A 576,716-nucleotide genomic window follows, 5' to 3' on the forward strand; every position below is an offset into this window, starting at 1 on the left:
ATTTCCCACCGAATCCCTGGCCTCCAGCCATGCCAAAAATTCCCACACTCAGCCACGTAAGCGAACTCTTCCCTACAGCTCACTCTCAGCATTGTGGTTCAGTTTAATTACAGAAGCTTCTGCTCCTTGTGAGCACGGATCCTAATTAGATGTAAGTGGCAAAGAAACAAAGTATAAGAGCCGATGTGAGCTGCTGCTTGAGAAATATAGCCTGGAATAAAAGAAATTGGGGTCATCACCTGACTACACTTCTTTAATTCTGGTTGTTGATTAGCTTGTGTTTACCTGAGTGACTACAGCTCCTTCCTCCATGGGAGGTTTGCAGCTCCTCATCAACGACAGGCAGCAACAAGTGCCGGGCAGTGGGCATCTCCTGACGTATTTATCAATTCACAGGTTTTAATTGTCTGGAGGAGCTTCAGGACTCTTAGTAATGGGAGAAATACTGATGATTATAACATGCTCCCATATTACTACAACCCTATAAGGGAAACTGAGGCACTACCAGGGTGAAGCAGTAGTAACAGCATAGCCTTAATCAAGCAAATGTGAGCTTTGTCCCCAGAATGATGGAGAGATGGTTTTGATGCTCAGCTCAATCTAATTCCTTCATAGGACAGGGTAATGCAGAAATATCTTTTACCTCCTACAGTCACATAACCTTGGTGGACATTTCAGAATTGTGTCCTGCCACATTTTTGCTCATGAACTTGCTTTCCCCTGAATATTGCTGCTGCTGTTGTACTAGAGTAAGACACAAGGCTATGTCTTGGCTTCCTTGGTAGGTTGCTTCAGAAGGTGGTAGTTGCAGAATGGCATATGAGTAAAAATCATCCTTGGTGACCCAAGCAGGATATCTTCGCCCTCTTCGCTTGCATGGACCATGAGCAAAGAGAAGCTCCTTTTCTCTGGGTGCATAATCCGAGGTATGGCACTGCAGGATATGCTTTGATGACATGCTTGGGTTCCCCCCAGCAAAGCAGAATCCAGCTGTGCTGTTGCACTGCTTGAAAACAAGGCTGTGGAAATCCTTACGAAGAACAGTGGAAATGGAAGAAGTTTATGATGGCTCAGGGACAAGCTAGAACATTGCAGGATGGATGAGTAGACAACTGGATGGGTAAATGGGTGATTGAATGGCTGGACTTGGAGGGCAATGGTTAAGGGGTTGCATTCTGTCTGGAGGCTGGTGACCAGCAGAATACCAGGGATCAATCCTAATTAGCATCTTTATTAATGAGCTGGAGGAGATAGACTCTACCGAGCCATGGGGAGACAGGAGCTGTGCCTACACCGCAGACTGAGCCCTGGTGCAGAAAGTCTTCAGCTGGCTCTGTCCGAGCCGGCATGTCTTCCAGCAGGTTCAGAGAAACTTAGGTTGAAAGGGATTTCTGCAGGCTTCCAGTCCAACCCCTGTTCAAAGCAGGGACAACTCCAAAGTTAGATCAGGTTGCTCAGGACCTTGTCCAGACAAGTGTTGAAAAATTCCAATGAGGGACTTTCAATAACCTTTGGGCACCTGCCCCGTGCTCATTCACTCTGTGAAGAATTTTTTCCTTACACATAACTGCACATTTCCTTGTTGCATTTGTGACTGTTGCCTCTTGTTCTTTCACTGTGGATCCATGAAAAGAGACTGATTCCATTTTCCCTGCATCTCCCCTTGGGTAGGAGGAGGCAGCAATTAGAACTGTCATTTGCCTTCTCTTCTTATGGCAGAAGAAATGCAGCTCTCCACCTCTCCTGGCATGTTGTGTGCTCCAGTCCTCTGCAATTTTGGTAGCCCTCCATTAGACTTCCTCCATTTATTTGACATTTGTATTGTACTGGGGGATTCAAAGCTGGGCACAGCGCTTGTCTCAGATGTTGTCTCAGAGTGCTCAGTAGAGGGAATAACCACTTTTCTTGACTAACTGGCAATGCTTTTGCTAATACAGACCAGAATGTTCTTAGCCTTCAACAGCTGAAGGGCACACAGCTAATATAAGTTCAATTTGCTGTCCACAAGAAGCCAGATCTTTTTTCTGCATATCCTTCAGCCAGCCAGTTCCCAGCATGTCACGGCACAAAGGGTTGTGCCAGATTCGGGATTTTGCATTTGTCTTCGTTGAACTTCATGAGGTTCCTGTAGGCCCATTCCTCCAGCCTGTCAAGGTCCATTTAAATGGCAGCCTTGTCCTTCAATTTGCCCCACCAATTCGGTGTCACCTGCAGACTTGGTAGGTTGCTTTCTGTCCTGTTGTTCAGGCCCCTGATGGACATAGTATCGACCCCTGAGGAGCGCTGTATGTAACTAGTCACCAATTAGTCTTAATCATTGAGCCCAAAGGCTCAGTCAGTTTTTCAGCCACTTTCAGGTAGTTTACCCATTCCTTCCACATCTCCCCTGTTTCTCTGTGGAAAAGCTGTAGGAAAGCCCATTAAAGACCTTACTAAAGCAAAGAAAACAACATACCTTGCTCTCCCCTTGTCCACAGAACCAGTCAACCCATCACTGAAAGCAATTGGGTTAGTCAGGCATGGCTTGCCCTTGGTAAACCTGTGCTAAATATTCCCAACCACCTCCTGGTCTTATGCCTGGAGAAAAGGCTTCCTACTGTAGTCAGCCTGGAGCTGCTCAAGGTCTGGAATTTATCGTCGGCAGTGCATTGCCACCAGAAGACACGAGGTTGTGGAAGAAAGAGCCAATGCAGCTGTAACGGAGCTACTCCACGCAGGACTTCTCTGCGGTGTAGGTGCGACTCGAGAGGCAACGGTGGCAGAGCTGGGGACTGAATCCGCTGCCCCAAGCCTTGACTCACCAGGCACCATTGGGCAGTGACTTTTCACTGATCGTGACCTTCACCGAAGTCAACAAGCCTCCAGGGAGCTGAGAGTCTGCCTGAGAAGAACAGCTTGCAAGAGGAAAGTTTTGATGAGAAACAGAGAATGAGCCAAGCTAACAAAGAATTAATTGCTACCAGCACAAAAAAAAACCCCAAACAAACTAAAAAAAGTCTGTTGATGCCTGTAGCTGAGGCTTGTGTACTGCCACAAGCTCAAGATAAGAATCATTGTTGCATACAGACATGGACGTTGTGTGGGTTTCTATCTACGCAGTAGTCATAAGTTTAAAAAATTTATTGATTTTATAATTAAGGAACTCTGCAATACATAAAGTAAAAAGCCATGCAAACATATACACAGAGACCACATAAAGATAAACAAACATTTAGATTTAACACAGCATAAGTGCAATAATCACCCATAAATGTAGTAATCACCAACTGTTTAATATAGATCAGTAGCAAACAAAAGAATAGATGGAATGGAAATTATTATTTGTACTAGAGGAGCTGCAGAGGCCACAACCAAGATCACATCTCTGTTATGCCAGGCAGCACCCACATACATAATGAGAGGCAGCCCTTGATGGAAACAGCTCCAAAACTAAGTCCAAACTTCGAGAAGAGAAGTAGTGGGAGTCGAGATACGCTCCCTCCTCAAGGTCACCAGCCTGCCAGGGCAAAGCTGAGCCCTCCCGATGCCCAGATCCATCTCCACCACACGGCATACAAATGAGATTAAACTGGCAGTTGGTTTTATTTCAGGCATATAATAGAATTGTGAGGAAAAATAATGCAATTTCTTCCCGGGCTGTTTTGGCAATGGTAGAAGTACTTTTTCAGCCTGTGACTGTGGGAGACCTGAGTTCATGGACTGCCCAGCCGCAGGGACACCAGCGTGTGGGGAGAGACTCTCTGTCTTTCCTTCAATGCTTTTCTGCTCTTTAGAAATCACAAAATGTTCACTGAGCAGGAACTGTGAACAAGGTGTCCCAGCAAGAAGCTCACAGGGTCGTTTTTCTTCTGCTACATCAGTCACAGGGTAGGATTCATCTCATTTAACTGGAGATGTTTATCTTTAAGATATTCACCTCAGACCATCCTTTGATGCTCAACAGAAAAAAAAAAAAAAAAGTCCTTTTTAGCGTTTTGGAGAATATTCAGACATTTTATCCAAGGCATGACAGCCCTTGAGTGTTGGCTGAGGGATATCTGCAGCAGGGTGCTGCCTGAGCTGGGTGCCAGGGAATGACCATCTTGTAGGTGTCCCAAACCTAAAACCTCTCTCTTCCCAGCCCCAGCAGGGATTTGGAGAGCGTTCTCCCACCGGCCAGGGGAGCATCACAAGGGGACGTGGGAGGGATGGGGAGTAGGACAGGGACAGACTTGGCCTCTGTCTCTGTCTTTTTCATTCGACCCTTCTTTCTGCTGCGTGGTACATTTTCTCTGCAAAATGCTGCCTGTTGCATCCTTAGCGTTATCCTCTGATGAGTCTTTCATGGTTTCTCAAGCTCCTTGAAAATAATGGGGGTTGATTTATCACCTTAAATTGCTGCAGGATCTTAAAGCTGTAAGAAAAAAAATGTATTTTATTTCTCCTGTTGCCCACCCTCTCTGCCTCTGCTCTAGAGAGGGCTACGATCCTAGGACATGCAGAATATATCGAGTTTCATGTTGTCTAATTCCCCCAAACATAGATAGATTTTTCAGAAATAAGGACAAGTCCTGTTGCTTTTTAATTAAATGTTAAAAGCCCTTGATTAAAGAGCCATGAATCACTGAGAGGCCTTTAAATTTATACAATGTCTATGGCCTGACATGTACCATTTGCAATCATCTCATGCTCATTTGGCTGAAGTGGTAAGAGACAGGTACCGCCAAATATTGGCCATCAGATGCTGATCTCCTATGATGTAAATGATAATAGGGAGGGAGTGAAAGCAACACTCAATATCAGGCCAATAAAAACGTACTGGCAGGACAACCTCTGAGGATTAGGGCTTGTGTCCTGGAGGAAACTGTATTTCTGTCATCCTGGTACAGCAAGTGTAGCATGGGGGAAGCTGTAGACAGTTTAAAATGTAATTTGAGTTGTGTGGCTTTATGCTGGTCCCTTCTATGACTCTTGTGGTGAGTAAAGCCAGGGCTGTGGTATCTGTGGGGCTGGTGATGCTGCCCGCAGTCCTGCGTGGTCCAAACCTGCTGCCCTAGAGAAGATGCTCATCGAATTCACTCTGCTGTGATGCAGGAGTGAGCTCCTGTACTGAAGTGCTTCCAGTCTCGGCAAGCACAGCTGACCCTGGGCTGGAGCAAAGCATGGATGCAGAGCGGCCAGGGTAAGTCCATACTCAATGAGGAACACACCTGAGGCTCCCCACGGCCATGCCTCTTTCAGCTAAGGCCCGTCTGATGCTCTTGAACCTCTCCTGTTGATTTAGCCTGCCATGAGTCTATTCCTGATGTTCTGGGCTGCACGTGGGAGATGGGCAAACATGCATAGATCCTCGCTGGGCTTGAAGACTTATGCCTCCAGGATGTGGTCCTGCTGTGTGCATAGAATCATAGAATCGTAGAATTATAGAATGGTTTGGGTTGGAAGGGACGTTAAAGATCATCAGGTTCCAACCCCCCTGCCATGGGCAGGGACACCTTCCACCAGACCAGGTTGCTCCAAGCCCCATCCAACCTGGCCTTGAACACTGCCAGGGATGGGGCATTGACCCCCTCTCTGGGCAACCTGGGCCAGGGCCTCAGCACCCTCACAGTGAAGAACTTCTTCCCTACATCTAATCTAAATCTACCCTCTTCCAGTTCAAAGCCATTACCCCTTGTCCTATCACTGCATGTCCTTGTAAAAAGTCTCTCTCCATGTGCAGCCTATCCAGCCTGTGGAAGAACACTGGGTCAGGGACATGCCAAGACAATACTTGCAAAACGTAACCCTGTTTTGGAACCCCCCCAAAACGTGATGCCTGGTCTATCAGAGTACGCAACACTTGCCTTTGCACCAGTCGAATGGATGAAGCAGGGCTCACCTCTTTCTCTGATCCTCTGCTGCAGGTGAATTTAATACAATGTCTCAAAATGTGGCAAGGAATTTAATTATTTGGAAATGATGTGAAGGAAGGGAGTGTCAAACCTACTGGATAATTTATTCATTACTAATATTTCCAGCGGCTGTAATTGAGGTGCTCTTTTAATTGTCCGAGCCACTCCAAAAAGCAGCTTTTCTAATGATGGCTTCGAAAGTAACTGTCATTCAGCCGTATAAACCTCTATCAAAGTTGGCTTTTGACTGGCTGATGGTATCACCCACTGCCTTGACTTTATTTTAGCTTATTAAAATTGATCCTAAATAAACCTGATATGCCCCAAATTATTTTTCTTAAATTAATTTGAATGCAATTTATTCTCTGCTAGATTTGCTGCCATGTTGAATCTCACAATGCAAACACAAGTTTGTTGGGTCACTCTAATTAATTTGATTTTGTATCTCAGCCCTCCTACCCATCACCAGCACTAAATGGAATTATTTAGAAATAACAGAGATAATGCTGGCAAAATAATATGCCGTGACAGCACCAAGCTTTTCTTCTTTAGGAGGAAAAAAAAAAAAATACACAACAAGTTGAGGTGGTTTATTTTTGATTAAATGCTTCTGCTTTGCTTTGGCATTTATCTTTCAGAGACAGCTCCAGATCAGACAAAATGCACGACTCCATTAACATTATCTCTCTGTACGTTTGAGTGGGGGTCCTCAGATAATAAAGGGTTACAACATGCGTGGCCAGCTTACACCTCCAGCGGTTTTTTATTTCTTTGGTGCAGATTTGCACAAAAGGTGTTAGGAGGAGGGGAGGGATGCTGCTGCCAAGTTGCCTGGGTGAGAAGTCAAATGGCTTCAAAGAGATGGAGTGGAGCTATTTAATTCGAAGGCCCTAATGGAGACATCGGTGCCAGGAGCTGTACAAAATGACACGGGTTTAAAGAGATAATGTTGGGTCATTTTATTCAAAGGCCTTGACTGAAGTGCTGAGCAACTTCACAGCGTGAGATAGCTCCTGCATCTGGAGAGCTTCGTCTGGGTGGAGGGAGAAATGGGAAAGAAGTAGGTGTTGCAGGTGATCTGAAACATGGGAGGAATTTGGGATAAACAGGCTGCCAAAAGGAGCATGTGGTGGTTTGGGAGAGTGGTGGAGGGTAACCGAAATAATCAGGGATGCAAGAAATTCAGCTGTGCCCCTTTTTGCTGTACCTGAATGAAGGAGATCTTCTCCATGAAGGTGGGAAGTGGAGAAAGCAGAGAGGGGGAGATCTTGGCCTAATTCAGAAACAAAATAAGCACTGGTGATGGGAACATCCATAGGAGTAACATGGAAAGTATGATGGTGTTCCCCTATAGAGGGGAAGCCTCTTGTCCCAGATTTTACTTAGGGGGGGTGGGAGGTGACTCCAAGCATCCTAAGTGGCTATGGTCAAAGGGTGAATTTCAGTCTTCACAGACCATTATCCTGATCTGCTTGACAATTTGTGTACACTCAGAGGTGGAAGTAAGTAAAAAAAATTGGTTTCAGAAGAAAAAAAAGTAGTATTTGTACTCTTGAGGTGCTGCACCATCAGCTTATAGTCCTGCAGAGGGGTCACAGCTCTTCAAAGCTACCCTCCAGCACAGTCTGTTTTCACCACAGATGAATCCACCCAGCACAAGAAAGCAAGTCAATGCTGTTTTGTAGACATCCTACCAGTAAACAAAGCGGAGAAGGCAGCTGTCCTGTTTTTGTACTTTTTTTTTTTTTTTTTGAAGCTTTTAGGAAAGGCTGGTTGAATACGACCAGCTTCAGCATTACAGAAAGTACACGCTCCTGTGATTACGGGAGCATTTTAAGGCGTGCTTTATAAAGGGCCTAGCAGCATCATTCTGTTTGTAAACCCAGGGTACCAGAGTGACCACGTACCAACTCTTTAACAAGTGATATTGTTCATCAGAGAAACGGCTTTCGCTTTCCCCTTCCTGTTTCTCTTTCTTCAGCCACCCTGCTCCACTCCCCCCCGTTTTCTGTCATTTCTCCTTCTGTTCTTCCTTTCTGATACCATGGTGATGAAGCTGACATGTAAGAATAGCTATTCTTCGCCGGGGTTCCCGCAACATCCCTAGATGAGCTTATGCTTCTCCCCCTCTCTGTCTCCCACGTTCACTAAGTGGGTAACTCTGTGTGCTGCCAATCCCACATGCTAAAAAATATGGGCTAGCCTTCCCCCTTCTCCCTCCCTCCCTCCCATTTCCATGTGATTGCCTTAAAAACCATGAGTTGCAACAAAAAGAATCATAAAGGTTGTGTTTGGTTTGCTTCTTTTTCTGGTTTTTCTTTTGGCCTGGTGTTCTAACAAAACAAACCTTTTGCCACCGTGCTATCTACTGGTGATTTGGGGCAGTTTCCTCCACGTTTGACAGGCAGCGAGATGATTTTGTTCCTAAAAGTTTTGCGGAAGCAGGTGGCTGGGTAGAAGTTCTCTGAGTGAGGAAAATGCCAAAGCTACGTAGGAAAGAGGCTTTATAAATACCTCCAGTTCAGAAGTAGCCGCGACTGACATCCACAATTAGCTGAGAGGTTTGGTAGGCTGTAAAGTATATAAAGTATATATATATTTCTTTTCCTGCTATCCGAGGGAGGCAAACTTCCCGAAACGCCCTTCCAGGCTTATTGCCAATTGCAAGGACTGGGCAGTTCTGGGTCTTCCCGGGAAAATCCCTGCAGGTCCAGGCTGGCTCCTACCCTCTCTCCTGCATTTGTGGTACCCACTGGAGCATCACCCAGGAGCTGCATCACAGCAGCGAGCCTGACCCGGGCTCTCAAATCCCACATTAAAGCCCTAATCTCTGGATTAGGCCCTTCCCTTCCTTAGGCTGTCCTATTTCCCTTTGGATTTCTTCTGATCTGAGCGTTGCTTCTCCCTAGCCAAATCCAGCAGCCCCTTTCAAAGCCGTGTGTCTCCAGTGTTGGCAGCCAGCCTTCCTCTCTCTCCTTCCAGACAGTCTCCAGCTCCTCCTGCATGTCCCTGGCCCGCTTTCCTCTGCCTCCCTACCCATTTCTCCATCTCATCCCTCCACCTGCGAAACCTCCCCGCTCCTTATCTCCCCCCCGGTGCTCTCCAGCCCTCCCGAGCAGGGATTGATTGCTCTTCTCACTTGCATTGTCCTCCAAAATGAAAAAAAACAATGAATTTGTCCGACTTTCTCTGGTTGTATCTTATCGCTCCACCTGCCTGCTTCCATATTATTCCCTTTCGCTCGTCTCCTGCGGCTTGAAGTAGCCCCTCTCAGGCGTCCCCTCATTTAATTCGACAGCCCCAGCCTGTGTTTTATACTCTCCTTATCATTATGGCCTGACTGCTCCCCTGGCTCTCATTTCACCCTGCCTCCGTCCATCTGCCCCTCTTCTGCGGCCGTCCCCCTTCTGTTTTGTTTGGACAAATGACAGCCTGGGTGTGACCGGCGGCGATAATGGTCGACAAATATTTGAAGGGAGAAGGAGAAAAATTGTTCTTTGGGGAATTTCAAGGGGGAGGGCAGGGGGTGAGTGGAGGGATGGCTCCTGAGGTGGCGGGGGGAGGCTGGGACGGGGAGAGGGCAGATGGGTTGGGAAGATGTGCAGATGATGGTCTTGGCCTGAGTATATCATAAATCCCCTCTGGGTGGGCAGGGGGTGTGGAATGAGCATGTCTTTCATCCCTGGGTCTGCTTGGAAGGACAGGCTCTACCTGGCAGTGGCACCTTGCTGGCAAGGTAGAGACGGGGAGGGATGAATTGGAGGGGGGGAACAGAGAAGAGGGAATGGGAAGCGGGGTAAGGGTATTGAAATTACAACAGAGAAGGGAAATTTGGGCTAAAAAACTCTGGAAAGATTCCTGTAACTCATGGGGAGTTGGTGACCTAGTGTCTAAAGCCAGATGCTAACACAGACGGGAGTATATACCAAGGGAAGGAGCCCTGGCAATAAAGCCGCGAGAGGGATCAGTCAGACCCTGCAGGTCTGTGGCTCCTGCCAGTTGCTGGGTTTGTTCCCTGGGACAATGTGAAAGAAGATTTTGCTTCCCTCAAAAGCCATCCAAACAAGTGGTAAAAAAAATGAAAGGAAGCCTCACCTCTGGTTGACACTGCATTGTAGCTGCTAAAGGGCTAGGGGATGGGGGACACATTAGATAACTGATGCAAATGTAATTTAATAAATGTCCTACTAAGAAATCTGCCAAAAAAAGTACACCTGCAAGGATGGCAGGAAAGTTAAGGGAGTTGCCAGAAGCTGTGCAGCAAATCAGTGGCAGAGGAGAAAGGGCACCTTGCACAGCTCCACTCCATGCCAGGACAGCCCGGGTTTCCCAGATAAACCAATGTGCAAACTCCTGAGACTCCAAAGACGTGCTGGACAAAGCACAAATGGAGGATGGCTTGGACTGATCCCTTCAAGGGCTTTTTCTCTACCCACCATTAAAAATTGGTTGCAAAGATGCTGCGACCTGAAGGGAAGGTAGTGGCTGGTGACCAAGTGACACGGTCCCGCTCTCCCCTGCAAACTTCTTCTTCTTCTCTTGCAGGTTTTTTTGGAGCACTTTTGTCTCATTTTCTATCAACATGACCCTTCCTGTGGCTGGTAAAACTGCCAAAAATCTGGTAGCGCAACAACCCCAGCAGCCAGCACCCAGACTGAAAACCGCCCTTAGGGGCAGAGCTCACCCCGTCCCTCCCCGGGATGTCAGGAGTGACAACGCAGAGTCCTGGACCACTTTTAAAACAGCTCGCGATGAATTTTTCCACCCTCCAAAAGCATGATAAAGACATCCTTTGTCAGCGGCAGGGATGGTGACAGCTACCCAGGAGAGGCCAATTTTCTTTCGGGTGTCAAGCAGAGCAGGGCAAGTTGTTTAAACCTCCAACACCTGAAAGACTGGAGGGCAGAAGACGGTGAAAAAGAGACCTGGCCGAACAAGTTCGTAAGCCAGCAGCCTTCTCCCTGGTGGTTTTTTTTGTTTGTTTTGTTTTTGTTTTAGGATTTCACCCAGTTTTAGGGCTTTCCAGAGCTGCCACCAAGCGCGGTCGCTGCAGATGGCGCTGCGATGTAGGTTTTTAGCGGTGCCTGCGCTCGGCACAAGCCCGGAGCTCTAACGAGCAGCTCGGGCTTTTAGCAACTTAAATACCACGTTGGCTTAACAAACTTGTAAAATGGCGCGGGAGAAAAGAAAACAAGACAAAAAAAGCACCCTCCCAACTTCTTACAGCATCCTTTTTTCTTTCTTTTTTCCTTTTTTTTTTTTTAATTGGCTCCCCTGCTTTGTCACTGGGGGCTGTTGAGTCTTAAAGCGTACTGATGTACGTCCTCGGAAAAATAGGTGTTTTCTGCTCTTTGGGTGTTGTTGGACGTGACCCCTGTGCGTAGCTCGGATAAGAAGGCACAAAACGAAAGGATGCTGACCCGCTTGCCGGCACTGAGGAACCGCAGAGGGCTACGGCCGTGCTGCCGGCATCCAAGACTTCACAAGCAGTGGGGGCCAAAAGGAGTGGTTTGGGGCAGCGGGGGCAGAAATCAGGCATGGGAGGTTGTTTGGGTGGAGACAGCGTGATTTTGCCTCTTCCCAGCTGATGCTGAGAGCAGCTTTAGTGCTGTTTGGTGCTAAAACCCGGTGGGTTTTCCCCCGGGAGTGGGACAGTGGGGGTCCCCAGAGTCTCTCCAGTGGGACCCACGATCCCTGCTGGCACCGTGGCCAGGGGCAAAATATCCACTTGATGACAACAGGATGAGCCTGAGCCCTCCTTGTCCTTGGGCCCTTTTACTGCAGTTATTCACAGGTCAGGGGAGGTCATTTGGGTTTTCCAGCCCTAACCCTTTTCCGCCCCCACTGCCTAGTTCATGAAAAGGCCTATAAATAAAGTCTCATTTGTCACTCACTCCTTTATGAACCCAAACAGTGCAGGGATATATTGACTCATGCCATTGTCTTAAGAAGCAGAAAGAATTCTTATTAATTTCTTCCTCCCCGCCAGATCGCGGGAAGTAATCTCGGCGTATCCAGATTATCCCTTTTTAGCAGAACAGCCCGCTTTTAAATGCAAGACCAAATTTCCGAGAGATTTTCATATGTTTTATTAAATGGAGCCGCAAGCCAGACTGGACATTAAATAATACTGTACTGCTCACAACAGCAGTGATCTTTAGAGGTTACTAACCTGCCATTGTATCTCTTAGATTTCTGTCTCGCTCTTCTGTTGTCATTTTGCTGTGTTATTACTCTTCAGGCTTCACATAGTATTCATTTCTCTGAATGAAAACAAATGACTCCTTGCAAAAGGCAGGAGATAAAGAATAATAAATACATTTTATGCACCACCTTAAAAAAAAGGGCTCTGAATCCCCATCCATCCATCAGGAAATGTAAACCAGAGCTCAGGCAAAACACACACGCGCACACAGGCACGCGCCAGAGAGATAAAACTTGTTTTAAGGAAAACATGATATTGTTTAAAAATAAATATCTCGGAGGATGCAAATAGACAGCCCCCGGCCCCCGTGTCTTGTGGCATAAATTTAAGATAATTAAAAATACAAAGCTTGGATTAAGCCTGATTTTCTGTGAATGGTAGAGGCTGTGGGGAGGAGGGGGAGTCCTGCTGCGCGGCGTACCTCCCGAGAGGCGATCCCTGCCTCTGATCGCGGCTATTGCTCGCCGCCAGCGGCGGGACCCCCTTTTACCAGCCACCCCCTGCATCCCTGCCGGATGCCTTCATCTTTTATGGGGTAGGGGGGAAGCTGCGGGATCACCCCCAGGGTTTTCGCCTCCCTGCCCTGACGTGAGCACGGCCAACACCTCCGAAAGCAGAGAAGGTCTCGCTTCCCCTTCGCATCGCCTCTTCCCTAGACCTTCGCGAGGCGCCCATCCTCGCGGCATCGGGGCTCCCCGATCTCTCCGGGGAGGCAGCCCTGTTGCTACGTGCCGCTATCGACGCCCTTAGAACCCCGCTTTCCTTCCCACCATCTGCTGCCAGCTCTGCTTTCGGCTCCAGGAGAGCCCTGCTATTATCTGCAGAGAGGAGTTCAGGTCTCTGCGTGGCTGGGGGGGGGGAATGAACTTGTAGAGTGGGGTCTGCTTCGTGGGGCAGCCAGGCCGGCAGCTTGCTGGACAGAAAACTCAGGCAATAAGCGCTAAGAGCATTTTTTTTTTTTAAAAAAAATACTATTATTCTTGCGGCTGCCAGGAATTAACTGAAGACCCGGCGAGCGGAGCAGCTTGCGGTCGCTCTCTAGGATTACTGCTCACCCAAGCTGAGAGATTGATCTTCTTCTGAGCCTCCCTTCGCCCGCTCTGATCCGTTCCCCTCCTCGGTCTGTCCTGGCCGGAGGAGAGCAGCAGGGCACACACCGGAGAGCGGAGAGGGAGGCAGATGCCAGCCAGAGCCGCGATGCCGGGAAGGGCTTTTCTGGGGAAGGTGATGGAGGGAGCCAGAGAGATGCGTTTGATTCCTTGAGGTTGGTTATTATTTTCTCTCTCTCTCTCTCTCTTTTTTTTTTTTTTGGGGGGGGGGCGGGTGGGCAGCGACATTTCCCAATTAGCCCAATCAGGCTGGAGAGATCCTAGGTGTCAGTAGTGAGTAGGAGCGAGGGAAGGCACCCGGAGGAGAAATCAAGGCAGCCGGAGTTGCAGCCGTGGGAGAGCGGTGGCCCCGCTCCCGTCCATGTCCCCGTCCCCATCCCCATCCCCTGCAAACTTTAGGACGACGAAAAGCGGCTTGGGGGTCCCCCCTCCAGGGACAACCTGCGCCCCTCCGCCTTCTCCCCTCTCCCAGAGGTGGGTGGGCTGGCGAAAGGAGGAGCGACTGGCCACTCTCCCTGCAAAAAAAAAAAAAAAAAAAAAAAAGAGGAAAGAAAGAGGAAAAAAAAACCCAGAAAGGGATTTTTATTGTCGTTTTTATTTTTTAAAATTATTATTATTGTCCCTCCCCGGCGTGCTGGGCTCGCGTTCCCACCTCACTTCCACACCTCTCCGGCTTATTTTTTTTTGGGGGTGTGGGGGGAGAAGAGAAGTGGGGGGTTGCGTGTGTGTGCGTGTGTCTGTGGGTTGGTTTTTTTTGTTTTTTTTTTTTTTTGCCGAAAAGAGCCTGGGTGTCAAAACCCTTTCCCGCAGCCACCATTGGAGAGGGAGGCTGGGCAGGAAGGGCTGGCGACACAGCCGCAGTGCGAGCCCTCCCCGGCGGGCAACCAGCGCCGCGGAGCCGGGCTCGGAGGAACCGGGAACCGGCTTCGGAGGAACCGGGCACGGTTCTGGAGCTCATCCCCTGCCTGCGACCCTCCTGCCAGCTCGGCTGGCTTTGCTCTCCCCCCCCTCCCCTGCCTTCCACTCCCTTGCTGATTTAGAGGCGGGGAGGGGGGGGGAGGGCTGGGGGAGGGAGGGAAGGGGGTGATTTGGGGGGGGGGGGGGGGGAGTGAAAACTGGAGCTGCGGTTCTCCCCCCCCCCTCCCCTTCCACCCCCCCTCGGCTCTGGGCGAGCCAGACACGGTTTGCCCAGTGCTGAGAGAGGGGCTCCGTGTTCCGCCTCCGTGGAGTATTTGGGATTGGAGAGAGAGACACACACACACACACACACACACAGAGACCATCTGCAGTGTCAATGCGGCGCCTGCTCTGAAGACTGAAGTGGGGGGAAAGGAGAGGAGAAAAAAAAAAAATTTTTATATATATATATATATATACCAAAACCCACCCAAAGCAAGCGAGGAGCCTGCCCAGGTAAGGAGCCCCCTCGCCCCGCCCGGGCAGCGGGAGGATGCCCCGGAGGATGCCCCGGGAGTCAGCGGTCCCTGCCCTCCGCACCTGGCAGGATTTGGGGGGGCCCTGGGAGATGCCCCCCCCCCCCCCCCTTCCTCCCCACCCCCGGGTGGCGGGGAGGGGGTCGGGGCTGGCGGGCAGGGACCCCCGCGGACAGCGGCTTGAGCCGGAGGGGGGGGGGGGGGGTCGGTTTGGGAGGATGGTTTTTTTTTGGGGGGGGGGGGGGTAGCAGCGGAGGGGACGTGGTGCCTGGTGTGTGTGTCGTGTCCCCCCCCCCCCCGAGTCCCCGATGGCTTTTTTTCCATGCACAAGGCTCAACTTTTCTCCCCGGAGGTAGCGGCTCCAGCGTGGCCGCTTGTCCCTCATCACCTCCGGCCATCCGCGGCTGCGGATTTTCCTCCTCTCCGGGGGGGTGTAGGGTGTGTGTGTATGTGGATTTTTTTTTTTTTTTTTTTTTTTTTCTTCGGGCGAAGGGCTGGAGGCATTTACAAACTTTTCCTGCTCCCGAAGAGGTTGCAGCTGGACGGGGTTGGAAGCAAAGCCTTTTTTATTTTTTTTCCTAGGGAGGAGCAGCCCCTCCCGGGTGACCGGTAGGATGGGGACAGGGGCCACCCCCGGCGGGGAACACCTAGGAGGGAAGGGGGGACCCTCCCCGTCCTTTCCCTTCTTGCAAGGTGCCGGAGAGTTTGCCCAAATCCCGGCTGCGGACTCAGCGCCGATAACCCTCCCTCCCTCCGTGCGTGTGTGTGCTGCAACCGAAACCTGCGTATTGATGCTCTTCGTTCCTCAGACATATGCCCTTAAATGCTGTAGACAGGGAGAAGTGATCTAAACAGCGAGCCGCACATGGCTTTTTTTTTTTTTTTTTTTTTTTTTTTTTTGGTGGAAATATAATACTCCGGCAGCAGATGAGTTCCTCCCAAATAAACAAACCCACTTGCTCAGCCCCAGCAGGGCTAAGTGCTGTTTGGGTTTGTAGCGGTTGCATGTGGTTGCTCCAGCCCCAGCCCGGAGGAAAAAGCCTCCTCCTGGGGCCCCGTCCGCTCCCCTCCCCGTACTGGGAAGGACTGGAGCGGTCGCCCAGCCGGATTCGGGTGTGGGACCCGCAGGACTCACCTGAGTAGAAGGGACCAGGTGGAAAACGGGTGGCCGTGCTCCTCTCCCGTAAAACTTCCACCCCGTCTCTGCTCCCCTTTGCTTTCCAGCCCTTAAGCCTGGCCAAAGAGCTCGCTGGAAACGCACCTGATTTTTTATTTATTTTATTTTATTTTTTTTTTCATGGCTTCCCTCTGGCACGGGGATGCGATGCTTGGGATGCGGGGGTTTGGGGGTCTCAGGCTTCCCAGGTCGGGGGGAGGAGGGGGGGGAGCGGTGCGGAGGGGGGAGGTTTGGCCCGGGACCCCGGGGACAGCCGGGGGATGCTCTGCTTCGGGGGGGGGGGGGGACACAAGGGACGGCGGCAAGGGGATTTTTTACAGCCGATGAAACCGCTCGCAGCCTTCTAGGGACTTATCTTGAGCGTGCACCAGCCTTGCACAGATATTTCGGAAGGCGTAAAGCGTGCTAACTTATTTTCTTTCTCTCTGTTTCACCCGGGTCTTGTTTAGGGAAGCTGGTTAAATCCACGAGCGGGTGGTTCCAGCGAAGAACGGGGGTTGCTTTTGCCTTTGCCGTGTCTGTGATTTTAATTACAGCGTGTGCCTCCCGGTGTGAGATGAGGTGCTTCCATCCCCCGGCTAAGCCACTGTCTTAAGGTCTTGGGGATGCGAGCAGGAGCGTTCCCTTTGCGGTTTCCTTGCCTTGGGAAGTGTGTTTGTGTGTGTTTGTGTGTGTGTGTGTGTTTGTGTGTGTGTGTGTTTTGGGGGGGGGACCCCCTTCACTAGAGCTGGGCTTCAAGCGGTGCAACAGATGCGTGTCTGCTTTTCGTGTGCAGCCAGGTTTAAACATGCAACCCCAACCCCGTCAGGAAAACCTGGGATATTCTTCCCTCCTCTGCCCAGACCCATCCTCCATGGGGGTGTCTCCTTTCCAAAAGGACCAGTCCAAGCCTTTTCCTTTCTGTCCCATCTTAAATGCGCAGCGCTCGGCGATATCAATAAAATGCAAAATAAATGACAGCCGCATGATCTAAGTGTTGTTTATGTCCAAGATGGGCGTTTTAAAATACAGGCTGATGATCAAACACGGTGCCGTTGGGAAGCTTTTGCTTGATGATTGTAACTGCCTTGTAGGCGCTGAAGACTGGTGTTAAATCTGTTCAGTGTGCAATCCGGCACCTGGCTAGCGGAGGAATGAGTGCTATTGCAAATCCTAAGAGAGATGCTGAACTTCTCCACGGGGAGAGGAAATATTTGAGCCTTTCCTCATGCATTCACCTGCCAGCATCCTTCTCTGCATCCGCAGCGAGCCTAGTGCTAGACAGCCTGGAAATGTGGCAAAGCAAAGGGCTCGGCGCAGGCATGAGAGCGGCTATCTGCCGCCGGCAAGGCAGAAACCCTCTTTGGCAGCCAGATCCCGGGGGACAGTGGGCTGCCGGAGCCCGTTTTGCGTCGACTCCTCTACTTCTGTGGGGTGAGGAAGGGTGGAGGGATGCTGGAGCCCCTTTTGTGTTGCATCTTTTTCCTTTTACTGAATTGCTTTGTCTCTGTCTTCCAATTTCCTCGATGTTGAGCTGTTGCAATAAAACCTACCTCCTTCCCGGAGTGCTGGGGTTTGATTTGCGCGCTCACACGCCCCACGGTGAAAAGCCTTGCACGTCTTACGATACTGGGGTATGCTGAGGGTTAACGCTGCGTAGGAATTAATTTCTTGTTTGGAAAGGAACTCTGAAAAGCTTCCTAAAAAGCTGAGAATGATGCTGGCAGGGTAGGCTCGTGCTCCGCGTTGGGATCCTACGTGGGGAGGGTGTTAGAGGTGGGGCTTTTGAGTTTTGGAGTTAGCGGTGCCAGAGTTTGCGGCTTGGCATTGCCTACAGGTGTTTTTGAGCAGAATGGCATGCTGTCCTAGGAGTCACTTGGCTCTTCTTGATTTCTTATTCACTATACCCCCTTCAAGTGAGGTCCCACATAGCTGGGACTGAGACCCAGTGTCACCCCTTTGCAGCCACAGTGCTGGGACTCAAAAGTCTCACGTCCTGCCCATGAATTCCCCTCCCCAGCTAGGGATGCAATTTGGATTATGGCTGTTTCCCATAGTAAAGCCCTCGAACTGCTTGATGCTGAAATAAAAAGCCCTTTCTGGTCCCCACCAGGGTGACGAGAGGCTTCAGAGGGCTCTTTCTTACTCCTTCCTTCTTGCTTGCAAGACTCGGTTAATGGACACCAACCGCTCCAGGCACCCAAAGCAATGAGACCGCCCGTCTGTGCAGAGTCTGGGCAACCCACTGACTTACTGCAGGGTATCAGCGATGAGTGTGCTTCCCTGCATGACTGTCTTCGGGTGAAAAGCACTTTATATCCCTTATGTTTGAGCTCTCAAGGAGCCTGCGACCCAAAATACGGAAATAAATACATAGGGCTCCCCAGATGTTTTTCTCTCAGAAATCTGAAGTATTTTAAAACAGAAAGTGTTCTCATTCCCCTGGGGCAGGTTGGGAAACTGAGGCACGGAGAGGCAAAAGGCTCAGTCTGCGTTTATTGATGGGAATCCTCACTCACCCCCATGAAATACAAACTGAACCCCAAGTGGTAGTTGGAGCAGTGAGCGGTCCCCTGCCCTTGAGCCTATGCCTCAACAGCCAAGAGTGGTGCTTGGCCAGAACAGGACACTTCCCAGACTGAAATTTTTCCAGTTAAAATGACAGATGGGTGCTTTAAAATGAGAAAATATCATCTTGGGTTAGTGCATTGGCCAGGGGACAGCTGTGCTCTCATGAACCTTAGTTCCCGTATCTTTAATAGTGGGTACAAAATGCTTTTAATCACCTTTGGGAATGGAGAGATCATTGCAAAAATGAGATGTGATGTGATACTGACAGTTTGCGTGGTGATTTTCGGGAACTGGCATTCCTCTTTGTTGTTTTTGTTTTTTTGACTCATCCCGCTAGAACTGTCTGGTTTTCTTTGTTCTTTGTTGGTGCATGTGCTCTGCTGTGTTTGGCTCATCCTTGCTCGGTTGCACCTCACAAGGTGCTGAGCAGCCACCCAGGTAAGAGGTGCCAAGTCTCTGCCCCGCATCCCCTGCAATGGGAGCCAGTGTAGTGTGGCATCTGTCCTGCAACCCTTTCCTTTGCAAAAAACCCCAAACCCTCTGTGAGCCCTGAGAGACGCTCTGAAGGCTTTGAATGGGCACCCTTTGGTTTGGAAACCCAATGGTCATTTCGTTTTAGACATGCCTAGTCCATGCAGCTCGGTGCTCCAGCTAACATGAACCTTGCTGGGGACACGCGCTCTTCAAAGGTGATTCCTGGAGCCATGGAGGAAGCCAACTCTTTGCTGAAGTATAATGTTCCCAGGTGTTTCTCTCCCAAATCTTACTGTTTGTAGAAGACACCAAGTTCTCAGGGCTGGAGGAGAGCCTGAAGACCTGAGCCGGAGCAGTGATTGGGTTGAAACCTCCATCCCCACTATGCTGCCTATCAGCTGGTGGCTTTGACCTTACTTGGGGGGCATTTCAGTAGAAAGAGAGAGGTCATTTGCAGACTCTGTGACTTGCGTTTACTCCAGGCTTTGTGCTGACAAGGCTTCCCAGTGTTTTTTTAAATACTGCATGCTGTGAAACAGAAATCCAGACCCAAAAGCCAAGAGGCTGAGATTCACAGGCTTCTTTTGCATAGGGATAAACAAAAACTGGTGCTGAGCATGGCTGGATTTGCACTGGTGACCCAGAAGGGAAAACTTGCGTCGCCGTCTCCCTCAGCTTCCATACCCGATCTCTGAGTTTCCTTCCAACTATATTATCTATACACGAGTGGTCTGCCGGGGCTTTCCCACCAAGCCATTGGCAATAAATCTAGGGATGGTGACTGGCACTTGAATTTGCCTTGTCCTTCTGACAGGACGAATGTGTGGATCTAATCCAGATAATATGGGATAGGTTTCCATCACAGGCATTTACATGATATATACTCAAACGCTTCCCTCTCCTCTGAGCTCATGCAAGGGCCAGAGGAATAAATCTCGATGCTTGGTGAACCCTCGCAGCCAACGCCGCACCAAATGCATGCAAATGTTTGCAAAATGAGCCACCCCGACCTGCTTGTTATTTCTCCTTGAGCATAAAACACTACATGGGGAGGGAAACGTGAGGGGGGTGGAGGTTTCTTTAATCCCAGTATTGTTTTCCTTTGAAATAGTGAAGTGATGCTGGACTCCGGGACTGCGTGTAGATGGTTAATATTTATATACTTGTTGTTTCTTCTGAAGTGAGGAACGTGCACTTGCCACCCGCAGCCCCCTGACGCTCATTCATGAAGAGCCTCGCTGGTGAGTGTCTCGGCGTTAAACTGTTTGGTGACTTGAGTTTAGAGTTATAGGATTCGGAGCGAGGAATTAGCAGTAAATCAAAGCCTGGATGGCTTCGTACTCAACTGCAGCAAGATTTAAATTAAAAATATCTTGCCGAGATGAAGTACTCATAAGTCAAGCACTGGCGTTGCGTCAGTCTGGGCTTCGGCGGTGAGAGCTCGTCCCCTTTGAAACAGAAACCACGAGGAGCCCACATATTGATCCCCAGCTGAACTGGGAAATTGCCACTTCATTTCTTCTATTAAATGTTCTTTCTTTCCCTTCCTTTTTGCCTTTCTCCCACCCCCCGAAGGGAAGATGGTCGTGCTGGAAAGTTGGGAAGAGGTTTGCACATTCGCCGCACGTGCGTGTGGCCCTGTTTGACTTGGTTAGAGCATATTTGATTGTGAAAAGGGATTTATTTGTTTTTTGTGGCAGGGGATTTGTCTATAATGTAGTGCTGGAAAGAAAACTCATTTAGAGACTAAGGAGGTGTATCCTGTTACAATTGCCTATTGATGGAATAGCAAGTGCTTGGTGTGCAACACAGCTTTATTTTACTTTAGGGAAACTTATTCTGGGCTGCCAAAGGGAGACTTTGATTTGCCAGAGAGCTGTCCCATGGCACTCAGCAAGTCCCTTGGCTTTTTGTTTCCCCATCTGTCAAATGGGGGTGGTCTTGTAGAAGCGACTGGCCCTTTAACCATCATCAAATAGTCATTTTGCTCTAATGACCTTTACAAATTACTCACTTTTTCTAAGTAAGTGAAATGATAAAACCAGGGAGGTTCTGGCTGGGAACCCACTCAGCAGCCTGAGGAACAGCATCATGTACAGGGCTAATAGTCACTAACGGCCACTGTCCCGTCCCTGGGCAATGTCAACTTCTTCAGCTGGGTGGGAAGAGGCTTGCAGAGGTGGTGAGGAGCAGGAGGCTGTTCTACATTGGAGGAAAAGGCTTTGTCACCACAGGGAGAGGAGGTGAGCTGGGAATATGACCACGCCTAATCAAAGGTTTTTGCTTGGATTTTTCTTTAATGGGAAATTTAAGGGACATCCCCCCACCCCCCGCCAAACCTCACACCCAAATTAGGATGGGCACATCTGCTTGACTTGCTAGCTTTATAAAAGTGAGTTTCTGGGCTGTTTTGGCAAAGCCCTTTTATCGATCAGGGGTTTGATGCACATTTCTGGTTCTTGCTAAAAGCAGAGCAACACGTAGAGTTTTGTAAGCTTTTACCCTGAGATGTCTATGTGTTGCAGGGGGGGTATTTGCACAGCTAATTTTGGGCGTTTCCTCCTTTTGGCTGTGTCTCACCCTTTGTACTCTCCCCTTCGTGGTGTCCTCCTGGCTGGCTGGGGGGGGAAGAAGGGGGGGTTTTCCCATGCCACAGTCCCCTTCCCTTCCAGCCACCCTGGAGCCCCAGGGCTCATTTGGAGGGTTGCAATGACTTTGACGCCCGGTGCTTTTGAGGCTGCATACCTCCATCACCCCTTGGACCCCAGGCTTCACCTCTCCAGAGCATCCAGTCCCCTCCCAGACAGCTACCCTGGGGAGGGCAGTGCTCAGGGACAACCTGGAGGGTGACTTGCTGGTTTAAGTCCCAGCTCTGCCGCCACCGAAGCCACCTCCAGGAGGGCGATTGCCTCCTCACCCTGAAGACGGCAGGATGAGCTCTGAGTTTTCCTCCTGCGCTTAGCTGCTATGGTGATGAGTTGCTATAGAAACACATAGTTAGCATTATTATTTATTATTGAAAGGTGCTTCTTTTCATCTCTTAAACGCAGGGTTGTGCCAAGAAGAGCCCGATGCCGGGTGCGGGATACTGCCCAACCTGTCCGCACCGGTTGGTGGGTTACGCTTCCCGGCAATCCAGGCTTTAGCCATGCTGGAGGCAAGCAACCGTGCTGTGCTGGCCCAGCGGGCTGATCTGGTTAAACAAATCCCCCCAGTATGTTCCCGTCACAGGTTCCTTCCTTCGTCAGATCCATCCTTTGGAGGGGGATTTGAGTGAAGCGTTTCATTATAATGAGCTTAGTTATTTCCAAACTAGTAATCGCATGTCACCATTTGGTGCAAAGGGTTTGCATTAAGTTCTGTAATAATATGTCTATTCATCCATCACAAATACTATATTCACAGGACCTTGTAGTGATTGCCTGGTAAATACCTTCTCTTATCTCTTTGCATGCGCTGCTCCTTGCTTGCTGGAGTCCCCCCCTCTCTGCAAACCCATCCCTCCGCACTGGGAGGCAGGGAAGCTCCTCCGGTGCTCCTGTCCCAGGCTCCTGCTCTGCCTGAGCCCCCCCTGGAGCTGGGCACTCAGCCAGGCTGTGCAGGGGAAGCCCCCCCCCCCCCCCCCAGGGCTGGCTGCAGCCTGCAAGGTGCCAAGGAGAACAAGAGATGCTGAGGGTATCGCTCTGCCTGCCCTAACTATTGCTTTCCAGCTGCCCTGGGTGGGACAAAGCCTGTTTCGGGGGGGTCTTGCTCCCCAGGAATGGGTGCGAAGGTGGGTAGGAGCGTGTATCTTCTGTAAGCTGGGTGCTGAGCAATGCTCTGGCTGCGAGTTGCAGCAGGGGCTGCTGCAAGAAGCCCATTCGTACACAGCCACGGGTTTGGGGAACGCACGGCCGGGCAGCGTGGTGGGGATGTAAAGCCAGACGCTTGGGTCTCCTGCCTGCAGCCACCGGGTTCCTGGCTTCTCCTCGAAGCTGGCAGCGCTGCAGAGGTGGTTCTGCAAGGAAACCTCCCTCCATCCTTCTGTCCTTCACACCCTGGCAGCCCTGAGGTTGCTGCAGCCGCTGCAGAGGGGTGGCTCTTCGGGGCCAGGAGGTGAACGCTGGGAGGATGGAGGGATGTCTGGAGGCACCAGGGGCTGCTTTTCTTCTCTGGCTGGGGCAGGGGAAGGCCTGCAGCAGGGATTAGCTGTGCAGTTCTTCTTTCTTCCCCTCCTAGCTCTAAAGGACTCCCTGGAAAATGCCTGGTGGGAAAAAAAAAAAAAAAAAAAAGGGAAAACAACACAGCTTTTCTCGATGCAGGATTAACAACTCGGAGGTGAAGTTTCAGGGCTGCTCGGTGTAGCTGCAGGGGGGGATGGCTCAGCCCCTCCTCGCACAGCTGCTGCAGATGCGGCGCTGGGTTCTCCGTGCAGCCGCTGCAGATGCTCCCCTGGAGGGACGAGCCCTGCAGGGTCTGGAGGGATGCAGGAATGGCTGGACCAGTGCAGGATGCTGGATGTGGAGGGACTTGGGCGTGGGGAAATCTCTGCTGTTGCTTGCAGAGTGTGGCCCTTGAAGTTCTTTGAATTCCTCTTGGTCTCCACCTTCCCCAGCCAGCCAGGCTCGGACTGGGAAACATCCTTCCCTGCCTTTAAGGAAACAAAAGGAGGCTCTTTAAAGCACTCCCTCAAGCAGGAATAAAACACCTTCCTTTGCAGAGCCCTGTTTCATTGCTTGAAGTCAATCCCTTTGGGCTTTGTATTTTCCTTCTTGGAAGCCAGGCTCCCTGTGGAGAAGAGAAAAAAACACCTGGGGTGCAAGAGCAGGGCTCGGGGTGGGGGGCAGAGGGGGCCTTCCAGGGAAGTGTAGGTTGGAGGTGGAGGGGAGGATGGGGGGGTCCACTGTGGGGGTCTAGAGGGCTAAATGCTCCCCCCTCCCTGTGCCAGAAACCCCTGCAACCTATCCTGCAAGTGCGGTGTTCAGTCGTTAGCGTAGGGTCGCGTGGGGCATCCATTTGGGATCACCCTGCTGAGGTGGGAGATGCTCCTGCATGTCCTGCACGTGCCAACCCCTCTCCTACTCCTGGTGAATGAAGGATGGCACTAAATGGGATTTTCCTGAAAGGAAGGAAGCCGGCTGTGGCACAGGAAAGCTTGCTATGTTTTGGTCAGGTCAGCCCTCCTGATGTGGGCCTGGGGGGGTCGTGTTTTGCTTTTACCACCCCTTTTTCTGCACCCTGACCTGAAGCCAGCTGCTTGGATATGGGGTTGTGACACCGATGCGTTTAGAGAGAAGTCATCCAAACGGTGGCATGGACTTGGGCCTGGTGTGGGGTGTCCCCTTGGATCCCACCAACCGTGAGACCACCAAGTCTCAGGTTTCTCTCCGAATCTGCTTGAGGGCAGAGTCATTTTGGCTGCTGGACTCGGAGCATCTTTACACCCTCTGGTTTTCCCTGCCTGGCTTCTGCAGGGGCTCCGAGAGACCAGGAGCTGCTCACCTTGGCCAAGCAAGGGCAGGAGGCAGGAGGCATCCTTGGAGCTGGAGGGATGGAGAAGGGAGGTGAGAGAGGTGAGCCACGCACAGCAGGAGCTGGATGCTAAACCCAACGCCTGTCAGAGGCATTCAGGAGGGTTTTTTGACTCCCTTATAATGGAGTCGCTGCCCTTGCCTGCCTTAACAAGGCAAACAGCTCAAAGGGATGCCTCTGAATGAAAGTAACAACTTTTAGGACAAATTTCTCTCTGCATAATATCTCAAAGAAAGCAGGGAAAGGAAGTGGCAAGCGGGCATAATTAGGTAAGTATTACCCATTAGGAAGGGGAAGGAGCTATCATCTCGATTTCCATTTCCTTCTTATTTTACATGCCTGATTCTTCCGCCTCTCCAGGAGGCGGTGTGTGAAGTAGGTCTCTCCTTAGCTTGGAGAAGTAAATAATCAGAACATGATGCGCTCTGAAGCTCTTCCCAAAGCTTTCCAAATCGGGACTAAACTGAGGATTTTTAGCATCTTCACAAATCTGCGTTTCCAGCATCCGTGGGACCTGCTGGGGACTTATTTCCCACCTCCACACTGAGGAACCAAGGGGCAGGCAGGCAGCGGGGCTTGTGTATTCTCAGTGTGACCTGCTTGTCTGTACATATTTCTTTCTGTTTTACCTATTCTGCATGGAAGTAGAGATAACTTCTTGGCTCCTGGCTGCTTCCCAGTGTAAACCTGGGTGTTTGCAGTGTGAATCCACGGAGGTACCGGGTGCTGCATTAGGAAATGCCGTAGGGATGAGTCCCCCCCAAAGCCACAACCTGCTCCATCCCTACCCAGCATGTCCCTGTGTCCTCCCGGCCGTGGGACCCGCCGCATTTCTCCCGTGTACCCAAGGTTGTTCTCCCGGCTTTACCCTCTGTTACCTCTTAGGATAACACGTTGCAGCTTGGGCTGCAATTACGGAGGCGTCAGCGGGTGCCTGTAAGACATTTTGGCAAGGATGTGGGATGCCTTGTGCACCAGCCTGAAGGAGAAGGGCTCGCCTCCCCCCTCGCCTGCCCCCCCTGCTCCAGAGTCTGTAAGTGGTGTTATTAAAGGCTGTTGGGAACTGCTGTCATTGGCACAGTCAATGGCTGACACAAGGCAGCCCTCAGACTTTGACTCATCTGCAGCTCACACACACACACACACACTCTCTCTGTTACGCGTGAGCCAGAGAAAAGGCAGTTGCTCACATGCATCACCCTTTTCCCAGCTGTTTGGGCCCTTTTTTGCATTCATTTCAGAGAAGAAGTCTTGATTGTCCTACAGTGTAAGAAATTTGGGTTGCATTGTACTACCAGCACGTGCCCTGCTCTCATTCATTTGTAGTTGAAGCTAGGGTCCCTTTTTCCTTAAATACAACTACGTGCATGCATCCGTATATATATATATATTTGTATGTTTTATACATACACCTAAAAATACATGCACATTTCTACACACAAATGCAAAATACACATGGTTACAAAATGCCAATCTGTTCACCCTGCACTTTTCACAGATCGTTGCCAATTTTTCCCACAGTTCAGGTGTATTGGGTTTGCATGGCGATGTTTTGGTAGTGGCAGGGGTTACAGGGGTGGCTTCTGTGAGAAGCTGCTAGAACCTTCCCCTGTATCTGATAGAGCCAAGGCCAGCCGGCTCCAAGACGGACCCACCGCTGGCCAAGGCTGAGCCCATCAGCGATGGCGGTAGTGCCTCTGGGAGAACAGATTTAAGTAGTGGGGGGAAAAAAGCTGTGGAACAGCATCCAGAGAGAGGAGTGAGAACATGTGAGAGAAACAACCCCGCAGCCCCCCAGGTCAGTGCAGAAGGAGGGGAGGAGATGCTCCAGGCGCCGGAGCAGAGATTCCCCTGCAGCTGTGGTGATGAAGACCACGGTGAGGCAGGCTGTCCCCCTGCAGCCCAGGGAGGTCCACGGGGGAGCAGATCTCCACCTGCAGCCCGGGGAGAGAGGAGCCCACGCCGGAGCAGGGGGATGCCCGAAGGAGGCTGGGACCCCATGGGAAGCCCACGCTGGAGCAGGCTCCTGGCAGGACCTGTGGCCCCATGGAGAGAGGAGCCCATGCTGGAGCAGGTTTTCTGGCAGGACTTGTGACCCTGTGGAAGGGACCCACGCTGGAGCAGGCTGTGCCTGAAGGACTGCAGCCCAGGGAAGGGACCCACGCTGGAGCAGTTCATGAAGAACTGCAGCCTGTGGGAAGGATCCATGCTGGAGAAGTTTGTGAAGGACTGTCTCCCATGGGAGGGACCCCACGGTGGAGCAGGGGATGAGTGAGGAGTCCTGTCCCTGAGGAGGAAGGAGCGGCAGAGGCGGGGTGATGAAGGGGTGATGAACAGACCCCAACCCCCATTCCCCATCCCCCTGCACTGCTGGGGGGAGGAGAGAGAGAAAATAGGGAGCAAAGTTGTGCCTAGAAAGAAGGGAGGGGTGGAGGGAAGGTGTTTTAAGATTTGGGTTTATTTCTTATTATCCTACTCTGAAATGATTGGTAACAAATTAAACTAATTTCCCCAAGTTGAGTCTCTTTTGCCCAAGACGGTAAATGCTGAGTGATCTCCTTGTCCTTATCACAACCCATGAGACTTCCATTTTATTCTCCCCTCCCTGTCCAGCTGAGGAGGGGAGTGGCTTTGGTGGGCACCCGGTGTCCAGCCGGGGTCACATCAGGAAAGGTCTTGTAGGTCCAGGATAAGATTTCTGGAGAAGGAAGAGCAGCCTTGCTGCACAGCCAGAGTTAGGAGGGATTTAGGACAAGTCCAGTTTTCCTTTTTCCTCCAACATCCCTTGATCAGGCGCTGGTGGGAGAAGGGTTTTTTCTAGCTTGCAGGGAGGAGAGGGAAAAGAGGAAAAAGTCTGAGGTTTTGCTCCGCCGCAGGACTGGGAATAAACGGTGCAATCCTGGAAAAACCTTTGTGTCTGGGAATGCAGTTTCCTTTGAGCTTGGTTGCTTTAATGCTTTTCAGGACGTGCTGGTCCAGGCTTTGCTGATTGCAAAGGGGTCACTGAGGGACTGTCAGGGGTAGAGGATGAAGGTTGTGCACCGCTTCTCATCCCTCCAAGTGGCTCGGCTGGAGCTTGGCCATGAGCACTCAAGGAGGGCAGCACAAGGTGCCACGAGCCTGGAGGAGATCCCAAGCAGATTGCGACTCGGCGACAATCTGCTTTCTCCGTCCTTGGTCGCGCACGCGCTTGTGAGCACGCAGACGTGTCTGTGGCTCCTGCCGGTCGATGCGTGGGGTGCGTCCAGCCACGTTTCCCCCCCAGCAGTAGCCGACGTGTCCATGCAGGCTGCTCTGCTGCTCTGCCCCCCCTCCTTCTGGGTATGTGTGTGTGTGTGTAGAGTAATTTTGAGGCTTCTCCATACCTGCACAAGGACATGCAAAAGCTACAGGGCGATGCTTGAAGACTGTGCTCCTTAGACCTGCAATAGTGAGCTGGAAGAGAAAAACATGGACCCTTCCATGCAGCAGTTTTACTTGGTGGTTGTCCTCTCTCCTGTCTTGCTTCTCCTTCCCCAGTAACACAGGCAGCAGAAACAGCTTTATTTTATAATAAGCAAAAAGGTCTCCAGGTGCAGGTTTGCGCTTGCCTGTCTCTCTTCCACTGCTCTCTGCCAGTGGGTGCCTTACTTTGCCACCCAGAATTAGCTTCTTCCAAGGTCGTCTTGTTGCTGGGCTGAGGCAGACCATTTTACAGCAACTGCCTATTCTCAAGCACAGAAAAAAATAATCCCTTCCTCAGCTCAGTGTTAAGAGGGAGCTGATTTTCAGCTGGTTTATGTTGCTGCTGAAGCAGGGCAGTCGGCAGAAGGGACCTAAACCGGCCCACGGTCGGTGGGGAAGGTGGATGGAGGGGTGGAGGACGCCTGTCAGCCTTCCCACGCAGAGGAAGGAATCAAATATCTGCTCTATATCAAATACCATGCTCGATTCCTGCGGGACTGAGTTATTGGTGAGGAGGAAGCTGACCTTCTCCTGTATTTATGAACTGAATCTCTAGTTTGTTTTGGTTTTGATTTTTTTTTTTTCCGCTCCTGTTACAGAGTGCAATACTTTATTTCACAGGAAATAACATTTTCTTCATTTTCTCCTTTGGTGTGATTTTTTTAAAAATGCTGCTCGAGATGAACAGGCTTTCTTCCCCTTACCTTTCCTTGCTTTATAGTTGGCTTGGCACACTGGAGTGGATGCTGCTGCCCATGTCTGTGTGGGACCATTTGCTGTGCTGGAGCCTGGGGATATTCCCCTGTTATGGCTGCTGAGGGTGAACAAATTCTCGTGGAGCTGGACAAACACATTATTATTTTAGTAGTCACACCCCAGCAAGTTTGAGAATTAAAAGTAGTCAGCAATTCCCTTTACCATCACACAGATCTATCCTTCCTCCTGGCTGTCTTATCTCCAGCCGTCCCTGATGATACAGCTTTTTCTGCAAATCCTTTCCTGCAAGCGCTGGTCTCAAGCATCTTCAGAGCAGCAAGTCCTTCAGAGCCCCCTGTTTCTTTTCCCTTCCTCCTCTGCCCAAGGAGAGCAGATTTTTGGAAACTCAAGAGCTCTGTGTTTCCTGCGCATAGGTCCCTTGGAGATATCTGAAGCTACTTTGCTGAAGTTCACAGGTGACTTTTGAAAACCTTGGCCATTCCATTTGTGTATATATATAAATATATATAAAATCTGTTCTCTCTTACCTCCTGTTTTCTGTCTCTGTCAGGAATCCAGCTGTGCAACATGTGGCACTTATAGGACTTGGAAGGCAGGAAGATCAAGCAAACACAGAGCTTTCAGCAAGAAGAGATAAATTTCTAGAATAAATTCAAGCCACGTAGGCCCAGTCTGTTTTAGTTTTAAAGCCCCGCTGGTAGTGATGTGTGGGAGCTGTAGATAGAAAGCCAGGGAGAGAAGAAGAGTTTATTTGTATTATTTCTGGCACCTCGGTAGAGAAACCTCTGTTCTGAGTTCATGGTGCTTGGCACAACGTTAGTCTGCATGGACCGTACCAGAGAAACTGCCTGTGGAGCGCTACCTTCGTGCATGATTTGAAGGCAAAGAAAAAAAGGGAATTATCTGCCCTGAATAAGAGAGAGAATGGTGTAGCTGGAAGAGAAAAGTGCTGTGTTTGTGGGGGTGTATGGGATGCAGATGGTCGCAGAGGAGAAATATCTTGTTATTAATAACCCGCTGAATTGCGATAGCATTTTTACACCTGTGTTACGCCACTACAATTTTTATCTTGGCACTCCGGTGTCTGGCAGGACCACAGCTGGGAGCTGTGGGCTCCCTTCTGCAGGCAGCTGATGGGGATTTCCTAGTTACGGCAGGGACAGAGGACAGGTCGGTGTTTGACGTGCCCGCGGTATTGAGCCGTGACCATGGACTTGCTGCAGCGTGGTTTGGTCCACGCGGCAAGTCCTACATTTCCCGAGTGTGTTTGCTGACGCTGACCTAGCAAGGGTCAGTCTGGCAAAGGGAGTTGCTAGCTGGGCTTGCTGCTTTTTTTGGAGAAGTCTGTGTTTCTACTTAGCGCTATGCTTTTGTTTTACTAAGTAAGAAAACTAAATAAGCCCAGAAGTGGCACCTGGATGTGCTCCCCAGGCCCGTCCTGCTTATAGCTCAGCAGCGCCCAGTACAAACCAATGCAGAATTCAGCCAACCCCCCCCCCCCCAACCTTCATTTCCCTTCCTCTGCCCCCCTGCATCTTTTTCCTTTAGTCAAAGCAAAAGATTTACAGGCTCTAACTTGGAAGTGAGGGCAAATTTCAGCCCAGCGTCCTGTCTGAGTGCATGCCTCATGGCGTTAAAATCCATCTGCAGCCACCCAAGCCATCCCCAAGCTGCATGTCCCAGCCACGTAGGAGCCAGGACAAGGCACCGTGTGCTCCAGCCTCTTGGCTGGAGCGCAGATGATGCTCTCCATGAGCAGGGGGGGATGCTCCTACCTCGCGTCGAAACAGTTCTGACTGCATCCCCAAAGGAGAGGTGTGTGTGGGTACAGGCTTACACGCTTTTTTACAGTATTTGAGACTTGCGCAGCGCTCAAAGAGCAGCTGTGGGATCCTGCGAGGTGAGGGAAGAGAGCAACAAGTCCTGTTTTGGAGAGAGGGATGAGTGGAGAGATGGAGGCAGTGGGAAAATGAGGCCAGGCTCGCCCTCTGCAATGCGGCTTGGGGGGTGGCACGCACTTGGAAGACAGTCCTCTGTGGGTCTTACTCTTTCTGCACCTGTGCATCTGTTTTGTAGTGTTTCTTCAGGTCTTACAACCTGTGTTATCAAGGCCTCCATTTCTAATAAGCAGGATTTTATGAACTGAGATGACCTTCCATGCCCCCACATTAAAGACGCCCCTCGTCCTAGACACAGGTGCCTTTAGACTGTGTGAGCAGAGATGAACAAAGCAGATGGTGTTTGGATCTGGATTAAATTAGAGTTTGGGGTAACATTTTGCTTGCAGCTGACTCTATGCAAACAAGTCACTTTCTTTTGAGTAGTACAACCCCGATCTGAAACCACTGGTTATTGCAAACCCATAAACTATGTTTTGCAGACTGATTGGGCTCATATGCCTGTTTCTGGTGCTGGGTTTTCTATGTAACACTTATCCTAACACAGCTAATGCTTTGTGATGATGGATCTGCAATTATGAGGCTGTGCAAATAGCTAAAACAATTGCATCACCCTCCTTGTGGCTGCTCAAGGGTGATTTGCTGATAACACTAGGCATGTGTTCGTGCAAATGAAGGGTCAGGTCCTGCAAAGTGCAGAGAACCTGCAGCTTCCATCTCTTTCTGAGCATCTGGCCCAGGGAAGATATTTACAGAAGGAGAAAGAAAGGTTTTGCCTTTTGCAGGTGTGCTTTGCAGTAGCAGCAAGCTGTCTACAAAGTGCCATTGCTGATGGCAGCCTGACAGCGTCTCCTCTCGAGGTTTGTCTGTATGGGGAAGCACACGTGCAAATTGCAGAAAGCTTTAGCAGCAGAGTAGCCGGAGCAGACACCTCCTGCCTTCCTCATCCCGGCTCCGCAGGCTGGGTGCCAGGAGCAGGACTCTGTGCTGTATCATTTCAGGACGCCCCGGACGCATCCATGCACTCTCACAGCTGAACACAGTGACCACTGAACTATTTAAAGTAGCTTCAACAATGACACTCGAGTTTATAATGCACCTATTCTGCTGATGCTGGCAAAGTGCTGGAGGGGTGGATGGGTTTCAGACTGATGGGAATTTACCGCTCTGGAGCCATTAGGGTGGGTGTGTGTTCCTAAAACATGCACCAGAGGAGGTGATAATAGAGAAAATCAGCTATAAAGGAGGTTCCTCTGGTGCCGTATGCGCGGCTTTGCAGAATACTTGTCGCTCTGGCACCGAGTTTGGGATTAAACCCATGGGCTGTGTCTCTGTCCCAGCCACGCTGACACTGTGTGACCTTGACCAAGTCTTCCCCTCCCTGGACCTCTGTCTCCTTGGGGTGTTTCTAGACCAAAACTTCTGGAGATGGGGACCCGAGCTTAGTAGGAATGTCTTGATTAGAGCCGCTGGCTGCCCTTGCAAGCAGCAATGTGTTATTTTACTGGGGGGAGCTGGAAGGGCCTCTCAGGACGAGGTGTGATGTGCTGGTGTGAGCTACGGCGGGATGGCAAAGTAACAGCAGCGTCATGTCATCAGGCGCTGTGCACCCCATCCTCCCACATAATTCGTGTGGTTTTAACTTACATAGGAATAGTCTGTAAATAAGGGTTGCTGCTCCTGATTCTATTAAGTCTCATAATTTGGTAACTCACTCCAGGCTTGACATTAAATATTAGTGTTGAGAAAAAACTGGAAGGCGATAGCGTTGTCCTTTGCTCAGGAAGACCTTCCGCAACCTCTTCTCAATGCACATAGAAGGGTTAGGGAAGATGCTGGACAAGTCTGCAGTCATTCAGCAACTACCTGCTCTTTTTTTCCTTCTTTTCCTTTCTGCAGTGGCATTTTTTGTTTTGATATGCATTTTCTAAGCGCTTGAGCAAGGCAAAAATGGAAACATCTCCCCAGAACTTTAACCTCATGTAACTAGTCAGCAGCTGGAGGAAACCCATCTGAGGGGAACTGGGGGACTCAGGAGCTGTGGGATCAATGCCCCATTCATGAGGAGGGGATGTTTCAGTGGTTACAGAACTTGCAAATCTGCAATCTGCCCACATTTCCCAGTCTCTGCTCATATCCCTTTTCCTAGACTGTCTCTGCCCAGTTTTCTCCCCCTCCTCCACTTGCCAGCCATCCCTTCCTTGTATCAGAGCATCCTCCTCTTTTGCTTTCCGATTGGGTTAATTAAGCTGAGCTGCAGCGTAAGTCCATCGGGGAGCACAGAAGAGTTTTCCTCAGCAGCAGTGCTTAGCACCACAACAGCCTCCAGCTGACACAGCGAATAAGCATGGGGAAAACCTGCTTAGTCCCTTCATCCCTGATGTTGAGCGTGTTTTACTCTTCCTGTGGTGATAGCCCAAGCACTGTCTGATCCATCCTGGGAGCAGTGGAAGAGGCAAAAGCCTTACGTGCAGTGTATGTGTTATAAGATGCTGTAGTTTGGTCAGATTTAGAAAGACTTTCAGGCATGGCCAGAAGATCCCCATGACAGCAGGGGATGACCCTCCTAATTTTTACTCCCTGCTCCAAAGCGTGGAAGCTTTTTAGTAAGACAGTGGAAAGAATATAACCAAGGTCAAACACAGGGAAAAAAAAAATTAAAATCATTAACTTGCAAAAACTTTTCTCCTAATTTAGTTCTCAGAATTGCCCAAGCCATTCTGAATGCAACTTTCTACAGTGATGTTAGCCTGAGGCAGACACCGAGCTGAGGAAATTGTCCCCTGAGCAGTTCAGGTCTGTCAAAGTAATGAGGACCTTAAAACCGAGTCTTAGTACAGAACATGTCAGACAACCTGAGCTATAGGTGTTGCTGCTAATGCTCGGTGTAATTATGCATGCACAGACTGCCCTGCACTGGGACTACAGGAATTGCATAATTTTGTGCAAAAATAAAGGTGTCTGGATCCTGTACAGGATAGATTTGTGTATCACCTTGCAAATGCAGCCTTTATGTGTGTATACAACATCGGTCCTCTTCTAATCTTCTTGTTAACAAACATAGCATGGGATTAGCTTTTTACCCATACTAGCGCAATTCTGTCTCGCGTCTGTATCTGATCCCGACCATAGGTGTCCTGTCTAGCTCAGCAGTATCTCGAGACTGTCAAGCATGATTTGGAGCTAGTTATGCTGCAGCAACAGCCGGGCAGGGCTCTAAGAATAACTTCCACTGGCCTTTGTATGTGTTGGCAGCAGCTAGGCTTGTCCTCTGCCTTGCAGTGACAAAGTCACTGGAAGAGAAAATTAATAGCAAATTAGTAATAGCTTATCCAGGCATTTTTTTGGAAGGTGTGTGGGGGGTGAGTTTTGCTTCTGATTCTCTGCTGAAAGTACCTGTTGTGGTCTTCCTGCATTGTCTGTAAAATGGAGCGTCATGGGACTGTGGTGGCATAGATGTCAGACTGCTTTTTTTCTTTTTTTTTTTTCCCTCCCTGAAATGCTCGCAAAGCTGCTGCTTATCAGGGCTGTGTCCACACTGCTTCATTACAGCTATCGGCACAAGAGTAGAGTCAATCCCCCTTGCTGCTGCTGGGCTTGAAATTGTGTCTCAGCTGGATATCTCTGCTAGTGCAAGCACGGGGCTCTCCATCAGAGTCCTGTCCCTTCATTTGCCTTTTGGATCGGGTGGCATCTCAACTGCCCTTCAGCCTGTTAAAAAAAAAAATAAAAATCCAAGTCAAGTGGGGACAGAAGGCTTTAGCCAAAGCGCTCTGAGGGGAAGACTTCTGAAGTGGACATCGCTTCTTTGGTCTGATCTTGGGTAATTTTTTCTTGGGGGGAATCTTGTTCTGAACACAGCAGCTGCACTGAACCGGGCTTCGTTTTGAACTTGACAAAAAGTACTTGTATGTTCAGAATGGTTAAAAGTGATAAACAATTTTAATGCAGTTTTTATTATATTTGTAAGGGAAAGCCAAGTAAAGCATGCAGTAGACTAGTATTGCTCCAAAAAAATGTCTGTTTGGTGCTGTATTGTTTCATTTGTAAAGAAGAGACCGTGCTCTGTAGCAATCTTGTATCTGCAGAAGATGCCTGGAGTTTCAGGCTGGTGAACTTTGGGGCAGAAACACAGACTTGTCAGCCTTATGACATCTCTTAAAGATCTCTTTTCAAGCCACGGAGTCAGCAGAAATAGATTAATTCAGCTAACATGTGCAAGTTATGAACTAACCAGGTTGGGACCTAATTGCCCTAGGTGCTACAGAAACATGGAAAAAGACAGTCCCTCATCTGCCCTGCTCAAGGGCTGAAAGATAGAGGCCAGTTGCTGGAAAAGCTGTCATGTAAAAGGCAGACTGCTAAAATAAATGGCGTGTGTCTGCCCAGGACATTCATGGGTGCATAAAAACCCACCCAGAAGCATTTAGGAATTTGGTCAGAATCAGTAAATGCAGAGAAAATGAAACAAGGAGATGCCTAATTTTTTTCCCCTAAAATCTCTAGTACAGATGTCACTATAAAAATACTGCTAAAGGTGACAGTACACTGAAGCTTTCCTTCAGGTTTGGGAGACTGAATGCCAGCCAGCACTACTTCTTCCCACTAGTGATAATGCGTGTGTTGGACTTGAGATCTGGCTAAAATTTGAGATGGTCCAGCCATCCCTTTTTTATGGGACTGTACTCACTCATCTGCTCTCTTTAGCCACTCACGTGGGAAGCTGAAGATGAAGGATTTGCTGTGTCAGATCTTTTCACTGGCCCCATCCATAGCTAGTGGTTGCTGCTCCAAAATGGATTGGATACCTGCCATAAATGAAAGGAGGAAATTTTATGCTGATTAAAGCGTAAAGGGAGACTCCATTCTAACCTCTGCTGCAAACCCTGCATCACTGAAGAGAAATCATCACACCTCTATCTGACGCTTTCCTCCCAGTAATATAGAATTGTTACCAGCATTTTCTCTATGTTCCTACTCCTGCTGTGTGTTCACCCTATTTCCCACTGTAAGGTTTGGTATAGTTGCAGGATTGATGGTCCTTACTCTAGAGGATCCCGGATCTCTCTGAGAACACAGCCGTGCTCTGCGTTAATCCCATTGGGCTGGCCAGTTGTACGCTCTTCATTCGAGACAACTTCTCATACTCTCTGAACCATCAAGTACTGGTCACTGGTAACTGAAGGTCATCTGGTTTGCAGATAGCCTGATCTTGTGCAGCAATTCCACCAGCTCTACATCCCTCTGAAGCTTTATTTCCAAACCTTATTCCCCATCCTGGTATCATCTGTGATTTTCCCAGTCCTGTTGGTTTTACCTTGTGTCTCTTGGGCTGCTCTGCTCCAGCTGCCTTTTGAATATGTAGCAAAATCTCAGACTTTGAAGACTGGGGATTCTCTCCTGGCTTCTTTGCAAGTGGTTTCCCCACCTCCAAATATAGATCTCAGTGCTCCAACAACCAGTAGATCAAAGTCTAAAGGTTTTGTTTTTTCCCTTTAAGAAGTCCCACGTTTTATCCTTGCCAGTGTCTCATGTAGATCTTGAGAGAGAAATAGCCAGTGATCAGAAAGTCACTGTGAATGTGGAGTTACTCTCTGTGCCAGGCTTTTGGGAGACAGCTAAAGTATGGTCCCTGTCTTACAAGATTTGGCGCTTCATGGATTTATACAGTGCTAATTACAAGACTTCAGCCTGAGAGAGAGGACTTGTGTCTCACAGATCTTCCCAAGATTGCAAAGCAGGGGGAAACATCCACCCACTGGCATTCAATGCAATATAAACTGTGCTATACAGCCTCAGCCAACAAGAAAATAGCTGCCTGCTGACTCATGGAAAAAGCTGGGGTCAGAGCCCCTTCCTTGCTGTTTGGGGTCAAAGCGGTGTTTGAAGGCTCCCATCTGAACCAGGTCCAGAAAATTTAAAGACTTCACTTGGGTACTCTTCAGAGCCCCTGAAGCCTTGAGGGGAATTTGTGAGCATAAGCTTGACTTCTGAGGAAGAAAATGCAGTTTCCCTCAAGGCTGTCCTAAAATGCTCTACTTGATATACAAGCTGGGGACACCTGCTGGGATGAAACCCAGTTCATCTTCTTTTCAATATTCATCATTCCTTTAGGGGCAGAGGCTGTGTTTATTCCTCTTTGTGTCTAGAGGTGATCACAATCTCCTTACCTGTGAAGTGCCTTTTAATTTCTTGGCCAGCTTGGCACTGCCAACCGCATGAGAGCTGCACTTCAGTGCAATACAGTGGAGAAACACTTTGTAGTGGGGAGAACAGAGAGCCAGGAGTGTACGATGGCTTTGTTGGGGACAAGAATGAGACTTTGAAACAGAAGTCAACCTGACACTTTAGCTTTTGGCAATTCTTCGCTTTTCTCCGTGCTTTGGACCTATATGGTCTCATACAGATGTTCCTGGTAGGATTAGTGAAGTTAGGCACTGTTGTGACATGGTTTGCTTAAAATCAATGACCTTGTGTGCTCTTGCTACAATAATTTGTTTGTCTGGGGGTTTACATTTCCCTAGTTACTGCGATAAGGAATAATTTTAGTAGGTTTATCCTCAGAATACTTTCAGGAGACTGGGAAATACTGTTACCTGTGTTGTGGAGGCTGGCACTCAGCCATGGAGACTCATAGCCGAGTCTGCTCCAGAAAAGAGAGTTTAACCCCAGCCTCTGGATTTGTAGGTTATTTCCATGACCTCAAAACTCCATTCTTGTTTCTGTGACACTGAATATTTGTGTTCTTTCATTCGAGTCTCCGCGTAGCAAATTCCTGGAGGAACTGTGAAACCATTACAAACCTCTCTGCTCTCTCTTCCAAGCACAAAGGAGGACAGCTCTGACCTGCTTTTGCTGATAGGAAACCGAGTCTGAAACACAGGCAGAAACACCATCCACATGCAGTTTTATGACATTGGGGAATCAGGAAAAAAGAGAGATAGTCTCACTCATGGCAAGCGTTAATCCCATCATTTAACACGCTTCTGATAGATGCACAGGTAACAAGGTGATGGGCACCATCTGAGTGCCTAAGTAGAACAAGCTGAGTGATGAGGGAGGGCCATGTTGTCCCGCCTTAGCTTAAATACCTTGCAAACAAACCACTCCTGAAATTAATCTCTTCATTTGGGACAAGCTGCAGCCTGCGCTGGGATCTAGTCATTGCGGTGAGCTCTCAAAGAAAAGATACTCTGGTGTGGGATGCCCTCAAAGAGAAACTTGCCTTCGGTTTTCATCAGGCGTTGGACAGGTTGTAAGTTCAGGGAGAAAGGGTTTAGCTGAAGTTAGAAGCCGGTCTTTATTGGGGGAGCTGTCGACAATGTCTCTGTATGAGTTTTCATGCCGTGTCGACTCCCAAAGAAAAGCTTCTATCCATGGTAATCAGGGTTTATTAAAGGAAGACAGGAAAAAAAAAAAAATCTTTAGCTGAGATTAAAGGGATTGTGTAGCTGCACTCCGTGCTGAATCGCTGTGTGCTGGCTCCGTCGCTGGGCGTCTGCCTCGTCAGCATCTCTGCACGGCCTCCCGCATCCTGGGAAACGAATAACCATGTCTGAGCGGAGCAGGAGTAAACAGAGGAGCGTGCCGCCTGATTAACACTGGGCTTCGTTAACCGCCCGGTCCATCTCACTGGCATTGCCCAGGAGTCCCGGGTGCTGCCCGGTGGAGAACTGACTGATCCCATCCCACCAGCCACCGGGATGGTGGGGTGGTGTCAGACCCACACTGCGGGAGGTGGGGGTGGGTTTTCTCCCCCGTCGCAGTGCTGTTTTTCAGCATGTTTTGGCTGCGTTCTAGATTTTAATATGTACTTTTGCTCTGAGCCCCTGGGCAGGTTTGCTTCCGTGGCTTTTTGCAGCCAGGCTCTTCTCTCGCCGCTGACCTTGCAGCGTCCCTGCTGCCAACATGTGGCTGTGGCAGGGGACCTGGGGATGTGAATTTGTCTACCACCTTTGGTGGCAGGAGGGTTGTATGTGTCTGAGACAAATGGGGAGATGCTGTCATGTCCCGTGTTCACCCAGTGACACCTTCCTTTCAGGGGCTCTCGTAGTGGGGTTGGATTTGTGCCGGTTGCCAGTACAGGGACATGACCGTGGCTTTTGTGAGGTTGTCAATCAAACCTGAATGCTCCAGCTCTCTATTTGCCCTCTCCCTGTATGCTTCCTCCCAAGTCCTTCCCTCCCTCTCAATTCATAGACCGGTCCTTTGTGTCCTCTTTGTTCCTGATTTATTCCTACTGCCTCAATCAGAGCGGATCCTTCTTGACTTTCTCCACTTGAAAGTTGCTGGGCTTTGAGGGTGTATTCAGCATTCCCTAGCTTTCCTATCTAATAACTCCCACCATCTGAGTTAAAAGAAGTTAAGGAAGTTTCTTCTTCTTAGGCTTTTTTGTACCCAAACTTTTCTTGTCCAGGGCCCCGTCTCTTGGCCATAGGGTTGCATGTTGTAGAGTCTTGGGATCCTGTCCTGGAGAGCCCTGAGCAGAACCAAGCTGCACCCTCCAACTCAGTGGTATCTAATGTTTGCAGGAAACAGTCAACTACAGTAAACAAGTAACCACGCTGTATGGTAGCATCATAAATTGCTGTCCTTCCGGAGGAAATGAGTCCTTAAACCAAATTGTGTGAATTCAAGAAGTCTTATGGGGAATGTGTTATTTGAAAGCCATGGAGTAGGACCCTAGTTCCACAGGCAGGACTGTGGTGTGAGACCTTGTGTGGGAGCTGACTCTGAGACCTCTGACCATCAATGGAACCCTGTCTGAAACAGCTGGATTTGCAAGAAGGCTTCCTCTGCTCCAATTTCATGTCCAGGCTAGGTTCAAATCTGGTGTAGCACTACTTCTGGAAAAAAGAATAATATCTTCTTTTGGAATTGCTATGTGTCGCGAAGGTTGTGTAACACCATAGCCTAACTGTGCTCAGAGAAGGAGGTAGGTAGGGACTCAGCTTTTTTATGTTGTGGGATGATGAACAGACTCATCCAGGAGATCCAGTCTTAAAGAAAACCTTTTAGGGTATTGTTATGACCTGTGGCATCCTCTCAGCAGAGCCACTGCATGTGAAGGGTGCAGCAGAGCAGAGGGACAGCTATTCCTGACAGCAGAAGACAAAGAAGGGTGGCTTTTTGACAAAAGGTCTTTCCCTACAGATCCCTGGGGCTGTAAAGGCTGTGTGACCTTCCCAGGGACCTTGAATGTGCTGGTGAAGAGGCTGTTGTGGCAGGAGCCACGTAGAGCTGCTCAGGGGGACAGTCTGGTCTTGCACAGGAGCCCTGCACGCTGCACGTGGCCATGGCATTGCTGCTGGCCACGTCTCTGAAGGGAAGATGAGTGAGCCTGGTCATTGTGGGAAGGCAGTTTGGGTTTATTTTGGAAATACCCAGCTCGGAGCCTGAGCTCAGACCTCACTGCCTGCTCACTTTGGCCTTTTGTTTATTGTTTTTTTTCTTATAATATAATTAGTCTCTTGCAGACCAAGCAGCTTAAGAGACTGGGTATGTCTATGGCACTGCATTATTTGTCTTCCCAGCTGCTAAGATTTCTGCTATCCAGACGTGGGTAATAAAAAGACATGCATAACCCCCTTTTCCTTGGTGCATCCTCTAAGGGGTAGTACAAACCCTGCTCTATTCTGCAAGCTAAACGTCCACTCCTCCTTGCCTCTGCCCTCTGCTGTTATTTATTAATTAAGCCAAATTATAAATTATAACCCTTAGAGGCTCAAGTACTGATTGGGACTCCAGGACAGAGGGTGCAGGGCAAACAACATGAGCAGATGGGAGAGAAGGAGTGAGTGCCAGCAGTGTACAGAGAGAAAATCCTGCTCCTAGGGTCACTCAGATGGCTGATGGAAGATGTCAAGAGAGCCTCGGGCTCCTGCTCTCCCTGCTTTTTCCCCAGAGGCTGCTCCTGTGCTTGCTTGGTGGCTATCGGTGCTGGCAGCCTGTTGATGCTCTTTCCTCTGCACGGGAGCATCTTCCCCCGTGAGGTTCACTATTTTTGAAGCTCCCTTGTCTGCTGCAAAAGGGACCCCTCATCCAACCTTCCTTTTCTCACTGGGGTCTCTCTGGTTTCCAGATCAAATTTGCTGTCTTTGCCTGGAGGAAGGTTCCCCTCACCATCCCCTTCCTCTACGAGTGACAGTCTCACCTCAAAGTCAGTCACGATTCTCACCCGCTTGGGCCTCAAAGATTTCAAGTCTGGAGTGTATCTCCTCTTATGTTGTGTTGGTCACTTATTTTAATGGGCAGATTTCCTCCTGTCGTTGCAGTTCTCCTCTTGGGTGTTGTGATGACCCTTGGGCAGAGGGCTCCTGCTGCAGAACAGGGGCTGTTCGTTACCTCTTTGGTCTCTGGGTCACGGCAGTTCCCATTTCCCTGTCCTGCAGCTGTGCTGACTCTGCAGGGCTAAGAGGAGCAAAATGTAGTAAAATATAGGGGTGAAACAGATATCTTTTTAGTACTTGAAAAGAAAAATTTCTTCCTAGATCTGTCTAGTGCCTGACCAAACCAGTCTCTGTTAGAAATATGGATCATAACTCATAAGTGACGGGAGCCGGTGTTCAGGGTCGCCACGTGATGTTTCTGGACACAGGACTCAAACAGGGACAGCTTCCCTCTTCTGCTGCTCTCTCAAGGATGGCCTCTTTTGAAAGAGGAATGGTTGTGCGGGGAGAGCTCATCCCATCGCCGCTCTATCTATCATAATAAAGGTTATTAAAGCCTACGTGACCAGCCTGCGTATCCCTGCAGAGCAAATCCTCTCCTGCTCGCAAGACAGTCTTGCAAACTCTGCAGTATAAGCTTGATTTTATTAAATATTTGCTTGACCAGGAAGGCAAAGCAGAACAGGGTAAACACACCTAAAGTAAATGTGAAATGACCTTTGTCCGTCATCTATCCAATGCCTGCGGCTGCTGCGGTAGGGAGGGCAGCGGGAGGTGAAGGTGATCATACAGCAGCTTTGAAATTCTGGCTACTGTGAGAATTTTGAAATATTTGGGGTGGCATAAAAGTGGTGGATGCTCTACAAGCCCAGACTTACCCTTTCCATTATCAGATTCAATCAGTCTACAGGTCAAAAGAAGACAGGATTTCTTCTCTTTATTATTTCTTGAAGTAAATTTTTCAGTTCCACGGACATTGGCAGAGTTGCACAGATTTGAAAAAGCTGTGAATCCAGACCTGTGTCACTGCCACATCTTCCTCCCTGCTGGGATCTGCAAACAGTGATTTTTTTCCTTGCCTTCTACTTGCATGGGGCTGGCTGTCATCACCTTTGCTCAGCTAGTTACACTCCTGATTTCAGCAAAGTCGCTCTGTGAGAGAGGTGATAGGACACTGGCCTCCAGCAGGGGAGCTGGGGTTTGGCTTGTGTCCTTTCTAAAATCAAGAACATTGTTGTGAAATTCTAACCTGGATGTTAAAGAGGGATGGAGGGAGGAAAGACTTGTGTGCCTCAGCCTGGCCGACAGTAACAAGGGTTGTGCAGTCAGCGCTCACCAAGGAGCTTGGCTTGTGGGACCTGAGATGGTGGGATTCCATCTCCCACATGCTCTGTGGGGCCATAAAGGGCCAAAGCTGTTCTTGGTACAGAAGCAGCCACGAAAAAGTGAAGAAACAGGGAGCAGATGGATGTGCTGAATAGGAAGATACATTTGCACGGCACGAGGATGGGGTTTGGTGATGCGCTCACCAAATTACAGAAGCTGTTTGAACCCCATAGGGTTCCCACCACCCTGGTTAAAACCTGGGAGATTTTAAGAGACTGGTGCAAGGAAGCCCTCTTCACTCTCTTTGGAAAGTCACCAGGCTGGTCCCTAGGTCGTTAGTTTTCCTACTTTGTGGTCCTTTAGCCTTTATTACTGCTAATCGTTAGGCAACCCCTTTCTCCTCACTCATCTGAGAAGCCCAGGGGAACTGTATCTCTTTTAGACAGTGTTTTCTTGGCTGTACAGTGGGTGGAGAGCAGTCTCATGGTGAGAGCCCAGGGGACGGAGGAGACCTGGTGCTCGGTTTCCTCCGGGCTTGGCTGCATGCCCTTTGTAGATGTGGCTGTGAGGGCTGGCACACCACAACTCCTACGTCTCTACTCCAAGCTGGACCGGCATGAGGCAGCTTTGATCTGGAAGCCACAGAGAGCCTCTTCAAACAGACCCATTCTGGACCGAGGGCCCCCTGAAACGATGTTAATGTCAGACCAGAGCTGGCTTCTTCCTGGCAAACATCAAGGGTTGCAAAAGAGCTCAGCATCCATCTGGACCTGTCCCTGTAGGCAGGTCCCTGACCTTCTCTAGGCTTCAGACCCTCATCCAGAAGAGCAGGATAATAATCTGTCTCCAGTCCTGTCTTCTTAGATAGCAAATACACAATTGGGTGAAAGCTGGCAGTGCAAACAGCAGTACCGCTTGATGTTTCTACCAGTAGCCTTCTGCACTGCTCTGGCTTCCAGTGAATTTTTGTGCTGCACCATGGGCCACGTGTGTGTGTAATGGAGAGTAAAAGGGTGCCGATTTATTATTCTGCTATGTGATTTCTGCTCTTTCTACCAGCATCTTTTCTTTCAGGAGGGCTCCCTTTGTGCTGGTTTTAAGTAGAGAGCTCAGAGACGAGAAAGGGAGGATTAGCAATTAAATACGCTCTGATGATGGCATGGTTGTGAAGGAGGGAGGAGGAAGGAATACTCCATAGTAATGTACTTTTGTTTTCTTTTCTCTTTGCTTGTAGGACAAAATCTGCCAGGGAATTGGTGTTTTGAAGACTCTTACAGCTTTTAATCCTCGTTCCCTTGGGAATACAAACCTGTCTAACCATGTCACCAGCCATGTGGAAATGGACTTGCCTGGTTTCTCACCTCCTGCTATCCACCACAGTGTCGCCTCTTGGTAGGCAGCAGCCGCTCCATCCAAAGAGGCCCTTCATCACTTTCACTGGAGACCAAGCAGAGGGAAACTTCAACCACTTGGTGGTTGACGAAAGAACTGGGCACATTTACCTGGGAGCTGTCAACAGGATCTACAAACTCTCCAGTGACCTGAAGGTCTTGGTGACCCACCAGACTGGTCCTGATGAAGACAATCCCAAATGTTATCCTCCCAGGATAGTCCAAACCTGCAACGAACCCTTGACGCCCACTAACAACATAAACAAAATGCTCCTCATAGACTACAAGGAGAATCGATTGATAGCCTGTGGGAGTCTTTACCAGGGCATCTGCAAGCTTTTGAGGCTGGATGACCTCTTCAAGCTGGGAGAGCCCTTCCACAAGAAGGAGCATTATCTCTCTGGGGTGAATGAGAGTGGCTCTGTTTTTGGAGTCATTGTTTCTTACAGCAACATGGATGACAAGTTGTTCATTGCCACTGCTGTGGATGGCAAACCTGAGTATTTCCCCACTATTTCCAGCAGAAAGCTCACCAAGAATTCCGAGGCGGACGGGATGTTTGCATATGTCTTTCATGACGAGTTTGTGGCCTCTATGATCAAGATCCCCTCAGACACCTTTACCATCATCCCTGACTTTGACATCTACTACATCTATGGCTTCAGCAGTGGTAACTTTGTCTATTTCCTGACTCTGCAGCCTGAGATGATCTCACCACCTGGCTCCACCACGAAGGAGCAGGTTTATACCTCCAAGCTGGTCCGGCTTTGTAAGGAGGACACGGCCTTTAACTCCTATGTTGAGGTGCCCATTGGCTGTGAGAAGAACGGAGTGGAGTACCGGTTGCTCCAGGCAGCCTACTTGTCTAAGGCTGGAGCCATCTTAGCGAGGTCTTTGGGTGTTGGCCCTGAGGATGATATCCTCTTCACGGTCTTCTCCAAGGGGCAGAAAAGGAAGATGAAGTCCTTGGATGAGTCCGCTCTTTGCATCTTTGTCCTGAAAAAGATCAACGATCGCATCAAGGACAGACTGCAGTCCTGCTACAGGGGAGAGGGGACATTAGATCTGGCCTGGCTCAAAGTCAAGGACATTCCCTGTAGCAGTGCGGTAAGTGAAGCCCCTAAGCACCCAACCTTCACCTCTTCATGTGCTCACAGATCTTAGAGCATGGCTCAACAATTAAAGCAGGGACCAAGGAACTGAGACTGCCTAGTCCCAGTCCTGGCTCTGCCTCCAGCTCACCACACCACCTAATGTAAACAGTTGACGCCTCAGTTTGTTCATGGACGAGCTGAGGAAGGTATCACTTTCTGACCTCCCTAGGCATGCTATGTTTGCTGATGAACTAAGCCAAGGAGCCTTGAAACCTTTAGGAGGCATTTGCCTGTTCCAGTTACTTCACCGTGCAATTCATTAGGGGTGAAATCACATTTTCTTGTGCAGTCTTGGCTCAAACCTAAACCAAAACAGGACTAGATAATGTCAATGGCTTGTGCTGGTTTCTGTGTCTGCTGGTGTAACTTTATTTCCCTGGGATGCAGTTGGAGCAGGATTTGTTCAGGGAGCTTTGTGAAGCCAGGGCTTCGATTCTTCTAGGGCTGAGATGCGCTGGTCATTAACCATCAAAGTCCTTCATCTTCTGGTTTCCAGCCAGCTCTGTGTTGCCACAGCACTGAAAAATTAAGGGCTGGCTGCAGATCAAGGAAGAAATGCTGCAAGATTTAAGGGCAGGATTGGGGAAGAGGCTGGTCTACCTGACCTACAAATGGTCTTAGGAAATGGTCTTAGTTTATTCTGTCAGTTCACTAAAGTGTCATTGCAGAAATCTGCGTCAGCTCCGCCAGCATACGGCTGGCTTTGATACCATGTACAGAAATCAGCATTACAGCCGGCACTGCACCCAGGCTGCTGTAATAGCCGCTTCTCTGGGCTTTGATTTCCTTCCTTAATTAGCTCTTTCAAGTGAGAGGCAAGTTCAAGTCTGAGCAAAGGGAATACGGAGAAACACCAGAGCGCTTTCCTGCCCCATAATCTGAAGGCAGGCAGGGCTCAGGATGTGGGATTTCTCTGGCCTTCCTTTGTATCAAGCCTCCTTTGCTGGGGGATCCCTGCTGTTGTCCCTTTGCAGGACAAGGACGGACCAAGAGGAGCGCAGACAGAAATTTCATTGCAGGGAGACCGGCCCTGCCATACTCTGCCCTAATTCCCCTTTACACCAGTGCCCTCAGCATCGTTGCTTGACCTTGCACTGCTCTCATGCTCCCACACCGAACGTGCAGAGGGACAGTTCCTTCATTTTAGTTGGGATCTCTTCTGCCTAGACCTGCAAAGCTCCCTATGGAGTATTGCACAGGGAGAAAGGCTGTGCCCAAATCTGGCTTTGATTTTTTTTTTTTTTGTTTAGCCTCAAGGCCTCTGCACATTCAAAGAGCTGCCTTTAGATTTAAGCTGGGAGCTTCCCACTGGAGTTTCTTTCCTGGGCTGTTAAGCCTCTCTCCATGCATTTGCAAATCTGCTCTGCTTCTGCTCTGTACTAACATTTGCAATACTGGACCTCTCAAATCAGGAGGTTTGAAACCTGTCACTCACCTAGCTTCTGTGGCTTTAGACAGGAGCAAAAAGGCCAACAGCTTTCTTCTGTCCCTTGGGGTGAGTCCCATATCAAGAAGGCTGATATATCAGACCGAATTTGGAGGGACGGGACTGCAGAGGTTGGGGAGAGGACAAGGAGCCAGGGACTGGATGCTGTTAGAGCATATTTGTGACTGCGTTTCTCCATTGTGCATCAGAGATGCTAATGCTTCTCAGCTGGAGAAAAAGCCTGGAGATCCTTGAATAAAAAACAGGAGTCTGAAAAGTGTAACTAAGTGGGCTGTCCTCTCCTTAAATGAGCCTACTTAGAGCTGCTGGCAAGCCCTGCCTGAGATCAGCTGTGCTGCCCGAGGGAAGAGGTATTAGTGACTTGGCTGCTGTAAGGGTTGCAGAGTCCAGCCGCTAAGCTTGGAAAATATTTGATGGTTGGTGAAGTATTTTGGAGCCTGGATATATGGCTGTGAGGGCCTCGTCTCCTTTGCTGATGTCCTGCTTGCCAGCCAGCCACCACTGCTGCTCTGCCTCTTAGCACGTGTATTTGAAGCAGCTCTAAAACCAATTACAAAGCCATCAGGGAGACTTTCCCTGGTTTTGTGTGGATGTCAAATATTTCTCTGCTGGTGCAAATAGAGGCTTAACCTGTCTGCGATTGAGGCTGGACCTGAACTTCAGCCCTGCTGCCCTGCCTTCAGCAGCCAAAATCCTGCATGGGAACAGATACAGCTGATGTGCCTGGCATTGAGCAGAAGGGTAGAGCTGTGGGAAACCCTCACCAAGCTTTGCGGAAAAACCCTGTTAGAAGACATTCCAGCCCTGCTTTGTGGTATTAACTTTATGACCATGGATTATGGAGCTGGATTCACCGCACTGTCCTCGCATCTTGGTGCGTGGTCGTGTCTGGCTTTTGGTAACAAATATTTTTCTAATAGGGCGATAGCTGACTCAAAGGGGATCCACATGTTAGGATGCCTCTGTTCCTGCCTTGGTGCAATGCTTGCTCAAGGCCACTTCAGGGCAAGAGAAGTCTCTTGGGGACCATTCCCAGCACAGCTCTCCTAACCTGCAATACGCACACAAATAATTACAGGGATGTGGGGGAACGGTGCCCTTGGCCGGAGCAGTACGATGCAGAGTCGGCAGCTTCTCTGGTCAGGCAGCTTTGTTGGTGCAGCTGGAGCTGGGAAAGTCGAGGTCAGGTAGGACCTGGCAGCAAGCTGGGCTGGACCCATTGCGTCTCACGGTCAATGTGCAGCAGGAGGCATTGGGTCTCCAGATGTCCCGCGGGGTTGCATGTCCCGGAGACTTGCCCTGGTCTGGTTTGCAAACCCCACGTGAAGGCAAAGGACAGAGACAGAACTGTGTAGGAGCCTGTGCTTCTCTCGTGCCAACCGCGTGTGCGTGTTGCAGATGTTAGCAGTGTGATAGAAGAATTTCCAGAATGGGAAATAATAAAAGTCCAGAGATGAATGGAGGATCCTCAGTGTTCATTCCTCCCATGTCCCTGTATTATAGCTGTCCTCCTATTAATCTTCAGCATAAATCAGGAAAAAATGATGGATTTTTATGTCTGGGCGGTTGATTTGCAAATTGGCGATGTTCACTCAGGTGATGAACAGTTCCAGGTAATACACCTCTGGTTCTCCTCTCTGCAAATACAGGATAATAACTTATATTTAAACAGTACACTTGACCCCAAATGCTTAGAAATTCATATAATGAGAGAAAAATGAGGCTGGGAAAAAAGAGTCTTATGAGGTCATCTGATTTGCCCTTCTGCCCTACTTATAACATTTCTGACAGATGTTTGTCTCACCTGTTCTTAACCTCCAGCGACAGAGAGTCCTCTCTCTCCCTACATGATCTGTCTTTGCTGGTAGGAAGCTTTCCCTCATGTCTAATCTAAATCTGCTTTCCTGATACTGAAGCCATTCCTACTTGTAGAGCCACAGAGAGCACCCTCATCCCCTTTGGCTATCTATCACCAAAACGTGACCAGTTAGGTGGTGCAGCGTGGTGTATCGATGTACGGAGCGGGGGGAGCGAAGCTGTATGGATATGCAGGGTGTTGGCAGAAGGAAGGGCTGTTCTGGTGGGAAAAAATAGGCTGCTTAAACCAGAAGACAATCTTCCTGTTGGATAAAGGCGGCCATGGTTTAAATATGTTTTATAAACTTTGTAATTAACAGTTGATACAGTTGGGAAATGCTGGATTTCTTTAAAAAAAAAAAAAAAAAAAGCCATTTGGGAGGAGGAGGGAGATGTAAATGGGCCATTTTGGTACAGGACTTGATCATTGGGGGATTTGTTGATTTTCATTACTATGGAATAGGATTAAAAGTAGGTGCATTTTGAAGCCCAGTGACAATTCCACTACTGGAATGCTCAGTAGTGGAGGCAGGGAAGCCTTCCCCTCTACCTCGGGGAGCAAGCAGGTGAACTGCTGTGTGGGACATACAAGCATGGATGAAGAAGAGGAGGGTATTGGAGACTGACCCCAAAACAGCATGGGGGTGCCAGGGCCTGCTGGGGAGATGCGAGAAGAACAGGATCCTCGCTGGAGCTTTGGCCTGCAATGAAATCCCAAACACGGTGTTGCTGGCATGCGATCCGGGCTGTCAGCTTAGGAGCTGGTTGCAACCCAGGGCTGCTATCCTGGGAGACCCTGGTCTCTTCATCAGCCTGATCTGCCTCACAGCATCACCTGCCACTCTGCAGCCTAACAGACTCCAGTCCTTGAAATGAAAAGGTGTCACCTCCATTGCTGTAGCTTTTACCGGATACACAGAGCAAATATCTGTCCAAGATAATCAAAGTGTCTGTCCCCAACTATCGCCTGGCTTCTGCCTTTTGCCGGTATTTTCTTTTCCTTTTGGCAGGAAATGGAGTTTGACTGTTTAAATTACTGTATTCAATCTCTTCCTGTTTTTCATGGCAGCGCTGTCACTTGGGGGAGAAAAGAAATGTTTTTGAAGCTGACCAGCCAACAAAAGGCCTTGTGTAAAGAGCTGGGCAATATTTTTCCAACACTTTGCTAGCCGAGGGCAGGCGAGGTGGATGTTTGGGACCTGAGTCATTGTCTGACAAGTGACTTGGTTATAAAGGCTTCCTGTGCTTCTGATGCTTCGTGGCAAACCTAAGTCAGTAAATCCCCCAAACATCTTTGCAGATACCGGTGCCTAGATCCCTGAGAGTCCTGCATCTCCTCCATACATCTGTTCCTCAAGTCGACTCTGCTCTCCTGCTCCCTCCTGCTTTCCCTGCATCCCCCCTGCCCATCCTAGATGCTTGATGCCCACCAAGCAAGCACTGCTGTACTCACGGGGTTTAGCTGCACACAGGAGGAGGCTGCGGAGGGCATATTGATGGTTAGCCATTCCATGGGTGGCTGTCAGGCATGTCTGGATGTCAGTTGGGTGCACAGGCGTTTTGCTTTGGCAGCGTGAGCGCCTTGCCCCGGGGTGAATGCTGCTTGGTCCTTGGGGTTGATCCATGGGCTCTCTTCTGCTCCATGCCACCAGGTTAGGAAGGGCCATTTCTAACTCTGGTGGTAGAAGGGCTTTGTGTATGGTATGGGACAGTCAATCTGACTCCTGGCAAGGTCACTCTTGGTGATGGAGTGGCCACAATTTTCCTATAAACAGCCTCTTTCATGATTTTCCTCTTCCTCCCAGGGCTTGCATTTGTCATCATTGGTGTTAACAGGACACAGGTCTGACAGAGCATCTCTGAGACAGCAAGATGGGAAGCAGCATTACCCTGGTTTTACAGGAGAGTTGGCTAAGGCACACTAAAACATAACTTGCAGTGCAGTTGCAGCTCAGAGACTCCAAGATCTTAGTGCTGTACCCATGTTCCCAATTGTTGCAGGAAGAGGGAATTATGATCCTTGCTATTGTGCTCCTCTCTATCACATGGGACAGAAAACCAGAAGGACACGGGCTGGAGCTGCTGGAAAGAAGGTGCATTTCAAGGAAAAAATCACTTTACAAACTAAAAAGCAGGGATTGTCATCCCTATCTGTCATTTCTCCCATCATTTTCCCTTAAAAGGGAAGGGCTGGGGTGAAAGTGAGTGTTAACTTTTGCTTAGCCCTTGGGAAGGGGAATGTGTGAAGGGAGGTCCATGCAATACTGCTGCTTTGACATTTTGGACACGCAGCTCCTGCCCATTTCTCCTGGCTGGGTTGGCCGGTACGTGAGCCTGCTACTTTCCCAGGGGAATGACTCAGTCACAGGAATGAGCTATCAGTTTCATTAGACCTCACAGTGTCACTGCTTGCCGGTCGGGCTATCCTAAGTAAATCTCCGCAGGGGTCAATGCCACTCGTGCTTGCACAATAGGTCTTTTTGTCCATCTCTACTGGACAGACCGTGCACAAGAGTTTCGCGTACATGTCTTTACTCCAAATTATACAGGCATATGTTTCTGATCCAAAGGGCTCATGGTCAGTTGAGGTCAGTTCTTGGTCAACTTTTAACAGTGCTTTTTCTTCCTCTGAAGATGCAAGCAAGAGCAGGAACCAAAAAAAAAAAAAAAAAAAAAAAAGACACAGTGCAGTCTGTGCAAAGGCAGTAGCCTCAGAAATACGGTAATGCCTCTCTGGGAATGCTCACTGGAGACTCAGAGACGGAGCAAACAGGCTTATTACTGCCAGATCTGTATTTGTATAATTGGTCACATCAGTTTGTGTTGGATGGGAGTGTGTATGCATGTGTGCGGAGCGTGTTGTCGGAGGGACTTGCTGAGCCCAGCAACTTTGATAAGAGGCGACCAGCATCCTCTTGCTGATGCTGGGAGCTGGAGCGGATGGAGGGCTTAACTGGGAAGGCAATATGGGCAAGGGGTACGGCGCTGACTTAGGGTTTCTGCAGCTGAGCTCTGCGATTTGCAAATCTCCCCCATGCACCTTCCCACTCCTCATGTCTCCATCTCCAGCAGGCCTGACCATCACCTCCCCTGCAAAGCTGGCTGTGCTCTGGGATAAAAGACACTTCATCAGGGAGAAATGTCATATTATATCGCTACGTGAGGCAGCTCAGGCAAAAGTGGAGCGGGGAGCTCTCTCCAGCGATGTGGATGGTATTTCTCATGATTATTGTCAGTGGTGGAAGTGACCAGAGATGCCTGGGGCCATGCTCCTCAGGCTAATGGAGAGCAGCCGAGTTCAAATCTCCACTGCTCCGAGCAAGGTCCTGGCCCCTCTGTAACTGGAATTAGGAAAGTGTCCCCACCTCTTCCTCTGTGAGGTGACCAGCAGGCTCATTAACTAATTAGCACTAATTCATTGATTAGCATGCCTAGTGTTCATGCTAGGGACACGAGGGTTAGGGTCTGATGGAGTTGCAGGACCAAGACCCTCCTGGGTTTTCCCTCGATGTACATGCCTATGGCTGAGCAGTGCTGGGTGAGCACTACAGGACTTCTCCAGCGTTGGCAAGAGCTCTTAGTTCAGCCTGTGTATAGCTGCTGGCAACATCCCAGTCCTCTGGACACCCTCAAAAGCCCAGAGCTTATTCAAGTGGGCATGCATATGCTAACCTGGCGAGAGCTCATTTGCAGGGGCTTCTCAGGCACCACGTGGGTTCATCTTTGCTTTTTCCTCGGTGGTGGTCCTTCTTCCCATGTGCCACCTCTCTGCTTTCAGCCAGCAGGGATAAGGACACTTCCCTGCCTCTGTAAAGTGCTCTGCACTCCAGGCAGGAAAAAAAGTGGCTTTGGAGCCCTGGGGGAGAGAAAAACAAAAAATCTTAAGCACCTACATCAACTGAAGCTTGCACTTAAGGGCTGTAAACCAGGGCCTAATTGCACGGAGAGGATGATTGCATTTGAGGTATTAAGTACGTTCCTCAGTATTAAACACCTGTCCTTGAAAGGAGACTTCCAGATCAGTGTGCATGCAGAAATAATGCTGTCGGTAATTAATTACCTTCTTATCACCCCCCCACCCTCCAACCTCTCCTTCCCAAATCCTCATTGTTTATCCTGGGGGAAAAAGAAAAAAAAAGCATGCGTTGGAAACAACCTGCTTCTTCCCAAGAATAAAACAAGAGGAAACCCTCTGCCTTTAAGCGGCCGGGTGCCAAACCCACGCACAGCACTGTTCTCTCGTGTCTGATTGACCCCGCTCGCACAAAATGTTCATTGAGGATGAAGCAGGGCCCAAGGCTGCTGAGTCGCTGTTGTGTCTGAGGTATTTCAGGCGCAGCTCCCTCCCCCCCATCAGCCCCAGCTCTGGACCACGTTGGCTCTGCCTGAGCAGCTCAGCATCTCTCAGCATCAGCCCCACGTCCTGGTGGACCCCAGAGAGCCTGCAGGTGAGCAGGGTGCCAACTTCTCCACCACTGCTTGTGCCATTCGCCTGCACTTCTTGCCACAAGGACAATTAGGTTTGTTTCTGGGAACTAGACTTTGCTGCTTCCCCTGCCAGTGACCCAGGCTGTTTTCTTCTGTGGTCGAGCCCTGCGGTCGCCCGTGGCTCAGCTTTGCATTTTTGGAGGGCTCCATATGATCTCCTCGTATTCTCTTCCACGCTGGGAGATCAGCTACTTCACAAACTTGATCTCGTATTGCCTCGCCAGGAGGTCGCCTTGCGGGCCAATGGAAATGCTTGTGCAACATTTTTTATTTTTTTTTTTTTATAAAAAAAAGCAGCAAGCAAAACCCAGCCATCCTGGAAAAGCCAGAAGCAAAGCGACTCCAGCCTCCTTCGTGAGCCCGATGCTATTTAAAGCACCTCCGGACTGGGGGCAGCTGAGCGTGGGAGTTTGTACAATAACCGTTCTGTTGAGGAGGGGGTCGAGGGTATGCTGCATTCAGCATTACTTTCAGGGCTAAATCCTGCACAGACCCTTTCTTGCTTGCCTAATGCAAGTGTAGCTGTTGGGGTGAAAACAGTGCAGGGTCTGTCTTAGTACTTGCAGAATCAGTGAAGATGTTGAACCTCTGGGAACAATCTGGTACACATGTCTATTTATTTTATATTCCAGCACACACATAATGTAAGACTTTCCCCCCACTCCCTGAAATAAGCATGTTTATTTATCCAAATTGCATGGAAACGTAGGTCCCCGTTATACCAAGAAGGAGAATACAGATGTTGGAAAGGTCCATCTGGAAGACTGGCTGGTGTGAAGATGGAGATGAGAAAGGCTGTTGTACCTACAGAGAGATATCCAAATCTCATCTGACCGTATTTCTGCCCCAGCCACTCCCAGCCCGGCATCAGCACGACTGTGCTAGCGTGGGATATGGTTTTGCTGTAAGTTTACTTGAGAGGCATTTTATTAGCACTGGCCCAGTCTTTGGGTAACACGACAACAGCTTTGGGACAAAACGCGGTGTTTGCAGAGCCAGCGTGGGCCTGGCTGGGTAGGTAAGTCCAAGTTTGGGATGGAGCTGGGGACCTGGGTTTCCCGCACACATCTACCTCCGAACCCTCCTTCTCTTCAGCTCTGCTTTGTTGCACAGATAAATGTCAGTAAGTGGATGAATGTGGCTTGGTGAAATGCAGACCTTTTTTACATCTTTCTCCTGCCGATAACTACACAATACGCAGGACCTAACATGTTCCCTGTGCCACCAGCACCCAGTTGCTTCAATTGAGGAGCTAGTAAGCATTGCAGCCCCAATGTTTTCTGCTTTATGGTGCAGATTCTGACAATATTTAAAATATTTAAAGAAGTAATTGAAACGCAGGAAAGGCAAGACACCCAGATATGCATGCAACTAAATGGTAACACCGCAGAAAGACAGAGAGACCTCTGTTTCCTCCATGCAGTATTGGAGCTGGCATAGCTGATAGAGCATGTGGGTGACATTAGATCAGTAGGAACAACATCGTATTTTCCCAGTTTCAATGTCATTACCCCGTCGTTGTCAGTGTTCCAAAATATAATAGGATTTGTTCAGCTGATTTATCCTGTAAACAAGCGATATTAGCCAGGAGTGTATTTAGACACACAGAGAGAGTGGGAGAGGCAGAGTGAGGGAGCGCACAGAAGGGAATAATAAAAATGTACTCCTCCTAATGAGGGAATGACCCAGCACTTATCAATGGGTTGGGGCTATTGGTCAGGATCCTGCGCCAAGAAACACAGGGCTGTAATTGTAATGGTCTCCCTGCTTCTGAGGGCCGGCTGCAGCCTTCCGCTTGCACAGTCCCGCTTTCAGACGCAGGAGGAGTGGGAGCTTAATAGCTTGAGTGAATTTAGACTCGGCTGACACAAGTGCTCTGAATTCCTCAAGTACCGAGATCTGCCCAGATAGACGCAGAAAATGGGAGATTTGTCTTTTCAGGGCTCGAGTGCTTTAATTTGTCGTTTACACCGATAACCAGGCTTCTTTAAATTCATTTTCTGTGAGATGATAGCACCAGACACAACTCCGTTCTCCCTGGTACAGATGCGCAGCCCTGGAGCTCGCCACGACTCTCCGTTGTTTGGTGAACAAGCCGGGGCCTCTCGTACCCAGCCGGGCTCTCTCAGTTTCCCTGTGCTGAAAAGCAACAGCACATACATGTCGTTCATTACAACACTTAGCTTACCTTTGCAGGACCGCGGTGAGGCTTAATTAATGCTTTTAAGCGGCCCTGGGATCTCCGGGTGAAGGTGTTGCTTGCATGCAAAGCAGCGCTGCTGTTTAATTTATATAGCGCTGTTGGTGCGCGTGGCACTTTGCAGCCCAAATGATAATTTTGTCTGTGTAACAAAATAATAATTACAGTAATTGTGATTCAGTGGAGAATCTCTCTGGTGGTGCGGGCGTAGGGGAGGCAGCTGGACTCTATCCGGCAAGGTGCTGGTGTGCGTCACTGGAATAGGAATGAGGGGTGCCTGGCAGCTGCCAGAAATGCTCCAGAAATGTTGGTTTAACCATTTTGCTGCCAGGAAGTATTGGGAGGTAATGGGCCAGGAACGTTGTCTGCAAAGAGGAGGCTCCTACACCCTTCAACGTTGTATGCAACAGGCAGCAACGATATTGTGGAGACTTTAGACAAACCCTGCAGCGTGGCTGTTGTGTCCATCTGGTGAAGATGGACACGAGAGTTTGTGACCCGGTGTTATGGGTTTGTGTGGCACAGGGGTTTTTTTTTGGTAGCCGGGGAGGGTCGGCAGGGCTGGCTCCTGTCAGAAGCTTCCAGAAGCTTCCCCAGCTCCAAGCTGGACCCGCCGCTGGCCCAGACATCAGTGGTGGTGGTAACACCTAGGGGAGAACGTACTTAAGAAGGGGAACCTGCAGTGACCCACCATCCTGCCTTTATATTTTCTCCTCATCCCACCGTGGTCAGGGCAGTGAGTGAGCGGCTGTGTGGTGCTTTGTTACCGGCTGGGCTTAAACCACGACACCTGGGGAAGGGAATGTCTCTTGTTTAGGTGTCTCTGTTCGATGGATGTGCCTGAGAGAAACGCATGTCGTGATAAGGGTGCTCAGGATTATGGGGCACAGCTGATAGAGGACAGAGCTCCAGTCTCTTACACCTCTTTCATCACTGCAGTTGATGTTTCCAGGAATTTGTTATGTAGACAACCTTTGGCCAATCACGGAAATGTGACATCCTTTAGGATAAAATGCAGCAGCTGGCGAGCACTTCCCCTTCTCTCAAAGGTGTCTTTCTGCCTACATAGAAAACCCTTTTCACCTAAGATTCTCTCTCTGGGACCCTTCCTCCCCATCTCAGCTACAGTAGCACCAGGGGAAGTCAGTGCTTCTGTGTTTCAGGTGCGTAACACAGCTTTGCTACTGGAATATGTTCTTACAGAAGAGCTCCAGCAGCTTATTTGATCAATACTTCACTTTTGAAAAATCCCTAAATGCTTATTTACCCAATAGACCATGGCAGTTTCAAAGGCAGAGTCTCCACACTCAATAATCTCTTCTTTTTGGGGTGTGAAAAATTTTAAGTGAATTTTTTAAAGCTCATGGAAAGCACTGAGCTGAGAGCCACAGAGATCATATTCCTCTGTTTATCCTTCAGTGCCTCATCCATATGATCCTCCAGCCTCTGAGCCAGCAAGAGGAAGTTTATGGGACTGCAGAAGAACTCAGCTTCCTTTTGCAGTCACATTTGCTGCTCTTCAGGTCCCATCCATCCTTCTTGTTTGTAGGTACAGTTGTGAGGGGATGAACCTCAGTGACCACACACCTCGGGGATCTGATTTTCACCCCAGCTGCGTGGCTTGGTGTGCTAATGTTGATATTTGGAATTGTAATCCTGGAAGTTTTTTTGAGGGGATGGAAATGATGTATGCAAAAGGTAGATTTGGCTGACACAGCGATGGTGTTTGGGATGCGAAGTCCTCCATAAATGGGGGTGTTTGTACTGTCTCAGTCTGACACTCCGCACTGCTGCTGGACGTACTGGCCCTCTTCCCTGCCTGTATCAGACCCTTGGGGTCTAACCAAGGCACTTGAAATATCGCTTAAGTTAAAATATCCAAACATAGAGAGCGTAAATATCCCACTGAAAAATATTGCCAGGTATCTGAGTCTGTTCTGCACTTCACCTTGTTTATCTTGACATAGGGTGACTGTTTCTCCTGGCAGACGCTTGGAGCTGAAGTTGACACGAGCTGAGGGGTACGGTGAAGCTGGTATCAGTACACCATCTGCCAGTAACATAGATTCATTAACCTGCTGGTGTTTCAGGCTGGATCCTTAATTGCATCTTCACTTGTAATGGTAGGAATGTCTTCTATGCAAGTGACCAAGAAGCAAGTATGTTGTTTTGCTGAGGACAGTCTTGCATGCTTGATATCTATGTCATGTTTCTCTGAATAGTCAGTCTTGGATTTTCCTTCATGGTGGCACGAACTGTTTCCCTCTGATAGCCCAGTGCTGCTTCCAGAGCAGAAATGCTGCTGCTGACCAGTCCCGTGCTGGTACTACGGCAATGTTTGTAGCAAAAGTGGGAACGAGAGTTTGAGAATAAGGCACGGGCTGAAAGGCAGTTGCTGCTCACTAGCTCTGTGGCTGTGACACAGAGTCAGCGCACCCTGAAAGCTGTGGTCTGCATCTCCAGGGTCTGCAGCAGCAAAGAAGAAAAGCAAACTTACTGCCAATATTGCATAAATTCTGTAATATTGGGATCTAGAAAATTTTTAGGGATTCACTAAGCGACGTACATTGTACACATCTTTTGGCACACTAATCATTCAGAAAGTCGGGACTTAGAGGATGCTAAATTTATAGCAACGATTACTTCTTACTAATAATCACCCAGCTCTGCTGAGCAAAAGGCCTGAAGACTGAAGAAACCTGTTAGACTCTGTAAGAAAGGCAGCCTCCTCTTCAGGAAATTGCAAATTTTACGATGTGGAGGTACATGGTATAGACTGTTGGGAAGCCTCACACTCACAGTATAGCAGGAACATAAATACAGGCATAAAAAGTCTGTACTACATTAAGATTCTGCAGCACTCTGGAAACTTGACACCAGTCCTTGAACTGATGCTTAAACTGCAGACCTAAAAACCAAATGCCTGTACCAGTTCTAGTCAATTTGAGTAACTTTTCCCCCTGTTCTTACGTTCCTGAGTTATGTTTGAATGAAAATCTCTTAGCATAGTGGGTGCAATTTCCCTGTAATTGGTAAAGTTACTGTAACTGCACTGTCATTTGTATATGGTGACATGTAATTGCATGGTAACCATTGCTGTGGTTGCACAAGTGAAAAGCAGTGTGCAATTATAATGTATTTCCAAATGCTGGCTCTTTATCCAGCTTCCATTATATCACAGAGCACCCTGGGGAAACAGTACTGGATATTTTTGTATGCCATTAGAATGGAAGCTAACCGCTGAAGAGCGGGTTGGTTGGAGATCTGTGCTATCTTTGGTTGGTGGCCCAGGGTTCCCATCTTTTTGTCCACAAAATTTCCCAGTGGCTTTGAATTGCAGATGACAAAGGTCTACAGCCGTTGATGCTCGCTGGGCAAGCCTGCAGCCTTTTCTTGACCCACTGTCAGGAATGCAAGTGATGGGTAGGGCAGTAACAGGCATCAAATTATGTGAATGATGTGGCATGAGATGAAAGTCAGAGGGGCTGTCTCCATCCTGCGTTAGGAGCTCATGGCTAGACACAGGCAACGGGCTGAAACGGGGTGACTCTGCCAAAGTTCACAGCGCAGACCGTGGGGAGAAGTTCCCACGAACCAAAGTCCGCTGGTCTCGGAGGAGTCAGAAGAGAGACTCGGAGGCAGCGTGGCCAGAAGCAGAGATACTGCGGGAGGTCAGAGGCAGAGCCGATCCAGCTTAGGGAAGGCAAGGTACTAATGCCAGGGGTAGGGCAAACCAGCATCTAAGCAGAAGTTCACCAAGCATTGAAGCCCATGCTGATACCTGCAAGGGGACGTGCACAGGGAAACAGGAGAAGCACAAGCCTTGGGTACCATGGTGCTGCTGTTGGGGTTTAAAGACCTGTGGTTTGTGGGGAGATGGTTTCCATCATTTGAAGCTCTGCTGCGTGGGGATTTATGGTTCACCCCCGCACCGGGTGATCTAGACCCTAAATTTCCTAGCTTGTATGTCTTCAGGTACCATGGAGTTCCTGGTGACAGATTTTCCCAGGGCTACCATCTCTCTAGATTTTTAAATAAGCTATTGAGTAGGGTACATGCCCACCCTCACTGCGTGCTCGCAGTCAGGAGGGAAAGAAGATCTTGCCGTCAGGTGACGGAAAAGACCTTGGATATCTCCTTGCAAAGACTCAAATGCATATTACTGTTGATTTCTTATTGCTCTTGGCTCCCTGGCCCTGCTGGCAGCACAGACAGCCGTAATGTACGCATTCCCTCCGTCGTCTGGTGTAGCCAAGCCTGAGATAACAAGAGTGAGAAGCCAAGTACCTGCCACCGTATGAAGGCAGGGCTGTTAGGTATTAACTGTAAATCAAAGGCAAGACTTGGCCGTTGGGACAGCCTTTATCCCCAGGGAGTCTGTGGAATTGCTTTGGAGCCTGCTGAGATACCTGGAAAAAAGGCCCCAGTGCTTTGACTGGGGAGGAAGATTTCGCCAGAGTGAAAGCAAGGAACAACGAGGGATGGCTAATCCTTTATCGAAGCTTTTCCCAAAATATGGATTAAGCTATATTTGATTATCAGGGGCTGTTTCAGAGGCAAAGAGCTAAAGCAGATGTTTAAGGGACAACCGTAGTTTATTATGAGCACTGTTTGCACCGGCCCCCTAATATCTGGTGCTTCAGCCGTTCGTGCAATGCCGAAGTGCTCGCTTCTGCTGGGGAATCAGAAGGGGACTGGGAAGGAGGTGGTGTAATCGGAGCCCTAACCCTTCTGCTGAGTTTGGGGGTTTTGGGGGCTCACCGAATCCCTAGGGGACTGAGCCAGCACCAGCCTTGTAAAACCATCCTCTCCAGGACGGCTTGGAAGTGTTAATTATTTATTTGATAGGCTTAATCCTGGAGGAGGCAAATGCCTGCCAGAGCCCTCCTGTAAATCAGGCCCATTCTTTTGCACATCCTTCCGATTTCACTGGTGAATGTGGCACTTGGCCACGGCGTCACGGCTGCAGATGAACCCCCCGGTTGCCGGCGCAGGGAGCCGATCGCAGCCTCTCCCCAGCTGGCTCCCCCCTGCACATCAGCCCACGGTGGAGAGGCAGCTGGTGGGACTCGGCAGGGCATTTACGCCCTGGGAGCTGCCAATCATTCTCGCATGAAGATATTTCGGATACGTAGAGCACCTTATAAACCTGTGTTTAGCTGCTTTCCTGGGGCAGAGGGGTGGTGAGTAATATTCCCACATTTGCAGGTGGGAACCCGGTGTGGGATGATGAACTGATTGACTCCAGTCCAGCATCTCAACCGCAAGGCCCCCCCTTCCCTTCTCAGTTACTACGGACTGTGCCGTGTTTTTCTGGGTTAGAATTTAACCGCTCGGGATGCGAGAATCGCCGATCCTATTCCTGCCTCTTTAGATCTTCCGCGCGTTGCAAGCAGAGTGAATTCATGTCCTCACCTCCGCTTTCATTCTGGAAAGTCGTTAACGCGAAATTGCCAAGCAGAGAAGCTCCAGAGAGTTTAACGTGGCTACTTTATATTGCTGCTAGGAGTGTCTGGAATTGAAAATAAACCTGGACTTGCAACTCCTGACCCTTTCATCGTAAATCCAAACTTCCTTACGTGTTTCTCTTTGCTGAAGAAGATGACTGTATTTCTGTCTTTCCGAAGGTGTGCGTGCAGCTGAGAGCCACAGCCGCGCAGAAGCCGGGTGATGTTTATTCGCAGGGTTTCGCTTGCTGGCATTTTTTATTTTATTTTATTTTATTTTTTTGCAGACGATCCCCAGAGGAAAAAACCCAAATACGTTAATATGAAAGTTGTTTTTATGTGGTGTGTGGCTTGCTGGCCTTACCCCTGTTCTTGGGGGACGGCTACCCGCATTTCTCGCGGGTCTGGCTGGGAAAGAGTTAATTACCGGAGGAAGCTGGCAGGGGGCACAGCCAGGACAGATGACCCCGGTAGCCAAGGGGCTAGTCCCTGCCCTATGACGTCATACCCAGCGCATCGACGGGGAGCGGGCCGGGATGATGTCGCAGCAGGATCCGGGTGGTGAGCGGCTGCCTTGTGCATCACTCCTGTGGTACAGTGTTTCAATTAGTGCTCTCGCCGTTACTGTAACCTCCCGGTAAATTGGCCTTATCCCAACCCACCGTGTTTTACCTTTTTTTTTTTTTTTCTCCTCTTTTCTGATTCCCCTCCCCATACCCACTGAAGCGCGGGGGGGGGGGTGGGGGGGAGCAGCCACATGGTGCTTTGTTGCCGGATGGTCTTAAACCACAACAGTCTTTTTTTTTTTTTTTTTTTTTTTTTTTTTTTTTGAGCCCAGTGTGGGCCCCCCCCCCCCCCCAGCCCACTCCCCAGTTCTATAGTGAGCTATGTCATCACATGGTATAGCCCCTTGGCTACCGGGGTCAGCTCTCCTGGCTGTGCGCCCTCCCAGCTTCCCGTGATAATTAACTCTATCCCAGCTCAAACCAGGATAAAACTGCAAACCACAGCTCTGCGATTGCTCCACAAAACTCCGTGTGTCTCGGAGGCTGGGGTGTGATGCGACTGTCCTAGATTTCATCTGAACTGTGTCGTGTAAGAGAAAGGGCTGATTTCACTCTTTAACCTCACCCTGGTGCTTGGATCACAGAATGGTTTGGGTTGGAAGGGACCTTATAGATCACCCCGTTCCAACCCCCCCTGCCCCCAACCTTCCGCTAGACCAGGTTGCTCCAAGCCCCATCCAACCTGGCCTTGGACACTGCCAGGGATGGGGCAGCCACAACCTCTCTGGGCAACCTGCTCCAGTGCCTCACCACCCTCATCATAAAAAAATTTCTTCCTTATATCTAGTCTGAATCTACCCTCTTTCAGTGTAAAACCACCACGCCTTGCCCTATTGCAACAGGCCTGACTAAAATGTCTGTCCCCATCTTTCTTACAAGCCCTTCTTATAAGGATGTCTTGTGTAAATAATCTCAGGGCAACAAGATGAAATAAATGGGCTTGAATTTAGTTTTGTGTCTGTAAGGGGGAAACCTGTGATATCAGCCCCATTAAGGGTAGGTCTGAGTTCAGCTGGAGCTGGGCCCAGTCTGATGGAGGAGGAACTAACCTGTGGCAACAGGATTAATTAAGTCTTAACGGGTTGGAGATGTGCTGCAGATCAGCCACAGGTTATTGTGCTTGATGCCGGGATCTCTGGGTCTATATCCTCTTAGGGTTTTGCAGGAGGATGAGAGCTTACTCCGGCTATGGGAGCTCTGATACACATCTACAGCAATCACAGACTCTACCGAACGCGTCCTGGCTGCGATAAAGTGTGTTACAGAGGGCTCGGTGCTATATCCTCACAGCCACGCGGACTCAGACCTGCCTGGGGAGCGAAGAGAAGGAGCTCGTACCTCCCTGCAAAACAGCACGGGCAGCTCCCACCTGAGGTTGGAGGTCCTGGGTTCTGCGGGAAGGCAGACCCCAGGATTGCCTGGGTCCTTCCTTGGCCTCCCAAGTGCTTCGGCTGGAGTGGTTGGTTTTGGCTGTGTTACACCGAGGAGGATGCCTCGGCCCGTGCCAAGTCGTTTTGCTGCTTGTCGGAGTAATTTCCTGGTTTTTAGGTGGAGCGGCGCACGCTGCACCCTAGGTAAGATGTCTGCTGGCGCTGTTAAGCTTTTCATGCCCTTAGTGGTGAGAGCTGCTTCCCGTTTCTTGTTTTCTTTTAAAACCGCGGCAAAGCAGGACTTTCTTCCCTTGCTCCTCTGTCTGCTATTTGTAGAAGGTTTGGGGATTTCTTGCTTTCAGTCTGAAACGATTCTTCTCTCAGCCCGTCAGGCCATCAGTTTGAGTGAGACACATACACAGTTTTATTATAGCCTTGAAACACAGCTCATGGTAATTTGACAGCTTAAGAGTTTCCAGTCAAACTGGGCCTGACTTCAAGACCTGGATTCTTTTTGGATCCTACATCCGTAGGATGACTCAGGTTAGAAGGGACTTCAAGAGGTTGTATAGTCCAGCCTCCTGCTCAATGCATGAGACATCTTAATGTTAGATGTTTAGGCTGAGTGAATCATCTGGAGTCCTTTTGCAATCAGCTGGCTCTACCAGAAGGTGATCCAGTGCGTTGCGGGTTTGGTTGGATGGCTTGTTCGCTGACTTACCTCCTTTCCTCTGTTGACTCTGGAGGTAGTTTAGATGACCGCTGTAGGCTACTTACTAAGATTTCACATGGCTAAAGCGAGGTGAGGTGGATCCCACACCAGGGGGTGTGTTGGGTGGTGAAGTGGTGAACAAAAGGCTTGTCACGCTGCGTCAGACCGACACGCCGCTCCCCTCGTTGGCTCATCTCTTGACAGTCAGCATCTTGCAGAAAGATCTGGGTAGCGTCACCGATTCAAACACGTTTGTACTCCCAGAGTAATCGAGCTGCATTTTTCCCACCCTGACCTATGTAGTGAAGCTGTAGGTGTTCTCATTATCCACAGAAACGCTCAGCTTTCGCAAGTCATGCTGTCGGCAGGGGTGTCCTGCTTCTCTGAAGTGTGGTCGTCGGCTTGGTGGTACTAGACCTCAGATGAATTTGGCCTTTAGATCTGGGGTGCAGATTTATCTTAGACTTTGTTCTGGCATTGTAGACTAGCAACATCCTGGCTGCTGCTCATGGAGGCTGTTGATCTGATCTGTAATTGCTCTTTGAGCTGGTGTTTTAGCTCCAAAAGGGCAGTCCACAAACACTAACGACTCTTGCAGGCCAGAGCTCAGGCTAGCTGTTCCTTACTAATGGCTGTTTGAATTCCTCATAGCTTTTATGTGTTTATAAATACATTTAGGACGCATTATTCTTCCATTCAGTAAAACCATCTGTAATTATTCCCTGTAATTGCTGGGTGAGGATAAAATGAATCAACTACCAGGCTTTTACTGCTCGTGAACTCAAGTAAGGAGCAGCACGTATGGTAGCCGTGCTTCCAGGATGATGTGAGCTCAAAGAAAATTGTCATGATCCTTTATTACTGGTATATGAAAACTAGGCAACCTTCCTGTACACTTAATTGCTGCCTTTCTAGGCCTTGGTCCAGAAAATCTTAAGCAGATGCTTAACTTTGAATCCGTGAGTGGTCTTAATGAAGTTAATAAAATCTAACTGCTTTGGCAATTGTGTACTGTGATATTTGGAGCTTCACCTTTGTTTGACTTAATCTGTGGAGCGTTTCATATTGGGGACCTGTACTGGCCTCACCTTCTGTCCAGATGGTACCCTGAGGTAGAAGAGGTGTCTGTACTGTTCTGCTGCTGCGCTTCTGTCACTCCCTGAAGCCCAAAGAAATACCCTCACAGATAACTAGATGCTACGTGCATTTGTATGCAAGGATCCCAGTGGAGCATCTGTCTGATGACAAGTCTCTCGAGTTCAAATGCAATAGGTGTTAGAGCTTAGGCAGCAGCATTAACGAAGAAGACCTTTTCTCCGGTTGTTAGGAGTTCATGGGTGCTGGAAAGCTCCTATAATAGCTGTGAAACCTTCCCTCCTTTCCAAAGAGCTTCGGTGAGTTACAGTACCCCAGTAAGATGGATAAATGCGGATAATGTCCATTTCGTGGGGAAGAAACGGAGACCTGGGAGGATGAAGTGCCCAGGCCAAGCAGTGTGAGGGAAGGACCCAGGACTATATGATTAAACTAACGCCAGGAATGGGGAGTGAGTGCAGCCACGGTCTATCGTGTTTGATCCTTAGCATGGTTTCTACTGCAGCTTTGGCCTGGGCTGACCAGCTCTCTCCCAGACAATTCCTGGCCATGCCTTGGGGGACTGTAATTTCCAAGATGTAGTGTGAGTGATGCTACAGGGTTTGGAGGTGGGAGGGGAGCGGTTATTTAGGTTTCGTAGATGTGAGCCTTACTCTTGGGCCTTGGGGCCAGAGGGCAGGCCAGGGTCTATTTTATTTGCCAGTGCAGATTTAGCTCAGTGGTTCTTATTCTGGATCCCGTGGGAATGATGTTCATGATTTTTTTTTTTGACAGAACTAGATATGTTTAAGACATTTTCAGCAGACTTTGTCTTTGATTGCTAGGTCTTGACCGGTGAAACTGACTGGTAAAGCAGTAGGAAAAAGGCTTAAAGTAATGTATCCTGCTGGGCTGTCATTCAAGAGAAGCAAGTTTCCAGTTCTCCTTCTCTCTGTAACTCATCATGCAACTTTGGACAAATTTTTTCCACCTCCGTATTTCTCCAGTCCTGCCAGCATCGTTGATTTGTCAGCCTGCATAAATTATAGGCATGTTATGCAATGGTGTCCCTGCTTGGATGGATAATTCCCAAATGGCTAAAGAAGTGGTGGCTTCATTTTTATTTTTTTTTTTTACACTCTGTTTCTTTTTGTTTACAGCTGTTAACAATTGATGACAATTTCTGTGGCCTGGATATGAATGCCCCCTTGGGAGTATCATCCATGGTGCGAGGGCTCCCCATTTTCACCGAGGATGGAGACAGAATGACATCTGTGATTGCCTACGTCTACAAGAACCACTCCCTGGCTTTTGTGGGCACCAAGAGCGGGAAGCTCAAGAAGGTAAGACCTAATGTGGTCCTCTAAGTCGGATTTTCATGTTCTTGTGGAGATTTGTAGTGTTGCATTGAATGTGAGCGCAGTCCTTATCCTAAGGTGCATCACCTATTTTGAGGACAGGAAATGTTTAGGTTAGCAAAAAGACTGTGTTTCACCCTTGAGGGATAGAGCTGATGTGAGAGAGGATAAAATCCTTCTTCCAAATTGTTGTTCATCAGCAAATGAATGTTTCTGAAGTCAAACCACAGACCCAGCCACAGACGGACTTCGTGCAGTTTACATCCAACAGATTTTTTTATGTTCAGACCATCTCTAATTAAGTAGTTGATCACAGGGTATCTGTGCATGCTGGAGAAAAACTGACTGCAGCTGAAGTTTATTAAGAAACAGGATTCATGCTCTGGAGATCTTTCTTCAGAGCAATGTGACTGGACTGTGATTTGACCACGAGCCCAGCATGGGATTAGTGGTTGCTCTGTTTAGGTCAGGCTGGGTACTTGTACTGAAGGAAGAGCGTTTTCATCAAAAGCAAGCTGTGTCTTGAACGATAATGAGCATTATGTTTATGGTTGACTCCACATAAACCCAAATACAATAAAGAGTGTATTTACGTTCCTCACTGTGCATTCTCACTAAAAATATGCCTGTTGCATGGCTGTAGCTCGGTAGTTTGCCATGTAAGGCAATAGTAGAGAGGCTTGAGAGGTGGAAGCTGGGAATCGTCTACCTGGGGTTTTCTCAAGGCAAGAAGCGTTTTTAGAAGTGACCTTCTCATGCTAATGACGGGCACCGCCACCATTCCAACTCCGATGTGCCAGTCTGACAATGTTTGTCTGAATGCTCAGCCCAGGAGTGTTGCTAAATAGCGTACGTGCAAGGAGACTGTGGCTTTGCCATAATAATGGAGATGGGTGAGAAGCTGGGGAGGCAGGTGGGGCAGAGCCTTGGGGGTTGGGTTGGGTGTTGATTCCTCTTTGAATTCCTTTTGCAAATAAAAACTTCCAAGTTGGGGAGAGGAAGGTGCTATGAAAAGGTGACCCACTATGGCTTGTGTATAGGATGGAGAGAGCAGACAAGGGGAGGGGAGTAATTTGTTGACGGATGCTTGAGGAAGGTCTGAAATCTTTGGTTTCGCTTCTCTACCTGTTTCTTCACTTAAAAAGAAAATCAAGGTTGTAAATTCAGATGGCGTTGCCCCTGTGCTGAGGGAGGTCTGCAAGGGGAACAGGATCCTGCCCGCTGGCAAATGTCTCTGGCTTTGTTCAACAGAGGAAAGGCTGCTGACGGTTTTGAAAAGAGAATTTTATTATTTTTTTTTAACAGTCTATTCAGGCATGTGGAAAAGGAGCCAAATTGTTTTTTAAACAGTTGTAATAAAAATAATCTCCTCCCCTGACTAATTAGGTTTTTCTTCCCTGTCATCTGTGATATCATAATAAACTGTTTAGTTCTCTAGTCAGTCTCTTGGGGGGGAAAAATGGGGTAGCTGAGATCTGAATGGTAAATATCCAAAAGACCTAAGCAGTTAAGAATGACTGCTGCTTCCCTGCACTCGCAAGCTTTTGGTTTTTCTTTTGGCTTCAGGAGAAGCAAACTCAGGCACAGCTCTGTCTTTGCCTTTACAGGTCACATTGCAGAATCCAAGATCTGATTCCTTTTAATAGGGGAAAATAGGAGAGAAAGCTTTTGGTGTCTTACGGAGTGTGGTAGAGAGCGGGGACAGCCTTATAGGGTAAAGAATGGGAAGAAGGGAGCTGAACTGGCTGATGTAATTTGAGAAAGCTTCATTTTATTCCCTTTTTCCTAATGTGCTGAATATTCTGCCGGTGGTAGTTACTGCATTGAGTCCGTGTGTCGGAGCAAAGCTGGAGTCTCGGGCTGAGATCTTCCTCGGCTGAATAAGTCTCCGCCAGGGAGGCAGAATGCAAATTAAAACAGGGCCCCCCTGAGCAAGTGTGGTTGTTTTGGACCAGTTGATCCAAGCTCCTGGAAACTTTCAGTTCCTGCAGGTTCAGCCCCATCCTTGCTGTGACTTCTGCAATCTCCGACTCTCCTCCACACACTGCCTTTCTCCAAGGCTCCTGAGGGTATCCGAGCTTGGGACACCAGCCTCTTTTCCCCTCTGGGTGCCACACAAGGCCAGGTTGGCACTCGGGATTTTCACTTGACATTCCTTGGCCCCTGCCAAGACTTCGTGGGCCTTTTGAAGCTTTGTTTTCCATCTTGGCTCATCAGTCAGGTGCTTTTTGAATAGGAAGAACTGCATTGGTATTAGGACTCCAGCATAATCCATTATGTTAGCATGAAGTTTGATTTATGTTTAAAAAAAATATGCCTATGGGTAAATTGGAATAACATTTGTAGGATTAGATGAAACTCCATGTACCAGTGGACAAAGCCCAGGAGCTGTCTTTTTTTCTTTTTTTTCTTTTATTTTTTTCTGCTTGCTGGGTCCTACCATGCATGGTACGTACTGCTGTTTCTCCTGGTGCAGTGCAGCTACTCGGTCAAGCTACAGTGAAGTATTTTGGATAGCATGAAGAGAGGAATTAGGAGATTATCTTCAAGATAGCAGGATCTACTCAGTTGTTGGACAACTCGCTGCAAGTAATTACAAGATGGTTTTGGAGAAACTTTCCTTATTTTTCCTGTAGTTTCAGTTTTTTTCTCTGTGTGTGTATTTTTATATGAAAGTGGCAGACTGTATATCAGATTTTGGTGTATGCAATCCGTGAATGCTCTGCAAAATACCCACAGTCATAAAGCACTATCTGTTAGTTGATATACAAATGTCACATATGTCAAAGGAATTTATCCGGTGGCACAACACAACTGAAGTAAAATATTGTGCTTTACAGGAACATATCATTAAAAATGAAAACTAGCAGCATATCAGGAATCTGCCCATGTAACCAAGACAACAAAGACAGAAACAAAAGGAAAAACCAAGACAGAGATAGGGTAGGAAAAGAGTGAGTGAAACAGAATGACAGGGTTGGCCCCAGCTATTTCACTGCCCCAGGCAAAATACATTTTGCAACCTTCGCTCATTCACATAGCTACATGTGCAGACCAACGGGAAGGCACTGAATAATCTGCTGTAGAAATATGCCCTCCAGTTCTGCTGGCTTGTCCACAGCACAGCCTGGCCCTGCAGAATGAAAATATAAATAGGATAAAAATGCAGAGCCTGTCCGAATCTCATGTATAGGAACCAGTGCCCTTGGATTACAGGTCTGATGGGTGCTGATGGCGCCTTGGGGGATGGAGAAGGGTGGCCCAGGGAGGAGTGGGTTGGGAGACAGTGAGGTTCAGTTCTTCGCTCTACCAGAAACTTCTGGTGTGCCTCCGTACCTCATTTTCTCTCCTGCCAAGGGCAGGAAATACTTTGCTTGCTCAAAGTAGTGCTGGAGAAAATTAATGCCCTAAAGGTTGTGAGGTGTGTGATCATATCAAACAGCTAAACTAGACAAATTGGATAGGAGGGAAAACCAGCTCCAGACCACTTGTGGGCATTAAAGATCCTGCGGTACTTTTTAATGAGAATACTTCATCTTGCAGTGCTTTGGTCAGATCCCAGTATCTGTAATTACCTCCTGTGCTGGCTGGCCCGTGGTGTTCCCCGTCCTTCCGTACGGGATTGGTAAGCGTTGCCGCAGCGTTAGTATATTCCAGGGTGCCTGGTGGGCTTCGTTGGCAAAGCGAGCTCCCACATAGATCGGGAAGCACCTCAAACAAAACCTGCGGCTGAAAGTCAAGCAGCAATCCTATGAATTTTTAGTGATTGTTTTCAGGAGGTAGGCAAGCCTCACTTGAGTTTAACGAATGTCTGTTTTGTCTCGCTACAAACAGTAAACCATCAGGAAAGGGAGTTATTCCTGGGTACGGGGCTTCCTCCGAACCACTTTGCTGTAAAACAGCCGGGTGCTGAAATCCGCTGGCTTTTATTTTTTTCCTTTGCACGCTTTCTCATTACACGCTTAGCTCTTCATTCTGGCGGCAGGAGAAGGCTAGAGATGTACCCGTGGAGATGCTTTGCATGGTTTAGTATGCTTGTTTTGGATTTTTCTTCTAGCGTGTCTGGCCAAATTATGTGCCACTAATACCTGTCATCACTAAGGGAGCGTAGCAGTATTCAGTATTCCTTGTATTCCTTCCCTAGGCATTTAATTTATGGGTCATTGCTTTTGTGCAGATAGTTTCCAGTCAAAGAAATACAACTTACCTGCAATTGTTCTGTGTGTAGATGCAGGTATAAAGGGTGATTTGAGTTTACAGATGTCAACCTGGGAGCAGCCCTAGGAATTGCACTTCTAACCAAACAAAGCTCTTTGTCCATTTTGAAATGTTTGTTTGAAAACAGAGTAGTAGTAATTTACATTTATTTGAAACTTCCCCATAAGAAATATATGGTTTTTTTATTCCATCAGAATATTTCATTCAAAGCCTTTTCTATGCTAAATTCCTTGCAGAGAAAGAAATTTGGCTTAAAACTCAATTCTTTCACTCTGTGGCCTGTATTTCATTTTTCATAAAATCCCATCAGTTTGAGGTCTTTGAAGGGCTTTTTAGGTTTGGACTGCCATTTGGGGTAAAGGTTTTCATTCAGATCAGACAGCTCTGAAAACTGGCCAGCACTTCCCACCACATCTCACCTCTATTTAGTAGAAAATTCTCCATATCGACCAGCTTCACGAACCACCCTCTGGATTATCCTGAACCCTTGAGACCCTGCTTTCTTTGGAACCAGCGACAAAACACCACGGGGAGATTTTTTTTTTAGATCTGAGAGCTCAGATTTACAATTCTCATTTTGGCCCATCTCACGGTGGCGTTGGGGAAGGCTGGCTTTCTTGGTTAGATAATTGGATTGGAAAGTAGATACAAGTCCGAGCTCCTGCTGGTTTCTGGCCGCGGAGCTGTGGCTCCCCTGTCCCATCGGCCGGCTGACAGCTCTCCCGGTTGGATGCTACGCTGCATCGCCTGCCTCGGGAGAGGGAGTGGGAACCGCTGACAGCGATGGAAGGAGTCAGCCCGCGGCTCGGAGAAGATGCGCCTTGGTCTACAGTAGCGTCCGGGCTGTTTCGGGAAGGTAACCCTGAAGGACGCCCAAACCTGCGGCCCCGTTATCGGCGCTGGTTGCGCTGATGGGTCCTCTTGCTGCGGTCGTCGTCCCCTCGTGTGTGGGGTGAGATCCCTTCCCAGAGCAGGGTTCGTCCTGTTTGGCAGGAGAGAGGAGCTGAATCCTGGTGGGATGGCAGCACGTCGGGTCCTTCCACAAAGGTGGTTTGCTCTCAAGTGCCGTGAGTGGGCAACAGAGGAATAAAATGGAGCTTTTCATGAAAAAAAAAAAAAAAAAAAAAAATTTTGAGCAAGGTAAAAGACTGCAATAGATGGGCAGGGACCCACAGGTGGCAGAGGTCTGAGAAGGTTGGTGGTACTGCAATGTACCCACGTGGAGAGGAGTATCTTCCTTTGCTCCTCCGATACCTAACCTCCCATCCGAGGAGCTAGAGCTAACCAGAGAGCCCTGGGTTTGCCATGCACAGGTTTGCAGTCTCACGATAACTGCAGGCAAAGACAGAGATCCTCAGTGTCTCTCCAGGCGAGAGGGTTTCTGAATACACACAAGACAAGAAACCCTGCTCGGTTTTGATATTCCCTGGAGGGTATTCTGCTGCTGACAGCTCTGTGCAAATGTCAGCAGGGAAACTCGGCTTCCTTCTCCTTCCCTCTGCTGCTTTGAAAGACTCAGGGTTTTTTAAAATTGTATTTTTTCCCCACCTGTTTGGCAAGTGGACTTGACTGCTCTGAAAACATGCTGTAGAGGGTCTGGCTCCTGCTGGGAAGCTGGTTTCTGCAAGAGGGGGTTTGTTCGCCCTGGTCTCTGCTCACAGCTTCCTAAATCAGCAGGAGTCCAAGTGCTTCACTCGCTTGTGATGGAGCGATACCGCTTCCCATCTGTATTTGACGTCTGTGAAGGCTGCAGTTGTCTGTGTCCTACATTGATATACAGTCCCTCTTTGAGAAGTTGTTGCCAGCTTAGATGTCTGAAGAGTAGTTCGGTTTTCTGGCCGTAGCATTCGGAAAGCTGTGATTTTGGTGGCTGTGGTGTACTTGGCACTTGACGCTCATGTTGGGTGTACAAGCAGGCAGCCCTGAAAGAGGTGGTGATGGGGATCTGTGTGGACATTGGGCAGTGACACCCGTTCGTACTGGGCCATGTAAAGCTCATTGGCTGGCAATACTGGAGTCCAACATGACCTAAAAGTGTTGGGTGATCAGATCCTATCTCCACGGGTGAAATCAAAGATGCAGGACCTGTGCATCCCGGTCGTAGGCTGCTGTTCTGTGCTTTTTGTCTTCCCCCGCTGCTCTGAAGTCTTGTGGGTGGCTGGGCATCTTTCTGATGCACTTCAGCTTTCACCGGCTAGAGGTCAAATTAGGTGGGAAGCAGATTCCCTTGTGTGTCTGTTCATCCCAGAGCTGCAGTCTGTTGGGAGGATTTGGCTGAAGAGCAGGGCTGTTGTCCAGAGGGACCTAGACAGCGTGGAGCAATGGGGTTGACGGGAACTCATTTAAGAAGAAGTGTGAAGTCTTGCACCTGGAAAAAAGTGACCTCTTGCAATGATCCAGGCTGAGGACTGCCTGGCTGGGGAGCAGCTCTCCTGAAAAGGAGCTGGGGATCCTGGTAGACAGTAAGTTGCCTCTGCAGCAAAAGAGGCCAACGACATCCTCAGCTCTACAAATAGGGTCACTGCTAGTAGATTGAGGGGAAGGTGATCATCTTGAACTCAATTGTTAGACCATATCTAGGTACTGTGACCAGTTTTAGGCCCCTTGGTACAAAAAAGATGTTGGTCAACCAGAGCAAGTTCAGGAGAGGGTGAAGAGCTTGGCCAGGAGCTGGAGAACCTGCCCTGAGAGGAGAGGATGAGAAAATTATTTTATTCAAGCTAAGGAAAAGAAAACTTGGAGGGACCTAACAGTGGCAAGGGGGTTATTGAGAAGGTGGAGACAGGCTCTTCACGCTGGTGAGTGGTGGGAGGATGAGACGGTAGGCATAAGTTGACATGAGGGCACTTCCAACTGGATAGAGGGAAAAGCCTTTTCCCATGAGGACAGGCAAGCATTGAAGCAGGTTGCCCATAGAGGTGGTGCGGTTTCCATCCCTGGAGATTTTCAAGGCCTGAATGGACAAAACAGTCTGGTCTGATCTCACAGCTGACCCTGCTTTGAACAGGAGGTTGGACTAAAGACCTCCTGAGGTCCCTTCCAGCTGGGGTTACCCCACGATCCATCCTCTGCTGCAAAACCCCAGGCCCTAAACCCCATCAGAGAGCCTGTATCCAGGCTTTGCTGCTGAACTGGTGCAGCTGACACTTGTTTTTAATACTTAAAATACCCACTAATTGCTCTGTCACTGCAGGCGGGTGCTCAGCCTCTCACACCCTGCATTTCCATTGCTTTGGGACTTCAGCTACAACTTGTCAGTGCAGCACACTGCAGTTAGCTGGCTGCAGTATCTAACTGCAGTAGGAAAACTCCCCCCCTTTTTTTTTTCTGCTAGGAAGGTTGCTGTTCCCAGCAAGAGTTAGAGCCTGCTTTTTTGGTAGAGAGCAATTAATTTTCCATGTCTCTCCCTCAAGTACTCCTCTCTGCTTTCTGACTACTCAGCAATCTCCGTGCTGGTGTGCAGGGTTTGGCTGAGTTGTATTTTTGCTGGGTGCCTTGCATACATGTGTTGAGTGCTGTTCTTTTTTTGGACGTTCTGGTTTAACAGTGCCTCAGAGTCTTGTCGGAGATGGGATCTTGTGATCGTGCAATGAGATTTGCAAATGACTGTTTAATCCCTCCAGATTCTGCATCAGTGGTGCTGCACGGTGCCTCTCTATTTCTGACTCCAGGAGAAGCAATGGGCTCCAGCGGACCCATTGTGGCAGGGAAGGCAGCAGGTTGTACCGTCACCTCTTCAAACTCTTCCTCTAAGAAGCTGCAGCTTCAATTTGACAGGCTTCCAGTCCCAAAGCAGCTGAGCTGGATAGCCCTCCAGTGGGCTGAGGACGCATGCTGTGCAGGCAAGGGGGATGTTAGTGACAAAAGCAGATGCAGAGGGACAGAGAAGACTGTCCTGCTGCAGGTTACCTTGCTGAAATCCATGGGACCTGCAGCCTCCCAGGGGACAGTTTGCAGTGATGCTGGTTGTCACTTGCCTTGTCACGGCCGGTGATTTTCTGCACGATGTCAGTTGCTCTGTGCGAGATGTGAGTATTCAGGCTGCAGTACCTGGCGTGGTTGTGCTGTTGATGGAAACCATGCAGGGTTGGGATATAAGGAAAAGCAGGTATGTCCTCGTGTCCGTCCCCCCCAGTCTAGGTACTTCTGTTTGTCCCTCTGTTGTCCGAGAAGTGCTCTGCATGGGACATTAGGTGATCAGCTTTAGTCTTCACCTGCTACTTCTGCTCTCCAGGGTGATAAAGAGGTTATTTAACTCCCCATACACTCCATATAATGCCCGGACAGATGCCCAGCCAAAATGACTCTTGTCATTCATTCCTCCTCTCTATCCCCTTCTCTTTTGACTGGGATAATGACTTTTCAGGGAGCCCTTGAAGTGCCTCTTGCATCTGCCTTTGATTTGAATGCCTCTTGCCTGCTGACCCTTCTTACGGGAAGTCGGCTTAAGTGCGGTTCTCCTAATTAGTTTTGCTTTAATTTAATCTTTTGAAATAATTTTATCAAAAAGAGGAAACCTTCTACTCAGTCCCTCATTTTATCGGCTTGTTTTCATGCATGGTCTCTGGGTTTATTTCTCTATTTCCCTTGTCTCTAGATAGGGCATCATTTGCATATTTGATTAAGCTCCATATGTTATCAGGGAGCCAGTTGAAAGAAAAGCAAGTCCCTGATAAGGCACTGTGCATCCATCTCTTCCTTTCACCATCCTCCACTCTTATCCCCCTCACCATCCTGCAGCCGTATCTGTGTCCAAAATCACCTCTGCAGTCTGTCTCACCTCCTCCTTCTCCCTTTGGCCAGATGACTGATCTCTGGTTTGACAGCTCGTGTGTTTAGGAAGGAAGCAGAAAGGGTGCAGAAGATGGGAAGTGAGTGCTGGTGAAGGTGTAAACCATGACAACGAGGTCCAGATTCAGTTCCCTGCTCTCTCCGAAGCCCTTCACGGGATCCCGTTGTGCCTATAGGGTATGTGTTGCATGAAAGCTGCTTGTTCCCACTGTTCACTCATTACGTTGTCCTTGGCTTTGTTGAGTCTCAGCTGGACTATTTGCTGCACGTATTTGCTGCAGCCTGGACTGACACCTTTAGCTCATCTCTCAGGTGCTAGAAATGACTGCTGTGCAGAGACAACAGGGTAGGGTCAGAGTGGCTGAAAACAGAATAACCATGGACGAAGAATTTTGAAATGTGTTTTAAAATGTGCATACGTATATGGGTGTGCATGTAAAACATGTTGCCTTAGAAGTTTAAACTCATGCCTTCCAGGCTTTGTTCTCTGGCTATTGCTCTGTGAAAACAATTTGCCTTAAATAGTTTCCCCAGCCCACCTCTAGGAACCCTTTAATTTGAAATAAGTTGTGGATACCCCTGAGGAAATGTAGGGAAATGCTTAGTTTCACAGTAATTTTCTCCTCCCCACCGCTGATGTTTGAGCTGGGGGGAAGGCTTTGCTCAGTTTGTGACCATAGCTGGGCATCTCCAGAGGTGATGGGAGGCTCAATTCCTGGCCTGCCAAAGGCAGGGTGGGCTCATAACAGCAAACAAAAGTAGTGTAATTAGCCGTGCTGCTGGAGGTGGAGAAGGGACCGCAGCTTGTGTAAGGCGGCCTTGGTTATTCAAAAAAGAGCCTTCCCCTCAACCGACATCCAGAGCGTATGAACAAGAGGTTTGATTTATGAGCCAGCTCTTAATTAAAAGGCAAAAAGGAATGTGCCTCCTTGCGTTAGGATAAGTGACTTTGGGCTTGAGCTAATTTGAAGAGCCTTTCTCCACCTCTTCCCTGCACATACCCACGCTCCCTGGCATGTGGCAGCCCCTTGGCATCAGAGCGGTGGTTGTTAAAACCCCCTAACGGGTTCACGTCATCTGCATGTCCACCCCTTGTGAATGCTGCCGGTGGTGTTTCTGAAGCCAAGAGAAGGAAAGCAGAAATAAAATCCCCCTCCACCCCCCGTTCCTCTCCAACTTGATCTCTTCCCCTCGTGCTTCTTTCATTTTGGTTTAATGACTTTGGCTTGCTGCGCTTCATCATCTCTCTCTCGTTTCGTCTTGGTGGCAGCCTGGCTTGAGAGCAGTCAAGCTTTGATGGATTGCTGGTTGTTGGACTCGTGTGTGAAGCTTGGGGGAAGCGTGAGAGAGTTGTGCTGGTTTTTGTAGACCCCAACCCAGATGGTGTCTGCGGGAGTGAAGACGTGTGTTGCTATACAGGATTCAGGGATCTGTTCCTGCTTGGTCTGACGCTTGTCTGTTTGGGGTTTTTTTTGTTTGTTTGGTTTTCCTTTTTTCCTCCAAAACCCTGTCAGTAGCCTTTCACCTCTCCTAAATGAAACCATATGAAAGAGCTGCAGGTTCCTGGCCCTTTCTGAAATTCAAAAAGCTATCATTGCTGGGCGAGCGGTAGAAATACGGACTGAAGGCTGGACCAGGACAGTTAATCAAAGCTGCGGCTCCAGCAAGGTTCCCCTGGGTTGCTGTGCCCAGGGTGACCAGATCTTGCTGGCTGTGATAGCAGTAGCTAACCTTCGAGATTTGACTGTAACCTGACGGTGTCAAATCTAGGTTGATGTCAATAATGCCTTTTTCATGAACTTGACTGTCATTGCTTGGCTTTCTTCATACTGGCCCGTGTTACACCAGCTATGACCCCAAGGCTGATCATTCACCTCCTAAATTAAAAGCCATTGGGGTTGGAGTGGTGTTTCAATGCGAGACCCCAAAAGGAAATAAATGTGCTAGCTGGGTTTGTATTCATACTTAACTAGAGACACCAGGACTGCGTTAACGGAGATGTCCTGTGAAAGGGACACGTCCCATGGAAGATCGCTCCTGGTAAGAGTTGTCCTGTATCAGCAGCATTACATCAAGTATGTGCCAATGCCTCTGCGCTGGGATCCCCCTTGGTGCGGTGAGCCTGGATGTGTGTGTCGGAAACAAGTCAAGCGCTCCCAGGCTCCAATGGGAGACGGGTTGGGAGCCTGGGGGTGCCAAGAGAAGCAAAGTCTAGAGAGGAAAGTTGGGAGCCAGTCATCTGTGGGTTTCAGCTCTGGTTGCACTCCGTCATGCCGAACATGTTCTCCTGATGATTCACAGGGCTGGGTCACTTTGGATAACAAAACAGGAACTCCTAAGGGACTTCGGTGGTTTTTGGAAGCTTTGCTGATTATTGTTTTTCTAGCTGATGTGGTACGTTGGCAAAAGACCCCACCACACTCTTGTATCTACGGCATCCTGGAAATGCAAACCGCTGTTTTCTACTGCCGGCCGTGCTGGTATCCCACCCTGCTGGGATGCTCATGGCTGTGGTCTGGAGTCATCTTTCCTTTTGACTTCTTGGAACTTTTTTTTTTTTTTTTTTGAACTAAGGCTGGCAGTAAATTCCAGCGATGTCAGGGAAAAGGTTATCTCTGAGACTGGCAGAGACCTTGTCAGATGAATTTTTCAGAACCGTTCTGATGAAATCTAATTAAACATAGTGACCAGCACTGTGCAAATCTCCCTGTGTTTGCCTCGTATGTCATATGGCTGACCGAGGCTGGGTTATCGGGGGGGGTTTATGACTTGTGATATCTGCTGGGGTGGATGTGGTTTCACACGCTACAGGCACTTTGATCTTTCCCCCGCTGCTTACAAGTTTCTGTGGGTTTCTCTTGGATTTCATACGCAGTCGATGTATCTTCTTGGGGTCTAAGGGAACATATTGATGATATAGCTAACCTGAGCGATAAGGACATGTCATGCACACTAATGCATTTCTCCTGCCCTTCAGACAGCACCTCTGTGTTGGTAAGTGATAGGACCTTGGCATCCTGTTAGAGTTGAATATTTGTCTGCCTCTTACAATGAGAATAACTCATCGTGTTGTTTTCTTACAGAATGAATTTTACAAACAGAATAAAAAAAACCAACACCCAAACCTAGACCTGTGCCAAATCAAAACTGATTGCTTCTCTGTCCTTTTTTTCAACAAAACAAAAAAACCTCCAAAGCTCTGAAAGTTTAATGGTCTATGAAACAACCATTTATAGTTATTTGACTTCCTCACCTCCTCTTTTCTCCTTTTTTTTTTTTCCCACCTTGTTTAATTAGCTGTCTTCTTACAGGTATTTCTACTACTGTGAGATGGAAAAGTCAAAATCTTTTGATGCTTTCAAGCCCCTTCTCGCCCATGTGATGATGTAAATTAATTCCCAAAATCCCACCTAAATTCTGAATTTTCAGCTAATTTACTATTCATGGAGAGAAAGGAAATGTTTCCAAATTTGTATGTCTCTGTTTTGCTTGCACGTCTATCTTAGCATGCGATATACGGAGAGGTGCAAGATCTTATGAGACTGCTGCATTTAGGCTCTTTGTTAAACTTCTTTTGCCAGGTTAGCATTTTCATCTGCTTGGAAGCTGGAGAATTGAACTCACCTGGGAGCCCCAGTAGTGAAATAAATTATCATAATATAGTGGGAAAAGAAAAGATTTTAGGATGGTGTGTAGTGTGGGGCTACCCTAGTGTATTACAACTGTTCATTTAGAGATGTAATATGGCTTTGGGCTACATGACTGAGATATTTTTATTTCAAGGGAAGGGGGCTGCTTGGGCTGGGGAAATGCAGGTAAATGTAACACCTAAATACTGAAAGTCCCAAATGCATCCTGACACTAACCGTTAGTAACTATAACAGTGAGCTAAAGCTGAACATTGATTATTAATTCATGATTTTTCAGCCAGCCTCTCATTTTTAGGGGAATCTGACTTTTTTAGGGGACTGGTAGCGCTGCGAAGCAGTGATAGAGGGCAAGAGATTAAAAGACCTGTTGCAATTAGTCTTCCAGTGTTCTGCCTTTAAAAAATTGTCAGCGTAACGCATGTATGTGCAGATGCAGGACCATCCACCAAGGGGTTATATGCCCCACTGTGCTAAAAAAGATTTACCTTTAGGGGAACCTGCTAGGGGGAATCTGAGCTCTACCTGTCCTGCAAAGCTCAGAGCAGTCCCAGGTTGCGATGGGTCAACGGGACCTGAATAACCACAAACTCATTACATTACCATCTGCCAATGCTTAAGATATCAGTATGGATATTATGGGGTTTTTTTTGTTTGTTTGGGTTTTTTTTCGTTGGTTTTTTTTTTTTTTTTTTTCGTTTGGTCCCCCCCGCCCTAGATTTTATCTCAGTCGTGCTTTGCAGCCCCTGCTTGCCTCCTGCTCTGTGATGTAGCCCAGGCTACCACCGTGCTGCTTTCTTCCCTGTTAAGGAAATCTCAAGCGCTTTCCTCTTAAAGCTCACACTGACTTTGTCATGGAAGTGCTGCCCTTCTTGCTGCAGAAGGCAAGCCCCGCTAGGAAAGATGATATCACTGGCATAAATATCCACCAGCCATCAGGCCCCTTGTCCGTGCCAGGGATGCTCTGGCAGACTCTGATGTGACTTACTTTCTATGTTTTCTCAATTCTGTCAGTGGCAGGTGATTTCATGAACTGCTCTTCAGTTGCTTGCAGAAAGCCTAGCTACTATTTGTTGGTTTTCACTCTCCTAATGGAAACATGGCCCCAGGATGCACAGATCAGCCTTGTCACCTGGTTTCTAAACCTACTTCTATTTTTTTTTTTTCTTTTTTCATAGAGCTGCAAGATTTGGAATTACTGTGGAATTCCTGGAAAGTTCAGTTTCAGGGTTTCAGCCTAGGGTGCTATGGTAGGATTTGCTCTCAGTTATGTTCCCTGTGTGTTCTCTGGATGATCTTGGACTTATCTGTCCTCTCTCCCTATTACTCCTGCAGTTGAAGAGGGGGGGTGGGAAGAAGTTGTTTGGGAAAGGACCGAGTTCCTCCCCGAACACTCTCTGGACTGGGGATGGTGTCGTAGCGAGGTTTTTTCCCCACTATCCCAGTCACTGGGATAGTCAGTGTATGTTGCTCCTGGATCTTCCTCACATCTGCTGTATCTTATGGACGACGTATGACCCCATTTCCTCTGCTGTCCTGTCCTCTGGCCCCTTTCTTCCAACAGCTGCCTTGCCTGACTGTCCTTTTGACTTTCTCTTAGGACAGTTCAGTTTTCCCTCCTCCATCCCCTTTGTTCCTTGCCCATGAGTAGCTTCCTTCAAGCCTCCTCCAAGCCTTCACAATTTTGTTCCTGCTGGATGGCTCTTTGGCTTTGTTCATCTTGGATGTCCAACATCTAAGCCTGAGACTAAACCATAAGAAGCCCCAGTTCAGTTCCTGCTCTGCCTCTGACTTTTATGGCCTCACCTCTTGGAGGGTGGGGATTCATCTCATTAAATTTAGATATGTCCGTCCACAGGAGGTATTGTCAACTCCCTTTCCAGTCCAGTGAGAAGTCAGACCTTTTAGGACACAACTCATCTCATCCTGCAGGAGACTGAAATCGCCCTAAAATAGGGCAGATGAATTGTGTCCTAAATATGTCTTTTTCTCGCCATTAACAATAAAGGGTGCTGAGGGCAACTTGTTCAGATGTAAACACCGCCTGTATCTCTGTTCCCCGTCTGTAAGTGACAGTAATGGTGTTTCCCTGCGTTGTCAGGGGTCTCGTGAACAATTAGTGGTTGCGAGGTGCTCCAACATTATCATAATAGAAAAGCTCAGTGCAGGGTTATCTTATGCATGATTTTCCTGCTGGAATTTGAACGTGCTCAGATGGAACCCTTTCTTTTGGTCCTTGGTGCTGTCCTGTGTTTTCTTGATTCTAAGGCAGGTGACTTATCTGATGTCGACTATGAAGCCCAGATGCTTTTACGTGGCCAGGCAGTGGCCCACGTACCTAAAGGCTGCAGAGGAGATCTGGAAGATAGCTTGAGAGTGGGAACACTGGGCTGCAACATCAACTCATGTGGTTTAGGAGACAAGAGGGGCTGCCGACAGACCCAGCACGTGCGCACCCCTAAGTGATTGATTCTTTCTGATGTTGTTACGAATGCTCCCTAAACTGCTAAAAGCTTAGGAAGAAAACTTTAGGCTCGTTTAAAAAGGAAAGGGAGCCTGCAGAATTTATGGCATCTGCAGTGACCGGGGCCACTGCCAGCAAATTCAGAGAGTTACAAGTGGATGAGCAGGCTGGTCTCTCGTTGGGATCGCACATCTGACAGTCGCAGCGATCCTGGGGCTGGCTCCGATATTATCCCGGTGAATTCTGCTGCTGCACGTGGGCAGGGCATCACATTGCCACCTACCGGCACCACGTGATGTGATGGGGCACCCTTCAACAATGTTATTTCGGAATGCCCAACGTACTTCCATGTCATTTGGAGACTCAAGTTAGCAGGATGGGATGGATTAAAGAAGAGAGGAGGTATTTAGGCATGCACAGATGCAATCAAGATACTTGCAAAAGTACTTAGGTGTACGATTCCAGTTGCAGGAGGTCCTTTTACTCAGGAACTTGCAGTCAGAAGGGCACAAGTAACTGAGGCGGGCAGACGCTGAAAGGGGAAAGTGTGGAAAGGAGCAAGTTCCTTAGAAGGATCTGAATGAAGTGGAGCAGGTGGTTGATGGAAGGGCCAGATCAGATTGGGGGAGATATACAGAACATGAGGGCACGAAGAGTAGTCAGAAAAAACTCGGTGTGACATAATGGCAGAGCAGGAACCCTTGATCTATTCCTGGCTCTGTTGCGGATTGCAGCATGACCTCAGGCAAAACGCTTTCCTCTCTACATGCCTCCTACGCTCTTCTCTACATAGCCTGCCAGTTCTTCGGGGAATGGACTGTCACTTGCAATGAGCACGTCCTGCACCGAGCACGGTGGCACTTTGATTTCATCCTGAGGTTTCACAGGCAGCTGAACTGTTAGTTCGAAGCTGGATGTTGTTGGGGTTAGGCTGCTTTCGGATGCAAAACTTCCACTTGCAAACTTTGGCCGCTGATGCGAGCGCTGGGTCCTTCCCCGTGTCATCTGCTCGGGCGTTTGTGCAAGGCGTTGGGCTGAGCTCGTTCAACGTGCGACTTTTCGGAGCCCCTCGCGCGTCCCCGATTTCCCCGCCGTGCAGTATGCAGGAATGCCGTGCTTTGGCCTCCCTGCCCCCTCCTAACAGGTTGATCATAAATTAGGTTCTGATGTGGGTATTGAATTTCACTCCAGCTGCTGGAGCTGTGGCACATCTGTGGTCCTCCTGTGGTTAATGGCTTCACAAAAATGAAGCAATAAAGGTTATGATGGCTGTGTTTTAACCTCATGGCCCTCATTTTGTTCGACAGGAGTGTTTCTCGGGAACAGTTAAAAACCCACTGCCTGCATTTTAAATATCTCCCAGTGATGTGCCATCTTTGAGCAGCTTTTATGAAGTGATTTTATTTTTGAAATTTAACAAAGCTGAAGAATCTTTTGGTTTTTTTTCTTTCTCTTCTTTTGGTTTTTCTTCAAGGAAGATGAATTGACTCTCTTTAAGATAAACAAAAACCCGTCGTTAAATTATGCTGTGGCTTAACATTTACATATGACAGAGAAGTCAATGCAAAGTGAAAAGGGAAAGGAAAAAAAACCCAAACCACTTAGCTTGAAGTCTTCCAGTGTAAGTCTGTAATGCTCTCCGAAGGGATGGAGGCATGCATATGGTGGGGACGATTTCTCTGTAAAGAACAGTTCACAGCTCTGGTCACCAACGAGCCCTTCAAGGGAGAGTGCTCCCTCTCTCTCACAAACCTACTGTCTGTTGTGAAGATCCATGATCAGGAAAACTGAGATGTGACTTTGAGCTTTTACTGCATCAGTAATGCTGGCATTTTAGCATGTGTGAATCCTTAGGAATCGAGCCCTTTTCAGGCATCTTCTCCCAGTCCTCTCTGATGAATACCAGTTCCTTAGAAAATGTTGGCTGTTTTTTAAAGGGAAGTGAAGTCTTGGTGCCCCAACCAAGACTGCTGTCATTTCTGCTGGGTGTTGTGGATGCTACTTAATGTGCCACTCAGAGCTGTAGGATTTGGCTGCCCAGCAGATCAAATCAATAATGTATTTATCCTCCCAGCTCTGCTGACAGGTATGGAAGTGGTACTGTCCCTGAGTTGCAGAGAGAGCAAAACTATTCAGGCTGTGTACTTTGATGCCTAAAGTGGATTTACCTGGAAAAGAGGTAGATATTTAATTTTAGGAAAGTGGTCCAGATCACCTCCTAGCCAAGATGTCCTTGTATATATATACAGCGGAGTTCAAAGCATCACTTATACCACTCCCTGGAGATAGCTACCCGTCTATATTCTATGCAAATAACCCAAACGCTTAAGGGGAGAGTCATGAAATGCCTTGCTGGTGCAGACACGCTGCAGGGGTATGTGACTCCAGGTGAGACGTTGCAGCAGAAACTCTGAACTTGCACAAGCTACACGAGTTGTGGCACAAGACAGGGGTGCACCTCGAGGTCCCTAGGACGAAAGCAAGATTATTCCCTTAATGAATTATGCTGCTGCACTTGAGAAAGAAGGGCTTTTCGCTGACCCTTTCCACCCTGAATTGTGTTTTACCCCTGCTACGGTTGTACACAGATCCCACCGTCATCAAAATCTGCTGATAGTGCTTGACGTGCCAAAGTTTTGCAGAAAGGCAAGTAAGGCATGCTAGCCACCCGGTCAGAGAGGATAAACAATCTCTCATTTGTTTATTTAACTCGCTTGCTATTAATTGCAAAGGATGACCCTTTGTTCATCTGTTGTGAAGCATATTGACTTCCTCTCCACAGGTCTTCCAAGAGACTTGCTGCTTAAGCATGCTGGGCATAAATCCTGAGAGGGGCCCTGGGACAGTTTTGGAGGAACATGGGGTCTGATGTTAGAGCTAATGAGCTTGTTATGAGACACATACTGGTATCTCTAGCGGCTCTATCCTTTGCCACTGTGTCCAGCCTGTCTGCAATTAGGAACAAGGTCTGTGACATTGTGCTTTATACTAAATCTGCAATGAGACAAAAATGTCTGATTTTCACTGAACATAACAGAAACTCATGATCCGCAGAGTAAGAACAAATTTTTCTTCTTTATGACTTGAATTCTTTAGAAGTCCCCAAGGACTGACTTTTTAAAATGGGAAGGCTTTTTTTCTTTCTTTTTTTTTTTTTTTTTTTTTTTTTTTTTTTTTTTTTTTTTTACAGAGCTGCTGCCCATTTTTCTAGGGATTTAGAAGTCAGAACGATGTTGAAGCTATAACCCTGGACAGAGTGCTTACGAGGGTGTGTTAGGTAATTGATATTGATATATTGACAGGGTAGAAGGTAAAAGAAGGGTAGCTGGATGGGGATAGATGGGGACACACGGATCTGGGCCCGTGTTACCTAATTGTCCAAGATAACTCTTGCACTGTATCTGTAAGAGGTCAGTAGCGACATAGAGTGCAAATCCAAGATGCAAGACCACCCCTGCAAATGGTTCCCTCTTCTTTGCTCATGATCAGTTAAATCAGAGAATACGGGTATGGAGGTGACCTCAAGAAGTCTTTTGATCCCCTCTATCCCAAAGGAAAGCCGCTGTAGCTAAACCATTCTTCTGGGATGTTCTGGTGAACTTGGCCATCGTAGCGTCTCCAGGAAGACCCCTGGAGTCCAGCAGTCTCTGCCTGACTTGGATCATTTCAGAGTGTTGGGTTTGCAAGTTTTGCCCTTATTTTATTTTAATGAATGCCACAAGCCTGCAAATTCTCTCCTGTGTCAGGGGACAGGCTCTTCTGGGGGATTGTCCAGCCATTGTCAGACAATTCATCTGAATTACCCCATTCATTTCAGTCCTATTCACTCCCTTGGATCCATTATCGTCACCTTTCTTCCCTACCATTAATATCACCCAAGCTGCTCGCTCTTTTTGCACTGGAAACTTTAAATGGATAGATATGTTAATTGGTATCATTACAACAAACGGTCCTAGTCACCCTGCAATTTGGGCGAACGTTTCATGTTGCCATTTAAATGATGAGGGTTTTTTCTTTTTTTAATGCCACTGACAGCTACTTGTGTTTAATTCATTTTGATTTTGTTAGGAGGGGGAAGTTATCAGGATTGCATCATTAAAAATGCATGCTTGGGTTAGTCATGCATGTTTCATATATCCCTGTGTATGATCCATCATAATTCAACATTAGCCAATGGCGATACCAAGTGGAAAGGGTCTGCTGAGCACACATATAATTCAATTACACCCATGACGTCACACTGATTGGATTCTTAATGACACCTCCAAGCTGTGCCGTGAACAGGGCTGGGCAAAAGGAAGGTTTCCACTGAGGCTGCCTCTGCCTGGGAACACAAGGTTTCTGTTACCGCTCCAAATTTGCAGAAGTTTGGATCCGATAGGAACTGGACAGCTTCGTCAGAGCTGCTCAGCAGCTGGAGCTGAAGGCCAGATGTGAGCCAGGTCAGGCAGCATGGCACGAACCTCGACTGCCATAAGAGTTGTGCTGCTTGGGCTGTCGTAAAGAAATAAGATGTCCTCCTTGCTGTTGGCTGGTGTTAGTAAAGTGCTTTTACCAGTACAGCAGTTCTCGTGGCAGAGGGACAACGTGTCATGCTGCAATAAGTCTTCCTAATCTGGTGTAATTCTGCTCACGTCGGAGCACTGGTTTGGTTAAAACCCCCTTCTCGTTGATGGGTGATTGTGGAGCAGCGCACGGTGGTATTCCCTGCAGCTGGAAAGGGAGTTAGAAGATGCAACTGGTGGCACCTTTATCCTTTCCTTTTGTGACAGATCCTGATTTAGGATAAATCGGTAATTCCACCTTCCTCCCCCCCTCACCTTCACTACGGTCTTTCACCCCATTAGTGAAATGAATCTCTCCTTCCCAGTATACATAAAGAGAAAGTGCCGTTCCTGGGGGCCCAGGTGGCGCAGGGCAGAGGTCAGGTAACGGAGCAAGGTCCATTATTTTGACAGCGAAGGTGGACTCCATCCCAGTGGATATTCCTGCTACTCCGAGCCCTGTGGGATTATGCCTCTGACAGCCATCCACACTGCTCCTCCCTCTCGGGACCGCACAGCAACAAGAAACGAGCAGGAAAAGGGTGGAGGGAGCGGGCGAAGAGGTTGAAATTTGCTTGTTGTTGGGTGAGAAGACCCGTGTTGGGTCAGTGGAGCTGGAGAGGTTGGGATACACGTTGGAGAGGGGAGTGGGCACAGCCCCTTGCTGTTGTCAGCAGCATCTTCTTGAGAGCCAACCGTATCCCCACAGGAATGACCAGGTCTTTGTCGTCTGCTTGGACTGTGTGTCTTGCACAGCACCTTGCACGCTCAGATGCTGAGATCAGTTTGGGTATCCTGGCACTGCTGCTTCTTGGTATTGGTCAAGTGGAGCAAGGGTCGCTGATGCAGAGTTTTCCTTGATGTTCCTTTTTTTTTTTTTTTTAAAAAAAAAGGAAGACTCTGCATCCCTCGCTGCCTCTCACTTCAGTGTATTTAATAATAACTTGCTCTGTGTGAGTGCGTCCCATGCACCTATCTGCCTCAGCACTTTTTAAGCTCTAGTGAATTACAACCCAACAGTGGATTATCTCCATTTTATTGGTGCTGGATCACAAGACCAGAGAACTCAAAAAATCTCTGTTTCAGATCAGGGCCAGGAGAAGAAATCACTCCTGCTTCTGACTCTGAGACCTCTGCTTTAAGCACATGAGCTTTCGAACTACCAATCCTATTGATTTTCAATTACAGCTCAAATGGAAGTGGTTGTAGCTTTGTGTTAACCCTTGGGAGACTTTGCCCTGTCACCTCGAGCGAGGAGTGGGGGGAGAAATCCTGCGTTGCCCCTACTGATGTGGCTCTGTGGTCGTGTGGCTGAAACTCACTCCTGGGCAGAAATGGGTTTCACCGCAACTTGTTAAAAGAACAAAATCCTTTTTTTATGGAGATGGGTGTTCTTGGTTCTGCTGCTGGGGGGCAATACGCGGGTGTGTGATATGAAGAAATCATAGCTATAAATACAGAGTTATTGTGGTGTGGTAGAGAGTTATTGTTGGCATGAGTATGGAGTATTTTTAAATTGTGTGAGGAGACTTATTTTAAATGGCAGCTGTGCTGAACCTTGCTGGCCTGTTAGGGGTAGTCCTGGCAGAGCTGGGTTAGCAGGCAGAAGGCAGATGAGAAGTTTGAAGCTGCAAAATTCACACCCTTCCTTCCCTGATTTTTAGGTTGGTCAGTGTTTGCCACCCGCTACCATGGGCAGGTGGCTGTCAGTGTTCACTTGTATGCACACACGTGCTCTGCGTTTCGAGGGTGCTTTCCTCGTTGGATCTCTCGGCTCTTTGCCAAAGCCAGGAAACAACTTGTCCATTCTCCTGGCTGGAGAGGCGAAGGAGTTAAATAACTTGTAGAGGCAGGTTAAGATCGTGGCACATTCCCTGAAAAAAAAAAATATAAAAAAAATTCAAGGATTATAATTCCCAGCAGCCTAGCCAAGAGCTAGGATGGGTTTCATGAGATTTGGATTTGTCTTGCACTTGATCTGCCCTGAACCACGTCTCTGTCCATGCATCCATCCCCTGCTTCCAGACCGATAGATGTGTTTGTTCCATCAGCTTTACGTGAGAGCCACTGATTATGTTATTTATAACAGCCTGCCGATCGCCTGCCTGCAGCCGGGCAGCTGGAGCCAGTGTTGGGTTACCATCACCTGCTCCCTTTCCCAGTTCCCCTTCAGCAGGGCTGGATTTCGGACTGGGGTGGGGTGGTGACCCTGAACCCTCGCTGACCCTGGCCGTGGGGCACCGTCCTCATCCTCGCCTTCCCCTCAGGGCAGAGCCTGCAGGGAATGAACTGCAGCGAGACCCCAAAGTAGGATCCCTGTAGGATGCTTTCTGTAAGGACTAAAGGCAATACCTTCCAAGGAAATTTTGTACCTCTACTCCTTTTGCATTTACCTTAAGCCAAAACTATTTATTTTTAATAACATTACAAATATGCATCGTGGCTGGGCAGGAGCAGGGCCTCTTTGGGGTGGGGACCGTGTTGCCCTCGTGAAGATCCAGCAGATCTTTTTAGGGTGCTGCAAATAAATGCTAAGCATTCCCAAATGGTAGGAAGAGAGGATCTCGGCTAAATGGAAACAGGGTCTTCATGGTGAAGGTAGCTGGTTGCTCTGAGCTGGCAATTTTATCTCGCTTCTTCTCCCTGGGGGGGAGCAAGCAGTCCTACCTGCTTCTTTTCCATCCGTTATCAGCAGCATCTGGCATTATCACATTTGTTATATCTCCTCCTTACAGTGCTGACATGAGAGGACATCTCCCAGGGTTGTTGACAGGATAAAAGGTACAAAATTAGCAAAGCCCCAACGCATGAGCCTCCTTGACTCTTTCCTTTCCAGTCTGAACACCAGCTTTGCTGTGTCCTGAAGCAGTAAAGAGCGAAGGTGACCACGCTTCTCCCTCCTGCATGAATATTTGCTCGTTAGGAGGATGCAAACTCCGATCACGTGCATTAGCACTGCTGGCAGTAAGCGGAGGCCGGTGGCCAGGTTAGTATGGGAAAAGAGATGAACTTTTTTTGCAAGGGAGGCTGCTGAGACTACGTTTCTTTCTTCTCAGCCTGAGGGTGCATGCCAGGAGGGATGTGCAGGGGTAACAGAGGTAGAAGGCCTGCGGCTGGATTACACAATCTCTTTCTGTGCTTATTGAGTATCAATTGGAAACAGCTCCCCGCCGTGGCTCTGCTTCAAACCCTTCTGCTTGTAGCTGACTCTGCATCCCGGTGGGAGGCCCTGACTTCCCAGAAGAGGCAGCTACAAGCTGGCCTGAGTTCATAACCTTCCCTCCCTGCCCCTTGCAGCTCCTGGAGCTGGATTGCTCTCTGGAAGAGCAGTGTTACCACTGTGAACTCCCTCCTCCCTCCACCATGCTGGTGAAATGCCCTTTGTAACGCTCCAAGCTTTTGTTTTTTGCATGAGCCGAGTTGGGGTGAACTTGGCGAGAGTGCCAGAACATCATGAATAAGTTAGGAGGAAAGCTGTACTCGGTGCTCAGAGCATACGCAAGCAGAGAAAGCAGGCTTGGTGCTCAAACGGCCATTTGAGTGCCTGTGTGGTGGCATTTTGTACCCTCTTTACGTGCCGTACTGGTTGAGAACCGGACCTTTCACATCGTCATGAGTCTTCACCGGGCCTGTGTTTCTATAGCCATGGCTGGCATCAGACAAGTGGTCTGCACATCTCTCCATCATCAACTCTGATCATTTTGGTGGGCCATCCTGACACTCCAGTGTCTAAGAGATCTCTTGCCTCAAACTCAACATCCTCAGCCCGGAGAGTTCATGATGCAATTTTGTGTCTCTTCAATGCTTCTGCTATCATGGTATCCCATTGCCCAAGGCTTCTTCTGGAGTCTGTGGTTCTCCCACTACAAGACAGACATCTTTACAGGCCAGAGTGGACAGTGTGGTCATCTCATCTCTCTGCCTGAACCACCCAACGTGCGTGGCCCTGTGACTATTTCTCTTTCTTAAGAGTAGTGATTTTCCCAGGAGTTGCAAAATCTGCAAGGTTGAAATGAAATTTCCCTCTTTGCTCTTCCTAAAATCATTTTTGCAAAAGAACTGCTCAAACGAGGAGCCACCTTTCTCTTTCTGGGAACATCACTGCTCTCCTCCTACTCACGTGCTTGTGCTTTTTGATTTCTGAAGACCAAGATTTCTCCATCTCGGGGCTGTCTCTGTGCTGATGGACAGCCACGCTTTTCTCTGCTCTCAGCCTCTGGTATGTCACTGGGATCTTTTTCATCCTTTTTGCAGTTTATCACTTCTCATGACTCCCCCTATCCCGTTCTTCCTGTATGGCTCTGAGTCCCTTGTCACCATGATTTCATTCGTGCTATCCCCAGAGGGTCATTGCCAGTCACCTCTCCGCGGTTATTACTGCACAGCTGAGGCTTTGTAATGAAAATCAAACCTCACTATCTGCTTCATTTCCAGAACTACTGGATTAGCTCCTGAATTCTTCCTTGGCTTCATTTCAAATCAGAGCAGGTCAGGGAAGAAGGTACATCAGTATCCTCTCCAAAATGTGCCCTGCTCCGCATCGGAATGACTTTTCTGACCCCACGCTGCTACACTGGAACTTGTTGAAGGGCCGGGGAGCAGAGCTCTGCCATGCTGCGAAGAGGAGGGGGACTGGAAGGGATGTCTTGGGTCAAATCCAGGCCCCTGCCATCGCTGGCATCACACGGTGTGATTCTGTTCGCAAACTTTGCAAGCTCCATCCTCACCTTCATTAGCTGCTTCTACTTGCCCAGCCCAAGGGTTTCTTACCGCCGGTGGGTTGGGCAGACTGGTGGTCCCACAGGGCTAAAGCTGGTGGGTGGGAGAGACTGGGGCTGAGCTGGGTGCTAAACTGAGGACAGGGTTATTCCAGCAACACCCCAGCTGAGCTAAGGACCGGCCCGAGGTAGACCCAGAAACGTGCCTTCTCCAGCAGCTTGCGTCCTCTCCGGAGCACAGAGGTGACATCCTAGAAGTTGGGCCAAAGGGACTTTTCTGCTCTGGGGGGAGAGCGGGTCACCCCGAGCAAGCGAGCAGACCGCATTGCATCTGTCTGCGCGGAGCCGGTGAGACCACGGTCACCAAAGGCTGCTTTTTGCAAGGTGTCTGGGTGACGCGGCTGCCTGATTCACAGTAATACACCCTCGGAGGGGCTGAAATAACAGCCCCCAAGCCCGCGGGTTTGCTGCGATGGGAAGGGGCTCCAGCCTTGGAGAGACGACCGGCGCTCACGATGCAGCACGCTGCTAACGACACTTCCAAATTGCCTCTTCTGTGGCCACTTCATCAAAAGCAGCCAAAACTGGGCATTAAGCACATCTTGCCTCCAAGTGCCTCCGCCAGAAATATTTGATAGAGACATATGCTCACCTCACACACACGCACGAACCAGACAAATTTGATGAAGGGATTTGTTAGCAGAGACGCTATGATAACGTGCTCCTGCTGCTGCCTCCTCTGATTTCATTCTGAAGGCGAGGGCTGTGTTTTTGTTTTTATTTTGTTTTGCTTTTTAAGTGCTTTTCTGATGGCTGCTTTACATTTTTCTCTGCATTACGGAGAAGCTGATTCAGCAGTTTAGCGCCCAGCCGCTGCTCAGAGGAATTTGCACTGGTTTTGTTTATTATTTTGAGCACAGCCCGTTCTGCTTTGCTATTAATTGACAAGCAGGAAATGTTTCTTGGACTTTTTAGATAGCTGAGCCCGTTGCTGGGACCCTGCTGTCAAGGAGGGGAAGCTCGTTGGAAACTTGCATTTGAGTGATTAGCAAACAAAATATGATTTCAGTGCAAATGTATCTCTTGATACTTGAGGTGTCAAATACTCTGAGTAATGTTCGTGTTTTAAATATAGTTTATAACTTTCTTCTCGTGCATATACCGCCTACTATATCTGCATTGTGGAATATATGTACAGTGTGGCTATGTATAAATGATGTAGCTGTATAATTACACCTACTGAGGAAGAGATCTGTCTGTATTTATTTTCACATATTATATATATGTGTATTTAAAGAAAGAGTATTACACAGATGGAATCTGTCTCAGGTCACATTTCAATAATAATTACAGTTTAATTATGCTGTGGCAATTTTATTTTATTTTATCTTATTTTATTTTAGCTACCTCTAATAACTGCTAATTTTCCAACCAGAAAGGTCACGGCACAGACGTGAATAAACACGTCGTAAACTGGATGTAGTAAATAAATCCACTTTCCAGTAGCAGTGGTATTAAGCACAGTAAGGATGTAAGGACTGGGAAAATAGTCTTGTCACTATTGTGACTATTGTGATTGTATGAATTAATGGCAGTTGTGTAACGAAAGATCAGGACGCAGTAGTTGTATCCAAGTGTCTTTGATGTGGGGTTAAATGCCCAGTAAGTGCAGTAGAACTACAGGACGTAGTTTTTTCTAAGGCACGACTCACCATTATTCAGTGATACCACCTTGACCAGCTCTGCCAGTGCCTTTAGGTTTGATTTGTAAGGCTGTATCATCTATTCCCTTCCTCATTACTGTTGTGTTTGGGTGTTATGCGTCTGCTGAGACTCTTCCGAGCTTATTGCCTGGACCGGGGACGTACTGGAGGAAAAATCAATCTGCACTTACTCTACTCCTTGTTCCATAAAACCCCAGCTCTGATTGCTTTTGGAGACAGGAGACGAGCCTTGGACGGACTTAATATCACCAAAATCTTACCCTAAAACTTGTGACTGAGATGATTGCATCAGTTTTATTTGTTTAGGCTCTTGTTTGAAGAAAATTTGAGGCCACAGAGGGCTGGAGCTGAGCGGCTGCTTGGTGTAAGGGAATTCGGGAAAGTCTTTGGCAAATCCTGCCAGGGGCAGAGCTTGTGCGTGGGGAGGGGGATGAGCCCGTGGAGAAGCTGATGGCCGTGCCAAGGATTAACCGGAGAGGGAAGGTAATCCCAAGCCAACAGGTGGGATAGCCTGAATTTGCGGGATGGAGAACCAGTCTCAAAGCGAGGGATTTAGCTGCTGAGGTGCCAATACCTTCGCGACAGAGCAGTTTATTTTGGCTGTGTGTCTGGGCTGCGTGTAGCGGTTGGCTTTGTTTTAACTGGGTGGGTAAAATCCCGGTCCTGTTGAAATTGGTGTCCCAGTGAACAGCGCTGGGGATGTCTGCCGGTGCTGGGAGAGAGGCAGTTTGCAGGTTGTGGTAGAGGGTTAAAGCATTTTTTTCTTGGGAGAGAGTTTGTGGGAGGAGGGGTATGGATCTTTCTTTCTCACCTGCTTCCATCGTACTTTCTGCACCACTGCTCACATCTCAGTTATCTCCACTACGGTGTTGTGTTTTTTTTTTTTTTTTTTTTTTTTTTTTTTTTTTTTTTTTTTGCCTTCGAACTCCTCCCCACCAACTGTGCCGGCTCCTGAGGAAATAAAGCGTGGCCTGACACATTTCTGTCTACAGCTCTCCTCCTGCATGGCTGGGCTTCTCGCACCTACCTGCTGGGAAGAGCAGACGTGGGAACAGCTTTGCTCGCTGCTTGGCTTTCTGCGCTCGAGCAACGTGGTCCCGCTCTGAGCCCTCCGAGGTGGCGTGTTGATGCGAGACGGGGAAGATCCTTTGCGTTGAGATGAGGAGGAGCCTTGACTTAGTCTTTCCAGGGGCTGCTGGTTGAACTGGCTGCTTGAACACCATTTTCAGCTGCTGGTCCATCGAGGGGATGTGTTTCTGCAGGTCAGCTATAGGACCGAGCTGGGGAAGTCCTGAGCTTGTCCTGCCCCGTACCTCTGTGATCATACTCTTGCCCATGCTTGGTCTTTCACCATCTCATCACCAGGTTGGGGTGGTTGGATGTCTCCTTGGACAACAGCAGCATTTTTCTGACTCGCATATGGCTGGTCTTCTTTCAACCTTACACAAGCGATACCTTAACGCACAGTCTTAAGAGACTTTTTTGCATCCAAAGAGCCTCCCAGACCTGTTGTGGATGGTGCTGGGGGCTTCGAGCAGGCGAGAGGCTGTGTAGCAGGAGCTCCTGAGCATCCCATCAGGGAAGCTGTTGGGTCCTGGCCCTTCCCTCCCTCCTTTCACATATCGTTGTTTGAAACCATTGGTGAGCAGCGAGCGAGCCGCTGTGGCTGGCAGCGCTGGGCAAACGCCCTGTGCTTGCACTGCTGTTTTACATTGATAATTCATCCCAAGATCAGCATTTAGAATTAATTCAATTAAAGGGGCCTCATCATTCATTTATGAGGAAGGGAGGCTTATAAAGAGCTGTACACAGGGAACATCTCTGTGCGTGCTGTGCTAGGGATGGAGTTTGTTTCTAGCTGAGGACTGTGCTCGTGGTGTTTCCTGGCCCATGGTGGGGACCTGGGCATCTCCTGGGATGGGGACGGCACCAGGTTGGGGTGCTTGTTTAGTGGTGATGTCAGCAGAGGAGCTTGACCAAACACTGAGCTGTGTTATTAGCACGAGACGTGATGTTTCTGGATCAAAGCTAAATCACGTTGTTAGGGCAGTGCGGTGCCGGGGTCCTTCGTATGGGTATGCAAAGGCATATGCATCTCTGGAATCGCCAGTTCAGCCCCTCTCTTGCACATGCACTTGACTGATAGCCCCAAATTTTCTTTGTCTTTCCAGCTAGCTATGTGACCAAAGAAATGTTTTTTTTTCTTGGTTTTACAGGGCCGTATGCTGTCTCTTACGGATTTTAGCTTTCTGTCCCTGTCCCTGCTTGCTTCCTGCCCTTCACATCCCAGTTCCAATAGGGAAACTCCTTGCTGGGGTAATTTGCCTTGAGTTGGACAACACTGCTGTGCTGGCCTCAGCTTTGGGCAGGGGTCCCACTCTTGCTGGGTGGAGATATCCCTAACTGCTCTGTTTAGCTGGAATGGCCATGCTTAGGACACCCAGCAAGTGAAGGAAAGGATCTGATCACGCTCTCCATCCGAAGCAGACAAACACCGCTCTTCTCTCTCCTCTTCGTCTTCTATGTCCACACTGAGTCTGTAGCAGTCCTATCTGTCCTCATCATCGGGAAAAGCTTTTTCCATATGAGGGTTTTACTGTTCAACCAGCTGGAACATGGATCTTTAGCTTTCCAGACATGTAGTGAGGATTCCGGCTCACAATCGTTCTCTAGGGGTGAGCTGGGTAGGGAAGGAACCGCTCTGGTTTTGGGTACTCTGTTTTTGAACTTGGGTGAGGTTGAGTTTTCTGGACCTTGGGAAACTTGCCTGGCCTTGCAAGGGTGAGCCTTCACCCCTGGTGCCCTCGGCAGCTTGGAAAATGTACTTGGTGAGTCAAAGTCCACCAAATGTCAACAGACAGGTGATATTACCTCACGGGCAAAGCTACCTATGAAAATGATTTCTGGATGCTTTTGCCTCAAATGCTGTTCCCCCTTCTTTTGTGGCTGGTTGAGGTTCTCCATTAACCTTCCTAGCTCCATGCCATCTCCAGGATAAAGGGTATGGAGCGCCTTGCTGAGCCCAGCTCATGGTGGCAACTGCTGGCATTCCACATTCCCTAGAACTGACTTGACAGGGAGCTGTTCCTGGGCTCTGTCCTTTTACTTCCTTATATCTGAGTAGAAGCATATTTTGACAGGCCAGTGATGCAGAAAATAACTTGCTGCTCTCCAACTGTTGCATCCCTTGACCCCAATTAGAATGTGGTGCATGTAGAAGTGTCAGCTTCTTGCTTTCTCTCCGCTCTCCATCCCCCTGACCAAAATTCCCATTATAAAGATGACACCTGAGTGCTTCACAGTGTGGAAATCATTGCTGACCAAATAGAGAATCAGAGCGGATCTGATGTCCAGCTCCTCTGGTGTTTTTCTGACCTTGTTTTAGAAGGTGGTGCAGGAAAGCTGTCAGAAAGGAGTTATGAGATATTTCAGCCTGTGGGAATATTTCACCTTGACCTGTCTGCATAAGGTTGGACCCTTCTATATGGGGTTGGCTTATGCCTTGAAACATGAAGCTGTATGTCCCTTGCAGACCTCCAGCTTGGCATTAGAGTATTTCTTTTCAACAGTTAATGCCCTTATAGCTGAAGCTATGGAGGATGAGTAAGGGAGTCCATGAGAGTGAGGCAAGTCCATGGAATGTTTCTATGGGATTCAGGTCCATCTAAGACTGCATGTGTTCCTCCATTACCCCAAGTTCCTGCCCTTCACGCAAAGGACCCATTGGTAGCTCCCCTCCCTGGGAATGGCTGGATTGCAGTGTCCTTCTGTCATCTTACAAGCATGTCATAACAACTCACGAACTCACTCAGGACAAGAGAGCAGAAAATAGGGCTAGGCTTGCGCCTGAGATGTATTTGAATTTTCCTCCGGCTGTTTTGAATGTTGAGTTGTTGGTACTGGACTTCAGGCACGTTTCAAATCACAGCTGCCTCGTGCTCTCTGATGCACAACCTCTCATCAGGTTATCTGTGTGTGATTCGACGGGATGAGAGGAGGACAGAGCTCCAGACTGTGACTCACTCAGTCTTTTCCCACTGCTGCTGTAATTCAAGTGGAAATCTCAGAAGATGGTAAAACCTTCAGGCGTGTTAAAGATGCCAGGCTTTAAGTGCATATGAATGAATCCTGAGCTCATTTTGAACTTGGAAAAACAGGGTAGGCTTGCTGCGATCTTATTGCCTCTGCCTGTTGCAGAGCATCAGTCTCCTTGAAAAAAGTGGCTGCACAGTGGTGGTGGTATCCGTGTGCATTTCTAAATCCCTAATGTTGAGGGGTCTATTGCATAGAGAGCAATGAGAAAAGCATCAGGCCTTCTCCTAAAGGTAACCTTGCACCCAGCAATTAATTAGCCCGAGGAAGAGCGTTTGAGGAATTTGGCAGGGTGCTTCTATCTTCATTTGTTGCCCTGGGACTCTGCCACCTGAATTATTTTGTCGTGGTTAAGCTCAGGACCGGCACAGGGAAACAGAGCGGAGCATACAAAGCACAACAGTTTGTAAATGCACGTGCCCTCGAGGTGGGGTTTGCTCCCCCGCCGGGTGCCCGGGGACCTCGTGTAATCACTGAGGATGACCCTGGCCATGACTTTCTCTCCCTGTCAAGCTGTGAGGATTCATCAGCATGCTCTGCACTGTCTGGACACTAATGCGGGATTCCTTCGTGGTTCTTCTGACACTTGCTCTGGTCTTATTAGGCAGATGTTGGGTTGAAGGTGGAATATCCTCTTGCAACCAGCAAGGGTCATTGCAACCAGCACTGCAGGGACTTTTCTTGATCCTGCCGAAGTTGAGTGTCTAATACGGCTGGTCATCGCGACCTTCTCTGCAGTGTAGGGCACAGGGGTGGCCCTTCATCCACACCTGGGTGTTGGCTGTCCCACGCAGGCGCTTGCTTGGAGGCAAAAGTAGCGTTTCAGAAACCCTCCAGTGCAGGAGAGAAGATCCTGCTGGAAAGTCAGTGAAAGAAATCCAAGCTGTTATCAGAAAGCTGTTACATCAGTATTTTGATTTTAAATAACTGGAAGTATAACTCGTGCACAAAAAAAACCCCCATTTTTTTTTTTTTGTCCTGTGACAGCGACAAATGTTTTGTCCACTAAACACTGGCAATCACCACCACTATCATATGCAGCTTCCAAAGCAACCAAATGAAACACAGCCCTCTCTGGTTACTTCTGTGTGAGAAGTGTATGATGTGAGGTGGTGTACAGTCTCAGATCTGAGTAGGTCTTTATATGAACGAATTGGATAATAATGTGAGTGACAGGCGGCGGCGTGACACTGATTGAGCTGTGGTGGCTTCACGCAGAAGAGAAGTTGTCTCTGCACTTGGAATGAGTGGCAGATAAAGATCTGCTTAATAATTTGTGCCGTGAGAGAGGGAAAAATAGTATGGTAAGACAGAGTGGAGCCCTCTGAACAGATCAGTCTCTTCCTTCGTTTTCTTCTGCACTCTCTATTGGGATGCTAAAGATTATTCTTCTTGAAGGTACCATGTATGGCCAGCTGAGGAAGGATGATGGTATGAAGAAGGTTCAGAAATTCCCCCTTTTTCTTACCATCTTCCCCAGAGATCATAACCTGAAACAGAGAGAGAAAGCTGTTCTTGGAAATAGTGTTGTCAATAAAGCCCTGCCTTTGCTCTCTGGCTGGAGGGCTTGGAACAGGGTGAAAAATCGTAGTAATGTATATTTTACAGAAGATAAGCTTTAAGAAGAATTTATTTTTTTTTTGGCTGAGAGTAATCAGGGGATTTTTTTCCTTAAATAAGAAAATAACTACCCAATCTCCAGCTTCATTTTAACCTGAAAAATGGTGATTGCTTGACAATTGTTTGAAAAAGGATTTCTGGATGAAAACCTAATGAATGGCTCAAAAGTTGATTAAGAAGGAGGGGAGATGCTAAGTCAAAGTTTTCTAGCTGGAAATAGTGATTTATTATCCAGCTATCTTTGCAAATGACAAAATAACTAATTAGATACAATTCATCATCAGAACTTGAAGCTGCCACTGGAATAAGTTTGAAGATTTTATGAACAATTTGTAGTCTCAAATTCTGATCTAAATGTAGCATAACATGTATTGAGAGTTAGTCAAACACATTGAGATGCTGGGAAAGGCTTAATAAGGTTCTGAAATTCTGCCCCCTCTAGAATTTTTTTTCTAATGAAGGATTTGAAAAGGGCATTTTAGAATGATGTTTTATACGGTAGCAGTCTTTTCCCATAAAACATCAGCTATAATAATTATTTTTATGCAGATCCTGAGGCACAGAGAGATTAAATGACTTTCTCAAGGTCAGGCAGCGAGTCAGAGGCAGAACCAGTGAATGAATGCAAGTCTTGATTCAGGGTCTACGGCATATACGAGTAGCCCTTGCTTCTTTAATCTCCAAGGCTAGCTGCACTCAATTTTTCTGAGTCCGATGTCCCAGCATCTCCCAACCCAGTTGTTTCTGTGGGAGGGATGCAACCCTGGGAGTGGATAATGTGCTCCCAGCCATCTCTGCTTGATCCTTGGAAGTAGCATGACCTGCATGAGGCTACCGATGAGTACTTTGTCCTTGATGGGTCACCTCCCAGGGGATAGCTGTGGTGAGGAGCGGCTTCTAATTGGCTGTGTTGTCACTCGATAGCCTAGGTGAAAGTTGTGGGAAAGGGTCAGGCAGAGGCTTTCCTGCATGGATTTTTACTGATCAAGACTGGTGCTTAATTTATATACACACTGGATGATACTCACTGCCTTCGTGGGGTCGCTGGGAGATTAGAAGTCCTGCAGCCTTAAGTGCTGCAATATTTCCACCTGTAAGAACTTGTGTAGTGGTGAATCTTGCGTTGCTGCTGCTTCTGGACAGTACTGGGTAGGGATTTGCATTCTAGCCATTTTGCAAATCTTTCCGATCAGCCTAGTTGAGCCACACCAGGTCCCAGGGGACATATAAACTGTAGGAGTTGTATGCTCGTTCAGTGAAGTCGGGTAAGTCAACTGCGTTCCTCTTTGGACATCGTTTGTGCCTTCCGATATCTCCTCGTGAATTACTAGCTATGGAGAAGACCTACTGCTAAGAGGTTGTAGCTAGTTCAGTTTCGTGGTCGTGGCAGGTTTGCTTCCAAACAAGTTTTGTTGTAAGTGGCTCGAATGCTGGTCCTCCTGACGTTTCCCTTGGGCCTCTCTCCTGCAGTCTGATAGATCTTGCTGTCAGGAAGCTATTCCTCATACTCAGGCTACTTCTTATCAGTCTGTCACTTTTTCAACTCATTGGGCTAATAGTTTTCCCATTACAAGAGCTGTCTCTCTGTATCCTTTCGCCCCAGTCTCCCCAAGGGAACCTCTTTCTTCTCGCGCTGAAAGAGGGTCAGAGTATATGACTTTACAGGTCTTTTTCTCCCCTCCTGCTCTAACTTCTTGGAGTCTGAGAAATTCTGGATCTGACCTACAATGAACTCTGGCAGAGTGCATAAAAGAATAGATTTGATAAAATAAGCAAGGAAGATACTTGTGTTTGTAAATCCCACAGTTTTAAACATTCTCATAAATTTGAGGATTGTATCCAAGAAGGGGTGAAACAGGGTCTTTTCTGTCCTGAATGTACATGACTTTTGGGGGCATTGGGAAAGGCTGACTTATTCTGGTGCCGAGAAACAGTTTCTGGGATTTGTAGCAGGGTTTTCTAAGGCTGAGAAGAGACAGGAAAGGGAAGGCAGGAAAAACAAAACGAGAAAGATCACTTCTGATGCTCGTTTGAGGAACCAAGAAAAGGCTGAAGGCCCTTTCTCCACGTAGATTCAGTCCAAGGCTGGGACACCACTGAAATCTTCCAGACACCCTTTCCATTTAAGGCTCATAAAGGCAGCTATTCCATCTAGGCTCCAGATGCGCACAGATGTCACGTGGAGTTGCGCCCCACAGTGCACCAGCATTTGGTATCATCACCGCTGTCCTGCATTCCCAGTCTCCTCTCTGCAGGACACCTCCCCAGCCAAGCAGCTGGGCTGGAGAGGAGAACAGTAGTGTTCACTGCTGATTAAGCACTAATGAAATTAATAGCCTCTTAACATTCTTACATTAACAACAACGTCAGCGTGTCAGTAAGTATTTACAATATAAGTTACACAAATGTCATTTTGGTACGCTGAGTGCTTCATATTTGCAATTCTCTGCCACAGAAATAAAATCAGAAGAGAAGAACACCCGTTATTAATGGCACTGGGCCAGGCTTTCAACGATCTGTATGGGAGGCAGATGAGCAGAGAGGGGCTCGCATTCCTGCACTGAGATGCCCTCAGGTCTCTGGACGAGACCACTTTAAGTCCAGCTGAATGACGGTTGAGTTATCCAGTCAGCAAAGAGAGAACATTTGGAAGAGTTTGTCAATCATGTCCTCTTCAAGACCTCGCAGTAATCACCAAATCAGTGTGCTTTCCAGGGCTTCGCACAATTTGGTTTTAAAGGTCCAAAATCATGTCACTTGTCTTGAAGAGATTGCTTCCTCCACTAAAAGATCTTTCCTTGTGCTTCCTGCCTAACATCCTGAATCCTGGGGATCCAAAGGCCCTTTTCTCCACCACATGTCTTGATTCTGCACTGGTAGTGAATGCAGATGGCCTTGAAGCTCTGGTGCTCTGTTTTAAGGTCTTGGATTAGTAGCTGGATTTGATCTTGGCATCCCTAATTGGTCATTTGCAAGGAGAGCTGATCTCTGATGTTATGGTCCAGGTTCATAGGGGTGTGGAGGCACTGAACTCCTGAAGGTGCCAAAACCTCGTTCTTTTAAGGCAGAATATGCTGAAATGCCTTGAGAACCTTACAGCAGGATGCAGCTCTCACTGAAGGCAGCGCAAAAATTCCTGCTGATTTCCATGGGAGCTGTACAGATCCTGAATGGGCTTTTTATCCTGTTTGCTTCTCTAATGAGAAGGTAGTTAGACTTTTGAAAGTGCCACACTTACATGGATCATTTTGTTGGCTTTGATCTCTGCAATCAGAGAGACCCCGCTATGCAAGAGTGTGGGCACGTTATTTACTGCTGCTGTCCCTCTGCTTTCCTCTACGAGATCCTAAATGTCTCTATGCAAGCCAGATATGTTAGGATCCATGGATATTTGTCAAGGTGTGTGAGACCCATTACTATGGGTCTCTACACAAGTAAAGAATATGGCAGCATTTGAAAGGATTTTGTTGTGGTTTCAGATATAGGAGCAGCCGTGGCAAATTCACATTTGTCTATTAAAAAGACAGAAACACACAGGAAAAAGAAAGAATCCCAGCACTTGAAGGATTAAATAGTGCATTGACTGCCTAGAGCATCAAGGGCCCTTTGAAGGTCTGGATGTGATAAAAATGCCCATGCCCATCTGACACACAGCAAACATTGAACTCAATAGAATTACACCAGGGATAGATTTGAATTTGGCCCCTTGCTCCCCACTTTCCGCTGTCATATTACGATTTCAAGGCAAAGCATTATAAATCATATATAGAATAGGGAAATGTGGAGACTCTGTATACTAATACAGGTGCCTGAGCTCCTGCAAGCTCTTGAGTCCTAGCAGAAGAACTGATGAGCAGGAGTGGTTTCAGCAAGAAATCTTAAAGGGTTCAAATCAACCAGAAGTGTCAGTCAAGTAGCCCAACAATGCTGGGAAATCAATGCTGAATTCTCAAAGAAGAGTGTGCAGGGAAAATGATACCATTTGTTTGCAATTCTAATACAATGAATCAACAGATTGCTTGCAAAATGCTCCTAATGAAAATGCGCATAATAGATGTGCAAAACCAAAAGGGAGAGAGACAAGGTATCTGTGCTAGTGAGGAGAAGGGGGATCTGAATCTAGGTTTTGCTGCTGAAATTTGAAAGTGTTCTCATATAGCTAGGATGGATCTGTCATCCATGAAGTCCTGGGAGAGCCTGACAGTGAAAGATGTAAATTTTTTGCCAGGGGAGAAGAGTTTTTGATAAAGAAGCAGTTGTTGTTATGGAGGGGTCAACTGTTTTGTAAAAATAGCAAGCATGGAAGCATGGTAAAAAGCCTGAATGGATTAAAGATGATCTAAAAACTGAGACAGGTCTCCTAATAGACAGCCCCAGCATTATTCTTCTCTTTTCTTTTCCTGGTGAGAAATCCAGCTTCTAGCACTGTTTGTTTTTTTTGGTGTGTGTTTTTTGTTTTTTTTTTTTTTTTATGGGGGGAGTAATTTCCATGGAAAGTGGATAGAGATCAATTGTTCATTGTCTTTTCCAATGTAAGAACGAGGGACTTTCTCAGGGAACTAGCAGATGTCAGGTTCAAAACAAATGGAAACTTGTTCTGGGGAGAAAAAAGCCATCTCTCTGGTCACAAAAACTAATTGACTGGTAGAACTTCCTGCTGCAGGACATATTCTGGGTTCAAAAAAGCAGCCAGACAAATCTGCAGCAAAGTAATCAATGGAGGTTCATTAACTGTAAAGTTTCTACATTTGGCTTGGGACATCCTTCAGCCTAAAACTCTTGGAAGGAGTATTTTGGGCACATAGTGCTGTATGTTTACCCTTTTCCTCTTCCCTTGGCATCTGCTGGTGGCCATTGCCAGAGGCAGCTATTTGCTAGCTGGATCCTTGACTAGACCCAGTAAGGCTATTCTTACTGTCTAAAAATCCAGGGTTGTCTTCTCTCTCCTCAGTAAAGTTTGTGGGAGTAGACAGCTGGCAAATTCTACTCAAATGCACCAGGACTCTCCAGGCTGTAGGACTGTAAGGTGTCTTTTTCAGGTTCAGGAGGTATTTGAGTATGCTTTCGAGAGCAGTGAGAAAGGGGATGCTGCATTCCTACAAAATTAATCACCGTTTTTCTATAAAGTTAGTATCTGAGCCAAAGCTGATGGAAGTTGCTGGCTTTGTCAGTCATTGGATAAGGCTGAATTTCAGTATTCAGTCCCAAAAGATGGGTGTGGGCAGCTTGCCTCAGGCTGTTAGCTGGAAAGGAGACTGACTGTCACCTCTGGATGAAGAAAGCAGAATGGCAGGTTTTAGTTATGTCCAAACTGTTCATTTCTCAGTAATACCAAGGAGAAGCAAAACCTAGATCCTCCTCCAAGTCAGAACAAAGGAATTAGGGTGCCATAGGAGAAGAGGTGATGTAGGATGACCTGTTGGGGATCTGAATAAAACTTATGAGCCAGGTGACCCTAAGCATTACCTGTGATTTGTGCTCATGCTGGGAAAAGTGCTGTTAGAGCACCAAGGTTGTTGGTGATCTGGCTTCTGCCTCTTCTGGAGTCTCGTCTATCTAGGCAATGATGGAAGTTGCCCAAAAATTACTGCAATATGATATATATCCTCAAGGAATGATACAAGTAAGGCGTTCCCTGTGAGTGGGAAGGTGCTCACATCCACAGTGGCAGTCAGTCTGGAAGTAAGAGTAGTAAGACAGAAGTCCTGCTGTGCAGTCTGTTTATCCCACAACTGGTGTGCAAAAAGTACCAGAATGCAGGTCTGAAGCACTGGAATGATGTAGCATCCCATGTCTACTCATTTTGACTCCAGGTCCAGAAGGATGCCCGTTGCTTTCTTCCTGAAAAGACCATTAGGCAGCAGAATAACAAACTCCCTGTAGAATTGGCCTGGAATATCTGTAGTCTTCTCTTTCCTTTAACATGCAAATATGTGTATTCTGTCATTAAATATAGGTTAGGATGATGGGAAAACTTTGTGGATAACTTCTTATTCAGTGTCAGAGAAGGTGGCTCTCTCCCCTCCCCATATGAGAGCCAGCTGCATTTTCTCTGAAAGCAAGTTTCATGGATTCCTGAATTTCTCCCAAGACTTTCATGCCTGGCTCAGAAAAAGAGAAAGAAGAGCAGTACCAGTTGCTCCAAGTTGCTTTTTCCCAGGGCTCCCTCCAGCTTTCCCAGGCAATGACAAACATGGAAGGCAGAATTCAGTGTTTAGGGGTATATGGGCACTGTGAATCTCCACAACTGAACTACGCTCTGCTCCCTTGGCACTGGGAAGCTCCATCGAAGGAGGGCAGGAAATTGGGTTCCCTGACCCTTCTTCTCTCCCTGGGAAGCTGCCTAGAAGAGCAGGACTAATTTGTGTCAGTGTAGGTTTCTGCTAATTATACTGTTTTTTGTTTTTTTCTTTTCCCCACACAGCTGTCTTTTTTTTTTTTTTCTCTTTCCTCTTTAGTCATGTTTTCCACCCCTCCCATCTCCTTTTCCAAGTGTTTTCAGCTTCTTCCATTTTCTCTTTTCCCTGTTGCTTCCCTAAATGCACAAAACAAAACTTGTATTTCTAGCCTAGGTGTATTGGATATTAGGTTCAAGAGGACAACAGAGACGGACTCCATGGCAAAGAACATGTATGGAAGAAAACACAGGGAAAAAAAAAAAGACAACTCGGGAAGACAAACTCTTGTGTACCAAGGGAATCCCGATCTCCCCTTTAGCTAGACACTTCAGCTACACATGCCGTCCTGGGGATTTCCTCTGCTTCCACTCGCTGGAACCAAAAAGCTTGTGGAACAAGCTCTGATTTCAGGCTAACGTAAGCTGAACTTATGGTAAAGCACAACTTTTCTTGTCTACACTGGCAGTTGTACTATTCCAGGTGGTTGGTGATCCTCATCACCTGGACTGAGACAGATTCAATAACAGCTAGTGTTGCCTTTCATCTTCACAGAGATGCTCTAAGTGCTGCCCACCCAGGTCAATTGTAAGACCAGTCTAACCCACAGTGCTATCCAAATGGTGAGCAAAAGCCTGGGGAAGAGTAAGAATATGGGCCAGCTTCATTTTCCCAGCTTCCAGTAGTGTGTGTTTTAAGGAAAATCTTTGAGGGAACTTTGCTCTTCAGGTTGGAGACCAGTCTTAGATCATTAATTTCCACAGTGAACTTTTTATGTGGTCCACAGTGAAGGTTTTGTTTCCTCTTCTGAAATGCTTCATGTGGTTTGGGGTGGATACCATATCATGGGACTAGTCCAGGCTGTTAACATTTAGTGCAATGGGGATGAACCACTTCCTTGTGCAAAGTGCAGTGCCAGCACCTTCTAAGGCCTGTTATCTTCATTCTGGTTCTCAATGCAATCTTTGGTTTTTGCTTCTTTTTTTCATGAGAGGCTGCTGTGGTTTCTTAGCATCCTTGGGTGCACAGAGGTGGCTGCTAACTCCTGGGAAGTTGGAAGTGGGAATTGCCCTCTTCTTTTCTTTTCTCTGTGCTTCCTTGCATCATCCCTGGGACCAAAAAGGAGACCTGCTAGCCTAGAGGGAAGGAGGAAAGCAGGGTGAAGCCCACGATTTGAGTAGGGCTGTCTGGAGGGAAAATGGGAAGGCAGAAATTTGCTGATGGCGATGAATGGTTTCCATCACTCATGTTTTGGAGAGCACCAGCAAAATAGATGGGCTGAGGCTGGATTCATTGCTGACTCTTTCCAGATGAAAAAGCCCTTGACTATGTCGTGGGTTTAGATGAAGGATAAATGCTACACTAAGCTATTTGACAGCAGGACATGGGTGGTGTTATCACCTCTTGTCTCCCCCTCCTACTTAAAATTTCCATATTTCCTTAAAGCTATTCTCTTCTCCTGGTAGATGAAAAACCTAGAGTTATCTCCCGACGTTATCACAGACTTGTCTCTTTCCAAGCTCTGTAGCACAGGTAACTGGGGGGAAGTCAAGTAGCAGGGAGAGCGTGAAGGAAGCTCAGAGCAGGCAACAAACAGCCTCGGACCTGAGTGGGAAGAGAGTTATGAGGCCTCCAATAACCATGAGATGGAGCCTGGCCTTTGGAGAGTTACGTGCAGGAGCAAAAGAAGGCTCCCCCTGAAGTCAAATCTCTCTTTTGCTCTTTCAGAAAAAGCAAAAACATATCAGCCGTAGCAGAAAGGGACAGTGCAGGTTGTAGTTAATACTCAAGATGTGAGGGGGACACGAAGAGAAGGAAGAGCTGAAGATGCTTTCTCTCCTATCAGCACTTTGTGAAAATTCATTACTGATGTCTTTGCTTGAATCTAGACTTGGAGGGGTAAAGGCTGGCCTATCACAAACTCGCTGCGAGCCATCAGCTCCCTCCTGTCTAGGTTACATGGCAGGTGAATAATCTCTTTCAAACAGTTGCTTTTATTCATGGGGATTGAAGCTTCCTTTTGAAACATCAAACCTGACGATGGAATTATGGGTGGTGTGCACGGCAGAAATCATCCTTTCTGTCACTGCTGAATTGCTCAGAAAGGTAAAAAAAACCAGCTCCCAGGAGCAGTTCAACTTTTGTGGAGGTTTGATAAAACCATCCCTGCTTCTTGTTGGTTTTCATTTTCTTTCAACGCTATTTAGCTGCATCTGTAATAAAGGGAATGGATTTCCACGGGCTGTTGCTAGCTGGAGTTCTGCTGGGGACGGCTTTGTGCTCTGTGTGCTGTTTCCCCCTCTCCTCTAGCATGCCATGTGGCTCTTGCCTTCAAGCTGTCGAGTTTTTTCTTTTTTTTATTTTTTTTTTTTTAAGAAGAGGGTTTTTCTTCTACAGAGATAAACATGATGACTTTTTCATGAGCGTGGAAAAGCCAATAATTCAGAAGTACTTCCAAGGCCCAGCTCTTATTTGATAGTGCTTTGCCCAAACAAGGGACAGTTAATAACTGTCCATGTGGGAGATATTTGATTGATTCCATGCAGAAGCATTGCAGGGAGTTGTGGTGGGTTTGGTTTTTTTTGTTTGTTTGTTTTTTAAAGTAGAAGTATATACGGGAGAATTACTTATTTCATTCTCCCAGAACTGTTATCACATTAAGTTTGTCTTCCACAGGTGTAATTATTTTCTGATTCAGTTGACTATCTCTCCTCTTTAAGTGAAATTATTATCCTCCGCCATAGTATAAATTACATGTCAGACTCTTTTTAGGCTGTTTCAGGCTGGTTAGTTCAGAGGCAGCACTGCAAAAAGAAAGCCAATTGCGTTTTATTGGGGGACAACTTTCTTTCTTTCCAGAGTCGGCTGTTGTGTATCATATTGTAATTTCCTATGCAGAGTCAAGCTTACGTGGTTTGACAGGCCCAGGAAAATGTAATATCCCACCAGGATCAAAGGCAGCTTTTCGGTAGTGTTACTCACTCTTACATACGTATTTATTCTATTTTGAATTGAAGGTGGCTCTTAATAAACATACTGAGATCCCAGTGCTGTGTGATAGTGGAGGATTTATTCCTGTTGGGTATAGAAAGGAGCACCAGTCATTAGCAGCGTACCAGACATGTATGTGCCACAATATGCATTTTCCCCCTTTCATTGTTTTTAGTTATTTTTCCTTGATGTGGGATTGGAGATAACCCTGGGTAGAAGGTTTACTCTGGATCTGACTGTGCTCCCACCTTCCACGTGAAGGGAAAAGCCGCTTGCTCCTGGGAGCAGATGAGGTGACGTGAGGATCACGTGAAATCTCAGACCTCCAGCACAGAGCTAATTGGATTGGGAGCTGGTCTTGGCCATCGTGAGGTGGGAAGAGCAGAGGATGGTGAGAGAAGGTTGGAGGTAGCAGAGTGCACTTGTCCATCCTTTGCCAGTGGAGATTCAAGGCTGAGAAAGCAAAAAGGGGCTCATGCTTGTTGTGACTGAAACATACTGTGACAGCACTTGGGAACAAAACTGCTTCTGCACGGGCTGGTCTATAAGAGGTGGGTCTTAAAAAGGTAAATTGAATGAAGAAATTTGGAGCATGCCCTCTGGAGCTTTTGGACTAGTTCTGGGTGGGGTGCGTGGTCTCTGTTTCTGTGCAGGGCTTTGGAGGATGGCTGTGAGCTGCCTTTAGAGTGGATTCGTGTATTCAGAGGGAGAACATTCCTCTGCCTGTTTTCACCAGGTGGTTTCCTTGAAGGGGAAAGCAGGACCAATCCTAAAACTAATCTGCCATGTCCTCAGGTATCCACATCTCTTTTTGCCCATCTGGGTCCACCTAAGGGGGTGGCTGGTTGGTAGTCTGGTTTTGTGTCTTATTATTTTAACATTTCCCAACGCTGACAACACAGGTGTCTGCGAAGACTTGAAAAGTCCATCAATTCTGCAACAGTGCTGAAAAGTGGGCTATGGGCAGAGGTCTTGATACCAGCGTTCAGATTTCAGTCTCTGGGCACAGACCTCAACAAAGCCTCCAAATCAAATATTTGGGGATTATAGGGAGCTTTCAGCTTGCAGGGAACTGCAACTTTTAAATCATAATTTGTGCCTCTGTTTCTGCTCCTGTGTTTTTCATCCTTTTAGCTGTTGTTTCTTTCCCTCTAAACAGCAATGTCTTACTAGGGATGGAATGATACCTGAATTCAAAGATAAGCAAATAGCTGGAGATAGCGTTACTACCCAGCCCTGTAGTGCAACTGAATGAATTCGGGAATTCATCTGCGTGGCTGTAGGACACATAATATATCCTCTGCTCTCACTGAGCATCTGAACCTTCATATCTCACCAGGTGACAAAGTCAAGCAGGAGTGGTAATTTCCACCTTGGTGGCCAGCAGATTTCCAGTAAGGTCCATGGTACAGGGAGCTGAGGGATGTTGCATCTTCCAGAGCTGGGTGTGAGATCTAGGTGATGAGACGCTCGACAAGCTGTTATGACTTCAGGGCCTTATTTGTGGCCTTGACCTGGTGTTTAGGTTCCCTCTTTTAGAAAATAAGGCAGGTTGTTATGTTAACATGCACATCACAAAGAGGAAGAGTTGACCTCTCCAGGATGGGATAGGAGGTCTATACTGAAGGCATGGCTTTCTAACACTATCTAACAAAATTTGGGGCTTTTTTTCTTGCTTTTTTCCTAATTTTTTGTTTTCTCATGAGTGTGCTAATCTAACCTTGCAGATGCAGTCTAACCCACTGACCAAAAACCTTGTACCCATGCATGTACCCTGTGCAATGGTAGAATGATTAGGCATGAAAGTTAATCCCCAGCTTGTGGACAGCATGTTCTAGCACGTTGGCTGGCAGGGTGTTGGGGGACAGTTATTCTCTTCTACTGCTTACCTTGTGCATGATACTGTAGAAAGAAAAATCACAGCACTACCATTTTTGTACAGTTCCCCCCCTCCCATTCCCAGAAATGCCTACTTAGATGGAGGTTTTCTCAGTCAGGGATCACTTCCAACAGTGTACAGTGCCTGGCACAATGGGACCTTGCTCTTGGTTGTGACCTCTAACTGTTGCCATAATAATAATAATAGTATGTGGCTTTTGGCACATCACCTATTAATCACAGCAGCTGTCAGGCAAAGCATTAAATGGGAATAGCTCCCTGCAAGAAAAAACAAATACAACAACACCCTGTGGCTTGTGGAGCATGAATCTGAATTCTGGAGGGTGCCAGAGAAGGAAGGAAGGGCTAAGCTGTGACATTTCACTCAAATTTGTTAACCTTGGCTGGTGTTCAGATGCACAGTGTTCAGCCGAGGCGGCGTTGAGGAGGGGGTCTCCGGAGAGAGCAAGCTTTGTTAAAAATTTACAGTGAGCAGAAGCTGAAGTGAAGGTGCACGGAGGCATCGGGGACAGAGTTTGCCAGTGGGGAAGAGGCATTCACGAGGAGCGGCTGGGATGGTTTATATGCTGCTACTGATTTTAATGCCTGCAGTGGATTTTTTTCTTCCTCAAACCTGCCTGCGTGCTTTTTGAAGCTGTGCAGACCTTGAGCATCCAGGATGCCCTGAGGCAGGGAGCTTCATGGTTTGACAGCATATTGTGCCAGAACTAGCCCCCATCGTTTTAAGCCCACCACCCATCAGCTCCGTTGGGTGATCCCTGTTGGAAAAAGCAGTGAGCTCTGTCAGGCGCTTCGTTGCGAGCCAGTGAAATTTGGGCTGCGGTGGTCCGATGTGACAGACCACTTGTTTATGCAGTATGTTGTAGATACTTCCTAGAAGCAGGCTGGGTAAATGTGTTCAAAATTCACTCTCTAGAGATAGTACCTGAAAATTGCTCCGTGTTTACGCTTGCAGATTTCCCTGGTGCTAAACTGGTCCATCTGCAGAAAGCAAACCGGTGCATTAGAACATCTGCAGAAAGCAAACCGGTCCATTAGAACATCTGCAGAAAGCAAACCCAAACACAGTGAGATTACTGTCAATTTGTGTTTATTTGAATTACCAGAGAAGTCCTAGTCATGGATCGGGGCTAAACATGTACAAAGAATTGATTTTAGGTTCACTGGCTGAAAGCAAAAACACAGTGGAAAAACAAGCTTTTGGTTGACCTAAAACATTTTCTTCCAGTCTTCTGTTGAAATAAAGGCATTTTAAAAAGCAACAAACGAATGTAGTGCTCTAACACAGGGGCCAGTTAAATATTTGAAGCTTAATGAAATATTCTTTGTAATTTTTAAAATCCATTAAAAATTCCTTCAAAAATAAAATAACAACATCTTTAATTTTGAAATTTTACAAAGAAACTCCTCAAACTTTTCAAAACCATCGAGAAGGTTTTTTTGCTGTGGGTAATGCTTACCCTGTGTTGATTGATGACAACTGTATACAAGTCAAAAACTCTGTCCAATTTTAATCCAGACTCCAATGTGACAGATGCTATATAAACAGTGAGCATGAAGATTTTTAACAAAGATTTGTGACTCTTTCTGCTCGAGGAATTTTATTGCAGAGCTGCTTCAGATCTGAGGCCAAAGGCATTGGGCAGTTTTGATTGCTTGGTTTACACTATTTAAATTTGCACTGTGAAATCCCAGGAGAGTTGAAGAGAACTTGAACTGGAAGCTGATTTAAGCCATCTAAACCAGACCTGCTGTTCTGGAGTTGAACCAGAACTGAATTTAAACATTTTCTTCTTGGACTCCTTAGCAATAACAACATCACAGACAACATGAAAACTGCCATGAGGTATCATCTTGCAATTTGCCACCTTGTAGGCTCCAGGTAGGAAAGAACAAAGTGCACTTGAACTAGACGAGTGGAAATAACCTTTTTTTTTTTTTAAAAAAAACAAGATCCCCTGTGTCCGCTGTTGAGGGTTGAGCTATTCACCTCTGCCCAGCCCTGTTGACGCACCGCATGGTACCAACCACAGCGGCTGCCGCTGGACCTTTCCCACCGCTCCTACCTCCACCGTGGTTTGATGTCTGCAGGCAGCGCTGTCAGCTCGTGGCTTTTGGGGCAGTTTTGCAAGCCACCAAGGGCTAAGCTTGCTGACAGCAGGTCGAGGAGGCCGTGAAGCTGCTCGGATTGAGAATTTCTAGAAGGGGAAGCGAGCGTAAGGATGGTTGCGGAGGTGCGTGTGCCCAGAGCGCTGCCCTGCAGCCCATCCGACCCATGGGGTAGACATCACGGCAGCTTGGCTCCGGCTACCGAAGCCTCATGGAAAAAGTAATCGCCACCATTTCCCAAAGGTGACCCCTGCCTCTGGGGATGCGTGGTCCCATCCGCCCCGGTGCGGATACGCAGGATGGAAGCGCGGACCCAAGCAGACTTTATTGGCAAATGCTGCCACTGATTAAAACAGGCTTGAGCTGCTGTAGGAACGAGAGGTTGCCATGGAAACAGTCTCTTCATGTGTCCAGGTTTTGAAACCATTTTTCCCTCTTCTCCCCCCTTCAACGCTTTTTTTTTTTTTTTTTTTTTTTTTTCCTGTTGTGTTGGAGATTTGTTCTCCTGGGGTGATGCAGTGCAGATGGGCCCTTGGGACTTGGAAGAACTGTTCAGTTTGGGGACGGCTCTTCAAGTGGGACCCCCTCCCTGATGATCCAGCAATAGGGCAGAGCTTGTAGGGATCCTGGCAGAGTGGGGTCTGGGTGGACCCTGGAGGGTCCCCGTGTTGGCAGGGAGCTGGTCACCAAAGGGAGAGGTGGGGGAGAATATCCCAGGGAAATCCTCCTCCCAAAGGCACCCATCTGGGATGCTCTTAGCATCTGAAGGGCTCTGCACCAGGGGGGTCCCTCCCTGGGGCATTCATCTTATCTAACGAGTCATCTGTTGGGAATGTGTGGCAATGCTGGGAAGCCATCTTTTGAACAATGGGAAATCAAGGGAGTGTCATAAGGAGTGCTTCTGAGAGACAAAAATGAACCCCCTCCTCCTTCTCCCATCCCTCCCTGGGCTCCCTACCTTGAAAGAGGGGCTTTCATTTTGCTTAAGTGCACGCAAAAAACCCCTGCCCCCTGATAGTTGTTACCATGCAGCTGTGTTGAAGAGCAGTTGATGACTGGTGCGAAGCTTTGAGGAGCATTTGCCTTACAGATCATTCAGCCCACGTTTCGCACATTGTTTTTTTTTATTATTTTTACCCTTCTCCTGGTTTGGTTTGTCTTTTCTTTTCAATCATAGAGACGCATTCATAAAGAGACTCCTCCCTAGGTGTGTGTTTCACCCACTTTTGCTTTCGTCCCCTCCCTGGGAAGTCCCCATGCTCTTTCCCAGACCCATCCCAAGGGCTTCAAATTCTGGATGTGAAACCCCTCCCTGCAAGAGCCTGAGTACGTAACTGCATCTGGAGTGGGCCTGGGGAACCCTAAACACGGGGTGTCCATTCAGTCCCCCTTCTAAAGATCTTCCTGTCAGCATCTCCAAACTACCGAAGCTTTGGTCCTGGATGGGAATGGAGCAAACCAGGCTGGTTAATGGTGTCATTTGGAAGGGGAGTGTCCAGACTGAGTTGTTGCTTAGGCCCTCCCTGAAATCCAAGCTAAGCGTCCACAGACTATCTAAAAAACATGGCAATGCTGATAATTTTACTCGCCGAGTGATGCATCTTGTGTCCCAGTCCAGGCTTCCTCAGCAGGACTGGTCCCCTCCCAGTTAAGCGTGCTGCAATCCCTGTATATTAATCATCGCAAAGGTTGGGAACCGCATCCTCAAGGAACATAGTCCTACCTGCTTTAGATAGCCGAGTGAGCTGCCTGGCCACCCTTGGGCTTTCACTGGCACTGCAGAATCATTAGTATGTCCAGAGGTGGCCTGTCGCTATCTTAGATGTGAATTGCTCTCCAAAGGTGCCGCCTTCTTCTCATTGCCTGACGCAGCAGCATCGGGTGACTAGTTTCCTAAGTTACCTTAAATTTATGTGATTTGAATCCAGGTCCGAATACTCACTGCAATGATGAATCTTGGATGAGTTAATTTGGAAATGTCTGTGTCGCTTATCTGTGTAGTTCCCCAAGCCTGGGTTGCACTGTCTGATTTATTTTAAATGATAGCATGGGTTTTTTTGTACAAGGATCTCTTAACGCTTCACCTGCCCAGCAAGACCTGGGAATTGGGGAGCACAGGAGGCCGTCAGCCAAACTGGAGAAGGAACCTCCAAGAAGTGGCTGCTCCAGCCCTTTTGCTCCTATTCCAAGATCATATGAACGCCTGTACATCCACGTGTTGTGTGTTATTTCCTATGCCTGATTTTCAAATTTCAAGCCCTCCTGCAAAGCTTGGACAGTTTCTTACTTTCATTGCATCTTAAAAGGGAACGGAGAAGCCCTAGAGTCCTTCTGCAGAAACGTCTCAATCAAAGGTGTCATGAAAGGGGTTTAATTTCAAAAGCTCTGAATTACACCTAGATCAGGAAGGACGTGGTAATGGTGGATTTGCTGAGCTCAGGAGGTTAAAGAATGAAGGGGAATTCACAGTTAACATCTGTGACACACTGAGTCAGGATGAGAGAGCGTTCGTAGTCAGAGCAAATATCAAAGGCATTTCCCAGATCTCATGCTTTTGGGAGATTTTTAATTACTCTGATGTTTGTTAAGAGTCGCTTACGGCCAAGTAAGTGGATTCTTAAATTTGAAGATGCTTCTCTGCTCCCAGAAATAACGGCTGAGCAGCAAATCAAGCCCGGCATGTATCGCAAGGAAGATGCAGTGAGCTTAGAGCTCCTCTGAAGCCAGATCAAATATCAGTTCACATAGGGGTCCCTGCCTCCATCCACACGAGGATGATGATAGGAGAATTGCTTTGAAATCCGCCGAAGAAAAGCATTCAAGGCAGCGCTCTCCTGGGTAAATGTCTCCTTTCCTGGCATTATATTCTCTGGTAGCTCTAATGCAAGAGGTGGCAGGTGGTGAACCTATTGTACCGGGAGGGATGAGGGAATCGGATAGGTGAAATTAGGCAGGTGTTTAGCAACCCAAACAGCAGCCTTTGAGCGCTGGCTTTCCTGGCTTTACCTCCGAGCCACCTGGAGAAAGCTGGACTCCGGTGTCACAGCAACGCTGGGCAGGTAATTTAGAAAAAACACTGAAATAATGGGTGGCCTGGGTTGAAATATCAAGCAGGACTTTGGCAGGAGGGGTAGAGGTGAGCTCAGGTGTATAGCCTGCCTTAGGTACAGGAGCCTGCACACAAGCAGAACTGCAGCTCCTTGCAGCGAGGAGGTGGGTCTGCTCGGAGGGACAGGGGTTTTGGGACGGGAGGGCGCATACTGTGGGCACTGATTTGTTCCAGTGTGCGGAACTGCTCTCGGTGTCTTCGCTTGCTTGCAGTTTCGTGATATCTTTCTGCTGGCACGTCGGAGCCTCTCTTAGCTGGGGACTATTGCATAAGCCTCGCTAGGGACCTCGAGAGCAGATTAATTCCTTGAGCATCTCCCTTCTTGCTGCCGGTGAAGTCTGCTGCTCAGATGTGATCCAGGGAGACAGCTGGGCAGGGCTGAGTCTGAAATCTCCCCCAGACAGATAAGGCATGGGAGAAAGAAAGATATTCCTCTCTCCCGAGCCCAGGAGAACTGTCTTTTTGGGTGAGACCCTTTCTTGTGGCAGCTTGCAGAGTCCGGCTGCAGAAGGGACCTCTCTCCAGGTATCTCGTGCTGATGATGGTAAGACAGTCAAGTTAAGGCAAAGACAGAGTGTGATTAAGTCCCTCTCCCTCCCTCAGGCAGAGCTCAGCCTGCGAAAATGCTTTGGATGCGGTGGCCTGTAATTATGTAATTCTTCCTCGTTATCTTTTCTAATTGTTCTCAGCGCTGTTTCCTAAACTGATTGGAAACAATGGCAGACGGGGATGAAGTGGGAGGCAGACGTGAGCATGGCAGGCTGCCAGCGTAGTAGAACACTTTCCAGAGAGGGAGAGAGAGAAGGGAAGGAAAAAAAAGAAGAAGAAAAAAAAATAATCCACAGTGGAGACTTGGATGCCAGGACCTGAATTGAGGGGACACCTGAACCACTGCCAGGCTGGGAGGCGCTGGCAGGGGATGTCTCATTCAGGCTCATGCATATGTAATCTGTATTACATTCAAGAAATTGCAAGCTTTCCCCCATCCCCGGCACACCTCTGCTCCCCAAGAGCTTTGCTGTTTTCCTCCTTTCCAGTACTCGAATGACGCAGGTTGAACCCTCATGGGGGGGCTTTGCCCCTCGGCGGGGGACACTGTGGTCTTCTCCCCCTGGCATTGAGCTGTTTGTTTGTTTTCGGGGGGGAGAGGTAAAAAAAAAAAAAGGGGGGGAAGTTTGGCTTGTTGCATTTGGGGGTGACTGTGCAGGGCAGAAGGAGGGATCTGGGTGTGAGATGTTGCAAGGAGATTTCTTTATATTTGGCAGCTGGTTTCAGGGAAACTGTGGGGTGCAGCTCCCCAGAAGCTAGTTGTTGTTATGTTGACTCTCGTTTTCTCTGCAAATGTCTGCTGCTCTTCACCTGCTGCGCTTTCCCCCTGTGGGTGAGGGTTTTTTTGCAATGATGTGCATCGCAGAGGTATTTGGGGATCCAGCAAAGGCCTGGTCTAAAAACCCTCTGCTCTTCTTTCACTGACAGTCCTCTTTTGCCAGCACAGTGGGAAGGGGGGGAGCGTGGGACCGCTGCTATTATTTTTGTCTGGAGAAGGCCAAAACAAGCCTTGTTCTTCCAGGCGTAAAGTCTGAGCATCGGTTTCTTATGGCAGGGGGAGAGAACAGATGTCTGTGGGGTGACGTGGCATCCCACGGAGTGGGACCCCCAAACGAAGCATCACGACCCCTGCGATGAGCAGGGCTAGCTTACGGGATGGGAGGCACCCCTACGGAAAGCAGACCCCGTTCATCCCTGTGGGACCAGTGCCAGGCCCTGGAGGAGACTTTGGGTCACCCCTGGATGCTGGCGCCGACTTGTCCTCCTCATCCCAGTTTCTGGGTGCTTAATTTCCATCTGGGGCCCCGTGCCCTGACGGTGCTGTCAGCTGGGAGCTCGGTGAGTCGCTGACTGAGCAGGGGCAGTCGAGGGGGAAGGAATTTATCAGAGCTGTCCTCTCCTCCTCCAAACCCAGTGCTGTTCTGCTGTTTTTCCATCACCGCCGACTTCTTTGCGTGCCTGCAGCCTGCCGCTGCCAGCACCATCCCAGCTGGCCAGCCTCTCTGGCTTCTGTGCATGGATCTCCGGGATGGAGAGGAGAAATGCTGCCTGAGGCTTGCCCTTGGTATCGGATCGGAGGTTTCCTTACTGCTGGGGACTGAGTGGGGTCAGGGAGATGGGGCTGTAAGGACCAGGAGCTGGAGGCTGCAGGCAGGGTGGTTTATCTCTGGCTTGTGTGGGAATTTGAGGGTTTTGAGCTGTGGCAATCTCCAGCCACCTCTGGGCAGGAGTGGATGAGAAATAGCCAGAAGGAGCAGCTGGAAAGCAATGGAAGTTTAGAGATGAAAGACAGAAGGGTGGCCACCTACATCTGTCCTTGGTTCCTCTTGGCTCCCGAGAGAAATCATCCAGTCCACGCCTGGAGGTAAAGAGGGGCTGAGGGCTAGGAGGGTAGGCAAAGTGCGAACCCCCGTGGTGACACGTTACAGGAGGGACAGGTCACTGCAGTGATCTCTTTCCAAACGGCAAAAGCAATTTGCCTGGTTAGAGCTGGAAGGAAATACGTTGGAGTGATGGTTTGCACCCCAGGTGTTTTGGACCTCTCAGTGCTATTATCTCCTCCGGACCTGCCTGCCACTGTCCTTTTCTACCAGAGGAGGCTGTACCCAGCGTAACTAAGGGGGGGAAGAAAAGAAAACCAAAAAACCCAGCTGTCATTGCATCAGCTGATGGATAGACATTAATGGCAGGTGACTCTTTCCTTGGGTGTACACCAACCTCCATCCGAGGTTGCAGACCTTACCCTGTTGCAGCCCTGGTTCCTTTGCAGCACTGTACAACTCATTCCATGCTTTCTGGCAAGTAATGTCAGCGGTCACTGTCCCCACTGGCTCACAGAGGGAGATAGGCTCTTTTCTTCTATGCTGGGAACACACCAAGAGGCAGGAGAAAGTTTGGGAAATACGGTGTCACATACAGACTGTGATTCGGTCCCATCCGAGAGCTATACCATGTGTTAGGGAATGGTTTGACGGGTGATTTGCAGGCTGATGTTGCCCCTGGGACAGTCCTCTCTAGCCTTATCTCCTATAATCTCTGCAACTCTGGTGGTACCAGGGGCTAGGGAATGGCAAACTGATGAATTACAGCTCCTAGCAAATGCCTCTGTGTGTACCACCCTACCCAGTGTGCACCACCATGAGATGCTGCTGCGGGTCTGGGCAAAGGATTTGCTTTTGCATGAACCTGAAGAGTGCAACTCAGTTTTGTCAAAGGCTGAAGAAGCACCCCTTGCTATCTCCTGAACGCATCCTGGGTTCGCTCAGTGCTGACAGGCACACAACTAAATGGCTGGCAGATATTTTCATGTAGGGTGGCCTACTGGTTATTCCCCTAGCAGTGGCTGTTGTTGTAAGGCTGCATAAATCCATCAACTTCTTCCTTTGGCTCAGTAGGCTCTTTGCCTCAAAAGTTCCCATGATGATACAGCACAGGGGAAAAGCAGTTCCTTGTATCAGCTTTGTATTTCCCTGTTTTTAATTCCGTTGTTCTTGTGGAGTTGTCCTTTTTCTTGCGTTATGAGGCAGAAAGAACAAAAGATCCCTCTATCATTTTCTAATATACCTTTATCATCCCTTCACATTCATCTCCTCTCTGAAACGTTCAGTCTCGGAGCCCTTGCTAATCCCTCTTCATGAGCCAATTTTTGCCATGACCTTGATCAGTTTGTGCCAGTTCGCTGGACTATCTTTAGGCAGACCGTTGCCTTTTGGGGTGGGTGGCAGTTCTGTACACGTTGGCATGTCCGTGGTCCTTCAGACACTGTCAGAAGGTCCCGTCTCTCGGACAAACAGGGAAGACCACTTAACACTGTATGGCGGAAGACCATCCTCAAAGAAGTCATTGGTGGATGTTCTACTAGAGAACGTGATGCTGAGGGAGGTGTTTTCCCTTACACCAACCACTAAGGCAGGGCTAAGCCAGGACTTCCACAACACGTCGCACTGGGATGCAGAGGCTGGTGTCAATATGAGGACATTGGAAGAATCCTCCCCTGCCACAGCAGTGGAGGGAACTGGTGCGAATGGGGAGGAAATCTCAGTTCCTTCCCAGCTGCAAACACTACCGCCAGGCGCATTTACCTCATGGAGAGACAAATTATTCTCCCTCCTTTCCCAGGTTTTATTTATTTATTTATGTATGTATTGGGGCGGGGGGTGTCTATTTGCTTTTCGTTCATTACATATTTGCATTACATTCTTCTCTCTTCTGCACAACACAATCCAAGGACTAGCTGCCGGGAAATAGAATCCGAGCAACTCATGTTATTGCAGTGTGTTGCACACAGGTTTTTTTTCTTCTGTTATTAGTCTCTTCCCCCCCCCCCCCCCCCGCCTTTCTCCTCCTTTCTTTCTCAGACTAGTACAAATACAGTGTGACTGGCAGAAAATTGGCAGCCTTCAATGATCCAGAGGCAGTGATTTTTCTTCTAAGTAGCTTAATGGAGTCTATATTTTTTATTGTTTTCTCAGCCTGCAGGTTGATCGAGTATTTAAAAAAAGAGAGAGAATTCAACAAGCTCTCTCCCTTCTTCCTCTTACCAGCCTGTTTTAGAAAGTCCACGGACCTACAAGAACTCTTCTGGGTCATCCACGTTTCAGAAGTGTGTTGAATGCTCACAGGCATTAATGAAGGAGGTTGAATTACACTCCAGGCTCAGCCTTGAATAAAAAAATTTAAAGAGAAACCAGCTCACCTGCCTCAGCACCCGTGTCTAGGCACCCTCGCACCACTCTGCTGGTTTGCTGTCCCTCCATCCCTGTCCCTGCTTTTTGGCTGGCATCTTCTATGCCTTTCACAGTTAAAGCTCCTCCAGGTCCCTTGTCCCCTTGGGCTCCTGCTCCCTGCAGACCTTGTTTCCTTCTGCAGAAGGCAGCAGCACCAAAGCTAATTTCTCCTCCTGGTCTGCTCTGAGAACCGTTGCATGTTGACTGCAAACAAACAGATGGACCATTCGAAGCCCGGGGCTGGAGCAATCTAAATGACGCCCCCAAATGCCTTATTGGAGGCGATGGCAGGGGTGCTGCTCACACTGCTTGGGGACAGCCTGGAGCCCCTCCTGCAGCTCCCCTGGTTCTGCTGGGGAGCTCGAAGGAGAGGAAGCGAGGTGACAAGCCGTGGTGTCACAGAGCAGGGACCTGCTGTCTCATCTGTCCCAGATGATCCACGCGATGGCTGCTCAAAGCCTTTTTGTGCTTTGCTTTGGAAGTCTTCTCTGGGGTTGGCTCTGGGTTTGCTTTGCTGCTGCCAGAATACCCTCGCGCTTTATTTTGTCTTGATTTGTCGTCTGTGAGGGAGTACCGCTCTTGTTCTGCTGTCCAGGTGATGAAGCGGTCTCTGGTCCGCAGCCATACCCTCCGGTGTCCTGGTCTCCTCAGGTTTCCTGAGCTGAGCAGTCAAATGAGAAATGCCCAGGAACTCAGGGGTGTTGCAAAAAGAAGGTGTTAATGAGCTGATACTTGTTCCTTCTTTGCTTCAGTGCAGCAAAGGGAGGCTATGGAGGATAGACTCAGTCCTGGGTTGTGAGAAAGATCAGTGTCTCAACTTCTGCTCATAAAAAATTACAGAGTAATTTTCTTCAGAGTTGGGAAATTCCAGCTCCTCTCTTCCAGCCAGGTTCCTAAGTAGGACTTTGCTTGTGTTCTGTTTACCTGAATTCCCCATCTGTCTGGGGATTTGTGACTCATTTTACACAGTACAAATCCTAAGTTTTTTTTCAGGAGCAATGTTTTTATTTGTTTGCTTGTTTTAATACCTTTCTCTTTGGGGAGTCTAAGTCAATATGCAGGTTTTTCATGATGAATAAGCTTTGCTGGCTCAGTTTGTCCTTGTGAAAGGTTCTAACAACCTGTCAAGTACTCCGTGCTTTGCTTCTGTGACTCCAGTCTGATTGCTAGCAGTCCTGCAACCCCCATAGGTTGCTCTCAACTCCATCCTGCAAATCCATATAGGGATTCCTGATTCCCCCCTCTATGTTTCTCCTTAGCATGTCATTGAAACTGCTGGCAAATAGGTTTCAAACTTTAAAATGAGCATTCAGAGCTGTCTGTAGGTGTAAGCTAATGAGACAATACATTCACCAGTTTGTCATCTAGCCCAGGTACTCATTCAGATGGGACAGAGTTAATTTTTGCATGCACTGATAAGGAGCCTTGATCCAACCCTAGGCTAGGTAGTGATGCCATCCTCTGTGTCTGAAGGATATCAGAGAGCTTTGAGGAGGGCTTCTAACTCTGGGGGTGCCCAGACAGGGATGTTCCTTTTCTCCAGAGCCAAAAAGGATTTCAGATGACATCCTGTAGTAAACCTTGGGGTGCACAGCCTTTTGGCTGCTGCTGATGCAAAATCCAGGGCAGTGAATGAGGCTCTTCTGCAAATGCTGGCCCGAAATTCCTGATGCTCAGCTGTTGTCTCGTAGAAGTGCCTTGAACAGTAAGGTATGGACTTTTATAAACAACACAGAGCTAAAAAGGGAAATCCTTCAGGTGATGAAGATATATTGAATGACTAATTTGATTTAAACTGAAGGCTCAGAACCATCTTCCAAGAGGCTCTGCGCCAATATTTTCAAGGAGCCTGAATTTTGCTGGCTTTAACTAGTCTGCACAGGTCAATACTACCACGAGCACTACATGAGAGGGGCTGAGCTGTTTCTGTGCTCTCAAATGCTAAGTGCTAGCACAAAACGATAGATTATTCAAGATTGTTGTCAAGCTGTCTGTGGCTAAGTGCTGCCTGCCAGACCAGGGGTGCAGGGTGTCCATCTTCTTGGATCTTGCTGGGACAACACTGACCCCCGAATCAAACCACTCAGTTGAGCATCTCCTGTATTGCAGAAACACAGCTCAGATGGGCTGAGCTGATAGTCACATCTCCAGCACAACGCCTGTTCTTTTGTTTGCTCTTCCAGACCCATGTTAAACCCTGACACAAAGACCAGTAACCCTTATAACCTTCATCACTTTGCCATTTAAGAGCATCTGTTTTTTGTGTAGCTCATTGGGAAGCCCACTCACCTCTCATCGCTTAAGAAGCATTTCCAAGGCAGGAATGATGCAGTGGAAACCCCAATGTGAGGTTAATTCCTGGGGTTTGTTTTCCAAGTTTGAAAGTAGCAACTTGTTGGCCTTGAAGATTTTTCACCAGTGCTGGAATAATCTGGAGGGAGAGATTTTCTTCTTCTTGCTGAGACCATGGGATAATTAGCAGATTTTAATGACTGCTTGAGAAAGCTATCTCATTAGCTATTAAAAACACCCCCCACCCCCTCCCCCTTATCCAGTCCCTAAATGAAAGCCACAAAATAGCCAGTCATCTCTCTGACCGGATGCGTCTTAGAGATATTTTTCTTTTCAAGCTAATTGTGTGTATCTGGTATTTGCTGGGGAAAACTCTGATTGGGAATGCAGTAGAATGAAAAATGATCTATTCTGCTTCTGCATAAGTGTTAGGCACAGCCACAGCCTCTTGCACGAATCGCAGAATCATAGAATCATTTAGGTTGGAAAAGACCCTTAAGGTCGCGTCCAACCATTAACGTTACACTGCTGCTACTAACTTGCTCACGAGCGATCCGTGGCTCTCCCTGCCAGCCAATGTCACGGGGAGACACGTTGGTTGAAGTCCAAAGGTGCCCTATGAGCCTGGTCCCTGCAGCACGGCTGCTGGTATCACGTCGTGATTGCACCTCAGAGCCAGGAGCGTTTGGTGGCCACGAACCGCTGTGTTTCAGAGCCACGTCCACACTTGGTTTAGTGACACCTTGTCAGCCAGGCCCCTCCGCCTGGCCTGTCCGTCCTTGGGGTGTCCTCTTTCTGTCCATGTTCGGTATTAAGGTGAAGGGGGGACGTAGCCAACGTAGTCTGTGTTCCTGCGTGTGTCCATCCTTCGTGACCGCGGACAAGTCAGAAAATAGCTCTTGGCGTCTCCCACCTCTTTGCTCGTGGAGCCAGCGACAACTGTTTCTGCTCACTCCGGCGGAGGCGGACAGCTTTTCAGAACAAAATACCTCCCCTCCTTCTGGCTATGAACTCTGATGCTTCTTAGTTCAGCTCTTGGCATGTTCTTCTCTGTTCATTAAGGCTCCTTGCCTCTTCTAGGGACTGGTGATTGCTCTCGCCGCTATCTCTTCTCCCCTCGCCCCTTCTCCCCCAGTGGCAACATAAAGTGGTCTCAAAGCCTCGAATAAAGGGACAAAATGATAGCGGGAGAGGACTGAGGCTGCTTGCGCTTTGCAAGGTGACATCGTCTCCTGTCACTTACCGTTCCTTTAGAGAGCGCTGATGCTCTGCAACCCGTCAAGCTGGGGTGGCCGCTCCTGCTCAGGGGCTGTACGCTCTCCCCACCCGCTCGCAGCACAAATCCTGCCCTGCCACTCCAGAGCAAAACGCTCTTTTGCTACTTTCTGGGGAGATGCTGACCTGCTCCGCCTTTTACGTAAGGACAGCGGACTTCACTGTGACACAAATCAAAGCGTGCGCTCAACGTTTGGTGCATGCAGAAAGGGCTTGATAAACATCAGCCTTTGTGTATGGCAGAGTCCATCTCCTCATCGAGCCCTGTCATCAGCTGCAGAAAGGCTGCACGCTGTCCCACTCCTTCCTTAGGTGTTTGTGAGCATGAGCTGGGGTCTCACTTAGAATATATTGACGTAGCTCCGGTGACATTTCATGGGGTAGTTTAGGTGTTGCTTCTCCTGGGAAGTCCCATCCATCACAGAAGAAATACAGGGAGGTTAAGACCATCTACCTGGCTGATTTCCTGCTCCAACTCATCATCCGCAGCTCTCTGATCTCACAGTCTGTTGTTATGGAAATAATACAATTACAGTCATTGTGAATAAAGAGAAAATACAGTCTGCCAGAGGGAAGAAAAGGAGACCAGTTTTCTGAGGTTTTCTTAAGTATTTGATGAGAGGGGGAGAGGGAGACAGACAAGCGCCACAGGGCAGAACTATGTTGGTTTCCAGCTTTATCTCCTTTTTCCCAAGCATTCATATCAGGTTTTGTTCTTCTGTAGACTATGGTCAAACCTTAGTCAGTATATTCACTGGTGCTCTCCACTTGGCTAATAATTAATACTCCTTACTCAAGCCAGCGGAGGTGGACAGCTTTTCAAAACAAAATAGGTCCCCAGCCTGCAGCTGTGGGCTCTGATGCTTTTTTACTTTGGCTCTTAAGCATATTTCTTCTCTTCATTAGCTCTCCCTCAATCTTCAGGGGGCTGCTCATATCTCCTGCCAGCATCCTTCTCTTCCACACCACTGCTTCCGTGAGCTGTTCTCACGGAGACCTGTCCTGTTCCTACGTTGGCTCACGTCATGCAGTTTGCAACTGCCTACTCCTGCAAACTTCTGAAGTTTCTTCTCTTTTAGACCAAACGCAGTCCTAGGATGAGGCTATGCCTGAGCTCCTGTGGTGGGGTGGGATCGATTGAGAGACCCTACAGAGCCCAAATACTGCTTTATCGGAGGAGGGTGGCATGACCCGTGGTTCACACTGGGGCCCTGTGTACTGGTCTAATTGGGACAGCAGGTCAAAGACCTGGCCAGCCAGGTGGACCGATCTGGTTGGCCAGACGGGATCCATGGGATCCCAGAGCCAAGGAGTCTGCAGTTGATACTGGAAGTGCGGGATATACGAGTGCCACAGCGGAGCAGCAATCCACGTTTGTATAGGCAGGACATGGCTGCAGCACGCCACGGGTAGCCAGAGAAAAAGGGGCATGTGGGTTGTTACTGGTCACTGTGTTGAATGTAAGATCCGCATCCTTGCTTTTAGCTGAGTTTCTTGCCTTTTCTCAAGTGTAAAGAACATGAGAGACATGAGATTTGGAGCCGTTGACCTTGCCAGTGCCAACACATCAAACGTTTAGCGTGATGGTGCCTTTGTAAAGACAGTGTGAAAAGAGACATGTGAAACAATGAGGGATGAAGCAGAGAGTAGGAGATGGGGTTTCTGTTTGAGTGTTGGTTACCAAGTCTGTGGGATTTAGGGGAAAATATTTTTATTTTCTGTGCCTTGGTTCAACCAATCTTTAAACAGGGAGGATGAAACTTTTGTTCTAACTGTCCTAGGGACAGGGAGTATTGCTGTCCCTGGAAGCATCTGACTTGGAGTTATCACTGATGTCTCTGAAGATGAAAATGTTCTTTTCTCTAAGCTATTTGTTGTCAAGCAAGGACTTGAATGCCTTTGGTCACTCAGGCCTCGAGCAGTGACCCATTCCTGAGGCCAGTTTGCAAATGACTGCATACTGTTCGATCTGACAGCATTCACTCCTCTCTCCTCCTTCCACCCAAAAGATGCTTCGGGGAGAGAAAGACACAGAGAAACAGAGTGCTCTGAAAGGGTTGTCTCAGTTCCCAGCAGTCACATTGTGCTCATCAAAGCCAGCCAAGTGGAACTGGTGACACTCACCAGAAGAGCCTGCTCTAAATTAAGCAAAACTGCAGAAACTTTGTAAACAAGCGCTAGCTGCTCCAGATCACAGGAGGGAGAGGTGGCAAGTCTGGTTGTCCGCTGGAGGAAAGCAGTGTGGAGCACAGCCTTCTAAAATGGCTTCGCTGAAGCCTGCTTCCATGTGGGCACACCGTCGGTCTCCCAGTCCATCGGTCTGTCTCGGAAAGGCAGGTGTCCTCTGGGCCAACGTGAGGACCAGGGACCTCACCGCGAGTTCGTTGAACAACAAGCTGGCAAGATGTATAGGTACAAAACAGGTAGAGAAAGAGACGATGAGAGTTTTGCTCAGGGAATTATTCTCGTTTTGAGTGTCCTATGTCAACCCATCCTTTATTGCGCTGAGGTCACCTTACCCTGTTCTGGATAACGGGGTTGACTGGGATGGATGTTCATCATATTTACATCTTTTTTCTGTCTAGTTTAGAGCACTGGGCAGAGTAAGGAGGCTTCAGTGTAAATTGGAGCCACTGTTTTCCCCATAGCTGACCAAAGAGTTGCGTTTGATGTCTGGCTGGCTACCTTCCTAAAAATACCTCTAGAGGTAGCAAGAGTATAAATTTGTCAGGCAGGTTACGTTGCCCCATGGGCAGGGTGCATCATGTCTACTTGCTGTGATTTCTTTTCTTTCCGACTCTTATACATTTGCTCGAGATACTGTGGAACTACCTGGTGATTTGATCTGTAGGCACTGAGAGCAGGGAAGGATAAGCCTGCGTGTCCTAGCCAAGCTGAAGTCTCCTTCTGCTTGTTCTGCTTCTTTCTTGCCCTCTTTCCAGCTAGAAAATAATCTGTCTTCTGTGCAAGGTTTATCATGCATTCGCTGCGTCCCATCCTGGAGAAAACCACATGCTACTTGTGACTTGGGGATCTTTTAAGATAAAAGAGCCCTGTAAGAAAATGCTTTTACTGTATAACATTTCATTATAATTGCAATTTTTCTGAATTGGGTCCTACACCAAGAACTTAATCTAGTTTTGATTATCCAGAGGATTTGAACCTCTTTAGCTCCTGTTTCAGTTGCATAAATAATACTCCAATCTCCCTGCACTCATGTTCCCCAGCAAAACCTTGCAGCAGACAACAGCTTCTTTGTTGTACCCCATTTCCAGAGCTATTGGCAGGAGGGTGTTAGGCAGAGTGTAACAGACCAAACCTAGAAGAGTGGCTGACTTTTTCTGCAGAGAAAAAGCCCCCTATGGTTTTTTTGGTGGGAGAAGCACTGCCAGTCTTGCTGATGTACTGCATTATTCAGAGTACCACCTTTAATGCCTACAGATTGCCTAAAGGATGATCCTAAACAACGTCTATTCCTCCCTTAAGGGGCTCTTGCCAAGATCACTATAGTCCTAAGTATGCAGAAGTGGGATGAGAAAAGAGAGTCAGGAAGGACCTCAGCCAGTTGCTGGTTTCCTTATTAACGATTAAAATTTGAGGCAGCATCAAAGAGGGATGTGGTTGTCCCTGTCTGAGTCAGAGAGTAGCTTCTAGCTTCTGATGGATCCTGCCAGGCTTTGCCAAGGACAGGGCTGCTGTGGCTTACCTAGAAAAACTGCTGCAGCCAGCATGCATCTCAAGTGTATAAATGTCTGAGATACATACTGCATCCAGGCACCGAACTTGGAGGTGAGGGGTGAAGCTATTTCAACTGGTCTGCTCAGGTACGTGACTGCCTTGACCTTCAGGGTTTGACTGTTTTACCAATAACACTTCTTCCACAAGTGTTTGTGTTCAATTTATTGGAAAATAACCTTAATTCACTGATATTGCTAAAGAAATCCCTTTTGGTGTCCATCAGTGACAAGTACTGTAAAATACTGAATGCAATAATGACAGTTATGTGTCTAATTTATTATTTAGTTGTGTCCGCTACCACTGTATATAAAACAACCCAAAGACAGAGGTGGTGGGTACAATAATTATATATATATGATCTTCTAAATGACTAATGTGGATTTAGCTGTGGTGATGCTGTATCCAGACTGGTGGAAGGACAGGAGTGTGTTGGGTCTGCAGGAAGAAGTAAAATTATCTTCTATTGGATCAACAGATAGAATTAAGAAGAAATGGGCACCCAGTTTTGTATAGAAATCTCTTCATGAGATCTCAAAAGAAACAGTAAAATCCCACTTAAATTCTAGTTAGACCCAAAGATTGTTCTTTGTTTAATCTAATTAAGCCTTCAATTTAGTGAGAAAAGCAATTAGCATCTGAAAAGCTGAGAAGGGTGGTAGAAATAGTGGAGGAGGCAGGTCCATAGCCATAGTAGGGGAGAGAGAGAGAGAAAATCTTTTTAGTACCAGTGCAGAAAGGAGATGCCATCTGCATAGCTGTGGATGGCCATAAAGCCAATGGCTCCATGTAGTCCATGGACTTTAATTTCAGTGGTACCAGGGATTTTAGTTCCCCAAATTGGTTTTGAAGACATCCCATAAATTTATGGTAAGGGTCGGGAATGAAAAATCAGAGAAGGATTATTTTCTGTGAAAAACGTTCCTCCCATCAGTGCAGTTTGTGATCTGTTTTAGTTCATTTTGTGATAGAGTTGTGGTTTTGTGCTAGCTGTGTAGTTTCCATTAGGACATTTGGTTCTTTGGATGAAATACACTGTGTTTTGGAATGATCGTGCATAGGATCCAGGGGTTTGTATGGATATCTTGTGGAGCAGTTACAGCAGATTTTGAGTTTCTTCCCAGAGAAACAAGGCAAAATGGGAAGTGCCAAGGTCTGGTTTCATTTGTCATTTCTTGGTGTGCAGAAAGTTTGATGGAAGAAGTGATCACTTTGGCTAGACTACTGGGCTGCTTGGAAGCTGGAGGCACAGATTGTGGGAACGTTGTTTTCAAGGCAAGGTGTTCATTCAACACAGCTTTTAATTATTTAATGTTCTCTGCATAAATTCCAGCATGGGATAACATTTGGTAGCAAGAAGTGTAGTGATGCTAGGAGGTTTCTTTTACTACTGTAGTGTGATTGTTCAAAGAAAGTACAATTGCAGTCTCAGAAACTAGTAAAAAGAATAAGCAGTAAAGGCTGGGAAAGAAAAAATATTGGCGGGAGGGGTTAAGAGCCAGAATAACCACACCTGGGAATATTATTGCAAGGGTACTAATTCAAGGACATGACTGCAGTGATTCCAAAGGCGTTTGGAGAAAATGTCACTGCATAGGGATGCTTTTGAGATATCTGATCCAAATCTATATTAGTTGCATCTGCAGAGAGATCTGGAGTTATTCTAGCAATAAGCATGTCCATGGGATAGCACTAAGGGATGTGTTGACCAAGCAGCGAAGAGCTGCTGTAGAAACTGCAGCAGTGCGGGCCCAGCTCAGCAATAAGAGGATACCAGCCTGGAAAGTGCTGGGATGGGATTATATCGAGTGCTTTCCACATACAAATGTATTTCAAAAAGTGTCACAGAAGTAATTGAAAAACATCAATAACCATTGATAAAAACACATAACTGGACACGCCTGGCAGGACCTCTGCAGGAAGCAATGAATGAAGATCCATAAAGAATTGAAATGAATTGTTAATCTCTTGCTACTTAAATGAGATTCACAAGAAAGTTGCTGATTTTTGCATGAAAAGATGACCTTGTCCGGAAACCAGATAAATCTCTAAAGTCTTTCTGCCCATTGGAATTGCTTTATTGGAGTTGTGCAAGGGATTTATTTGGTCCTCAGTCAAGCAGTTTTGCTGGAAGCAGTGTACTTAGCTAAAGTTAGGGATCCCAAAGCATTAATTTTGCGGTAACCTTTAAGCTAAAAGTGTTTGGACTAGGCTAGTATTTGGACAGGAGCCTTAACACCCCAAAGTGGAAGAAGTTGGAGCTCTGCAAGAACTGGGTGAATGGCATTTGCCTCTCAGAGCGGGGCAGTCTAGATTGAACTAGTGTTTTGGCATGATGTTAAGCTAGAGCTGGTAATATGTTAGTCTTGACCTCCTTCTGGTTGTTTGAAATCAATAGTGCCCCACAGCCGAAGCCAGCAGACCAAGGTTATGAACCTCAGCATCCTGGCCAAATCCAGCTTAGGCTTTTAGAATAACTTGAGTGGTATTAACTGCTCTGTAGGCATGTTCAAAGTTCTTGGATTTATGGCCCACAACCATCTTCTCATTAGGAATATCATAGACAAAGTTTTCCCTGTAGTATCTATGTATGAATTCACCTTTCTTTGTCACCTTTTTGTGTGGCTATAGGAGCTGCTTATGGGCCAGAGCCTAAAAAACAGAGTCACAATATTCTCCAGTGCTTCAGCTGTTGTATATGAAGGAGCATTAAGTGGAGCATATAGAGATGATGTGAAGGGTTTCAAGAATGGTTTTAAACTGAAGGAGGGCAGATTTAGATTAGATGTAAGGAAGAAGTTCTTCACTGTGAGGGTGCTGAGGCACTGGCCCAGGTTGCCCAGAGAGTTGTGGCTGCCCCATCCCCGGCAGTGTTCAAGGCCAGGTTGGATGGGGCTTGGAGCAACCTGGTCTAGTGGAAGGTGTCCCTGCCCATGGCAGGGGGGTTGGAACTAGATCATCTTTAAGGTCCCTTCCAACCCAAAGCATTCTGTGATTTCGAGTCTGCCAAAGCTGTTGCATCTCTGCTTCAGCTCCCTGACGGCAGATCCTTGCTCGTGCCATACGGAGCAGTCTCGCAGAATTAAATAGCAAACTTTTCATTTTAACCATCTTCTGGCCTGAGGAGTTTCCTACCTACAGTAGAGGTCTCAGGAGATGTTAAAAAATAACTACATATAACAACTCTGTGCAGAGGGGCTAATCCTCAGCTGTATCATCTCAGTGACACTTGAATGTATACTTATAACCACCTGGCTTTGTTAAAGTCCATAGGATTTTTATGTATTGAGCACTCTCATTGCTGCTTCAAATCTGCTTTTTATCTTCTGAAGTTCCAGTTTGTCAAGTTGGCTTTTTTTTTTTTTTTGCTTTTTTTCCCCCCCCTCTACATTGCAAAGCAATTCCAGAGAGCTAGAGGGATAAGGGGGCTAAAGCTGGTGGCTTGGGACTTGATAAATATTTTCCCTCTGGAAGATTTAGTGTTTGCAGAAGGTATGTGATTGATTTCGCTGGTCACTTAATTGAAGTAAAATGAAAAACGAATTTCCAATAAACTAAACCATTATTCATCCAAGATCACAAATCTGTACCCAGGGAGCCCTCAGCAAATCTCTCTCCCCATGTGCGTTGTCAGTGCAAGGGACGAGAGGATCTCTCTTTTTCATTCGGATGCACCGGAGGTGACCGTGAGCGCCGGTGGTGCATCGCAGCACGTAAGTCCCATTAAGGGTTTTCATTCAGCTTTGGCGTGAATGGTGGTGTGCTGTAAACACTCGGATATTGTAGTGACAGCAGATCAAATAAATATCTAGGTAGATGGATGGCTGGAGGGGAAAGTGGAGTTGGAGTCTACTTACTCTTCCCTCTGGTCCTTGACGTCTTGGGGGAATTTTTGCTTGAACCTGGTCATTAACTTCACCGGGGCCGGGGTGTAACTGCTGGGTTTCCAGCTCAGTAAAATGAGATGGAAAAAAAAGACAAGCATGCCACTTAATTGCAGCTCCTACTGGGACCAAACGTATCGACCTTTAAACAGTGACATGAAACCGTACGACACAATATTCTATGCAGATGCAGCTGTGATGGGTGTTACGTGCAGGCAGAAGCTGGATTGCTTTTTATTTCCATTTGCGGTGAGGCTGGAGTCGGGGAAGGCAGCAGGCAGCACAGCCCACATCTCTGCCAGGCACCCAGTGCCAAGTCTACCTGGCCGGGACCCAGCGCTGCTCCTCCTGAATTATATCATCAGAGAGGAGCTGATGATGAGAACGGGTGACAAGGGCTTGCCAGGAATGTGGCAGGAGGTTTATGCAGCCAGGTAAAATGCCACTGAAGGGTTAGTGTTAATAAAGGGGCATTCTCTCTGTGGGGAAATTTTGGACAGCGAGGGATGGGCTGTCTGTCTTCTTGTTGCGCTGCTGCGGTTTCGTGTCGAAGCCCAGCCTATTCCTTTCAGAAGTCCTGCTGCATTGCGTGAGTGCAGGGTGGTAACTTGTTAGGAAAATTATAGGAGTTTGGGGACTAAAGTTTAATATATAACTCCTATAAAATATAATCAGTGTTGCCTCCATATGTGCAAGCCAACTGCCGCGCGTGGTTTGAATTAGTGCTGGGGTGGGTGTAATGACCATCTTGGAGGAGCAGAGCACCTTCAGCACTGAAGTCACATCTCCTGAGCTGAAGATGTGACCCCAGCAGCCTTAAAAAATGGGATACTCTTGATGCAGAGCCAAGCACAAGCACAAGTAAGAGATGTAATCCTAAGTCCTGATGCAGAGATCACCGGTGCAAAAGGGAAATCTTTGCACTGAATCAGGATCCCATGGTTAAAAAACCAACCGGATTGCAGTGTATTAGTGATGGTCTCTCTTATTGCAGCAAGCGGATTGTATAAAGAAATCAAAGCAAATGGAGAGCCTGAGTTACTTGCTCACAGAATTAAGGTTAGTCTTCAACATGGGACCAGCTTTCTGAGACTGGCTTTTGTCACGCTTCTTTTGGCAACAATCCCTGTTCCCTTTTCACTCTTCCCGTGTAGCATTTCAGGACAGACTGCCAGGACATCCCATCCCAGGCGAGCAGACTGCCTTGCCCAGATCTGCATCTTGCCAAAACCTTCTAACCAGAAGTTAGAGGAGCCCAAGAAGCCAAGGTGCCGCAGCTCGGGGTTGGGGTCTCTGCAGCTAGAAGTCACCTGTAACTAGGGGCTGCGTGGCAGCAGCAATGAACAATTCTGGCTAATCCAATTAACTTCACTCTTCGGCCATCATGCTTATCAACTTCCCTCTATTATTGATGTAAAACCACACAATGGCAGGAGAACTTTTTTTGAGGGGAGACGTGGGGTGTGTTTCATTAAAATCAGTAGGCTCTGCAGTGAAAACATTTCTTCTCTGAGCTAGTTCTGCTTCCACAAGTTCATCCTAGCAGTTCCTGAGACAGGTGACCTGCTCCAATACTTTGCCATCCATGACACTGGGGGCTCTGTTTAGGGAACAGCAGAGGTTTCTCACCTTGCTTCAAAGAGTTGCTCTTTTTTAGGGGTTTAGAAACTCAAGGAAGGTGCATGCACCCCATGTGAGCGTACGTGCAGGTACATGCACAGGCAGAGCATCTCAGCCAGGTGCAATCAGAGGGTACAGGCTGCGCTGTGTTGTTGGTGTGTGTATTTATGTGAATATACGTTTTGTGGCATCTATTACGTTTTTGTGGTGACTTGCAGGTGCTTGGTTGAAACGAGCTGGGCTTGGAGGGGATACATGCTTGCTGATGCGTGTTGTGGCTTGGATTATCGGTGACTTTGGCAGCGTGTGCACTTGGTGGGTATACCCTTGGCTGAAGAGGAGCCCAGGTTCCCCAGCCCAAATCTCGGCTGCCCCAGCAGTCTTATCTCTCACAGCCTGTCCACTCACCTGGCTCTGCTTGGCTTTCTCCAGCAAGCCCTCAGCCTGCTGAGGAAGGAGGGGAGCGAGTGATGGGAAAGTTAGTTATATTTTCCAGCGGCTTTCCCTCAGCGCCACTGCCATTGACCTTGGCTGAACCCACTGCACTCACAAAAATGAGGACCATTTCTCATTGCGAGCCTGGACCCCGGGGCTTGTCATTTTTTTTTAAGAGCAATGCTTAAACACCTACCGGCCTCCACGTGCTGAACGGGGCTGGAGAGCAGGTCCAGCGAGATTCAGCTGAGCTCCTGGGAACTTTCAGATGAAGCAGGAAAGGAGCCGCCATATGGAGAGCTGTTACCTTCAGCAAGGCCAAACACCTCCCAAATTTGCTCCACTAACTTGCTGGATTTTTCTGCCTTGCCCCAGCCTTATAGATAAGGAAGTAAAAAGCATGTATATTTTTAACCAGAGCTGCCTGAGATGGGGGCTCTATGGGCAAGCAATGACCCAGGGGTTAGAGAGCGCCAGCTACCTGCTACACCATGTACTGACGCTGCTGCTCAGCTGCGGTAGCTGGGAGGGAGCAGCGGTGGCAACCAGGGTCTCCTGAAGCACCATCAGCTGCATACCCAGCAGCTTTCCTTCTTCCAGCCCCGTTGGGTCTGGCAGCATGGCCCATGTCCTCCAAAATGCATCCAAACAAGGCGGGGAGGGGGTAACCCCTATCGAAATAGCCTCATTCTGCTCCTGGCGTGGCTTGTTTCATGGTTGTGTAGAGAGGTTATAAAACCTGGGAGTGTTAGAGCAGCCTCTGGTTGTTGTGTTAGAGCAGGCTGGAGGGCATAAAATCATATCAAAGCCAACTTTGGCTCTCCCCCACGACCCTCGTCCCAGCCTCTCGGAATGGCAGCAATCTCCAAACTCCACTCAGTTCCCTGGAGTCCCATCACGGTGAGGCAGGGCTCGTAGGGAACAGTAATGTAAGTCAATGCCAGGTTATTTCTTCACGACAAGGTTATTTTGTCCAACCTGACTGTTCCTGCTGAGGGTAATGGAGTTTCTCCTCTTCCCCCCCCCCCCCCCCCCCACCCTTGGAGAGTGTTTCAGAGTATAATAGAGGCTATTCTCAGTGTATTTTCTGTAGATACCACTCCAGTTTCTTCCAGACATCCCACATGATAATCAGTCAATATCCTTCTTTAGAGTCATTTCATTCTCCTGTTTTCCACCTTTGCTGCTTAACTGAGCTGAGCTCGGTAGCTGAGCCCTATTGAACTCCCCAAACTCCTTTTTCAGTCTGTAGAAAGCTGGATTAGCTTTTCAGTAGCCTGGATCATCTTGGGAGGAAAAAGGTATGTTAGAGGGCAACCAATTTATTTGCTTAATATTCTGAGAGGAGCAGCCTTTTGGTTCCCCAGTTGCATGTGCCTGTGTATAATAACTCTTCTGGGGAGCAGGGGTGGATAGATCGGGAAGTATCTTTAAAACAAGCATGCACTCTACGTGGTGGATGGAGTCATTTGATTTGCCGTACGTACAGACTGCAGCAGAGTGCACGGAAAATTGCTCTTGCAGATCAAGAGGTCCGAGTTGTTTGGCAGCAAGTGCTGCGGAGGGCAGAAAGTTGCCCTGCTCCGAGAGCTGCAGGTGGGAGGAAGCCTTCAAGGACATTGCATCTCATCATATTCAGCTGGTATCATATTGGCGCCTATGTCTGCTGCACAGTTTGGTATCGCATCTAAGTCTCTTGAGACTCAGGCTGGGACCTGGACACCCGGAGCATCCTTTTTCTTCAGTTAACAGGCTGAGTTTGGCCTTTCTCTATGATTGGCATGACAGTATATGATCCACGGTGTTCTGTAGACACCTTTTCCCAGAAAGCCAGTGGAGGCTTGTTTTTAGCCTAGCAGTTGCCACTGTCTGTAAAGTATACTGCAAGCTCTTTAGCTTAATACCTAAAAGGATGCAGCCACACACCCCTCCAGTGGCACTAATAACATAATGTAAACCAAAATTAATCCATCTGCTAAACCTCAACATGTCATCAGATAATTATCAGCAACATACAATCTCCTCCAAGGAAGATCTTATTCTATTAAAAAGAAATTGGGCTACACTTTAACTGCAAGAATGACAATGTCCTCTTCGAATGAGATTTCAAGTTTGAGTTAAGGCATACAGTGATTTCTGATAAGCAGCTTTTTGGCTAGAAAACTCCAGTGTTTATTTTTAAGTAATACAATTATAATTATTTTCAGTAATGATTGTTTTGCAAACTTGCATCTAGGTTTTAGCTGCTGTTGAATCTTGCACTGCCACCAGCAGAAGCTGCTTTTCATGCATCACACTGAGATCTGACTCAGGACCCTCATGGTCTCTCTTCTCCTTGGATGACAAGGCTTATCAACCGTAACTGATTATCTGAAAGACAGCTGAAATCTCAACCTCTCCTGTTTCCCTGCAAATCACAGATCGGTTGGCCAGGTGTGGTATGTTTTAGTTGAGCTGCTTTTTTTTCCTAAAGCAGCAGCATGAAGCCCTGCCAGAGGTATGATGTCTGGCTGGCTGGAGTCTTGGTCCACCCTGGCTCCCAGCATCTCCTACCCCTCTGCCAGCAAAGTTTCCAGTGCTTGCAGTTAATGGACCAGTGGCTGCTCTTTGCATGAAGAGGCACTAGGAAATCATCTCTATTTCCACGAGGTCTGACAGGAGAGAAGGGGCTCCCAAGATTTTGAGTTCACATGAGTTTTATGGAAGCAGGTGGCTGAGTACAGGAGAGAGAGTCAAATTGATGCTGTCACTTAGGGCAAAGCTCAGCGTGAGCACAACTGCATTACAGGACGCCAGAGAGACTGCATGACATGGGGCTGGCAGAAAAATGTGTGCTGAGTGAACAGCACAAGGAAGCAGGCTTTATAAGCTAAGCTGCACACCAAGGTATTTGTTTAATATATGTGTGGCCAGCTGTTCATGCTTGGGAAGGCAGGGACTGAGAAATTCCACTTGCACGTGCAGCAGGAGGAGATGAGGTCTGCAAAGCCCTTGAATTACTGTGAAAGTTTATGAGTCCTTCCCCAGAGACTCAGGAGAACTGATTTTAAATAGTTTTGGTTTTTTTTTAAATGAAAGTATTGAGTCTGGGGACACCTGCTCTGTCCCAGCCCATGGGGTCTGGCCAGCTAAGGGAGCAATGCATGGACATCAACAGCAGCTGAATCTGTCTCTCCATGGATGGGATAGGATGGGATGTTGCTTTTTCCTTTATCCTGGTTGGCGGGGGTGATTCCTCCAGGATGCCTACAGCTCTCTTGTCCTGCTGGGAACATGGCAATGCCCCCTCTCCTGTTGGGGCTGGTTTTATAGGCAGAAAGCAGAAGGACTCACAGTTTAATGGGATGTGCCGAGCAATGGTAAGGGGAACAGGGTGTAAGCTGCAGTGCAGATCTCTCAGGCTGTGCCTCAGTTTCCCTATGCTGCATTTGGCAGTGGTGCTGCCTGCAGTTCATGGAGGGGCTCTATCCACTCATGATTCTGCCCGCTTTGGGACCATTTGAGCTGAACAATACAGGGTGTTGATTTCTGATCTCTGCAGAGAGCATAAGCAGAGCCTTTACTTTGAAATTGTAGCTCACAGGCAGCCAGAGCCCTCCAGTCGTGGAGAGGAGCTCTGCCTGGGCTTCCCTTTCCACCCCTGCAACGTGCATATCTCTTCCCGTGGCTGCCATGCTCCCAGCATCCCAGTGCAGCCTCGCAAGGGTTTTCGGGATGCCAGGGCTGAAGGCCAGCTCTGATTGCCTGGAAGGGATGGTTGGGAAGGGATGCACGATGTGCGGGAGGTTCCTGGAGAACGGCCGTACTCAACCCATCTTCCCCTTGCTCAGCTTCTAGCTCTTTCCATTCGGCTTCCACAAAACACCTATGGGAGCCCACCAAACCACTGCAAACCCCTTGAAACCTTTGGGCTTCGTGACTCAGTTCCTGCAGGGCTTGATGTCCATGACAAATGTGTCAGTTAACCTTGCGCTTACAGCTCGGCGCCGATAGAAAGCTTCCCCTGCTCACCTCCTGAAAAGGGGGGGTCCCTTCTGGCTGGCCGAAACGTCACCCCGAGCACGTGTGGTGGGACTGGAGGTGCAGGCAGGGTGGGCAGAGGAGGAAGCCTGGCCTTTCCTTTTCAAGGCAGGCAGAGCAGGAGTGCCAAATTGATTTGCGAAGGTTGCAGCGCGGCGGATCAGGCTCCGGCAGGCTTTTTTTGCCTGCCCCAGCGGGCTGTGCACTGCAGCTAATCCCTTTCCGCGGCGCAGCTCACCTCTCCGCTCTCCTCCTCCCCTCTGCTTTTCTGTTCGGCGACTGATTTCTCCCCCACCACCTCTCCTTTCCCCTCCGCAAATTTCACATCTTCTTTTAAGTTTGCCTAGTAATTTCTTCTGCAATGGCAAATCTGTCCTGTAATTCTCCAAATTTGCAGGTGACCTATGCTAGGGAGACGAATCCTTGTGTTTTACAACTGTGCATTGCACAAACGATGATGGGTCACCAACAGCTCCCGGACGGCAGCGTGCGCGGGGATAGACACCCCTTTGCCAGTCCCTGCAGTGTGCCGATGGGCACTGCGATGCTGTGAACCTTTTGGAGGAGGGAGCTTTATATTCATATACCGGGACCTCCACAAATCACAGGAAAAATGAGGTTTGAGGGGGTCTCCGGTGGACCTCCAGACCCAATCCCGCCGAGTTTCTCATCTGAAAGTTTTTTTTCAGTGTAAAGAAAGCAAAACCTGCCAACAGAAAGAAGCATCCCACTTTCTCCTCCTCTTCTCCAAATCAAAGCATCATCCAACGCCAGGGAGACCCAAGTCTGCTGTGCATTTACTGGGTTTCCAATAGGACACAGATGCTGGAGCAGCGAGCGGCTGCTCCAGAGCATTTTCAAAACCTCCTTTTAGCCTGGGGCACACACTGGCACTATGTTTTCGAGCAGATCCATAATTTTCCAGTGGATTCTTTTTCAAAACAAGGCAACATATTTCCATGTCAAAACTTTCTGCGAGGGCTTATTGGTTTTGATAAGGGGCTTTGGTGCTAATGAAGAGAAAGGTAGCGACTGCTCTGTCTTCAATCAGGATCGTGTAGTTTGACTTTTTTAATGAATTTTTGCCTTGCAATGAGTGTGTTTTCTGCCACGGTCATTGAAAAGAAAATCAAAGTAAAGCCTCCCAGTCTCACTTGTAGGAAATTTCCAAACGTGACATTTTATCCAGTTGAGCAAACACCAGCAGAAACCCAAATTTGTGGGATTGGCTGTGAATCAGAAGTTGGGGTCCCACATAACTCTGATTTCCAGCTGCCGGGTGCAGCAGCTCCGGGTTTCAGACCTGAACGTTCCTGCGACTGAGGTGGGAGCTGGGATTTCAGGTTGGGTCCGTTGTTGACAGGAGGATCCTGAGTTCTCAAGCAGCAGCAAATCCAGTCCTTCTGGAGCCAGTTTTTCTTGAAATCTCAACCCTTGTCAGTGGTATTTCTTCTCTTGGATTTTCCAGCCTCTCTGTTCCTTTTAGGCTGCAAAAAACCCTAGAGGCCAGGCTTGAAGGCATACTGCAGGGAAGGATGTAGGTTTCTAAAACTCACTAATACATGAATGTGTCTTTTGGTGGCTGATCCAAAATGTCTCCCCGAGCTGATAGAAGTCTTCCCATTGCCTTCAGTGTATTCCTGCTCGCGCGCCTGGTCAGACCTCTGCTAATTATTCTCCGTTATTGGTGACATTGCTGTACGTCGTTTTGTGTGCGTATTTGTTAGTCCAATAACGCAGCCGACTGCTGCATCCTCCTGCCCTCCGGGTTTCTCGGTGGCCCTGCTCTCCCAGGCAAAGCACAGGCTATAAAGGGACCTGGCAATCAGCTTAATGCAAGCGCCACTGCTGGCCCCAGGCCCTCCGGTCACCTTGGCAATTAAACCATAACGAAGGGCAGTCCTGGCTGGGCAGAAGATCAAGGCAGGTGCAGCAACCAGAGTCATTTTAGGTGGGTGCTTAAGTGCACTGACCTCCAAATTTGAGGTTGCTGATGGTTTGTTGAGGTCTCCCACCCATGCTGATGGCTACTTAGATGTCCTGGCCACCAGCCTGGCTCGGCTTTCCAGGCTATGTCAGGGACAGAAAGTCCATCGGGCACAGGCTCTGGCCCGTGGCTGTCCCCAGAATTTAATATCCAGCTCTCGGCTGATGCCCAGACAAGGTTTGGGGTAGTTTGGGCTGGAGTTCATCCCCAGTCAGCAGTTCAGATGCAGCCCCCTTGCTGGTAGGAATGTGGCTATGAACTGGTATATAGGGGACAAGGGAATAAGCTGTGATCTGTTTTATTTGCTTATCTACAGATGTAGCCACCCAGTCCTCATGAAAACAGAGTGGCAGAAGGGTCTAGACCTGCCCTTCTCCATGCCAGCAACTGCTATTCAAAAAGCTGTTGGGACCAGATGTAAAAAACACAGGGTTTGGCCATTCTTGTACAGTTTCTTCATCATCTGGGTGTCCCTCTCATTAGTGAACGAAGTGCACTCTCCCTTCATTGTTGTCGGAGACTTCACTCAGACTTGTTGCGTGAACATTTAAAATAAAGCTTGGTCTACTGAGCCTGCCATTAAAGCATCTGCAGTTATTTAAAGGAGCAATAAAAGAAGCCTCAGAAGCCTTATGAAGCCTGGGAGGTCATTGAATTATCTGGAAAACAGTATGTGTTTTCTATGGAAAATTTTGTCCTTTTATCCAAAGACTTAAGATGGTTTGGGGGTTTTTTTGTTTGCTTGTTTTACTGTCAAAAATCAGATATATGGGGGAAATTGGGCTTTTTGCAAATGGTTCATTCAAAATCCCCGTTCCCCATCCTAATAATGCTTGATGGGAAATTTTCAATTAGCCCCGATCATTATCAACATTTTGCAAATTAGGGAAACTCAGGCACAGAAGCATAATCATTTGTTTATGGGCCTTCTGCACGTCAGAAAGCAGATTATGGCTGTCCCCTGGGCAATTCCTGATAGCCTGGCCGGTTGCACTGGGGTCTCTGGGTTTGCTGGAGCTACCGAGCTCCATGCAGACTTATTCTGAATGTGAAGAGGCTGTTTGTTCAAGACTAGTTTTAATTTTTTGTGTCTTGAAAGTAGCAACCCTAAAATAGATCCGGGACTCCAAGCTGTCCTTGCACGAGGATCCTCTGGACACTGAAGGTCTAGAGGTTCCTCCAGGTCTGGCTGCTCTGGTCTCAAATCCAGGCAAGGTGGGAAGTGTAGGGTGTTTAGCTTCAGCTTCCCAGTTGGCCCTTCCCTCTGTGGTCTAGGACCTAAATATAGTTTGGTCTCCTAAATTAAGCTTTGAAATTAGAAGAAAATGTGTAGGTAGCCCTGCCAGCTCACTTAGTCAGACTGGGCATAGTGGATCTCTGGCCACGTTGCTGTGTGTGGTCCTGTCCGGTTTGAGTGGCACCAGCATTTTAGCCACATCCTCACAGGTGACAAACCTACCTTTGGTCCCCAAATCGCCCTCTCTTGCGGTTGATGCCCTTCCATCCATAAAGCTGTGGTTTGCTTTGAGTTTTGGGGTTGAAAAACATCACCCTTATTGCTGCTAATATATTTTGGGGGATATGCGGGTGGGAGGGGAGGTTGCCATTCTTGTGGATGGAACGGTTCTTCCTTAGGATTTCAAGGCTGCTGTTGTTCCCCTTCTTCTTTTTTGAGGGATCCCTTTGCCACAGGTGCCTCTCTTGGCACTGCAGTCCTGTAGTTTGGTTGATAAGGAAGACATCCCAGCACCATCTTGTTGCATTTCATTTTCCGAGCTGTTGTGTGTGATGCAATGACAGGACTCATCCCATTTACACATCCACAACCAGCAGCTGATGCTGGTGAATGCCCCTGCACATTTCTGTTTGCTTTGCAGCACTGATATGTATAAATAAGCGCTGATTGCTTTGCATGTGTTGGTCACCATGTATCTCCAAGTCTGCTGGGGGAACTCCCTCTAGCCAAAGTTTTAAGCCCCTCATTCTGTCAGACCCTCTCTCGTTTATCCATCTTGCCATCGTTTCCTTGTCCACTGCTTTCCTGGCCATTCGCAGCACGATGGCTGAGCCAGTGACTGTTTCCAAAGCAGAGGAAAAAAAACCAAACCCTGTGTCTCCTCTAGGGCTCATGCGGAACTTGGGAACAGCTTTGATTAAAACCATAACATTTGGTGGGTGAACAGTCCATAAAATATCCTAATCACTGATAGAGTTTTAAATTAAACATGTAATGAGATCTTTTTTTCTTTCTGCATCCTCTTTTTTTTCTTTTCGTTTGAGTACAGTTGCAGAAGGGATTTTTTTTTTTAGTGAATCAGGTGGGAAAAGGAAAATAGAGTACAAACAACTGGATTGCAGTTACAGAGCTGGATCCAGCATTGTTTAGTGCCTGCTCATGCTTTAATAATTGTGATAGCACTGCCACCCCTCATAGGTGTCGGTTGAGCTGGCTTCCAGTCCCTGGGGAACCTCATCTGTTTATGTTTGCAAGGAGAGACACGGCACCGTTGTTTGGACAGATCCTGAGATGTGCTAATTAGAAGTTAAAGATCCACTTTCTGGCGCGAGACAAGAATGCATTAGAGTGGGGAGCACTTTCTAATGCTTTGACTTTTTAAAAGCACACGCCACATTAAAGCCCATGGTGTTTCTTTGATCCATCCCACCAAAATAATTCCAGGGACAAACACAAATGAGGGATAATAACTAATTTAACTGGAATTATTGGAGAGTGACACTGCAGAAGATTAGGATTTCCAGAGCAGACTGTAATTGCTGGGAGATTGGGGTCTGATGCCTGTTTATCTATTCTATTCATCTCTCTCTGCATCTGTCCTTCTACTCGATCAGCTGCCCATTAGCCATCATTTAGCTACTGTTCCTGTCTTTTCTGCCTTCAGTGTCTCACCCTTTCTATCTGCTTGTTAACTAGAACAGATGTAAGAAAATTGCATGCTGCACAGAAGGTAAATGTGAGCTCTAATGGGCCAGAGTTTGATTTTGTATGTTCTGGTGTAACTTTGCAGAAGTAAGAGAAACTCTTCTGGGTTTAGAGTAGCACCATGGCAGCAAAATTAGGCCCTCACCACTGATAGACTGTTCACTACTTGTTTAAACCTTCTCTACAGGACGTTGGTAGATGAGTGAGACCCCAGGGCTAGGTTTTAAGGCATCAGGATCATGATTGGGATGGTGTCTATTTCTGGGGAAGCACCTTCACTCCTCTAGCTGTTCCTTTCCTTATTTCCCAGCCTCTTCTTGCAAGCCTGATCTGGTGTTCAAGTGCCCTTTGTAGGGGAGCGCGGAGGGATTAAGAGCCAGGACAGGTCTAGGTTGCACATAGCGCAATTGGTGTCAGTGTCCGTTTTCCATCTGATGACCCATCCATCAATCACCCACCTGTTGTGCCAAGCTACTGTATACCTCTTTCTGTTACTACGTCTCTGGGTGATCTCCCATCCCTCTACCTGGTATCTGCAATTCTCATCTACCCTGGACTGTTCATTTGGGCTCCATTTACCTACTCGCTGTTGATTTTGCATGTTAAAATCTCTGCCCATCTTTGCTTAGCTAATGGGGATATTCATTGGATCTCATTTTGTATATAGGACATTAATTAGACTTTTATAATAGGATCCCTTTGGAATCGCATGTTGCATCCACAAAAGGCCTTAATACTTTTATTTTATTCCTGTGGAAACCAAAGGAATTAGACATGTTTTCACTCTGGTCTTGAAGACTGACCATCAAGTTCACAAAACACAAGGTACACCTAATGAGTGGGGCAGTGTGTCTTCCTATCTGTCATCAAACATCTCCCTCAAGTCTGTCTAGGGGGAACACACGTACTATACAGGAGGAATAATGAAATGAAATTAAGGAGATATATTGATGTGTCTGTGTAAACTGAAGAAAACATGGGCCCCGGGGACCTCTGGGAATCTTGCGCTTGAGTATTCTTTAAGCTTCCATGGATTTTTGTTCACATGTTGAAAATATTGTTAACCCCTGAGGAAATCTAGTGCCCAGGATCAATGAACATAACACACAGATGCCTAATAATAGAAAATGGGATTGACGTGTTGCTCTAGTAAAATCACCCCAGCAGTTAATTCTGCTGCCACAACAAGCACGTCGATAAGGTTCCCTGCTGATTCATGAAAGGATTTGGGGATACAGCATGGCATCTGGGAAGACAGAAGATTTGAGTTTGCCTCAGCTGTGCAGTCTCAGGAGTGTTGGAAAAAGGTGGAAATTTAACTCCAGCAAGGAGTATGTGTTCTTCAGAATAGGTTTGGGCGCTGAATCAGGGACAGCACATGGCAACGCATTGGCACCCTACTTCCAAATGGCTGCAGGATATTCCCCAAAGGCCCCACAGCCCCAACCTCTCGTCGTCTTTCCAGCTACTCCTGGCTGCTTTGGGGCACGTTGATGGACTTTCTGATCATTTCTAGGTTGGAAGACAGAAAGAAAGTTTTCACCGGATTTCAGTTCCCTCTGGATCTGACCTTGCACTGATTTTGGAGTATGAGCAAAGCAATTCAGGGTTTCTTCTTTTTCAGGAATGGCAGGCTCTGAGAAGGAATAAAAGGTGGTTTTCTTTGCAGGCCTTTGTATGGTGGCACAGAGGCCATGTGTGAATGGCAGAGAGATTAATTTTGCGGGAGACAGCGTTTGAGAGGCTCTCTGTTCTGCAGTAAAATGTCCCAGATGATGGGACCTTTGGAAGGTGAGCTGGTGCCCCATCCAGTCTCAGCATATCATGGCAATCTCGCTCCTGCTTGGAGCTGATCAAGTTGCCTGTGGGTCTTTTCAGGTGATGAAGCATCTCATACAGGTACATGCTGCAGCAATACAGATCTCCTCTGCTTCCCTGCCAGGCCCCGGCTGGTTGGTCTGAGCTGGGATTTGCCTCCTGGATGTGTCTAGTACACCGAGTCATGAAGCAGGAGAGAGAGCAGGATTGCATCGTGCTGGTGTAGCCCATCTTTGGGTCCTATGCTCACGGGTTCCTTCTTCTCCATGCCACATGAGCAGGCAGTAGGGTTGGGATTGTGTTTGTAGAGAAAATGTTTGGCAACCTTGACTTACAGTTGCTGGTCCTGTTTATCTCTGTGACTGTTCCATCAGTGAAGTGTCCTTCCAGTTGCCTTGAGTGAATTCCATCCAGTTGGGCAGCATCGTGTCTGATGACACTGTGGGATCTGGTACAGGCAGGTACAGGCAATCCCGTTGTCCATGTGCTTGTGTAAAGCCATGTCGTTACTTCCCTGCTGTTCACTGGGAAGCTTCTCTGAACACCGCTTGGAATGATTTCACTTGCTCTGGATTGTGCTATGCGTTTACTCACAGACAAAAGCCAGGCACCCCAATTTTGGTCCAGAGCAGGAAGCTTTACCTTTAACTTTGAGTTCCTATGCCTCAGGATTGGTAACTCAAAGCCAGAGAAGGAAGACCTGCGGGAGTTTTCCAGGCACTGCTCCCCTGACCAGGGAGATTTTGCACTGCTACATTTCACAGAATCATAGAATAGTTTGGGTTGGAAGGGACCTTTAAAGGTCGTCTAGTCCAACCCCCCTGCCATGAGCAGGGACATCTTCAACTAGATCAGGTTGCTCAAAGCCCCGTCCAACCTGAGCTTGAATGTTTCCAGGGATGGGGCATCGACCACCTCTCTGGGCAACCTGGGCCAGTGTTTCACCACCCTCATCGTAAAACATTTGTTCCTTATATCTAGGTTTCACGTGCCTGAAGCCTTCGGTGTTTGTTCGGTGGTTGTCCTTGTTTTGAAGTTGATCCTCTTTTTTCTTCCTTAAGCTTTGAGCTCATCGAGGCAGTCAGCTGTTAGTTGCTAGGTTGCAGCAAGCCCGTTGTATGGGCACACAACGTGCTGATGGAGCCCGGCTGCATCTGAGAAATTTGGGTCCGGATCCAAATTTCAGATGCTCACAGATTTCGGGGCAGTCTGGATCTGACTTTTCAGTTCTTCCCCTTCATGGGAGGTGAATCTCTAATCTCCTCTCTTCCCCAGCTCTTTCTAGACATGGGGATTTTGGGGTTGTGGATCAGACCCATCTCTCTGTCTCTAAATAACAATAAGGGGATTATCCTGCTTGGGGGGATGGGGGGTGGAGGGAGGAGTGGGCTCTGCAGGAGACTCTCTGGGACCCATATGTTGGGTAGATGGTTAATTTTTGCAGTCGGGCAAAGACCAGCAATCTGCCTTACGCTGAGGCTGCTAGGATGCCGTCTCACTGCATGCCCCAGATCCCGTCCTGCCCTTAGTTTATTAAGGCTCAGAAAGAAATTGCTGATGGTGCCTACTGCACTGAGGAGGGGGGAGAGATGGAGGGTGTCTGTGCAAGTCTATTACATCTGGGCTTCTTTCCAGCATGAATAAAAATGTTCTCTATGTCCGGAGTTATCAACATATTCTTTTTTATTCCTGTCAATTAATCTAATCTGAATGAGACGCTGCTGTTCCCAGAATAATAGCCTTGAATGTAAGGTCTTATTTCTCATCTGCTTTGTGGACTAGACTCAGACGTTGTTGGCCTGGGAATCATGCTGTTGATTTACTCCGAGCTGAATCAAGCCCTCTTTGACCAAAGCCCTGACAGCCTCAGTGAAGTAGCTCACTGGTGAGAGCAGGCAGTCTTGTTACGGGACTAGGAGAAGGCATCGTCGCCCCGTCCTGGCTCAGACGCTGGCTCTCCTGCCCGTGCCCCTGCCTCTAACCCCATCCTGGCTCTTGGCACCTCTTGCCCTTCTCCCCGTACTGTTTATTTTTCCTTCCCACAGATGAAAGGCAGAGAATCAAACTGCACGAATGCTATATTGTTCATGGCTTATTGAACAATTAGTTTCAGCTCAGGGTCTAATCTTCCGGCACTTCTTTTCTTCCCTTTGTATATGCCATGCGTGTCTTGGAAACTTGTTGGCTGCAGGACTTGTGTGGCGCTGTACGAATGGGCTCAGGGTTTGGCTCAGAGGGATGCTGTGCCCAAAGCAAAGCAGGTGTGAACTGCGCTGGCTGCTCAGAGAGGAGGATAATTGGGGACTGTAAACAAAACTAAAGAAAAAAAAGGCTACAAAAAAGATTGCATGGTAACGCCTCCTGCTCAGGGTTGGATATGCCCCTTTGGCATTCCCCTTCCCGAGGTCTCTCCGTCAGCTGGCTGAGGTTGCAAACCTTTTCAACCCTTTTCAAGGCTCTCCGTGGTTCCTTTGACTGGTGGGATTTCAGAAGCACAGGCGACCTGCTGGTCCACGGCTGCCTGCAAAGCCAGGAGCGTGCGGCGAGCCCGGTGGGTGCCAGGACGCGTTTTTGCAGAGCGGGGACAGCGGCAGCACCCACCTCCCGGCACTGGTGCGGGGCCGCGCGTTCTCTTTGCCGTCTCCTGAATGAGGTTTGCTGCTGCCTACCGGGACCTGGCGTGTTCACGCATCTGGGGGAGGTAGAAGCGGTCGCCCGTTGTCTCTGCGCCGTGTCCCAGCGCCCCCAGCATCGTTGCAGGGTCAGGGGCTGGCAGGGCAGCCTGGTTCTGCGTGGGGTGACCCACAGCCGTGAGCCCTCGCTCACAGGGGCAGGCTGGGAGAGCTGTGCCTCTGCTCTTCCCCAGCGGCTCGCTCATTTGGGCTCTGCTCCTGTCTAACTCCAACCTGCCACGTTTTCCATCCCTAGGGCTTGTGACACTGATGTTTGGGATTTTTTCCAAGGACTGTAGCGATGCCTGACCTCTCCCTGTGCAGGCTTGCACATGAATGTATCAGACCTTCTCACACCCGTTCACCCAGAGGTTTCACACCCCTCTGCATTCAGAACAGAGCATTCTGTATCTATTTTTTTCTCCCGCATTTGGGCTCTTCCTGCCCTCCCTACTTGAGTTCAGCTATCTTCATACTGTTCGCTACTCCATACGGAGAGTTCAGTTCACGTGACTGCCCCATTAGCTGCTCTAACTAAAGCCTCAGGCAAATAGTCATTGAGGATTTATTTTTATTAAAAAAAAAGAAAAAAAAGTCGGATTAAGTATTCTGATGAACAAGAATAACATTAGCAGCTGTGCCTGCTCAGCCGACATGATCCCATCCCTCATATCATAAGCTGATTGCCTGTATGGGTCAGTAAGTTGTCCCGGCAGCCCCTCTCCAATAATGCCTTGCACATTGTTTTCATAGCGCATGAGATGTCCGGGGATGGCTGCGATACCTGGAGAAGCTTCACGGGTGCAGAAATCCCTTCTTCAGATGCCTTTCAGCATCAAGTTGAACACAACTTAGGGCCGTGATTGCAAGACACCGCCTTGCAAAGGTCCATGCGTGGCCAGTTTCTCGTCCCACGGCACAGAAGCATCCCCAGCCCTTCTGGTTGGGGTCCCTGGAGGGGGTGGTGGAGAGACCGGGGAGCGTCAGCTCAGGCTTCACTCGGTGGGAAGAGATAACGTGGGGCTTTCTGCTTATAGAACGTGAAGCTCTCACCTAGGCGAGAGCTGGGCTGCACCTTCTGATGGCTGAAAGGGAGGCACAGGGGGTCGGGGGGGGGAACGGGGGGCAACAAAGCTGCTGTCACCCGCTGGGGAGCAGGGGACCCTCTGCCACCACCCGACATGAAGCCGAGCGGTTTCCTTGGGTCACTGGCGTTGCAAGGTGCTCGGTTATTACTTGGAGCGGTGCCAGCCCAGGGAACAGATCCCTTCCTCTGCCTCCAAAGCACCCAGAATTAGGGCTGCTTCTTGCACAGGTTTTTTTTCCGCTGGTGAGCAGTCCCCGGGCCCACGCTCTCCCTGCCGGCTGGCAGCCGGCGTTTGTGTTCCAACGTTTGTATTAATGATATCAACAGTCACCTTAAATCCCACTAATGCTAAACCCTGAGCTGGCATCGGGCTGGTGACTAGCTTCTGCTTCGCAGGGGCTTGCCAAAAGCTGTGGGATGCCCTTTGAAGATGGGGAAGCAAGCGCCATAAAATTATGCAGCCTTATTAGTGGTATTATTATTTGTTCTCCACAAACATCTGAGACTCTTCTTCATCCCCTACCCCCCCCCCCCCCCCCCAACTCCGATGCTCGAAAACAGTGGCAGCTTTCAGGAACCCACAATCAGATGCACCATTCAGCAGCTCCAAACTGCAGGTGAGCATCCCAGGGGATGCATTCTTGTCCCCTTCTCTAGGAGGGCGATGTGGGCATCTGAAGCTGCTGTGCCACGTAGCTCTGCTGCCAAGAGATAAATCATAGCGTGGGCATGCAGGCTGGCAGAGGGGAGCATCCCCCCGGAATGCCAGCCCTTGGGAGCTGGTTGCTAGAGACAGAGGAGAAAGCCCAATTTTCCAGGCCAACTCGAAAGCGTTCCCGTGCTCTGCAGGTCCTGCCCTGAAGTGTGGGAAGGTGGATGAGGTCTTGCTGGCTTGCTGTGGTCCTTCACCCTCTTATTTCTGTTATTTAAGGACTGGGTTTGCAGAGGAGGACACTTACCCACTGGAAGAGGGCACCGAGCCACACTTTCCTGCAAGGGGCTGGTGTACCTTCTCTGTTCTCTGTCCAAAAGACAGATTTCACATCAGCATCCATAGCTTCTAGCTGAAAATCTGGGGTTTCGGCTTTTGGAGGATTTTGTTAGTAATCTTTTACACTGTATAAAGACGTGACTGTCACTTCTGTCCATCTGTCTGTCTGGGCTTTTCTCTGCGGCTTACCCCCAGGATATCTTGCATTATTTTAGGACCTCTGTTTCAGTGTTGCAGACTAGAAAAATGATATTTTTTCTCTCTGAAATCTTCTAACCATTTCTAGTGGATGTAGGATTTTCAGCTGTTTTCCTTCCATGGGGAGGACACTGTCACAGGGATGAAGAGAAGAGTGCACGTGTCTTCAGATCGTGATGGATGCAGTAGAAAGTGCTGCGTGAAGGTGTTGCCCCCCCTGTTCTGCAGGGAGAACCCCCTTTCTTCTGAAAGGAGAGGAGAAGCTGCTCTGTCCTAACAAAGCAGCACTTTTCTGGTGCTTCAGGGAGTTGTTCCACAAACACCTGTCTTTTGGTCCTCTTGGTCGTTTTTGAACAGGGCCCATGTAAGCGTCATGATCTGTGAGCTGACTAGACTTTAACAGGCAAAGAGAGGAAAGAGAGGCTCTCCCAGCTTGGGGCAAGTATCTCATATCCAACATGCTCAGTAGGAGATCCTTATGGGAATGGGGTGAGGGCAGAGTGTGGACCTGGTGCCTAGACCCTCAGCTTCCATCGAGAAAAAAGATGAAGAATTCATGCAAGAAGTTATGTTGGGACTGTCATGTCGAATTGCTGTGGATCATCTCCCACCCATGCATGAGTTTAAGCCCTTTCTGAATCCCTCCGTCTCCTTGGCCCCAGATCTGGAGATCGGTGTCGTCTGTGCCCAAGCTGCACCAGGGCAATACCTGTGCCGTGTTCTAGTGCGGGAGAAAATTGGAAGGAAAAAAATGGGCAGAAAAAGGAGCAAAAGTCCCGCTTCTGACACGGGAGATTAAATAATTAGCAAATGTGGCAGGAAAGACGATGAAAAACAAGTGCAATGATTCATGTTTTATGTCTCCTACTGTACAGAACACTTTAAAGTGTCAGACGGCACGACAGTCACTCTTTAAAGCCAATTAAAGTTTTATAATAAATAGAAGCTTTTTTTTTTTAATCTCTCTCTCCATGTGGTGGTGATGTAGTTCGCTGTAGAGAGCCTGGCGATGCATTTGCTAGAAATCCACAAACAAATGGGTACAGAGGCCTGCTTTTCAAAAGCCTCTTTTATGCCAATTATTTACCTTCCTTAAATTCAGCTCCAGTGGGGAAAGTAGCCGTAATAATATTGTATTTTTTCATTGTGCTTTTCATTCAAGGAGATTACAGCCAATAATCTGGAGAGGGTAGGGAGAAGTGCTCTCTTTTAATGGTTGGGCAAGGTGATTCGGGAGCTCGGAGATCAGCAGAGCAGTACGTGAGCCGGGAGCAGATTTTGGGACCCCCATTGCCAGGGAATTCATTTGGAGAACGCAGGTTGCTCTAAGCTCTGCAGGTGAAGGTGGGCTTGGAGGTCGGATGGGGGTTCCAATTAAGTGAAACAGGGTCATTTTGGGGGCCAGGAGAGCAAAGGCTGCAGGATGCAAGAGAGAATGAGCTGGAATCTATTTTCTTTGTGCAACATCTCCTGGAGGAAGACTGATGGTTATTGACCTCTTGGACTGGCAATACTGGAAGATGCTGTAAATTGGGAGCAGGTCTGGTGGGGGCCGTGCTGAGGGGGCAATGGGGACTGTGGTTATCGTAGCCCTTTTTCCTTCACCTCTAAGTTTCCCCATAGTTAGCATGGGCATGAGGAATGGAGCTGCTTGCACAGGACTCATTTTGCCAAACTCCTCTTTGGCTGCTTCACAGCTCGTTGCTGTTTTGTCTTTGTATTAATGGTGCTTCTTGACAAAGGGAAGGGACTTCCCACCGCTCCAGACCCTGGGGTAAGATCAGATTCACAGCTCTGAATTAAGAGATCTTGATTTCCCCAAGCCCAGGGAAGAAGCCGTGGACACGACTGCTCTTTCAGCTGCCGCGGCCTCTTCCTCCTCCTCTTTTTCCATTTACTCTCCCATCAATGGCGCTCATATTTATACATCTTTATCTCCCACACGCAAAAATACACCTCCGACCAATTGAAATTTTAATCCAATTAACATTAAAAGAAAATGAAAAGGCACTGAAATTGGAGGTCCCCCTTGCCGTAGCTACCGGTCCCCCTTGGCTGAAATATCTCTGTGAACCTCGTCAGACTGTAGCCCGTCATTCCCTGAGCGGCATCACTTTTATGTTTTGGAGTGGGCACCTCAGATGCAGGAAAACAGGTTCTTTGTCAGAGATCTCCTCCGCTTTATTCGGGAGGCTGATATAATTATTCCACAGCCTTCCTGCCAGAGGGGGAGTTGGAGGAGCGGTATTCCCGCTATTAGGCAAAGATCCCTTTAATTGGACAGGGTGAATATTCACTCTTTAATAGCGACGGGGCTCTAATCCTTCCTTATGTGGCTGCAGTCCCCCTCCCGAATGGTTTTTAATGACCCGTTGTCTAGATCATTAATATCACAAGTGCTGACACTGGTAGGAAATACGACAATCAAAGGGAGACCCTGAGAGGTCCGGGAGCAACAACAGTTTCCATCTCCCCTTTGTTGTGGAAAACCGAGCTCGGGTGCCCTGCAAAACCAAATCGGCGGCAAGGTTTTGGCCTCCCGCGGTGGGCAAGGGGAGGGTTAACTCTGGCAAATTGCAGAAGCTCAATTAGTTCAATTAGGAGCTTGAAAACTAAAGCAGCTCTTCCTGAAGGCCTGTCTAGGACCGTAGGCTCTGCCTGCAGGCTCAGTAGCACTCCCACACTGCCCCATTCCCTGGGGCTCGCAGCTTTTGAGGGCAGCCTACGTGGAAGAGGGAAGGTCAGACTCCCACTGTCTTTACTCCATCCTGGGCTGGGGACATTCTGTAGAAATCCATCACGTTACTCCAGCGTATTCTTGGAGGAAGAATCTGGTCCAGAGAATCCCAACTGGGAGAGATTTCATAAATGGATCAGAAGGAAAATAGTAAAATCCTTTTTTTTCTTAATTTTATAGCGTTCTTTTGAGTGCCTTCCCAATAGTGCATGAGCGATAAGCACCGGTCACATCCATCCGTCCCTAGCTGTAATTCTTTTTCAGTGTGACAGCACCTGCCTTTTGATAATCTCAGAAGGAGACGGGGGTATTAACATAACAAATCTGCGGCTGTCTACCGAGTACCATGTTGCTGGCATGTCACAGAACGTATGCGTTGAGTGCTACCAAGTTCCCACTGCTCTAAAACCACCCAATGTATTAAGACCTAACGAATTACTACCTGACGAATTAACCGGCTGTTGCAAGGAGCCGATGTTGGCAATGCCCTTCTCTCCCTCCTCCTGTGGCATATTGCGCTTTGCAGCTTTTGGCCTCATACTATAGATCTTGGGAAATGCTTTGCGGTGACCACGTGTCATGGTGCGTGTAGTAGATGCTCTGCCGACCCCCTGCATTGAAGGTGCCTGTGGTGACAGGGAGCAGGATGTGACCAACATGATCTTTTCTGATGGTTTTAGGATTAAAAAGGAAGATTTTGTTCGTGGTGGTAATGGGGCGGTCCTTAGCTCTTCTGAGTCTAGACTTCATCCTGCCGTGCTCTGATCTGGTGTGTGGTCCAAGCAGCATGATCCACTACAGAAAAAACTGACCCCAAACTTCCATCCACTTGTTCTCACATCATGGCATCCCCCCCTTGTGCTGCTTGCGCGGCCGGGTCACCGGCAGGTTTGGAAAAATGCAGGGGCTGAAATAATAACACGGATTTTTCGCTAATTCAGTTTCCAGCTGGATCAGCTTCGCTGCATGGTATTGTGGGCACGGATCTGTGCTGACACAAGGGAAGGGTGGCACGGGGATGGGGGTGAACAACCGAGGCTGGGAAGGGACACAGGGGAGGGCTCTGGTCTATCATATGTTGCTACACCCAGGAGAGAAAAGCTGCTCTCCCTGCAGTGGGGTAACAGCCCAGCAGTGCTCTTGACAGCCGTGGATGGGAAGGAGAAGTGACTCATCTCTCTGGGTTACATTAGATGAGTGAAAAGTGTTTGCCTAAGCTAGAATTTAATGAGAAAATAGGGGTTAGTAACCTCCAAGTCCTGGCTATTCTGGGAATATTAGCTTCAGTTTTTCTGTCCCTTCCCATCTAATTTATACCAGGGTGGGCACCGCTCACCGAAGTGCCCCAGCTGCAATCTCTCCCTGATGCAGCACAGGACTGGGCTCAGAGCTGTCATCTTCTTCCAGCGAGGTACAGGATGCCGCTCTGGGGAGAAAATATGTTTACCTCCAAGCTTTCTTTTTCTTTCCAAGCTTCCTCCCCCCCTCCCGAAATGATTAACTTCCCAGTCCCCTTGCACTGCAGACAGTGTTTGTGTGCAGCTTTTATTACCTGAGCTGCTCTGGGAGAGGAAGTTCTGTACCATCGGTGAACCACACGTCTCTGCAGAACATCTCAAGCGGCCGCCTGTCTCTCCTTTCAGTCTCATCCAGGCTGCCTTCTCGAGCCACTGCGGGAAGAGAGGCAGACTCCTCTTGCAAACCGCAGAAAGGCGCCTTTCTCTCCCACCCCTATCAGTCCTTTACAGATCCACAATGCTGGCACCGCCGTGGTGCGCGTTGACGCAACCCCTTTTGTTGGCCCGGCGTCCCGCGCTGCTGGATTAGATGCCATCTGGAGGCAGCCTGTCTCAGCCTGACAGCGTGATGGATGGTGTCATAGGTGATGTGATGTTGACACCTGCTTATCTTTCTATGCCTGGTTGCCCCAACCTCGACACATTCATTAGATCGGCATCTGTTTGCAATAGCTTCCCGGCATCTGCTCTTGGTTACCATGGCATGCACTGAGGTGTGTGGACTGGCAGGGGTGGAGAGGCTGGGACATTGGAGGACTTAAGGCTTATGAGGTCTAAGCGTGATGCTGGATTGATTTATAATTACACCAGTCTCCTCCCACAGGCCCTCTAGCCTTGAAGGAGCTACTTATATTAACGCGTTCATTTTCCTGGAAGGTGTGAACCTCCAGGCTGGGGTTTGCTTTTGCTTCGTAAAATCAGGGACGCTTCAAGGTGGGATATGGGATATGGTCCAGATAGCAGGGCCGTGACGCTGCCCAGGGATAGCTGAGTGCTCAGGCGCGTCTCCTTTCTAAGCTGCAGAACACAAGGCTATGCTGGTTGGGTTATCATCTGTTTTCAGGCTGCCTTTGTCCTTGCGCACATTGTGAGAACATTGCATTTTTGAAAACAAACACATGGGAATTCACACATACATTATCGTGGGGCCCAAAATCGCACAAGGAACCTTCTTTGTGCAGAGTTCAGTGCGCTGTTGAGCTGCAGCCTCTGATGACCCACTCTTTCTCAGGGCAGAAATATGTTAAGACATCTGCATATAACTTTCATATCCAGGGAGCATACGAAGGCATGTTCTTTCCTACGTAGAGCTGGAGGTAGTCCTGCATTTATCTGTGGCTCCTGGATGCTGGCAGGCTTCTCCACAATGAAAGGCTCCGACTGCGTCTACTTTGCAGGTGCCATACACTAACTGTCTGCAAGCACAGACTTCCCATCAAGGGCTGTTGTATGGCCAAGAAACCCAGATGTCCGCAGCGTAATGCACATGGTGGCTGCCCGTGGCAGGCACAGTAAGTCAGACCCGTGTGTATGCACTGGTTGCATGCATAACTCATAGCCACGTTGAGCATTGTGGGATGCTAAGGAGTGACCCAGATCAGCCTAGAAAACGTATATGCACCTTGGGGTCAAAATGGGAATCTAGGAGTCGCGCTGGCTTGACAGATATGGTAATGCTGGCACGAGAGTTGGAAATCCTAAGAAACACCTCTATGGCTTGCTATAATGTCACAACCCTTTTGTGACTCTTGCCATCCAGAAGAGCTCCTGCCTGGGGAGCTGTGCCTAAATACTCCGTCTCCCCCCAGCCCACAGGCATAAAATGGAGAACACATGCAAGTCCATAAACTCACCAGTAGGGTCCGTCTGGGACCCTGCTCCCCCAACCATGAGGAGTGGGGTCTCCTTGGTAAAGGTGTCTCTCACAAATGGTGCCTCTCTGGCAATAAGATGAAAGAAGAGAATGGGCCATGCCCTCTAAGAGCCTCTAGCAGAAAATCTGATCTTTGGGAGTAGTTATTGTAACTTTTTACAATACATCAAGACTAATAAAAGACGCAACCACGTGAACAGAAACAGCTTTATGGGCCAGCAGGGACTATTTCTTATTTACTTGATCTCCTGCAAGCCAGCCTGTCTTTTCTGCCTTCGATGGCACTTTAATCCTCTCACCTTTTTTGCCAGGCCATGTTTAATCATAACCCATCAGTGACAGCATGTGAAAAGCTTGTCCTAAGCCAGTGATTCAGTGCAAAGCATTGTGGATACTGGCAGCAATGTTCAAATGTTCTGGATGGAAGGAGTTCTGGGAGGTACCTGCTGGGCAAGGGTTAAATTGTACTGATGGGAGGGTGTTAAGAGAGCGACCATCGAGGGCATGTCTCGTATGGGAGCTGAGTACCCGGCCTGAAATGATACTGGTGCTGATGGTGTATAGATAATGAGACTGATGAAGCCCTGAGCACTGGCCCTGATAATTGCTACAAACTAAACTCAACTTTCCAATCTCGATGCACTGGCTTTCTCCCCTCTCAATGTACATGTTTTCTCTCAGCTCCCCGTGTTTAATCCACTTGATTATTTTTTTCTAGTCCTTCCCTCCCCTATATGCTGTGTCCCATCTTCCCCCATCCATGCCATCCTTCCCTTTTCCTTCACTTCCCTTTGCACTCTGACCCTGTAATGTGTGGCCAGCCCTTCTCTGATGTTGATGCCTCTTTGTCTTCATTCATTCTTGTCTGTTCTATGTTTCTATGATTCTGTGACTCCTCCCTCCCTCCCACATCCTTCCCCCAATCTGTTCAAGGCTCCATTCCTGTTGCAGACACTATCTCGGCTCTGGAACAGCACATGACACTCCTGGCAGTCATCTTGAGCTTGGCTGCTGTCCCCAAGTTGTCTAAGGCTCTTCTGAGAATGATGAGAAGCTGCTGTGTGCCTTCAAAGTCACAGCTAATTGCATTAGCTCCAGATCACGTAACTCCCGTAGATGACAGCTGCCAAATTTAGGAGCACTAGTGAGGTCTTGTAGAAGATGATGGGGATGGTGTGCTGGCTTCAGCATAAAGGAAATCCTGGGTGCTGTCAAAGGCATTGGTGGTTGGTTCTTCTATATTTTCAAGATGGTTATCGCTTCATGTTGTTCTCAAACCTGCTTCACCTCATAGCGCAGACTTATTGTTTCTGTTCTTCTTCTCCCTGTTTTTCTAGTGGCCTTTGAAAACAAATTACGGTTTCCAAACTATCTCAAAACCCAAACCACTTGCATCAGAGGCATCTTGGTGTTAAATACTGACTCTGAGAACCTGCTTCAATCACCTCTGTCTCAGTGCTTTTATATTCTGGAATTTGCAGAACTTAGGAGAAACAGGTTGAAATTCATCCACCTCCACCAAGAACTTGAGGTGGTTTGGACTAATATAATTTCCCTCTCCCTGTTTCCTTGACACTGAAGCCAGAGCTGGGAGCTTTTTTCTGTAGGCAGTCTCACCAGATCAGCTGCTGTGTTTTCCTCCACTGATGGAGGATATTAACAATATCTGAACTTGAGAACATAGCATTCTCTGGGGAGGTCATACAGTAAGGTTCACATAAGGTGGTATCCTTTTTCTTCAAGATCATTGATGATTCTTCTGTCTGGAGCATTCCTCTAACGTGAGAACAAAACAAGCATCCACAATGCAACAGGAGATCTAAACTCAGTTCTTGCAGTGCTAAAATAAAGTCTATGATCACCCAATCCCTGTGGCTAGAGGGCAAAAATGTCACAGCTGGAGTGATCAGGAATAAGACAGGATTTTTTCTTATGAGGTCTCATACAGCTCTGTTTCAGTTTCTCTCCATACCAGATATGAATTCACACCCAAGTATCACAAAACCCTGTGGTTTAATTTGGGCACAGAAGAGACATGAATATTAAGAGACAAGAATTAAATATAGCTCTTGGCCATCTGATTGCGTGGCTTCTATTCTTCCCTGCACTCATATTGCTCCCTTTGGAGGAGCCCAGAAGAGATCTTGTAGCTAGTTTAGCTCTGGCCCTGTGGGAGGACCCAGGAGAACTGGTAAGTCTTGTCCACTTCCAGGTCATCTGAGGTCTCTGGGTCCTGCAAAGCAGGGGGATTGGTGTGAATGCGTGTGAAGGGACATGCTGCTCGGGTGTTCGCACCTCAATTCTATTTGCCCTGTTTGGAGACTACTGCAAAAGATTTTTTTCTGTAGGATGCAGCACTCCTACAGATGATTTTTTTCCAATTTTTACCACAAGACTGGACTCTGAAAGGTCAGTTAATCTGGTCAGGCAGAGAAATTATAAGATGGGGACCATGCACTCAGTCAAAAGAGCTTGGAGTTCATTAATTATTGCTATATGTACAGGAGCTGCATCTGCTGGATGGTTGCATCTGCAACCCAGGGAGATTATGGTTGAGATATTCGAAGCCACCTAACAGATTTAAGAGAAATGGAAAAAAAACCCATAAGCAAACCTTTCCTGCTAGTTTGAAGGAAAATTATTTTAAATCCCCTAATCGGCTCTGAGATGAACCTCTAAGCAACATGTTCAAGGTCACACAGGGAGCCTGTCGCAAGGGGGGTGCTAACCCAGATCCGTGGGGCTCCGACCATACAGCATCCTCCATTCACCTGGCTTAGGGAACAGGGAATCCCTCGAAGCGGTTCTCTCCCCAGCTGGGAGGGACCATAACCATCGTCCTCCCAGCAGTCTGCAGGGCCACCCCCTCCATGGAAATCATCATCCACTTGTGATCCAACTGAGAATTAAAAAGAAAAAGAAAAAGACCCTAAAAGACTAAATCCAAAGAAGGTGCATGTAAAAAGGTTTGCTTAGCTTTCCATGTAGAAGGTGGGAAGAAAGGCAGCGACTGTCCTGTCTGGACTCAACTATGCCTTGCTGTGAATACCACTGTCATGCCTCCCACGTTTTCCAGCCAGACGGCTCAAGTCCGTGTTAATCTCCCTTCCATGCATAAGCCTGTCCAAATCCCTCGTCTCACAATCCCCAGGTGGTGAGCGATCACCCTCGTTAGAGAAGGACGAACCGAGGTGCAGATCTTGCAGGACACAGATGTGGACACTTGATGGTATTTCCCTGTTTTTGCTGCTGAGAACTCACATGCGGGGCTCTCCGATGAATAATTGTAGGCACAGTTGCTGCTGCAAGGTATAAGTTACTGATTTTGTTTATGCAGCGAGGACCAGGGATATAAATAGCCCAGTGGATGCGGTTGTGGAAACCAAACTCTGGCTATGGGCTGTGTTTACATTCAGGGCAGGGGACAGGGATGCTTGGAGGGAGGCATTTCGAAGGTGACTTCCAGTTCTCCTGATGACTAATAGCTGCAAACTGATACAGCAGATTCTTTCCAGCATGAAGCAGACTGAGAGATGTCAGCGGTGCTCGGAGGTGATGTGAGGGCATTTCATGCCAGGGGGGGTTCAGTCAGTGCCTACTGTACTGTCACATGGAGACAGAGCTGTTTAGCATCTCTGTCAGGTGATGGGAGCTGAAGCTTGTGTGCTAGATGCTGCCACGGTCTCTTGGTATGTGGGGAAGGTCGGTTAGTGTAGTTTACTCTGCCTTAATTCTCCAGAGACCTAAGGGAGTCTGTTTACTGTATCCCTTTTTCTCAAGGGCGCTCACGAATGTTTGAAAACTGCCATGAGATCCTTTTGTATGGACTGAATCCTCCCAAGCTGGCACTGCTAGAAGAACTGTAAACAGGGAGAACAGAAAATGTAGTTTATAAGGGAGAGATTTTTAACAAAGATTTAAGGAGGGGATACTGTGATGTGGTTTTGAGCCATGATGGGAAAATCTCAGAGGGTCCATTAAGTGTTCAGGACTCAGCTCTTCTCTGGTGACACACAAGCCTTTGGGATATTTGCTGGTGAACCGAGTGTGCCCAGTTTGCCTCTGATACTTTTAGGTCTCCCACCGAGCCAGATTTCACATCTGAAAAGTCTTTCTCATGTGCTCAGATGGCTCAACTTCTGGCTGAGATGGAGCTGTGAAGAAACTGTGAAAGGAAAAGCGAGGTAATGGATCAGTTTAGAAACAGTCTTGTGAAGCAGAGGCAGCCTTGTGGGGAGGGAAAGCTCAGTTTGCTTTTCGGGTCAGCTCTGATTTTACTCGTCATTGTCTGGGCTTGGTCAGCCTCTGTAAAGACATCACTGTCTTAGCCTGGATGTGACTTGTTGATGTCTTGCGTCTTCCAGTGCCATCTGGACCACGTTTAACTGAATACCTCCAGGGGTTTACAGCAAGCTAGAGATTGGTTGGGCAAAGCTTCAGAGAAATCATATCTTGGTCTTTGACAAGCTGTGCTCAGAAAGGAAATCCCCCAGCTTGCAAAACCCCGATACCTTTCGAGAGTGCCACGGTCATGTCATGTGGGCAAGCTGGCAGAACTGGCTGGTGTGACTCGAATCTGCCCAGCCAACCCCTCCGGCTATGTGGAGCATCTCACATTGGCAGAGGAGGAGGGACATTTAAAAAGGGATAGTCGAAACAAATCTGAATGCTGCCGAGGGGGAGGTATGAAGCCTGGACCAGGAATGGATCAGGATTATGTGTCTTCTGGTGTGAGCTGAACTCGCATTTAGACTCACATGAACTTTGGAGAAGTCACAAGCAAAATGTAGACCCTTGCCTAAGCTCAAAGCCTGTCCTTTCTGTCTGTAGGAAGTTGCATCCAGGCTGGAGCAGATCTAATATTTACCTGACAGCCCTGCAGTCTAGGATTGACTCGATCATTAAACAAAGACTATTCCTAAAGATGTAATATAAAAACAGGTTTATGCTTCCCATCTCTAATTCCTCAGTGTAGGAAAGAGCCAAGCTTTGGAGAGACAACAGGCCCTCAATCCTGAATTGCACTATCCACCCTCTGCCCTTTTTTTGAATTTTTACTTCTTTTTCAGTCTGGGGTCCCCTTCCTGCTTCACTCCAGACAAAGACACAGAGATTTCACAGGGCACAATGGCTGTTTCACAGTAAAAAAACCCCCAAACCCCTCTCGCTTCACTGCTGTTGCAGAACTAAAGCTCAGGAGAGACTGGGTTGGACCAGGCTCACATCTGAAATAGGAGCCAGGATGGAGGGAACACATCATTTCCTCGGTCCTACATGCTTCCTTGCTGACCTGGACCTGACTCTTCCCTCCCTCTGGGTGTTTTTCTAATTGCCCTCTTTTTTCTTACTATGACACATTTAAGGACAGATCTCTAACACACAGCATCACTGACTTTTGGCTTCCGTACAATCTGGGAAGGTGGTTAGGACTGTGAATCTTCCCTAATTTCTTGTGTGCTTCCCTCGGACAGACTGGCTGTCTATTCCTGCAGGACCTGCCATGTCTGCAGTCCTCTCTTTGGCTTATAGTCCACATTGGCTGTTGTCCAAAGACTCACACCAGGTCCAGCATCACTGGGACAAACGGCCAGAAACAATCCTCGGATCTCTCTGGTCTTAAGTTAATTCAGTGCTCTCAATGGATTAATTTCAGAGCTAAAGACAGATACGGAGAACAGTAATTACCTCTCTCCCACACGTATCTGTTCCCCGAGTCTGTACATGATTTTTGCATTGCAGAAAGTTTCTTAGTGTCTAAACTCCTGCTGTGATGCCTAATGGATTAAAAAAAGAAAAAAGAAAAAGGAAAAAGAAAAAGGAAAAAAAAGAAAAAAAAGGAAAAAAAAAAAGGGAAAAAGAACAACAAGAAAGAAAGAAAGGTTCAGGACATCACTGTAGACAGACAAGGAATGAATTAAAATGGGAGAGAACCTGCACCTAGACAGTTACCTCCAGCTAGAAATGACACCATAAAACGCCATTCCAGTTTGCTTATTTGTGTCCCTGGGCCCTCTGTAACAAGCAGTTTAGATGTTCATTTGGATCATTCAGACACACTCTGAGCATCCCATCCCGAGACTTGAAGCATGGAGAGAAACTCGAGGAGACTTGATGGTCTGAAGAGCTCCCAGGATGGAGAGGACAAGGAGACTGCCAGCTCAGCTGCTTCCCCTTCAGTTTGCCCTTGGGAAAAACACCCTGCTTTGCTTTGCTAAATGCTCTGAGGTCTGAATTCCTCTGCTTGGGTTGGGTTGGGGTACCAACCGCCCTGCTCGCTATCAAATCGGGGCACATCCCGGGGTGCGGGGCCGGGCGGCCTCGTCGGAGAGCGAGGTGCTATTGCAAGGGACTCTCCTTCCAGGCACACATGCGGGCGGCTGTTTTTAGAAGCAAGCAGATGATGTGCTAATTAGAAACAGGGCATGAGCCATCCGGGCTGGTTTCAAGTGTCTCTCCTTTCATCAGGACTCAGACGGTAAGGGAGGTCCCTGGCTGGGGAACAGAGAGGCTCCCTTTGTTGGGAGAAACAAAATTCCCGCAGATAGAGCTGGGAAAAGAGCGCTGGGTCTGGAGGCAAATAAAGGCCACATCAGTTTTATCGGCTCTGCCGGAGGAGGAGGAGAAAGCTGGAGTTAAAACTTTGGTGGTGTAACCCCGTGGGTAGCGAGAGCACCGGGTTGCACTGTTGGACTTGGTCCTTTACATCAGAGCAGGAAACCTTCTGCCTTCGGACCAGAGAGCTGGATGTTTTCATTTCACAGGACATGGTTTAGTGGTGGGCTTGATAGTGTTAGGTAAACAGTTAGACTCGATGATCTGAAGGGTCTTTTCCAACCTAAATGATTCTGTGATTTTTTTTCTACGATTCCACGATTCATAGGACCCGTCACGGCTCACGTCAGTATCTGGCATTAGTGGATGGCGCTGGGGTGTACGTGAATGTGAGGCTTGCTGAAGCTGTTATTCCATCCTCAGGAGGGGAGAGGCTTCCTGAGTCTGTTTTACGTGTCGGTTTTGGCTGTTGAGTTTGACTCTGTCCTCTAGAATTGCTGATGCTACCCAAAGGCAAGCATAGCCTAAGTCAGGGGAGGGACGGGGTCCAGACTTACCTTAAATCTTGAGCCTGGATCCTGGTAGTGGCTCCAGACTCACCTCCGCTTTGCTTTACATGCTCTGTGGACAAACTGCGAGTTTCCTTTCAAACCCACTATCCTGGTACCTCTCTTAAGGACTAAATCGGATCATGTAGGAACGGCCCATCTGGGGAATCCCTGCCTATCACAAAAGGAGGAGAAAAGATTTGCTTCAATTCCTGCACTTTTCAATTGTCTGTCAGCACAGGGAAGTGAAGAACTCTTTGTGGGCTTTGTCTACAGCTCTTTGAAGTCAGTGGGAAACTCCTGTTACTTCAGGGGGCTTCAGGCAATATGCAGAGTAATTTTCTCACAGCAACGTTGGGGGAATTTTATTTCAATCCTGGAAGGCATTCCCTCCTCCTGCAAAGGCCAACATCCACCTGTCTTTCCCTCCTTCTTTCTTTTGCTCGCTTTCATATTGGCCATGCGAGTCCTATTAAAGTCTCTAATTTCCCCCAATGGTACCCGCAGGGGAGTTTCCAAACACACAATTTTAAGCCTTGTGGTTGATAAGAAATTTATTGGCGGACCCCACAGAGGAAAACGTCGAGAAAGAAATTCAGCCCTTACACCCAAGTCTTCTGGGTGAAGCGTTCAGGTGAGGTGGTTCCCACAGGCAGCTCTGGCAAGAAGGGAAGGGGAACAGAAAGTCACCGGGGATTGAACAGGGTTGTGCCCCTTCATAGTGCAAATTCATGCAGAGGGCCTTGGTTTATCATGTTCCTGATTAAAAAAGCAATTACATTTCCGTGATGGACTCGGGTAGATGAATGACGAGCAGGTAAAGCAGCTTTCCCTTTGCAGCGCGGACCATCGAGCCGGTACCTTTCACAAGCCCTCAGTTCACTTTGCCCTGAACCATGGAGTGGCACGAACTCCATCTGTCCCCCTTCAGACGGGTCACTTGCTCCATCCCCGTCCTCTCCCCAGTGAGCTGCACAAACCCTTTTGCCTCCTTGCTTTAAATAGGTCCCTTTTGCTCTTTGGGGTAATTGCTTTTCTTTCACTCTGGCAGCTGTGAGGTTTCTTGATGGAGAGGATAATAAGTATGTCTGCACTTTAAAAAAAAACAACAAAACCAACCCAAAACCAACCCATCCCAAAACGAAAACACCCAAAGGAGATAAAAAAGAAATCTGCATTGGAGAAAAGTGAACTGAAGTTTCCCATGCAGAGCAGCAAGCAGCTCTGCAGCCTTCTCTCTGCCAGTGTAATCAGAAAGGCATTTCTTTTTTTGTAAGAGTGCATATCAGCACTTAAAAAGGGAAAATAAATTACGAGGAGTGGTGCTGGAGGCAGGAGTCATCTTCTAGCAAAGGGGAATGAAGCCTGCAGCTCCATTTAGTTAATATGTTTTCACAAAGCGGGTATGCTTGAGCGTTTTATATGAGCTCCTAAGCCGGCTGACGCTGTTTGCAGGGAGTTTCTAGAGGTGGTACCACAGAGAGTAAGTCACTTGGAGAGCAGGTGTTATTTCTAAAACAAAGATTATGGTTTATGGAGTTGCAATTACAGAGTTCTTTCCTGCAATGTTATTGCTACTGCTGTTGGCTTCTGCATTCAGGCAATGTTTGGGTTTCATTTCGAAGGAGAAATTGATGGTGCAGTTATTATCCCTTTGATGAAATCCCACTCTTGTATAAAGGATGCATAAAGTTCTGTTCTCTGAATATATCTGGCGATCAAACAACGGGAGTAAACTTGCTTGTGGTTCATTTTTCTAGTTAGCACTTTGCCTAAAAACTTTCCCTCCACCCTTCCAGCTGTCTATGGGGACCCCAGCCTGATTTCTTTATGTTTGTCTCTGGCGCTTCATCAAATCCGCAGCGTTTGAATCCATGTGCCTTGCAATAGGGCTGTGCCCCTGGGGCTCCTGTTCCTGATTGACTCTGCACGTGGACTTAGTTTTGGGCACTGCCTTCTACTGCTTCTTCTCTTTTCCTCCCCTGCCTGGGTCCTGAGCAAAGAGCAGTCCTCAGGCTTGCCAAATTTAATGAGGTTTCGCTCAACCCTCAGTACGTTATTATTTATAGAGGCTTCCAGGAAGAGAACTCATAACTGATGCTCACCAGAGCAGATGTTCTTTAGAGAGGGTCACTGTATGCAGGGAGTATCTAAAATATCTGTTACTTTGAGGGAGATTTTAGGGCAAATTTTTTTTTTTTTTTTTATGGACCCAATCCTTCTGGTGCCGCTTCTGTCAGAGTAGCTCCATGCCTGTCTGTCAGCTTGCAGTCTGGAGAGGGGAGGAAAATGCGGTTGGGCTTTGGTGTTTCCAAACCACAGCCATTTGGAGAAAACGGATCTGATTCTCCAGTTTTTAGCCCACATCCGAGCAATTGCACCCCGCAGGGGTTTGGCAATGCACGGCCCAGGGCGAAGGGGAGTGGAAGGACGGGAGAGGTAGGTAATAGCCCTGGCACTGCTGCTTGCTGAGAGCTTTGAGGAAAGAGCGTTTAGTCGGGTACCCATCTACTTTGCTTGAAAAATCAACTTACTAGAACTGGAGCTTAAAGCGTACTGTAAATACCCAGGGAAGGACTGTTCTTGCCTGGCTGTGCCGGCACTGCAGGAGCTCTGTTGCCAGCTGCCAAATCCCCACAGCTTCCAGTTTTGCCAGTTGTAGTCTGCTCTTGCCTAATAGAGACCTGAAGGTCCCTGCGAAATCGTAAGCAAAGCCCAGTTCCTAATGGTTGATCATATCAGAAACACAGTTCCAGTTCAGCGGCACCAAACCTTTTATGACGGATAATGGAGCTTCCCGATGCATTCGACTGGAAAAGTAGAAACCAGATTGAAATAAAGATGCTACCTGCCTCTGCCAGGCTTGGTGCGTTGGTTCGCTGCATTATGCACAGGGGCACACAGCCTATCTTGAAGGCATCTGGACTCTGCTGCTGTTGTTACTCCATCGAAGCACGTCTGGCCAGAGATTAAATAGCTGGATGCTGGGCTAATGCATTATGCTGGCTTCTAACTCCTATAGCTGCCGGTCTGTTTCTGAGCCTTAAGCAGGTCAAAAGGAAAGAAAAGTTCCTTTTTTGCGTGTGTCCTTAACCCACGGGTGAAGTTTGTCCACGTCATATAACCGGCCTGACTACTTGATTTGACCTTAGTGGAATCAAGCGTGCAAGAGAAAGCCAAGACTGTCCACGTATGTGAACACAGAACCAGACTCTGGGTCCTTCCTCTAGGTTTTTATAAAAGTCACTCAAGCATTATCTGTCCAAAATAGCTTCGTTCCTTATTATTGTTATAGTTTTTAGCAGAAAGCCAGCTCTTTCACTGAACGGGTTTTATTTTCAAAAGAATGTGGACTTTGCAGACACTTCTGGTATTTCTATAAAAAATAAAAAAAGAAAGGAAGAAAAAAAGGAGAAGAATGCTGAAAAAGGAAAGATATCAGCTAAGAACAGTGATTGCTGTGGTTTGGTGTGTGTCCTCCTCTGCTCCAGGAACAACAATCCCCAATAAACTCTTTCTCCATTTGCCAGAGAATGACATGATGCAGTATTTCTTACCACTCACCGTGAGGTATCGTGAAGGACGGTGTTCATCTGGTTACCTTAGGCTGCACAGGGGCATGGAAACTCAGGATATCTACAATTGCAGCTTGAAATGAGCCACCTTAGTAACATGCCTGGGTAACAGAGAAACATTTTGTTTGGGGGATTTCTCTGGACATTTGCATCCCTACCACATCACTAGCATATTTCAGCTTGCCACAGCAGAAATCTGTTCCTGCTGTGTGTTTTTCAGCAAATCGTTCTCCCTCCCTCTGCTTTCTGTAACCCCCTTGTAAAAATTGCAATGCTCTGGGAGAGGACCCATGAAGCCTTGGTTGTCTCTAAAAGCTTTGTGATGTCTCCGTAGGGTACAGTCATCCCACACCTCTGCAGGCCATGGAGAGAAATGGGAATTTTTGAACAGCAAACCACCTCATTCCAGTGTCGGCTTCTAAAAGAGCTCAGGTGGATGGTGCCCAGAAATTGCCCATTTCTCTGTTGCCTGTTGAGGGAGCTGAGTGATGAAGCTCAGGTGAAGAAATGCACAGCGGAGCCTGCGCTTAGTGTTGCTAGACGTAGCTAAGAGTTCTGATGGGGTCACTGAGGGCTTCGGGACTGCCATACCTACTTTAATGCCCACTTGCTCATAAGCAAACCACCAGCAAGAACTGAGAACGAGCCAACCTCACGCTTTCCTCCTGGTGATCCAAGGCCAGGGGACCATTTCCATTCACCCTCCTGGTGCACAGCCCCACTTCCATCTCCCCTTCTGTCTCCATGGTCCTAAGCTGAGCTGCTATCCTAAATTTCAGAGCCCCTGAGGCGTGCCTAGGCTTTGCACATAGAAACAAGGCAGACCCTGACATTGTCAAGGCTTTAGTGCTGGGTTGAGACTTTTTTCTCTGATTGCCTGCGGTCTGCATTCAGCCCTTCTGCCAGCCTAAAAAGACTTATATCCTCCGTGCCCCGGTGACCTGGCCTAAGCACCTTTGCTGCAAAAAGCATCCCAAGTATTGATCGGGAACACGATGAGGACACTTTTCTGTCTGTCTGTTCGTGTGCACGACACGTACATGCACACACATTGACATGCAAGATTTCCATTTCTGGTCTTAACCTAGGCATTTACAATTCCTCTCGCGCTCCTTTTGCTTTCTTCTTAAAGAAGGCAAATAAAAGTGTGAATAATCAATTTCCTAACTGGAATTAAAAACGGCTCCAGTTAAAATAAGGGAAAGCGTGAACCAGCATGTAAAGTAGGATAGAGAGGTTATCTGAGCTCCGATTAGTATCCTGCTCATGTAGGAGAACAATTAACGTGTGCATGAGAACGATTAAGCAGAAGGTAAATTACATGAAACGCGCCCATTCGACAAAGCAAGCGGGCTTGTGGACGAGGCTGGTGTGAGTTTTTATGGCTCGGCTGAAACAGGGCAAGGACCACAAGAAAGGATGTAGTTTCTCAGTTTGCTCGGAGCTACAGACCAAAACAGGGTGATAAAGATCCAGTCTCATCTTGGGCTTTTATCAGAGGTTGAGCCGTTCAGTCTGAATAAAGGAAGAATTGGGAATGGGTTTAGTGAGCTCTTTAAAGGGAGGCTGTAAGTCCTCTTGCTTCACATGAGCTCATGTGGAGCATGATGTGGCTGCTAGACAGGGAGCTGGGAATGGGGTTTTGTGGCTTGTGTGACTCACTGATGGATGTTTCCTGGGGCAAATCTTTCCCTTTGATTCCTCTCCTGGGTAGACCGATGAGGATAATGGCTCCTTGTCAGCTTGAGATGCTCTTTGAAATATTCCTTTAACAACTACTAGAGAAATGGGGAAACATTATGGCAGCTGTGGCCAACCAGCATGTCTTGGGAACCTGGGGGATGCAGGAGGCTGGGTGTCCCCAAACCCTGTGCACAGCTGCTGCTGCGGTGGGGAGCGAGGCCTGGGCTGGTAGGACAGGTCGTGAGAGCTGTGGGCTGCAAAGTGGCCAATTCGAGGAAGGCTAAGTCCAACGGTAGAAGAGAACAGGGTGCAACAGGAGGTGTTTGGCTGTTTCTCCCTGTGGAAGATTTCCAAGATCTATCTAGTGAGACTAGGTAATGGATTTTGAAGGTAATCTCAAATACAAGAACGACTCTGCTCATTAAAGTCTCCATAGCCAGTATAGCAAATCACAGCAGACACCTTCCAGGAGTTTTGACAACAAACATCAACCATCAACAAGGATAAAATAAGGACAAGTCAAAGGCTAGTATTGATTCTAGGAGCCTTTGAATTAAATCCTTGTTGGCCCACTCAGCATGTGGAGCTCAGGCCAGTTTCAAAATGCCTGTTCTTTGTGACTGTAAGGCTGAGTGATATATATCCATTTAAAAAAAAAAAAAAGGGGAAAAAAAAAGAAAAAAAGAAAAAAATAAATTGACTTTTGTTGTAATCAATAAACAGAGAAAGGGCAATAGAAACTAAGGGGTAATAGGAGAAGTGTGTGTGTAGGGGAGCCACTCCACTGATATTTGTCATGAAAGAGGGTTATAAGTGCAGAACAAAGAGATCATTTCTAGTACACTTTAGTAAACACTAAGAAGCAATAATAAGCAAGAGCCTAATTCTTAAGCATAAAAGTTCTCCTAATGAGGGCTTTGTGTTCCCTAAATATATTATCTCTGTGCTGTCAGTTTTAAGGTAAAAACCTACTTTGGCATGATTTAAAGAAAAATCATGTTTTTATAAAGCCTCCCAAGTCTTCCCCACCGTTTTTTGTTTTTTTTTTTATTTGGAATTAAAATGTTCTTCTGCAGGTCTGGAAAACTCTCACAATAGTACAGCTCATATCTATCAGAACAAGACCCTGCAACTAGCTGAAATGGGCCAGCCTTGTCTTACCGTCCCTGCAGAACAAAGTGCAGAAAGTAACTCTGTTCCAGCACTGCAGACAGGGTAAATTCAGATGCAAAACTTGCAATTTCACAGCCTGATTATTTGTAACTCTGTCATCATTTATGGCTTATTACAGTGTGATTCAGAGAGTGCCTTGTCCGGGTGATGTCCTCATCCATGGGTTTAACATGAGCTGTGTGTTCCTAGTCTCTGGAAGTGAAATGTGCCCTTTTCTTCTTCCCAGAAATTGGTGTATCTCCTTTTCTTTGCTGCATTTGAGGTCTGTGTGCAGACTCTGCCCATATTCTGTTGGGGAGGTGGGGGTTGCTATATGATTGGTCTCACATGGAAGGCTTTTATAATAATTTTATATGGGGTCAAATGGCAATGAGGAAGGCTGTGGACCATCAAACTCTCAGTCCTTATGTAGTGACCTCTGTAATAAAACTCTACTATTTCCCTTCTGAGAATCCCAGGGGAAGAGGAAGAAGAAATGAAGAAAGAAAGAAAAAATGATTAAAAAAAAGAAACCAGAAAGAGCTCTTTCAAAATTCATGAAAGAGGAAAGTGAGGTTTTGTTGACATTCATGTTTGATGAAGAGCAAGCATGCAGGCAGGACGAGTTACTCCATAAGCAAACACTGCTCTAGGCTGAATTCCACTCTTCCTGCTCAAATCAAGTGATATAATTAGCTCCTGGAAACTTCAAAGCGTGGGGTGCGATAGCAGGGGTAAAAGAGGTGAGATCCCTGTTTACCAGGTGGGCAGCATTAGGCTTTGGGGAGAAATCTTAGATGGCAGTGGAAGAATAGTGTCTTGGGCTAGCCCTTCGCTTTGTGGGTGGGAGAGGAGGGGGGTAACGTATGGTCTGCGCGACCTGCCGCAGAAGCAGAGAGCAGAGACGAGTTGGTTTCGTCCTTTGCTATTCCCGTACGAAGAATGAAAGGGCAAGGGATATTAAGTAGAGTCCATTGAATTAGATTAAGGGAGATTAGCTCTTACGCTGTTGCTAGACTGGGAGATCAGTTGACCACTTTCTACTAATTTTCCCTCTTGGGGTTCAGCGTTATCTGAGATTGATCAAAACCCTTGGAGCATTGTATCTGGAAGGCAACTGCCTCTGGGGCCTCAGATCTAACCAATGCAATTCTGCGTCTTGATGAGTTGCATCTTGCTCAATGCCCCTTTGGTTACAAAGCCTGTGTTCACTTGACACGGCTTGAAAGGTACTCATTCAAAAAGATTTTCTTCCTTCCAGACATATTTTGAAACCAGAGCAAAGTCTGAATGAGTTGTTTCAGCTGGTTGATGGGTGATGCTGTGGGCTTGGGATACCCCATTGTGTCTATTGATCTAGGAAATGGAAAAAGGGATTTTAAGGTTGTCTTTGATAAGATTTTTTTTTTTTTTTTTTAAATCAGGGGAATAGAAAAGAGTTATCTTTAATCATTTTGCTTAGCTGTTGACACATGAAAGTTCTCCCAGAATATAACAGAGTGTGAATTTAAAGGGAGTGAGTTTTTCCAGACGACAAGTCCTTAGGGAGGCAATGTTTCCACTGTTTTAATAGAAGAGGATGAGCCCCTGGTTTATGCTTTGGGCTGCAATTTAGGAGATCAAGGTGCAATTCCCAGATCTGATGTAAAATATCCATAGCTTTTGATACGTCCCCAAAGGTCCTATCTGTTGCTGACCAGCACCCTTTACAGAAGCGCAACATGGGTGTAAGCTATCTCAAACCAGAGGGTTTCTGTTTTGCAGTAATTATTGCAGCTCCGCAAGGGAGCAGGATGAGTGCATTGGGCTTTCACTCTTGAGAGCATTGTCCCCTGTCTGTGCCATGAGATAGTCCTTCCCTCTTTGCACCTTTGCCCGCTTGGTATCTTCAAAGCGCTAAGAGATATATGGCAGCCGCAATTGCTTATTAAGGCTGTAGTTCTGCTTTTGGAAATTACTGAAAAAGAGTGTTTAAGGCTGTTGTTTTCTGCACCGTCTGGGTTCCCCCTCTTGCAGTTGCATGGAGCAGCACACTGATGGAAGTGGTGGTTTTCCCCAGGACAGGAGGGAGGCTCAGGAGCGAGCAACTGGACATAGGGAGCTTTCAAGTTGGCCTTGCTACTGAAGAAAGCACCGTGAAAAACGCACTTTGTATTTCCAGTGGAGACCTGCTCCCTCCACAACTTCCATACCTTATTGCAAAGTAACGCTGAAGGCAGGAAAGCAAGACCTTCTGAGTCCTCTGCCAAAGACCCTGACACTTAACTCTTCTCTGCCTCAACTTCCCCATCTTCACACTCAGGACAGGGTCTTGCTGGCTTTATAGAGGAGGTAGACGTTCCCTCAGGTTTGTCAGATGCTTCGTGGTCAGGGTGGAGGGGGCATAGCTGCGTCCTCATTGAGAATTTCTCACCTTCCTTCGCAGCCTAAACCAACCTGCTTGGGTATTTTCTTTGTGCCCGTATTCAATTGCACGCTAACCTCCCGCAACGCACACTCTGGGCTCTGGGTGGGCTCCTTCCCCATGGAGCAATCTGTCCTCATCTATAAGCAGTGGAGGGGGCTGTTTTGACATTGACTGGGATGACTGGTCGGTACAGATCCAGGAAGTCCTGCCAGTTAATCCTGGTCATCTCTGACTGTGAGATCCTGTATTTGGAAGCCTGCAGCCACGGACAGAAATTGCTAAATCGATGCTCAGCAGGGCACCACAGATCCATTATGCCTTGTTTAACTGCCCCTATGTTCTCCCTTCTGCAGCAACAACCTGACTATGCCTTCTGGAAATGCATGGAGAAATAGCACAGGGCAGGAAACACTGCAAATAAAATAAGAACTTGGTTGGTTTAAAGCTTTACAACCAGAACAAAGAATTTGCTTTGGTGCTGCATCGGCTCTGGAAATGCCTCTTGATGAGCTGCTCTTAGGAACATGCAATTTAATGGTGTACCTCTTTAATTAAAAAACAAGCAAACCCAAACCAAAAAGCCCCAATGCTCTCGAGTGGAGCTGTTGCAGAGAATGTTTCTCTATACTGAAATACATCCCATTTCAGGAATATTTCTTTCTTAAAGATCTGGTGACTGATGCTGTGTGACAGAGGATCACCCTTGGAACTATAAGTGAAGTCCACTTATAGAATTGTATGTGACAACAAAAATTAATTCATCAGGACCAGTGATCCTAATGAACGTGATATCCCTATCCTAATGAAAACCTTAAGGATTTCTGCAGGGAATAGAGCTGGGATGGTTTACAAAAACAGATACCCTTGCAAAATAAAAATAATTTAAAAACCCCATCCAAAACACACAAATCAATCGTTTGCAAAAATCTTCAAACATTTTTTAAATTTTAATTTCTTTGTTACTTCTGACAAAGAAAAGTGAGTGTTGATTATATTCCCTCCCTCACCCACCACCCCTTCACGGCTGCATGCATGTCTCTTTGATTTGGGCTGGCTGGCTGGATCATTAATTGAATATAGTAAGGTCTTTTCAGATCTTGGAAAAGGGGAAAAAAAAAAAAAAAAAAAAAGAGGAAGCGTTTTCTATTGCTGTTTATATTCCCCCATCCAGGGCTTGACAATCCACCCCGTCTGTTCCAGAGGGCCCAGACCACCTGAGTCTAAGTTTAGATCATATCCTGCTACATTAAACTCCACACATAATACGTTGGCCACATGGGAAAATTTAAGGAAAATGAGATTTTATTAAAACCAGGAGACCGCCTGACTGCAGAGGGATATAATAACAGTGTTATGAGGTTCTTATCTCACATGAAAGTTTCACATTTCCCTGGTTTCCTTTCCTTTATGCTACTGTGGCTTCCCCCTCCCCCAATTCCATATGGGTGTCTACTTATTTAATGCAACGGCTAGAAAAGCGACACAATTAATAACACAATCATCCAAAATATTTTCTTGTTTAATGAAGGCCCCATAGACTTTTTAAGTTAGCACAGTGGCATCAAAGGTTCCCATCAACATCCCAGCCACCTGATGGGTCATGCAATCCACCTTCCAACAGGGAAGAAGATGCCACGTGGGAGAGCGAAGTGGGTTTGTACATCAAGAAGAGCGGCTGATCTTTTGTGTTGTGCCCGAATTCATTCTCCTTTCATGTTTTCATGCCTTTGAAGATGTTGCTCAGTAAGACTTTTGCAGGTTTTGAAGGAGCCAGTGGGCACGTGGGCCTCATGGTCAACCAGGCACGCCGTGCCCTTCACCTGGTTTGCTCTGAAAGCACAAGAGGTACCTTGCTGAGCAAGGCTCATTGTACAAGTCTGTTGGAGCTGAACGGCACATGCTCTTCACGGTGAGAGCTTTAGAGTTCCACTCTTTCATTGCTTCATGCTGTCAGACGTTCACAGCTAGCGTCCTGTTCTGTTCTGGCCTGGCCAAACCGCCTGCGCACATCTTGAGACATTTCTTGCAGGAAATTGTTGGGAGGTCAGGAGACCTCTGGTAGCCGTGGCTTTTCTCAAAAAGTTGCTCTCGTTAGACTCCGGCAGATTTTCTTTAGCCGATAGTGTGGTGGAACATACCAGAAAGGGAGACAAATCCAGTCTGGCACTGACCCTGTCAAAAGTTGCAGATGGAAGGGAAAAACCTCCATAATTCATCTTCCCAACAGCACGATACAAACTTCCACAGTGAACTTCCTTCCTCAAGCCTGAGGGGTTTTCTGTCTTTTATTTTTTTTCCCCCTACTTTTATCTCCTTCACTCGTATAATTACAGAAGTCACCAAAATTCACTGAAAACCTCGTACTTGATCACCCTAGTCTTTGGAGACCTCCTCACCCTTCCCCAGAGAACATCCCTCCAGCAATTTCCATAGGTGCTCTGATCTATGCGTCATTCTGCCCCGAGTCTGTTGCTTTAATTATACTCCTGAGATCCCTGTGTTAGCAAGGAGCTGTGCGAAGGCTCTCTGGAGACAGACGCAGGGAAACCCCTGGCATTCCCAGACAGTATTCCAGATAGGTGAAGGCTGCAAGAGATTTGCTAATAAATATTGTTCTTTATTTCTTCTAGCGAGGAAGGTTCTCGTAGCATTTCTGGGCTACATCTTTGCTTCTTTTTAGACCATTCCCAGGGCTTTGTCATGAACAGATTAGATATTAGATTTGGCATTCTGAAGAAATTGTATGAAAACTAAATGCTTTTGATGAGCTTTATGTTCAAAGCAATGCATTCAGGGCAGGGAACATGCATCGGCTATACACTTTGCACAGTTATTACTTTTTATCAGTCCAAGTCACTTATCGCTTAAACGATTTCTTTTATCCTTCTCTGGGTTACTCCACTACTGGCATTTTGCATGGCCTGTTGAGATAATGCCTCAGGGACAGAAATGCAACTGTTACAGCTTCGCTAGTCTCACCTTCAAGTTGGGGAGACTTTCTCTGGGTAGCCCATCTGGGGAGTCACGGGTTGCCTTCTCTGGGGATCGCCTGTTTACAGAGTAAGCAAGGTATTTAATTATGTTTCTTGCACCCTGGTGGTTTGCTGGGAATTGTAATCAAAGAGGAGGCTTAGTGAAAAGCTTAATACAGCCTGTGCAACTGATTTTTGCCTGAAGGGAAGATGAGAGTTGAAAGGAGAAGCAGTGGTCAGAAAAACAAACATACAACTGAAACTAATGAGACAGTTGCCTCTCCCTACGCTAGAGCTCCTGTAGAGACCTCCCTGCTCCCTTGCAAGGTCCGTAAGACCTTACTTGGTTGTAAGGTCATTTCCTTTTCCTTTCTAACGAACTTCCTAACAAACCAGAGATGAAAAGGTGAGGAGAATGTATCACCGTGCTTTTAAGGGATGTGTGCTGTTCTGAGTGTACCTCCCACGCCCTGGTCCTGTATCGGTCTGCCGGACTGTTATCCCACGGCCCTTCTGTCCCTAAGAAAACCTGAGTGGATGGTGATGAACTCGTGGTGTTAGAGATGGATGCTGTGTTCTGGTGCGTTTTCTTGTTTGCATCCCTTTCCCTGTGGAGCTTGGCTGGCTCATCTTCAAAATGGGACCGCCTGAGGACAGGTTGGAAAAACCTGGGTTGCTCAGGGATGTGCAGGCAGCAGACCGTCCCTGTGCACATCAGCGGGACCTGCATGGAGGAGGGGAGTCATCTACTCTCTGTGCCCGCTTTGGGTGGGATGAGAAATCAGAGAATCAAATGGCAGCAAAGGTGTACTTCAAGTAGGGGGAAAAACCACCTGGGGTGGCAGCAGCGTGTGCGCGGTGAGCTGCAGAAAGGCTCATAGAAAGGCAGGTGAAGAGTTTCTCATAATTTGGCCTGGTATGTCCTAAGCAATGGGAGTTTGGCTGGTTTTGGCCACCAGCATACTGAACAGCTGCGAATGTCAGAGAGCTTTTTGCAAAGCAGGGCTCCCCGATGTGTCTTCTCTTTGTTCCACGTGTTTCGGAGCATAAATATGTAACAACCAAAATGCTAATGAATTCCTCCCACTGACGTCCCTCCCTCCACATACGCACGTACAAACAATTCACAACCCACATGCAGACGTATTGCCCAGGCGTTATGCGAACCCAGCGCCGTCTAGGAGGGAAAAAATCGCTGCATCCTAATCCAACTTTTAATCGCTCCAGTCTTTCCATTTCCAAGCCTGACAAGTACACAGGCCCCAGTGACGCACGGTATTACCATGTGCAAGCTGTGGGTCTGCTGTGAGCACTGTGGGATAGGTTTTGGGTAGGATAATCCACTGTGCTGGATCACAAGCAGAAGTAAAAACCCAAGGACATCCCCTCACCTTGTAGGTGAAACTGGTGGCTGCTGTTTCAGACCTTGGATCGTGTGAAGACAAAACATGTCAGAAAGTTGTGGTTCTGCTGCTGAGCATTGATGGATCATGAAGGGGTTGTGCCACTGGAGGATACGTGTCTGGGTACGTGGTGCGAAGGGTTGTGAATAGTCTTCTAGACTGGGCCACTCTTTGTTCAGTCACTGGCCTGCAGTTGCAGTGGTCACTGATGGAAGCTGTGCATGTTTGGGGAACTACAGACTCTTGTTCTGGTACCATGGTGTTTAGCTTTGCGTTTATGGTTACTCATCTTCCTGAAATAGGAACCCCAAACTCAGGAAGGCGTTAGCCCGCAGTGCATGTTCACACAGCCCCTTGGATAGGCAGGTACTTGGGTGTGTAAGAAGGTCTTCCCCTCTGGATTTTAGCGTTCAATTTGTCATTCAAAGTTTAGATAAGAGGTGGGCACACTTATGGGCCATGTATCTCCAGAGTTAGGATTGCTGGATGGCTGGGAGACACCAGATAGCTACCACATATCTTTGGAGGGGAGCTCTGGAAGCAAGAGAGAGGATTGATGGCAGCAGCCGTTGGAGGATGGGGTTGGGATGAAGGATCACCCTCATCCTCCTGTGTGTCTCATCAGTGACTCTTGTTCCAGCACAGCCTTGCTACCAGAGCAGGGAGCCCTTATCAAGTGGCAAATGAGTTGCAATGAGTTAATGTGTTATTGGTTGGACACCTTGGTTTTGAGAAGCCAATCTCACACGGGGACCTGCCATGCCACCCATCACTGGGCACTATGGGGAGCAAAGAGAGGGCTTCTGAAAGCAGAAGTCTTCCCTGTTTGTTTTTTTTTTAGGGTTAGGGCTAAACACTTTCAAAATTCCCACTGTTACACAGCATACACATTGGTTTCTGAAGGTTTAATAAAGGAGAGTGGCTGTCACGGTCCCTGCTTTGCGAATACAGACGTTTGTGGAGGAAAGTGCTGTGGCTTGTCAAACGTGTGGTAGCAGAGCTGGGAATGCAAGTGGACTCGTGCACCCATACTTTTTCCGTACACACCAGGCAGACTGTGATCGAAGCTTTATATTCTGCATAAATTGTTTTGGTCTCCCACACAGATGCTGGTCTCTCGCCAGTAAATGCATCTTCAGGGCTGCTTAGAGGCAGAGCATCCCAGTACCCTCAGTGAGCAGATAAAGTTTTCACTGGTCGCCACAACAGCCTGGCTGCGATGTGTTGGGGGGAGGGAGGAAAGTCAGCCCAGTAATTTCGTGTTATTGGAAATATTGCTTTTGCAATCCAGCATTTGGTTTTCATTTGGTGGCTGTGCTCGGTTCATTTCTGCTGGCGCTTCGCTTCTGATCCAATTGAGTTATCGATGCAGGCGAGGAGAAGGAAGCAAACAAGATTGGTGTCAATTTTTTTTGTGGCTTTTTTTTTTTCCTACCTCCCTCTTGCTTCTTTACTTTCAAAGATCAAAAGAGGACAAAATAAAACTTTATATATAATGAAACACAGGCAGAGGGAAAAATGGCAGCACACAAAATTGTTTTCAGTCTTCTTTTAAGGTTGTTGTTGGTATCTTTGATTTAGGCACCACAGCTTTAATCAGGGTGCTGGAGACGACACAAAAATTATTCATCTAACCGAGTTCCCCTCTCACTCTCTTTCTCTCCGTTTTTCTGTCTCTCTTTTTTTATTAATGTGGGTTTAAAAAAGTTTCTCAAAATACAGTGCTGGCTCAATTTTGTTTTCCCAGCTAATAACCCAAAGCAGGATCAGCTATTTTGCAGCTGACAGATCTGCCTCTAAACTAGATTGTCTTTCTTGCTGAGTTCATCCATCATGCATGGCAAAAAAAAAGAGAATAAAAATATATTTATTTTCCACAGGCTCATCACTCCCTACAGTAGCGGTGATCTGATCTCACCCATGCCATGCCAAGCCTACTCCCAGCATGGCATAACCAGAACACCACTGCAATAGCACACGCTTTTGGGGGTTCGTACGATGCTTGGCTGCATCCAGGGCAGAGGGATGGCTCAATGGGGCAGTCTGTTTGCAGGATATTTTCTAAGACATCTCCATGGAGTAACCAGTCTTGCTCACGCCTCTGAGTGAGAACTGGAGCAATCTTGGGCAGCGGGCTCAGTGTCCTCTCCCCGAGCGCCTCGTGCTGTCGCTCTGCATCTTTCGTAGCAATTGCACCTTGTTCTGAAGAGGCCAAACCACGTTGCTGGTGAGCAGCTGATGTGCATAAACTGCACCACGTCCTATGGTCCCTGGAGCAGTGTGCTGGCTGGAGCTGGAGATGCACATGGAAAACAGCATGTGCTGAGTAATCCTTGCCCTGAATATCCTCTGAACTTCCAGCAGATAGCGGTGTAGGGACTTCCCGAGGTGAAGGTTATATCCTGAACAGTGTTTATTAGCCCTTAATGGAGCCATCCTCCTTCAAGTCATCTGATTTTTAAATTTTTTTGACTTCATTCATATTTTTTGGCCTGCCTCACTTCCTGCCCCGACCAGTTCTCTAATTTAATTATACACGGCATGAAAAAGTACTTCCCTCCTTTTGTCTTCAACCTGCTGCCCTGCTAACGCAGCTGCCCGATAGCTCACTCCTGCATGCTGGGAAGGGAACGGCCGTTTGCTCTCCCTCTTCTCCGATCTCTCATTTTATAGATACATCGGTTGTCTCTCCTCCAGGCTAAAAGCTACTGGTCCATTTAGTATCTCCTTTTCTGAAGCTGTTTTGTACTTCTGCTTATTTTATGCCCTGCTTCTGCATAAATATAGTATACGTACCTGTTTGTGTTACGCCCTCCCTCATGCTGAGTGTAGCGCATCAATTATGCATGGTAACAACCTGGAGCTATCTGACGCGTGTTTTCTCCTATAAGGGGCAGGCATTATGCGGCTGGATATGAGTAGAAGGAAGGGGAGAAAATTAACAAAAAGGATTTTGAAGAATCATATCAAATATCCAGGCAGCAAGGCCTGTTGGAGGGGAGAACATCCTTCTTCGCAGGCTGGTAGGAGTCTGGTCACAGTCTTTAACCCAAGTTTGTCAGATCTCTGAGGCGCTTGCTGTGCAGGTTGATGCCAAGCAAGGAGGGAGATGAGTTGCTTTCTTATTCTCTCTTCGGACCTACTTTATTCCTTGGTTCATCTCTTAGGTAACTTTTTTCTCTAATCTCTGCCTCTTGCCTTCCTAGAAGCCACTCTGGACAGGACAAGAGGAAACCATTTTTGGGAAATCAATGAGAGGAAACCCTCATAATTTGGTAGTAGACGTGCATCATGAGGGGAAACCAGGACATGATATCTTTAACTGCAGGCCCCCAAAGGGAATATATTTGTTAAACATTATAATTACCCTTCAGTGCTGAACTCTATAGCAATTGAATCCACGGTGATGCACATTATCATTTCTGAAATGATGCTTTCATTTAGATAAGGCATGCAATTATACATCTTGATTAGGTCACTGTTCCCAGGAGCTTTGGGTTATTTATGATGAGTTGCCCCTTTTTGTAAATGATGTGGCGAGACTGTGGATAGAGACATATTCCCTCCCTCTCCTCCCTTACACCTTCCTCCTCCTCCTCCTCCTCCACAGACCCTTTTGCTCCTCTTGTTCTTCCCTCATTGCACACTTTCATGCAGGCAAGATCAAAAATCCAGTAATCAGAGAGGGAAAAATGTCAGGTATATAGTGGAGACATTGCCATGAGAAGTCAGACCTGGGAGGTCTGCTCATCCCTTCGTTCCTTTGCAGGACCTGCTGGCTTTCATAGTTGTGGTATTAAGGCTGGGATTCCCATCCCCGTATTTTAGACCTCTAAAAACTGCCATCTTTTGCACAGCAGTAACCTCAGCTTTCTCTGTGATCAATGGCACTTCCTGAGGGTGATGTACAATACCTCGTCTTAAACAGTGACCTGAAGACATGGTTTCCAGCTAGGCCCATAAGCTGTTGGTTCCCCAGTGCTCTAATAACTACATTGGCAACAGCCCTCACATAGGACTCCCCTCCTCACTCCTCCTGGGGGACAGTTTCATTGAACTACTGTTGAAATACTCCCAGTTTCCCTAAGACAAGTGGAAGTGAGGTCTGCTCCTGTTGCTTAACTGGGTACCATGTGAAGTGTTGATTGAAGCAAGAAGAGCAGATGTGAACGCTCCTGTGGAAGAGAAGTGATGGGAAAAGGACCAAAGTGACAGGAGGAAGATGATATTCTGGACTGCTTTTGGAGTGAGTCTGAAGAGTACCTCCATGCTGGAAACGGAAGTTCTCTTCTGCTTTTGTAGGCAGTTCTAGTAAATCCAAGTTTAGGAAGAGATGGCTGAGGAAGCATAGTCAGAATGCAGCAAATCTGCTTCTATTATATTGCATTGTGGAATAAGGATCTTATCATAGAATCATAGAATCATTTAGGTTGAAAAAGACCTTTAAGATCATCGAGTCCAGCTGTTAAGCTAACACTGCCAAGTCCACCACTAAACCACGTCCCTGAGCACCACATCTACACGTCTTTTAAATACCTCCAGGGATGGTGACTCCACCACTTCCCTGGGCAGCCTGTTCCAATGCTTGACAACATCTTTAGTGAAGAAATTTTTCTTAATATCTAAGCTAAACTTTCCCTGGCACAACTTGAGGCTGTTTCCTCTTGTCTTAGCACTTGTTAGATGGCAGTTGAGACCGACCCCCACCTCACTACACCCTCCTTTCAGGTGGTTGCAGAGAGCGATGAGGTCTCCCCTCAGCCTCCTCTTCTCCAGGCTAAACAACCCCAGTTCCTCAGCCGCTCCTCAGAAGACTTGTGCTCCAGACCCTCCACTGGCTTCATTGCCCTTCTCTGGACATGGTCCAGCACCTGAAGGTCTTTCTTGTCGTGAGGGGCCCAAAACTGAACACAGGACTCGAGGTGCGGCCTCACTAGTGCCCAGTACAGGGGGACGATGACTTCCTTGCTCCTGCTGGCTACACTATTTCTGACACAAGCCAGGATGCCGTTGGCCTTCTCGGCCACCTGGGCACACCGCCGGCTCACGTTCAGCCGGCTGTCGACCAGCACCCCCAGGTCCTTTTCCAGCTGCTCTTCCACAAGCCCGTAGCGCTGCACGGGGTTGTTGTGACCCAAGCGCAGGACCCGGCACTCGGCCTTGTTGAACCTCGTACAACTGGCCTCGGGCCATCGATCCGGCCTGTCCAGGTCCCTCTGTAGAGCCTGCCTACCCTCCAGCAGGTCAACGCTCCCGCCCAACTTGGTGTCATCTGCAAACTTACTGAGGGTGCACTCGATCCCCTTGTCCAGATCGTTTGATAAAGATATTAAGATATTAAACAGAACTCTTATCGCAGAGATTTTAATTTTGATCATTGCCAGTACCCAAACAAAGGCAATCCAGAGCATATTGGTCAACTAGGCATAGGAATGGGAAGTGTAGCAAATTCATCAGGCTCAGAGAATACCGAGCAGGACCTGTGCAGCCCTGAGAGGCAAGATGCTGCCAAGGATAATCCTACATGGTAGGGGGAGAGATGGGGCTGCGTTAGCGATAGGATTTTACACAGCTCTCAGTTGTCTTAACTGTTTCCATCTGCCACCTTCAAAAGATGCCTTGGGGCCAAAGTGGAAGTCTTACGAAAGACCTGTCCCAGATGACCCAAAGGGTCTTTCTGAACTCTGTCTTCTCTGCATCTACAGTTCCTCAAAGAATACAGCACATCATAAGCAGACTAATGTAACCCTGACCTTCCTCTCATGCAGATCTCTCGCCCTTTCTCTTCCTCTGTGCATCACAGCAGCTAGTAATCACCTGTCTGGGGCATCAAAAAGGTGTTTTTCACTTGGTGCAATTGGGCAACCCACTCTACCATTTCAATGAGTAGAAGCAAAAGCGGGGAGAGGAGAGGTGCTGATACGTCAAATGGGACAGTGTTTCCCATCTGCAAATATTTATATGCAATAATTATCCCTTTTTGAGATTAAAAGAGCTATCCACATGTGAAAAGCAAACTGTCTTATCTCTCTTTTTAAATAACATGTTTAGAAAGTTTGACCGAGCATGAAAGTTCATCTTTCAATAATGCTACTTGTTATCCAATAAGAAATATTTACTGTGTTATAATTGTTATCATTAAGATTAGGTGACGTTATTAATATTACTAATTAAACTGCTGTAAACCTAGTTTACAGTTACGTAAATACATCATCTCCTGAATTGCCTGCCTACACATTTTGGCATTGGGGGGTGGATAAAAGCAAATTCAAATGCAAATGATATGAACATACTTTAATCAGAGGATCAGAGAAATCAGGCACAGAGAAGGCTTATTAGGTCTGTTCGGTTCCCCAGAGAGGGGGGAGAGATTTTCTCCCCATAGAGACTCCCAGGAGCTTTGGCCAGTCTAACTCTAAATACCTCAAGCAATGAGACTTCTCCAATGTCCTGGGAGAGACCTGCCCACAGACTAACAGAAATGTGTCTCGATATTCAGCCTATGTTTTTTTGTTAAGGCAGAAGTCGGCTGCTGCAAAGTAGTCTTGAGAAAGGTCTTGAGATCATATCCAAGGGCAGAGGAGGAGAGAAATGCATTTGCAAGGCATCTCTAAAGCTGTCTGTTAATGCAGCAGGACTGCAAAATCATCTGCCTCCTCTTGGTTTAGCTTTCTGGCAGGATCGGACCAGTCCTGGCACAGCTGGCAATAACTAGCCGTATGCAGCAGCAGAGCACTAGAGGAAGTTTAGTGCAGCTAAGCATGCAAAAGTTCAAATGTTTGACCTAGTTTCTCTACAGCTGGAAAATCCATCTTCTGTCTAGAATTTCCCTGACTTCGGCTACTTCAGAAATATCATGAGGACAGCATTTTCCCTGATCTGTCGGTATTTGGGTCCCATCTGGAGCCAGAAAGTGCAGAATCACGTGGAGCGTTTTTAAAATAGGAATGCCCGAGGAGCCAGCTCCTGCTTGCTTCAAGTTTTGTGCTCTGTCTTTCTATTTGGATCACCTGTTTCTCACTGGATCAAATGGGTGTGGGACCTTCTGGGCCTGAGACCAGAGGCAGAGCAGCCCTTTCATGATGGTGTGTTTCCAAAAGGGCCCATATCAAAATGCACTTATTGCAGAAACTGCTTTAAAGCATTTCAGGTGCATTTGTTGGCCTGCCTGTGGCTCATCTGCAGAGCTGTTCTTGTCACTGAAAACTCCTAAACCTCCCAAACAGGCTTTTCTCAGTCCAAATTGAAGGAAAAAGAGATTCCTACAACCACTGAGAAATAACTCCCCAAAGTAAGGTCTCGCGGTTTCCATGATACCTATATTACAAAGATTGCTTTGTTGGTTTCAGGCAAGGTAAACGAATATGGGAGATTTTAGGTCTCAGTTCATAATTGTGACTCTCAGCCAGCAAAGCCATCTTTACTCCTGACATTCAGCAGCACTTTGGGATTCCCAGCTTCGTTTTAATTCCCCCCAACTATGCTCCTTCAGGGGCTGCCCAATGAAGTCATCTGGGCTTTTCTAATGGGTATGGGTAAAGCCAAGCATGAAGATTGAGATCTCAGTATAATCAAAGTTTTTTGTCCGGCTCCAGCTACTCTCATGTAGCTTTTGCTGCCCACTGAGTCATCCCTGCACGGCAGGTAGGTCCCACAGGCTTCAAATCGGGCTGAGCGAGTATCAGAGCCAGGAGTGCGTTGCTCCACCGTGCCCATTGAGGTCACTTGCAAGGGACGTGGCAGCAGAGCAACAGCAAAAGGTTTGTGGGTGCTTGGAAGCCACGGAGCATTGCTGGGGTATGTTGCCACCCTGAATCCATCAACCTCATTTGGCCTGTCTGAGCTTCCTAGATACATCTTGAAGTAATCGCAGAACTATCAGGAAAGGAATAAAGTTTGTTTCATCGGATGAAAAATATCACCGTCTTGGGCAGCTGAATGTTTGTGCTAATGGGATGCAGCTGCAGAACTGCGACATGTCAGATCTCAACACACACACACACACAAACTCATATAATGCACACGCCCCAAACACGGACACGTGCACCCACATGTGAAAAGTGCCGTACCAAAATTTCTGCTAAAATCTACTTTTCAAAAATGTTAATCCCCACCTGGGAGCATCCTTTGAAATTTCTTCGAAGGGTAGCACCAGACTCCTTCCTTTTCTTAATATTCCACTAATAATGACCATGTGTGTCTGGTGGCTGCCGGGCTGGGGAAGTTCAGAAGAAAAGTTTTGATAGCATCCCCCAAAACTTAAGAAGCTGTGGGTTGGGAAAGAAAAGACTCTGAAGCTTATCTAGAAGATCCATGACCTTGGAAGAATGGACCTTGAAGCATCTTCTCAGGAAAACCATAAGCTTGGCTCAACTTAGACTTAAACTGCTTTCCGCTTGCAGGAGTTAGATTATGAGACCCCCACCCCTGACACAGCCAGCCGTGAAGTGGTTGATGTTCTAAGAAAAGGCTTGTGTTTGTATGACAAAGTTGTCTCAAGATATTACAGGGTGCAGACGAGCTCATAACATCAAGTACCAATGTGCAAAGCAGTCTTTTGCATGGTGGAAGGTTTCTCTGTCCCTCTGGGGCTTCAGAAAAGCTCAGATGCCTTTTGGTAGAGCCTTATTACTGGAAGCCAGTCATGGCCCATTAGGTGCCAAATAAGGGACATCTCTTAAGGTGCAGGATGAATGATGACTCTATCTCTGCCTTTATTAAACCTGAGGTGCAGCGTGTCCCACTGAATATTTAAGTGGGTTTTATTCTCTCCTTCTCAAGCTTCTGTATCTCACATGGGGTGGGCAGTACTGGAGAAACACACACACGAAAAAGAAAAACTACCAGTTCCTGTAATAGCTCCGATTCTTCAGTGGAGAGTGACCTGGGGACTGATGAGCGTAAACCCCACCGTGTTTCACAGCATCTCATGACAGGAGTGCAAGACCTGGCCGTGCACATCTCAGGGCTGGTCTCAGTTTCTTGGGAGAAGGAGGGATCGCACGTGGCCATGCCACGGAGAGAGCTGAGTGGGCCCCTGACCTCCAAGCTCCTGAGAGCCTCCCATGTCTAATCAGGGGACGCGTGAAAAAACCCAGGTCGTAGGAGTGCCTCCTGACTCACATTTCCAGCACGGGAGGACCAGCGGGGTCATGTTTTCATTATTGCCTGTAGCTCTGATGCTCTCAGCTCTTTGGAGGTTAAGTCAAGGTCTTGGCTTTGAGATTTTGTTATTGTAACCTTTCACGGGCAAATACTTCATATGAAGTCTAGCAGGCAGACTGTGTCCAAGAAAATGCCATTTTTGCCCGAGCTGCAAGTGAACCAGAGCTCTGGCCACGGCAGCTAGGCTTTGGCTAACAAGCAGCAGTGAGTGTGTTATGTTTTGGCAGCTAGCTTACTTATCAGATTGATATAGGAGGCTATAAGCAATTGCATCTGGATTTGAATGGGTTACCCAGCTTGCTCGGCTGCTTGGGATTCACGCCAAGGGAAAGCAGAGGAGTTGTGAGGAGAATACCCAATTTCCCTCTGCGAGGACTGATTTTAGTTTAATGCAGCCTCCTCGCCCTTAAATCCAATTAAAGGCCTATATTATGTCAGTGGAAATTTATGCCAATCCTAATATAGTCTAATAAGCCTTAAAATAGCACTTTGCGAGTGAAAAGCCCTGTGGTTTAATTTGATTCTGAGCCTAATAACAGGCTTAATATGAGGGAATTGGCCCCTTTTTATTTTCTAACAGGGCTCCACATGCTTGCTCCCTTTTTAGGAATGAGAAGGTTTTCTCCAAAGCACGGACAGGAGACGGCTCACCGCAGCAGGTTGCCTCTTTTCCAGTTGCTTCATTTGTTGGCCATGGAAAGTCTCTTTTCTAAAGACATCCCAGGTTGGAATCTGTAATTCAAAGCAGTGAACACCAGCCTGCAAAGGGTCTGGTTTCCCTTTCGGGTTTTCTGTGCCTGACCTTCCTTAGTCACTGTGGACAAAAGCATCACCTTGACCATCGCTCAGTCCCAGTGCAAGATATTGCCTTCTCCTACGGTCGCAGATATAAGCCAGCTTTTTGCAAATGCCTTCCACTGACAGTTTCAAAGACACAGCCCTTCCTATCTATCCTCACACCTAAAACTTGATTTCCCTGCTCTCATTCCCTCTGGCTCAATTACTCCACCATCCTCTTCATGGTCCCCGAAAGCTGCAACCTCGTGTTGCTCAGACGTGGCTGCCCTGTGGCTGTTGCCTCTCTCTGTCCATGGCTTTGTGCTTCCCCTGGCCCCATCCTCTTTCGGGGTTTCCATCACCAATCCTCACCATTCCGTCCCTCTACTCTGGCACTGCAATGTCAGGGAGCAGCCCGTGGTGCCCTCTTCCATTGCTCGCTTGGAAGATTTTCATTCTTTTCCATAATGTTTCAAAAAATGTCTCTTAAACAGCCTCATTATTGTCCCACAAATTGTTCTCTGAACTTGCCTTACTGGGATAACTATATAAATGCCTAAGTTCTTCAGACTTGCTAGACCACAGTCTCCTGCTCCTCCAGTATTGACACTTCATAAAATCATAGAATATCTCAAGTTGGAAGGGACCATAAGGATCATCGAGTCCAACTCCCTGCTCCTCACAGGACTACCTGAAATTAAACCATATGACTAAGAGCATCGTCCAGGTGCTTCTTGAACTCTGACAGGCTTGCAGAGACTTCCTTTCCTTGCATGATGTTGGGATATAAAGAGCGTAATGCTTAGGCCATGGTCAGCCTGGGGATGCTCTGAAGGGACTTGTTTGGGCAGGGATCTGATCTTCTCCAAGACATGAGTTGTGCGGACACCCCGTGGCCGCGTGGGAAGGATGTTCTGCTGCCGGTGCCCACGAGCAAGGCTCGTGGTGAGCAGCAGCCCAGGGTCTTCAGGACCAGCCGAGCAGGGGGGGCATCCCCTCCAAACCCGAGAGAAAAACACAGGCTCAGCCTGTAGTCACAGGAACGCTTTTCCAAGACGCTAAATGCTTGGGCATGCTCCTTGCTGCTAAACTATTTGCTGAACCCATCTGCTACGAGGTAGTGTCCTGATTTGGAAGGGGGGCTGTCGGCTTCAGCCGCATACACTGTTCTCTTTCGCTGGCTGTCCTGAACTGCTGCTCAGCTTTATTGCACACTGTTAAACAGCTGCTGCTCTGCAGTCCAGAGAGCACTGAATTTCGGTGGTGGGCGGAGTGATTTTGATATAACACTTACTAAAATGTGTTGAGATAAAAGCCTCAGCAGAAACATAAAAGGCCCTTTGTACTTGCAAGTTGTTACTGTTATTATTCGATTAAGAACAATAGTAAACAGAGGTCCTCAAAGCTGCCTTCAGAAAAAAAAAGGGTCTGATTAAACCTTAAAATCAGAGAGAACACATTTTTTCGGAGTACCTAATAGATTTAGGTGCCTAAGTCCTTCTGAGTCACGCAGTCTGACACCCCAGCTGGCACAGCTCCGCTCTCTTGCCTGGACTGAAGGCAATAAACCCTCCCCACCGGGTCTGTTCATCCTTGGGTTACTCTCTTGGCATCAAACGGATTTATGCTGGCAGGAAATTTGGCCCAGAGCCCTGACTAGCAACACCACGGGCTCTACGGTCCCAGGCGGCAGTTTGTGTCTCCAGGACTTCTTATTCGTGCCGCTCTTTTGTAAGGGGGTGCGTGGGGGGGAAAAGGCGACTTCATGCTGCCACTTCTTTATCCCCTTCGCTCCCCAGCCCAGCCCAGTCCCCCGTCTACCTAGGGGCAGGCTGATCGGTTAAGGGAGCTTTGTTAATGCCATAATCCTCACGTGTGCTCAGCTTCACAAAGCTGCCACTTTCTCGCCCCGGCCGCGCTCGCAGATCCGTAATGTCCCGTGTCCAATCGATTGCTGTGCTCGCTCCGGCTGCCGGCTTTCGGCAGTTTCTCCAGCAAGGGCCAGATTGCTCTGGCAAGCTCATCCATCCTTCAGGGACGGGGGCAGAAGGCGAAGGGGTGGGGGATGGATGCCTGAGATTGGGCATTTGGGATTGGGGGGGAGGAGGAGCTGGCAGGCAGCAAGGAAAGAAAAGGCTGGGGTAGCGCAGGAGCGGTTGCGAGCTGGTGAAGGGCACGCGGTTGGCATCTTCTTCACCCCAACCCCAACCGCTCTTCTCTGTTGATGGTGATGCTGAGCTAGGTCTCAAGGAGCACACGGTATTTAATTGCGCTGCTGCTCACGCCCATCGAATGCTCAGCTGACCCTTTCTTACTCATCCACCCCCCTGAATTCATTCTGACGCCCCAAACTCTTGTGCATCCTCCGGGGCCAAGTACCTGGAAAAATGAAATTCATCTGCTAAAAGTAGTACTTCCTCTCTCTGCCCCCAAGTTTGCAGTTTCAGTTCTCATGCTAATCCTTCCCATAGCTCAGGACAGGCAGGCTTCCAAATTTTCTTGGGCCAAAAACTGTCTTTAGATCCAGGGACATGAGGAGATGGGGAAGTGGAAGTTCTCTGATTCAAGGGACTGGGTCTGCATTAGGACGTGCCATATTTATTTCTAATCCTGGAAGCACCTAAATGTTAGATATAAAATTGTGGCGGATTTTATGCATAGTGAAGCTGTTCAGCATTCTTTTCAAGGTTTTTATAGCTCCTTCTGTGCTCTGCACATTTAAGACCAGGGTGAGTCAGTCATCTGGTTTCATAGAGGACAAGGATACTAGTCCCAATAAATTGCTTTACAAACTTCTTGAAAGGTTTCTAAAGTTTCTTAAATGGCTCTGGCTTATAGAGGCAAGATAGAGGTATGGGAGAAGCAAGGGGGAAAGGGCTTTATTTCCAAAGTGCTGCACTGAGAGCCTCGCGTGTTAGGAAAATGCACTCTCATCCTCGTGTTGTTAAAGCTTTGTGCAGCACCACGACTCAGGTATATGTGTGTATACGTACGCACTTTCCCTGCACTGCTGTGTTCCAGGTATGGGCATTAAGGTACTCTTCCTTGGGGAAAGGTGATATGCGCCCAGGCATGATTTGGGGTCTTTCCCTTCCACTTGACCTTGCCTTTCCCCAGTTCTGATGCTGGGTATCTCCTCCATCCCTCATTTACCTGGCTTCCCTCAAGCGTCATGAATGCAGCCCAGCAGCAAAAGGCTGACCTGCCCATGAAACACACGGCGGTGTGAGGAGCACTGGGCTCACACGATTAAACAGAGCATTGCCTGGTATAGACAAATCTTTAGCTGATATAAATCAGAAAAACCCACATTGGAGTCAACGCATTGATTTATACCAGCAAAGGCTCATGGTTTTCCGATTTGGGGTGGCTAATCTCCTGAGGAAACATCTCATTTGCTGCCTGTGGATAGCAGTGCTTTCCAGAAACGGGTGTTTGAGTTGAATCCACCCTGGCTGATTGCCCTCTGAGCCTTGTCTAAACTGGCGTATGACAGCATCAACTTCACCCCCAAATACCTCTCTTCCTACAGCCCTCATTGCACACCACTGCTCTCCTTTAAGGCCGGTCCTCCTCTTAGAGGGTTTTGAAATGGAGAACATTTTCCTTCTGTTATTTGCTCTCCTGTGGAGCCAGGGCAACCCTTCCTAGACTGAGGGAAGCTTGTCAGGAAGGCTTCCCAGGCCAAGCCCACGGCCAGTGGACACCTGAGGGGTTGGTTACTCGTTGGGCTCTGGAAATTGCCTTTAAAACCAAACACTTCTTCATCGTCTCCTCCTCCTGGGGCATTTTATAACAGCCACTGGCTGGTGAGGCAGAGTTGGGGCTAAGGCTGGGACTTGGTAGGGATCTGATCACCTTAAGCAGCCTGGAAATGTTGCTTGGACCACCTGCTTTTGTGCATTTTTTGCCATTTAGGACTGTGAATATTTGTTTGTAATCTAAAAGTAGAAATACTCATGCATTTAGAGGGGGCTTTGGATCCAATTGGATTTGGATTTAATTAGGCAAATAACAAGTTTGTAACTTCATATGTATGGTGTGCCCCTTTAACTCCAACAAGATTTTAAGTGTAATGCTGTGTCTGATAAAAATGGGTTTCCCCATAGACTTTGTATTTAACTGACCCGTGGCATTTATAAAATGAGGGGAATTAGGTACTTAGCAAATAACATTTGCTGGTAAAGTCGTCTCACAGGTAGAAGATTATTTTTTTTTAAGGAAAAATGCTTTTGTGATGATCAGAGAGAAAAGATTTTATTTTTTTTCTGGTGGCTGAAAGACAATTTTCTGGTTGATAGGAGGGAAGACATACAAAGCGATGGTTGCCTCTATAAACCTTCTATGGAATGATAAAGCAGCACTGAAAGCCAGTGGCTATCTGGGGTCATCCGCTGTGAAACCCTCAGGTTCTGAAATCATGAATCAGGCATCAAAAATCAGCAGATTTAAAAATTATTATAAATCTGAACTTTTTTGATTGTCTTACGGTTTCTGTGTTTGTGCCTGATTTCCGGCCTCTCTCCTTTATCTTGGTTTCTCCTTGTATTCTGAAACCTCCGAGCCAGTGTTTTCTGTGTTTGGTACCATATATAAAAGGGGTGGCTGTTTCAAGACTGGGCCTCCTCATTTTGAAGTATGTGAGGTCCTATATTCAGGCTTTCCCTCACCCACCCCAGGACTCAGAATTTCCTTTTACACAAATAAACGAACACTGGGATTCCAAGTTAATCACTTGAATCCAGAAGCTGGAGATTTCTGAATAAACTCTAAGCTACTGTGAAAATCTCCCTGAAATCAGGAGAGTGGCCAGGCAATCGTGCACACCATGCAGTGCCTTGGACAAAGCCAAACCTGCTTGAAGGCTCCAGGTCAATCCTTGTTCTAGCGATGGTTTAGTTAAAATAGAGACAACCAGGTCTCACTTCATCCGCCAGCACTTGCACTATTCGCTGGTGACCCCTCCGGATTAAAGTTTGCGGGTTTTGCATCATTCGTTTTATTTTTATCAGTGGTGTAACACACCATCTAATCCTAGTTGTAACTCTCAGGAAGGAAGAAAAAAGACAAAACAGCCAACCTCCTTCCCCCGCATTTGTTGTGTAGGCCAATTATCCGAAGTGGTGACAAGTAGAAAAATGAATTAACCATAGCTTTGTAATGTCAGCATTATTCATCTTGTATAAGCTTTGCCCAGCTCACCTGTGGATCAGCAAAGGAGTGCTTTTATTCTTCCCTCCTCTCTTTGATGCTGGTTTTTTTCTTTCCTTCCTTCCTTCTCTTGATACAGGTCCTTCGCTCCACCACACCAGCATTACAAAATCTTTTTCTTCTGCTCTAAACCAGGAGGGTTTTCCAGATCAGATGAGGGGCTGGTGAGGAGATGCCCTGCAGGAGGTGAAGGAGGGGGTCTCCCACCTCTCATCTTCTCCATCCTTACCCTCTACCCCTGCGATAATGAAACCACTCTGTTGGGTTTATCTTCTCTGATCTCTAACTCACACCAAAAGTAGGTGCTAAGACTGGAAGTGGCCTCTGTTACTTCCCCCCCCCCCCCCCGCTTTTTCCCACGCAGAGTTTGCTGAGTCTATACCCTCTTTCACCTGCAGCAGTAGAGACTTTCAAAAGAAAAAATGGCACTTGCTGGCAGGAGGCAGGAAAGCAAGGGACAAACTAGGATCCAGTCTGAAAGCAACACGCTGGCAAGAAGCCCACAAACACTTCAGATTTGAAGCACCAAGTCACAGAGCAAAGAGGCAAAAAATGCATCCTTGTAAAGCAATAGTGAAGCTGCACCTGCTCAAAACTACTGTAGCCAGTACATGGGGACACTTCAAAGCTGCCAGGGTATCAGATACTGGAATAAGATACCCCTCTCAGGGCGTAAAACTAGCCAAATCTTGCACTGAGGCGGCTGGAGTGCTCACTGATGTGGGGAGCAAGCCTGAAGGATAATATACGTGTATCCCAATGACAGACGATGGGAAAAAAAATGAATTATCTTGCAGTGTGTTTGTCCCTGTATGAGTGTAGCTGGCCCTGGGTGGATTTTGAGACCATCTTCACTGTGTGAATTTCTCCTTCCAACAACCACAGCCTATGGAGATACGAGGTCCTACAAATGCATGAATAAATAAACCGGGCTTTTGGTTCCAGAGGCGATAGCTGGGTTTGATGGTTCAGCTGGGCTAGTTTTCTCTGTTGTAAATACAGTTATTTTACCTCTCTGAAGGTGTCTCTGTGGTGTAGGCAAGCCCAGCTCAGCCGGCATGTCAGGAGTTCTCCTGGAGAATTGGGGAGCTCTACCGGTCTGGCATGCAGGCTGTCAACTGGCAGTAAATCTGTTTCAAGCTCTTTTGTTGTTCCAAGCCATTGCTGAATAACTGCTCTGAATTACTTCCAGTCAATATCTCTTATATGAAAAGCTCACAGAAAGCTTATGTTCAAAATTCGGAAGATAAGGATTCTCACATGCTAAACGTCCATTAGCAACTGGAAAAAGGCAACTCTCAGGATCAAATTTCTATAGGGGTAGCTTTTTGCAGACATGCAGGTGACATTATCCACTCGGTGGATGAGGAGTTGGCCGGATGGTCGCACTCAAAGAGTTGCGGTCAATGGCTCGATGTCTGAGTGGAGAGCAGTGACGAGTGGGGTTCCTCGGGAGTCAGTATTTGGACCGGCGCTGTGTAACACCTTTGTTGGCGACACGGACAGTGGGATTGAGCGCACCCTCAGCAGGTTTGCCGACCACACCAAGCTGTGTGGTGCGGTCGACACGCTGGAGGGAAGGGATGCATCCAGAGGGACCTCAACAGGCTTGAGAGGTGGGGCCATGCGAACCTCGTGAAGTTCAACAAGGCCAAGTGCAAGGTCCTGCACATGGGTCGGGGCAATCCCGAGCACAAATACAGGCTGGGCAGAGAATGGATTGAGAGCAACCCTGAGGAGAACTTGGGGGTATTAGTGGATGAAAACCAGAGTATGACCCAGCAATGTGCGCTCGCAGCCCAGAAAGCCAACCGTACCCTGGGCTGCATCAAAAGCAGCGTGACCAGCAGGTCGAGGGAGGGGATTCTGCCCCTCTGCTCCGCTCTGGTGAGACCCACCTGCAGTATGGCGTCCAGCTCTGGGGCCCCCAACATCAGAAGGCCATGGACCTGTTGGAGCGAGTCCAGAGGAGGCCACGAAGATGATCAGAGGGCTGGAGCACCTCTCCTATGAGGACAGGCTGAGAGAGTTGGGGTTGTTCAGCCTGGAGAAGAGAAGGCTCCGACAAGACCCTATAGCAGCCTTCCAGCACCTACAGGGGACCTACAGGAAAGCTGGGGAGAGACTTTTACAAGGGCATGTAGTGATAGGACAAGGGGTAATGGCTTTAAACTGGAAGAGGGCAGATTTAGGTTAGATGTAAGAAAGAAGTTCTTCACTATATGAGGGTGCTGAGGCACTGGAACAGGTTGCCCAGAGAGGTTGTGGCTGCCCCATCCCCGGCAGTGTTCAAGGCCAGGTTGGATGGGGCTTGGAGCAACCTGGTCTAGTGGAAGGTGTCCCTGCCCATGGCAGGGGGTTGGAACTAGATGTTCTTTAAGGTCCTTTCCAACCCAAAAAATAAAGAAAAAGAAGAAAAAGTTGCTTTGTATGAATCAGTTCTGATGCATCCTTAAAATAAGTGAAAATAAGTTCTTGTTAATAAGATCTGGTAGCTGACGCCAGACATGAGATGGGCATGACTGCAGACAAAGCCAAAACACTGTCAATGTTGTTAAATAATTTTGTGGAGGAGGGAAAAATTGCATCGTTTGTAGGTGATTTTTAGCTCCACACTTCTAGGCTTAATTTTGGAAAGATCAGATCTTTGAATGGTGAGAAGAATAGCTCTATCCTCCCTGCCTTGACATGTTCTCAGTGCACTCCTTGCTATGAGACTGCTGAGTGGGCATTTCAGTGGATTTTTGTTTTAAATGTGACGCTATTGTTACTATGCTAGGTAAAATGTCACAGCAGCACTTTCAAAGGTGGCTAGCACAGGGCCGCCGCTATATAATTACTGATACTGGGGAAGGCTGCATAGATGACCTCTCTAAGTCTACGTACAACATGACCTGTTCGAAAGCAGCATCGAACAGCTGCCCAGTTTCTCACTTTCGAAGGAGCAAGAGACTGTACAGCTGGATCCCATGAAGGTGAAATTATTCACCTTTGCCCAGCTGCTAGGAATGCTTTAAAAATAACCACTTAAGTCAGTGCACCAATTACTCTGTGGTAACAACCTCCAGAAGGTAATTCAGATTTGAATTGCTCTGCGAAGGTGCCTGTCTTTTTTCTGTTGACTAGATGAGAAGCCTGAGATGACTTAATTCCCAACCCAGCACCTCAGTAACTGTGTAAAGCTCACTGGAGTGAAAGCAAACCAGTAACAACTCTGTTTTCTTCCCCCAGGGGAGAAGTGTGGCTTTGTTTTTCTATGTTAGGATCATTTCTTGTTAAAAGGATGGTCAAATCTCAGAAAGTGAAAAAAGTGGAGTGTAGAAAAGTAAAAATTCATAATTTATACAGTCTTTCAGGGTCTCCTATCAGAACCAGCTTGTGTTTGAACCAAAGGTCTGTGTTGGTTTTGTTATTAACTATGAGGGATTCAAACCAGAGCCCCAAATCTCCCGTCTTTCAGTTTTGATGAGCTTTCAAACATGAACCAGACTATTTGTCTAGTTTGCAGAGATGATGTCCTGCACCAAAATCCATCATCCAAACTACGACCAATCTGCCGGTGTCTGTGATTTGAACATCCAAGATTTAGTCCCTACTATTATTGATTTCTTTTGAGCAGCCAGCCCTTGAGATGGCTTCAGGCGTATTCACATTCAAAGGTGTGATTGTTGAATTTAGCTACAGTGAGGGGGGACAGCCGCAGAGACCTCTGCCTGGACTGGTGACTAGCATACCTGTGCAGGGACTTCACAGGGTCTTTGCCACCCAGGCTGGTTGACCCGTTGCTTTGGTCTTCTCCAGCTAGATGAAGGTTGCATCTTTGCCGTCTTTTGCAGATACCTCTGGTCTCCTTCTGTTCATGCTCCAGGCCAGCTGGACATCAACGTGCTACAAATTGGAAGGCACAGAGTGGTGGTTCTTTCATTTTCATCACGTGGCCGTCCATGCCGCTGCGAGCCCAAAGCGTGGACAGCGGTGGCAGACACTAAGTGCTCGGTGGGAGCTGGCAGGGCATCTCACCCTTCCCTTGGAGGAGGCTGGTCTGATATCCTAAGTGAATCGGCAGGCCTCTGTGTGTATTTGTATGCCCTTGTGTTAATTTATCTGGGGCGACAAGCTTAGCTGAACTTCCATTAACCCCTTGACCACCTCTCATAGATAACATCTGGGTAGGATGCACCGGTGCTGCTGCTGGCCATAAGATCGCGTGCTATCGATTTGGCTGCATTGGCAGAGAGATGGCAGTGGGAAGAGGCAGCGAAAGAACCAGCAGGGAAAGAAATGAGTGGTGATTCGGGCCAGTAACATTTGGTATTTTCCAGGCTCTTTGCCAGTGGGGATTTACCCAGGGCTGATCTTACCTCGGCATTCAGCAGCTCAAGCTATTCAGCCAACGAAGCATCCAAAATCTCAGCATCGCCCGATGGACGCGTTTTTATCCATCTCACTTCCTACATCTTCCCAGGCTCCTGTCCTTTCATCCTCCTTGGTGCTGGCAGAAGCGGGTGTGCGGACTGCCACGCGGGCAGCAATTTCATGTCCAGGAGAATAAAAGGGATCTCTGAATACAGGATGCTCCCTGGCGCTTGCAGCCTTGACTCCCCACTGTTTTGAGCTGGACGGTACCATACCTTGCAGGCAAAGGATCAAAAAACATTGTTGCCCTTGTCAGCGAGCTGTCACCAGGGTCCTGGGTGCAGCTGGGCATATGGGCAGGACGCTATTTATTTACTCATTGCCGAGGGTTCATTATCTCCAGACCCCATTCAGATGGTAGTTTCCAGGTCCCGGGGGAAGCCCGTTCAGCACAGCAGATGACATGATGCCCTGGGCAGGAGGTGGATGGCAGCATCCCTGCCTGCGCATCGCACGCGGCGGAGAGGGAGAGCGAAGGGACAGGGACGGGGATGAAGGAGCCGAAAGCATCAGCGGTGGGAGGGCTGGGAAAGCAAATCGCTCCAGTTTTCCCAGCAAATGTGCTGGTGAGGGTTGGAGTTCCTTGCCCAAAGTAAATGCTTGCATTTATCATTGTCGGGATGATTTATTGTCCAGACGGGCTCTTTTGAGAGAGGGAGGCTGTCCCATCCCTGCTTTTCAATTACCACCACCTCCAGAGAGCAGGGCTGCCCGAGCTCCCCCCCATTTCATCTGCTGCTTGTGCATGCCTCTGATGTCCCTAAAAATGCCCTCAACTGAGCCTTGCCTGTCTGCATCCTCAGGCTGGAGAAGGACCAAGCATTTGGGAACTGCTCTAGTTCAGGAGAGAGGGATCTCACATCCATTATTTAGATCTTCCCTTCCCTGGGCGTGCGGGACTGTGTTTAACACATGTTATTTACTTGATGCGTAAATACACCTGTTCTTCTTGACCCGGACATATCTTTGATGGTGTTTCAGTGGTTGTAGTAGACTCGGATGGACGACATAGCTTTTTTTGCATGCTTACTTTCCCTGTGTTCACTGCTCATTTAGGCACCCTGGGAACATCTGTGAGAGTTTCGGATGCTGAATAAACTTTCAATTGCTGCGTGTCTCACCTCAGAATTAGGTTCATTTCTTCAGTGAATTAAATGATTTTCTATAATCTCTAATTTATAGCAATCTTGATATTTGCAGAGATGTGCTTGGTTCTCCCCTCACTTAACACTGCTATAAATTGGGTGTGAACTTGGTATGCAAGAGGAATTGCCCCTGTATCCACTGAACTTTCCTGTCTACCTGTCTCTATACAGTGCTCTGACAGGAAGAAACCAGTCTAGTTATACTGTTTAAAATTATAACGTACCTACCTGAAGTATAAACCTGGCATACTGGTGCATACCGGTTGATTTCTAGCATTGTATGTATGTTGGCTGTGAATCCACTGGAGGCACTTGGGATGAAAGCTACTTAAAAAACCCCATCAGTCCTATGTTAAGTTTTGTGTGTAAACAGGTGCAAAATGATTGGCTTTCTAGAAATAATCTTGGAGAGACAGCAATTTTGAGTGTGTTGTATATTAGGGCACCATGGTGCAAAAGAAATGTAAGACTAGAGCCTCAAGGAGTTAAATGAGTACTTTGGAGCTTAAGAACCTCCTGATGCTTCATGGGAAAATGGGAAAATATTCTATTTAGAGACCATACTGCTCACACATCAGATGTTTTCTCCAGTTCTCTCTCTCTAATTTTTTATTATTTTTTTTTTTAAATTATCATCGGGGGCAATTTGCATGAAAGGGATCTTTGTATCTGAAGTGCCCATCTGCTGTGCAGCTTACCTCCCCCCTGACGACATAGCCATCTGCTTTTGACATCACAACCGTCTTCGCCGCAACGCCACGTGGGGCTGCGGGCGAAGGAGCCAGTGACACTTTATTAACACCTTGCCTTGATGTCGTCCTGCTATTTGAAAGGATTCCCAGGCGCTTTCCCACTGTAAGCGATTAGCTTGCCCTCTCTAGACCGGGGATGAGCTGGCTCGGGATGGCGACGTGGCCGCGTCTGGGCTGGTGTGTGGGAGGTGGTGGTGACACCACGTGGCATGAAGCAGGCTACGAGAGCCGTAAGCGGTTTTGAACAGGGACTGTGATTTTTGATTTGCCTTTGTATGACAACTCATGTGAAGGAGGAGCCCCGTTGTCTTTGCCACCTGGGAATAGAATAATAATAATTATGAGGCTGATGATAACACTTACGAAGCAGTGTTTGATTAGCTTCGCTTGCATCTGCTCAAGACGCTTCTAATTATGTAGCAGTGTCCCGGTGTCATTCATTCTCCAAACGAAACATGATTTGCCCTTCATAGCTCATCCCACCCCAAGCACATCCCAAAACTCAGCAAGGAGAATGTCCGCTAGAGACCTTGCTTTTTGCATCTGATTGATTTACCTGGTCGGGGCTTAGATACTACATGGGTAAGCACAACAGATCCAAAAAAAGTGTTTCCAACAGCCCAGATGGTGATGGCTCAGTAAAAATAGTGCCACCTTCCGAAACGCCAGCTCTCCTCTTGCCGAGTGTCAGCCGGTGGGTAACAGCACGAGCTGTCACAATTGCTGCACACATGAATTTGCTGTCATGAATTAAGAAAGATGCCTTCAGGTTAGGGCTATGATGCGTCTGGGTTTCTGGGCATATATTTTCATTTTCCTACCTGGAAACATTTTCTGGGTGGCATTTGAGATTTGGGGTTTTCATATGTGGTTTCTTCTTTTTTTTTCCTCTCCATGTAAACCTGCCGTGGGTTTCTCTCCTTCAGGAGAGAGCAGAACCACTGCAGGGCATCTTTGGTCTGGCTACCATCCACCCAGAAACGCTGGGCACCTCCCAGGCACGTGTACGGATCAGCTGTGCAGCAATGCACTGTAAATCCAACTTGTCTGGGAAGGGCTGTGCTCTGCACAACTGCCTCCGGAGCGGGTCGGGAGATCCCACTTCATTTCAGAGAGCGTGGAAGCGCTTGCTGCAAGCTCTTTTGCCTTGTTATTTAGTCCCCCAAAAATGCAGGGTGATTGTAACTGAAAAACTTGTATTACATTCAGGGCAATTTTTTTTCAATGAAAGCAATCTGCAAATTTGGAAAATGTTTTGGTTTTAGGGTTTTGAAAAGAAGCTTCTGAAGTATGCCTCTTGAAACCAAGCTTATCTTCAAAATCCACTGAAATAAAGTAACCAACTGTAATATTATTGAATAATATCGGCATGGTAGTGACATTGTTTTTGATGATAATAATAAAAGACTAATGCAAAGGGGAGGAAAAAAAAGACGCTTTGTTTCAGGTCGAGCAAATTGTTTTGTTTTACCTGACTCATTTCCCTTCACAAATCTTTCATTTCAATAAGAAAAGTACAGGAAGCAAGTGGTCTGGATTAACCCCAACCAAAATTAAGAGCAACAAGAGACTTTTTGCTTGGCTTACAACCAGGACGTTTGAGCCTGGGAACAACCATGGCATTCGCGTACATACGTGTGCACAGATGCACTCCTCACCGCACTCGATCAAAATTAAATACTAGAGTTAAGGGCTTCTGAGCAGGTTCCCAGCCTTCCCAGCTTCTCCTGCCTTGCGTGGGAAATACCGATGCATGGCCCTGAATTCCTCTTGAATTAAGACCTATTCTTCCCCTCCCTCCCCCACCATAGCAGGGGGAATTGAAAGAAGCAGCAGGGCAAATTGTTCCCCAAAGTTTTCCTTGCCAGTCAGCAGGTTCATTAATCTCATTGCAGAGCTGCTACTGCACCAGGTGCAGAGATTATTATAATATTGCCTACCATCCCTGCCAGGAGAGATGGCAGAGGGAGGCTCGTGTTGGATGATAACGCTCATATAATCCACTTACTGGAGGTAGTTTTTTGGATTGGTTTGAATACAGTTTTTCCTTCTGATCGTGTCTCCGTCGGTGCAGGCACCACTCTGAGCGACTGGAAACTCTTAATCCTTCGCAAGCATCTGTCAAATTGTTTTCCCATCTGGGACCCCTCTTCTCGCGAGCCGGGAAGCCTGCATTGAATTCAGTGGGAGATGAAAGCAAGCAGCACCTTGCGGGATCAAACGTGTCTTTATGAAGTGGATAGGAGATATACGGATGCTTTGAAGGCGACGGTGCTCGCTCCCCTTCTCGGTCTTGTGGGGGGAGCGGGAAGCAAATCTTTTTCTTCCAAAATCTGACTCGGAGGGCATCATGATGATGGAACAAACGCGTGAGCAGTCAAATGCCGAAGCATCCCCCCCTCCGCCTCGTTTGGACAAGCCAGACCCCAGCAGCGCCACGGCAAACCGGAGCGGCGGGCATGCCGATACTGGTGGGAGCTGGCAGGATGCCGGGGGCTGCGCGGGAGGCTGGGGGGCTGGTGCCATGTGGGAGCTGGGCAGACTGGGAGCAGCTGTTGGAAAGTCAGAGGGGGTGAGTTTGTTTGCAAAGGGGGGCATGGGGGGGGGTGTGGAAGCCGGGGAGACCACGTGGGGAAGCAGCCAGCCTCCCATCTCCCCCCCCTACCCCCCCAGGATGATGTTGCGTGGGGTTTTTCTTCTTAGCCTAAGAGGTTTTTTTCTCTGCCCCGTGAAATAGGCAAACGATGGAGTTATTCAAATCTATTGAAAGCAGCGCACAAAAGCTTCTCCAGGCTACAGACAAGCCACACAGCCTCATTTAGTGGTGCAGGACACTGCCCAACGGGCTGGGGGGTTTGGGGGCATTTCTAGCTTTATGCTGGGTTTTTTCTCTCCCCACCCATGTTAGTGACCAGTCCTTTTCCATACAAGGGTGACCCTAGCATCGTTCCTTTAGTTGGCCATATTAAAGTGACTCTGGTTTATAGTTTTCTCAAACAACTGGTTATTGAAGGCTTTCGGTTAGCCTTAATGCCTTGATCTCTTACTGGGCTCATAATGTTTAAAACAGAAAACGTTTCAGTTATCCCTTTCTTCTCCTTGGGAAGTCCAAAGAAGTGAAGCTTCCCAGATTGTGGATGTCACAAAACTTCATACATTTGTTTCCCCCTTTTCTAGCAATTTAACACGTTTTGCTTTCGCAGAGGTTCAAAAGTTCGTTCAGCAACAGTTGGTTCTCTAAGCTTGTTGCAAAGGCCTGTGGGTAAACTAAAAAAACCCCAGCCAACACCATTATATGGCTGCAGGACATAACAGTAACAAGCCGCATTTAATGCCCTTAATATTATTAAAATTTTGCAAGAACGCAAACACAAAACTCCAGCATATACATGTTTTCTGTTTCTTTACCACATGTCAGTATGTTCTGCGAGTAGTTAGAAGTAAAGCCTGACCTTTACGTCGGCAGCTTTCTGGATTTCTTTTAATTTGACCCAGCAGCTGGGATCAAAGCACTGGTACATTCAGTCAAGCTAAAAATGTAAAAAATCCTGTTCGTCCTTCAGCACACTTTATTATGCAGTTGGAGGAGCGCTTTGGATAACGGCTGGGTGAAGGGCTGGATTAGCAGATGTTGCCCACGTCACGTTGACAGCCCCGCGTTTATGATCAGTGCCACTTTCAGATCTGAAAGCCAAGTGTTGTGCACCGCTCTCTTAAATGCTTGCAGACGTTTTAAGCAGTGGCCTGACATATGGAAACTAAAATTGCATGGAACGCACTCAAACAGCAAAGTCACTGAGCGGAGACTGCTGCTGAGGACGGACACGGTCTGATGGATCGTGTGGGTAGTTCACAAGTCAGCTGGAGGCTGTAGAAGAAGGAGGGAGCCCTTCCTGGCAAAAGAGATGGACAATGTCATGAGACCACCTCTGCTGCTATGGGAGGCTTAACTCGCTGCAAAACCTTGTCTGTTTAGTGGTTATGCCAGCTGTGAAGGACGGCGAGCCAAGAGCATCAAGAGATGCTTCAAGGAAACCGTGACCATACTGGGTTTCCCCCTGTTCTGTGTTAACTCAGGAGTGGGCAGCAGTGCACCGCCTAGCAGGGGAACTGGGCTGAGCTGGGCGCTCCTGGTGAGAGGTTCTGCCTTCTAGTTTGGCGTTGGGTCAGCACCCAGCACGGCGGGGCCCAGGCTTTTCTCGGGGCTCTTGAAGGCGAGTATAATGCCCCTAAAACATAATTATGGTGGATCTGATGAACAGCCCTGAGTTCCTTGACGTTGCCAAGAGCAGGATTCAACCTGGATACCAGCGTGGCCATGCCTTTGTCCATGGACTGTTGCACACAGCAGTCCCTGGGTGCAGTCTTCTATCATCTCTTGTCCCGGCACCGGTGGACTTTGTCCCATGGGTCCCCTCTGCAGCCGCAGAGGTGGTCTCCAGAGCATCCCAGGCAGGTTGCTGACACAGGGGCCGAGCTGCTCGCTCGACACGGACTTCATGCTGCGTATCACCAGACCTGTCAGCAGCCCGCAGGAGGATTTTGCGCATAATGAAGGGAGGTGGCAGACTGTCAAAGTTTCATCTGTGCTTTACTGACTCCTCAGCCAGTTTCCAGAGAGGGTCTGAAGCATCTTCTGGGCTGTCGGCCATACGAGAGAGCTGGAAGGCTGGAGTATGTTTCTTGGCATTGTCTCCGGCCGCCGTGTCTCCATCTCTGTTGCTGGAGCCGGGATGCTGTGTGCTGCTTCAGGCAGTCTGCAGGTTATCTCTACGGTAGGATGCTAAATACCATCCCTGGCCCTTGAGTGACCATGTTGTTTAATTTCCAACACCTTTGCCAGTGTCGTTTCAGCCTGAGCCAATTTGTGGTGTCTTAAGATTAAGCCCAGACCTCCTTGAAGGGTTAACATCTACCAAGAACGATCCTCAGTAAGCAGAGTTGAGGCAGTCACCCTGGTTTTGTAGCAAAAGAGTATGTGAGCATAAACCCAAGCTATGTCGTGTCATTTGGTGACAGCAGAAGTGTCTGTGGCTCATTTTATACTCCAGTTGAGAGGTAACAGAGAAGCCAGGATTTGCAGGTCCCAGTTTGACTTATTGTTCGACAGCGTAGCAGTGCTCCTGTGCCCCTGTGCCTCCATACAACACAGATCCTACCGAGCGCCTGCCCTCAAACAAGAAAACCAGCAACACCCCCCCGAGGAGATTTATGAGGCAGGAGAGCTGACAACACACTGTTCGGTCCCGCAAGGCACAACCACGGCCCCAGCCCTTATTTCTTTCGCTGCGGAGGGTCTCCTTAACGGTGATAAATGCTGCGCGGCATCGAACTTCAAAGACCGTCGGAGCAGACTTCTCCGGTCTGGGGCGACGCGGCGTGCGAGACGCACGTCTGGGGCCACATGGCGAGGACGGACCGGGGCTGGCGTGACAGATGTACGGACAGATGCGCAGTCACGGGACAGACGTGCCCCTCGGCAAGGGGCACGGTAGCAGGAGGAGATGCAGACCCCAGTTGTTGCTTTTCTCCCCTCGCCCCTGCCTATAGGTTCACCCTATATTTTGCAGGAATTTTACTATGACTGCAACCTAGTGGCCCTGAGTGAAGGATGACCCAATGCTTGCTGTTGCTTGGAGCCTATTCGGCGTGTTCCCATCTTCTGGTTAGGTTTTGCCTAATAGGGATTCAGCTCACGTGTGCCGTGGTGCCACCTGATATGCAGCACATGGGGCCAACTGGGGGATGCTGGTGTGGAGATACATCTTCAAGGTCCCGGCTCCAGTCCTCAGGATGGCATGGAAACAAAAGGATTAAGATGGTGCGAAATAAATGCCGCTACTTTCCTCTTAAATGGAGATCCCATTTGCTGCCTGAGCCCTCTCGCAGTGCTTTCCCTGCAGAGAGGCACACGTGCACACGCTTACATGCCCACACACACTGCTCCCTCCTGGGGTGTACTGTGACCTGCTAATACCACCTTGGAGGTGTTAAACTGCATCTGCACTAGGTGCTAAAAGGTGTTTCATCATGTTAACTGCATGGAATAAAAGAAAACATCCAAACAAAAAGCACTTATTTCTCCTGTCTTGCCAAGGTCTGTGCACTCTGTGTGGCTGGGCCATCCCCCTGGCTGCTTTTGGTGTTTTCAAGTCTTGTCATGCTGGAAAACATTGGAGCAGTTTAATGATGTTGACTAAAAACTTATATGGAATATGTAGTTGTAGCAATTATAATTCCCCAAGTGTAGCTGCATTGGGGTTTCATTGTCATTTCAGTCAATGCTGTCTCATTTGGGAACTTACCAGTGCATTTACATTTGGTCAATGGGTCTGGCTTCTCCTGATTAGATCTGTACATCAATCATCACCTTGGCTCACCCCATCTGACCCTGTGTCCCAGCCTCGCTAGCAGTGAAAAAACTTTCTTACTGTAAAACTTTTTTACTGTAACAGTGATTGAACACTGGAACAGGCTGACCTGAGTGTCTGTGGATTCTCCATGGTTTGAGATACTCCAACCTGGCTGCACAATGTCCTGAGCAACCTCCTCTGGTTGACCCTGCTGTGGGCAAGGGCTTGGACTGGATGATCTCCAGAGGTGCCTCCAACCTCAGCTACTCTGATTCTGTGGTATGGGGAGATCCCCACCCAGATAACATGCAGGCTCTGGATGGTGATTTCCAGGGAATGAATACTCACCGATTTGCTTTATTTGTATTGCGAACCCCATCAGATCACATGTCTGGATCAGATGAGGATGGCTTGAAAAGAAACGAGGTGTGAAAGGCTCTTTTGCACTGGTGCGCGCCCACAAGGAAGAGGTTGCAATTAAGATGTGCTGCTGTAACATCCAGGGGAGGTGAAGGGAAAGGCATCGCCCCTTAGAGAAGCAGCTGATTTCACACCGTACCATCAAGATGATCTACGGCACAGCTAACCATGGCACAGGGGAAACCACTGTGGGTGCGAAGGCCTGGAGGCTCTCAGGTGAAATCAAGCACCTTTGGATATGTTTTGGGCTGTTTCTATGCATGTGCCCACTTGTGGACAGGCTGAGGTAGAGAAGGTTTGTGCTTTACCTGTGTGGGCAGTGCTGGCTTGGGTTTCACTGGACAAGGCAAGTAATACTTACGTGCTACGGCAGACAAGGGTGGCTGGAGAGAGATAAAACTTGAGATGTTTATATACCTGCATATCTGTAACTCAAATTGGATGTAATTACACATGCTAGTGTTTTTAGGGAGTCCATGAAAACACATTATATGTGTGCATATATGTATGGAGTGCACGCTATGTCCACCTTTGCATACTAGAGGTTAGAAGAAGCGGGCTGCTAAATGCAGTTGTGTGCGTGTGCGTAGTATATGCTATTGCCATTCTTAACGTGTGAGTGTGCACGGACACGAGGTGTAAATCTGTACCCTTGAGTTTGCAGAGGGCTGCGTTCAGCCTCGTGCATTTGCAAGCAGGGGTTTGTATGTGTGTAAAGGCACAAGCTCTCCCGTGCCCCGGCCTGTGGCTGCGCACAGCAGTGAACGTCTCGGTCCAGGCTTGGAATAAGCTTGCAGTCTCTTGTGTATTTTCCTTATTTTGCCATTTAACTGAAAAGCCCGGTGGAGCCACGGGGACCTGACAGGAACGCTAATGCCGTGTGCCCCGCAGCCATACTGCTGCAGCTTTTCCATTGCATATTATCCAACGTTGCAATGTCATGACTGCTGCGAGCTCTTATTAGAGTATAAAAGTGGAGGGTGAGAGGCAGCTTTTCTCGCCGTATTCCCCGTGGTTATCTCCCAGGTGTGGGTAAGCCAGCCACCGCAGCCACGAGCAGGTATTCACCACCTTGTCTGGCTGCAGATCGACTCGCTGCCTTCCTGGCTTGTCCTTGGACTGGGGGACCTGCTGCCTTTGCTCCTCCACCAGAGATCAGGCTGCCCAGGGCAAATCCTTGGAGCGCTCCAAGGCAGAGCTGCTTGGGTCTTGGCAAATTTGAACAGGTCCAGAAGCAGCTCCTGCTGCTATACCCCAACCTGCAAACACCCAGGGAGGCAAATAACTATCATTCACAACAAAACAAAGCCATTAGCGTTCTCCTTTGTACTGCTAATGAAGCTAATTAAGTTGCATGCAAAGAAATAGAGGTTGAACTGGTAGGAAGGCACAGAGAGCAGAAGATGATTTTGCCAGAACATGATTTTCCTGGTTTCCTTCATTAGCCAGGGCCTTTGATCCTTAAACAGGCTTTGGGGAAGGGGCTGATAGGGGAGAGCAGAGCTCATCCAGAGTCCTGCAGGATGTACTACAGCTGCAACAGGTTGGAGAGAAGGCTCTAAAAGAGCAGGGTGTGCACAGGGCTGTTCCTCCTCTCTGGAAGGAGTTTTGTCCAATATCAGTGGAGCTGAGTTTTTTCTTTACTGTCGGTGGTCTCCTCCTGCCCTGACCCTGCTGGCAGGGAAATCTTACCCATCCTTCCACTGGGACACCAGCTTGCAGTTCCCACCACCACTGGCTCTGCATCTGGAAGCCCAAGGAGAACGTGGTGTCCTGTCCGGGTTCCATCCCGACCACCACTCTCCAGTCCCGCTCAGGGTTTTCCCAAGCCTGGGATGGTGTTGGAGCCCTGTGAGGGAAGACTGGAGTCTCCAAGCCTAGTTTTACTGGAATCTCAACCATGTGACATCATGAACCAATCTTCCCTTCACCACCCCCTCCAACACGTCCCTGGTGCCCCAGGATGCCATAGGATCCTGTACCCCAAGGAGGTGGTTTGGGCTGTGCTGTGGTCTGTGGTTTAAGGTGTATTCAGGCACAGGAAAGGTGGACATACATACTTTTGCAGACTGGCACTGTTATGAGCCAAACCCCCAGCCTTTCTGTCCATCCACACCCTTGTAAGGCACGTTGCTCCCTTGGAAGAGGGTCCTTGCACTTCTGTCAAGCATGATGGCTAAAGCACCCTTTGGCTGGCCTCCAGCTTTGCTCTGCATGAAGGATAGTTGCGATCCTCTGGTCTCTTTGCAACTGCACAGGAAAAGGGAGATGTGACTTATTTACCACAATGCAATCTCTCCTCCCCTCCAACAAAACAAAACAAAACCCCAACCCCAAACCGCCAGCCGACCAGCCAGCAAATAAATCAGCCTCCCTTTGCGATGGTGGCTGAGGGCGACGACTTGCACGCTGCGCCTCTCCCTCTGTGCAGGCGGAGGATGCTCAGAGATTCCCTGCTTGAGAGGTGTTTCCCCCTCCCACAGGGTTCTCAAAAGCTCCCCCAGCAGTTGTGGGAGGAGGAGGAGGAGGAGGCAATTACTTTCAAGGCAAGATGTGCCAGTAGAGCTTAGTTAGCAGAGGTGTCTGGCGCCTGAGAGCGATGTCTATGAATGAACCGAACTGGTAAAGCTGCTGTCACACACTACAGATGAGGCGACTGCACTTAAGTATTAATGCACATCTCACTCGAACTTGAGGATTTCTGTCCCGAATACGCAGGGCTGTGAAAGCGGAGCTGCCGCACAATGTGGCTGCCGCGGTCTCACCTCATTGTGGATTCCCAGGGAGTGCAGGATTGGGAGGGGGAGCAGGTGCACGCTTTGGAGGAGGTGGGACCTGCCATTATCAGCCTGAGAATTAATTGTCGAATTAACATCACACTGTGCAACACGAGTAAATAAGAGTCGGCAGTTTGGGTTTCTTGCAGAAACCTCCTATTCCAAGGGCTTTGTGTCTGCTCTGATCTCTCTTCCACCTCACGTTGCAGAGCCTGGCAGGAGTGGCTGGTGGTCTCTTAAATAGCATGGATGGTTTTTCCCTCTCTTGCACTGCTCCTGCCATGCGAAGCAGGAGGCAGTGTGGGATGAACACGCAGAGCTGGCCCGGACATAGTTTCTGCAAAAGTGCTTACATTAACGCCGTGCATTACCCTGGCTGCAGATTGGGTGGGGGTGGCTCTTCAGCCTTTTGGCGATTTCTGTGGGTTTTGTGCCGGTCGAAGTTACCAGAAGCTGTTAAAAATCTGCTATACATTCCACGCTAAGACGCAGCTGCGTTTCAGGAGTGAAGTGATACTTACGGCCGAACCACCTTTTTCTCCAGGCATCTTCATGTATGAAGTACTGCAGGTCCTTTGGGATGATTATAAGGTATTTATAGCTGAGGAGATGGATGACTTACTTAGTCCTAACCATATGAATGATACCGCAGCGATGGCAGCCTTAAACGCAGACAGCTAGAGGTCACATTTGATTACATAAAGCCTGGATTTGAGCCGAAGCAGCTGGGAGAGATGTTCCTCCCTCCTTGAGAAACGACAAGTGCAAAAACATCCTTCCTGACTTGAGTTCCTGAGGCAGCCAAGAGCGGAGTGCCTCTGCGTCCGAAACGGGGTAGGGTGCCAGTGGCTCCGTTATCCTTGGCAGGGGGAAGCAACTTGTTAGTGGTGGTAGCACAGCCCAGCTGGCAGGGTTGAGAGGCCGTGGCAAGCAGAGTGTCCCCAGCATTCATCTTCCCGTCCCCTTCCAGCGAGCGCGTTAGGACGTATCTCATTCCGCGCCGATTGCTCTCCTGCGCTATTAATTTGTGGCCGTGTAAACTCCTGCCGCTATTATATAGTTAGGTGATGCAGAACGAAGCTGCTTATTAACACATGGAGGAGAACTGGATGCTCATGGGGCGGCTCGTATCGCCACGCACGGGAAGGGAGCCAGCTCCCCCCGCTTGCCCAGTCCCTCCAGAAGGAAGCCCCAAGGCTCAGGCATCCCTCATGCCTGGGAGTGGTGGGGTGAGTTATGGAGGTTGGTACTTTGCCCCCCCCACCCCAAAATGAAAAAGATGTGGGTCGGGTCTCCTGCCCTAAATGAACATTTTGGCATCATCTCCGTTGTCAACCCTTCTCGCAGCCTGCTAAAAGGCACAGCATCTCTGCGGCTGGAACAAGTTGGGGAAGACCTGCTTGTGTGTCCTTCCCGTGATGGTGAGGGGCAGGAATGAAAAAGGAAAAGGGACAGGAGGGTGGTAAGTGGGAAGAGAGACCCAGAGCTGAAAGATCAGAAAGCCTCGCTGATCGGGAGCAAGGCACATAGGTGTGAGACTGGCTCTGAGCTTGTTGAGGTTTGCTGGCTTCGTTCCCTTATTGCAGAGACAACACAGAGCTGAATAGATGCATCACCGCTCTTATAGCTTGATGCTCCTCAGATATACAGCTCTCAGAACTGGCTGACAAATCGGTAACCAACCCCCAGCCAAGAAGAAGCCAAGACTGGAGCTGGGAAGGACCAGCTCCTGGTGGGAGAAGAGACCAGGAGCCACATGGATTGCGGTTACTGTGGTCCTCTGTCCTTGCTATATGGTCGGAGATGAAGGGCAACCAATAAGCAAAACCCAAAGGAGGTGAGGCTGCATCCAGGTGGAGAAAAGGGCTGGAAATGCTTCCAGCCGGGAGGGCAAAGGCAGGTGTGATGGTGTCTTGCTTATCACCTTGTGGTTCGCTTCCCTGTCAGTCTTTCTCATTCTCACCACCTAACTCCTGCAGCCCCAGCTCCGTCTTACCCTCTCCCTGTCCGCAATCGTCCTGCCATCAGTGCGACGCTCAGCCAGGTTTGGCTTTTCAAGGCAGCATGACAAAACTGCCTTTCCAGACCCTTTCCAGGAGAGTTGCAGCAGGATTTCCTGCAGCCTTGGTGTCTGCGTGCAAGCCTGAGATAAAAAGGGAGGACTGTAAGTCCTGCTCTCATGCCGGAGCTGAACAACGGTGGGGAAGGGGTGTCAGACCTGGCTGTGCAGGCAGAGCAAAGGCACTGCTGTCTGCTGCCTGGTCGGGGGGCAGGGGGGAACACGTCGGCGGCAGCTCTTTTATGTCTAACTGCCCTCGAGCTGGAAGGGCAATGGCAGGCATGAAATTTCACTGCCACTCTTGTCAGCCTGATGGACAGAGTAGCCCCTTGCCCCCTCTTGAGGGTGTGAGGAGGCCAAGCAGAATGGAAACGAGTCGTACCCAGAGGGGAGAAGCAGCTCTGTGTCTGGGAGTCCCTTCTGCAGCTGGTGCTGGGTTTATCTTATCAAGTTATATCACTGGTGTTGGGCACAACCTCAGTTCTTTGGGTTACAAGGTTCAAAGAATACGAGTGTTTGCATTTCATGTATGCCCCATGGATAAGGAACCTAGAGCACAGCTACTCCAGGTTCATCATCGCCTTTGTAACGGCCACCACTGCTCTGTGAAGGCTGGACCTCTTTTTCGACATCATCAGCAAATCTCTCTGAGTTCCTGTCGCGAGCACGACCAAAATCTCTGAGGTTTGGAACAAACAAACAAAACCCACTTAGAATGAGACCAGATGCGGTATGGTGGTCATATGCTGCACATTTATGCAAATCTGGCTGTCACCTGTAATAATACTTGATAGTGTGAAGCACGAGGTTTTAATCATAGTGATGTGAGTGACCTGGGGCTTACCATCTGTACAATTATCCAGCCCTCCAGCAGCAATATTTGACCCATCAGAGACAGAGAGACATGTAGATATTGTAGTCAGGGTGCAATGCATCTATTATTTCCAAGCTATTATTCAGTTTAGGGTTATATTGCAGAGTTGGTCCTACACACGTGGGAAAGTATGTATCTTGATGGAGGCCCAGGTGGTCCTGAGCTGATTGCCTCCCACTTTATGTATTAAAGCAGAAACCCTGGTGCATGAACGCAGGAGCCACCGCATTCACAAGCTGACAGGCTCCGACCTGACCACTTGACAGTGGGCATTTGCATCCCACTGGGAAAGGAGTGAGATATTCAAAGGTACTGAGAGTTGCCAGCTTGGAAAAGTTGATGTCAAACAAAGGAGTGACCCCAAAGATAAAGTCCCATGTTAACTGGGAGGCAGACGGGCAGCGATGTCCCAAGGTGGGACCCAAGAAATGAAGCCCAGGGTCTGGTAATTCTTTGGTGTGCATTTTGACTGCCAGTGGTGCTGGATAACCGGTGGTGCTGGGTAACCAGTGGTGCTGGATAAATGCTTCTGGCCTAAACTTCTGGCTGGTGTTTACATTCGCTCCCTGTGGACCTGGTGTCCAGTCAAGCTCCCAGCAATCGATCGCTCCTCCGAAGTGCTGACTCTTGAGCTCAGTGGTTTTGTTGCTTTAGAAGCCATTCCCAACACAGGACTTTCTCCAATTGATCCTGCCAAGATGCTCCGACTTTCCCTGTTAACCAGCAGGAGAGTTCAGGCTGTGCTTCAGAATAATTATGCACAAGGCACAGAGTCAGAGACATTTCAGTACCTTCTAGAAAAGGAAGTATCAGGTGCCAAATGCTGGCTGGAGTCCCCTTCTCTCCTGGGTACTGTTTCTCATGAGATTTAGGCTGCTATCTGGCTGGGAAGAGAACAGGGGTTATTCAAAGCTATTTTCTTTGGAATATCGGGGTGATGTTGGGTCAGACTGTGGCACTGGAGCCTCAGGACAGACCCTCATGGGGTCAGCGCCAACCTTTTTCTGTAGGAAGAGCATAGGCTTTCATACCAGGTGCACTGCAGGTCCCTCATGTCTCAGAGCCCCAAAGTCATTCTGTATTTGCAGTGGCAGGGAGCTCTGCTTTTGCAGGTGAGCAGTGGCATCCTCGAAACACTGGTTCCAAGACCATTTGGGGTGTGAAGTCAAGTGACAACCACAGATCTTTGGGTTGCCCTTACATCAGCTCTTTCTTCCCTTGCCTTTCTTCCTATCCTTTTATTGCCTTTATTCTACATAGGAACTTTCTGAACGGAGAGGTACAGACATGAGGCTGTTATACAGCAACTATCTCATGCCTCATCTATGCCAAGGAAGACCAGCCACTTTCTCCAGTAATCCCTGCAGTCCCTCTTAGTTGCACAGTCTTTAGGAAATGCAGTTCCTTTAGTTGTAGCAGAAATCCTGAGACAGGCTTATCTGTCTACAAGATACCTGCCAGTGGGTAAACAGACTGGTACAGATGTTTTGGAAAAGCAGGAGGAAGAGTAAGACCTTCCCTCGTTGGCCAGCAAGCTCCAAATAGATTAGTCTTTTAGATTAAAAAAAAATAAAAATATCTTTCGTTCTAAGAAACCTGGGAACAGGCTGGCAATATTCGATGTTAGGTAGCACCTGCAAGAGTTTGTTTCTGCTGCATGCTATACAGTCAAACTGAACCATGGGGAGTTTCTGATGGGACATGTCATGCCAGACTAACCAGCTTTCTGTGCCTATGACTATGGCACCGGGATTTACTGCGCACATCTCCTTGCCAAGACAGCTCATGCCCATTTGTTCTTATACTGCTGACCTTGGGCTAGATTTTTACTTAGCCTCTCGTGCGTTCAAGAGCTGGTTCAGGGCAGGCCTTGGTAGGAGGGCTTCCCCAAAGCCTGGGCTACCAAGCCTGCCAACTGGTAGCATCTCCCTGGGGTGAGTTTAGTGCTCCTTCCAGCCCATCTTCTGCTCCTTCCCTGCTATCACTCAGAGGAGGATCTTAAGAAGAGGCATGGACATCAGCCCAAACATTTTCCAGACCATCTTGACATCGGGCAGCGACAAAAGAATGAGCAGAGCTGTTTCTCTGGAGAATGCCCCACAGGGGAAGGGATTTGGCTCTCCATCATGCTCCCATGAACCAAGCCAGTGGCAGGGGTTGGTGGTCGCTGGGAGCCGCAAGCTAAGCGAGACTGATGTAATTAGTGGCACCACATTGTGCTGGAAGCGCTACAGCCTAAACCTAAATTTTCAGCATTGTGGCAGCCAGGGCTGTGTCCCAGTGGCACTGCTTTGCTGGGTGGGTCCGTCTTCCCTCCCTGCTGATGGGGCCAGTACAAGACACGGAGCAACTGAGCCAGAAGCTCCTTCCAGCAATGTTCTTCCTTGGGGCTGTAGGAGTTTGACACTCAGGCCTCGCAATTCTCCAGGCTCAGGCTGTAACAACACCGAGCAAGGAGTCAGTCAAGATCCTTTTTAGGCTACTTAGAGATATAAGCACAATGTTGCTCAGTAATTAGTGTCTTGGCACTGGCCAAGGCTCTTTGGATGCTCAAAGCTGGGGTGCTAGACATAGGTTTAAGCCATATATCAGCCAGGTGGTCTATATGGGACACCACCATGTACTAGCAGATATCTGCACTAAGGAGAGACCCATTTCAGGCTAGTTTATTCCCCTAACCCCTTGGTGACACACTCTTGCGTCTTTGGAGGGGTTTTTGGATCCTGCAGCGGGGATCATCTTCTGGGATCAGGTAGGGGACAGTCACTGTGCTCCATCCCCTGCGCAGGGGTACCGGGGAGGGGACGAGTGCCTCCCAGCTCTCAGGCTTTCCAGCAGCCTGTTGTTCTGCTCTGATGTCAGGGAGGCGGCTTTGCCAGGGAAATCACAAAGGCAGCCACAAGTGGGACTTAAAATAGCTCTTCAGGCAAGGCGGAGGGAGAGGGGGAACGGCGGGGAGAGGACTCCGACTGCCACATTGACAACTTTCCGAGGGAGACTGAACTCTCGCCTGTCAGTACTCGGCTTCTTCCCCAGCTGAAGATCCCAGAGGGGAAGATGGATCCGGTGCCCCTTGGATGCTGCAAACCTTCCTGTCTAGCAGGAGATTTCCAGTCGGCTGGGAGAAGGGAACAAAATCAAAGCAGCATCTTGGGAGGGGAACGGGGGCCAGACCATCCCCAGCTGGTGGCTGGGTTCGTGCTAGAGCCAAGTTCCCCTTCCCACGTTCCCCCTCCTCCTGTGGCATCCTGTGGCATCGCTGGAGATGGGAAAGGCACTGGCTCTGCCGTGCTTGGCCGGCCCAGCCAAGTTCCTGCAGATGCCAAGGTTGGAGGCTACAGGGACGTACGAGGCGGCTGTTGAAGCAGGGCAAGTGGCCACCGCACAGAGGGCTCCGTGGCTGTGCGGTTGGGAGGCTTCGTGCTTCCACGTGCTAGGAATTACCTGGAGGCAGCATGGGCTACGCCTATGCTGGCTTTCTTGGGAGAGCCTGGGCAAAGGAGTGAACTCATCAGAGCTGTGAAAGCCACATCCCACCCCAAACAAGTTGGAGGTAGGGTTTGAAGCCCTGCTCTTGCCCAGGGGATGCTCCTAGTCACCGGCAAATCAGAGTGGATCACAGTTGGTTTCCTAGCAGTATGCAGCACTTCTCCAGGCAGCTCTGTGGGGCAATTTCCTAACTCAACAGATCACACCAGAGCTGTCCCATCCCATCATCTCTACTGGAATGCTTCAAAGCTGGTCCATTTTTCCCTCCCACAGCAAACATCAGTGGTGATGAAAAGCTCTGGGTTGAGGCTGAGGTGGTTGGGTGGACTATTTTTTTAGTCAGCGGGTGGTTCATCCTGTTCAAAAGTAGGTGCGTGGAGCTGATGGGACAAAACACCTTCAAGAGCTGCCTATCTCCAGGGCACCGTATGGGAGCCTAGAGAAGGCACTTTGTTAAGGCTAATTTTGAGATGCGTGAAGTTAAACGCCAACACATCTCCCTTGTGTCTGGGTTGAGGAGACATCCTTTGGAGGGTCGCCAGCCTGGGGCCCCTCCTGATGTGCACAGCTGCGGTAGCAGGAGCAGTTTATGGCTCATACGTGTACCACTAACTGCATGCCTTTTTGGAGACAGCCAGCAGATAAATGACCTTGCAGCTCCCTGACTCTGATTGTCTCCTGCTCTCTGCAGGCTGGCAAATCCAGGACTGATATTCTGACCCCCCTCCAACCATTTTTTTTTTTTTTTTTTTTTCCTTTTCTTTTGCCAAGTTGCAACCTGTGCCTTGTAGGTGTGCTGATCCTTGTCTTACATTCATAAATATTCAGTGTCTGCTGTATGAGCCTTTGGGCTGAAGCATGTCACATAGCAAGAATCCTGACTTCCCTGTGCACAGAGCGTTACAGGAGCTTCCTTGACCCACCTCCCGGGGGGGATAATGCTCCAATACTGCACACTTGTGTCCTTAAAATCAAACGCTTCAGCCAGACAAACCTTTGATAGATCAGGGCTGAGGTGGTTTGCATTGGTGGCTGGCTGCATGGGGAGGGCAAGCTTTGAAAAAAACTTCTGAAACAGAGACATGATGAAGCACCTTATCTTCATCTGCTCTGAGATATGGCATCTACCCTCTATGTGACTCTATCAATGCACTTTCTCCTTCCCCACCCCACCCCTGTCCCAGACCCAGAGATGCCCTTAGTCCATGTCTCTTGCGCTCCCAAACTTGCCCCGGCTCTGCTAACCTGTTCCAGCCTTGCTGCTGGATGCTCCTCTTTGGCAAAGTGGTTGACCACGTGACTGAACATTACTCATTGCAGTGGGACATGTGTGCATGCTTAACTCAAACATGCTGTTCCAGTCTTTTGCCTATTTTGGGCCCTAATTTGGAGATTCCACACACATCTGTTATTACCCCACAACTCTAAGCTCATGCTATGCTGCAGCCAACTTTCTGCTTTGGATTAAAATTACCAGGGGTTAAATAAGATCGCTACTCTTCTCCATCCCATGATCCAACCTGAGATTTGGACATATAGAGCAGCATAACTCTTAGGTTCTCTTGTCCTACCTATTTAGCCTCCCTGACCTCTAGCCTAGGGACTATCTTGCCTGAATTGTCCTCACTCAAATTCCCCCTCAAGTTTCCCATAAAACAGTGCACTTTGGGGAAAGAGTTGGGAAAGAGCTTTTGTAATACGTGTCTATATATGTGTGTGCTCAGATCTTACCTTAGGAGGGTAGCAGGTATGACTGCAAATGCCTCCTGGCTCTTGTTCCACCCCTGGGCAGCTACAGTCTCTTGTAATTTATCATGAATTAAGTATCCCCGCCCCTGTGCTCTCCTTCACCCTCCACTTGCCTTTCAGAGGAATGCATTGGCCTTGTGCCTCCAGGCTGCAATTTAACTGCAACTCCTGCTGCATCTGCAGATAGATACTGGGCGCTGTGAAACACAGCAGCATTGTTTTTTCTTCTCTGAACGGCCCTGGGTAGAGCAGCTGTGGTACAATTCACTGCTTCTGTGCAAGGTGCGTGTCCTCCAGCTCTGTGTTGGAGCGACGGACGGGGCTGACCCCTTGACATCTGGCCGTACAGGGCTTGCGTGACACAGAAGAGTGCGGAGTTGCTGCTGCTGCTGCTGCAAAGCCAAGTCATCCATATGAGTTAGCTTGTGTGTGTGGGGGGGGGTTTCACGAGGAATAATGGGTTCAGCATTCAGGGACTGTTTGCTCCTGATACCGCCGCAGTCTGCTGTGGCTGAGTCTGGGCAAGAGCCTATTAAAAGCTTAAGCATCTCTTGCAAAGTGCCATATGCCCTCAGCTACTGGCAGGATCAGACTGTGCCCACGTTCAGGCTATAAATGTTCAAGGTTACTAATATAATCTTCTCCATTTCTCAGTCAGGATTGCCAATGACCAAGGAAGATTGGTCCTAATTTCCCATCGTGTCCTCATTGCTTTTTGCCTTGCCTATGCCAGCAACATGTGGAACAGCAGTTCTGTTGCCAGTCCACGGAAGCGAGCCATTTCCACCTGCCTTAATTACAAATCCCCTTGCAGACAGGAACTCCGGGTTGGCCATAGTGGTTAAACATAAGGTCCCTCACCTCTGCTTGTGTCCTGTCTCTAGGAATTGCCATCAGCAGATGTGGACAGAGTGTATAAACAGAGCAAGCACAGAGACATCCTTGCTCACATCACTTATCCAGCTACAGGAATTTGTGTCTTCCTGTGTCAGTTAAACCACTTGAAACTCCAGCATGTCCTGGATGTATTTATTTGCACTTACCGGAATAATTTATTTTGTATGTGATGTCTTTGTTTTCTAGAAAGAAGGTGCATGCCAGCTGAGTCTCATGATGCGCTAAATACATTAGTTTTGTGCATCCTCGGCTGCATGGCTTGTTCATCTGAACATCTTCTCCTTTGTGTGCTGAGGGAGAGAAACTGCATAGGGATGTGCATTGATGTTGTCCTTGTACTATGACTAGAAGGAAATATCCATGAGGAGGAAAATAACTGTCAAAGACAACCGGTGCAAATGATGCAGGAATGGTGTATTGCAGGACTGATCTGTTCAAGGTGATTGCAGGCAGGTACAAGCTTGGCCATTCAGCATGTCTTGCATCACAGGAAGAAAAAACCTATTTGTTGCTTGTTTTGGACAAACCCATTGTGCTTGTTACGTGCCAGCTATTCCTCATATCCACCTAGAGTCAGGCCAGCTTGGTCCCACACCCAGGCAACCAGGATCAAACCCCATTTTCCCTGTGCTGCTCCTTGGTTCTTCCATGTACAGAATACGCAGAGATTCCTTCAAGCGAGCAAAGAAGCTGCCGCCAGAATGCAAAACTTTCTTCCCTTCTCCCAGCCAAGGGGCAAGGGCCTGTGCAGGAAGATGCTCTGAGGATCAGGGCACATTTCCCTTTCTTCTTGCTCTGGTGTCCCCCTCGGATCGTTGTTGAGTTGTTTGATGCCCACAAGGTCTGTGGACCAGCCTGGGTCCTCCAGGTCCTCGCAGGGCTTGTGACCAGTGCCTAGAGAGGTGGGACATGCACTGACATGGACTTGTTGCACAGCAAGGTGACCTCCCTGACATGCTTTGGAGTATGGTCTTCACTTGTTTGAAGTCTTGGAGCTCAGGCCTGCTTCCTCCGGGATGGGTGTTCAGGGTAAACTAGTCTTGCTTCTGGTTTTCTGGCTATCCAAAGAAGACAGGCTGAGAAGGTCTGCTTATTTCTGACATGTATCATCTGTGTCTCTAGTATTTAAAATGGTTAGTGCTCATCACCCCTCCATGCCCCCTCAGCTCACCCGGGAGAGAGATTTATTCTGGCTGGTTTATCATCCGTAAATCTCCTTGGTTGACTCCATTTTGCATTTTAACAAGAAACAAGCAGTTTGTAATAACTGCAGAGATTAAACTCTGACAGACTCTCAAACCATTAACCTGAAAGAAATATAACAATAAATTAAACATATTAATGAAGCTGTACTGCAAGCCTGAATTTGTCAGGTAAATTGTACAGTTACTAACAATGAAGCCAACTTAATGTAATCCATCAGCAGGGAGGTTTGGGAGGTGCAGGGTGGGGATGGATACCAGCAGTCCTTCTGCATCCTTGTGTCAGGATGGGAGTATGTCGAGGTTCTTCTATGGCTAACTGGGGTTGTCATCCTTAGATCAAGCATCTGAAGTGAAATTTCACCCAGGTAGATTCACCCTGTCTTCAGCCTGACCTAGGAGGACTTTCGTGCTGTTTGGGGAGCGAGCGATGTTGACCCGTTTGCAGGGTGTTGTTGCGCAGTCCCTGTAAAAGAAGCATGTGGTGACAGGGCAGACATCTCAAAAAGGGTGTTTTTGTAGGGGGTCTTACCTTTTCCATGGCTTGTGCTGTCCTGGTCTTTGCTGGGAAAAGGGCCTGGTGGTGGTATTTATGATAGACTCTAGGAACTGGTCTCCATTGCCTCACACCCTCTACCTAATTCACATCCTCTGTCACATACAAAGATCCTTTGCTGTGCTGGTGCTGTTTAATCACGCCTGTAGGCTGCAGAGGGACAAGGCTGAAGCAGAAATTTGTGACACTGTGCTGGTTTTGACTAAGCCCAAACCTGTGACAACACACCACCACATTATCCCTCCGAAACCTTGCCCCATTTTACCCCCACGTGCACAGGAAAGCGCAGCCATCACGTCCCGTGGTGTCCAAGGAAAGAAGCAGTTGGGACATGCTTCGTTTTGCTGCGGCACTAAGAACAACAGGGCGCCCGTCTAGAGCAAAAGGATGAAGCATCATGTACGAGGGACTGCAGCACGTGGGTAAATGCAGTCATGAGTGCAGCAGCAGTGCAGGTGGCTGCTAATTTGAACAGTATCCACTAAGTGAATGAAGCCAGCAGGGGTGAGGAACAGGGATTTGTCATTTCTGGGAGGCGGTTTTGGGTCCCTGCCAGCTCGGCGGGTTTGGGAGCAGCTCCTCTCATCCAAACAGCAGCTGCAGAGCCAGTCCCAGCCAGAACCTCCCCTGTGCAATGGGTTGTTCACAATATACGGTGGAAAATAGGGTTGGGAAAAACCTGAGAGCTTGTCTCGTCCATCCCCCTGAAGGCAGGATCAACTCTACCTGTATCCTCCCTGACTGGAGCTTCTCCAGCCTGTTCATGGAACTGCCAGGCTCTGCAGGCAAGCTGCCCCATGGCTCCTTTACCCATGTGGCTAGAAAGTTTCTCCAAAATCTAAAGCCAGCCTCCCTGCTATTATCCACAGAGACTACCCACACCAGACACAGAGAAAGGTTTCTTCTTCTCCTTTTTTCTTCCCATTTGAAGATTATCCTGCTTCCCCTCCATCTTCTCTAAACAGCCCCAGTTCCTCCTGTTTTGCCGTACAAGTTCAGGCTCCCCAGATCCCCCATGAGTCTCGTCCTCTTCACCTGGCCTTGCGAAGTGCCCCACTCATGGCCTCAACTGTACCACCTCAGTACTCAGTTATTGTTGCCTGAGAGTATTTGCCTTCCCTCAGTTCAATCCTGTTTCTTTTTTCTGAACCATTTCTTCAATTCATGCAGGTCATTTTGTGGTCCAAGCTTTGCTCTTCAGCATGCTCACAGCCTTTCCTGATTTAACTAGCTTCTTCCTTTATCCTGGCCATTCAGGGAAATATCAACTAATGCCGGCCAAAGGGCTTGCACGTGTCTTCCCCCAGCTCCCAGTAGCTTGATACACCCTACAAAAGCTCAGGCTGCCTTGGGTTGCTCTGGAGTAACTCTGGACCTAGTGCTCTGAAAATCAGGCATTGAATTCCCAGCGGTGGCAAATAGGTGTTATCTCTTGGAGATTGCTTACCTGCGTATGCTTTCCCCCACATCTCCCTATGGGAAGGACTCCTTCTTTCACCACCAGCATCCTATGGCATCCAGGACTCTGTCCTGAGCAGAGCGAATCCCCCATGACCAGGATCTGCCAGGCAGCGGACAAGCGTGGAAGGATGGTTTTGTGGCAGGCAGGCAAGTGGATCTGGGTCAGGGAATTCTCCCGTACGCTTGGTCCTGCAAAGTAATGGAGAGTTGTCCTTGGCAAGGTGCCAAACACCCTTTGAAGTGTCAATCACATCATTTGGCATTGATTTTTCTTTTAAGGTCGCCCTGCCGCTGCCCTCCCAAGAGCCAGGCTTTCCGCTGACAGGCCGTCTCGTGTGGGAATTTTGAGGCTGTGCAATGCAAAGTGCTGCAGAGACCTGCATTGGACTCGGGTTCCTACAAATGGGGCGATCCCTGCTCCCCGAATAAGCGTGTTGCCATCCGCTGCTGCTGCACTGGGTATTGACTGGGCATCGTACCAGCACAGGCTTGGGTGCATGGACCTGGGGGCATTTCTTGGCAGGGGATGGAGTTTAGCAGATGATTTTGCCACCAGTGCTGTGGGATGGGCCGCGCAAAGCTTTCACATGACACAACAGTGGGATTTTTCCCCACGTCCTTGCATGATTTTGTTTTCAGTATTTTTTCTTTTTGTGTCTAAGGTTTTGGTGGACTTACCAGCAAGCGTTTATATCACTGTCCTCTCCAAGATATATTTAAACTGCTCTCTTCACTACTTGTAGCAAGGACTCTACCTTTACTTAAGTGGTAGATGTGTCTGCATTTAAATCATGATGTTTTTTCCTGGGACTGACAGCTGGGAAGTGCTAGGTGGCTTCAGCTTTATAATTACCTCTGTCTGTCTTGTCTGTGTGTTCATGCACACACACACGTGCAGTTGTGCGCCAAGCTGAAGAGGAAGCAGTGAATGCAAGCAACAGCTGGAGCCAGTACGTGACAAGTCAGGAGGAATCGTTTTTCTTTAAACATCTTTTTATGTACATCTCGGTGCTGCTTTTCCCGGCTGCAGCATCACAAGAATGAATAACCCCGGAAATCCTCAGCCTATTTGAGAAAAATGGAGGTTTGCTAAATATTGGTTCTGCCTGTACGAACTTGTCTTCTGCCTGGGGATCGTGGATCACGGCAGAGTTCCCCAGCGGTTGGGCTGATGGGATTCTTAGGAGGAAGATGCCTTTGAGTTAAACTTTACGGCCGGCAAGGCAGAACAGCACTGGAGATGGCTGGGACTTGGGGTTGAACCAGAAACGTGTTTGTTGCAGCAATCCTCTGCTTGCCGCTGTCCTTTGCACCGCTGTATCCCTCGCACTCCCTGCTCCCTCCCAGCACTATTTCCTGATTCTGAACCAAAAACGTCCAAGGAGCTTTCTATCACAAAGACACTTCAATTTTCCATCTGCAGGCACGTGTCCAGCATAGGGATGTCTGCTGACCAGAGAGACTTGATTCCTGTGGCTGGCTGGGCAGGCAGAAGCTGGGGAGAGGAGGGGTGAGACTTTGGGAATAAGGGCTTCTGCCATCGACCTGAGAACCCAGGAAAGAGCTGCGGTGGAGCGAGGTTTGGAGAGGCCTCAGCTCATAGTCTGTTTCCTTTTCCTTTTAATGTGTTTGCTCTCTAATGTGTGTTGACACAGTAAATACACATGTTTGTACAAACATCCCAGCAGAGGGTTGCTTTGAAAGCCCCTTGCAGGGGATGTGAAATGTGCACGGCAGATGTCGGGCGGCGACCTGCCGCCTGCTACGTGCCGCTTTTGCCAGTGATGTTGGAAATGGTCCCCATCAGGAGAAACTTGATGGGACAGCACGAGGCAGAGGATGCTTTGCTTGGATTTTTTGGACTGCTGCAGAAAGGCACGGGAGCCCAGTGTTGGTCAGGTGCAGAAGGGTCTCCCTTATCCATTGCTAAGTGTTACATTGGGGATCGAAACTGTTATTGAGTATGTGCTGATGGTGAAAAAAGCATTGAGAAGTGTGGGGAGAGAGGTCCCCAAGGGGAACTGGAAAGAGCTCCCCTGGGGAAGGCACTTGCATGTAGATGAAGCGGAAACTTGGAAATGATGGACAGACCCAATGCTTTTTAAGAGGTGCTGCCAAAACTCCCTTCTAACCAAGCACAGTACAGCACTTGGTGTTGAACGGGGCAGCAAAGAGCTTGGCCATAACCAGATTCTTCCAGGTTCCTTCATAGCTGATCAACGTGCTTTTGCACCTAAAGCTACGCTTACGGTTGTCTGTGGCATCTTATTTCCAACCATAAAGTGCAGGAATCAGGGTCATGGGGACCTGCAAATGGGTTTAAATATGTTAAAACTGACGCCATTGTCATTCAAAGCCCTGTGAGCTACAGATGAGCCCGTATGGTTTCACAGACCAAATTCCAACGCTATGGAGCTGGCTGCATCCATCATATATGAATAAGATGCCTCAGTACTGGCCACAAGCTGCTCATGGTTGAAGCTTAACACATACAAGGTGGAGGTGATTTTAGAGAGTGTGGAGTACATGACACAACTTCTCGGGTTAAAGCTCAGCCTAGGTTTGTCTGAGCAGTCCATGAGCACTCTTACCACTCCCAATTGATTAACAGACTCTTTTTACTCCTGATATACTGCGAATTGGCCACCTTGCTGTACTGCAGCAGTGTGATCTAACTGGGAAACCATAAATTCTTGGGAAGCTCCAGCTTGGACAAGGCTTGTATGCATGTAACAAGGATGGTGGTGGCAAATTCTTTGTTTCCTACTGTCAGCTCTGCACTAACGACAAGCTCTGTTAGCTCTTACCTGCAAGCTGCCCAGTGGCCCGTTTTCTGCTCATCTAAAAGAATAGGCAGCTCTGTCTGCAGCTCTTCTAGCTCTGCAGGAGTTGGTTCATCATTGTGTAATAGCATAGCAGCCCAAGATAGAGATGAAAGTACAGTTCTCCAATCCTCTCCTTGTAATATGACATGCTGAGCAAACAAACATTACCCTCAAAATTAAGCATTTCTGTAATAAACCATCTACACACCTTTTCCCACATGGACAGCAAGGAAAAGGTGGATGGCCCGTCTGTAAGAGATGCCAGACAGTAACTCAGGCTGCAATTTGTCTCACCTAATGCTGGTCATCAGCACTGAATCGAGATGAGTTGCCATTTATAGATAATGGAGACGCACTGGCATCTCCAGAAAGCAATTCACTCCATCTGCTTGAGACACCTATTTAGGATGGCATGAATCGCCCTGTGGTGAAACCTGTCTCTTTCCATTGACTAGAGGGGAAACCTGCCTGACTCATTAGGCGAGATGTCTAATTTTCGGGAAGACCATGTTAAACAAGATGAATCCCACATTTAGTGTATGCCTGGAAGGCACGCAGGTAACTGGCAACAGCAAGATGTCTCTGGAGCCAGACAGAGCAGGGCTGCTCAGTCCTCATCCATTTGTTTTCAGGTTGGTTTAGCTTGCGCCACCTCAATTTTTTCACCAGAAATATCCTGCTTTGAGCTGGGTTACTAGAAACGGAACCTTGCTGTGTCGTGGTCTGCGGAGTAGATGGGAACACTGTTGTGAGAAACATGGGATCTGAAGGGTTTCTGCTGCTTTCCTCCATTCTCAACGCAACTCCTTCTCTGTGCTGCTCAGACTTTGCAAGGGACGGAGATTTCACTGTTCCCATTTTACAGATGGGACACTCGAGGCACAAAATGGGATGAGAGACAGCAAAGGACACTTGCGGGACTGGCAGAGGACTCGACCCCCTGTGCCTCCTGATGCTCTTTTCAGATACCAGGGATTACGGCTGGCTGTGCACATGGACCTGGGGCTTCTCACTGCTGCTTCCCTCCCTGGGTGAAGCTGGGAAGCCAAAGGGGAGTTTTTAACTCGTGGGTGGGACATGGCAAAGCTCCTTGTTGCTGGTCAGGAACACCAAACTAATGCACTAACGAGGCTGTAAAGGTGGTATTTGTGGCCTGAATTTGCTGTCCGCAATCCCACTGAGGTGCTGCTGCTAATATTTCCTAGGACTTGGCTTCAGACCTTCAGAGATAGAGGAATTTGGAAATTTAGCCCATCTTGTTGTCACCCCTGTCACCTTTGGGTTTTTTTCCTCTCCCAGACTCCCCAGCTGCCCCTCAAAACCCTCCTGTGCCAGGATGTGCCACCAGCTCACAGCTCCTTTGGGATAATTTCTGCACCCGGCAAGAACTGACGTCACCTGCCCTAAAATCCCAAAGTCCTCTGCCAGTGTGCTGGGGGCTTGGGGCAAATCCTGGGCAGCAGCTTGTGGGACAAGGCTCTCCTTTACTCATTGGAAACTCTGATGGGGGGGGACGGGGCAGGATGAGACCCACCCCAAAGCATTGCTCCAGCTCTGGGACCTCTCAGGGAGTGGGGATTTCTATAGGGGACACACTCCATATAGCTGCTGACACCCTGTGGCTATCGGAAGAAATGCAGTGACTTTCGGAGAAGGGTTGGGCAGATGTGGGTATGAAAAATGTGCTTCCAGGAAAAAGAAAAAAAAGACTGTTCTCGGAAGAAAAAACCAACCAAACAAAAAAGAAACAATCCCCCAGACGCTTCCCAGCTGTGCTTTTTAGTGCTACTGCAGGGACAAGGGTGGCAGCTGGCTGGCTGGCAGCCTGCTTGTGGCTGTCTCCGCTCCGCTCCCAAGGCCACGGGCCTAGGGCAAGAAGCTTTGAAGAGCTCCCATTTTGGGGGACGGGTGGGAGAAGGCAACTGCAAATAAAAGATATAGGACACGGCCACGTCCTCACCGAAAAAAGTCTTTTAACTCTTTCTCCTTCCTGCTCCGTGTCCCTCCTCTTGGAGTTTGTTTGCCACCAACTGCCAAGATGCTTCCACACAGAATAATATTTTCTCCTTTGTATTTTCTTTCCCAGCTGCCAAGAGATCTGTGTACAAACACAAGTTTCTCCCTTTTATAAGCAACCATCTAGTCCTCCTCCAAGAGAGTATAACAGAAGCAGAGAAAGAAAAAAAATAAGAGAAAGGAGAGGCATGATCATGTTCTGCTCCTCAACACGAAAGCGGTGGGAGGGAGTTGTTGGCCCAGGACAAAATTGGCAGTGTAATAAGTTTTAGCTTTAGCCTTTGAAGATGAGAGAAGAAGCAGTCGATTGTCATAAAGGGAGCGGGCACGTCCCTTTAAACCACAAAGCCTGCAAAGATAGCCCGGAGTCCCAAAAATAAAGGCTTCACACTGCCTTCCTCTGTCATTCCCGGACAGAAATAGTAGTCCAGTGGGAACCATTAAAGCCGTGATGAGAAGCGCCAGTCTTCTCCGATGAATGCAGCCGGGCCCAGAAGGGTGCAGGCGGTGGGAGGAGGTTGGCTCCTGGGGCAGCTGGTCGGGCTCTGGTCTCCATCACACGAACTGGCATCGCCTGCCGAGACGAGCCCTGCACCGGGGACGTGGCTCTTCCCTCCTGGTATGGAAATGAAGCACCTGAGCCAAGGCAGGATTGCTCCCCGTGGCCCATTTTGTAGCCTGTCCTTTGTCTTGCCCTGTTTTAAACGTCCTGAGGAGGGCTGGAGGGCTCAGGCTGAGTTGAGGGCTGTGAATGATGCCAATGTCCCAGGAGGAACTGATGCGGGGTTTTGCGGCACATCCACCTCTGCGTGATGGAACTGTGCCTCCTGCATCCCTTGCGGACGGGTCCTCCCTCTTTGAGACAGCCGGTGGCCCGCTTTTGTCACTGTAAACTGCTCTGGGAGAGCTCAAATCTAGTGCTGGGGGCTGCATGGTGTAGGACCAGCCAAAAAAAGGGCAGGATGAGACCACCAGCTAGTGAGGAATGGCCCTGGGGCTGGCGTGGGGACAGTGGGTGGCAGTGGGACAGCTACTGCAGCTGCGCCATCTGCTGCACACGTAGAGAAGTTTCGACCAAAAAGGAGCGTTTTGGACTAATAGTTACCAAAAATACTTGACAGCCCATCCCCGACCCCTTCTCCTTCCCCCTCCTTTTGCGCTGGATGCGCATGCATAGCCGCTCACCTCCGGCACTTTTTTCACCAGCTCCCATGGACCAAAAAAACTTTAGATGCAACTTGATAAGGGTTGGTTAAGTAACTATTAAAAAGCCTGGGTTTCTGCCTTTCTGTCTTATGAGGGAGAGGTGTAGAGAGATGAAAACAAGTGAGCTCCAGGCACGTGTAAATCTGTTTTCCCAAGGGCTCAGTGAAGCATCCTCAAGGGAGTGTGAAGATCTCCAAACCTGAGGTTACTGTGTTTTGTTTCAGTTTCACGGAACTGATCTAATTTCACCATAACAAAACGCCGGAAACATGGAAAGCTTTCCCTCAAAAGGAGATCAGGCCTTGGGAAAGAGTGAGCAAATGGTAATTCCAGTAAGGGGTCTGTTTTCAAGCAAAGCCTCAATATTGCAGATGTTTCAAGCAGTTGTTCGCATGAAGGTCGGTGTGTACCTCGAAATGCACAGGGTTTTGCATATTGTGTTTCCTTGACTTGGAATTTCACTAAATAACACCCCAAACTTCAGGAATATGAAACACCAGCACTAACCCACTCTGGCAGGACTTCAAGGAAAAGGAGTTGCTTCTACTTTGGAGGTTTGATGTCCTGTTTCTTTTCTTGCAGTCACCAATCCACATTAGTTCCTCTGGAGTCCCTGCTGCTACCGGTGTGTAAATCTGGCGTAACCTCATTGATTTACTCCAGCACAAAGCTGGAGGTGATCACAGAAATAACTGGTTGCTTTTAGGAGTGATTTTGCTGAAGCCTGAGCCATTGCTTCAGTGAAAGGGGGGGTTAAGCTCTTACATCCCCCATCCTTCAAATACTGCAGCGTGGCTATGGAGGGGTGCCTTGGCTAAGACCCTGCTCGGAGGCAACCTCTGCAAGGACAAAGCCAGGAGAGCCGTGTGAACCGAGGGGAAGAGCAGCACAGATGAAAAGGGGAGTAATTATGCATCTCAATATCCTCCTTACCAAGCAGCGCTTGGCAGGTATATCTGATCCCCGAGTCTTTTGTGTCATGACTGGCACTTGCTGTATTGACGCTGAACTCCTGACCTTGCTTTGTCTCGCACCACGACCTTATGTCAAAATGGCTTTGGGTAGAGTTTCATTGCCCGGGTTACCTCGAGGTCCCAGAGGAAAGTGATCCCTTGTCTCCCATGAGTGACACGCTCTTGCTGTCTCTTCCCAGCCCACGGGAGATAGGTGAGGGCTATGGAGACACAAGGAGATCAGGCCCAGGCTATTCTTCCATCATGTCCCATCACCAAAGGTTCAGCTGGGTTTGCTGCATGCTCCCTGTCTTGCTTGACATGTTCAAGATAGCGGGGAAAGATCCTGTTTGGGCACCCCAGGGACCTGAAACACAGCAGTGCCATGAACATCTCTGGCAAGCAGTCCTGGCCTTTTTCCCAAACTCTGCTATCCAAGCACGCAACTGCAGCAGTAGTGGCTGGGGTACGGTTTTTACTCTGCTAGCAACCACCCCGGCAACGCTTGCATTTTGTCCCCAGAAGTTTTCAGGCAGGACCTGTTTTTTGGTCTCCACTGATATGTGGCCAGGTATGAGCCGCTTGTACAGAGGTAACGAGCTGTGTAGGTAAATAGCAACCCACAGACCTTTAGAGGATGGAGGACTCCTGCAGCTCCTTATGGGAGATCAAACATCTCAGTCTCTTACATTAGAAGAAAAGTAACTAGCTGTCTTGCCTCAGACAGGACATTGCTCTGGTACTTACAAAAGTAAATAAAAGGTCTGGGGGAAGATATGGGGCACCAAGTGAGTTGCAGACTTGCAAGTTGGTCCTGTTGGAAGGACAGTGTCTCTTCTTGGCTCTGCTCTGACTTCCCAGCTGGGCTGTGGTCCTTATGCATCACTTGGCTCAGCCAAAGCATCCCTAAGGATGGTCCATCAGGGCCCACTTTGTGCTCAGCTTTTCCAGGCTCCTGAATGGACTCAGGCAGCCTTTCTCCTCTCCCAGAAGTCCCCTGCCTCTGTCTAAGTGGAATAATATGTCAGCACTCGCCCACTAAATCTCTCTGGCTCTCTTAATTCTCTCTTGATCATGCCTTGTGCCTTGCCCTTTGTACTATACAGCTCCTTTAGGACAGTTCCCAGCAGATCTGCTAATCCTTTTAAGTGCACACGGAGGGCTCTGTTTCCTCCACGGGGTAGTCAGCTTCGCTCCGATAGACCTGGGTTGATGCTCTGCAGATGCTGGGGTGTGCTTGGCTGGGAGGAAATCACTGCCATCCTCAACCACTACATTTCCACCTTTTGTCTCTTTGTACGTGGAGGCTTTACACTGATGGTCCTGGCTGGTGATTTACCAGTGTTAAAAATGTGCCTACTATACCATTATTTTTAAGTTCATTTGAATTATTTTTAGATAATTCAATCAAGGGCTTTGAATACACATTTGGCTAATTCTGATTGATGTACAAGGAACCCCTGTGATTAAGGGTCTGAAGATACGTGCTATTCTTATGCTATTGGAGGTAATAATTGCTCGACTTCCATAACACGTTTCATTTGAAGATTTCCAACACCAATCAATTTTTACTTTCCCCAGCCCTCTCTGGAGGTGCCCCCAATAATGATCTGAGAGCCATGGGTGTGTGTTCATACAATATGCTGTTTTCCACTGTGTCGCTCTCTGAGCTGAGGGATGCACGATGATGCATGCTACTTTGGTAGTATTTTTTGAGCCTATGCTTCATATCTCAAGAACCTCCATTTAACATTTCCTGCAGGCACAGACACTCTCCCCTAAAAAATCATCCAATCCACAAGTGTTTCAATGAAAAATGTGGAAACTGAAGCACTGACAGGGTAGCTGACATCTCTGATGTCATATGGCCAGTTCATAGCTCAACTAATGTTTAAGATTCTGATTTTTTTCTAAGTCCTTTGCTCTAACCCTGGTGCCAAATAAGAGGATGAAGAAGAGGAGAGAGCATTTACTGTTACCAGCACAGGCTGGAGTAAGGGGCTGTGCAAAGGAGGGTGCTGGGAAGGAGAACTGTTGATATTCACTGCTCCACTGCTCCGTATCTAGTGATCTCTGATGCAATTCATTATGCTGGACCCATGTTTTCACCACGTTTTCACCATGGGGGAGCAAGATTTTGCTTTCTGGGCTTGGGACCGTTTTTCTTCTCTCTCATTGCATGTCCCCTCTATATACTAGTGCCCTTCATCCTCCTGCCCCAGAGACGAGACCCCCTTTACTCTCTTAGCTGAGGTAGAGCGAAGGCCCTGGCTGCTGATGCTTCCCTCCCGCCGTTCACGTTTGCTCACGTGGCGTCCTCAGTAGCGGCTGCGTTCCTGTGAGGGCACAGCAGTAGTTTTGGGGATCCAAGGGGGACAGACTTGACGAAGCCAAGGGGCTGCATGGAGTCCATAGGGCCATTTGGAAGCAGCCGCGTGCTGAGGGTGGTGGTGGTCCTTTCAGGAGGGACTGAAGAGATGGGGAGGGAGGAACTGAGCAGGGATGTGTTTGGTGTGGGCTTTTCTGCAGGAATTTGGAGGGGTGGCTGTCTCACCATTCAGAGGTGACTAGGGACATCTTGTAGCTCAGTGCTGGAGACTGCAGGTGAATCCAGCCAAGTGATGTTGGAGAGGACCAACAAATTTTCTGGTGGCCTCGGAAGAAAAAAAAGCATGAGGGATGACTTTGGGTCACTAATGAGGGACCGGCTGATGGGAGATGAGAGGAAGCCTTGGAAAGGCAAAGGCCTCAGTGAGCCACACCTGAGCAGAGACGGCTGCTGAGGGGTTTGGTCTGGATGAAGGTTGGCTGATGGAAGAGGTGGCGCTTGCTGGGACCACTGCTACTCATTTGGGACTGGCTGGTGAGAAGGGGAGTCTGTGCTGAGGCTGGCCTGCAGAGAGACATGTCCCTTGGTCAGACATCAGAGACAAAAGCAGAGGAACTGTTGGTGGATCGGCAGATGAGAGCAGCCTTTGGTGGAGGATCAGTCCGGGGGAGGTGAATGAAAGAGGCCTCGACCACCGTTTCAGCGCTGGATCAGTTTTCTGGCTGCTTGCGTGAAAGGGGAGAAAGGGCAAATGTGGAGCTTTGTCCCCAGATGGTACTTCCCTTTTATCTGAGGCAATATTGGAAGATAAGCATTCACTCTTTCTCTTTTTTTTCCTTTTTTTTCCTGTGGATAAACATAGATTATGAAGGTTAGAAAGGCTTCAAGGGATGTTTTTTATCTGATATTAAGTTCTTAATAGGTCACCTTGGCATTGAGAAGCCCAGGAGCTGAAAGAGTCAGCAATTGAATTACAATAACCTTTGCAGAGCACAACCCTGTTAGTGGGGCTGGGGCCCAGAGATACGTGGGACCTCATTATCTCAACCTTAGCCCCAGGGATGTCAACTGACAGAAAGGACTGGACAGAGAGCCTGGGCTGGCTGATTTCCTTGGAGAGCTTCTCTTTCAGGTTTCCCTTTCCCCTGGCCTTGGAGATAATGCGTCCCCACATTGCTGACAGGAATTGTTCCCAAGCCACCGCTCCATCCACCCACCCAAGCCCATAGTTCTTAGCAAGGGAGTGAGCAAAAAGCTCCGGATCCCAGATTTCTCTGTTTTCACTTACGCACTTACAGCTCATCACTCTCCGCATCCCTCTGTAGTCATTTAGCACCAGCACCTGACACAAATATCTGTGCAAGAACAGAGAATCTTACTTGGCCAGCGATATAATCTCTGGGATATGATTTTTGATTTGTTTTTTTTTTTTTAAGAGAAAGTGGTGAAGTACCCAAACCCTCAGCAAAGCAGGAGCTTTTGTCCGCCTCTGATATGCTCTAAAGGGAAATTGCAAATGTGTCTGTATATCTCCAAGATTGAATGTGACAGGCTATGATTGAGCTTGTTGCCCTCGCTGATGCCTGGAGTTGCACAGGGCACTGCGCCGCCCGAGGTGTGTGTAAACGCCCGTATTCCCATCAGATTCCCCGTGCTGGCTGCTGCGGGGAGCAGGTCCTTTTGCGGGGATGCCTGTGCCGTCCACGTGTGCCCCCACCCCAGACTCTGCTGGGTGTGAATACACGCTCGGTGCACGCCTGTGTCCACCTTTACATCGCCTCGTGGCATTTTCCTCGTGACCCAGACCCCATGGCGCGTCGGTGAGCGCATCCTCAGCCCAGGCAGACGAGCCTGGGTGGGCAGGCTGTGTTCACGCATACGTGCGTATGTTGCTGGGTGCCTCCGCACCCCCGTCTTCTCGAATATTTCCACCTCGTCGCATACCATGGGCTGTCCGTGCCCATCCGTGTGCTGCCGCGTGTTCTCCTGCCCGGGTACCCGTGTAAGTGCCCGGGTCTCGGCACGCCTGCGTGCCTCCTGCTGCCAAAGGGCAGCTGGCTTCTTCTCAAGCGACACTGTCGTGAGGATCCGTGGGTGTCTCAAAGCTCGCCCCGTCTGGCCGCAGTCAAAGGGCCCTTTGTGGTGTTGCTCTGCACCGCCAGCCGCGGGGCTCCCAGCCCTCCGGGTCACCGCGTTCCTGGCATGGCGGGATGAGCTCATCTCTGGGAGGAATCTGGTCCCTCAGCCCCACGAACAGACACTTATAAAGGACTTGTATTCACGATCCAGCCCGTGTTGCCATCCATCTGTCCTCGTACCATCCCATATTACTATCTGCCTCGATTTCTGAGCAATTCCATGTAAGGATTTCTACTCCAGGCTGACTATGTTGATATCTTTGTCTCTCGCCGGTCCCATTCACACACACGCTGTGCTTCTGGGTATTTCTGAACCAAAAGCATGCAGGGCTTTGAGCCGTTCTGCTACTTGTCTGAAGTGTTTTGATCTACGGTTTGACCCCTGCTTAAGAACTGACCAGAGTTAGACAAGCATTTTGGGTTGTGCACCTCACGAGCTACCACCCATGCTCTTGTATGTAAAATTTTAATTTTCCTGCTTTTTCTTTTTTTTTCATTGTTGTTCCCTTAATCTCAATCAAAACCCACTCTGCCTAAAAACATCTATTTACATTCCCTTTCTGAAGAACCAGGACTGGTGGCAGCGACAGGGTAAATGTTTAAAAAGTAGCTGTACCCTCCTGAAAATGTTGGCCATGTAAATGAATTTCCACTGGTTTGGGGGAAGCAAAAGTGCCTGGAGATCTGAACATTTCCTGCCATGGCTTGTGGCTTTATGTACATCTGAATTCCTGCACCCTGGAATATTGGAACAACTCCATGATGTATCAGAAGACCTAGGGAGCTAATAGGTCCTTTCAGCTCATGCAGTAGGGTGCTGTGAGGTGCAGGAGATGACTTTATTGCTGTGGAGTAGCCATGGGTGTGCTGCAGAGAGGCAGCTGCGGGATCCAGAAGCCCCATCGTAGTGCACATGAACGGTGTGGCACTAGGATGACCTTTGAGATTATCCGCTGGGATCATCAATATGAGCATCCAGCAGCAGGACCTTCTCTGTGAGCACTGAACTTTACCTTTTGGGAATGTCGAATAGAGAATCCTTGTTCTCCGTGGAGGAGAGTACTCTGTAGAGTACCTGTGGTAGGATATACGCCTGATAAAGCAACCCATGGTTGAAGAGACTCTGCTGTATTGCCAGCAGGATGGAAATCCTGCGGAGTTTGGGAAGCAGACACAGAGGCTGTATGGGCTCCTTTGGGGAAGGAACAGAGTCGTCCCATGCTCCTGCCCTCCCTTTGGTCTGGCAGAAATGTCAGCAGTGGCAGGTCTTTCCCTGATGTAGTTTCATTCTCCCAAAGCACTCACTCAGCTGGGCAGTGCTTGTAAGAGCCTGAAGCCAAAAGTTTGGGTTTAAAATCTGGCAGCTAGAGTGTTCAAATGGCCTCTTCGCTTGGCCAAACACCTGCCTGATGCAGACATCAGCTCTTAGAGATGCCACTGCTGTCAGCATGAAGTTTCCTAGGGCATATCTGCAGGTCAATGCTTTGAGTGCCCTCCGTTTTCCACTGATAGAGGGCAAAGCACAATTTTCAGTCTCAAATGACTTTTCTTTTATGTTGCAGGGTTGGGATAAGTGGAGAACAAGCGTTCAGGGACTATGAGAGGAATAGCAGGTTTGGGGCTCTGGCTCTTGCACGGAGCCGGACAGCCCCAGCCTTGGTGGGGACCGGACAGCAAAGGCGCCAGCCCCCTGCCACAGGCGAGTGCCAGCAGCCTGCTAATAGATGGCCTGGCAGGGCTTGTTGCTGAACACTGATCACTTGGCAGGCTATTACCCTGAAAAATGAGCTCTGCCGAGCTTGCCTTGTGTTGTTACAAACTAATGATTTGCATTGATTAGCACGTGGCTCATGAGTGTCTAATTTATCAATCAGGGAGCGCCAGGGGAGCATGTGTAAACCATGCTTTCAAAAATGATGTCATCTGTCAATTGGCTCATGGATGTGAAAGATGCATACACCTGACATGCTCTCCCTGCTGAGGGAGAGGAAGGACCTGGTCATCTCCTTCTCTTTCCCTCTGTTTCCAGCTCTCTCGCTGTTTCACTTTGGGGTGAGCCCTGCAGTCCAGGTACAGCCCGGCTGGCCACACTTCAAGCTGTAATTATTATTTTCACGGTACTGGGAGCAACAGTCGTAAACCCACTGCGTTAGGTGTTGTTCAAGCCCAGAAAGAAAGGTTGGTCTTATATTTATGTCTAATTCAGATCATAAATCCACTGCAGCCAGGATTATCTCTTGCTATGAATGTTGGCGGGGAACCACAGCAGTATGGCACAGTAGTCACGTGCTGCGCACTATGAAAAAAAAGGGGACCTCTGTCAGCTAGGAGTTTGTCTCCTGGCTTGAAGGACCCTCTGGCCCAAAGCAGAAGGTTCATTCCAGTGTATCCCAGAACATTGCATGCTTGATCCGTTGTGAGACCGACCCACCATGGAACTGGAGCACCTAGTAGCCATGTCGAGCCAGGGTGACCCACGTCTCTCTAGAAAAGGAACACAGATGGCCATCAACATCTTCTCCCATGTTTCTCCTGAACCTCCTGAAGTAAGAGGAATCCTCCTCCGCCCTGCTGCGCTTGCCCTGCAAGAGAGATCTCGTATCCAGCAGTCAGGCACATCTCTGTTTGACCTAATTTTGCAGCCTGGCTGGATTACACAAGAGGTCAGTGGGTGACTCCTCTGCAGGGATTAGACCCCGTGCCCCTGCCCAGTGCAGCCACCCGTGCTCCCTGCCAGAGCCCGGCTAAGGGTGCGCGGAGGGAGGATTACAATGCAATGCCTGCGGATGATAGGGATTAGCCGGCGGTATTCTAGGGAAGCTGTTTTCTTGAAAACCCTGTGTTTGCTGCTTGGAAAAAAGGCCCTGGAAACTTTGTGGATGGAGAAGGGGGGAAGAACCATTCTCCTTGGCTGTTACAATGCTGTAGCAAACAAGTCGTGCTTGCTAGCCACAAGATTTAGATCTCCTGGACAAAAGAAGTGTAAGCCAGGAAACTGAAGGGATTGCAAGACCAGCCTGCTTTGCTGTCCCTCCTGTTGTGTGGAGCAGATGTGTGCGCTCAGGTGTACATATGTGTTTTATAGAGCGAGCATGCTGTGCCTGTAGGTGCCTTCCGCAGGGGTATTTTTACATGTACAGCTTTGGGTGTGTGGATTTAAGTGGATGAGTGATCACACAGACACTGGTGAGCTTGGGACAGAGTTTTAGAGGTGAGCCTTATCTGGGTAAAAAGTGGGGGGCACTTGCAAGTTTAGAGTAGGGGTCTCCCTTGGAAGCAAAAGGCTGGGGTTGATTCTCCTCTCCTCTCCAGGTCTGCTAGCATCAGCTCTGGTGACAGTGGCTGCCGTCATAACTCATTGGGGTCTGGATAGCATTGAAAGCATGAGTGTTCAGAAGACTGAACACCTGGTTTCCCAGCATCCTGCTCTCCATATGGCTGAAGCTGCTCTGAGATCTGTATTTGGATGTGCTGGCATCGTCCATGCAAGCAGCACGTTAAAACATCTGTACAAGAGAAGAGAGGGCTGCTGGCTGCTGACTATTAGGCATGAGAAAGAGATACCTCACCCCTTGCTTTTTCAATTAGTGTTTCTAAAGGCCTTTTGTACCAGTAGATAGACAGGGCTATTGAAATGCCATGTTTTATTAGAAATTGATCTCCTGTTAATAGGCTTCGGGCAGATTAGATGGATTATTCAACTGGAAAACACACGCCAAATCGGAGGGAAGTAGGAGGAGCATGGAGTGTCACCAGCCCCTTCCCCATCTTTGCCCAGATCAACAGAGCTACGCCATGTAACTGAAATCAATGGAAAACCAAAAATAAGTGATCATCATAATGGCCTGACATTACATCATACGCTGTCTGCTGTGTCTTTGCCCCTCGCCATGCCAGGAAGAGCAGCCAGCAGTCCCAGCGTCCGCTGGGGAACATTAGGATCATAAAACAGGGAGGAACTGATATTGGAAAAGCAATGAAGTATTAGAGGCCCCTGTGCAGTCGTAAGGCTGTGGCTGGGCACTGCTCAGAGCAGCCTGGATTGATGTGCTGGACTCCAGGGCTGCTTGGATCTCCTAGAAATGAAGTTTGCAGATCCGTAATCCAATAGTGAGAAATAATGATGGTGATTTCAGCGAGAAGCCTTGGGAGAAGGAGTGGCAAGGAGGACAAAGGAGGCATGCCTCAGGATATGGGGAGGACAGAGATTGTCCTGCCAGGTCTGGCTTTCCCTGCCCCAAAATATTTCTCCTCCTTTCAGAGGCAGTGCCACGGCCATGTTCGTTCCCTTGCACCCAGGAGGAGGCAGCAGGGATGGATTCTGAAACCTGCTTTTGAAATCCACCCTTGCAATCTTCCTGGCAGCCACCTAATCACCTCCCCGGGGAACTGGGGCAATTTCATGGCCAAAATAAACCACCAGCGTGACTTGAGCGGGAGCTGCTGGAGTGCCAGCTGGAAGCATTGGGGCCAGCGATGACGAATTCCTTTTAACTTCATCAGCCCGGGGGCTGCTGACGCTGCACGAAAGCAGGGTGTCGGGGAGGGACGGGTTGGCTGAGCGAGCCATGGTTCACCAGTTCGTCTTCCACTTAGTTACTCATTTAATTATTTGTAATGACTGTCATCCAACCAGCTTCTGCTCCTGCTGTCTGCCTGGCTGGCCATCATGATACTCCTCCTGACCACACTCTCAGGAGTCCTGGATGGGTTTCAAATGCTTTATACAAAGGAGTTAATGGAGAGGGTCTTGTTTTGACTCTGGTGGGCCAGGAATGATGCTCTGGGCAGGAGGTGATGGTTTTAGAAGAGTAGGAAACAGCTGAGCTCAGTTGGCACATTGGAAATCCATTATTTTGCTGCCAGTGACCAGTCCAAGCTTCAGGGAGAATAAAATAGAGGCGAGGTGGTAACAGGAGTCTTTGTTCAGAAATATGCCTCTGAAGCGAGTCTGAAGTCAATTTTGAAGACAACCAGTTGTCTGTTCTTCATTTGCTGTGATTCATACAGCAGAGCAGTCTTATAGTATATGAACTGGATTTTTCTTGGATAAAACAGAACTGGATGTTGTTCATGTGCTCCAAACGCTGATTCAGGCTATGGGATCAAGCTTTGGTGGAGCTGAACTAAAGCTCCTGAAGCACATCTAATATGCAGGTGGGATTTTAGCAGAAACAGTGTCCCTGTACAGATAACTCCTTTTACGCTAATGTAGGCATACAGTTTGGGAGAAGGTTTCCCAGCTCTGCTGCTGGCATGCTTGGTCACTTCACCTCTTTCTCACCTAGCCTCCCCATCTGCACAACAAGGCTTTCCAAAAGAGACCATCCCCAACCAGCTTAGCGGAGCGATAACATGCTAGCAGAGGGACATGGTCCTCTCAGACCATGGGACAGGATTGATGCTCCAGTCTGGAAGGCAGGTGTTTCTGTTGCTCTGGTGAGCTTAAAGATACTTGATTTTTGCCACAATCCTGGTTTATCTTCCAGCAATGGGACTAAGTGCTTGCTTTGCTAGCACCAAATCCTTCTTTGTCCTCCAAGCCCACTGCTTTTTCTTTGACCCTTTTGAATCCATACCCATGATTTGGTGGGGTTTATTTTGTCCCTCTCTTCGATAACCATACGATCCCAACCTCTAAAACCCATCTGCCTCTTAGAAGTGTGATTGAGGCATCTGCCACCAGCTTGCCTGGGAGACTGTGCTCAAGCATCTCCCTCCTGTGGACCCCACAGCAGCTGGGGAGACGCAGATAACACTGAAAAGCACCAGTCGAGTGATGGAAGGTATCTTTTACCTTCTTTCATCTACCAGACCCGTGGGCTGTTTGCCAGGATGCCTGTAGGGCTAGCCATGACCAGGGTGGGAGCTCAGGGAAGGCCAGAGCCTGTGTCTTTAAAGATTAATAGTGTTGTTTGCTCATTAAGGAGATCGTTTTGAAGTCAGCGCTAGCCAGAACATTCAAGTGCAAGCATCTGTTTGCTACTGGGAGAGGATATTTATTGTCTGATACTTCAATGGATGTAAATAAACAGCCAGACCTAGATAATGTTCAGACAAACAAACAAACAGCTGCCAGAATAAGTCCCCTGGTAGTTGACCTTCGGGAAGCATCACGCTGATGTTTTAATAGCAGCCAGCTTTGCAGAACGAAGCCCAGTGAGTACAGCTTTCCGGGAAGCAGGATTAATGTGCGGCCAGACCACGTTTCTCCCCGGGAGCCCGGCACACGTGTGTTGGGTTAAAGGAGGGCAGGGGAGCTCGGGGTGCTGAGTAGAGCATCTTGTGGTCCAAGGAGGTGATGAGCATGTTTGTGGAGGGACGTGCAAACATCTGGTAGTGGGGTTTTATAGCGGACTGAGCATTTTGGGACTTGTGGATGGTCCTGGAGCCCTCTCCATCTCTTCTTGCTCCCCTCCCTCTTGCCTTGCAGAGGTGCTCAAGGTTTACAGGCAGTTGCAAGGAGAAATCCCCACTGGATTGTCAGTCAGGCCCTAATCCCACAGCCTAATAAGAACATCTTGAGTATAAGAATACCCGTACTTCAGTCAGAAGAAAACTCTATCGATCCCAGCACCCCAGCTCCACGTGGAGCTGATGCCAGCAAAGAAGAGCAGGAACTGAGCAAACTGCTGGTGCGTGCTTCGGATTCCTTGCAGTTGGCAACTTAGGGAGCCTTCCCAGCAGAGATTGTATTGGTGTCTGTGACTTTAGTGATGATCGCTTGCAGGCTTTGATGAGAATCTTCTCATTTCCCCTTCACAGACTCTTCTTTTGATTTTTTTGCTAACCCAAATGCCCTGGTTCTTGTGGGTGTCTGGGAGCCAGGAATAAATCTCAAAGAGAAATTGCTGTTGTGGTGTTTGATGCTCAGGACTGAGAGGAATGTGCAGGGAAGGTGGAGATCCTCTGGGCTCCGTGCCTGGGGTTGAAGATAAGAAAGCTAGAGTTTAAGACAGGTAAAGGGATGGCTTGAGTTAAGGGCCAGACTTCTGGCTGCAAGCTACAATAACCACGTCTTTGCTGGAGCAGGGCTTACATGGTCTGTGTAGCATGGGTGAGTGTCTGCCAGACTTTCTGGCCTTCTCCTCAATTTTCTTTTTACTTAGCTACTACCTTGAACGAGAGAGAGAGGTTTCTGCACATAAACTTGTTGGGCTGGGTGTGCATCCGTGCACGTGTGTGTGTTTGCACATGTACGATGGAATGAGCCCTGTTCCTTCCTCCCTCTCTGCCTCCCTCCCCTGCTGCAAAATAATGATTTTGCAGGCAATTAGGCTAGCAATAGCTGTTAAATCACTTCCGAGTATCTCTGTTTTCCTGGTGTGAAACCTCTGCAATCTTTTACCTGCACCAACTGCATAGGGGAGATCCCTGGGGGCTGTGCCTCCTGTCTGCATGGTTTGTTAACTCCAGCCGGCTATTTCTCCAGCCTGCCTCTTCCATCTCTGAGCTCTTTCTCCTCTAATGGGGCCTGGCAAAGGCTGAGGACAGCGACTGAGCCCTGGGGTGATAATTGGCTGCTTACATATCTAGTGGCCTACAGATCTGACCCTGCCTGTGCTGAAAAATCAAGGTCAAAGCAGCAAAGGCATCAGGTTTGTTTAGCACGGTGATCAGCAGAGAGAGCCAGGATCCTCTGCAGCCCTCTGATGAGGATGAGCAGCCACAGGGGACTGGGGGGAAAGGCAGAGCTGGAACAGCAGACAAAGCTCGGCGACCACTCCCTGAGAGTGAGAACTTGGGGCAGGAAGGTCTCCGTGAGAAATAGGAAAGGCTCCTGCTGTGGGGGTATTCAAGCTGCCTTAGGCAGAGCCCCAACAGGGAGAGTCCTGGGTTTCTCAACCTGCAGCCCTTTCTGTGTCCCCTTCCTTTCTCCTGACTGTCCTAAGGGGAACGACTCGTCCCGAGCCTGTTGGCCTCTTTGCCCTTGACCCCATGGGTGAATCACAGCAGCGCCCGCTTTCAAGAAAAGAGACTCTGAGGAGCTGAATTCCCCCTTTGGGGACCACGGACACGAGCAAGCCCTTTCCCCCTAGGCAGTCAGAGCCAGCGGGAGGCACAGATGCCCGGGGTTGGGATTCAGGCCCTGACCTCTTTGAGTGTTGGCGTTGCAACATGTGTTGCTGTCGTCGCCAGATCCATCAAGACGACAAACTAACTGCAAATCCTCCGGTGTCATTTGACCAGCCCAACAGCCAGTGCCTGCACGTGCACCCGCTTCTGCAGAGGTTGACGGGTAGCACGTAGGATCCCTGAGCATCCCTGAGCACCCTTTGCTGTCACAGGGAGCCCCTCATCTCCCCTGTCTTTCCTGGGGGAATAAGATTTCTTTCCTGTCATGCAGCAGGTGAGGAGATGGAGGAAGGACAAAGATAAGAATCTGTATATTATTGCTGCTGCCCTTTGCTCATATGGGCTTTCCAGACCCTTTGTGATTCCCTCTCTTCCTTTCTCTTTTCCTTTCTAATATAGAAGATGATTCAGGCTCAGCTTCTTGGCTGAAAGGTTGATACAGAAGGAACAAGCTCATGGACTGTGCCAGGGAACGGTGGAGATGGGTCTTGGTCCCATAAGTTCTCCACAGCTTGTTATTTTGGGTGGGAAGGGTGCTTTTGCTCAGCTATCAAACTGCACAAGTGCAAACCAGGGACTGGGAGCCTTTAGTCTGCCTTTGGTCAGGAAGGTCTGGAGATCACGACGTGGAGCACAAAGCAGATCTACTACAACTTTGTTTCTTCTAGGAAAGGGTACTGTGATTTTTGTGTTGCTGCGGGATAGATTTTTCTGAAAGTGAAAGGCAACACACTGAAAACATAGCAAGGGGGATGAGGAATGTGGATGCATCTCTGAAACAGATGGCCATGGGGTTTGCTGAATGAAGCACAGAGCCTCACAAGATCCAGAAGGACCCAACACTCCTGTGGATAGCTAGATTATCCTGAATTGTCATTATAGTATTGAAAGGGATTACAAACCTTCTCCAGCTGCTTTTGAGCCCAATCTCTAGAAATTGGTTTTAGACAGGTAAAGAAAACTCTGGTGTTTTGTGTATTTTCTTCTGTATCGCTGGGTCACTGTCAGGGATAGATTGGGACTGTGCGTCTGGTTCCTTCTCATAATTTCAGTTATTGATGTTCCTAAGTGACACCCTGTGATGAGAAGTGTCTGGAATCATAAGGTGCCATATTTGTTCAGGACTGATTTCAATATCTGATATATGTAATCAACAAGAGAAATAGTCTGTGTTGTATTGTACACTCTGCAATAATATATTGCCCCATGGAATATTAGCAATAAGAACAATAATATTCTCTGACTATCATTTGAGTGAGTCAGTCCAGCAGACTCTTGTGTGGTTTTTTTATCTTTTGCTCATCATCACCACAAATTCTCCCCTTTGTACCATCATTTTCAGCTCCGTAGATTTGTCCAGGCAATGACAGTAACACAGTGATAGTGCCAGAAGAAAGCGAGCAGGCTCTGGATTGTTCTTCTATAGTGCTCTTGTGTTGATGGGACCAGCAGAAGCAGTTGAACCTGCATCATCCTCTAAGTGAGGAGGCAGGGGAAAAGTTCACTTTGTGATGACAGTGGTTGTTGTCCAAAAGACCTGGAACACAATACCACAATTCTATAGTCTCCATGGAAGAAAGAAAAATACTCATGTTGTCTCCCTGCTTTTGTTTTTGCTCTGCAGATCCGTGTGGACGGCACCACCAAGAACACACTGGAGTATGAGATTGTGCAGGTGGTGGATACTGGCCCCATATTACGGGATATGGCCTTCTCAGTGGATCATGAACACCTCTACATCATGTCTGAAAAGCAGGTAAGAAACTGTCAGTCCATGGTACTTTGAAAGGTTTTAACTTGATCATTCTAAATCAGAATTGCACGTGAAGTTCTGATGGTGAACACAGTTACTACAAAGATGTGCTCCGTTGTTGATATCATGATTTTTCATGCTTAGAAACCGTTGCGTTTACACACTGATGCAGTTTTTGAGGGGCCAGGGGCAGAGAACTAAGGGGGCAGAAACCACCCCCAGCATTGCTTTATGCAGTACACGTCCTGCTGGCTACCTGACAAGGAATTGCTACTGCATCTGCTGCATACCACATTGCTCTCCACCCCCATTCAAACTGTGGCTACATCTGCCACAGATACGGATAAGCGTAACGCTGAATCATTTGGCTCCAACTGGAGTATTTGGAGAAGCTGGAGCCTCTCTGAGACACAGTGATCATGAGTGTAGGATGCTGCCTGCTAGGGTGCAGGCGAAGTTCAGCGTGACGTTCCTGTTGTGTTATTGGTAGTATTATTGAAAATACTAACAGCCAGATTCCAGGGAAGGACCAATCCGGGTGCTGGACATGGAAATCTGGCTGATTTCAGCAGAGCGCTTGGCCTTGGGAAGTTTGCTGTTTGGGGTGGAGGAGGAAGAAGTAGTTTTGCATGAAGAAATCTGTTGTATATCATTAGTCTTGTGGCCATGAAGGATTCCTTGAGTTATTGTAACTGGTTGATTAGTGCATGGTGTACTCCGACCCTCTGCCAGCACTGCGCTGCAGTCGACAACAGTCGGCAGTCTCGAGGATGGAGATGGGCCACCATGTCCCCTCCTCTCATCAGCCCTCGTGGCAGTTTCACCAGCCACAGATTCCTGCCTTAAAAATGCAACAGTGAATAATCGTTTCCTCTTCACCTCCCATGATTTTATAGACCCTCCTCATATCCTCTTCAGGTGGCTGTTTTCCAGGCGGTGGCTAACACTGTAATTATTAGCCTTTACCTAAGCTAAGAGGAGTTTTCTCCTTGCCCATAAGGCAGGGCTATATGCAGTTTTTGGAGGGAGGTGTTCAGCAGGGTTGCTGTGGTCCAGGAGCTCAGATGTGGCAGGCTGGCTATCCTTCTTCCCATACAAAATAGGGAGGTTATCGTTTCCAGTCCATGACTGTCATTTCTTCTGCTTGAACCAATTTATTTTAAAAGTTTTGTGCCTTTGCGATGTCTCCGACCCACTCCCTAGGCTATGGATATTTATATCTAAAATCAAAGAGTGGGGAGGGGAGCAACTCTGTACATGTCATTATTAAAGGTGATGATAACTCAAGAGAAAGGACGTGATGACAGAGCTGGCATCGCTTTCTTATCTGCTCAGTGCTGGGCAAGGGTGGGATGTCACCTCCAGTACTGAAGTGAAAACAGTCCCAGTCACCTGTTGGGATGGGGTGGGAAGCTGGAGGCAGGTGATGCTTGCGAGGTCCTGTGAGACTTTGGTCAAGACATTGTTCCTTTTTCTCATCCTTTTACTCTGCGGGTCCTTTCTTTTTTCTTTGAATAGAATGGGGCTCCTTGCATGGTCAAAGCCTGCGAGCATGACGATACGCCAATATCCACTGATTTCAGATTTGCTCAGAGTGTCTTTTTTGTGCAGGCCCGTTTGGCAACAGGTCACCTCAGATACCACCACCAGCTTTGTACAGCCCTTCAGATTTACAGAGACAAGATGTTTGGCTCCCTTGGGCTGGTTGGTCTTGTAATATCCAGGAGCTGTCTTGATTCTCTCTAGGAAAGGGCGATGGGATAGCACCGTTCATTCACTCACTTCTTTAAAAAATGAAATCTGGAATGAAAGGAGCAATTTGTTTTTCCGCCAGGAGCTTCCAAGAATATATTCTTGTTGGTACATTGACTACCTGCACTTCCCTAAACGTTACAACATAAGCAGATTGATTTTGTGGTTGGCTGTTCTGAAGCACAAACTTAGGCAGGTTTTTTTAGGTTTTTTTAGGACCACAAGTTGATGATGGAGCTCTATGGAGAACTCAGGAGCCCTGAGTCCCCTGTGATTTATTCAATCATCTTTTCCCACCCATCTTTGAAGCCAAGGGTGTCTGTATGAGAGAGGTTAGTGAAAAGGGCATGGACTGTTATTATTTAAAATCTGATCTGATTCTGTGAAACACTCAACTCTACAGAAGCCTTTGCCCGTCTCTCATTTTATCTGCGACGTAGCAAGAATGTGAATGACAGCGTTGCCATCACAGCAATACAGTCTCTATCTCTGTGTTCATGATATAACACGCTTCAAGTGCTCGAATGAATTAACATTTATAGGGCTTCGGTGGCTGAGAGTGGGTGCAGGGGTTTGCCTTTTCTGGGGGCAGGACTGTGAACAGCGTGGAGGAGTGCAGGCTGGCCCTGGGGAGCATATATCCCATCCACTATACAAGCCGTGTCGTACAGTTCTTTTCATAAACGGATGAAGATCTGACTTATCAGAGGTTTTCACTGCCCACAGAAATGCCCTGGTATTGTGAGGACTGTGGAGATGAGGGACAGGAGGGTGATGGCTTGACCCGACCTTTTCAAAGGCAGGCAGGCACCAGGGCTGGTCATGTCCCTGGGGAAGGAGGAGGTTTCTCTGCCCTCCGTCTGCTGGCCTCGACCCTGACAGTGCCCTGGAGATAAGAGCGATCCCGTTGCATGTGTAGACGCTCCATTAAAAGCAGTTTTGCCAGGTTTGGCTCCGTCACTCACCAGTCTTCAACAGGAATGGAAGCCCCAACGATAAAGTCAAATATTCCAGCTTGTCCCAGTCCTGTTGTGGCTCTGGCAGTCCTGGCAAGTATTGCCCTTGCCATGGCCCAAACTATCCTGCAATGAGGCATTTAGACTCAGCTCAGCAAGGCACCCTTTAGCTTGAAACACCTTCAAAGAGCTGTCACTATAAATCTGGCTACAAGAAAACGCTTTCTCGTACTGCCAAAAAAATACATCCCCTGGCCTTGATAAAGTCAACATCTGCATGGGAGCACTTTCCTCAGTGAACTGGGGGGTCCTTGGGTTGCACATGGGGGGGGGTTCGTCTGGAGCTGAACTCCCTGGGCTTCAAGGGGAACGGAGAACCCAGCTCAGCCCTGCGGTCTGTGGCTGAACGAGGTCCTCCCTTGCAGCTCCTCTGAACGCCGAAAGGTGACGAGCAGCACTCGTCGGGGCTATCGGACGTGCTGTGCTCTCAGGAGCAGGATGCAATGGCTTTTCACCCTCAGAGGGGCTCCATTTATAGGAGATGGATTGAACGAGGAAGACAGGAAGATTTGTCACCGAAACCCAGAGTATACAAAGGTCCCATCGTTTCACGGAGCCGCGGGCGTATGCCTGTTTCAAGTGCAAACGTGTGTTCCAAGTCCCTGTTGACAGAGCGGGGAAGGGTTGGTGCATGCATGGGATCTGTCACGATTTGTCAAGAGATCTGCCATTTAGCCCCAGCCTTCACAAAGGCTCCAAGGGAGTTACAAGCCAGACAGCGTTTCCCACCGAACGGGGGTCTCGCGTGGTGGAAGCAGGGAGAAGGCTGCTCTGAGGTATCATTTCCTCACTTATCTGTCTGAATGGCACTTGGGCCTTTATTGAGATGTTCTTTGGGGGTCATGGGGATATCGGTACCTTGGGGGCTTGGGCTGTTTCTTTTTCCTTCTTTGTTTCTGGTGAGCAGACACGGGAGAGTCTTCTGCCTCACACGCTGATCTAAGGGAATGAGGAACAGATGGGAAACGCTGCTAGAGGAGCAGGGGAAGGAGGTCTGCAGTGTCTCTGCATCTCCTCTGCTCCTCGTCACGCACATACATGCCTCCCCAGGTCCCTCTTCCTCCTCTAACCCTCTCTCAGAATCTTTTTTCTTCTCCCAAAAGAGAAGCCTGAGCCAACAAGCTCCCTGGAGCTCTCTGCAGGGTTTAAGATGCTTCTTTCACCCCTTCCTCACTATTCCTGCTTCTCTCGCTGATCCCATCCCTCTTTGTGGCCCTGTCCTCCAATTTATGGACTTGCCCTTGCTTTTCTGTCACTCCTCCACTTCTGGCAACCCTGTTCTTTTGCTCTCTCCTCTTCCAGCTGCCACCAGCCTGCTGGCTGCCCATGCCTCCTTGCCTCTTTGATGCTTAACTGTTGACACGCACATGCAGGCCAGGTCTACGTATCAGGAGGTGCAGGATGCTCACTTTCCTGTTGTGGCTTTGGGCTAGTATTTGGAAGATCACCTCCATCACCCCTAAATAGCTCTGTGTCAGCGTGTTGGACTCCCGGGTCTCTCCCAGTGCTAGATGTGTTTTGCAAAGCTGACGCAGCACCTGGAAGCAACTCCAAGACACGAGAATCTCAGCTCTTCTCTTTGATATAGAGGGATCAAAGGAAAGAGCTAGAGAAAACGAACTTAAAGGCTCAAAAACCAGAAGGCAAACAGCAAGAGGCCCCAACTTTGTATTATTAAAATCCCAAGGCTTTGAGCTGCCTCCTACTTTCGGTTTACTAATGGCTAGGGAAGACTCTGTTCTGCAAACAGTTTATAAGTAACCTTACGTTTGACTCGAGGAGGGAGATTTGCTGTCCCTCTCCGTGCAGGCAGTTTTGTTTCATGCAGGTGAGTCAGCTTCATGCTCCAGTGGAAAGTTGTGCTTCTTCCCTGTAAACTAGCAGAAAGTCATCCATGATCTGGGAATAAATCATATCTGTGAAGTGCTATCATTCCCTAAAACCATTACGATATGTCAAAGGGTCATGTGTAGCAGAAGCAGATAGGTATTTGGGGGGAACTTTTAAACTTTGCCAATGAAATATCAAATAAATATGTACTTCAACTAAAGCATGGCAGAAACCACATTTGGTAAAAATTAAGTAACAGTATTGCAAATCATGTTGACAGGGTCTTTTCGGCCTTTCTGTGTCTGTTTCTCATTAAAATGGGGAAGGCTTATACCTATTTGTCTCCTGAGATTTATTCTTCTTCCCTTTGCCGCTGAGTCACTATCTGCAAGAGAATTATTGTGTACAAATTAGCTGCAATAGAAGAGGTGGTGACTGGCTAGTTTACTTCTGATTTCATGACCACTGATTAAAATCTTGTTTGCTGCTTATGTTATCATATCCATTAGTTAAAGCAATCATTAATAACTTTACTTAATTATAGCTTAATTTCTTCAAATGTTGTCTTTGCACAAGATTTCAATTAGCATTAACTCCTAGATTTGGAGTGGCTGTTTCCAGGGGATTGTCAGTTTGAGGCTGTCCCCAGAAACACTGGCTCAAGATCACAAGTTTTAAAAATAACTCAAGAGTTTTTCCTTTTAATTTGCATTTGTTTGTTTGTGAGCCATCAGGTTGTGTGCAGACCATGTTTTTCATCATTGGTCCAGAACCAGAAAAGACAGAAATGGTCTTGTTTTAAAATGGAAAGCTGAGATTGTCTAATAGGTGTGACTTTTTGACCTGGGGATTTAAAAGCAGCAGACACAGCCATAAACTGTAAATTTTGGCACTGCTATTGGAGATTTCTATCGTTTGACCCTACTGTATTGTAGGCTTTTGGGAGTATTGACTCTCAACCTGCAAAAGGGGCTGCTGTGCGTAGTGTGAAAGATGACCACTCTGCGCACATCCGCTCTTTAGAGATGGTCAGGTCTTCTGCAGGACACCACTGTTCAACTTCTGAAAGCCAGGAAGGAAAGGTGTTGACAGTATAGTCTCTTCCTTGGAGTAGCTGGCTGTTCCTAAACCAGACTGACATCCTAGGTAAGATCAGGGTCATCGGAGCTTCTAGGAGGCCCAACTCAAGAGTTGAAATGCACGCTCTCTTTACAAAGATGTGTCTTGTTAGGCTCTCTCTAAACCCTCAAAAGAAGACGCCTCCAAAGTGCCCATTGCATTGCCCAGCTGCCCTGCTCTTGGGCAGTCCTGCACAAAACAGGGAAGAACAGTTCCTAGAGTTCAGTCGATCTCTAGCAAGCAATGAGCGTAATCCCAGTTGGCAGCAAAGGCAACTTTTGTTCTGTTTGACCGTTCTTTCCCACCCCTAAAATACCACTCATCACCCTCAGCAATATCAGGGGCTGAACTCCACTCTCCCTTGCATTTGCTTCCACCTAATTAAGGGCCTGTTAAATAAGGTCAGATGCGTTCTGAGAAATGACTGCATGGATGGAAAAGCCTGCATGGATGCTCAGCTAAGGATGGAAAAGACATTGTGTGAGCGAGTGCCTGTGTTTCTCAGCCAAGAATGATAAAAGCAATTTGGCCCACCGGCAAAACTGCAGCACATTGTGCTGCTGACTCTTTTGAAATAATTCTTTATCAGCAAAAGGCATATTATTGCAAAAAAGTCATAGTTTAGCTTGATTTTAACTCATTTGCTGCTAGCACATGGGTATCCTAGGAGTAAGCAGTGGTGGAATAATTAAGGGAGTAGGGAGTCCCTTAACCTCCTGCTGGGTTGGTTGTGTGTTCCAGCAGTGATGTAAGTAACTCAGAAAGCTGGGGTGAGCAGGTGAGGAACCGATTCAAGGTCTGGAGGTGTCCCAAATGAGCCATTTATGGCAAGGGAAGAAATTCTGCTGGGGGCTGTCTCCCTCCCATGAGATGCCTGGGCATCTGGAATTTCATCTCCCACTGTCCCTCAGCCTTGGGCTTTACACACTTGAATTAAGCTCCTTTTATGCTTTGGAAATGCTTTTATAAGCCAGTTTGATGCTGTATTCAGATGCCCCACTTTGCCCTAAAACAAGTACTATGCTTAATGCACTGGAAAGGAGCAAAGGTTTGCAGTTGAGAGACAGTCCAGGATTTGGGAGAGCTAGACTCATGCCCTGCCTTGCTCACAAAGTCCTTGTACAGCTGTGGGCAAACCACTGTAACTCCATGTGTCCTGAAGGTACTGAAGATATTTCCAAGATCAAGACCTCTTTTGGAGCTCTCTGCAATTCCCACCACTGGCTATTGAAAACACAGGTCTCCTCCTGACACCTGAGGCTGATGTGCATGCCCTGATGAGAGCAAGAAAGCTTTGCTGGATCCCAAGTTCAGAGGGGACTTTTGATATGTTACCATCAGGTATCTAGTCCGAGTTCTGCTGCGTGTGCTGGAAAGGAAAATGCTTCTTGAGAGTATAATCGTTCTCCTATTTGTAGCCATCCTGTAGATGACACTAAGTTAATAGCTTTCTTGATCCCATCTAGAGGAATGTTGACAAGCCCAAGCTGCGTGGAGGGGACTAGCTGGGAGCAGTTTGACAGTCTTTCACTGGAAGGAAGGATTTAATACAAAATGCAGGTCGGTATCCCTTTGCTTCATGCTTGGCCCTGCTTATCCGTGCCAAAATGCTGTCTCTTCCAGACTTGCCCCATCCCAGAGAAATGACTTGTCTGCAAGCACATTGCATTAATCACTGGGATCCAGCTGGGGGGGAGTGTATCAGTGCAACTGCTCAAGTACTTGGAATACATGTATCTTAGCCGTGGACGGCGTCTAAACACCGCTTGCTGGCAAGACATGAATTCTTATAACTGCCCCCTGGGTCGGAGCACTGCTAGTGAAATTTTGCAGCTGATGAGCAGAGGGGGCTGAGTGAGATGTCCTTGGTCATGCCATGTGCCTGTGACAGAGTAATGCATCAGAGCCGAGTCCCCCAGTCACCTCTGGGCCAGCGTTCGGGGTGCACTTCTGTCCATACAGCTATGTTAACACAATTTAGTGCCTGATACAGTCTTCCTCGTTAAAAGACCCTATGTTCAGTCATAGTGGTGGTATATTTGTGCCTGAACTCTACAGTTACGCCCTCTTCTACGTGTCCAATGTTGGAGGGTAGAACTACGGCTTTCACGCTGTCCTCAGTGGATCTGCATTTGGCTTGAGCTTCAGCGATGCCTAATGTCAGCATTCATCTCTCAGCTTGCCAAGAGTCATCCCCATGCCAGGATGCTTCCTCCACAGGCTGCTCAAAGAAGCAGTGCAGGAGCTGGAGGATGCACGGAGGCTTTTGAAGGTGCTGCATTCCGGTAGAGGATGGTTTAGTTCATCTTTGGGACTCCTTGCCTTAAGGTATCCATGTGGTGGACACAATTGTAGAGGGTTGCCTGGAGTCATGACATGAGGAATGAGATGGGTCATCCAGTCTAACCAGGTCTCCCTCCTCCCGTCTCCTGTGTTTTTAAGTGGGAACGTTGGTCTTTCTAATTCATGGGGCTCTGCTTTCACAAAGTAATAGCTACCCCCTGCCTTGCACAGCGGACAAAAAAAAATGAGTAAGGCTGGAGGAAAGAGTGAGCAATGCCCATAAATGCAAAAAGCATTTGTCGAGTCGTTCCCCGGGTAAGAAGCGGCAGGGACTATCGATCCTCGGGAGCGGGTGACGGGTGGGAAGCCGTGCAGACGTGTCCCCGGGGGCCCAGCGCTGCCCGGCACGCAGCGTGTGGGTCATCTGGCACTATTGATTGCGGTGCTGTTCCTCTGCGGTGCGGCCGCTCTGAGTCAAACATAGATTGCTCAGCAGAGCTACCGTGCTGTTTGGGGGAAAGGAGGTGGATCCGTGGAGTTAAATGCATTGCTCCTCTTGTTTTAAACAAAAAAAATCCATTCCCATGTCTCTGAGTCCTGCCAGACTGGTAGGTTGTGGTTTCAGCTGGGAATAGGTCAGAGTATTAAGGGCAGCTCAAGGAATTTAGCTGGAAATCTGAAAATCTCCATCCTGCCCTCCCCCAGCCCCTGACCCTGTAATAGACCCAGAAGGAGGGGAGAAGAAAGAGGAAACCTAAGAAGCTGGTGATTACATGTGAAGCCTGGCAGATCTGTAATCCTGGCCTCCATTAAACATCTGTCTCCTCCAATCTCACTGACAGCCAGGTCTCCTCCTCTCCCCTGTCTCGCACAGATCTTACATTTGCAGGTCACTTGAAAGCACCGGTTGTTAATCACCCCCTTGCTTTGGTATTCCACTCCAGCCCAGCCCGGGCACCAGTGCTCCCAGGGAGGGAGGATTTGGGCAAGACAGAGGCCCTGGCTCAGAGGTATAGGCACTTCCATACCTCTTGGGTTTAAGCTTTTAAATCTAACACATGCCTGAGTGCTTTCCCGGATCGGTGCCCGGTGGCTGTCAGACACCGTTCTCTTAATTATTGCATTTTAAATATGCCTTAAAAGTTGTTTCCATTGCAAGCTCATGTATCTTATTACTTTCTTTGAAGCAAGTATTTGGTCTCTTGGGGCTTTTCCTTACACCATAAGTGCACAGAGTTATCATTTTCTAATGCCTTTTCTATTTTTCATGCGATACCTCTGAACTCCTAGGCATGCTTCTTGTTAGTGGGGACTAATGGGCATTTCATTGTCAGACTTGGGGAGGACTTTTTTAAGTGCTCCAGAATTTGCTGTGTCCTCTGCATTCATGGCTTTGAGTCTTTCTTGTTTTAGGCCCCTGCTAAATGTCTTTCATCACTTTATATTACTTGATATAGTCATTATCATCATAGATGTGTGTAGTAGGAACGGGAAAATGAAATCCATTCCAGAACCTGCCCTTGAAAGGCAAAGTGGCTTTTATGTTCTTTCCTATTAAAAAAGAACTTTAAAGTCGTCCTGTGACCTTAATTTTTTTTTCCATTTTTTTTCAGGGTTTGTTTGGGTTTGTTTTTTTTCAGTTTTTGTGATATCCTAGTTTGTGATTGGAGACAAGTGTACTCAACTACCCTGATAATTATTTTCTTCTTTTATTTCGTAACTGGATGAGGAAGTAATGGGAATCCTTGAGTTTGTCTTGCTTTGTTTTTTTCCTTTAGAAAGATATTTTGAACCAGCAAACTCAGCACTTGGTCAATAGTCTGTTGTATAGGGTATAGCTGTATTTTTGTTTGTAGTGTAGGCTTGGCCTATACCACACCGTAGGTTTGGACCCATGGATGTCTTTGTGATGTATTTATGAGCTTGTAAAGCCCTTTGGATTTCTTGAGGATGAAAGACAGTGCTTGTACAAGATCCCTGCTTCCATGACGTCATTTGGGAAGCTTTCTCTGGAAGGAATCTTCCAAGCACTTTTGAAGTTTACGTGTCAGTAGTTTCTGCCCCAAAGAGCAAAGGCAACCCATGTGTTTCTTCCAAGCATCACATCAGGAATGTGTTTTGATTGAGTATCAACTCCAGGATGATTCACATAATTAATGTTGGATTCACAGAGCGCTGGCGTAAAGGAGACAGGCAGATGTTTGCACTGACCTAGCCTCAATCAGGACAAAGTATCCTTTTTTCCCAGCAGCTGTACTGATAAATACAATAAACCAGGGAACAGTCTCTGGCGCTGAGACCAAATGCTGCAGTGTGGCCTGGGCCTGTAGATCTCGGCTCTCTTACTCTCCCAAAAGAGGGAAATTCTATCCAGACTGTGTAGGGAATAAACCCCAGCCGTTCCTGGACATTGTTTGAGAGACTGCAATTCGGACAGCCTAACCCATTCCAGAGATCAGGAAGAATTTGACAGTGCGGACTGTCAGGGCTCTGAGGCACCTCTCTAGCTGTAGGAGGAGGCACGGGAATCTGTTTTTCCTCCTCATCACTGGTCATCCTGAAGCCTTTAACCCTGGGAAGGGAAGCCTGTGTAGTGTTATCTTTTATAGAGAGTTTTCAGGGCCAGCAGTTAGAGGGATCCTCTTTTGGCTTCCTCATGATATAAACTCATCTGCCAGCCGTTGGATGGAGAAGAGGTTCGTAACTCCCTGATTGCTATTTTTGCATTCCCTATAACTGTTTCTGAAAACAGTGTTGACATTTAGGCAAGGCTCTTCAGGCAGCTGCTACTGCAAACACTGAGCACTTTGAGCCTCCCCGTGTGCTCTGTCTGGGCTGAAGTGTTTCATGCTCTGCTACAGCCGGCTCCGAGCGAAATGCTGGTAAGGGACAGGATGTCTTTCACCCACAGGATGCAGCGTCGAAATGAGCCAAGAGAGATTTGAAAACCCTTTCGTCTCCAAAACAGATGGGGAGATGTTTTTCTTTTCCTTCTGAAGGGAGCGGTGTGCTCTTGTTTTTCAAGAACAGCCCTCCCAGGCTCTCCTTGGCTTGCAACCCTCTTACAACCTCCGCATCTCTTACTAGGCGAGGAAGGGTGAAGAAGCAGGTAGCAGAGCTCCTGGCACACTTTTGAGCAACTGGTGGGTCATAGCCTGTCAGTCCTTACCCCTGAGCACCTTTGCTTTCTTCGTGGCCTCAGACGACACCATTGACACCAAAGGGCATTTGGCAGCTGGGTCAGACCCAGAAACTAGTGCAAAGGAAGGCTCTTCTTGCTCTCCGTGAGCTGCTTGATGTGGAAACGAAACCCTTCTCCTTCCACACTAAGACACCAAGAAAGGGTTGTGGGTTCACACGTCTGTGCTATAACGGCCTCCGAAGTGGCCTTTTCGTTGCTGCTTCGCTTCTTTTTTTCCTTTTTCCCCCCTCTCTCTCTCCAAGAGCATTATCTATCCCCGAGACTTTCACCTCAGGCCATTAACTGGCAGGTTGGTCATTACAAACCACTTGGCAGTGACTGATTGTGGGGGTCTCTTTTGCAATGGAAAATGTGGAACTGATTGTCTGGGTGACCCCATTTGACCTCGGGAATTCCGCTTTTAACCTGGCTTTAGACATAATAAACTCCAGTAATTAGCAGAGAAATTCAGCAGTGACATGTCTAATTGATTGGAAATGCCAGTCCCCAATGAGACGCGAAGCTGCGCGGAGGGGAGCCCCCTGACAGGAGGCAGGGCGAGCTGCGAGGGGGTCGTCGGGATGCTCTCGGGAGGCAGGAAAATTCAGGGAAGGAATGTGAAGCATGCTGTAGATTTGCTTTTCTTTCCAGCTGAGAATGCTGCAGGTTTGCTTTTCTTTCCAGCTAATGGACTTGGTGAACATGCTATCCATCACTAATTACTTATCCCTATACTCAGCACTTTCCCAAGGTTGAGCTCACACCTTTGGGAAAATCCACCTAATCTCTGCACAGTCCATCTTAACCGTGTGCTTGCAAAAAGAAAAACACCTTCCGTGATCGTCATCCCGAAAATTCAGTAGTTCGTGCCCCACCAAGGAGGCAAGTATGGGCCCTGTTTGGGAGAACATCGTCTTTTTCAGATTGTGGGTAGATGATACCTTATCTCCTGTGTCAATATGGATCTGTGATATCCCTTCCCACGTCTTGCATTTGTGCTTTTAGACTGATGACAGTTGAAAAAAGAAAATGTTTAAAATTCATTTCTTGGTTTGGTTTGTGCTTAAAGGTGGCTAATTTACTGCCCTGGTTCACGGCAGAACCTCAGGAGCGCTTGTTTGGACACCTTGGAGGATGGAACTCTGTGACATGGGACCAGGAATGGCCTGGGAATAGAGGAGGGATTACTTTCATCTGCTCTTGCTGCTGTGGTTTTGTTTTTTAATCATGGCTTTCCTTGCTCCTGCAAGCACTGAACTGGTAGCCACGTGGACTTCAGGTTATACCTGTACCAGTACTAGGGAGCATGACCAGGCACTGGAGGTGGATTGTCTCGTCCATTAAACTGGTGTGATGGCACTTGGCACGTCCTCACCGTGGGGCTGGCGAGCTGCCTCCCAGACAAGTCTTGGACACGGTTCAGGGATGACCACGGCCAGTGACCATTTCTGAGAGGCAGTTTGGTTGCAGCTGCTCCATTTGCAGGCTAAGAGAGTTTAACGATGTGTACATCTGCTATTCTATACTCACTGGCCTTAGGACCAGAGAGTAACGCAGGGCACATTAAATTTACCAGCATAGATACAACTTCACAAAGTAGTACAAACACAGCGTTATGTGATTTGCGTAGGTAGGTTCAAAGCCTCTGTACTACTACACAGGACAGGAGCTATTGCAAGCTGTCAGCTTGAGCATTTAGTGTTTTTTTAGCTTGTACTCTTAATTAAACATACTAAATACTGATTAAGAGCCTATGTCTTTTATGAACAGGTGCAGCAGAGGAGAGGTGTGGGTACATGTTTGGAGAAAGCCCACACAGCCCACCAGAGCAGACTTGCTGTGTGCAGTGGGGTCGCTGAGCTGGTAGCATCCTCTGGTTAAGGCTGTCTGTGGATGTACGGGTGTCCCTGGAGGTGTCCGTCTGTCCTTTGGGGATAGCTGCTTGTTAGCCACCTCAAGCACGTGCCTGACCACAAGGACCTCGTGTTTGCATGATGCAAGGCACGTCCGTGCAGTAAGAGGTTCAGGAGGGGCTGGGAAGGTCAACTGTGATGTTCTCACAACCCCTCAGTGGAGGAGGCTGTCCTTTGCTCACCTCCACGTGTTGATCTGCTGGGCTATGCCGAAATCACCAGGTGAACAGGGCCAGCACAGCCGCAAACACTGACCACCACCGGCAGCACCAGGTAACGATTAGCACGGTTCCTGCCGTGGGTTTGCCCTGTGCCAGGCAGCCCTCCTCCGGGCAGCACCGAGGCAAGGCTCGGGGGAATACCATGGGCAGGACCGCTCCCTGGGGACGTAGGGAAACATCAACCCCATCTTCAGAAAAAAAGGGAAGAAAAGAAAATGTAGGGATGTAGACACTCTGCTGTTTGCCAGCAGGGCTTTAGAAGGGTCCTTGGCATGTTTTATTTGATAAGATGGGCACAGCCTTGGAGGATAACACCCTGTTGCCGCTATCACACCGTGAAGGCTCTCCGTTTGCTAAAGCAGTGGAAAACAACGTGTCAGTGGGGGGGCCCTGGGTTTCACAACCCACCGGTGTCTCCTGCTGCTCTTTAGGTGCCAGAAGTTCACCCACCTCTGTGCATCCAGGCTCCTTCAGAAGTCGTTTGCTTGAGGTGCGCCACCTCCTCACAGCAAAGGGAACCTCCGAAAACCAAGCCAGGGATTCAGGGACAATTTTATATCCTGGATCAATAAATTAAAAAGGAAAAAGAAATACAGTGACAACACCATATGCACTGAAGCATCCTGCGGAGATTGCAGAGTCTCAAAACAAACATTAGATGTATAAACAGTGTATCAGCATTCCTTCGTGAGAGTAGCTGCAGATCCATTTATTACCTTCCGATCATTTATTTTCATTAATTTTCATAGCTAAACAGATAAAAGTGCTTGTGGCAAATATCGTAGGCTCTCCCTGCTCCACGCAAGCCAAACAGCCCCCCTTTCTCTCTTCTAGATTTTCTTTTTGAACTGACAATCAATCCACCTACTGCTAATTGTAGCACAAAGTTTACAAACCCAACAGTTTGCCCTGACTTCTTGCCCCTGTCTTCAGTGCTCAGACAGCTTTGGGGTGTTATTCTTTCTACTGAGAGAAGCAGCAGTAACGGTTGTGGTGCAGAAATATCTTTTAATACTGAAGTATTTCTATTTGATGTATCTGTTTGTGTGTTTCTTTCTTTGCTTCCTTATGCAACTGTTTAGGAGAAGGAAGAAGAATTCACACGTGATAAAGAACTGCAGGTTTGAATCATTTTTTCTTAGAGCAGAGGGACTATTTGTAGGTTTTAGCATCGACAGTTTTGCCCCAGGGTCCTAGAAAAATAGCAAGCTTCTTTACTGGGCGGATGAAATTTTCTTGCTCAGCTGGGTCAGGTCCCTGGAAATATCCTGTGCATTTCAATGGGACAATTTTATTCTTTTTTTGCTTTCATTTGTTATTTTTTTCTGCCATCCTGCCTCTCCAAGATATTGACTGTATTTTTTTTATTTCACCAAGTGAAAAGTCACCCTGAATTTAGTGCTCCATTTGTGGGGAAAAACTATTTGTTCTGGCTCTGTGATTTGCTCTTAGCCTGGGATGCTGCTCTTTTCTCCTGTTGGCTGCGAGGATGGTGATGTGCGACACAGACCAGATGTAGCCATTTATTTGCTCCTTAGTAATTTCTTAAAAGATTTTATAAAAGGCTACAGCATTTTCCTAACTAACTGCCCTCTCTTTTGGGTTGGACTGGGAGCAGGCTGCGGGTGAATGAGTTGCTCTAGTGGCAGGAACCCTGTTGCATCTATCCCCCATCGTGCAACAGGTTTGTTGTGAGGCGATGTGGGTGACTGGAAGGATGATGCACAAGTTCATCATATATAGAGCACACAGAAAACCTGGATCTACTGTACACATCTGCTGTAATGTTCATGCCAGGTCATAGGGCAAGAGGAAAGCCATGTCACGCAGACGTTGCCTGGCACTCCTCCGAGTTACATCCCTCCTCCTCCAGCTTAAAAGAAGAGTCAGCATTGCGCTAACGTCAGAAAGTCACCACCCGCATGGGTTAGACAGATTTCTGCAAACCTCAAAGTACAGAAGAGAAAAAGCAGGGAATCAGGCTTATTTTTGTCTAGCTGTAAGCATTCACAAATGATTAAGCGTATAGCTTCACTGTCACACGATGAACCAACATGCAGCTTTTTGTAAATATATACCCATGCTTATGTAGGACCTCAAAGGGTGTTACAAAACATGAGCCTTGTTCTGTTACCCCTCTGTGTGCGCAAAATCTTCTGAAGCTGCTGACATCTTTGGATGCTCCAGTATATATTTTTATACTTATATATACACAAAAACACAAAAGTCACCTTATCTGCCTGGGGAGCACATCTGGGATGGAAGGCAGCGTGTGTTTGGCAGTGCAGAGTACCATTACACTAATGCATCTGCAAATGCATCGGGAGGCTGGCGAGGGGCTATTTGGATAATGGAGTGCCTGGGCTAATAAAATTAGCCTCGCATTCACAGCCTGAGTTGGGAGGAGGGGAACTGTCCCTTTCAGTCTTCCCAAGCGTCTCCTGACATCTTATTTCCCCATGACAGTCCGTGAAGGGAAGCAGGAAAGGGGGAGTCTTTAAAGCGGGGTGAAAAGGTGCTTACTGCACCACCACAGTGCTGGTGCTTTTTGTCCTAGTGAACAAGACAGGGGGGAAAACCAAATCACTGGGCTGTGATGCCTTCATCTGGGTGAGACGTATGAGCACAGACTCCGGGAGTCCTGAGCCACCGTCATGCTTCACAAACCACCCTTCCCTCAAAAGGGGCAAGGTTGGAAATGCATTTGTCACTTGAGCTCCAGACAGCAAACGAGGCTGATTTAATTAACCCAGGGAGCCCTGCTGGCCTTGTCTATGAGAGCTCAGGACATCACGGTGTGTGGATGAGCGGAGGCAGGGTGCGGAGTGAGAGGGGAAGAGGGTGAAGACACATGGCCATTGGACTGTCAGAAGCCATCTCAAAGCACTTCTCACAACCAAAAGCCCTTTACAATTAGTCTTGATGTGATTTACATTTACTTTAAGGCATCTGCATAATGGGATATAATGCACAGGAAATGCAGTCATGAGCCTCTGAAAGCTTTTGGGGACTGACAATTCCCACGGAGCATGAAATCTCCCTTTTACTGCAGCTGGAAGTGAATCCAGCCTTTAAAGAGCCTGTGTTCATGGACTAAAATGCCAGCAATCTACCTACAAATCTCTCTAACCGCTGGGCTGTATTTATGAAGTGCCCATCATCATAGTGTCTGGACTTGTCCTTTCTTTTCCACCTTTGCTATGGATTTATTGGGACCTTGGACTTGTTACTTAGACACATCCCCCAGGCAGGAAGATTTTCATCTCTAACAGAGCAAAAGACAGATGAACGTTGCTTTGCTGTCAGTCAGGAGAAGACCAGGGATTGCTGAAAACTGGACCGCCTCTGCACGCACATGGCAGGCTTGGTGGGCAGGTTTGCTGTGAGAGAGATCAGTCCTACTTGTAGAAAGTCACCTTGGCCAAAGGCCTGTGAAATTTTAATGCTCCCCACCAAATATTGACTCTCCGAGGGCGTCTGAGTAAGCCTTTTGTGGAGAAGTCGATATTTGTCTGATGTTTCAGTGGGTAATGTTGCTTTTCTCTGAATTTCCATTGGACTCTGCTGGCTTCTCCCAAACTCATTGCACAGTATCAGAAGCAAGAAAAACTCATGCGATTAGAACAAGTGTTCCCTTTGGAGGGTCGTTAAGTGGTGTCTACTTCTCCCTGCCTTAATGAGACTTTCTGCTGGGTGCAACCCTCAACTTGGCAGCACGTCTGAGCCTCGTACCTGATCCTGGGTGTAATTACTTTCAGCGTAGAGCAATCCTTTTCCATTTAGCTTTCCAGGACTTAGCTAGGGAATTTGTACAGCCAAAACTTAGGTGCTCAGATACCACCGGTGACGAATGCAGCAGAAACATTGCAACAAATACAAACTTATCTGCAATTTTGCATGACAAGTGTTGTTCTTTCCACTGGTGATTATGGCAGAACAATCTTGTTACTCCATCACAAGCTGACTTGAGTGGATCTGGTCTGTCCTGCTAGGTAAAGAAGCTCCAAGTTAGATTTTGGGTAGGGCTGTGGCCATATATTGTTAATAGAAGACACACGTGTAGATGCCTTGCTGTACTCAAGCTAACCGGTTAAATCCTGCAGCAAAGTCTCTGTTCTGCCCCTGTGGTATGATAATTCTGCCATCTTAGCCAATTTAGCATCTGTCCTGTACAGGTCTCAGATGCAGAAGAATCCTGGTGGAGTGAAAGTAAATATATTACCTTTCAGGCAGCAAAAACACTGCTGCAGGTTAGATTTTGCCAGTTTACCATCCATTTGGGACTGAGTCTAAGCTGTCTGTGCCTCCTAAAAAAGAATAATCCTGTAAACAACGTAGCACTAAAATACTGAGCAATTAAAGCACTTGTTTCTGCTTGAAGTTGAAATTCATTATATTTCCATTTGCAAGGCAAGTTAGGCAGATTTCAAAGCAAGTGATAGAAAGAACTAATTTATATTTCTGTTTGTGCTTATAAGAGTTAGAAAATAAATCCGGGTGCACAAGGAGAGGTAGAAGCCTTTAATTTCAATGGCATCTTGGACGTTGGATGACTGTAGGAGTCTGGACTTAAATGCAATGGAATAGTTTTCAGGAGTAAAAGGCACAGGACTTGTGGGTAGATCTGCATTGCTGTTTTAAATTTACTCAAATCAGGAGTGAAGTTCTGTAACAAATCTCCCAGCTGTCCCTACTTACTGGCTTTTCTTTTCATCTCCCAATGGCTCCGACTGCATGACCCAAACTCTTTTTGAACAGATTAAACCAGCAGATACGCTCCAGGACCAATGCCAGTGCTAATACATGTTCAGTCCAGGGAACAAACCTGGGTATAGCTTGAAGTAACCCTCCTGACACATATGCGATGTGTGCATTGGAAACGCATGCAGTGTGCACACTGGGTCCAGCTCCTTTATACCTCCAGATCTGCTCCTGCTGCACCTTGCTACTTGCATATGTGCACGTGGTCTTACACCTCGCTTTCTGGTCTTAGTCTAGTGCTAATGTACACTCGATACCATGAGCTGTTTGAGATGTGCTCTTTGGATGCGTCTTGTGGATGCCTTGTGGATCTTCACTCCCCAGACCTGATCTTGTTCCACCCAGATGCTTAGACTTCTGGTTGATACCTTCACAGATCAGTGGCATGCCTGAAAGACATCCATATCTGTGATATTGAGATTTTTGTGGTGGTCACCTCAGCAGTGGATACCCACCACTCAAGCAGGGAAGAATAGGACAGCCTGGTCTGGCAGCAGGTCTGTTCCAATATTTATCTGGCCAAGAAAGGGAGTGAGTGATGCTCGTATGAGCTGTGTCGTATTTAAAAGGTGTCTCCACTTAACTGGAGGTCATAGTGTATACTCTCCTTGAGTGGTGGCACCATTTCATAAAAAAGCTTTTTCATTAATTAAAATCCCTTAACCTTGCATCATGCTCAGGGTTTGGTATAGAAGCTTCATTTTTCTGATCAATATATATTACCATATTTCCTAGAAAGAAGCTTTCACCCCCTCAATTAGTAGATAAAAATGATTGTGTGCATTTGAAAGCATTTTGTGCCTCTAATATCCATTAACTAGATCAGAGTTGCAATTTTCCTGTTCTTACGGACTTTTGTCCGTATCAGTTACCCAAAGGAACATAAAGCATTGTTTGGTCTCGTTCAAATGACATTTCAATAAATGCCAGGGGAAAATGATGATTCTGTACTGCCTTTCTTTTTCTTTTCTTTTCTTTTCTTTTCTTTTTTTTTTTTTTTAAGGTTGCAAGAAAGGGGATAAACTAATGAAAATGCCTTAGCCCATGAATCAGGAGTTTCGGCGTTGAGGTTTCTACATGGTCTTTGTGTGATTCTGCATAAGTCACTAACGGCCACATACAGCTCCTTGCAGCAGGGTCTGGCATTTATTTTTATGTAGCACCCTGGGCCACTAATTTTGATGAGGTTTCCAGGCAGGAACACGGTTATTAATTTATCCACAATATTAATGGAATTGGGCAGGAGGGGGGAACTGTTTTATCTCAAAAACCTTCCCTCCCTTCCAACTTTCAACACTCTGGGAGGCCTTTAGGCATCGCGGGTGCTCAGCATCCAGGGGTAGAGCCCTGCAGGTGGACTCACACACCCGCAAAAACTTCCTTCTTTCCTCCCGCTGGGCTGGAATTAATATTCTTGTTTCAAACCCTTTGTACTGACAACCTAAAAATTAATTGCCTGTGCACATGAGAGGTGAATGACCAGATGCCCAGGAACGCACAACAGAATTATTGAGCGATTCTGCTTTAATTAAGTGCATCAGAGAGCTGGGATTGGTTGGAGCCCTGTGCTTGATGCCAGTAACATCACTGGGAGGACGTGAAGGGATGACTGCTGCCAAGGGATGACGGAAAGTACTCAAGGAATATAGAAAGCTATTTTAATGCTGGCTTCCTTTGAGAAAGCTGGAGCAATAGCCAATAACCCTAAAACTACTGGGGCAAAGTTGCAAACACACCAGGGGCATGCCTCAAGCGCTTAGCTCTCTGAGAAGGGAGACCTTTTCTCAATGAGAGGGGAGCACAGCAGACCAGCAGCTGTGAATTCCCTGCCAAGAGGGCAGCAGGCAGCATTTTCAACCCTGGCCTAAAGTTGTCACCATCCAACCCATCCAAGAGGGACAAAGTTGGGGAGGTTCACTCTTCTGAGTCTGACTCCCTGCTGAGCCACTCACGTTCTAGGACGAGTTGGGTACAACGCTTACCTCTGCATGCCTTGGCTCCCACGATGTGAAAGGTGGGCTGAACTAACCTCTCATGATAACAAACGGTGTTGAACAACATCCCTTAGTTCATGGACTGCAGTAGCAGCTACTGAAGGTTTCTTGCGTGACCTTCTGCAAACAACATCGTGGTGGTTCCTGTCCTCGCTCAGCGGAGCACAGGCCACCAGGGTCAAGCTCACACAATTAATTTCTTTGTGTTATATGTATATCACAAGGGACATGTTCACTGTAAAATGCCCATGCAACGCTCAGATTTCCAAGGTCCTCTTTGGTTCTCACCTTATCTCCCTTGGAAGGAGGGAAGCTCCATGGCCCAAGAAGTTTAGGAGCCCACAGTTGTTGTTTGTAAAGAGCTTCAAGCCACATTAAGGGAAGATACTATCCAAGAGGAAAGGTCTCCTCTTTCTCCTTGCTTCTCATTCCCACCACTGGCTGGGAAGAAGGCTGAGCGCAGTGCAGCCATCACTGCCGGTACCCAGCTGACAGAGCCGCTGGAACGCTGAGGCTTTCTGGTAACGCATCCATCCTTCTGGAATGGGGGGTCGTTTGCTAATGACCTGTGGGTAGAGCAGACTCATTTAGGCAGAAGTGGTGGTATTCGTCTTCACTTACTGTAGTAGCATGTTTCTCTGCATGTAGGTAAAGCATCCAGACACCTGCTGTTGGTGGGAGAGAGAAATTGGCCCTTTCAGGGTGAAACACACTTGGCTTTCTGCGGGTTTAACTTTTGGATAGCATGAACTATCCTCAGCAGTACCTACATCACTGCAGCACTTAGAAAGGGAGTCCAGGCAGCTCGTTCGTAGGGAGGTATTTGCACTGTCTGTGAATGAAGATGATTCTTACTTCAGGTGTCCTCTGTACCACAGCTAAGGGGTCTTGGCTTGTGTCCAGCATCCATGCTCTTTTTTGCTCAGGGTGTCCCTGTGATCCTTACAAAAATGCTTGGGACTCTGGCTGCTCTGCCACCAAGGAGCATCCTCAGATGTTTGTCCAAGACTCCCACCCAAAGCAGAGACCAGGTTGTTGTCAATTGTTCCGGTCATTCTGGCCCAGGACCAGCCTGTGGCCTGCTGCTGCTGGGCAATAAATACATTTTCTCCCAAGGAAATAGTTCTCACCCCCATGGGAGGGGGCAGCAGTTTCCACTCCCTTCATCTCCCTGTCCCCAGCCTTCTTGCCTAGGTCGTTGCTCTGTGCATCTGAGGTGGGCTGAACAGAGATCATTTTGGGGACTGCTATCTGAAGAATGACCAGAAATGGATTCTAAGAAGTCACATAATAATATCACTTCTTCAGCTTTAAGTCTTAGGGCTTGGACTGAATACTCCAGCAAACTCACGCTGTACTTTTCTTTCAGCAACTGAGATTTTCTTGTCACCCTATTCTATTCTGCATAGAGCTCCCAGCCACTCCATAAAGGAGGTGAATGACAGATCAAGCAGCTTCCAGGGACACAGACCCCAGACTATGAGATGACACACCTGGAATTAGTAGCATGGCTCAGACATCAAGCAGTGTCAGGATGACTACTGCTAATCCTCCAGTAATTAAAGCTAGCTACAGTATTTTAGCCCTCACTTCAGAGTCTCCAAAAATCCAAACCCACATCACTGCTGTAGGAAATGTGGCTGGGGATCCCAGAGGCAAAAGTGCTGATGAAGAACTACAGAGGAATTAGAAAAATCAGTGATCCATGGCAAAGTCCTTCAAGGACATTTGTGGGGCTATTTCTGGGAGTGCATCAAGCACATATAGATACAAGGAATTTGTGGAAATGGCTCACTGGATGAGCTGAGGTGTGGAAGCTCCTGGTTTGGTTCTTATGGACAAATTGCAGAAGAGATCAGGACACTCCTCCAAAAGTTTCGTTCATCTCCTGGGCTATTTACATACTCCTCTAACCTGAGCAGTGCAACTGCACATGATTCAGCAGCTGTTCACCTGGGACAGGTCTGTGCTCTCCACCATAGATATGTCTGTGTTATCATGGTAGAAAATGCATGGTGTAATATATCTAAAAGCCCAGTGACTATTTTTATGCTGAATTTCAGGGCAGCCAGAAACATGTCTGATATTAGGAAAGGGTTTGCAAAGAACTGACTGTGTTACAAGAGAATCGCTGCTGATCCATAGATGTTGGAGGATGATCTGTTTAACTCTGGAGTTGTACTTCAATGTATAAAGTCGTTCTTCTAGCATGAAGATAAACTTTATACAGAGCCCCAGAAGAAGTGCTAAGGATTTAGAAACAGTGGAGGATGGACTTGAAGTTCGATTATTGGCTGAAGAAAAAGGAAATGCAGATTATCTGTCTACATGTATCATCATGACTGAAACCTCAAGGGTGCTGTCAAACCTTGGTAGATGTACAACAGAAAGGCAGGGCATAGCCTATGAATGGAATAACAAAGAAATGCAAGAGAGCAATAAAAAAGCAAAATAACTTCAAAAGCAGTGGAGATTTTGGCATATCCAGCGTGGTCTTGCTACCAGTTAGCATAGGACCTGCCTTTGGGCAGGATTAGGATTGTGGCCGGACAGGAAACTGCAGTAAAAAAATCAAGAGCATCTAAGGTTCTTCACGGAAGCTGAGTGCATAGAGACCTTGCAGGACAGCCCTAACACAACATATATGCATTTTCCGTGGCAGTCCAGGGCAGTGGCCCAAGTATCTCAGTGCCTGAAGGTATAGAAGTGATCATCTGGCAAAGATCAGCTTCAGCCTAGTTAAGCAGAAAGTGAACAGCCATCTATAGTATCTAAAGCAAACTATACCTCTGTCTTTTTATGTGCCCACAAAGATACTGGATTTCTGTACCGCTCCTTTAATTTTTACAGTGTTCTGCTTATTTCTGCGGTGCGTATAAACCTGCAGTCTGTTCGTAAAAATATAAGAACACAGCATGGTCTGCTTTATATCTGCATATATACACAGACACACAATGTTTCTCCCAGCATGCAGAATGAATAAATTCTGGAGTAATTTTTCATTGTTGCCTTTATGAGCTTCAAGGAAAAAAACCTCAAAAAACTAATAAATAATTTATTCCCATGAAATTGCTGTTTACTATGCTGCATGCTGGACCTTAGCTAGCTGAGTCAGGACGTGGGATCCTGGACATCTTCTCTATATTGTTTTTTTATTATGTCTGTATTTTTTCCAGGGAGTCCATGAAGTCTTTCTGTGTATATATGCATATATGTGAGAGCATGTGTATGTGAAGTCAAGAAACAGGATAAAAGAGACTCCATTTCTTTCTATGTGTACATGCTTTCCGCACATGTGTAAAAATGAGATCTCACCCTTTGGTTTAGATGTGCAGGCTCCCTTTATAATGCAACACAAATGATGGGTTCATGACATGTCTCTTCAGAATAGGACTGGTCACTGGTGGTCAGTAGAGTTCCTGGGGAGCTTTTCTTTTCATCCTAAAAAGGCATCTAAAATACGCCAGATGAACTCTGTCCTCTTTGTATATTCATATGCATACGGTGTAAACACGTGTCGGTTTTATGCAGTTGGCCGTAATAATCTGGGTTTGTGCGTTCGTATAATTAACACGTTATAGTTTTGTGCACATGCAGGCGAGGGTACGGGGTGGCGGGTGCTGTATGTACATGTATGTCTCTAAGCACAAGACACATAACTGTACGGGTGGCGTGGTTTAACCCCAGCCGGCAGCTCAGCCCCACGCAGCCGCTCACTCACTCCCCCCACGGTGGGATGGGGAAGAGGATTGGAAGGGTAAAAGTGAAAAAAACTCATGGGTTGAGATAAAAACAGTTGAGTAGATAAAGCAAATGCTGCACGTGCAAGCAAAGCAAAGCGAGGAATCCACTCCCCACTCCCCATGGGCAGGCAGGTGTTCAGCCATCTCCAGGACAGCAGGGCTCCAGCACGCCTGACGGGGACTTGGGAAGACAAATGCCATCACTCCCAATGTCCCCCCCTTCCTTCTTCTTCCCCCAGCTTTATATGCTGAGCCTGACATCCCATGGTCTGGAATATCCCTTGGGTCAATTGGGGTCAGTTGTCCCGGCTGTGTTCCCTCCTGACTCCTTGTGCCCCCGCAGTCTCCTGCTGGTGGGGTGAGGAGCAGAACAGCCCTTGGCTCTGGGTAAGCACTGCTCAGCAGTAACCAAAACATCCCTATCTTATCAAAACTGTCTCCAGCAAAAATCCAAACCACACTCCCATACCAGCTACTATGAAGAAAATTAACTACCCCAGCCCAAACCAGCACAACTGGCATTATGCTACACAGCATAATAAGGCACTAGGAAAAAAAACCCAAAGGAAAGGAAAAAAAGAATGAATCTGTGTATCTCTCTTGAGGGTATGCCTTAGAAGTACCAAAAAAGTGACATTCAGGGTTATCTTCCCAGCTCTTTGTAACTATCGAGGAGCTAAGGTTACCTATGTGCTAACACCTTGCTCTGTGTTACGTGGTTTAATCTGTAAGGCTCTGATCCACGTGGCCATAGCTAAGGGTGGCTTTTTGCTGTCTTCGTGAAGCCCTACCCACGTCAGTGCTGATAAGGCTGTTGCAATATTGGTGTTTGCATCCTGGTGAAGTTCCTGCCTGATGGTGGGACTTGGTCACGGACATGGTCCTCAGTGGGATGAGTCACAGGTGCCTGATTTACACACAGGGGCAGGAGATGTAGTGCAAGTATAAATGCATTAGCACCCAGGGTGCTGGCCTAGCCTTTAAGAAGCAGGTCTTTGCTGCTGACCCCCAAGGTAAATAATTTCTATTTTTTCTCTTTGTTACCCTGATCTCTAGGAGATCAATGCATTTCATCTCCAGTGCCTTGAAGCTCCTTTCTCCCTGCATTTTCTGCTGCTCTTATCCATTTAGACTTGGACCAAAATGTCTTTTACTACTTGTCTGCAGCAGGGCACAACACAGTGGGATTCTTCTCTCAGCAGGGGACTCTTGCCATATAAATAAAATAGTACAGATAAATGATTACTTTGCCACTGGGCTTGTTCAATGGCTGATGCTTAAATGAAACAACCCACAAATTCATGCAGAGGCTCATGTAAAACAGTGAGTTGGGAAGAACAATGCCTGAGCTCTTCCCTTGCTAATTCCAGCAGCTGTTTTGCATTGGTAAAGACAGGCCAAAACCTCAGAAACAAGCCTGGTATGTGACATTCCCTGCAAGATCAGGTCTTAGGGAGACGAGACTAAGCTAGGGGAAATGAAAAAAGAGGGGAGCAAACTGGGCTCTGGGTCACTGTTGCTCTAGATTATTGCTGCCAGTTGCTCAGGCACGCTCTGTGTGATTACCATTTCCAAGTGAGCCCGGATCTGTATTTCCCTTAATGTGCCACGACTGCTTCTCCTGACCTCTTTCACGCTGCCTATTACCTCAGCTCCGCTTCCCCTCCTTTCTGATCGAATTACTAAAGCACACAGTGGAGTCTCTTGGCTCAACAAAATTTAATGACAGTGACAACAGAGGAGGATAATAAAGATAAATCAGCTGCTCCCAGGAAGGAAAGATGAAGTAACAACAGAGTGAGTTAGAAGGCTACACCATCAAGTGACCCTGGCAAGTGCATGGTCCTCGTCATCCCTTTCATCTCAAAGTCTGCATTTCTTCTGCTTTTCAGGGAATTTGACAGGGAAGAGTAGACAGGAGAGGGGATCGAGGCACCAGAGATTTCTGCCTTAGGCGTGCACTTGCTGGGGATTTTGGGCACATCACTCACCTCTTCAGTGTCTCCTCCCCAATGCTGTAGGTTGAGAACAGACCAGGAGAAGTCTTTGCATTAGGCAGGCTGTAAAGAACGTGTCAGCTGTTGGGTTTTCATCTCATCTGTAGCCCTGTATACTAACGTGATCCACACAGTTAGTAAAGGGAAAAGGTGTTTGTGAAGGAGCTCCAGTAAGAGTACCTTCTTTCTCAATGCCTGTAAGTCCCTGGGAACACCAAATCATGGTAATCGAGCTTTTTCTGATAAGCTGTTCTCATGGAAGCCAATGGAAGCAGGCTCATGTCCTTGTTTAGCAAGGAAACCATGCTCGGAAGGAGTGCTGTGAGAGGTTGGGGCTCATGTCTCGCCCACCACCCAAGGTCAGATGAGGGATGTAGGGCTTCAGCGAACCGCATGCAGAGTGTGATGGGCACAGAGGTCATCACATCTCCCAGGTACCACGGGAGAGAAGAGGTAGTAATCAGATGGGATCTGAGCTTCACACCTCAGCCAAAATGGGAAAGCAGCTCTTGGGACTGCAATAACTGGACCTACCACCTCCACCTCCCTCCTAAAGACAAGCAGGGACAGAGCCTGGAATGACTGTACCTATTGCAATAGCTTTTCCGACATTCAGCATGTTTCCAGTTGCAGAGCATTTGCCGTTTAATGATAACTCCTGAAAAAAACCCACCCTTCTAATTGCAACCACATTCCTCGCCTCTCCCCTCCCACCAGGTTGTTAAATTGTTAAATGTTTGCTGCATTGATCTAAACAGCTGAGCACGAAACAGTGAGCTGTAGTTGAGACCTCCTGCAAGCTCAATAAACTTAATAGACATCCTCAAGAACTTTAACTGGGAAGATTTAGTTCCTGAAGAAGAAGGAAACAAACACCCAGAGCAGCTTCGTCTGCCTGTTGTCCCTCATTTTGCCAGAAACAGCTGTTCACGCTGGGATTAGCTCAGAGGTTTGTACTGAGCAGAGGCTGACTCACAAGAACAAAATCAGGAGATCATTACATCTCAGTGCAAGCTCCAACTGCTTCAGGCTGCACAGGGAGAGAGAAAATTAACTGGAGCAGGAGCCCAATCTGCAGAAGCGCTGCACAACTTTGGCGTGTGACAGATGAGCGGGAGAAGGGAGCACCTCCGCTCTGCGGGACGAGGGCTGCGGGTCCGGGCATGGAGCTCCAGCCTGGGGGACGGAGGAGGCGGCTGCTGGGAAGACAGAGGTGGCTTGTCATACTGCTTGTCTTGCTCTTGTGCCTTCCCTTAACGGAGCCCGTTTGTTCAGGATTCACGTAAGGCAAATGCTTGGAACAGGAGGAATTAAACTGATTACCTTACAAAGACCCTAACTACTCAGAAATTCCACATCCCTCCAGACACCGAGTGCGCGATTGCTGGTGTGGGAAACAAACTGTCTCCCCATCTTACCAAGGGAGGTGGCAGAGTCTTCACCCTCACATGCATTTCCCTTCTAAGGGTAATCTCTTGGTTAGGCTAGGGGCATTGCCTTGGTTGGTAAAATGGGTGGTCTGGGTTAGGAAGTTGTGTTGGACTAGTTACAAGAGCTGGTGAAACCCGCAAGTAGAGAGCACGTGCAGAAACACAACACAACATCAGACGAGTGCTCTCCATCCTCAGGTGATTGTTGCCGTAAATAAAGAAGGACCATCCCTCGACATAAGAGGACAATGTAATATGATCTAGATTATCAGAGGCATTATAACAAGAGAGCAGCTAGTGGTTTAGCAACAATAGGTGGCTTTGTAACAACTTATTTTCTAACAATGAAGAAAGTTCTGGCGGGGAGAAGAGGAGAGAAGGAGGTTAAAAGGTTGCTTGGACAGTCTTTCACAGTAAAGCTGTGTTTGTAACTCAGGGGCTCCTCTCTACTCATGCTGGCCAGAGGATAGCTTGTGGTTGGAAAGAGCTCTGCAGACTGTTCTTATAAGTCCTGAGTAGCCCACAGGGCTTCACCAGACAGACTCTCACCCCCAGTTTAATGCTGATGTGAACTCAGGGTCACCTTTCTCTGTGTTTCTGTCTTTCAGGCTAGGACTTCCTCCCCCCTTCAGCCCTGTAACATAATAAACAATGACCCGAAATGATCAGTAAGCCCATTCCTCCATGGGTAAGTCATCATTGCCTGAAACAGAGCAGCCTGCATTTTCATCATCTACTGATGGCTGCTGCTAAGCCTTTTTTTTCTTTTCTTCTTCTTTTTTTTTTTTTTTTTTTTTTTTCCTTCACTACTCATAAAATAACTCAGTAGTGTCATGGCCCAATAACTAAACCACAAAACACCAAAGATCATAGGAAATCCCCACTGGCAACAAGACGTGGACTTGCTGCATCAAGGTTTAGGTAACTCTGTCTGAAGATGTTATTTATAAGCCATCCAAACTGACCTTGTGCCTTTTGCCGAAGTGTGACCGCAATGCATGCCATTGAGATTGCAGACAGGTTAAAATGCAGTCACCTCCAAGGAGGCTTGTTCACAGTAGCAACACTTGTGGGACAGCGGGCTGAAACGGCAGGAGCAGGTTCAGCAGGGTGCAATTACGTTGCACCTTGGTCTGCTGCTATTAATGCTCCTGAAGTCCAATATACCCTTCCATATCGGCCAATGACCTGGAGTTGTGTTTTATTACTCATCCTCCCCGGTTCTGCCTTGCAGGAGTGGTGTATACATACTGGTATATGCATGCTGGCACCATCTCTTTCTTCTCCAGTGGGGAAATGGATGAAAGTTCATGTTTCCCCTCTGTTAGGTCACAAAGTGTTATTTTGGGCACCTTCCAGAACTAATTCATTACTTGTCATCTTGCAGAGTGAGGACAATGTAAGGCTCTGCCACATGCCGTATTGATCCCTTGACTTGATTAGTCAGTGTATTGAATACCCCTGCTTTTCTAATCTAATTAATGCAAGATAAATACTCCATGTTGGGGCCTGGAGTCACGTTCTAAGAGTAATCAGGGAGTGGGACTGATTAAAACCAGAAGGCTTCAGGGATAATTTATGGACTACTTGACACTGCTGGCAGGTTGGGGTATTTTGGAGTGCTCTATGTGGCCTCTGGCTTGGAATTGCCTCTTTGGCGGGCTCCACATCCAAATTCCTCCTCATCCCTCACTATGATAGCTTTAGGTTTGAAGGAGTCTAATCCCTGGGGTGAGACACAACCGTGGGGATCAGGACATCTGGTTTTACATCCCACCAGCAGTGGGACACTGTGCCAGAAAAGCAGACAAGACACTTCCTTTATGACCTTAAGAAAATCACCAAATGGCATGGTTTGATAAAACTATACAGCACCAGACACATGAGGACTTTGCTCTTGTTTAGAAATCTGTAAGCAGGTAGAAATAAATGATTGAGATGAAGCTAAACTCCAGTTTGTCCCTGTTTCAGTCCAGATCTTGGTGTTTCAAGATGAGTGAAAGCTCTGGATGGATAGGTGTAACTGGACTAGGGAAGGTGATAATATTAATTCATGTCACATGCATGAATTAATTAACTCATCTGTGCTATGAGGAAAATAACACAATTACCATTGTGATGAAGAGCGAAAAGAGGCAGGGGGAGTTTTCATGGCCAACTAAGGGGAGTGTGTGCTGCAGACGTGGCGAGCTCCTGGGGATGGATGAGCTTAGTCCCAGTCACCTCCTAAGGTAGATCCTTTCTCTTACGGGAGGAAGCCTGGCCGGGTGAATTGTCATGAGGGATTCATCTTCCCCCTGTTCTGTGTTGGCCTTCATCGTTGGGGGCTTTTACGACACTCTGGCCAGATGATGTTCATCCCCCCCCACCTTGATGAACACCTGGGTGTGGGATCACCTCCTGCAGCCCCTCTCTGAGCCTGGGAACACATTGCAACAGAGAGCAGACAGGTTGTAGAGGAGAAATAGAAGTGGAAGGGTGGAAATCGAGTGCAGTCTATGGAGAAACCGGTCTTGAATGTCCCTGGGGTCCACCAAAGGGTGGGACAAGAGTCTTCTGTGAGATGAGGAAAGGTGCGGTGGGCGGTGAGGGTTGGGCCAAGGTCTGTGTCCCCTGACTGCAATCACACTGTGCTTGGGATGGCGTGAAAATTTTTCCAGGGAATGGGGAGCAGGGGCACAGGGTCACTGATGGCAATGGCAGCGCCATTTATTCCAATTTCTTTCTTTTGCATGTGAGTTTTCCCAGGCGAGAGCACAGCATATACGGCCAGGGGAAGGCAAGGGCAAGTTCAGCAGCCAGATGTAATTGCATTTTCCTCCACAATTGCCCCCGGGGCTGAGCCAAGGCCCTTCTGCGCCTGTCTCTCTCCTCACAATGCATCATAGAGAATTGGTGTAAAATCCAGTTAAAAGGCCACTCTGGGGTCTCAGCTGCTGCGGCATAAATTGCGGATGAATTTTTCCTTTCCCGTATACGCCTGACGGGTTTTGTCATCCAGCCCCATATGGCTGGGTTGCGTTTCTTCTCTCGGCTTGGTCATTGGTCTCTCATCACAGCCCTGCTAGCTGCTTGCGAGCTCTTTCTGAACAAGGCTCTACTTCAGGCTCCGTGTTTTACAGCAGTGTCATTACAGAAAGATATCTCTTCCTACACGTGTAAAAGGGAGCCCAAGATTGATGGGGTGTTGGAGTGGGTAATCACAAATCCAGCTGCCCCGAGGTAGCTGAGAACAGAGATGGTGCAGGGCAGGGGGGAAAGGGTAGTGGGGCCTGAGGGAGCTTTGTAGGGTACATTTATCACACTCTTGGCAGAGAGATGCAATTTATATGGACGGAGCATAAATCCTGTTCGAGTTGCACAAGACTCCATATGGGCAGCTGAGCACCTGGGTCTGCTGTGATGCTGGAAGCTGGGGCTTGAGACGGTGCTGCCACGGTCGTCCTGCCAGCTCTCTGGCTCTTCCCTTTGCCTTTTTTTCGCTGCCTCTTCCCTCTCACCTTTTGGTAATTCCCATCCTGTGCCCAACTAAGAGCCAGTCCCTCTCCCAGGCTTGTGCAGCGGTGCTGGCTCTGTCGCGGGGGGTGCAGGTGAGCAGGGAGGGCATTTCGCTGTGCTCTGCTCACCGTGAGACATCTCTACCGGAGTTACTAAATCCACTGGAAAACCTCTGCTTTCTCTTCACCAAGCTATTCACCTGGAGCAGGTTCTGCTCTGTGGATTGCTCTCCAAAGACTTCATGGTTGCCAAGATGTCGCAACGGGCAGCGTCTGCAGCACAGACCTTGGAAATGATTTAGTTTTGCTTATCCCCCAACCACAGAGGGTCTTACCTTATCAGTCTCTTATCTCCTTGGCTGTCCCAGTGACAACCCCTCCATGCCATGCACCGTGGTGGTGGGGTGCGCATGCGTACCCTTCTTCTGCTTCTTCAGCGTTGGCCAGAGGTCCACCTACACGCAGCCGTTCACGTGGGGAGGATGTAATTGCATTTCCCGAGCCTGGGAATCATCGCTGTGCTTGTATCACAAGGACGTGGGGTCCCGTGGGCTGGTGGGTGCTCGTGCACCTGCACAGGTCTTCACCCTCCCTACCTCACGGACCCCCAAAGGCATTTGTCTCTCTATCACCGTCATCGTGCTGGTGTTTTTGGGGCACAACGGTTGCTTTCAGGCCTGCTTGGGGCCTTTCGGATTAGGGTACGGCTGTTGTAAAGCATGGTACTGCCTGTCCAGGGATGGATTTACTGGGGATAAGGATGCTGTCGTACTGGTTCTTGCTGGGTTACGTGCTGTACCTCCATACCCTTCCCGACAATCTACAGAGCATATCCTCCCCATATCCTCCCTATATCTATCAGTTTTCCTCCTAATATCTGATGGGAAGGCTTGTCTGCTTTTTCATAATCCTGAAAAAACTCTTTTGCTTTTGATCTTATGTTTTGGAGCATGGAGTAGTCATTTTTCTGTTATTTTCTCCCTGTCCTTGTACAGTCACTTTTCTCTGGAATTAGGCCATCCTTTGTGCACCCCAGTTTCCACTTCCAATTTATAACTGCAGATTTGCTCTTTGGTGAGAGTCTGCAGACACACACACAGAGGGGTCCTAAGAACTTGGAATATGCCTTAGAAATTAAATAATAAATAAAGACACTCCTCCCTTCCCCACACATGCTACGTGTTGCTTCAGCAAACGTTGAATAAATCACCGAGCTATGCGGTAATAAATCTTTCATGAGATTAGGACCATCTGAACTTCAGCGATTGTGTGGGGAATGTATAAATTTCACATGCAGATATAGTGTAAAAAAAAATATCTTTAGATTAGTTATTAACTTTGGAAACACTTGATGAGTTTTGATTCATTAAGTGTTTCACAGTCTTGTTAATTTAATAAGTACCGATGAGGCTGTAATGTAAGACAACAATCAGTAATTTGGAGGGGGGAAATAATAAAGTAGTCATTACACAGCAGAATGTTTAATCAAAGAATGTGGAAACTTACAGTTTCACATTAATTTGAAAAGGTTGGAGATTTAAAATTAATATTAGCTCTGACACAGGGAGGCTTTCTCTACAAGCAGATAGAGCTTATATAATTGCTTAGAACAGAATTAAAATGCCTGTAATTTTAATGGCTTCGCCTCTTTAACTGGATCCCCAGGCTCCGTAGGTAGAATAGAAATAGAGCTAAAACAGTCGCGGTCCTTCAAATCTCTGAGTAAAACTCACCTGTGGAATTTTGGCAGCGCTCAGCAAATCTCAGGCTTTGGGGTTCTTCTGATGTCCTGTGCTTGCATGGAAAGAGCTCCCAGGAAACTGAGACATAACAAGCAATACTCAACTAACCTACGTCTACTGCGGAGACATCTCCACCTGACTTGTTACCTGAGACTCCGCTGCCAGTCGATGGAGAGATACAGTTGTTTTTATCGTGACCCATCCCACTCACTTAGGTGTCTATACGAGGATTAGACCAATCCTTCCCCAGAAGTAGCTGTGTCTTCTGCTGTCCAAGAAGGGAGCCTAGACAGCTTGCTTACATGTAGACATTGGCATTTCACCCATTGAATTTTATCCACAACTGCGTGTCCGCGTTTGTGTCTCTCTGTGCCTGTGAGCGTGTGTTTGTAGCATGGAGAAGAAAAGGGCCAGGTGGACATTGCTGCTGAGTGTCCAGCTCCAAGACGACAAAACCAAATCATTTCATAAGTGTTTCTGAAGCAAGGGCAGCTGGATGCATTCTTCTTAGACCTGCTGATGCTTCACATTTTCCTGGGCAAGCCCCATAATTCTATGATCGATTATTTTCACATTCTCCTTATCCCGAAGGGGTACAGTCTACCCATGACTCTTCGTTTGGTGTGATTATGTGGAGGACAGGGTAACCCTCTCCAGCTAAGGAGAGTGGGAATGATGGTCTGACAAGCAGCGGGAACAGATAAATATGAACTAATTTGTCTTCTGTCTGAACTCAACTTAGGTAACCAGGACAAATCTGTCCAGGAACAGTTTGTCACTTCTCTAAATGGGCTGTCCAGTGTTTCTCCCAACCAAGGACAGTAAGAGCAGAGAGCAGTTGCCTTGGAAAGCCTCGTTGCTGGGAAAGCCAGCTTGTGATTCAGCTTGGAGAGCACCATTAGCAGGCTGAAAATGTGAACTAATTAGATGGATTTCAGGCCTGCGTGGGCTCAGCGTTTGCTTTGCTGCTGCTGCACGTGTCCCTTGGGAGTCCCAAATATGGAAAAGAGCTAACTTTGACAAATCAAGAGCAGAAACCCTGTCCAGTTTGCAATACTCCTTCATTCCACTTCCAGCATGCAAATCATCAGCTCTAGTCTTTGGGTGAAAAGGGATTTTTTGCCTCTGCAGAAACTACCTTTTTTCTGCTCTCCTTGGGAAGCAGTGAAGATCATCTTTGTTGTATTCTGGAAAGAGAAAATCCCAGACAAAGCAAAGTTGGTCTGGTTGAAGGAGTCTCTTAGTCAGATTGGAAAGGAATAGTGTATGTTTTTGTGGGTTTTCACCACTTTGGAGAACAACCACCCTCTAAAGGCATTTTCCTGCATCTCGGATGCATATTTTATCTTGCAAACTATTAGTTAGAGGGGTGCTGTCTGTCTCCTCTCTAATATATACCATACTGTTCATTTCTTTCCCTTCCTTGCAGGAGACTAAAATGAAATTATTTTTTTCTTTGCAGATCACTTGACCTATGCTCATTCTTTGTTTTAATATCATTTTGGTAAGGGGAGGGAAAAAACAACAGAAATACCTGAATTTCAGTTTGAGCCCAGTCAATAAATTTATTCCTTTATTGAGGACTGCAGACATAACAAGGGAAAAATTGTTTACTACCAGCTTTTCTGCTAACTTCTACTCCTGCACAGCTGCAACCTTCTCCCAGTTTTTGGCATTATTTCCTTTGCCCACTGAGCAGTTTTTCTCTGTAATTTTGATCCAGTTTTCATCTGTTGCACCCTTGAATTGACAGGTCATACTTTGAAATGATCCATGTTCTTCCAAATAAAGTTCTCACTGAGATTTTTTTAATGGTCATTTTTCTTATGTGCTTTCTTGGCACCAGGAGATGAATAATGATAAGGATTTATAAGATTATTGCAAACTACCGTGTATCCTCAGGGGGTTATATGCTCAGCAAAGAGACTTATTTGGGGGTGAATAGTAGTTTCCTAATATATCTGTGTGGATGGATAGATCATTTGTAAGTTCGACTGATTTTCCCACAAAAAGGTAAAGAAGATTTTCCAACAAGAACTGAATGTCTGATTGTGTTCCCTTGATGTAGCGATGCACTTTCTTCTTCCTGTGACAACCATATTAATTCCATGCAATGATCAGGTAAACTGGAGGGCAGGCAGGGTTCGGTGCAGATCTGCAGCCTCACATACTGCTCCGGTCCTGCCAACTCTGCCAGGTCATGTACCAGTAGATAGGGAGGAAAAAGGAGGTGGTCTTGGAGAGGGATGAGATTAACTGCAATAAAATTTGTCTTTTTTCTTTGTCAAAAGTCTTGAGATCTTCTACGACAATGGAGTGGGAATGAAAGGATTGTCTTTGAAGAGGAAACTAGGGAAAAGGTACAAAAGCCTGTAATGATCCTGTAAGGATCATGGAAACAGGGAAGAAGGTTGATGTAGATGAGGAAAGACGAAACTGATGATGGCTGAAGTGTGTTTGACCAGAAGACTGGCGCAGAAAGAGACCTGGAGGGGATAGGAGTTTGAGTATCTGTGTGCATGCACATGTTTGGATGTTGGCATGTGTGTACAGACACCTGGTTAAGCAGCAAGTTGTTACAACAGTTATTTTGAGGTAGGAATTGGTAATTTGATTTCTTATGCTTTTTTGTTTTATTTGAAGAAAAAAAAAAAAAGTGTATCCTGCAACTGAAACTCTAACCACAGTTAGAGCTTCTTCTGATCTGAAACTGAATTATTAGAGCCTTGTCTGTATAGCCAAATGGTCAGATCTAGGGAAAGCCCCAGATTTGAGAAACGGAGTGGAATTAAAGGGAAGAAGGGAAGAAAGGCCTTGCACTATTGAACAATGCTACATTGGCCACCTGCAAGCTTGGAGCACTGGGGTTTTTTTTGCTTTGAACCTTTTTAAAAAATTATGAAAGTTCCTATTTAGACAGAAAAGATGAGAATAGCTTAAAAAAATATTACAGTAGTGCAAAACACTCTTCCCATTTACCTCTCTTCATAAATTTGTCAGCGCAAATCCATTAGTAAAAATGAATTATGGGGTGCATGGGCAGATGTTTTCAGTAGCAGATATCAGATTATATCAGAGGGTGAAGTTAAGACTTCCTGGTTGTTTTGGAAAGCTATTGTGCCCAATTTGGAGCCTACCTTAACCTAACGTCTTTGGCTGTTCTGTGTCATGGCGGGTGAGTACTGTCCTCACTCTGAGACTATTTCAGGATGAAATCTCCTGCCTCTAGCCAACCTGCTTGGGTATGGCTAGTTTTTTCATCATCTTGAAGGTCCAATTTCCAGCTAACAGCCTGCCTTACTCTGATCAAGAGGGATGGGTGGTAATGAAGTTGTCTAGAGCTGTATCTTATACCTATAGAAAACACTTCAGAAAGGAGGAGAAGCTCTGATCTTCTCAGTGAAGAGGTGGAGGAAGGAGTCCTCGGGTAAGAGATGGTAACTTTCAGTGATGGGGAGTGTCCCAGGACATGTCTTCACTGACTGCAGTGGTTGCTTACTCCATGTCGTGGTTCAGGGAATCCTCACGTGGTGGTGAAAGTAAGTGGTACCAAGGTGGAAGGAGAGGGCTGGAAGTATTTGTATGTGGCTGGGTGGTAGATCTACAGGGAAGTCTTGTATCTTGTCGAGAGGAAGGATGCTCCGACCTCAGAGTGCTGAGGGATTCCTGCGGCACACAAAGTACCGGCCGGAGCCAGGAGCTATAAACAGCCAGGAGCTTTCAAATCCAACATTTCCCTACCACCTTCCCAGGAGTGATGGCCCGCATCATTTTTGGTCTCAGGCAGTCCAAGTGCAGGAGCAGGGCTGGATTTATCTCACACACCACCCAGACTCGGCTCTTTGACCCTTGGGGAAGCAACCATGAGCCCGTGGGGATGGGGGACAAGGACATTCCCGGTGCACTGTGCTTGGCCATGCCGTGGAGTAATCGGATGCTGTGATGAGTCAGTGCATGGCGGCAGCGCTGCTGATCAGGGCGGCTGTTCCTGAGAGTATTTGCAAAGCAGACGCTGGCCCGGAATTAACTCCATCTGTTTCAGAAGCAGGGAGTGTGCCGCCTGTGTTGTATAATGCCAGAGATTTCACACTGAGCTGAGCAGTCCTGGTTCACTTTCCAACAAACTCTGCCTTCCCCAAGTCATTGCAGGACAGCTGTCCCAGAGAGAGCAGTCTGCTGCGTGCTGGACAGACGCACGGACCTGTCCAGGCTGGCAGATGGTTTTCTTAAACAGACCCTGCAGGAATTTCTCAAATCCCTCTGTAGCCCCAAACCATATTCGACATACCAACTGTGAGAACTTTAAGGGGACAGTAAACAATCCAGCCTGCTGCTCTTCAGCACTGCCAGACCCTGTCTGTCTCTACAACCAGCAGAGAAATGTAAGAATTGTCTTCAAACCACCTACTATATACATGTGCTGAATACAGGTTTCATGACTGTTTCTCTGCATTCACTGTACAGGGAGCCAAGGTCTGGTATTCCTGGGTAACAGGCCATCTGAATGGGTCATCACTCTCATGGGAGAGCTGGATGTTAGATGTCTAACTCTGGCTCGGGCACCACAGTTGTTGGGCTGATATCCTACAGTTACTTCACCATCCTCTAAGACAGTGTGGAGATGCTAAAGATTATAAGATGGACTTACATCATGGACCATAAAATGCCATAAGACCATAAGATGATCTTGTTTCAGTGAATGAAGTACCATCCACGGCACACCTGGTGATAGCCATGACTTAACTTCCCTGGCTGCGTTGTCACCGTTTTCCAAACAAGGCATATATAACAAACCTCAGTTCTCAGTCATCATTTTCCACCTTCCTCTATTTTTTCCCTCTCCTGGGAATCCTGCTGCAACACAGGGATGTGCAGTGACAGACCCTACAGAAGAGATCCCTGCCCTTGCCCAGTAACTTAAATATTCCAGACATCACCTGGTAACAAGCTTTAGCATCTTCCTATGGGTTACCACAACCCTCCATGATATGACTTTCAAGTGGAGAGGTGCTACACAGTTGTGGGACAGCTGTGGGTCATCTTGCATAGGTTCAGAGCCACAGCTCTATACTAGCCCAAAGCACATCATCCACAAACATTATAACCAGCGTGTTCCTATACAGCTACTTCATTTCTGATTTGTCTTCATCTTGGTACCATATGTTGCCTGGAGCAACAGCCTTTACTTTGGAATACCACCATGATGGGCTGCAGAAAGAGGTACAGCAGGTTTCTGTAAGGCACAACGCTGAAGTGTTGGTAGTTGGTGGCATCAGCAGAGGAAAACAGATATGTTCCACATGCCCTGGCCCGATCTTGTCAGACATAAAGAGTGGCAGTGAAAATGCTCAATCTGCCACAACACAGCGGTCTTAAGTCTATTGATGCTGCTACCTGTGGAAGGGTTTTAATTCTGCTATTGCTGGACAAGCCCATCCTGACAGCACATGCTAAAATGCAATGCAGCATGTGTAAACAGTTAATAATAATTAAGCAAAACAGAAAAAATAGCCTGTGTACCACAGGAAATTGTGTGGGAATTTTTCTATATCTGCCAGTTGGCTAATGTGTTTAAAGAAAATGAGTTAAATAGAAATATCGCGCTGTAGTAGATCTAATAATCAGCTAATATGTCTGGGAAAGACAGGCATGCATTTAGAAATGGAAACATTCTGGATATTCAAGTCTGACCCAAAAACTGTGCCTGATTTATTCGATTTTGAGTTGATCTAATAAAAGGTGGCAATTCAATCCCGTTCTATTCTGTTAACATTTTATAACCAGTTGGAACTGGTTGGTGAGCTCATCGTTGAGATGGGAGCTGGACCTACATAATGTGAGTTCCCATGGGGGTTCCAGTGGTCTGTGCTAAACAAGTTAGTACCTGTTTCTAACAGCAGAGCATCAATCCTTCAGTCATTCTAGGAAAAGAAGACACTCGGGAGGTGAGAGATGAGATGAAAGTGAGGCAACCTACATTGCCAGGGTAGGGTGACCACCCAGCTGCTCTGATTACATCCACAGCTGTTTGTTTAAAGGGGACCCATAATTTAATTATTTTTTTTTCTATTTTTCTTTTATTTGTATTCATAACTTCCTCTTTTACCCATTTCTTCCTTTTCCCTGTCCTGCTCCCCCCCACATTGCTCATAACATTTTTTGGAAGGAGTGAGACAGCGAGTGAAGGCTCAGTGAGTTTTATGCATGCAGAGCTTTCCAGACTGCTGCTTTTGCCATCCGCATCCTGGAGATTAGATGCAAGATGGATCTTCCTTTCTCTGACTTGTTTGACAAACTTAATGTGCAGCCACATAAATTATTTTCCCTCCAGGCAGTGGAAATACCGCGCTGTGTCTCTGCCAGTGGAGTGGGCGTATTTACACAGGGTACATCTTATCAGACAGCGTTTTGAGGGGACTTTCTCCTATCAAGAACCCTTGTGTCCTCCCACGTCGGACACTGCATGGGATCTGAAGCACACTGCACACACACGTATGGCACAGTGTGTAATACAGAGCAGTATGAACACTATTATTAGAAAATTCATGTGATCTGGAGCACACACCTCAATCTAGATTACAAATAGTGGATGAGTGCACGACACAGGGCACTTGCTCATAAAATACAGTCCGTAAGCTCCACAAAACGTGCAGCACGCACAGGGCTGCGTAATGCAGTCGATGCAATACAAGCGTAGCGTTGGTAGAGCTGCGTCTCACCAGGCGTCGCAAGGACAGCGCGCACCTCGCTTCTGCATCTTGGGATCGGCGTGCGAACGCCTGCATACATGGTCCGCAGATGCACACCGGCATCCAGTCTTCAAACACAGCAGAAATGCGACTTGTCGTAAATGTGACACTTGTTTGTATACACATAAATGTACCATGTGCTTCATTACGTGATGGGAGAGACACATCACACGTGTACATCAAACGCCCATAATGCGTGTCTCACGCACTTGTACAGCATGTACGTTTAAAAAGCTATATCCATAACATATTTTTATGGCAGGCGCACGAACAGATGCCCAGTACATATGGATATATATCACAAGCACAACACATATACAGAATGGGCACGTTAGGCTGGGCAGAAGGAGAGCGCTGGCTCTTTTCCCCTATCTGCAGAGGAAGGGCCTTCTCGGCGTCAGCTTGGTTCTCTTTTATTAGTTTTCTGGGAAAGGCCATGCGTTACAGATGTCAGCTCATGTTGTATGGCACGTTCCTTGGCTTTTCTTAAATAACTGCCCCTAAAAAAATAATTTGTCTTGGAGGTGTTTTTACACAGAACTGGAGATTATAAGCCTGAAGGGGAACACATAAAAATAAATCATAGGGCAAATGGTGAATCATGCATTAAAATATACTGGAAGTTGGGGTTTTCATTTTAATAGTATGGGACAACATGCACATGCCAGTGCTTCCAGTATGGCCAGAAATGCCTGACTTGTCCAAAGAATCATGTTGCTTTGCTTGTCTCGTCTGATACCCAGTCCTTTCCTTTAAGCATAAGAGAACTGGCTTCCTCCAGTGATGCCCAATATCCGTTTGGAAATTGTCTAATCATGTACCGTAGTGGTGACCTTGGGCTCCCAGCCTCTTCTCTCCATTGATTGCATGGGGAACCAGTGTCAGGCAGCTCTGGCTAAGAGTCGACTTGTGTCTTCCATCGTTTTCTCAAGAGAAAGTAGAGAGACATTGAAGTCATTCCTAGGTGCCACACTAAAATCTAGACATCCCCACTTGTACTGATTTATTCCAGGGGATATTTTTAAACTGATGTGTTTAGATCTGCCCAGCATTTTATGTGGATGATGTTCTATCTATTTAGTTATAGCTTCTATATCTGTTTAGTTGCTGTTGGATGATCCAGAGTAGTAGTTTAGCTAAAAAAAAAAACCCAAACCAGAAGTTTTAAACTGAAATAAAAGTCAACAAACAAAATGGTCTGGTCTAACTGTGCTAGTTTAATTCAAATTCGTATAACTCGTGTGTGTAGACAAATCCAAAGTAGTATTAGCTTGTTCTGCGGACACATAAGTTGGACTTATCATTGCTTTTGCATGAGCATTACATCACTGAACTCAAATAAATAACTTATAGTGCTAAGGTTTTGTCCCATATTGTGTAAACTCTAGTGATGAAAGTCACATTTCTACCATGTCTTAAGAGGACAAACCAATGAAAACTGAGGTTTGAGATGTAGTGCACAGAAGACTACAGTTTTCCTTTGTTTTTACTGGTTTCTTATATTTTTACTAAACAGATGAATAAATGGAAACTAAAGGAAAAAGGTTTGTCCTAGGACAGGGGTTGGGATCACTTCTGCAAACAGCATTTGCAAAAGCAGTCTTCATGCTTTATATCTTGTCACCAACACCTAGAGTATATCAGCGTTTTGGAGTCAGCTGTAACACATGCCTTGGGGAATAAACACAAGGATACGACTAAACCGGGGGTCTATATATAACTCAGGAAGGAATGCATAAGCTGTAACTTGTCAGGTATTTTCTCTAACGAAGGCTGATGTCTGAGAAGTTAGCACCAGGGAGGGCTGCAGACCAGATGCTCTGGCACGTAGTTCAGGGCTGGGAGTTTTAACCCTGTAGTCCACCCCGTATCAGCTCTGGGTGTCCTTTTGTGGCACAGACGTGTTGGGAGAAGTTCTCTGCAGCCTCTCACCACTGTGGATCTGCAGTTGTCCCAGTCCAGGACTTGACTAGACTTGACTAATGATTTGCTGACGTAGGTCTGGCCACTTCTCCGCATCTCATCTCCATTCTAGCTTTGTGGTCAGCTTAAGTTCAGGTCAAATCAATTGTATTGGAAACTGGCTCCCATGAGCAAGATCAGATTTGTCTCTCCTAGAGATCATTAAGGAATAGCTTTTTCGAGGGGAAAGGCTGTTTAATAATCAGTGAGCTCTGGAAATCAGCAATAGGTAGAAGACGGTTAAAAACTCTCTCTTTCTCCCATGGGAGAAGGAAGTCTTCAGCTTTGCTTAGCACAGAAAAAATACACCACAAAATCAAAGATACCAAAACCCGCTACTGTCAGTGAGACGGACATGGCCCAATTTCCCAATGTGCTGAGCGACCTTGGTGGAAATGCAGAAAATCAGGTCAATAGTTAATTTGCATCCTTGGACCTCACTACCTGTGACCTCCACATTGACCTCCTGGTCTTCAGGCCTTGCTGTTACTGTCTCGAGCTGTTTACCCTCACCTGATACTCATCTTTCTTCTTTCCCCTTTGCCTGCGGTGATGCTTCTTCCCTTTCTCATCGTGCCACAGTTCCTGCCTCTGATACCTAGAAATTACCTGTATAACCCACATACGGCTCAGCACAAGCAATCCACTAAGCTTGGTCCTCTTGAGTTCTGGGATGAGGTCAGCTGCACAGAAATGGATCCAGGAGAAGCTGGTTTCCAGATGTCTTCTAAGTAGCATGTCGTAAGGGCCCATTCCTAGTCTCTCCAGCTGGCTTTGAGCAATTCCTTTCATTTGTGCACTCCTTTCTTTAAGTTGAGCTCTTCTCTCTTGCTGGCCTGATGGCAGATTACTTCCTCCTGATCATTGTGGCTTTAGGGTTTTTTTTTCATTTTCGAGCAGACGAGGCATTTTCTGGCTAAATGCTGGAGCACTTGTTGCTTGGTATTTAATGTAATTGCCTTTATAACCTAGGCACAGTATTAGCAAACCATAAAAATAATCAATGATGAATAACTTATATGCAGCTAACAGGGAATCGGTTCATCATGTAATAAATTGACTAATGCCTAGGACGCTTGGAATTCTTGCTGAGTTTGCCTCTGTGTTGAGACAGACCAATTCATGCCACCAACAGAATCCCTACCTGGCATGAAAATATAATATCGCAGGATCAGGATTATGAACCGTAAGGTGCTCTCCATTTCGTTGACTTTCTCTGCTGCCTTAGGAGCTGTTCCTTGGTGCACCCGTACTTGTCTTCCAGACTTTGTATTTAACCAGCAGATATGGATCGGGTGGACAGCAGGTTAAGGTCTAGGTATCAAAATGAACAAATCCTTATCAGTTAATTAAAAGAAGACTTTAGACTTTCTTTGGCAAGTAGTTCTTCTGCACTTAACTGAATTGGAACTGAAATCTCTGCCAGCTTATTTATGCAAAGTTGTGTGAATATCTGGGCAGCATTTGCCCTCCTTGGAAAATTACATTTGTTCGTATTTGCTATGCTTTTCCAGAAGTCCTCCAAAGGTTTGTTTGGGAATATGAGTTGGGTCCAGATGAACATGCTGAGTAGATAAGGTTATACCAGGCAGCTGGGGTCCAGGAGTTACCCTCATTGTCCTCTGCCACTGACCCTTCTGTCACCCACCTAGTACATGGAAATTGTGGTTATTTTCCATTCAGAGGCAACTGGGAGAGTGTTCAGGAGGATATTCATCTACACAACATGCAGGCTCCTGTGTTATGTTGCCTGCCTACAGTCTCCATTCTCCATCTGCTGCACAGCCTCCCATTATGCAAATGAAGGAAGCTTGCTTAAAGTTTATTTCTTAATTTAATAAATGTAATTTAATAAATCTTAATGTAATACATTTCTAGTGAATGAAAGGATAGCTCACTGCATAAAATAGCATCAGCTGTCAGACAGCCCGCTTGTTCGCGAGGATCTCAGGCTGCTTGAGGGATTGTTTTTTAAGAAGACAGGCAAGTGCTTTGCCAGATCGGATCTGTAGCCCAGCTATGCCTGTGTCTTGCTTTTGATCATGGCCAGAAGTAAAAATGAACTGACCCGTCACTAAAATGGAGCTCGGATAAGGACGGGCTGGCCGTAGTGCCGTACACGCGGGCGGGAGTTGTGTGCAACGCGACACTAGATGTGGTTTTCTGGTTGGGACCGCGGTGTCACATCTTGTTGATCTCCCCTCTCTGTCCCTACACAACAGATTTCATTTCAGTTATTTTTCTCCTGCTTGTCAGTAAAAGCAGAAGTGAGTGGGCATTACATTTATCCTCTTCTGCAGAATTAATTTCCTAGTGCATCCCACCAAGATTTGAATGCGCAATACACCAGAGAAAGATGTTTGAAAGGACCTTCGTTTTGGACACGAGTTGAGACAGCTTAGCCTGGTGATCCCTATTTCCCAAGAAGATTCACAGTATCTGATGAGATTTCAGTACTGCAAGGTGAGAGTGGACTGTTGTAATCACCTAATCACTTTGTCTGATCTGCAAAACCCCAACAAATTAAACCAGGGGCTTCACTGAATTAAATCCTCTTTACAACAGAGCAAAGGGTAAGAGACTCTCAGATCTTTTTAATGCCAGCAAAGTGTGTCTCCACCGAGGTGACATATGAAGCTGTCCGTTCTGGGCTAGAAAACACTTACCTGGGCGCTGAAGGCCAGCCCAGTGCTTGCCTTGATAGCCAGCTCCTGGAGTGAGGTTTAAATTCTGAATTCAAAGGCATCCTGGACCGGACGGTCAGCATTTAAGAGACCATGACAACTTGCATCGAGGAACCCAAAAGGAGTTTTAAGGTTTCTGCAGAGGGGGCTTTACCGACATCGCCGTACATCGTGGCTGTTCAGACATGGGTTTGGCCTGTGGATGGTAAAACATACTTCCCATGCTGGTAATTAGAAAAAGGTCTAAAAATGGTAAAATTTACCATCCATAAGTAAAGATGCCCTGTCAAATACCTAGGGTATATTCTTCAACTGAAGGAGGAAATCAAAATGGAAGCTGAACTATTGAAACTTTGGCGAAAGCAAAGAGGAAAGGAGAAATTAATTGGACTCTTATTATTTGGACCCCATTCCTACAAGGATGACTATTCTGACCTGCCTGCAACAGCAATGATGATAACCTCCCTCAGAGGGATGGAACAGCTGACTTTTGAGTCAAATGGGTTTTTGCCATTTTTTGTTTGTTTGTTTTTCTTTTTGCATCATTATCATTAAAAAAAACCCCCAAGAAACAACGACCCTGCCCTTATAATGAATCTTAGGGTCAAATACTCAGCCATTTAAAAAATACTTACAGGAAAGCACATGTATGTGCTGAGAAGGCAGTTGCTGGGCGATGAGTTACATATGCAAGGAACCAGCATACATATGCAAAAGGAGACTGCCAAGGCAGTCTCCATGAGGCACCAACAAAGGCATATATTTTTGGTCACAAACACAATTGTGCTTTTTTTACATCATTCAAACTTTTTTTATGAATACATTCCTCTTCCTATTAAATATCAACTTTTTATTTATGCACAAAAATTCAACTGCCATTGTTTGGGGACGACAAGGAGACCAACTTTATGTCAGTTTTTACTCTCTTTTTCTCTATTTTTCCAGTAAGAAAAATATATGTGTCTCCATGTGTAGATTTGTTAAAGTAAAAAAAAAAAAAAAGGAAATGAGATTTTTTTCTATCTACCAAAAGAAGCAAACCCCATCTTTTTAAAAGCCAAACAATGGTGCAATCCTCTGTGTGGAAAAACTGGTTTTCCATGTTTTTCCATGGAAAACTTATCACCATTTGTCCCTGATACTTACACATGACCATCGTTATTCATCCTGCTGGAGCAAAAGTTTTGTCTCTAAGAGCCAAGAGTAAAAGTCAACCGTTGTTGCCAGCAGATGTACCCCCAGGTAGGATTTACGAAGCCCAGAGTTGTCCTACACCCCAGGGAGGTACCTTGAGTCCATATTCTGAAGGAGACGTTCAAGATACCACCCTGGTACACAACCACCACCTTGTGTCTGCCACGAAGGAAACTCTCTGATGACACAGGTGTGTATAGATGTGTACCATTTAACGCCAAGCGTGGGGCACACGTTTGCACCTACCCCTGCGCGTGCTGTGGGTGCTGTATGACTAATGCCACTGTAACCCCACTCTAACCCTAAGTGGGAGTTTATGCACGTGTTTTATTGGTGCAACGATAGTTAGATGTGCCTTCCTTGGCCGTATCTTGAAAGATTATTTTATTTCCCCCCTTCTCGTTCAGTGGGGTGAGATGGGCATGCAAAAGGAAATGACTGCACATCCCACTTGCCCTCCCAGGTGAGTGCCTGCTCTTCCTTTCCCCAAACACAGAGCAAAAGACCCATTATTCTGCCTGCTCTTCCCTTGCTAGGTATTAGGGATATTAGAAAGATAAAAGAGAAAATTGTTCACACTCCTGAGTTTGAGTGTGTGGGAGGAGTGTTTGAGAGCTCAAATTTCTGGTCCAAAGCTCTTTTCAACAATCTAGCAAACCCTTTACCCATTTCCTGCAGATGCCTACAATCAAACTTTCAAGGCAAGCATGGGAGAGAAGTGCCCAGCTAATATTAGAATCTTGGAAGGGCACTGAGCACAGAAATCCACTCTGCTCCTCTGGAAACCAGACCATGACAATAGGGACCATCTGTGAAAGAGCGGCGTTATCCTCCCTTGCAATCACTCAAACGCTGCAAATTCTCACAAAAATCCTACTTGCCTATCAGGCTAAAGTGTTGTAAGAGGACACGGCAGGGCTGTGGGTGGGTGTAAAGCACAGACACTTCCAACACCTGGCAGTCCTGCTCCCACCCACAACAGAAAAAGGGCAGAATAGTTGTGTTTGAAAAAAACCATCGCTCCCACCAGAGACTGCATCACACCGAGAAGGCACCTTGGTCCTGCGGTCCAGCTTGCCTCCAGTGGGGTCTTACTAACACAGGATGGGATCTTCCCTGTCCTCCTGGGTCCTGATTCACTCAGGGAGTGTATGCACAGCTTCCCGCTCCAAATAGAGACACAACCGGTCAAACACCTTGTGCCTTATAGCAGCAGAGAACTAAGTTGGCCTTCTGAGATAACAGTAAAAATGATACAGGGCCTGGAAACCGCATCCACCAAGGCATCAGCTGTGTTTCATAGATGCAGAACGAATAGGGGAAGACGCGGGATGAATAGATGGACTGTAAGGGGGACGTTATCACCTCTAATAACCCCTGAGGATTTAGCACTAGAAGAAACTGCCAGAGCTCCAGCGAGGAGCTGTTATCACCTCCAGCGGGAAGGTCTGGCTCATCCCTTGCTGACCCTGTATCGCTGGCAGCATCTCCTTGTATTCATCTGGGTGCTCACAATGTATCAGGGAGATAAAAGAAGTATCCTCCTAAGAAATAGCTGTGTTGACTGCCAAGGAAGCTCTTTTTTCTTCACTGGCAATGGTCAGTGCTCTGTTTTCTCCATCTGAGTCTGATTTTGGCTGACTCCCTCGGGTCTGGATGCAGCTACTGGGTCCAGGATAGACGAGAGTGGATGGAGAAAGTCTCTGGGCTGTATCCTTCTCCCAAAGTCACCATCTCTCACCTCTCTCTTTTTGGAACTGCTCTATAAGTTTCTCCTGGATTTTTCCCTTGATGGGCAATCAAAGGTGGGGGTTACCATTTACTTGCAAAGGCTGCTCATTGGTACCGTACCTGACATATTAACCAGAGAGGAATGAGAGCAAGGGAGAACAACTTTGACGTATAAGACTCTGTGTGTCTGTTCCTAGGTGCTTTTGGATAGCTCACTGAAGACAATTTTTTACCTGTCTCTCACGCTTGGCCTTGCAAGACTTGGTCTAGTTTTGCAAAGGAAGATGCAGAAAGTCCCTAGCACAAGCTCTTGGCTGTCACTCATCGGAAAAAAAGACAAATCCCAGGCTTTTATGTGAATTAGACTTTTCTCGGGGGGGGGCAAATCTACCTAAATCACCAGGGGTTGGTTCAGTAATAACGTAGGGGTAGATCCTCAAAGGGCTCAGCGCCGTGTCCCGTGGGGTGTAGAACAGTGCCCAGGGAAAGGATCTGGGGCTGGCAAGAGCAGAGTGTAATGCTTGTTTCTATCTCAGACAGTCTGTGCGATCATGGCTTTCTGCTGTGGGCTGGATCTCTGATCATTTAAGCTTTTTCTTCCCTCTGATGCCGATGTCAGTGGTAGCAACCCTCTATGTCCTTTTGTGGATCTGGAAATGAAGGTGCCTAAATACCTGTCAGATTGGGCTTGAGTTGACTATGGTGGCCTCTCCAAGAGTGCCTGAAGCTTGGCATTGGGCAGGGTGTGGGTTCCTTCTGGAAAAAAGTTTATCCATCTTGGTATAGAAGCCAAGTACCTTTTGGATCTGGCATCTGTGCTCAGTGGTGGCCATCAGTACCCAGCTGTACTTGAAGATATGGCTTGCTGTTGGCGTCTTGTCCCTAAACTGGGATATCCACATATCTCTGCCCCACCGTCTGTTGGGGAGTGAGTTATGACTCTGCAGTGAATAGCATCGGGCACAGTGGAGCTGCTTGGCTATTTAACAGTGGAAGATGTCAATTTAGACCTGCCGTGACTTCTGCCCTGCTTTTGACTTGGTCAACTCCCTCTGGCCAGTGTGGCAGAGCCGCGGGAAGCAGAGAACAGAATGACTTACCCAGGCCACCAGCAGTTTTAATGGTCCGCAACCTAAGAAATCCTATTTCTTGGCATGAGTGCTGTCTACAGCAGAGGGGTGTCTTGTCTCTGCCTTTGAGAACTTGAAGATGCCTTCCCTACTCACTGTACCTCCAGCACGCAGAGCAGGGACCTGCTCAAGCCTCATCTTGCATGCCACCACCATCTGGGTTGCAGCCTCTTCCCTCTTCTGACTTTGGGCCTGTCTTGAAAAATGTTGGAGTTCACGGCAAGTCCTCTGCCCCAGGGGTGGCAAGAAGAAACAGGGCACTGTGCTATTGCTGCGTCAATTCCCAGACCCAAACCATTGAGCTCTCTGAACTGGCACACATCCATTTAAGAGTCCCTTTAGTAATAATGGTGATGAATAGTCATATATTTAGGTAGGCTTGTTGCAATAGGAAGAATAATGCTCTATATAGTCTCCTTTTATTCCAGTTGCGAAGGATTAGTTAGCTTTCCAGGATGCAGTTTGATCAATTATTTACCCTGATGAAGAGGACACCAGGAAAGGTTTTCCAGCCACTTCCCTCACCCCTATCCTAAACATAAAAAATAAGAGCTCTTGTCAAGAGGTCACTGGTTAATCAAGTTTCAACCAAAGCTATTTGTTTAAAACTGACTCCAGCTCCATTCGTCTCCCTTTTATGCCCTCAATAATACAAAAGATAACGATGTTGATGAATATTGTCCAGCGACTGCAGGGAGGGGCCTGATGGGGAAATGAGTCATTATCTCTCCCTCCCTCCAATTCCAGGTGCAACCTTCTGTCTGTGTCTCCTAGAGGTCCCCAGTGATTTATTGATACGGCAATCTGATTTTGGTAATTAAAATTGATTTTCAGCTTAAGCTTTGTAAATACACTGATCCATAACAAACCTGGGTCATGTTCTGGGGAGGTGGGAAGGGGGAATAAGGGAATGGGGATGCCAGGAAGAGCGGTGTGGATGACAGCCACAGCACTGGTGGAGGAGAGAGCCAGGATGAGGTTATGGGGGTAGGTGGCCGGCGGGCTGCGAGCCGGAGCAGGGTCTGCAGGGCGTCCAACAAAAGCCTTGTATGGTTCCTGGGAATGGTGCTGATCCCTGACCCAGTCACCGGTGGTGTTGGACGGCAGTGGGGCCGCATTGAACCCAGATTCCAGCGTTATCGGCTCTGGCGGCTCCAAGGGTAGCCAAGAGAAACAGCTGGAGCTGGGAGCAAAATGTTGCTTGCTGCTGAGACATGATGTGGAAAAGAAACAGAAGGAGCAACTGGCTTCTTGGGAGAGCTTCAGGGACTCCGTGATATGAATCTGGCCGCTCAGGTCTTCTCCTTAGCCTGCTTTTGATGTAAATCCGCAGAAATTACTCTGTTGGCTGCGGTTGAGCGGCTGAGAGCACAGCATCTGCCTGCTGGAGGGCTCTGCGCCTTCTGCCAGCACCCCATCTGCCCGCCCCTCGATGCACCCAGCTTTCCCAAATCCTCTCCTCTTTCTCCGTGAGGGTGGCCTCTCCCTGTGGCAAGGGTAGGTGTTGTGCTGAGGCTGGCTGCGCTCACCCTGCACACGCACAAAAAATTCTCTGTTTCAAACATGCTCCGTGGCAGCATGAGCCTGGCCCTGGGGATCTGTGCTCCTTTTGGCACTATTTGGGTGAGATCAAGCACATTTTCCTTCCTGCTTGTGCCTCAGTTTCCTCCCTTGTTCGGTGGAAGCAAAGTTTGGTTTTCCTTCTGCGAGCAGCCTTGAGGATGGCAGATCACGCAGCCTGTGCAGCCAGGCTGCCTCTGAATTGCACCTCTTTCTGGAGGAGGAATGATCTCCCTGGGCTGTTCTCATCCTCGGGGCTAATAAACTGAGCTCTTGTGGGAGATTTGCACGTTGCAAAAGGCTGGCAGCTCTCTGAAATCCGAGCAGAAGAGTTCTCCAAGCCTGAACCCCTCCACCTCCTTCTTCCCCAGGCCAAGCACTTAAATAACTCACTTTTGAGGTTGAGAACGAACATGGCAAGCCAGCCCACGCACTGGCTGTTTTCTGCTTCTGAACCATTTTTCTAAGCCAGCCCGTTTTATAGCACGACTTCTTCCATTAGCCGATAATCTCACTGTACAACCTCACCAATTGCTTTTGGGAAATCTAAGTGCATAACATCTATTACATTTCCCTTGCCTACCTTGGCAGTAATACTGTAGCTTCAAAGAACTCCAACAAGTTAGTTAAGCAAAAGACCTCCTGCTTGTAAATCCATGCTGGCTGTCTCCTCTAATCCAATTATGCTTTACAAGGTGCTCCCTCACTAAATCCTGAAAAATTGTTTCTGATATTTTTACCCACAATTTATGTTAAGCTACTCGGTGTATAATTGCTTGTCTAATCGCGTGCTCCTATTTTTGAATAATGGTGTTAGGTTTGACATTTTTGCAGTGCTCCTGTGTCATCTGAGAACTGCTAAAATATTATTACTTAAGACTTCACTCAGTTGCGCACTCATTGCCTCCGAAGCTGGTAGAGTTCAGCTAACTGTGCCAAATCTGCACCGATTCCATAGAAGGCTTTTGTTGCCGTTAATGTCTACTTGTCACCTGAACCCTCATTTTGATTAAGAATGGGCGAGAAATGAAGTAGTACAAGTCCTACTCGCAGTAGTAGTCCTGCTTCTAGTATGTGTATGGGCGCAGGGCGGGATGGGACTTAATTACGGTATGGGGAGCCTTGAACAAAGGATGTGGGTCTTTGTGATAAGGATCTTACTGACAGTAAGGAGGTACAAGGAGCAAAGAAGTGGGTGCCTCACACCCCAGAATGTGAAGGTCTTGCCACCAAAGTCTGGGATTTTCTCCGATTCAGCAGGTCCAAGACATAATACAACTGACCTGGGAAGGTGGGTGCAAATTTAGAGGACACTAGCAAGTCATAGGCAGTATCAGAGGAGGGAGCAGTGTTGGCGGAGGTTTATTTGCTTGCCCTTTTTCTGTTTTCAAAGACAGTAGCAATTTCACATGCAAATGACTCTGTCTCTGACGGTGGGATCAGTTAAGAATATTTTCACACAGTACTGGCAGGGAGTTCTGTTGAGATGTCACATCATCACATAACCAAGATTTAGTGAATAATCCGTGATGTACAATCTAGCAACACGATGGTTTTGAGCCAGATGAAGAAAAGTGGCATCCTCTCGCTCGCAGCCAGGCAACAAAAGGGATGGAATTTAAGTGGGGAGCAACATATGCTTTTGAACCTTAAATAGACTGGGTTTTTAAAACGAAGAGGAAGAGCGGTGATTCCTCATGCTGGAATCCTTCCTAGCCAAATATCACATTTGCAATCTTCAGCCTTTCCTTAAAGTTTAACTGAAAAAAAAAATGAAAAGAGCAGAACAGCTTCTCTAACAAATACCTCCTCTCGAGGCCTAGGTTTTTAACCTCTAGAAAGGATTAAACAACACCTCCCCAAAGCAGCCTTCATGTCAGAGAAACAAATTTAGGATAGCTGGAGCCATCAGTGTGGGGTTTTGTGTTGGGATTTTTTTTGTGGGTTTTCTTTTAGGGGGTTGGGGTTTTTTTGGTGGCTTTTCTAGCTACATGCAATGTAAAATATGTGAATTATGGCCTCCTGAAAATGAAGTTCGTAATGGAAATCAAGTGACCCTTAACTATGTCACAGAGAAGCTCATTTGTAGTGTTACTGGGGAAAAGGCAATTGCTGGTGACAGAAGCCTGCCTTTGATGGGTCCCCGGGCACACATCGTCCACAGACAAATTTCCCCATACCATCGCTTCCCCTTACCACGTAACACAGGCTCTTCCCCCTGAGACAGGACCGTGTCTGAAGGAGGTTTCTGATCCTGCCTTCATTTCCCTGTCGAGGCGATTCTACAATACAAATTTGCCTGGCAAATTAACAGTTTTCTCTAAAACTTCTAATTCATCTTCAGTGTTGACTTTGTCTTCCCTCTCCTCATCTCCCATCCCTCGTTGTATCATTCTTCAGATTTACATCTCCAGGAAGGGATGCTGCTGCTGGTCTGTTCCTTCTCCAGTGGCACAGAGATGGACTGGGCACAGCTTGCCTGGTCCGGCTGCACCGGTCACACCGAGATGTGGAGCAGGTCCAGAGGACCCAAAATGATCAAAGGACTGGAGCACCTCTCCTATGAGAACAGGCTGAGAGAGCTGGGGTTGTTCAGCCTGGACAAGAGAAGGCTCTGGGCAGACTTTATTGCGGTCTAAAAAAAAGCTGGACAGGGACTTTTCACAAGGGCATGTAGTGATAGGACAAGGCATAATGGTTTTAAACTAAGGGAGGGTAGATTTAAATTGGACATAAGGAAGAAATTTTTTACGATGAGGGTGGTGAAACACTGGCCCAAGTTGCCCAGAGAGGTGGTCGATGCCCCATCCCTGGAAACATCCAAGGTCAGGTTGGACGGGGCTCTGAGCAACCTGATCTAGTTGAAGATGTCCCTGCTCATGGCAGGGGGGTTGGACTAGACGACCTTTAAAGGTCCTTCCAACCCAAACTATTCTATGATTCTATGTCTCCTGCCCAGAAAATTCTTCTAATAAACCTCAGTGATGAACATGTAGCAAAGAGCTTCAAAAGAGAAAACAGTGATACACTCTCCATTTCCAGTAACCTGTGGCTCAGGACTTCAGGAGGCAGAGATGGACTCCCTGCATTTCGTATAAGCTACACACCTCTGCTGCTTCATTTTCCTTGTCAGTCTTTATATTCCTTTGACCAATCACCTATGCAGAAATTGTTTTATTCTTTTCTTGATGTGCCTATACACGTGAAAACCCCCAGGGGAACTGGGGAGAGGTGAGCATAGAGATTTTCTTTAGCCTCTCAAAGTCGTCAGCAGATAAAATCAGAGATATTAGGCTGCACAGCACTTTCAGAGTGCCGTTTGATAGACCCACATACGATCAAATCTCCTGTCCTTCCCAGCTTCTTCCTCCAGATGAGCTATTAAATCCTGCTCCTGAAACAGCCAGACATTTTTAATGGAAATGAATAGGTCACTTGCCCCAGTGGCAACTGTGCCGTACTAGCTTAGTGTTTTCTGCTGCACTCTGTCCCTGGAAGAGGACGTTGTCCTCACTTCACAGCAATAGGATATGCCAGAGTGATGCTTTATAAGCAGGACTGGTTTGCAGGGTGGATGTGGTTAACATGTCCCCAAGCCTGAGCTCCTACAGATGAGGTGAGCTCCTGCAACGCAAGCGCTGCCGTGGAGATTCAAGTTTCCAGTCCTGCTGGACAAAGAAATACTGATTGCAGGGACCTGGAGAAAGCAAAGCAGAAAAGGTAAAAATGAAAAACAGTTTGTTAAAAGTGGAACTGCACTCCGACCCCGTTCTTTTCCCAGTAGGTTGTCTGTGGGTTTTGTCCTGAGCTTATCAACAGCCGGCAGCTAGAGGAGCTAAAAGATGCTCTGGGAATTCAGCTTTGTTTACCAAGCTTGGGACTGCTTGTCTAACTACCAGTAGATGTTGTTTTAATTTCCTTCCCCTTGGTGGACAGTTTGAAGAGCATCTCTGAATCTCACCCTTTCTTCTCCTTGCCTCCTGAATTCATCAAGGGAGAAGATTAATTGTCCTCGCTCACCATTTTTGCCACTGAAAATGTGAAGCTGTCTTGGCTTTCAGTGGTCTGTTATAATAAAGGCGATGATTTCCCAAGTAGGAACAGAATAGCTGGTGCTGCTAATAGATGTCTCAGACTTCGGCTCGTTAATGGGTTCTTAATGCTTGCCAGCAGTATAGGTTTATCCAAATGATGCTCTATTGAAGAGTGTTCTGTCTCAGACCCTTCCTCTTCAGTGCTTCGGGTCTGAGCTCCTGCTCACCCCCTACCCCTGCAACTCTCCCAGATAAACTGCTACCACAGGTATTTTGAACATAATGCCTGATCCTTTAATTCCTTACTGGGAAAAAAGGTTTATTTGGAAAAGATTCTTCTTTTTGCTCCAAACCCAGCTCAGCATTTCTAAGTTCAGGTGCACAACTTGCAAATTACTGGAAGTTTTCTACTCCCCCTCTGATGTGCTGAGCCTAATAACAGCTCATTGCAGTCTGTCAGTGGTCGATGCATTGAATTCCGTGAACAAGCATCTCCCCATGGAAGTTTCTTCTGCTGGTGCTTTCCCAACCAGCCCCAGCCCCAACCCGTCTTGCAGTTCAGTCCTTGCAGTGAGCACTGGCAGTGATTCTGCGTGTTCATTGCAGGAGAGAATTCCCCCAGGACAATGAATAAGGTGGTGATTTATTTTTTTCGCCTCAAGCTTTCGTTCTGAACAGCACCCATGGAGATGCATTTGCAAGTAAAAGGTAGGAAAGAAAAAGAAAAAAAAAAGTTCTGGAGCTTAGTGTTTTAATGTGATTTTGAATTTAAAAAAAAATAAATAACCCAGAAGTTTAGAAGAAGTCTTAACTGCAGTTCTTCAGATTATAAACAAGTCTCTAGGTATTAGAGAATACAGAGATATCTAATACAAGGCCCTGCCTTTTGTAGGACGCTTGCACCTTTTGTGAAGCATCTGGCTCAACTTGACAGCAGAAATAGGAGGCAGAGAGGGGTGGCTATTAGGTTTTATTAAGTCTGCCAGTTCCTAAGTAATTAAGGAAGCATTTTATACAAACCGAACTTCTAACTCGTGCTTTAATCTGAGTTATTTTGCCAAAATGGTTTCTTAGTGAGTCTTTATGCTTAAAAGCACCCCTGGGCATTTGCTACCCATCTGTGTGATGATGGGGTAGCTGGTGGCCTTTAGCTCTGCTTTTTTCTGTATCAATCTCGTCCTTCAAAGAACAAGCCTTCTAATAAATGGCAGTGTCAACAAAAAGGTTAATATTTTTAAAAGCTAGATAGATCTCTATTTAGCTGCCAGTTTGTGGCAGTCATGCAGCCATATTAGGAGGAGTTTGCCAGTTTCTAGGTTGACTAATTGGTCTCCACGCTATCCTTTTCAAGAAGAGCCATGCATCAACTTCTGCTTGACAAATTGTACAAAAAACCCTAAAAAAAATAATCACAAACAAAGCCAAGGAAATGGAGAAGCTAATACTAAACTATGACTAAATAGTCTGTTGAAATGGAATTTTACTGAGATCAGACCAGTAAATCACACCTATTACGAGTCATAAGAAAATTAATTCTTCAGATTCTTTTATGAAAAGATTAAGATTTCAGCAGAAACCAGACACGATTTGGGGGGTCAAACTAATCTGTTGAGTCAATCTAATTTTTCATTCCAAAAAACAATTTTGATGAATTTTAATGGGATACTCTGAATTAAAATTTAGGAATTCAGAAGAGGTCAAGTAGTAAGAACTACCAGTGATAGTCTCACTGATGCTACAGAGCACTTAAATACATAACTCCTCTCCATAACTACCTATATAAGAATGTTTAGGATTCTTGTTAGTTGAGGAATTAGTAATGGAAAATTGCAAAATTTGCAATAATGCAAAAAAAAAAAAAAAGGCAATAGGAAAAAAAAAATGGAAAGGGAACAACATCTAAAATGGCAAGAAGGTCATGAATTCTTTGGGTTTCATTACCTTCCAGACCTCTTAGTGTAGTAGCTGGAAGTACAGGTGAGAATCCGTCTTGTGCTGTTATTCTCACTAACACACTGCACTTGGGGCAGAGCAGGCAGTGGAGGACGTGACTTGGTTTTGGTTGTACGGACTTATTCTGTGGATGGCAATCAGAACTGGGGTTTTGGAAGATGGGTCCTCTGTTCGAAGCCTTGCTGATGTGACCTTTTTGCATTCCCCTTGGTTTCTTTTCTTTATAACTATCACTGTTTTCCAGGACAGCTCTCCAATGTCTTGGAGCAAATCAGTAGGAGAGGATCAGGGGCTTTTTTGAAGCTCTGCTACCTGGTCTAATCAGATGGGAATTCAATTAATTAATCTCAACTTGGTAAACACCTCTTAGAGCACCAATGAACATCCTCCTCTTTCCCAGCCTTGCCAGTATCACAGATGCTCTAAATCTGTAATGCACTGCAAAACAGCAGAAAATTCAGATTCAAGGACTAACATTTCGGGGTGCTGGAATAGTCATTTCACCGTGAATGGTCTTAGAAACCTATACTGTCAAGAGTTCACAAAAGCTCCAATATAAAACCTCCGGAAAAATATGTAGAAAAGGGGACCCTAACATGGCAAACTAATTGCTGGAACATTCATGCACCAGCAGAAAGCAAAACACATTTGGGGTGATGATAAACTTCATCTCCGCTGTCGTGTGGCTAATCTCGAAGCAGCAATTCGTACTCGTCTTGCAAATGTGGCAATTACTGTAGCAGTCCCATTATGGGCCTGGTCGCTGGGTCAGGCAACTTGTCTTCTGAAATCTATATCGTGATAGAGGAAACGTAGTTTAAAGCTGAGCAACACAAACCCCATAATAATAATAATAATAATAATAATAATGATAATAACAACAATAATAATAATAATAAAGTTTTTACATAAGGTCTGTATGCCTAGTTAAGCTCTTTTTTCAGCACAGGCTGACAATTATCATTGAAACTATTTGGCAACTACTTATAAATTCATCGAATTGAAAGCCAGAAGAGACAAGCATGATGTCTGATGCAATCTGCATAACTCAGGTCACAGAACTCCTCAGGGAGATGTCTGCTCTGAGCCCCCAGCTCAGCAATACTGCATATCTTTTAGGAAAACAAACCCTATGAGCTAAATGTTTCCAGGGATTCAGAACATGCCTTTCTAAACATCCACCGTTAGTGCCAGGCAATTCCCCTAGTCCCGGAGCTTCGCAGCATCCTCGTGAGCTGCAGATACGCTGTGCGTGCGGAAAAAAGGTGCACGAGGGATTCATCCCCACCTCCTGTATAGGCTCCCTTAATAAGCAATGGAGATAAATAGTCCTGGATGGTGGTTATGACCCTTTCACAGACACATTGGCTACATGAAGCGAATTGGGGATTAAATAACTTGGGCAGATGTGGGCCCCTGGCCAGGGAGCTGTGCTTCTACCCGGCTGGGCTTCCCTCCTTCACAGGCTCTTTCTGTCTCCAAAGATGTAAATAAGATCTCCAAAGAGGGAAAGGATGTTTGGAGATGCTGATTCAGGAGCAATGGCTGAAACAAAAAAATAAAATAAGTACAAAATGCCATTTTTCCTTCACTCCCTTTGGGACAGAAACCTATGAAATCTGTGCGTCCTTTGCAGAAGTTAAATGAACAGGGGCATGAGCTCTTGCGTTTTTCTAAAGCGCGAGCCAAAAAGGTGGTATTGTAACTCATGAAGTTAAAGCGGGAGATATACAGCTCACCTCAGGTAAAATCCCAGGCAACTGGAAGGAAACTCTCCTCCCCACCTATTATTTTGGTAAGATTTGAAATTGATCCTCAGCTGTCCTCTGGTTTTATTACACATTCCTAATTTTCTGCTCTCCATAAATGCTGAGAAAACCACTCTCCTGATTGTGCGGGTGAGGGTTTTTCTCAACGCCTGCTGTTCGGTTAATAAACCAGGGGCAGGGATTGCTGTTTCTGGAAAAGGCAGGCTGTAATCCTCGGGAAGCAGAGGTGATATTGTTCCTTCAGGACATACATTATTGCCCCCACACTGCATGCGTGCGGCTAGGTAAGAGACAGACAGACAGATACCATAGATCGCTAAAAGACTGAGAAAAGCTGTAGTTATAATTTTACGGTTCACCGGTGTGAAATGGAATCTGGTAAATAAAAAACCCGTTCCCCACAGCCCCTTTCTGTACGGTATAAATCTGCCGGCGCTTGCAAATGCTGCCAGGGTTGCATGTGTGCATGCACGGGAGCGTGCACACACGTGTCTGCACGCATGGGCAGGAGCGTGACCGATACCTCTGCTCCTCTCTGCTCATCCTATGGGTGCTGCGAGCCTGTCGTGGCCGAAAAGAGGCCAGATCCAGTGCACAGACCTCTGGAGAGGGGATTTCAGTGTCCCTCCACTTTGGCCAGTCTATGCATCAGAGGGTTTCTTAAACCAAGGTATGTGCGGCCACAGCAGCAGTACTTCGATAGCGGCTAGATTGCTTTAATAAAAGTGGTGTCGGTTCTCATGCCAATAAAAGCTTATGTGTGTTTGACCTCTGGACAGCCACTTCAGCGCTGCGCCTGACTTTCTTCCAATCCCTGATGCTTTTTGTTCCCCGTCCCCTTTCCTGAAGGGCTCTGAGCACCGCCGGTGAAGCGCTGGCCCTTTTGTGCACGTGTTTGCAGGAGCTGGAGAAAAGGCAGAGTAAAGGGGAGCAGCGAGGAGGTCACTGCTCCTGCTACTGAGACGGGGAACTCAGCTGCCCTGAGCTCTGCGAGGAGCCTCCCAACTCTTTGAAGCCACTGGCTTCTTTTTGGGATGTGGGTGAGACCTGGATAAAAGGATCCAGGAGGGTCCTGCCAAGAGACACGGGTGTCACTTGCAATGCCGGCGGTGTGCATGTGTGCCAGCCCTGCCGGGAGGTGCCGGGACTTTCTCGGGAGCAAGGGAGCATCACTGTCACGGCTGCTGGAGGTGGACAGGAGGAGCAAATCCTTTTTGCTGCACGGCATGGCTTGTATTTCAGAGGGTCTGGCCCTCCTCCTCACTCTCATTTCTTTCCCCTGGCATTATGTACCAAACGGGGCTCCCTTCTTCTTTGTGGCCAGGGACAAAAGGGTATTTTTAGGTCGGTATTCTTTTTTTTTTTTTTTTTTTTTGCATGGAGTGGTGTGCGCTGTGAAATGCACCTGAGCAAATACCCCAGTCCAAATCAGATTGTGGGCTTTTGTAAGGGATGCCCACAAGGGAGGCAGGTGTAAGAAGAGATGTGGAGCCAGTTTGCCTTTGATCTTCGAGGTGGAGGGCTCCTTTAAGATGCTTCAGTAGGTTAATCCTGCTCTTTTTCAAGATGCCAGTTTGAGAACCGCCTGGATGGAGCTGGCAAAGGCTTTGTGGGGTCTCTTGGGTCTCCATGCTGTATGCGCAGGCCAGCTGGCAGTGTTCATCTCGCAGTCGTCCAACACGGTCACCCCAGCCGGACCCGGTCCTTGGCCCCCCCGGGCAGCGCTCCTGCTCAGCAGCGGCTTTTGTGAGCTCAATGCCTGGCAGCGAGGAGCTGAAATGAGATCTCGCTGTTTCATACGGTACCAAAGCAGTACCAGGGAGTGTTGAAGGCTTTAAATCAGATTTGAATCAGTTACCTATAGGGACAAAGGTTCTGTTTCTCTACAGATCCTCATGCCAGCTGTTTTTTTCCCAAGAAATCTGGGCGCCGTGTATGTCTTTCCATAAAAAGAAAGGTGCAGTGGGAGTCTCAGCTTTCTGCTTTGGCTGGAGAAAAATGTGAAAAAATTACAGGAGTGCAAGGGAAAGAGAAACTGATTGGAGAAATGAAGAGCCTTGTGTGCTCCTGCACAAGCTTAGGGAGCCATGCAAAGGATCTCTGAATTCAGAGTTATCACCAGGAATCAGGAGAAAGGATGACCCACGCATACTTTTGGATGTCGGCAAAACCGGCCGTATCAATGCTGCTGCACCTTTGCGGTGCCTGTAGTCACAGGGCAACCACAATTTTGGGGGTCACCTCAGCCTCAGGAGCCACATCTATCAGCCCCACAGGTTTCCAGTGCCCAGATTGATCCTATCTAATTTCAGGTTATTCACCGAGGCGTTTTAGACAAGTATAACGCTACGATATACAGGCGCTGGGTAGTGCAGGGCCCCTCTGAGGGCGACTTTGCACACCTGAGATCTGAAATGCCCTATTTTGAATAGCCTAGGGTATATATTCACAACTTGGGTGCATCAGTACGACCCATGCTTTAGTGATTCACGGTGGTTAGAAGGGGTAATACTAAGTAGTAATGTCCCTGGATAAGTGTGAAGCTTCTGATGTTTCCTCCTGAACTGGGCCAAATGGCAGTTGGGTAGCATATTTTTGTAAAAAGTAAGGCATTTTTCATTCTTTGAGGAAATAGGTGATTTATTCTTCAAGGAAATAATGAAATTTTATTATGTGGATGCCCTGTCTTTACCTTTCTGTACAGCCCTTGAGTCAACACCACAGCCTGTTCCCATTAGGAAAAAAAAAGCTAAATATAAAAAGCTAAAAATAGCAAAAAGACATCTCTGAAAATGGCTTAATACTTGGCAGCTCTCAAAAAGCCTGAGGGTTTTCCTAGTGGTATTCTCCAGGGTTTAATATTGGGCCCAAAGCTATTGAAAATTTTTGTGAATGAGTGGAAGTTGATATTAAATCCTGGGGATAAAATATTCAGTGGTGCAATGATTAGCTCAGCATTAATGAAGATGATGACAGAGCAGTTGGGTGAATTTGGCTCCCTCAAACAAAACAAATGCAAACTTCTGTGTCTCATAAAAAGGAATATAGGTCAGGCTGGAAAGCGGGAGACGTGTCCTAGAAAGCAATGACTGAAATGGAAGAGCAGGCCATTTCTTTACCTCCTTGCAAAGGGTTTCTCCTAGTCTAGCCCGTAGCAGAAACAGTTTGACACCATCCTGCATCCTTGAAGGAGTGCAAGAGAGTGGGAGAGTAGTAGTCGTGCTCTGCGGTCTGCTCTGGAGTCTCCTTTTGTACAACAGCACCGAGAGATAGGAAAAGGAGCACTAAAGACCCACAAAAATTGTTCGTAGGGAGTGGGAAGGTATGATTTCCTCAAAGGGACTGAGAGAATCTCAGTCTGTTAATTTATCAGAAGGAAGATTGAGGAACTGAAGGTTCGATTTGCATGTCTGAGCATCTTCACGGGGTGAAAACAGCAAGTGTAAAGGGCCCTTCAATCCAGAGAAGAAAAATAGAAGAAGAATCAGTGGTTGGAAGCTAAAGCCCAATGAATTCAGGTGAAAAGTAAGGCATGTGCAAGCTTTTTATGGTGTGAGTGATTAACCACTGGAACAAACTGCCCGTGAAATGGAGGATTCTCCATTTCTTGGTATCTCCACTTTGAAATGCGAGGTCTTTCTAGGCAACATCCTTTAGCTAAAACGAGATTACTTGATTCAGTATGAGGGTAGATGGGAGAAATTTAGTGGCCTGTGATGTACAGGAGGTGAGAACAGATGAGCTAATGGTCCCTTCTGACCTTAAATGCTATGCATTTATATGATCCCTGAATTAAATGTCCTTGAACTTTCATTTTATGGCAAGATGTATGTCTGAGAAAACTAGGAAAACACGTGTAGTGCTTGCTGCACTAGGTTATGCACTTAATCCATTGAAATATGGGCACTGGGGGCTGGGATGGAGCAACTTCCCGTTGCGCTCAGTAGGAATTCTGCATTTCAAGCCCTCCAGGAATTAAAGTGCTGCAGAGAGGGAGCTGGGCTTTTCTAGGAACTTCTTCTCACTTATTTCACACTGAAACAAACAGCAGAAGCATCTCAAGGCAAATACATACGCCCCGAAATAGTTGCCTGCATCTCTTCTTGGTCATTATCTTTTTGGCAGCACTAATTACCACCCAAACCTTGAAAGTGCACGGAGCTCTCACAGGCGTCGGCTGAGCAGTAAGCTCGCTCTGGTTTTCTCTCATTTAATAAACTGAGACACATATTTAAGGGCTTGCAAAGACTCTGCTTCACATTTTCTCCCTGGATCTTGGTTAACTTTTGGCTGAAACGTTCAGTAACACTGTTGGTGGTGAGCAGTCTGGAGAGGCAGAGGTATTGTAATAGCCCCGGAAAATCCCAATTTTGTGTCTCTAGGCTGGGTTAGTGTATGTTTGCTGCAGCCTGATCAGCGGCAAGCAAAGGTTATCATGGCTCTCCCTGCCTCACGTCTTCAGTTTTTGGTTTGCAGATTAACGAGCGTGACCTCATCACTCTTCAGCTGATGCTATCACTCCAGTTGATGCTGCCGGTGGCAGGCTGCGGAGCTCGTGTCGGCTGAGATTTGATGGCACCGCAAGGAGAGTGACTTATAGAAGGAGAGGAGGCAGTGATGAGAGGAGTTGAGATGGGGGTGTGTGTGAGGGTATCTGGGAGTAAAAGAAACACCCCTTTTTGTGGCAAGAAGTGTGTCCTCTGAGGAGGTGTGTGAAGCTCGGCACCGGTGTAAACTCACACCGCTGAAAGCAAGCAAGTGCACGCAGCTTTACGAGTTCCCCGCCGAGCCCGTGATAAAGCAGTCTGAATCGCGGTTTAAGCTGATGTGTTTTCTTCTGCAGTGGGGATGAGCCTGAAGGATACGCACGGTATGAAGGATATGTGCCTCACGCTGAGAGGTGACACCCTGTGAAAGGTGGTAGCGTCGTAGTTTTTGATGATGTGGCCAGTGCCTGAGAGTCCAGGGAGGAGAAGGCTATGAAGAGGTGGCCTAGGCCACCAGGTAGCCTCTTCTTTTGCCCAACATTTGGCTAACAAGGGTAAACAAATGGTGGAAAGAGAAACGGAACCAAAATGATCAGAGGTATGGAGCGGTGTCCATGTGGGGGGGGATGGAAGAAGCAGGAACTCCCCAGCCTGGGAAGAGGTGAGCTAGGGCGTGTGGTAGAGATTGGTGACGTTGTGAACGGCAGAGGGGGATGGATAGGAAGCGACTGTTCACCACCTCTGCAAATACAAGAATTACAGGGCATGAAATTAAACTGTTGAAAATCAAGACCTGAACAAACGAAAGGAGGTGATCCCTTCGAGCAGTGGACTCTGGAGCTGTGAAACTCCCTGCCAAAGTATGCTGTGGATGCAAAAAGTCAATGTAATTTCAAAGGTAAACTGGAAAATTAAAAGAAAGGTCTGTTCAGGTTATGGAATAGAGACACCTAAGACTCAGAAGTTCCCCTGAACGAAAATAGCCAAAGGCCGGGCAGCTACTGGGAACACACCATATATGCTTACCCTGTTCTTATGCTTTCCTTAGCGCCGTAAGGCCATGGCTGAGGACAAGGAACTGGGATATGTGGAGCGTTGATCCCAACCAGTACAGCTCGTTTTGAGTGCTATTATGGGGAATTTTAAGTCTGATCACAACTGAAGAAAGGGGCCTTTTTCGAACTGTCTGTCTGCCACAATTTCTGTAGTTTGGCAGCGCTTGTAGGGGTCATATAATCCTGCACAAGGGAATTAGATTAACATGATCAATCCTTCATGAACCACATGGGTCATCAAGCAGTGGAGCTAGAAGTCCAGGAGGGAGTGGGGGTGACTGGGGACAGAGATGAGGCAAAGATCCTCCAGACGCTGGGATGGAGGCATCTTAATCCAGGGAGATGATCAGGGCATAAAGGTGGGATTTGGAGTGGTGATGGGATTAAATGAATTGGAGCTGATGACAAGGAGACATGAGAGGCTACCTGAGAGGGCTGCTGAGGTGAATGAATCTGCAGGAAGATGCTCCTTGGTTACTGAGGGTGAGGATGGGAACATCTGGAAAGGTGGTGGGACAAGGTGACCTGGAAAGTAGCCATCACCATTAGAAACAACTATTAACTTCTCCCTGTGTGTTTAGTAGTTCACGCCTCCACCAGGAGCCTTCAAGTGATGCTGGACTTTGAGAAAGCCCATTGCAATGACATAAATTCCATTACAGGTCCCAATTAAATCTATATATAGTCTTTATAGAGCCTGGGTAACAGTCTACCCCTTGCTCGACAGGCATGCTTCAGTAACCACACAGGCACCGGCTCTCATTAAGCCTGGGCTGGCCCTGCATTAACTGTGACATGAGGCTCTCTATTTTGAAGGCTTTTGAACACAAATACTTAGCCAAACCTCATTTGGTTTACAGTTTACAGACTGAAACACTTGACCGTGGGATCAAGATTTAGCAGTGAACAAGGCAGGGGGGATCTGAAGCTACCTAGACCTGGCAGGGAGAAACACAGATTGAATACTATAGAGAAAGTTGGCCAGAGCTGATGGTTTGCAGGGTGGGTAAGAAGGTGGCTGGTTTCGTCAGGCTTGGGTAAAACCGCTTGACACTCCTTCCACACCTCTGAGCTGATGAACTGTGATTTTTACAAAGGACAAGGATTCCTAATAAATTTCCTGCCTTGTGCAGAGAGCACATCGGCATGCCGACGGGATGGACTGTTGCTATCCCAGCTGAGGAAGAGTTTTGCGTTCTTGGTAAGGAAAAAACAAGAGTGAATTGGGAGGAAAGCTGAATGAGAATCTATGCTGGAACCTCTGGGCACACGCTCTTCAGTCTCCAGGTTGCCAGCCGTACTCAGAGCAGGATGATGTGTCCCTCGCTTCTCCTCCAGTCTTGATGCTTTTGGGAGAAGAGTCATTACAGCGTGGTAGACTTCTTTGAAGAAGGGACAGCACGGGGTGGAGGCTGAGCAGTTGTGCAGGGGGAACCTGGGAAGCCGCCAAGCCTTCAAGAAAAGGACTGAGATAATCTTTGTTATTTGAGTGTCTGTTCCTTTGTAAATAAACCAGAACAGAGAGCAGGAATGAGCTTGGATGCAGCAAAGCATGAGGGCTGTATTTACAGAGCAGATGGTGAAAGGCACTTGTTCAAACACAGTTCGTGTCATCACACAAGGTCTTTTGAATTCCTGGAACATTTTTCTAGCTATGTGACACAGTGGATTTCCTCCACCACTCTCCCGGTGATTAAAGAAAATGCATTTTGTATTGCGACTGGTTATTCTGGTACTACAATTAGGAAGATGGGAGACTTTAGCACGTTTGGTTATTGTTTGCAGTGGCAAGATTAGAGGTATAGGAGAAAATTAAGTACGGCATTGATGTGAGATTCACCTCACCCTCACCCTGTATTCAACCTGTATGTTGTAAAAGTCTCCATCTGACCTGGCTGTCTAGACTCCTTTATATTCAGTGGATAGACATAGGAAGACCCAGAGTGTGATTTATCTCATCCCTGGGCCGACGTCTAAAACAGAGAGCAGACAAATCCTGTCCTGCCAAAGGTCTCTCCTTCAGCAGAACCTGGATTTCTAGCTTAGACTTAGACTCCGATGTTGCAGACAGACTTTGGTGAGAGGGCAAACCCCTTGCTTTGCATACCTCCCATGCCGGAGCTGTTCCCCACAAGTGCCAAGGTTTACAGACTTGATGGATCAGAAATGAAGCCTTCCCAAAGTCCCCAACTTGGCTTTTCTGAGCGAGCTGTAACGCAGGGTCGTCCTGCCAAGGGAGGCATGGAGAAGAGGATTGCACTGCAAGGGGTGCCAAGAAAATTGCGCTGCTGTAGAAGCACCAGTAGCAATGTCATCGTGAGAGCATCCGATGGGAACTGACATCTCTCAGCCTCTCCCCAAAGGCTTCTGGGGCTGTTGCCACAGAGGCTGTGGGCCTTAAATCTTTCTATATCTGTCATTGCTTTACCTCTGTTCCTGTGATTGGCGTGTGACTGTGGCTGGGAATTTGCTCTGGCAACGCCAGGGTAAAGACGTCTTTCAGCAAAGATGTGCAGGCCAGCTCAGGGCAGCGAAGAGAAGAGGAGAAGCAGCACAGATACAGCTGTAGGTAGGAAGCCCTTTGTGAACAAAGAATATTTGGACAGGTAATTTACCCTGCCATGCAGCGGGACATTGACCCCCCCAGTTTAATTATTGTGTCATTTGTCCTTGACAGCTACTGCTGCTTCCAATTAACTGTCCTTAATTAAAGCCTCCAGTTTTCCAACTATGTAAGCATGGATTTACTGGGAAGCGTGCTACAATAAAGAGGAAGAGCTTGGGGGTGTCTGATGAGAAATGACATGTCCTGTCCCAGTGGGACTGGCAAGTTATTTAGTTATCATGCTGGAGTGGCAGGCTGGAATCAAACCCAGATCCTCTTCTCCATCTCCGCAGGATCATCTCCTCGCCCACCAGTTTTACAGCCTCACATGTGTCCGAGTCCTGTTTCTTACCGATATAACTAAGACGTGCTTCAACTCCCTGGGCTTTTCTTTTCTGTGTTCCTGCTTCTTGCTGAGCGTGTAGGTCAGGTGGATGAGGCACAGGGTCTTGAACATGACAGAGGAATTCAAGGTCCCTTTGTCTGTAATTCAGGCCAAATTACAGTTGGCATCCTGGGATGCCGTGCAGGCGACCGAACATCCTCACTGACTCTGTTAAGGGTGCAGAATCCGGTGCCGCTAGTGTTTTCTTAGGTGTTTTTTCCTGCTCTATTTAATAAACTGTATTATCATGAACTCTCTATTCAAGGCTTTGAAATCAAATAAGCTCCTCTCTTAATCTTTCTGCAGTTTCTCGGGGCTGGCTGAGTCTTGAAAGATAGCCGCATTCACAGAACCCACATGGCTTGACAGAGACACTGTTCAGTGTTTTGGAAGTGTATCTTTTGACTGTTGGGGAGGAAATTGGCTACTTATGATGCCTTTTTGTACATTTAAATTAACTTAGTCCATCAGACTGAATAAATCCCGGCGCTGTATTAACATCCAATTATAATAGCAGAGATTGAGCAGTGATTCACATTTTGACCAGAATGTTGGCAGTTTAAGGGGAAAAAAAAGTAATGTATATTGAAATAAAAAAGTCAAAAATGGGAGCCAGAAAATTATGACTGAGCACATAGCAGGAGCTTTTGTGAATGTATAATGGCAGAAGCGGGAGCCAAATTTCTAACAGGATTAGCTGTTACTGTCTATGAGATCCAAAAACCTCAATCATTTTGTTTTAAATGACTTTCTGTAGTTCATTCATACTAGAAATAGAGGGTGGAAGTGAGGCTGGGAGCTAGAGAAGCCGCAGTTTGGAATTCAGGCTGGATCAGAGGTGAGGACAGCCCAGGTGTTGTGTGAAAAGCCCTGAAGTCGTATGTTGCAGGTGAGCTCTGAACCGTACAGCAGTTTGCAGATTTTGCCAGATTTTCCAAGATGTCCTTGTGAGCCAGAAACTTGAATGATTTCTTTGGGGATCCGTGGATGAATGCGTTGACGAAGTGAAATGACCTTTCAAATCCTGCTGCAGCTACGGCAGCTGGACCTGCTCGTGGTTTTCTTGCCGCCCTTGAGAAGGACATCAGATGCCCTTACCACTTTTCCGACCCTGGCTCTGGGATTGCATCTCCCTCGGGATAGCTGTGAGTAGGGGACAGTCTAGATGCTGAAGCTGCCCGAGGGATATCGGTCCTGACCCTTTGGTCTCCCCTGTTCGAGCAAGGTGCTAGTGGGGAGGTTCCTGGGTCTTTTGCACCCTCCACTGCACTGCAGTGATTTTGGAAATCCTGTGGTAGACTGGCTGCTCTGGAAATGCTGCCTACCTCAGGGATGATCAAGGATCATCTGTCCCTCTGCTCTGCTATGGGCAGAGCCTTGGAAGCACAGCAGCTCCTAGATGTCCATAAGGTGTGGCGACAGGGATCTGTAGGAACCTTACCTTCATTTCTTCGATATTTCATTGAAGCCAAAGTCTAAATATATTGTACTTAATAACTTAGTGTTCAGTAATCAGGTCTTTCCTGGACTTCTTGCGTGAACTTGCTCAGATTCCTCAAGCCCACATCTCCAAAGACATTTAGATAGCACCTACTTCAGCTTCATGAGATCTCACTTTCAGCTTCAGCTCTCATTGATAAAATGGGGATATGTGCTTCATCACACATGGGATATAAGCCCTTAGAACAACAGCACTCTTTTCTTACATCCATATATTGCTCTAGCACAGTGAGGCCAAAAATATCAGTTAAGCCGCGACCACTGCTGGAATATAAATGACTCAAACCTGGCTCATAGTGCCCCAAAATGAAGGACACGTTGCTTTGTTAATCCTCTGTCTGCATATAACCTGAGACCCTGGTTATATTTGCTGCAGAATATTGAATCCAAGTTCCACCCCAATGAGAACCAGAGGTAGGGAGCCTCACGGAGGTTGGGAAATGACCTTGAAAAATTTGTTAGACTTTCCAAGGATGGAGAAGGGGTGGAAGGAGTAATCACAGTCTGGTTTACAATGGAGATTTCAACCTTCAGCGCTGCCTAGTCCCTTCATCACAGTGAATAATGGCAAGGCACCGTAATTGGGAGGCTGCATGGACTTTTCTTTTTCAGATATTTTAGGGGCAGCGTAAAAAGCTGACTGCTCCCAGGAGGCACGGTCAGTTCTCAAAACTTTCAACTGGGAAAGCTGAGCTGAATTAATTACAGTTTATGTTCCGAAGGAAAATAAGACCTCTGATGTGCCTTATTTGCTTGATGTTCTTTTTCTTTTCAGCTGATGACCCCTAGGTGGCTTTCCTTTCAGTCTCAGCTCCTTTGTTTTTTGTAGTTTCTTTCTTTATTAATTAGAAGGTCTGACACTAGCAGCCCAAGACATTTATCAGCATGGTATAATTTTAATTAATCTTGCAATAATGCTACTTGAGGTGAACTCACAAAAGGTCTCATATAGCAGGAATAACACATAGCAATGCAAATGGTGACACAGGACACCTACTATTCTGGTGTGCTTGACAGGAGGTGGGATGTAGCTTGGTGCAAGCTCATACCACATAGCTGTGCTCTGGGACGGTGACACAAGCAAGGTGTGCTCCCACACAACATACAAACTATATCCTGTAGAGACCGAGTACCTTAAACATACTGAAAAGGAAGCATTTCTGCAAAGATGAAGATATGGACTCCCAGGAGGTTCCTCCGGTCTCTGAAAGGAGCTTGGATATCCTTTGACAGCTAATTTAATAATAATAATAATAATAATACCTACAGAGACCACTTTTTGTCTACACTTTTTGTAGAAAATTGCAAAGAAATAGCAAGTGTCAGTCCTCTAGGACTTCTTTCTTGTACATATATCATAGGCACAAGTGGATTTTGACTTACAACATTCAAACCCAACATCACTAGATGTTGGAAGAGTGCATGTTCAGATCTAAACTTCTTAGCTAAGGCTCACTTTATAAGACAGATGTAAACTACCTCAGAAACTGAGGTTCACAAAAACTATCTACAGCTAATGAGGATAAATCGAGCAGCACCATGTTAAACTGAGGGTAGTTTGGATAGGAACTGCATAGCCAATCCCATCTGTGTTCCCAAATTTCTAATTACAAGGTGGACATTACACAATCGATTGCATCTGGGTTGAGGAATGGCAGATTTACAGTCTTTCAAAACCGAATTATCTGCCTCTTTTGCAAGTACTCTGATGTTCACAGTGTAGATGTGGTCAAGCTAGATGTGATCAAGGAAAAATAATTCGCAACGTATTTTTCTCAGGTGGAAATAACAGGTGGGAGTGGCTGACAGAAGAAATTATAGGGTCTCCAACTTTTGATTTCTTCCTGTAAAAAATTGTATGTCTTTTTGGAAGTTGGATGCAACACAGACTATTGGGTTCAACATAAGTCTGATTGGGTGAAATCCTAGAGCATACAACTTATAATTGATGAACAGTTGATACCTTCTTGACCTGCAGCTTAAGGAAGGTGGAACAATTGCATTCATGTCCAAGCCATCTTACCTTTGAAACTTCTTGATACGTACAGAAGTTTCAATGACTCGCTCCCTGTTTTGATCTTCCCATTTTCGTTGCTCAGTGATCTGTCCTGATTATGTTCTTATGCTTATGGCAATAGATTAAATTTGAGAAAGGTTTTGGGTTTTGTTTGTTTGTTTTTATTTTATTTTTTTCCCACGTTCTCCCTTTTTCATTAAAAGCTTTCAGTAGCATCAGTTGGTTTCTTTGGGTGACTTGACACAGGCAATGGTGCAATGGTAAATAAATCCCACCATATTTTTATCTGAAGTTTTCTAAAGCTGCTGCCACTTGCCAGAGGTAAAAATACAGATTTTCAGCTTTTGCTCATAAACTATCAACTACCACGTGGGGTGTCTGTATAGAGGTTAGGAAGACAATTTCTGATACAAACAGAAAAGGTCTTCATAAATAGCTGGAATTTTGCCTGATATATATTTATATATAAAAGCCAGTTCTTGCTTCATTTACAGTTGCAGTCAGAATGAATCTTAATCTGTCACTTCACAGCTCAAACTCTCTCGAATGTTGCACCAAGTAAAAAATTGTCACTAGGATCCAGGTGTATTCCTTTGTCATTCGTCATGAGTAACTGTTCTGCTGTTTATAGTTGGCAGTTCTCAGTGGCGTTTCATCAGGATAATACCACTCTATATCATCTGAAGGAATAAACTCTCCCTGCTGACATAAGCTGGGGTGAAGGCACTGGCAATTGACTGTACATTATAGAAGCTCTCTGAAGCTTATTCAATGGAAAAGAGACTATCAGGTCATTTGGCCCAAATTGTGTGTTTGGCTTCAAAAGACGTAAGGGGCTTACAAAACTTAATAGGAATCAAAAGGCTCCGGTCCATTAGACAGGAAGAGGTCAGGCTAGGCAGTCCCTTCTTTCTTTGAAATCTCTGAGTGAAATACTTTAATTAAAAAGGAAGAAAGAAAAAAAAAAAGATAATAACATGCAGTATTTTGCCAGCAGATGGGTGTTTCAGGTCCACCTCTAATGCCTTCTGAGCTGCAGAGTCAGGGCGACAGCAAGCTCGTTCGATACCCAGGCTGGTAGCTTTTGTCCTTCTCCTGGTGGCAACAACCTCTCTGGGGGTGGGACAACTGATGGTTGGAAAGGTGCCTGGGCAATGGGGAGTGGAACTAACACTCTCCTGGGACCAGTGGTGGTGTGGGAGGTCACGGGAAGGAGACAGAGAGATCACGAGACCTCAGTTCTCACAGGAAGCCAGAAAGCAATGGGGTCCACAACCAAAGTGTTGAGAGCGTTGAGATCCAGTGAGTTTAACTTGCTGCAGAAGATCACACGTTGTTTAATTGTCTCAAGGTACCAGGTCTGCACACAGCCTGCCTGATTTGCTGATTCCCTGTGAAACTGCAAATGAGGACGACTGGCAAGGAAGCTCTGCAAGTGAGGTCATCTGGCATGGAAGTGTGAAAGGCCATGGGGAAGAGGGCAAGGTCACAGGGGATGTGCTGGTCTCAACAGGGGTTGCACTAAGTTGACTGCTGATCTGGACAGGGGTTGCACCAGGTTGAACTCGAGCAATCTGCAGCCACATCCCTCTGTCTGCCCCAGGCCTGCCGAGCTCTACGGGGATGTTCCTCCGGGAGGACAGGCACCAGGGGAAGAGGACAGGGAGGGTGGCATCTCCGTCAAGTCGTTATGGGCATTACGGAGCCCTGTGAAAAGCCTGACAGGTTGTCCCCTTTCCTCCTGCAGCTCACTCGGGTGCCCGTGGAGTCGTGTAGCCAGTACGAGACCTGCAGCGAGTGCTTGGGCTCAGGCGACCCTCACTGTGGATGGTGTGTCCTTCACAACACGTAAGTACCTGCTGGTGTTTGCCACCGTCCCAGCCCCACTGTTCTGCCAACCATCTTCCCTCAATGGCTGTGATGACACATGGCAGAGATGCAAAATGCTGTCTCGGTCCCTGGCTGAACTAGGTGAGCCAAAGAGTCACCCAGGTACCTCCAGCAAGGGCTCTGGGACTTGCTGGGGGAGACTTCGCTTAACTGAGAAGCGTTTTTTGGAAGACAAGGGAAGAGAAGGGTGGTAGAGGCTGGTCAGATCTCCTCAACCACAGTCTGCTGACTGCACCAGGAAAGCACCTGTCCACCCTGATGTGCTTTGAATCAAACCCAGCAGCAGCTCTTCTCTGGGTGACAGTTACCTTCTTGTTTCCATTGCTTAAGGCAGTTTGGCTCTGACTAGCAACCTGGCTCACACACTTGTCTCAGCACCTCCAACTTTCCACTGCTGCCCTAAACCTCTCCTCTTTCAGACTTGCCATGATCTCCACTGCCCTTAGAGAGGGATCAGGTCCCTGTAAGCATCATGGGGTCCACCCCAAGTTAGATTTCAAGGAGACCTTCTGGTTTGTATGTTCCCTGTGAGAAAATGTTGACACTGAAGTTGAGTGTTTGTCCTGTGTGGGTCATCTCAACTGTGCCAAATGAGCACAAATGAGCCAACTCCTCATTTGGCTTATCTGGCCAGGATGCTGAGCAAATTTGTCTATATCCACATTCCTGGGCTTCTGTATAGCAGGCCAAGAAGGGACCTCATTCCACCATTTCGTTATTCTATGGTTCTCGCTTATCCAGTGCCTCGCAAGGAGCACTGGATCCAGATGTCCTCAGGACTGGGAGATTAGTTCATCGGCTTTGTTTTCTGTAGGCTTTTTAATGACGCTGTTGATCTTGAAGTTTCCTCTCTGCAGCCTTCACTGACAGTGATCTCCTGCGGGGAACCCACTGCCAAAGCTGTGGAGAGGGAGGTGTCAGGTTGGCTGAGCTCCTGGCTATGAGTGGCAGGGTGGTCTCCTTTGCCAAGAACCTCTCAGCAGAGACAGAGGCTGGAAAGTGCATTGGATCAGTCTAACTAAATGTCTCCAGCTGAGCGTGGCTCTGCAGGGTGCTGTCACTCCAAGTTTCATAGTGCCCTTGGCAGCGATGGAGGGTTTTTCTGATGGACCCTGCTATTGCGGTGTGTCTGTCTTCTCCCACCGAGTTCACCTCTGAATTCTTCATGTTGCATTGCAAACTCTCCTGGTGGAGACAGTGATCCAGTTGAAGCGATCCTCCTCTTTCTGGAGCAGAAGAAAAGGGAACAAACTTGTACCGTATTCCAACCTTCTGTGGATGCTCTTTAGCTTCTGTGAACCTCATCCAAAGCCATGACAGTCTGCTTAATTTCAGATCAGATCTAGGTGATCCATCCCAAAACTTGTCCAAAAACTTGACTCAGGCTCTGGAATCGTTCAAGGGATCCTTGGCAAACCAGTCCTGAGTTGTGGTCTGGTAGGCATGAACCTGTGAAACTTTCACCCTGGTGACCTGAGGATATATCCAATTGATACACAGCTCTATAGTATGTTTCCATTTCATCTTATCCTGCAACTATCCTACAGAGCAGTGCGTGTTCTGCTGTCGATGGAGGGACAGCACAGACTATGTGCAAGCAGTATAGGAAAGCGTGAATTTGGCCATTGATTGTACCACAGCAATGCTAGATAATTCATCTCCTACCATCCAGGGTCAGTGGCAACAAGCAATCAATACATCCAGCGATAAATCCCCCAAAGGAGAGAAAAGGGGCAGAGACAACTGCAGATTGCCCAGCAGCTTATTGTGAAGGAGCGTCAGAAATGTGACGGCTGGTGATGAGTGAGGGTCGTAGCATCGACTCAGAACAAGAAACTCCCGTACAGACTTGGTCCTTCAAGGAGAAGTTTGGCCTCGCAGCCTGGACCTGCTTGATGGCAGGATCCCCATGCCCTCCTCCGTCTGGTCACTTAACCTCTGTTTCCTTATCTGGAAAAGAGAGGCACCTCTTATTTATCTACCTTGCAGCAGGGTCGCTGAGATTAATTCCCTGTGGATTTTTTTGAAGCAGTTGGAAGGCAAATGTTACCAAATCCCACTCCAGTCTGTTCCTTCCCCCTAGTTTCCACTGCAGTCAAGAAATCTGATTTCCAGTCCAGGTTTGGAAGGGGGTTTCAGTGCAGCCTCAGATTTTCCTCTCTGGGTCTCAGTTTCCGCATCCTTTTAGGTAGCCCTGAAAGCAGAGGAGCCAATTACATCCCATTCAACAAGGTTTGGTTGTGCAGGATATTCAGGGTAAGAGTGCCATTAGTACTAAGTCTCTTATTAGAACTTTATGCACATCAGAACCCCTTAAGATTCATTAATAGACCTTTCCTCAAGTGGGATGCATCATCAACGACTGCTGCACAAGGATCTCTGGGGAAATGTGCCATAAGCGTTTCCCCTCATGAAGTGCTAACCCTTCTCTCTTCCCTCCCAGTCAGGAATCCCAGGGGCTTTCCAGTGCAGGGCTGAATCCAGCCATGCTGATGTGGGAGCTGTTCTGTGGAAGGGATAGAGGAATCAGTCAGGCTGTGCAGGATCTGGGGTAGGGTGGTACTGGAAACCAGATTGCCTGTGGGCAAAGTCATGCCTTTGTTTATCTTCCTCCTCCAGTATAAACCATCAAGAGGACCAGTGGTAGACTGGGAGACAGGTGAAAACTGCCAGATGGGGTACAGCATCTTTCTTTTTTTGTCTCTCCTATGCGGCTCTCTCTTATTTTGGGATTCGCACTTCAAGGGCTGACGCTGACCCTTTTCCCCAGACCCCCATTTCGAAGCTATCAGCTCCCACCACGTGAGAGGTCTGGGGACGCCTGGGGACAGCTCTCCCTCCATCGTCTCACGGCGGAGCTGGGCTGTCTGCGTGGAGGGCGGTGTGCCAGGGCTCAGGAATCGATTTCCACAGCTCTGCTGTCCTAACCTTACACCGAGAAACTCGAGTCCGCTGAGAGAGAAAGAGACAGACAGACCCACAGACGGCTGCAGGAGAAACGAGGGGGGGAAGGATTGATTGGCTTCTGCCCCAAAGAGAGGAGAGCTGATATAGAGCAGGTCACCGGAGCTTTTCATCTCTGTATCTTTAGCCCTGATCTTGTCCCCCCCCCCTCCCTTTCCCTGCTATAGCTCTGCTCCCCTCCTGGGCTCTGTTCAGGCCTCTTTAGGCGGCGATGAATCATTTAGTTGGTGTAAATTGAAAATGTGGCGCTCGGTTGCTGCATGGGTCTCCAGGGGAGGGAGAGGGGCCGGGGTGGGAGCAGGGGGGGAGGAACCAGGCTGAAAAGCTAATAGCTGGCACGGAGGCACTCGGTGCCTGGTCGGAAGGTCGAAGCAATGTCATCAACCAGAACGGGGGGCTGCAGAGAGGGATGAGAGCAGAGCAAAGTTTTCTCCAAGCCTGAAATGAATTGCAGCTTCCTCCTCTGTCAGATGCAGCAGCGTCCAAAGATGCCGTGCAATAGCTGACAACCCCTCTAAACCCCCCGGCAAGATTCTTCTGTCTCCATCCATATCCAAACAATGAACCTCCTCTACCTCCTTTCCCCCTCCCACGCAGAGGGGCAGAGGTAGCTGAGGCTTTTTGCCCCAAGAGAAGGGATTAACCCTTCTGCAGCTGAACGAGCCCTCGCTATCCCCGCCTGGCCCCGCACCAGCTCCAGAGCAGACGTGCACAAGCACTGATCCACGTGCACATGGTGATCGTGCAACTTTTCAGCCCTGCACAGTGTCTCCGGGTTGTGCTTAACACCCCATCTGCCAGCAGAATGGATATTTGGGGCAGAAAACCAGCATCATCCCTATAGGGGGAGGCAACACTTTATCAAGGGGAAATACGCTGACCTTGCTGGGCGCAGAAGGGACCTGTCCCAGGCTCTGTTATGTTAGTTGCCGCTCCTAGATTTTAGCTGTGCTGCCTCATTTCATCCTCATGTAGCCTCTGTCTAATTTTGAGGTGAATAGTGGAACATGCACAAGCTGTCCGTAAGCGAGGATGCAGGCCCTCAGCACCAGCCTCCTTCTGCTTCTGGGATCTGCCCTCGCTGTTACGGGGACTCCTTGGCTGGCAGGTGATAAGTCGCAATCACGGAGGTAAATAGTCCCATTTTCTGGGAGGAGTTGTGATGTTTCAAAACTTTTTTTTTTCCGGCTTGTAGCGGGCCAGTTATGTTTTTGAATAAGAAATGTTCTTGAAAGCAGTTTTAGAAGGGGCTGATACCATTTAGTAATTGGAGAATGATTCATGTAGACCTCAGAAGTTCTTATTTGGGGATTTTACTTCAGGTTTTAGTAAATTGCTTAAAATTTCAAAGTAAAAAGTCATTCTGAAGTGAAGCATTACTTTTTTCTTTTTTTTTTTTTTTTTAATTAAAATGAAACATTTGGGCATCTGTGATTTCTTTCTCCCCCAGAAGTCTTTTCCAGCTCTAGAGACTGAGCAAAGCAGGCCTTCAACAACCACTGTTGGTTTGAGGGAACTGATATTTGCTGCGGAGGGAAGAGGGCTTGTTTAAACACCACCAGTCTGTCCTACTGTGGAGGTAGCAGAGCCGGGAGTTGGCTCTGCTCTCTGCACCCCTCTGCTCATCTGTGAGGAGCTGCACATGTTCTTTTAGTGTCCTTCTGGCACCCAAGAACCTCACCTAGGGACTCGAGGTGGCTCTCTTGGCTTTCCACCCCAGTTGCAGAGCATGTGCCCTACTCCTGAACCATGGGAATAGGATGCAGTGGCCTCGTGTAGGCATCCTCACCCCATGAATGAAGGAAAGACAGAAGGCTTTTAGATACGGGCCATACCAGTCACCTTCCAGGATCCCTTTGGCTCGGGGTTAGTCAAGGGATGGCCAAAATGTGGTACGCCCGATTACTCAAGCTGAGCTGACGGTGGATTGATAGGATAGCTGCAGCAACAGAGGTGGTGTTTATGAGACACTTGAGAAGCCATATGAGAGTTTTTTGGTTTCCCCACAAAAGGACAGCCCTGTTCAGAAGGGTTTTATGCTGTCCTCTGGCAGGAGACACCTACCCCAGTATCTGGGAAGTTGCCTTCCACGTCCTGCTCTTCCCGTCTGCCTTGTAGCTGGAGGATACTTGTGTACGCAGAAATTACAGTTCTCATCTCTAACACGATATGGAGGAAAAAGGCACTTAAACAAGTTGTTTTCTAGAGACTGAGGAATTAGTGTGGAGGGGGCGGGAGGTTTGTTATCCATGCTCAGACTCATTGCCAGACCAGGGGAAAAAAAAGAAAAAGTTACAAAGTGCAGCTCCCGCTGTCTCCTCTCAGCAGGTAACCCGATGCGGTGCTGCTTGCAGAGGCTCATTGATCGTCCCTGGCTTTAACTTTCTTGGTCAAAGTCTTCTGAATCACTAGAGAGTCTCGGGTAACCTAAGCTGCCTACAGATGCTGCAATAAGACCTTTTTTTGAAGGGTCTTTTGCTTGCTTGACTTTCTGCTGTCTGAAAGACTGTGACTGTCTTTCAGGCTGAGTTTTTTTCTTTCTTTTCCCCTTCACCTCTTCTCTTTTCCTTCCCAGTCTTTTCCTCCACTAGCACAGGGGAGGGAGTATATATCTCCAGTGCTGTGTGAGGAAGGGTTACTGGGAAGGGCTGTATGGATCAGGGGTCAGGAACTCAGCAGGGCAGGAGGGTGGAATATCACAGCCAGTCCTGTGCCACTCTGAGCTCTAACAGATAGTGAGAAAAGAGTGATTTACTGATTCTTGCGGGGGCTTGTGATCCGATAGACCCTCAGCTTCCACTGCAAGAAACCAGGTTCTCAGCTGTTCCTGCTTTGTACTCCCCATGCTGTTATGTCCCAAACCGGAGTCCCTAAAAGGTAGCAATTTGCAGGTATTTTGCATTTGCCTGGAGTAATGAATAAGTCTTCGCAATCATGGTTAGGACCTTTTTTTATAGGAAAAGCTTTCCGTATCCTTTCCTGCCTTAGCATCGTCTTGCCATGGGTCAGCTCTTGGTGCCTTCAGATACCTGGGAGACCCTCCACATGTCAAAAGTACGTGACAGCTGTGCTGATATTCCTAAAGGTAGATCAGCCACACAAAGAACAAATGGCTTCCAGCTCAAATCCTGCTTTGCCTTGGAAACTTGTAGGCATCTAGGCTGATCTTTCCCATCAGAGGGGAAGCTCAGAGCTACTTCAGTCGCTGTGTTCAATACCCCTGTGTGTCTGAGGTATCTGGGGGCATTTCTCATTGCAACAGGAGATTTCCAGCTCCATGCTGTTGGTACACAATAGGGAGAAAAACATAAACGCTGGGAGGGAAAGTAATCGCAGGAAATCTGAAATCTTTCCATTTGCTTCAAAATTCTCCCATGGGTTGTTTGGCAGTGTTAGCACTGCCAGTCAATGGTGGCAAAGGTAGGAGTGAACCAGCTGTCAAGATGTCTTGTCTCCAAACATCGCTCGGTTTGACTCCTCCCCGGTCACAGCTGGAGCTCAGGCAGCCGTGCACGTGGCCTGTGAACCTCTTCCATCTGATAGCAAGGGAAAAGTGGAGTCATCTTCCCGCAATTGGCCTTGGCACAGAGTGATTCCCACTTCTTCTCAGGTAGTTATCGAAACTGGAGACAGCATTTCAGCTTTTGCACAGAGGGAAGCACGCAGCGGGGGGGGGGGGGGGCTCTGTAGAGTGACATTGGCCCATTAAGCATTCTGCATTGAGCCTAGATAATCTTTAATCTGTCTGCTGAGGTATAGCTAAAGTACCCATCATTTCACACCTAGGCATTGCCTCTCCTTTGGAGCAGAGGAAATAGCCCCAAATGTGACAGCTCTCCAATGGCCTTTTGAAATGAGATCGGGGCTCTTAGTCCAGAGAGCAGGAGGAAATTCTTGGGACGGGGAGCGTGCCTATTGATGGTGATAAAGCCCCGAGTGAAACGGAGGCTCCTGGGAATCCCATTTCACTACAAATGGGTGATGATGTTGAGTAAACCACTCTGAACCAGCCCTGTACCTTTGAGCAGAACAGCTCCTGGAGAGCTGGCCCGCTGCGGTACCTGCACATTGTGCGTCCAGCACAGCTGATGTCCTTCCATTCCCTAGACGCCATCGTGTCCCTTTTGGGAGCACTTTTGCTGCTCTGGTCTACCTAGCAGTGCAGGGCAGAGCTGTGCCCTTCACAGGTTGATTATCTCGGTGGCCGTGCCTGCCTGAGGCAACTCGGGGACAGCACTGGGCACTGTGGACCATAAGACGCAGGCGTGTGGTAAATGTATTTTGATAACAACCTTCTTCCTTGATTAGCTTGTTTTGCTAGAGGGCAGTGGGGAGGGGTGGGAAGATAATTAGTTTGTGCAGTGGGTTCCAGGAGAAGCTTTCTCCTGGTGCAGCCCTGTGAGTTAGATGTCCTACTTGGGATTTGTCTCCATCACAGAAACATTAGCAGCTCAGGTTTAGCATTGCAGAAAGTTCAGCCTTTGCAGAGAAAGATGTCTGGGGTTTCTTCTCTGATGTGAAACACAGCACACAGTCCGCCATGGGCTAGGAGGTGTGTCTCATGTGCTAGGACATGGAATGAGAAAGGGATAATGGTGCTCAGTGGTACCCAGGGACCTTCTAAAGGACCTCCTGTATGCTGGTTCCCTGACCTTTGTCATCTCAGCATCGGTCTTTCTCTGGGACACTACAGACTGGTGGGTGGTATATCTAGATATCCCACAGGACATATCTAGATAAACAGCTAGGGAGGGAACAGGGACAGGGGAAAGCTGCATAACCACCCTGACCAGCTGAGAAAGCTTGTCAGGTGTGCACTGGAGCTGAGATGCAAAGTTAAAGGGCTGCCACAGGGAAGGAGTGTACCCTGACTTAGATTATAAAGCGGAGGTTGACAGAGCCAGCAAGGAGACCTAGATATGGAGTAGCAACATAAGGACTTAATTCAGCTGCCTAAATACAGATGTATGGAGAACACCAGGAGACTTTGAAATATAGGTGGTTTTATTTACACCAGGAACTCAATTCAGTTGCCCATCCGTGGGGTATGGAGATACTCACCATATCAGGATATGGTGAGTATCTGAGATACTCACATGGGGCTGGGAAATACGAGAGAGTCTACAGGAAACCCGCTTCTGGAGGATAAAATGGGGACCAGCTGGGCTCCTGAGGACATCTCAAGTGACTTTAGACCCCTGGGCAACAGAATAGAGCCCAATCCCAGGTTGGGATGTCCTCTCCCCACATATTCTCAGGGTGGCCGAAACCCCGGTCTGGGCTTTGCAGCTTGACCAGTCTCACTCGTCCCATGAATTTTAAAAAGTCCTCCAAGGTCATATTTTGCAATAAAGCAGGGTTAGGGTTTCCTGCAAGGTTGTGCCACTCAGTGAGTGTCATGATGGATGGATGGTTCGGGAAACTCTGTCTCAGTTGCTGGGTTATTTGTAGGGAATTGCTCTCTGTCTTGCTTGTCGGATGCTCCCTGGTGCCCCTGCAGCCAATGATCTGCCAACGAGGGAAAACGGCACGCCAAAGGAGCTCTCTCCAGGGTGGGGTATGTCTGCCTCCCACTTCCACTGTTTCTTCTGTGACTTTTCATCATCCTCAGCCTGTGACAGGTCTCAGAAGGGAACAGAGCTGGGGGAGGATCAGGAAGCTCTTCCTCCTAAAGAAAAGCACAGCAAACCTTTAAGGGATGTCTTTATCCAGAGTCACCCTCTCCGTGGATGTGCGCACACACACTCCTACCCATAAATATGTGCTGTCATCTTCTGTTGCGCACTCCCACATTCAGAGACCTGCCACCAAATATCCCCCTGTGCCACCAGCACGTGTGTCTCCAGCCCCTAATTCTCCGTATTGCTCCCACACCACGCTGCACTCATTCCCCCAAGCAGAGGTGCAGAGGTAGATCCTTTCCCAGTTGGCTTCTGTACCAGGGAGATTTTACCTCCCTTCCCTATAGTACTATGGTCCTGGAGGCAGGTTGTGTGAGTTCACAGGAGCTCCTGGGGTTGAAGCTAATTATCTCATGCTGCTGTGGGGCTTTTTTATTTATTTTTTTAAAATTTTTTTGTGGGGGGGATCTTTCTTGCTTTCCTATGAGCATAGTCTCTTCTTCCTGTCCCCAGCAATATACATATTTCTTTTGTTTGGTAAGTGGATCTGAGCAACTCATCGTTCTGTTTTCTTGAACATCTTGTCTTCCATCATTTTCCACTTCATGTATGTCCTTCAGAAGCTTTTGAATACCATACCATCAATAGCAGGAACCATCTAGCAAGGCAGACGCAGATGTTTTAGCTCCGTGAGTTACAGGAGCCAGACGACAGCCTGATCACTGGCCTTGTGGGGAGATATAGAAGTCCCTCCCTCATTCAAGTAAAACATCTTGCAGATGAACCCTGCCAGTTGCCCCAGTAGTGAAGAGCAAGCCTGGGTGTCAGTAGGCTGCAGCTCTCCGCTGGGCTCACCAGCGCAGGTCAGCCACAGAGGAGAGCAGGGAAAACCAGCCCATTGCCAGGGCTGCAATTATACTAGAGGTGAGTGGCAGATCTGGACATGGAACAACATTTCTTGCCTCCTGTTCCGATGCCCAATAGATTGGACCAAGTTAATTTCTGCCAGGGTAACGGGTGCATTTTTAATAAAGCCTCATCCCTGCAGCCACAGCTAGACTAGAGTGGCTAACGTGGCTGGCTGCAAGAAACCAGGATATTCAGAGGAAATGTTTTCTTGCCATCTTCCTGCAGGGGAGGCCAAATTCACAGTGAAGAACAGACATGCTGGCTGTGAATTTCTTCTGCCACTGGCTATGGGCTTCTTTACGCACTGTAGGGACATGGGGCAACCCCACTGCAAGCCAGGATGGCTGTACCTTGTCATACAGCATGCACCAGCCCTTGCTAATGGAAGGAAGGGCAGCTTTCTGATTATTTTCCTCCTCTATTTGCTTCCCTGCCTAAGATGTTGAACCAGCAATTAGCATGTCTTTTTATTGGTTATCTTGTGGCAAAGACTAAAGAGAAAGTTGGGGGAAGAGAAATACATTGAGGAGGAGCAGAAATGCTGAAGGGTCTGCTGGGGCAGAGTGGAGGAGCTGGAGGATGATTCTGCTTAACCTGGCTAAAGGGATTTGAGGCGTGAATAATACGAGGAAGTGGGAATTGCTGTGGGCCGGAGGTCTGAGGCACTGTTGTAAGATCTGGGACAGTTTCTGACTGGGAAAAACACGTTCTGCACCCCTTGGTACATTTAGGAAGGGATGCCAGCATGAGCCACTGGTCAGAGAATTTTCCTTAGGCAAGACAGAGCGGTATTAATTTCCCTGCTCTGCCAGAGATCCCTTGCATGATTTTGGACAAGTTACTTAGGATGGGATTTATCTCATCTACTACTAGGTTTCTCGTCTCAGCAGCCAGTGAAGAGAGGGACTTTTTCTGCACACATCCATTGTAAGCCTGAGGTGTTTAAGGCAGTGGGGTGAATTGCCCTCTGAAAGTGCCAGTTTCTTTTAGTAGCTGTTGGGGAAACCTAAATAACTATATCAAACAATGCCCAACTTACAATGACTCCAATTTTAATTTTCCTATGTTTTAGCCCCTTGTTTGTAGGAGAGGAGTAACAGTTCCTCACCTCACAGACAGCTGGGAGGTCCAAAGCCTTAAAGCATTTTGGACGATGAGTGGCTTGCAGAAGTCCTGCAGGGAGCTGGACTTGATGACTGCAGGCTCCCAGACAGTACTGGCTATAAAGCAGGACAATATTAACTTCAGCTCACCAGTGGCTGAGTGAGTTTTAGGTTTATTTAATTAAAGCAGAAGGAGCCTTAGCAGACAGGGCAGGGTGCAAACTCACATGTAGTTCCTTGCTTAACCCAATGAACATACCCAAATCACTGGCTGTTAGTGCAGAGGTGGCACCAGAAGGGTTAAGGCAGGCAGGACAGCAAGGAATGAAGCAAAAGCCCCTGTGTCTTGCTTCTTCCTCCCATATCTCATTCCCAATGCCTCCTGCCCCTCTGGCCCCAGGCAGTAAAGGAGATCTACATTTTAATTGAGATATGTTAAGAAAATAATCTCTATCTAGCTCACCCATGCCTGGAAGGCTTCTCCCTTTTTAGCTTGGTGCAGATGCTAAGTGCACATTTTGGGGGGGGCAGGGGTTGTTGTATGTCTGTTTCTCTCCTTTTCCCATCCCTTCTTGATTCCTAGGTCTGGGGAGGAGGGCAGAAGGCTGGAGCTGTCAGGAAAAAACAGAGCAGAAAGTGACAGGACCTCATTTAGATCTTCTCCCTCTCTTGCAAGAGGCTGTCCTCTGGTTGCAGTTGCATCCTTTCTTCCCTCCCTCTGATCCTCGGAAGCAGGAGTAGAAAGGAGGTCAAGATGCTTCAGCTATTTGAAGCACAGCCTTGCCTGCAGTTGGATGGGGAAGGAAAGAGGGTGAAGCGAGGTCTCTTTAGTATCTCACTTGCATTAATGGGGCCCCACCGTCGTGGCTCAGGGCCGAGGTGGGGAGATGACGACAAGAAAACCGGACTCCTTCAGTTTTGTCGCAGACCCAAACCTTCACCGCAAAGAGGTGCGACTTTTGTCTGCAGACTTTCTCAGCTGCAGCAGAGGGACAGGAGCCCCCGCGAGCTGTCCTTTCCCTTGGCATCCCAGGAGCTGGGACCAGGCGGCCAGACCCGTCCTCCCTCCAACACCCGCTTGGAATGGACACCAGCCAGCCCTGCCAAATGAGCACTGAATTATTTTGTGCTGGGCAAGGGGGCAGGATTTCAGTTCGGATAACACTTTCCTATTTTATCTGTTCCTTGTCTCTTAGAGCTTGCCTGGCATGATAAGGCGTTATCAGAGCAGAGGATCTCTGTTGGAGCCACCAGTGAATGCGACTGGGCCAGAGGTGGCTTTTCTCAGCTCCTTGCAGGCTCCCCTGGCCCTCTTCCACCCTGTGCCTCTAAAGAGCCAGACAGTTAATAATGGTAGGAGGATGACATTGGAATGTTTGCCAAGAGCTTTAGCTCTATGCTTTTCTCAGGGAGAAGAGAAGATGCAAACGCGGATGAGAACGAATCAATCTGATCCCTTCCTTATTTTCACCCAGTCCCGATCCTGCAAACAAGCTTGCAAGTAACTTTGAGCGTATGAGTAAGCCAGAAAGTAGAATGTTTTTTTCCATTTTAAGCCTATTGTCTCATAAAATTTTTTTCATGTAGGGATCTAAGTTCTGCAGTCTTTCTGGGTAGGGTCTCAGTATATCTAGGTATGAATGTGATTTTCTACATAGTAGGAACTTAATTCTTACTAGTACTGTTAGGGCAGCGGTGAGTCTCTGCTCTCCGTTCCCTTCTCTGCTCTCAAGGACCAAAGACAAAAAATGACCTTGAGGATTCCCCCCCGGTTTTAATTGATGGAGGATCTGGAGGGGTTGGCAAGAAGGGAAGGAGAGCAGACCCATAGCATAAACTCATCTGGCCAATTGACGAAATATCATTCGGCTGCCTCTTGAGCTGCTCAGGAACACATCAGTCCAGTTATTGAGTGTAATACTTAATCTCCTATCGATTGGGGTGAGCTGAAGAAGATAGCCTTCCCCACTACCCCAAATTAAAAACTAAGAGAAGTAAATGCTTTGACTTTTCATTCTGCCTGAATGTTTAGGGAATTCACTGTTAATAAAAAAAGCCCCAAACCCTTAAGAGTGAAAACATGTGTAGAATGAATTATAGCAAAATCAATTAATACTAACAGTATCTATTAAATATTGCACTCTGGAGCTTTACAGGAGTACACTGCTGCTCTGATATGATCATGACATCATTAACATAACATAAAGAATCAAAAAATCAATAGCTTGCTGAAGCCCAAAATTAAGGCCAAGCAGTGTTATACCATATCTTTAAATATCTGAAAGAGCAACTTGTCTCTGTCATGTCAGAGCTATTTGCAGATGAAACATCTCCCAGAAAGTAGATGGGAATTTGCTGGCCCGCCTGTCACTCCTGCAGCTATCCCCTTGGGATACTTGGCATGAAGGTTAGCTCACTTTTTCCACCAGTGTGGACACAAACAGAGCAGAAAATCTGATCAGGATTACATTGGCATAACCCTGGAGGGACTCCAGAGTAGGCACAGGGTCACTGCATTGGTGGGCAGACAGGCATATCTCTGCAGGATGGAAACATGGACAAGGTGTCTTCCCCCGTTGACTTGATTTACATTTTATGGTGTTAATGTTAGGGAGTTTCTTTTGCCTAAGGATACTGCAACTCTTCTGCCTGCATTGGAAAAAAAAAAAAGAAATGGAGCTAGGAGAGGCTTTCAGAAGGGCTAGCAGAGCTGCTTGGGCAAGACAGGACTGGCATGAGTCTCAATGAGTGTAGAAAACAAAGGTGGTCAGAGGTAGGACTGCTGTTTGTATGGATTTAGGGATTAAATGCTTATGAAAGAGAAGGATGTTTAAGATGTGGATAGTCTTGGCCCAAGAGGGAATGCATATAAACTGAGCATTTAGTGTGTAAGGTAGAAGAAGGTTTCTGACTGGGAGGAGAATGAATGTCTGAAGTAATCTTCCGCTGGGATTAGTGAGTGCTAAAAATATAGCTGGTTTTAAGATAAAGCTTGATAACAATTCTGTATAAGCTACTATGGAGGGGCTGCCTGCAGAAGCACTAAGTGAATCAGGCGGTCCTTTCCACCTCTCTGCTTTGTGTGGGGGAAAGCTAGAGTCCCTTTTCAGCTCTGCTTAGGCCTCTGTGACCTGCCAAGTCTGTGTATGTATGTGTTTCCATATGAGCTGGGTGCTGAGACCCCATCACAGCCGAGGAGATCCTGCTCCCCATCAGTACAGTCAGTGGAGGCTAAAGAGAGACACAGCTCACCCTAAAGTAGATCTGAGGCTCCATTCAGTTACCGAAACATAGGCATTTGGTGGTCTTTTTTCGCTTTGACCAAGTCATCCGTAGGTCCTGTGGCACAGTTGCCAGCCCCAGGTGGCTGTCTTGGATCCCCTATATGTGGTCCACAGAGCAGAGCCCTTGTGTTAGAGCAGGGGAATCAGTTCTCTGGACTCTGCTGACTGTATTGAATAAATCCCTTGCCTAGGGAGCTCAGACATCAGCTCACACACCTACAGATCGACACATAAATTTAAGAGCCTCAATCTACCATCTTAATCCCACCCCTGCTACCTCTGGACCTCAGATTTTCCATCTGATACCACATTCCGAATGCTTCTTTGGTTTGCCAAATCTCCAGGAGGAGAGTGGGGCTTTGGATCACGGCACAGACCATTAACTTTTGCCCCATGGGCAGATGTTACGAAGGTGCAAATGGTATTGGCAGCTCATGGTCCTTAGGGAGAAGTGTTGGGGTTTGGTATCAAGATGATCAGATTGGAAGAACTTGAGGTGACAGGGAAATTCACTGACGAAACTTGATAGAGCAACATGATAGAGCAATCCCTCCATCAGGTTAGAGGGAGAGACACTCCCTTACAGAAAATTAAGAGGAAGGAACACCTCGTCGCATGTGGCTAACAGTTGGAGAAAGGATGAAGAACCACATAAATAAGATGCCCCCCTAGATAATATCCATGTGGCCCCTCGCATCAAGGACATGGTCTTCAGGTGCAGAGATCACAGGTGGCAGAGAGAAATGCGGACGGCAGGAGATTTGGTCAGCAGGAAAACATGTAGTTGTGTTTCTGAGGACAACGAGGAACGATCAGAGATTTACCTGCAAGGTAGAGACATGACAGATCCCATGGGGCATCCAGACAGACTCCAACGGGAGGAATCCTGGGGCCCTGGTCCACATAATGTAAAAATGTGTAATGTCCACCATTTGTAGTGGTAAAAAACCAATTCCAGGGAATGTTATTAGGCACTGGAAGACAGCTACCTATGCTGCAAAGTTATTAGAATATAGTTTGGCTTGGGCCAGCTATCGCTCCTTCAAACAATTCCTGGACATGTTTGGGAATTAAATGGGTCGGGGAGGATTTCCACTAGGTGTTTTGGAAGTTAATAGAGTTCAATAGCATGACTGTGATCAGACCATGTCATTTGGCCCCAGGATCAGAGAATGTTTCCTAGTATTGTTTAATACACTAATGGGATGTTGCCACAGCTCCCACTTGCAAGGAGACAGTAGGAGGAAAATCCTGGAGGAAAGACACAAGCTGTTAAGATAACAGGCTAAAAATGAGGACTTTCATAGAAGGATTTTCTCAAATGCAAAACCAGGCACAGAGGCAGTGTTCCAATGCATGGTTAAGAAAACAGAGTAGGAAAAGTTTATAAGGAATAAGGAAACCTTTTCAAAGAATGGGAGCCAACACAGGAAGGAACCTGGTGGTTGCCAGTTAAAAATCAGACGAGAAAGAGGTTTGAAGGTTGAAACTCATTTTCTAAAGGTGAAGTCATAATACATCTTTACCCTTTAAAAGTGGTTGGATTGGAACTTGATAAAATTCAGGTAAGAAACAGCAAAAATCAGTTCCAACAAATGCCCCTGTTAATCAGGGCACAAGAAAATAGGCAATCAGACAAAATTAAATATATACTTTCTCCTGTGCACATGCTAGTAGTCTGATTTAAATGAAGATGCTAATAGTATGCACAGCCCAAAACCTTGATAGAAGGAAGCTCATCTGTGGCATAAATCAGACAGGAACAATAAAGGAGGCCAAAATAGTAAAGAAATGGCCTTCATGTTAAAGGAAATGTAAAATCAAAGAAAGAAAATAGGGTCAATCTGTGCACAAGTGACAAGGTATCCCTAGGGAAGGGAACGGTGTTAAGGCTGGTTTATTGACCACTTGAAGATGGTGAAAGTGACTGTGTGTGACATGCTGAGAGAAATTCAAAAGGTTAGGAGGGCAGAATATGCGGTAATGAGAGACTTCAAGTGGCCCCGTATGCGCGGAGCAAATGTCACAACACTTGGAGCTCATACCCGTAAACCCACTAAAAGAGAAACAAGTCTGGATTCACTCTCAGGATTTACTTGCAGGATGTGCTGCAGGGCACAGCTATCAATGCGTTGCTCTGTAAGAGTGACCACATGGTACTCCAATTCAGTGTCCTGTAGAAGCAAAATAAAATAAATAAATAAAAATTACAGTGCAGTTCAACTTCAAAGTGGAAAAAACATAAAAATGAGGAAGCTTGTTAAAAGGTGCAGCCGCAAGGGTAAAGTGCTTCATGGTATCCTGGAGACTGCATAAAGATATCATGTAAGAGGCTTATTGTGAAGTTATATGACCTATGAAAAAAGACCTGAAAGACAGTGAAAGTAAGTGAAAAAAAAAAATTAATGCCTGCTTAGACATCAAGGTAAAGAGACACTATTCAAAACTGGAAGTTGTACTTAGAGGAAAAAATAATAAAAAAGATCAGTAACTCTATGGTGTGAATTGCAAAACAATCATCAGGCAGCCCACACAGGAAACACAATGCTAACCTCATAAAAACGAATGATTAAAATTTAACAAGGTCCCCCCCAGAAGTTTACTTTCTAAAGGACACATGGTGTCTGAAGTGTCTGCCAGTAAAGGTTTAGTAAAAAATGCTTTTAAAGCATAAAAGGGATATTCACTGAAAGGTCTTTAAGAAACTCTGATATCAAATTGCCATGTTGCACCTCATTGCTTACACTGGCCTTGATACTGGAGGAATGACAGGTGGAAAACGTATCATCTTCTTTTTTTCAAGTTGGACTTGCAAACAGTCCAAGAACTAGAATCCAGAAATCCGACTTTTTTTACCTGTCAACTTGGTTGAACCATGATTAAGAATAGACTGAAAAAAAAGCATATGACATGCTGGGGGAGAGGGGTGGGTGTCACAAGTCTGTTATTGTTCTTTAAATAAATCAAAGTCCATGTGATATGGATGATGTAGTTAATACAGAAGAATTAATACTTTTCCCATAGTGAAGAATTTGAACTATGCTGTCATGGGACAGGAAGAAGAGTCTTCTGATAGATTAGCAACCAGTTCAAAGATGGGAAATAAAGATCAGGAATAAAGGGTTATGAGGGGGAGGAGGGAATACCCAGGGGGGTCCCATGGGACCACGCGTGTTTGGTATATTTATAAATGAGCTTAAAATGGATAAGGAGTGAAGGAGAAAAGGTAACTGGTGATAGAGTGTTTTTCAGGGTTGTCAAAAATAAAAAAGTCCGCAAGGAGCTGTAGAAGGAATATACCAAACTGAGTGGCAGGGTCATACAATGGCAAGCGTAGCTCCGGGCTGATGCGTGCAGGGTTAACAAGCAGAGGTAGCAGCCGGCTGTTCCTCCAGGTGTTCGGGGCCGGCTGTAGTGAAGGAGGTGGTGAAGTCAGCCTGGGTAATTCTCTACGAACCTCAAACAATACGTACAATGCGAGGCATGTTTTGGAAGTGAATGGAGAGCACAACAGAGAGTATCATTACGTGGCGATCCGCAGTGCTCTCCCATGCTGCGTACACTGGGCACTTTTGATCATGTAGAGTTAAAATGAATATAGGCGACCCAGGAAGGCCGTGGGAAGTGTGGGAAGCAGGACCGTGGGTTTCTAACGATCTTTGTACAAGGAGAGATTGTATGACTTGGCAATTTTCATCTTAAAAGAGAGATGACTGAGAGGGCTATAATACATCCAGGCAATCATGAGTGTAATGAAGAAAGTGAATAGGAGATGATTACTCACCATTTCTCATAATACAAGATCTAGGGAACTTTATATGAGATTATCAAGTGGGATATTAAAACAAACAGAAGAAAGGACATTTTGATATAAAGTATCATTCATCTGCGCAACATTGTGAAGCACATTACGGAGGCCAGAAATACAACTGTCTGGAAAGCAATTAGACAAATTAATGAAAGAAAGATCTGTTGAGAGCTGTTCAATACAATGACGTCACTGCAGGCTCCAGGTCAGGCAGTCCCCGTGTCATTGCTTGCTGGAAGCTGGGAGTTTAAACCAGGAGAAAGTTGCACTCTATAATCTCTGTTTTATTGTTTTTTCCACCCCAGTATCTGCTATTGGAGTCAGAGACAGAATGAATGGCCATACGGATATTTGGGCTGAGCTGTTGCGGCCATTTCTATGTTTCTGCATTTTTAAGTGCTGCTCAAGCATCAGTTAGCACATCCCTTAAATAAAGGCGCCCTGATCCGTGGCCTTACTAGCACGACACGGAGTAATCCCAGTGCAGTTGATGTAGAGTGTGATGAGTATCTTTGCCATGCCCGCCCAGCCCGGATGTGTCTGGAAGGCCTTTGCAGACATGCAGTCACAAAACCGCTTTTCACCCTGCCCTGCGTGCCTGGGAGTTGGCTTTGGCTCTGACGTTGGCATGGTTGGCCAGTTTGGCTCTGTGGCGTGGTGTTGGAGCAAGACAGGTTTTGGCAATTGCCCCGTGCCGCCTGGAGCGGGGGATCTCTTCCATCCAGCCATCCCGTGGTCCTGCTCAGAAACTCCCATCTCCCTCTCCCCAGCTGTGGCTTTTGTTAGACAGCAGTCCAGCGCCAGGCTGAATTGTGTTTGATTAACTCAGTAACTGCATGAAGGGGAAGCCAAGATCGTTGCAGAAGCCTTTCAGCAGCAACAGCGGGGAGTCCAAATACCCATTAAAATGTGTGCTCAGCTCATCTCGAGTCCAGCCATTTTTGCTGTCTCCCTCCGTCTCGTCCTTTGTTTTCTTGCCTTTGATTGCAGTTGATGAAGTTTGTATCAGTGTTGTCATGGTGAGTCTATTATGAAGTGGTCTTTTCCCTGGAGACCAGGCATCAGGATTCCTGGTTTCCATTTAAAACTCTGTCACTGGGGCACGATGGGCAAGTGATGTTTCTTCTGTAGATCTCGGGTTCTACATTCTGAAAAATGGTGACTCCAAACTTTTACTTCCTTCAGGCATACAGGGAGGACATGTGCTGGATTTATGGGTTTCCTCTGGATGTGTGATGGGTGATGCTTTAAGGATGGATTCTGAATGACAACTTTATCCGCTCATCTAAACCATTCCAGTGTGAGGTGTGTCACTGTCACAGCCATAAGCTGGTCTAAAATCCGGCCTGCCAGTCATTGTGACAAGGTCGTGAGAAATAGGAGGGTGGAGAAATCCCTGAGCTACACACAGTCTTCGAGGAATTACTGAGTGGATCCTTCTGGATCTGAGACTTACTTCCTCCTAGATTAGAGAAATCCCTGAATATGGATGTTAGTGCATGTCACCTTGTCATGGGAGAGCTGTGCCCATTGTGAGCTCTGGGGTGGATAGACTGGTTGAGTTGGTGGGAATCCATTCTGGTCAGACGGGGAATAGAGGAAGAGTTATTTTAACAAGATAAGTTTCTTGTGCCAAAGAGGAATCTGACTTGCTGCTGCTGGCTCCGCTTTCCACAGCTACCTCCAGGCATCAACTTCTTGGTACTGAGGATCCCCTTTCTTTGCATGTGATAATAGCTAAAGATTTGAGTGTGAAAGTAAGGGAAGAAATCTATAAACTAAACACAAACTGGGATTGTGCTGTGTCTGAAGGGATGGAGGAAAGCTGAATGGAAAAAAAACCCCAACCTTGTAGCAGGAGAGAAATAGGCCCTGCCTGCCTGCATCACCCAGCACCTACAGTCCCTGTAACTGATAGCATGGACTTTCATCCCGTGTTACAAGAAAAGTCCCCTAGCTGGGGTGTGTTTCTCAAGATGCACCATGATTATTGCTCCAAAGGAGTTAAGTTTTTAACCATCTTTGAAGCTCTCTGACTCTCTCTCTCCTGCCTCCACCCAGGTCCATATATGTGTCATTGCAAACTGGCACTATCACTCATCTGACGATATGCTGATTTCTCCTCCGAATTTTGCAGCATACGTGCTTTGTGCCTGGGGAAGGAACTAGGGCTCCCTGTGTCTGGCTGATCTTCCGAGCTCCTGCATGTCCTCCTTTGCGAGGCCACGGCCAGAAATCCCTAATTCTTTTCTTTAAATATCAGTATACCCATGAAACCGGAGGGGACAGTTCAAGGTTATTACAGAAACACAAGAAATAAAATTTGTATTTCGGGGGCTGTTTGCAGACCAGAGAGTAGGATATTGCTGGGTGGGAAAACAGATTTGCTTTCTCACAAAGTGCTGGTCCAACTGATGCTTCTTTAGAGCAACACCAACAAATCACTACATGGGTGCTGCACATATTTTAATTAGATATTGAATCGTTGACTAGAAATGAGGCCTCCACATATATCTGAGGTCAGCATCCCCCACCCGGTGTGCCTGAGCTGGCTGCTTCAGTGAAGGCAGAAGGTCTGTACCTGCCCATGACCTTCCTCTAATTATTTGGAATCCATATTATGGACCTTGCTGCACAAGACAGCCAATGCCAGGTGTTCAAATTAATAAGCTGAACCAGGTTTTCTGATCAGTGCTCTGGGCTGTTTGCCATTCCTTTTTCTCCTCGACATCTGATAAAATAACCCAGGGCTTTGGTCAAAGGTACTTTGCATGCATGCTATCGATAGCACTTTGGAAGTGTGGGGTTTTTTTCCTACTGGGAAAGAAAGAAAAAAATGCGGAAAATGGATCAAGTCAGGGAAAAAAGTAATCAGAAAGTTGATGTCGGGGGAAGACAGTTTCTAAAGGTGATCACAAGCATCCACCAGAGATCAAGGTCTAGTTTACAGCAGTGCTGGTAATTTGTAGTTTTGGTGAACTGAAAATACAAGAAGATACAGTGCTAGCAAGATTTTAATCCATACTGGCACCCATTCAGCCATGGGATGAGCAAGAACAACTCCCCAGCTACTAGCCATTTGCCCATGAGTCTGAATAAAGTCCTATCTAATAGCAGGCTGTGCATGTCATCATGATGGCCAAAGTAGCTAAATCCGCATACTGCAGGTAAAGCAATCACCAGGTTAGTGGAGGGAGGATCAGTGTGGGACGGGGATTCTGCAGTGTGGCTTATTGGAAGTGAACTGGCAATGACCTGTCACCTGAGACTGCCATCGGGGAAATCCCTGACTTGTGGAGTACTCTGCCTAATAGAAGAGGCAGAAACACATCAATAAGGCATGTAAGAGAGGACTGGGAAACAGCCTGTAGAAGATGCTTGAAAACATACACAGAGCAGAGGGAGTGACCTGGGACATCTGTCCCAGTTTCAGATTTTCTGGCTGAATAAGTAAGAGGTGCCCATAGTGATGGAGCTGTCACAGCCAAAACTTTTGGGCTGGACCTATTGTGTCACAAATTTGCTGGTTTCATGGGGAGAGATAGTGGCTGTGTTCGTTGGGGTTGGAAGGGCTTTAGTGTCTTTAGCAAGCAGTGGCTGCTGGAATGGCTGGGCCATCTCCTTCCTCTGGAGGAAGGTCCCAGTTGCTGTCACCCTGCGGAGTCCCCCAGGGGGACTTTCCTTTCTCACCCTCTTCCATGGGGGCTTGTTTCAGTGCTGGGGGTTGAGGCTTTATTCTTCTCTCTCTAGGTAGCTAGATAGGTATTTGTGTGTACGTTGTGTGTGTGTATATACACACACCTCACACATTAACTATATTCAAGTGCTATGTAAACTCACAGCCACGAACAGGAGTTCTGTGGATGGTTTCTTCTCCATACTGATCTCTTTCCTTCATGAATCTGGGGTCGCAGCCTCTATAAAGTCTGTTCCTAGTTCAGTCGCTCTTGCTGCTTCTGGCTTGCAGCATCCTCCTCGTGCACCTCTATTCCCTGCTGCACAGTGACATTTTCTCATCAGGGCAAGGGACAGAGGCAAAAATAATTTTCATTCCCATCTTGAGAAGGTAATAGTTGGTTAATGTCTCTAAATTTCATGTAAACCTCTGTTTCTCACATTCAAGAGTCTCCTTTTTTGATCACCGTGCCTACTGTAAACACGTTAAAAAAAGCAACCACAAAGATAGTAGCCTTTCTGCTCAAATTGAGAGGGAGGAAAAGTTCCCAGTCCCAGCTAAAAGGCAGGCAGGGAATGAACCAGATCTTCTGTCTGTCTGTTTGTCTACCTATCTCTCCATCCATTCATCCGATTAGTATCACGCATGCGTAATAATTGTTGTTGCAGAAGACATGTATCTCAAAGTATCTCTTTAGTCCTTTCCATCAGATTAGAAATTTATTCAGAACGCAGGGAGAGTTATTGGTGAGCTTGCTGTTGTATGGATGCTCTAATAGATTTTTTACTGCGCTTTCCATACAGAGATTGCAAAACCCCAGCCATCCTAACACTGCATTTACTTCATCAATTCTTGTGACTGCTAGAGCTGACGCTAGACGGTTTGGCAGCCTCCATTAAGAATGGTTTGCCCCATGATATTAACAGGCAGTGAAGCTTTATGCTGATGGATAAAGCGCGGTGTAAAACCTGATTGGAATCAATCAGAGTAATTGTCTGGATGTGTGGTGGTTAATAGGAAATGTCCTGCATATTATTGGCTGTTTTATATAGCAAACGGATTAGCTTTCTGCTGCCTTTTGTGGCTCGCATCCTCTCCTGAGCCGCTGGGGGAGGTGATGGATCTGCTGGGAGGCTCAGGAGACACCGCGCTGGCGTTGCATCCTGCGTCCGTCTGTAAGACACAGAGCTTGGAGAAGAGCCTTGTATTTTCTATTTGTCTCGGTGACTATTCTGTCTTTATGTCCGTTGCTAACAACTGGGCAAAGGGCAACCGTCGGTCTGTTTCGCGACCGATGCTAAGCCCAGGCCAGGGCTTTGGGAGGCAATATGCGGCAGGGACCGGGAGCAAGACTGAAGCAGAAGGCCTCTGACTCTTGTGTGTGCTGCAGAGCCACACACTGGCAATTAAACATAATATCGAAGCCACTCAGGTCAGCCTGATGTCCCCAGAGCTGACCTACCAGTCTGTTTGGAAAAAAGTCTGAAGAGAGACCCACCAAGAGCCTTTCATCCCTCAGCACCCGAGTGTTGGCCCCAATTCACCTGCAGAGACAGCCCGGGAGGACTGACCGTGGGCAAGCCCAACCTGATCCAGCCAGGGGCTAGAACAACCCATCCTGGAACAGGCTTCGCAGACAATAACGAGACACTGTGAGATGCCGCTCACACCCCAGGAGGACCCAGACAGTGTCTGGATGATTGGAGAGTGTCTGATCAGGCAGTCTAGAGCCAAGCTAAAGACACTGTGGTTGCAGAAAGCGAGTGGATCGTAGCACCTGGCGTACTTACACATAAACTAGGAGGAACCTTCCTTTCCAGCATCCTCTTCTTCTGGGAAAGACTTAAAGCATGTAAAGGTCACAGCTTCCTCATGGAAGCATCTTCCCAGTCACCAACCACCTGGCAGCTATGGGTGCATCCTCTGCTCTGCACCAGGAGGGCACCGTACCCCCAAATGCTACCGAAGATGTTCTTGGAGAGGGTCAGCCACTCAGTGAGGAGTGGGCTTGCTCAAGGCAGTTCTTCCTGGGCAGCCTTGGGTTGCTGAGGTCTCTCGGCTTTCTCCCTGCCACAAGGATTATTGGGTGGTTTTTTCTCTGTTTTGGTGCATTTGTTAGTAAGGATAATAAATCCCCACGAAGCACGGGGAAATATCACTTGCATTTTGTGAGTAAGGCACTCACTCTTGCCCAAGGTCATGAGTATTGCCTTTAATTTAAATTCAGTGCTAGAAGCTTCTGAATCCCTGGAAAGAGATCTTTCTCGCAAACGGAGCTGGCTATGCAGGCGGGAGGAAAGGGAGAGCAGGCTTTGGCTGGGAGAGGGCAGCTCCCCTTGGTGGTCAGAGCCCTGGGTACCCACTGAAGTGCAGCAGGCTGGGATCCTAATGAAAGAGCCTTTCAAGCATTCGTTTCTTTCCTCAGTGAATAGAATACTATTAACCTTTAAGGCAAAATTATATTTCGTGCCTCTGGGAAGCAGTAACATTTTACAGACCTGCACTGGGGAATCAGGTAAACAATTGTTAACTCTCTCCACTCCCATTTCAAGGCCATTTCGGGGCAGCTGTGTGTGCATGTGTGTGCAAACCCTGCCAAGCAGCTGAGCAGAGCTCTGTGCTCAGGAACCCCTCGCTGCTGGAGATCCACCGTCCCCTGCTGCAATTCAGCCTGCATGCCCCAACCTCTGGGTTCATTAACTGGTATTCAGTTGAATCCATGGTCCTGGCACCTGGGGACCAAAAGCTCCGCATTGCTATTTTGCCATTTCCCAGATCCATGCTGTTGTTGGGCAACAGGTCTGGCTTTTGATGGCTGAGGACATGATTTGTCAAGAGTCAGGCCATAGGACACCATTTATGAGCCTGGACTGTGATATCTCTCACAACTGGGGACAAAGCTGCTATTTGTGGCACTGCTATTAAATAATGCCGTGGAGGTGAGCCCTGCTGTCTCTGAATTGAATATCCAACTGTGTTTAGAAGCTGCTTCACCCAACAAACTGCTTGTTGCAGCTTTGACAGTCTAGAGGCTTTGATCAAGTCCTGTCTTGCCCTTGGACAGTGTGTGGGATCGCTATATGCCGAAGAGACTTGCACGTTTTGCTGTCAGGGTGAAACAGGCTGGTGTTGGCTATGAACTCCACCCAGAATGCATGTGTGCTTTGCATAAGAACTTCTAAACCTGTTGAGTGCTGGGAACCATTCCTGGGAAAAAAAAACTAGAAAGGACTAAAATGTGACATTCTTCCTTCCTTCCCTTCCTTTTTCGCCCTTCCTTTCCTCCTCTCACTTCCCCAGTGCATTACTCTAGCTCTACCGTTACTTCCAGCCAGTGCTCTCCACTGGACATGGCAAACACTGGGTGCTGCAGGTTGGGTGGCCAGGGGTAGCGAGGGGGCTCTGAACTGCTCGAGCCTTGGCAGGGAGAAAGCAGGAGCCACAATCCAAGGACAAAGTCAACACCTTGTGTGGAAAATTAAATCAATGAAGCAGCGTGAGCCAGAAAGCAAATGACGCAACAGCAGCAAAGCTGGCTTCCAAATTGAAATGTGTTTGCTGGGGATTGTCCATCGGCTTGGGGAGTTATTATTTCCATTTCTCTAGTTATGAATTAATTTCTAGAGAACTTAATCATCCCCTCCCTTCTCCCCTTCACAACCCCCTCTTCCCTTCTCCTTCTAATTTTCCACTTGACTGGGGATTCTCTGACAGTGAAAATTCAGGCTTAGAGGAGGTCCATGCAAGCTGCTTCATTAGACTGGATAATCTCATTGGAACCAGTGGCTTGAATAATAACACCTTCACCTCATGCGCTGCACCAGATTCAAATGACACTTAACACCCCGGGCTGCAGGGACGGATACGGCAGGGGAAGGGCTGCCCCGAGCGCCCTTTGTCTCCTGGTTCTGCCAACCTACCCACACTCCTGAGGACACATCTGCAGGATGAGATAAACGCTGGTCCAAGCCTCCTCTGCTACTGAAACATCTGGACCATGAGGAGCAGAGGCAACCTGAGCTTGGCAGGTCTCCGTACAAGGGGAGCCTAGGTCCACACTGGGAGTGCTGAAGTTTTTTTGTTGTCTCAGTGGGTCAGGGATGAGTGAGGAAGAGCACGCTACAGCCTGTCCCACCAGTTGATGTCCTGATTTCTGCTTTCCCACAACAAGATGTGCAGGTTGGAGAAGGATCATTTAAGTGGGGCTTAATGCACTTCAGCCTATTGCCAAATCTGCTGTTTACCTTCACAACATAAGCACGTAACCTAGACCTTTCTAGGCCACCATCTCCCTGCATGCAGAGCATCGACCTGACCCTAGCTCCCACCAAGCTGTCTGAAACAGTCCTCCCCCGAATTTATAACCCACCTGAGAGCACATACGCACCATGGGCTCTGTTTGTGCTGCCTGGTCTTTCCCTCAGTGTGCAGTACCAAACGATGGTCTCCCTTCCAGATGCAACTAAAAAAACCTGAGTTCTGTCTGTCACCAATCCGTGAGATGGACGGTTTGAATCCAGGACTCTGGATTGGACATGGTAGGATTGATCCTGAAGGACTTCAAGTCTAGCAGGGCTCTCTTGCTCTTTGAGGGCATAGTTAGACTCTTGTCCATCACAAATTATCGTGTTGGGAGAAGATGTCTCGTACAGGTGGATCATGCGTGAAAGACAAAAATCACAAAACTGCACTTGAATTCCCACCTCCTTCAGCATCCCTGGCCTTTTCCCACCACCCACCCACACTGGATCCACACTATCACTTCACAGCCTGTGTTGTAGCATTGCTGTACAATGTCACAGTCCGAAGAAATAACAGCTTCCCATAGTGACTCCCATCACATCCACCAATGCAACTTGGCTATCCTGCTCACCCAGGAGTCTCAGAATTGTCCAGAGAGGAGCACCGTGCAAGTTTTCTCCAGGAACTATGTGCTTTTAAAGGGGAGGAAACTAGGAAAATGCGCGTGGGAGATGGACACCTGGAATGTATAATAAATGGCTCTATTGCTGTGCATCTGACAACCCAGCCTGCCGGAGGTCATTCACAGCATCACGGCAATTTTTCAGCGTTTAACCCATCCCTTCCAGCCACGCACGGATGAGGGGAAATTCATACATCACATGTCGACAGCCTTTTCCTTGCAGCTGGAGTATTAGCTGAGATCCCTAGCAAAGCCTCAGGTCAGGTAGTGCTTTCCTGTGCGTCGAGGTGCGAGGGGCAGGCTCAGTGGGGTGTGCCAGACCAGACTCGAGCTCCTCGTGTTTGAGGAGAATAAGCCTGGGGACTTCTTTTTGGCTGAATGGTTAAAGCAGCAGAGGGATGAAGAAAAGATCATTTCTGGGATGGTCTGAAGTCCTGGTCCTTTTGGTTCTTATGGGTTGGCTCGGGGTGGACCATTGCTCAACTCCGAACATCTCTGCAGAGCCAGCTTGCTCTCCTCGATGGGCAGGCAGCCACTGCAGGGGGAGTTCAGGCTGCCTGATGCACCCCTTAGTGTTTAGCAGACAGAAGAGGTTTAGGGAGAGGGGAACTGAACTTGTTCTCTGACTTTTTGGCTGGAGCAGGCTTGGGCAGAGAAGGGCAGTGAGACGAAGATTAAAATCCTGCCTGCTCTGTTTTTCCTCTTGTTCCTCTGTCCCCCAAATTCCCTTTCCTAGTGCACAGTGTGAAGGAGCTGAGCTGTGAAAGTCAGGACGAGGCATACTGTGAGCAGGGCTTTTATTGTTATTTGTGTTGGAGTTGGGGCGAAATGCTGACTTGGGTAGTTGGGAAGCTCTATAGCTCTGGCCAAAAGCCTGTGTATCAGTCTTGTGAGGGTCTGAAAACGACCATGTAAACACATTTTCTCCTTTATCTATGACCTCTGAGACAGTTCACTTGTTGAAGGCTGTGCACCCAGCTCAGCCCATGCTTTTTCCTTGCTCCAAAGAGACGAATACCCTAGAGATGAATAGGGAGCTTCAGACACAGTCTGGGTGGGGTTGGGGAAACCGCACGGGTGCCTATCTTCTTCAGGCAGCAAATCCCATCACGGTGATTTCACATCTCACAGAGAAAGCCAAGCCTGAGCTAAGAGCTTCTTTGGCTTATTTTTCCCCAGTGAGGCTTAACTCTCCACACAGACTGCCTCTTCTCTCCGTCCAGAACCATGGGGCAGCCAGAGACCTCTCTTTCCAGGTCTGCATGGTAATGGGGACTCGATGTAATTCTCTCTGTGCTATCCTGTGGTTTTTTCTGGCTCCTAATTGTACTGATGCAAAGCATGGGGAAAGTTTGGGCCCGGAGGGAAGAATTGTCTCTGCCAGCAGCAACTACCAGAGCTACAGCACACGTCACTTGTCTGTTGGCTCTGCTGCCGGGGGACATGGGCAGATGGATAGATACATGGCCAGGAGGTGGAGGAGGAAAGGGAAAGAGCTAAAGAGTGATATGAAAAGGGAGACAATGATGAAGGTCAAAAGGAGCAGCAGGGAGGGAGAGCCTGGTTTAAGAAACTCTGTGGGGTCCCCTATGCCCTACACCTTTCTGGGTAAAATTGCTTGGGGCAAGGGGTTTCTAGAAGTTGGGAATTTCGATAAAAAGTGTTCAAGTCCAATCAGTCGATCCTGTGGAAATGTTTTCTCTCTTCTTGCTGTGCTTCCCCAAGTCAGGACAGCAGATGCTAACAGCAAAAGAGCAATTAAATTACATGCTGGCTGAGTCTGGCAGTGATTCAGTATCTGTATAAGTGGGGGACCCCTTACAGTGTACTTCCCATGGCTCCCCAAACCTCCCTGCAAACCTCCTTGAACACAGATGCTGTGCTCCTCATTTGCAGTTTTCCTGCCCTCTTTGCCCTTTAAGAGGTGAGGCTGAAGTGGCACCAAACCCTCTCACCCATTTCGTAGGACTTCTAGGTCTCCCTGCAGTCTTGGCAGTGATTCATGAGGAAGCCTCAGGACTGCTGATTTGGATTAGCCCCAATCTCTGAGCAGCACGCTCCAAATTTTACCTTCCTGAAGGCCTGGGCACCCTCCCATCGTCTTCACCAACAGGTATTTGGCATTTGGGCCACAGTGATAGGGAAAAGACCAAATACGTTTCTCTGGAGTTACTCGAGAGAAGCTCTCACAAAGAATTCAGGGATGATGTTCTGAGGCATCTGAATCAGGCCATGAAAAAAATTACTTCAGCCCCTTTGAACAAATTATTTGCATCAGCCCTTGCAGAGGAGAGCATGTAGGAGCGCGGGAGAGCGTAGGTGTTATCTACCCAGGTTCTGGGGAAGACACTCACAAATATTATTAGCATGAATAGGAAGCACCATGATAGGATGCTCTCTGGGAAAAGTAATTTTGTTCATTAATTACTTGCCTTATCTAGCAACCTTGTTCCCGTTCTCTCGCTTTCTTCTTTTTTAATTTTCTTTAAAATGACTGTAAGTGAATGCAGTGCTGGGAAAGTTATTTTACTGCCTCCTCAGAGACAGAAGCTTGTATTACTCAGGTAGCCTTCAGCTGAATCTTCAGGGGGTTTTCCATCTTCATTTGAAGCCCAGTCTTTTATGGGCAGATGGCAAAAGACTGTTCCAGGCAGATTCCTGTGATTTCTTTCTTGCGGACCACCTCAGTGCTGTGGACTGACTGCAGTTCACACATGTGCCTTTAGCCTGAGATCTGCCTGCTGGTTGTGATTTTGTGCTCTGAGATTCTCCTCCTGCCTTTAGCTTCCAGGCTTGTGTTGTGCCTGGTTAGTTCAGCAACCAAAGGAGTCAGAGGGCTGTGATTTAAGGGACAGCTTAGCAGAGACCCTGCAGCTTCAGAGATGTCCTTTCCTTGTGTCTTTGACCCTTGCAGGAGGTCGGAAAGGGTCAGTGGATGAAGGCAGGTGATACCCATCCTCCCAGATGTCAAACATGTGTGTTGGCTTTTTTCAGACTGCTTCTACAGCGGGGAATAGGTTTCTTCCAGGGACCTGTGCATTTCCAGAATGGTTTCTGCTAGTCACTGCTTCAAGTGAGTTTGCAGTCTTAGGTGGGAATCAACAAAGCCAGGGCTCATCAGGGCAACCTAGCTTCATGGCACGGGTCTCGCTGGAAACTCAAGACAATGAAAGTAGAGTTGCCCAGGCTGAAACACCACCATCATCTGCAGCCTGAGGCTGGGACCCACCTGGAGCCAAGCTGTTCAATCCCAGCCCTTGGCCGATGCTGCTGGTTCTGTTGGGGCTTTTTGAGGTCTCTCTGAACACGATGGCTCTCATGGGAGAAACAGAGCCTTTCTGTAATGCTGAGCAGTACCAGCTGAGGACTGTATTTCAACATCACCTTCCGCAGACCCCCTCCCTCATTTCCACACTCTCCTCCCCGCTGTGCCAGCAAACAATTTCCAATTCTTCATTGGACAAAGGCTCCAAGTTTCTAGGGATTTGCATGTGAAATGCTCCGGTTCATCTCAGGCTTGAAGGAGCCATCAAAATGCTCATCAGGGATCTGCCTACGGAGGCACACACATGTGTACACACAAATCGCTTGTCCGTGGCTGCACCCCAGCGATGCGTGAGCTGGTGTGGTCCTTGGGCCACCTCTGAACCTTTGTTCACAGGCTGGGGGTGAGGAGCAGGTTGCATTTGATGGACCAACCCACTGCTCCCCCAGGCAAGATTAGCAAGTACAAGACAATCTGCAGCTCTGGAAACTTGAGGGGGGGGTGGGGGGGGTGGAACAGCAGGGAGGGGAAGGAGAAGGGGCATGAAATCCCCCCAAACAGGCGGGAGGGATGCTGTTTAAGGAGTGCCTGGCTTTGTAGGGCGGGAGATGGAGAAGTAAATCCCTTGCACCCACGCCCCGCGGGGCTCCGGGGGGTGGGTTTATTCAATTGCTGTGATAGAGGGAGGAACCCACCTGGGGACAGAGATAACGGGCGGGCGGTGGGATTGCCGTTCTGCAGCATAAGCCGGGAGAGTTATCAGGGCAGAAACTCGGCTTCTATTACCATGCATTAGAATAGATTAGCAGGCAGAGCAATTAGCATCCTCACTCTATTTGGCGAAGTGACAGGGTTGGTGGTGGCGGGCAGGAGGCATGCAGGGAAGAGGCAGCTTTGGCAGGGTGGCTTTTCCCTTCCCGAAATGTAGCCCAAGGATGGAGGGGCATTTCTGGTCTTTCACCGCAGGGCTGTCCCCACTGGGACATTGAAAAAAGCAGGGGTGGGCGTGAGCTTTGGTTAGTGCTCTGAAACTTTTTGCGGCTCGTGGTCCCTGAAAAATTGCCCTGCAGAGACGCAAAGCTCCAAAGAGTGAATTTCAGCTTCCTTGAATTACCTTTTCTATGTGTCTCTGAAAGACTCCACAGACCTCTGGGTCCCCAGATACCACCCGTTAAAAACCCCCACTGCTTTGACTTCCCCAGGCCACCCCAATGCCCTTTTCCCCCTCTTTGCCCATGCTCATCCCTGATGTCCAAAGAACAGGTTTTTCAGGGAGGTGAGCCTGTTTGTGGTTAGAGCCAAAGATGAAAACAAGGGACCATCTCCTTCCTTGGATGCATAATGAATTTGCTGAGAAAGCTTCCTCTCCTCTCACTGCCACGACAGGTTTCCCAGGAATGATCCTGTGCATGATCTCAGCTCAAATTTGTCCTTCTTTCCCTGTGGCATCTCCGGCCTTTCCGTCTTGAATGGAGTATCCCAGGCAGTGGATAAAATTTAACTCCTTGATGCCAGGGAGAGCTAAATTTCAGCTATCCTCTGGCAGGGATGGAGGGCAACTGGGATGCCAGAGAGAGTAGACAGGGAGGGATGGCTATTTGCCACATCACCACATAAAGTTTAAGGTCAATTATGCCTGCGTCTTGACATTTATGGCATTCCTATCCCTAGGACCCCGAGGGAACCTGGAAATGTCAAAACATTGCTAAAACTGACCTTAAACTTTACTTGCAAGTGGGACTGAATCTCCTTCCTTTTCCTGGCTCCAGCCAGAAAATTGCTTTGGCTCCAGCAGAGGGAAAGGCAAATTTCAGCTGCTCCCTCCTTCCCCAGCCTTTCTCCACCCTTGTGATAAAGCCATCTCAGGAGACACAAAGCCGGCTCTGCACGTTGGTCAGACTTTGGCTAAAACAAACATCTTATTATGTCCTGAGATTCCTTTAATTGCTCTGTTCTTGTCCCATCCTTCTTTCCAACTGGGAAATCAAAAACTTTTCCCCAATAAAAAATGAAGCTGTCATATTGCATCTCATCCTGAATAGGGACTAGACTAATGAGACTGATTCAGACCATCACAGCCAGATAGCTTGAATCTCCAGAGGCTCCTGGAAACGAACGTCTTTCTCTATGTCCTGCAGTCCCTTTCCCCAACTCCTGTCCCCAACCCTGGCTGAAAATGTCATTAGGAGGGTTTGCACTTGGCTTCCACTGAGCTCCCTCTGCTGACCACCTTGCAAAAGGCATCGCCGACCTGTCTGGCCGGTGTTTGAGTAGACACTGTCCTACGGAGTAGTGATCTCTGGCCTCTGAGCAAGGACTTGGGGCAGAGCAAGAGACAGGGAGTCTTGGGCAATCTTCTGTGCAGTGTTTGTGCTGGGGAGGCAGGTAGCAGCACATCAAGTGACCCTCTTCCAGAAGCTGCCTGGCTTTGCGTAGAAAGGAAAACCCGAGTGACGCGGTGATGCCAGAAGTCTCCCCGTCACCTCGCAGGCTCTGTAGCCTGTCCCAGCTTTGCCCAGGATGCAAATGCTGGTGTCGTACAGGACCAGAGACTTTGAGGAACAGCCATCCTTTCTGTTCTTTCATTTTGGAGGAAGTGCCCCTTCCCCTCAGGGGCAAGGAGACCTGCTACTGGGCCATGCTTGCACCCCCCACTAGATCTGAGATTCCCAGTTCGGTGGTCTGTGCTAAGCTGGGGACAGGGGAACCTCTTCATTCTGACCCTTGCCAGCTACCTGCAAGTGCAGCCTGCCTCACTCACCACGGGCTCTTGCTGGGCTGGGAAATCTCAGATTTCCCCTTGGAGATGAAGAGATGAAAGAAATGGAAAATCATTGCCTCTTGCCCTGTCTTGCCTGCAGGACAGCTGTGACCATCTGGGCTTTTCAGGGTCTTCAAATTAAGTCCTAAATAAGATTTCCCTGAAAGTTTCCCTTCATCCCCTCTACCCTCCTTCTGAACTCTCTCCTTGGATGTATCTATCCAACGCAGCTGGGCAAGGAGACCGCTGGAGACAGAGGAAAGGTCAGGCTGTGAACACTGGGAAGAAACGGGAGTGCTTGGACCACGTGGGTGTTCACATCAGCCCCGCACATCTGTGTCCTCACAGAGAGTCTGGGACATGCAAGTTGTCTGCTGGTGCCTTCGTCCGTACCCTCATCCCCTCTCCCCATCTCCCTATTCCTGCTCCACCCAATCCCATGTTCTCTTTTCCCATATTCTATTTTCTCTTGATTGGGCATGAGGAGGTTAGGAGACACATGACAACCCTGGTGATAAGAGTCAAGGAGACAGACAGACAACCTGAGAAGAAGATAATGCGGCAGGACTAAAAGATTGGGTGAATTTAAGGGGAAGAGCTGAAGAGATATGAGAAAAGCATGGGAAACCGTGTCCAAGCAAAAAACCACAGAACTGGGAAGGGCTGAGAATGGAGTGGGGCAACATCTCCACCTTGCACAAGCTGAGGACCTTGGGGTGAATGACCCCGTACCACCACAACAAAATGTCTAGGAAAGAACAGATTGGGGAGGCAAATGGGGATCCCACCACTGAGCCTGTGTCCCATCAAAATGTCCCATCAAAATGTCCCATCCTGCGCCGGTGGCCTGTCCTGGCTGGTGTGACTGGGGTATATGGAGGTTCCCACCTGCCACCTCCGGTTTACCAGCACTGGGGGAAAAAGGTGTAAGGAAAGGGTGGCTGTGATTATTCTGTCAAAGGGTGAGTGAATTTGTCCCCTGCGGGAAATGTCAACGTTTGGAATCAGAAAGGAAAACTGAAATGTCAAAACCTTTTGCAAACCAGCGATGCCGGCGGATTACCTGTTTGGAGGTGGTGGAAGGGTGTCATTTCGGTTTGCTGAGTGAGCCAAACTATTAAGCTCTCTTTGTGCTGCTCCCGCTCACCTTTGACATCAAATATAGATGCTTCATGTCCCTCTTCTTCCCTGCAAGCCCACCTCACCGGCCAGATTATGAGTCTTGCAATGCAAAAGCAGTCAAAAGAAAACTGCTGTGCATCAAGTGATGAGGCTTTTCCCAAAAGGATTAATTTGTTTGGATTTTATTTCTGGGAATTCTTTTTTTTTTTTAATGGTAAGATGATTTTTTTTTTTTCCTGATTAAAAAAAATTGTATAATGTGCTAATTGACATTTGTAAAAAAAAGCCCCTCTGTTCTGAGTAGCAATGTCTGATCAGATCCAATCACCACTCTTTTGTCTTGGAAATTGTTTTTAATAGTCAAAATTGCAGATAAGACCTTTTCCATTGCCAGAAAACTGTCTTTTTTTTTTTTTTCTTTTTTTTTTTTGTCTCTTATTAGAAAAGTTGGATATTTTAGTCTGCTTCTGGGAAAATGAAGGAAAAAAAAAAAAGAAAACAGAATAAAAATCTTCTCCTTTTTCAACAACTATGGATATAAACAAGAGAGACTCAGTCATGACTATATGCTATTTTTCTGACTGCACTATTTCTACCTCCACACACACAAACAAAAAAAAAAAAAAGAGAGGAAAAAAAGGATTTACAGAACTTTCTCCTTGGCTTTCTCCTCCCAGGACTATTTGTCTCTGTCTATTTAGTCCACTCAGGGTGTCAGTTAGTTTGGTCTCCAGCAGGGACCACCAGATTGGGCTAATAGTGTGAATTAGCAGAAATAACTTTCCACCTCTCCACGAAGCCTTGTGGCCCCAGGCCATCACATGGGTCTGTGGAGCAGCTGAGCACCTCAGACCCTGTAAGCCCAAATGATAGGAGAAACTCACTGCATGATCTTATCAGGGGTTTGCATGTCTTAGAAAATAATTACCTCTAGAAAGGCTAGGCACAAGGGCCACCGTGCCTTTTAGATGCATTTAATTTGTTGTCACAAGTGATACTAAGGTCTGGCTTGCTGGCAGGTATGACTAAGGGAAAAGCTTATAGCTCATGGGACTGTGGAGTAGTTTGTCCCTAATGAATGGCCAGAGAGAAGGCTGGGGATCTTGGTCTGTAGAGCTCTCCGTGCCGCAAATGTCTCCATCCTGGTGCAAGAAATGAGAGCTGCAGGGATGCTCTGGCTCAGGTCCTAAGAGAATCTGCAGCTCTGGCCGACCTCTGAACACGCTGCTTGGGAGGGCAGAACGCACCGGCACCTTCCTTTCGTTTCCCTCTGCTAAGAAATCAGGAGTCACCCAAAGCATTTTGGGCAGTGGTGGGATGGAGAGATGGACAAGAAGTGGGAGGGGTAGAGAAATATCCCCCTTGGAGGCCCTTGTCCCACCCCACTGCTCTGATGAGGGATGGCCTCATTTAGCACTTACTTCTTGGCATCCCAACTCCTCTGCTCCCTTCCCTCTGCAAATAGCGTCTTTTCCCCAGTTTTCTCCCCGCCCCTAGCCTCTACACGGTCAGAAAAGATCTTCCTTCCATCTTCAGCCTCCTGAACCACGCTCCATCCCCTGCAGATGTTGTAATCACAGCCGCTTGATCACCGTTAGTCCAGATCCCATCAGGTCTGGATGGTAAAGACGCAACATGCCTTCTGTTAGGCTGGCAGCCCTGCAGTAGCATGATGGTTTTTCCATGCTGCGCACAGGGAAAAAAAAAAAGATCTCGCAGGTTTAGGAGTACCCCACTTGACCCTTCTTGTACCTGGTCTATCCAGGTGCATGGAGCTCTTGGGTATCTGCTCAGCACCTCCAAAGATTTCTGGCCTTCACATTAACCCTCCTAACTTTGGACATTTAGGGACAAACCCTGGAGGTGGTGGAGTGAGTCTGGGCTTGGTTTGACCAAGCCCTAGCGAGGCAGAAGAGCCCTTAGCATCTCGTTGCAGAGGTGGAATAGCAGCTTACCCCTCTGCAGCTGGTATTTGCAGAATGTGGCCCCAGCAGGTTGCTTTAGGTCCCAGATGGCAGTCCTGGGATTGAAACGAGATCTTTTGGGTCCCAAACAAGGGCCATCATCTCATCCTCACGAGACCTGGGCTTTAGTCTGCTCTCAGACACGCGTGCGTCTATACCTTTCTTTTCTGTCTCTGTGTGGTAATGTTTCAACCTCACAGAGGTGTCGTGAAGTTTAATTAGCTCCAGGCAAAGCCCTCTGAGATCCTCAGATGAGAGATGCTATAGAAGCGCAAAGTATTAATTTAACATTATTAAAATAATTGGTTAGTGGATGGTGAACAGAGGGTTAGCGTTAGCGGTATTTATTCTTAATGGGAGATGAGGAGGAAATAACATTCCTCATGGTTCAGCGGTAGGACCAGTTTCTTAGTGTTTGTACTAATGGTTTGGACAGAAGCAGGACACTTGCAATTGTTAAAGATGCAGCTGATAATGAAATAGCAGGCGTTATTAAGATGTACAGAGAAGCGCCGTGTCTACACCATAATCTTATGCAAATAAGTTCAGAAGTGGAATACGCTCTTTAAGGTATCTTAAGTGTAATGTGATGCCACTGGGTGGGAGTTACGCACCAGCTAATTATAGCATGAATAGCATTGAATTAGGTTATATGGCAGTGGAAAGTGATCTCGGCATATTGACAGACCCAGCATGTTAGAGTTACTGGTATTTTACTAAAGCAAAACAGTTATTGGCAGTACAAGGCATTTTTTCTGCATAAGCTGTAATAGACACACCAGATGAGAGTGCAGCAGAGTCACAGCAATCTCCCAGGGCCCAAGTACACGCTGACTCTCAGCAGAGACAACAGAAGTGATTAGTTGGGGTTGGGATATTTCATTATCCCTTTCACAGTCCAGCTGCTCTGTGCAGGCAGCTGCCTTCCAGGTGACCACTTCTCTAAGGCAGGCATTTGTGTCTGGAAGTACTTATTTATTAAGAGTCCCATTTGCCTATATTTAAAATTTGCTGAACTTACTTTCTGGGCTGCGATGTCCCCTCTGAGCAGCTGCCTTCAGCGGCTGGGTGCTTTGCCACAGACGTTTCTCCGTTTCAGCCAACACCATTCCGGGATTTGAGACTGGCACTGGAGGGCAATGCTTTGCTCTGCACGTGCTGAAACAATTTTCTCTGCTGTTCCCCCCAACTCCTGGGGGAGGGCAGAACATTTTTGGCAGTGCAGAGGAAGACTGGAGGGAGAAGGTTACTTTATGAGCGGTATGTTGCTTTTTCTGCTCCCCTGAGAATCCATCACATTTTGCCTCTGAAGAACTTGCTGGGCAGCCACCTGGGAGAGCGTGGTGTGTAAACCCACAGGATGCTCCACGTGCTCCAGCTCGGGATAGATAAGGTGGTCAAGCAACAGGAGGTGGAGGAAACCATGGGCAAAAGGCTCTGGAGAAGGGTCCCCATCACTCCCTTCTGCATGGACAAACCTGCAAAACCCACTGGCAGGTGGCTCCATCCCTTTAGTCTTGATTTATGCAGCAGCTGGCATCAGTTACCTGGGATGAATTCTGCTGGAAGCTCAAGGAAGGGGTCTGTGATGTTGACTCGAGAGCCTGAACCTTGCTGGTGACCCAGAGCCCGGCTCGCTTTGGTTCAGCTTGGCAGAGCTCCCCCATCATCAGACTCAAACACCAGGCACAGTTGGGTGTTTTGCAGGTTTTTTTCTCACCTTTGTTTTAAATTGAGAAGTTACATTGAAGAAGTCAGACTGGCAAAGTCAAAATTTAGGAAGTGGCAGAATTAATTAAAGTCTGTAATTAAAGTCTGGCTTGCAGTGTGTCAGTCCAGGGAGCAGATTTAGGAGTGCAGAAGCTACTTTCAATCTGCCGGTGCCTAATTGCCGAGAGCCTGACACTGCAACATTAGCATTATATTAAAACCTGGCTTAGTTTGCTTTGCTTCTTCATCAAGTCATTATTTGGATGGCAACACACCTTACAACAGATATCAAGTCTGCAAGACACATCAGTCTAATATAGAGTGAGGTTTTGGTCTGAAGAGTTACATGTCTTAAATGTGTATGACCAGTAAACAGCAAGATAAGATGCTGATTATTATATTCCTGCTCAGTGGTGGGGCTGGGAATACAAACCACATTTCTAGACGCTTAACCTATACCCATGTGTTGTCCTCCTGTACAAATGTGCTGGGTGTGTTTGCAACCTACTGTGCTATTACACTTGACCCGAGCCTGGGTATCTGCCCATTTAATTTTAGAAAATCCAGACATTGCTGTCATGCTGCAGCTGGAGGAAATAAATGGGAGGTAGCAGGACATCTTGAAGAATTCGGGCGCTTGGGTTTTGACATCAAGCCCAAAAGGGTTTCCTTCCAAGCTATTCTCAGGAGAGGAGTTCCCACGCCCTGCAGAGCTTTGATGGAATTGCTGTGTCTATTTGTTTTATAGAAGTGCTTACAAAAATCTCAGATCAGCATTTTGCCGTGGCTTTCGTTCCGCGATAGGGGACTTTACAGTTTTGGAGTAGTTAATCGGCTATCCGTCCAACCCTCTGGAGACTGCACGTTTAAAATTCCTGATCCAGCATGCGGCAGCGCTAAAGGAGACTTAATGGGATGAAGGCTCCTAGGGAACGGAGAGTGGGAGCTGCAATGCTGCTCTTGCTCTCTCAAATCTGCAAGGCAAACCGAGAGCATGCTGAGAATGGCAGAGATCTCCCTTTATGATTCTTGCCACTGGAAATGCAAAACTTTTCTCTACCAGAAAGATGGAGCAATTTGAGTTTGAAATCGGGGTGTTCATTTTATCTAGCGTCAGTCACTAGAGAGAAGCCAAGCCTAAAGTTTTAGGCCAGCCACCAAGCTTTGTAACATTCAGGCTCAGCCATATATTGGGTTGCTTTTCCGTGTGTTGCCGTAGATCCCCCTCTGCGAAACCCTATGCCTATAGGTGCAATCTCTGCTCAAGGGAGCAAGGACATTGAGGGGCGATCATGGAGCTAACCTTCCAGCAGCCCCTGTGTGCTCTCACAACTAAGACTCTGAAGTCTGGGAGTGGGTGAATAATTTAACATCCGCACTTAGTCTTTATAGCTGATTTTAATGGGGGGTAATAGCACTGCTAATAACGAAATCCATTGAAGACACCCTGTGCAAGTCCATAACATTAGCTTAATGGCAAAAGGTAATTGGCATGCAGTTGAAGCTGTCCTTTTGTATTAACCCTGTGGATTTCTAGGCAGACATCTTCCTTGAAGCGATGGCCTTGGCAGCGCACGTGGAGTAAAATACAGATGTACTTTATGCTGAGCAAATGCAAATCGGGATTCAAAGAGGGTGCACCGCTACCAATTCACATTGCTGGCTTGTGTTTACACCGGACAGATAAGATGAAAGACAGTGACAGCGCTGAAAGCACTGACAACAATTAGTGAGTGGCGTAAACATCCCGGGCTTGTGCAGCCCAGGTGCCATGCACCCACCACTGTCACTGAACTAATTGGGAACACCAGAATTTTTAAGGTTCAACCCTGGGCACTTCTAGTCAGGCACTTTCAAACCAGATGCCAAAAAATCCTTCATCTGCCAGGGATTACTTAGCACGTGCTGAGCAATGGATTGGAGGGTTGCCCCTTCCCAGCAGAGAGGGATCAGCAGCCCAGAAGTACCACAGATTTGCAGTTTTCTCAGCAGGGCCGAAGAGCACGGGCTATGCACAGCTACTCTAAGAGGACATCCCTGCCTAAGATGCCCCGCTGCCCTTGGACAGGATGGTTTTCAGGGCTGTGGGTTTGCCCGGGGGAAGGTTACGCTGTATCTGTTATGTGGGTAGAGAGAGACAGAGAATCTCTAGAGCTCTGCATTCTACCCAAGGGATGGGGCTTTCACCCATCACCCTTCCACCTTTTGTGGTGTCCTTGCAACTCTCCAGCCTGCTGAGCGATCCCATGGCTGCTAACACGGGAGTCGGAGCGCTCCAGGGCATGAGTGTGAATTTTCCGGCTAGTGCAGTCCCAAAGGGTACAGTGTTGACTTTCCATCCAAAATGATCTCTCCTCCCATGTCCCAAGGTTGTCCTCATCTTCCCAGCCTGGCTTTGTGTTAACTCTGTCCCTCTCTGTTCCTGTTTGCTCAGGTGCACAAGGAAGGAGCGGTGTGAGCGCTCCAGCGAGCCTCGGAGATTCGCCTCGGAGATGAAGCAGTGCGTCCGCCTTACCGTGCATCCCAACAACATCTCCGTCTCCCAGTACAACGTATTGGTGAGGAACATTAATCCTTGCCCCCCCTCAGGTTTAACCTGCCCATGCAGTCTGACAGACCCAGGTATGTGCAACCTGGGTTCAGCATGAGTGGGAAGGACTGGCAGCTTGATGCAAGAGGTTCTCCAGAGTCCATTAAATTCCCCAGCAACTTTCCTGGCAGAGAGAAAGATTTGCCACGGAAGAACGTTTTAGCCTTGGTTATCCCCTGTCTAGAAGTGTGGAAAGTGGCTTCCTTGTTTGCTGCGAGTAGCTGAGGGCAGGTCTGAAGGGGCTCTGTGCCCTGCAATTCTTGTGTGCACCCAACGTAGTTGTTTACTTCCCTGGGAGAGGGAGTTGTTTATGGCAGGGCATGGGCTTTAGGCAAGGGACATCATAATGATTAGAAATTACCTTCTAAAAGGAGGGCAAGTGAGGGATACTGCGAGTTATTTCAGTAAGCTCCAAGTTCCCATCTTCTTGGGTGGAAATGTTTCCTTCTTAAGCCACCGAGAACTCCACTCTACTCCAGCTCCAGCACCAAGTATGCAGAGCAGAGAGGCAGGATGCTACACAGAGGAATGTAAGGCTGGCGAGGTTCATGCTTTCTCTTGTGACCTTCCTCAGCACAAGGTTTAATCTTTATGGCCTTGAGCTACTCAAGCCAACAAAGCCACACAGTGAATGCTGGCAGAGAAGTAGATGATCCTGAGGCAGGGCTTGGGGGCAAGAAATCTCTGCTGAAGATCTAGCCAGCTTGTGGTTTCTCTTCTGACTCATGACAGCAATACCTTATGTGCTGAGATCCCAACACGCTCCGAAAAGGAGGCAGAGACCCATTTCATTCAGGCTACTAGGGCTCTGTCTTTTTGGCCATACTAGTTTGGGCTGGAAATAAGTTGATAACCCAGACCCCAAAGCTCCATCTCTGTATGAGTTGGTCACTAGCCCCACACCCTGAAAGGACTAAATGGAATTGCTCAAGGTGCAGCTGCCAGATGTCTTCCAGGTGACAGGTTTTGGAGTGGTAGGGTTTCTTCAGTGGTAATGAAATAAGCCTTTCAAAGCCTGCATGTCCAATCATTGCTGCTTTGTTTCAGCCTCTTAACTTTGCTGTGACTTTACTTTCCTAGGCTTCAAACAAAACTGATCTGAGACATCTTAAGTCCTTTGTTCTTCTGGGAGTTAAAGGTTTCTTTTTCTTATTCTCTCAGTAGTCGTTGCATTCTTTCATGTTGGAATAAATCCTGGGGGACTAGCTGGCTCAGGGCGATTGAAAATGATAACAGAATAAAAGACCTTTACCTCTAGGTTACTCCCAGGGCAAGTCAACCCAGAGCTGCTGGGATCAGAAGTTGCCATCACCTGACTGTTGCCCAATAATCTGCATGAACATTTTGATGGGAGTCTCAGCCCAGTCCCAGATAGACTGGTGACCCAGCTCGTGCACAGTCACCACAGATAGTCTCTTGGCAAACCAGGAGGGGAGCACCAACGAACTGGCAGCGTCCTTACTGAGTCTCACTTGGGTTCTAGCAAAGGGTCAGTGATATTGATTTCTTGCCCACAGAGGCAGAGAAGATATCTGTGTGACCAGCCAGTCTTTTAAATTTTGCACACTAACAGGGACTTGGAAAATTGTATCTGAGTCTGTTTCAGTCCAGGGCTGCTGCTGTGGGATCGCTGAGAAGAGATGCTTGCTGGGGGAAGGCTCCGTTCTTTCCTCATTGCAGCAACTCCAGAGCAGGCATGTGGGCTGTAGGATTTCTTGTCTGTTCAGAGTGTGCACCGGCTCATGACATTTATGACACTATCCGTTGGTGTCATCTTCTGCATGGCACACCTTCATTCTGCATCATCCATGCTCAGAGAGAGATTTGTTAAGCGGAATAGTTTCCCCTTCTCCATTGCTAGCAGGGTATTAGTGAGCAGGGAGATTGGATTTAGCCTGAGTGCTTTTTCCTACTCCCCATCCGAGACAAAAAAAAAAAAAAATCACCTTTCCCATTGCCATTCCCCTTGCCCAAAAATGAACATACTCTCACAAAGGCTTTATGTCAGCCGGGACTAAGGCCTGTCTGCTCAGCCTTTCTCCCTGATGGTGCCTAGTGTGAAGGAATAGCTCCAAGCCTTCTCTAAGTGGGGAAAATAAAGTGTGGGGGAGCAGTAAGCTTTATGTTATGTTATCATCCTCTCCTGTTTTGTCACCTGGACTGACCTCCTCTGTTCTTTCTGCTGGTAGAAACAACACTTCAGCATGCATTTGTGTCTCCTTTCAGTGGCTGTCACCTCAGATGGGGCCTCAGCTAGCTCATGGAGGAGGCAAGTGTGGAGAGCATCTGCATTTGTGCCTGTGTCAGGGGGTTGGCTCTAGCGTTTGGTCACAAAAAATCCTAAATTTATACTAACTGCTAAGTCATCAGCAGGTGCTAGAAGTACCCTGGCATGCCTCTCTGTGTTCAGACATGATCTGGTGGGTTGGGCAGGACCCTCAGTGATGGAGAGCTGTGGTGCAGGACCTTAACTGGGCTGGGAAGTTAACAGCAGGAGGGTCCTTCTCCAGAGAATGAACGTGGTGGAAACCAGCCGTAAGATTCCTTTTTCTCACGACCGTGAGCAATGACATAGCAACGCCAACGGGTGTTACGAACTCTAAAAACGTGGGCAATTCTACCTTCACAGCTTTTTTTATGTATGGAGCCCCAGTATAGCATGTCCCCAGAGCCAACTGCTTCTTTGGTGGGATGGGCAGGAGAGGTTTGCTGTGCCTCTAGAGACAGCGTTTTTTTGTGGCGGACTGAAGGCTGTAACTAGACTCTCCTTACACAGGAACTTGGTGACAGAGTGCTCCCCCATCTGCTGATGCTAGGAGAGCAGGCCGTAGAGAGTTAGACTGGAGCGCTACAGTTTCTCTGTAGTCTGCAGAGTGCCTCTTGTGAGTAGTAGTCACCTTCCTCAGAAACCGCGTGCCTTGGGGCCACCAAAGCCCTGGTCTTCACGGCTGGCTCCAAAGACTCCCTGCCTAACCTTACACTTGCATGACAGATAGCGAGCACTCCCTCCCCTCCACTGACCCAGCCAGCACTGGGGTGCAGTGCAGTTGTCCCCCCATAGCCACGTACCACTTGTGTCGGCATCAGCATTTCATCCCCTTCCCCCTCCGCGCACACATCCCTCTCCTGAATCGCTGCTTTCTGTTGAAGGAGGATGCTCTCTCTAGCAAGAGGCTCTTTGTCCAACCTCTCCAGTGTAATTCTCTCCTGCTGTCCCAGCTCTGGTTTTTGGCTTAGTATTCTCTCTTTTCTTTTTTTTTTCTATCTCTTCTTCTCTCCCTCCGTCTTTGCTTGCAGCTGGTCTTGGAGACCTACAATGTCCCTGAGCTGTCAGCAGGAGTCAATTGCACCTTTGAGGACCTTTCGGAGATGGATGGCTTGGTGGTGGGCAGTCAGATCCAATGCATCTCGCCAGCTGCCAAAGAAGTACCCCAGATCATCACCGAGAACGGTGGGTATCCCACAGCTCCGCTTCTCCCTCCCTTCCTCACCCCACACCCCTGTGTCTCTCCTTCTCCTTTCTCCCAAAGCAGAGCTCGTGGGAGCCTGAGGACGGGGTGTGCAAAGCACAGGGAGCGGGTGGGACGCTGTGCCGGTACTTGCTGCTGGAGCTGCGCAGCAGCACTTTGTAACGGGAGCTGTCTGAATGTGTCTGTTTATGTGTGCACACGTGTGCAAGTGTTGAGTTGCAATACCAGTAAATGCATTAAGATGCTTCTACGTGTGATACTGTGTGTTTTCAGACTGCCACCGAGTGGCAGTTGCATACATCTAGCGAAGGCAAGAGATGGATGTGGGATATTTGTGCACCTTTTGCCCAGGCTGGTGTTGTACAACCCAGGGAATGAGGCTGTACCTGCTCTCAACGCATCGCATCCCATGCAGCAGCCACAAAGTCCTGCAGGCATGAATGATCCTGCCTGTAATTTTATCCTGCTCCTCCCAGATTTAGATCTCTATGCTGAGTTCCTTGCTCCGTCCCCAGCCTTTACTGCTTTCAGTTGTTCCAGGTTTGCTACTGGCTCCCTCTCCCAAAGTGGTCCAGGACAGAAAAATACCTTGTCTCCAAGGATGGTCCCCCCACCTACAACTCCCTGCCCTTTTTTGTTTCCTTTTCTAACAGCGTTTCTAGGTACTTTCAAGAGCACCTGTGGCTCTTTGCAGGGACTTACTGTAAAAGCCTTGACCCTGTTGGTCACCCCAAGAGATGCAGAGAGGGTGCTGCCATTTCCATCCTTGGCTTCTTGTGAAATGTACTGTAAAGTTTGTCTCTGAGGATCCTCAGGCCACAGAAAATGAAGTGACATGAACTGTCACCATCATCTCTGCTCTCCCCAAGCTGCACACAGCTGCCAGTGCTCTCCACTGCGGTCCCAAAACAAGCTCCCAGAGGGCTGTTACCATTTTCAGGTCCCACTGAGTTATCAGTCGTGTTTGCCTACCAAGATAGATGCCAGAAACTATTTCCTTGGTATGGACATCTATCCCAGGCCAGGCTATAATGAACCAACAAACAAAAATAGCAGTGGAAGCTGGAGGCAGGGCAAGAGAGAGATTTTTTCTGAAGCATGGTTTTCAGAGAATCTGGGCACCTGCGGCTTGTATCAACTTCAGCAGCTGGTGCTCCGCACCTCTGCAAAGACCAAAAGTCCTCCATGCGTAGTGCCAGAAGCTGGGTTTGAACCAAAGGATGTGCAGCTCTGTAGCACATCTGATCCCTGGGGCTACCCAATTCTCACATCCCATTTTAAAATATATGCAAGACGCCGGCAAAGTTGTTAAATACGAAGCGGTTAACAGAGTTGTCAAAGCCGGCGGCAGCAGATGGGCAGCAGCGTCGAACACTGGCAGCAAAATGTCTTTAGCGAAGTGTGTGGTCTGTGCGCGCGTCTGTGCGCGCGTGTGCTCGTAGGTGGGTGAGCGTGCACGCGGGCGCACGCTGCGACGAGTTGTCAAGTTTACTTTGGCCTGATCGATTAATGAATCTTTCAGGTGAGGAGGAAAATAATAGAGGTGAAAGGGCCAGCCAGGTTGAGGTCTTGAATTAAACATGGGTCCCTTCCCCACCAAATTACTGCAATTACTGCGCCCGCTCATTACCCACAGCTGACGGGCTCTGAATAGGGCTTTTGGCATTGCGGGAAGAAGTGACAGTTCCAGCATGGGAGCCATGGGAATGGGAATGAGGAGATGGTGTGTGGGAGCTGAGGTGCGGGCTTTGCTGCAGATGGGTCTGCTGTGGAAATGGATGGGTCCTTCTGGGAGTTCAATGGCTCATGGATGTCTCTCACACAGAGATGGGGTCTTTGTAGCCTAAGGCTGGGGTGAATGGCCCTTGGGGTGAACGGGGTGAGTGAACCTGGAAGAACTGTTCATGTGGGAATCTTCCTGTCCATCAGTATTTCCCAGGCTGCAGATAGGGAGCCCCTACCCTATCCTCACTCTTATGGCATCTATCCTCCTTGCTCATTCCTTCACCCTGCTTTCTCAAGGTATAACCTCTCTTTGGTGAGAGGTGGCCTTTTTCAGGCATGGTTGTCCTGGGTATTGGGCCATATTCAGAGATGTTAAATAATGAGGGTGAGGAGAAAGTAGATCTTTCTTTATCCCCTTAGGAAAGTCGGTACATTTATCCTTCGGGCAGTGTATGCACAGGCCACCGATGTCTGGGGCCAGCAGTGAAATGTTCCACGGGCTCCTTCCTTCTGGGGACATCAAATGAACCAACAGCAAGGAAGAACTTTAAGGACAGTACTCCATCTTAACGGCCTCCTAATTCCAGACATCTGCATCCTTTCTTAGAGCTTAGCTTTCCTACCGGATGACTTCAGTCAGAATATTTTTGAAATTGGTGAGGTACGGTCTAGACCTGTTGTCATCATACAGCCCAGACTCTGCTCCCAGGTATGATAAATTCCAGTGGTGAAGACATACTCCATCACCCCAGTACCGTAAGAGAGAGAGAGATGTACTCAGAGAACTGGGCTCTAGAAGGATTTTGTTGCACTTTCTACATCTATTGAGGATAGACTAGCCAAGATACTGTGGGACAGCTCCAGGTTCAGACTGGTGGCATGACCAACAGGGCTTAACTACACTAACAAAGCAGTCTCACCCTGATGTGTCTTTTTTCCCCCAGGAGACCATCACATTGTCCAGCTTCAGCTCAAGTCCAAGGAAACGGGTATGACCTTTGCCAGCACCAGCTTCGTCTTCTACAACTGCAGCGTCCACAACTCGTATGTTCATTTCTTTTGCTACCTGCTTTCCATTCCGCCCCTGGATCTGCCACAGAATCCACTGCAGACTGGGGCTTGTGTCCCTCAGGAAGCTGGTTAGGTGTGGAGGTGACCAGGGGCCAGGGTCACTTGTGTGATAGTCAGCACGGTGGGGTCCCTCTTGAGAAGGCCAAGAGTAGCATAGTGACCGTTTGTTCTGTTGATGAGCCTCCTTTGCAGGAAGACGTTGTCTTGAGGAATCATCATTGTCATCTTCACGTGTCCCTCGGGCAGAGGAGCACCACATTAGTGGGAGTTTGCCACAGAATTGAGTCAAAAGTGAGTCATGACCTCAGCAAACGGCCCCCTCATCTTCCTATTAAGCAGTGTTTTGTGGATGGCTGGATCCTGCCCGTACATACTCACCTCCCACCCTCATCCATGCTCTCAGACCCATCAGTAGGACCCTGCCCCAGGTGGTTAGCATGAGCTTGGACCTTCAGATCTGAAAAGACAGGAGTTTCTGGTTCCTGCATGTTGTGAACTGAGCAGGGAACACCCAGCTGATTCCCTCAAGACCATTTTTTCCAACCTGCCAGCTTCTTTCCTGCCCTGCACCCCATTCTTCTGGGGTTTAGCTGGCACCCAGGGCTGCTCAGGAGCTGCCCCACCGGAGCAGGTCTGCAGCTTTCCTGCAGAAAGATGCTCTTCCATCAGGTTGATCCACCCCTGAGCAAGGCTGAGCAGCTCTGTCCCCACCACTGAGCCAGCAGAAGTGCCAAAAGCAGGTAATTACTGTGGCTCAGCAATTCACAAGGAAACACAAATCCTGTTTCCGTGTTCCTGCTGCTTTGACAAACAGTGTCAGAAAGCAAGTGTTGGGGGGGAGAGCAGAAGAGATGGTGGTGTTAAATATTTATGGCATGTTTTGGTTTCTTACTTGACAAAGTATAATACACTATCCATTTTTAATTTGATGTATCAGAGCAAGCACTTGTTACCAATTTGAAGAATAGCTCGCTGTACCAGAGCTGAAAGTGGATTGGAGTTGAGCGAGATTTCACAGAGACAGGGGAGAGGGTGGTGCGCCTGCCTGTTGGGCTCAGCTAAGCTCTACTGGAGGCAATTTTTTCACTCCTGCCCATTAAAAACCCAGTGGCACATAAGGGCCGGGAAAATTCCTCCCCACCCCAAGTCCCCTCCAGGTACATCAGAGCCTGCAGCTGCATGAAGATCTCCAACAGTGTGAGTGACCAGGAGTCACTACCGTCCAGCGCTTCTTTTGTGCAGAGAGCTCGTTACGGCTCAGTTTGGTTGCTGGTGAGCAGACATCGTATTAAATGAAAGAAAAAAAAGCGTGATATATGTATAAGTCGCTGCTGTAACGCAGCCAGGAGAGGTGTTTGCAGCTCTTACTCTACAGTGTCTATGGGGCATAGGAGAGCAAAACCTTGTAAGATGGAGGGCATGGCTCTTTCCTACACCCTGAGTAGGCGACATCCTAGATATGCCCTCTGCTTCCAGGCAAGTGCTACAATAGTCTTTCCTTCTCTGCTGAGACGAAGAAAAGAAGAATACCGTCAATACGTTTGCAAGAGTCCCATCACCCTGGGCAGAACTCACACTAATAAGCCTGTGGGACACAGGGGGAGAAAATGCCCTGCTTAATCCTTGGCTTTCTGCCTTTGGTGCATCCCAGTTTGTGTCTGACCTCTGGATCATGTGTGAGAGTGGAAGGATTAGCCAGATGGGACTGCTGGTGCACAGGGGCTGCCCTCCACGGGCATCGCTCCTCCTGCCTGCCCGTCTCTTAGTCACCTTCTCACGATGTGTTCGCAGCTCCCAGGACACTGGTGCAGTTCAGTGTGGAGGCAGCAAGGCTGTAGCAGTTTACACCCATCCCCTGATCTTGTATTTTTGGTTACACTCAGGATTTTGTTATGGGCAAAACAGGGAATGCCTCTTATGTGTGCAGCTGAGAACATGATAGTCGGATTGAAAGTTGTAACAGGGCAACCAAAATACAACGAATATGTATTATTACTCTAGTTACAATGATATGAATACAATCTGAATTATCTGATTAATATGAGACACAGTGACAACCAGCTGAGGCCATGGCAAGTCCAACACCATCCTGCGACTTGATGGTGTTGGGTCAGTTCAAAGCCTATGGCCTTCTGCTAGTGATGGCAAAAGCAATGTTTGCTGGGCTATATTTCCCTCTGAGAAACACTCTCAGCCTCCAGGTCTGTCCTGTTGACTGACAGGACTTGGCTGGCCAAGTGACTACTCTTTCTCTCTGTTTCCAGGTGTCTGTCGTGCGTGGAGAGCCCTTACCGATGTCACTGGTGCAAGTACCGCCACGTCTGCACTCATGACCCCAGCTCCTGCTCCTTCCAGGAGGGACGAGTCAAGCTGCCCGAGGTAGGCAGGGGCACAGGGCATGCGTCGCGTACGTGGGCTGCTCGGGGCTGTTGTCGCCTTTTGGCCTGGGTCAGACCAACGGTCCAGAAAGTCTTCTCCACCTCCAGTCCCATTCTATCCCTCTTCTGCTGACCCTCCAGGAGACCCTCACCTTTCCCTCTGTAGATAGCTCCTCTCCTCTCTGCTCTACCAGACCCCCAGGGAGCTGCCCTCTCCCTCCTATACACTACAGGGACCGTGTTGCCTCGGAAAGTCATTGCAAGCTCCAGGCACCAAGGGACCGGGAGGAATGGGAAACACTGGGCATGCGTCTCCTCCGGGAGAGAAGGAGGTTGCCTCTAAGCAGATATTCTTCAGGCTGAGATCTGGGGAGGATTTAGGGCTATGTCCACAGTGTCAGTGGATTTCAGCCGTGCTTTGACCACCTCCGCGGCTTTGTGTGTTCAGTGCCTAATGGCCAGTGCATCAAACTGCCTCCAGACAAGGCTGGAGAATGCCTCATTGCCAGTTGCTGAGCTGAACTGGACCTTGGGGCTTAATACAGAGCTGGCTGCTGTGCCGCAACTGCTGTCTAGCTCGTATTGTAACTAACAAGCACTTGCAGACAAGTGGAGCTCGGGAGAATACAAATAGGAAGCCACTTAATTACTTCCTGGTCAGGAATGGTCTGAAAGCATCCTGGCCTGTCTGGTAAATGACCTGAGATGGCTCGTTGTTTGCCTGGCCCAAGGGACCAGTACCCATTAAGAGATCTGATATCTGCTGAACCACTGAGCGCAGAGGCAGCTGCTGAAGACTCCGGCGACGTGTGTCGCATTCCGAGGATGAAATCCCCACTGCTCCCTGTGCCGCCTGCTGGGTCTGCTGTCTCTGACATGTTCCCCCATCTACCCCCAGCCCCTGACCCAGGCAAGCCAGTTTGCTGGACCAGATGACTCACGTGTAGTGTCTTCACACTCCTGTGGCATCACCCATTCCCTCCCACCCCTTCCTTATGTGCTGGTTGAGATGTCACATATGTGCCAGTCGAGGTGTCCTGGAGCAGACATCCTGAACTGCTGTGGCATTGGGACAGGCCATAAATATTCATGAGCAGGGAGGCTGCCAGTTCTTCCTCTACCGGGATTCAGAATTTGCTGTAAACGTGCTGGAAAACTTGCTGATGAGCTGGAGGGCTTGACACCTTCTACTCGGTGGTGAAGTGGTGAAGGAAGGCAGCCCAGGATTCAGCCCTTCTGGTAGACTATCCCAGCCAGGCAGATCCTATTCCCTCGCATGGAGCCTTGGCAGAGTTTGGCCAGTCCTGCTGGCCACAGGTCTCTGTGCCTTCTACTTCAGGAACTGGAGGGACCTCAGCCTCTTGCTCAGGTGGCATTCCGTGGGACGCTTTGTCTCAGGTTCCTGCTGTGCAATGCCACCACCATTTACCTCCTCTGGCAGACTCCTCTGGTGTGTCTCGTATACCATGCACAGGACTCACCTCCCCAGTTCCCACCTCTTCTCTCCTCCAGCCCTCTGCCCAGTGAAGTGTCTACAAATCTCAGCGCATCTCCTCCTCCCTCAACTCGTAGCACGTCCCAGGCGTTTCTGACGCTTGCTCCCATCGGAAAGGAGATCGTGAGAAGCTCTGTGTCATCCCAGTTCCTTAGGGAAGAGACTGGGGATGGCACAGCCCCTGGTCTTTATCCCCTCTGCAGAACTGGGGAGCAGGCAGTGGACTCATTGTCCTCAGCAGATCTGCCTATTTTAGCCTTTTCCATCGCTGTTTTATCACCTCTCACTAGTTTTGTTTCTGAAAGGTATCCTCTTCAGACTAGGAGACAGATCCAGTCTGGGGGGCTTTTTCGGTAGAGATTGCTCTTTCTCTCTTCTGTCCCCCTTAACACAGGATTTCCTGCTGAGCTTCAAATACTCCCTCTCTGATCTTGCAAAGCTGCTCTGCGCGATTTGCATGGCGGCAGGAAGAGGCACAAACTTGACCTTAGAAGACAATCGTTGATCTACAAGGCAATGATAGCATCATGCGACACATATATGTTACATTGGTCATTGCTAATAAGGGCTGCAGCCCTGTTGGCTTCTGCAGCAAAACCATCTCCGGGCACAAACCTCTTTCCCGCAGGAGACAACATTTGGCAGTCAGCTGCTCAGCTCAGGAGCTGGTTTTGCTGTCTGCTGTGGAGAAGAAAGACTTCTCAGCACTGCAATGACTGGACAATATCTGCAAGGATAATGGCCTCGCAAAATGCAAATCTTTCAGAGATAGCTTTCTGCCTGGCGATATGAGAAATGCCCTGTAGCTTCATGGTCCTTCTCATTGCCATCAGCGTGTTTGTGGCCCTCAAGGACACTAGGCTGGGAAAGGATGGTGTCACAAGTGCCTTCTGACAGATTTACATTTGCTCTGTGGCCAGAAAGGTTTTGCCAAATGGCACTTTGAACAAATGCTGCGTATATCTCCCACACTTCTCTCGAGAAGCCATGTTCTCACTGACTCATCTCTCTCACTGAAATTTCCAGTGTCTGTTTTTTACTTTCACCTTCAATTCTTTCCCTTTCTGTCCTGTACCCGTGCCTATTTGTTGAGTGGGCTCTTGAATAATAGAAACCATTTGGTATCTTGAAGCTAAGCCTGGCTTCTCATTCCCCATCCAGACCTCCACCCAGTTCCCGATGACTCCCAAGGTTGACAGGGCTGAGGTCCATTTCCAGACTTCCCAATGCCATCTTCAGTAGTGTTCAAAATGTGCCATCACCCTGAGTGGGCCTATTTTTACTGGCTTTTCATCTCCATCTGCAATGCTCCTTTCGATCCTTTCCTCTACAAGCAGTTGGACCCTGGAGGATGAGGAGACGGAAGCTTTTGCTACCATCCAGGCATGAGTACCTTCTAAATAAGTAAGTCTCGAGGAGGTACTGATGCAAAACTGTACTACCAGCGTGGGATGGTTGGACCATCCCATTTGCAGTCCTTCCATGAATCTGCTGAGCAGATTAGCATGGCCGGCTTCCAGGAATGTATGGTCTGATTGCACCAAGAGACTCCTTGCCAAGCAAACAAATATTGGTGTTACTCTGTCACATGGACTGGTGCCAGAAACTCCTTCCCTCTGTAATCATCATTGCTGGCATGCCAAGCCTGCTCCCTTCCCCCTCACTATGGCCTTCACCTTCTTTTGCCGATACACCCACTTCCAGGTGATTCTTTTTCTCTCTTTGCCTGTACAGCATCTTGCCGTAATGTGGGAAGAGGCTTCCCACTCTCCGGATGGCCTGGGCTGCAAACGGACCAATTGAGCTGGTACACAGCACCCCTGGACCAGCCTGGAGCACTTTGAAGGGAGGCTTGTGCCCTTGTGTACTTCTGACTCTTATCATTTCCTTAGCACATCCCACAAGTTTCTGGATACCCTTGGGCTCAACCTGCCTTTCTTTCAGGTCTTCCTCATGTTCTCTGACACTATCTTGGGTTTTCTACTTTGTTTTTTTTCCTTGTAGTATGAGCTGCTGATTAATGCAGAGTCCAGGATGAATTTGAGCCTGATCCAGTGGGTCAGCAGAAAGGCTTTGGCCATGACCCACGCTGTCCAGAAGGCAAAATATTGTTTCTATCTGTATAGCCTGTGATCTACCATCCAAGGGGAGCCTTTGAATTTCATGGTGGATAGCTGTGATCGGCCAGCCCCAGAGTGGGACAGGGCAGCTGTCCTACCACCACCTGGCAAAAAACTAAACCAGAGATGGAGGAAGGACAGAAAAGGCACATCCCTCGCTATCAACAGGGAGTTTTGTCACCTGGACTTTCTTACCTGTCACTTGTCAGGTGCTCTGCCCATAACAGAGCTGAATCAACCAGACTGGGAACCCTGGGAAAGCCCATGTTTGCTCCTGGTGAAGAACTCCAGTGTGGTCATAAAGCAAGAGTATTTATGATTATGGCACTGAACTCAAGCAAATAGGGTTGACGATGTCTCTGGATGATTTGTGGCAGAAATACTTCACCTTGGCTTATAATTTCCCCTTACAGCACGTTTTCGAAAGCCAAGTCCGCTAGCTTGAAATATACTGAGTGACTTCTTGCTTTATAAAGGGGAACTGAGATTATTGCTATTGAGGCCAGGAAGGGAAGGAACGAGAAAGAAAAGACATTTTAATACTGAAGTAGCTTGTTGTTGTTTTTCACAAAGAGAGCTGGTGGCAAAAGTGGAGAGAATTAGTCTCAAAGATAAAAGGGAGCAGGCCAAGTTTCTGGGTTTTTTTCTTGGCCACTCTGTCTCTGCTTTTGACATTTGTTGCTGACCATAGCTAAAGTCATAGTGCAGGCTTAGCATCGCACCACAAACCATTGCACTGCAGACTAACGCACTGTGAAATCAACCCTTACTTACTTGACAAAATCACCAAGTAAGAGAGCTCAGTCATTTTCTTCTGTAAATGGGCAAGACAGTCAACAAGTAGTGGAGGGAAACTGAGGCACGGAGGAGTAAAACAATTGATCTGAGGGTCTCCAGTGTCATAGAAGCTACAGAAACAGCACCTGCCTCTCCTGATGTGCATTACCCAATATACTTGATTGCACCATCCATCTTGTCTTCGTACAGACCTGCTCTCATCCAGTGGGTAGTTTTCATGTCAGTGTTTCACAGACACATGTACAAGGATAAGTAAAGCTGGGGTAGCCTACTTGAGTTGATGGAATAAAGGACTAAGTCTTCTTTTGTGCCTTATTCCCTGAGATGAACACTATCTTGTTCTGGGCCTTGCAAGGATTTTAGCTTTGTGTGGGGGAAAAGAGAGGGGAAAAAAAAAATGGCAAAAGCCGAAAGCAAGCCTAGATAACAAATCTATTATCCGCCGGGCTTAAAAGATACATAATCATTTAATTACCTTGAAGGAGGTTTTCATCTTTCCCTGCTCAGCCGATTTGCGTGTGCGTGTGTTTTTCTTCCTCCCCCAAACAAGTTTTTTATTAAAAGGATTTTCATCTGCTGCCTAAAAAGAGAACAGAAGAAAAGATCTCGCACCAAAGTGTTTTATGTCGAGTTGTACGTGCTAACGACAGTAAAGCCCACATAAAAGAAACAACTGCTTCAAATATTAATTTGTCAAAAGCAATAGAATGCTGTGTGAGCTGCATGCTGGCGAGCAGCTGCCGAGGAGCAGAGCGTTGCTTTGCCCAGCGCTTGCTCGTGCCTTGTGCTGAATGAAGAGCTCTACCGGAGGCCTCTGCAATGGAGTGCACGGATTTACCTCTGGCTGGCCACTTGTGCTTCTTGGGGATGGGGTTTTTGGGAAACAGGGAAGAAGGGAAGGGAAAAAAGAAGGGAGGGAGTGATAATGACAGCTCAACCTGAACGGGGAGACATCTAAGATGCATTTGGACAATGCCCTTAATAACATGCTTTAACTTTTGGGTAGCTCTGAAGTGGTCAGGCAGTTGGATTAGATGGTCATTGTAGGTCCCTTCCAACTACAAATATTCTATCCTATCCTATCCTATCCTATCCTATCCTATTCTGAAGTGATAATGCCCACATCTCCTTATCATGGACTTTGTCTGTAGTAAACTCAGCAGTGCCCTTCCCCACCCTGCTGGTGCATCTCAGTCTGGCTCAAGGAGGGTTTTCCCCAAGGTCTTAAAAAGCAGAGAGGTTTTCAGGGCCCCCCAATGTCCTGCTTTGTCCTCTTTGCAAGCTGCAGAAGCCAGGCGTGGTGCCCACCTCCTCCTAAAATGCACCCCACTGGAAATGCCTGGGTGGCCGCACTGGAGAGGGGGTAGAGGACCTGCTGGGCCATCAGGTGAGCATGGTCAACTCCTTGCTCCCTCGCATCGACAACCCTTCGGGTGATGCATCTTCAGCTGTTGCTGTGGCAACTGCTCGGTTTCCCTCCCACTCCTCTTTCCAGCCTCCCTTAACCCAGCCAGAGAGGCGGCTGCTGGAAGCATCGGCACGGGGAGGAGAGAAAACCCATCTCCGCTCAAATTAATGGATCTCTCCTTTCTCCGAGACTCTAATGACAGTTGCAGCGAGGCCAACACCAGAGCGCCGAATCTTTCCCCGCTTGTCGATTATCCGCTCGCTTATCCTGGCACCTGTCTATCATTAAAGGGAGGGTGCGTGGTGTAGTTTCTATGGAAACTGCAGGCAACCTGCTGCCTTCGAGTGCTGGGAGCAGGCAGGGGGACCGGCAGGAGAGGCGAGGGGATCAGGAGCAGCCACCCCGTACAGATGGGATCTGGCGTAGCGATGCATCCATTTCACGGCACCTGCTTTCAAAGCAGCACGGGGCTTTGGTGTTTAACGTCTCTTTAGGTCTTCGAAGCGTTTCCAAGCATGTGTGATGGAGTTCAGTCTTGTCGGCATCCTGTCCACAGGGAGACATGGGGTAATCTGGGAGGAGGCTGTAGCTGATGGTTTTGACCCAACCGTGCCTTGGGGCTGCTGGTGGTTTGACATTTCAGGCTGCGGCATTTCAGCCGTCATCCACCGTTAACGGCCCTTTGCCAGAAATGGAGATGTATCGTGTAGTGGGTACATCCTCTTCGGAAGGGGTGCTTCAGAAAATCATAAGAGGAAATTAAACACAGAAAGTGGAGGCAGAAAGCTTTCCCCTTGTTCATGGGGTCCTGTTAGAGCAGGAAAATACTGCTCAGAGGCAGTATCGGGTAGTGTATGAGGCCACCGGTTTTATTTCAGCAGATGAGAGTTTTATTCTTGCCTCTGCATTGGCTTGGACACGTTCACCTTTCTGTGTCCCTGTTTCTCGTACACCCTCTTCTGATTTGGGTAAGCACTTTCTGTTAATAGGTGCTTGTACAGCACTTAGTACCTGGAGCTGTGATCTCGCAGTGGGGGCTGTTCAGAAGAAGTCTTTGAGCATGTACAAACAAATTAGATAATTTGCTGTTGTTTACAAGTCATACTGACTTGCACTGAGGTGAAGAAAAGATGGAAAACCTGTGTGTGATGTGACTCTTTCTGTTATTTTGGGGTACCTTTTGTCATCTCTGAGCCTTTCTGCCCTGCAGTCATCCAGCTGGCAGTCATCCAGCTGGCAGGGGAAAAGGCTGGTAACTTGTTCAATTTCCACAGTAACTTTTAGCAGGATTTCTGATTATTATGGTGGTGGATCTGCAGGAAATCTACGCTCGTGCAAGGCAGCTCCATCCTGTCTCTCCTTGCTGAGACCTCCAACCAAACCGCAATGGGAACTGAGAACTGATGGAAAAAGGCCTCCCTGTGAGCGATTCATCCTACCTTAATACACATCTTGTTTTCTTAGAGCTTAGCTTCTCCAGCCACAATGTGAGAGACTAATCAAAGACTTATTCATGTAATTTCTAGGAGCAACTCAGGGAGATTGGTTTGAACAGAGATGTAAGAAGCATCTGACACTCAATACCATGTCCCTGCTAAATGTTACTCATACCAGTTGGGCTGCTCATCTTTGTAATGCAAGATTATTTATCCTGTAGGACAGAGTGATTTCAGAATGCAACAGGGTAATAATATTCATCTGTCCCTGCCAACACAGCACCCTTGAAATAACATTGGGAAGAGCTTATGTTGTTTTGATAGCCTGGCTTAGTGTGATGCCATTGTAATGCCTCAAGTGGCTACAGGATTTTCTGGCTATCTGAACATCTGTTAGGACTCTATAGCACCCTGCAGTTTGAGGGAGGAAAGGCAATTCCCCGTTGAGACTTAGTCCAGGGTGATGGCCTGGCCCCGAAGCAGGAAGATTTTGCTTTTCTCCGTTGCAGCATCAGCTGCGTTCACTGCTTTCGGACATGTGAGCTTTTGGGACCTGGCCAAGGAGAAACACTCTCAGGATGTTGAAGCTGCAGGTAAGAGGTGAGGCTGGAATGTGTCTCCTGCTCTGCTTGGGGCATCTCCAGGACGCTGAGCCCAGATCCTCCTTCCCCACCTTGTCTTTGAGCATAAGTGCATTTGCTTTGGCTTGGACGTTATCTCATGCTGTCATGGGTCTTGGTGAGGGGTGACTGACAAAAGCCAGGATATCATGGTCCTGACCTTTTCGTTGTGGAAGCCAAAGTATTATGACTCTCTGGGCTTCTGTCCTGGTTTCTGAAGGAAGCGGGTTTGCGTCAACATGGCCTGTGTGTGCAACCTCCGGTCCATCTGTTACTCTGTCTCTTCTGTTGACTTCTGATCTCATTGGCTGTTCTTGGCCTAGTTGGGCCAAAGTCTGGAGCTCTCAAAGATACCAAGTTCCTACTAACTTTGTAAAAATGGGCAGCCTTAGAGAAGAAATAGTCTTTCGGTCCTCCCTTAGGAAGAAGGCGCTACAGCTTGGGCTAAACTCTTGTTAGACACCAGAAATCCCCACATGAGAGTGTTGTCATGAGAGTCCCTGACGCTTCTGAGGGAGCCTTGGTTGGAGAATGTCCCTTATGCATGCAAACCCCATTTGTTGGCACAGATGTATAGGAAGCTGCTTTGTTGAGGAGTGACATGTCCATGCCATTGGTACCTACATGGATAAGCAGTAAGGGGTATTGCTGCAATGCTCAAAATTGGCAGCCTCATTGGGCTGCTGGGGTGCCATGCATAGACGTACAGTGCTTTCTTACACATGAAAGGTCTTGTGAACTTCAGGTGGAAGTCCTTGCAGAAGGACAGAAGGCTGGCTAGGCAGAAGGATGCAGATTTATACAGTGATAATTAGAGAAGAAATTTGTTACTGTTTTATAAGCTGCCTGTGCTCTGCCTTGTGCTTTCCATGGCTTTGCACAATCCAGTTTTACTGTGTGTTATTCTGAAGACTGTCTTACTTAACCAGGATTTTCCTTTAACAAATTACAGACTTTGTCCAAGTAGATACATGGTTATCTTGTCTCTTGCATGCACACCACAGTCCTCAGTGCACACATTCATATTTCTCATGATTTCAAAACCAGGAAGTTACTCAGGAAACACCAGAACTGAGGCTGCTTGCATTTCTCCAGCAGCCCCTTTCCTTTGAGCAGATGTACCTAATGACACAATCATCTACTATTTTTGTCACTAGTCCACTCCCTTCATCCAGTGACCAGAAGGCTCCTGCTCTCTGGATCATTACTTTTCCTTCTGAGAGTGTGTCAAAGCAGCAAAGGGCTGAAAGAAAGCTAATGTTGTGTCTCTATTTAAAAAGGATAAATGTGGTGCTTGGATAATTATGGCAGCCTGACCTTGATCCTTGTGAAATAATGGACCAGCTGAGAAAGACTCTATTAAAAAAGAATTAAAGGAGGGTAAAATCATTAATGTTGATCAGCAGAGATGTGTGGACTGACTTCAGAGGCAGAATAGTCCTAGGTTGGGATCAAGCTCTCAACAGACTTGGGTCATTTCCCAGCACTGCCTGCGTGGCCTTGGGGGAGTCACTTTGCTCCCGATCAACGGGATTCAGCAGTAAGCCATGTGAGAGGAGGTTAGTCATCTTCATTGAGATTCTGCTTTTCGAGTCTCCATCCACTCTCTGGTGATCAGCATTGCAGTCTAGCCTTCACAACACTGAAGCCAAGGACCCAAGAGGTTATGGCAACTGAGCTAATGATCTGCTATTGATCTGTTGGAGTCCCTTCCTCCAGCAGTGATATCACTACGCTAATATCACTACACTAATCTGTGCAAACCACCATTGAAGTATGCAGCTACTAGAGTGCACAGAGCCTCAACAGGGCCAAATCTCTTCCATAGACTGAGCACCAGCCTCCAGACCAACCACCTTTTCCCAGGCACCAGAATCACTTGCAATATCTGACAAAAGCAAACTGGTATTTGCTCCTGAGTGCATGGAAGACTCTTAACTAGAAAGGAGCCACCAGAAGTGACAGCAATGCAAGGACTCAATTATTTCTTTGTTGTCTCTGCAGATGTTTACACTTCCTATAAATCCTGTTGCTTTCTCCTCATCAGCTGCCTTTAAAGTTCTGAGCATTTTCTTCATGTATTATTACTTTTGCTGTGCCAATAAATAAGCACACCATCAATCAAACTAACAACATTGTAAACTTAGGAAGTGCAGATAAAATATATGGTGCATTAAAAAATTCTTTGACCGGGTGAGCTTTTTTGTAGCTGGTTTGATTGCTGCTGGTGCCGATGTAAATTTGGGGGAAGTATATCCAGAAATTTATGGAGCTTGGAATCCTGCCTACAAAGCATTGACCTGATTCCACTTTATAACCTAATAACGTTCCCCAGCACTGTTCGTGTAAATTTTAAATATAATTTTTATGATGCTAAGAATTAGTGGTGTAATAATGTAAACACAACGTGGACTGTAACTCACCCCTTCCCCTCCCGCACTGGGAATGCCGAGCTCCTTGCTGCTTAGTTCTCCAGATTATCCTGGGGGTGGGAAGTTGTGCAAGAGTTTAAAAGTGATTCATGGAAGGAACCAGCTTGTCAGCCCTGGAGCCTGAAGCCCTCTGTTTGCAGCAGTACAGCGTAGCTGCTAAACAAGGGTCTGATTTTGCTGGTGTGGTGTCACAGCCCTGACCTTGGGTGACTCTGCTAAGGTGTGAGAGAGAAGTTCAGGCAACATATTCCAGGCAGTCCCTGTTGACTCTCATCTGCCAACTTGTTGTTTTCCTGCTTTTTATCCAGGTGAAATCTGATTCCTCTAAAATCAATGACCAAAATTTTTTTTTTTTTCTTTGCCTGTTTTCCCTCTCCTTTTTCCCCTTCCTTCCCTTCCCTTTCTTTCTCTTTCCCTGTTCTGTTTTGGTTTTAATGTGTTTTTTTTTAATCTAATCTAACTAACAGAGCATCCAGATGCTGTGGTCTAGGTATCTTTATAAAGTCCCAGTCCCTGCCTCTAAAATCTTACCCTCTTGACTTGATTACAGCACAGACTGGGAGGGTGAAAAAGCCATAGGAGACACAGGGAAAATGGTACATTGCAGCTCAGCAGAGCAGACGAGCAAAAGATGTATTGTATTTACATAATATGTGAGTAAATAACAATCTGAGCATCATTTCTTGTGGGGTCCCAAAGGGCTTGAGTGAGTAAGTTATGGCCCTCACTTACTTAGATTCCCTTTGTGGTCATGTTCCTTCCAGGCAGGATGGCTTGGGTAAGGCACAAAGATGGTTGCTGAATGAGGGATACTGAAGACAAAGTCTTAAAAAAAAACCCCTGAAGTTGAGGGTGAAAAAAATGGATTTTGATGGGAGGAGAAAAAGGGAACTGGATGCTTTGAGATGAGTAGTGGAGGAATTGGTGGTGGTGGCTATGTCTGGTCCTGAATGGAGATGAGACCTACTCTTCTGGGAAAGAAAGGGTGAAAATTCATTGCCAAGAGTTGAGTTTATCTTGCCAAAGATGCCTACAATGCAGTCAGCAATAGGTGAGCTCTAGTTTCCTTCTGTAGAAAGTGGAGATCCAGTCAATGCTACCAGCGATCGTGAGGGAGCGGTATAAGGAAAGGTAGAAAAGGTTCACTCACCTGAATGCTCTGCATGACAAGAGATGCACAGGGGAAGACAAGTGAACTAGAATAGCAATATAAGGTGGAGACTGTTGATAGGTGGATGGGTCATTGTAACTTCGCAGATATTTTACCTGTTGCCATGTAGGTTGCCTACCAGTCAAAAGTAGATCAGACTCATTTTCTTTTGGAAAATACTTTGGTGAGACTTGGGCTCATGATCCTGGTCACAAACAGTAACAGGGAATGAAACTGTACAAAACCAGGCTAGAAGAAAAAACCATGCAATATCAGAAGACCATGAAAGATCCCTACATGCTTCAGTCCCTTGGAGAGGATGATAACTCAGAGTATCTGGTCAGCGTCCAGCTTATACTGGAAAACAGCATGGTGAAATCTCCATGAAATCATAACTATATATGTACGAAGCACCATAAAGGACCCAAACTAATTAGTTCAGGGCTAAGACCACATAGCCTCAGAGAGGTTTCATCGCCCTCTTTAGCAGAATTCTCATGATGGGTCTCACTGGGGACTCACTCAGGTATAGCTGTGATGAGGGCCATAACACATATGTGAGAGAAAAGGAGAGAAAGGGTTCTCATATTTCTGAGACTTCATTATTTCTGCAAGCTACAGGAAAACACATTTGCAGGCATTCTATGAGGAGTTATAAATAAAGAAAATTAAACTACCATTGACCCAATGAGTACAGCCCATTTCATGCAGTGTTTTCACTGCAAAAGCTCTCTGACTTGATAACTGGCAAAATTTGGTGATTTGAGGTGTGCATCGCTGCTGATACGAGTAATTGGCAAGGGTGGAGGATATTATTTTAAAGAGACTGACTCATTCGAAATCATTTAAGGAATAGAATGAAGCTGCACACACAAAATGAATCAAGAGTCTGCTTTCAAATGTGTTGCCCTGGCACAGATTAAACTGGATTTTAACTCCTCTGGAATCTGAACCAGCTGCCCTTAGAGTTGGGGAAAAGGCTTAATTTATTATATACCAAAGGCAAAAGGGATAGGATTGTGCCCTTCTTTGGTACAGTTGTTGGCAGTGGATGTTTTTATTTCCCCTACATCATGTGAATCCGTGCTTTTCCAACCTAGGTGATGTCCGTTGCAGAGGAAGGGTGAAGAGAAACTGCCTCTGCTGGAAAATGCCTAAGATAACTCTTTTTTAAGGACCCTTCTGCTTGGGTCCTGATTGCAGGGTCTGCTCTGAGCAGGTTATTGGTCTACCCTCAAAAATACAAACCTGCCCAGGCACCCAAAGCTTGACACAGGCTGTAAAATGAGTACTACATTTGAATTCGAACCGAGAGCGGTCCAAGCTCTGAGGTTTTATGCACTACATCACCCAATGAAATTGCCTTTTTTTGCCCCCCCCCCTCCCGTTTCAATTAGAAAGAACATTAGGTCAATCAGATAAAGCCACATTGGGAGGATTTCCTCTTTATGGCGCTCGCCTCTTCAATTATCTATAATGAACTTCCTCACAGCACTGCAAAGCTTTTTATATGCAAACGAATCCTGTTTTGGGGCTGCCGCAATCACTGCTTGTTAATGAACTTGAAACAAGTGTTATCGGAAAGGTTACAGCACCAGTGGTGGAGGGGGACGGGATAAAGCTAGACAAGAAAGACCAGCCTGAAGAGCTGGGATTGGCCTGCAGGTAACTTAGTGGACTATCTCCAACCCCCATCCTCCAGCCCCCTTCAGAGGCTTTTCTATTTGACAGACATCAAGCAAAACGCCCACTCTTGGGAAATGGCTGCTCAGTAGCAGATAGGGCTTTCCCATCCTCCTATCCCACTGATTCGCTCTGCCAATGCATCTCTCTCTGAACTCCTATAGCTGGGGAGAAAAAAAATTGAGATGATGTTGCCAAGGTCTTTTCTTATGCCAGGAGAAAGAGAAGGAGCTGATTCAGAGGCCCCAGGACATGTAGGGCAGGGGAAGGGTCAGGGGGTGTTGAAGCCGTACAGTCCCAAATGGTACTTATACATGGTATCTGCTGGTGTGATCAGAACTGGAGATTCTCAGTCTTGTTTTAATATAGCCTAGGTCACCTCCTTCCCCTGCCCTCTGGGTTTTTATAGGTCTCAATCACCCAGGGTTAGATTATGCCTCACTTTCTCATGCTGAGTAGCTACTTAACCCTGCAGCTAGCCTTAACGCTGGTCTGCCTTGATAATGTAGGATCACTGGACTCAAGGTTGGAAAGACTTCCTAGACTGCCAAGCCTTGCCCCTTTTGTCAAGGCAAACACTTCTGTGACACTTTAACCATTGTGTTTCAGCATTACTAGTTCCCTAGGGACATTTCAACATGGGACAGGACAACAGCAAGAGCGGAGAGTGTTGGAACAGTGTGTAGCTCCTGAAGCACTCCTGGGGGTCAGACACAGCCTCCTTCCACACTGGCTGTGCCTTGTTCATGATGACATGTAAGGCAACTTCCACTGCTCATATACTCCTGGAGCCTCCTCACACGGGTCTGCTTGTTGAAGTGCTGCTCAGCACCAGGATCCCCAAACCAGCAGAGAATCGCAGTGGTAAATCCCATCACTGCAATGCAGTACCACATGAGCTTGCCACCTCCAAGCCTTACACCAGCCAGCCAGGTTAACGTGATGGCCTCTTAAGCCTCAGTCCTTGGTAGCATTTATTAAGCTAGGTCTTGTTCCAGATTAGCCCAGGCAAATGGCCACCAGACCCAAGATGGTTTACCTCCATCCAGCTCCAGTGACTGTGTGCTTGGCTGTCCTGGTTCTGGTGTTAACCTGGGCAAAGCCAATTGAAGTTCAGCAGCAGCTGTCAAGTATTTACACCGTTAGCATCACCCTATAAGTGCAGGTGAGAAATCAGTTTGCCCTGAAGGGCTCTTCAGTCTGGCATCTCCACCAGGACAGACAGACAGACCCTCTTTGGGGACTGAGGAAGGCTTTTGGACTTCACTGCAGTGATGTGCTGGGTGGTTACTGGATTTTCTTTCTGCCCCTGGCCATGGATCAGCTCATACCCACAGCGTGATGATTGATGGCTCTTGTAATTCTATTTCTGGTTGGTGTAACTGCAGATGTTACACGTCTAATCCATTTCTTTATCTTCCTAAGCTATTTGCTTCAGTAAGATGCTTCTACCATCTGCTTTAACAAGCTCCCAGACTCTCGTAAGCCGTAAATTCCACTTTTGAGCCCTTCAGTCTCTTTCCCTACTTTCTAGCCCTGGATCAGTCCGTCCTCCTGCCATCCCTTGCCCACACCTACAGATTAATCTTGCACCTCTTCATGTAAGTTCCTTGTCTCTGCTTGCACCAACTGGACCTGACTTTAACGTTGGGCGAGACAGGCTGAAATGGTGTGGCTCTCTGCACTGGACAGGGTGGCTGCTCTCCCGTGGTGCTCTACGGAGAGCAGGCAGTGGGCCAATAACAGTGCCGAGAAGAAAAAGAGGGGACAGGCTTCCTCTTGGCAGGTAGGAGTTGAAAAGACTTAAAAGAGGGGACAACTAGGCACTCACAAGCGATCAAGACAGTGTAGTCTGTGCATATGGCATGCTTATGTTTTGTAGCCTGTTGTAGCACTTTTTTAAGGGATCCCATTTAATATCAAACCGCCTTGGATTAGCCCGGCGAATGCTGCAGTAATTTCCTAAAGAGTTGATAGCTTCCTAGAATATGTGAATTTGACAGCTTGCACTTGTCTACTTGTACTATGAAGAAGCAGTTCATTGCTACTCTAACTAAAGCTGTGCAAATTAATGAGACTTTGAATACAGCCTTCTACGTGGCAGCTTTGGGTGCCCAGACCTCTACCTGTGCAAAGGACTCACCAAGAGGAGCTGGATTAGCAGCATCCGTTTATCATTGCTCCTTTTGTGAAATGGTGGCAAGCCTTTCCAAGGGACCTCCACACATTGTGTAACAGTTGTTTCCTGGGAGCTGGATCCATCTGTAATAAATATTCTGTCCGCTTCTAAGCCAAAACAAACTCTCTTTTTAACAGCCCAGACTGTGTAGCTTACAACGTGTCTTGCTGGAGCTAGCTAGAGCTGTGCCTTTTGTACAATGGTGCACTGGCTGTTGGGGAGGCAAGGAATTATGCTCAGGTTTTTGCTTTATTCACTTCTCATGTCATGGCATTGCGACTGGGCTAAGTCCCTGGAGGGAATACGATTGCTTTCCCACTACCTGATTAATGGAGCAGGTATTAAAAAGCACCAGAGGTAGCTTCCTTGGGTCCTGAGGGTTGAAAGTGTGTCCTGTGAATAAGGGAGATAGGAAAGGATGGTCTGTAAGAGAAATCCTTCCTCACCTGTTTGCCTGAGTCTTCCCGGCAATACGCCTCGAATACCCTTATAATAAGCTGAGGCCCAGGGAGATGCCAAGGCTTTGTAATCGGTTGAAGCCAAGTGTGAAGTGGGAAGGTTGAGAAGCAGCAGAGGACTCCAGCTGGGGCTGGGAACCCCGTGTGCTGACTTGGCGCGTTGTCTTCTCTCTCCCTAGGACTGTCCCCAGCTGCTACAGGCAGAGAAGATCCTGGTGCCGGTGGAAGTGATCAAGCCGATCACGCTGAAGGCCAAGAACCTGCCTCAGCCGCAGTCGGGCCAGCGAGGCTATGAATGCATCTTGAACATCCAGGGCAATGAGCAGCGGGTGCCCGCTCTGAGGTTCAACAGCTCCAGCGTGCAGTGCCAGAACACTTCGGTGAGCAAGCCCTGCGTACTCGGGAGAGATGCAGGGGCCAAGGAGGACCAGAAGTGCCTACAGCTTTTTCCTAATGGGAAGGGGGGTTGTGTGGCAGCCCTTTTTACCTTATTGCCTGCCCAGTTCCAGCCACAGTCAAGGAAAGGCTGGTATGGTAGCTTGCAAACTGCTCTTTTTGCTCTTTAGGCTAGCTGGTGTCACCACACAGTAGTTGCTTCTGCCCTTGGATTGCGGCATTTGGCCGTGCTGAGGCAACCTTAGCCGTGACCCATAGACATTATTATCAGCTTCACCTGCCCATATCCTCGCAGTGTCACATCCTTGGGTCCGTTCAGAAGGGTTTCCAAAGGGACACGTGTTCATATCAACCCTGAGAGTTAAGGTTATTATGTGGGGTTTTGGTGACGGGACATATGAAACCCCGTATAAACAATCTGATGAATGCCAGCATGTAATGGGTCAAAAGAAGGGTAAGGTGCCGAAGGCTTGAGTCAAACCCTCCTCCAGCCACTGACTCACTGCATGACCTTTGGTAAGTCTCTTTGCCTCTGCCCACCTCCGCCTCCCCACCTGCAGTGCAGGACCAGTAACCCCCCTCCCAGGGAGCCGGTGGGAATCGCAACGGTGCTGTCACCGCAGCAGTGCCAGTTTGGGGGACAAACGACGTCATCTGCCAGGAGCCGTGCATATGCGCAATGGTGGTCTCTGCTTCTCTGGAGGTTTCTCCATGAGATTCACGTCTCCAAGATGTGTATTTGAGTCATTATCGTTGCTGGTACTACGAGATGATTTATTAGTCAAAGAGCTAATTACAGGCTTTAGCCACTTCACTGCAGCTCTGCCACTCCATGCCGGGCAGCGCTTGTTAAAATCCATCACAACATATCCTGCCGCATTAAGTAGCGTGCTGAAGATTATAGGCAGTTCACACATTTTATGATCTGTTGCAAACAAGCAACTTCCCAATGACACTCTTGTATTTATTTCTTTGTCCCCCTCCTTCCCCCTGATTTTCGTTAGTGGTTAGTGGCCTGTGAGCATCCAGCTTTGAGGTTTCACAGAAATGGATGGCTTGAGAAATTAAGGCGGCATTACACTTTTTTAAAAAAATATTTTGTTTTACAATGTGAAAGCCTGTGCCTAAAGGCGTATTACATGGAATGGGCAGAGTCTACATATCTGTCCAAAGAGTCTTAGCAGAGAAGAGAGCAGCCATCCTTTAGAGTCATGAATTCTCTGGCACACATAGGCATCAGCATGGATTATCTCAGGATGATTTTAAGCATAATTGGGCTGAGCAGGGAAGTGACTGCCTCAGTAGTCCTGGAGGGTCCCTCTCAGCATCTGAGTTTTTGGTATCCAATAAATGAGCCTGGGTTTGGGAGGTAATGGTTACTATTCCCATACTACCAGCATGCTTCAAGAAGTTGCTAGTGCCTAAGACCAGACAAGCGGGCTTCGATGAATCCCCAGATGCATTTGTTCAAGGGATGCCCGAGTGCTACGGCAGCACCATGTTGATTTTACTGATTGTTTTCATGGCAGAACACTCAAGGCTACTCCTGAGCCGCACAGGGTGGCAGGGCTGAGTCTCAGGCTAAGGCAAAGGCACTCGGTGACCTTGCTGCTCTGTGGTGTCTGTAGGATGCCTATCCCATGTTTTGTGGTGGCTCAGGTGGACCTCTCTCTTCTCTGGGGAGAGAGGCTTGTTTTGGAATAAACTCAACTCTTTTCTATCCTGTTTTCTGCCTCCTCTCTCCCTTTCCCTCTTTCTGTCCCCTTCCCTCTCCCTCTCTTTCCTTTTCTTTTCTTCCCTTTTCTTCTGAAGGTACTTTGACGCTGTGATTTGAGTTCTTCTTTTTTTTCCTGAGAAATGTTATTTCATTGTTGCTCTGAATTTGCCAGACACTGAGAGAAAGAGATGTGGAAGGGAGAGCCAGACAAAAGAAAGAAACATTCACACAGATACAAAAAGGGAATAGAGAAGCCCCGGCTCTGTTAGAGCAGGTGGCAGAGGACACAGACAATAGGGAAGGAGTGCTGTAGATATGTCTCCATCATGATTATTTCCTTCCCTGCCAGAATTAGCATTCAGTCTGGAGCCACTGCGATACAATGAGCCTCTGCTCCAAGGGTCACCTGGCTTTAGAAACAGCCGTATGAGCTTGTTTGCAAATTGAATCAGCCCCCTTTGACAGAGCTTTTTACTCAGCAGAGTTGCTGGATGAGACACTGAATGTAGCACCTGCATTGCAGGCTTGGAGAAGGTCCAAAGGAGGGTGGGAGGACGTGTTGTGATGGTGTGTCCCTGAAGGGATGCTATCCTGCCAGCAGATCTTTCTGTTGGTGATGCATGCTAGACTAAGCAATCATTCTTGGCTTGTTTTCCTTCATAAGCCTCAAGATCTACCCCCTCCCATCGTGCGCTAGGCACCGATGAGCTCAAATTCAGCTTTTGCAGAATAAATTCAGCAAAATGCGGGATTTTTCCTGCTTTCATATGGGATAGGATCAGGAAAAAGCCTTCATTCTTGCTCTCCGCTGCCTGGTCCCTCAAGATTTACACCAGGGATCAGAACCATCGTAAGCAAGTGCTTTACTAAATGGTTCCAACTTCAGTTAAAGGATGCTATAAGGAGACCCAGGTGGGACCACCCTATCTGATGGCGTGTCAGTAATGTCACATCCAGCTCTGAGGCCGCCTCGGTGCTTGGTCCAGTCAGTAGCCAGCTCTGTCTCTCCCCCTGTCTTTCCTGGAGATATTTCATTTGATAACAGCAATAAGTCACTGCAGGCAGCATGCTTTGGGACAATTATTGTTCTTGTCAAGTGGTTTGAGACTCTCAGCTCTGGGCTTTGTCCTCTATCACACCACCCAAGGCATGCAATTATCACTCAGAGAGACCCTGCCTGCCATTCCTTATTGCACTTATGATAGCTCTGCCGACAGTCTGGACACAGAGTGATGGGAGGAAATGAAAAGGAGGAGAGCTAAGGAGACATATAAATAAGTAAGTAAAAACATCAGCAGGAATGGCTGAAATTGCTAGATCTATTAGGGCAGAGAGCAATCTCCCCAGTGGGAAACAGTGGGAGCCCCAGCACTTGCAATCAGCCCGATATTAGCAGCCTTCGGCATGAGGAACGGGGAGATGGGTGAGAGATGACCCACCTGCCCGTGCCATGATCATTGCCATTACCTGCTTCAGTGACTAAGCCCACCTTCTTGCTTGGTGTGAGCCTTCCCATTGCCTAGTCTTGCACACAGAGGCAGCACACACTGATTTCGAGCAGTAAAATCCCTGCTGATAATTTGCCTCTAGTCTTTCACAGGTCTGTGTGGCGTGAGACCCGAGATTGTCCAGCCAAAAGTGCTGTGTAACTTAGGGATAGGAAAAGCAAATATATTTGTCACATCATTGCACTTGAGCAAAAGATCTCAGCGGCGTTTGACTCTGTGGTGTGGCTCACGCAGTGGAGGGAGTGATGACAAAAAACCCAAAACAAACCCCAAACAAAAAACAGAGCTGGGGAAAAATGAGGAGCTATTCACAGAAATCGTGGGAAAACACACTTATGGGTGGCCAAAGGAAGAGAAGCATGGGACTGTGAGTTATACATCCACTTCTCAATTATTATGATGCATTATTATTACTTATCTGCATTTAAATATCACAGAGAAACTCCAAACATGATGTGGGCTCTGTTGTTGTGGGTGATACCCAGACATAAAAATTCAGTCCCAACTCTGGGAAGCAGGGAGTCCAAAGAGATGGGATGTCTGTGGGCAAGAAGTTTTCTGCCTACAGTTTATGGCTGGAAAATTGATGCAAAGAGGGATTAAATGACTTGTACAGGATTACACAAGGAGTTGGTAGCAGAGCCAGGTACAGGAATCAGTCCTCGGGCCCAAGCTGTAATCACAAAAGTGGTGTCAGGGAAAACAGACTAACGCTAAAATACTGTTAAAATGCTGTTTGTCTGTAGATGTTTCCCCACTATTGGACACGCTAGAGGTACAAAGAGGAAATGTAACCGCTCTTGGTTTATTGTCCTAAGTGTGCCCAAGCCAAACTACCAAAGGGCTTTACCCGGTGATACAACATCCCAGCAGGATGTAGCAAGAGGTCAAGCGTGGCTATGGATTTGCACAAACTGTGTGGCTGAGAGTTCTGTGAAGATAAGTTCCTCTAATGCAGGGTGCCTGTAGTAACAGGATGCCCAAAAGAGCCAGGAATTCACAGACTTTTGAAATGCAAAGTATCTTTCCATGAGGGCAGCTAATGTTTGCATAGCTGTTGTAGAACTGATAGCTGTGATTTTGCAGCCATCCTCTTAGTCCAGCTTCCATGAGACAAACAATCAATGTGTTTACAGTAGCTTGGGTACGATATGTTAAAGCACTAATGACATGGCAAAACGGCCAAGTGATGTGGTGGGCTCAGCCTGTGTTGCAGGAGTATCTGATACTAGCAAAGATTTTAAGAGACAAAGAGCTGGTACCTGGGAGTTCAAAACACACTGTGCTCTTCTTGTGAATTACAACAGCTCCTTCTAGCAGCTTTTTGCCATTTCCTGATGAGAGCCAGTCTGCTTTTTCTGGAAGGGCAGCCTCTCTTTCTCAGTTTGAGTCTCTAAATTGCCCATAATTTTCTGCTTTGATTTGATTTGCATGGTGGGAATCCAGATTTGGCAGACTTAGGGGTCAGATTTACATCTTTTGAGTGCTTTTGCCTGTACGGGAGAAAGTAGTGCAGGGCAATGTAAACATGCAAGCCCTAATGGTATGAGTGCTCTTAGCAGGAGTATCCGGGAAGCTCTGCTGTCCTGGAGATCGATACACCATCCCTTTTTTCTTCTCTGAAACATATTTCCATCTTATTGTTACAGCTGAGCGAATCTTTTTCAAAGCCTCCTATTGAGTTCAGTGGGCTTTGAACAGGGGTCACAATGAGTTAGCAGCTCCTGTGGTCTGAAGAGGACGGAGCATTTGCTCGCTGCTACTTTGCAAAACGCTCTGTTTTGCTGCCGTGCAAAACTCAGAGCTGTCTGAGCAGGCCGGGCATGGCAGCGTGAGCATCCTCGTTCCAGCCCCCAGCTGCCTTCATCCTTGGAGCTCTTCCATGGGGATCCCGTTGTTTATTCCCTCGCATCCGTTTCCAGTTCTGGATCAAGTCTGCTGAGTTAACAAGTTTAATATGTGTTTGCCCCTGGTGCCACAGACAGATAAGATCTAAAATCCCAGCTGGGCTCCTGCTGCTGGCGCTGGGAGCCTCAGCGGGATGAAAGGCTCTGGGGGACTCCAGCTGCCTGTCCCTTGGCTCCGCTAACAGCTAAATCCCAAGGCACACACAGGGCTCTGCTGAGGCAGAAAGTAGCACTTTTCTTAGGCACCTACAGACTCAACTATCTGACTTAAGGGTGACCAGTGGTTCTGTATAAATGCTTTTTCCCATTCCCAATCAGCATTTGCAAAGTGCTGTGCAAAGCAGGCGTTTGCAAAGCTCCTGAGTGGCAGAAGATTAATTATTCTCTACTTTGCAGGAGCTCTCCTTCCCACTCCTGTCTCCCCATCCTTGCTCCTAGCTCCAAAAAGCTGTGAAAAGCCAGTGTTGTGAGTCCAAGCGGCTCTGCATCATCTTGCATCTTGCTGGCAGTGACACCAAGAAGTGTCATAAAAATGCTAATACTGAATGAGACTGGCTGGTACAGTCCTATTGCAGAGGACTCTGCTAACCTGGCTGCTGTTTACTTCCATGGTAACCACAAAGCTTATCCCCATAAATACCCTACAACTAGATCATAATCACAGGGTCTTGCAGATTAGTGGCTAATTGTGTTTAGTTTGTCCAAAGAGAAATTGCCGTGCAGCTAGCACTCGCTCTGCCGTAATGGAGAGAAATCGCCATATATGATTTCCTCCACAATTATATGGTAATTAACAGATACGGAAAAACCTACCTCTAAAGGCTCAGAGCTTTGGTATCTCTGTGGAAAACCACACTGAGACTTTAAGTGATGGGGAACCCTTTAGTGGTCTCTAAGACGTACCCAGCCAAACCAGACAGCTTACTGAATCATATTTAACCTCGTAGTGGGGAAAACATCTTTTTCTTTAGGAGTGGGAGTTTGTCCCGCTATATATCCCAGTGCAGTGGCAGATTCCTGATCTCAGGAGGGTAAATCCTTACGAAATGTCTCTGCCCTTCTTGCCTTGTTCTCATTCTGTCCTTTAAGCAACCACCTTCTGTCCCATTATGAGGCTTTTTGCCTTTTGGTGAAGTGTTGGGTGGAAGCTGTTGATGGAGGTGGGCAGTAGGATCTGACGGGCAACTGGGTGAACCCTGTGTGAACTGGCTTATGATAAACCAAAATGTAGCTGAAAAAATACACTAAGCACCATGTGTCAGAGAGCTTTCCCAGTGGAGAGGGCCTCCAGAGATCAGCTTCCATTTCCTTCATTAAGGCCAGATCTGTGTACCTTGACTGTGCCTGACAAGTGTTTGTTTAAGTCTGTCCAACTCTCTCAGAAGATTTCTATAGCTTTCTTAATACATATTTGCTGGAAACTGGATACCCCCTACTCCAGCTGAAGCCTTTCTGGTTCTGAGTGGGGAAAAATAATTGCCTCCTGGGGCTTACATATGTAACAAACTCTATCTAGTACATCCCCAAATGAGATTTGCTTGGGGTTTTGGCAGCAGTATGGCATTGTTGATTCACAATCTGTTTGTGATCTTCAGTAGTCCCCAGACCCTTTCCTGCGGCGCTGGCCAGTCATTCCAATTGCACATTTGTTTGCATTGATTTCTCCTATTGAAGAATAGTCGGTACTTGCCTGTATTGAATTTCACTTTGTTGATTTTGGCCCAGTTCTACAATTTGTCAAGTTTGTTTTGAATTCGTGACCCTGCTTTTGGATGTTCTTGCACTCTCTCCCAGAACAGTGTCATTCATGAAATTTGTAGTCTACCATCCAAGTCAGCAGTGAAAATACTGAACAACACCAGACCCAGGACAATACTCCATTTGAAACACCCTCCCAGCCTGACATTGAATTATTTGACTTTTTTTTTTTTTTTTTGGCAGCTTTTGCATATACCTTATGGCGGCTTCTTTTAGATCATATTTCCCTAGTTTGTTTATGGGAATCTCTTGTAGGACAGTAGCAAATCCTCTACTGAAATCAAGATAAATCACATCTGCTGCCTCCCCTTTAACCACAAAGACATTAAACCTGTCAAAAAAGGAAATTAGATTGGGTTGACACAATTTGTTCTTGACAAATCTATGCTGGCTGATTTTTATCACCTTATCATCTTGCAGGTGCTTATAAATTGATTGTTTAATAATTTGATGTACTTTCTTTCTGGGAAGCCAAGTTAAGCTGACAGGTCTATAATTACACAGAACCTCCATGTCCCCCCTTTTAAAGGTATTTCCATGGTACGCCTGTTCCCTGCTTTCTGAGACCTCACTCAGCTTCCAAGAGTTCTTCAAAATATCACTAGTGAAGATAACCTTACATACACAGTCAGAATCTACGGAATACACAACAGAGGTATATTTGGATGGTAGACCCACAAACATAATGGACACCTTAGAGGTGCACCCAAGAGTTGGCAAAATATTCTTCAGAGCTGTGCTCGACACCTAGAAGGTAGATTTCCAAGACAAGCCCCACCACTTAAATCATGGAATAGTCACCTAAGGGCTAAGGAGGCTGTCGAGAGGGGCATGGCTTGTTCTGTCGAGAATAACAACTTTGAGAGGATCCCGTGGCTTTTTGGCAGGTACTGGTGATTAAGGAGGTAGCTGACAGCTCCATTTCTCTTGTTGATAATTTGCAGCGCCACCTCTTGCTTCATCCCATCCCCTCACCACCCCTGGGCACCATGTAAGTCTGGGTTTGAGGGGTTTTTTTTGTTTTTCCTCTCCCACTTCTAGTATTCGTACGAAGGGATGGAGATTAACAGCCTGCCGGTGGAGCTGACAGTCGTGTGGAACGGGAATTTCAACATTGACAACCCAGCACAGAACAAAGGTAAAGAGTTATTTCAACTTGTCCTTGGAAGCGGTAACCTTAGCAACGGGCCGCATTGCTCCCTACACTTAACAAAGCCGCCACCATCTCCCCGTGCTGTCTGGTGCATACTTGTTCTCTGCACTCTGCAAATTACCAATTTTGTGTGTGTGTGCTTTGTGTCCCCCCCTGCCACTTCTCTCTTTGCACCTGAGAAATACGACTCTCCCTCCCACTTGTGTTGCTTTCCCTCTTCCTTCATCATCTTTGCCTCCTGCTTCTCCCCACATTTTTGTGTCTTGTTTTTATGCCCCTCCTTCTCCAGCTTTCTCCCCCTCTTTATTTCTCCTGCAGTGATGCTCTTCAAGTTAACATGCCGGGAGATTTTGCGCTCTCTGCTCAGAGGCAATGTAGTAATGAACAGGGGAAGGGAGAGGGGGAGGAGAAAGGCTGCAGCTCGCCGTGGGAAAAGTCTGAACAAAATAAAATGATAATGGCAAAGGACAGAAAACCACCTCCTGCCCAGAGCCTGGCTCTGTTTAACTACCATCGATGGCCCAGGATTGATGTGCCCCTCACAGAGGGATATTGCACATCCAGCCACAACCCTGAGGCAGGCATTTTTGCTGGAGATGGACGGTCCGTTCACATTTTCTTCCTTTTTGTTGATTACCCTCAGCCACCCTGAGGCTTTTCCCTCCGGCAGCCTCTCCTCTCGCCTGCTGTGCATTTACAGCTCAGACCTGCAGACTCTCTCCTTCTCGCATCACCTCTCAGAAGTTTCTCCCTCCCTCGCTTTACCGTCTCTTTTCTTAGACACCTTCCCCATGTTCTCCCACTCCATCTGTTCCCATCAGGTACTCCCATGCTCCTCTCACCGTCACCCTGATGCTGAGGGGTGGTGGGTGAGCTTTCCACCAACACCACATTGAAGCTGGAGAGCAACACAGAAGGCAGCTTTTCTCCCTTGACCCATTCCTGTCCTTCTCCCCCTGCACCCACCTCTGTGATGTCTTTCTCTGCTGGCTCGAATAGCCCGTGGGTTCAAATAGCCGGTCTGAATGCAAAAGGTCCTGCGCTGTCGTCCCCAAAACTGTGGCTCTTCAAGGTGAAATCCACTCAGTAAACACAACAGGCTGGAGACCCTTGTCTAGCCCTGGCGTCCAGCATCGTGGCACAGCCCACCTTCACCCTGCCAACTTCTCTCCATGCTGAAGGTGTCTGCCCTCTCTCCTTCTCTCCAAACTGTGCCAAGGCATTGCCAGGACAGTGCTAATTTTCTTGGGCTCAAACCGTGCCGTGGTCTGTGCTAGCCTTTAACAGTGTGGGTTGAAGATCAGGGTTTGAGCTGGCTGGTTTTGTCCCAGTCCTGCTTAGTTTTCTGCTACCATTATAGCCCTGAGCGTTCCTGATGCAACATGGTCCACACCAAGAGAGTGAACCCTTTTTTGGACAGTACTGAGCTGTTCTAGGTGATGTAGGAGTAAAATCAATCTCATCATTGTGATGTCTTTAGGCATGACTGTGCTGGTAATGCAAACCAGACCAGGGATGAACTTAAGAAACATCTCTGGTGCTTAGTGTTTAGTGCAGTCCCTTCCAAGTTCTTGGGTTATTCAAACCCAAAAGGCTGTCAGTAATGACTAGGAAAAATTTGGGAAGTGGCACTGGCTGATTGCTATCCCAAATGAGTAGTTTGGATGATACCATCATGTTTGGGATCAAGAGGAGAGTTTAGGCATGTGCACATGGATATACCATATGGAGGCATACCACGTGCTCTCGAGGACACAGAGAATTTTATTTACTGGCATAAATGCAGTGGCTACAAGCAAACACAAAAGCCCGGCAGGGCATTGGACAGTGCTGCAAACAAGCAGGCCTTCTTCTCTGGAAAACTGAGAGGGAGAGGCAGAGGCAGGATTAAACCCGGTGCCTTTCTAAGTGCAGTTGCACTGGGGTACACTGCCTTCACACAACTAAGATGCCACTACTATCATAGCCAGCATCACATGGGCTGGGCTAGTAGGCAGAAAGGCTAAACTGAACCAAACCTACTGAAGTACTACAGAGATACTCACTGATAACATTGCAAGCAGAGCAACTCGGCCAATTTGAGGAAGTCTAACAGAAAATTAAGGAAAGGGCTGTATCCCAGGAGGCCTATAGCACACTGTGATCGACAGCTGTTTTGAAACTTTTCTTGCACCCAACCTGGAGAAATAAAAAGTTTCTGAACATTTCCTTGCATTGGGTAATACTTGCTGACTTCTGGGGTGCAGGTATGAAGAGACAGCCAGAGCTTTTCAGCACACATATCCAAAGCCTTTGACCTTTGGGATTGTGTATAGTAATAACCACGGACAAGAATTTAGTCACCTACTGACACGGCAAAACAGAAGCACAAAGGGAAAATCCCCCATCTTATAATGAAAACCACCAACACACCCACAAATACAGAAAAAAAGCAAGTCTTCGTCTTCAGAGAGGAGACTTTTGCTATCAGCTCCCTGTGCAACCCAGGCCTCAGTTTACACATCTGTAAAACAAGGATAAATAACATGATCTTATTTGGTAGGGGGACTGCAGTGGTTTTAGGCTTTATCTGGAAAAAAGCTTTGACTGCTGCTAATCACTTAGCAGCCCAAGATGGAGCTGAGCATTAATCATTGCTGACTGTATTGGAGGAGGATCAATTTAGTACTTCGAAGTGTAAAGCAGACTGAATTTCTGGAGCAGAAGAAGGGGGAAAGGCTGGTTGTGAATCCTTATAGAGAACCATTGTGGATTCACTATTAGGATTTCTGTTAAGGGGGAAACCTGAGTGGCATCACCTTAGCACACAGTTCTGAGTAGTTTCACACCAGACAAATATCGAAGTTTAAACTGTGCGTGAGACTGGTTATAGGTGGCACTGTATGACATTCAGTCTCTGGAAAAGGTAGGGACTGAGGCCAAGTCACTGCCCAAGCACCTTTCTCCCCAACCTCCTGCTTGTAGCCCTTCACCCTACTGAGGGCAGCATCCTTCCTTCTGCTCTCAGCTTCCAAAAATATCTTTCATGGGGGATGAACTCTGACAAGTGCAGTCTATGTCAAGAAGGATGTAAACATTTTTCCCCCCATTATTTACCCCCCTTGGAGAAGTCCCATCCTGCCTCTGGGACGAGTAGCCCAGAACCCCTTCCCCTCTCTTGCTCCTCATCCTACCCTCTGACATCCCACCGCTCTCCTGTGCTGTCTGCAACTCTCAGCTCTTCTCTTTTTTTTTCCTGTCCCTGCAGTTCACCTGTACAAATGCGGGGCCATGCGGGACAGCTGCGGACTCTGCCTGAAAGCCGACCCGGACTTCGAATGTGGCTGGTGCGAGGGGCAGAACCAGTGCACGCTGAAGCAGCACTGCCCAGCCCAGGACAGCCAGTGGCTGGAGTTGTCCAGCACCAAGGGCAAATGTACAAACCCCAAGATCACGGATGTAAGTCATGGATCTGCAAGAAGCTGGGGTATTCCCTCTCGTACCCTTCTCTTGGTTTCTTTTCCTGATTTATCTTTGGGTTGGTGAGGGGAAGGTCAGGACTGAGTTCTGCTGGGTCAGGCAAAGCCCCAGGCAACTTTGGGGAGGAGAAGCCATGGTGGCCTTCAAAGGTAGGCACACAGCTTCACGTGTCTACAACACAGGGGTGAGCAGGGTGTCGGAGTTCCCACCACAGTCAGTGTGGATGTGAATCCATTACACAAACACAGTCTGCTAGCGCAATCTGAGGAACAGCGGAGCATCTGACCTGCCCGCGCGGAGCTGTCAGGTGTGATGTGAAGCCTTTAGGAGCAGCTGAAGGTGAGACAAGATGCTCTGGGGCTTCTCAAATGGATGGTGTGAAGGTAATCAAATGAGCCCAACTGTCTCTTGAAACAGCCTCTCTGGCCAGCCTGGCTGAGAAGGAGATGTTGAGTGATCCCAGAGTGTTGTGAGCTTTTCTGACAGAAGGTCAAGGAAGAGGCCAGGTTGTTCATGCTTCCCGGCAGCCTGACGTGGACAAAGTCAATGTCCAGAAAAAAACAAGACTCCACTGACTCCAGCAGAGTAACTCTCTTCTGTTTGCCTGGCTGACTTTGCATGCTGAAAAAAATCCCCATAGAGCAAACAAAGCCCTGTACAGGTGTCAGCTTTCCCTCTCTGAAGGCTCAAGGAGGAGGCAGGATCAAGCCTGGACTAAATGAAGCTTGGAACTGCCCTATTAAGTGATAAAGAGAGAATGAGGGCAAGGCTGGGGGGAAGGATCTGCATCATAACGGTGTTCTTTAGAAGGTTTCCTGTTGAATGTGTTGACTGGGGCCAAAGGCAGAGCTGGGGCAAAGGTACAAAGGGGAGATAAGAAAATAGGAAAACCACGGAGAGAGGTAGAAGAGAAAGGGAAAGAAGGCAAGGGAGGGAAATCAGGCCTCCAGGCTAAAGTGATTTTTGTCTGCTGCCTTAGGACGCATTTGCCATAATGATGGGCACCATATTCAGGGTCACAGGGCAAGCAGCAGGACAGATCTGAGCCTTGATGATGAGGACTACATCCTTACCAACTGCCTCCTGCCTTCAGCAGTTCTCAGTCACCACGCCTTTGTTAACATCGAGTACCCTTTCAGGGTGGCTAGGGCCTTATTCTGCAAATGAGAAAAGTATGGAGGAAAGTGAGACAGGGAAGAGAAAGGGAAATGCAAAGGAGGAGAATCCAGCTTCCACAGTTGCGGTTTAATATGAAACATTGGGTCGATTATTTTCCTAGAAAGCAAGAAAGGCTTTTTCTCAATTGTATTCAGTTAAGAATCAAAAAATGTGGGTGCTGTGGATGAGCCCTAAACCAATGTCCATTTGTGAAAGCAAAGGCTGGATAGAATCTGGTTTTCCCAGGTGCCATTGAAAGGAGCCCCTCTTACTGTGTTTCTATCCATCTTCCTGCCATCCATCAGTCCCTAAAGTACTGACTCAGTTGGACTGCTGGAGTGCCAGGCTTATCCTGATGTTTCCAAGGTGGGGGCCTCCACTGCACTTGGATTTATCTGGGGCTGCTAATTTTGAGCCCACCAGAACCACCTGAAGCTGTGAAACCAAACCCAGAGACAACTAGAATGAGCAGCTACTTCTGAAAGTCCAACTTTGAGGCCTTGAAATTTATAGGGGACTGGATGAAACCTTTTTTTAATCTTTTCAGATTCTCAAACCTTGGGAAAAATTCAGAAATTTTGCACAGATTCATAGACTTTGGTATTGGGAAAGCGATGGATGACCAACTAAAGCACAAGTCCAAACCACAGGGACCTGACCATGTGGTAGTATGATGTTCTGAAGGTCCATCTGCATTTCTCTGCCATTCTTTGACCCCAACCCTGCATCCACAGTCTCTTTATGAAGTTCAAAGCACTCACTCTCCACCCTACAGCTCCAGAAGGGACGTACTCCTAATTCTGCTGGCATTTCCATCAACAGCTCCCAAAGCTCGAACAGATCATTGCAATATTCATTCATGAAATATTCCAACTACCTGGTGCAATCGTAAGCAGCTCTTGGAAAGTCTTTTTCTAAGCTGTTAGCATGGAAGTAATCTCAAGTGGCTGGATATATATTGCAGCTAATGGTAGGGCTGGAGAGGTTGGTAAGAGCACGCACATTCGGGCGAGGAGCCAGGGCAGTATCTGTGCAGGCAAAGGAGGAGAAACAACACGTGTACTCACCCTTGCACAGGCACCCACACGCGCCCAGCACAGAGCTTCCCATAACCTGTACTTATTTATTAGCTCTTGCATTTATATTGCCACTCGGTGAAATTCAAGGACTTACAGACTCGCTGAGCCACAAAGCCTCCTTGAAGAGTGACAAGCTGCAGCATTAGGCTGATACGAGCGGAGGGCGTAAATTGCGATGCGGTGTCGCAGCTCTGGGTCTTCGAGAGAAAGCTGAGGCTTCCTGGCAGCTTTTGTTTCCCTGCCTGTATTTTCCTCTCCCAGACTGACAGGTCTCGTTCCACATTTTTGCACCTGCGATAGAAACAGGGTCCTTCTCTCTCACTGTGAAACCAGCGTGGTAACACCTTTTTCTTGTACGTAGCTGTGGGAGTGTGATGAGTTGGGGTTAAAAAATCTCCCACATGCTCCTGGGAGAATCCCAGGTCCTCCCATTTTAAGGAAATAAGTGGGTTTTGAAGCTGGCCTTTACAAATTAAAAATTGCACAGGGAGGGGCTTAGAGGTGCTGTGCTGGCTTCGCACCGGGAAGTCTCCTCCTGATGCTTTTTGAGCCAGAGCAAGAAATTTTAAAAATCTTGTGCTTTAGACTGAGGAGGAGGATGTTTCCACTGAGGTTTTGGTGACTTCCGCAGTGAAACTTTTGTCTCAAACTCACTCCTAGTTCTAAAGAAAAGGAATTTTCTAGCAAGATGTTTCTTTTCACCACTGTGCCTTCATTTATTCAGGGTAATGGCATTAGTCATATGAGAAAAAAAGTCCTCTTTTGACCTGCTATGAGATGTACTGCCCATGCCAGCAAGCTCTTTCAAGCATAGGTGAGCCCTAATTAACCACAGACCTATCTTGCTAGACACCTACCTTACTTGTACAAGTAAAAACCATTTGACGGCAAGTTTAATACCACAAAACAGAACTCAGTTCTCTTAAAAAATGTGTCTAATACATAAGCAAATAAAATAAAATACAGGAATTTTAGTTTATCTTTCTTTTTTCATTTTGAGTATGTGTTAGATTGCATTTGGTATAGTGATATATTCTAGCCTTCCAGCATCATTCATATAGTGTTTTATCAGGAGAGGATTAACTGACCTCAGCAAAATAAGTATTTCAAACAGCAGACTTTGCTTGAATAGATATTTATTAATGATTCAGAATAAAAATATTTTGGAATTGCCATTTTTAGAAAATAGTTGAAGTTTTCAATGTTGAGTCCCCAGCTGAGACAATCGGTATTGTTTTCTCCTGGAATCGAAATTTCATTTTTGTTCTCATTTTTTAAGATACTTTCCTCATATCCTGGAAAATAACCACAAATGCCTCTCCTTCTTTCTCTTTTTATCCATTTTCTACTTGTCTATCAATCTCATCACCACAGACAATGCAAAGGTCAAATCTCCAGCCAACCCAAATAACCATTTCACCTGTCAGATTTATGAATGTTGTGCTATTTTCTTTTTAGGACTTAGGTATCTTGTTGACTTTTGGAGTAGTAATAAGCGTGCCATGGTTCTGATTTTGTTGGCTCAAGTGGTATTTGGGTTTTTTTTGGAACTGAGACCGGGCCGCTGCAGGGATCTTGTGCTGCAGAGGTTGTGTCTATGTTATATGACTCTACGGGTCCAAGCAGTTGTCTGTGATCATCTGTGCTATTAATTTATTAACCTCTGTTGGTTCCCTGTATAGTCAGAGCAAAGACACACTCATCCAGGAGGTGGTTCACAGCACCTAAAATTAAATACCCTAAAATAAAATACCCTAAAATAAAATACCCCCTAAAAGTGCCAGGTTCTCTCGCCTTTTATTAAAGATGGACCTTCTAAAAACTGGCCTCTGGGTGGAAATTAGGCTAACCCTGGTGCCAGGCTCAGTGCTGGGAAGCAGTCAAGAGCAGCCCTGCTCGTGCCAGTGCCTCGACTTTCCCTGCCAGTCTGTCTGCTACGCGAGGGTCTAGCTGCCAGCCCTAGATTCCCAGTTGGCAGAGCCATCGGCCGGCGGGTACAGACCTCGGACAGGGAATTCCCCCTTTCTCACTGCAGAGAGAGCCTTGCCAACGCTGGCAGATGGCAGCCATGGCATCCTGAATGGGCAGCCGGGAATACCCTTTGAAAGCAACGTTTGAAGCCCATTTCAACTAGCCAGTTGTATGGCAGAACATTTGGGCACGGTGAATAATTGGAAGGGCAGAACGGAGATAATTAAGGGCCAGCCCCATGATTTCTGTGTTGTTTCAATGTTGAAGAGACAACTCCAATGCTAATTTCCACCTGGCTCTGAAGAAAGGTGATGGATGTGATGCGGAATGCTTTCCCATATACGCAACCCCTTTCCATGGGCCAGAAATACTGCACGGAGATAGACAGCTCTGGGTGGAGGGTGAGGCTCTGCAGCCGGAGGGAGAGGTGACCCTGCTAGGGTCCGGTGAAGGTCCGGACTGGGATGCAAACTTGATGTCACCAGCCACCAGACTGGTTGGGATAGCCACTCATCTCATGCTGGGGCTCAGGGGCCTCCCCACCCCACAAATTTGTTGTCCTCCCACCCCGCAAATTTGTTGTTCATGCTCCCATGCCAGCCCTTCCCCTGGCCCCAGCTCTCCCATGAGGGCAGCTGGAGCTCTTTCAGAAGTACGTGTTGGGACACAGCAACTGCTGCTGCTGTCTCGATCACCGTCCACCTACCCCGTACCTAATCTGACATGCTGTTTCTCTTGTGTCTCGGCTGTTTTTTCAGGTGGACATTTTCAGCTGAGTTTGTGATGCATGACCAACACCTACCTGCAGAACAGATAAAAAACTCCATGTGCTTTGGGCTGGGAATTTAGGATTTAAAGTGACTGGCTGAAGCCATTTGTGTCCTTTTCAGGTTCTTTCTCCCATTTCTTTCCACCGTGCCTCTCTCCTGCCTTTCCATGGTTCATGTCTATAAAGTGCAGAGCTCAGCTGCACAGCAAGAAAACCCTGCTCCTACCTAGAAAACATCTCCTACTCATCTCTGGATGTTTTTCAAGGACTTAAAAGAGAGTAAATGAGATCTGAGGCAGATCTGGGGAGATCTTTGTATACTCTGAGGTTTGGGCATGTGTGATATATATTTGCAGGGGAGCAGGACTGAGTGATGTATCTGGAGTAGGCTTATTCCCTCAGTTGTTCAGCATTCATAATTATGAGTGTCTCTAGTGGTCACAGAGACCTGATATTGCCTCTTCTTTCACCTGAGAGGATGCTGATGTCTTTACATAGGTGGTTTGATTATTCTCCTTTGTCTTGACTTTTTTCTCCAGATCAATCCAGTGACGGGCCCTCGCGAAGGAGGGACCAAAGTGACCATCCGTGGGGAGAATCTGGGGCTGGAGTTCAGAGATATTGCGTCTCACGTCAAAGTGGCTGGAGTGGAGTGCAAACCGCTGGTGGAAGGGTACATCCCAGCAGAGCAGTAAGTTGGGTGTGTGGCAGACAGTGGGCCACAGCACACCTAATAACAGTCATTGCTACCTGTAGGGTCTTCTGAGGAGTCCATTCCACCCAACCTTGGAAGTGAGGAACGGAAGATGCCATTCCTTGCTTACAGCTCAGGAGCAAATAATCCGTTTATTACTGTATTTGGATTGCATATTTAGATAATCCTCATGGCATAAGCCCTGAAGTTATCCTCTGTTTTTCACATAACAGCCAGCACAAGGGTGTTCAATTCCAGTTTGGGGGACAGCAGTCCCAAAAAGCAGCTGACTATGTGCACGAGTGATCATTAAGCCTCAAGGCAGCAGAGCTGTCCACCACGCAAGCCTGGAGGACAGAGGGACCTGCTGGGGTCAGACCTCAGCCCAGCATTTGTCTGTATATTTATTTAAGTGAAGCTGTGTTGATTTACACCAGCTAAGCATTTGCCGCGGCAAGTGCCAACAGCCAAAAGCCACCACTCTTTAAAGAATAACTTAGTCCACTGTTTGGACCCTGGATTGGAAAGAAGAAGGCAGGTTAAGTCTACAGTCCGTTCGCCAGCAATGTGGGCTGTTTATACCAATTCCATCTTACCCAGACCACCAAACCATCCCTCAAACCTTGCTTTTGGTTCGTATTTTCTCCACAGGATAGTATGTGAGATGGGGGAGGCCAAGCCCAGCCAGCATGCCGGATTCGTGGAAATCTGCGTGGCTGAGTGCAAACCGGAGTTCATGGCGAGGTCTTCACAGCTCTACTACTTTATGGTAAGCTCCTGGGAGAAGTTCTCCTTGGCTCTGAAGGTCCCTGGGCCCTGGTCCTCTGCTGCATCTATCCGTTGTCCTTGACCGTATTCAACCTCTAAGCTCTTCACTGCCATTCTGAGTGCACCAAGTTGTTCCTTCCATTTCCTTTCAAATCTTGTTATGAGCAAAAATAGCTTGCCTAATTAATGTTTTAACAATCTAATAATAGTCCAAATTATTAGTCCAGTTACAGTTACATACAGCCATGGTCCAAATTAGTACAGAAAATCCTCATTAATAGTTAAAAATGCTATACAGGAAAGAAAAAAGAAAAAGAAAAAAAAAAAGAAAATGGAAAAGAACTTCCCCAGTATCTTACTTTTCCCGGGTGTGATATTCACCCTACCGGCATCCCTCCAGGCCCTACAGTTGAAAGCACCGGTGTCCTCCAAGAGAAACATGGGGGTTTGCCACTAGTCATTACCACCCCAAAGTCTTCAGCAGGAAGGTTAAGATGTTCATGGTGGGATTTCTTCCTCCTCACTCTTGGGTCCTCCTAGGGGTATCTTCATCCCACCTCTCCCCACCACCTTCTCCCTTCTCCCCGGTCCCCAGCACCAGCGGCAGAGCTGCCCAGCGCCCAGTCCCAGCACACGAAGATCTGGTGTTTGCTGGGCAGTGCCTGCCCGGGGCGGCAGCCCTTGGCCATGCAGGGTGTCCCCAGCGCTGAGCTCAGGCAGGTCGGGCACGAGTCCTTGGCCATGGGACACTTGCCATCACAGGGACACCCGGCTCGGGGCACGGCAAGCCCAGAGACGTCCTGAGACCTTGCGGTGTTGGGTCAGTGCAATGTCCATGGTCTTCTGCTAGCAAGGACAAAAATTCCCATTGACTGGTCCACGGGCAGTCACCATAGCAGTGATGCAAGGTGTAACATTCAAGGGGTGTTTGCGTTAGGTGGTCTTCTGGGTGTCCAGGAGAAGCAGTGCTGCATCCCAGTAGCAGTAGATCAGGAGGGACCAGTTCACCAGCCAGGCTGCAGGTGAGCTATAGAGTATGACTGGGGCTCAGTGCAATTACGAACTGTTTTGGATGCTCCATGATGGAACGATAGACACCAGCAAGTTTGAACTTCAGTTAGCTTTTAAGAGTGAGTGGTTTGGAGAGAAGACTTAGCCATAAGGAATTTGGAGATGATGTCAAAAGTCCCTAGGGATGGTGAGTGCTGGGATGACACGTACAACTTCTACTCAGTGCGTGCTGATGGCACTCAGAGAGCAGCCACTCTCCTCTTTTTAGAGAGACTGCTGGGGCTGTGAAATTCGCTTGCTAGACCATCTGTCTGGGGCATCAGTTTGCAAAGCAGTCAGAGGGGCTTTGGGCCTGATTCTGCACTAGTACTTGTGCAAGTTCAGCCTGAGACTGTCGCTTTGCTGTGCTGAAAGCCTCATGGAAGAGGGAAGCAGAGCCAAACACATGTTGTACGCTCAGCTTGGTGTTTTGCTCCTTTCTGATGATGCTCATTGTCCAAGAGACATGCTTATTCCTCTAAGGCCCCTTGCTGGGGACATGCAAGCATCGCCTGACCTTGATCTGCGCAGATCTGTGCAGGTTTGAGATGAGAGGGTCTCTGTTCCCATCAAAACTCTAGACCCCTGCAAGAGAATGGGTCTTTTCTGAAATTATTCACATGCCCAAGCATTTTTTTATGGTAAGGGGAACTGGTAATAAATGCAAATATCTTAGATTTCCCCCTTGAGCTACAGAAATTTGTCTATTCTCTGTATTTTCTGATGTCACTCAGGTGCTACCGTGGTGGGGGTAGAGAAACACCTTGAGAGATAGCCCCCACTAGGCAGACAGAAGGGCTCTTTCCAGGACATTACACTTCAGCGTGTCACCTTTGCTACTCTTGGAATTACTGTCCGATTTTGATCATCCGTGTCCGTCCGTGACAGCTTTTCCCTCCTCTTGCTGGCTTTCCGGCTGCCAGCTATCCCAGCCGTGCATCAGCTGAAGTCAACAGGGTTTTCTCTGCTGAATACCTCGATACCTTTGTGCTAGACAAAAAAAAAATACAGACCTTCTCCACCCAGCCCATCATATGCCCTCTCCCGTGTCCCTTGCTTTCATAGCAGGAGCTGTGTTTGTTGGCGTGGCTTGGCTTCCTCCGATCCTTCTGCCAGGAGGGTAGAAATGTTATTGCAGGCATCACAACATGCCTTGGCATCCTGCAACGGTGGGTGGCAGCTTTAAGGGAAGGAAGATGTTTGAAAACCAAGGAAGGGCATCGCATGAGAGATAAATGTCGCTTTCTCACGCATAGCAAATCCTCTGGAAAACTGCTTTTCAAAAGGTTTGGAGCAAAAGAGGGTCAAAATTGGCCGACAGGTTCAGCCTTCCCCACTCCTGCAAGAATTGGAAGACATGATATTTTGAACTCAACAGAGTACTTAACTTCAGTGTTTTAAAAAAGAGGTAGCTTAGTTTATAGATGCTAGAACAGTTCTTCTCCACATTTCTAACCAGAACTTTTAAATTCAAAATGCCATTAGTTTGTTTTATACTCATCTGTGATCAAAAACGCAAATTGCATTAGAGTACAATAAGCCAAAAGGGAAACAAAGCATTTGGTTGCAGGCTAAAATTAAATTTATGGTGATCTAAATGAAAATAATTTATTTTTTTTTTAAGTTATTCATTTTGTTGCTATGATTATTGCCATGGTCTTTCAATCAAAAAAACCCTTCCCTTCCCTTTTCAATTGGGATGCTGAAGCAATTTTGCTTTTATTCTGGCTTTGGATGAGAATGTTATGGCTCAGTGCAGGTGATGTGGGCTACTCTGATTGCACTTCTTCTGGGTCTGCCTCTAAAATCCTTGTCCCAGGAGAGCATTTGCAACAGGTCTCCCTTCCATCTTTCCCCTCCTGCTGCTACTGTTGAACCTACAGAAAGGAAACCCAGGCACACAAGCTGTGTGTGAGTCACATTTTGCTCTGCCCTTGTTCCCAGGAGGAATTAAGTGGGAATCAAGATCTTGACGTGTGCCGTGAGGTCAGTTTAGGCACAGCTCTGATGGCAGCTTCTCTGTGCACAGCCTATGTGGAAGAGGTACTGGAGGAAAGTAAAGGGTTGGGGAGCAGAGGAAAGTAGGCAAGCTCCTAGGAAAGTACAGAAGATTTACTGTCCTCTTTCCCTCATTGTCACTGTCCACTTCAGCCTGTTACGGATCCACTAGATCCTGTTGCGTTTTCCATCACCTTTCACCAGCAAGGAAATAGTAAATAGTCTAGAGGCTGAGTTTTACTGCAAACATGCTGTGCAATATTTATGAAGGCCACTGTGAATAATTAATGGTTTATCGCAACTTTGAAAGCTTAGCCACAAACCCTTTTGTAAGATCGGCACGAGACACAGCAACGCTTTGCCAAGGAGCGTTGCTGATGTAGTTCTGGTCTGCAAGGATCCTCAAAAGGCCACGGCCAGTTTATTTACCTCTGTGGAGAGGGCATGAAACCCACCCAGGGGTGGGACAAGGGCTCTGGGTCTTTAATTCAAATATTCCTCTGTGGTTTGTAAAGCAGATACTATTGCAGCGCTGTTGTGTAGGCTGTGTGCACCGAGTTGGCCATTCTCAACCCATGTTCTCCCAGGTGGGAGGTCACCTCCCAGCAGCAGCCGTCGTGGTCAGCAGTAGTTTGCACTGGTGGGGGTGGCCATCAATAAGGGATTAAAGAAGAGCTGCCATCAGAGCTTGAGGTGGTACCCTAAAAACAGAGGAGCACTAACACTGAGGTGCATCTTTTGCATCCACATACTCTTCCTGCATCTTTTATCCCAATAATAGCTGTTAGAGAATATTCCCAGAAAAAGTATAAAAACAGTTTCCAAACCATCATGCCAAAACCAGTCAAGTTTAAACACAAGAAGCATCCAGCTCTGACAATATATTTTGCTACAGAGCTATATATCTGATTTTCATGTTCAGCCCTTCCTCCGAGCGGTAGCTGCATTTTGAACAAAAGCAAAGTGGAAACCTTGCCGCAGTTTTTCAAAATGATTAGCCAGAGGGGGGACAGGGACAGAGAGGGCTCTGTGTGTGTGAACCAGGGAGCTGTGATGTGTGTCAGGTAGTTTTATAAACATGGATTAATGGTCTCCAAAGCTCAATAAGGTGACTGTGATGTACCTGCTCGTTCAGAGGAGCTGAGGAGAGCTTCAAGCATTTGTGTCATCGTTCTTAAAGAGGGGGAAAAAAATAATCTTCATTTAAATGCATATAGTAGCTTTTCACTTGGGACTGAAAGGAAAGTTTTTCTATTAAAATGCAAATGAAAGAATAAACTGTAACTCCAAATTTCTCCCTGAAAATGGATGTCTCCTCTCTGCATTGTGGTAACAGGGTGATCTGTGCCTTCAGAGTACAGGTATTTTATCTTGATTTTGGGAAGAAGGGAGAGCAGGAGGGTAAGAAAAAGAGGTTTGAGATTTGTGGCCCCTAAAGGAATTGTGTCCCTTTTAGATATATTAACACAGCACCATGTTATGTTTGGAAAAGAGGCTCAGAAAATCAGCAGAAAAAAAGTAAAAGGTGCTCATCTGGACAGTGCTCCTTCTTGTAGTATTTCAGAGTACATCTCAACATGAGCACCGCCGTGCTGTATCGGTGCAGGACACTCCCGCAGTACTAGACTCTCTCAGCACCCAAGTCTGATAAGAAAAAGAGAAAGATTTGGGGTCATGCGGTGGGCATGTGGAAGAGGCAAGACATGAGCTCAGATGCTCTGCTCAACCACAGCTCTCCTCCTTCCCAGGGAAAAAGCCCATGAGCACAGGGGGAGTTTTGGGGCATGTCTCTGGAGCTATACAGCAGGTTCTGTTCCTTTCTCAGATCAATAGGGTTTAGAGTAATCTTTTCAAGACTCGCTCATTTTCATCACTTGCGAACTCCGTAATTTGGAGGTGGGGAGTCCCCCTTAAGATCCAATCAGCCAATTCAAGACCTGGTTTATCTTGCAGAGGTTGGGGGTTAGGTCTGAACTCATCCCACCAAACTTGACATTCAAGCAGGGTGTCTGTGATAGGACCGGTGTCATCCTAGGCTCCTCTGTTGGCCAGAGGATATGGTCATCTTCTCAAGTCCAGCTAACATATGATTAACCCCTGGGGTTGCCTACCTCTCTCCATCACTAAAAGGAGAGAGGGAAGGTGCCTATGCTCCTCTGCTGTGTTTTCAACACAACCCTTTGCCTTCACAGACTCTGACACTCTCTGATCTCAAGCCGAAGCGGGGACCAGTGTCGGGTGGCACCCAGGTGACAATTACGGGCAACAACCTCAATGCGGGCAGCAATGTCATCGTGACCTTTGGGCGACAACCCTGCCTCTTCTACAGGTACAGATGAGTCCTTCCTACTGTACGTGCCTGAGTCTGAAAGATGTGAGCAATTATAGTCAAAAGACTTCTTCTGCAGCCCAGAGACCTGCTCCCTCAAGTGCCTCTTTTGCCTGTGGCCATGTCTGTTCAGCAATGGGACTTTTGTATTCTGCACCACGCGCAACCTTACTGTGTGTGTTTTGGGGTGGGAGCATAGGATTTATTTCATTGTTTTGATTGGTATTTGATGTTCTTTTTTCCATGGCCCCTTGTCAAATCTCACTATGATTCTCCACGGTCCTATGCTTTGCTACTTGCTCTGGGAGTACGTCGTTTAAAAGATTCATTTTCATGTCCCTGCTTTAACAGAGGTGACAAAGAAGATCTGACAACATTGGGCCTAAGTATTAAAACACCTCCCTTTTATCCCAGAGTAGTCCTGCAGTGCTAAGAAATGGATGATTTGTAACATTTTCGCTCTGGGTTGGCTCCTGTTCAATTGCAGTTCAGAGAAGCTTAATGTCAGTGTTACCTGCTGAATGTTCCATGATCCCTGTGAGAATGAGCCTGAATCCTGTTCCCAGGGGCTCCCGCAGCTCCAAACTACCCAGTGCAACACATTTTGCTGCCAGTACCAGTGGAGGCTGAAGATGAAGTTGGCACATTTCTCCCAGCCTGTCCTTGGCAGAAGAAGGGCTCATTCAGAGGAGACCTGGGACCGCTGTCCTGGGGCAATGCCCTTCCCTCTCCTGCCTCTGGGGAACCTGTTTAGCCGCCTGTCATGACTGTGCTGTGTTTCAGCATCTATAATTCAGGAGGGTGAAGTCACAGCTTGTGATTTAAAAGGCCAAGTGGGAACCACAGCTGCTTGAGGATGCTTACTGAAGAGATTGGGGAGTTTCAGGAAGGATTGAGCGTGGTCTTTCAGGGGAATTTGGAGGGCACAGTCGGTGAAGGCGAGTGCCATGCTGCAAGGGAAGGATGCACCCTGCTTTATCCTTTCTAGGGATATAAAAGGAGGCTGAGGGTGCTTGGAGCCTGGCTTTTTGGCTGTTTATGGAAGGTAAGGGCCACTGGAAAATTCCAACCTGGAGCTGGTTTTGAGACCTGCCCAAAATGAAAGGTTTATGCAGAATACTCTTTGAGTATAATCACAAAATGATTCCCACTACATTAGCACCTCCCATGCAAAGGTCCCAGGCACACTGCAAGCTGCACTTAAACAAGGCTTACAGTCCTAATGCAAAGTAAACTTTATTATCCCAGACTGGAAAGCTGAGGTGCAAACACCCCTTTTTATGAGCTGCTGCTGCATATGTCTGCAGGCAGGAAGGAAACATCCATCAAGTATTTAATCACACAGAAATACTTCTGGAGAGAGGTCTGTTTTGGACTTCTCTTGGGGTTCAGTTTTCACTCTGAGACCTGAGAAATGACGACTCTTGTGGTTTTATTTAAACTAGCGAAAAGGCAATGTTACTTCCTCACATAAATGTGTCACACTGTTCACAGCATATTCCTGTAGCAGTGAGTTTCACCACTTCACAGAGCATAGGTTAAGGTCACAGGACATAGGAGTAAGTAGCTGGGCTCTTTTTGGCACTGTTTGGTTTGCTGCTGGTAGTGCCTGGTTGATGTTTACTTGCTTCTGCTCACAGGAGATCCACCAAGCACATTGTCTGTAACACCACTGCCTCAGATGAAGGATTTGAGAAGGTGAAGGTGTCTGTGAGAGTGGACAAGGCCAAGATACATCAGGAGTTGCAGTATGAGTATGTAGAGGATCCAACCATCCTCAGGATTGAGCCTGAGTGGAGCATCTTCAGGTAAGCATCCCATGGACACCCCCTACCACCTCCTATGGTTTTCTAATGCAGCACTGGTGTGTTCATATCAGTCCTGGGTACAGAAAAGTGCTTTCCAAGCATTGTGTTCACTAAGAAATAGGTTTGTGCAGAGCTTCTTCCGAGAGCCCGAGACCATGAGGGCCGGTAGACTTGCCTCCTGGGAAGACCAGAAGGCCAGCAGCAACTTGTGCATTCCTTGTAGCACCTTGGATGCTCAGTCTGTGTCTGTGCTCATGTGTACCCCAGGACAAAATTTCCACAGAGTCTCAGGAGGGATGGGCAGGGTCCATTCTCCAAACAAATTTCGCATAGTCCTAACCTAAATGATCCTGCACCCCTCCTTCACTAGCAGAGAAAAGCTTCTTGGCTTAATGCAGCAAAATCCAGCTTCCAACGCTCACCAGAAGCTTGCCTTGGAGACTTCGTGCTTTAATTACAAAGGTAGGTGCAGCAAGTCTCCAACTTGGTGTTGAAGCTTTCTCCCTCTTTACTGCAGCCCAGGGTTTATCTCCAGCACTAGGATGCTCCTGTCTGAATAATGTTACGGAGCACTGGGGCTGGTTAAACTACACGTTTGTATCCCTAAAAGCTGCAATTCCTAGTGCTTCTGGTCATGACTGTGTTTCGGGCCCCATCAGGCTGGGTCCACAGCTTTGCATGGCAGCAGGACCAGTCACTGATCTCCTAAACACAGGCGTAGATGTCATAACTGTGCTTAGCGAAGTGAATCTCCTTTGGGTTTGAAAGCAGCAATTCCTACCTTTCCCACAGCCTTCACGGACTAAGCATTGCTTGTTTGGCTGTCATGCCTGAAAGCCCCAGGGCTGTCTCCTGAGATGAAACACAAAGGGAGCCCTGGTCCCTGCCCTATCAAACAGCCTTCCTCCTCGTTAGGCATCCCTTTTTCTCTTCATCCCACTGATGCTCCTTTGGTGAATTCAGAGGCTTCACATGAAGGTGTCTGAGAGGAGCATTTGCCCTGGTTGTGGAAGGCATCAAAGTGCTACCCAAATGCTCTCAGAAGCCTGCAGAAATGGCCTCGGGAAGAGAGAAATTGGTCATTAAATGCAGTGGTATTTCCTTGAAAAGATACAAAATAAGAAATCTTAGTCTCCCCTCGTTCATCCATGGCAGCTCGCTGCTTCCCTGTCAAACTGGACTGATGGGAGTATCTGGGGATTAGGAGCAGGGCTTGTAAATCCCTCCGGTTCAGCTCCCATCCAGAAGATGTTTTCACAAATCAATTAGTGCTTTTAATTACCGTGAGGGAATTTACCGATTTAGCCGGATTGAATCTTTGCACATTGGGCCTGAAGCTTTAGTGTCTGGATTTTCCATTTGGGGGTTTTATTTTCAGTCAGAGTTCAGGTTATCAGTGAAATGAGAAATCGCTTTACTCCCTTCCTTATTAAAGTGAGTTCAATGCTGGTTAAAAGGTGCAAGACTGACAGCCTAGGACAGTGAATTCCCCTGTTATCCCCAGGAAAGTTGCAGCACGGGGACCTTCCTCCGCCTGGCCACAGGTCTGGCTGGGAGGCAAGAGGAGAAGTTCTCCAGAGCCCGTTTGCTCCTTGGTTTCTCTGCTGAAGCTGCCAGCAAGACATGAAGAAACAGCCAAGGAGATGCTTCGGGTGTATCGGCAAAGCTTTGCCCACGCTGGGGTTGCAGAGACTCTGCATGCCATTGCTTGCTGCCTTGGATCTCCCATCCCACCTCCCAGCATAAAGGGAATTAGGAAGAGGTGCTTGTTTAGTGGGTGCCAGCTTATTTGCAGGGGGTGTAGCTGCTAGGATGGACAACTGGGACTCTACCTGTCTCATCATTCAGGTACCACCTCTACCCTTTGCTCTTTTCAGCGTCTCTGAAATCAGAAAGCATCCACTTGAGCATTAACAGGTGCCTAATTTTAACCAGACCTACCCGCTTTCATCCTCTTTCTTGTGCACTTTTGAACCACTCCAAAGGTGCATAACCTTGGAGGAGGGTGCAGAGAGAGAAGATGCAATATCCAGGATTATCACTGTGGTTCAGGGTGTCCGGGACAGTTTTAAACGCTGTAATTGTTAGTTGTGGAGCTCCGTCCAGCAGGTCATAACGGAGACAAGCATTGGCGTAAAGCCTCCCCACACAGAGCTGGATGAAAGCGCAGCCAACTCCGGTCCTGAGAATCAAGCAAGAAATAAGTTAGTCTAGACACGTGGATCTGGAGATAAAGTGAGGAGGCTGTTTCTCAGTATATTTGTTATGCGGTATGATTCATTACAGCAAATCCACTGTGCTTCTCTGATTCATCACTCCTGGCTGTGGGGCTAAGCTGTTTTGAGGGATAGATGATTGCTACTAAACCAGCTTTGCAAAATTAGTGAATGAATGTACTGAGCCTGGCTTAAAACCTTCTCAAGTGCCATTTTCCAAGACAATAAAGAAAAGATTACTGCTAATTTATTCCCATAGCCAAAAAAAAAAAAAAAAAAAAGTCATACTGGGCTGGCAGGTAACTAGAATTTTATGAGGCTCCATTAATACTTTTGATCTGGGTTTGATTTGAGTTACGTCCAGCAATTATCTGAGTCTGCAGACAGAAAATTATACTCAGAGCTTTTGGGACAATAAAGAATTAAATTAAGAAAGCTAGTAGACTTGGCACCTCTGTTATTTTGCTGGGCAGCAGCATGTCTCCGGGCTCTGATCCGACCTGGTCGAGAAGTGGCCATGACTGGGCATTCACCTGCAGATGCAAAAGGCAATGGCTGGTGGTTTTCATGCAAAGGCAAGCAACAATTTTATTTGCTTGATTTGCAAGCCAGAGAGGCTTTGGGGGTGATTTCACGTCTTCAGTAAATACGACTTCTTTGGCTTTATTTTTCAGAGAAAAGGCCCCTCTCCTATCTGGTGCTGTGGCTGTGCTTAATAACTGCGGTCTGAGCCTGCAAGCTCAGTTTCCAAACCAAATACAGACTTTTTAACACATGGATTTAAAACTGTGTGCACAGACTTGCTTGATTAAATGAAAGTATTTATGTATATATACACAGACTCATATATCTGTACATATGCGCACACATTTGATATGTCTGGAACACGTAAAACTTTCAGCTGAGTAAAGATACAAAATGCCTTCTAGTTTGAATCGGCAGAGATTCATAATAATAATAATAAATGATAATAAAATTTATAAAGGCTCACAGCCAAAAATCCAGAAGAACCAGGACAGTGGAGAAAGAACAACTTGGTTTATATCCTTCTTTTCTGGTTTCTAGTGAGCCAGCTCTCCCTAGGTGATATCAGCAATACTTCATGTGAAGCTGAATTTTGAGGCGAGGGTATTTTTTCTATAAGGCAGGGAGGGGGAGGTCTCTTGTAAGTGGATGTATGACTTCAGAAGAGATCCCCTGTGCGTTCAAGAGAACTCAACCATCCAAGCAGATTTTATGGAAATGGCAAAATGTAGTTTTGCCCCATAAAATTTCCCATTAGAAATTTCCCATCTCAGCTGATGGTTTCAGAGAGCAAGATCTTGAGGTACTCTGCAAAACTCAAGGTCAAATGTTGTCCTAACCGTGGATCAGTCTGTACAGGCATCGCTTGAATGAAAGACCATAAGGAACCTGTCAGACAAGTGTCACAGGAGCACCTGCCCAAAGATATTGTTGTGGCAGTGCTCTTTGGCAGAACTCATGGCTCATTACTTCAAATTTACAGGCTTCTTGGTTACATAGGCTATGTTTAAACTAGTAAGTACTTAATCCCGGTCTATTCTTTGGTCCTGAAGCCAGCGAGCATGCACAGCCCTCATCCATACCACCAATGATCTTTCCTCCTTCAAAGAAAGTTTAGCTTCATCTATCCTGCTTGTTGGGAGTGCTCCCTGGCCCTTGCTATCCCTTGAACCATGGCCAGGCATTGCCCGGGGTACTACTAACAGCTTATCAGCGTCCACGGCCCCCAGCCGGTGGTTGAGCTGGTGTCCTGACTGTTTGGTTTATCAGTGTGGGTGTAACTGGAGGGGCTGAAGCATGGTCCCAGCTGGCACGGCCAACTCACTGAAACCCCACAGCTACACTGCTGAGCAGAGATGTATATTTGCCTTCATTCCTACCTGCCCCATCTGATTAATAATGGAAGATAAATGAGGAACATGGAAAACAAAGGTCAGAACTGGAGATCTGTTGGCCAACACAGGCTTCTTCCTTACACTGTGTTTATCCTCTGGTGTTTTCTCATTTATAAGGCACTTCTTTCACCTTTCATGTACGTGTAGGTTTACCTGGAGGCAGGAAAGGGATTTTGAACTTTCTTTTCCTAATCCCACCGATTTCCACATGGCCTCCCATTCTCAGCCAGAGCACTCCAGGAAATAAATTGTAGCCTGGACAGTTCCCAAGGCGAGTTATGGAGGCAGGTGCCGAACCCGATGAGAGCACTCCTCACGCCGGGAAACCCTCAGAGATGTGACCGTCTGTTGATGACATTTCCTCATCCTGCCCTGGCTGCGTGAGCCCTGACAGCTGAGGGGTTTTTCTTTCTCAGATAACTCTTCCCCTTTCAGCCCTTGCATCCCATTGCCTCCGCCACGGTTCTGCAAAGGGAGAGCTCACCCCGGTAGAGCAACGCTGTTTTGATTTGGGATGGCCAAAGCTGTCTATGGTGAATCCTTCCCCTCAACACAACATTCAAAGCCATGCATCAGCTCCTCCTGAAGCCTGGGAATGCTCCTTTGCAGTTTCCTTCCTCCCTCCCCTCCGCTCCCCAAAGTCCCACAAACAGTGCTGCTGGCTGCAGCTGCAGGAGGCAAGGGAAAGGAAAGAAGGGTGTTTTGGAAAGCTGTTTCCTTCTGGTGACACTTACTGCAGGGAGTGAGAAGGCTTCTGTCTACATCTCCCCATCTTAAGCTGGGCTGAGGAATGTTATAAAAGCAAGAAAATCTACCAAATGCAGCGCCATGGCTCGTATGAATCGTCTTTCTCAGGAAACCAGTCCTTGCCTGAGCAAAGGGGCACTGCGACTGGAAATCTCTATTCTGTCATATGTTGGATCTCGCACACGTGGCAGAGCTTGTCTGCCTGGATCACCAAATAGAAACCGAGCAAATGGCTTGTGCACACCAAGGCTGAAGACTTTGTCTCTGTTTCTACTAGATGCTGCAGGCTCCTGGCAGCACTGAAGTGGGTTCACTAAGGTGATATCTTATTCAGGCTGATGTTTTTATAGCAGGTTTAATATGCAAGATAGGACTACAGCCCTTGACCAAGGTAGCACTGAATCCTCAAGAGCTGATTGCACAGGACAGTATCTATGAGGATTTTTGGGGGCTCCCTTCCTTTAAGTGATATAAGAGATATAGTCTATGGACCATTCTGAAGAGCCCCTGTTAAATTTCCCACTTTTCTTATTACTGAAGCTTGTGATCGCTGCATCTTAACAATGAAAAACACCCAGAATGCTGCTTGATGTGACAGTTTTAGCAAGGATGTGGGTTTACTTCTTTCTCACCTTATGAATGAAGGAAAATGTATTTGTTTTGCTTTGTTTTCCCTTCCTATGGGACTGTGAGATGTGGTCAGACACTTTGCAATCAACATTTAGGAATACAGATCACCCACTGCTGGTGCAGTCAGTCCTGATATCTATAGCTGGGTTCATGTACTTCTTTCATTTCTTCTTCTCTAGTGGCAACACACCCATTGCAGTGTGGGGAACTCACCTAGACCTGATCCAAAACCCTCAGATCCGGGCAAAGCACGGTGGAAAGGAACACGTCAACGTGAGTATGGCTGCTGAGCTGGGGATCACAGGAGGGTACATGTCCGAGGTCGTGATAGGGTCTGGCTACCAGCTCTGGAGGTTGAAATCTCCTATTGCATCCAGAAAAGAGGGGATGACTTGCTTTCAGAAAGATCACCCCATCCTCTCTCCGTGAAGGAGCACTGGACCAAAGAGGGACCAGAGAGAGGCATCACAAAAGGTTGTTTCTTCTGTTGGCTCAGGGATATCTGTCCTCTCTCTTGGCCCATGTACGACCTACATTATTTATCAGCCATGCCCATGCATAAGTAGACCCAAATTCAGGTTATTAGCTGAGCGTGCTGGTATCAGAAGGGACTGTGGATAATACTCTTTGGTACTACTGTGTGCACTCCCTGGACTATTTGGGATCCTGCAAGAGTGTATCCAGGTTTAACCAGCCAGATTTACAGCCTAATTCAACTCTCGGTGACCACTGAGGGGTCAGACGCAGCTCTGTAGAGACCAGCAGAGCTTTACCACGGTCTGGGAGGACAGTTCACTTGGAAAGAGCCAATTGCCAGTAGCTGCTGAGGACGATGGGGCCATGCAACAGCGTCTGAAAAGGTGTTGTCTGTGTATGGGCACTTCTTGGGACAACACGTGAAAAAGCATCCCAGAAGAAGCAGCTCCAAAAGGAAAAAATACAGAGGGACTAATTGGTGTGGGGGCAGAAAGTCCAGATCCTCTGCATTTCTCAGGTTTTAAGATTAATCCATGGGCTTTCCACTCAAAACACTTTGTGGACATTAAAATAATCTACTGCCACATGAGCAGTGGTGAAACTGTGGTATATCCGAAAACAAAATGCAGGAATATGGGGTAGATTAATTTGCATCTGCAATTTTCAGACTGAGACACCTAAATTTTGGTCTTATCCCAGCTCTGCCATGAACTGATAGCTCCCTTCATAAAGCCAAATCCAAAGCAATTTTGTCACCTCTCACAGCTCACCAGATTCAGGAAATAGCTGTTGAGATTAGTTTCTTAGTCTGATGTGGATCTTGACTGGCAATCTTCCAGTCCTTCATGAGCTCTGGGAAAGCCCTGGTCTGACTGATTATGCATATTCATAGGTATGGTTTGGTGGTATGTTGTATTTCTTAGTACAGCACAGCCAAACACTCACCTAGCTTTCCTGCAGAATTAGAAGCCTGTGTAACTTCATCTTATTCTTCCAGCAGACTCCAGCTCTTGTCTGACACAGTGGTCTCAAACAATCATGCCGTTGTACAGATGATGACTCCTATTCATCATCTCAAACATGCTCACGTAGAACTGCCCATCAGTTTTGTGCTGGGAAGTACTCTGGTGCCTTTTCTTCCTTGTAAGAGCTGTTACAGCAAAAAACATCTGACTTTACAATATAAAACTGGCTGGTCCAGGTCACTTACCTCTCTATTGATTTGAGCCAAAGCAATATTAAGACTTGAGCTACGCTAGCTGTGATAATGAGTTTGCTGTCAATGCTGGAAATATCGGACTAGTTTGGAGAAGATTCTCATACCAAGCACAGCTGGGATCCCACAGAGCTGGTGCCGTTTCCCCACAGAGCCTGTTGGTTCCTGGTGAGACCAGGATGCATTGTGCTAGCAACCACAACACAGAAGGATGAAGGCTCAAATCCTGAAGGACACCCAGATATCTAATTCTTAGTTGTTTAAAACGGGAGTCAGGATAAAATGCCTTTCACAATCTATTACCCATTTCTCAAATACACAAAAGAAGCAGGGTTTTGACAGGGCTGGAAGTCAACTTCAGGGTTTCCTGAGTCCTACCCAGCTGTCTTCACCACACCAGCTTGCTGGGCTTCATTCCAGGTAACCTGATGGTCAAACAGGAATCCTGGGCACAGCTAAGCATGCACCGGACATACATTTTTGGAGTGATTTCCCAGAATGTGAGAGCTTATTGCAGGGTGGTAGTGAGGCTTTGACTAGTCTCTGCTGTACAAAAAAAGAGGAAGAAATTTCTTTTTCCAGAAGGAAATAGGTTAGGGGAAGATGCCGATTCTGGCAACCCCAGAGGCCGAGCCACCTTGGGGAAGAAGCACAGGATGCCCAATTGCAGTGCAAACTGCTCCACACACCTGCCCCAGAAAAGCTTTCCTAATCCCTTCCCAGCCTTGATTGTGTGATGGGGATGGGGTGTGTTTTGAAGCAGTGGAGCACCAGCCTGTCTCACGATGACCAAGAAAGTCTGCTCCTCCCTGTCCTCTGGCAGTAGGTAGGCTAGCATTTCACTGGGAGGTATCATCTGCCCACCCAGAGGGCTGGGGGCATTTTCCATAAACTCTCCTTGCGTTGGGTTTCTTTTTCCAGAACTGCGAGGTGCAGAACAGCACAGAGATGACCTGCCAGGCTCCAGCACTGGCTGTTGACCCCAATCACCAGTCTGAGCTCGCCGAGCGTCCAGAGGAGTTCGGCTTCATTCTTGACAACGTGCAGTCTCTGCTGATTCTCAACAAAACCAACTTCACGTACTACCCAAACCCAATCTTTGAGGTTTTCAATCCCTCGGGGATCCTAGAGCTGAAGCCAGGAAGTCCCATCATACTGAAGGTGAGATGGGGACCAAGGACTGGATGAGGAAGGACAAACACTTGCCACCCATTGCCTCTTTGTGTCTGCCAGCACCCCACAAATCACAGTGGCATCCCAATTGCATCCCAGATATTTCCTTCACTCGTTGCACCTACCATATCTTATCATATCAGAGTCACCAACTGCAAGCACAAATCACTGCTCAGCATCTGCCAATACCCATAACTACAAAATGTAAACTCCTGCTGCAGCTACCTATGTGCAGCCTAAATTTGTACCCACTGCTGTTCACCTGTAAGAACGTTTTCTACCACTGCAACAGGGCTGGCAATTAAATACCCAACTGTATTTCTTGGGTTTTCAAGAGCTTCCTCTCACCCCTGGTTAAATCCGACAGCAGTCCTTTGTCATTTCTGTAATCTGGACGGCAATACAGAGAAGGAATTTTGTGATTGAGCATTTCCATATCAGCACTTTTAAGTGGTGAACATGCAAAGAAATGATTGTGCCTGCAGAATACCTTTTCGCATGTTTGGCCTGAATAAGTTTTGTGAGGATCTGCTTGTACAAGACTTATATGCAACATTTCTCATTTAGTTCCAGAAAGAGAGGAACAGAACAGACTGGTTTGACTGATGACAGTCTGTAGCCATCCACGCTGTCCTCTGCATGACTTTCTAAATTGGCTTTTCTCTGTGTTAGCTAATAGTGAACCACAAATGTCAAGTGCAATGTTAAATCTTGTGTCACAGGAGCAAGCTAGAGATGGAAGGCACACTCTTTCCTAACATGGGTTTTTTTTGGGGGGTGGTGATATTCCTTTCTATCTAGGGCAAGAACCTGATCCCACCAGTGGCAGGAGGGAATGCCAAGCTGAACTATACGGTTTTGGTTGGTGAGAAGCCCTGTGCAGTGACCGTATCAGATGCGCAGCTACTGTGTGAGTCCCCAAACCTCATCGGACGGCACAAGGTGATGGTAAGTGGTGCTTAATCCTCAGCCTTCCCTCTCTGGGTGGGTTGAGAGAGCATGCCAATGCTGAAGAGCTGGCAGAGATCACCCAGGGGTGCATCCCTATTTGCCTTCTGTAGATCCCATAAACATCAGGGCCCCTTCTTGTTATAATATCCCAATCAAGAGTAATTTGGAGAAGTAGAAGAGCAGAAGAGTAACCTGGAGACCTTTATGGGCAGTGAGAAACCTTTCATAATCAAGACCCTTTAGAAAAGTTTGCCTCTCTTCTGTTTTTGTATGATCTGTATGAACCCTAGATGCTCATGTAAGTTCATATATGTAACGTGTTTCCTATGTGCAATACTTTGTTAAATTTAGCACAGTCCCCAGCAATTACTAACATGCTGGTGGCTAGAATTTGCCTTTATGTAAGACAAAAAAAAAAAAACAACCATGATATGGACAGTACTGTGACTGGACTTTGAGGTTTTGACATCTATACAACTTAGTATGCTCCTGCATATCCTTCCTGGAACCTGTGAAAAATGGGCCTAGTGATTACATCAGAGGGAGCTTCTCCTCCTCTCACCATTGATTTATTCACTCCTTCTTTACTTTCCTCTCAGTAATTTGCATTCCTCAGTGCTGTTGCTTGATAAACAGCACATCAGCAAACTCATCTGAGTTGTACCGAGCTGTGGGTGGAAACACAACTAAAGCTAACCACTGACATCAGACATACAGATGATCAATGTTTCTCATTCCCTGTGATCAACTTTCTTTCACCTCTCTGTTGCCCTCCCAAAGCTGTTTCTGTCACATATTTATTTATTTCAATGCAGTGAGACTCATAGAGGTTGATGGAGACACGCTGCATGGCTCTTTGAAAAGAGAGTTTTCTGGGTACTTTTAGAAAATAGAGTTTATGGTGACCATTTTGGGTCTCATTTGTGACTGCTGCAGGGAGACCTCATACTGGCTACTTAACTTCTCTGTGCCAAAGTTTGTCGTCTGGAAAATAGAGGTAATAATCCTTTTCAGCCATGCAAATATACCGTGGCTCTTGATTCGTTGTAAAGCACATTAAGACACTCCAAGAGGAGCAATAATGAAGGGAGAGATTTTCTCTATGTGAATACCAAAGCTTTTGAACAAGGCAATATATGTTCCCTGTCATTTTCATGAATATAATTAAACATATGGTTAGTCAGAGATGGACAAAGCCAATCCTAGAGAGAGAGCACTCAAAGTCAGGTGAGCAATAATCAACCCCTGGGGATCAGGGAGGATGAACATCTGGTCAGGTCTTACTAATTGGGAAGACTCCCCTGCTCCTGCAGCTTGGGACAGCTTAAGTGAAGCCATAGAGAAAAAAATAATCCCTTTTTGAGGACGCTGATCAAACAAGAGATGCTGCTGGAAACATGGGAAGATGATCGCATTGAAGCCTGTTAATGAGCATCAGTATTAGGGGCAAGTTACAGATATCTCGTTCAACTGCCAACACTGAGGCAATGCTTTGACAGAGTCTGGGCTGGGAACCAAATACAGAAGGTCACCTGTGATGGTGGCCAGTGCTCAAGGATGGACTTTGCATCTGGAACTTAACAGGGGGACAGCTGGGCTGGGAAATGCCTCCTCCAGCATGGCACAACATCTCTGTTGCTCGGGTTGGTACAAAATGTATCCCCATGTTTCACATGAATGTCACTTTGATGGTCAGGATAATTGACAGGTAGCTGTCCCAGGTTCTCTTCCTGTTTCTGCCAACAATTTATTGTGTGACCTTGAGTAAATTGCTGAACAAACCCTTTCTTGCGAAGTGAAGTGGCCTAGATCTGAGAAGGGACCATGGGAGTAAATCAACCACTGCAACACTGAGATTATTTCTAAGGGAAGGAACAGTGACAATGACACACATTGGTGTCAACATGTTTTTGATCTAGTTCAGCTATCTTTTGTACGATGACAGAGTTAAATATTTGAAAAAATAGAGAAGAACTAAAAGGCATGAGCAATGGTTAAAAAACATTGACTAAAACTCAGAGGTAAGCTCTTTTCCAAGGAAAAGAAAGAGACATGAGGAAGATCCACAAGTAACTATATTGGAGAAGGTCTGCAGTAAAGAAGTGGAGTATATCTGAAGGGTTGCTGGTATCTAATGTAGGCACTTACATATGGAAAATCACACTAGACTTTTTGTACAGTGAGTGGAGAGATGGTCAAATATAGCAATTGAAATTCAGGGTACAATTCATCTCATCCTGAGGTAGACACTTATATTTGGCCAGGGCAAACTTGCATTAGGGAAGACACTACCACAGTCAAGTTTTGCGAAACAGGAACTCCCGGACTGCTACAGGTGGTCTCTAAGTCTTTTATGGGGAAAACTGGGATCTGCCATAGTACCATTTAGAACAAATTCATGATTAATAGGCTTAACAGGTGGCCAAACTGTTGTTTGGTAATATGGAGGGCTCATGTTCAGACTTCTGGAGGGTATAAATAGCTTCCTTCAGAAACACTCAGTGGCCCAAGAAGTAAAGTAAGGCTATATCTACATATTTGCTTGTTTTTCTTTTAAATGCTCACAATAATACTCCAGCCTTGCAGGCTTTCTTCTTCAAGAGACAGATTCCCACAGATCAGGGCAGTTTGATTCATGGACTGTGAGACCTTCCCTGTGGTGAAACCACCTTTAGAGAGGAACACACTGGGGCTAACTTTGTTAGACTCCTACCTTTAGGAGTCTAGATCCCCTTATATTTAATGGAGAGAAATGGGAATTTCCACTGAATAAAACGTCTCATCCTAATATCAAAGCAGGTATCAAAAGCAGCTCACATGAATCACATTCTAAAAGTGTTTCTTCTCTGTATTGACTGTGAAAGCATGCTGTAATGTCTAACTCAGGTGTGCACATCGAATGTTTGGTGAGGGGAATCCCACCCATGGAGTCGGGCTGTTCTGCGAGCTTTGAGGACGGACCTGCACTGGGGATTGGGATGGGGTTCTTTGATTCGAGTCTGATACTCCTTGAATGGACTCATCTGACTGCAGGGCTTGGAGGAAAAGGGCCACTGTTGGAAACCGAAATGAAATATAATGCATGTATTTATTGATCTGCTGTAACAGGAAGGAAATTGTGAGAACTGGTGAGCAAATTTTGCTGGGAGGATTTGGGGCAGTAGTCTGGGGCAAAAGGCAACAACTTTTAGTGCATAGATTAGCATGTGAATTTGGTAGTTTGTTTTCTCAGTTGAACATGCCCCGTACCAATACCAAACCTCTGACCCATGCAGATTTTATAAGTGACTTGGGCCTTGTATCCTGAAATAGATGGGAAAACTAGTTACTGCTGCATCCTCAACTTACGTGGGGGCTACGTTGTTCCTTGGCCACTGAAGATGCTCTACAAGTCATCAATGTCATGCTACAGGAATGGTCATCTTGAAAGTGTATTACCTGGACAGATGAGCATAGGTTTGGTTTTGTTTCTCATTGTGGACATTGTTATCTCTCTAGAGCCCATCCTAAAATAGCATGAGAGGACTTTGTGGATGGAATTTAGATCTTTCCAAGCATTCACTTTTGTCCTGTCCAAGACGTAAAGGTTACAGCTAGGTGGCTTTGGCAGGCACCCACTGAGGAACAGCCTACAGCTGGTGTTAGAGCAAAACAGACATCTTCTCAGAGGTTGTAGCTAGGCCAGAATAATTTCTAGGAGATGACGGTGTCAGAGAGATCATGTCCCCAGCAAGAGCTGTGGTGGTGAGGAGTGAGAGCAGCTGGAAAACTTCCCATTAATTCATGATTCTGCTTCGCAGCCTCTTCTGCTGGCTCCAACCCTTCCTCCTGGGGCTGGTTTCTTCCTCCTGCAACCTAGAGAGGAAACCTGAGTAGGTGCCTGAGCTGAGGCATGGGAGGCCTGGGATTAATGAGTATGCAGGCAAGCTGGAGACAGACTGATTAACTGAGAGCCAGTGGGATGAAGCAGAAGGCTAGCCACCAGGCTGGGATGTGGGGGATGTTTTTACTAGATGCTGTGGGAGCTGGAAAGGTGAGGGAGAGCTCCTCATATAGGAGGAAGAAAAAGGTTCAATTACATGCTGTAATGGTCCCAGTTCAGTGGGAGGGGGAGCACGTAGCCCTGGGATCTTGACTGCATTTCTACCTGGCAGCAAGATTTTGCACTTTGTGCCAGGCCTGCTGTTCCTCTCCATGACAAAGCTCAGCTGGAGTGAAGTGATGGGGCTCATCACCACGTCAGGATCCTTCAAGCTCTGTGCATGGCATCTTCCTCGCTCTATGTTGATCTATAACCAGTGTTTCCCTACCACAGCACAGTCCTAGAAGCCTTCTTTTTATACCTCAGGCTAGTCAGCAGTGTTTTTCCCCCTGCCACTCAAACTTCTCCTACTCTACAAATAGCCTTGAACAACCTTGGAGTAGCCTTAAGCAAGGAGTACCCCGTGGGATTACTGTTGGGAGAGGTGTTCGTATTGTAAAAATGGGCTCCCAACAAACAGACTTGCTTCAGCAGAGCGTTTTGTTGGGCTTGCAGCAGTACTGATGCAGGGTTTCTTTCTGGCTGTTAAAAGCAAAGTCCTCATACAGCAGCTTGTTCCAGAGGCTGGCAGCAGCCCTGGGAACCTCTGGGAATGCAGAGAGCAGAAAGCTGCGTTCAGCTCCCTGTCCCACTGGTGAGCATCCGCAGTCACCCTGCCCGCGAGAGGGGCTGTAAAGAACATGGGCCAGGCTCTGTAGGTTTTGTGTTTGTTTTGTCTTTTCCTATCCCAGTGGCTTCCAGATACAGTTTTCTCCAGTTGAAGAGTCAAAAGCAAATTGTGACTCTGATTTCTGCATTCCCACTGTACTGACTGCTGCTGTGCTAGCTGCCTGGGTCAGACGTCCCCTGTCCTATTGTAAGGTTAGGACCCATCAGACCATAACCATGAGCTGTGCGTCCTGTGTGCATTTTGGGTCTAGGTGTCATCAGGGCAGTCCAGCACAACATACCTGCTCAGGACAGGGAATGGAAAACCCAGAATGAAGCCCAAACTGATATGTAGTCAGGGCGTTGGGACTGGTGAGATTTGTCTCACCGCAAGTCCTTTCTTGGTTGGGTTCATGGTCACTCTATCAACAAAGGTGCTTCTATATGACATTTCAGGTGTTTTCAAGCTGTTCTCTCTCCAAGTACTTCATGATCCGTTTAGCTTGGGAGACAAGGGAACTCATTATTCAGCCTTAGTCAGGGAGATGAGGAAGTTCCTCTGTGCTCCTGCTTGTTCAGCAGTTTCAGTGCAACTCTTTCCTGCCTTCCTTCTAGGCTCGTGTAGGAGGGATGGAGTTCTCCCCAGGGATGGTCTACATCTCTCCAGACAGCCCTCTCAGCTTGCCAGCTATTGTCAGCATTGCGGTGGCCGGCGGCCTGCTCATCATCTTCATCGTGGCTGTGTTGATTGCGTACAAGCGCAAATCCAGAGAAAGTGACCTCACCCTCAAGCGTCTGCAGATGCAGATGGACAACTTGGAGTCCAGGGTGGCACTGGAGTGCAAAGAAGGTAGGATGAGGAAGGAAGGCTGACACTGTGTCGCTGTTGGTAGAAGAGAGGCATCCAGCCACAAAGCTTTGAGCCAAAATATCACAAGCAAAAGGAATGTTGAACCCTTTGGGCATACTCAAGCCTAGGTCTAGTCTGACTTTGCCTATCTTCCCTGAGTCCAGCCTTCCTCCACCCTGTCCTAACTGCATTTGCTAACTCACAGTCCAGAGAGAGCCTGTGTTATAAGAAAGGTGAGACTGCTCTTGTCCACCACCTTCTTCCTCTCCACATGTTGCTTCTCCACTTGTGCCTTAGTCTCATACACATGGGTCTGAGGGCCTTTCCTATCATGCTACGGTTGATGTAGACTGTCATTGCTACATGAGTTGTTCCCTTTTTGTGGCAGCCTTTGCAGAGCTCCAGACAGATATTCACGAGCTGACAAGCGATTTGGATGGAGCCGGGATCCCTTTTCTCGATTACCGAACCTACACCATGAGGGTGCTTTTCCCTGGCATTGAAGATCATCCAGTCCTAAGGGATCTGGAGGTAAGAAACCAATATCTCCTGCTTCTGGATCCTCTTACGCCTCCCTGTTCTGTCCTGAATGCAAGAGATGTTGTGTCAGTGTTGGGGACGTGATGGCTTACAATGCTGTGTCCTACCAGGGACGAAACAGCACCTCATTAAAAATCCAGGTTGAAAAGGGAAGATGATTGCCTCTATCTTAGATGTTAAATTCTGTTTGATCACTCATCTATTTGTAAAAGTCTCATAGATCTGTGTGCATTAGGTCTACTCTATTAATCTTCTCCTTGGTCTTCATCCTGCTGGAGTTTGTTTTTTAGACTGGATTTATTAGTTACTGCTCTGCAGGCACCAGGAAAAGCAATTGCATGGCAGAGCAGCGTACTTGCCTGTGTCACTCCAGCTTTGCATGACACCCACACTACCTAGAGGCCTTTTTTTGTGGCAACACCTATAGAAATAACCTGCAGTCACTGAAGGAGGTTCACCTTTGCCGCTCTCTGTAGTTTGCAGCGAGGTCAGAAACCCACAGCATCAGTCTGCCCATACTCTGCCCACATCTGCCTCCTCCACCCCAACTCTCTTGACCACAGCGGTGGGACGACAGCCAGGCGTTGCCCAGCACTGTTGGGGTCTACACACAGCCTGTATTACCTCACTGGAGACAAGGAGTTTGAGGAGACCCCGGGTGAGGTCTGCCCATGCTGCAAAACTGCTTCAGGCTTTGGCAGATGGACAGGCTCTGCTCGAGGGACACCTGGGCCAGAGAAGCAGGGGTTACACCATGGCCAAGGCCAGGGAGGTCGTTGGCTGAGCTCTCTGCAAAGTCTTTGGCAAGCTCTGAGCTTCAGAGAGGCTCTGGCATGGGCTGGTGAGATTGCTGGAGGCCAAGACTGGGGTTAGTTGGCAGAAAGGAGGAGCAGGAGCTGGCGCAGGCAACACCATGCTTGGCTGGTTGTATAATCAGAGGTGTCTGCTCGTCTTTGCTCCTTTCCTTCAGGAGAGCCAAAATTCATCAAACTATATGGAGAGAACCATTAAAAAAACCTGGTCTGCCAGCAAGGAGGACTTGTGGGATTGGGTAGGAGGCTGAGTTACACATTGACTACTGTATATATTTGCCTTTGGGGTGCAGGTAGAGTGGCCTCGAGCTGCTTTCCTTCAGGAAGAGTAGCTCAGGGGCTTCAGCAAATAAGCTCAAGAGAGGAGGGGTGATGTATCTCTCTCTTGCATATGTATACACACACACAAACACTTTCATTATACCCATAGCCAATTTCAATCCCTATATTCATTAACCTCAGCCAGCTGACCACAGAATAGCATGTGACCCCTATAGCGGTTTTAGCATGGATGCTCCCATACGTAGATATATACAGAGAGACACAGAGCTGATGTTTCAATCTGCCACCTTTGATCTCGTCTTCCTTTCATTTCATTCATCTTTTTTTTTCTTTAATCCTCTGTACAGCTTCAACAGCTCTTTCAGTGTCAACTTCTTTGGCTACTAACATATCAGGAAAGGCACTTCCCATTCTGCTCCCTTCTCTGTAGCACCTAGGAGTTGTTATTTACTGCAAAAAGCCCCAGCATAGATCCTGCAGTGAGCAAGTCTTACTTTTTTCCAGTTCATTTGCTTATTAACTGCTTCCAGATGCAGTACAAAATACTTTTCTTGCTATTTTTTTTAATTCTCCATAATAACCCGGGGATAGACAATATTAAATGTTCAAGCAAGTGAGTTAAAAATAATTATTGGTAGGGTAGTTGGTTGGTTGGTTGGTTGTCTCAAGCTATTTACTAAGTAATTTATTTGCAGTATGCAAAAAGAGTTAAGAACTCTGATTTCCAGAATGAAAATTAATAACTCTTTAAGGGGCCTTTCATTACTTGGTCATCAAAGCATACCTACCTGGTTTGGATTAAAGTGCCAAATCTGGTGGGTTATTAATACACACATGCCTCAGTGACATGTGTTTCTCTGTGTTGAGACCCTCCAGCTTCCATGGAAGCTTTTTCAAGGGCTGGAACAGCTTCAGCAACACGGAAGAATGAGTTTGGAGTTCTCTATTTAGGCTCCATTCACATCTAGAGCCAGAAAGAGTGGAAAGGGTAAAGCCCACTGTAGAGTGCAGAGTCCAGGGTCTGGTGTTAAGGTCCCAAATTGTTCTATAATAAAAACAAGTTCAGCAGCCTCTCACAACTGAGAAATATATCATATCAGAGACTTATCAACCATTCTATCTCCAAATCATTTTGCCTCCCAAGCCCAAGGGTCCTACTGCAGTGGGACCTCCAAGACAGGTCCCAACTCAGGGTGTCCTCTCACACCTTTGTCTACCTAGCTCTTCAAACCAAGGCCCAGCTGCATGATCACCATCTCAGCCGCTGCATCTCTTCATGTCCTCAAAACGTGACCCCAGGCTCTCTTCCCCATTCACTTCCTTGCTGCCTCTCCTAGCTTCTTAATGCTGAACGCTAAATCTCTGTAAGCAGGTTTCTAGCAGGGATCAAAAAGGTTTTAGGTGAAGATAGAGTGAGACTTTGGTCTGACTACAATAAAAATATATCATGGTATGGTGCCACATCTAGGCCCTAGCAATCTCTTTCTGGTGTACTGTTCAGAGAGGGAAATGCAGGATTGGAAAGTCGTCTGGCTGTGGCTAGGAGGTGGCAAATCATTAGATGATGTATGGACTCTCTTCCTTTTTACAGGACTATACTGTGATGCAGAAGGAACGACTCACCTGCCTGCTAGATGCAAGATTTTTAATTTTTTTTTAATTGCCTCTGCTGTTTGAAGCAGCTTTTCCTTTTTCCCTGTCTCAGAACTGACTTCTGTTTGATGTCAAAGTGTAGAGTTGGAGGAGCTGGAGGGATGAGGGCCGAGAGGTGGCAAAGGGTGTGTGACCCATTTGGGGAGGTCTGACAGTGGGTAGTGAGGAAAAGGTATAAACTCCCTTTTTTCTTGTGCAGGTCCCTGGCTATAGGCAAGAACGTGTGGAGAAAGGCCTGAAGCTCTTTGCCCAGCTCATCAATAACAAGGTTTTCCTGCTGTCCTTCATCCGCACGCTGGAGTCCCAACGCAGCTTCTCCATGAGGGACCGTGGTAATGTGGCCTCGCTGATCATGACCGTGCTGCAGAGCAAGCTGGAGTACGCCACTGATGTCCTCAAACAGCTCTTGGCCGACCTCATAGACAAAAATCTGGAGAGCAAGAACCACCCCAAGCTGCTGCTCCGGAGGTAAGGATGCCTGGGGCTGCAGTGAGCTGGGCTGGGCAGCTTGTGCCCCACTGTCTAACATAAGCATGCTAGTCATATTTGGAGGAAATGGGCAAATTTGCTTGATTTTTGTTTGTGCAGCAGGGTGTGAAATCAGGACGGTAGACAGCCACAGCTCACATAACCCCATAGGGCTGGCATGAAGCTGTTTGCAGAGAGGGGTGAATAAGACAAGCAGGACTCAATGAAGACTGAATCGCTCTCCCTTTCTGGTTTTCTGCTCATTTAAGTCCTCCTGACACAGCTTGCCTTCTCTTAGAAAACTCATCCTCTTCCTCCCAGCATCCTCTCTGCATTTCCTTCCCTTTCAGCAAGTGTGTCTGTAGATCTTGCACCACCTCCTCCCTAGCCAAAGAGTAGTCAATGTTTAAAAGTTACAGAAAACCTCTGGATTTTAACGTGGATCTTCCAGAAAGCTTCATAAGGGCAGCAAGAACCCATGCTTCCTAAGCCTTATTTTGGAATCTTTCTGTGCTTAAGATGTTCATTTATGCTTATGTTTCCTTTTAACCTGAAAACTTCATTTGCATTGCCTAGGACCTATATCACATAGAACGGGCTGTTATATCCCTGGTGAGTAAGTCAGCTGCTGCTGTCTCCTGCCTGGGACGTGGACTGCCCTGTTTTGTTTCTTTTTCGTGAGTTAACTATGGCCACATGGAGAGTCTTCTTCGGCTGCATTGTGGGATCCCTGTCTCTCCCTGAGCCGTGGTGCTGGGAGCTTGTTGAAGCCAGTGGAAGAGCTGAGCAGGACAACAAAACTGGTTTCATAGAGGGCGCGAATTTGGATTCATGCTTCTTGGCCAGGTCTAAGGGCTAAACTCCACAGTTCTGTGGAAACCCTCAAATTAAAAATCTACTGCTCTGTAATTAATGTGCTTTCCCTGTCTGGGAAATGCTGCCTCTTCTGCCTTTAGGATCACATTCATCTCCTTTTCACAGTCTGAACCAACCCTTCTGATTCAAGGACCCTAAGTAAAATCAGGAGGAGTCTTCTGGAGATGAATGGCCTTTGCCACTTGTCAGAGCCAACTATGAGGAGCCCTCAGATGATTACGATGAACGGCTTGGGCAGGGAAGAGATCTGTGGTGCCTGCTGGGAGGCTTTTCATCTGGCACACAGCCCACCATGGAGAACCAGCAAAAAAGGGAGCAGAAGGCACTTCCCGGCATTCAGGGCAGCATTGCCAGTGGCAGAGACTGGACTTTGCTTTGGTGTCAGTTGACTCCCTGATGTAATTCAAGGCCTACAGCCTGGCTGGTGACCTCCCTCCGGCTGTCCCCAGGCTTCCACTCAGTGCTTCTCCTCTGATGCTGGATGGCACTGCCTCCTTCCAGCTGTCTCCTCCCTTCATTTTCTCCTTTTCTTCCACTTTCTCCATCTCTTTATCTTCCCTGGTTGTTCATTCCTGTTGTGGCAAGCATCCCATCTTCCCTCTTTCTCTTTCCTCCAGCTCTTTTTTAGCTTTAGTCATCTCTGCTGGGAATGAAATGAGGCCTTTGGAAAGAAAGCCAGCAAACAAAAAAGGCATCTCCACCGTTCCAAGCTCTGAAAAACCAAGGAGAAGTCGGAGGTGTGGTTTGTGCTCTGAGATGGAGGTCCTGGACTGAGCAGCACCAGAACGGAGTCTACTGATGAACACATGAATAGCTCAGTACCTTGGGATTCAGGTGTTGGTGTGACATCCCCAGACAATTATTTAGAGCAGCCGGATTCAACGTGACGCTTCCCCTCCCTCCCTGTGACTCTGTGGATGGAAGGGGATCTTCCAACACCCTTCTGCAGTGTTGGGTTTTGGGGATAATTGACAAGAGGAAGGAGCTGGCCGGAATGATTTTCCCACCTCATCTGTGTCCAATATTCATCCTGCAGGGCATCTACAGTCTCAGAGAGATCAAAGTTGTCCGGGCAGAGAGTGACAACACAGCAGGATTCCAGTCCTTTTTCTCATGAGATAAGTTCGCACCATGTGATGGGTCCCAGGTGTCACACTAGGGAGTGTCGGAAAGAGCACGCCTCTGGGTGATGTTCCCTGCAAGGAGCTCAGACCATGATAAGCATGGGGATTGCTGGAATTGAATATCATACCATGACCAACGGAGGACAGCAGCTAGGTGACTTTGACCAAGGGGAATACAAGGCAAACAGGCTGGTTTGGACAGAGGCAGTCTCTAGGCAGAGACACAAAAATGATCACTGTAGATGAAGGAAACACAGCATTAATCTGGTAGCAAACTGGGACCATACCACCTCTTTCTCTGGTTGCAGGCAAGAAAAGAGGAGCAACAGAAAACACCTCTATTATCATTCTTCCCCCCCCGCCATCCCCACCATCTAAGTGAGATTTGCCCACAAGAACAAAGAAATCCCTATGGAAACCAGGATAAAGATCAACTGCATTTAGCTACGGAAGGGACCAAGACTTGCTCTGTGTTGGTGTAACAGGGCATTGCTTTCAGGCAAGCTTGTTGACTGATATACAGCTCCAGTGATGCAAACCCTTCCCCTTGCAAGTCTCATGCTCCAGAGGAAGCAAGACCAGCTTTATGCTGAAGGACTAGGGAATCTAAAAGGCAAGCTGCTGTCCTAAGCAAGAACCCCTGTGTGGCTTTGGTGATAGCCAGGACAAGGAAGACCCATTTAATTCATCCAGGCAGGGCTTCTCGCTTTCTTCTTGAGCAACACCAGTGCACGTACACAGGTTTATCCTGTGCTCCTGGTGTCCACACCACATTTACAGCTCTGAGTCGGTTCTTCTGTAGGAAAAGTTCACCCTGAGGACTCAAGATAGGTTTTTGTTTGTTTGAGAACAGAGTGTTCAAGGGCAAAAGGATGAGCTCTGTGAATGTGCTACATTGACATATTGAGGAGTATAATTGCTCCCAAATGCCAGGGAGATAGTCAGTGCCAGATAACTATTCTCTGGTGATTCAGATCTGTCTGTCTTAAGTATTTATACAGCCTGCTTGTCATATGGCCTAACTCTGAGCTCCTCATATTTGATGGATTTATCGTCCCTGAACTCCTCTGAGAAGGTTCCCTCAAATGTTGTCATCTCCCTTTCATTGATGGCGAAACTGCAAAACAGACATTCAGAGACATCCCTAGTCACAGAGGAATCAACAGGACAGTAAGGATATGCCTGCCTGCAGGTTTCCTAAATCCAAAGCTGAAACAGAGAACCTAGGATGTGCTTAATCCTGATGGTGTCATGAGAGACTTTCCATGGGGCTCAGAGATCTGGGCAGTAAGATGGATAAAGCGAATCTTTTGACTGGCCCTTTAATATTAACAGCATGACTAACTCATTTCCAATTTGCTTTTTCTCCCTGGCTGATTTTAGGACAGAGTCTGTGGCTGAGAAAATGCTCACCAACTGGTTCACGTTCCTTCTGTACAAGTTCCTCAAGGTAAGAGGAGCAGCATGCCTGGATGAACAGCTGCTTTAATACATTTCTTCTTGGTGAGGTTTAGTTGGGGCAAAAACTTCCGAGATATAAAGGAAAAGGCTTTTTTCTCTGGAGGGAGCTCACTGCCTAATGAGAGAGGGGCTGTTTTCTGATCCAGGGAGAACAAAGAGGGACACTTTGTTAGAGAGGCAGCCTGTTGGTGTTACTCCTGTACAGAGGTGGGATCTGAGGGTCAGTACTGAAATGTGAAGGATTTCAGAGCCTGATGGAGACCTATATTGAAAATGCTCTCCTTTTACTAGCAGACTCAGATCTCCATCACGTGGTGACCCATATATTCAGTCCATAGTGGCTGGAGATCTCCTCCCACCCCAGTTCAGTGCCTCCATCATACCCTGTGCCTCCATCATACTTATCTGCTTTACGCACACTGCAAACGGATCCCTGCTTAGTTTAATTTAGGCCTGAGCCCGAGCTCTTCTTGCCGTTAGGCTGTCTCAAGCCTGCCCTGGGCACGGCCATGTACCCTCTGAGTACAGAGGGCTGGATTCAATACACCATGTAAATCCGATTGCTGCATCCAGAACCCAACACGGGCTGAGGCTGTTGCTGCTTTGTATCCCAGTGGGAAGTAGCATCGACTTTGCAGGACACTCATCAGCAAAAGAGTGAAAAGACTTGAGACACCCCCTGAGCTCTCTCGGTCCTCCTGGAGGGTCTCCTTGAGGTGGTGTGTAGTAAAAATAAGACGACTTTCAGCCTTTGAGACCTGCTGCTGTCTGCTGGGTGGTGGCAGCTTCCTCTTGGGGACCCACACTGAGCTTCAAGCATGCTAATTGCCGTGGCACCAGCATTTTTGGAAGGAGCTGGGCTCTGCACCTCTTTTCCACTCCCAATGCAGTTGCTAGATATCCTCACACCTTACAGCCCTGTTTGGACAGAAAAGCCACCTTCTGCTTGGCAATTCAAAGCTTTACAAATCAATCCCATTCCCCTGAGCCTTTCTCAGGCACAACCAGTCCAAGGATGAACACATGGGAAAGTTTTGTAGGTCTCTGGAAGGTAATTTCAGTGACTTCAGTATCAGATTCCTGCTTTCAGCTGAAAGGAAAGGATATAAGGAGGTGACTCTCTAAAGAGCTGCTTTTATAATAGGCTTTTTTCACCCCACTCAGCTGCTTGTCTTCTTGCCTTAGCCTGAACAGAGGCCTGATAAGGGCAAGAGACAGGCACACAGAAGCAATATGCTGCTGGCAGATAAGCTAATTAAGTGGGAGACAGGTGTAGGAACTGAGAAAGGGGCCACTTTGCTTCAGATTATTAACTTGTTTTTGCTGGGATTTACACTAGAGGAAAATGACCTCGCTCGTTGAGTTGGGGCACACTGCAAGAGGAGAGGGCAAGGTGGGGAGGAGGGGAGGAAGGATGGAGAGGTGAAGGGGAAGGGAGGCAATAGGAGGACCCGTGGGGAGGGGTGCGTGAGGGAGGGCAGCAAGGGAGGAAAGGCTAGGAGAAGTGTGGGAAGAGGAGTGCAGTGAGTGCGAGTGATGGGAAGGAGAAATTAGGGAGAGGTGTGCTTTGCTGGCCCTGCCTGTGGGCTGCTTGTTGCTGTCCTGTGCTGGGCCCCACACATCTGACATCACCGACGCGACCGTACAGATCCAGGGGTACATCTCCCCTGGGTCATGGAGCGGCTTCTGTCCGAGCATCCCTATTTGCCTCCAGCATAAGAGTGTGCGGGGACACTGGGGAGTCTGCCCAGACACCCAGGACAGGGCACCAGTGTCCATTTCCCTTTCAGACCTGTCTCCAGGTCCTCTGGGACCCATCCCACCACCTGCTCCGGCGCAAAGCTCCGGCCTGGTGACAATCACTTGAACAGCCCCTACAAGGCTCTGCTAGCCCCAACATTGCCAGGGAGCGCTGGCACCTTTGTCCTGTGACAGGACACTCGAGAGGGCTGGTTGCGCTCTGTGGAAGTGGAAAGTAACCGCTATTCCTGGGCTGTATGGAACAGACTGATTCCCACTGATGCGTCTGTCTCGAACGGTTGGGGATGGCAAGCTGTGGCAGTCAGTGAGACGCTATGTAGGTTGAGTTCTCTCCTCTGCTTCTCCTGTTTCACCTCATGGTTGTCTCTCACCCCTGCAGGAGTGTGCTGGCGAGCCTCTGTTCTCCCTTTTCTGTGCCATCAAGCAGCAGATGGAAAAGGGTCCCATCGACTCGATCACTGGGGAGGCCCGGTACTCGCTGAGTGAGGACAAGCTTATCCGACAGCAGATTGATTACAAGACACTGGTGAGTGCTCTGAGCACACCGTCCAATGGGCTTGTCCAGCCTCTTCTAGAAAAAGGGGATTTAGAGAAAAGAAGGCAGCGATGGGCAAGCTGACTCTTTGGGACAATTTATTCTTGCAACCCAGCAGGGTAACCCTGCTGAAGACTGACTAGTCACATCCTCTAACACAGCAAGGTTCATGGCTGAAGCATCTGCTTGCACAGCACGTTTGCAAAGGCGGCTGCCCTGCCCCATGCCCAGAGCATCTCCAGCTCCCCAAAGGCATTGCCTGTTCTCTGAAAGCATCTGCACTCATTGCAGGGTAGACTGACAGTGCCAATCCTTTACCATTGCTTGGATTAGGTGAGGTCCGGGAGCGTTGGAGGACAAGCGTGACCCTTGTCTCATGAATATGCCTGCGAATGTGAAGACAATAGATATGGGCAATTTACTCTGTTCTGTTAGACAAAATATTTCCTAGTATCTACCCCTTTTCCCTGGAGTGATGCTGTGGTGGGTTGACCCTGGCTGGATGCCAGGTGCCCACCAAAGCTGCTCTATCAATCCCCTCCTCAGCTGGACAAGGGAGAGGAAATATAATGAAAGGCTCGTGGGTCGAGATAAGGACAGCGAGGTCAAGCAGCAATTACTGTCTCAGGCAAAACAGACTCAATTTGGGGAAATTAGTTTAATTTATTACCAATAAATCAGAGTAGGGTAATGAAAAGTAAAACCAAATCTTAAAAACACCTTCCTCCCACTCCTCCCTTCTTCCCAGGCACAACTTCAACCCTAAATTCTCTACCTCCTCCCCACCAGCGGCGCAGGGGGACAGTGAGTGGGGGTTGGGGTCAGTTCATCACACCTTGTCTCTGCCGCTCCTTCCTCCTCAGGTGCAGGACTCCTCACTCGTCCCCTGCTCCGGTGTGGGGTCCCTCCCACAGGAGACAGTCCTCCATGAACTGCTCCAGCGTGGCTCCTTCCCACAGGCTGCAGTCCTTCAGGCACAGCCTGCTCCAGCGCGGGCTTCCCATGGGGTCACAGCCAAATCCATTATCCCAGAGGCGCTACCATCATCGCTGATGGGCTTGGCCTTGGCCAGCAGCAGGTCCATCTTGGAGCTTCTAGCAGCTTCTCACAGAAGCCACCCCTGTAGCCCCCCCGCTACCAAAACCTTGCCACGCAGACCCAATTACAGATGCCCACCCTTCCAACATCCCTCTGAGTTGTAAGTCAAAGGTAAAAACTCTTCCTACAGCAGAGAAGTGGGGTTGTCACTGCAAGTTGTCACTACCCTGAGCAATTCCCTGGGAGGAGCTGATGTCCATGGTGGGGTTTCTTCCTCCTCACTCTTGGGTCCCCCCAGGGGTATCTTCATCCCACGTGTCCCCACCACCCGCTCCCTTCTCCCCGGTCCCCAGCACCAGCGGCAGAGCTGCCCAGCGCCCAGTCCCGGCACACGAAGATCTGGTGTTTGCTGGGCAGTGCCTGCCCGGGGCGGCAGCCCTTGGCCATGCAGGGTGTACCCAGCGCTGAGCTCAGGCAGGTCGGGCACGAGTCCTTGGCCATGGGACACTTGCCATCACAGGGACACCCGGCTCGGGGCAGAGATGTCCTGAGACCTTGTGGTGTTGGGTCAGTGCAAAGCCTGTGGCCTTCTGCGAGTGACAGCAAAAAGTTTTTATGAGGCTATATTGCAGGGATCTTCTCTAGAATCATCCTCACCAGAAAAAAAAATAATTAAACCCCTGTCTCTGCAATGAAGATTTCAGCATCAGGGGACATGTTGGTGGTACACAGTGGAGGGACCTATTAGTCTTCTCTAGAGCTAATGCAGCCATTCCTCTTGAACAACTGCAAGTCAAAAAAAAATGAACTTGATTTAAAGATTTCTAGGGAAAGAAAATTAATCCCTGTCACTGAGTCATTTGATTCAAAATGTAATTGTTTGCATGGTGAAAGATATACACTGCCTATGTTCAGCTTTAGCTTCTGCTCTGAGATTACACCCCCTTCCCACTTGATTAAAGAGCATCAATTAAAGAGCACTAGATATCACTTCTTTGTGTGTGTGTGGGCCTGCACTTTTTCCTGGATACAATAAACCCACTGAGCTTCTAAGTCTCTGTGGGATGAAGAACACTTTCCAAGTCTTCAATGATCCTTGTAATTTCTTTATTTCCCATGTCTTTGTTCTCAGAAAACCCCGAGCCCAAATTTTAGGAAAGTCAGAAGATGCTCTGAACTTGGCAGATTATTTTATTTGCACCTTCTTCAATTAGGAGACATTCATCTTCCTTAACTTTAGTTGACTTTAAGAGCTGTGTCCAGTCGAAATTACTTCCTTAACCTGTCTTAGATCTTAACTCAGGTGGGCTGACACTAGAAATGCCTGCTTCAGTAACTACAGACAGTCTAGAGCGGAGCTTTGATTGAATCCCAGTCTGACGAGGGGATAGACTTTATTCTTAAATAAGACCACAATTTTATTTTGCATATTAAAAACGTGACTTTCCTATTAAATCAGCAGCGTAGTGCTTCTTTTCTATTATGTGTGGTTGTCTAGCAATTTGGATGCCTGATCTCACACAGAGAGAGTGAGCAAAAGGAAGAAAATTGCAGACACAGAGTGATCACTTTCACCAAAGGAAATCCCTCCGATCCTTTTAGGCTTGATATAACACAGCCAGCAAAGGGTAGTAATTATACATCAGCCTGAACAAAGCTCTCCTCCATTCGCTTTGTGTCGTTTGATGTTAATCAGCTCTCCCTCTTACATCTCAAGAGCAGACAAATATATCCTGATAGGAATCTCAGCAGATTTACAGAGATCAGCTTTGGTGAAGGAGATTAAGAAGAAGCAGAATATGAATACGATTGTTCTTCCTTTCTGTTTCACTTTATTTTTGTTATATTTTGTCCTTTCTCTACCTTCCTTAAGCAGTCTGTCATCTTCTATTAAAAATATATAGTAATGAAATAAAGCAAGAACTGATTCAGTATTTGTAATATAGGAATTCCCTCAATGTCTTCTGCTTTCTACCAAATGTACCAGGTCACCACTGTGAGTTTGCCGTGTGTGTGGCTAAAATTCTTTGGGTTGTTCACATTTCATGAGTGCTAGATAACTGCTTGACCGAGTTAAATCACAATTCCAGCAGCGTGGTGTATTGAAACAGGCTGTTTATTGTCATTATTCCAGGAAGCCAAGGCCGGGGCTTCTTTTGGAAGGCATTTATTCTTTAGCCTGCGTTAATCATGACCAACTATTTTAAGTCATGGTTTTGAATATGGTTTGAGTGAAAAGCAGATCCAAAGAAATTGACTTATCCAGGGAGAAAAAAGAAGACAGAGCACTTGCAGACATCTGGAATTACTGATTTTTACAATACACACCTCATTCACTAAATTTAGATTGTTTCAGTCTGATTTCTTTCCAAACCAAATAGCTCCGACTTGCTGTCTGCCAGGTCCTACAGTTCTCCGAGGAAGCAGCCTCAATGTCCTAGGGTCTTTGCAGTCTTTAACAATTTCTGTACTTACAAGGGATTTTTCAGTGCAGTAGAAACTAAGCTAGTTACAGATGTGATTTGCTAGAATAAATGTGTTGCAACTAAACAGTAGGTCTTCTCCCAAGCTGTATAACTCAGAGAAACACCCTCTTGTGTTAATGTCTTCGCTAGCAGTCAGTGCTCATCACCTCTGGTCTGCAGCGTTATTAAAAACCCATCTAGATTATTCCATCTATGTGAGACAGGAAGATCTCATCCCTGCTGACTGCCATCTGCCTTTGCCAGAATCCATGATTTTTTAACCGTTCACCAAAACAGAGTCCAGATGCAAAAACCTCACTCCCTACTGCCACTGCTCCGCTGGCACCGGGAGATGAAAGACCATCCATCTCCTGCGTCAGCTTCATTTCTGTTGATACAAATAATGCAGGGGAGCAAAGACCTCGATGTGTGTCGGAAGCTGTCAAGAGCATTGGCTAATTAGTGCTTGGGGGGATAGGTGGGAGCTGCCCAGTACATCTCGAGCAGTGGCATGCTCTGCGTGGTCCCCGCACACCTCGGTGGCTCCAGGGCTGAAAGCCTAATCGGATCATCTCTTCTGACAACATATTCCAGATAGATAAAGATACTTTCAGCTGCCTTTGGTTAAGGCTTTTCAGGGAATTTTGGTGGCAGGGAGGAAGCCACTGCCAAGGTATCAGAAGACTCTCCTATGCTTGGCTTTTCTGGGAGTCCTTCTCCTCCTTGTTCACTGCCAAGCCTCGCTGTATGCTAGCCCCCTTGAACCTTCCTTATCTCAGTCTAGAAGGGAGAGGAAGATGTCTGTCCCTGGTTCAGAAGCCGTAGTCACGTCCTGGTCTCAGGGCAGAGCACTCAAACACTGCGGCGAACTCAGAGCCAGGGTCGCCTTATGAGTAATCGCAAGCTGTGCCTTTATTATTTGAACGCCAGTAATCTGTAGCGGCGATCAGGGCTCAGCTGTGCTGAGCATTGCATGTATGTGTATGGAGACGGGTCATGGCTGGAAGGGCCGACAGCCAAAAAAAGCCCAAGGATGTAGAAAAAAAGTCAATAAATACAAATCCAGTGAGATGACGTGCCCAACATAGTCAGCGGGAGAGCAGGGTTCAGAGATGACTGCTCCACTTGCTCCCAGTCCCATACCTTTTCACATTGACCCCACAACTGGCACCTTCCTTATGCTATGCTGACACAGACCTCAATGCCTGACAGAACAGCAGTGCCAAGTACTGGTGTCCTCTCGGTGGCAAACCATTCAGCATCTCCTTGAGGGACACTGGAGTCTCCTCTCCCCTTCATCCCCCTTGCTGGCTCTGCCCCACAGGGCTCAACGGCAGGTGGTGGAGTAGTAACAGTAAATGCATTCAGGAGAACAGCATCGCAAAACTTCCCTCAGAGTGACTAATCGCTAGGAATACAACACAGGCCATCTCAGGGGTCTCTTCCCCACCAGCTGACATCAAAGATTGTGTTGACGTAGCTGAGCAGCACTGCAGGAGCAATGGGAGTATTTTTCTGTCTTACTCTGGTTGTATGAGGACGGCTCTGGGTTGAAGCACAGGGCAAACCTTACTCTTCCAGTGAGACTGGAACATCTAAGCTCTGCTAAATCGATGAAGCCAATGCTTAGATTTTTTTTTCTCCTGGTCATCCCCTACCAGGGATAATCTACAGAAGCCCAGAGTGACAACAGAGGAAACCCTTGGGAGGATTCCCACAGAAGTGGTAGGAATGTCTCCATTGCAAACACCTCATTACAATTAGGAGCTTCAGTCTGTTGGAGGGGCAGCGGAGATTTTCAATCTGTGGTGTAAGGATGGCTTATATAGGGCCCATGACAATCTCTAGAGAACAGCTATTTAGTGGGTGCAATACACAGATGCACCCTGCAAAATTCCTGAAGTCTTTGTACAGAGAAAAGTTTAGTCCTCCACAAGAGAACAGTTGGAAAACACCAACTGAGAGTTGTGCAGCCTGGGGCATATATGTCAAAGTCACTGTGCTCTGGGAAAGGTGTGGGTTTCTGTAAGCAATGCTTGAATTTCTTAAAATGTTGAAAGGAGCCTCTTGACTGTCATTCAAATGAACACACTGGAGTTCCGGGGTTTACAGGTACTACCAGCTGCCCCCGTCTATGCTTGAAACCACTGAGAACAAGCTTCTCTCTGCACAGTCCTTCTAAATATTGCCTTCCCTGCTCCTTCTTCTTTCAACGGAGCTGGAAAAGAAGCAAGCAAGGACTACTGTAGTCAGAGCATGAATGTTTGTGGCTCACTCAGGCAGAGTTTTCCTGCCACCTTCCAATGTTAGCACCCTGTGAAATTCAAGGACGACCAAGTTATAAGAGCAAATTACCATTGTCAGCTTCCAGCTGGATGATGGTCCTCACGGCGTGGTGGATATTGGTGTGGTGGACACTAGTCAACACCTGCAGGAGATGTTGGGTCTTCTGGACAAGATGCTGGCCTGGCAAGGTAGCCCAGATTATTTTAAAGAGCACTAAGTGCTTTCATGTGGGGACCTGAACTGAGCCCTAGGTGTTTGCATTAGTGATGAATCACACTACGGACCTTGCTCTGACTGACATCATCTCATTTCACCTCAGCTGAGCTCAGATCACTGAGACCTGCAGAGTAACTTGGTCTCCAGAATCACATATGACCCCCCTAGCACTCTCAAAAGGGCTGTCCTAGCCTGCCATCACTTCTTCATTTCCCTATGTATAATGGGACAGGGACAACTAGTAACCACAACACTGGTTGCATTTCAGCGGTGCTTTTTATGTATAGTTCTGTGATCCTTTGAGATGAAAGATGCCACAGAACTGTAAATCTGTGCCATTGTTATTATTATCTGAATTGATGCTGCTTCAATACTCCTGGAAGTGACATATAAATAATAGCATTATGATCTAATCAATATCTCATATTTACATCTCCCCTTTCATCCAGGAAGATCACAGAGCTCTTTGTAAGCAATATCTTCACAAGTCCCTCTTAGTTGAGCATAACAGCACCAAAGGGAGCCTGGTGAGCCAATATATAATTATACTGATATGATTTCACCCAGTTTCAAGGCACTTTGAGATCCCACTGCATCTTAGTAGGTTAAGATGGAAAATGATGGAGGGTCCAGTACCTATTGCATACTACAGAAGGGAATTTACAGTCAAGGCAGAATTTGTCTAAGGCACCAAAACTAACATGTCTGCACTTGTAAAAGTGGCACAGAAACATTTAATGACCGTATATAGCCAGGAGCATCACCGAACACTTCTTCCAAGTGCAAAGGTGGTAAGTTTGTAAAAGTTTATAGACTTCACACTCCTGTAACCAGAAGAGAGCAGAATGCTCGACATAGACATGGCCAAGAGTTAGCAGGCAGATTGCTGTTAAATGCTGTGTGTATAAAAGGTATCCCGCCCGCCGTCGCCACCCCATATGCTTTGCATTTACTTTTGGACAGAGTCTTTGGAGAAAATTATATTCTCCTAAGAAATGAGAGGCCTCTCTAGTTGGGTCAATTTTCTTGTTCTATATGTGAAAGCAGAAGTTGTTGTTGCTGTTTTGTGTTTCGTTTTTTAAGAAGCCCTGCATTTCAAATCAAGAACATTCTTCTGAGAAGGGTCTGGGTCAGTCCCGAGCCTGTGCAGAAGATGGACAAGCCTAAGGCTGAGAGACTGAAGAGCACTTTTACCTGAATTGTCCAAGTCAGGTGGCAATGCAAGAAGGCCACTACTGAATTAGGTCACCTTGCCAGCTCTCTAGGGAGCATGGAATGGGTCAGAGGCCAAGGAAAGCTCCGGAGAGCCCTTTGGATATCAGTTCAGCTCCAACCAGGGTCAGGTCTGATTGAATTTTTAATGGTTTCTATGAAAAGAGTGTGTCAATGACCATTCTCTGGTACCATTTGAGTGAATGCCTTCTTTACTGAAAGCACCAGAACCTGAACTGGTATTCATGGGCTTTCTGTTATTACGTATAGTGAAGATGCCAAGGAGGTAAGGCTCAAATCTAAGGGGCTGTTCCCACAGGTATAGTAGTTCCACCTCACAGAGATAAGTGGTGTGAGACACAAGTTCAGAAGAACATCAGCCGTAAGTCACTGGCTGCAACATCTGGGAGCCCACAGCACTTAGCTGAGAGCCAACGGCTGAGTTACCTTTAATTCACTGGGCACAGACGGTGGTAAGGGGTGAGAGCAGCACAGGCATGGATGCACGGAATCCCCCTGTGTGAAACCAGATCTCTGTGCCCTCTTGAAAGGGGGAAAACTTTCGGTACACGTTTTTCCCTTATTGCACCCTAGATCCCTCTGACTTGTAGGATGCGGGGACCTGCAAGAAGGGCTGCCACGGGGTTCCCGTGCTGCTGTGAAATGTGTGGTGGGTCTCACTGCCTCTCCCTCAGGTCCTGAGCTGCGTCAACCCCGACAATGTGAACAGCCCCGAGATCCCGGTGAAGATCCTGAATTGTGACACCATCACCCAGGTCAAGGAGAAGATCCTCGATGCCATCTTCAAGAACGTGCCCTGCTCCCACCGGCCCAAAGCTGCTGATATGGACTTGGGTATGTGAGTGCACAAGGGGCCCCAATTGCCCCCGGGCAGTGGGGAGAGGGGAGATGGGAGACAGCCAAACTCAATCCAGACACTGTTTTCTGGGGCAGATGCCATTTTTCCAGACTGAGTGTACCCTTGGTGCTTGTGCAAGCAGCCGCAGTGGTGAGAGGGCAGCAGAGACTGATTAAATTGCTGCATATGCTCCTGGCTTATGAAATTTTTGGCCTTGAGGATTTAAAAAGACCAGTAGCCATCCTGCTTTTCTGCCCACAGAATTCAGCTTGGACGAGGGTATGGAAAAGGCACGATGGGGGCTATTCTCGCTGTCCTGCCAAAGACCCCTGGAAAAAGAGTACCAAATGCCCAGGGTGATGTTGTCAGCAGTGTTCTGGTTGCAGAGATTTATTCCTAGCTCTCCTCTGAATAGTGAGGGTTTGAATTATATATATCTTCTTGCTGAGATAGTCACAGCCCAAGCAGTATTAATTACTTATTGTGCAGGCACAGGAAAGGGAATGAAGCATCCTATGTTCAGTGGGCTCCATCCATCTCACCCCTGACTGCTTCCCTCTCCTGCCAGCACCCCACCACCGACAGCAGGGCTGGGAGCTGCTGCTCTGAGATTTCCTTTCTCCAGAGGACTAGGAGGTCTTAAGAAAAGATTAGCCCTTCTGTTTATGAATTCATGCTTTTTTTCCTCAGTGTTTTGTTCCTTCGTGCATTGCTCTGCTTGGAGGGTGAAAAGAGAAGCCCCAGCTTCACTTGCATTTCTAGGCAGTTGTGCTCTTGAGCTCTGGGGCACACAGGGTGCTGTACAGACCAGTGCAGGGGTGCTTCTGAGTCCAAAATCTGTTTCTGCCCAGAAATCTGGAGCGAGAATGCTGGGAGGAGTGAGATGTCTGAAGTTGGGGTCCAGGGGCAGGTGTGATAGTACACCTGGAGGTGACTGTGAAAGAATGTAGAAAAATCTGCTCGGGGCATTGTAGAGGTGTCTAGTAGGGAGCTGGGGACTGCATTGTGGCTGTCTCTGCCAGAATTTGCCCTCAGTGACCTTCAGTCAAAGAGACTTGAGTGGAAAATGATGGAGTCTATAAAACCCAGCAAAGTAGAAGAGGAACCAAAAGGAGAAGGGATGGACTGATGCCAAGAAACAATTCACAGCAATAATGGAGGTAGGAATGAGAGGTCAGGGATTAAAGCCTCTATACGTGTGTGTGTATGTGTAGGGGAGGAGGGGATTCCTGACAGAAATTGCAGCAAGATTCCTGCTCATGAAAGGCAGTTAGAATAACGAAACAAGGTGCCAAAACCAGCAGCAGTAAAGAACAGATCATATACATCATCGAGAAAGGACTCAAGGTGATTCTGGAGCTGCTGTGAGTCAGCAGGCGAATGGTGAGTGCTAGGGTGAGCAGGAGGGAGGATAGGGCAGGGTGCCAGGGCACGGTAGACCGGAGGAGTGAGGTTTCCAGCCAGATCTCTTGACCTCTCTGGTGCTGGATGATGGCCACAGAGCCCATTACGTTCCCATCTGAGACTGGGTGTGAGTGGAAAGTAGTTTGTTCTGCTGTGGGGGTGAATGATGCATCCGTAACGGGAGGTGGGAATTTTACCTGCATGTTGCAAATACAAGGGACAAGTTGGAGTCCACAGGTTTTACTGTAGCTCTGACAAGTGACAGATACAGAAGTGTGTGTGTGTGTGTGTGGTCCCAGCTGGAGCCTGACAATTTTGCATCCAGGATTGCTGCTGTTTTAAGAAATATTGACCTGCTGAGCAGTGCCGAGGACCAGCGAGTTCCAAAAAGTATTTATGAGCCTGAGCACCCCTCAGAGGGCAGACTTGTCCATACTGACAGGAGACTGCTTAATGAGAATAGCATTGTTGGCCAATAGCATTGATGATGCAGGTGGGGGGAAAAAAAAAAAACCCAAACCAAAACACCAAACCCTCCTCATCTAGTAGAAGAGTCTTGCCAGCAGCAATATAGTTGCAGGCTCCTTTAGCACAGCAGCTAACAAGGTGGGAGGAGAGGGCTGGCATGGGTGAAGCAGGAAAAGAGGATTACGCACGTCCAGCCACAGCTCCAGCCCAGCCTCTTTGCAGGAAAAGATGTTTGTTGGCACCTGGCATCCTTTGGTGACAGCGAAGGCAGCAAGGGGAGAGCAGAAAGCACTGCTGGCCATTAGGAAGCAGCACAGAGCTCTCGGGATCAGCCTGCCCTAGGCTGAATGCTCAGAACTGCAAAGGCAGCTGGATCAGCCCCGCTAGTCCATTCCAAACAGTAGGTCAGAGCAGATGACTGTAATCTGGCCTTGAAATCGATGGTTTTCTAAACCATTTCTATTACCGTTGCAATTTTCTGGGCTTTCTGTCCATACTAAGGCCGGATTGCTCACGTGGAAGAAAGCAAACAAGCTAATGAGTTATTTTGAGTTGTTAAATGCAGGGTAGCTGCAGGCAGAGTGACTTGTATGTGTCGCAAATGTCATAATGTTTTGCAGTTACCCAGACAACTCATGGAGGGGGTTGTCAGCTGAAAGCACTTATTTTGGACACCCTGAGGTTACATTTTAGTCCAAAACCCCAATTGCAGCCCTCTGAGTAAAGGCTTCTTTCTACAGTGGCTATTTTTCTGATTATTATTTTTTAACACCCTCACCATAAATAAAATACCCCATCTTCGGGAAAGCATTAGGGTGTGAGGATCACAAAACAGGAATTTGGCTTCATGCTGAGGCATTTACTCTTCCCTGTGTTTCGGTTGCTTTTTGAAAAGGACTGCTGAGGTGATGGGAGCTACTAGGTTGACTGCCTTGCACTCAGTGATGCTGTCTCAGGCTCTTTGTGGACCACGTCAGGCAAGCTTTTGCTGCCCTACCAACGGTGCAGTACTGGGATGCGGGGCTCAACCTTTAGGAGCCATTTAAACTGGGTCCAACTCGAATAAGGCAGGCAACTTGCATATATAGGATGAAATATTTCCCAGGCATCTTCCATCTGCACTTTCTGATATGAACTTTTTTTCCTTCAACCACGGTGGTCCTTTCTCCACTCCAGAAGGAGATCTGAGTTTCTCCTCTCTTCCTAGAGGTCACCACATACTTGACATTTACCTTTTTTTTTTTTTTCCTACCCACCTGATTGTGCTGGTGCCTGCAGCATACAGGCAAAGGGTTTATTCTCCTGTTTCCTGCGCCAATCTGTTTCTCATGTGGAAATTACTGGGAAGTGAAAAAACACTCAGAAGACTAAAATCAGCCCCCCAGCTCTTCAGACTAATCCTTCACGAGCACAAGTGTTCATGAAATAGGCATTGAGCCTGGGGAAGCCACGTGCATTTGTTCCACATGCCATTGCTCTGCACAGTCAGCCACAAACCATTTCGCAGCCCTTCATGAGAGGCTTTGGGTCTTTAGGAAAAGGGTGGGAAGCACAGTATATGACACGAACGGTTGATTGGAATGGATGCATCATGACCTAGAAGTGCCTGTAAAGGATGGTGTAACTGATGATGACTAGCTCAAATGAAGGCACTTGGAGTGAGCTGGCAGGTCTTCCATCCACCTGGGTATTTCAATTGCCCCTGAAAAATGTTCTCTCTGCTACAATTTTCTCCCTTGTTCAGTTGGCATCTTCACGGTGACCCGGATCAGAGAGAAGGCACGAGGAAGGTGTAACATTTTCTATAGGATTTGAGGTGCAGGAGGACATGTCCTAATCGCCCATCTTCCCATTGAGTCATTCCCTAGCCAGGCATTGCTACAGCTCAAAGAAGCACCTCTTTGTCAAAAGGCCCCTGGAATTTCCTTTTTCCCAGTTGAGCTGAACAGAAAGGTTGCTTCTTAAAAAAAAAAAAAAAAAAAAAAAAGGAAAAAAGGAAAAAAGGAAAAAAAAAGAAGTAATTCCTGCGTGCAATAAAAAGATACACTATCTGCTGAATGAAATATAAAGGCTTCACAGCAGCTGTCTCCTGAGTTTGCATTTACCACTGCTCCTGATTGGAAGGCTTGATAAAGATAATGGGATTTTTTACCTCCCTCCCCCTCTCTCTCCCTCTCTCCGGAAGGTGGAAGTGTAACAAATTGGATTGGAGTATGTCTCTCCTTTGTGCCGTCTCGCAGAGGAGTGCACAGATCTGATGAGAGAGGGGACAGGGTGCTGCCAGCGAGGACAAAGCTAACAGTTTTCACTTAGTGCTGTGAATATGGATGCCGGGGTCACCTTCTCCTCCTTTGCATCCTCCCTTCCCATTCCCTTGCTCCCAGCCGTTGCATTTCTTTGCAGACCAGTGTTTGACCACCTCAGCTGGCACTCACAGAGAAGGGGAGCGCGGTGTGCTCCTGTGAGACGAGGAAGAATTGGGGGACCGCAGCTGGGGGTCCTTTCCCTGACATCGCTCACATGCACGATGAAACGATTTGTATTTCGTCAGGGCAAACGGGCTGCAAAACTGAAGCCAGATGCTCTGAACCTGCCCTGCAGGGTGTTTTCCTCCTTGTCTTGCTCAGGAGTGGTCTTGTGCAGAGTCAGGCTGGTCCTTCCTCTTCCTCGCATGGCCCCTTTCTATAGGAAGGCCAAGGGGAAGAGCTTGGCAATCCCGTGTCTATGCAGGAGCACAGAGAGCTTGAGGGGACATCCTACGATGTCCCCGGCTCCCCTGAAGCAGACGGAAAGCTTCTGCTGTTCTGAGGACCTTGTCCAGCCCTTGACACATGATAAAGCACAGAATGAGGAAAGCTGTGCCTACCCTTCATATCAGAGCCAAGTGCAACACTGCAAACTTGTGCATCCCTCCAGAAACACTACGTGAATGTGTGTGTCTGTCGCCCAAGATGAGTCAGGAGAGAGGAGAACCATAGGAACATCCAGAGCCCTGAAGGAGAGAGGTCGAAGAGACACCGTCCCCAAGAGACCATGAAGAAGGCACAGAAGAGCCAGATTCTTTGGGCTTTTGGCACTCTGTGTGGCACTTCAAAAGAGCACCATTTCCCAGCCCAAACTTCAGCATTTGTGCTCTGCCAAGCAATGTCTGGGACCAGTTAGCTTCCCGGAATCCGGTCCAGGTGGGAATGAACAGAGAGCATCATCCTTGGACATCACAAGGATAATGTGGGTGAGGATCTAAGGAGCTGGAGTAAATGAAGGGCTGTTCAGGATCAGTGCTTAGCCAACATAACCTTTGCTTACTCTCTGAGTATCTCCAGCCAAAGTAACACCCAGCAATAAACACAGCAGCTGACCTCTTCCTGCTAATTTAAATGAATAATAAAGGCAAGGGAGGCTTTCCCAATACATTTTAATTATGTGATAAGAAAACTGCTGAAACCAAAAGAAATCTGTAATGATCCTTGCATTTTTGTGTTAGGAGAAATAAGCAGGGGTGGTAGGTGATGTCTCCATATCCAAGAGTGGATTTTAATTAACTCCTACAAAAGAATAGACTTTCTGATTCGGCTCTGGCTAAACTGTATGTGGCTGGGTCGCTGTGACTGAGACATGACAACCAAAAAGGAAGCTTTGGATGGTCCACGTGGTCCAGGGTTAAGCCACAGCTTTCCCTACTGTCACCAGGTGCTACTACATTTCTGTCTTTTTGGCCATCTTTGTGTTCCTTGCCTTCAGACAAGACTGTGAGTTATCTGTGGGGAAAGCTGTGACAATCCTCCGCATGGAGCATTCTTCAAGATTTGAGGAAAAGGCGGTACCCTGAGCAGTGACAGGGTGCTCCAGTCCTGCAGAAGGAGAGAAGCATTGAGCATTTTTGGGTGGAGGCTGGAAAGTTGGATGTGGTCAGAAACTGGAGCCCTTCTGCCACACGCTGCTGAAGGCTGGTAGAGATTATGTGCACCATGGAGCAGGGTGTTGGTTCCGTCTCTGGTTCTTCTCCCCGTTGTGCCTCTACCGTGCCCAAAGCTAAGGGCTTCCTGCTCCCCATCACTTCTGGATCTGAGTAGCAAGAAGTATTGTGCAAGCACTAATGGAGACGAACTGAGCCCAGCACAGGGTCTGGTGCCGTGCTGAGCAAGACACTGCTCCGCCCGGGGGAGCCCTCTCTGGGGCTGGGTCTTGCCAGTTAGACATATCTCAGGTATCAATAACGGCTGTGTCTATGCTGCTAAAGGAAAGAGGGCCAGGGATGAAGTTCTGTCCCTGACACCTTCATTTACTCCTGTCCCATGGTGATGGCTAACATACGCAAGGACGGGCTGGTCTTGGAAAAAGCCGCGTTGAAGCAAGAACAGAGCCAGGGAGTCAGCCAAGAGTTAAGCCCTGTGCATAACCAGGGTGCTGAAGCACCAGACCTTGCTCTGTTCAGCTCTGCCAGTAGATCCGTGGCTCTCTGGTCATTGCTTTATTTATCTGTATAGACCTCACCACTGTGTGCTGCTGTGCCCTAGCCTTGGACCTCCCATCTCTGTAGGCAACTGCTCTATGTTCTGATCTCTATACGGTGTCACGCTTTAAAGGGGTGAGTGTTTCCTGTGTAAAAGTTGTTTTGTGGTAGCAATATCATTTTGTCACGGGTAAACCGGTGTGGATAACCTAGGACTTGACTCTCAACTTTTCCACATGGCTATGATTTTTGCATACTTTCCTGAACCATCTCCCTGAACCTTTCATGGTTCACCTGTCTTCTCTTTCCCTCTGGAAAACGGAGTCTGGACATTTGTGCATTCGTATGTTGTACGTAGGCATCCGACAAAAAGTAATGGCAATGACTGACATGCTGCTACATGGATGCAGCCCACGTGTGTGTGACCACATGGGTTACGGACAGGGGATTGCCAGGGCTCTGCCCTCTGTCCCAGAGGCTCTGCACAGCAGAGTTCGATGTCCCTGTTCTTCTTGCAGAGTGGCGGCAAGCAAGTGGGGCAAGGATGATCCTTCAGGATGAAGACATCACGACCAAGATAGAGAATGACTGGAAGAGACTCAACACGCTGGCACACTATCAGGTAACTGTGTGAGGCGATGGGTGGAAGGTAGATGAGCTAAGAAAGCAAAAAGGAGAAGGGCAAATTATTATTCTTTAAGATGCAGACATAAAGAACAGTTGAGTGGGCAATAACTGGACAGAGCCCCTGTGTTGAGTACATCCATCCTGTTGACATCCATTTCTGCAGGATGTTGAGATCCATAAGAGAGAGCTAAAGATGTCTGAAAAGATCTTACACAAGTGATAAATTTTATGAAAAATGGAGTTTTGGTCAAAAGCTCCCCCTAGTCCTTTCCCTCCTTGCCAAAAAAAAAAAAAAAAAAAGCTCTTCATTAAGTTTAATCCAATGCTGACAATTTTGTCATTTCCTCAATCACACCTTAGCAATCTATGTTTCATAACAAGATTTTTTTTTTTTTTTCTTCATTTAAGAGCTGACCTGTGGAGGCAGCAAGAAATAATTTGAAAAGGAAACAAAACTTTTAACTTCAGATTGACTGAGGCATTGCTGGCTGACTCCAGAACAATTTTTTCAGGCGGAGCAGGATTGTTTTCTATTTTATTTCACCAACAAACTAGGCATAATTTTCTTTCCCTTTTTTTTGCTTTTTCCAGTTGTTTGCTTCAGGCAATGAGCTCCCAGCTATATGCATGAGCTGGGGCAGAACACGTCTCAGCTGCCAGGGTGTTGACCTCTATATCATTTACCCCGGCTATCCTGAGGGCAGACATGGAGCATGCTGGGACAGACACTGATATTCCTGTTGCCTCAGTTTCCCCATCTGTAATGTGGGGCTAAAACTACAAAGAGCCAATAATTGCCTTCTGTGATTGCTGAGGGGTTATTTAATTAGGCTCTGCAGTGCTTTGAAGATGAAAAACTGTGCAAGTGCTAATTATTATTATTACACAGACAAGAGTTAGACGTTAGCAGGTTTTTTTTTTTCACCCATCTCCTTTTTATGATGTCTTATTTATCACAGATATTCCTGATATGGCTCCTTTGAGCCACTGGCTTGTTAACATTTCTGATACAGGACCCACATGAATCGCCTAGCTATAGAGATGGAAAGTCTGGCTCGTTTCAGAAAGCTCTGTTGTCTGTGGAAACACTGTCCCATGACATCCTGGAGCACAGCTACTCCAAACTTACGGCTTTCCCCTGTCTGAGACCTTCTGACACAGCAGAGAGAAAGAAATTGTGGTAATCGCTTCAGTCCAGCAGTGCATTTGTCCTGTAGAAGGGGGAGACTCTGCATGGAGAGGCTGACAGGATCAGTCAAAGTGGAAAATATAGATATCCATTTCTGAGCCTGGTACCTAGATATCACCTGCAATTGAGGTGGAAGGAATAGAAAATTTCACATCAGTTTTATCGTCCTTATGGGACATCCCATCCTTCATGTTTGAAATAGCTCAGATGATTTTATTCTTCTCATGCTCCTGTTCTGCAGAAGAGGTTCCTTGTGAAGAACCTACTGTCAGCTTTCCTGAGGTTAATGCAAAGACTCACATTGTCATCACCGGACTTTGAATCAGGACCTGAATGGAGCAGAGTCTGCTTTGTCATCACTTGTCCTATTGTGCAAGTGCAGGCTTCTAGCAGTGTAACAAGGGATTTTGTTCCTTTTTTGTTAACAGACCCACTGAAGAAAGCATTTGAAGCTTTGGGCCAAAACTACTGCCTTGCCTACAGTGACACTGTTTTACGGCTCAGTTTCTGCTGCTTGAATTTCTGCTGTCCTTGGCATGCTCCTCAGCCAGTTTTCAGAAGCTTATTGACAAAGTCCCTTTTTCTCTACAGGTGCCAGATGGATCTGTGGTAGCTTTAGTCTCCAAGCAAGTCACTGCCTACAATGCAGTCAACAACTCCACTGTCTCCCGGACGTCAGCCAGCAAGTACGGTAAGGATTTGTGTGCTGATATGGATTGAAAGAACACTGGAGAAGAGAGCCCAGAAGTCGTGGTGGTTACAAGATGCTGAGAACAGCAGAGAGAATGATAGGCAGATGACTAGTTGTCGTGGTTTAACCCCAGCCAGCAACTAAGCACCACGCAGCCGCTCACTCGCTCCCCCCCCCACCCAGTGGGATGGGGGAGAGAATTGGGGAAAAAAGAGTAAACCTTGTGGGTTGAGATAAGAACAGTTTAATAGAACAGAAAGGAAGAAAATAATAATTATAATAATAACAGTAATAAAATTACAATAATAATAGTAAAAGGATTGGAACATACAAAACAACTGATGCACAATGCAATTGCTCACCGCTTGCTGACTGATGCCTAGATAGTTCCCAAGCAGCGATCCACCCCCAGGCCAACTCCCCCAGTTTGTATACTGGGCATGACATCCCATGGTCTGGAATACCCCTTTGGCCAGTTTGGGTCAGCTGTCCTGGCAGTGTCCCCTCCCAGCTTCTTGTGCCGCCCCAGCCTCCCTGCTGGCTGGGCATGAGAAGCTGAAAAATCCTTGACTTCTTAGTATAAATGCTACTTAGCAACAACTGAAAACATCAGTGTGTTATCAACATTCTTCTCATACTAAATCCAAAACATAACACTACACAAGCTACTAGGAAGAAAATTAACTCTATCCCAGCCAAAACCAGAACACTAGTTGATAAGATTGCTTGAGGGATGGCAGGAGGAGGGAATTTAGCCATCTAAAACTTTGGCATTTGGTCCAAGCTGTTGATCCAAGTGGTTGGATTGCTCTTGGGAAGTATTTCTCCTCCCTCATTAATGAAAGGAGAAGCCTATATAATTAGCTGCCTACATTTTAGATCACTGAATCTCACTCTTAGAGTTTGCACAGGAAGAGGTAAGGGAGAAACACTGCACACTGTATGGGCTCAGTCGTTCTGGTGGGCAAAGTCCTTGGAGCATGGTCTGTTGTGAAGAGGAATCTGTGGCACAGATGAGCAACCACAATCTACATAGGGCGTAGCCTGGCTACAGTTATATCTCAGTGTGGGTGTTGTGTGTCCCACCCAGCTATCTTATTGTCCCAAGGGAATTTGCACCTGGAATAATAGTAAAAATTCCTTACTGAGGTCTTATATCAGTATATCTCAAGGCAGTGGATTGTTGTTCCCACTTTACCCATGAGACAACTGAGAATGAGACAGCTGTGACATAGAGACCCAGTGGAAAATCTTCTGTAGAGCCAAACAGAGACCTCCTGAGCCTCACTCACACCATCACACACCTTTCTCCCCTGTGCTAGAATTGCAGCCCAGGATTTGTCTCACTATGGTGATGCCAGACAGCAAAGCAAAACATCTCTAGTGTGCAACCAGAGCGCTGCAAAACCATCCGCCAACCTGGATTCAGCTGTCGTATCCGTTTATTATTATTTTTAATTTATGAAAGCATCGCCAATCCTTCTTACTCCCTTTAGCTTGAAGGAAGTACAGTTACTCGATGTCCAGAGGAGCCCTCTTTCTCCAAGGACATAGGCAAACCACCAGCCCTTATTAATATTCATCCTCTTTGCCATGTTGTTGCAATTACTGAAAGACACAATGACCTTTGAAAAGGAAGACTTGAGGGGGGTTAATTTCTGCTGGATTTCTCTAATTCTTTTGCCATTTGATTTTTCAGGAGGAGGGAGTGGGGAAGAATGCAGGGGGAGGAGAAGATGTGGTGGGTCAGAAGTGATTGTTAATTGCAATTAAGAAAACAGCATCCAGAGAGAAAAAGGATATTCCATCTGATAATTAATATGTAGAGACTGGTAATGCATTAATGAGGCTGATTCAGATCTTGCTACAGAAAGGTGCAATGCTCTTTTGTTAATTATGGTTGGAAAAGACTGTATCTATCTGCAGCATTGCTGGAAGGTCAGGGAGAGGGGAATGCCTCATGCCATCACTCAGAGGCAAAGGGAGGTAAAATTTGGAGGCTAAAGGTGTCCTTGGAGAGGAAATTTGTGCGGGCCCACATGGGGTTCTGGTTTACTTTCTGTCAAAACAAGATTTTGGAGCAGGGAGTCAAGAGGATGGCTGGGCAGGAGTTACTGGATTGCTTTGATGCAGAAGGAGGGAGAGGAGACATCTCCTCCTGAGTCCGGGGATGGGGAGCTAGACGAGAGGTCACGTTAGCTACATCAGTATCACTGTGCAAAAAGGCACATTATGGCCTGTTCTCTGGCCATAATGCCAAGCAGCATGGCATGGTGTGGCTAACATCCCTACAGGTAAAACAAGTTGTGCTTAGCCATACTGGTTACCGGGAGTAGCTGGAACTATCCCCTGAACCGGTCCTGGTCCTGGGCTTTGGGGGCTTCTCCGTCTCACATTGTAATTCCACAAGGAGATATACTTGTGTTGCCTAATGTTACGATTGGCTGATGGAAATTTATTTAATACTAATTTGGAAATGCAGACCTTGTGAGAGCAGGGACATTGCAGTACTGCTACAGCCTTCCCACTTTGGAGACCCAAACTAACATCTCCCCAGGGTGGACTCACCAGCTGTGATTTATTGTCTCAGCCCCACACCAGAATCTGTATGAGCATCAACTCCATATATTGAATGGGAGAAGTACCTGCTACTGAACCCAGACAGAAGAGGTCTTCTTCTTGCGTGCCTGATGAAAAACTTCTATTAGGTGGCATGTCCTTAGCATGTTAATCCCAATACAAGTGCTACTAGGGCTGAGACACACGCATTTTTCTTTGCAGAAAACATGATCCGTTACACAGGCAGCCCGGACAGTCTCCGTTCCCGCACACCCATGATCACGCCTGACCTTGAGAGTGGAGTCAAGATGTGGCACTTGGTGAAGAACCATGAGCATGGTGACCAAAAAGAGGGTGACCGGGGCAGCAAGATGGTTTCTGAGATCTACCTGACAAGACTACTTGCCACCAAGGTACATGGTGGGGGTGGGGAAGAGGGTGAGAATTTGTTTTTAAAGGCTGCAGTGGAGCTTCTTGACTACAAGAAATGAGAGACTGCTCAAAGGATGCCAAAGGAGGATAAAGAGAGAGGAGCAGAAGGAAAATAGAGCAAGAGGAGTGCTCCAACCATGTAGGGAAGGAGCTTGAATTTAGAAAGCAGAGTCAGAAAGGGACGTTGGAGAGCAATGAGTAGTAAAGAGCCCAGGGCCAAGAGGCTGGGGGAGAAAGCCAACACAGGGGTAGGTGCTGGGGTTGTCGATTATACTGGCTTGTATTTTGTACCCAAATCGAGCAAATGAAGAGCTAGGGAGTAAATATTCTCAGATCAGGTTCAAAGGATGTGTCACGCCTCACAGTCTGAAATGGGCTCCTATGCCACAAAACCCTGAGTTTTGCGGTGCAAGTCCTTCTTCTCCATCTTTCCCCTGGGCCCATAAAGACTCTTGTGCTGATGATGTGATAGCGGGTTAAGTTGACTGGGATGTAGCTAATAGGTGGCCAGCTCCAAGGAGAGCAAGCAGAGTTGGATGCCCACCCCTACTGAGACATGGAAAGCTCAGGGTCTCCAAAGAGAAAATAAAGATTAAGTCAGGTGGAGACAGAGCAGGGACATCCTGAACTGAATCTCCAGACACATCTCACACCTCACAGCTGGTCCATGGGAAGTGTCTGCAGAGAGGGCAAAGACTGTGTTGGGAAGTTGGTAAGATCCCATCTGCTCAATCCATATTCCCCAAAATGCTGGAAACCAGCCTCCTACATGGGTGCCTGACAGAGCCTGCAAAACTTCTGTAGTAGGGCAGTTTGTAAGTGTTTAGCATAATTGGGGATGCAGCACCATGGGGAGGACACTGGCAGACGTGGAGATCACTCAAGCTGACAGGTCTAAAACTTACTGCAGTGGACTTTGGCTCTGGGACAGCCACCGAAAGTGGCTTAATTGCCACTCTCTGCACAGAAAGAACTCACTGTCACTCACTATCACTTCCCTGCAAAGGGGATGGCCAGTTCTTGCTGCAGCCAGCTCACTCTGGGGTTGACAAAAGATCTCAGGCCTTTCACCTTCTTTCACCTCTGACCAAGACTATCCTCCACCTAACTCATCTCTAAAGGCTCTACAGGACTGTGGGCAAAAGCAGTTGTCTGAGTTTACATTTATTTGCTCTTCCACCCTGTGGATGGTGGTCTCCTTGGAGAAGCCTGCATTAATGAAGAGGCTGCAACGATCTTCTTTTGCACCCCAGCAGGGACTAGGGCAGGTGGGGATGAAGGCAATATAATCAGACAGGCTTCTTGGGCAGTTCTGCTGTCCTCTTGCAGCGCAGAGCATCTCTGTGCCTGAATCTCTCCAACATGAGTTATCTCAGTGCATCCCAGAAGTGGAATCCGCAGGGTAGTTGTGGCTCAGGTGTGGCCGATCACGGCGTTATCTCACCCCATTCTGAGCAGGATTAAACCAAGCAGTGATCAAACAGCCCAATCTTCCTCCCTTCTCTGAAGCTTTGACTATTATCATTTCTTGTCAGGGTGTTAATAGGCACAAACACAATTTCATGTGTTCATGCAAACATCATCTGAGAGTTTGCCCATCAGACAGTTCTCCATCACATGCTTAAATCCTACCACACAGTCTTACCTGCACATTTGTTCCTGAACTCATTTTGCCTCTCGTGTCTGACTCTCCCTGCAGCCTCACTCAGGCTGTCTACGTTGCAGTGGGATTTGGAGATAAAGTGGCTTTGTCTTTAGCCCCTGGTACATGTCCAGCTCCCTGGCATCAAGATGCTTTTACGGGTCATACAACGTAAAAAGAAAATGATGCTCCCCAGGGCTTGGGCCCCAGCTGGTGTAAACCAGCAAGCATTGGACCGGTGCTGATTTACACTGTCTGGGGATATGTCCCCTACCACACCATTGAATCGCTTTTGCTTTCTGTTCCGGATCACAAACTCAACACTTGGCGGAGGGGGGGGGCGCGGATATGGCAGGAAAGCAGCTGCAAAACTTGCACAGCAACAGAGAGAGTAGAAAGGCTGGGGGTTTATTGTTTCCCCTGTTGGGCTGAGTGATTTTCTTTTCTCATCATGACCATTTGAGGGAGGGAAAGAGGAGAGACAGCAATTGCTCATAATACAATCCCAGGGAATACTTAGTTAAACTGACAATGATTTTTATTCTGGTAAATCCCTGACCTCTGAGACCTAGAGTCTCTTGCCTAAAAGCCTCAGAGGTTTTCTTTGTGTTTGTGTGGGTGAGCATGTAGAGAACTAATTCCCTCCAGAAACTGAACCTGAGGGCAGCTCTTCCATGTTAGACCAACAAGATTTCCCCTCGGGGGCCCTTTCTGAGTCAGACATGTGCTGCAGGCCTTTATTCACTCTGTAGGAGTTCACACAAGCAAAAGGTACCTCTGTTTGTTTCCTAAAGAATAAATCAAGTGGTGAATCAGCAAGAGACACCAGCTTTCTAATTAAGTATTTGTTAGTGCTATGTAAACTTGAGCCACTCCGGTGGAACCTGGTGCCTCGTTTCTAGTAAGGAGAATTTCTTTCCTGGGTCTGCAGAGAAAGGGGAGGGGTTTGTTTTTCCGAAGAGGAAATTTTGCATGTCAGAAAACGTTTGCTGGAGATGTGATTGCTTTTTGGTTATTTTACCAGCTGTATGTGTTGTTCACATATAAATGCCTATGAAGCTCTGGTGGCAGAGCAGAGGTTCAGACATGGGCTAGAGCTCCCCATTCCGCACAGAAATCGTGCCTTGCCTGGTTCCCCCCCAAACCCAGCCTGCAGCTCATCTGGTTATCACAGCTCCTCAACTGTCCCCTCTTCCAAGCCTGGTCACCCTCTGATATTCCAGCTCTTCACCTTCTTGCTAAAGGTCAACTGTCCTCACCGGCTTGTCCAGGGTGGTTCTCCAAGCACAGGATCTGGGATTCTCCTCCCAGAGGAGCACAAGGAGACCTCTGCAGTCTCTGCAGTGGGTATTACTGAGGTCTGCAGAGCAGTACCTGGCACATCCATGCGTTGCTTCTAGGGTTTGCCTCAGTCCCATGCCAATGGGTAGTAACAAATGAGGTCTCTTGAGGATAAGATCAAGTTCATGTTATTCATTATACTACTCACACACATAAAACAGCTGTCTCTCTCCACGAACTCTTGTCCCATTTGTCTCAATGACACCTTCTGCTCTGCTCTGCAGTCATCTGACTTCTATTCCTGGCTTAAGAATTGGCCCTGGATGAAAGCCAGCATAGAAAATGGCTAGGTTTTGTCTCATGCCTGGACTAAAGCAGTTGAGGATAGGATGCAGAGGAGAGGAATCTCGGTGGAAACAGATCAGGGCCTCTCCATCACCATATACCTGAGATGGGGTGAAGTATCCCACCGCAGCTCAGTCACCCTCCCTGGCAGGGAGTGCTAGTAGCAGAGAGGACAGGTAGCATCTTGACTTACTACATCTGTCTGCTAACCAGATGTAGCTGAGATTGTGATGATGCACATGTCTGCTTAAAGACATCTATATTGAAAGTTCCAATTCATGTCGCATTTAACAGATATTAGATGGCTCCCACTTTTCAATCACACTTTATGGGCCTGATCCACAGACATACTCTGTTTTCAGTAGGGTACCAAAATTCAACGTCCTCTTCCTTGGTAACTCACATTCTTCTTTCCTTCCTTCTCTCAACAGGGCACCCTCCAGAAATTTGTAGACGACCTCTTTGAGACCATCTTCAGCACTGCTCACCGTGGCAGCGCGCTTCCCCTAGCTATCAAATACATGTTCGACTTCTTGGATGAGCAGGCTGACAAGCACAACATCCATGACCCCCACGTGCGGCACACCTGGAAGAGCAATTGGTGAGTGAGACACCCCAGTACAGTCCAGCACCAGGTCCTGGCCTGGAAGGAGAGTAGAGGGATGTGTGGTTTGGGATCTGGCTGCTGGGGGATCTGAGGAGCCTGGTGTGGGGTTCAGAGCACCGGGCTCAGTCTTCCCAAGCTGATGGGGAAGTCAGAAGATCCCAGAACCTAACAGATGCTCTCTAGGATGGAGCGCTTTGGCTAAACAGGTCCCACTTTGCCCTGTATTACATGGGGCTGACAGTGTTTCTGAGGGACCTCAGGACGAAAAATGGTGAAGTGTTTAACTGCTGCAGCGCCCAGGCCCATAGGAATATCTAGGGAGGCATGGGAGAGGATTCAGCACCTCTGTCTTCATCTAGACTGGGTGTTTGAATTCCCACTCTAGTCAGAGGGGGGCTAGAGCTCCATTTGTTTGCCCACACCCAGGCATCTAGTGCCATCCGAGATATTTTAAGGTATCCCAGGCATCTGCAGGGGATGTGCAGCCCTCACAGGAGACTTGTACCCTCCTGGGCTGGCAGCTGGAGGCCAGGAGAGCATCTCAAATGGTACGAAGCACTTAAAGGGTCTGGAGCTGGATGCGAGTCTCCTTCGGAGTGAGTGACAAAGTCTGACATCAGCCCCCTGCTCTAGCTGCCAGGCAGCAGCCCCTCTTCGTGCATGTAATGGGACAGCAAGGAAAAACCAGAATCAGCGGAGAGAAAAGATCTCCGCGGCTTCTCTCCGCTGAGTCTCCCTGTTGGAAGGAGTCCCCTGGGGAATCGCTCCCTCCCCTTCTCCTGTGCAAATACAGGGACTAAAAAAGGAACAGCAGAGGAGAGCCATGGGGCTCCCAGCTCATGCATTTTTTCCTTTTACCAGCCATGCTGATGGCAGATCGTCACAGCGCAGTGACATAAAAAAAGAAACCCCATGCACCAAAGAGGCTTTCAACTAATGAAACATTAGCATATTATTAACATTATCTGCAGCGCTAATCTAAGGCTGATTGCAGCCACTCAGACTAAATGAGCAGGAGGTTTATTTAAGGGGGGGAGGGGGGAAGGCAGAGTATGTGTGTATGTGTGAAAAGGGGCAGTATGAAGAAATCTCTTCAATCAGGTTAAATTAACTCAAAGTCACATCATGGGCTTCATTATTCCCAGCTAGGGACATCGTTCCCCCAGCCCCTCCCCGCACCCGTACACACACTCAGGCACACATACACGGCTCGTCCTCACTGTGCCTGTGTTTGCCATCCGAACACCTGCAGAAGAAGTTCTGCGTAGTTCACTCATCCGCCTCGTCCCCCAACAGATGAACCTCCATCCCCAGGCTAAAATGTTTCCCCCCCCCTCAAAACTCCACCGGGTCTCTTTGCCAGCATCTCCCACTTCTCCTGAACTTGGCTGATAGGATTGCCTATGTGGGACTTTCCTTACATTTGCTTTGTGATCTTACTGGCTCAGGAGATCACACGGTGGTTTAGGAAAATGTGGTGTCATCCCTCTGTCAGGACATGCTAAACTGCCTGCTGTTACCCAAAATGTGTTGGATTTGGAGATGAATTTTTTATGGTGCTGTGAACACATGGGGGTAATGAGCAAATGGGAGGAACTGGGGAGTTTAGCCTGAACATCAGGTGAATTTGTTAAAGCTGAGGAATAACCTCCTCTTGGGAAGGTGCAGACACTGAAGGTAAACTTAACGGTCTACCTGACAGAGAGACAAGAGTTTGACTCTGTGATCAGTGACACATCTCAGCTCTTAGGCCATATGAATGGCTCTGCCCTGACAAAAAGGCTTGAGGCAAAGGCTGGAGGTAGTTACCTCAGGGCATCTCGTACAAATGAACTGCTCTTCGAGAAAAAGTGGGGGGAAGAAGGGCTTTGGATTGCAATTGAAATAACATTTCCTTGGTTAGGGCAGATATATTTTCATTTCAAAGGGTGCACCACTTTTCCCTGTCGCGTAATGACTTCTTTTTGCCTGGTGTGCTGGGATCATACGCGGACTTGGGCTTGAGACGTGGAGCGTGACTGGGCACGGTATCTGCAGCACACAGTGCACGCCAGTAACACTCCTAGTCTTAACCTGGGAGCAATATCTACCTCTCTTCCCATGGGGTTGCTATGAGGGCTAAAAGCCAAGTCCTTCAATGACAAATGTTCATCATAAGTTTTGCTGATGCAATGCCTATCCTCAGCTGATGAAGCAGCCAACAGCTGCGACTTTACATTGCAACCTAACATAGAGAAGTCAGGAATCATCTTCATCACCTCAATTATACTCCCATTAATTTATGTGCGAGTTCAATAAGATGGCATTAACTTTAAGACTGACAAAATCTGGCTTGTAAGGATAACAGGGACAAAAGCCACTCTTGAGGAGACTCCACTGCTGTCCCTAGAGTCGTGTAGGGGAGGAATTTATTGTATATCAAAGCTTATCTCAGAATCCTTATCTCCACACCATGATCTTTGATTCCCATCCACCATTTACCATTGCAACCTCCCGCAACAAAGGCTGTGAACCGTGCACTGACTGCCTCTCCCACCTCTCCCACCCTCTTGCAGCCTGCCGTTACGGTTCTGGGTTAACATGATCAAGAACCCGCAGTTCGTCTTCGACATTCACAAGAATAGCATCACAGACGCCTGCCTCTCTGTAGTGGCTCAGACTTTCATGGACTCCTGTTCGACCTCGGAGCATCGTCTGGGCAAAGACTCACCCTCCAACAAGCTTCTCTACGCCAAGGACATCCCCAGCTACAAGAACTGGGTGGAAAGGTGAGTTTTAGCTCTAGAAATAGGAATGACATAAGGAAGTGATGCAAGGCCCTGCTTCATGGATGGAGGTAGGAGGCATCATCAGTAGGGCTTTTGCTAGCTGCCTCTGGGCTTTTTTTCTTTGGTTGTTGCCTAAGTAGAAAGTTCCGTGTTAGCCTTTTATTCCCACGTGTCTTGCAGCAGAGTTGGAAATTTAATTAGAGGTGTGAACTGAAGGTGTTTGCCATCATTGTTTCTCTTGAGGAGAAACTGTTGAGAAGAGATAGAGGGAGGGAGGAAGGGGAGGTGATGTGTTTGAGCCCTGTGAAGTACGTGGGCTTCTAAGTCTTTCCACACAGACCAGAAGCGGTTTGCTGTTCTCAGCATCGTTGTGACATTCCCCACGCTGCCTAGATCCCAAAGGTCATACAATTATCTTCCCTTATTCCAAGTCCAGTAGCTTTCCTTGGAGGCTCTTCTGTGCTTTGAATGAGACGCCATAAGATTGACAGGCTGGTGTCTGAAGTTCTGCAGGTATTTTCTGAAAGGTCAGAGGTCATTCCAAGCATTTTATCCATATCTGCAAGACCTGTAGCTATACTGTTCAATCTACTGCACTGCAGGTCAGTGTCTGGCAAAGCTACTCTACAGGGAATACAACCAAGATAACTATTTCTGCAGTATGTAAGGGCTTCAGTTTCTGTAAAATTTTCCGCAGGACAAACAAATAACACATCTTGCACTCTATTCAGCAGGAGCCTGTCTGCTGGAGCAAACCTTGCAGAAGTTGATCTGTGCTTTGTTTTCCAGTATGCTACGCTTGTTTGGTGTTATTGACAGGTTTGGGAACTGCACAGATGGAGAATGATTACTACTCTGTAAATACAAAAATGGGTTTATCTTACAGATCATTTCTGTGCAATGCCATCCAGTTTTAAGCAATGATTTGTCCGGATGACTTCATAGGTACTGTCTAAAATTGATACCATGTCAGGCAGGTTATATGAGACCTCTACTACTGTAGGCACGCTGCACTGTAAACCACTGAACTTCCTTTGGTGGGGATGGTTTTCTCTCATTTTGTGAAAGGAGAGCACGGCTGATCAAAGAGCTCTGTCTCCTAGCCGGCATGAGGTGACTTTTTTTACAATAATGCGCCGGTTGGTCTCTGATTTGTCTGGACAATTATTTTTAGACGTGGTTAAACACTTCTGCAAATGTCGTTTCTAGGCAACCTGTAAGGCTCTTACGAGCTACCTTGCTTAATTATGACCTACTTCTGGTACTGTGTCCAAGTTTCTTAGTATGTATTGAGGTTGATTGCTGGATTGATCTGGATAGGGGGAAAGAGGTGTTTGAGATTCATTTAGAATTTAAGTTTGCACCAACAGTGACCCAAAGGTGTCATACTCTAGTGACGCTTCTTGTCTCCGTCTTTGGAGATGGTACATTTGAGTGACAACCTGAGGTACGTAGGTGGAGAACAGGGTATTTCCTCATGCAAAACCTTTTTTTTTTTTTCTGGATAAACAGAAGGTGGCAGTTTCCATTTTGGTTTTCCAGTACTGATTTCACTTTACAACTTTTTGGAGCTAAATCCTGCTGCCCAGTGGTCTTCAGCAATAGGTGCTGCATTTCCCTGGAAGTTTTCCCAAACAACTGGGTTTGCAAACGAGGTACATAACACCTCCTGCTGCTAGTAAACAGCACTGGATTTCTGTGCCCAGCGTGTGCCGGGTTGTTATCTGCACTGATGTCTGACAACATCAACTGAAGCCCAAGGGGAGGCTGCAGGTTTTGGAATATGGTTAGAGCTTCTGCCCTGCTTATATTTTTGTGTGTCAAGTCCACTGACTCAAGGCAGTGGCACCTGGATGCTGTGGGAGATCAAAGGAAAAACATATCAAGAATGAATAAAATATAATTTCAATTCTACCCTGAGTTAATGAATTCCTTTTCTCCATTCTGCGACTGTACTTTGAGGGAGTTATTCCAAATCCCAAAGCTTCTAGTACTGGTTGGAGCTATTTCTGTAGTCAGCATCAGCTGGAGATGGCATCCTTCAAGACCAGTAGATTTCTTCAAAGAGTAAATCATAAGATAAAAAGATTTTCAGCTGGGGAGTTTAAGAAGCCATTGAGTAAGTCAGAAGAACCTGAAATCAAACGAACTTCTTTGATGAGGAAGAAACTATAAGAGGGCAATTAAGCAGTGGAAGATTGTAACCCAACTTGAAGGCACTCTGGAGTCAAGACATGCTCCTGACTTTTAACAGGTCTGTTGAAATGGTAGCTGAGCTGGGTTACTCCAAGCCATCCCTTTGCAGCTACTGGTTTCTCAGTGTGGAGTGTGCCTTTAGGACTCACAAAACTCAAAGCAGGTAATGACCTTGGCATAAGAAACAGGCATAGGTCAAAGTACCTTCCTCCAATCCTTCAAAGATTAGTCTTTCACTTCTTTAGGTTGTGAATGTATGTTAGAAAGGGAGTAACTACAGATTGTGGCCTGACCAATGGTCTACCTCCACATAGCGGTCAACTGAGAGTTTGATTTCAACAGTCCTTTTTTAACGCTATTGGAAGCCGAGGTGGACTCTGCCTGCTGAAACAATCCCGCTGAGAAATCCTGACTTTTGGGGAAAACCAGGTTCAGCATTCAAACTGCACACCCAGGGCTCTTTCACGGTGAAAACGCATGGCTAAAAAGTATCTAGGTGCAGCCACAGCTTGGGTTTCCTGCAGCCTGATGAGGCCTGACTGAGGCAGGAGAATTAACCCAGGAAATGGGGACAGGCTATTTGGCTTTTGTTGAAGCCATGAAGAGTCAGACTGTAGTTCTAAGACAAGGTGGAGGCTTTTCAGTTATCATTATATGAGTCTATTCAAAAAAGAGGAAAAGAATGGGAACGGTAGACCAGATTCTCATCTGACTTCTGTTAGTAAAACTCCATAGGCTTTGCTGAATTTACATTAGAGCAGCTTCAGATCTGCATCTTTTCAAGTTTACTTCAAATGTCCCCTTTGAGCCTAGAAATCTGGAGAATTTGGGAGCATTTGATGCAATCCCCAAGCAATACAAAGGGGAGCCTGTTCTAATTGGGACTGTCTCATTAGCATTCAACACCACACTGAAAAGATGACAAAGGGCTGTGGCTGACCTTTCATTTCTCTCCATGCTGCCAAGCTTATGATAACACTTGTTTGAACTTCATTAACACCATTTAATTGCCTGCATCGCAATCAATACGATGTTTCCCTACCGAAGCCTGGCATGGAGGCAGAGATGTGGGAGACTGAAAAGGGGCAGAGCACAAAAATCAGAAGCCAGAGAGTTTTTCCATTGCACACTGGTGCCCCAAATACCTGCAGTGCTGCAAGGAGAAGAACTGGTGCTTTTTTTCTCATCCCTGCAGGGACTTGGTCTCCTTTTGGCTGTTTGTTGTGCATTAAAAATAGCCCCTCAAAGAAAATCTGAAGGTCAGTGGAGACATTGCAAGTATTCTTAACACCTTGAGAATCTCCCAATGAAGGTCATTCACAATAGGCTTGCCAGGTTCTGGACTAAAAGAGGTTTAAAGTGACCTGATCTGTGGGATACAGAATTATAACATCTGCAGTTTATTATGTTAACCTGGGTACAAACCTGACCTAGCAGTTGGTACCCAGGTCCTGGGTCTGTGATCTCATCTATTTCCTTTTCCTGAAGCAACTATGATTTGCATGGCTTTAGCCTTTAGATGTCGAGGTCTTAAGCTTGTTAGAAATTGCTGGTGGGAGTGTGTTTGGAGTATGAAACGGGTAGTCTGTACCCATTGGGGACCTAACCTACATGACTTGGCAGCCTGTGGTTTCAGGACTCTGTGGTCAATAGATGGTCTCTTCCAGTGCACTGCTTGTGATGTCTGTTGGCCACTTGGCAGCTAGTTTTAGAAAGAAATTGAACTAGTTCAGTAGAATAAAGATTATAAGCTGCATGCACCCTAACATTGTAAGTTATTGAGGTTTTAAACAGAAACATTGGGGTGACTCCAAGGGCTTTGAAAGAGAGCATCAAATGACAGGTGCAAATCCCAGCTCTACTTTAAAAAATGCCATTTTCTGTGTCTCTTTTCCCTGCCAGAAAGAAGGCTCAAGATATAGCATACCAAGGGTCAAGGTAGGGGGTGTTGTCAGCAGAGATAATAAAAACCAGTGGTGGAAGGAGCCTCAGGAGGTCAAGCCGATGAGCTCCTGCCTCAGGGCAGGATCAGCTCTGTCTAAAGCCTTCCTGACAGATGCTTCTCTACCCCTTTCTTAAAGGCCTCCAACGACAGAGCCTCTGCTCTCCTCAGGGAATCCGTTCCTGCGCTTCCCTGTCCTTCCCATCAGAGTGTTTTCCCTGATGGCCAGCCAAAATCTCCCTGGCTGTAATTAAAGCCCATTGCATCCCCAGGGGCAGGGGGTACAGCTCATTCCCTGCCTCTCAGCTGCAGCTTTTGGTGTATCTAAAGACTGTTTGCTTGCCTTTCTTCACTTTTAGTCTCCGAAAAACTCCTGATGTTTTCTCATCGCAGTAACATGCTGTTCCTACATAGTGCAATTTTCAGCAGGCAAGATGAAAATGTGGCTGTACGTAGAGTATACAGCCTCAGAGCCACACATCCTCTGCACTGAGGTGATGCTGGATGGTTTCTTCTACCAGAGAAACTACCTGTGCACCGATTCACTCTTCAGCCATTGACTCCGTGCTGCCCGGCTATTCTCTACCATTTCTTCTGAGATGAAAAACAGCAGGGAAAGCCACGCACATGCAAAATAAAATCATTGCCCTAGCTAGGGGATGCATACACAGACAGAATCATTCCCTCAAGCTCTTCAAGGCAAATCTCTGGAAGAACTGACAGGTCTTCAGCTAACTTTGGGGCCGGTACCTTTTGCTTGGCTGTCATGCTATTACTGCCAAAGTCCAATTAGTGTCCCAACAGCCTGGCCTTGAACCTCTCTCTAAAATAGGATCAGTCTGGGCTAACAGAGTCTTGCGGCTGCCTGTAGCTGAATCAGCACAAACACAAACTTTGCAGCTCAGACGCCTCCCAGGAAACTAAAACTGCCGTGCAGTGTGAACAGAAGAACTGACAGCATGTCCTTGCATTGCTTCTCTTCATCCCATAAAAGAGCTGTCTGCTAGGTTGTTCCCAAGCTTTCCTTCAGCCCTTCTCTGCTATAGCAGTCCCCTATATCCCTTTCATACATCTCTTCCTCCTTCAGTGGTCTGGATACAGCCGGCTATTGCATAACCCTAATTATGTTATTGCTGTAATTGCGTCTGCCGTCTGCAGCACATGGATTCGTTACAAGCTTTTCATATGCTAAAATGATTATTAATGAGTGCAGTCCCAACCCAGCGACGACACAACAACAGCCATGACAAAAAGATCTTTTGGAAGGCAATTAGCTCCGTGCTAAGCTGCCTAAACCACGGCGGCGCTGGAAAATTTCAGACTGGAGAGGAAGCACTGGCAATACAGCTTTTCTCTTCTCTTTTGATGAGTTAATGAGTTACTGAGTGGCAGCAGGCACAGTCATTCTTGTGAAACAACTCCGCTAAAGAGCCTTTCCTGGTTGGTACCGAAGGCAAGAGCATTTACCCCTGGCTAAACAGAGGGCAAGATGTATTCCCAGGTCACTGTTGTATTGCTTTCCTTAGTAAAACAAAACAAGAGAAAACAAAGACAACTCAGGGAAAGAGGAGGATGTGAAAGGAACAAGAACAATTATTTTTTGAGAATAAGAGGGAGCACTCCTATATGCCGGTGCATCTAAAATCTTTCCCCATACAACAGTGGCAGTGGATGTTCTCGTGGGCTCTCCTGTTCAAGCCAGGCTGGGGTAAATTGCTCTGCTAATGATACTTTTGAAGTCACATCCTATGGTCTAATAATCCTCACATCCTCTGAGCTGCTGATATGCCTGAGTGGTGGATTTACGCAAATTTCTAGGGGGTTTTATTGTTTCTGAAGTCTAATGAACAAATTTCCCACCACATCAGAGAATGCACAGGATTGAGAACTTAGGCTCCTCCTGTGATTCAGGGGAAACTCAAGCAGGTAAGGCAGGATCTTTTGATATGCATCTAAGGATCTTCTGGAAATAGCTGGGAAAGGATCCACTAGAGGTAACCAAAACTGGAGTACAGAAGAGGTAGCAAATCCGCAGCACCAGGTCCGCGAGCAGTGCACATCTGACCACGTACTCACCGTCTTCTGCTTTGGACTCTCAGTCTTGAACCTTTGGAGGCAGGCTAAGCTAGATTTGCTGCTTTGCTACTTTTCTGTCTCATTCAGAGGGAATCTGGTTTAGTCTTGTGTTCCCAACCTTCTGCTGGGGAATGCAGCCTCTGGGGCTGTGGAAGTGCGAGTCAACGAGCTGTCCATGGCTCAGGTGAGATCTGGTGGCCCTCAGTTTAGGGGTGCTCATAGGAGCAGCATGGTGAAAGAGTATCTTACTCCCCTGCATTGCTTCACCATTCAGCTATAGTGTAAGTAAGAGCTGTCAGGTGCAGGGGCGAAGGGAAGCAGCACACAGGCAGCCTCGCAAATGCTGGCGGTGAAAACGTAAGGACCTCTGGGATTTGGTGACAGCTTCATAGTGGGTTTGAAGACGTTAGGGGTATGCAAATGGCAAAAAGACCCTAAGTACCTCTGAGGATCTGGGCTCAAATAGAAAGTAGAGACTCAGCAGGGATGTTGTCATCTCTCCGCTAGGATGCTTTAATGTACACATTCATCATTTCTTTAGATAGCGCAATGATGGCTTCATTAAAAACATTTCTGTATAAATAAGTTATTCGGCCATGGCAGAGTTCTGATGGAATGATATTATATGTCTTCTCCCTGCACCAGCAGCTAGGTCTGATTATCGGTACATGCTTTTTTTCCCCTTCTTTTTCTTTTATTTTTCCTGCGAAACACTTCCACAATATTTTGGTTTGCAGTCTTAGTGGGACATGTCTGCTCAGGTGTGTGATGGACAGGGAATTGGGTCTGGGGGAGACCAGGACACTTTGGTATGGTGGTGGGAAATGGCCCGTGAACCCAGAACACTGAGATCACAGCTTGAGAGTCTGTCATGGCTGGAGAGGTCTCCAAGCCCTGAAACTCAGATTCTTGCATCCCGTCCTTCGCTCCAGGGAACATTGCCTTTTGCTTTTCATTGTTCAGATGAGTCATGGGAGTGTTATACTGCTGGGAAAATATCTCTGCAGGGCTGGAAATGCACTGTGGAGCTTTCAGACCCTTGTGAGTCTCAGACTCAGGAGAGCGTTGCCACCAGGTGAAAGGGAGACAGGGCAAATTTGGAGAAGCAGACGGGACGTGTGTCTGTGTTTCACTTTTTGGAAGCACCCTATCCCTACACCCACTGTCCTACCACTGTTTGATGACTCGCTGAACCAGAGAGGAAAAGGAGCATTTCAAGTGGTGGTCAGAGCCAGACTGGCAAATACAACACAGTGCCTCTGCTTTCCTCCGCCAGCCTCATTTATTTTTGCTGTGATGCAATCCCCTTCACTTTTCATTTCACCCAGCAGGAGGGTGCCTATGCAATATTAATGAGGAGCTGGGCTCTTCTCCATGGGCTCTTCTTAGGCACCATAAATCAATGCATTTCACTGCATTGCAGGCTGTTTTTCCCCACAAGTCTATGAACTGTGCAGGTTGCACATGGATGTAGTTTTCGCTGGGTGCCAAGACACACCTTGCTTTTTGGCCATAAGACTCCTTGCTTCTCAGCAATGTGCTTTGGCTCTGAGGAGCCTGAAATAGTACTGTCATGGATACCACCAGTTCCTGATGCTTTCTCTTGTCAGAAGTCCATGTAGCACAGGTCTGATTTTGTCCAGCTGCTGACACTGAGATCTGTTTGAGTTTTTCTGGGAGTGGCAAAGGTCTAGAAATATTTATTCATCCTGCTCACCATCTTCTCCTGGAGGTAGTTCTGCAGGACAGGTCCTCACAGGATTTCTAGATACCTGCTTTCCTCATAGACGACTGCTTAGGTCCACTTGAGGATTGAGGGTTAGGCAGAGTGTGAAGCAAAATCAAGCCCAGACAAACCATCACTGGAGTACTGGGAGTGGGTGATATTTAGACGAAGGGACTGAGTTAGACTAGGACTTTTGGCTGGTCCTGAGCCCAGAAGACAAGATGCTAGGACTCCAGGGGCAGTAATGCTGTGCGTACTGGAAGTTGCTGTAAAGTTAATGAGGTTTGCGTGAGTTTTTATGATGAGCCAGAGTCTAGCTCTGGAAGCAGTCAGGCTAGAAGACTAGGCGTAGAGCTGGGAGGAGGACCTCTGCCTCTTATGCCTTTCTCTCCCAGGGATTACATCAACCCACCTCTGCAAAACCAGGGTAGCAACTGAGACCAACCCTTTGCAATAAATCTGGATGGGAGTGTGGGGCATACAACCAGACTGAGCAAAACTGAAGCCTTCTGGTGTGGAAGGGTTTCCTCCCAATTCTCTTGCACTGTGCTGTCTTTCATAGGAAACTTCAGCAGCTGCTTGTCTTGCTCTGTCATAGAGAGTATTTTCCCACTTGTGTGTCTGAAGGATCCTTATCATACAGCACTTCAGTGTCCAATTTCTCTGCAGTGGAAAACAGCCTCTATCTCAGCAGGTGTCTCAACGCTGTTTACAGGACACCTGTCAGCTCTTTTGGCTCCCCGTCCCCTCTGCCTCCTAATTATAAAATTGTGGATTGCTGCAGCTATGGGCTTTTTTTTCCTTTTTTTTTTTTTTTTCCTTGTGCACAAAATGTCAAATTGCAGAAATTAAAAATGTAAATGATGGCGTCTAATTAACCAGTTGACAGCAGAGCACAGCTGCGAGTGACAGTGACTGATTACCTTCCGCAAACCTTGTCCTCCAAGACCTGCCTTACCCGGGGGACGAAGGACATCGAAAATAGCAACTTCCTTAAAGAGACATTGCTCTGCTGATGAAGCCTGATGGGCATGGTTCTGGGGGATCCACATTCTATGGATAAAGCCCCAATCCTCTTGAGCTCAAGGGGAATGGCATTGACACCTACAGAAAGCAGATTTTCCCTAGTCATAGTGGGGATGGGAATGTTGAAGCCTGTTGCCACAAACAGATGTCAGGCCAGCTTAAAATCTGGGGCAAAAAGGAGATGCTGAGCAGCAGAGAGTTGCTGGGATAGACTGGATTCAGTGCGGGAGGTGGATGATGTTAGCAATGGATGCAGATGTACTAGCGTGAATGGCGCAAGCAAGCATGCAAGGTTGGGTGTTTTTTTTTCTATGGGAGTGAAATCCTGAGCTCTCAATGGACAGCGAGATCAGTGGGACTTCTCTGTGGGATTAGAGGCAAGGCTCAAAGCCCTTGAAGGCCTGACAAAGGAATCCAGCATCAATAGGTACTGCCTACTTCTTTGATGGCATGGAGAGAGTTTACAGGATGCTCTTCGGGACTTCAGTCTCAGAATAGGGTTGAGTGAATACAACACGTCTGGTATTCAGAAATAGTGCTTTGGTAATTTCCGCTTTGGCTAAGTCATCTCCCTTGCTGTGAAAGAAGAACATGACCGGGTGTAGCACTGCTGCGCCAGAAGAGCCCGAGAGTGCTGAGTGTTCTTCCTCCTTATTGTTGTGGCTTTCATCTCTTGACTCCCTACTCTCTCCCCTCAAGAAAGACCTGTATTTCTCTTTCTCAGGTACTATTCAGACATCGCCAAAATGCCAGCAATCAGTGACCAGGACATGAATGCATACTTGGCTGAGCAGTCTCGCATGCATATGAACGAATTCAACACTATGAGTGCGCTCTCAGAGATATACTCCTATGTTGGCAAGTACAGCGAGGAGGTAAGCGCCTCAGAGGGGGAAGAGCAGTTCTGCGGGACCATGGGACAGCCCACCCATTCCCGGGGCCCAGCATGTGTCACAGATGACCTGTCTTCATCCTGGCTCAGGGGATGATGGATTTATGGAATGAAAAGCAAGGCCTGGGGTCTGGAAAGGAAAGGTCTGGGATTATTGGTCTCCCCAGTACTCTTCCATCTGGATCCCTGTTATTTTTGTCTCCTATTATTAGTCAATCAGATTTAGCTGTTTTGCAATATTTGATGGTCAGATCTTAGCTTGGTACAGAGGATCCCTATATGAGCTCTGCACCACACGTGGCCAAAAGTTATTTAAATGTATGTGCCCAGTGCCATTTGAGATACCGTAAAGCGCCCAAGAATTGTCCAGCAAGCAAGACACAGGACTTTAAGGTTACCAGCATGGTTCTATGTGTTGAAGACCAGGTGAGACCTCTTAGGGCATCTCAAGTGGCATGGCAAGGTGGTGAATACAGCTACCAAATGACTGATCTCCAAGATAAGAGTCCATTTGATTGGTTGCAATCTAGAGGTCTGTGTTTAGTCAGATCAACCCCAAACTGCCTGTGTAGTTCCCTGCTGGCTGACTGACCTGCTTTGCATGATCTAAGCTAAGCCTGGGATCTACCTTAGAGAAAGGTAACCCTCGTCTGCTGCTATAAGATGCTGGACTCAGTCCTTTTGGGAAAAAAAAGTAAAATCCCTATCACTTCTTTCTCTCCTTTTCCAGATTCTCGGAGCCCTTGATCAAGATGACCAGGCTGGGAAACAGAAACTTGCCTACAAACTTGAACAAGTCATAACCCTCATGAGCATAGACAGCTGAGAACTGTCCTGCCAGGGACACCCTGGGAGGGATAAACCAAGTCGTGCCTCACTCAAGATCATCAACTTTACCAAGTGCAAGTTTTGATCGGCTGTAAGCAGAGTCACCTGAACAGCACTCCTCTCTCTCTCTCTCTCTCATTTCTTTCTCTTTCAAAATCTATGGACAAAGTGACGAAGACCCAGGGGTTAAAAGAAAAGACTGCAGAGGAATCTTGGCTCTGGGGACATCAAGACATTCAGGTGGAGCTCTCCTTTTCACAGCTTCCCTTCTGCCTTTGCCCTAGAGAAAACTATTACACACAAAAAGAACCCCCACGAACCCTCCCCCAACATCATATCATCACTCTGCAGATGGGAAATTGGGAGGTAACTTCTGTCATGCTGCTTTAACTGCCCTCCAAGGGCTTGGAGCCTCTGGAGTGGACATGGAATTGAACTCAGTATTACTAAAAGTCTCCCCAAGGGGAAGGCAGCCTGCCTGCAGGGATCCTGGAAGGCAGGAGTAAATCAAGATCCTCTCCTGCAGAGCCATTGCAACTCTATCTCTTGATAGTGACCCACTGGGAGAGGAACCCCAAGGCTCCCCGAAAAATGCCACAGCTCCGTCCAGAGTGGGACCATTGTGGCTGTTATCTGCCTGGGCAAACAGCAGTGTAGCTGCTCTCTTGGGGCAGGGGAAGGGTCAAGAGGGGAGGAGGAGACCGACACTCCCCTGCCCGTGTGTTTCATATGGTTATTCTTATTTTTCAAAGAGACCTGTGTCCCCCTCCGTCTTTCCCATTGTGTCCTGTTGGTTGTAGCACTGCGGCAAAAATACTCTCTCTGCTCAGTGGCATCCTGTTGGTGGTGGTTCTGTTCCTTCTGGCAATGGACAGCACAGCATCTCCCTCGTTCCCACCTCAGCTTGGAAAGCAAGAACCACAAGTCTCATTTTTTTCCGGGCAAGGAGCTTGTCCTCAAAAACCAACCAGAGGGACTTTTTTTTTTTTTTTTTTTAAGCTGTTAGTCCTTTCCATTTTGTTTCCTCAACTGGAACAAAACTATTGTTTTCTCATGGTGGAATATCAGAAGGATACTGAAGGGCTTGCCATGAAGCAAGGTGGTACATAGGACTGATGGTAAAACCTTCCTTCAAAGCCACTCCTAAGAGGAGATGTCACCACACATTTTGGAAGGAAATCTTGGAGGAAATCCAAATGAAACACTGCAAAATATTCTTCTACCTAGATACCCCCAGCCGAACTGCATGTCTTCTAGAGGTCTCTGAACCACTGTGAACTCATCTGCCTTTTGGTGCCAACTCCTGGTCTTTCCTCTTCTCCATTTCTGGAACCAACAGACCATGTTGAAGGCACAGTTGCTGCCTGGGAAGGATTTGCTCTCCCTTTGCACTTCCTATCCCTTCAGAGATCACTGTCACCGCAGGACAATTGTTGGTGATTACCCTGTCCTATCCTCTGCTCAGCTCCTCCAGAAAAACATCTCAACCGGTTTCATGGCCAGCCAAAGAGGAGTGAGCTCCTGCATCTCTTCTGCATTTGGCTGTTTTGTTCATACAGCTGCCAGCCTGGATAACACCATGGTTCAGTGTAGTGGGAGACCCTCAGGGTCTGGAGAACCTTGCATCTTGTACACCATGGAGGCAAGAGCTGGGTCTGCGTTCATCTCACCAGAAATGAACAGAGCTCGCTAGCAGATGGAGGAGTGGCTTGATGCCACGGAGAATCAGCCCACATCCATCTCACACCATCCTCAGAGCTACAGCCTGGATCTACTTTGCACCTGGAGGGAGGAAGGGTAAAGACAGGGTGTGTAAATTGATTACAGAACGAGTGCTTTTGGTTTTATTCATGCCTCTTGCTAGCAAACCAGAACCTCTTCAGAGCGACGGATCACGAGTGCGTCTAATGGGGGATGTGGTGCAAACAGGAGTCAGTCAGCAAGTGGGTTTCGTTCAGCCAAGCAGATACACATGTAGGCAAGTCTTTCTAAACCCATTTAAAGAACAGCAGTCCAAAACTGGATGTGTCTGTGGGGAGAGTATCACAAGATTCGTATTGAAACAGCAGACTTAGGGACACGCCTTGGTTTTAAAACCCCAGACATTTCTCTCTTGATTATAATTATTATTATTTTGTGCGTGCGTGTGTGTGTGTGTGTATCTGTGTGCGTGTGTGCGTTATTTCCTTTTTAATTTTGCTTGCTTTCTGTTTGATTGCTGAGCTGATGGACTCATCATGCACCTTATGGACATCTCAGCATTTTTAAGAGGCCTGCGCATTGGGGATGATTTGGGTTTGGTTGGTTCTGCCATGGTTTTGTTGATCCATTTAGTAATGTCGGCGCATGTTCCAGATCCATTGATTATGGCTGTGAAAGTGGGGTGGAAGTCTCACCAGAGCCAGCAGTAAGAAAATTACAACAACAACACAAACACAATATTTTTTATAAGTACATAAAAATGGAAAATTTAAAAAAAAAAAAAAAAAAAAAGGAAGAAACCAAAGGTTTTGACAAACAAAGTGCCACAAAAGATAAATATGGACCCTATTGTCATGCCTTGTACTCACAGCTGGATGGTAGGAGTCTAAGGACAAATAGCTGGCTTGGAGGGAAGTTGTTATGAGTGATGGGCTATACTGCCTGGACATGCGCACATGAAAGGAAGAAGCTGTTTAAAAAAAAAAAAAAAAGTATCAAAGTGAACTGGTGTAATCCTGCACTGTTACTGAAGTCAGAGGAACACCACAGGGGAAATTTGAGACTCACCCTGTTTCTTTTTGATGTTTTCAGGGCTGTGTTTTTGTTTTATTATGGTTGTTTTCCATTGTTATTATTTTATTTCTTCTTGCCGGTACGGAGTTTCTCATCTGTAATATATATATATATATTTTTCAAGAAAAACTTGAACACCTCAGAGACACTGAGAATGAAATACTTAGGGGAGATGGGAAGCACCATGAGACTGGTGTCTTAACCCTTCCCAAGTTCCCATTTAGGCATTTCCGTTTTTTCTGCACCCTCTTCTTTCCCCCATCCCCAGGATTTGAAAGAAAATCTGTATTTTGCTTCTCTTTCATCTCCTCCTTATTTTTCTTTTTGTTTTTCTCTATTTGGTGTTTGAGCTGGTTTTGGTTTTCGCTTGGAAAATGTGCCAGAATCGTGATGTAAATGTGTGGGCTTCCTCCCCTGTCCCCTTCAGTGCCCTCCCCATTTCCAACCACCGTCCCAGCATCCCCCAGTCTATGAGAAGTCTTGGCATCTTTCTTCCCAGCCTGACCTGTTAAGCTAACTATTTCTTAAGTGCATGTAAAATACAACTAAAAACAAAGACACAAGCAGAACAATGAGCCCTACTACAACATGGATGTGTTCTTTTCCTCTTCCTTTGATTTGTTTCCCCCTGCCTCCCTTTCCACACATGACCAAAAATACCCAATTGGTGGTATTCCACACTGTTTTTCAAGCTACATAGAGAGAACTAGAACCAATGTCCCTAGAAGTCAATGGACAGGCTCCTAATATCCAGAATATGCCAGATGATAGGCTGATCTTTATGGGTATTTCTCAAACACAGCAATCAAGACAATGAATGCTGACACTTGCAGCACCATCAGAAATGGGAAAAGGGAACTCCTGAAGACTCTCTGTGGTCTTACTGAGCTAAAATTCTTTCTTTACTGCAGAGTTTGCTCTGGGACTTTGCACCTGGGTTAGAGAAACAAAAGGCGAACAGTTCCTCTGCAAACACATTGTGTCCTCCTGTGAGTGTACTCACCTATCGAGGACATAGTGGTCTGAGACATAATCCGACATGTCATGTGCTTTTGCAGACTGAGCCTTCCAGTGAACACTGTTGTGGGAAAAGTTGTGTGTTATCTGGAAGAAGGTGTTAGAGATTGTTAAAGCTTGTACAGACAGCACAGGAGAACTACCGAAAATGAGAAATGCAGCCGCCCAAGGGTACCTTCCTCTCCTAGCATGCCCCAGTCCTTCTCTTCCCACTCCTCATTCTGTTTTGAACATACCTGAAAGTTTGGTCCCATCCAGCATACAGCAGCCTTGTTCTGTGAGATAAAAGGGCTATGCCAATTTTCTCATGTGTAATTTTACCACTGCAGTTGTCTTATACTTCTTTGACACTGGAGACTATAAAAAATTGTTATGACATGAAGATTTACTAGCAGAATTTTAGTTGGTATTTGCTTTAATTGAAAAGTGATTACCAAAGTTTCCAGATCTTGTGCATTAGCCCACAGGAAGGTGTTTGCCGTGAATGGAAAGAGATGGAGTAAATCACATAATTGTCATTGTTATTTTTAATAATGCTGTTGAAGACTGATAGAGTTTTAAGAGTCCGGTGGCCAGTCTCACGGTTGAGTCAGCCAACACAAAAACTACACATTCCTTCCACATTTCCTAAAGTCCGGGATTCCTATGATGTGACAACCCAAGCACAAAACAGCTAATATCAAGAGGAAAATTGTTTAAAAGTAAGCCAAAACACAAAATGTAGATCTGTCCTTCCCTGAGGCTTTAGTGAAATGCTTTGGAAAGAGACACTATTATGTGGAAGACTCTTCCAAAGGAAGATTGGAAACCTGAAAGGATTGAGTCCCAGGGCTCCTCTTAGTGGGGCATACATTTGTGTGTCCACAAAGGACCCTTAAGTCCAAGGGCCATCTCACAGCAAAAAGAAAAGTCTGGGCTGCTGGAGATGACCAGGACTACTCTCTCACATCACCAGGGTATCAGTAAAACAAGTAGTGCTTCACCCTTCCCAGCAGCCTGTAGAAGAATTACTCATGAAGCAGATTCATTTGATAGTGTGGAGATATTGCTTGGCACTGTAAAAGGAATGAGAGAGAGGAAGAAAACTGGTCCTGCTTCCTAAACTCCTGAGACAGGCTCTAGTGTGTAAGAGTTTTGCTCCTCCATAGAAAGCTGTCGTGGCCATTGCCGATGTGGGAAGATGCCGTGACCAGATAAGCACTTTGCTGGAACCCCATCAGTCCCAACAAGGTGGTTTTAGTCTTCTCCCTCATTCAGCATTTAGCTACAGAAGCCAGACAGAGGACGCGGTATGGAAATGTGCATTGTGGTCCCACCAGGTTTGTGTTGGTTTTGGGTAGCTCACCAAAAATTACATCCAGGAACCCAGTTTGCATATCCCCCACCCTTGAATGGGGAAATCAGTATGAAAATTCAGCTCTTGAATCAGTGTTGTTTAAACTCCTCTGAGCCTCTGATAGCCTCCTCTTCCTGGGATGACCAGGGGACGCCAGGAATGGATCTCTTTCTGCAAACTAGGGAGCTATGATCATTTACATGATCATAATAGATTGTTTCTGTGTTGGAAGATGTCTCACCATGACAGCTGTTGGGTAGAGAAGTATTGGCATAGCCTCAGTGATGCCAGGACAATTTGTTCTGTGCATCTGAGGAGTAGTAAAAGAGTTGTCCTGCAGGGCAGGTGGAGGTCTTGGGATGTCCTAGCTCTTGCCATCCAAACTTGGTATGCTGTGGAGCAGGCAACTGATGAAGCAAGTGAACCTCACAACATGATGTGAACCTCAGCCTCCTGGCCATTCACAGCCTGAGTTTTCCTGCTTTGCACCCAATGCTGTTCCCATTTCAGAGCATCGTTTGGTCCATGGAGTGAGTCCTGCGGTTTTCCCTGACCTCTGCCACTGTGCAATGCCTCTTCCTCCAAAAAAGTTGTGTTGTCTTACAGGGGATAACCATTTTGCGGAGAATGCTTTGAAAATGGAGCTTGTCAACCATGTTTTATTTGGGCTGGCTCAGTTCACTACACCGTTAGAGAAGCACCCAAGGGGACACAGGATTACAGCAACGAACTAATTTCTAGAAAGATGTCAAAAAAAAAAAAAAAAGAAAAAAAAAAAAAGATTCATACTTGGAAAAAATAAAACCACCAAAAAAAACCCCAGCAAGGATATAAAGCTGCTTAGTCTAATCAACCTGTCACGTGTGTGATTTCTGTTGTTGTCGTCGTTGTTTGTTCATTGGCTCTTTTTTTGTGTTAATCTTCTGTTCTAAAAATGGAGAGTTTACCTCAAAAAATTCTTTCTGCTTGGAAACAAATCACCTCAAAGATGCTCACAGCAGGGAGCAGTGTGCAGGGAAGCTCAGTAAAGTGAACCTGGGTGTGGAAAACAGGGGGAAGACCAGGGCATTTAGGCTCTTTCAGCATTCCCTTCTCTTGCTGGTGTGGTCTGGCATGGGTCCTTGACTCTGAAGGCAGCATTTCCCAGTAGGAGAAGTTGCTGTTCATTTTCAAATAGACGGAGGCACAAAAGCCAGTTAGAGAAATCAAGGCACATGTCCAGGCTTGCAGTCCTTTCTGAAGTATCTTAAGAGAAACTTGGCGTTATGTAAAATTTTTATGCTGCTCTTTCTCCAGTCCCTGGAGAAAACCCACCTTCCAGCCCAGAGTGGGATAAAGAAGCAGAGAGATTAGGTGCTAGCTAAATGCTCCCAGTGTTTTCCCCAAGGAATCAAGACGAGAGGCAACTGGATTATTTAACGTCACAAGACAGGCCCTTCCTAGTGTCTGACCCTGTGTCTTGGACATACACATGAGCCCAGAAGTCTCATTCTGTTTTGCTAAAGCTTCCACCTTAAATACAAAATCAATGTAAAGACGCATCCTTTCACTACAGTGTTACTAACAGTCTCAAAGAGATGTCAAGACAGCATTAGAAAGGAGGTTGGGATCCTTTTTCTTAGGTTGTTGTTGTTGTTGGTTTGATTTTCTTTTGAATTGATCCTAGTTAAAAAATAAATAAAATCTATACTATTTAAATTGGAATCCCGTTGTTACTTGGTAAAGGCAAAGCTTCTGTACCTTTGTTATAATTAATTGTATACCTGTGTATGTAAATATAAGGCATTCCTATTTTGCAGTCCAGAACAAAAAAGAAAAAAAACCTATTTGTAATATAGAATAAAGTTTATTAAAAAAAAATAAAGAAATAAAAATGCCCCAGGCTGTGATTGCTGTTTACTGTGGCCAAATGGAGCCAGAGAGAGGGAATTCAACTGAAGGGGAAGGATGAGACTGGAGAGCATTTAAGTGCTCAAAGCAAGTCCACTTCACATTTACACCATAAGGCCCTCTCCCAAGTTCAGGCTCTCCCACCATCCACAGTGCATGGTCTAGAGTTTCCTTAGTGCTCCGGAGAGTCAGCACACGTTGACATTTTGGACTTGGCTTCATACTCGTGCCCATGGGCTGGGCTGGTGAAGTGTGGTGGGAAGTGGATCCCAGCTGGGCAGACCCCAGCTACTTGTACAGAAGGCAAAGGCTGGGGGATCAGCATTTTTATGTCAACAAATGACTGTGAAAAGCTTTCTTCCACCAGTCCACCCCTCCCTCCTTCCCTTTCTTCCTTCCTCCCCACCTGCCTTCTTTCTCTCTTTTTTGTCCTCTCTCTTTCTCTCTTTCTTCCTTTCCTTCTCACACAAAAACACATTTCTTGGACTGTTTGAAAATTTTTTTGAGAGGTGGGATCCAGACAAGTTATTCCTTTCTCTCTGCCTTTGGGATGTCATCAGCTGTGCATTTTGAAGACGATTGACAAACTCATGAATGCAGGGATGCTATTAAAAGAACCATGTCCTATGTCTCTTGAAAGGAAAGGCCTCACTGCGAGCCAGCCTCTGAATCCTTGGCCATTACAGTAGAGGAGCAATCATCACGCTGGGTTTCAAACCTGGAAGAGTCATAGGTAGTCTTAGTAGACAAGCAAACACCCCAGCCCATTTGCTTCTCTGTCTCCAGGATGCCATGCCAGGCCTGAGGCTGCTGCTGGGGTAAGCCCTGCTCGCACCACTCATGGTTGGCCACGCAAAGAGGGAGAAATCTTCTCTCCTTAACATCCCTGTCTTTGGCTGGAGGGAGAAGACGGATGTCTCTCCAAGGCGGAGAGAATGAAAAGCTGCCTATGGGCAGATCTGCAGCCCTCTCGCTGCCAGGCATGGTCTCTCTTCTCAGCATGGATGTTCAGGCTGAAGATGTTCCCCAGGCAGTGAGAAATGCAGCCTCCCTCCTTCCCCTGTCTCCTACCCTTGCTCTCCTCCCGCACGTGGTGAGAAGGAACAACTGATGGACGCTCCAGTTTCTACATAGCTTAGCTTAAAGCAAGAGGGGAAAATCTATTTTCCCTTTTCCAGGCCTGCTCCCCAGCTACAGTGCTCTTATCTTACAATTATTTTCTTATGATACTGTCTTTTGAACGGCTGTTGCAAAGAGTAAATCTTTAATGAAGGAGGTCAGATTCCCTGGGACTGATGAGGGGCTTGGCCAAGCCCAGGCAGGGTTTGTACTGCCTTGACACGGGTCTGCATGGTTTAACTTATCAGCCTCATCTTGTTCCCGAAGGACAGAAAACTTGACCTGAGACACCTCAGCTGAAGGCAAACTGGAGATAAAAGATTCATAGGTGCTTTTCACTGACCCTGCTCTTGAAAAGCCAAACTGATCTAAGCAAAGCCAGGTCCCTTCGGAGGTGGAAGAGGGACAGGGTGGTGGGGACTACTGAAACTGCCATCTTTCACAATTTGCCAGTCTCACAGCAATGAGACGTGGCAGAGGAGATCAGAGCCCTGTACCTGCTACCTCCTTGTGTCCCGCATCCCCCAGCAGACTCGCAGCCAGCGCTGCACATAGCCACCAGCCTCCCTCTCCCCACAAAGCAGGGGAAAAGCTCTTATCCTCCCTGTCATCCCCAGAGCTGGGCACATGGAATCAGCATCCTTCCCACCCTCCTCTGCCTGTGTACGGCCCCGGCATTTCCCACTGCTTCCCTTCTCCCAGCCAGCCCTGTGCCACTGCCCTTCATTTCACTCAGCAGAAAGGAAAACAGAGTTGTTGTTGGATGCCTGGAGCCGGTGCAACTCCTGTCATGCTTCGAAGGGCTAAGCCTCTGTCGCCCACCGAAGAATGAGACCGCTGGCAGGTTTTATGAGATTTGCAGACCATGGTGCCAATATAAGGCTTGTGGAAAGCAAACACCTTTTTGCTGAACTCAGTTCTGCAAGTCTCAGCTCAATGGAGAGCATGGAAAGGAAGTAAGAAAGTGGATTTCAAAAAGGAAAAGGAACTCAAATGAAGCTTAGCATGTGTCTGGGTACCTATAGATGAGCAGCATACATACACCGACAGACTGACCACATCCAGCCATGGAAATGAGACATCTCTGTCCAGCTGCTCCTTGGGACACAGCAGAGGAAAAGTCCTTGTCACCCAAAGGCGCTCACATCACTCTGCCAGCATGTCCCAGCAGCGGGTCAGTCAGTCACAGCGGCGTGTTGCCTGTATAGGTATCACCCATCAGACCCCTCGGGGCAGCAGGGTGAATAGCAGGAACTGATGCTGGAAAATTTTGTGTGCAAAGAAGTGCATCAGAATTCAGCTAGTCTGAATTATTAGTGTATTTAGGGAAGAAACCACAAAAGCATTTCTAAAGAGTTCGGGGCCTTTTTTTAAACCTAAACTAAAATATCTCACAAAAGCTTCCTTCCAGACAAAGTGGTTGTACTTTACATTTGCACAAAAGTAGTTTTAGGCTGAGTGTCTGCCAGACGTTGCATAAAAAGAGGGAGAGTGTCCCTGTAGAAATAAGAGCTTACATGTCAGGGAGACCAGGCAGGAAAAGGAAGAGGTGGGGAGGAAACTGAGGCACAAAGAGGTGAAATAAATTGCCCACAACCACACAGCAGCTCAGAGGCAAAGCTAGGGTCTCTGTGCCCTATTTTTGCCCAATACCAGTCAATGCAGTCACTATTTTTGCAATTGGACGCAGCAGCGTGTTGCATGTTTGTGAGGATCCATAGGGCAGGGCATGGTTGGGACCTACGCTGTGATCCTGTAGCTCAATCTCATATGTGATACGTACTGGACCACAGTTTCCTCTTGTCTTCGATGCCAAGACTGGGAAACAACACAATAGCAACTATTCCCACAAAACCAACCTTCCAAGCACTATATGGGGCTGCAATTACTTAGCACAGCCAAACAAACAGATTCCAGGCTTGTGGTAACTCCCTGTTGTTAGCTGTAAGCTCAAAATGTTTGCTTTCAAGGGGATTACATGTGTGGGCTTGCTACTACTTAGTGGAGAGTTTACCTACTGATTCAATGAGAGCTGCAAGAGTAGGAGTGAGGAGGGAAACCTCTGACATGGGTATGTCTGCAACAGGACAGGGCATCAGTCTGGTTCCTTCTGGGACACTGGAGATCCCAACAGACCTCGGCTCGGGTCCTGTTGGCTGTGTTTGCAAGTGCATGACAGGGACAGCACAACTGTGCTGGAGGCACCAGCCCCTTCTCCCAGTTTCGGCCTCTGAAATGCCTGTGTTTGGCTCCCAGATGGCTCAAGCTGGATATTCAAGGCCAACCAGTTATTAACAAAGCAGGCAGGAGCCATCTTTCCAGCTCTTCACGAAGGTAATCGGTGTTTCTCTGTCCATGCTGGATTCTCCCACCCCCAAGCTACAGAAAAGAGGCATTTCCAAAACTTTTCTGCTTTTACTGTCCACGAGAGGTGATGTCTGTTTCCTGCATCTCAATCCATCCCCCCTTCAAGCTCCTCCACTGAGGAAATGGTGACCATTTGCCTCAGCTCTGTGACATCCCCAGTGTAAATAATATCCCCCAAGCGCCCCTCGAAAACCTGGCAGGGGAGAGGGCAGGGCAAAGCTAGGAGCCGGCCTGCAGCTCAGCTTCCCAAAGCAATCCCAGATGTCTGCAGAGAAGGACTATTTCCAACAACCTGGAGAGCATTCGATTTGCCTTTATTATTTCCTGGTTCCCTCACTCCTTTTCTGACACTTCACAGGTTCAGCTGCCTGCATCGTATTAAGCTGTTCCCCTCACCAGTCCCCTTCCTGGAGGTTTTTCTCCTTCAGCAGAGCCTAACTCCAGCATCAAGCTCTCTCGTGCCCACTGGAGATCATTTCTGCAAGGGAACTGACAGACTTGCCCTTCCTTGTGTTCAACCTCAGGTTTGTTATCCTCGCCAAGGTGGGGAGAGTGATGGGGACGGTAATTTTGAGTCACTTGCCCTGCAGAGACCTGCTAGCTTCAGTACCACGGTGTGCCAGCACACCGCACGGCAAGAAAATGAGTCCGGCATCCCTGAGGTATTATTATTCAGAGCCATCCTAGCAGGATCTCTGCAAAATCACCTCTTCTCGTGCTGGGGAGTTCTCTGAGTGGCTGTGGGAGTTTTCTTCTGGGCTAGTTGTCCCGTCTCCCTGCCCAGTCACCACTGGGAAATGGGTCTTTTTAGGGTACGATTCATCTCATTGCGACCTCGATGGCTAAAATAGGTCAGTGAATGACAAAGCAAATGCTTGTTTCCTCTTGCTGACCCTGGGGAGATGGGGGGTGCTAGCCCAGCTGCGGGTGGTTGCACTATGCCTTTCTAAAGCCAGGTGCGATGAATCCCACCAGTGGGTCTGCTTTGACCTTTCTTGCCATAATTATTTTAGGAAAGGGAATATCTCTTGCTGTATACGCAGCAGAGCCCTGAACTCCTCTGTGGTGTGCTGTGTGTTCCCACAAACCAGCAAGCATTTCGGAGGAAAGCAGGAATCAATTTGGTCTTTTGCCTTCAGCTAAGATGTTCAAAGAAAAAAAAAAAATGAAAGGAGAATAACTGTTTTATATATTTTTTATTATTATTATTATTTGCTGCTTTGAATTTCCTGCCTTCTCATAAATTCTAATGGGAAATGTACTCACTGACCTTATAACTCCCAAAACCAAACATGATGCCAAGACATCTCCACAGGCCAGCTTTCTTTCAGTACGCCATATGGGATGCAGCCCTTGTTCCTACAACACAGGCAAGCAGATCACCAGTTAGTCACAATTCATGACACACAAACATTTTATGGGTAGGAACATGACAAGCAGCTAACACCACTAGGCATTATGTTTTTCCTGGCTACATCTGTGCTAGTAAATAAAAGAAGGCCAAGGTGGAGTATCAAGCACTATGTTGAAATTGTCTGTGATGCTTAGCTGTCAGCATGCTCCCCAGCACAATTTTGGACCGTGTCAGCTAACCCTCTACCAGAGAATGTCCAGGCATGGTTTGGGAAGAGCAGGTACCAGGGATTTTTTACCTTCATGGATAAAACTACATCCAGTCTGGCTCCCTCTGCCCTGTATGCTCTTAGACACAGTTGCTTCACTGGGCCAAGTATACAGAGCTAGAGCAAAGAAAGGCATATTGGGAAAAGGGTCTACTGGGTCAGGAGATGTTTGTAATAAAATATTGGAAAAGGAGCTGCTTCAAAGGTTCTGTTATGACCACGAGAGCGTGACACTTACCTGTTCAGGCCTTGTATGTGGGGATAGGAGAATGAGCCCTAAGAAATGCTTGTGGTTGGCTTTGAAGTCAGATTTGAATTTTGAAGTGTGGCCTTTTGGGGACAGAGAGATGATGCCAGAGAGAAATCTATCCACTGGAGCAAGTGATAGATCCCACCTTTGTCCCTCAGACACACTACTGACTGGTGTCACGTTGGTCCTATAAGTGCTGACCTGTCCAGTTTGATTAACCCTTTGCTGGAGGAGCACCAGACCGCCAGAGTACCGACCCTGAGGTACTGCCAGGACCTGTGCTTCTTTGTAATGTTATGGGGCAAGTCTACAGGCATGGACATGAGCTAGGTCTCGTGTCCTGAGTTAGGTCTCACCCACCAGCTGCAGCACAGGGCAGACCTGCAGGCAGCTTCCAGCCCCTTGATGTCACCAAGGAGATCCAGATGGAAAACCTCCAGGGTTCAAGACTCCAGGGTCACCTCGATGGCCATGCCATGGCTCTGGTCCTGTACTCTTCTTTCTTTCTGATGGATGACTATGAACAAAAGAAGGTTGCAGACACTGATCCGATTATGTTAACAGTACCTAAGTCTGCTCTCTGCTTTCACAGTACCCAAGCCAAACCAGAATGCGCTCGCCAGGGAAACTGTCTCATAAAACTGCCCTGCTTTGGATTAGCAAAGGCAATCTGATTAACTCCCCAGCAGGGGCAAGGCACAACACCGAACTCCATCTCAACTACCACATCAGAGACCTCCGGTGAATTAGATCCAGAAGAGGCAGCTGTGAGTTATGGGGCTGGAATTCCATCAAGGGCTTCTGGGGAGGTCATAAACCACCAGACAGCTCTTGCAACCTCCCCCCTCTTCCCGTCCACCATCCACAAATAGAATTATAGCCCCATAACTCAAGTGGGGTCTGTTTGTCTGCAAAAGGACAAATGCAAGGAGCCATCTGTGGGGGTGTCAGGCTGTAAATCCATTCTTTTCCCTGCCATTCTTCCAACTCCTACTTCACAGGATGATGCTTCCAGGCTGCACCCAGGTGTCCTCACTTTCCCCACCCATCCTATCTTCTTCCTTTCATCCCCTTCCTCCTTCCTTTCCTGCTTAATAGAGACATAAAAGCAGTTACTGTCTTACAGACCAATCTGCCAGTCAACACTCACATCCAATCCCCTTCCCTTCATCCTGGAGAGTAAGAGCAACACTCAGTCTGCTTCTCACTTCTTTTCATCCACAAACCATTCCCTGGCACAAGCCATATTGCAAACATCTAACCCACATTAAACCTGCTGAATGAAGGGGCTATCCTGGTTCTTTTCAAGTTGGGCCAAACAAGGTAGTTTCCCTTAATTGCATTCTTTGATGGTTTAGGGGGCAAGGGGACACACACACCCCCCTTTATATTTTTGCTGGCATTTACCTGCAGACATTCAGCCTGCAAAACAAAAAGCCAGTCTGGAACATTTCAGCATTACAAGTTAGACAAGTCTAAGTGATTCCAACATTGGTCTGTCTGTGGGCCATTTTGGGCAGCCTGAACTTCAGAGGTGGTCCATGCTTCCCAAAGCTTGCCTTTGATGGTTGATAAACAGCCAGACTGTGAATCCCTTGTAAGTTAAAGCTGGCAGGCATCATAAAATACCCTCAGCACAAGTTCAGAAAGAGGAAAGTAAATCTGAGTCAAAGGTTGGATCTTCCAGAAGGAAGCGATTTGCCAGGGTCAGACACAAAGCTGGGACTAGAACCTACTGCTCCAAAGCTCGGGTGATGTCTTAGATCACACCACCTTGTCTAACAGACCAACTGGTCAGTGTGCATCGATAAGAAAAAACTGGGCTTGAGTACTTTACATTATATCAATCCCCTCTTCTCCTTCCACCAGAACTTTTACAACTTCCTGAATTTAGGGATTTAATGGGATAGATCAAGAAGCACAACCTCGAAGTGCCAAACATCCATAGATGAGAAATGGCAGGGCACCATTTCTCACTGGCTCAGAGATTTCTGTGCCTTCTCTGTCATTTTCATTACCCTTCATATATTTTATGATATAAATGATCACAAACTCCCTTTAAGTCAGGAGGGAGTTGTACTGATGTCAAACCACAGCGAAATCAGTAGCATACTTGTCATGTTTATTTAAGCCGAGATGGCTTAAATGCTTATGTGAGTCTAAAGCTGAAAGACCAAAGGGTTCATGCTGCTCTGACTAAGGCAGCAGCTCCAGAACCCTTGGAAAAGCTTTTCCTGACAAGCAGTGCAATTTTTGAGGGTATCTTGTGCTACTGACTCTGAAAACACAGTCTTAGCACACCGAGAAGGCTGTTTTACTAGACAAAAATACTCCAATGCAAATACACGTAGGGTCATATGTGGGCTTTAAGTCAGTGACATTGTTCTGAGGTTCAGAGATTTCTTGTGGGAAAACAGGTTGGTGGTCAGTGCACATGGGAATGATTCTTCTTCTGGGCTTCATGTGTAGGGAGATTTTTCAACAACAGGTAAAAACATGTTCTGATTGTTTTTAAATACCCTCCTATAGATTTTTTCTTCTAGTTTGGCCAACCAGGATGGCGAGGTTTGTCATCTGAATTTCTGCTTTCTTAGTCAGATGGAATCCTTGAGGGTTGGGTTTTGTTGAGTTTTTTAGTTGGTTTGTTGGTTTGGGTTTTGTCTGTCCATCTCTGAAAGTTGTCTCACGTGACTAACTCCAATGTCTGCCTGCTCCTCACTTGAGGCTTCTTCAATGTTTTTCCAAGCTGTCTCATGGAAATAACTGTAGTAGTGGTCTACTGCACAGGGCTCTGCTGCAATCACATTCCAAAAATCACATACTAAAATTTAGGGAGAAAGAGGGGGGGGGAAGAGAGAGACAGAGAAAGAAATTGATTGGGCAAACAAATGAGACTCATATAGTAAAACCTGAAAAGTTATCGGGCAAAACATCTGGAAAAAATAAATTTAAAACACTTCAATCTTTTTAAAAAGCAAGCTCATAATAAAACAGCAAGTGTCTTGGTGAATCCCAGCAGAAAAATACTTTGCAAACCGAATCGTGCCCTCTGATCAGCATTGTGGTGTTTCATATATATGTATAAATTCTTTAATTACTAAGATTACCCCATGTAATATTTGATAATTCTGCCCCTTTGGGAAGTTGATTCTAAGGGAAAGGCACAAAATATTGTTCCAGATTTCTAGCCTGGGGAATTGCCTCAGAGGCTTGCTTAGGTTTATTTTTTTGCCTTGTTATTTCTTACCCCCTTTGGAAATCTTTCATTTTTCTTCCTTAGGACAGAATTTCAATTAGCAGAAGGATAATGCTATCAGGAGGCACTGAATATCCTTGGAGATAAATCTAGCTGGGAGTTGTCAATGGAATATCTGAAATAGCCTGACAGTAGAAGTCCTGTAAAGCTTAGATTACTCTTTAAAAAAAAAATAATAATCAGTTTGCCTTTCAGAGAGGGAATGAAAGGGGCGGGAAGGAGGTTGCTTATTGAATTGCTATGTTCAACTGCGAAAGAGGACAATAAAAGAAGAGAGACAGTATATTAAGGACACCCAAACTGCTGGATCTGACTGAGAAAATGTCTAGATAAACTTCTAGGTGCAGTCTGTAGCCACCTTTAAGCCTGGTGGATGTTTTCATCAGATGACTGAAAGAGTTACTTGTTGAACCTTCACTCATAAGAGGGCTGAAAGGGTTGAAAGAGACCTATGAAAGCTACAGGAACCCACGTGGAGTAGAGGACACTGAGATGTGCTCTAGAGTAGCCATGCGCTGAGCACACAGGAGTGTACATTTGGTCTTTTCCGGTTCTTAAAACCCAAGAGTTTCAAGGTAATGCAGCCTTTCCCCTTTTGCATCTGACCATGCTGATGTTTCACTTGTGAAGGATATTAAAAACACAAACACATCCATGCTGACTGAATATATCTAGATACAGGAGGACAGTTTTCAAAAGTTGTACGGGATTTCAGATTCAACCTGATGCCTCTAAACTCTCTAATATGTTGGACAGCTCTTCATTTTAGTCTTCAATGAAGTTCCCTTCTACTGAAAGGCTAGGCTTTGTTTTGCTAGTTAATCAGAAGTGTGCTGCATCACTGGTACTGCTGTTGATATTAGGTGTATGGAAGGTTGGGGAAAAAAACACCATGTCCCTGAATTTGCTGCATCTGTAGTGTATGGAGTTTAAGATGTGTTTGTGGTCTTGAGCATGGCTATTTCCTAGGGAAGGGTGTCAGGAATAATAAAAAAAATGGAGGGAACTGATGTGATGGGGCCAGTTCTTATGAGCTACGTTTCTCCTCCCTCACTGAACCCCTAGCTGAAGGGACGATGTGTTTAGCCCCAAACTACCTGAGCAAGGAGCACCTGGCCAGAGTGTTGGTGTCATCCCTCGGTAGCAAGCAATGAAGACGTGGATGAGAGAAGATCTACCTGGGCCTACTCAGCGCTATCTTGCAGTGCCATATCTACTCCCAGCCCCCATACTTGATGCAACCAGAATCAAATGAGCATGCAATCATCGAACAAGATGGCTGCGGTGATCCTCCTCGTAGGCCCTGGTGGTCCTGTGTCAGGACTGCTTTGATACCTCCAGAGGAATGAGCAGGAGCAGATGCCCTGTGATCAGAAGAATCTGACAGTACGCAACTCTGCCTCTGCCTTCAAACTGCTGACCTTTCTCATTCACCTGGCAAGTTTAGCAGGGTTAGATCACCAGAAACGGTGCCTAATAAATATCCTGGCATGAGACACTGCAGGCCTCTGACTGCTGTTTGAACTCTTGGCTGGAGAAGCTCTTGAAGGCTTTCAGAGATAAGACACACATGGCCCAAATTCCACCGGCCCCTTTATCTGCTGACATCTGGTTATCTTCAATGCAATCTGTTTGCTGCTGCACAATTGCTGGCTAATTGCGTAGTGGCCTCAGCAGTGTTGGGGTTAGGGACATGCTGAGAAGGGCCCTGCTAATCTATTCCAGAGGCTCAAAGGAGCTGTGAATGCTACTTAGCCATGATTTCAGATTAGCTTGGACCATACAAAGTAAAAGATGCCATCACCCGGCCAAAATGGTCTGGCAGCAGGAAGCAAATATTCTAGGAGAAAGGGCCGATACCACCGATGAAGCCACTGCAGACCTTGACTCCAATGAAGAAAGATGTATATGGGCATGTTTTGTGACATACTGTTAGAACTCGTCAGGAGGTAGAAATTGAGATGTGGACCCCAGCTCTGCAGGACATTATGCACAGTCTATTCTCCAGCGAGGCTTTTCTTTTCAGCAGTTGCAATCTGAAACTAGATAAAAGTGAAGAAGAAAATAAAATATCTATTTTTAAGGCATAGGCTGATAGTAAGACAACTTACATGGCCTTTTTATGACAGATTTGGTCTTTAAAATCGTATTTCCTCAATCACTGTTGCAACTGAGTGGGCATTCTCACACTGAAAACACTGCTCTGGTATTCAACCCCCTCTCTCTTGTTTTTTATTAGTCAACTTGCTTGAAAGTGTGCCTGCATTAACTTGAACGTTTGTACTATTGCCAATATCTCCTTTGCTAAATATCCTCAGGATAGATATCTGCAACAGTAAAGGATGAACAGCTCTGGCCACCTGGCCAGTATCTTTCAGTATTCATAACCAGCAAAGAGAAAAGAAAAAAAGTCTGTCCAGTTGGCAGGCAGAAACAGCAATAATTAAAAACACGCAGAACAAACAGTCATCACTTTTTCCAGCAATTCAGAGCCTAAAAATCTTGTTCACAGAAGTGCTGGAAAGCATGTGACTAACAAATAGTTGGTTAGGAATACGACATAATTCACAGAAAGAATGACAAATGCTCAGTCTGTGGGATCAATTAAACTTCCAAAATAATCTGCCTAGTCACAGAATTCAAGCCTGCGTGGGGCCAGCAGCAGTTTTTGAAGGATGAACTCTTTCTTGAGATTTTTCTCAGGGTTAGATTCTGGGTTCTTTAAGAACAGCAGGTATTTCCTGATGATGGGGTGGGAATCCCTCAATGTCTTCATCTCAGAAGAGTGAGGACAAAGTGTAACTAAAAATAGTGGCATCAAAAGAAAGGAAACCACTGTCTTCTAACTCACAGAGAGAATGTACTAATTTGGAGAGATGCTGTCAGCAGGAAAAGATTGAAGACAAGGAAGATTTTAGAGTTACCCATAGGCCTGCTGAGCAGGTTATTGGGATCCATGGGTTGGCTTAAGCCCAACATTAACTCTTCAGGCACAGCAGACAGAGTTCATTTCAACCGTCACTGTTTCCTGCTCCTACTGGTGACTCCCTCTTGCTGAGAAAAAAGTCCCATTCTGCCCTTTCTCTGCAACATGAGGGGAAAAATCCCCAAACTCTTTCTAAAACTGGGAGGCCAATAAGTGTTAGTGAAGCAATATTTCCTTCTCCAGTCACAGCACAATCCCAGGAAAGAATTCCTGTTGTCTATCTTTATCCATCTGTACTAATGCTTCCTAGAGATCACTCCAGAAGTGTCTTACGGATATCACTGTGGGTCATCTGCAATATGAGGCTTGCAGAGCCAAAATACCTCAGATCTGCTCCTTTCCTTGCTGCCATGAGCTCAGCAATGCATGGAAACGCCTTTCAAACTCAATTCATTTCAAGCCCAAGTAACCTTGATGGATTACTTTGCTCTAAGACATCAACAGATATTGTTGGGTATGTGAGAAAGGAGCTGAGACAGGACCTTAAACCTCAGACACCATATCTACACTGACTTGACCACAGAGTCCAAACCATCAACATTATAAAGACGCTGTGTGCAGTGGCCTCTGGAGTAAAGAAGATGCCTATCTTGCAGCAGGCACTTAAGGCCATACCAGTTATGGACACACTATACTTGTCATGGCCAGTCCTCTGAAGCCAACTTCATTGGAGGCAATTTCCCTGGTCCCTAAAAAAAAACAGATCAGAGGTGACCTGATGGTGGAACGCAGATCTAGTCCACAGGCACCCAAATCAGAAGACTGCCTGCGGGCTGTGTCTTAAGGAAGGAAAGAGAAGGTTTGCATCTGTTCCACTTGCCCAAGGGTGAAATTATGCAAGTCTCAGAAGCAGCAAATCAAGATCAAAGGGAAGAAAATTAGGAAAAAAAGAGAAGAATGGAGAAATAGGAATAGTTTATGCTACGGTAGTGCTCCAGGGCTTACTCTTCCTTGTGCTAAAGCTTTCAAGTCCACACCATGCTGGGGCATGCCACTTTCCTCCTCTTCCCTGTCTTGTAAACTGATCCCTTCTCTGTCCCCTGGCCCCTGTACAGAAGTGCTGGAAGAGAATTAAAAATTTCCCTCCAGCAGTCCAGGGAAAGGGGTGTTCCCTTGGCTGGGCTGGTCCTAGCTGTACCCAGCACCTCGAAGTCAGGTAGGGCAGACGACCTGCCTTCTCCTTGTTCCCAGATGTACCTGAGCTACATCAGTTTCAGACGCACGGTCAGCAAGAAAGTAAAGGGAAAATCTTTCTTCTTGTTGCACATCCCATTGCTCCATTGCCTTTTTTATCCCTCGTTGGGCTCAGAGGAACCTGCACATCTTATTACACAGCCTCCATCTGCAGCTAATTTCAATGATCCTCCAAAGTGCCCTGAGATCACAGGCAAACCTGTCCTGGCTATGAGGTCTCTCTGTGAGCCTGCACGCCCCAAGCTGCCTGTAGCACACAAGGACAAGCTATTTACTCTGGAATGGTGGAAACTTGTCCTTTCTCCACTCAATAACACCTCCTGAAGGCCATCTTCACCTTCCCAGAGCCCACCTCAAGCTGGCAGAGAAGGTATAAGGTTCACACTAGTACCCAGCCTATCCTATCCTGCACTTGTCGATGGATTTTTCTGCTTCAGACTTCCCCTCCTGTTTGCTTGCTCTTTCTCCCAGCTGAGGCCCGATCTCCTCCGCTCTCTGGCCTCCTTCCCCCATTATAAAGTGAAATGCAGTGCGCCCTTGCTCTTGCAGTGGATCCTGAGAGTAGAGGGTCTGTTACTGCATGTCACGCGCTGGATGAGGACTTGGCACACTGTGGCAATCCTGAAACTACCTGCTCTTGCCCCACAGTATTAGGGGAGGGTCACTATTGCCAAAGCCATTGCAAATGAACAAAGAGAGGTCAGATTGCTTTGATACTCCAATCACCTCTTCCCAAACACAAGAAGCAAGGCTGATCCCTTAGCTGCATTCAACAGTGGTAAGAATGCCAACAGCCCCACACAGGGCTGGTAAAGGTGACGTGGAATACATGTGAAGCAGAAACCTGTGACTCTCTGCAACCGCACCTGGAGGCCAGGCAGATAACGCAGGGCGTTAGAAATGGTTTAGCAAGTGAAATCCAAGAATTATCCCTCCCTGTCTCTTCCTCTTCCATGGATGGCTTTACAACAAGAAACAACAAAAAAAGAAGGCAAATACATTTCACAATACTCAGCACTATATACACTGAGAAACAGACGGGGGGCAAACAGCACCTTTTGGAAGCAGAACAAAATACAAAATACATGGGACCCAGAATGCTATAGGACATAAAATTCTGTGGTGAAAAGTTCCGCTTCAAACTTTGCCAGGTTATCGCTTTAGCTTCCAACGCAGCTTTCCTCTCTCTCTGCCCAGGGAATGTGCACTGCAGCAGGGCTCGCTCTTTCGCACTGCAGCGTTTTGTATATTGGAAACACTGCATGCAGTTGTACTAAGGGATCTGTCCTAGCTCAGTGCTCACAGTCCAGAAAAATTGCCAGGGATGGGTGATGGCTGAGGGAAGCCCCATGGGGACAACGAAGATGACAGCAGTAATATTGAAGAGGGTATGTTTGGCTTCCCAGTTCAGCTTCAAGAAGTGGAGACTCGGTTCCTCTTGCTAACAGAAAAATCTGTTTATTTCCCAGATAGGAAAAAGAGAGGAAACAGTTTGGACCAATGCAGAAATACTTCAGTGTTTGCTAAGATATTGCCTAGGAATTTTGCCTGCAGGATGATTTTACACTTTTTAGGTGGATTCACGGTATTCGCAAGGTCACGTAACACCCGTGCACTCTGTGGCAATCAAGCGAGACAGTTTCCCCAAGGACCCCGGACTCAGCTGCAGCACAAGTGGAAGCAAACAGACTCATAATGACTGATTGCTTGAAACATGTTCATTAGCTCTGGGGAACATCAGCTTACAGAGGCAGAGCTTGTGGGCTTTGAGTCCTCCAATCTAGCAGAGGGAGACAAGGCTGGGTGGGAGGAAGGTGAAATCACAGCTCAGGTGATGGGGTGACTCATGGTTTTCACTCGCTGGGCAGACGGTAGTTTCTTGGGTGCTAAAAGCTGGGTCTTTTGGATGTTGGTATCAAAAGCAAACTCACTGGAAGGCACTTCATGTTCAGTGCACTTCTAGCAGTGGATCCAGAGTGTTTTCCTTTGCTGGTCACCTGGGAGCATCTTTCACACAACTTCATTAAGTTTCCTAGTCGTCTCTCAGCAAGGGAGCTGCAAAGGGCTCCACTGGATTCATGGCCATTAACTTGTTCGTTGCATACCCCAAGCATTCTACAGAGCTCGTTCCCTGCAACATCTGATGCTTAGAGATGCTGAATTATACAGTATTTTCAGTAGCCAAGAGGACTCTGACAGCCAAATTTCACAGTTTGATAAACTCACATAGCCTCTGACAATTTTGCAAGGCACCTTCTTTACCTCTGAAAGATGTCTCCCCATATATATGCAGAATTATAATGTGTATGTAATTTCTCCATCTACAGTTTTCTTCAGTGAGTGCATTTTGCACAGCTTTCATGCGTTTCCAGTGCAGCAAACTGTTTTGATCTTTTATTGTGCTCTTAAATTGGGCACAAACGTTTCATGTGCTTTCAAATTTACAGCACATGACAGGCATTGGTTTTATAACTCACAGAGCTTAAACTAGAACAAAATTGATAGAATTACAGAAATCAAGTGGGTGCTGAAATACTGGGTAGTAATTTATAAAAATTGACAAAACCAAAATTTCTGGTGTCAGAGTAGTATTAGTAGTATTTCAAGGGAGTAACAGCTTTTGGTCTCTAGAGAAATGCATGGCATACAGAAAATTAAGAGCAAATCTCACATATTGTTTGGAAAAGGAAAAATTTGGGAAAGTAACAAGAACCAGGTTTCTTGCTGATGTCAGATTAATTACACCTTCCTATGGTTTCACAAAAGAACAGGGAGGTATAAGACGTGTATATACCACTTGTATGGTGTTTCAGTCAGGAACCGTCCTGTGTACGGCATCTAGTGCTGGTTCTGATTAGGACCTGTAAGTGCTGTTATTAACATTAATAACAATCAGGATCACTGAAACAGAGGTGTAACAAAACTGCTGTTGCACTGCAGTTGCTTGTACTGTGTGCCTCATAGGAAAGAGAAGGAAAAATGATTAGCAAATCATGTGAGCACATCTCACCACAAGGACTTTGTCATTCTCTAATTAATAAGCAGTTCAAGAAGCACAGGGTTTTCCTCGCCAGCTTTAAGCAAGTGAGCTTGGCATCAGGCAATTTCAGACTTTTGAGTTTCTGTGTTTGCTGAGATCATTTCCATGTCCCTGTTCCCCAAACTGTCCCCACTATGTATGTGTTAGATCAGTCCCAGTTTCTTCATAAATGAAGAATCCAAGGGCTGTTCACTCGGGAAAGCTCATATACCTAGAATTTCTCCAGGTTTGGCTCTGTCCACCACGCAGTCCTAAATTATCCCCACAGCTCTTGATGCCACAAAAGGCTCACACGCATTTGCATGTGGTATGTCAGGCACTTTGAACTGGAAGAAACACAGTAAAAATAATAATTCTATCTTAAGGCTACGGAGTGCCATAGCCAAGTGCTATGCTAGGTGATGGCCTGGAAGGGGCTTCCCCAAACAACGTGGACATGACCTTTCTGCACTATGGCCACCACTCCTTGGGGAAAATACCTTCAGCACTGCAAATGCAGCTGCATTTATTTGGGATTCTGGCTTAGAAAGATACCGGCAACTTGCAGCAACTGGCTTTTATCAGCCTGTGATATTCACCTGCCTGTCCCTCCCTCCTGTGAGGCTGAGATAGGGTCTGACCCGTAATTTCCTGATACAATATCAATAAATGATATTGCTACTTCAGTATTACTTTTCTTCTTGCCTTATGCTATCCCTGATGTTCACCTGGCTGCAGCACTTCCCCAGCTCCGTTTCATCCCAGCACCTCCAGCAGCTTTCCCCCATGCCACCCACATGCCCTGCACCTCTAGCAGCTGCCTGTATCTCCAGCCTCCAGCAAATGGTCCTCCCCGGGCTACCATCTCTAGTTATCGTTCCCCCACCTCCACAATATATTTTAGCTGGTGACCATGGTGATCAGGGAGGGATGTTACGCATCCGTGCAGTGGTGGAGTTTCCTCCTGGAGTTGTCTCCTTCCCACCACGGATGCTTCATGCACTAGTTATTCCTCCTCTACCCTCAACCCCTAAAGTTACCGTAAGTCACTGGCTGGGAACAAGGCGAGCTCTAAAACCTGCCACCATCCATCACGGTGGCAGAGAGACTGCGGAAAGGGCTTCGTGGCATGGCGCCAGGGCTAATGGTCTGCGACGCTTGCTCGCTTTTGCTCTGAGCTGCTTTCGAGAGCGGGCACAGATGCTAATTGCAGTTCACTCTGCCTCCGTGAAGGAAGGAGGGAGGTCATTCAAGGGAGTTGGGAGATTTTTAATGGTGGAGCTTGGTCGCAAAACTGCCAACAGCTCTTCAGTCATTTCACAACCAAGATTCGATGACTTTGAAATCCCTCCTGTGTGTCCCGCGAGAGCTGTGGTTTGGGGTCATGCTCCTATCCAGAGCCCAGGCCTTTTCACTAGATGGCCATGTCCCCTCCAGTGGTGGGATGGCCAAGCAGCTGGACAGGGTCATTGCCCCGGTTCATCAAAGGAGATGGAGTAAGCATGGCATATAGGTCTGGAATAAACGCACCTAGATCATACTCTAGATCTGGAAATATCTCTTGCCCCTGAGATCAGACTTCACTGGTCTGACTTCCATTGAACGCCCCGTGATATTTCTCACTGGTTCTGGACGCCAATTCACCTCTGAAGGCAGTGGGAAACACCAACAGGAATTAAGTAGAGACTGGCTGGCTGAATCTGGTCTTTGCTGTCTGTAGCTTTGTCTTTGCAGAGAGCCAAACAGAAACAGTTTCTTTTCTTCGCTATTTTATTTCCTTTTTCCGCAGCCTTCAGATAAATACTGTTATACAGCATTTATTTCTTAAATGGCCTGTCTTGCAGAAGGAAAAATGATCTTGTCAAAACTGACTAAACCCCCATTTTCACCATGAATCTGTGAGGTAACAAAAATGTGAGGGAACTGTGAAAAGCCACGGTACCAAAATGTACTGCCTTCACTGACTATTCTTGCACTCATGTCGATGACTCTGCCCTCCATCATCTCAGCACCTTGGAGTTTATCTAATCATCATTACTGGCACTTACCCTGACGTGTTCACAGATGTACTTGCCACTCTTCACTTGCACGGACAGATTGGTTATTCCTAACATGAGGTTGGGACTGATCCCTTGCAATTGCAACCTCTTCAGAGAACTCAGAAAGGAGAAGTCTTTAAGGGATGCCAAGAACTGAGTGCATTTTATGTGTGTGAGGTGAAACCATGGAGATTTTCTTGGCCTTCCAGGCAGCACCTACCTACTGAAACCCAATTGCTCTGACCCAGTATAAAAATTGTCTGAATGGGACTGGGTCTGCGGGAGGGCTTCCGCATCATGGAGCCATCACTGCCAGTGTCCGTCAGCCATTCGATAGAAGGTTCCATAAAACAACCATCCAGTTCACCTACCACGAGCCATAGAAGACTCCCCAGTACTTTCAGGTGACATTAAAAGCCTGTAATGCACCTTCTTAAAAAAAAGAAGGAGCAGGAGAGTCCTGTGAACCATAAAGACAATTTAACCATAGGCAGTAAATCCTTCAATGAAGACAGCTCAATAAAGCTCTCAGCCATACAGCATAGTGGTGGTGTTTACCTACATGTACCCTGCCAGTTGGACCTAGTTCATTCCCCTCCATTTTCCTTTATTGATGTTGGGGCAACAGCTGTGACCCGTAGAGGAGGCAGACACGTAGCAGCTGAGCTTGCTGTGAGCAGAAGCCCTGTGCATCACTGAACACAGAGACAGCCTCTCCCCGCCATGTGATAGCCCCTGAAGGCATGGCAAAACCACGTTAGAAACGTTTCCTCCTGAACAAACACTCATTGGCTGATCCAACCGTGGGAGAGTTTGTATAACGGCTGTAACTGCTTTCTATTTTCACCTCTTTCTAAGCAGGCCTTTTATACGTGTCAGATCCACACCTGCATCCCCCCTTTCTGTTCCCAAAAGTCACAGGAGCCACACAGGCTGTGATGATTGCTTTGTTCAGATGAAGTCAGCCTTCATCCCAGCTCCAAATTCTGTTTGCATCCGCTTCCAGGCTCAGTCCTCCCTCTTGAAGTTGGGATTTGGGGGGGGGGGGGGGGTGTGGAAACAAGGGAGAAGTTAGCAACATTTAAAAGTAATTTAACCAGAGAGCAACTTTTAAATGAAGCCATTTAAGGCCAGAGCCTCCCAGCTGTCTGGGTGTCCCTGCTGAGCCCACTGCAAAATATAGTTCAGGAGACCCCTGTCACTGACTGCAGGCTATCAGAGAAGATGCATTAGCCAGTAATGTCCAGAGCATGATTAATATTTTCCTCCTCATTCTGATGCTGCTGCAGTTGCAACAGATGTTCAAGAGCCTTCCGGCAGTGACAGTTCCCCGCATGGTCCTGACTCCTTACCAGGCAAGTAATGATAACAGTCACAGATTCCCAGGGCTGTGATGGCCGAATTTTCTTTTTTTTCTCCCCTCTGGAAAGTTCCACCTATTTTCTGGGAAGTTTCTTTATGAGATGTGATGTGTTTGAATCACACATCAACTCTGTCCCAGAATTCACGCGGGTGGATCAGAGAGTTGGGAAAAACATCCTCCTTTCTGAGCATCCCAACCTGGAGCTTCCCAGTGGAGGAGAATGGTTCTATCAGAGCAACAGGACCTGTGGCTGGTGTATAAAAAGGGTCGGTGAAGCATGCTTCACACGATGTGACAGATACACAAGGATGGGAGCGAAGGGCCCGTGTTCTACCTCCGACCATAATTTTATTTTGCAGCAGAACAGTGAGTTCACAGTCAAGCCTGCCACTGACAGGCAAGCAGGGACCTTCCCTTGCATTGCCCCTGCTGACATTGGAGCACAGTTGAACACCTCCAGCGGGATTGAGCCTGCTCCCACTGGGAGTCTATGATCACCATATCCCACGCAAGTGGTGGGACAAGCCATTCCCTAGAAAGGGGCAGTGAGAAGTGCTGCAGGATGAGTAAGTTCTCAGTATGCCCTTCACTGTTCCTCTGTCTTGCTTTCCCTGTTTATAAACACAGATGTTAATTCTGCCCTTGGCATTAAGACCAGAAGGACCATTCTGATCCTTTGTGACCTCCAGAGAAATCTGGCCACTCACTCTTAGCCTAGGAGCTAGCGCATGAGGCAGGGCAAAGTTTTTAGATCACTTTACCTGTAAAGATCTCAAGGGCAGAAGCTACCCCTCCCTCCCCTCAAGATGATTCGTTTTGCTGATGATCTGTCCCACCGAAAAAGCATTACAAGTTTGTTTCTTATTTTCATTTTAAATCTTTCCACCCTCTCCTTCCTACCATTTTGTCTTTGTCTGCCAGCTGCATTCAGACATAGCTGTCAAAAGCCTTCAATGGAAAATCCTACAGCTCCTCCTTCTCAAATGCACTCTGTTTACAAATCAGCGATGAACTTATTTATGTAGCATTACAGAGCTGCAAACCCTGCTCAGCAGACAAAAAGTCACTCAGAATTCTTCCTGCTTCTCATATTATATCCAGCAAGGTGTATCCCACTGTCAGAGCTGAAATCTTAGCAGCAATGATGAGAAAAATTACACCCCACACTGTACTGGGCATGCAAGCCTGAGAGATGTGAGAAATGTCATGTGCATATAAAATATTCTGGGATCTACAGATAAAACCCAGATATGGAGAAAGGCAGCTGTGAAGCATAAGGGCTCCAGCAGGTCCTGTTTGCTGAGACTCTGGAAGACAGTTCTTTTCTGTGGGTGTTGTTACCATTCACTTCACTCTTAGCTCTCATTCAAAGAGGAAAATAAGAACAGGGATCATCCAACCTGTCTGTAGCCAGATCCAGTGCACATGACTGCATCTCATCTTTGGCATTCTTTATAGCCAACAGCAAGCACTTTGGGGTCATAAATCAAGAAGCCTCCTTCAGTCCACCAGCTGTAAAGGCGGCTGAGGGTCGCTAGCCCAAGGAGAAATGCCCATCCTGTAGATGCCCACATCCAGCCAGAGAAATTTCAGGCAGGTACTGGGGTTGCAGAGAAACCCTGCAGTTGTGAAGCAGATGAAAACAGAGAGAGCAGCATCTGCAGAGGCCATGAATACACATCTCTGAGGCACAGCTGTCTTCACTCATCTCAAGGGGTTGTTAACTCTAAGCTGTGTTACATGTCATGATTGCCACTTGCTTCGATGCTGATTAAAAAATGCATAAAAGGAACTTCTGTGTGCTGAAGTTGTGCTAGCAATGCTTCATTATGGTATGAGAAGTGATGGATCCTGTCTTATGCATGATCTTGGGAATAATACCCAACTTCTTCCATCTGTTTTCCACTCCCATATACACCCTGATAACTGCCTCTTCCTCTATAACTGATGTGAAATTGAGTTTCTTTGTAGGTCAGCACAATCTTGTTCATGTTGGTAGGGAGGCAAATGCAATGTGCAATTTGGGACATCCGTGTTCTATAAATTAACTTATCCTGGAACAAGCACAACGGAGGGCTGATCAGATGATTGAGGAGCAGCAAAGTCTATTTTAGGAGAGGAGACTCACCGCATTTCATTTCCTGAAGCAAATTATCACTCAGAAAAAAATTTCACTGGACTGCATAAAAACTAGGGAAGGTGGCAAAACCTCTTCAACTAGCTGACAGGAAGGGCAGGACTGCAGAGACCATAATGGGAGCTCGTGAATAAATTTAGGCTGAAAATTAGGAAAAAAGAGTCAAAGCGTCAGAACCAGAAGGTTTAGAGTATGCTATCAAAGGAGGAGACAGGACAAGAAACCAAACTACTTAGATGGAGCTTAATGCCTTTGTTTAAGTGATGATACAGTATAGCTCTTATAATAGCAGTGGACCAAGGCATCTCACCTGGTCTTGTGTTCCTAAAACCACGCCTCATCTCTCCGCTCCGTCTTCTGCTTCCACGTAAATATACACAACAAAGGAGGCAGAAAATCTACAGCAGCCAAACACAGCCTGGGTGAAGTCAGCCCAGTGGAGAGGTAAGATTTAGTACAGAGGCTTGGGAGGAAGAAACAGGTAGAAGTGTCTCACATCCCAGACAATTATCTGATTAATGCTTAGAGCCAGAGGGAGTCAAAGGGAGGACTTCATAATTCCTAGGCCACTAATCTCACAATCATTTAACGTCTATGAGAGGAAGAATCCTTCTTTTTCCATGAGGGGGTCTGGCTGAAAAATGTGACAAACCAACCAGCTATCAATTAACTTTATGAGTCAGCTTCTCTCTTGCTGTGCCATTGAATTCATCGTCCAGTCCAGCCCACAGTGCCATTTCTACTGCCCTTTTCTGCTTCAAGAGTAAATGTGCTTTCATACCTCCCTGTCAAGCCTTTTCTCTGCACCCTAACATTTTAGGCATGCTCTTGTCTACCTTGCAACATGACAGAGAGCTTTCCTGCTTATTGCTGGTTATTAGAAGACATTTCTCCTTCTTCTGACCTCTGCAGTACCAGCTCATTCATGCAGAGAAAGTGGATGCATATCCTATTATCCCTTGAAGTATTTTATAGCCTATCTTAAAGCTTTGGGCCCTTCGTAGTTTGTACCCAATTCTAGGATCACAATACCCCAAAGGAGAAAGTGCTGGGATGTTATCTTAAAATTACCCTAACCTCCAGAAGAAGATAAAGAAAAATATTTATTTATGAAATCTAAACTAGACAATACAGCTAGCAAAAAATGAACAAGGAAAAAAACCCCGAACAAACAAACCAACAAACCAACCACAAATTTACCTAGAATTTAAGTCATGCTGAGTCTTCTTTTTCTCTGAATGGCTCAACTAGCAAGAGGACAGACATTTCCCTGGCCTTCCACACAATCCTTACTTCTTGGAGGTGCCTTGACAGAAGACGGACTAGCATGAGTCTATATCCATCTTCGGGGATATTAAAATTCAAACTTTCCTACAAACTAACACTTCTTTTATCCATCAGCCGAAGCAATGAATCTACTCACTTTTGTCTCACTTTGGGGATACTGATGTCCTCAGCTCAAACACTCACGTACTGCAGGCTTTATATCTTGAAAGGTTTTGTGGGAACGCATTGCTGCACAGGCAGGAGAGACCTTGTTACAGCAATATGAGCTTGATCTTTGTGAGATCTGCAAATATAATTTATACGAAAGATGGAGCAATTGATGCCCCAGCCACACAAGGAGTATCAGCACCTATTTAACACCAGAGAATCCACCTCTAAGTCTAAGGGAGGCAGACATAGCCTGTTCTGAGTAGATGCCCTAGTATGTGACTAAGGATCGACTTATACTGCAGCCTTGGCAGACTTGTGTTACAAAATAAACCACTATGAAGCACAAAACCATAGGCGATCTTTGATCAGCAATGCCATGCAAAGAGGTACTTGTTGAGATGCAATGGGCAACATAAGGGTCTAAGGCTTTTCTGGGTTCCCAAATGGTGCTGAGTTCACATCCTAGAAAGGATCATTTCAGCATCTGGTGGCTGTTTTTATAGTACCTCTGCTGATCGTTCACTGCAGAAGATTAATTCTAATATTTTTACTAGAGTCTGGACTTGTAGTCCATTTGTTTAACCCACTAGGCAAGAAAAGTTTATTTCCCTGGCCAGGTAGGTCTTCACCACAGATGAGACTTGGGTCTTTCCTGCACAGGGTTGTTACTCCTGTTTCAGACTAGGAAACATTCTGCATTGAGGCAGCTGCTGAGCAGGACAGCTAACTCTGCCCCAGTGCTAGTGAAACAAAAACAAATTGTCCATCCTTCCAGCACTGCCAGCAAGCACCAACCTCAGCTGAGCTTGGCTCGTTAGCTTGCATGCTCATTGCTAAGCTACCGGGTTCCAGCTTCTTCTCTACCCTTAAAAAGACATCTACAGGAGAACCCCACAGCTTGGCACTGTTGGCACTGGGATACTGGCAGGCTGTCCTATGTTGTGCTAACATCGAGCACACAGTTAATTCGGATCAGTATCAGTCCTCACCCAGCCATGCACTGGACAGCTGACTGCTGGTCACCATTCAGCTTAGTTCCCGTATGTTGATGTGGATTTCAAACACGAGATACATTAATACCACAGTAGAGGAGAAATGCAGACTGGAAGACAAATGTGTAGACCCCATTGCACCTATGAACTTACCCAGACACCTTCTAAATCTATGCTTATTAATAAAAGACAACCAAATACCGATTCCTGCCCCTAGACCCATGGCAACAACTGGTTTGGATCACATATTGCTTAGGACTAACTGCCTGTAGGGCAGAGAGAGCAAATCTTGGAAAGAGCAAGACAGAGTGGTCCAGAGGAGTCAGGGAGTGCTACGCTCAAGATGTTGTTATGGGCAAAAGGGACACACCATACATCTGGAGCAAAGAACCTATAGTTAGTCTAACTGGAGTTTTACACTCTAATCAAAAGGAAAAAACCCAGCTATTATTAGTATAGTTACAATGGTACAAATGCAGTCCAAGGTGATACAGAAGTCTCAATAATATCCTTAAAACTGTTATTCAAGAAAATATCTTAGTATCTCCTCCTTCCTCTGATGTGATATTCTCTCTGTCACCATCCCTCGAGGTGCTGGAGACACAGTGGTTCTGCTGGTCACCTCCAGTTGTCACCACCCTGAGCTCTTCCCTGGCAGGAGTGTGATGTCCATGGTGGGGTTCCTTCCTCCTCACTCTTGGGTCCCCCCAGGGGTATCTTCATCCCACCTCTCCCCACCACCTTCTCCCTTCTCCCCGGTCCCCAGCACCAGCGGCAGAGCTGCCCAGCGCCCAGTCCCGGCACACGAAGATCTGGTGTTTGCTGGGCAGTGCCTGCCTGGGGCGGCAGCCCTTGGCCATGCAGGGTGTCCCCAGCGCTGAGCTCAGGCAGGTCGGGCACGAGTCCTTGGCCACGGGACACTTGCCATCACAGGGACACCTGCACGGCAAGCCCAGAGCAGGGCTTTTTGGCACACAGAAAACACTCTTTCCATGCTGCATTTAGGATATAATTGAACAGCATAATTTCCATTAGTTTTTAAGAAACCAAGAGAATTGAGAATCGAAAATAGCTCCAGAGTAGTGTGATTTAAAGATAGATTCTTGATTAATGTGATTTTACTTACCAAAATCAAATTGTGAAGTCAAGCATTAGAGAACTAAAATCCTTTTCTGTATTTTCTACTTTGTCATGGTTTGTTTTCTGATAGGAGTTACTGGTGTGACCAAAGGAGTTACCATTTTTTGTTTTAACTTTACTCTTCAGTGAACTCATTCTATCATAAATTTCTTCTCATACAAGATCAAATTATTTTACTTTTATGACTGTGCCATTAAAGAAAAAAAAAACCCAACCAAACCCCCCACCCCCACCAACCCAAAAAACCTTTTAACTTTTTGTGAAAGGAAATAAAAGCAGCTAGTTTCCAGTTCCTAAAAGTATCATCCCTATCTTCATCATCCTTCAGGTATTTGAAAATTATAACTGAGCAATCTTCTTCTGCAATAATAGTTAATTTCTAATAACTGGAAAACATCTTAAGACCCACTCAGGTTATACAGCCATCCATTTAACAGTGACAATCCTCAGTGTTTTCATATATTCTACAGTGAAAGCTATTAAGCATCTTCTGTCATTCTGAAACCCTTTGCCAGATGAGGAAAAGTGATTTAAAACTTAGTTATATAACCTGCAGATCCAAATGACAACTTATATATAGCATACTTTGCTGTACAAAGCAGTATATGAACTTAGCAAGTAGTCTGAAGCTAATATTCCTCTTATTTGTCATTAATTTGTAGACAAAATGGTTTCTCCTAAGGTTAACATTTTCATTATCATCTGCAAATGATGGTACACTGCCAAAGTTCAAACCATTCGAGTGTAGTGCACTTTTTATATTTTTAAATATTCCTAATACAGTTTTTATTGCTCTCTTGAAAATAATCAGGCAGAAAATGGATTATTCCCCTTTCAATGAACAACTATTGGAAACATTTTGAAATTTCATGCTTTCAGGCACCGGTGGCCACAGAGAGAAATATGCCCTTTTCAACCAAGACCTTAATTATTTTATCAATTGAAAGAGGAATTAATATATTGTTGGCAATACACAAAGCATTGTCCTCTAAATCTGTATGATTTTATCTATGGGCTAATCTTGAAGAATAATTAACTGCCCCGATCCAGTGATCTATATGAAGAGCTATGAATAATACTGCTATGCACTTCTGTTGCTCCTCCAGAACAAAAAGTTTCAAGAGTTTTGTTTTTAGAAACTGCAAAAGAACTATTTTTATCATTTATATTTCCATGCTTTTCTGTGTTTGCCAGTCCACAACAAGTAACTGGGAAACAGTACCTGCAAAAGTGAAGTTAGCCTTTTGCTTTCTCTATTGATCCATTTCCATTTGGAAAGAACAGAGGATACTGGCTGAGTGTGTTTTGACTTGCTGATTGACAGAGACTAACGCAGTCATGATCATGATCCATGTGGGGATATAATTCAATTAACAAATGAAAAACATACATGTAGTACTCAGATTAAATGCAAGGTCATGAAGACTTTGCTTGATTCATACCCTATATGTGTTGGTCCAATGATTTCTAGAAAATACGCCACATCTGGACAAGATTTAGTGCATGATAAACACGGGAGAGAAAGTTTTCTTTGGAGACCAAGGGATTGAATGTCTAAGGCTACCCCCACTGCACTTCTTTCAGCAGAGCGGATCTGTTCTGGAAAGCACAGCTTTTTGTATTTTGGTGGAGGAAATAATTCATGTGTAACATTTGTAGAAGAGAGTCAGACGCCTGCCTAAGAAAAAAGATCGGAAACAACCAATTAGGCTTTATTTAAGAGATGGACAGTCACATGCTGAGGACTCCAGTGATCAGCCAGACCAAGTGCACTCCTACGTGTTCAGTTACTATGGAGACAGGCACGTTTTATGAACCTCTTCCCCAAAAAATCGCCCCAATTAGATCTGCCTTCACGCATCACATATGCCTGAACTGTTCCCTGAGGTTCCTTAAGTAATTGTGACTGATTCATTCTCCTTACTGACATCTAAAGAAATAACCTTTACTTCCCGCTTCCTGGTCCAAATTTAATTCTAGTATCATCTATCCCTAGTTTCACCACAGCCAAAAATGGGTCACTCGCTGCTGTGCTCCATGGTGCTCTTAGTTAAAAAGCTCCAATTCAAAATTCCCATCAGTGATCACCCAAGGAGAAACATCAGTCAGAAAGCATGGAAATGAGCAAATTTTAGAGGGAGGAGTTTGGGAAGGAGGAGCAGGCATCAGGGTGTCTATATCACGCTGCTTGACAACTACAGAGATTGGTCTTAATGAAAAAAACCAGTGTTTCACGGCATGATCATGCTCAGCGTGACAGAGGGAGCATCAAACAGCTTTGTCTGGATCAGGGACTGGGACAGGTCAGCTTTTGGCTTCTGTTTTTATTCTGAGTTCTTCAGTGCAGCTCAGACAGCATGAAGGGTACATTTCTATCATCAACATGGCATTAGTACGTTCCTCAAAAATTAGCTCCCAGGATGCCTATCGCCTTCAGACAAAATCTAGCAAGGCTGGTAGGTCCTCCTATGATTTCAGATAGAGAAAAATGAAGACAAATGAGGACAAACCCCTTGAAAACCTGGGTGGGATTCATTTGACTGAATGTAGACATCTGCACTATGCATGTTCACATGTGAGCTGGTTGTCTCGACTCACTTTGTGGTACTTAGAGAGATCCTGACACTTCCAGAGCATGATTCATCTCACCCAAATGCAGAGTTAAGACTAAGGCAGGTGCTTACTTTACTCCACTGCCTGTAAGAGGAGAGTTCAGCTCAGCTGGAGGTAGTGACTCAAGTTACTTGCAGGTAAGCATCTGTGAGTTGAGCCCCATGGTGGGACTCAAGTCAAGATTCACCAGTTCGTATTGAGTGTTAATGGTAGTGTTTGGGAAGTTGTAATGACACTGGCTTATTTAGTTTTAAATAGAAATGCTACTTTTAGTGATTAATCTTCGGTGAATTGTTGCGAAATTCAGGGGGGTGGACAAAATTAACATTTTGGAAGGCAGAAAGTGCATTATGTTAATTAACTGCAATCATAAGGGAAGGAGAATGCTTCTGTTCTGATTTACAGGGACTTCAGCTGATTTTGCTGAAGCTGATTGTGGACTCGATGATCTTAAAGGTCCTTTCCAACTTAAATGGTTCTAAGTTTTAAGGATGAAATTACTATTAAAAGCTTGCATTCAAGTATAAGGCGATTGCATAACTGTATTATAACTGGTTATGAAAAGAATAATTGGAACTCTTCTGGCGGCTAAAGCAATTTCTTTTCCCTAGATTTTATGATGATTTTGAAGCTGAATGGCACAGGCTTACAACATTGACCTCTACAAGCTAACACACAAGCAACTTCTTTTGACTATTCAACCTTGAAAGTCTGCAATCACGTTAAGAGTTTCCAAACACAATACAAAGCTTCAAAGAACCTGGAGGTTTTGGTTTTTAACCTCTCTCTCTGGACTGACACTGCTTTTAATGCTTTACCAAACACCAGAACAAATATTCAGACTTTGTAATGGTGATTTTGAAATCAGGTGAGATTCTATTCTTCACAGGAAGCTCTTTACAGGGATACATACTCACCGCTTGTATTAAGTCAAGGCCAGAGAACATCTTTTGCATTGTTTAAGCCACCCAAGCCATTAGAAATACTCTGAGCTTTGAATTTATAAGCCCCATTAATTTTCCTAGGAAAAGTCCTCTCTCTTATTAAATCATTCCCTGGGAGGGGACGACTGCACGAAGCATCCTTGGAGGAGTGAGAATACTGCACTGCTTTATAGGGTTCCTGATAAAAATTAATTAGCAAAACTTACTGTGTAAATTCAAGAATATGCAAATGAAAGCAAATCTGAAGGCGTGTGTGCAGGCTGAGTTGATGCTGAATTAATGTTATATTATGCATAAAATGTATAAATAGTTTACCTGTTGAATGAAATATTAAAAGATTTGTAAGGTAATTGGGTATAATAATGATTCCATTAAATATACATACATAGATACAAAATATTTTGTATAATTTATAGCATCTATGGATTCTACATTTAGATTTTATACATTTCAAGGAGAAATGTTTTTTTCAATTTTAATTAAGGTTTAACAGGTTGCATGCTGCTGTGGTTCTTAATATTCTCAATAATGGTGAAGTATATTGCTTGAAAGTGACTGAATTGGGGGGGTGAACTTTATTGAACATTGTTTCATGCTGTTGAACAAGAATTACCTACATGTGGGTCACAGGCAGTATTTTTCCCACAGTGTGCTCAAATACAGACACTTTTACATAGCTGGCAGCTGTTGATTTGTGGATACCCCAGGGACGGCAGTTACAAGGTGTGTGTATATTTACTCTTGTTAAGCCAAGACATGATTTGTTGCTCATAACATGGACCTCCATTTGTGTGCAAATGTGTTACGCTTAAGATAACAACTTTATCTATTGCCAGGAAGAGAGAAAAGAGCAGCAAAATTGTTGAAAAGAGTCCTGGACAATTACCCACAACCTGTCTGGCAAGGCTAGGCAGCAGCTCCAGTGCTGAGTGTGGCTGAGGCTGGATGTAGCCCAGCGTGGTTATTACAGATGGAATTCATTTCGTCTAACCTTAGACATCAGCTGGCCACAAAGTAGAGCTTATGCCTGAACCAGTCACCCTCAGACCTTTTTCCAGTATATAAGGCACAGTTCATCACTTGCCCTTGAGGCAGTCGCTGCAGGATGAGGTGAAAGCTGTCTAGAAGTGCTCCTTTCTCCCACTGCTTACAAGGGAAGTCCAAGTAGCTGGGAAAAGGTTGGCCTCGTAAAGAGTCACTTGTTAATTAATCCAGGACTGATGGGCAAATGGAAGCTCCCCAAGTGGTTCAGCTGCAGCCACGCTCCGGGCTTCCTTTCTCAAGGTGCTGAGCTCTGGTCCTATCGACTGTGGCTGGTGTTTGGGTGCTCAGCACCTGTTGAAGCCAAATATTTTGGGGAATCTACCCAGGGCTGGGTAGATTGGATAGCTAAGGAGCGAACTACAAGGGTTACAAAGCAAGGTGGTCTCATTGTCTGTGGCTGTTAGCGAGCTCTCAGGTCTGTGCTCTTACCTGCTTACACATGTGGCTGTCATGCAATTAGGCTGCAATTCTCTCCACAGAGGTTATTTGTTTCCAGATTCATCAAACGAGCCCTAGTTTCCATCCCTACCCAGAGCAGCCTCCTTGCACTGTAGTGGGAATGGTTATCTGCTATTCGTAGCCATACTCTGAGGGCAGTTTTCACTCCCTGTGGTTGCCTGGGTCTCACTGCGTGTCAATACCACTTCAGCCAGCCCTGGAGCAGTTTAACTGCTTCTCAGAGTTGAGCTCTCTTTCCCCTTCTGGCCCTGGGATCCTGCAGCATGTCAGGAGGAGACCGGCTCCAGATGGCCCAGAGACATCAAGCTGCAATTCATCAGGATGTGGCTGGGCTCCGTACTCATTGCTGTCCCCCATCTGCACCGTCAGCCTCCCTTGCTGTCTTTTACCCCTTGCTGCTAATGGGAAGAATGTCATCCTGCCCCAACTATTTCATGTTTTGGCTGTGGATTTTAATTACTCTTTGTAAATTAGATCAAAAGAGACGAGGAAGGAAGGAACACTGCAGTGATGTAGGGAGACTTTAGCCAAGCAGAACTGCTTTGTTCAACATTTTTAAGAGTGTTGAGAGGAAAGCGGCACTTATCTCTTCAATGATGAAGTCCCTAGCTGCTGTAGTGCTTGAAGGCTTTCGATGTCAGCGCTGGACCAGGGTCCAGCCAGGTTGCTAATGCACTGTCCTGCAGATGAACCGTAAATCCAGTGTAATCGTTATGCATAAACTTGATGTTTTGGTTGCATCCCAACACAAATTTCATGGCTGCAGCCTGCAGGATTGGCTGGTTTGAACCTTCATGTGGCTGCTTTCACAAACCGGCCGTGTTTCACCCTTGAAGGTGAAACACCGGCCGTGTTCCACCCTTCTGGTACTGGACCTGTACTGTTACTTGTCCATTTCTGGCTTTCTGCTGCTCCCATGGCAGAGTAGGCATCAGCAAATTCGGTTCCTCGTGTTGGGATATCTCACTGGAGGTATCTCACTGGTCTCAAAATAGGCAATTCTCATCAGTGGTACAGATTAGATACTACATTATGAGCTGCCATAACTTACACCCAGCTCCCACCCCAGCAGCTCACACACTGGGAACAGAAAAAGCCATTGCAACACATTTAGAGGCAGAAGAATAACAAAATGTCATTGCTTCGTAGTCAGGAAAATGGTCCCAGTGATTTTCCAGTTCTTTATGTTTGTGTTATTTTCCTAATATGAGTTGTGCAGCAATTGCTTTGCATAAGGGACATGTATTTGAGCTGTGGATGCTTTCATTAGCCATCTGAAATAGGGGAAGATGAACCCCATCACTATTCCGCTTGGGCAAGTGGGCAATTAACCTTTTTTCCCCCTTTTAACACTGAGTTATGGATTTATGGGGTAAAAGGGGTAACAAAGAAGTGCTTTAATGTGAATTATTGAACCTAAAGCATTACCATCTGCCTTTCCATCATTTGACTTATGACATAGATCTGGCTTACAAAATGTACCATGGCTCAATCTGCCCTCAGGTACCTTCATGAGAGCAATGTGGACTTTTTTCATAGAGACTGGGGATAAGAGAGCAAAGTTGAGGGCTACATTGCAGCACAGGAGATTTAGCCCATAAGGAAAGACTAATTAAGGACAAGGACGTGAGGGTGTTGGAAGAGGGTAAGGCCCCTTAATCACCAGAGATCTAAAAGGAAGCTGGACAAACAATGGCTAAAAGCATGGCTCAAGTCAAGAGCGGTCTAGATGACCTTGTGGGTGCCTGCCCAACCCTATTCTCAATGATTCCTTGAATTTTGTGCATGTTGCCAATGTCCGACTTTGTTTCATGAACAAGGTGCACCCTGCTGAAACTCAAGACCTATTGACTGTCTGTCTGATCCAGTCACTGGCTCTGTTGCCGGGTCCAGGATGGATTTTCCCACCTGCCTGTCCATGCACAGTTCTGGGTGGTGGCTATGCTCCCTGCCAAAGCAGTGACCAGGATTGCTGCAAGGATCAGAACAACCCTCTTCATTTCTCCTTATGCTTAGCAAGAGTTTCCTAATATCAAGGCTGAGCTCTCAGCTGCTAGTTAACCCCATGATTTTCCTGTCCTGCCTCCAAAGGCCATGCAGATTCCTACGTTTATAGCATAAAAAAGGACTGCAACGTGGACATCACTGTCAGAGAAAGGAGCCTAAATTTTGGGTTATATGCACCCCAAAGGCATGTAACATTGCCATTGCCAGAGCAATAGGTATGAACCAGCACAGATACACATGAAGAGCAATGGAACAGAGAGGAAAACAGGTATCTTATTTATTTACCTTTTTCAGATGGGAAAAAATGAAACTTATAAAAATTGTATGAGTTGGGTCACATAGGAATTCTGCAACAGAGCCAGAAGCTGCATCCAAATCTTCAGAGAGCCTAGAGGAGTTGTAACAGCTTAGCTGTAAAATCTTTCTTCCTTTTCAGCAGCTGCAAATGACAATCACACATCCAAATAAACAAAACCTTTGCAAAAAATACAAAATATTCCCTTCCTTGGTCACAAAGGATGGCCACCCGAAACCTGCACAAAACCCAGGGACAGCAGATACAGACATACAGGCAGAGATGTCTAGGACATGGTTTAGTGGCGGACTTGGCAGTGTTAGGTTTATGGTGGGACTCGATGATCGTAAAGGTCTTTTCCAACCTGAATGATTTTATGATTGTATGTCAGAGTCATGCTAGAGGTCTTGCATGGAAGGTGGCTACCTGGCTGGTTTCCACTTAGCCTGGGTCACTTTAATATAGTCGTGTGCTCCCTGGGTGCTGCTTCAGAGCCAGAGTTGAGTTACAGTTCCAGCCTTGTCTTACCTGATGCTGGAAAATGAAGGATACAGTGGATTTCCTCTGCTTGTTGCCCACCAGCACACCAGATGGTGCCTGTATCATCTGATTCCTGTCCAAGACCAGAGAGCAGTACTGCTGCATTTTCCACACGCTAATGGGGTAGGTCTTGAGAGAGCACAAGTCTGGGCCTGGGAGAGCCAAGGCACAAGTTTTCGCATGGGAGGGACGCATGTAAACCAACCAATTTCTTCCCTCCTGAGCCCAAGGAAGAACTGAGCTCTCATTAGAGCATCACAGCCTACATTCTCCTGCACCCAGGCATTGCCTTCTAGCCACCCTGTCTGTGTTCACATCTACCTTCATGTCTCCTCACAGGAAAAACAAAAACAGTGGGTCCCCAGGAGCGGAGAACTTGATTCAGGCCCTCTAGTTTCAGATAAGAAGCAGGAAAAAGTAAAAGTTAATATTGCCATCCCATGTTATTTTATCAAAGAAAAGCGAATTAGCAAGTAGGAGATGAAAAGTCTCCACTGCATGAGCCATCTGGCAAATCTAGTTAATGTAGACATAACCATGAAGCTCCTTCTGATCTGCCAGCCTGTGGGTTAGTGGGCTGGGAGATAAGAACAGCTAGGATGGGTGTTGCAATCCTGAGCCCTACGAAGAGCTACCCAAACCCTCAGTGCCTTGTTAAACCCCTCTCTCAAGAATAGAAACCGAGAAAACAACCCAGCCCAAGCCTGCCTCCCCCCCCCACCCCCTGCCGAGAGACTGATTTATTCTAAGCTGTCAGGAAAAAGAAGAGACAATATGAACTAGAGACAACAAATGCAATTAAAAGGAGAGGGGAGAGAGGCCTTCCTTGTAATCGCTGTTTCCGGAAGGCAATATGCTGTGGATTATAACGTCTCAGGCCCGGAGTGGTACCATATGGTGAAACTCTGTTCATTCGACATTAAATCCTGGCATTTTGCAGCTGTCAAGATAAAGCTGTTTATATGAGTAACATTGTAGTTTGTTTATAGGGAAATAATATGTAGCACGTTATGATTAATCAAGGTGTCCAAAACCTGCTGCAGGCGCCTGAAAAAGATTGGGTTTCATGGCAGAAGCTTTGTCTCTTAAATTATTGACATCTTTTTTCTTTTATCTTTTTTCTTTTTTTTTTTTTTTCCTCCCCCTTTCTTATTCTTCTGCATGTCTGTGTGTGCTGCTGTTTCTCCCTCCTCCCCAGGGCACACACGGAGTTGGAAAGTGGCAGATCTTGTCCTCAGGCAGTTCCCCAGTCCTCCCCGCTCTGCAGCCAGGAGGAAGCCAAGGGAGAGGGCTGGCACCATCCTTCAGCTGAGAGATGATGCCTTAGCTGCACTGACCCAAATAGGCACAAGGCTGTTCCTTCCAGAGCAGATTACGCTCCCTTTTCCCCCCCAAAACCTGCCTTTGGAGGTCCGGAGGCTTTTCTCTGCACTGGTTCATGGTATTTTCATTGCTAGAGATGTTGGCTGTCCTGTAATTAGCAGGGTGGCATGCATGCAAAGCCAGGATCTCTTGCCCACACACATTACAAAGCCAGTTTGAGCTCTCCTGTGGGATCCTGGAGTGGGAGAGAAGCCCAAATGCCACGTTGCTGTGAAGTTTCTCCTAATGCTTCTAGTCTGCCATATAACCTGATGCTGCACCTCATCGTCAGAACACCCCTGCTAACAGCTCTCTCTTGCTCAGCAGCTCCATGCTACGCACAGACTGTGCAATGCAAGTGAACGAAGGGTTGGCGTGGCAAGAATAGCAGCTGAAGTTGTATCGCAAGTCCTCAGGACTTCAGTCACCCTGCTAGCTAGTGTGCATTTATGAGCAAACTTTGGAAATGTGGATAGCACCACAGAAAACCAGGCTGTTGGTATCCCCGTATAACTGTGACGGTCATAGTCCTTTGGACACGTGTCTGTGTGCGCTACCTGCTGGATTCTCCTTTTGGTTGGATGTTCTTGCCATGTTGGGAACAAGCCTTTGCACAATTTTGTCTAAATCTTGTTCTTCAAAATGTATATAACAGGAGGTAGCTAGCAGTTACTGATGGAAAGACAAAGAACAAACTCTATTCCAGGCTACCCCTCTTCATGGGGGGCTATAAAACTCGATTATTTAAGGGCAGAAAACAGGTGGTTTACAGCAGAATAGCTGCATAGAAATCAATGCAAAGTTACACTAGAAGACACATACGTTACACCCTTTCTCAATGGTAATGCAACAGCCTTTTAATCTGCAGATTCATCACTGCTCTCCTCCCCCCACAAGCCCCCAAGGAGATTTATACCTCCTTCTTTGGCCCTATCAACGCTTGTTGCTGATTAGTTGATATTTTCAGGTTGATCCTTTGGAATAAGATGCCTGGCAAGTGCAGCCCCCCCCCCCCCCCCCCCCCCCATCTTCCTGGATAAGACACTTATAGGAAACAATCCTATTCATAGGAGGCTGTTAATAGGGACTGCAGAGAGAGTTATAGATAATCAATCCAGAAATCACATTTGTAAATGGCCCCTGTAGCTGCTTAATTAAGCACAGCATTCTGGCATTAGACATTAAGGCGCTTTAAGGTCTATTTGTCTTCACAGAAAATATCCCAATAATATATTTGAAATTCTGTGCTAACCCATCCTGATCTCACTTGCCTTTGGTGGATTAACAGGATAAAGTGATTTAAATGACAGTAACTAACTTCTGGAGAAGGTGCGGAATCAATAAGAGCGGCGAAGGAATATTTGTTTTTGATGCTCTGCTGAGCAAATTGTTTCTCTCTTTCAAGTTTCTTCTTGCATCTGTCACCTTGGCTGTGCTCTGCAAACCATTGAGTCACCAGGAATCTTTCCCATCCTTACAGAGAGCTTGGGATGTGGCAGGGAGCAGAGCATAGCCAAGTTATTGCGGCCAGAGGGACAAGGGAGAAAAGGAGGCATTCAGAGCCAGGTAGGCGATGGTAGGAGAGTCGAGTTTGCTGTTCCTGTTGCCACTGGCAAGCAGGAGTGGTGGGGATGGTGGTGCTTGCACTGGTCCCAGGGGCAGCAGCATGCCAACCCCCAGCTCGGCCAAGTAGGCAACAGGGTCAGAGCTGTTTGGCTGTTTCACTCGGTGCCGAGGGAAGGGTTCACAATAAATACCCTCATCCCTATTATTATTATTATTATTATTATTATTATTATGATAAATGGTGGTGGTGGTGGTGGTGTTATCATCATCATCACCATCTTTTCCACACTCCCTCCTAACAGATGTGTCTTTTGGAAATTTCTTTGATGGCTATTTTTTTTCCTCCTCCTCATCTAATTTCTTTTGCAATTCCTCAGTCTTCAGTCCCTCTACTGCTTCCACCTCCAGGGAAAATTCAGTCTTGGAGTGTGTGATCAGCTGTTCCTGGGAGACTGGGCTGGGTCTCGGGAGCACCTCAGTCACCTCAGTGTCCTTTCCAAAATCCACCTGCTCCCCAGGTGCAAGACATCTAAATTCCTTCTCAGGTTTCCAGACAGCCAACAGCTGGGGTGGAGATAATAAATTGCAGATTTGCAAGGGAAAGTCACACATGCATCATTTTACCCAAACAAATCCCCAAAGTCAAGCTTTTCCCTGCTTGCTATCCACTTCTCCACTAAGTTACAATACAGGTTGATTTTTCTGCATAAATTTTAGTTGAGTCTAAAAGTGCTGTGAAGAGGTGCAGGTAATACCACAGAACTGAGGCTAGGGATCCTGAAGAAGCATTGTGACTTCATCCCATATTATTGTATCAATTTGCATGTCAATAAGGACCTTAGTTATTTAGAAGAACCTCTTGCTCCCTGACATTTTTATTTACCCGTTGCCAGAAAGTCTTGAAGAGAGCCATGGTGGTGGCACTCTAAGTGAAGCTGTTACGAATTTCAGGGGTGACTTCAGATGTCCCTCCTGCCAGGCACAGTGAAATTTGAAGCAATATTGTGCAAATCAAATGGCAAGAGAGTTTCCAGCGCAGGGAAGAATTTGCATGGGCCCTGCTGAGCATGGCAGGAGCCAGGCCCCTTGGGTTGTCTAAAAATAGGTGCTGGGTAACATTTTAGACATCCCATTTCCTACCTGGCCCCAATACAATTTCTGATAGGTTTAGGATTCTCATAGGCTGTGTCACATCTGCTAGCCTAGAGCATTTCAAATGGCACAAGATGCCTGTGTGCGAGGAAATGTATAATACTTGTCTTTCTAGAAATGAAGATATATTTTCTAAGACTATGTCAAAGGGAGCTGCAAAATAAAGCCAGGCTGTACTAGCCTAAATGATTAGGTGTGGAAAGCCCAAACCATATCCATCCTCCTCAGCATCACAACCCCATCATGGGGAAAAACCCAGGGACATGAGTCTATATCTTATGGATACAGGCTATGACAGCCTTTCGTTTAATGAACAGGGTCGTTTTTATCACCAGTCCTCTCCATTTGTTGTGCATCTTGACAGGGTGAGAGATTGAGCCAGAAATCATCACTGTGTTGGAGAGGTGGGTGGTAGTGGGATCTGGTCATGGTTGAGTGTGCTGTGACCCCCCTCTGTCCTCCCAGCTTTCATTAATCTGCTGGTGACAAGGGCACATCAAGCACTCAGTCCTACTCCCTCCCCAGGGAAGGAGGTGGCAGCGATGTGGGAAGCTGTGCTGGAGGCAGAAAACCCCCGAAGTAGGTAAAACCTTGGGTGAGATCAAGGCTGGTGTGCCCTGCTGACCGTTGACATATCCTCTGGCAGGGTATACTTCATGGGACATGTAAGAGGGATAGGGAACAGAGGGGATAGGGGATAGAAAAAGACTGAATAACACATAAAGTAATAAAAAGAAAGAAAAAAGAAAGAAAGAGAGAAAGAAAGAGAGGGAGAAATAAAATTAGGAAATTAAGGAACGAAAGAGAGAAAGAAAGAGAAAAAAGAAAGTAAATTAATAAATTAAGCAAAGAAAGAGCAAGAAAGAAAAATTAAGAAATTAGGAAGGAAGGAAAGAAATTAAGAAAGGAAGAAATTAAGAAGGAAACAAATTAAGAAGGAAAGAAGGAAAGAAAGGAAGGAAAAGAAGAAAGAGAGAGAGAAACAGAGAAAGAAAAGAAGAAAAAGAAACCTTTTTCCCAGTGCAATGGTTTGGGTTTTTTACAGTTCTGGATGACTGCAGAAGGAAATGCCTCTATCGGAAAGCTGTCTCCTTGTATAAATTGAGTTATAGCTGCTGAATATGTAGCAGAAATGTGGAAAAGCCCTTCCAGACTCCCTGAGGCCCCAGACCATTCCCACGTTGTTAGTTCCTCATCTAATAGTAGAATCATCCCAGGGCCATGTGGGATGCATGGCCTCTCCCTGTCCCCTTCCACACTTGCCTTCCACAGCCAAGTTCCCCAGGGCTGGAGCCACGCTCACTGGTGATGCTGCTGCACCCACTGCCGTCAGCGTGGTGTTGCTGTGGGTAGACAGACAGACACCAGGCTGCAGACCTGGATGAAATGCAAGGTGGGTTCCCAGGTTGGGTTTCTTGACGCTGCTCCAGTAGAAAGTGGAAAGAGATGGGTAATTACCTTAACAAGGTTTGCGCTGATTTCTGGTGGGTAGAGGAGATTTTGTACCCCTCTTCTCATGTAGTGTGGCAAGCCTGTCCTTAAGGATGAGGAAGGGATGTGTCCTGAGCTGAAGAGACATCAAAGGGAGGTTTGACCCTGATGACCAGAAAACCAGAAAACAACATGGCTTTTCATCAGCATCATGCTCCTACCCTTCACTCCTTTCCTCTGCCAGCCCTTTGCTTACACCAGGTCTGGCCTGGGATACCTGAAGTTTTTGTGCCTTCAGCAGGGAGCAATCCACTATGGGGCACAACTGGTCCCTGGAGAGATGGGAGCAGGTGGGCACCGCAGAGGGACACCTCCATCTCACCCTCATCTCCTTCCTGCTAGATTCCTCCTCTACAGGAGACCCAAGCAGCCTCCAGGGAAGTCTGGCACCAGATTGCTCTTCCCCAGGCTGGGTGTCTATCCCACAGACCCTGCGGATTTAAATTTCTCCAAAAAGAATGAATGCTTCCCTTTTCTAGTTGTTCTTGGAAAGCAAAGTAAGACTGACTTACAAAAGCCCCATTAAATATTCTTTGTTCATATTCTCCCCTGGGAATATCTGGACTCTTCCCCCCCCCCCTTCTCCACTCTCCACCATCACCTTCTTTTCTCTTCTTCCTGGTCCCCATCTGTTTTCAGTTGTTACCTGTTTCTGAACTTCTCCCTGCAGCAATTATTAAGAGCAACTGTTCTTAATGAGTAAGATAAGATAAATTAAACAACAACAACAATAATAATAATAGGAAGAAGAAGATGAAGAAGAAGAAGTAAAAAAGACTCTCCCCACATGCAGGTGGCTAACTGGAGCAAAAGGAGAAAAAGGACAGTATGCATTTTGATCTGAAAAGCAGTCTCAGGTTCTTGGAAGTCCTGTGCTCAAGTGTTATTTTTGTGATTGGCTCCAAGTGAAGAGCTTTTCTTTGCCATGTTGTCTAGTCAGACTCCCTCTCACATCTAGAGCTGTAGCAGAGATCCCAGCTGGACCGAGCAAAGCCTCTGCAGATCTTCCCAACCACCTGCTGCTTCTCAGGCTGCAAAGGAGGAAATTCAAGGAGGTGCAGCTCAGCTACCGTGATGGCCCAACACAAGTGGACTCCATTTCATGAGAGCGCATGGGCTGATGATATGGCTTCAGAACTGCACAGGCAAAGCTGATGATGAGGGAAGCTGCACTGAAGATGCATAGAGTGCTGGGAAGCAGTTTTGGTTTTATGAGTGCAACTCTGGAGAGTTGCACCTGCCTTTAATCCTTCAGTTCTTCCATGTCCCTGAACCATTCAAGACCAAATGCAGCATGGCCAAAACCACGTTGTTGAGTCTCCTGGCCAGGAGCAGGAACGACTCTGTGGTGTCAGAGAAGCCACAAAAGCATGGTCCTCCCATCACCGGCCTAAGCGATGGCTAGCAAATGAGGCTATGCAGCTTACTGCAGTCACATGTAGCCATGGCTTAGCCACCCCAAGTACCAGGGTAGAGGTGGTGGTTGATGCTGCTTCCTACCCCTCGAGCATCCCAGCCAATTACTCCTCTGAGGCATCATTTACCATCTCTGGTATTGGGCAGCAACACCAGGTGATGTTTAGGGACTTCCTTTGGCTTTTGTGCCAGAGGATGGAGTGAGCAGAAGTGCGGTGATGACATTTCTGGGTGACACCTATAGCCAGTGATAAGTATGGTGTCTCTTCTACTGCTCCCTCTCTCCTCTTACAGCCTCAGGGTCTTCCCCCACTGGAGCCAGAAAAGTTGCCTTACAGTTACTAAACATAAGGGGTCACAAAGGGTTTGCAGTGAGGAGGGATTCAGTTTCTTCTGTGTAGTTTAGGCAACATTTTTCATCCACAAAGCAATAGATGAACACAGCTGTTTCCTGCTGAGATCCATTACTGGTCCCTAGCTGTGCTATACCATACTTGAGGACAGCAAATGGAAAAGTTTACCATATCCACTGCAGAGGAGCAGGGAGGCTGGGTCAGTTGGACAGTGAGTACCCAGATTAACCTCTCAACAACTGCAAAATTCCCTGCAGGATCGTTGATGGTGAGAGCAGGCCAGTTTTAGATCTCAACTATCTTCTTTTTTATTCCTTCAAGATTTAGCTTTGTACATGACAAGGCTCATTTGTTCTGGGAGAGGTTTGCTCCCATTTGGTAAAAACAGCTGCTAAACTTGCAGTCAGGTTCCAATCCAGATGCTAAATGCCTCCCCCTGCTAATGCCTCTGCTTTCATGAAAATCCTCTCCTTCCCCAGTGCCATGGAGAAGGCTCTGAATAAAACAGTCAGCTCCTCTTTGCTCTCCCATATTTAAGGTTGAACGGGGAATCTTTAAATTTGTCCCCATCACACACCATGTGACCATGCTTCTTGAACTAATGATTATTAGTCTACCAGGAGACAGTGGGCTCCTAGGGTCATAATAAGTCTTAAGAGCTTAAAGTTGAGATTTTAAAAACTGTCTAAACACCTTGAAAATACCACTAAGTGATCATCTTTACTCTTAACTATTGAAATATGCTCTAAAAATAGGACTGAAAACACTTTGAGAAATGTGATTTTGGAAGTTTGTAACTTTTGTCTTTTCCACCTCTCATCTAAAAAGTGCAATTTCCAATCATCTCAAGCCAGGACACAGGTCTTGTCTTGAAGGTAGAAGATGACAGTTGTTTTTTCTATGTACTCCTTATTCCAGTGTCAGCATGACTGCTTACTTCACAAAGGAATAGGGGATTCCCATGAGCATTCACAGGCTAGGGGCCAGTCTGCTTCTGCAACCTGTCATGCTGAGTACTGAGCTTATCAGGTGGCCCAAGAGATGGGAGGACACCTCAACATTGCTCTTTACTGCTCGGAAATTACCTGCTGGACTCTCACCTTTGGGCCTCAGTTGCTCTGTCTGGAGAAAGAAATTCATGTTGATCCTGCTTTCAAAGTCCTATGAGATCTACCATCCCTCTAGGATGGAAGAAATTTGTATTTCAGCAGTTATGTCAAAGATGGCTATCCATTGGTTAGTCATAGGCGTATTGCTTCTTTCAGACCTAATACTGCAAGAGGTCCAAGTTGCAATTAATCCCAGGACTGATTTCTCCCAAGTTTGCTAACATTCAGCATAACCCATGCCACAGTTTTTCTGGAGCTGCCAAGGGATCAATTAACAACATAGTTTGATTTTTTTTTCTGAACCCTTTAAAAAAACACTGAAAAATCAATTAAAAAAATTTCAGGAGTATAACACAAATCCTTTTGAAGCCCTCAGAATAAGACCTGTGAAGTCCGTAGATCTTACTTGGACTTCCTGCAGAAGTTGATTTTTGGATGGACGTGTGTACAGTATCTTAGCTGAGAGTTCATCAGAACTGTCATTTACCTCAGGGTGTTTAAGATGCCAGGATTTTTATCAGCAGGACACCTTGGATGCTCACATATCTTTGTGAATACATCCATCATATTCCTATGACTGATGTTTAAACATCCTGGGGTCTGCAGTTCACTGGACTCTAACCTTCCACTGTGCTCTGTCTTGCTCATTGAGTCCTGGGTTCATCTCAGATGAATCTTTCCATCTAAAACTTAAGCATCTCCTCCTATGGGTGGGCTTTGTCTTAAGGGTGGGAGTCAGCTTTAGATGCAAACACCTAAGCTTTGGAGTCTGTGAGGCATGGATCTCCACATGACCTGGGTGTCCATTCTCCTGCCAAATCCAACAAAAACCCAAACCCACTACAAAGTGGTTTTTTTCTCACCCTACAGTAGACTCCAGCATTTTGTGAGGTCTGGGTTTCATTGACTTTAGTCATGAGATCTTCATGACCATACAGGCGGGCCTGTTTGTATGTCTATCCTTGTCTACAGCATCGTAAATGGTATTGAACGTCTTTGTTTACACAGCTAAATTCCTCTCCCCTCCTGGGGTATTTTTAATGTGCAAGTCTGCACCTGATCTAGGTGTTCCTGCTCCCTTTGCAGACAACTGAGATTGAGCCAGTAGCATCAGTGGAGTTCAAGCTGTCATTCAACTGATGAAAAGTGATGTCATCTCCGGAAGAGATGAATCAAACTAAATTTCATTGCCTACACTGACTGTCTCTTCTGATAAAGAGAGATGAGGATGATACGCTCAGAGGCAGATTCTGTGTTGTAATTGTTGGATATCATCCCTAAATAATTGTCTAGACTCCTTCCACAATCACTGATGAGATTGGCACCTACAGGCCGTGCCTCCATCTTAGATGCCTCACACAATGATGACACCCTCTTCTTTCTACTGACTGCAGAGGGGACGTAGACACTCTGCTCTTGCACATCTCACAATAGACAACATGTTAATTTGCTTCCAGCCATGGGACACCACCATCACCACGGTCAATTAGAGGTAGTCACCCACAAAACCTGACCTTCTACCAATGACTCCCGCAAGTATGTGAGAAACCCTGGAATTGCCATATGTAGATTGAGAAGTACCTGTCTGTGGAGGCGGATTTCACTTGCTCTGCGTGTTTTTGTTCAGCTTCGTTAGAGCCCAACTCTTGCTTCAGCCTACGGAGGTCGATGAAGGTGTTGAGATGGGCATGATGCAGCTGGATCCTCTGCTGTGTATCTCAGCACCCTTCCACCAAGAGAACGACCATCCTGCAGGATGGGAGGTACAGGCTGATTACCAATGACCTTCAACCTCACCACAGGAAAGAAAATTAAGAAGGATATATTGAGGGAAGAACTATTTTGATTGCTGCCAGCTGCAGATTGGCCCCACCCCAGGCCTGCACATGCCCATAGAAGCAGAAGATGAAGCAACTGTTGTGAAAGATTCAGTGAAGGAATATAAATGCACATTTGTTTATTAAGAGTTCCCTTTGGCTTTGCCACCGAATCCCTTTACAAAAATACTCCTGTTGATCTCCTCAGAGGGATTTTTTTTTTATCCCTTTCTCCACTGAAAATTGAGAAATATGTTGTGTGAAATATCAAGACTAATTAGACCAAATGGTGCTCAGATCTGTTGCTGGTTTTCTGGAGGATTGCTGACAGCTTAGGAGACTTTATTTTTCTTTCTTGTTAACTAATTATGAACAATTCTTCACATAGCTGAAAATTCCTATGGAGACCTTAATGAATAAGGGATGGCTGTGGGAATGGAGAAAGTGCAAGAGCGTGTGTTTGTGCTGTGTGTGGAAGGGTTTGGGTTTGTGAAAGGGGCACGTTTTCATGGTGGGCATGCTTTTGAATGCACAGCACATGTGGGGAGGAAAGCAGACTTGGAAGCAAAGGGCACGCTGCCCGCAGCTGCAGCGTGGTCTTACGGGAGGGAGGAATGCCTGGGTTTTTAAGGGTGTGCCTATGTGGTATTTGTGGTTTTCTGAAGGGAGCAGTGGTTAGGGCAGTGGTTTTGAGGGTGGGGAGGCTGATGTGTTGCTCTTGCGGTGGGAGGGAGGGTTTGCACGAGGAGCTGTTGATCTGTGGGTCGGGGTGCGGGCGTTGCTGCAGATGTGGAGGAGCACGAGGGGTTGGGAAGCGAAGCTGACTGGCTGCAAGGAGAGGAGCTGGGAGACGGCCAAGGCAGTGCAAGCCTGGAGAGTGCAGCTGGAGCTGGTTCACTTGACTGAGGATGGCAACAAAAAGGCCAGGAATGGCTACAGAAGGGACCAAGGCTGAAATCATAGAGAGCACAGCTCCTGGGAGGGCTGCTGAGCTGAGCAAGCAGCTCAAGTTGGATGATGAATCCTCCCCTTCCATTGTTTGTGCCTTGTGAGTAAATGTCTATCCTGCACTGAATCCGTAGAGGTGTCTTAATCCTATATTGGTACCCAAAAGAGGGCTTTCAAACTGACTGCCCCATAGCAGCCCTGGTATGGAAAGGTTCTTCAAAACATTGCAAGCAAATGCAAAATGCCACTGCAGTGTCCCCTTTCCATTGAACTAGACCTTGTGGAGTGTAAACCCCCACCATTTCTCTGAGCAGAGGTGAGTTTAAGGGAATCTGTGGTGTGAGAAGTGAGAAACCAAACCTTTGTCCAGCTCACAGAAGTCCCTCAGCAGCAGCACCCCTGGCAAGCCTGGACTTCACCACCTCCTACTCTTATCCAAAATTTGGCCCAGTCCTGGACCCTCTCTGCTTGTCTACCAGGCTTTCATTTGAGTGTTTCCTCTCCTTTCCTTCTTTTTTTTTTTTTTTTGTTGGCTGGTGTTATTTCCCTGCACACTGAGCTGACAGCTACATTAAGAGACCTGAAAATACCGTAGCAGAACTAAAGCAATTATTGTAATGTAGCTTTAACAGAGGCTGTAATGAGAAAGAATTAAAAATGTGCCAGTCTCATCACAATTTGATGTTCCCGTGACCTTCCAGGGGTACTGTCAGATGAGGAATAGAGCATCCCCTCTGCTGTTCCCTTTTTTCTCTTGTCACAATAAGGAGGAAACAGGGGGGAAGGGAAAAAAAACCCTAAATCTACCAGTCCTTCCTCCAGGGCTGTCTGTGGTTCACAATTAGTCTGGTGCTGAAGGATAGAGAGGTGTTAATCTATCACAGAATAAAGCCCATCAGTCCCTAATCCATTCACATCAAATCTGCTTCGGAGACCCCACCGCCGTTCAGACGAAATCTAGTATATAGAGACCATTGGTGCAGGAAAGTGATATAGGTCCGGGAGGTGGCCTCCGAACGCAGCTGGTGAGAAGAGGGGCTACATGACAGGTCAGCCAGCACCATCAGCAGGAGGATAAGGCAGGGAGAAGTGCATGAGACCAGACCAGAAGCAATACCAGGCAAGTGAAAAGCAGAAAACCTTTCTTAATGGTTTCAAGATGGGACAAAGAAGGTGTTAAAAGAGGTGCTTTTGCTTCCTAAACCAATGTGTCACTGAGCTGCAGTCATGTCACATCTCCTCAGGTCTGAGGGAGCTGAGGTCACACAACCCCCATCCGTCAGCACCAGTTTGCTCCTAATTTTTACACTACAGGCTGTTTCTCTTCCCTGCAGCTTCCACTGACCTCCCAGCTGCTGTCCACCATGCTGACATGGGAATCATTCAAGAAAGGTCCCACGAGGGTGTCACAACCCTCCCTGTGCACACCTGTGCCCTTCTCTGCCTGGTGCAGACCAGATGTCTCAACACATCCACACCTGAATTGGACACGTTTTTCCATTGTGTATGCAAGTGCCCTGACCAGTAACACCATCATCTTATATCCTTCACCAGGTGATGGGCTTTCAGAGGTCCCCAGTAGGTACAGGTAATTCTCCCTCTCACTACCTCAGAGCAGACGGATGATGCAGCACGGCTGGAGGAACTCCATGGTTGAACTATGATGACTTGTTGCTTCATCAACTCAGAGTAGGCTAAGAAGTTGCCAACAAGCAACAAGTCCTTGGCCTTGATGCTACAAGACACAGGTGTGCAGGAAGCCTTGTTGTCAACTGGTCTTGGTGTATGCCGTGCTTCAGCTGGGAGACCACGGCTGTGACCACTGCGAATCATCAGACCACATGTCTAGAGCAAAACAAAGCTCATTAGTGAAAGGTGAGGTGATGCAACAGATTGCCTCTGTGTTTCTGGAGTCATTGAACTAAGCAGCACTTGTAAAACGTGCTGTAATTAGACCTTTCTAATCCAGTCAAAATATAACCCTTGTAAACATAGGAAGGGTTCCTCATCTTGTGTAAATAGGCTGTTGTGGAGAAGCCAGGTGAGTGCTTCAGCAGCAACCAGCCCAGCACATGCCATCAGCGTTAACAGATGCAGGGAGCCTCAGTCCCATGTATATTTGCAAGTCACAGAAAGATCTGTGGACTCAGAAAAACTGGATTTCACTCTGGGGACAGATACAGAAGGTCTGTTCAGGATTGCACTCTGGGGATGGCACGTTTTATGGTATAGTTTTATTTTCAGCACAAAGCTTATCTCAGCCACTTAGAACAAGATGGACTTTCCCATTTCCCTGCCATGCTGCTGAGGGAAGCTGTAACTGTCAGAGGTGAGATCAGGACAAAAAAGCAAACATCTGAAAATAAGAACAGCCTTGCAACTATTTAGACAAGTCAAACTGCTTGAAAACACCAAGTAAAAGTGATACCAGTCCCCTGGGCGGTCAGCAAAGGGATGGCAGGGAAAGCATTATACCGTCCCCCAGCTCAGAAACGAGTGCTGGAGGCTTGTACCTCTGTTAAGAGGTAGAGTCCCCACTGACAAGTATCTGCAGGTTGTGCTCTGGTAGTAGACCTCAGCTATACATGCTAGTGTGACATCTCATTGACTATAGGCCCCTACAGGGCATCCTCTGGGCTTTATAGCAAGAAAGCAAGTGCTGATCCTATATAATGTTCTTCTTCTATAAAATATTTGAAAGGGAAAGGAGGCTTAAGAAATTGTTAAGCTAAGGAAAAGAGTAGGAGGCTGTTACCACGTGGCAAACTCTGATGTCTTATGTGCTACTCCGTGCCTCCTTTCTTTAGGATCAGGACCAAAACCACAGGAAAAGAAGTTCTTTGAAAACAGGCTTTTGTGCTCATCATTAAAAAGGGCTGTGGGAAGTTGTAGCAAAGGGGATGAGCCCAAACACAAAATGAAGTGAAAAACATCCTTGCTTTCAATTATGTTCTCATGAAACCATGATGAACAGGCCTCTGAACCCAGCAGTTTCCAAGAAATATTCTTTCTTTTTAAAGTTCTGACTTTGGAACAGTTTGGAGACAACAGCCCCAGCAGAGTTCAGACATATCCTCTGGTACCTGCCTATATTTAGAAAAGCAGTCAGACAGCCCACCTGGCCTGGAGGTCAGAGAAGTTGTGAAGCACTTTTCTAAATGTATCACCAAGTGCCACCTGAGATGCCCCAGGGCACCTGAGGCTGGCAGTTATGGCACAGGACCAACGGGAAAGCTGTGCCCTTCTCTGCTGGTAGTGGAGGCCAGGTGGGACACCCTGGGGCATCTGAAATGGCACTCAAGGTCTGTATAGGCAATTGGATGTCACCTACTGCATTACAGCCATGCTAAAGTGCAGCTGGTTGTCTCAGTGGAAGCCTTCATCCATCTTAATTTATTTTCTGCTTTTCTGCAGTCCCATCAATAGGGTAGCTGAACTTGCCTCTACCGTAATGTGAGGCATGGAAGGAATGGTGATGCAGAAGAACTTGAGGTCCTGATGGAGACAAGAGTGGACTATATGCTAACACAGCTGTGTTGTCCGCCATGCTCAGGTATCGTCAATAACTTGCCATCATGCTAGAGACGTGTACATGTTTGTTTCTAGATCCGCTGTTCTTCCTTGTCAGATCTGCAGGTTGCAGTCCAGATCCTGGCACTGGCCCCTCCAGGGGTGACTGTTTTACACTCCAGGCATGCATATGCTCCTTTCTAGATACTGGTGTCATCCATATAATAAGGCTTCATTCATAGAACAATAAAATAATTTAGGTTGGAAGGGACTTTCAGAGGTCACGTAGTCCAAGCTGCTGCTAAAAGGGGGAGAAGATTTTTCCAGACAAACATATGTCATTTTTGAGACCCTTCTGTGTCCAATTTTAGTGCCATGACTAGTACAGCATAGACACTTGCTTAGTTGCAAGGTAGAGACTTCTCTGTCCTGCTGGCAGAAATGGGATCAATATTGGGTAGCAGTGGATCCTTATGACACCAGCAGCTATGGGAGAGTCTCTTGTAACGAAGTCTTTGATTGCTGCACAGTACAACCAAGGTCCTAATCCCACTTCCCCACAGAAGGCATGAATGACTTGCAGCCCACTCACTATAATTTTGGCCATCACTAGCAGAAGACCATGGACATCGCAACTGACCCAACACCGCAAGGTCTCAGGACGTCTCTGGGCTTACCGTGCCCCGAGCCGGGTGTCCCTGTGATGGCAAGTGTCCCATGGCCAAGGACTCGTGCCCGACCTGCCTGAGCTCAGCGCTGGGGACACCCTGCATGGCCAAGGGCTGCCGCCCCGGGCAGGCACTGCCCAGCAAACACCAGATCTTCGTGTGCCGGGACTGGGCGCTGGGCAGCTCTGCCGCTGGTGCTGGGGACCGGGGAGAAGGGAGCGGGTGGTGGGGACACGCAGGATGAAGATACCCCTGGGGGGACCCAAGAGTGAGGAGGAAGAAACCCCACCATGAACTTCACACTCCTGCCAGAGAGACCTCGGGGTGGTGAAGACTGCAGTGACAGCCCTCAAGTTTCAGCTGTAGAACACTAGTGCCTTCAGCTGTAGGGTCTGGAGGGATGCTAGCAGGGTGAGCATCATGCCAGAGAAAAGGCAAATTATTTTTCATAATGATTTTGGCTTTATTATTAATGACGCTTTTCTGTGCTACTTTGGACCGTGAGTGTTAGTATTAGTGTAACTGAACTAATAGTAAGTATTATATTTGATCCAACTGGTAATACTGTAATTAGGCTAACAGTAAGAGGGTTTTTTTCCTACAGATTTTGAGGGCCACAAAATGGAAGGGGACTGAAACTGCAGAGCCTACTCTCTGTGATCAGCCACTTTTCTGTTTTTCTAAATGACATGCAAATACAAACCACAGGCCCAGTCTTGCTGCCAGTTACTCTTTGCAATCCTCTCCAAAACTGGCATATTATTTTCCAGAAGGCTCAAGCAGAGCTGGGTACAATGTTTTCAGGTTTGTGTCCTTTAAAATAAAAATCCTATGATTGGGGGACAAGGATGCAATGAAAAAGATTGGATCAAGATACACTGCTCATTAAAGTCAGGAAATAGTACTATCTGAAAGGTCTTAACTCTCAATCCAAAAATAAAATGCGCCTTTTCCTCTCCCTTTTATTTTTTTACAAGCTATTACCTCAGTGCTTACTGCTGCAGGAATGATCTTGACAAACCTTAAAAATGCTGCAGATACCCTAACTTTATCGGAATTCCCTGCTGTAAAAATATCTTAGCTGAGGACCAAGTGTGCTGGGCACTGAAACCACTCAGTTGTGTGTTGTAGCTCTCAGAGACAGCACAGATTTGCTTTCAGGTCTTGGTTTTTGAAAACAGAAGGACTTTTTTTAAAGAAGAGCATTGCCACCTGGTTGAGGGGGGGGGTGATCCTTCGCCTCTGCCCAGGCCTGGTGAGTTCACAGCTGGAGTGCGATCTCCAGTCTGGGCTCCCTAGTACAAGGGAGATGTGGACATACTGGACAGAGTCCAGCAAAGGACCACAAAGATAAGGAATGGATTGGAGCATGTGGTATATGAGGAGAAGATGAGAGAGATGAGACTGTTCAGGAGAAGACGAGAGAGATGGGACTGTTCAGCCTAGAGAAGACTCATCTTAAGAAGGGGATATTACCAATGTGTATAAATACCTGATGGGAGGGTTTAAAGAAGACAGAGCCAGAGTTTTCTCAGTGGTGTCCAGTGAACAGACAAGAGGCAATGGGCACAAATTGAAATACAAAAAATTCTGTTTAAAGTAATAAAACCCCATTTTTCTTGTGAGGGTGGTTGAACACTGGAGTAGGTTACTCTGAGAGGCTGTGGAGTCCCCATCTCAGGAGATATTCAAAACCCAACCAGCTAAGGGCCAGATCAACTTGCTCTAGCTGACCCTGCTGTGAGTGGAACGGTTGGACAAGCCAATCTCCAGACGTGTCTCCAACCTCATCTGTTCTGTGGTTCTGTCCTCCACTGATGCTGGAAGGCTCTGTGTGCCCCGAGATCAGGGGTGGAAGACTGGTGCTCACCACTCTGCTTAACCTGGAGCTCACAATTACCTGTGCAGACCCTGCAGTTTGTCCGCAACTGTCGATTTATTCGAGACAAACACCAAGAAAAATGCAATCAGGAGGGTGCGTTTGGTTTCCCAGAAGCCTTGGAGACAGTGGCACAAAGTCACATTCAGAGTAAATACCAAGGACTAGATGTAAGTATGGAAATCACCCCTGTTTGGAGTTAGATTATCAGCCTTGTAAGGAAATTCCAGAATCTCTACATTAATTGGGGAATGGTTGAGTTGAAAAACTAGAGTTATGTCCCAAACCATAGCCTAAAGGCTGAATCATCCATAGAGCCAGATGGGTGAGAGCAGGAAAGTAGCCACGCATGGCTAGCAGAAATTATTAGACTGTTGACATTCTTGTGATATCCAGAAATAAGAGATATTGTACAGAATCTAAGAAAGTAGCATTTGGAAGGAGAGATCTCTCTGTGAGGGAGTTGCTTGGATGTTAACTAGTTCTTTGATACATTTCCATCTTTCTACCACCTGAGACCTGCACAGCCATACTTCAAACACCTACCCAGCTGGAAACCAACAGTTCTTTTCCATTGACAAAAGCACTTTTCTAAATACGTTTGGGGTAATAAGCATCAGGGAGGATGAAGGGTAAACATGAGTAAAAATGAGGATAAATAGACCAGGAATTGTTTTGGCGTGGGAATTAGAAGAAAAGCTCTCACTATCTCTTGTAGATCAGCTTCCCTCTAGGACCAGTACGGACAAGGAAGAGAAGTATTAGGATGTCTCCTCATCACTTGGTATGATGGAATGAATGTGACAGGGGAGAGAAGGCCCTGATGACGCAGTTTATCCTAGTCCAGATTACAAGGATTATTTTTGAGAAGAACTACAGGAATGATCTCATTTCTGCAAGAGAAACTCCAACTCTCCAGTTAACAAAAGCTGTAACTTGAACTCCAAGTACTCCTGAAGCTGTAGATAGATTTGTCCTGGGAGGAGGTCACTTCATCTTGCAGAAGAAAGGCAGAGTTGCTTTTACAGAGGCCGTACAGCCAAGTTTCTGCAGGCTGCCCCCGTGCTTATTGTCCATGTGGCTGTGAAGGCTGATATGGTAGCTCAGACTTCATGTTCATGGAAATATGCCTTGCCTTTTAAAAAAATCTATAACATCAGGAATTTAACACTCTCAAGAGCAAACAGATGGGAGGAACCTCCCTTAAATGCCATCTGCAACAACACTATAATTTCATAACTCTTCTTGTCATGAAAGATCATCCCTTTTCAAATCAAAAGAAGCCTGATCTGGGGGAGAAAAAAGGAAATCTGAGCTTGCATCCCTAGTTTCTCTATATTGACATACAAAGAGGAGCTAAATACTGTGAATCCAATTTTAGAAGACTGGTGGGTGCCCTGAACAGGTACAGATATTTATGATGGCATGTAGGAGCATGATGGCTGGCAAGTCACTTGGGTCCCTTCCTTCACAACTCCAGTGACCACTTCATACTACCTGTTTTGCACACCTGATTCAGGAAGGGGTAATTTTCTCCTTGGAAATTCCTCTCTCTCCCCATTGACAATAGAAAGACCCTAGAAGACCAACTTAGACCAGATGCCTGTTACCTGCCTAAAGCTGTATGCTGAATCCAAGCCTACGCAACTGGCCCAAGACCACACAGAAGTGGGGAACTGAGCTGCATCCCAGCTGGCTGCTCCCATCTCAGACCCCCCAGCCACTGGGCTCAGCTTCCTCAATGATGCCCGTAACTTGTCAGTCACCACAAATGAGAACGTGTGAGCTCGTAACTGCCTCTTGAGGATAAACCCTGAGATTTGCAGGAGGTACTTAGCAGTCTTTAGCAGGGAGGTGCCCAAGCAGTGCTGTCGTAGAGCACAGTGTGAATCCCTTTATCCTGTAGGTTCCTCCTGTGCCTGGCAGCAGCAATATGGCTGAGCTCATTTTGTCCTCCCCTAGGCATGAAGTTCAGTAATCTGCTAGGAGACCCCACTGCGCCTTTAGCATCCAACTGGTTCCCATTGAGTCTGAGGGGTACTAGCCACACTGCTGTTATCACCTCACTGATTTACTGGGGCACGCAGCTGGCCTCTGAGATAGCTATGGAGATGCCAGATCCTAAATAACTCCTGTTGGAGATGCAGACAGAAAACCGACCACCCTCCACCACAGGAGACAAATGCTCATCACCCAAGGCACTGCGAGGTTGTTCAGTCTGTTCATCCTGGCTCACTAGGAAATGCACGCCAGCAATATTGCCACCACTGGAGGCTGCTGGTCCCTGCAGAGCTCACAATTACAGACTAGGCAAAATGTGTTTGTCTTAGAAGAAAAATGGCAGGAAGGGAAGCTGTGTGGGGGGCGATTCTATGTCTAAATTTCAATCTCCTTCATCTAATATAAAGAAAACAAGTTTTAGAGCAAGGTGGAAGGGAGGAGGTGGGGAGGGGGAAGGTGTCAGTAGACCAGTTTCTCAGCAGAGAGTAGGCTTCTCTGCTTCCGCTTAATTGATTAATTCCTTCTTAGCAGAGTCATCTGTTTGATGTGCTTTTCCATAAAAGCAGCGCAGAAAGTTCATGGGAGTTAATCCGTGAAGATGGCTGGAGCTGCAAAGCCAAGCATCTGATTAAAGGACAAGGCGATCGCTTACAGCTTAGCTGCTTTCAAAGTTGTTCCCAAAGTCTTTGTTAACCTTCATATTTCAAAGTTCATTTCTTGGCATTGGGGAATTTAAAGGAGAAGGTTTCTTTTTAACACTAGTATTATTATTGCAATCAAAAAGCAAGTAAAATAAATTCAGAGGAAGGCCACACACAAAGTCACATGCACACCAGGAAAAAGCAGCAGATGAAAAGATACACAGGCAAGAGCGCACACAGAGGCTCCTGTTTCACAGCCTATTCGAAACAGCTTGCTCTGAATTCAGTACATGCACTCACCACTCACAGATAAAGGCAAAGCCATTACTTATGTCAGTGCTACCTGCCTGTACCGAAGAACTTGGGGAAACAAATAGCATAAGTGTGTTTTCTCTGCAGGGGCTTGCATTACTGCTACTTACAACAAAGCCTGGCCATCAAGGTGGAAAGGTGGGCAAATACCCCTAAGGGAGACGTAACTCAGGTGTGTTGGTGCTGAGTGATGTAATGAGGTGACTTAAGTCCTCTGATGATGCTATACAAGGTAGTAATGATGAGGGATGATGTGGAAGTATTGCAGAGGGGCGTCACACTGCTGAGTGATTTTATGATAAAATAGCAGCTGAAATTCAGTAGAAAATAAGTATAGGGTGGTACACATGGGGAAAAAAGCAATCCTAACTTTATGTACAGTGATGAGCTTTGAATGGACCATTACTTACTCAGGAATGAGCTGGTGTTTATAATAGGCAGTTCTATGAATATGTCACCTCAGTGCTCAATAATAGTGACAAAAAGCAAATTGAATGTTAAGAATTAATAGAAAAGGAATAGAGATCAAAATAGAAAGCATTATTACGTCCCTGGGTAAATTCAATGTGTGCCTGCTTCTTGAATGTTTTGTGTAGCTCTGGCGTCCCCCCTCCCAGAAAGGATGCAGCAGAACTGGAAAAGATACGTAGAAGGGCAATAGACTGATCAAAGGTATAGAACAACGAAATACTCTAGGAATATTTCATCTGAATAAGAGATGACAGAAGCAGAGTATGATAATGGTCTATCAGATTATGAGTGGCATGAAGAGGATGAAAGAGAGCAAGTATTTTTTGTTTCTTTGAAAAGACAAAAAATGGTGCTTGAGATGATAGCAGGTCAGAACAAAGAACCTGCTTCACACAATGTGCAGTTAATCTGCAGTTAATCCCCCCTTGCCAAGGGTTGCTGCAAGTGCTAAAAGTTTACTTGATCTAAAAATTTTAAACAACTTAATGGGAAAAAGATTCATGGAATTCCTAGTAAACACAGAGATGCCTTAGGAATATTTATGATTCTGTCCTCTAGAGCATGTAAAAGTATAGGCATTACTCTGTGCTTGATCTTACACTCTTCCCTGTACTGGGCTGGGTAGACCTACAGCATGATCCACCATGGATGCTACCAGTGCTTGCATTCTGTTAATGACCGTCATCTTAATTTCCTAGCTTCTCCAAAGGATGGAATCTTCACTTTGTCCTGGGAACAGTCAGCCCCACTCTCCTAGACATGCTCATCTTAGAGTGATTAGAATCAGCCTCTAGGGACGTTCATCCTCCTTCCAGCACAGATCTCATGGAATGCTCCACCACATCCAGTACTAGACGGTTACACAGGACAGCTTGCCTAGTGCCCTTTTTTTCGTTACCTTGTAGCTCTGTCCCTTGTGTTCCTGATGGCATCTCAATGCTTTCGTTTAAGGACTTGGGAATTTGTAGTGGCCCTTCAGGAAGGCAGGACTCTGACATCTTTTCTGGATCAACTTCAAGCCTCCTGAAGAGGTTTTCGCACCCTAATGCTTCATATTTGCTGTGTGATGTCATGCAGGATTTGAACTCCTAGAAAGTTTCTCAAGTTCTTGGAGGTATGACCATAGATCAAACCTCACTGCTTTGCAGTTGTGCTATGCAGTTGACATTGCCTTCCAGTATTACGGTCAGATCAGGAGAGGAAAAGGATTTAACAGTACAAATGAATATTGACCATGCCAGAATTCAACTTTACAAGGGACCATGTAAGGCTCCAGCAGATGTAGAGTCACAGTGGAAAGGACATGAGATCTGCACTGCTGCCTTTTCTGTATGACCTTGTCCATGGCACACCACCTCCTTGTACTTCAGCTTCCCTATATATAGCAAAGCTTCCCTATTTATGGTGAAGCTGTCTCTCTTTCAGGAGAATTGAGTTAAAAGATGGCCAAAACTGATAATGTCATTACCGTTTTTGCTTAAGTATGGCTTACGTCCACACGTGTCGAATGCAATGTTAATAATACCCACAAAGACAATCATTAGTCTCTCAGTTTCAGACCAGACTAGTTCAAAAACTTAGCAGCTTGGTCCTACCAGGAGATCAGTGGAGATCAAAGTTTTTTGACAATTCACAGCACCAGCATCTGGTGGATGATCGGTCTGAAAAGGGATTTGTTGGGTCTCCGGAGGATAGGGTCACAAAGGCTGTGATCTGGATTACAGAAGGAGAAACCCAGAGGCAAAGAGCAGAGCAGCACATCCCACTGATGGCACTGGGTGGATGTGCAAAGTCTGGTTATGCAGCAGGAGGATACATCTGCTGACAGATCTTCAGCTTCTGGACCAGGCATTCCTGTGAAAGTGAACACTCAGGAGTTGACCTTGTTTATGCCTTGAGGCCTTATTTTTAAAGTCCATATGCTCTTGGGTGATATGCCAGAGCTCTGATCTCCAGCCCCAGATGGATATTCTTGGAGGGTGGGAAACAGCTGCAGACTATTTTTGTGCTAGTGTAAGGGTATTAGGATCCCTTCTGAAATCTGGCAGTAGATGAAGCTGTCTGTGCAGATGCAGACCAGGTTTGTTGAGGATTTGTAACTCCTCCAGAGTAAATGCAATACAAGAGAAGAGAAGTTTCAGAAGCAAAAAAAACCACTTGGAATGGGACTGGACAAGGAAACTATAAATTCTTAATTTATCCCAGCTAGCAATTCTCAACTGAATGAAGCATCTAATTAAGGATCACAGTCACCACTTCATCCAGCAACAGCCTACACCTCTACAGAGCGAATGAGTTATTGAGTAGGAGCAAACAGGCTCACCTCTGCTGGGACTGGGACATCTCACCACAGCTAAATCAACTGCAAGGTAGTTGTCAACATGTGAGCTAGTTACCCTGCGCTCCCCTCATGGTCAGAGTGGACTAAAAGGGCATAGTACATCTGGCCTAAGGTATCTATTGCAGGAGAAAGAACCTGAAATAAATATCCTAAAAGTATTAACATTTCTCTATTGGCTTTAAATGTGGCCAGGAATAATCTCTTCACATGGCCACTCTCATAAATAGGATGAGCAGGGGGAAAGCATCTAAAATCATGATTGCCACAGCTGTTGACGGGAGCTTACAAAGGAAAGGAACTATGGGAAGTAGCTGAGCTTATGTGTGCTCCTAACCAGCTTCTCATATGGCCACTGAGGTAGGCAGTCAAGCTATCTAGACCATCAGTCTGACCTCACGCTGCATTTCTTATCTTCTTGCAGAGAAGACTTCTGCATTTGCTCAGATTATTCCCATGGGAAATAAACAAGCTTCCAATGGATGACATTTTATCAACCGCTTGTTCCTACTCACTGAAAATGTCTTTAAAATGCCAGTTGAACCAGGAGAGCTGACTTAGCCCAAAGTTACCAGGCACAAATCCTTGTGCTGAAACATCCTGGCTCTGGATGGGTTTAAAAACGTGCCAGCCCACTTTTTCCATACTGCCGTCCATAAGGAGAATTGTGGTTGGTTTTTTGTTTGTTTGTTTGTTTGGTTTTTTCCTTTTCTTTTATTGTAGGGAAAAAAAAGCAATCAGTTGTGGGATATTAGTGAGCTAGTCTAAGGATATGTAGGCAGGCAGAAGATTCAGCAATATTTCACAGGCATCCAGCAGCAAAAAGAATCAGTGGGAAGCTTGTCTGCTAAGGACAGAGCTGAACATTTTCATTGGTAAGGCAGAAGATAGCTTGAAGAAGGCAGAGCCCTTTCGAGCAGCTACAGATGCCAGAGCTCAAGTCCCATAATTCAACTGGGTCATGGAATGACTGCAGACAGGTCTTCGTCTTAGTGTCCTACAAATTCCCTGTCTCATTCCATCTCTCTCCATCTCACATGAAGCATTGGCTGAGGTAGAGGCCAGTTGTTCTGATGGATTCACGGAGTCCATTTACAAGCCAAGGTGCTGTTATCGTAACACTGGAAGCACTCTTTGTTTTCAGCCCTGCAGCGTTTTTGAGGGGCCACATGGACTAGAGAGCCTGTACCACCCAGGCTTGTGCCAAAAGCATCTTAGAAACACGTGGGTTGGATGTGAAGGCAGAACAGACGGTTGTCAATGCTGTGTTTAGACACACAGGGCAAGGAGGTGCAGGGGCATTCAATAACTTTAAGGTCATTCACCCAGCGGGAATTCAACCCATGTGTCCTGCATGACAGTCCCTCAGACCTGTCTTTCCTTCCTATAGCATGCCCCAGCGCTTGGCTGGAGAGGAGCACAAGCAACATGCAAGCTGGGGTTGGTCACAGAAATTTGGGAGAGAGAACCTGTGGTTAATATAGTGGACAGGTGGACTAGTCAAACAGTGTTATCATCTGTGGGAAAAATAACTCTGCCCAAAGGGATCAGGACGAGTCGGACTAAGGATACTGTAACTGAATAAAAATACCTGTGCTTTCTTGCAGTTCAGCTAATCCACATTAACAGTTCAGTTGGATTTACTTCCCTATGATAACAAGTGCACAGGCTCCTGGGATTTTAGGACAAAAAGGCAGCAGGTACATTTTTAACAAAAGACGATTTAAGTGAAATTTGTTGGCCACCTTTCCCCTTTCCTCCACTCAGACTGACCTTCACCCAGTTCAGCTTTAGCAAAGAGTTTACGTAGGGAGTGAATATGCAGAAGGTTGCTATTCTCTGGACTGATACCTGTCTCTAAGCACGCAGCATGCAGACTGAGGTCAGCAGAGGTAGCTGAATTTTCGTTAGGAATGGATACTTTTATCGTGGTTTACAATTCCGGACACAGAAATCAGGAGGGATATCAGACTGCCTGCTTTTACCTTTATCGTGTCTTTCGTTTAGTATGTGACATCATCTTATTGATGAAGGTCAAGTTGATCTTAGCTCCTTTCTGAGTCATTGAATATTAGCAATGGCTGGAGGCAGGAGAAGCCAGTGATTTGATCTGACAGGCTGGGAGGTAGCACACCAGCAGTACAGCAGGACATGGGATGCAGAAATGGGTGATGCCATGATCCATTGTGACAAGAGGAGAGTTTCGGATAGATGGACCAACGGCCTGAAATGACCCAGCAAGGGCAGGCTAGATAGAGGTAAAAGCCTTTGGTCTGTGTCCATTCCCGCTTCAATGGGACAGATCCAAAGTAACCTTCCTTAGCTAATGATGTGATCGCAGATTTATTGTGTGAGATCTTGTGACATCAGGAACCAAGTCCCTCCCTTTCCCAAGTCCATGGATTCTGTGACCAGCAGATGATGCTTAATTGATGGACTAACGTCTCTCCTTCCCTCTGTTGCAAACCAGAAAACTCCTTCCAGTTACTTCAATCTCTGCTCCAGCAAAGCACATTTGTTACAGCACGACCCCAGGCCTCATGAAGAACATTGTCCCTGGTGCAGGGCCATGGAGCACAGCTGGGGAGATGACGAGGTCTGCTGGTGAGCCAAGGTTTGTGATGGGAAGGAAACTCCCCATACTGCTCTGCTGCACTTCTGCTGCTCCATAATTCTCCGTCTAAAGATGCAGGGTACTTGGGGACTGCAGACCAGGCTGGTTCTAGCATGTGGCCACCAAAGAAGTAGCAAGGACTCTGCTCTGTGGATCTGTCGCCTTTGAAAAGAGAAACACAAGGCAGGAGCCTGTGGTACCTGCCACTCGGCATGTGCCGCTTGGCTAACCTGTAACTTGCATTTGGCAAAAATCAAGAATGCATTTGAAGACACTAGGTTTGCTCCCAGGTCATTTTTCCTGGCCCTTCTTCCAAAGGGCCTTTTCTCATGCATTCAGCATCTGAGTATTTTGAGAAAAGGGCTTTCTATTCCTCCAGGCTCATGAAGGCAGGAACAGCTGGTAGCTGTTTCATTTCAGCCCTCTTGCCTTCTCATCCTGTGAAATTTCATGCCAGCTGTGGTCACTTGTTTGATTTTGCTTTGAGTGGCTGCCTTCCTCCACAAATTAATTTTGATCATTTAAGCTTGTCTTGTCTGGCAGGGAGGGGTTCTCTTAGTGGTGTGAGTTTGAAGCACTGGCTCTCTTTTTATCTTTCTCTTTTTCCCTTGCACTGAGTCTAATTTTGTGGTTCTCTGCCTTCCCCCAAAATAACCTTCAGACCCAATTCTGAATTGTCATATTCATTACATCACAGCTGTCTGCAGACAGGGCTTATCACTTGCAATCCACTCAGTTACACTTGTGATTAAAACTGATTGCAAATGTGATCCTGGCTGCTCAGCCTGGAAATTGGGAACGTCTTTATAATTTCTGACAGCAGATCATGAAGCCTTAGATGAGCCTGGCAGGGCTGCAGAGGTAGGACAAGATCTTTTCAAGCCAGTGGGGCTGGGAGAAGAAGATGCATCTGTAAGAAAGAGAGAGGAGCTGGTGATTTGGTAAAAAAAAATATAGGAGACCACAGGCTAAAAAAAAAAACATGTTGAAAGTTGGGAAAGGTAGGGAGTGAAAACCAAGCTCAGCTCTTGACTGCCAGGACCATCCTGAGGAACATGTGAAGGAGGCAGTCGTGTAGCAGAGAAAACCAGACCACTGCCTGCGCTGCCCAAGCCAGGGCTCTAGAAAGTCATGTCCTTCACTCAGTTTTCGGCACCGGTAACTCCTGGAGTTGGTGTAGCTCTTCCCAGGAAAACAATTGTTGTGCTTCTTCCTAATAACAGTAGCAGCACAGCTTAGTCGTCAGGACTCTCTTCCACTTCTGCATCTACTACTGCTCCATCCTATTCACTTTGCATGGAACCATTTATCCTCTGTTTTATCAGAGTAGGGCTGCAAAATTAAACTTTGCAGAGTGATGGAGCCTTAAATGTGCTCAGACAGTTTGTTTCTCGCTCCAAAACCTGGAAAGGGCTCCACCACCTTTCTGTTGGCCTGAATCTCAGCTTCATTTCACAGATTTATATACTTAAAATTAACTAGAGACTTTAAGTTTATTTAATCTTCTCTTTAGATCATAATCCACTTTTTTTCCCCCCGCTTGCTCTTGTAGAGGGTCCAGTGCCTTGTTAAATCCTCTCATTGTTTAACCTTAGTCTTTATTTCCTCCAGCCTGACTTGAGTTATGCTTTTCTTCATTCCCCGCTCTGAAACTCTCCTGTCTCCATAAGGAGGTAACCTCTCAGACTTCATTCTTATAAACCGAGCAGGTTAAGTTTTTGAAATCTCTCCTGGTCAGAGATTTTCCTCCAGACTTTGGAGGAAATTTTTGTTGCTCTCTTCTGATGTCACTCCAAGCATTGGATGTTCACTTGCAGGCACGGACATCAGAACTGGGTCTCCCCATTTCCTCCATACCCAGAGAAAAAATGACTTGCCTCATCTAACTCAACATGCCCCAGCTTATGCATCCGAGGACTGCATGAGCTCTTCTGGTGAATTTAGGGCATTGCTCTAAGACCTTGCTTCAAATCATTGGGCTGGACTAGCTGTCTCAGACTTGCTGCTTTCCAGCCCATGTTCCAGGCTTTCTTTGTTCAGAAAATCAAACCTTTGCAGAGAGATATCTCTACGCCCTGGGACCATCTGCCTAACTAAAGGCATGGAGCTGACGTGCCTCTGGCAGGAGCCTAGTCACTAGGATTGTCCTGTAGTCAGCAGAGACACCCAAAATAGTCCAATTTTCTGCTGGAGAGTCCCTCTTTCTCTGTATCGGCAGTAGGCTCTCAAGATCTTGGTTAGAAATCAGAGCTTAGCTGAAATCAGCCTGTGTCTGTGTTGCCGTTCATTGCTGTAATGCATTTTCCTAATGTTCGGTATAGAACTCCTTTTCCCTTATTACATCTGTCTATTCTTATCTTTGAAACAGACCCTGCTGCCAAGGGAAAGAAATAGCTCCTCCTAGAGGGCTGTTCATCCTAAATTATGGGTAGGATTCACCAAGTTAAGGTTGTGTGTTCACGAAAGGGGCACCTATATCTTGAGTGAAATATTTCCACTGTTTGGGACAATTTTCACCATAATTAATTTTTAAGGTTAGAAAAGGAAGACTTTATACCATTCACACCCCTCCCCTTCAAGAAACTAGTTTCCTGCCTTTATTTTTTTGCCTGCCTTCATTTCCTGCCTTCATTTCCTCTGCTTTTCAAAGAAGCAAAATTTTCTGTTTGTGCAAGTGAGACCCAGGGTGATAAGTTTCCATTCCCAGAAAAAACCTCCATCTCTGGGTGAAGTATGGCATCTGTCTAACAGCACAGGGAAATGTTATTATTTGTTCAGAATAGCCCAGAGTCAGCCCCTGCTTCAGAGTGGGCTGCATTAATTGGGACACTAAGCAGAGCACTGTATTTATTTGGAATAATAAAGAAACAGAGGGAAGTGTCCCAAATGGGACATGTCCAGGGCACACTATAGACCCTCCCACAAGATGCCTGGCTTGCAAGGTCCTGGCTTGAAGTGTATGGCTGCCAACAAATCATTGCTGTCATCTTGGCAGTGGTACAAATACCACAGACATCTGATATTTTCCTTTGGCTCCTGCCCTGGAAGTCCCTCCTTTCATCATGCCACTGTGAGTATAGTCACTCTGTAGATCATTCTCCACAGACACAATTTGGATGCATTTGTGGTCGTCTTTGCGGTGACCTTGCTGCTCTGGAGGCTATAAACCCACCTTGAAGACCTGCATGGACTTCCTTGATAGGTGGAAAAGGATGGGGGAAAGATGCCTGGTTTTACAGACTGTTAAAAAAGAAAATAAACTCTGTTGCATTGAATATGTGGGAGACGGATGATTGCTCCCTGCAAAGACAGAGTTTGGAGGAAGAGAACATTTTCCCATCTGCTGTGGGACCTGCAAACAATCCCTCTATGGCAGACAGTCATACTATCCCTTATACGAGTGGGCTGAGGTGGAATAAAAATGAGGGGAGTTTGCATCATCAGATCCACATGTTCCCTACAGCCTTTTATTATTTAGGCCTGCAAATCCAGCCTGGCTACCCAAAGCAGACCCCTGCTTTTAAACAGCATAGAAAATGAGAGACACAGATTCCACTGCAGTATGCCTAGTTTCAGTGTAAGCCAAAATTAACATGCAACTTGCAACCAAGAGGCTGCTAGTGACAAGCAGCAGCTTTGAAGGTCACCTCGCCTCCAAGTAAATAAATAAACAGTAAATAAGGAAGCAGGCAGCAATGAATAAACCAGGCAAAACAAGAGACATTCCACTGGCTTGGACTTGATTTTTTTTTTATTTCTTCTCCGCTCTCTTCACTTTCATTTCCCCAAAGGTCAGTGTTCATGCATACTGCAGCACCCTCACCAGCCTGCCTATTTGAGAGACCCTGATACCAATTCAGAGCTTAAGCTGAGAGCGCAAATAATGTCATCTCCACAGCTGATTACGTTAATGAGACCTTCTTTCAGTACCAGGCTATGACAGGTGGGAGGATCTGTTGCGAATACTGTGTTTGACTCTAGACCAAAATCTATGCCCTTCTTGCTAAAGAGAAATTGTGGTGCCAGGTATTTGTTTTTCGTGCTTCTCTCTGCCATGCCTAATGAGATCCTGGCTCTGCAGTCTCAGAGTTGACTTTTTCCAACAGTTCTTCCAGCTTGGCCACATGGCCAGAGAAGGCACAGTCTGAAATCACTCGGGGAGCTGCGCCAAAGCTATTTCTGATTGGTTTTTGCACCATGCTGGACCCATCTGCCAGATCTGAAGAGATGCTCACAGGAGGAGGTACTGGAGATAGAGACCTGCTTCAGCTCTTTCTTCTTGAGCAAAGCAAGCCCACAACCAAGTGGGGACTCTGCGTCACTTCTTAAAGTGCCTGGTCTCTTGGGCATCCATCCTACACGTGTGCTCCTGGGCTCCCTTCCAGAGTGAACCAGTGGCTCACTGCAGGCAGAAATCCGGGCAGGACAATTTCACTGGGATGCTCTCCAGAGAGACACAATGCACATGCTGTGCTAACTGGGTCCAATGCTGTCCCAACAGGCCTTGCTCACATGGACAAGTTTCTGTCACACTCTAGGTCATAAAACACATACCCTGGCATCGAGCTTTGAAAATAACACATTGAGGGGCATGACACACCTTGCTGCCGAACAGCATAGCTTCATTGGGACAAAATATTTTGTCAGTCACTGGATACTCTCACACATAGTCCAGCAGAAGCCAGAGCTGGATCACAGGGAAGTTTTTTTTCCTCCTAAAAGAATGTGTCCTCTGAACATGCTCATATCCCCTGAACATACAGATCTTGTCCTCCTTGGTCTGCTTGCTCACTGCACTGTCACTGTCACTTTTGAGATGAGACACGCCAAGCCATCAACAGTAGAAGAGGCTGAGGACACTCAGCATCTCATCTGGCTGTTATCCACCTCACCCATTTGTGCTGGATAGATTTAACATATATATATATACACACACACATATTAATAAGGGATCCCATATATTCTGGGATCCCAGAAAACCTAGAAGGGTTTTGCTTCTTCTGTGATGGGGGATACATCTCAGTGCCATGTTCAAGCTTTCCTCAACCCAGAATGGATGATGTGTGGTCATGCTATGGCTGGGCTGGAACCAGCAATGTGCAGAGGAGCTCTCATACAACTCCATCTGTTCCTGCCTGCTTGCGAGCCTGAGGTTTGTCTTGCAGTGTAGAGAAAACCAGGTTGCCTGCTTTGTGAAAACTGGGGGTAACACTGAACCCCATCGTAAGACCCTGTAATTTCAAGAAGAAATTAATCCTCTGAGCAAAGTGTCCCTAAGGGAATGAGGGACAGGCAACAGAACTTGTAGATACTCTAATAACCCAAACTGGGATTTGATATTAAAGAAATACAATCTGATGGTGTTTTCTTCTTCCTGTTATAGCCCAATGCCACAGCTCCTTCATGTCGTGACCCTTACCCCATGACTTAATATGCATGATGTCAAATATTGGGAGAAAGCAAGCTGAAACATCTGTTACCACCTCACCTCATGGACCCAGACTGACCCATGACCCCAGGTCCTTTCAAGCACTGCAGTGAGATGTTTTAACCAGGAGCATCATCACTTCCAGCTTTTTCAACAGCCCAGGAGGGACAAGGTGGGCCCCAACATAAAGCACAACCCACCGAATCTCTCCACTCCCTCGCCTGCATGTCTGGCTCTAGTCCTGACCCTCCCTACATGGCTGGCATGTGGCTCTGTCCCACAACTGACTAGAGACATCTCCACAGAAGGTGAAAACTGGCTGGCAGGAGACCAAGCTATCTTCTCCTTATTTCCTCACTATTGAATCTTCCCCAATTAACATGATGATAATTGTTACCCCGTGGGCCAGACATGATTAATCAGCAATTTTCTTCTTCCTTCCTTTTTTTTTTTTTTTTAAGAACAGCTGGGAAATGTGATTGTCTCCTTCAGTAGAGTTTGAAAGCTCCTCCATCTGGGCAATCTAATTCCTGATGTAAATACAGAGAAAAGATGGGAAGAGAAGAATGGTGTCCCAAGGGAGCCCCTGCATCCTACACATCCCCCCATCTCTGCCTGAGGTGACTTTCTCCCCCTTCCCTCATTGTCCTGGCCTTCAGGAACAGAGCCAGCCACTCCACTGAAGGGGAACTGAATAGGTGATGGTAAATTGAAATTAACATCTAGCAGCAAGGAATACAAAGCAATGATTAATGGCTTTTTAATGCTCCACTGTTTTACACTCGGAGCACTTTATTTTAATGGTGTATGCAGGGGATGGAGAATAAAAAGTGTGCTTATATGGGAATACAGCTTTGTACACACGTATCTTTCTCACTCTCTGTAATTTTCACCATTAAACAGAGACAATCCAGCACTCTTTAGCTTAGAATTACATAGGAAAGCCTTATATCTAGCTCATCTCATCTAGTGCATCGCAACTAAAAATGGAACAGAACAAAGTCATTAAAAGAAATGTCCTCTAACTAGCAGTTACCCAGATAATTGTTTTCCTGCTTTTGGTTTAATTATAATGTGGACCACTTGATTAATTAAATAAGTTTCTATAGCCTCCTCCACCCTTGCCCTAAGGAAGGTTCCAGTTAGGCTTACTGGATGATAATTATTTGTCTTCCAGACTGTTTAAGAGAGATGGCTTCTTCAGGACCATCGCCATGGGTAACAGTTTCAGCTGTTCATCATTGCATGTGTTGACATATGCCAATAGTTATCTACATCACTTGGCTAGATGAACACTTAGAAGAGCCATACATTCATCAGTCATTATAAAACAATGCTTTTTCTTTTTTTTTTTTTAGTTAAAAGAATTACCTCCTATAAGCATTTTCAAGTTTCCATCCAACAACGTGATCATACCGGGTTGGAGACGAAGTTCATCTAGTGTGACTGCAGCCAACATCTAATCAAATGTTGTGATTTGCAGCAGAGTTGATCAAGGTCAAACTGGATGAAACTGTGATCAAGTGAGATGCTTATTAATAAGTGAGATAGTTATTAATGATCCTCTCCGCTCTTGGAATAGCTACTCACTTTACCTGCTGTTGGATGTCTGCAGAGCAGACCCTTCCTCGTGATCTAATGGTCTACATTACATTATAGTCTATGGAAGGAAACAGGTGCTTCAGGTATGACCTTGTCTTCTAAAGCGGCTATCTCGAATAAGTCAGGTGAATGTTTCCCTTCAAGTAGCTTTTCCCCCTGGGAAGAAAAAGAGTCAGATTCCAAGTTCAGATGGTGATGTCCACTTCTAGATACCTGCAGCTAGCTGAGATGAACTCCATCCTTCCATTCAGGCTGATCACACAATCTTTGTTTTTAGGAACCTAGTTAAAAACATTTCTGCTCAATAGTGCACTGCAACAGGTCTCTAGTAGACTAAGTTCCTACATTTCCCTACGAATAAATTCCTACCAGAGGAATCATCTGCATCAAACAACAGACTATTAGAAAGAGAACAATACAATGGCATCAAACTTGGCAAGTGGCTCCTTCAGGAAACCAAAGCATTTCGTATTTTACAGCTCAACACCACATTGACCCTACTGAGGTTTCTTTTTTATTCTGCAGGAACAATCGCAGAGAGATTTATACCTGGGAATATCACTTGACATAAATTGAATAGTGGGTATAATTATGTATAAAAGCTCCCCTGTTACAAAAAAAAAAAAAAAAAGACTTTAATAATCTGGTTTGCAGGTTAAAAAAGGAAAGCAAAGACAGCATAGTCCTTAGATAGAGGAGATGTTTGTTAGTATTGCTATTGTTTATTAACTATGGCAAAGCCTTAAAAAGCACTAATATGAATTTCATACAAGGAGTAACTGAATTATCTCATTGCAGTATGCATGATCCAGGGCAGGGTTCGTGCTGCTGATGTTCAAGTCTTTCCCAGACCCTTACTGCAGCTGGTAACCTTGAAGTCACAGCTAGCTACCTTGGAGCAGCGTAGAGGTCCAACTGGTCTTTCTGGAAGTGAGGTTCTTGTGGAGCATCCCATGTTATTCTGGATGGCAGAATATATGCAACACTGCTTCAATCTCAGCTGGGAAATTTGACAACACTGGGAACTCTACCAAGCATGAGAATAACAAACATGACGCTGTGATGGCTAAGAAATGCAGGGGAAAAATCCAAAGGAGGTAAATCACCAGCCTATGTATCCCATAACACTGATGCTACCAGAATTTTTTAATCAACACATCATTACCACAGGCTATTCTATTCCCGTAAAAAAGCAGAGGATATTTGGGATCTATCTGTGGCTTTGTCAGGGGTTAATGCCCTGACAAATATTTTAAGAGATCTTGGGCTTCTCCTTGGGAATACTCTGGCAAAGCAGTAAGACACATTCCATGAGTGATGTTATTTTCATGGCTATCACGCTGATGATACCAAAAATGGTTTGCAAACAACAGGAAAAGTTGTTGCAGGATAAGTGACTCCTAATTGGTTTGATGAAGCCTGAAAACACATCCCATCTCCCAACACATCATGCTGTTGTGCCTGAGTCTGAGCTCAGGAATCATTGGCAACCGCTAAGGACAGTTTATCTCTGCCTGCATTACTACCATAGCTTTGGGTCTTTGGAATAAGTATATATCTCCCCCACTTTCTAACTGGCAGCAGAGATGGGGAAGGCACGTGTAACAACTCACTGGTGCTTTCTCTCTGGATCATCCCATATATGCAGATACCACTCATCCACACACACATATATAGATGATCCTCACAACTGGGGTAGACTTTCCCATACGAAAATGGGAATTACTCCAAAGAGACCTGGGAGACACAGGATGGATTACAAGTCTACCACGTCAGATCCTGATGACTACAAAATGCAGAAGACCCATAAATTTCAGAGTTCTGATCCCTGAACCTTCTTCCCTGCCATGCCGCTGCAGACCTCTGGACCCTTTTGGAAGAGGCACCACTTGTCAAGGTGGAATAGTTCACACTTCCCTGTAAGGTGAATTCATCGTAAATGCTGTTCTTTCTCTAATTTTCCTGTAAATGTAGACTGTACTACCCACATCTTTTATGTACAGAAATGACCCCCGTGACAGCATATCAGCATAGTTGGAGAGTGTGCAGATATCCACCTGTCCTCTGCCTCTCTGTCTCTGTAGGAAGCACACAGTCCAACATGGCATAAACCTTTATTCTGCTGCTCAGAGGCTGTTCATTTATCATCTTTTGCTTCAACTTGCCTTTTTATTCAAGTCCTCCTCTGCTAACAAGGGGTCTTTGTGGCTGTCACTTGCAAAGGGATCTACTCTTCCAGGTATGATGTATTACACGCTCAATTTATTATGGCCAATGAGCAGATCCGCAAATTGCATGACCAGATCTGCAAACAGCATGACAAACTGCACTTCAGTGCAGGCTCCTTCCCTTCAGTATTAATCTTCTCCTCCTCAGTCCCTCAACTCTCCCCATTAGCTCTATTGCTATTACAATACTCACTCCCACTTACACCTCCCCACCGCTCTTGTTTTTCCTTTTCTGTGGCTCTGGTATCAGACTTGCTCAGATGACAATCTGAGATTCATAGCTCGCTCCCCTCCCTCTTAGCACAGGGATTCAGGACCTAACAGCAACAGGCAAATAGATCATCTAATGAAGGAGAGGTTTCTCTTAGCCACTCAGGACCAATGCACATTTGCTGGCAGTTCTTTATTCAGACAGCGTTGGGCACACAGGCACACATCCCATCAAAGATATTACAGTAAAGGCTTATTTGAACATAAGTGGTAGCAATGATCAGTCTCTTGTACCAAAAATAATGCTAATATTACTACTACTAACAAAACAACTCTATTCACGTGATTGGCTGGTGAGTGGGCTGAGTTCCCATGGCAACTGTCAGCAGTGAAGCTTGTAGGAAGAAAGTAAGTATTCTGTTTGAAATGGTTCAGTTTTCTGCCACAAAGTTCATACAGCATAGAAACATGCATCAGATTCCTTCATTAGCTATACAAAGTGCCCTCCATCCCCACAGCAGCCCCCCAAAACTAAATTATCCATTTTTGGTCTGCATTTACCTTTGAGGTCAGAAATTTGTACGAGATCATAGTGAAGGGGCGTCCAGATGCTGGGTGTTTTCACTCAAGCTGTCTACCTTCGTCCCCCCTTCAGTCCTCATTGCTGTTGGCACTTTGTTTCCACCTGAGGTTCGACCAAGAGCTGACCTGGGGATATCTGCTACTCAGTTAGGATGTGACACAGACAGCCCTGACCCTGCCCCACCATCCCTGCCCAGCCTGAGGAGCCCTTGCCTTGAGGCAACCCAGTGCTGCACACATCTGGATTTCGGAACTGCCTTGGGCTTAAGCTTGGCCGACGGTGGAGATGGGTGATTTTTGCATAGCGTCAGAGAGAAACTTACCTTTCCTCCAGCCCTGCTCCTCCATGAAAAACTCCAGATACCGTATTGTTGAGCTTGACTACAGGCTGCAAAAGGGAACGGGCATTGAAGTGTGCACTGTGCACCGACAGCTGAGGTGTTGCAGTAGGAAAGCCAGGAGAGCTCTGTCTGCTTATGTAGCAAAACAAAATGCTCCCCTGGGGTTTAAATTGAACCCCCTGTGAAGTCTTTAAGAAAATCCTGACCCAAATGCGAAGTGGATGAGTGTTGTTTTACATCTGAGCTGGCAAGTCACCCAGAGTGCAGTGAGGGTGTGGGGCAAGTACCAAAACCCGGCTGTGCACCCTTTGCCTTTCATACAGTTCCTTCCAAGAAATCAAAGGAGTTCTTGGGCTGTTGGTATAACTGAGTGAGAAAGAAACTCAAAGCACTGCAATGCAAAGCACTGTGAGACAGTCTCACACAGAAACATATGCACTCGGTAAATACTATAAGGACAACACAAAAAGAACTTTGCAGTGGGATTACCTTCCAGCTGTAGCTCGTGGTGCTTATCCCCAAAAGAAACTCAACACTGCAACCTATAGATGAACCTGCCTCTATGCAGATCCACCCAAGCTCTTCTGAAGTATTTGGGGAGTTCTAGTGATGGCAGCTCACAGCGTGGGACAAAGCCAGTTGCCTCCAGCAATTTTGATGGAAAAAAAACCCAAAAACAATCTTTCTGTAGTTCCTTGTTCCAACGTGTCTTTCTCCAATCCACCTCCCTCCCTCTCCACCTTTGATACCGTTTTCCACAAGGCTGGTTCTGAAATAATCCTTGACACTGAGAATAAGCATTCATACATTGGATTATTAAGCGATCTACATATGAATGGCAGCACCTACCACAACCCAAGAAACAGCAGCTGAAGTGAAATGCTAATGTGCTTGACTCTGGCAGAAGGGAGGGTGGGAAGATTCTTCTCTTGCTCTCCACAACATGTAGGGTCAACAGCGTGTGGTTGCCACATATGTCCAAACTGTATGTCCCCAATGTGGTTAAGGGGAGACAGGTGGAAAGGAGCCTGACTCATTAGGGTGTAATGGTAATGAAGAGTGGTCATAACTCTCCTAGACCCTTCAGAAAGATCCACCAGGGAAAGGGAGCTAAAGGCCTTTTCGATGGATGCAACCACCCACCAGTCTACCCATCGCATCTATAGGAGGGAGGGTGTATTCACATGCAGATTGCATAGAGGGATGAAGGACATCAGACAGTTCCCTTACACAGTGCTCGGGAGCGTGATTAGATCCTTGTATCTGTGTATGAAGGTCTCTGGGCATGAAAAAGGGTTTGGCCTCACACTTGGCTTGCAGGCTTGAGACACCTAGTCCATCTTCCTCTGTGACATAATTTTGGTGTTTTGAGAAAAAAAAAGAGAAAAGCCTCATTTCTCTGCTGAAAAACAGATACATAGTGACTTGTTCAGGGTAACCAAAGAAAAGGAGGATTAACTCACTTCATTAAAAGCTGATACCTGCAACTACTGCTGTGCTGTACAGCCGATACCCCACTGAAAAATAACCACTTTTAGGGAGAGCTTCTGTCAGAAGAGGTCAGATTAATCAGACCCAAACAGTACCTATCTCTTCCTTTACCATGAACAGAGCTACACATGCCTAGCCCTGAGATAGACAAATAAAGCTAGATTAATCCCAGCCATGTATTTAGATTTGGACCTGAACTTGTATCCACCAAACACAACCTGATTGCTCTATGTTACCCTGCAGCTACCTTTACATGGAAAATCACCATTGCAGGAATGTTCCCGAGCACAGGAACATAGGTGCTTGCGGTGTTTTGATGTTAGGATGGCTCCTGAAATGATTTTAGTCCGTGCCAGCTTGAATGCTCACGTGCAATTCCCAAGCATGATTTGAGGATAAGCATTGGCCATGGATATTCTCAACAGGCTGTTTGGTATGCAGCCATCTCAGGCAGCATCTTAGCCAACAGTCCAAAGAACTGAGATTTGTTTGTTTGTTTGTTTATCTGTTTATTATCCGGGGCTTCTGCTGTTGCCAACATTTCCCTGTAAACCCCAGGTAAGGTGACATGAGTCCCTTTTATTCTCAAACTGGCCTCGCGGGAGCCACACTGCCGGATTTCACCTTCCTCCAGCCCACTCCTGGCAGGTGTCAGTGGGCCATTTGGGAGTCATATGGAGAATACCATATGATCTCTTGCTCCACAGACAAGAAAGGTGCAGTCTAATGACTTTGAAACCAGCCTCTGGTGACACCTGGACTACAGAAGGGTGGGGAAAAGAGGCTTCAAAAAGGAGACTTTTTTCCCCTCTAAAATAGTGGATGGAGCTTGATTTGTATTTGAACGTGATGCCTCTGACTTGTCCCTCTGAGATTCTGATGAAGGGGAAATGTGGTGGTTACTGTGTGGTGCTAAGGAGGAAATCAGGCCAGGGAATGGGCGAGAAGGTGACCTGAGGATGTCTGGCAGCAGGGACAACCTGGAGGTGATAGTATGAACAGGGACGTCAGCAGAGAGGGACAGGAGTGAGGAACACTTCAGTCTGAGGATATCAAAGTTCCCACTTAGCTCCTCCAAACTGACTGAGAGGGACTAAAGGCAACATTAATATGTATGTAGCAGGACGCTGCTTCTCCACAATCTCCTGGCTCTGATATTTTTGGAAAAACTGGATTGCTGGAGAGAAAAAGCTGTCTCTCAGGATTTGTCTCTTGTTGATATTATCGCCCTACCTTCTAAAATCATGCCAGGATGAGAGGGAAGGAAGGACAGTGACCATTACGGAGAGAAACTGGCGGGATAAGCATTGATCTGGGAGGGAGCAAGGGGTACCTCCTTTTGGCAGGGGTTCTCAGCCCAGCCATTGAGCTGTGTGTTTTAACTCCTCGGCAGGGGTAAGAGGGCTCAGGGAGGTCTAAGGCAGACAAAAGCAGTCTAAAAGCTGTGGAGACTACAGCTAAAGGTGTATGTGAAGGGGCTTTTCTTGAGGGAGGGAGGGTGCCAAATTGATTTTGTTACTGCCTTCTGGCTTACTCTGACAGCGTGGAAGGACTCCAGCCTTGGTCTGCAGACAAGTCAGGCTGAGAGACAGAGGAGTGACAGCATTATTTTGGTTCCTAAGTGCTCGGGAGTCTATTGCACATCCGTTTTGGGGCAAAGGGTAAATCTAGAGGGCTCACCTTTTCTCCAGCCACTGCTTATGCATTTTGCATGAGTGAGTCATTGGACAAAACCAGAAGCACGGTTTGGAAAAGGAGCCAGGACTGCATCTTGCTTTACTGCTGTGTTACAAAGACAGGCTGCTCTGGCTGACTTTGGGTCCCATGTCCCTCCCTGTGAAAAAGGGTCCCACACCAGTCTCCAGCCTGGTGTCATGTTAGGAGGAAGGAATGTTGGGACCTATAATCACTCCAGGCCAAGGAAGGGCCATGCACTGGGGGTACTCTGCAAACCTTCTTTGACAGAGAGGGCAGGGTAGTACAAACCCTGGGCTGGCAGACCTGCATCTGGGTCAGCAGTCAGGGTCCAGTTTCTAGTTTCATTCCAGCTGTCTTTGAGGCTTTGCAGGACACCAAGAAGCAACGTAGATATGCCCAGCAGAAGGGATGAGCAATTAGCAAGTCCTGAATCACCAGAGAGCCCGGAGAGGCCAGAAAGCCACATAGAAGAAAATCCTCTTGCCCCTTGCTCAGCTGCTGATGCTTACTGAATTAAGAGGACACCAGAATTCATAGGAGGGCTGCATGACTTGCATGGAGAAGACAGAGGTTCCTACTGAACTTTTGCAAAATCCCTCTAAGACCTTAGCAGGGTCTTTCTAAACCATGGGCTGACTGAAAGTGGGCAGAAGTTCGTCTTTTCTGTCACACAAATGGATCTCCCCAAGAGACGCACTAGGTTGAGAGAAGTCTGCAGCTCTCCAAGGATGGTTGAGATGAGGAGGCAGCTGGCTGAGGCCCACCTCCATGGTCTTCTGCAGAGGAAGTCACACTCACCATCTCTCACTCCAAACATTTCTCTCTTTCTCCCTTCCTTCCTCGCTTTGGTTGCTGTATTGGATCTGGCTGAGAGGGAGTTAATTTTCCCCACAGCTCCCCTCATAGTGCTGTGCTCTGTATTGGTAGCCAGAAAGGTGTTGATAACACCCCAGTGTTTTGGCTACTGCTGAGCAGTGCTTGCACAGCATTGAGGCTGTCTCTCCAGCATTCCCCCCTCACCAGTAGGCTGGGGATGGGCAAGAAGTTGGGAGGGGACACAGCTGGGACAGCTGACCTAAACTGACGAAAGAGATATTCCAGACCATATGACATCTGCCTAGCAATAAAAGCTAAGGTAAAGGAGGAGGAACGGGGGGCATTTGCTATTTACAACATTGTCTTCTGGAGCAACCACTACGTGTACTGAAGCCCTACTTCCCGGGAAGTGGCTGGACGTTGCCCTCTGATGGGAAGTAGAGAATAAATCTGTTTTCCTTTGCTTCTGTGAGCTACCTTTGCTTTTGCTTTTATTAAACTGCCTTTACCTTGACCCATGAGGGTTTTTTTCCCATTTTCTCCCCTACCTGTTCCACTGAGCAGGGGAGTGATAGAGTGGCTTGGTAGGCACCTGGAGTCCAGCCAAGGCCAACCCACCACAGTCGCAAACCCCAACAGCTAACCCAACAGGGACACTTTGGTTGTGTCTTCTACATCCAAATAAAATACAGACAAGAACCCGTTATCAGTGCGGAGCCATGCATCTGCTTGCCTTACCCTGGGGAAGTCGATGGATTTCCTTGGGTTCAGTTGAGACCAGAATCTGCCGCAGAGTATTCGCCCTGCTCCAACATCCAGGGTTTCTCTAATTAATAAATTGTCAGCAGTGATGTAATCATCATTTTGAGGAGGCATAACGTGTATTACTTACTTTGATAGGGTTCAAACACCAGCTCTGATTTTTGCCTCTCTTTATTATATTTTTTTTAAAGTGTGCTGTGGAAATGTGTCACCCGTTGTGATTATACTAAGGAAAAAAATTATAGAAGTGACACAAATTACTAATTACTTTATTATGCAGTGATTAAAAAAAAAGGAAAAGAAAAGAATGAAAAGCTAGAAGTTGCTTCAGCAAATTCTATTTTTAAAGAAATAATTATTGGGTTTCAAATGTACTAAATTAAGTAATTCTCTGCCAGATTTCTTCCCCCCTTTTAATCATCCTTCTTGGCTGCGTGGCTGGCTTTACAGTCAATGCTCTGCTAGGGTGATGTGCTTAGCCCCATATTATTATTAATTATTAGCAGTATGGTAGCACTCCCCACCAAACACAGAGCTGTGCTGCCTGTACTAGGTGCTACAAAAGCACTAAGTGAGATGTGAGGCCAAGAGAGCTTCTGGGCTAAATAGACGAGGCAGCCAATGCTCATACATTTTGCAGAGATGCCTTATGGCTTGTCTCAACTGATGCATGTTGGAAATCCTACACATGGTCAGGGCACAGCAGAGGGGCCTGGGGGCAGATCACGTCACAGAGAAAAAACAGTTTTGCAGCTGGGATGCACGTTTCTGAAGGGTCTGCAGGAAAGAAGGCAGGAGGTACCCTGATGTGCCATGGTGATTATCTGCTTTGGCTCTGGGGGCTGTGGCTTTCTGGGCTGCCAGGATTTCCCTGGGAAGGGTCTTTTCCTCCAGCTTCACCATGGTAGTGGTATCTTTCCTCCTGCAGGGATGTGGGAAAGCAAAATGGGATGTTCTCACCCACCCTACAGAAGGTACTCAGGGATGAGAGAAGGTAGAAGCGATGGCAGGGGTGTTGGTACAACTAAATTATGCCCACACAGAAGCTCCTAGGCCATCCCCAGGGCTCTGGAGAGCCCTAGGTCATGGTGAGCACCCCAGCAGACATCTGAATGAAGTCTCCCAAGCAGAGTGGTGAGTCCTGTTCTGGCAGAGTATTTGGGGTGAGCTCATGGGGATGGAGGAAGGCTGGAGGAGGTGGCAGGCACAGGGTATGGGTCCTGCTCAGGAAAAGGTACAGCTTAAAAATCAGTAGAAGGGATCCTCATTTGTGGCAGGGTGAGAACGTGGGAGTGTGAAGTCTGCTTGGAGATGCCATTCCCCAAGCCAGGTCCCTCTAGGATATTGCAGGGAATATAAGCCTGAGCCAGGATCCAGGCAGGGGCTGAACCATGGTCTGGAGTGAAAGAGACTTGGGTTTCTTCTTTTCGATGGTGTCTCAAGTTCAGGGGGGACTGGCCACTTGGCAATACCACTGTCTGAAAATAATCAAAGTGACTTTAGGCAACACAATAGATGGGAAATCTCTGATTTCTAAGGATCTGCTCAGCACTTCAAATGGTCCTTTCTCTCGAATCCCAGGCTGCAAGGAAATGTTTCATATCATCCTGGATCACAGAAATGCATGCTGACAGTTTAACAGCCTGTTTCTTTACAATGTTTAGGCACACTCTGTGCCAGGATAACTATTGCCCAACTTCATGCCAAGTTCAGTACGTCCTGTTTCTCTTATTCTTTCCTGTCATACAGATTTTGGTAAGCCTGTGTACCCCAAACTCTCCCAGGACCTCCCCTCTCCCCCTCCCCTGTAATTAAACAAGAACCGTTGACAGCTGCTGTCGAAGCCAGTTCCAACTCTCCAGAATTTTCAGCAAATAATAAGAGAAGCTCTGAAATAAGAAGTCAGATGAATTCAATAGTGAAGAAGGCAAATTCTCAGCAGCCCTAAGGGACTTTAGTTCAGAGAAGGGCCACTGACACTGCAGAAGAGAATGGAAAAGCAATGCCTAAATTTTTTTTTTGCTGTCTGGTGAGATACCAAGACAGCTCACAGTGAAAAGGCACGTTTAGCAAGGTTTTTTTTCATTTCTTACCTTCGGAGCTGTGTCACTTCCATTGCACAGGGTGTCTGACCTGGAGTATAAACTCCAACTCAAAGGATTCCGTTATGAGAGGGTGCACTCACCGTTGCCCTGTGTAGGGCCTCGGCAAAGTCACCAGAGAGACAAATGGGGCTGGTTGAGGTATGCAAAAGGATAACTTTTGGAATGAACTTTCTGACATTGTTTTCCTTCCCAAGAGTTTGAAACACCATCGCGTCAGAAAGGATTTGCAGTGGACATTTCTTTAAGCAAGGAATTTGACAGATATTCTTGCTCTGCTGAACTTGCTTTGCTGGCTGCTTGGTAAGTCCTTTAAACAATGGCATTGTGATAAAAAATGTCACATAACTAAAAACATCATAATTGCTAAAAACATTCTCATTAACAAAAAAGTTCTCTTTTCCAATTCCCCTATTCAAACAGCTCTATAAGCTTTTAAGCCTTCAAGCACCAGTAAATGACATCTTTGCTAAGAATGGCTAGTTTACATCAGCAAAGAGATTGGAGAGGTAATCTGGGTTTACTGCAGATGGAGGAGGAAGTGTTTGATGTTAGCACAGACCGAGGTTCTCAGCTTCCAAAAGGAACTCCTCTTTGCTTAATCAAACTCATAGGTAAAAGTCGAGAAGCTCAAAAGCTCAAAGCCAAGATGCTGGGGTGATGCTATGAGGACGTGACCTTTTTCAGGAGGATGTCACTTTTCACTTCTGCAAATGCAAGGAGAGGTCACATCTCAGGGCTCAGAGTGAGTTAGCTGAGTAGGTCAGAAGGAAACATGAAAAATAAAGAGCTTCTGTGTTGTGGAGGATTTGCCAATGTGATCCAGCTATGAGCTCAACCAAAATGAATCTAAATTCAGCCCAAATTCTCCCAAATCAAGGTCCACAAGTTCCACATTGGCCTACATGTTGTCCTCTGTAGGCATTCATTAAACGGCTTGACCTTTGACTGCTCCAAATTCAGAAGGCAACATAACAGCCTTCCCAGGATCCAGTGACACATCTGGGACCATCACCTCAAGGTTAGGTAGGATAGCCAAACCTTGCCCACACTACCATATCCCGTCTATATAGATGTGGTATTAGCAGTGCTCTAAGGCTCATCCCAGCATAGTCGAGAAGGGTGCTCTACCATCAGTGTGCTGTGATCAGGCAGCTATTACAGCCCTGAGCCTTTCCTGCTAATGAGGAATGCTGTTTTGCATCTCAGCATGGTGCTCAAGGCTTAATTCATGCTTATCTCTAAAATATTTTCACCTGCAGGCTTCAAAATTCATCCCATATCCTGACCCAGGAGACATGCTGCTGTGCTAGTCTAGACTAAAACTGCCTGGAGGACATGTCTAGATTTCCTCGTCTCTAGTCTAAAATAGTTATTCAAGAAAAACCTCTTAGTGTCCTCTTTTTCTTTGGTGTGGTGCACACACTGCCAGTGTCCTTCTGGTCCCTATGATTGAAGGTAGCAGTCACCTCCAAAAGAAAAGTGGTGACATTGGGAGTTGTCACCACTTTGATGTCTTTGCAAGAAGGAAAGTCAAATTCATGGTGGGGTTTCTTCCTCCTCACTCTTGGGTCCCCCCAGGGGTATCTTCATCCCGCGTGTCCCCACCACCCGCTCCCTTCTCCCCAGTCCCCAGCACCAGCGGCAGAGCTGCCCAGCGCCCAGTCCCAGCACACGAAGATCTGGTGTTTGCTGGGCAGTGCCTGCCCGGGGCGGCAGCCCTTGGCCATGCAGGGTGTCCCCAGGGCTGAGCTCAGGCAGGTCGGGCACGAGTCCTTGGCCATGGGACACTTGCCATCGCAGGGACACGTGGCTCAGGGCATGGCAAGCCCAGAGACGTCCTGAGACCTTGCGGTGTTGAGTCAGTTGCAAAGCCCGTGGCCTTCTGCTACTGATGGCCAAAATCATACTGAGTGGGCTACAGGGCTGAATACACACCAGGACAGGTGATGGGTCAAACGGAATAGAGAAGGGGCTTACAGCCACAGATACCTGTCAGTGTAGATAGACCTAAAGAGCACGGTAATAGGCAGGAAATTATGAGAAAAAATTGAGACAATAAAGTATCTCTGTTGATGACCCTGGAGGTACACAAGAAATGGATTTACTTTACAGCAAAGCTAGAAAAATCCCCCGAATGAGAAGACAAGCTGGTTCCTTTTGACCCAAAATAATTATTTTAAAAGGAAAATAAACATAGGAAATATGGAGAACTTGTATTTGTGACTCACTGACCTGAAACTAAGCAGTTTTATTTGCATTTTGAATTTAAAAGCAAAACGTTTCATTCCACATGGAACAAATAATTTTCTTTCATTTTCATGTTTTCAGTTTTGCTCCTTGCCCTTTTAGAAATTTCATTTTTGGAATGAAAATACTACATTGAAACAATAAGTTGGAACAACTGAAACATTAATCTTGACATTGTCCAAGCACAAATTTTTTATTTTTCTGAAATTTCCCTTTTGCCTCTTCTTTCCTAGCATAAATTATTCATTAAATTCAATGTGAATTTACAAGTAATTTCAGACTTGTTCCCAAAACCATTTTTTTTTTGTTTTGTTAGGGAATTTACTACTCTCTGTATATACATATATGTGATCGTGTATACATATCTATATATGGTTTGTGATTAACTTCTCAGTTGTGCAGAAAGATTCATAGGGAGACTGAGGCATAAGAGATTGCCTGTTCAGGAGGGGGTAGGGTGGGCTTATGATAACTTATATCTTTTCAGCTACAAGGACATCTAAGCTCCAGCAAGGAGAAGGCATTTCAGACGTCCTGTTGCCAGTTGCTGCCAGACTCTGGCTCCCTGGAGAGACGAGGCAGAGCATCCCAAATAGCAAGTGTCTGAATACGGCCCTCAGTCCTCTCCGCAATCACCATATCCTGTTTGTCCCAGATGGCACAGGGGAATAGCCGTTTCTTTTCTGACTCAACCAAGCCTACACGAGCTACACATTTCCCACTCCCCCGCTGCTGAAAAGCAGACAATCCATTAGGGCTTTGCTGACTGGATCTGACATTTCCCAGGTGCAGATTAACACCCCCTCGGGGCCTCAACACCGTGAAAATCAACTCATCGTTTGCGCATCACTTCCCATCACTGCTCCCAGTAACGAGGAGCCTCAGCACCTGCTAGCCCCGTGCCCACCAGCGTGGCTTTCCAAGGTGTTAGACTTGGCATGGGAGGGATGAATGGGGGAACGGTGGCATGTCATTCATGGCACGAAGCATTCAGGAATAATATTGGCTTAGGTTATGCCCACCTTCCCCTGGTTATTCCCGTAGGCTGTGGATTGACGATGCGAAGTCTTTGGAGATGGAAGCAACTTTAGGTATCCCTTCCTCTTGCTGGTTGCTCCTGCCCGGTCCTATCCTCTTAGATGGGATGAATCAATGGTGTATGGGCCATGCTGTGGACAACTGACCCACTGTGGTGGGTTCATCTTGGCTGGATGCCAGGTGCCCACCAAAGCCACTCTATCACTCCACCTTCTCAGCTGGCCAGGGGAGAGAAAATACAGTGAAAGGCTCACGGGTCTAGATGAGGACAGGGAGATCACGCAATTACTGTCACGGGCAAAACAGATTTGACTGTTAATTTATTGCCAGTCAAATCAAACTAGGGTAATGAGAAATAAAAACAAATCTTAAAAACACCTTCCCCCTACCCGTCCCTTCTTCCCGGGCACAACTTCACTCCCCCTTTTCTCTCCCTCCTCCCCCCAGCGGCGCAGGGGGACGGGGAATGGGGGTTGGGGTCAGTTCATCACACCTTGTCTCTGCCGCTCCTTCCTCCTCAGGGGCAGGACTGCTCACACTCTTCCCCTGCTCCGGCGTGGGGTCCCTCCCATGGGAGACAGTTCTCCATGAACTTCTCCAACATGAGTCCTTCCCACGGGCTGCAGTTCTTCATGAGCTGCTCCAGCGTGGGTCCCTTCCCCGGGCTGCAGTCCTTCAGGCACAGCCCGCTCCAGCGTGGGTCCCTTCCACAGGGTCACAAGTCCTGCCAGAAAACCTGCTCCAGCGTGGGCTCCTCTCTCCATGGGGCCACAGGTCCTGCCAGGAGCCTGCTCCAGCGCGGGCTTCCCACGGGGTCACAGCCTCCTTCGGGCATCCACCTGCTCCGGCGTGGGGTCCTCTCTCCCCAGGCTGCAGGTGGAGATCTGCTCCCCCGTGGAGCTCCCTGGGCTGCAGGGGGACAGCCTGCCTCACCAGGGTCTTCCTCATGGGCTGCAGGGGAATCTCTGCTCCGGCGCCTGGAGCATCTCCTCCCCTCCTTCTGCACTGACCTGGGGGGCTGCAGGGCTGGTGCTCTCACATGTTCTCACTCCTCTCTCCAGCTGAAGTTCCTGTGTCACAGCAGCTTTTTTTTTCCCTTCTTAAACAAGCTATCACAGAGACACTACCACCATCGCTGATGGGGTCAGCCTTGGCCAGCAACAGGTCCAACTTGGAGCTGGCTCGCGTTGGCTCTATGGGACATAAGGGAAGCTTCTAGCAGGTTCTCAGAGAAGCCACCCCTGCTGCTACCAAAACCTTGCCATGCAAACCCAATACACCCACCTCTAAAATATCATCCTTTTCTGAGACTTTCTGAGTGTCTCTTTCCAAAACCAGCCCACTCTCTGCTCTTGTCCACCCTGTGGACCCTACCAGTTGTGCCAGCATAGCTGCAAGATGGGAAAGCATGGTAGCAGGAGGGTGTAAAAGCAGGAACATCCTGACCTCACATCCCTAAATGACACCGCACTGTAGACCAGACAGGCCCAACAACCTGTGAGCTTGGATGTATATTGCAGTTTAACCCCAGCCAGCAACTAAGCACCACGCAGCCACTCACTCACTCCCCCCCCCACCCAGTGGGATGGGGGAGAGAATTGAAAAAAATAATAAAACTCGTGCGCCAAGATGAAGACAGTTTAATATGACAAAAAGGAAGAAAATAATAATTATAATAATAACAGTAATAAAATGACAATAATAATAATAAAAGAAGTAGAATATACAAAACAAGTGATGCACAATGCAATTGGTCACCACTCACCGATTGATGCCCAGTTAGTTCGCAAGCAGTGATCCGCCCTCACCCCAGGCCAACTCCCCCCAGTTTATATACTGGCCATGACATCACACGGTCTGGAATACCCCTTTGGCCAGTTTGGGTCAGCTGTCCTGGCTGTGTCCCCTCCCAACTCCTTGTGCCCCTCCAGCCTTCTTGCTGGCTGGGCATGAGAAGCTGAAAAATCCTTGACTTAGTATAAACACTACTTAACGACAACTAAACCCATGTGTGTTATCAACATTATTCTCACACTAAATCCAAAGCATAACACTATACCAGCTACTAGAAAGAAAATTAACTCCATCCCAGCCGAAACCAGGAGAACATACCCTAGGGAATTTCACGCTTACAATAAAGTGTTGGGTGAACACTGCTCAGACCATTTCAGTCCAAACAAGCTTGGCCAGCAGGGTTGTACTATTTAAATTGCAGCTAGTCTGTGAAGGAGGTTGGGGAGTAACTTGGGGAGAGGCCAGGGGTGATACCTACCCTGGAAAGCTGCACTGAGACAAGGACAGTTGCTCACATCTTGACTAAACCTCCATGGGGACTTGTTAAACTTTATGTCTTGGGAAGCAGCACATCTATGACTGGAATTACCCCTTTTAATGTCACACTTGTTCCAGAATGGGTCCATCTCGTTCCAGTTTCCTTTCACTCAATGCTTCATCCAGATGAAACATGAAGTTGGGGTGGCTACAGTGAGCCAGCACCGTGTCTCAGTGTCAGAGTATTTGCAGCCCTGCCTGGCATGCTAAGCGTAAACACTTTTGTCCTCTGAATACAGAAGGAAAAGTTCTCCCACAGATAGAACAAAAGTCCAAAACCCAGAGGATGGGGCTTTGCCCCCAGCCCTGGCACACTTGTGCTGCGTGGACAGAGGACCATGAATTCAGCCGCAGCTCCCTTTCCCCGTGTCAAAAAATAGCTCAATTTTGCAGCCTCACACAGTGCAGAGGTGAAAACTACTTAACACAGATGATGCCTGAATGAACATCCCCAAATGAAGGGACAAATAAATCATGCAGATGCTCTTTAAAATGTGAAACTTTCCCCAACCTGCAAAAATATTTGCTCTCTTTCCTTGGAGAAGTCCTTCATTCAAAGCAGAAAAGCACTCCCTCAGGCTGAGGTGAGCCATGCAGGTGAGCTTCATATCTACAGAGTATTCATGGTGCTCTTCAGATCCTGGGCTATCCTAAATTTTGAAAGCCTTCCCCACTCTGTAACACAGCATGTCCATAGCATGGATGAGCTTATACTGGAAAGCAATGGGATGCTCATAGGCCTATAGCACCCAACGTTGCATGATGGAGGATGAGCACCTCTGCTCCCTGGCACCCTTCACCCAGCCCTTCCAGGTGCTCCCACTGGTGTTACTCACCTCCTTCATGCTCCTTGTCTCATTCTGAAGGACCAGAGCAAATTTCCTCTTACATCTCACCAACCTGGCAATCAGGCCATGGGTTATTTTCCTCCACTCCATCCCCTGCTAATGCTGAGCATCACCACAATCGTTGTGCTCTGGACTCTTTTCCATTCTTGGTACCTCCATCATCTGCTTAGCCAGACACACACTGTTCCATGCAAGCCTCACAAATACAGATCCTTGCAAAAGCTCTCTTTTTGCTGTTAGAGACTGGTACCAATCACAGGACCTTACACAGTCCCACGGGCAGGTGGGGAAGCTTGCAGATCCCATGCTTTGCTGTGTGGAGGGGAGGTGTGGGTAGAAGGAAATTGTCAGAAGAGCCATTGCTTACATTAATGAGGGAGCAATTATAGAGATGATAGGAGTTAAAGGTTAAAGACAGCCATAGCAGGTCAAGCAGATGATCCAGCTCAGTGTCCAACTGCCAAGAATGGCCAGCAGTAGGTGTCAAGAGAGTATCTAAAAAACCACGTAAGTGTAGAGTGATTCTTTCCAAAACACTCTGCCCCCAGTGAGCTACAACTCATGGACTTTTTGAGAAAGAGCTTTTATATTTAATAGCCCTGGATGGATTTTTCCGCCCATAAATTTGCCCAATCATTTAACTATGCAACCCTTAATGGAATCACTGACATGGATTCAGGGGATGTATGCTCTTTGATATCCCATGTTGCAGGGCAATCTCAGGCAGGGTGTTCTGGGTTCCATCCAGCTTCTGAAACGTTGGTGTCTAGTGCCACTGCAGACACTCACATTATCTGAGACATCTGCAAAGGGATGGTAAAGGTAGCAGCAGCCCTCATGGTCTGTAAATATATCTGCATGCGGCTGGGCAGGCATGATGGGACCAGGTCAGAGACGGGTATGCCTGGTGTCTCAGCCTCCTGCCCTACTCTCCTATTTCTTCCCTTCCAGCTCTGAATCTGTTGTTTGCCACTCAAAGTGTCTGCTTCTCATTTGCAGCCTGATCTCATCCCTCCATGTACGTGCAAAACCTGCACCATCACACCGAGGGACTTCCCCCCCCGCCCCCCCCCCTTCACTGGAGTCAAACTCAGGCTGGAAGATGGGGTTGTTGGAACTCACGCCATAGCTAGGGGTTAGCTGACAGAGGTAAAAGCTTTTTGGAGGCCACATCCTTCTGCGTTAGCACAGATAAAGGTCTAATCCTTCCCTTCTTTCTCCTTGCGCTAGGATGCTGTGGGGATTATCTCACCATTTCCAAACAGGCTGAACCTTTCTGCGAGGCTGACAGGCGCTCGCCGCCACTGGAAATTAGCTCCTGTAGTCTACAGAAGATGCATTCATTACCTCATGCCCCTTGAGGCCCTCTGTGCTGGAAGCAAGCACGAGGCTGGCGTGGAAGCTCCCTGGGCTGACAAACAGGGCTCTGCACCAAGATCGATGAAGGTCCGGGGAGGGGGAGCAGAGGCACATCTCCATCCCCTCCCCACCCAAACTGTCCTTGCCAAAGTCATCAGGCACTTTACAACCCTTTCAGCTGCTGCCATACGCCCCACAGAGTTAACTCATTCTACCTGAACACAAACAAGCTCTCCCCTGCACTCCCATTAGTGCTGTTTGAAAGCCGTGATTTGCCACCTCTGCTTCCCGGCGTCCCGCTGCTCCTTCTCGTGCAGAGGAGGCTTCGCCAGGATAGCTTCTGTCATTTAAAACAATGGGGAGGCAAGGGCTTAAAAAAACCCAAACTCGAATTCAGGCACTTTATGATGGACAGAAAGATTTATTCCTTCCTTGCCTGTGCCCCAAAAAGACTTTCCCCAAATCCTACAGGATTATGAAACAAATTGGGTATGTAGATGGTGCTTTCTCTGTTCTGATAAATCTCAGTGATGAAGTGTTTCATTTGGTTGGTTTTCAACATTTTTCTAGTCATTATTCTAATATGATGATCTAGCTAAGGGAATGTCTCTAAACTTCAGAGTATCTGAGTGTCTCTGCAGTGTTTAACAAGCTACACAGCCCTACAAAGGAGGAGGAGGCTGCTCTTAGACCTTTTTGCAGCTAGGAAAGCAAGGGGCAGATTTCTTCACAGACATATGGTAAGTCAGTGACAGAGCCAGGGATTTGAACCAAGTGCCAAGCTGGTCCCTAACACTCTGTCCTAATAATTCAAGATGCTTCAATTCCCTTCTGCATCTAAAGAAAAAAGGGTTTGAAAACACCTGGAACCTGTTCTCTCCCCGGCTGCATGCAAACCGTGGCTGTGTCTTGGTATTGCTCCTTTAAAAGGACCAGTGTTTCGCTTGCTGCATCCTATGCACTTGCAAAGGCAGCAGCAGGGGTGAGAGCAAAGGCTCTGAAAGAGGATCCAAAGTGGGATGCAAATGAGTGTTCAGCTGGAATTGTAAGGGGATTGAAATAGAGTGAGCAAAACTGGATTCATTACCTGGCAATTAGCTCTAAATTAATGCACAATCATATGGTACAATTGAACTTGGAAGGGAGAGGTCGTTCTGGCAGCTGGAGTCAACAAGATCTGTGGAGATCAATCCCTGCTGTCTGGGGCAGAATATATGGGGCAGGTCAGCTCAGCTTGTGTGTTTCCTGGGCACCTGAGAAAAATTATTGACTCCAGTACTGTCAAGTGAGGGCTTTGGGTAGGAAGAGCAGGACAGTGGTGTTTTTTTTCTTGAGTACACAAAAATAGAGAGGCAAGACCAAGCTGGACCATCCAGCTGCAATCCCAGCATTTTAATAATTCCTACTGCTGGTCGTTTCCCAATCCCAGTTTCACCAGAGGCCATCCCAGCCAGCCTGCTGTCTCACCCCACCAGCAACCAACACAGATCACTGCTCTCACATCTAGCTGCCTCCCAGCTCTGGTGGCACAGCCATCTGTGGTGCTTGCCAATGCAGCCTGGACATCAGGAGTGGTTTCCTTTCTCACCACATCTGCCCCTTCTCCAACTCCCATCATCCTGGCTTTCCCCGACCCTCCTCAGCCCAGAGGGGCTCCAAGTGTTTGGCTGAACCTGGCACATGCTGGACCATCCCGAGTGCAACTTGGTGCAGAGGGAGAGGAGGGGCAGCATCCTGTTGCCAGGTGATGCATCTCCACCCTGCATCTCCTCCCCATGTTTAAAGGGCCAGAGAGGGGCTTTGTTCTGAGCTAGTGCACTATTTGAGTGGATCAGAGCAATTTCTGATGCCTAGAAACCCATTGCCAGGCAACCTGATGCTTAAGCCTTCTTTCCCAGCCTTGGAGGGAGAGACTTTCTCCCTCCCGCCTGCTGCCAAACCTTCCCCTCTGCAACCCCCCCCCCCCCCCTCCTCCTCTCCCACAGCTGAGGATGAGTGCCCAAAACCCTGCTGCTATGTGCCAAAGTCTCGGGCTCCCTCCCACCCAAAGCATCTGTTGCTACAGAGCCCAGGTCCTACTTGTTCTCGTGCTGGGGACAAACACGCCTTGCTGCCAGCTTGTAACAAATCTCTGGCCAGGCAGGACATCTCTGGTGTTGTCATGCTGCCACAAGCCACCAGTCCAAGTAGTTTTGCAGCAGTTCATGGGGCTGAAGTCTTCCTTCCACCTCACAGCCCTGCTCAGAGACAGTCTTCACCTGCAGTCAAAGTTGTTCCCCAGGGCAATGCTTCCAGCAAGAACAACATTTTACCCCTGGCCATTCCCGTTAGGCAGTGTGTTTGCAGCCAGCCTGATCTGGAGTCCAAGGGAGCGTGCTAGCAAAAATTTTGCTAGCTGCCACTCCATGACAGCTGGTCTAAGACATGGGAACAGCCCCCACCGTGTTTCATTTACTGGAATAAAGGTAATTGCATCTTGATGACACTGTCACAGCAGCTCTGAGCTTGATATCCAGGGTGGTCCACCATGTGCCAGTTGTCTTCTGCCTCTTGCAGGCTGCCACACAAGATGTCCTTCAGACTAACGCATGGGCCCTAGCTAAAGGATGGCAAAGCAAGGCTGGTGAGAGGAGTTATGGTCCCTTAACAGAGGCTGTCCCCACCTCCCAACCAGCCTGAGGAGCTAAGGGAGGAGGGAGTGTAATGACATGCAGGGCTGGTCTGCAAAGAGAACGTGTACAAGAAAGGGTGTGCAAGAGAGTAGATACTGTGGGAAGAGGAAGGGGAGAAGTTAAGCATGAACGTTTTCCTTGCAGGTTACTGATATTCATTGCAGACGGACTCACCTGGGCTGGAAACCTGTTAAGCATAAGCATGAGGAGACGGTGAGTTGGCAATAGATGTTGTAGTCATTATTTTGTAGCTCAAGCTAGGGCCATCCATCACTTAAACCACAGCCACTGCAGAGTGAGCACCAGCCAGGTCCTATTTCCCTAGGGCCAGAGCAAAGAAAAAAGATGGTCTGCATAACAGCTACATGCCAATGGTTACACTGGCACTTCCCAGCCCTGAGGGCAGAGCTCCACTTGGCTCCCATGGGACAGTGGTCCTTGGAGACACTCAGTCTCTGCTGGGGAAAACTGGGCCACCAATGCTAGGGTCCTGTGTGAGCCCCTTAGAAATCCCATCCCTAAACATCAGTCCTGCAAGCTAGGCTCACTGCGTCCTGCATACAGCCGAGATGAATGCTCCTGGTGGTCAATCCATCCCAACGCGTCTTTCCCACTGTTTTCATCCCTCTAGGCCCCTGGTGACAAACTCTTGCCATTAGATATGATGGAGAGGGCTGTTGCCCCTGCACAGGCACACTCACATGCTATAGAGGCTCTGGGAGTAATGAAAGCAATGAAATAAATCACCAAAAGAGCAAGTGGCTGTGATGAATTAGTAGGTGTTAAATGAACAAAGCAGGCGAGCTGGCCGGGACACTGCCAGACTTTTTCCCTAGCAAAGACAAGAAGGCAACGGGCAGCGGGGCTTGCAGTGCCTCTAATTCCCCTTTCATACTTTGCCAGGAGTGCTTTCAGAGTCACTTTGTCGACTGAATTTGTCAGCCACCATTCTGGAGATAGCAAAGCTGCTTTAGCTGTCTTTATTGTGGTGCTCACACAAGGCAATTCCAAAGCATCTGTATTCATTCCAAGCAGCATTAGGTAGCTGATGATTCAGCCAGCTGCCGGCAGATAGCTGCTCTCTCCTTGAGATGACTGAGTAATACAGGAATAACCTAGGGATTTTGCTCCCCTTTGGTGTGCCTCTGAATGCATTTATTTATATTGGGTGGATCCCATTTATCACATACGTGCAGGAGCTGAGTTTTAAGCGTGGCATCCCCTTGGGCATGGACAGCAGGACGAGTCTGCTTCTCATTTACTTTGGACAGCTTTGTCCCACCAATTTAAGATGAAACCTCGCTGTAGCTAGGGAGCAGGACTGGGGGATTGGAAGTTGTGTGTTAGGAAAGCAAAACAGGGGTTTCTGGCTGTGGACACAAGTGTATGTGCAAGAAGGGAAGAGGCCGGAAAAGTCAGGTGGGAAGAAGAGAGAGGGAGCTCTGTTCCTTTCTCACCAGGCTGGTGTGGTAGATGCTGAAGGTCCCTGGGTGCATCCCTGCTGGCATGAAGTCTTCTGGAGGCAGGCAAAGGTGAATTGTAGCAGCCAGCAGCAAACCCCACAGCCCTCAGGGGTGCAAAGTGGGGATCTTGCTTGCACTCAAAGGGCCAGGCTTGCATCTGTGTAGCTGCTTGGAAATCAGTGGGTCACAAAGCGGCTGAGACAGCTCCGGAGCCTGCAGAAGTCTTGGACAGAGCTCCCAGGTTTGGATGCATTTCTGCTAACTCTTCCTGCCTGCAAGTCCAGTTTCTTTTCTAAGCTGTTGGCCTCCCCCCCATCTCCACACTGTGGAAGCAGATAGGGATATTTCAGCCCTCCTGAGAGAGGTGTCTGAGATAAGTGGACTTGAATCACCCTAAAGCAGCTCTGATTTCTCTCTGCTGATTACAGAGGGAATTTGATGACAGCCTTAGATCAGACACTAACCCACATTTTCTATATTCCCCTTGCTCCCTGAATAGGAGGCTGGTGGCTTTCCAAACATCTCTGTGGCTGCATGAGTGTACAGGAGGGAAAGACACCTTTCTCTCGGAGCCTCAGCAAGGCCAGCCATACACCAACAATTTTCAAGAGTTAACCTGCCAACACTTGGACAGGGGCACAGAGCAGCAGGGAAAGGAGCATCCTCTGATGGTGGCCAGTACATTTTGCCAGAGGAGGTGCAGATGCCATATCCCAGGGTCTGCTGAGAGTGTTTTTCCTCCCATGCTAGTCCTGGGGCTGAAGTCCATTTCTGCCTCTCCACAGTGCTTATAGCTTGCAGATGGAAAGTAGACACACAAGACGGAAAGCTGTGCTTATCCAAAAGTTAGCTGCTATTCTGTGGAGTGGTTCTTACGTTCTAAAAGCACTTGTTCTACCTTGGAGGATACTGCCTGTTGCCTCACTGCTCCACAACCCACCAAATCAATTTTTGCTTTGTGGAGCTTTGGGAGAGCAGATCCCTGTCTTCATCACTACTTCAAGACAGAAAAACTTGGTGTCCTAACCTAAACCTCCTTTTCCCCCAGGACGTACTTCTGCATGGAGGCCTGGGGGCATTGCTGCAGTTTGCAGGGGCAGAGCACAAGGTTTAGCAACTTCGTCCTGAAGCAACCTTATCTGAGGTGAGCAGATAAGCATCTCCTTCCATGTCCATGTCCTTGTGCTGACTCTGCTCCCGACCTTTCCCCATCAACATACATTTAATTTCCTTCCAGATGTACTTCAGAGGGGAGAAGTGAAGCTGTCCTTAAGGTCAGGCAGTGATGCTGAGCTATCCTTGGAGATGGGTCACAGCACAGCTCATCTGTCCATCCTGACTTCTCTGGGAAGAAAGCTCCTTCTCTCTGCAAGGCAGGGAACAGAAGGAAGAAGATGAAAGGGGGAGAGAGAGGGAGCGTTTCAGGCTTGTAATTCAGTTACAGCGCAGCAAATCGATTTGCTGTGGCTCAGAGGCCTGTTTGTTTTCACAGGAACAGAGGAATGAGTCCGACAACGGTGATGCGATGGGGCTTGTGCCTGCCTGCCCGATCCCAAATGCAGCATGGGGCTGGGAAGGGAGCACTTTCCCAAGTGCTGGCTCAAATCCAGCCTGTTGCATCCTGCACAGTGGTGAGGTTGGATTAAGGAGAGGTGAGCACGGCATCCAGCACCTACCAGGCAGCCTGTCACATTGGAAAAAAATCTGATTTTGCCAAAGTGTTTTCTGGCTGCAAGGGTAGGAACTGCCTCTTGGAGATACAGCCCTGAACCTGGACACCTGAAACAGCCTTTTTGATGGCCCAGAAGAGGGAGAAGATAATTGTGATGGCTAGTGGCTAAGCTGAAGGGACATGGCATCCAGGGTGGGTGTGCTGGTTTGGGCTGGGGTAGAGTTAATTTTCTTCACAGTAGCTAGTATGCAGCTATGTTTTGGATTTGTGCTGGAAACAGCGTTGATAACCCAGGGATGTTTTCGTTACTGCTGAGCAGTGCTTACCCAGAGCCAAGGGCTGTTCTGCTTCTCGCCCCACCCCACCAGCGAGGAGGCTGGGGGGGCACAAGGATTTGGGAGGGGGCACAGCCGGGACAGCTGACCCCAATTGACCCAAGGGATATTCCAGACCATGAGACATCATGCTCAGCATATAAAGCTGGGGGAAGAAGAAGGAAGGGGGGACATTTGGAGCGATGGTGTTTGTCTTCCCAAGTCACCATTACACGTGATGGAGCTCTGCTGTCCTGGAGATGGCTGAAGACCCACTTGTCAATGGGAAGCAGTGAATGAATTCCTCATTTTGCTTTGGTTTTTTTTACTCTTCCGATTCTTTCATCCATCCTGCTGCGAGGAAGTGAGCGAGCGGCTGTGTGGTGCTTAGTTGCTGGCTGGGGTTAAACCATGACACAGGGCTAGTGATTGTTTGCTTTGGGCCACCTGGGAAAAACAAATGAATCCAGGCTGAAAATTTACCCAGAACTGCTACGACAAGAGCGGGGAGAGAGAAAAATGGAGGGGAAATGTGGGGCAGAAGGTGGCTTGTGCCCCCCCAACAAACCCTGTCCTTCAAAGAGGTAGATGGCCACACATCAGCTCCCTTGTGTGTGACACCAGCCCTGGCTACCAAGCTCCATCAGAAACAAATGCAGTGGTCAAGACTGAGGACCCATAATGGCATTCCACCTGATCTCCATTAACTCTCAAAAATCTGTCCAAAACCCTCCTAAGGGATCTCCATCTGAAATTGGTGATGGGCCTGGCTTTGGGCAGACAACCATACATCTGTCTGGGCTGTGGTGCTGGGGTCATATGTGTTCTGTGTGCGCTGCTCTTGGTAGTGGCCTCAAGAGTGATAAAACCCAACAAGGATAGACAAGAAGCGAAAGTAATGCCAGAGTGAGGCACTGAGGGCTAAAAGGTAACTGGCTGAAAACTCCTGTCTCCACTCACTGCTGTTACCCTTCCCATTGAACACCTCACTGGAAGGGGAGGCATGAAAACCAGCCTTTTTCCTAGTCCTTTAAGGCAGACAGGAGATCCATCCTGGTGTCCTGGTGGTCTTCAGCAGGGCATCACCTGGCTGGTGACCCTATGGGGCAATGCAGAGGATGGGGAGAGGATGTGGTGGGAGAGCTGCTCAAGAGCTCCTAAATGGCTCTGGAGGGACAAAGGTAAGAGCTGCCTACCTGTGAGGAGCTTGAGCATGCCCAAGGTCTGGAGCTATCTAGCATTACTGGTCTCTCTGAAGAGTGAGCAGCACAGAGGATCAAGGAAAAACACTAGAAGAATGTTGGTGCTGCAGCTCCAGATGGGGATTCACCAGCAAGGCAAAGCTAAGTTTCCCTCTCTGAATTGTGGGAAGGAGGGGGAAGATCCTTAGGAGCTTGGCCCAGCATCCCACTGAGCTACCTGAGATGCGAAATCTTCATTTTGAACATGCTTTTGTAAACAAGAAAGTCATGCCAGAAGAGTGTTAGAAGAGGAAGCAGAAATGAGCTTCTTTTGGCTGAGCACTTTTTTTTTTTTCTTTTAGAGCCTTTATTATATTTCCAAAATTGCAGTTAAGAATGGAAGGCTTCGCTTTGCAGGGGCATGCTGCTGACCACCCTGCTGTTTTCAGTTTAATCTGGTCTTCTATTTAACACAGCCCTGAGGGTAGTGGAGTGACTTGCTGACACAAGGTGTTCAGGATGGAAAAATGCAGAGATACCCTATGGAGCTCTTAGAAACCAAGGATACAAGAGAGTAAGCTGTGTTTGCTGCCCATCAGATTCAGTCTGTAGCCTGATATCACCTAGTCCCAGGCAAAAAAGGAGAATTGTCTCCTGAGAGGCATTACACAAAACCTCTCTGATGCAGGGTCAATGGAGGGAAAGCAGCCTGCAACTCCAGGGTTGTCCCTTATTGTCACAGATGACAATCAGAGGGCAGACCCTCTGGGACTTTGGCTGGAGACTGTGGGGAAAGGTTTCACAGAACAGGGCACTTTGAGAGGCTGAAGGTGAAAAACAAAGCTCTGCCAAGCTTTCAGGGACATCTCCTTCCCCTGAAAGTGACTGGTGGACTATGCCTAGGTAACAGTCTTGATGAGAAACTTCTGAGACCTTCTTGTAGTGACCTGGTGTTGCTTGCCCAAACTCTGTCCTGTGCCTCAGACAAAGGGCACAGGGCTGGAGAAATACGCAGTGAAGGGGGAAAGGGTAATACCCACACCAGCCTCTTGGAAAGTATATCTGACATGCTGGATGTCACCTGTGGCACGCTCCTGTCCCTACAGAGACGTGACTCTCGACCAGTTATTTCCAGCGACACTCATTGCATTAGTCTCCCTCAGCCAGAGGCTCACGGCTAAGACGAGGGCTTTGGCTGCCTGCTTTCTGCTGCTGCTGGCTTTGGGGATGGTCCCTACCCCTCCCTGACCCATAGCTTCCCTCCAATGCAGGGGGGCTGTCAGTCATCTTGATGACGAGGCAAGGGCTGACCGCTGCCCCGTCACTCTCTAGCATTACCAAAGGGGACCTGATGTCTACAAAGCATTTAAGAGATCGGTGGGGCTGCTCCCATTTACCGAGGGTTTTTTTTGCTTCGATCTGGCATTGACAGCCTGGGGAGAAAGAGGAGGATCAACCACTTGGCTCTGCCGTCCCGCAGGCAGGGAGATGGGTGCAAGGTCCCCCCCCAGTGCCCCCCAGCCCCGCTGTCCCACGCTCCCTGCAAGCTGCGGGGTTTGGGATAACTGCGGTGGAGGGTTCCCTCTACTGGCCTCAAAATCCACGGCTGTGAGCCCACGGAGAGGAGGATTTCAGCGCAGGGAAATGTCTGAGACTGAAAGGGAAGGGCTGGCTTTGGAGGGGTCCCTCACCACCCCACCCCACCCCCCATATCAGCAACCCCCATTCCTGCCCCTGTTCATCTTCCCATTCCCCCAGCACTGAAGCTCCCTGTCCCCTTTCCCAAGACTCTCCAGAGCCACCATTCCCAATAATTCATGCACGTTTCTCTCTGATTTAGAAATGCCGCTCTCCTCCTCCCCACACGGGACAGATCCCACACGTGCAAGCAGGACCCAGATAACTCGTAACAAAGCACAACCCTCTTTCTGTGTGGCCACAATTCAGGTTTGGACCACATCCCTGGCAGCAGTTACAGACCCTACCCGATGTCCCCGAGAGCCACAGGCAGTGGCCACCTGGGACCTGAGCACCCTGCCTTGCAGGAGGGACACGTCCCTGCAGTCCTTTGTGCTGGGATCGCTGGGTGGGTGTATAGGAAAGGAAAAAACGATGCAAAGGAGACCTAACTCTGTCTCCAGGAAGCACAAATAAAGGAGAGCAGGAGTGAAAAAAGAGAGAACAGTGGGCACTTAACTTTACTGAAAGGCATTTAACCAGCCCAAGTAGAAGCACCAGGTCTTGGAGGTCAGAGCATGCAACAACCAACAGAAATAAAGGGGAAACTCCTCCCCTGTGATTGCTCCCCACTTTCTCTGCTCCATCTTTCCTCCCACACACAAGCACAAATCTCTTTCCTTCCCTCCTCTCTCTCCTTCCCTCTTTCCACCTCTGTCTCTATTACTATCAAAGTGAAATTTATGAAGAGCTTGAGGCATTGGCGATTTCCTGGATTTCAATATAACTTCTTGCAATCTTAAGTGAACAGCTTGGTTGCTTCTGCCTGTCAGAGAATTTAAATTGCAAATTGAATAGCGAAATGCAGCAGCCAAGGGTCTGTATCAGTGACTTTGGAGAGCAGAGATATCGCTTAGCAACTGGAGGGAGGGATGGAGGCCGCAGTAAACACAGCACTGGAGCATCTGGATTTTGGGACACCCCTTGACAGTGCGTGGTGGAGGGGTGGCAGCTCTGGGACTCTGGGAAGGGAGCTTACATGGAAGCCGATGCTGGTGTTTTGCCTCTGATGGTGGCACCAACAGAAGCTGCAAGAGCAGGTACTATCACCTCCCACCTGTACGTAGCGGCGTATCACATCTCCTTCTCGAGCCCAGCTGAAGCCCAGCCCGGTAAAGCCTGAGGACAAGGTGTTGCAGCATTAGGTCACTTCCCAAGGGAAATCCCCAGCTTTGCTCTTACCAGGTCTCACCTTGGCACTCGGGAAGGTAGGCACTGTCCGACACAAGTCAGGGTGAGGACTGAGAGAGCTGGATGAAACTCCCTGACCCCTTTACATGGGGTGCCAGATGAAATAATCCGTTAGCGAACTGCAGGATGTGGCTTATTGAGGAAACACTGAGGGGCCTGGGTTTGCTCAGCCTCGAGAAGGATGGCAGCTTGCAAGGGTGTCTATTTGCTTTCTAACCACCACCTATAGCAGGTGACAGAAAAGACAGATCTGGACCGTCCCCAGAGATGCAGAGCAAAATGGCAAGAAGTGGCAGTCGCAGGTTGTAATGAGGGAAGTTCCAGCTGGAAATAAGGACAAAAGTCTTCACAATTAGGCTAAACACCAGGACTGGGGCCCACACAGGTGGTGAAAAGTCCACCTGGGAAATCTTTACAACTCACGTGCACAAGGTCTCGAGCTGCCTGGTCCAGCGTTGAATTTGGCCCTGCTTTGAGCTGGAGGTTGAACTAGACACCTCTAGAGGTCCCTTTCGAACTGTGCTATTCTACAATTCCATCCAGTGGTTCTTTTTTTTTCTTAAAGATGCTGAAACCTGACTTCAATACTGCCAGAAATTAGAACAGAGAAGGTTCCTGAGCAATCACTTAAGCCTCCCCCTGCCCCTGGCAGGTTGAAGGATATCCAAACTGGTGCTGTTGCCTGTTTGCTGGAGCTTTTCTTGCAGCCCTCCAGAGAGGGAGACTCCACACCCCCCGTGGACAGTCTGTTGCAGCACTTCCTATCTTTGCCGTTAGAAAATGTTTCCTAATATTAGTCTTGCTTAAATGAGCTTCAGTAAACTTTAAACCCACAATAGTAACAGTTGGCTTGCACTTACTGCTTAATAACACAAACCTTTAATGCAACTACCATTTAAAGGCACAGTAAACTATAATATCCTGCAGCAGTGAGTTCTACCAGTCTGTTGTGCTCTGCATTAAAAATAGTAATAGCTCTTAATGAAGAATCAAAAAGGTCAAGAGGGAAGCAATTCTCCTTGTGTGCTCTTCCTGATTACAACCCCTAAAATTCACATGGAAAAGTCATTACTCGAGTCCACCTCATACTAGATATCTCTAATATGCAGAAACAGCTCTGTGACTCAGTAAACCTTGTTCAATGCCCTGTGATTGTATAATTCTTTCCCTTATAGATGCTAGGTGCAACAAGTGTGATTTATCAGAGGTATTTCCCCACAGGGCCTATTAAAGGAGAGAAATAGACATTGTCCAGGAGCTGTTCATCTCATCTTTTTCATGTATCTATTTCCAGATGAGATGGATTGCTCCATAATAAAGTCTTTTCCTCCCTAAAAAGGGATGAAGAAGATTTTCTTGGAGGAAAGTGCCTGCAGTGTTGATTTCCCAGCTTTAGCAAAATGAGCCCCAGCCCACATATTCCACATAGGTGGCAAATAGGTGGTCATAGACAAGTGACCACAACAGTGTGGGCTGTGGGTCTGGAAGCTCTAGGAGGTCACAAGAAAAGGCCTGATAGACTACTTGGAGCAAAATGGAAAATACTGTATTTTTGAGAAATACTGCCATCAATAGGGAGGATTTCTTTCCCCTGAGGCTGTGCTGAAGCAATTCTTTGGTGTGCTATTCAGGGGACTACTCTTGTGCATGTACAATATGTTCCTGAGCAGAACCGGCCAAGGAAACCTTTGCAAGGAATTTTTGGGTGGGGTCTAAGACCAGCAGACACTAAAGTCACCATCCAAGGCTATTCAGGGCATCTGTGACAGAGCATTAAATGTATTTCTTCAGTGTTCCAGAATAGTGCTCTAACCCCAAATCATCTTGCCCGTCCTTAAAAACCCACATAGGTTGTGACAGAAGGAGCAGGGTCGTTTAGGTGTCCATCTCTCATCTCCATGGGTACAGTAGTATTTGCTGCCTGGCCTAAAATGTTGGCATTAGCTCAGCTGTTAGGAACCAGTGAGTCTCACCCCAGAATCAACTGCAATTTCCTAGTCAGTGCACAATTCACTTAAATCCCACACTTCCTCTAGAAGGGTGTTGACATTTACTCAGCTGCTTGTCAAATGTCTGGAGATGTTAACATCTCAAACAAGAGCTGTTGTCATTAAAGGAACACAGACTATTGCAAAGACAGGTAGTTAACATGACTTTGGGAGAGGTGTCTGATGAGAGGATATTTTATATGTGCCTGCATTTCCCTCCAGCTCACAAGGAAACAGTTGGTGCCAGGATAGCAAGTTGCACATCAGATGGCAAAGGAGTTTTGTGGGATAAGCAGAGAACGTTCAGATGGGAAAGACCAGCAGACATGTGGAAAAAGCCCTGTCTCTGTCATTCAAGAGACATGTTCCTTTTCTGAAAGAAGTATCAATGACACTCAGATTTGGCTCACCTAGTCAGTATTCAGGTGCCTAATCAGAGTCCCTAAAATGAGAGAGAAAACCAGATGTTTTCCAGGAACCAAGCATCTTTGCTTCTTCAGGACGAGCTGAGGTGCCTCCTCACGGTATAACCCTTAGGACATAATTAGTCTTTGTGCTCTTCAGTTCCCATCGTGAGAATACCGTTACTGTGATTTCTCCATTGAGCCTGGGCCTTGAGCTGCTTTTTATCACCTATGAACATCTCCAGTTGAGAGAGCCCTTGACAGCGTCCTCCACGAATTGCCTCCACCAAAATTATATCCCCGTCCCCAGGAAATCCAGTCCTTAAGCCTGACCCTCCAAGCCCCACAGCAGCCTGAAGGCAGTGGAGAAACCTCTGGGGGAGCTGCAGAGACCCTGGCATGGACCCCACCACCGCAGGGGTTTTGACAGCCAAACCAGATGCTGAGCGTAGAGCCCCATCTCCACGGCTGTGGCACTACTGTAGAGGTTTGCGCAGGCACGGGCAGTGCTGTATGTTTGGGCTGAAGTTTCAGAGCCTTGTGATTTTAAATCCCCTATGTCTCATTTTCCAAGACCCTGCTGCTAACAGGGGGGTTCTTTCCCTGCAGGCTGAGGTTAATTGGCTTGTGCTTTTAAGAGGATAAAGCTGCGGAGACTCGGAGTCAGGGCTGTTCTCCAGATTTCCATTATAATCTACATTGCAGGAAAATAGCTTTCCTGATCAAATCATCTGTCCTCTCGGTACAGAGGATAAAGAACTGGTGATGTGGGAAATCTGCAGAGCGGGAAATCTGCAGAGTGTCTGTGCATGACCTTGCTGGACAGAGGAGGAAGAAGAGGCAAAGACTTTTCTTCGCTGTAAGGAAACGTGAGTGAGGTGCACAAAGACACTCTGCCCTTGTCCAGTGTCCTGGGAGGGAAAGGAGGACACGCTTGGAGCGGCTGATCCACAGCAGCAGCAGCAAACAGCATTAGAGCCATTTCTGAACCTGGTGTTATGCATCTCTTGACAATCAAATGGGGAAACAAGATGGCACATGGGACTGGGACCTCACTGGGAAATGGTGTGAGTCTATTGGGACCAAGGCCAAACAACAGGCAAGACTTCTTGCACTCCTTGAAAACCGGCTGAACCTTGTCCAAGTCAAAGACAGGTTTCAAACACCTGTGGGAGGGAGGGAGAGAAGGAGGGAGGAGACACTCCAGCAAGCAAGAGGTGGTGATGGTACCTCCCCAGAGCCAGGACTGCTTGTCTCAAGCTTGTAGCTCATTCTTCAGAAAGCCTGGAGGATCACCATTGTCTTCGATACTGATGGGTATTTCACAAAAGAAGCAGCTCCCTGAAGACAAACCAAGAGTGAGGACAAGGACTGGGAAGAAGCTGGTTTGGGACACAGAGAGTGTTTCACCTCTTCGTTCCCCACCTGTGACAAGGGAACAGTGAGATTTATTTTCTAGATTTGTCTGTTTCAAACTCTTTATTTCACTCCTGTCAGCACCCAGTTCACTAGGCAAACTTCATTCCAGCAGAAACTGTAAGGAAAGTTTTTTTTCCCAACCACACACGACACTCCTGGTCCTTTTGGCTCCCATCTCTAGAAATGCTTACTAGTGTATTTGGCCTTGCACACTTGGCACCTGAATATCCATGTGGACTCCCACCCCAGACCCAGCTCTGACAAACACACAGCTGCTCAGCTCTTATGGCACAGAAAGGAAGTGTGGGTAACACTCAAAGCGGCTCACCTAATCATTTTAGCTCTCCTAAAAAGTCCTTTTTCTAAAGTTCTAAAAATGATACCAAGAAAATTTGTTCAAAACCAGACAGGATGAAAACACCCTAAAACTCAAAGCTTGTGGTGAAACTGCTCAACTGCTTGGTTTTTTCCCAGGTCCAATTGTGATGGCTGCAGCCTATTTCCCACAGAAAAAGATGAGTAACTGACACCCTTCAAGTCCCTGGCAACAAAATTGCATGCCCCCATCACCTGTGCTGAGATGGATTCAGAAAACAGGAAGACTCCTTGCATTCATTGTTCTGAGGCCAGGAGTAGGGAGAAGCTGGCTTTCAGCTGCAAGGCTGAGCAAATTTGCCTGGAGCATCTTCCCCTGAAGTTTCTTTTCTGGGGCCACTAGTTCAGACTCACTAGAAGAGGGACTCAGCTTTTCCTTTCTCCTCCAGCCCTTACCTGGCATGCTTCAAAAACCCCTGCAAATCAGCACCAAGGCTGACATAGCTTGTGTCGTGTACGACAAGTACAAATGCACAGGAGAGTTTCCCCTCCTGAGCATCCCACTATGACCTGTTGACTCTCAGAACAGTCACTTACTTCACCTCTGCAGCTCAGCACATCGACTTCAGGGAACTGAAATCCAAAGACCAGCTCTACCCTCCTCCGCATCCATCCTATAAACAGTGCTTAGGACTGCGAGGAAAAACAAATGTTGAGGTTTTTTGCTCTCACACAGCCATATATTTTCGCTGCTAGGCTTCTACCCATAAAGATTACAAGATGTGTGTCACAGGGGTGATTTGTAAGAGGAGAGAGGTTGTTTACCTACGGTAAATTACAGTCTGCTTCTTTGTGTTGTCCTGAAATTTCAATTACTGAGGTATTCTTTTATTTCTAGCTTTCCTATAGGTTTTTCTCATTTAGACAATGAGAACCACAGTTCAAGTTTGTTCCTGTGTGTCTTAAGGTTTTATACTACCCTCATTTTATCTCAGTGCTTTATACTCTGCATGTGTGTGTCTCTTTTAGTATTCACATTTTCTGCTTTAAGCTATTATATAGCATCTTGCTCTTGATCAAGTTGCTGCTGCAGCTACAGGGTAGACTGTTTGGGTTCAGGAACAGGACTGCAAGCTTTCTGAAATGTTGCAGCTCTTCCCCTCCATGATGCATCACTTTCTGACTTGAACGGCTGACACCCTCACTGGGAAAAGGAGGATTTCGAGGGAGGACACTGAGATGTAAGTTTAAGGCTGCTGTGTGTTGCACAGGCAAGGAGGAATGGTGTAACAGTCTTGGTTATGCTGTGGAGACTTGGCTGCAGAGACTGACAGAGCAGAGGACTGATGCAGACCCAACTCCCAACAGGGAAAATTCTTTGCCTGTTCACTAGGACTGAGGCAGAATCTATAGCAAACAGGACAGTCCTTTTATTAGTTTCCCAGCCTGTAACATTGCCTCCTTCTTCTGGCTAAGCAAGCTTAATAATCATCTCTGGACCCTAGGTCAACCATAAGATCAAGAGAGTCTAATACGCTCGACATGTCCAAGCCCAGCCTGGTAGGTATTTAAGTGCTAGTTTTTGCTTCCTTAGTGCCTTTATCTTTCACAAGGGGCTATTGTCATCAGAGCGCTGCACCGTCATACCCAGTTTTGCATGGTTTCCATGCAGATTTTGCAAAAAAAGAATGCATAATTTTGGCCAAGAAATGGACTTGTTCTGATTATTGTGGTGCCTATCAATCTCTATTCTGTCTGTGTTGGAGCATAACTCTGACCATACCACATCTTAGCCAGTTTCCTAGCATGATTGTTGTTTGAGATAATGTTTACGACTGAGTTCAGTGAGTTGTACATTTCCTTAACTTTCCACATGTCTATGAATGCCAGGATTTGGAGTCAATCCAGCAGAATCCTGGGATGATTTGTCAGAGACAGGCCAACAAGATAATATGAAAAGGGAAAAGGTGATGGCAATGGCAAAAAATGTGCAATTTCTTCCACAGTCCAGCATGGATGTACCACGTTCAATAAGTTCCAGGCACGGCGAGCTCTGAACTGTGGAGTTCAGAAAGAAACTAAAAGGGTGACAAAAAAATGACCTGTGTACACTGGGTTGTAGTAGGAAATCACTTTGCCCTGCTGTATTCCTCTTCATAGCACCTGTAGAAGCGCAGAAGACTAGAAATGAGCTCAGTAAAAGATACTTAACATTCATGAAACAAACTCTTCTAATGCAGCTGGATTTCTTATTAACTATAGACTATTGAAGTCATTTTGGAGGCAGAAACACCAGGACTGAAATACCCAAACACATCTGGGACCTTCTTTGAAATAATCTATTATCAGGAGTGGTGAACTGGTCTTCCATCATACCAAGATCAGTATTTCAGTAGCATACAATACAGTCATGATGGAAGGACTGGGCAGCAGTTAAGAGTACAGGGCTCTCTGACCTGTTATGCAAACTTCAGGATATTGGTAAATGATGTTCTGTATTCTCCCTATCAGCAAAGTGGGAACGGCAGTACAGAGTGATCAGAAATATTTGCAATTAACATTTGCAAAGTGCTTTGAGATCCTGGGGTGACGGCAATGGGAGACGAGTGAAGCATCTTCCTTACTAAACTCCTTAGCCATGGTAATTCTACACGGTCATCATTCACAGGAAGAATGTTTTATTTAGGAGGGAATAATCACATCTTGCTGCCAAAACATGAAATCCAATTATACTGTGAACTAAAGGCTGTTTTAAAGGGTTTATCATTTCTCAGCTTTACCCTCATCAGCTGCGAAAGTGGGTTTTCTTCCCTTCTTTCCTTCACTTTTGAAAGGGCTTAGTCTCTTCTTTTTCCTTTTCCATCTTCTCCGAGTGCCAAATTTTCCTCCTCTATGACAGAGTTAACAGTTAGTCTTTGCTTTGGATTTTACCTCACACCTTCAACATTTCCCCACACAAATCAAGGCAACCTTGTTAGCCCTGCTCTAGTTTTATTGTTTTCCATTGACTACAAAATGCAAAACCATGGGACTGTTGAAAATGTTTTTTTTCTGTATACTTCCTGCTCTTGAACAGACTTTGTGGCTAGACTTTGGGTGTAGTCCTTGTAAAATATCTATCCATGGGGAAATACTTTCTTAAACCAATCATTTAAAGATGTGGTGCTTCCTTTTCTTTCCCTACTTCCTTTCTCCTTTCCCTTCCCCCTTTCTTTTTTTCCTTCTCTCTTGAACAGTAAATAGCATAGCTACCTAAGTATGGAAATAGAAAGAGTGTTTATGGTGTCTCAAGCTCCTCTCTTTCCATTACATTAAAACAGAAGAACAAACTAAAAGACTCAGCAAGATTGAGAATTTAAAGGCAGAAGAATTAGGTTTCTTCCCGTCACTGCCACAGATTTTTAATATGAGCAGATGTTTGGGAGAAATGTCATTGAGAAGAGGTGCTCCTAAAAATGAGACAAGAAGGTAGATGGGGTGAGAATGGGATTTGGTAAAAGTCTGCTGCTCCAGAGAATGCTGCTTCAGATATGAAGGGGAAAAAATCTATCTCCTGTGTCAGTAGTGGATAAAGCAAGAAACTGTTGTTTTAAAGAACAGCAAGGATGGTTCAGAATAAGAAACTGTCTTCTGGGACATTGGCATGTTTACAGACATTGGCTAGGAGGTGATGGCAGTGGGTAGAGCTGCCACCCTTGAAAGACTAAAGACATGCATCTGTCAGGAACTAATTAGGTGGAAATGACCCTGCCTTGCTATCTCTCAACCTCTTTGCAGCCTTAATTTTCAATGACTGAGGAAGTCCCTTGCTGGGTTAAGTCTCTCTGTATTAGCCCTTGTCTATGCAGATTGTAAATCCTCCTATGCAAGTCCTACCCGCCCTCCCCTTGCACAGTGCCTCTATCCTGGAACTGTAGGGTCTTTTTACTGGTTGGAGAGCACGTCATTGCCAAATACATAATAGCTGAGTCTGTGTTGAATCAGTCATCCCTCTTCCTTCCCTTCATGACTTCATCAACAGTGACACTCTCAACAAGGCTAAGACTCAGGTCAGGAGTGCAAATGAATGCCATAATGGCATCCAGTTATAGTCACAGTTATAGGCAGCAGTAGGAGACCCTGAGAAACAGCCCTATCAGTATGCACAGACATGCACTACACTGGACATTTGACAGCTTTCACATGAACTCTGAGTCTTGTGGAGTTGGTCTTTCTTTTCCCGTAGAATAAAATGGAGAGCTCCTGAAACCCAAACTGGATTCAGAACCCAGTGTTCAAAGATCCCAGGACTATTGAAGAGTGTCCTTTGTCTCCAGAAATAGAGACCTCTGGCTTCTCCTACTCCTGTAGTTGCAGGAGCCCTAGTCTGAATCCCATGACAGTTTGAAAGCTCAAGATGGATGAGCTCCAAGCCTTTCCTCCCTGAATCCTTGACACATTAGTTAATGTCTGAAAAGTACTTTGGAGCTCAAGAGTGTTAAGTGCTATTATTATTAGAGACCATTCATATGAATGTTGATTGAAAAAGATAATTGTTACCTTTCATTTCTTTTTTTTTTTTTTTTTTCTTTTATTAAAGAGAATGGCAACTGGCTTCCCCCAGAAGTAGGAAGGAAGAGCTGGATGTGGTACTGTGACAGGAAGATGATGGTGTAGTCCTGATGGATAACACTAAGAATGGAAAGAAAAGGAAAAACAGGATGGGGGCCTTCATCTGCCCATGTCACAGGGATGCAATAGAATTTATGGAACAGGGCTTCTACTGTACACAGCTCTGGGCCGTTTCAGTTCCTCTTATATGAAAGAGAAAAAATTACTTGCTCATGTTTTGGCAATCTGTTCAGCTGCCCTCTCACGGGTATTGTGTCCCAGAGTCACTGGGTTATCCCATCTGACACTCAGAAGCACATGGATGTCTTGGATGTCTTATTCCCTACCAGCCAGCCCTGTATGGATGTCTCACATACCCCAGGTCACCTCACATAGCACTAGATGCCTATCTGCAGACAACTCTATCAATCCCAGGATGCTTAGACAGCAGGGGTGGGATTCAGCTGGGTAAATGTAGGGGTCTTTTGTCATTTTAGGTATTGAGGTCTAGCCCACCTGGCTTCCAGTTGTCATTGCAGAAGGATAAAGACCTTAAAGCCCTGCTTCATATCTGCCAGCTCCATCCTAGCGTGCTGAAGATCTTTAGGCACTTCAAATGGTTAGAGGCGTTCAGGAAACTATCCATCTTACTCTAGAGTAGATGCCTATTTTGGTCAGTGAACCTGCAATGACTGTGTTGGCTAAATCTCCACAGGCTATGAGGAGAACTCAGACACTCAGCTCACAGGGGACCATCTGAACTGTGGACACTCTTGGCATCTGAATTTGAACTGAATCCCACCTCCATAGCAGACATCTCCATCGAATCACGTCTCCAAAGGCTGATGTTACAACTACTTCAAAGACAAAGTCAGCATTAAGCACAATTCTTTTTGTCTTAAGGCTGACAGGTAAAATCAGGGCAGGTGCCCAAAGGCTCTGCAGGCTCTGCATCCATGGATGTATTCTGAACTTGGCTGGGTGAGACCTTAGGGATCCAGATCTAATTGTCACTGCATTTGGGAGGGTGGACAGGGGCGGACTAGAGACCTCCCAAGGTCTTTTACATCTTTAATTATTCTGTGGTTCTTAGATTGGGAAGACAAATTGGACCTCTGGGATCCGTCCCTTTCCATTGACTGTAAAAGGAGACAAGTAAGAGGCTAATTCAGACAGAGGCATCTACACTAGAGACATACGAAGTTAAGTAGGTTCAATACCATGCTACCAGCTTGAATGGCCTTTGCAGCTATAAATTGAGAGAGGCTTATAACTGAGAGGGGAAACAGGGCTTGCTACTAGTGGTGGATGAATCACCCTTGGGATTCTCTCCCCACCAAGAGTAGGTAGGGTTTGGATAGCTAGAATAAGCATGGAGAAAGGGAGGGAAAAGAATCCTTCTACCATCTTTGCCTCTAGGAAGTTTTGCCACAATGGATTTGGAGGATTTTCTGTGCTTCTGGCAGCTGAGATTTGACCTGAAGCTCTAGGCAGAAAATCCTGAACTTGCTTGAATTGTGCCTCCAGTGCTCTCCTGACCTTCCCATATGCACAAGCAGCTGTTCTGAGCCACTTGAACCCACAAAAAAAGTGAACTTGAAGACTTGAAACACACTCAGACCTGGAAGAAACGCAGATACCCACTGGAGAGCTGCAGGCCAGATATCAGGTGGGTGTCAGCTAGTTGGAGATTGCCAGCCCATAAAGAGTAAAGATAAAGGTTCCAGTAGGGCACCACCCAATTCCCATTTAGCACATCGGGGAACAGGTCTGACTGCTCAGGTTTAGTTGCATCCAGGTTCCTTCTGACTCCACATCATGGTCTTCTCCATCCCACACAAGATTTCCATGGAAAGAAAGCAAAAGAAAGTGACCCAAATGGGAACCACAATGCACTTTGATTCTCATTCAGTGGGGACCAAGACTCTCAGCAATCCAGTCTCCTGCAAAGTACATATGGCTTGTCCTGGGACCACAGAAACAGCCATGCCTCAGCTGGCCCTAAGACAGTGGACCAAACAGCCACACACAGTGCAAAATTAATGTTAAAACAGAGGAAAAGAGCAGGGCTCTTCCCCGGGAGCCCTACAGTTGCTCTTGCCCTGTATCTCCAACAGTAGAATTGCACTCCCTCTCTCGGGTTTTATTTCCCCTCTGATGGTTTCACCAGGTTAACACTCACCTTTCAGTCTTCCCCATGGAAACAAGAAACAAAGTCAAAAACCTTCTTCATCTCCCATTGGTCATCTTTGCCCAGATCCTTTCACTTGGAGTTAATGGGGCCTGGAGATGCTAATTTTGCACAGCTGTCCTCTCAGAGTGAATATCATTTACACAAATTAAAGATACTACTCTCACAAAATAAATTTGCTAAACTGCTATTGCCCTATCTTCCCATTTTTATCGAGCTGAGGTTGCATTAACATTAATGAGATGATAAAGGAGAAGGAAAAAAAAAAAGAATGAAAAAAAGTCTTCCTAAGCAAATAATCACTATTCAGTCACAATTCAGAGGAAAATTATGGCTCTTTTACAAGTTTGAATCCTTCCACTGGATTTCCCTCTTGGTTTTGCTAAATTATGTGCAAATGGTGGAAGTCCATACATATATATGAATGTGCAGTGCAAAGCTGAAATGTTTTCTTAGCTTGAAAATTATTTCCTCTTTCAGTGAGTCTGTATCTTGGCTCATTCTCTTACTGCCTTTCTCTCTGTGTAGTTCCAATGAGGGGATATTCCTCCTCCAAGGACCACCCTTGGTTTCCCGGGACAAAGACGACATTTCATGGCTCGCTGGACTGTCTGCAGGGACAACAAACACAGAGATTCCTGCTCTATAGAAGAATGCGCCCCCAAAATTGAGGTCCCATTGCATTGGGATTTTTACCGAGATTGGAAAATGGTAACACAAGCCAAGATCTTCTTTATCAGACTGTGTACAAAAAAACTAGTTTCACACTTCAGGATTTAAACAAAAGGGAAAAGTTCAGTAAATTAGGGAAGCAGAAGGCAAGGAAGAAAAGGAAAACAGACAACAATTAAAGAGCAACTGCTTTAATAGGCTCAAGACATCCTCAGGGTTCCTTCAGTCATGCAGGGTCTTGAGTCTCATGGGTCTTTCCAGCAGTCTCCTTCCAGAGAAGCTTAAGACACTGGTAGCAGAAGGGTCCCCAGCCCTAACTATTAAACATCCACAGCATTGCAGCTTGCACATGAGGTCCCACTCCTCAACCACCTCAGTTCCCTCTGCCACCACTGACCCACGTGCTCGGCCCCACTGAGATAGCGGGAATACTTCCAGCCCTCAGAGTCCTTCGCTGCCCTCCTGTGATGTAGCTGTTACCGCACGGCATTCTTAGGAGATTGGAGGAAACGTTGCAGGCAAAGTGCAGGGCTGAGCACGCAAGTCAGGAGGTCTGCACCTGGGGCCAAATCCCTTGTTTGGTCCTGGCTCCTTCGGGATAATGATGCACAGGGGAACTCTTCCACCACTCAGTGGAACTACGTCAAGTTTTGTTATCCTCATCGATGTGTTTGCATAGGGCAACAGCCTAGCTGTGCCCATGCCCACTGCTGGCCCTGCTTGGCAGTCAGTGTGCAGGCTGTCATTTGGGTCTAGAAAAGCTTTGTTTTATTTTCAGTCTATGTGGCTATTTCCCTGCTGTCTTCCTCTCCTGTTCCTCCAGGTTTACAATCAACTGCAAAACATACAGCTCACGTGAAGCGGCAAAAAGTACAGGTGTAACGAGAAAATTGTAAGTTCCTTGGACTTTCTTGATAAACAATCTTAAGGGGAGTTATTCCTATGTTATGGATGGGCTCAGCTTGTGCATATCATGCTGGGGACCTGACAAGGTGTTGTGAGAGTGGGCAGCCAAACCTCTAATGCTCACCCTTCCCACTTCAGAAAAACAAGCTGACAGCACTTGATCTAAAGGAGAACTCTGCTGAGACAGACACCTCAATGATATGTCTGTGTTTGTTTCTGTAAAACACTAGTACATGCGAGGTTGCTCAAAAACATACAGCCTTTTGTAGAAATAAAATAAGAAAGTCCAAGCTGGGATTTCCCCTTCTCCCAGTAAAAATAAAGCAAAGCAAAGCAAAACAAAACAGAATAAATGCGCCCCACTCCCCTCCACCCCCCCACCCCCCCCCCCCCATCCTATGGCAAAGACTTTCTTAGGGACATCAGCTTGCTCTTACTTTCTTGGAACAAGAAAGCGTTTCCCTCAATACAACATCTCCCTTGACGCTAGCTTGTTGTCTTTGGTTACTTTTTTTCTGCCATGGTTTCCATATTTTTTTAGAGGGCAGATGACGTGGCAGTACCAAACGAACACATGTTGTTTGCTGGTAGAAAAACGGAACAGTCCAGTATGGGAGAAGTACACTGCATTTATCACCAGAAACTGAAGAAACACTGTCTCTTCTTCCCAGACTCACTTTCAGCCCATATGATCTTGCAAAGGACCCCTCACTGTCCACTGCTCACCAGGAGGCAGACACACAGCTTTGGTTGGGAAAGTCACCCAGTGATCACGTTCCACAGTAGTAGTTCCCTTATTTAGTCTTCTGCAAACTACAGGACCCATCTCTAAACATGAATAACCACTAACTAGGTGTGTTACATGGAACATGTGATGCTCTGGACCATTTAAAACCTTGTCCAAGGCCTGAGAAAGCAATCTTGGTTTCCTCATGGAAACTGGGCTCCTTTGAAGTTTAACCCATAATGTCTTCCTGGACCGTGACCACAGATTTGCCTTGGGCTGAGCCTCAGGACTCCTCAGAGAGTCTAGAATTTGCCCCCATCCCTGCTGCAGATGAAGTCTACTGAAAACATTGTCCTATTCTACCTAGGTTTATACAAACTAGCTTTTCTTTCCAATTTATCCAAATCCTCCATTTGAAATCCCTGGCCAAATCCACTCCAGACCAGAGGCCACGGGTTCATTCTCAACTTCTTCATTTTTAATAAAGTTCTCAGTAAGCCTCACCTCTGATTCAAAGCTTGCTACAATACCCCTGCACCCTGGAGCTTTGCATAGCTTTGGGTTTCCAAATGAAAGCCTAGTGCTGGTTCATTGTTTCACAACCCCCGTTCGAGTCTGACCTAAGCCCCAAAGCCTAGGATGCAAGGCAATGTCAGGATTACTCCTGCATTTGGCAGGAAAAATACATTTGAAAAGAAAAATTAACACTTTGTTAATGTGCCAAGGAACAGACAGACCTGCATGTTGGCCAAAGACAGCTAGCAACTGCTGTTTACCTTGATGTGTATGTGCCAATGTGGGGCAGTTCTGATAGCAGAGTATATTCTTAGCCTTAAAGTGCAATGACAGATGAGAGGTCCTCCTCTAACTTCTCATCCTCTCCATTAGCAAGAAACACAGATAAAGCCAGCAGCAGAACCCTGCAGTCCGGCTCCTACCTGGCAGATAATAATGCAAATTGCACCACCAAAAGTGGTAAAAATTCACGGCAGGAAAACAGATGAATAGGGTTGATCTCAGCTCCATGGGACAACACGAAATGCCATCCCCAAGGGAGACTCAGGTCCTGTTCAGATCTCTGCTGCTTTTACCAGTCATTAACATGCATGCCCATCTGGGGTTGCAGACTGCCATTGGTGCCCTGTGATATTGCTGTCACCAAATGTGATACAATAGCTCATCAAAGAATAAAAGGGGCTTTGCAAGTCGCTCAAAACTATTTCTGCCTGCATGTCCTGCATCCTATGTCCAGACGGGAAAGTTCAAAGAAGTCTGATACTTAGGGCAGATCCCAGACTGCTGACCCCAGATGTCTCTACACCAGCATCCTGCTTCCCACTCCCCCCCACAAAAGCCTTGTTTCATCCAGACCATTTAATACCAAACACCGTTGGTGGATATTCAGCTCAGCTCAGTCCAGTCCCCCTGCTGCCTTCCTCTTACCCCAGGGCAGGTTGTTGCTCCCCTCACACTTCGAGATTCTTCCCTCCGAGGGATGTAGCCACCAAGCCCCTGGCTAGATCAGCGATGCATAGAGTGAGACGCGACAATTATCTCTTGATGACTCCATGGTGGGATTGTACTACCCACGGCAGAAGATGCTGGCCTGCCTCATCAATCTTTTTATTTAGTCTCAGGCCTCCCTGCAAAACCTCGGAGTTGAAGAAAGGCAGTGAGTTACAAAGCGAAATTTCACCAGCAAAGCTGCAGCTCCACAACATCCATTCAGGATGGAGTAGAAGTCACTACAATAATAAAGATGGATAGGTGGATAGACAGACAGACGGATATGTAGATAGACAGATAGATAGATGACAGTCTGTATCCTGTATATTAAAACTGTAGACAATCTATCATCCAGTCTCTCTCCCCTTTTTTATCCCTCCCCTTTTTTAAATTACGTCTATTGTTCCAGTGAAATTTATTACAATGTAAGAAATAATGACTTTTTAAAGATATTTTTTACTTTTTAAGCAGAGGTGTGAGGGCTCCCTGAAAACAAATGGATGAAGATGTGAAAGCTTATTGGATTGTCACATCGGATACATTATCCCCAGGGCTCTGAATGAAGAATTAGACCATGGAGATCTTATTTGACATTAGATGTTTCAATTTCTCCAAGAACATTAGGCATGTTGGATTCAGCACTGAATTCAATAATAAACAACAGCGCTGACCCTCCCCCCTTCCCCTTTTACCCTTTAGCATTTTAAGTCAGAGACATGTTATTAAGATTTATTTTACATTTTTATTATTGCACTCACAAGAAAAGAGAGATCATATTTGCATAATTCATTTTTATACAAACCTTTATGTATTACTTACAGCTGCCGATTCTCCCCCCTTTAATATATGTGTTTATATGGCAGTAAAACAATGACATTCGAACAATACACAGAAAATGATTTACTTCAACCCTGCAGGTATTGCTGTATATTTATTAACCCTTGGGAATTATTT

General features: G+C 47.2%; 1 protein-coding gene across 1 annotated transcript; it reads left to right on the top strand.

Annotated features, from left to right (window-relative positions):
• Nucleotides 1-13,295: 13,295 nt before the first annotated feature.
• On the top strand, nucleotides 13,296-466,127 carry PLXNA4 (plexin A4). Its single transcript, XM_049814131.1, has 32 exons — nucleotides 13,296-13,342; nucleotides 43,121-44,384; nucleotides 64,753-64,935; nucleotides 237,672-237,803; nucleotides 308,842-308,942; nucleotides 348,530-348,653; nucleotides 351,983-352,136; nucleotides 354,825-354,924; nucleotides 357,216-357,330; nucleotides 373,288-373,488; nucleotides 381,436-381,532; nucleotides 384,795-384,985; nucleotides 390,523-390,674; nucleotides 391,329-391,446; nucleotides 396,686-396,822; nucleotides 398,463-398,630; nucleotides 404,322-404,415; nucleotides 406,757-406,996; nucleotides 407,810-407,956; nucleotides 413,265-413,499; nucleotides 413,888-414,030; nucleotides 416,986-417,254; nucleotides 420,638-420,704; nucleotides 422,856-423,002; nucleotides 430,924-431,083; nucleotides 437,931-438,034; nucleotides 439,820-439,919; nucleotides 442,701-442,891; nucleotides 446,610-446,779; nucleotides 449,341-449,553; nucleotides 459,244-459,394; nucleotides 460,142-466,127. Exons 2-32 carry the CDS (start codon nucleotides 43,206-43,208, stop codon nucleotides 460,235-460,237), a joined length of 5,679 nt encoding a protein of 1,892 aa, XP_049670088.1. The 5' UTR covers nucleotides 13,296-13,342; nucleotides 43,121-43,205; the 3' UTR covers nucleotides 460,238-466,127.
• The last annotated feature ends 110,589 nt before the right edge of the window (nucleotides 466,128-576,716 follow it).

This window comes from Accipiter gentilis, chromosome 11, assembly GCF_929443795.1.
Source record: "Accipiter gentilis chromosome 11, bAccGen1.1, whole genome shotgun sequence".
Classification (NCBI taxonomy): Eukaryota; Metazoa; Chordata; class Aves; order Accipitriformes; family Accipitridae; genus Astur; species Astur gentilis.

Bases quoted from the DNA above. Each gene is read 5' to 3' on its own strand.
- PLXNA4 (XM_049814131.1), top strand. From the start codon at position 43,206: ATGTCACCAGCCATGTGGAAATGGACTTGCCTGGTTTCTCACCTCCTG. The intron at 413,500-413,887 runs GTAGGATGAGGA...TTTTTGTGGCAG, and splicing joins GGCACTGGAGTGCAAAGAAG to CCTTTGCAGAGCTCCAGACA. The intron at 431,084-437,930 runs GTATGTGAGTGC...TTCTTCTTGCAG, and splicing joins AGCTGCTGATATGGACTTGG to AGTGGCGGCAAGCAAGTGGG.